At 40.0% G+C, this 576,716-nt stretch overlaps 2 protein-coding genes across 2 annotated transcripts; both read left to right on the forward strand.

Moving 5' to 3' along the window:
- Positions 1–5,787: 5,787 nt before the first annotated feature.
- GPCPD1 (glycerophosphocholine phosphodiesterase 1) lies at positions 5,788–313,997 on the forward strand. The gene is given in 21 exon segments (XM_053712184.1): positions 5,788–6,237; positions 6,427–6,517; positions 27,808–27,898; positions 30,581–30,665; positions 37,649–37,724; positions 45,838–45,879; positions 72,447–72,570; positions 75,464–75,713; positions 89,491–89,653; positions 104,929–104,979; positions 104,982–105,060; positions 190,170–190,224; positions 196,330–196,422; positions 209,923–210,000; positions 212,057–212,096; positions 213,284–213,342; positions 213,853–213,918; positions 214,039–214,175; positions 244,574–244,709; positions 245,578–245,738; positions 311,868–313,997. Coding segments are annotated over 20 exon segments (2,034 nt in total). The 5' UTR covers positions 5,788–6,237; positions 6,427–6,468; the 3' UTR covers positions 312,067–313,997.
- A 100,485-nt stretch (positions 313,998–414,482) lies between these two features.
- On the forward strand, positions 414,483–502,368 carry NAPB (NSF attachment protein beta). Its single transcript, XM_053712185.1, has 11 exons — positions 414,483–414,689; positions 432,445–432,524; positions 443,347–443,463; positions 445,797–445,843; positions 457,542–457,619; positions 457,713–457,768; positions 476,457–476,541; positions 488,443–488,547; positions 488,778–488,846; positions 492,255–492,305; positions 501,392–502,368. The coding sequence occupies exons 1-11, from the start codon at positions 414,592–414,594 to the stop codon at positions 501,494–501,496; spliced, it is 891 nt and encodes a 296-aa protein (XP_053568160.1). The 5' UTR covers positions 414,483–414,591; the 3' UTR covers positions 501,497–502,368.
- The last annotated feature ends 74,348 nt before the right edge of the window (positions 502,369–576,716 follow it).

The raw sequence follows: 576,716 nt of genomic DNA on the forward strand, positions 1-576,716 counted from the left end.
GACCTCCCACCTTGCCTACTGTTTGTATGATTCCATTTATACTGTATATATAGATATTTATATATATATATATATATATATATATATATATATATATATCTGTGTGTATATATATATATATATATACCATTGGTCAAGTAGATTATAGTAGCATTGCAGTATGCAGTAATATTCTCCTAAACTGACAGCTGCAAACACTGATCAGCACATCCTTCCATTGATATCTAGAGCGTTTAAAGGGACAGTCTACACCAGAATTGTTATTGTTTTAAAAGATAGATAATCCCTTTTTTTACCCATTCCCTAGTTTTGCATAACCTACACAGTTATATTTATATATATTTTTACCTCTGTGATTATTTTGTATCTAAGCCTCTGCAGACTGCCCCTTTATTTCAGTTCTTTGACAGACTTGCAGATTAGCCAATCAGTAATGGCTCCCAGGTAACTTCACGTGCACGAGCACAGTGTTATCTATATGAAAAACATGAACTAACACCCTCTAGTGATGAAAAACCTGTTAAAATGCATTCTTAAGAGGCGGCCTTCAAGGTCTAAGAAATTAGCATATGAACCTCCTAAGTTAAGCTTTCAACTAAGAATACCAAGCGAACAAAGAAAAATTGGTGATACAAGTAAATTGGAAAATTGTTTAAAATGACATGCCCTATCTGAATCATGAAAGTTTTTTGGGGACTAGACAGTCCCTTTAAGTGTTTTTAAACGTGTATGATTAAATAGTTTATGCTTTCGTGACTGGGTTAAAGTGTCTACATCGGAACAAAATCACGCGATCGTGCACACAATTGCGAGATTTCAATTATTGGATCGGGTCTGGGGGGGCGTCCCTATAACCCTAGGAACGCCCTCCAAACCGCAATGAAATCCAGGAAGCACAGAAGGCTTCAGGACAGCCGTTGGCTATGACGTTATATTCCATCATAACGGCTCTAAAGCCCAGTGTAATTATGACAGAATAGAACTGCATAACAGCGTTAAAAGGTTAAACCAATAAAGATAAAGTATGAATGGTTAAAAATTGTTCCTGTATTATTCAGTGAGAATTTTTCCTAAATAATTGCAGGGGTAAAGCATTCTTTTTTGTTACAGACTTTGTAACTCATTTATCTACTTCATTATATTTACCTACCCTGTTATTTTTATTGTATGTGTTTTTATATTTAATGGTTATTTTTATTTTCTTATTTTAAATGTATATATTACCATGACTTTGTAACTACAGGTTGTGCTAGTCATAATTTGCATACCTCTAGCACATTGCATATTTTATCAACTTTGTGTCTGTCCATTATGTTAAATGTTAGTTTAAGCAGCTCAGGCCTATATATCTGTTGTGATATTTGTTTAATGGTTTTATTTCCCCACATGGATATCTGCCTTGTCTCTGTAATTTTTTAATATTTTGTTTTTGCTTGAATGACCCTTAGCTCAAATGTCCATAAATGCACCCTCCCCATTTTTTAAATTTTGTTGCAGGCCCATCATGACCCTAAGATATCTCTCTCCCTCAGCTTGATTTTAAAATATACCCTGCACTAGAACTACATGCAATACAGGCTTTTACACTCAGCTGTTTAACTGTGCTCTGCAAACAGGTAGACTTCTGGAAGACAGTTTTCCTCCCACCCCACGCTCATTTCCTCATTTATAGATAGTCTCCCACACAACTTTCATTCTCCTGAAATGACAGCTGCAAACACTGATCAGCACATCCTTCTATTCACTTAACCCTATAGAATACATACCCTCTCTCCCTACAACTAGCTATATATCCCACATCGATAGTATATACTTTTATTTCTTTTTTTAAATTGTTGTACTATTTTTGTTTTATTTTCATTTACACACCTCATACCATTAACATGAATCCAAATATGACCATACTGATATTCATGATAACCCTTTTCTCCAATTTTGTTCACATCATTACAGCCATAAGCACACACCTCAAACTGGAAAACAAATTATCATACACCATGGCCTGCTCTATTGCTGTAACTTATCTGCTGAGTACTGGTGAAGAGTTATAAAAAATAACCCTCCTACCCCCACCTCACAAAATTATAAAGTATCCCATTCACTATATGGCCAAACAAAAGCTATGTCCAAGTTCCTATTCCTTATGTTACTTGCCCTTGCAAATGATGTAGAGTCTAACCCTGGTCCCCCAACAAATTCCATTCCTAGCCTTCCAGCTAAAAAAGGCCTCTCCTTTGTGCACTGTAATATGCACAGCTTACTACCAAAAATCGATGCACTGCAAGCTTGGTGTTTACAATACAACCCTAAAATCATTGTGATCTCTGAATTGTGGCTAACTGCAAAAATACCTGACTCATAGAAATGACAGAGCAAAGGGAGGAGGTGGCATTGTAATTTATGTTAAGGATTCCAAAAAATACACCCCCTTACAAAAATCTAGCTTTCCTGCCACATTTGATTTCCTTTCTGGCAAAATTGAGATCCCGTGCAGTAAATCAATCATTGTTGCAGGAATCTACCACTCACCTAGCTCCACTGTGCATTCCATTTCTGACATAGCACATCTACTTAGTGAAACCTTAGCTCAAAACCCAAAAAGTGAAATTTTGTTTTTTGGAGATTTTAATATTGATTGGCTGAATCCAAAAAATAATAGTTGTTGCTTGCTGTTTAAATCTTTGCAGCTAATGCAATTATTCTCCTCCCCAACTCACATAAACATCAAAAGCCATAATCACACCCTGTTCGATTGGATTCTCTCCACTTCTCCCAACCGAATCCAGGAGGCAGGTGTTCTCCCTAACAATTTCAGTGAACACTGTTTAGTGTACTGCGTGCGCAAAATAAAGGCAACTAAATCTTCTCCTAAGGTCAAAATCACCAGGTCCTTCAAAAAATGTAATCTTCAATCATTTCTAAATGACATCAAGAACCTCCCCTGGCACAGATTATACCTAATCCCAGATCTAGACTCTGCAGTTGACTTCTTTCAGTCTGAATTCCTACAAGTTTGGAATTTACATGCCCCACTGCGTAAGGTGAGAGTAAAAGTAGCACACCTGAATTGGATCACAGCTGACCTCATTAAAATGTACCAGTTTCGGGATTCATTGTGGACAAAGTTCAAGCATACCGGCTCTATGAACGATCACTGTGCATATAGACAATGGCAAAATATATGCACTAAACAAACAAAATTGGCCAAGGCCCAATATTTCTGTGAAAATCTGAACAATAACATATCAAACCATAGAAAGTTTTGGAAAATCATAAATAACTTACACACTCCACCAATCCACTCCCAACCCTCTACTGTCAAAGTGGACAACCAAACCCTGCAACTTCCCTTAGAAGTAGCAAATGCCTTCAACAATTATTTTGTCGGATGCTCCACGACCCTGATTGACAAACTAATAAATGACACGCATCCTGAAACTACAAATGTGGATCAGGCCTCTCTAAATCTGCAAAGACCCAATATAGAGAAGTTCAATTTTAGACCTGTATCCATCAGTGTCGTTAAGAAACACCATAATAATCTAAAAATGAAAAACCAGTCTGGACCTGATCAAATCCCAGCAATGCTGTTGAAGCTCAGTGCGCCGGCAATTGCTAAACCTGTCACAACCCTAATTAACTAATCCTTGGTGTCTGGATACATACCCAAACTTTGGAAGACTGCAAGAGTAGTGCCTATCCATAGAAGTGGTGAGATAACCTTGGTTTCTAATTATCGCCCAATATCATTTCTTCCAGTATTGTCAAAAATCTTAAAAAAGTGGGTCCATACTCAACTATGTGAGTATTACCAACAATCTAACTATCTGAGCCCTGATTAATCAGGTTTTCGCCCGAACCACTCCACTACTACTGCCCTCTTAAAAGTTTGCAACAACATCCAAACTGGCATGGAACAAGGAGACCTAACTGGAGCTATTTTCCTTGATTTTGCAAAGGCCTTTGACACAATAGACCACGACATACTACTGCTCAAACTAAAAAACTCAGGTATTGGTGATTGTCCGCTAACCTGGTTTTGATCATATTTATCGGATTGATCACAGTATGTCTGCATTTCTGACAGCGACTGCCTCCCTCTCCCAGTCACGTGTGGTGTTCCCCAAGGTTCATTTTCGACCCCCTACTATTCACATTCTTTATAAATGATCTGTCAAACGTCTGCAAATCCTCAACTGTACACATGTACTCAGACGACACGGTAATCTATGCAAACAAATCCGATTTTCTGCAGCTTGAGGCAGTGTTCCAAGACCAGTTCACAGAGGTAGAAAAGTGGATCTCAAAAAACAGCAAATGCTGATGCCAATCCTGGATTATGGGGGTGTAGTATATGCACCTGCACCGCAAACTCACCTTAATAAACTTAATACATTGTATAACTCGTTCTGCCGCTTTGTGCTACAACGTAACTACAGGACCCACCATAGTGACATGCTAAAAGAACTAAACTGGCTGTCGCTGGAATCCAGACGCTCCCTCCATCTTTCCAGCCTTGTGTTTAAGAGCTTTTCTGGGAAGCTCCCACCCTACCTGACCAGAATGCTCTCCCCTGCTATTCCCACCTCCTATAACCTTTGATCAAATAACAGCACATTATTTAGCTTGCCTCAATACAAAAAGAAATCAGCTTGATCCTCCTTTTCCTACAGAGCACCACAATTATGGAATGACCTCCCGCACACTTTCAAACCTTCCCCAAGTCTAAAATCCTTTAAGAGATCCATCGCTACATATCTCAGAACAGAAGGCACCTGCCATGGTTGATTATATATTTCCTACCTGTTCTGTTAAATTTTGCATATATTGTGTATTATTATTGTTTTGCATTTTATTGCACCTTATTGTAACAATGCAGTGTTTTGTGCACCCAGGACATACTTGGAAACAAGAGAAATCTCAATGTATCCTTCCTGGTAAAATATTTTATAAATAAATAAATATTGTTTCAGACCTGAGAAAGTGTGGAATCTCGAAAGCTTGTCTTTTACTATGTAATAATGTTAGTCCACTAAAAAAAGGTATTACTGCATACTGCAATATTCTTGTTATTTTGATATATATGTGTATATTTATGTGTGTGTGCAAGTGTTCAGCCGTGTAAAACATATATGTGACTTTCAGCACACAAGTCAATAACGTATCCAAAAGTCAGTCCCCTTTCTCAGGCGATTCAGAGAAACCTAAGTCCAGCAGATGACTGGCTCTGTTGCTCTCTCCAAGCACTATCTTTTACTGCAGCTTCCAGTTCCACCCTCCCGCCTCTGCAGGCATTTCACACATAGAGTGACGTCAGCCTCCCTTGATAGTGCAGGAGACTAAGAGCAAAACAGCAGGTTTCCAGGAACTCGTCGTCCTTACGTGACCCCTCCCAGTTGTCACTGCCTGAGTGAGCATAGGATGCTGCTTGTTCTAGTCTGTACTGGTAGCAGCCATTGTCTCTGTAATTACATATACAGAGAGATTTATATGCACGGTAATAAAATATATTCATTTAATAGTATATGTTGCTTTCGAATTTAACCAGTGTAGCTGATACAGCATGCACAGCGTTTATGTTCTCATCACATAGTTGGATTACGGTGTTTAATAAGTGATTTTCTTTCCTCGGGTACCATAATGTTGCAATGCTTTACATAACTGGCATTCACTGTAACCTGGTACCATTGTCAGTTCTTGGCATACAGAAACTAGTGTGGATGAGGATAGCTTCTGCCTACTATAAGCTGACGCACTGCTATATATTTTAAAAAATTGCGCAATTCTGTTTCATAATAGGACGATTCATTGCAAGACTCAGTGTGTTTGACAGATTTATTAAGAGTTCGGCGCCGCGTAAACACATGACACATGAGTATGCACATCAAAAATTTACAAGTACACGTTGTGCAACGGTATAAACACCGGGCAACGATTCCGTAAAGATAATGTTCCTCACTAAAACACGGACGGACGGGTAAACTAAAGGGCAAAGTGGGTACAAAGACAACTAATGACGTAGGAACGCCGGCAACGGAATGACGTCATGAGTGTTAGCTTAGCAGGCGCAGTATCGCCGCAGCAGACCGGAGAGAGTGAGCATTTGGTGTGTTGGAGCTGCGCATTAACACTTTAGTATCCTGACGCCGCAACCTGATGTGTCCTGTTATCAGGTGCAGAAGTAGTTGATACGGGGCTACTGCTCTACAAGCGATCTCACCTGTCTACTGTGAACAGGTGATGCAGAGAATAGGGAATGTTACCTTGTCATGGTTATCTGACGGAAGGAGCTCTCATTTTATCTGCCGCGCTGCACATATTCTCAGAGAAAGTCTGCCGCGCTGCACATATTCTCAGAGAAAGTCTGCCGCTCACATCTCCGGCTTTTATCTGAATGTTTACGTAGTAATGTTTTTGTCGTTCTAGGCGAAAGAGCTACTGTAACCAAAAGCCATAGAAAGCTACACCATGTCGTCTTGCCAAGTCACCTTCCAAGTTAGAGGGGCAACATTGCCAGGTAAATACAAACCGGATCATTTTTTAGCCGTTTCTTATGTACCTAATGCTTCATAACAAGTTCCTTTTTGCCATTGTTGTGACTAATCGTTTTTCCAGTTATTTGTTTCACGTTGCAAAATTATTTGGTTTTAGCTCTGAATCTGCCCGTTAACATCGTCATATTATGAATATATATATTTTCAGAAAGAGATAAGCGAGTAACTGGTTTGGAATTTCTGCTGCCACATCAGTCCTTGTCCTTATGTACTCCCAAGCCAAGTAAAATGAAGTTATGTGCTGATATGGCTTTGTTTCCATATGTCAGGGTTGTAAATGACAGATTTCTCCCAAATTGTTTAGCCTGTTGGCTGACAGAGAGAGCTACAAGTTTATTTTATTATGATGAGATATATATATATATATATATATATATATATATGTATACACAGAGAATATTTTTTCTTACTTTTCTGTTGGTTTATTGGTTCACTAAAAGTAATTTTACTTCTTTCTATCCAAATAAAATATCTCTTATTAATGGTTTTAGAACTAAAGGACTCTTGATGTCAAATTTTGATGTTTATTAGAGATGTGCATTTGGTTCATTACAAATGTAAATTTATAACAGAAAACGGATATTCATTACAAAAATTTAAATGTAAAGAAAAAAAAAATACTTACAAAATTTGACAGTATTCCTTTTTTTTTTCTTTTAAATTACCTTTAAGGAAATAAAATACCATATATATATATATATATATATAAAGCCACCAATCAGCAGCTAGAACGTAGGTTCTTTGCTGCTATTGAGCTTACCTAGATAAATCTTTCAAAGGATAACAAGAGAAGGAAGCTAATGAAATAATAGAAGTAAATTGGAAAGTTGTTTAAAATTGTATTCTCTAAGTCATGAATGTTTAATTATGCCCTAACTGTCCCTTTTAAAACTATAGGTGAATTTTTTCATTTACGAAAACAAATGTAAATGTTCTATGAATATTCAGTATTCGTTTAGTTCAAAACGAAATCGATACCGAATAGTGGAGCAAAATATTGCTAGTATCACAATACATTTTTTTTGTAAAAGTACATTTTACTTATTTTTTTTTTTTTTTTTTTGTACCAAAAATAATGTGGCTGTTTTCTATGCCCCATATACATTTGTCAATCTCTATAACATATGGTATATAAAACACATTTAAAAAAAATAAATGGCTACTTGCAGTTTATACAGTTACATTAAAATACTAGATTTTACTGTCAACAATTTTAGGATGTATTTGGGAGAAAGTTGATGTAGCAAAAGCTCCCTCAATACTGAACTTTTGTATACTGTAAAAAAACCCCTGATATTTCTGTTGAGTGAATGTTATGTTTTTATTTGAGATTTTTTATTTACATTTAAGGTTTCCTGGTGCATAATTGTCATACTGTGACTTCTTAGCCAAAACAGTTACTGTTTTCTTATCACTGAGACATATTTAGTCCTGGATTCTATTTTGTTTGTGTGGGAAAATCTTAAGTTGATTTTTTTGAGTGACAAATTTGTTAAAAATTCTAAGAGCCTAACCAAAAATTTAGGTTAGGAGCCCAAAATATTTGAACGGTCGCATGAGAGATTCCGTTTATGAGGAGTTGTATAAAACAATCTTTAGGGTGCTCTCTAACAGCAGATTAATTTACTAACACCCTTTATCTGACTCCTGAATAGGACCTGTTCTATAATTGGACCAGGTAGGGACCACAGGACCCAAGCAGCACCAAAAAGGGGCGGCACATAGGAAAAGCATAGTCTGGATACTGGTGTTTATAAAGAAAAATTAAAGGGACCGTAAACACCTCAAGATGGTTTTTATAAAATGCTTACTTATCAAGGGTAACTTTGCTACATATCTGTCCCTAATTTGATTTATCAGATAACTGCAAAACAATGTACTTTATACTAACATTATGAATGTGCCTAGTAGCCTTGTTGTCTGTGGGCCAAAGTCCTCATTGGCTTCTCCAAATAAGGAAAATAGTGGATGGACTTTGGTTATTGAAAACTAATTGCAGTAAAAAGGATGTTAATTTGTTCTTGAAATGTCAAGACTTGGGTAATATTATTTTATAGCAACACATGTCCTATTTAGTAGGTGTTTACTGTCCTTTTAATCTCATATGATGGCCATCTGCATTTTATGTGAATTTTTAAATCTGTTGAACTTTAGTCTCTGTAGTTTAAGGGCACCTAGGTGGTAAATTGCCATAGAACAAGTTATTAAGGTGGTTGGTCCTAAGAGTGTGCTTCTCTCTGTCTGTAATATGTCTCCCTGAGAGTTGAGTGCATCGTTTTATTCTTGGTTCCAGGCATATCAATGTTTAGAGCTGGTCTTCTGTCGAAATTTGCTCCCTCATCGAGATTGTTACCTTGATGAGCGCACGCTCAGAATTATGTAATCACACTCAAAATATGTTTCAGAAGATTGTGTGGAAAGCGATTACATAATTAAAAGCATGTGCAGATCGTAAGGCAGCAAATTTCAATGAATAGCAAAATTATCCTCCCATTCATTCTTAAAGTGGCGTCCATGGACATTCACAGTTGAAGGTAGCACATTTCGACAGTTTTTTTTTCTCATAGAAATACATAATATGCACATAATTTAATAACGCTTGCTGTAAATAAAAAAAATATTACAATGAAAAGTTAAGTAAGCATTATTAAATAATGTGCATATTATGTGATCTCAACAAGGGAACCAATTTCGACGGAACACTGTCCCTGCTCTTGATAAATTGTGTGTCTTGCTATTTCCTTAGAAACGCACACTTGTTTGATCCTCTTGTATTCTAAAGTAGCATGCTTGGTCACTGTCACATAAAGTATTTAATTTTATTGAAATATTTTAAAATACACATGATTAAAGCACTGACATTATACATCTAGTTTAGATATGTATTTTCAATTTTTTTTTTCCTAAAGAGAAAGCTACTTACACAAAGATGGAGAAATGTGGAACAGCTTTGAAAGGGGTTAGATAGTTAAAAATAAAGGAGGAAATATAGAATTCTTCTATAGCTGTTAGTGCAGTGATATTTACATATGACAGTTACTTTCGGGTTTCATATGACCCACCTTTTCTAGATCTTATTTGTTTCTTTTGAATCCATTAGAAAATACAGATTTGAAATCTTGCTATGATGGATGTGTTGTCATAAGTTGTGTTAAAAAAAAAAAAAAGTTGGGTAAAATCTGTTTACATTTAAGGGGAAACTACAGAAAGTGTCTAATAGTGTGGGACTCTAATGGTACTGGGTTAGAGGGATTTCTTCCAACAGAAAAAAACATACACTGTACTTTTTTTTTTACAAAACTAAAAAAAAATACATTTTTAAACTTTCTCTTTTAGGTAAAGCAGAACACTATTTTGAGCATCTTCTCCCTTTAAAAATGTATACTGTTGGTAATAGCTGTGATGCGTTCAAGAATATTTGCATATGTATCTGAGTGATATAAGAAATAGACTATAATTTGATGAAAGAGCAACTGTATTGTAGATTTGTTTACACAAAGCTAGTTTACCTTGCTATTAGGCTTAGCAGAAAAAACCCACTGTATTCAAAACATGAGCACCCTTGGTCTGAACAGCCAGTACCCAAAAGGATTTCTGTGTTCCTTGTACCGGAATTTTTTTATAGAGCAGTAGCAAACTAAATAGTGATTAGATTAGGTTCAGCTAAGGATATTTTGCCATGGTCTTGGCATCAATGATGTTTACTTGCTATCGTCTGCAACTATAGTTGTCAAGCAACTAAAGTCATTACTCCTCCTATATTGTCTCTGTGATAGCAATTGAATCAGACAGGAAAACTCCCTTTTGGTAAACTCTCCAATCCAAAATGCTAAAATTACAGTATAGTTCTATGAATAATTTAAAAATGTCTGCATTTTTAGTAATCCACGTAACTAATACCTTAGTGTATGCATTTTCCCAGCTCTTCTGAAGCATTTATAGATATATCTACCTTTTTCGAAGGATATTAAAATGTAAACTTTATTCTCTATAATGAAAATGTAATGCTTACACTTAGTGTTTTATAAGCAACACTCATGGGACTTTTAATTCACAGTTTAAAATTTTCTGGTATGATCTCAGAATATGTATGTTTTTGTGGCTGTTTTGCAATATTTCTGATACATTTTTAGCTTAGTGTGTGTGTTAATACATTTCTGAAAGTTTCCTCTAAGGAAATATTAGAGAGCTATATAGCTATTTAAATACACATTTGTGACCAGTAATTTGTCTGTTACTTGAAGGGTAGGGACATTATACACAATTTTCTTTGCATACATTTTTGTAGATCTATTTATATAGCCTATACAGCTTTTTTTTTTCTCTTTTTTTTTTTTTTAAAAAAAGTATGGTTTTGCTTTTAAATAACATTGTGCTGATATTCAGACTCCTAACCTAGCTCCAAAGTTTTAGGTGAATACTGATGTATACCTACACCAGCTTGCTCTTGTTTGTGTAAAGGGTCTTTTCAAATGCACAGGAAGGGGAAGGGGAGAGTGTCTCCTTTTTTTCTATAGAACCACTTGCAGTGAGTGTTCCAGCTAACCTTTTCAACAGAGCTAAACGGAGAGCTTCTAAGTACGTTTTTAAACGTTTTTTTACTGGATTTTTATATCTGTGCATATTATTCTTTATTGTAGTGTCTATTACATGCAGTTAAATGAGAATTGGTGTATACTATCCATGTCTCATGTACTTGTTGCCATTTCTTGCCCTCTGCTATTTGGGTGGTTGCTGACTCAGCTCATTGTTCCCAAACATGAACACTTGATCATTAGCTGATGTTCCCAGAATCTATTTCAAGTTCTCCTTTGCTTAGTTGTTTGTTCAAGTTTCAGCACACAACTAGCTTTTTGACATCTGATACTGACCATTCCACATTTTATTACTATACATATTTATACAAGTTATAGCATAATACTCGGAAATGCATGGGTGCACAGTTATGTGCAATAATGCAGTATCTCTAATAAGACTAAAACCTGAACTGCAGCCACAGTGAAGATCTCACTTTTCACAAAAAATACCTTTTTATTATGCATGACAGAGAGGTACATTGATGTTCCTGCAGTCTCCTGTGCTTTTTTCAGACCTGCCAAACTTGAATCCCATTACTTAGTGACGACAATATATTCATTACTTTCCAAAGTAAGGAATTGTTCCATAATCTAGAGTGTTGCTATGTTATAGCAAATCTGTAAACAATCTGCATCACACCCATGAGGTGTCATTTGGCAGGAAACAGGTCTATATTAAAGGAGCAAAATCTGTTGATTTTGTTAGAAAAATCAAGTCAAATTATAATGAAGTCAACATTTTAAACAGCCCAAAATAGCGACTTTTGAAGTTGAGGTGATTTTGTTGAATAAATATGATTTTAAACTCTAATCAGATTTGCTCCAGATGTACTTAAAGGGCCACTAAACCCAAAATCTTTCTTTCATTATTCAGATAGAGAATAGAAATTTAAACAACATTACAATTTGCTTCCATAATTTATTTTGCTTCATTTGTTAAATATCCTTATGTGAAGCAAAAGCAATGCACATGATGCTTCTACGTGCAGCAACCAATCAGCAGCTAGTGAGCATATACATATCAAGAGAATAAAACAAATTAGATAAAATAAGTAAATTAGAAAGATGTTTAAAATTGCATTCTTTCTAAATCATAAAAGAAAAAATGTGGGTGACATGTCCCTTTAAGAAAATAATTCCATGGAAATTTCAATGAAACATTGTATACATTTTATTTAACACCCATTAGACCAGGGGCTAAAATGATAAATATTAACCTCTTAAGGACATATGACGGCATTTTTCCATCATAAAACAATTGAGCAAACTGAAAGCTGTGTCCTTAAAGGGTTAAGTAAAAGGCTAAATAATAGAAAATGCTACAACAGAAAAAATACACAACTTCTTAAATGAGCATTTTAGAGTACAGATGTTTTTTTATGTTTGGGTTTATCTCTTGGATGGTAACTAACTAAATTATTTTGTATGTTTTTAGTGCATTTTTGCCCATGATAAAGTTTCAGCAAACTATACTGTGTGTTTAATCCCCAGAGGAGCAACCAGTATACTCAGGTGTAGCTTGCTGTGAACATTTGTATGACTATGCACCCAGTTCTTAAGTTCATTTACATGCATACACACCTAGACCTTTCTATTCAAACTGGAATAGAAAGAAAATTCAGAAAATTAGTATTTTGGATCTGGCTAACTAGATCATGCATATCTATTGTGTAAGTGTGTTAGTCTATGCAGTAAACTAGACTCGTTTATTAATAGTGCTATTCTGTTAAATATCATATAACTATTCTTACAAACTAGTGATGCACCGAAATGGAAATTCTGGACAGAATCCGAAAATCCGGGATGCACTTGGCCGAAAACCGAAACTGATACCGAAAATGTATTTTTTTAAATTATTATTTTTTTTTTTTTTTTTTTTTTTTTTTGCATAATTAGAGCCAATAAAAAAAGCCCACACTTTTATTGAATGTAACACATTAAAATTGGACAAAAATATCTTAAAACAATAATATGCTACACAATTTTACCAAGAAAAAAAAAAGGCTAAAAATACAATTTTCGGCCAAAATGTTTCTGCGACCAAAATTTTTGTGCATCCCTACTTAAAACAATTCTAAATATCAATATACTGTATTCTTCATTTAGTTCTATGTAACAGAATCAGATTTAATAGGTTTATTTTTTTTTAACAATTATCCAAATAAAGTATAGTCCTAGAAAACTCATTATATGCAGAACAGTAAGTCAAGTAATAAACTTAAACAGCAACTCTAGGCTAGCATCAAATTTGAAACATGCTACACAATAATTTTACCGAAAATAACAGGCAAAAAAACCGAAATAGCCAAAAATGCCATTTTCGTCCGACACTTTCTGCGGCCGAAATTTCGGTGCATCCCTATTACAAACTAACATGGCAGCTTTAATGCCAATACATTGGTTTACTTTCCCTTGCACTTATTGAATGGATTGTGTTTAAATGCATTGAACTTTATTGCAAAATCACACTTCAGTTCCACGCGCAATGAATTGTTAAATCTTTTTTTTTTTTTTTTTTTTTTTGACGGCTGAATGGACTTTGTCTGATCAAAATTCAATGTTTGAAATATTTGTAAACTGAATTAATACTGCAGCTTTTTTTGATTAACCTTGATAACAAAATATCTTGTTTAGCTAGTACATATGTAATGAACTGGTCTGGAATGTTGAATGTCTAATAACTAACTTGGATATAGTGTAGGTCTTAATGGCTGGCTTAACATAAGAATGTTTATTTCTATGCTTAAATGGACATAAAACCCACATTTTTTTCTTTCATGATTCAGATACAGTATGCAATTTTAAACAAATTTCTAATTTACTTCTATTGTCTAATTTGCTTCTATCTCTTGATATTCTTTGCTGGAAACCATATCTAGATAGGCTCAGTAGCTGCTGATTGGGTGTTGCACATAGATGCCTCGTATGATTGGCTTACACATGTGCATTACTATTTCTTCAACAAAGTATATCTAAATAATGAAGCAAATTAGATAATAGAAGTAAATTGGAATGTTGTTTAAAATTGTATTGTCTGCCTGAAGCATGAAATAAAAAAAAATTGGTTTAGTATCCCTTTAAATAATTAGTTAAATATTGGGAGATACCTTGATTATTCATTGCTACAATGGCAAATGTTTTGTTTATTCAGATTTATGCTTTTTAATTAATTAGGTATTCATTTTTTTTAACTATTTTTTTATAAACACACTGATACCCTAATCAGTCAATATTAATTTTTTTAATTTAAATTGTGAAACATCTTGATGCTGCTTGCGATTTATTTGTTTTAAAGATATTACATTCTTTAAAGGGCCATAATACCCAAATGTTTAAACACTTGAAAGTGATGCAGCATAGCTGTAAAAAGCTGACTAGAAAATATCTCCTGAACATCTCTATGTAAAAAAGAAAGATATTTTACCTCAAAAGTTCCTCAGTAGCCACCTCCCATTGTAAAGAATTTCTAAGCAGCATTTTAGTGTGTTTGTCCTGGGACATCTGAAGGGACTAGCATCGTGCACTCTCATATTATTTCACCAATCAGGTAAAGGAAGCTTACTATGAAATCTCATGAGAGTTAAGCCAAATCTCATGAGATCACAGTAAGAGTTCATGACCTCAGCACTGCTGATGCTGATTGGCTGCTGTTCATTTCTTCATTTTTTTTTTTTATTTTTTTACCTGCAGCTGGGAGCAGCTGAGTATAACTTTTTACACAGAACTTACTCTGCTGAGCTGAGGAGATTGTGAGGTAAAATATCTTCCTTTTTTACATAGAGATGCTCAGGTGATATTTTCCTGTCAGCTTTTTACAGTTATACTGCATCAGTTTCAAGTGATTTAGCATATGAGTATTATGTCCCTTTAATTTAAAAGGACACAAAACAAAGAATGTTTCATGATTCACTCTTAGAGCATGCAATTTTAAACTTTATAATTTACTTCATTCTCTTCGTATCATTAGTTAAAAAGCAGGGAGGTAAGCTCAGGCGCATGCATGTGTCTGTAGCACTATATGGCAGCGATTTTGCAAGATCACTAGATGGCAACACTATTTTGTGCCGTGTAGTGCTTCAGATACCTACCTAGGTATCTCATCATCAAAAAATACCATGGGAACACAGCTACTTTGATATTATAAGAAAATTGGCACTTTTTTTTAAAATTGTATGCCGTATCTAAACATATCCTTTATTTTTATTTCCATTTTGTTGCTTTTTGGATTTTTTTTTATTTTTTAAAAGGTGGAAAAAACTTGATGGTTGCACATTTCACTTTACCAATAATTCAGAAGTTAGGATTCTATACCGGTTACTCAATACAAGTTTACATATTTTATTCCTACTTTTTTCATTGTAAGATTTTGTAATGTGACAAATTAGAAACGTAAAATTAAATTCTGTGACATAACACAGGGTTTGTCAACTGCTTCCACAGCTTGCAAACTGGAATGGCTGGGCTTAACGTAAACAGGGACAGGGCAAAGTCAGGGTATCCAGAAGTCAGAGTAGCTGGTACTACATGCCACTAAGGCCGCGTTCGGCAAGCACTCCAAGCGAACTCAGAGCTCGCTTGGAGCGTTTTGACGAGACTTCAAAGCAAGGCGCTGGGCATTCGCTCAGGGCTCGGATGACACAAGTCCCAGCGTGCTGGTAAAGCTGGGACTTTTCAGAGCAAGCTCAGACACTTGTCAGCATGGCCGCCTCCACGAGCAACGTGTGTGTGTGTGTATATATATATATATATATATATATATATATATATATATGTGTGTATATATATGTATGTGTATATATGTATATATATATATATATATATATATATGTATATATATATATATATGTGTGTATATATATATATATATATATATATATATATATATATATATATATATATATATATATATATATATATACACACACATTTTATTTATTTCAAACGTGGTAACAACATTTATTAAATGTGACGTTTCGGGACTTAACACGTCCCTTCCTCTGACGTGTTAAGTCCCGAAACGTCACATTTAGACGATTATGAAAATAATCGTTAGTTGCAGCCCTAGTCACATTTAATAAATTTTATTACCACGTTTGAAGTCTGAAGCCCAGCGAGTGCTTTTCCTGTTACATTTATTAAATTCTTTGAAAGCACCCTGGCAGTTGAACGGTTGGTGGGAGTGCATATGCCTATGTACTTTTTATGTATATGTGTATATATATGTGTGTGTGTGTGTGTGTGTTTATGCCGGTTCATTTTGTGCCGTTTCAGAATAACAACCTTTTTTTTTTTTTTTTTTTCTTCAGTCGTGCAGTAATTACAATAGCCAGTAGGTGGAGCTGTCCGCTTGTTTTGCAGCAAAGTTATGAAACTTAACAGGTCTGAAATTGATCGGTGTACACAGAGCAGACATTAGCTATCGAGCAGTCACTTCCCTATTATCTTCCTGTCCAGCTGCTTGAGGTGAAGGTGCCTAACTGCCTATTAATCACTGCAGATTGAAATGCATAGAATTGGTGCAGACCCAATATTATCTAACATGCTAACAATGCAGAGAACTGATTGCAGAAAAATGCAAGTAAAAAAAACGTTTTTGTTCATTAAACTTAGTTTGATGATGATACAATCTATATTATTAGGTTTATAATGCTGTTCACAGCATTTAGTCTTTATTTCAAAGCTTTAAAAATAATGTATTCGGTGTTACTTATGTCAGTTTTGAGAGGGGCCTGGAACCTAACTCCCTCACTTCCCATTGACTTACATTACTGGGTTTCAATTTACAGCGGTTTCGATTTACAACCATTCCTCCTGGAACCTAACCCCGGCGTAAACTGAGGGCTACCTGTGTGTGTGTGTATATATTGCTCTATCAGTAGTGATTAATTCCCAGACAGGTAGTATGACCTAGAGCACTGGGATATTTATACCCTGATAAAATTTTCTGGCTTCAAAGATTTTTATTATTTTTCTGTGTGCTGGCAGCTATTGGGTATATTGCATGTTTTTATTTACTGTGGCTGACGCTGGGGATTTCACTTGGGTGAAAAAGACCGGGTACTGCGTAAGTTGGATTACGGTGTTGTTAACGCCCACGATGGGCGGGGGCTTCATTTGCACGCTTTCTGTAGCGCCATTGCAGTGATACTTTAGAACGGTGACGGTTCTCTTCTCCGGTGCAGCTGTTTACTTCGTGACTAGAGCTGCTATATCAGGGGGTCACGAGTCCGGTTATCCTCCAGAGCCAGGTAGGAGCCGCAGCAGAGCTGTGGCAGGATGACTGGAGTTCTAACTCCTGTTTCTCTATATAGATCAATGTGAAAGTCATTGCAAAGCAATCCATGTGACTTAAATTTTGTTATCATCTTTTGTGGGATAAAAGACTTAATTTTTTTGCCAGAAAAATAAACATTTTTTATTTCTTAAAGTCACAGTACACATTATTTGTATTTGGTATACAAATAAAGTTTTTATTAAAGACACAGTACACATTTTTTTGTAATTTAAAGATTTTTTCATTTAAAGAGACAGTACACATTTGTTCAATAAAAGAAATCTGACTAAGTTGGTAACTTGCATTTGTTGTTATGGAAGACATGGGTCAGGAAACCACCTGTCACTCTTTGTGACAATTGTGTGGAGAAAGCAGTACAGGGTAAAGAGAAATTATTTTTGAAAGATGATTCTCTTTCCACTGAAAGTCAAGATTTGCTGCAATCTCCTCACCAAGTGTCACAGCCTTTAACACCAGCTCAAGCTGCGCCATCGGTGTCTGCTTCTTTTATTTTACAAGATATGGCTACAGTTATGTCTTCTACCCTTACAGAGGTTTTGTCCAAGTTACCAGGGTTACAAGGCAAGCGTAGCAGATCGGAATCACAGGGTCTCCCTGTAGCTTCTGATGCTTTGATGGCTATCTCTGATTTGGAGGGTAAGTTAACTTTGTCTGAGAGGGAGCTGTCTGACTCAGGTAGTGCTTTACCTCAATCAGATTCGGACTTCATGTCCTTTAGATTTCAATTGGAACACCTCCGCTTATTGCTACCGGAGGTTTTATTGACTCTGGATGATTGTGACTCTATTGTGGTCCCTCCAGAAATATTGTGTAAAATGGACAGATATCTGGAAGTCCCTACTTACTCAGATACCTTTCCGGTTCCTACGAGAATTTCGGAGATTGTCACCAAGGAGTGGGAAAGACCGGGTATACCGTTCTCCCCTTCCTCTATGTTCAAAAAGATGTACCCTATACCTGACACTGTGCGGGACTCTTGGCAGACAGTCCCTAAGGTGGAGGGTGCTATTTCTACTCTAGCTAAGCGTACAAATATACCGATTGAGGACAGTTGTGCTTTCAAAGACCCTATGGATAAAAAAATTGGAGGGTCTGCTAAAGAAACTTTTTGTTCATGGTTTCCTTTTACTACCGACGGCCTGCATTGTACCAGTTACAATTGCGGCTGCCTTTTGGTTTGATGCCCTGGAAGAATCTCTAAAGACTGAGACTTCCTTAGAGGAAATAATGGATAGGATTAAGGCCTTAAAATGGGCTAATTCCTTTGTCACTGACACTGCTTTTCAGATAGCTAAGTTAGCAGCTAAGAATGCAGGTTTTGCCATTTTAGCACGCACAGCCCTCGGGTTGAAGTCTTGGTCTGCGGATGTGTCATCTAAAACCAAGCTTTTGTCTATTCCTTTCAAGGGGAAGACTCTATTTGGTCCTGACTGAAAGGAGATTATTTCAGACATTACGGGAGGTAAGGGACATCTCTTACCTCAGGATAAAACACCTAAACAGAAAGGTAGACAGAGCAATTTTCGTTCCTTTCGAAACTTTAAGGGAATTCCTTCCTCATCCTCCATAAAACAGGAAGGGAATTTTGCTTAGGCCAAGTCCGTCTGGAGACCCAACCAGGCTTGGAACAAGGGTAAACAACCCAAGAAGCCCGCTGCTGCTACCAAGACAGCATGAAGGGGCGGCCCCCGATCCCGGACCATATCTAGTAGGGTGCAGACTTTCTCTCTTTGCCCAGGCTTGGGCAAGAGATGTTCAGGATCCCTGGACACTGGAAATTGTGACCCATGAGTATCAACTGGAATTCAAAAGTTCCTTCCTTCTTTCACGATTGTCTGTAGACCAGATAAAGAGAGGCGTTCTTACGTTGTGTAAAAGACCTCTCTTCTATGGGAGTAATTTGTCCCGTTCCCATACAGGAACTGGGGCAGGGGTTTTACTCAAATCTTTTCGTGGTTCCCAAAAAAGAGGGAACGTTCAGACCCATTTTAGATCTCAAGAGTCTAAACAAGTTTCTCAGAGTCCCTTCTTTCAAAATGGCGACTATTCGAACAATCTTGTCAATGATCCAGGAGGGTCAATTTATGACTACCGTGGACTTAAAGGATGCATACCTTCATATTCCTATCCTCAAGGATCATCATCAGTACCTAAGGTTTGCGTTCATGGCTCTGCCCTTCGGGTTGGCCACTGCACCCAGGATCTTCACGAAGGTTCTAGGGTCCCTTCTGGTGGTTCTCAGGCCGCGGGACATTGCAGTAGCACCTTATCTGGACGATATTCTGTTCCAGGCGTCTATCATCTGACAAGGTCTCATACAGACACGGTGTTGTCCTTTCTTAGAACTCACGGATGGAAGGTGAATCTAGAAAAAAGTTCACTAATTCCGCAGACAAGGGCTCCCTTCTTGGGAACTCTAATAGATTCTATATCCATGAAGATTTTTATGACGGAGGTCTAATCATCGGCCATCAGTGGTTCAGTGCATGGAGGTAATCGGATTGATGGTGGTGGCAATGGATATCATTCCGTTGGCTCAATTTCATCTCAGACCACTGCAACTGTGCATGTTCGGACAGTGGAATGGGGATTATGCAAATTTATCTCCTCAGATTAATCTGGACCAGGAGACCAGAGACTCTCTTCTTTGGTGTTTGTCGCTGGATCATCTGTCCCAAGGGACGTGTTTCCACAGACGCTCGTGGGTGATAGTGACAACGGACGCCAGTCTATTAGGCTGGGGTGCAGTCTGGAATTCCCTGAAGGCTCAGGGTGTATGGACTCAGGTGGAGTCTCTAATTCCAATCAATATTCTGGAGTTGAGAGCAATATTCAATGCGCTTCAGGCGTGGCCTCAGTTGGCTTTGGCCAAATTTATCAGATTCCAGTCGGGCAACATCACGACTGTGGCTTACATCAATCATTAAGGGGGAACGAGGAGTTCCTTGGCAATGAAAGAAGTATCCAAGATAATTCGATGGGCGGAGACCCACTCTTGTTATCTTTCAGCAATCTACATCCCAGGAGTGGACAACTGGGAAGTGGATTTTTAAGCCGACAGGTTTTTCATCGGGGGGAGTGGGAACTCCATCCGGAGGTCTTTGCCTCACTGATCCTCCACTGGGGCAGACCGGAGTTGAATCTGATGGTATCTCGACAGAATGCCAAGCTCCCACGATACGTATTTAGGTCGAGGGATCCTCAGGCAGAAATAATAGATGCCTTGGCAGTGCCTTGGTCGTTCAACCTAGCTTATGTGTTTCCACCATTTCCTCTCCTTCCCCTGGTGATTGCTCAGATCAAGCTGGAAAGGGCTTCGGTAATTCTAATTGCGCCTGCGTGGCCACGCAGGACTTGGTATGCAGATCTAGTGTACATGTCCTATCTGCCTCCGTGGAAGCTCCCGATGAGACAGGACCTTCTCATTCAAGGTCCTTTTCAACATCCAAATCTAGTTTCTCTACAGCTGACTGCTTGGAGATCTTATCTAAGCGGGGTTTTTCTGATGCAGTGATTGATACTTTGATACTAGAAAGATCTATCATAAGATATGGCGTAAATATCTTTTTTGGTGTGAATCCAAGGGCTACTCATGGAGTAAGGTTAGGATTCCCAGAATTCTGTCTTTTCTCCAGGAAGGATTGGAGAAAGGGCTGTCGGCAAGTTCTTTAAAGGGACAAATCTCTGCTTTGTCAATTTTGCTACATAAACGTTTGGCAGATGTTCTTAGACGTTCAGTCTTTTTGTCAGGCCTTAACCAGAATTAAGCCTGTGTTTAGACCAATTGCTCCACCCTGGAGTTTGAATTTAGTTCTTAATGTTCTTCAAGGGGTTCCGTTTGGACCCATGCATTCCATATATATTAAGTTGTTATCTTGGAAAGTTTTGTTTTTGGTTGCTATTTCTTCTGCTCGTAGAGTTTCTGAGCTTTCAGCGTTACAATGTGATTCACCTTATCTTATCTTCCATTCTTATAAGGTGGTTTTGCGTACCAAACCTGGTTTCCTTCCTAAGGTTGTTTCTAATAAGAATATTAATCTGGAAATTGTGGTTCCTTCATTATGTCCTAACCCCTCTTCTAAGAAGGAGCGTATGTTGCATAACCTGGATGTGGTCCGTGCCCTGAAGTTTTACTTGCAGGCGACTAAGGATTTCCGTCAATCATCTTCATTATTCATTGTTTTTTCTGGAAAGCGTAGAGGTCAGAAAGCTACGGCTACCTCTCTCTCTTAGGCTGAAGAGTATCATCCGTCTGGCATATGAGACTGCTGGACAGCAGCCTCCTGAAAGAATTACGGCTCATTCTACAAGGGCTGTGGCTTCCTCATGGGCATTTAAAAATTATGCTTCTGTTGAACAGATTTGCAAGGCTGCAACTTGGTCGTCTCTTCATACTTTTTCCAAATTTTCCAAATTTTGATACTTTTGCTTCTTCTGGGGCTGGTTTTGGGAGAAAGGTTCTTCAAGCAGTGGTGCCTTCCGTTTAGGTCCCTGTCTTGTCCCTCCCTTTCATCCGTATCCTGTAGCTTTGGTATTGTATCCTACAAGTAAGGATGAAATCCGTGGACTCGCCGTATCTTGTAGAAGAAAAGGAAATGTATTCTTGCCTGATAAATTGATTTCTTATACGATACGACGAGTCCACAGCCCACCCTGTTATTTTTTAAGACCAGTGTATTTTTTATTTTAGTTAAACTTCAGACACCTCTGCACCTTTTGGATTTTCCTTTCTCTTCCTAACTTTGGTCAAATGACTGGAGGTGGAGGGAAGGGAGGAGCTATATATACAGCTCTACTGTGATGCTCTTTGCCACTTCCTGTCAGCAGGAGGTTAATATCCCACAAGTAAGGATGAAATCCGTGGACTCGTCATATCGTAGAAGAAATCAATTTATCAGGTAAGAATACATTTCCTTTTTATGGTACTAGTTAGTTAGTGCTGGATAGGAATTGCTTTATAATCTTCTAGTTGAATTAATGAATTCTATATATATATATATATATATATATATATATATATATATATATATATATATATATATATATATATATATATATATATATATATATATATATATATATATATATATCTCTATCTCAGCAAAGAGGAAGTTACTCACAGGGTCTTTCAAAAAGATAAAGTATTTATTTTGACGTTTCAGGTGTTACCCCTTTCTCAAAAAACAGCACAGTGTGAAACGGTATACTCACCCCCCTTAAATACCTCTGCACAGCAAACAATCAGTGTGGTAAACACCCTGGCACCTGGAAGTAAAACCACGTCACATGACACAAGGTCAAGCCCCGTTGGCATAGCAACCAGACACTCAGCAGTGTAAACCAAGTAAAAGTTAAAAACATAGTGAAAGTTAAAAACACAGGCAAAACAGATTGTTAGGAGCAATATATAAATACAAACATGGATTTAAACAAAAATGTTAACAACCAAACAAGCAGTAGTATATTATCATGCAGACAGCGTTAATCACCAGGGTGACCGTAATCCCACAGCATAAATATACGTAGCCATATACAGCCTCAACCATATCATATCTTAAAGTACAGGTAATGAACTACTGGACAATTTGCGGAGCCCAGGTATAGAACTACCAATAGCGGTCTTCTTAAGTCCCCCCCCCTGTCATTTCATGCAGGTAGAAGTAGCGAGGCATAGAGGCAAAACGCACAAGCCTGGTTGAACCTGCAGTGAAAGTCCTTATCACACACTCCATGCCACGGCACATAACCAATGCAGATACCCAAGGGAAGGTATCAGACAACTTTAGCAAAGCAAAAAATAGGACAACTTCAACAAAGAACATAGTACACTTCAAAAAAACATAACTTAAGAAAATACCCAAGAGATACGTAAACATATAGTTAAAGGCAATCCCTTATATGGTGTACCTTACTTGATTACATAATGTCCGATAGAACCAAAGGCAGGAACAGTCTTGAAAATAGAGAGGTGGTTGATTACACGTCTTGTCCCTATAAACAGCAGTGCCAGTCAAGGTGGACATTGAGCCCCTGGGGGGTTATTGTCCCAAGATTGAAAATCCATCTTGACTCTCTTTGTAAGAGAATTTTAGCCCTGTCACACCCCCTACTTAGTGTGGGGGGGGGGATGTGGTCGATAATGATGTATTTAAGGTCGGTTACCTTGTGTCCTGCTTCCACGAAATGCCGTGCCACCGTCTGATCTGATGTACCTTTATCCAATGCTGCACGAATCGCAGACCGGTGGTTGGCCATTCTGGTCCTTAAGTCATCCACCGTTTTTCCTACATAAAACATCCCGCACACACAATGAATGTTGTGGTACAGGTTACCCTGTGTCTGATCTTAAACTTTCTGGTGGAATACGGATGGATGAAGAAGCTACCTGTAGAGAGACCTCCACAGGTGGTGCATCCCAGGCACCTAGAACAACCTTTCTTAGTTTTAAGCCAGGTGTCATTGCTGTAACAGTTCACTTGGTTTACACTACTGAGTGTCTGGTTGCTATACCAACGGGGCTTGACCTTGTGTCATGTGACGTGGTTTTACTTCCAGGTGCCAGAGGGTTTACCACACTGATTGTTTGCTGTGCAGGGGTATTTAAGGGGGGTGAGTATACTGTTTCACACTGTGCTGTTTTTTGAGAAAGGTGTAACACCCGAAACGTCAAAATAAATACTTTATCTTTTTGCAAGACCTTGTGAGTGACTTCCTCTTTGCTGCTTTATCTACTTACTCTTGAAGTGCACCTGGGGCAAGGAGAGCTCAACTGAGCTATTTGAAGCTGGAGTGCTACTACACCTTCTACATATCTCTATCTATCTCTCTATCTCTCTCTATCTCTCTCTATCTCTCTATCTCTCTCTATCTCTCTCTATCTCTCTCTATCTCTCTCTCTCTATCTCTCTCTCTTTATCGCTCTCTCTTTATCGCTCTCTCTTTATCGCTCTCTCTTTATCGCTCTCTCTTTATCGCTCTCTCTTTATCGCTCTCTCTTTATCGCTCTCTCTTTATCGCTCTCTCTTTATCGCTCTCTCTTTATCGCTCTCTCTCTCTCTCTTTATCTCTCTCTCTCTCTTTATCTCTCTCTCTCTCTTTATCTCTCTCTCTCTCTTTATCTCTCTCTCTCTCTTTATCTCTCTCTCTCTCTTTATCTCTCTCTCTCTCTCTCTCTCTCTCTTTAATCTATCTCTCTCTCTCTCTCTCTCTCTCTTTAATCTATCTCTCTCTCTCTCTCTCTCTCTCTTTAATCTATCTCTCTCTCTCTCTCTCTCTCTCTCTCTTTAATCTATCTCTCTCTCTCTCTCTCTCTCTTTAATCTATCTCTCTCTCTCTCTCTCTCTCTTTAATCTATCTCTCTCTCTCTCTCTCTCTCTTTAATCTATCTCTCTCTCTCTCTCTCTCTCTTTAATCTATCTCTCTCTCTCTCTCTCTCTCTTTAATCTATCTCTCTCTCTCTCTCTCTCTCTTTAATCTATCTCTCTCTCTCTCTCTCTTTAATCTATCTCTCTCTCTCTCTCTTTAATCTATCTCTCTCTCTCTCTCTCTCTTTAATCTATCTCTCTCTCTCTCTCTCTCTCTCTCTCTCTCTCTCTCTCTCTCTCTCTCTCTCTCTCTTTAATCTCTCTCTTTAATCTCTCTCTCTCTTTAATCTCTCTCTCTCTCTCTTTAATCTCTCTCTCTCTCTCTCTCTCTCTCTTTAATCTATCTCTCTCTCTCTCTCTTTAATCTCTCTATTCCATGCAGAAAACTTAGCAGTTGTTCATATCTATTCCTCTTCATAAATCTTGGGATAAGAGGTGTAGGCAGTATGGGGTGCTTATAGCAGCAGGAACCTATGTTGTTTCTTTCAATATATCCATTACCAAGGTCAGTGTCTAAAACATTTTCATTTCTGTTAGGTTAGTGAGGTGTCAGGTGTTTTTCTTAACGTGGTGTGAACGGATTAGCTGCCATAAACATTTGTTTGAGAAGCCATATTCTCAAAAATGTTGTCATTCAGAAACCGGTTTAAATAATCTATTGGTTCACAAACTGAAATGTTGGTTGTGATGCTAGGAATTGCCTTAAATCATGGTATTTCAGGGGCTGTTAAGTTTGGGGGCACCTAATTTTCAACCGAGATTGTTGAATGTTCTGAATGCCTCCTTTTAGATGGTGGTAGGCTGCAAGCACCATCACTAAAATCCTAATTTAGGAGCTCTATATTTTAGATGCTTTTAGAGTGTCACAATTAGATCCAACAAAGGTGTCGCTCTCTGAATCACGTGCAAGAATGGCGTAAGTCTTCTGCGGAATAGGAACATGCCATGATTTAAAAGGCAACCTATTTTTTTTTCTCCTGCCCAAAACTAACTCCCTCAATTCACACACCAATTCCTCCCAACAAAATGAACCCTAGACACCACCCAAAAAATAAAAAAAAAACTGTGCTGATCACAGTGTAAAAAGCTGCAATCAGATCTAAATAGCACTGAAAGGGTACTAACCGTAAACAAAATAATAAATTAGCAGATCAGGTTGATCAGACAGAATGCTCTGATTATGCAGATTACACACAAAAGGCGGTGATCAGAAACCGCAGGAAAATTTGAAAAACTTAAAACTTGTTAAAAATGACAGGTCAAATTTTAAATAAAAAAACTAAACGCACCCCAGAAGTACTGAACAGTACTATTGTGTGTTTGTGTATGAACTTTTATTACTAGTGTATATAACGCTGTGAGGCACTTTGTAACAGTGATATCTTTACTGGAAAGGAGCAGCACTCGTGAGGCACCTTTAAAAATAAAACCACAATTTATTTGGAAAAAGATTTACCTGTTCTATGCCTCTATTTTGATCTTTTTCCAAATAAATTGTCGTCTTATTTTTAAACATGCCTCACGAGTGCTGCTCCTTTCCAGTGTTGTGGTACTTTTTGCGGCTTACGCATAGCCGCGTCCAGCTAGCACCTCACGGGTCTGTGTTTGTGACTCCTCCTTCAGCATCGGCAGTGTTCGGCTTTACCTCTCTATGCAAGGATCTGCAGCGGCCTAGTCAGTTTTTCTAACTGTGATCTCTTTGCCTCTCTGGCCGCAGTTCACACTCAGGAAAGCGAGAGGCAGAGGTAGTGCAGACAACCAATTAATCGAATAATTGTCTGTCACATTGTATCAATGACTGGTTGTCGCTGCAATCCAACACGCTGATACAGGGGGTGGGGGGCATAGAAATTAGGTGTTCCATGTCATTTTATTGTTGTTGTTAAAGGGACACTGTACCCAAAAAAATTCTTTCGTGATTTAGATTGAGCATGAAATTTTACGCAACTTTCTAATTTACTCCTATTATCAAATTTTCTTCATTCTCTTGTTATCTTTATTTGAAATGCAAGAATGTAAGTTTAGATGCCAGCCCATTTTTGGTGAACAACCTGGGTTTTCCTTGCTGATTGGTGGATAAATTCATCCACCAATAAACAAGTGCTGTCCAGAGTACTGAAACAAAAAAGCTTAGATGCCTTCTTTTTCAAATAATGATAGCAAGAGAATGAAGAAATTGATAATAGGAGTAAATTAGAAAGTTGCTTAAAATTGCATTCTCTTTCTGAATTACAAAAGAAAAAATTTGGGTACAGTGTCCCTTTTAAAGGGACAATCTACACCAGAATTGTTATTGTTATAAAAGATAGATAATCCCTTTTTTTTACCCATTCCCCAGTTTTGCATAACCAACAGTTATATTTATATATTTTTTTTACCTCTGTGATTATCTTGTATCTAAGCCTCTGCAAACTGCCCCTTTATTTCAGTTCTTTTGACAGACTTGCAGTTTAGCCAATCAGTGATAGCTCCCAGGTAACTTCACGTGCATGAGCACAGTGTTATCTATATGAAAAACATGAACCAACACCCTCTAGTGAAAAACCTGTTAAAATGCATTCTTAAGAGGCGGTCTTCAAGGTCTAAGAAATTAGCATATGAACCTCCTAGGTTAAGCTTTCAACTAAGAATACCAAGAGAACAAAGCAAAATTGGTGATAAAAGTAAATTGGAAAATTGTTTAATATTACATGCCCTATCTGAATCTTGAAAGTTTGTTTTGGACTAGACTGTCCCTTTAAAGCCCAGTGTTTTCAGGACGGCATGAAACGTCCTAACGTCATTAACAGGTTAATGATTCTGCATGCTAATAGGTTTACTCCTCTGTCCCTATTCATTTCTTTTGTGTTTCCCCACTTTTTAAGGATTATAGGTACTAAAGGTTTTTTTTAACAATCATCTGGTTAAAAGGTTCTGCCTTTAATTATGTTGATGTAGGCCATAGTAGAATTTTGCACTATATATGTACTTTTATTATTATATTATTTGCACACAAATAAACTTGTTTGCTTTTCTAGATGAAGTTATTGCGTTATGTGGGAGTAGTGACACCTTAGGGGCATGGAAACCACAAAATGCTGTTATCTTACAGCCTGATGCTGATGATAGGTAAGTAAAACTTATTTTTAGTGGGTTTTCAGTTGCAGAATGGATCAATAAGTGTAGTTTGTTTGAACCTTTTGGGTTTTTCATGGGAGTCTGCTGAGGTGGGCAAGGAGGATTTTTGGAAAAGCTACCAAATGTTAACAAACAGCACGGTTGTGGTGCTTTTTTTATTATGATTTTTCTTGCACAATCATTGGTCGTATAGTGAGGTTGGTGGTAATTTACACTGCATATCACCCCTCTCCTTTGCCTGCTTTGATTCTCACATGGTTTAGAATAACACACCACCTGGGTCCTGAGATCAGGAAGGACTGCCTGATAGGCAGTAATATGGTACATGGAGAAACACTCTCTTATTCTAAGCTGCTTTAACGTTTCTGCAATGTCTTTTTGTGCAGCACTGTTACACAATGAGCTGTATTTCAACTGATGGGCTCAGTGACAAAACAAATTACATAGTCTGTTTTAGGTTGTTAACTGGTTTATTTTGCTATATCTTGTTTCTCTTCAAATTTTTTTTTTTTAAAAAAGGAAATTAAATAATTAGCCATAAAAGCACTGTCTTTTTTTTTTATTCTTTTAAACTTCATAAACCACTTGGCATTAACCAATCATTTATTTTCCTTCCAGAAAACTTTTTTTTTTTTTTTTTAACATCAACAAATACATAAAAATATATTTATTCTCATTCTTTTGTTACGTACAACATCCAAAATCCATGATCTCAAAACTGTTATAGCACTTGTAATGTATGTGTATATACATATTTTTTTTTTTTTTTTTTTTTTTTCTGATTTGGATTTTGTATATAAAAAAAGAGCTTAGGGGGGTGCAGGGTCATGTGGTTTTCAGAGAGGTTGCAGGATGGCAAATTGTACATGGAACTTGTCAGTCTGTTAGTGATTAGCAATGAATACAAAGATGTAGGTTAGGTATTTTCACTCATAAGGCAATGAGTAAAGATTAACATATTCTGGTTTGTCCCATAGTGTTGCATGCTCTTCTAATGAAATAAATGAGTGCAGTCATCTCCAGATTAACCCCTAGAACACGGCTTGTATTTAAACTACCCCTTTTGGCTTAACATTCACATAAAGAAGTACTTGAGTGGGGGTATCCTGTGGGTAGTAGATAAAAGGACCTCCCTGCTTTCCTTTGCATTTTTAATTACGTGAGCTTAAAAAATAGTATTTTAAGTTTCTTAACAACAACATAACTGTTTGCACTTAAAGGTTTTAATTTCTTATTGCTCCAAAACACCTAGGGGAGAACCCTTTTGTTGTAGAATCTTAAACTACTAATAAAGTTGTATGTTAAACAGGATATAGAGGAAATAATACTTTACAGCAGGTTCCTATAATGGCATTAATTGTGTAGTTTCTTATTTACTTAGGTGTTAAAAGGCAGAAATATGTAAAAATATTCAATTTTTTCTGCATTATGTTCTCTTTCTTGCACTACTAATGAAATGTATTCTACTTTATTATTTGCACCGCAAATCATACAGGTTATTTAAAAAATGTGTATATAATCTTATAAGCTGCACACATGTTCTCCACAGAAAACGTTGCCAGCTGGATGGCATTATAAAGTAGTCCATGTGGGGGCATTGTAATACTTAGCAATATTATAAAAAAATGTTTGTCATTTATAAATGCTACTTAAGCTATCCAATGCACAGCTTAATTTAATAAATTAACATACATTGATTAAATGATAATTTGAGCAACACACATTTAATATCAACTAATTATAGCTTTAATATTGGTTTAAATTGTAGCTGAGTGGTCCGTAAAAGCCACATTTAGTGCACCCACTAAAAAGCCCCGGGGAAAACGCTGAATATTGTGTATTTATAAAATGTCCATTTCACCGTAACCTGATTTTTAGAATCTGAATGTTTCAACCTCATAGAAGCTGTTTTAAATATCTTCTTCAGTGTTTTCTCCATGACCTACAGTATGTAATGGGCACACCACCCAGCTAACTTTACTGACCACCCAGCTAAAATCAAAATAAAATTAACTTTTTTTTCCCTTCAATGTCGCACAAATTAACATTAGATTATTTTGTTAAATTATACAGTTAGCATGTGCATTAGATAGCTTAAAGGTATACTAAACCCAAATGTTTTCTTTCATGATTTGAATAGATCATGCAATTTTAAGCAACTTTCTAATTTACTCCTGTTATAAATTTTTCTTTGTTCTTTTGGTATCTTTATTTGAAAAGCATGAATTAAAGCTTATGAGCCAGCCCATTTTAGCTTCAACACCTGGGTACCGCTTGCTGGTTGGTGGCTAAATGTAACCAGCAATCACTATCCAGTGTTCTGAACCATACATGGGTCGCTCCAAAGCTTTCATTCCTGCTTTTTCAAATAATGATATCAAGAGAATGAATAAAAATTGATATAAGTACATTTGAAAGTTGTTTAAAATTGCATGCTCTATCTGAATCCTTAAAAGAAAAAGATTGGGCTTAGTATCCCTTTAAGCAGCATCTATAAATAGCAGAACATTTTATAATATTGCAGAGAGTTACACTGCCCACAACTGGCTACTTCATAATGCCATCCAGCTGGTAAACTTTTTTTATGGAGACTGCAACTCTTTTTATAGTCTTTATTTATTCTATTTTTATGTTAAGTAAAAGATATCGAATGACTGATATTTTATTTTACAGTGCACTATGGAAAACAAATGTCAAACTTACCAGAGGCGCTCCAGTACAGTATAGATATTTTAAAGGATATTTTCTGACCCCAAAGGTATGTTGATTTTCTGAAATAAATCCAAGATTATTTTTATGGCAACATTTTTACTTTGTTTGGTGAGAATATCACCTGCCTTAAACAAAGGATTACTGTCAAGCCAATTGTATCACTTTTGCAGTATCTTCTTGTCCCTTAATGATCAATGGAGTTTTACAATTTCTAAATTTGAAAAAAGGACATTCATTTGTAAAATAAGATGCATTTATTTTTCTAAAGTATCCCAGCACTAACTACATGTTTAGTCTCTGCAAATGGGTTAAACACTTGGTGAAAGTTGTGCTCCCTTGCCGCTAGACTTTAACTTTTACACTTTCTGTGGATACATTTTAATATTTGGGTAGGTTTTCAAATTTGTTTCTCTTGCAAGGTGTATCCAGTCCACGGATTCATCCTTACTTGTGGGATATTCTCATTCCCTACAGGAAGTGGCGAAGAGAGCACACAGCAGAGCTGTCCATATAGCTCCCCCTCTGGCTCCGCCCCCCAGTCATTCTTTTTGCCGCTTTAACAAGTAGCATCTCCACGGGAGGGTAAAGTGAATGTGGTGTTAGATTTGTAGTTTTATATCTTCAATCAAGAGTTTGTTATTTTTAAATAGTACCGGTTTGTGCTATTTACCCTCTGGCAGAAATATGATGAAGAATTCTGCTGAGAGGAAAATGATTTTAGCATGTTGCAACTAAAATCCATTGCTGTTCCCACACAGGACTGAGGAGTACCAGAAAACTTCAGTTGGGGGGAACAGTTTGCAGGCTTAACTGCTTTGAGGTATGTTTCAGTCATATTTTTTCTAGTCAAGATAAGATAATACTAGAAGACTGACAAGATTCCCCATGTGGGAAGGGTAAGCCATGTTCTGAGACTTAGTATAGAACTAGAGGCTTATTTAAGAGGGCTCAATAGACTGGTTATCATTTTTGCAGGGCAATCGATTATTTTATTTAGCAAAATACTCTTTATTGACACTTTTTAAGCACTTTTGGTGTGTTCATTGGGGTTTTATTCCACATGGCACTATTTTTAGTCACCTAAATTGGGTTCTGAAGGCCCCACAGCTGTGGAGTGGGAGGGGCCTAATTTCGCGCCTCAGTTGCGCTGTTTATTCTGACAGATTTCCTTGCATGCTGCTTCACATGGGTCCAGAGACTGCTTGAGGACTTCAGGAGGCTTGATTTTCTCAAATCCAATCCTTAAGGGAAGGTAGGGCCACAGCAGGCCGCTGTGGCAAGGTGCTGTAGTTTATTAACCGGTTGTTTGCTTTAGGCGGCTCCGGTTTGGGCATTAAAGGGTTAATCAGGCTGAAACTTGCTGTGCAATCATATCGAAGCATTAGGCACATACCGTAAACATTTCAAGAGATTTGGTTCATTTTTCACCGTTTTGTAAAATTGTTTGCGCTTTTATTTCTTAAAGGCACAGTACCATTTATTGCAAATTGTATTTTTTACTTGATAAAGTGTTTTTCCAAGCCTGCTTGTGTATAATACTAATCTGTTAAACATGTCTGACACTAAGGAAAATCCTTGCTCTATGTGTTCAGAAGCCATGGTGGAACCCCCACTCAAAATGTGTCCCAAGTGCACTAATGTGTCTATACACTTTAAAGATCATATTGTGTCACTTAAAAATATAGCCCTAGATGATTCTTTGACTGAAGGTAATGAGGATAGTCCGCCTTCCTCTCCCCATGTGTCATCACCAGTTACGCCCGCTCAAGCGATACATAGTACCTCTAGTGCATTAGCACCTATTACATTGAAACAACTGGCGGCAGTCATGGATAATTCCCTTGTGGCCTTTCTATCCAAACTGCCAGTTTTCACTAAAAAGCGAGATAGCTCTGTCTTGAGAACAGATGAGGAGCAGTCGGAAGCTTTGGGAGGTTTATCTGATGTACCCTCACAACACTCTGAAGTAGGGGCGAGGGATGTAATGTCTGAGGGAGAAATTTCTGACTCAGGAAAAGTTTCTCAGCAGGCAGAATCAGATTCACTAGCATTTAAATTGGAACACCTCCGCGTACTGCTTAGGGAGGTCTCATCAACTCTGGATGATTGTGACCCTATGGTGGTCCCAGAGAAATTGTGTAAAATGGACAAATATCTAGAAGTCCCTGTATACACTGATGCGTTTCCGATCCCTAAGAGGGTGGCGGATATTGTTACTAGGGAGTGGGAAAGACCAGGTGTACCTTTTTATTCCCCCCCCTATCTTTAAGAAAATGTTCCCCATAACTGATCCCAGGCGGGACGCGTGGCAGACGGTCCCTAAGGTAGAGGGGGCAGTTTCAACACTAGCCAAGCGCACAACCATACCAATTGAAGATGGTTGTGCTTTCAAAGATCCTATGGATAAAAAATTAGGTTTACTGAAGAAAATATTTGTTCAACAAGGTTTCCTTCTCCAACCTATTGCCTGCATTATTCCTGTAACTACTGCAGCGGCTTTTTGGTTTGAGGCGCTGGAGGAGTCGCTCCAGAGGGAGACTTTATATGACGAAGTCATGGATAGAATTAAGGCTCTAAAACTGGCTAATTCTTTTATCACAGATGCCGCTTTGCAATTAGCTAAGTTAGCGGCGAAAAATTCTGGTTTTGCCATCATGGCGCGCAGAGTGCTTTGCTTCAAATCATGGTCGGCCGACGTGTCGTCCAAAACAAAATTACTGAATATTCCTTTCAAGGGAAAGACCCTTTTCGGGCCCGAGTTGAAAGAGATTATTTCGGATATCACTGGGGGAAAGGGCCATGCCCTCCCGCAAGATAGGCCTTTTAAGGCTAAAAACAAGGCTAATTTTCGTTCCTTAAGCAACTTCAGGGGCGGTCCTGCTTCAACCTCTGCAACCGCAAAGCAAGAGGGTAACGCTTCACAGCCCAAGGCAACCTGGAAACCTTTGCAAGGCTGGAACAAGGGTAAACAGGCCAAAAAGCCTGCGGCTGCTACTAAGACAGCATGAAGGGGTAGCTCCCGATCCGGGACCGGATCTGGTAGGGGGCAGACTCTTTCTCTTTGCTCAGGCTTGGGCAAGAGATGTTCCCGATCCCTGGGCATTAGAGATCGTTGCTCAGGGATATCTTCTAGAATTCAGGGACTTTCCTCCAAGGGGAAGGTTCCACATTTCTCGTCTGTCTACAGACCAGACCAAGAAAGAGGCATTCTTACGCTGTGTAGAAGATCTACTCCAGATGGGAGTGATATATCCAGTTCCAATTACAGAACAAGGACTTGGTTTTTACTCAAACCTGTTTGTCGTTCCCAAAAAGGAAGGAACTTTCAGGCCAATCCTGGATCTAAAAATTCTAAACAAATTCCTCAGAGTTCCATCCTTAAGATGGAGACCATTCGGACAATCTTACTGATGATCCAGGAAGGTCAATATATGAATACCGTGGATCTAAACGATGCATACCTTCATATTCCTATCCACAAAGATCACCATCAGTTCCTAAGGTTCGCCTTTCTGGACAAGCATTACCAGTTTGTGGCCCTTCCCTTCGGGTTGGCCACCGCTCCCAGAATTTTCACAAAAGTGCTAGGGTCCCTTCTAGCGGTACTAAGACCGCAGGGCATTGCAGTAGCACCTTATCTGGACGACATCTTAATACAGGCGTCTTTTTCCCAGAACCAAGGCTCATACAGATATTGTTCTGGCCTTTCTAAGGTCTCACGGGTGGAAGGTGAACACCGAAAAAAGTTCTCTGTCCCCGCTGACAAGGGTTCCCTTCCTGGGAACATTAATAGACTCGGTAGAAATGAAAATATTTCTGACGGAGGTCAGAAGGTTAAAGCTTTTAAGTACTTGCCGAGCTCTTCATTCCATTCCTCGGCCTTCTGTAGCTCAGTGCATGGAGGTAATCGGATTAATGGTAGCAGCAATGGACGTAGTCCCTTTTGCTCGAATTCATCTCAGGCCACTGCAATTGTGCATGCTCAAACAGTGGAATGGGGATTATGCAGATTTGTCTCCTCAAATCCAACTGGACCAGAAAACCAGAGATTCTCTTCTCTGGTGGTTGTCTCAGGATCACCTGTCTCAGGTAATGTGCTTCCGCAGACCGGAGTGGATCATTGTAACGACGGACGCCAGTCTGTTAGGCTGGGGCGCAGTCTGGGGCTCCCTGAAAGCTCAGGGCCTATGGTCTCTGGAAGAGTCTCTTCTCTCGATTAAACATTTTGGAACTGAGAGCGATATTCAACATTCTCCAGGCATGGCCTCAACTAGCGGCGGCCAAATTAATCAGATTTCAGTCGGACAACATCACGACTGTAGCATACATCAATCATCAGGGAGGAACAAAGAGTTCCTTAGCGATTGAAGGAAGTAACCAAGATAATCAGGTGGGCGGAGGATCACTCTTGCCATCTATCTGCAATTCACATCCCAGGAATAGACAACTGGGAAGCGGATTTCCTAAGTCATCAGACTTTTCACCCGGGGGAGTGGGAACTCCACCCGGAGGTTTTTGCTCAGCTGACCCAGCTATGGGGCATTCCAGAGCTGGATCTGATGGCGTCCCATCAGAACACCAAACTTCCTCTTTACGGATCCAGGTCCAGGGACCCCAAAGCGGCATTGATAGATGCCCTAGTAGCGCCTTGGTCCTTTAATCTGGCTTATGTCTTTCCACCGTTTCCCCTTCTCCTTCGGCTGGTAGCCAGATTCAAACAGGAGAAGGCCTTGGTAATTCTGATAGCGCCTGCCTGGCCACTCAGGACTTGGTATGCAGACCTAGTGGACATGTCATCTGTCCCACCATGGACACTGCCAATGAGGCAGGATCTTCTAATAATTAAGTCAGGTTAAATTTTTTGTTTAAACTACAGTCACCACTGCACCCTATGGTTTCTCCTTTTTCTCCTAACCGTCAGTCGAATGACTGGGGGGCGGAGCCAGAGGGGGAGCTGTATGGACAGCTCTGCTGTGTGCTCTCTTTGCCACTTCCTGTAGGGAATGAGAATATCCCACAAGTAAGGATGAATCCGTGAACTGGATACACCGCAAGAGAGAGTAATTTATCAGGTAAGCATAAATTCTGTTTTTTTTTAAATTTTGGTTATAACTAACTCAGAGCAAAACGATTTGTTGCGTCTCCGTTGAATTTTCAGATATTTTGATTATTTCTTTATCAGCACAGATTATTTGGTCTGGATTTAAAATTGTCACAAATTATGTAACTAATACAATTTTTCACAACACATTTTTAGTGAATGTGTTTCTGTTGTGAAGCACATTGTAATAATTTCTGTTAAATGGACAAGAAACTTAAAAATTTTCTTTCATGATTTAGACAGAGCATACAATTTTCAACAACGTTCCAATTTACTACTATTTAATTTGATTCTTTCTCTTGTTATCCTTTGCTGAAAGGTTTATCTAGGCATGTTCAAGAGCAGCAAAGAAGGTAGGTTCTAGCTGCTGATTGGTGGCTATGTATATGTATATGTGTGTGTGTATATATATATATATATATATATATATATATATATATATATATATATATATATATATATATATATATATATATATATATATATATATATATATATATATATATATATATATATATTCATATTCGATTGTCATTGGCACACCCATGTGTTAAGTTAGAAACCATTAGTGCATTGCTGCTCCTTCAACAAATGATACCAAGAGAATGAAACAAATTGGATAATAGAAGTAAATTCGAAAGTTGTTTAAAATTGTATTCTCTATCTGAATCACCAAAGAAAATGTTGGGTTTCATGTCCCTTTAAGCACATTTCTGCAAGACAATCTGATGCATAAATAATTGCAAATACTCAAAAAAAAAAAAAAAAACAGAAAAAACCCTTAAAGAATAACTTCACAAATAGTTATTTTTCTGTATCCCTTCATTTGTTAATAACACTGTATAAAATGTATCTATTAAATTGTGTATATATAAGTCCTATAGCAGAGGTTTTCAAACCTGTCCCCAGGCCTCCCTAACAGGCCAGATTTTCAGGATTACCTTGAGTGAGGTATTAGGTGAGGTACCTTGGGCATGTTATTAACCATGTTTACTAATCTGCTAATTATTTCACCTGTGCTTCAGCTCAGATAACCTAAAAAAATCTAACCTTTAGAAAGGCATGAGGACAGGTTTGAAAACCTCTGGTCTATAGAAAGAAGTCTTTTCTGTAAAATAGAACATTTCTGCTATTACAAACTACATATAATTTGAATTTAAAGTGTAAAATGAAGATTGTATTTAAACATTTTGTTGCTTTTCTAAAAGACCAATGCAAGTTGATTATAGTTGGTGTTTTCATTATTTTAGCTTTGTTTAAATAAATAAATAAAAAACTAAACAAAAATAAAAGGTTAGCTAGACATATATAACCAACTACACTCAACTTGTAGAACAAAACCATTTTCAACGCAAAACAAAGTTTCACAACTGGAGTTCTGTTTAAATCCTGTCATTGGTAAATGTACCCATTGCCTTTTTGTTGTTTGAAAACCTATTGGCACATGGGTATAAGATGTCAAGCCTACTAATTGTAATTCCCATAAAGTTTTGTAGCATTTTTTCCCAAGCTATTCCTTGGCTGCCATGACATCTTCTCGTACTGTGGCAAGGTGTCTGACACAGCAAATTGCAGCTATACCGCTAGTACAACTGGTAAGAGACCAACTTTTATTTTCTCGTATGTAGGAAATTAAAGAGTAATTATTTTACACTGAGGTGTTCTTTTTTATCAGTTTGCTTATGCTGGGGAATTGTTCAGCTGCATTTTAGCCACTGGCAGTCAGCTGTTCTCCAGCATCAGTAAGACTATTTCACAGCAAAACAAATATGACCCGTTAAAGCAAAATTCACTTATTTTTGGATGATTCATTTTTTCATTGCCACTGCATTTTTTTAATGGCTTATCAAACTCCATGGATAAACCCTCTAGAAGGCTAAAATGGTTTGACTTTATAAATGTAGACCTTTTTAACTTTTAAATTACAGACGGCCCGTGGTCCATGCCAAGTCATAGTTCACAAGTGGGAGACTCATCTACAACCACGATCAATAAAACCTTTAGGTATGGGAATTGCATGACTGGAAGAGTTATGCGCGACCGTTGGTTTTACCTACAAAGTACAAACACATTGTGCAGATGCACTCTACAATTTCTGGTCTGTAAACAACGGGTTAATTCAGCAATAACATTTTACATTTTTTTTTTAAAAGTTGTATTTCTTACATTTATCATTATTTAAATAATGTGAAAATAACTTCTTTAATTCAGGCATGTACTGTCATGATTCAGATAGACCATGCAAACCTTTAATACATATAGTGCACATGAAGATTCTGAATCTAGATATGTTTTCATGGAAGAGAATTAAGTTTGAAGAAAGGATACCGAGAGTAAAACTGGGTAACAGAAGAAAGTTCTCTATATAAAGTATGAAAGTTTAATAGGACACTCAATTCAAAATTACATTGTCATGATTCAGAGAGAGCATGCACATTTTAAGGGGCTTTTCCATTTACTTCCTTTATCTTTTTTTTTTTTTTTTTTTTTTTGTACAGTCTTTATATATGCACACTTTATAGGGCACTACTGAGCATGTGCATGAGCTCACAGTTCCTATGTATGAGTATGATTGGCTGATGGCTGTTACATGATACAATGAGACTGACAAATTTGAAGTAATTTTTTTTAATTTGTAAGTACAAAATTCACTGCTCATTTAAACTTCAGGATAAGTGCTATTGCATTGTCTCTTTACTATTCATTTTGGATTATGCACTTATGTATTTAACAGTCCTTTCATTCTGACCTCCTGTGTAGAATGTACACGTTTTGAGCTCTTTCTAGCATTGAAAAAAAAAAAATAAAAAAAAAAATCCATTACATATAATACATACTCTGATTTGTTAGAATGGGTAATTTAACCACCATTTTACCCTGCAGTTATATGCGTTTAACCCCCAAAATGGAGTTAAACATATAGTTAAAGTATCGCTTGGGAGCCGCAGAGATCTAAATGGAAACTGCTGCTGAACTAATTAGCAGTGCTTGTTGCACAGATGATTGGGTCAGCAGCAGTTTCCGATAGGGACCAGCAGTTTTCTGCAGCTCCTGAGTGGTAATTTAATTGTGTTCAACACCTTTGAGAGGGTTAAACACTGATAATGTAACTTTATCACTAACAACCATGCAATGCTATAAGGAATGGGAGCGTGTAGTTTCCCCCCCCCCCCTCACTATAAAGTCCCTTTAAGCACTAGAATTGCATCCAATTAATCCAAATAGTATGCTTGTTGCCCAAAAGTTAGAATAACAGCAAGTTTATTTTGAGGTCTCCCTTCAGCTGTTATGCCATAGGCTCAATACCACTGCATTAGGCATTTAACAACACAAGTTAAAGGGGGGTGTGCTCATCAGACTTAACTAGATCACATTCATTTTAGTTTTATACTAAGAGGCTTTCTAGCACAAACAATGCAAAGGGGAAAATGCAGAATGATTCACCTTCTTGCTTTGTTCACAATCTCATTATTGTAATTTACTCACCTGTGCTCTGGTAGTGAAATACATTAAAGGTATAGAAAGTTCAAAAATGAAAGGTGCATGGATGCATTTTAATTTGCAATGTAAGCATTTTTGCAATATACTTTCATTAGCACACATTCTTCTAGTAAAAGTTTGTGTTTTACAGTGGCATATGCACATGTCCAGTGATGTCCTGTGCACCAGTATTCAAACACCACACCATCTCAGAGTGCCAGTAGTGACTTGTATGACACAAAACACTCCATCCCCAGCTCTCTAAGCAGGCATGGTGTTTGAATACTGGTGCAGGGACCTTCACCAGATATGTGCTTATGCTTCAGAAAATCAATAACTTTTAATAGAATATTTTTTTGCTGTATAAAGTATAGTGCAAAAATGCTTATATTTTAAATTGAAGTGCACCCATGCACATTTTAAAAGGGACAGTCTACTCCAATTTTTTTTTTTTTTATTGTTTAAAAAGATAATCCCTTTATTACCCATTCCCCAGTTTTGCACAGCCAACATGGTTATATTAATACCTTTAACACCTGCAATTACCTTGTATCTTAGCCTCTTTTGACAGTCCTCTGATCACATGCCTATTTAGTTCTGATCCATTGACTTGCATTTTAGCCAATAAGTGCTGTGTTGTGCACAACTCCGGGAGTGAGCACAATGTTATCTTTATGGTCCACATGGATTATAAATCTCGTTGTGAAAAGCAAATAAAAAAATGCATGTGATAAGAGGCTGTCTGTAGTGGCTTAGAAACGGGCAGGAATTTAGAGGTTTAAATGTTATAAAGTATATTAATATAACAATGTTGGTTGTGCAAAGATGGGGAATGGGTAGTAAAGGCATTATCTATCTTTTTAAATAACAATTTTGCTGTTGGCTGTCCCTTTAACTTTTGACCTTTCTATCCCTTTAAATACATTAGTGTTTTCATATATAAATTTAGAATACTTTGCTGTCATGTGTTTTTAGCCTAAAGCTATTCTTCTCAACATGTTTGCTTTAGGACCACTTAAAATCAAGTGATTTTCCCAGATGCTTGTGACACCCCAGGACTCTAATGAATTGCAATTAAATAATTAAAGGGACACTGAACCCAATTTTTTCTTCTTTCGGGATTTAGATAGATTATGCAACTTTCTAATTTACTCCTATTATCAATTTGTCTTCGTTCTCTTGCTATCTTTATTTGAAAAAGAAGGCATCTAAGCTTCTTTTTTTTTTGGTTCAGTTCTCTGGACAGCACTTTTTTATTGCTGGATGAATTTATCCACCAATCGGCAAGAACAACCCAGGTTGTTCACCAAAAGTGGGTCGGCATCTAAACTTACATTCTTGCTTTTCAAATGAAGATACCAAGAGAATGAAGAAAATTTGATAATAGGAATAAATTAGAAAGTTGCTTAAAATTTCATGCTCTAACTGAATCACGAAAGAAAAAAAATTGGGTTCAGTGTTCCTTTTAAGATACTACTGTCCTACAAAGGATATGTGTGTTTGCATTTTTAAGTAGTGTATTAATAAAAATATTTATAATAGTTCATATTCAAAGCAAGATGATACAGGCATTTAGTGACCTACATGTGTTTGCTTTTTTTTTTTTAGCGACACTAAAATCAAATTTAAACTTCATGATTCAGATAGTGTCATTTTAGACAATTTTCCAATTTACTTCTATTATCAAATTTATTTTGATCACTTGGTATACTTTGTTGAAGATTAAATCTAGGGTAGGCTAAAGCATGCATATGTCTCTTGCATTCTATGGCCACAGTGTTTACAACTACTTATAACATTGCTTTAAACATTGTTACAAACACTGCCGCCAGATGGCACACTTCTGAGCTCACCTAGGATACCAAGACAACTTAGAAAAATTGATAATAAAAGTAAGCTGGAAAGTTGTTTTAAAACGTCATGCTTTATCTAATCCTTTTGTTTAATTTTGACTTTACTGTCCCTTTAAGTAATTCTCTTTTCTCTTAAAGGGACTTGAAACCCAACATTTTTCTTTCATGATTCAGAGAAAAGAATTTAAAAAAAAAGTTTACAATTAACTTCTATTTTCTAATTTGCTTTGTTCTCGTGTTATTCTTTGTAGAAGATATATCTAAATAGGTAGCATTCATGTTGAGTACTACATGACAGACAATAGTGCTCTTGCTAATGTATAACGTTTTTGCAAAACTTCTGCCATATAATGCTGCAGACATCTGAATCGTGTGAGAAAAATTTGTGGCTTTGTGTCCCTTTTTTAATAATTCAAATAAGTTTTAAAAAAAAACTGGTAGATATATGGGTGTGATACAAGAATAGTCTTGTCTTATCCTTTTGTAGCATGTAATTACAATTACGTTTTTGGAGCACACATTTAATTTTTACAGTTTACTTCTCTTTATAAATAATTATATAATGTATTGCTGAATTAACCCAGTTATTGCTGAATTAACAAATTTTACACATGTATGGTATACACATCTTTACATGAGTTTAGAAACTAGAATATTTACTTACGCATGCGTGTAGAATTACAGATTTAAGGTTTAAATAATTTGCTGTCACAAAAGCGCAGGACCCCAAATTTTAAACTTTTTAGTAGAGAAAATCCATTCATAACATTGAGGTTGGCCTAATTCACGTCAAAATATTCAGCTTCTTTCCTACACAAATGCCGTTCTTAAAGGGACATAGACCCTTGCAGCACAATACTTTTCTGTACTTTTTGCAAGAATTAAATATAAAGAGTATACAGATTTATTCTGCAATTATTCTAAAATCCCTTTCCACTTGCCTTACTGTGGGAACCAATCAAGACTTGTTACTGGACCAAAAAAGGCTTACCACTGTCTTTTTGTTTGTAAAACTGGCATTGTTTTGCATTTTGTCCTCTGCTGTGGCCAGTTAGGAGAAACATGCAGCCGTTTTAAACTTTGTGCAGCTCTAATTAATTTTTTTTTTGTTTTGTTAAAGTACAGGAAAATGGACTAAAAGTATATTGTGAAGTTTTTTTATTTTAATTGTGCACAATTATTTCGTTTAGCACCTCAAAATGTTTTATGTCCTTTTAAGAACCATTGTGCAAAGATTCTGAATGTATATGATAGCAGGCGTTTTTGGCAGTAGGGGTTAAATTCCTTTTTTTATTTCAGTCTATTTTTATGCCATAAGCGTAACCAAGAGAAAGTGGTTAAAGGGACAGTCTACTCCAGAATTTTTATTGTTTAAAAAGATAGATAATCCCTTTTATTGCTCATTCTCTAGTTTTGCATAACCAACACTGTCATATTACACTTTTTACCTCTGATTACCTTGTATCTAAACCTCTGCAGACTGCCCCCTTATCTCGGTTCTTTTGACAGACTTGCGTTTTAGCCAGTCAGTGCTGACTCATAAATAACTCCTCAGAAGTGAGCAGTTATCTATATATGACACACATGAACTAGCGCTGTCTAGCTGTGAAAAACTGTCAAAATGCACTGAAGTGGCGGTCTTCGAGGGCTTAGAAATTAGCATATGAGCCTACCTAGATTACCAAGAGTACAAAGCAAATTTGATGATAAAAGTAAATTGTAAATTCCCCTATCTGAATCCTCAAAGTTTAATTTTGACTAGAATGTCCCTTTAAGTATATCACTTTACCAACAATTCTTATTTATTGATACTCTCGCACATTCTTTCTTTACATACATATTTACACACACTCTCTTTGGGATAAATGTTGAGCCACAATAAGGGCAGCTTGGAGGTATTCAATTAAAATCTAGTTAAGTAAGTCTCCAACTCATTCCTACTCTCCCATTTTTCCTTTGCTCTCACACAAACCCTTTATCACTCCTGATTCCGGTAGTAGGAATTGGCAATACTTCAGCTTGATGTAAAAATATAATCAACTTAAATACCTTTCTGATTTAATATATATATTTTATAAATGTCACTCTCCTTTTTCAAATATAATTACTAATAGGACTACCTTATTAAAAAAAAAAAAAAAATCTAAATTATTCTGGATTCTATTTTAACAGTTTATATCAGTGATGGTGAACCTTGGCACCCCAGATGTTTCAGAACTACTTTTCCCATGATGCTTAGTTACTCCGAAGTACAGTCAAGGATCATGGGAAATGTAGTTCTGAAACATCTTGAGTGCCAAGGTTCACCATCACTGGTTTGTACTGTATCCGTGTCAGTATAATATAAACCGTAGTGCTAAAAAATGTAAATGCAGTATGTTAGCTCTGTTAAAGTTCTAATATAAGTCTGTAAAGCTGTCAGACTTGTTAAAGAGCCTTATTTCTGTCTTTACAGACTTGTATTTTATGCCGATTTGAGGCTACATACCAAAAGGACCACCTGAATTTGTTTTATAGTATATTGAAAAAAATACAAACAGATGGGCCCTGGCAATAAGTAGCCTTAAAACAGTGTAAACTACTACATAGGTATGGTGGCCTTTATAGGTTGTTGGGAGGACATACAAACATTTATTATTAATTGTCATTACAGTTAAATATGAACAATCAAGTCAGCCTTTTCAAGCAGAACAAATGCAGCCCTTTGCTGAAGAATAAAATAGGTTAAAGGGACACTGAACCCAAATTTTTTCCTTCATGATTCAGATAGATCATGCAATTTTAAGCAACTTTCTAATTTACTCCTATTATCAATTTCTCTTTGTTCACTTGCTATCTTTATTTGAAAAAGGCATCTAAGCTTCTTTTTTGGTTCAGACTCTGGACAGCACTTTTTTTATTGGTGGATGAATTTATCCACCAATCAGCAAGAATAACCCAGGTTATTCACCAAAAATGGGCTGGCATCTAAACTTGCATTTCAAATAAAGATACCAAGAGAATGAAGAAAATTTGATAATAGGAGTAAATTAGAAAGTTGCTTAAATTTGCATGCTCTATCTGAACCACGAAAGAAAAAAAATTGGGTTCAGTGTCCCTTTAAGCCATTACTAATTAGTGTAATCCACAGGAGACGCTAGCTAAAATTTTTATAAAAAAAATAAAAAAAAAGGAATGTCATTTACATACGATTAGGATTCTTTATGGCTGTTTGCATGTAGGGTCAGAATTTAAATACATTTTATTCAGCAAATAAACAGTTAATCTTGATAACCTTTTCATAGGAGTATATTAAACCATTTAGTATATAAGATTTAAAGGGACATAATGATCACTCATGCATTTTAATTTTTACTGAAAAATTTTGAAAAATATATATATTGGTGGTGGGGAAACATGCTTTTAATTAAAGATAATCCTGTTTTGGTGGCATATGGGCATAAGTTGTGCATGACCTGTGCACCAGTCTTCTACAAGCCACTGCTGAGTCTGAATGCTGTTTCCCAGTGAATGCACAGCATATGTACGTATACATCTGAAACAGAATGACCTTTTAGTTTGGACATTTTTTGTTTATACAATTATATTGCAAAATAACTTTTATTAAACATTGAAATGCACCCATGCTTATTTTTCATTTTGATCATTGTGTCACTTTTAAATCTTTTTTTGGCTGGATTAAAAATAAGTTTAACCTTTCCTGGTGTGTTCCTGTATGCAATAGGCAGATACGGTACTAAGTTAAACGGATCTCTGGCAGATGACATTGCATGACCGTAGCACACATTCATTATAGTATATTTTTATAGTAAGCTTTATTGAAAATGTTTTGATTTCCTTTTAAATGTTCATTGGCTCCATAAATTACTTTGATCACTTTTTCAAACATGTTGACAATCATTATCTATTCATGGTTATATTCAGCATTTACTTAACCTTGAGCTTCTTTTTGGTTTTCTTCTCAGAATAGTAAATGTGAAAAAGAAAAAGCTTTTATATAACTATGTATCTCTAGATCAGCATTTTCTGGATATGGTTCTCTGTATGCCTGCCCAGAATGTTTAGTATTGTGATCCATTCACAGCATGAAAACACGTTTCAGGGGAATAAGTGAAGATTTACTTTATTAACCACATATTGTGTGCATATTCTTACAGTGCCACCTGCCAGCGTTCATTAACAATGCCAGCTACAGGAATAAGACAACTTTACATATGGCTATTTACAGGAGGAGGGTGATGAAAAATATAGTTCAGAACAAATAAATAAATTAAAAAAACAAAACAAAAAAAAAACATGTTTATCAGATTGTACTTATTTGAAGCATTATTTGGTTACATTTCTCAACTAGTTTATTCAATTGTGTGTGTTTTTTTCACCCCTTTTCTATATGTTGTACATTTTGCAGTTTCTTCACACAATAATAAAATATATTTCTTTCCATAATCCTTTCATGCCTTTGACCATTAAAATATTTTTATCTTGTTCTTCAAACAAAAATAAGTCGCCGGGAGGTTTTGTTGGGGGGAGCTTTTCACTTACCAAAGGGTATGGTCATGAATGTACTTAAATTTTGCCAAAAATCTAGATAAGTAAAACAGAGCAAAATACTTCTATGTATACACAAACTTCCAATTATATTTTAAAAAAAAGGTTAAACCAGTTAAGGCATAGAATGTTGTGCACTGCAACCAAAACGCCCCAGTGTAAAGTGAGAATATCATGTGCTTTAAGGAGAAAAATGTGTAATTAGTAAAATTGTTCCTTTTCGTTGCTTTTTATAGAAAACGAATCCCTTATAGATGATGGACATTTTGGAATTCACAGTAAGTAGCATATTTGTTGTTCTATGGATTAAAGTTTGTGGGAATTAAATCTCAATATTCCCAGGATACCAATATCATTTGTAAATAAGTTTATATTTTTTATGTTTACAATGTGACAAAGCAGCCCTGTAGGTATTTGACTTGTCAAAAAAAAACACCATTTTGCAGCTTTGCATGTGCAGTTTAAGTTTCTTTTGTTCAGTCTCTGGTTTCCACATGTAATCTACATTTATTTTTATTCCATCATTTTGAATAACTTCTATTTATTATTATTTTTACAATTGTTGCTAAACGCGATTGATGACCTTTGTTCATTGATCACTGCTGGATCTGTTTTTTATGTCTAATCATCAAGCAGTCCTACTACACATGCAATCTTCCCGCTAATCAACTTAGGCTTCAAGCATTTGGTACATATTGTCTCACGATTGTCCTATAGAAATTTTCTGTAATTTTAAATCTGCTTATTGATAGACTAGTGCAAACATTCTGTAACCTGCATAACTTGGTTCTTATATACAATTTAACTTGTACAAGCAACAAAATGTGTCCGTAAAATGAAAACTTTTGTGGTCGTATCCTGGCAAAACATTTTGTGAATTGACCAAAATAAATGTTGCTCTGTATATTTATTAGTTGTGCAATAAATGCAAAATTGTGAAGCAAAAACATCTCTAAAGGAAAGTATTAGATTGTAGATTGTAAAGCAGAAAATGATTTATGCATTCACAGCAGCAGGTTTTTTTTTTCACTAGTACAGATAATTGACCAGCAAATTATATATTTTTTATATGCAACCTATTGAAATAAAGGAAATTATGTCTTTAACTACTTAACAACCAGTGATGTACCCCATACAAGATTTTTATTTATTTTTCCTCAATAGTGTGGTTTTGCCGCCAGCGGCAAGACCATGCTATTTCAGGATGTCTTTAGGGAGGGCAAGACCAGCGCTAATATAGACAGGAAAATCCTTAACGACCAGCGACGTACAGGGTACGTCTTGGTCGTTAAGAGGTTAAAAAGTTTTCTATATGCATTATGCTCATGCTGCCTACAACCCCATTTATCTCTCTTACAACAGGATTTCTAAGAGTAATATAATAATTCACTAATTATATGTGAATTTTAAAGAATAGCAATGTAAACAGGCTATTTATTCCATGAAAAAGATTAAGGTTAAACATTTTAATCCAGCAGGAAATCTGTTTGTGCATAAAGCTTACCTTTTTATAGTAATGATGAATAGCTGATAAAAACAATTCCCGTAGAGCTATTTCTTTCATGTAATTGGCAAGAGTCCATGAGCTAGTGACGTATGGGATATACATTCCTACCTGGCGGGGCAAAGTTTCCCAAACCTCAAAATGCCTATAAATACACCCCCCACCACACCCACAATTCAGTTTTACAAACTTTGCTTCCTATGGAGGTGGTGAAGTAAGTTTGTGCTAGATTTCTACGTTGATATGCGCTTCTCAGCATGCTGAAGCCCAGTTCCTCTCAGAGTGCAGTGAATGACAGAGGTATGTGAAGGGAGTATTACCTATTGAATACAATGGTCATCCTAGTTCTCTGTTATCGGTCGTAGAGATTCATCTCCTACCTCCCTTTTCAGATCGACGATATACTCTTATATTCCATTACCTCTACTGTACTGTACTGTTTCAGTACTGTTTTGGCTATCTATGATATACTCTTATATTCCATTACCTCTACTGTACTGTACTGTTTCAGTACTGGTTTGGCTATCTACTTTATGTAGATGAGTGTCTTTTGGTAAGTGTTTTCTTTTATTTAAGACACTCTCAGCTATGCTTTGGCACTTTATATGTAAAGTTCTAAATATATGTTTTGTACTTATATTTGCCATGATTCAGGTTAATCAGTTTATTTCCTTCTTACAGACTGTCAGTTTCATTTTGAGAAATGCATATTAAAAAAAATAAATAAAAAAAAATTCTTACCTGAAAATTTTTCAAATTGACTTTCTTTTCTAAATTGCGGGCTGTTAGGCTCGCAGGAGCACAAAATGCTATAATTTATTGCGTCTTTTTTTGGCGCGAAAATTACATATGTTGACGTAATTTCGTCATTTCCGGCATCTTATTTGGCGCAGAGAGTTTTCACGTGGTTACATCATTTATGACGCTCGTGTTTGTTGCATACGTTCTTGGCGTCAAAAAATATTTGTCAGTTGTGGGCATCATACTGTGCCAGATTTTTGACATTATTTTGTTTGCATTTTTTCCCATTCCTGAAACTGTCATATAAGGAAATTGATAATTTTGCTTTATATGTTTTTTTTTCTATTACATATTGCAAGATGTCTCAATCTGACCCTGTCTCAGAATCTACTTCTGGAATTCTGCTGCCTGATGTCGATTCTACCAAAGCTAAGTGCATTTGTTGTAAACTTGTGGTAACTGTTCCTCCGGCTGTAGTTTGTGTTAGTTGTCATGATAAACTTTCAAATGCAGACAATATTTCCATTAGTAGTAATCCATTACCTGTTGTTGTTCCTTCAACATCTAATGTTCCGGATATTCTGTTAATGTGAGAGAATTTGTTTCTAATTCTATTCAGAAGGCTCTGTCTGTTATACCACCTTCTAACAAACGTAAAAGGTCTTTTAAAACTTCTCATAAATTCCATGAATTTTTAAATGACCGACAGCATTCTGATTTATCTATCTCTGAGGAGGATCTATCTGGTTCAGAAGATTCTGCCTCAGATATTGACACTGACAAATCTTCATACTTATTTAAAATGGAGTATATTTGTTCCTTATTAAAGGAGGTGTTGATTGCATTAGATATGGAGGAGACTATTCCTCTTGATATTAAAACCAGTAAACGTTTAAATTCGTTTTTTTAAACCTCCATGTAGTTATTCCAGAGGTTTTTCCAGTTCCTGATGCTATTTCAGATGTAATTTCTAGGGAATGGAATAGACTGGGTACTTCATCTACTCCTTCAAGGTTTAAGAAACTGTATCCTTTGCCGACTGATTGATTGGAGTTTTAGGAAAAGATCCACAAAGTTGATGGGGCCATCTCTACTCTTGAAAAGCGTACTACTATTCCTACGGCAGATAGTACTTCTTTTAAAGATCCTTTAGATAGGAAGCTTGAATCTGATCTAAGGAAGGCTTATTTATGTTCAGGTCATCTTCTTAGGCCTGCTATTTATTTGGCTGATGATGCTGCTGCTTCAACTTTTTGGTTGGAAACTTTAGCGCAACAAGTACCAGATCATAATGTGTATAGCATTGTTAAGCTAATTCAACATGCTAATAATTTCATTTGTGATGCCATTTTTGATATCATTAGAATTGATGTCAGGTATATGTCTTTAGCTATTTTAGCTAGAAGAGCTTTATGGCTTAAATCTTGGAATGCTTATATGACTTCTAAATCAAAGTTGCTATCTCTTTCTTTCCAAGGTAATAAATTATTTGGTTCTCAGTTGGATTCTATTATTTCAACTGTCACTGGGGGGAAGGGAGCTTTTTTGCCTCAGGATAAAAAATCTAAGTGTAAATTTAGGGCTGCTAACCGTTTTCGTTCCTTTCGTCAGAATAAGGAACAGAAACCTGACCCTTTTCCTAAAGGAACGTTTTCCAATTGGAAGCCTTCTCCAGTCTGGAATAAATCCAAGCCATTTAAAAAATCAAAATCAGCCCCCAAGTCCGCATGAAGGTGCGGCCCTCATTCCAGCGCAGCTGGTAGGGGGCAGACTAAGATTTTACAAGGATGTTTGGATCAATTCAATCAAAAATCATTGGATTCAGAACATTGTTTCTCAAGGGTACAGAATAGGTTTCAAAGTAAGACCGCCTGTGAGAAGTTTCTTTCTCTCACACATTCCAGTGAACCCAGTAAAGGCTCAGTCTTTCCTGAATTGTGTTTCAGACCTGGAGTTATCTGGGGTAATTGTTCCAGTTCCTTTTCAGGAACGGGGTCTGGGGTTCTATTCAAATCTGTTCATTGTTCCAAAGAAGGAGAATTCTTTCAGACCAGTTCTGGATCGAAATATTTTGAATCGTTATGTAAGAATACCAACATTCAAGATGGTGACTAAGGACTATTCTGCCTTTTGTTCAGCAAGGGATTATATGTCCACAATAGACTTACAGGATGCATATCTTCATATTCCGATTCATCCAGATCACTATCAGTTTCTGAGATTCTCTTTTCTAGACAAGCATTACCAATTTGTTGCTCTTCCTTTTGGCCTAGCAACCGCTCCAAGGATCTTTTCAAAGGTTCTCGTTTTCGGTGCCCTACTCTCTGTAATCAGAGAGCGGGGTATTGCAGTGTTTCCTTATTTGGACGATATCTTGGTACTTGCTCAGTCTTTACATTCTGCAGAATCTCACACAGATCATCTAGTGTTGTTTCTTCAAAGACATGGTTGGAGGATCAATTTACCAAAAAGTTCATTGATTCCTCAGACAATGGTAACCTTTTTAGGATTCCAAATAGATTTAGTATCCATGACTTTGTCTCTAACAGACAAAAGACGTCTGAAATTGGTTTCAGCTTGTCGGAACCTTCAGTTTCAATCATTCCCTTCAGTAGCTATGTGCATGGAGGTTTTAGGTCTCATGACTGCAGCATCGGACGCGATCCCCTTTGCTCGTTTTCACATGAGACCTCTAAAGCTTTGTATGCTGAGCCATTTGTGCAGGGATTATACAAAGATATCACAACTAATATCCTTAAATCCCAATATTCGACTATCTCTAACTTGGTGGTTAGATCATCATTGTTTAGTTCAAGGGCCCTCTTTTGTTTGTCCAACCTGGACTGTGATTACAACAGATGCAAGTCTTTCAGGTTGGGGAGCTGTCTGGGGATCTCTGACAGCGCAGGGGGTTTGGAAATCTCAAGAGGCGAGATTACCAATCAATATTTTGGAACTCCGTGCGATTCTCAGTGCTCTTAAGTTTTGGCCTCTTCTGAAGAGAGAACCGTTTATTTATTTTCAGACAGACAATGTCACAACCGTGGCGTATGCCAATCATCAAGGTGGGACTCACAGTCCTCAAGCTATGAAAGAAGTATCTCGGAAACTTGCATGGGCGGAATCCAGCTCTTGTCTAATCTCTGCGTTACATATCTCAGGTATAGACAATTGGGAAGCGGATTATCTCAGTCGCCAGACTTTACATCCGGGAGAGTGGTCTCTTCACCCAGATGTGTTTTTTCAGATTGTTCAGATGTGGGGGCTTCCAGAAATAGATCTGATGGCTTCGCATCTAAACAGGAAACTTCCCAGTTATCTGTCCATGTCCAGGGATCCTCAGGCGGAAGCAGTGGATGTGTTGTCACTTCCTTGGAGTTATCAACCTGCTTATATCTTTCCGCCTCTAGTTCTTCTTCCAAGAGTGATTTCCAAAATCATAATGGAGCGTTCATTTGTACTGCTGGTGGCTCCAGCATGGCCACACAGGTTTTGGTATGCAGATCTTGTTCGGATGTCCAGTTGCCAACCTTGGCCACTTCTGTTAAGGCCAGACCTTCTATCTCAAGGCCCATTTTTCCATCAGGATCTCAAATCATTAAATTTGAAGGTATGTAGATTGGTAGTCATAGAGGTTTCTCTGACTCAGTGATTAATACTATGTTGCAGGCTCGCAAATCTGTGTCTAGAAAGATTTATTACCGAGTTTGGAAGACTTACATTTCATGGTGTTCTTCTCATAAATTCTCTTGGCATTCTTTTAGAATTCCTAGAATTTTACAGTTTCTTCAGGATGGTTTGGATAAGGGTTTGTCTGCAAGTTCCTTGAAAGGACAAATCTCTGCACTTTCTGTTCTGTTCCACAGAAAAATTGCTAATCTTCCTGAAATTCATTGTTTTGTACAGGCTTTGGTTTGTATCAAGCCTGTCATTAAGTCAATCTCTCCTCCTTGGAGTCTTAATTTGGTTTTGAGGGCTTTACAGGCTCCTCCGTTTGAGCCTATGCATTTTCTGGACATTAAATTACTTCCTTGGAAAGTATTGTTCCTTTTGGCCATCTCTTCTGCTAGAAGAGTTTCTGAATTATCTGCTCTTTCTTGTGAGTCTCCTTTTCTGATTTTTCATCAGGATAAGGCGGTTTTGCGGACTTCATTTAAATTTTTACCTAAAGTTGTGAATTCCAACAACATTAGTAGAGAAATTGTTGTCCCTTCGTTGTGTCCTAATCCTAAGAATTCTCTGGAGAGATCTTTACATTCTTTGGATGTGGTAAGAACTTTGAAATATTATGTTGAAGCTACTAAAGATTTCAGAAAGACTTCTAGTCTATTTTGTTATCTTTTCTGGTTCTAGGAAAGGTCAGAAGGCTTCTGCCATTTCTTTAGCATCTTGGTTAAAGCTTTTGATTCATCATGCTTATTTGCAGTCGGGTAAATCCCCGCCTCAGAGGATTACGGCTCATTCTACTAGGTCAGTTTCTACTTCCTGGGCTTTTAAGAATGAAGCTTCTGTTGATCAGATTTGCAAAGCAGCAACTTGGTCTTCTTTGCATACTTTTACTAAATTCTACCATTTGATGTTTTCTCTTTTTCAGAAGCAGTTTTTGGCAGAAAAGTACTTCAGGCAGCTGTTTCAGTTTGATTCTTCTGCTTATAATTTTTTTTTTTTCATTATAAAGATTAAAACTTTTGATTTGGGTTGTGGATTCATTTTTCAGCAGAATTGGCTGTCTTTATTTTTATCCCTCCCTCTCTAGTGACTCTTGCGTGGTGTTCCACATCTTGGGTATTTGCTATCCCATACGTCACTAGCTCATAGACTCTTGCCAATTACATGAAAGAAAACATAATTTATGTAAGAACAGGTAAGTTCTTACATAAATTATGTTTTCTTTGCATACATTTACTGAATTCTACCGTTTTTATGTATTTGCTTCTTCGGAAGCAGTTTTTGGTAGAAAAGTTCTTCAGGCAGCTGTTTCAGTTTGATTCTTCTGCTTTTGATTTAAGTTTTTTTCTTTCAAAAATGAAAATAAACTTATTTTTTGGGGTTGTGGATTAATTTTTTCAGCGGTATATGGCTGTTTTTATTTTATTCCCTCTTTCTCTAGTGACTCTTGAGTGGAAGACTCCACATCTTGGGTATTGATATCCCATATGTCACTAGCTCATGGATTCTTGCCAATTACATGAAAGAAAACATAATTGATGTAAGAACTTACCTGATAAATTAATTTCTTTCATATTGGCAAGAGTCCATGAGGCCCACCCTTTTTATGGTGATTTTTTTTGTATAAAGCACAATTATTCCAATTCCTTGTTGATGCTTTCGCTCCTTTCTTATCACCCCACTTCTTGGCTATTCGTTAAACTGAATTGTGGGTGTGGTGGGGGGGTGTATTTATAGGCATTTTGATGTTTGGTTAACTTTGCCCCTCCTGGTAGGAATGTATATCCCATACGTCACTGGCTCATGGACTCTTGCCAATATGAAAGAAATGAATTTATCAGTTAAATTCTTACATAAATTATGTTTTTTGAGGAAAGACAAGCGTCCACAAACTTGACAAGAGAAAGTTGGCTTCTTGAGCAAGTCTGTATAATGGATTTTGATATGCTATCTTTAAGATGAAATAAAGAAATATTACATTGTTATTTAAAACCCAATGACGGCCCTTTTGATGTTTATTGATTTTTGACAGAAGAAAATGTATTTATTTATTGATCATCCTAAATTAGCCTAAAGACTTGGGAGGTTGACAGTACAAGTTATAAATGGCACATGTAAAATTGTAAACCCCTATTTATTGCCCTATTAGTTTGTAAGATTGTAATATGCAGATGTAGCAAACAATATCAGACCAAGACCGAGAGAAAGTTTCTAAACATGTAATTGTGTTTATGGCAAGATCATTTAAAAAATAAAAAAAAATGACCACAATATTTTACAACAAAATACCATTGCAAATAAATACCATTACATTCAGCATCCTATACTGTTGCGTTTTTATTTATTTTTTCTGCTCACAATAAAGTTGCTAATCCAATACATGCTTAGTAAAGATCTAGAGCTATAACAAATTTGCTTCTGTATTACAGGCTTAAAATGTCCCTTTAATTGCAAAAACCTTAAAAGCTACATTAGTTTCTTTGTCATTTGCCTATATTTTAATGTGTTGCAATAAAATATATCTTTGCTGGTATATCCCATTTGAATTTCTGGCCTGTGAATTTATAATCTACAAAATCATAGTTTATTTTGCTCAAAACCTATAAACTATATCCTTATGTGTCACAGTTTAACTGTACTATACAGTGTAGTGACTTGAATTGGATAAATAAATTAATAGAAGGATTCATCTAATGGTGAAAAATACATTTTCTAAGATCAGGTCACATTTTGAGAAACAAAATCTTGCTTTGCACTTTTTGGTTTTTTTTCCGTGTAGTTTTGTTTTTGTATTTCACTGCATATTTGATTGCACTACTTGCTAGACATATTTCCAATATTTTTTTTCTCCTTTTTTGCTTGTTATTTAGTTAAAAATGCTATAGTTTGACTGTTACATTTAGATTTGGACAAGTTATTCTTTAAAATAAGATTGATATAGTGGGACTTTGCGTTTAAAACTTTGACATCCATGCAAATGATAAATGCATTGCACATTAAAGATAGTATTTTATATTGAATAGAAACTGTTTCCTAAAAAAAATCTTTCTTCTAAAATTCTCAAGTTAATGCATTTAAATTTGATAAAACAAATGACATAGGATAACAATTGTTAAAGGGACAGTTTACCCTAAATATGTATCCCTAATGTGTTCCCAATGATCAATTTTGTCTGACTGAGTGTATTATATTGTTTACAAATAGCTCCTTTAACTTTTCTTGGTATTTGAAATAGCTGATTTAGCCTGTGTATCCCAACCTATACTGAAAGTTTCTATACTTAAAGGGACAGTCTACTCCAGAATTGTTATTGTTTAAAAAGATAGATAATGCCTTTATTACCCATTCCCCAGTTTTTCATAACCAACACGGTTATATTAATATACTTTTTACCTCTGTGATTACCTTGTACCTCAGCCTCTGCAGACTTTCCCCTTCAGCTCTTTTGACAGACTTGCATTTTAGCCAATCAGTGCTGACTCATAAGTAACTCGATGGGAGTGAGCACAACACTATCTATATGGCACACATGAACTAGCACTCTCTGTCAAAAGATAAGAGGCGGCCTTCAAGGGCTTAGAAATTAGTGTATGGGCCTTTCCATAACGAATACCAAGAGAGCAAGGCAAATTTGATAAAAGTAGATTGGAAAGTTCTTTAAAATTGCATGCACTATCTGAATCATGAAAGTTTAATTTTCACAAAGTTCTCCTTTTAAGTATAGGCTATTGAGAAGCTTTGTAAACACAGCCAGCAAAATAAATTCTACTCCCAGTTGGGTGTAGGAGAGATAAGTAATACAATGTTCCATTGTTCTAAGTATTGGGCTTTTGGTATACAGACATATATAAGATAATGAAGCGTGCGTGTACAGAAAGTGATACAATGATGAGATCTGATTTTACCTGCAAGCTCAACCAATTTTTGTGGGTTGTGGTTTTCAAAGAACAAAACCAGCTATTTCATATACACATAAAGAAGCAATATCTCATATTTTATACTCTGCTGCTAGTATAACAAATCATTGGAAACGCATTAAGGGAAAAAACAATTTTACAGTACACTGTCCCTTTAAATGGACACAGTATCCTCTAAATACTATGTATACATATATTCATTTTCCTGCTTATAAAATATTCATGCTGAACTTGTATTTCTCCAACATTGGTGTGTCCGGTCCACGGCGTCATCCATTACTTGGGGGAAATATTCTCCCCCACAGGGAAAGGCAAGGAGAGCACACAGCAAGAGCTGTCCATATAGCTCCCCCTCTGGCTCCGCCCCCCAGTCATTCTCCTTGCCGCTCTGAACAAGTAGCATCTACCACGGGGATGGCGAGGAGTTTGTGGTGTTAGTTGTAGTTTTTTATTCTTCTATCAAGAGTTTGTTATTTTAAAATAGTGCTGGCTTGTACTATTTACTCTATAACAGAAAAGTGATGAAGATTTCTGTTTAAGAGGGCTATGATTTTAGCAGACAGTAACTAAAATCCATTACTGTTATCACGCAGGACTGTTGAAACAAGAGAACTTCAGTTGGGGGTAACAGTTTGCAGACTCATCTGCTTCAGGTATGACTGGTCTCCTTCTAACAACACAGGCTAATGCTAGATGACAGTCATATTTCCCCTCAGGGGAAAAGGTAAGCCATTTTTCTTTCACCTCAGCAAAAAAGATAACAGGCTTCCCCTTTTTGTTTTTTATGCTGGTAGACACTGTTAGGGGCAAAATCGATTGGTTTTTATTACAATATGATACCATTTGAAATATTTTATAAGCTCACATACACTGGGGAACGTTTTTTATTGATCTGGCTTGTTTTAGACACCTAAATCTAGTCAGGAAGGCCCCTTCACTCTAGTGTGCTGAGGGAGGAAGCCTCATTTTGGTGCTTCAGCTGCACAATTGATTTACAAGGCAATGCATGCAGATTCATGTGAGAGGGTCCTGTGGTTCAGAAAGTGACTCCAAAAGGCTTTTTTCTGTGAATGGTGACCCCTAAGGAAGGTAAAAAGCTGCAACAAGGCTGTAGCAGGGATTGTAGTGTATAAAAATGGTTAAATCCAACAATTAGCTCCGGTTTGCTTGTTTTAAGAGCTAGAGTCTCCATATTTGCTGTGCAATACTTTCTAAGCATTAAGACACTGGGGTCCAAATTTCAGAAAAATCGGATATTGCCTTCATAGTTTTTTGAACATTCAGAAATAAATGTGTAATTTTATTATTTAAAGAGACAGTACCGTTTTTGTTTAAAATCGTTTTTATTGCATTGTTTGCCTGCCTAAATCTGTTTAACATGTCTGTTCCATCAGATAACCTATGTTCTGTGTGTATAGAGACAAATGTGGTTCCCCCTTCGAGTGTTTGTGATAATTGCGCCATAGCGTCCAAACAAAATCAGGACAGCTCTGTTATTTTTCATAATGTTACCCAAGATGATTTATCTAATGAAGGTAGTGGGGATAGCTCTACATCCTCTCCTTCTGTGTCTACACCAGCTTTGCCCGCGCAGGCGACACCTAGCGCGCCAGTGCTTATTTCTATGCAACAATTATCAGTAGTAGTGGATAATTCTATAGCAAATCTTTTATCCAAACTGCCAGCTTTTCAGAGAAAGCGTGATTGTTCAGTTTTAAATACAGATAAAAAGGATGAACAATCAGACGCTGACGATGCCTTATCTATTTTACCCTTGCATCAATCTGAATTGGCTGTAAGGGAAGGGCTGTCTGAGGGTGAAATTTCAGATTCAGGAAAAATTTCTCAACAGGCAGAACCTGATCTAGTGGCATTTAAGTTTAAACTAGAACATCTCTGCGCTTTGCTTAAGGAGGTATTAGCTACGACAACGCTTTTCCAATACCTAAGAGGGTAGCGAACATAGTGGAAAAGGAGTGGGAGAAGCCAGGTGTACCCTTTGCCCCACCTCCTATATTTAAGAAAATGTTTCCCATAGTAGACCCTAGAAGGGACGCATGGCAAACGGTCCCGAAGGTTGAGGGAGCTGTTTCAACACTAGCGAAGCGCACAACTATTCCTATAGAGGACAGCTGCGTTTTAAAAGATCCTATGGATAAAAAATTGGAAGGATTGCTTAAAAAGATTTTTGTTCAGCAAGGGTTCATCCTTCAACCAGCTACGTGTGTTATTACTGTCACTTCAGCGGCGTCCTTTTGGTTCGAAGAACTAGAAAGGTCGCTCCAGAAAGAGACTTCCTATGAAGAAGTCATGGACAGAATTCACGCATTAAAGTTAGCCAATTCCTTTATATTGGATGCCGCCTTTCAAATAACGAAATTGGCGGCGAAAAACTCAGGTTTTGCTATAGTAGCGCGGAGGGCGCTTTGGCTAAAATCCTGGTCGGCAGATGTGTCGTCCAAGACTAAGTTACTGAATATTCCTTTCAAGGGTAAGACCCTTTTTGGGCCGGAATTGAAGGAAATTATTTCAGACATCACTGGGGGTAAGGGCCATGCCCTCCCACAGGATAGGCCTTTTAAGGCTAAGAACAAGTCTAATTTTTGTTCCTTTTGCAATTTCAGGAACGGACCGGCTAATAACTCCACTGCCGCTAGACAAGAAGGTAACGCGGCCCAGCCCAAACCCGCTTGGAAGCCCATGCAAGGCTGGAACAAGGGTAAACAAACCAAGAAACCTGTTGCTGCTACCAAGACAGCATGAAGGGGTAGCCCCCGATCCGGGACCGGATCTGGTAGGGGGCAGACTATCTCTCTTCGCTCAGGCTTGGGCAAGAGATGTTCTGGATCCCTGGGCACTAGAGAGTTTCCAAGGGATACCTGTTAGAATTCAAGGGACTTCCTCCAAAGGGAAGGTTCCACCTGTCTCGCTTATCTTCAGACCAGATAAAGAAACAGGCATTCTTACATTGTGTAAGAGACCTATCAAAGATGGGAGTGATAAACCCAGTCCCCTCCGGGGAACAAGGTCTAGGTTTTTACTCAAACCTGTTTGTGGTTCCCAAAAAAGAGGGAACTTTCAGGCCAATTCTGGATTTAAAGATATTAAACAAGTTCCTCAGAGTTCCATCCTTCAAGATGGAAACCATTCGGACAATCTTACCGACAATCCAGCAGGGTCAATTTTTGACTACCGTGGATCTAAAGGATGCGTATCTGCATATCCCAATCCACAAATCTCATCATCAGTTCCTGAGGTTCGCCTTTCTGGACAAACATTACCAGTTTGTGGCTCTTCCATTCGGTTTAGCCACCGCTCCCAGAATTTTCACAAAGGTGCTAGGGTCCCTTCTAGCGGTCCTAAGGCCGAGGGGCATCGCTGTAGCACCTTATCTAGACGACGTCCTAATCCAAGCGTCGTCCCTTTCCAAAGCGAGGGCTCATACAGACATTGTGTTGGCCTTTCTCAGATCTCACGGGTGGAAGGTGAACATAGAAAAAAGTTCACTGTCACCGTCCACAAGGGTTCCTTTTCTGGGAACAATAATAGATTCTGTGGAAATGAAGATCTTTCTCACAGAAGTCAGAAAGGCAAAGCTTCTAAAAGCTTGTCGAGTTCTTCATTCTATTCCTCAACCCTCCATAGCTCAATGCATGGAAGTAATAGGACTAATGGTCGCAGCAATGGATGTGGTTCCTTTTGCTCGAATTCATCTAAGACCATTACAGCTATGCATGCTCAATCAGTGGAATGGGGACTATACAGACTTGTCTCCCCAAATTCAAGTAGATCAGGTAACCAGGGACTCACTTCTCTGGTGGTTGACCCAGGATCACCTGTCTCAGGGAATGAGTTTCCGCAGACTGGAGTGGGTCATCGTCACGACCAACGCCAGCCTCTTGGGGTGGGGCGCGGTCTGGGACTCCCTGAAAGCTCAGGGCCTATGGTCGCGGGAAGAGTCGCTTCTCCCGATAAACATTTTGGAACTAAGAGCTATATTCAATGCGCTCCTGGCTTGGCCTCAGCTAGCGGAAGCCAGGTTCATAAGATTTCAGTCGGACAACATAACGACTGTTGCGTACATCAATCATCAGGGGGGAACAAAGAGTTCCCTAGCGATGAAGGAAGTAACCAAGATAATCCAATGGGCAGAGAATCACTCCTGCCATCTATCTGCTATTCACATCCCAGGAGTAGACAACTGGGAGGCGGACTATTTGAGTCGTCAGACTTTCCATCCGGGGGAGTGGGAACTCCATCCGGAGGTCTTTGCTCAGTTAACCCAATTATGGGGCATTCCAGACATGGATCTAATGGCGTCCCGTCAGAACTTCAAGATACCTTACTACGGGTCCAGATCCAGGGATCCCAAGGCGACTCTAGTGGATGCATTAGTGGCGCCTTGGTCGTTCAACCTAGCATATGTGTTTCCACCGTTTCCTCTCCTTCCCAGGCTCATAGCCAGGATCAAACAGGAGAAGGCCTCAGTGATTCTGATAGCTCTGGTGAATATGTCATCGGCTCCACCATGGAAGCTACCTTTGAGACAGGATCTTCTAGTACAAGGTCCATTCGAACATCCAAATCTAGTTTCTCTGCAGCTGACTGCTTGGAAATTGAACGCTTGATTTTATCCAAGCGTGGGTTTTCAAATTCTGTGATAGATACTCTGGTCCAAGCCAGAAAACCTGTGACTAGAAAGATTTACCATAAAATATGGAAAAGATATATCTGTTGGTGTGAATCCAAAGGATTCTCCTGGAGTAAGATTAAAATTGCAAAGATTCTCTCCTTTCTCCAAGAAGGTTTGGATAAAGGGTTGTCAGCTAGTTCTCTAAAAGGACAGATTTCTGCATTATCCGTCTTGTTGCACAAACGACTGGCAGCTTTGCCAGATGTACAAGCTTTTGTTCAGGCTTTGGTTAGAATCAAGCCTGTTTACAGACCCATGACTCCTCCTTGGAGTCTAAATTTAGTTCTTTCAGTTCTTCAAGGGGTTCCGTTTGAACCTTTACATTCCATAGATATTAAGTTATTATCTTGGAAAGTTCTGTTTTTGGTTGCTATTTCTTCTGCTAGAAGAGTTTCTGAATTATCTGCTTTGCAGTGTAATCCACCATATCTGGTTTTTCATTCAGATAAGGTTGTTTTGCGTACTAAGCCTGGTTTTCTTCCAAAAGTTGTTTCCAACAAGAACATCAACCAGGAAATAGTTGTTCCTTCTTTGTGTCCGAATCCAGTTTCAAAGAAGGAACGTTTATTACACAATTTAGATGTTGTTCGTGCTTTAAAGTTCTATTTAGAAGCAACAAAATATTTTAGACAAACCTCATCTTTGTTTGTCGTTTACTCTGGTAAGAGGAGAGGTCAAAAAGCTACTGCTACCTCTCTCTCTTTCTGGCTGAAAAGCATTATCCGCTTGGCTTATGAGACTGCCGGACGGCAGCCTCCTGACCGTATCACAGCTCACTCTACTAGGGCTGTGGCTTCCACATGGGCCTACAAGAACGAGGCTTCTGTTGACCAGATATGTAAGGCAGCAACTTGGTCTTCTCTGCACACTTTTGCCAAATTCTACAAATTTGATACTTTTGCTTCTTCGGAGGCTATTTTTGGGAGAAAGGTTTTGCAAGCCGTGGTGCCTTCCGTTTAGGTAACCTGATTTGCTCCCTCCCTTCAACCGTGTCCTAAAGCTTTGGTATTGGTTCCCACAAGTAATGGATGACGCCGTGGACCGGACACACTAATGTTGGAGAAAACAGAATTTATGCTTACCTGATAAATTACTTTCTCCAACGGTGTGTCCGGTCCACGGCCCGCCCTGGTTTTTTAATCAGGTTGAATTTTTTTTCTTTATACACTACAGTCACCACGGCACCCTATAGTTTCTGCTTTTTCTCCTAACCGTCGGTCGAATGACTGGGGGGCGGAGCCAGAGGGGGAGCTATATGGACAGCTCTTGCTGTGTGCTCTCCTTGCCTTTCCCTGTGGGGGAGAATATTTCCCCCAAGTAATGGATGACGCCGTGGACCGGACACACCGTTGGAGAAAGTAATTTATCAGGTAAGCATAAATTCTGTTTTTGCAACAGTTATTGTTCATTTTATACTTTCCTGTTCACTGCCCTGGGATTCACTCACTCACTCACTCACTCGATCAAACATTATTGTAAACATACCTGGCTAGCTACAAATGCATGCATGTGTTGTATGGGGAAATGATAAAATGCGTAATCACTAATTGAAAGCTCTTTGGACATAGTCTTCAGCAGTAAACCACACTGCAAGCTAGAAAGAACACATTTTAACATGGATATAATATTTATTCAGTTACATTTTCTCTTGTAAGGTGTATCCAGTCCACGGGATCATCCATTACTTGTGGGATATTCTCCTTCCCAACAGGAAGTTGCAAGAGGATCACCCACAGCAGAGCTGCTATATAGCTCCTCCCCTAACTGCCATATCCAGTCATTCTCTTGCAACTCTCAACAATTATGGAGGTAGTAAGAGAGAAGTGGTATAACGTAGTTTCTCTTTTTTCTTCAATTAAAAGTTTATTATTTTTAAATGGTACCGGAGTTGTAGTATTTTGTCCAAGGCAGAAAATAGAAGAAGAATCTGCCTGTGATTTCTATGATCTTAGCAGGTTGTAACTAAGATCCATTGCTGTTCTCACACATGACTGAAGAGAGAGGTAACTTCAGCCGCGGAATGGCGTGCAGGTTATCCTGCTATGAGGTATGTGCAGTTAAAAAAAATTTCTAGAAGATGTGAATGCTAGAAAATGCTGCTGATACCAGATTTATGTAAGGTAAGCCTGAATACAGTGATTTAATAGCGACTGGTATCATGCTTACTTTCTGAGGTAATACTCTTATATATTTACAATATAAAACGTTTGCTGGCATGTTTAAACGTTTTTATATATACTTTGGTGATAAAATTTTATTGGGGCCTAGTTTTTTTCCACATGGCTAGCTTAAATTTGCCTAGAAACAGTTTCCTGAGGCCTTCCACTGTGTTACTATGAGTGGGAGGGGCCTAATTAAGTGCTTTTTTTTGCCCAGTAACTTTTACTGACTGAGACATCCAGCTTCCTCCAGGAGTCCCCTGATTGCTATAGGACCTCTCTCTCAAGGGCTCTGAGGCTTTCCAAAATAGTTTGTTGGGGAAGGTAGGCCCACAGCAAGGCTGTGGCAGTTTGGTGTGACTGTTAAAATACGTGTATCGTTTTTTTGATCCGTTTTTTGAACTAAGGGGTTAATCATACATTTGCAAGTGGGTGCAATGCTCTATTATCTTATTATACACACTGTAAAAATTTCGTTTGATTTACTGCTTTTTTTCACTGTTTTCACTGTTTTTCAGGCACAGTACAGTTTTTATTTTTTGCTTGTTAACTTGATTTAAAGTGTTTTCCAAGCTTGCTGGTCTCATTGCTAGTCTGTTTAAACATGTCTAACATAGAGGAAACTTCTTGTTCATTATGTTTAGAAGCCATGGTGGAACCCCCTCTTAGAATGTGTACCAAATGTACTGATTTCACTTTTCAACCATCCAAATCTAATTTCTCTGAGGCTGACTGCCTGGAGATTGAACGCTTGATTTTATCAAAGCGTGGTTTCTCCGAGTCAGTCATTGATACCTTAATTCAGGCACTAAAGCCTGTCACCAGGAAAATCTATCATAAGATATGGCGTAAATATCTTTATTGGTGTGAATCCAAGGGCTACTCATGGAGTAAGGTCAGGATTCCCAGGATATTATCTTTTCTCCAAGAGGGATTGGAGAAAGGATTGTCAGCTAGTTCCTTAAAGGTACAGATTTCTGTGCTGTGGTATCTAATAAGAATATCAATCAGGAGATTGAAGAAGGATTAGGACACAATGATGGAACATCAAAGAAGGAACGTCTATTACACAATCTTGACGTGGTTCGTGCTTTAAAGTATTATTTACAAGCTACTAAAGATTTTTGTCTAACATCTGCTTTGTTTGTTGTCTACTCTGGACAGAGGAGAGGCCAAAAGGCTTTGGCAACCTCTCTTTCGTTTTGGCTAAGAAGTATAATCCGCTTAGCTTATGAGACTGCTGGCCAGCAGCCTCCTGAAAGGATTACAGCTCATTCTACTAGAGCTGTAACTTCCACATGGGCCTTTAAAAATGAGGCTTCTGTTGAACAGATTTGCAAGGCGGCGACTTGGTCTTCGCTTAATACCTTTTCAAAATTCTATAAATTTGATACTTTTGCTTCTTCGGAGGCTATTTTTGGGAGAGAGGTTTTACAGGCAGTGGTACCTTCCGTTTAAGTACCTGCCTTGTCCCTCCCTTCATCCGTGTACTTTAGCTTTGGTATTGGTAATCTAACAAGTAATGGATGATCCGTGGACTGGATACACCTTACAAGAGAAAACACAATTTATGCTTACCTGATAAATTTATTTCTCTTGTGGTGTATCCAGTCCACAGCCCGCCCTGTCATTTTAAGGCAGGTAATTTTTAATTTTAAACTACAGTCACCACTGCACCCTATGGTTTCTCCTTTCTCTGCTTGTCTTCGGTCGAATGACTGGATATGGCAGTTAGGGGAGGAGCTATATAGCAGCTCTGCTGTGGGTGATCCTCTTGCAACTTCCTGTTGGGAAGGAGAATATCCCACAAGTAATGGATGATCCATGGACTGGATACACCACAAGAGAAATACATTTATCAGGTAAGCATAATTATGTTTTTGTTCATTTTCTAAATTGTTTCCATTATTTTTATTCAAAAAGCCCTTTATCACATCTCATTATGAGTCACATTTCTTTTTATGACTTATTTTCACCTCTCTCTTCTGTATGTTAACCCTTTCCCGCCGGGACTAATTTGTCTACATTGGAAAAAAGTTCTGATGTAAACAAATTGAAATCACACGATTGTTCATGTGATAATGTGATTTCAATGAAGGGATCGGGTCGGGGGAGTGCCTATGATGCTAGACATGCTCTCCAGCCCCGATCCTATTTACCAAGCTGCTTTGGCTTCAGTACAGCCAAACTGCTGGGACGTGGCGGGAAAGGGGTTAAAGCCCCTGTGTACCTTAGCTCTGCATAGTCATGTGAGAACCAACAAAGATACAGGCCCCCTTGATTACAATGATGCTCAGACACACACACACACACACACACACATGAAGTTGCTAAGATGCATTATATACTGGTATTGCTTAATATTTGCTACCATGACGGTCATGGTGCCCTTACTTTCACATGACACCATAAGGTGTGAATATGGCACCTACAAATTACCCTTAAGTTTGTTTGCCACTTGTCACATATTCTATTTTAAATGGCAGATATTTTACAGGTGGCCACACATAAAATATAGGTAATTGGCATACATTTACTCCAGGGTATTGAACAGGAATGTAAAAAGTTGAACAATTTACAAGATATATTTGCAAACTTACTATTATTCACGGAATAATTCTATATAAAGACTTTTTTTTTATATGGTGGTGTTCCTTCTTGAAAGGAACAAGAGACTGACTGCAGATGTGTGTTAGCAACTAAACAGAGCATATTTATACATTACGGATGTTAGTTTTTGTTTTGCCTAAATTCATATATAAAAACAAGAATATGAAATGTAAGTAATGCTGGTTTAAATTATTATTTTGCTATCTAATTATGATGTGAATTTATTGGAGCAGATGGTGACAGGCTGTAGCAGGCACAATTTAGCAATACAAAACAACAAATATTTAACATTTCCAAACACCAGTCCTCAAGTACCACTAGCTCTGCAAATTCAACTACTCCTATGGTGGGATTATTAAATTGCTGTGATGCAAGAAAAAAATCAAATCCAGACTGTTAGTAGTATTTGGGACCTGGAATTGAGAAACACTGCCTTAAAGATGGTCTGTAATACCTACTGTATAGAACTCAGTGTTTGCACAGTGGCTGTTTTGACTGCTTTAATCATCCACACCTGATTTTGTGATTTTCAAAGTATCTGGACCAGTGTTCCCTTTAATGCCAGTTTTGTGAGCAGCCCAGCAGTGAAACAGTTAATAAGGGAACCACACCTTGCAGTCTGCATTATGTAATGTTTGCTAATTGCTCTAATTAACTGTCTCACTGCTGGGCCTCTCACAAAACTGTCATTACAGGAACACTGAACCCAGATTTCTCTTGTAAGGTGTAACCAGTCCACGGATTACTTGTGGGATATTCTCCATCCCAACAGGAAGTTGCAAGAGGATCACCCACAGCAGAGCTGCTATATAGCTCCTCCCCTAACTGCCATACCCAGTCATTCTCTTGCAACTCTCAACAAGCATGGAGGTAGTAAGAGGAAAGTGGTGAAATGTAGCTGTTATCTTGCTTCAATCAAGTTTGTTATTTTTAAATGGTACCGGAGTTGTACTATTTTGTCCCAGGCAGTAAAATAGAGGAATCTGCCTGTGATTTCTATGATCTTAGCAGGTTGTAACTAAGATCCATTGCTGTTCTCACACATGACTGAAGAGAGAGGTAACTTCAGCGGGGGAATGGCGTGCAGGTTATCCTGCTTTGAGGTATGTGCAGTTAAAATTATTTTCTAGAAGATGTGAATGCTAGAAAAATGCTGCTGATACCAAATTTATGTAAGGTAAGCCTGAATAAAGTGATTTAATAGCGACTGGTATCATGCTTACTTTCTGAGGTAATACTCTTTTATATTTACAATATAAAACGTTTGCTGGCATGTTTAAACGTTTTTATATATATTTTGGTGATAAAACTTTATTGGGGCCTAGTTTTTTCCACATGGCTGGCTTAAATTTGCCTAGAAACAGTTTCCTGAGGCTTTCCTGTGTTACTATGAGTGGGAGGGGCCTAATTTAGCGCTTTTTTGCGCAGTAACTTTTACAGACTGAGACATCCAGCTTCCTCCAGGAGTCCCCTGAATGCTATAGGACATCTCTAAAGGGCTTTTAGGCTTTCCAAAAAGTTTGTTGGGGAAGGTAGGCCCACAGCAAGGCTGTGGCAGTTTGGTGTGATTGTTAAAAAAAAGTCTATCATTATTTTTATCCTTTTTTTTTTTTTTTAACTAAGGGGTAAATCATACATTTGCAAGTGGGTGCAATGCTCTATTAGCTTATTATACACACTGTAAAAAATTTGTTTGATTTACTGCCTTTTTTCACTGTTTTTCAAATTCTGACAAAATTTGTTTCTCTTAAAGGCACAGTACCGTTTCTTATATTTGCTTGTTAACGTGATTTAAAGTGTTTTCCAAGCTTGCTAGTCTCATTGCTAGTCTGTACAAACATGTCTGACATAGAGGAAACTCCTTGTTCATTATGTTTAAAAGCCATGGTGGAACCCCCTCTTAGAATGTGTACCAAATGTACTGATTTCACTTTAAGCAATAAAGATCATATTCTGTCTTTAAAAAATTTATCACCAGAGGAATCTGACGAGGGGGAAGTTATGCCGACTAACTCTCCCCACGTGTCAGATCCTTTGACTCCCGCTCAAGGGACTCGAGCTCAAATGGCGCCAAGTACATCTAGGGCGCCCATAGCGTTTACTTTACAAGACATGGCGGCAGTCATGGATAATACACTGTCAGCGGTATTAGCCAGACTACCTGAATTTTGAGGAAAGCGAGATAGTTCTGGAGTTAGACGTAATACAGAGCATACTGACGCTTTAAGAGCTATGTCTGATACTGCCTCAAAATATGCAGAAGTTGAAGAAGGTGAGCTTCTTTCTGTGGGTGATGTTTCTGACTCAGGGAAGATGATGCAACCTGATTCTGATATTTCTACATTTAAATTTAAGCTTGAACACCTCCGCGTGTTACTCAGGGAGGTTTTAGCTGCTCTGAATGACTGTGATACAATTGCAGTGCCAGAGAAATTGTGTAGACTGGATAAATACTATGCAGTGCCGGTGTGCACTGATGTTTTTCCAGTACCTAAAAGGTTTACAGAAATTATTACTAAGGAATGGGATAGACCAGGTGTGCCGTTCTCTTCCCCTCCTATTTTTAGAAAAATGTTTCCAATAGACGCCACCACACGGCACTTATGGCAGACAGTTCCTAAGGTGGAGGGAGCAGTTTCTACTCTAGCAAAGCGTACTACCTTCCCTGTCGAGGACAGTTGTGCTTTTTCAGATCCTATGGATAAAAAATTAGAGGGTTACCTTAAAGGGACACTGTACCCAAAAAATTTCTTTCGTGATTCAGATTGAGCATGAAATTTTAAGCAACTTTCTAATTTACTCCTATTATCAAATGTTCTTCATTCTCTTGGTATGTTTATTTGAAATGCAAGAATGTAAGTTTAGATGCCGACCCATTTTTGGTGAACAACCTTGGTTGTCCTTGCTGATAGGTGGATAAATCCATCCACCAATAAAAAAGTGCTGTCCAGAGTACTGAAACTAAAAAAAAGCTTAGATGCCTTCTTTTTCAAATAATGATAGCAAGAGAACGAAGAAAAAATGATAATAGGAGTAAATTAGAAAGTTGATTAAAATTGCATGCTCTTTCTGAATTACAAAAGAAAAAATTTGGGTACAGTGTCCCTTTAAGAAAATGTTTATTCAACAAGGTTTTATCCTGCAGCCCCTTGCATGCATTGCTCCTGTCACTGCTGCTGCGGCGTTCTGGTTTGAGTCTCTGGAAGAGGCTTTACAGGTAGCGGCTCAATTGGATGACATACTTGACAAGCTTAGAGCACTTAAGCTAGCCAATTCTTTTGTTTCCGATGCCATTGTTCATTTGACTAAACTAATGGCTAAGAATTCTGGCTTTGCTATCCAGGCGCGCAGAGCGCTATGGCTCAAATCATGGTCAGCTGACGTTACTTCAAAGTCTAAGCTGCTTAACATTCCCTTCAATGGGCAGACCCTATTCGGGCCTGGTTTGAAGGAGATTATTGCTGATATCACTGGAGGAAAAGGTCATGCCCTTCCTCAGGATAGGTCTAAATCAAGGGCCAAACAGTCTAATTTTCGTGCCTTTCGAAACTTCAAGGCAAGTGCGGCATCAACTTCCTCTAATGCAAAACAAGAGGGAACTTTTGCTCAGTCCAAGACGGTCTGGAGACCTAACCAGACCTGGAACAAAGGTAAGCAGGCCAAAAAGCCTGCTGCTGCCTCTAAGACAGCATGAAGGAACGGCCCCCTATCCGGTAACGGATCTAGTAGGGGGCAGACTTTCGCTCTTCGCCCAGGCGTGGGCAAGAGATGTCCAGGATCCCTGGGCGTTGGAAATTATATCCCAGGGATATCTTCTGGACTTCAAGGCTTCCCCCCCCAAAAGGGAGATTTCACCTTTCACAATTATCTGCACACCAGATAAAGAGAGAGGCATTCTTACACTGTGTACAAGACCTCCTAATTATGGGAGTGATCCATCCAGTTCCAAAGGAGGAACAGGGACAGGGATTTTACTCAAATCTGTTTGTGGTTCCCAAAAAAGAGGGAACCTTCAGACCAATTTTGGATCTAAAGATCTTAAACAAATTCCTCAGAGTTCCATCATTCAAGATGGAGACTATTAGTACCATCCTACCTATGATCCAGGAGGGTCAATACATGACTACAGTGGATTTAAAGGATGCTTATCTTCACATTCTGATACACAAAGATCATCATCGGTTTCTCAGGTTTGCCTTCCTAGACAGGCATTACCAGTTTGTAGCTCTTCCCTTTGGGTTAGCTACAGCCTCAAGAATTTTTACGAATTTTCTGGGGTCGCTTCTGGCGGTCCTAAGGCCGCGGGGCATAGCAGTGGTCCCTTATTTAGACGACATCCTGATTCAGGCGTCAAACTTCCAAATTGCCAAGTCTCATACGGACATATTGTTGGCATTTCTGAGGTCGCATGGGTGGAAGGTGAATTAGGAAAAGAGTTCTCTATCCCCCCTCACAAGAGTTTCCTTCCTAGGGACTCTGATAGATTCTGTAGAAATGAAAATTTACCTGACGGAGTCCAGGTTATCAAAACTTCTAAATTCCTGCCGTGTTCTTTATTCCATCCCTCGCCCTTCGGTGGCTCAGTGCATGGAAGTAATCGGCTTAATGGTAGCGGCAATGGACATAGTGCCCTTTGCACGCCTACATCTCAGACCGCTGCAACTATGCATGCTCAGTCAGTGGAATGGGGATTACACAGATTTGTCCCCTCCACTAAATCTGGATCAAGAGACCAGAGATTCTCTTCTCTGGTGGCTATCTCGGGTCCATCTGTCCAAAGGTATGACCTTTCGCAGGCCAGATTGGACAATTGTAACAACAGATGCCAGCCTTCTAGGTTGGGGTGCAGTCTGGAACTCCCTGAAGGCTCAGGGATCGTGGACTCAGGAGGAGTCACTCCTTCCAATAAATATTCTGGAACTAAGAGCGATATTCAATGCTCTTCAGGCTTGGCCTCAGCTAGCGACAATGAGGTTCATCAGATTTCAACATCACGACTGTGGCTTACATCAACCATCAAGGGGGAACAAGGAGTTCCCTAGCGATGTTAGAAGTCTCAAAGATAATTCGCTGGGCGGAGTTTCACTCTTGCCACCTATCAGCTATCCATATCCCAGGTGTAGAGAACTGGGAGGCGGATTTTCTAAGTCGTCAGACTTTTCATCCGGGGGAGTGGGAACTCCATCCGGAGGTGTTTGCACAATTGATTCATCATTGGGGCAAACCAGAACTGGATCTCATGGCGTCTCGCCAGAACGCCAAGCTTCCTTGTTACGGATCCAGGTCCAGGGACCCCAAGGCAACGCTGATAGATGCTCTAGCAGCACCTTGGTCCTTCAACCTGGCTTATGCGTTTCCACCGTTTCCTCTGCTCCCTCGTCTGATTGCCAAAATCAAGCAGGAGAGAGCATCAGTGATCTTGATAGCGCCTGCGTGGCCACGCAGGACTTGGTATGCAGATCTGGTGGACATGTCATCCTTTACACCATGGACTCTGCCGCTGAGACAGGACCTTTTTACTTCAAGGTCCTTTCAACCATCCAAATCTAATTTCTCTGAGGCTGACTGCCTGGAGATTGAACGCTTGATGTTATCAAAGCGTGGCTTCTCCGAGTCAGTCATTGATACCTTAATACAGGCATGAAAGCCTGTCACCAGGAAAATTTAACATAAGATATGGCGTAAATATCTTTATTGGTGTGAATCCAAGGGTTCCTCATGGAGTAAGGTCAGGATTCCCAGGATATTATCCTTTCTCCAAGAAGGATTGGAAAAAGGATTGTCAGCTAGTTCTTTAAAGGGACAGATTTCTGCTCTGTCTATTCTTTTGCACAAGCGTCTGGTGGATGTTCCAGACATTCAGGCATTTTGTCAGGCTTTAGTTAGAATCAAGCCTGTGTTTAAACCTGTTGCTCCGCCATGGAGCTTAAATCTGGTTCTTAAGGTTCTTCAAGGAGTCCCGTTTGAACCTCTTCATTCCATAGTTATCAAACTTTTATCTTGGAAGTTCTTTTTTTGGTAGCTATTTCCTCGGCTCGTAGAGTTTCCGAGTTATCTGCCTTACAATGTGATTCTCCTTATCTGATATTCCATGCAGATAAGGTAGTTCTGCGTACCAAAGCTGGGTTTTTACCTAAGGTGGTATCTAATAAGAATATCAATCAAGAGATTGTTGTTCCGTCTTTGTGTCCTAATCCTTCTTCAAAGAAGGAACGTCTATTACACAATCTGGACGTGGTTCGTGCTTTAAAGTATTATTTACAAGCTACTAAAGATTTTTGTCTAACATCTGCTTTGTTTGTTGTCTACTCTGGACAGAGGAGAGGTCAAAAGGCTTCGGCAACCTCTTTTTGGCTAAAAAGCATAATCCGCTTAGCCTATGAGACTGCTGGCCAGCAGACTCCAGAAAGGATTACAGCTCATTCTATTAGAGCTGTGGCTTCCACATGGGCCTTTAAAAATGAGGCTTCTGTTGAACAGATTTGCAAGGCGGCGACTTGGTCTTCGCTTCATTCTTTTTAAAAATTCTACAAATTTGATACTTTTGCTTCTTCGGAGGCTATTTTTGGGGGAGAGGTTTTACAGGCAGTGGTACCTGCCTTGTCCCTCCCTTCATCCGTGTACTTTAGCTTTGGTATTGATAATCCCACAAGTAATGGATGATCCGTGGACTGGATACACCTTACAAGAGAAAACATAATTTATGCTTACCTGATAAATTTATTTCTCTTGTGGCGTATCCAGTCCACGGCCCGCCCTGTCATTTTAAGGCAGGTATTTTTTAATTTTAAACTACAGTCACCACTGCACCCTATGGTTTCTCCTTTCTTGGCTTGTTTTCGGTCGAATGACTGGATATGGCAGTTAGGGGAGGAGCTATATAGCAGCTCTGCTGTGGGTGATCCTCTTGCAACTTCCTGTTGGGAAGGAGAATATCCCACAAGTAATGGATGATCCATGGACTGGATACACTACAAGATAATTTTATCAGGTAAGCATAAATTATGTTTTTTTCTTTTATAATTCAGGTAGAGAATACAATTTTAAACATTCCAATTTACTTCTATTAGCTAATTTGCTTTGTTCATTAGCTATCCTTTGTTGAAGAAAGAAATAGCAATGCAAATGGATGAGCCAATCGCGCCTCATCTATGTGCAGCTACCAATCAGCAGCTAATGAGGCTATCTAGATATGCTTTCAGGAAAGAATATCAAGAGAATGAAGCAAATGAGATAATATAGGTAAATTAGAAAGTTGTTTAAAATGGATTACTCTCTCTAAATCATGAAAGAAAAAAATTTGAGTTTCATGTCTCTTTTAAAGGACTTTTTTTTTTTTTAATTATTTATTTTATATAGCATATTTTTGTTTCTTGGAACCAAAAAAAAAACACCATGGTAATGTTAGAAAGCATGCTCATTTGTCAGAAAATATTAGTTTATTGTCCCTTTTTAAGAAATTTTGTGTAAAGATTTTTTTTTTAAAAAGTATTTTTGAATATTTGTGTGGGTTTTGTTTGTTTCAACTGATAACTTTCATCTACTTTGCCAGATGGCGTTGAAACTGTGGATTCCGGATGGCTGACATGTCAGACTGAGCTTAGATTACGTCTGCATTATTCTGACAAACAACCTGTTTCTATATCCAAGAAAAAATTTAAAAAGTCTAGGTTTAGGTATGGTGTTAAATCGGTCTTGCTGTTTCAGAGCATAGATAGCTTGTCACCTACTTTTAAAAATAAAAAAAATGCTGTTTGTACAGATATATTGTATAATAGTCTGTTTTCTATATTAATTTTTTGAACTAATATTTTTCACTTTCCTGCTCTTGAAGTGCAGACTTTTTGTGACTGAATGTTTGTCCATGTGCACGATTTTGTATTCTCCTTGTTTTTAATTGGATGGAAACACAATTAGAATATTAGAATTTTATAATGCACAAAACCCAACACACATTTTTCAATTCCATTTGTTACAAAATTGACACTTTTTTTTATTTTTTTTTTTTTATTTTTTTTTAATCATCCTCCACTTTTGAAATATCAGAATAGGAAAATAAAAACCCAAATGTTTCCGATTGCTCTAAACACTACTATTCTAAACACTACTACACTACTATTCTAAACACTACTACACTACTATTCTAAACACTACTACACTGTGCAGATCTCACAAACCTGTGTTTTTTTTTTTTGTTTTTTTTTTTATTAAGCCTTTTAGGTTTTTCACTTGAGTATGAATAATAAATGATAGTATCATAGTGATAATTCTAAAGAATAATCCTCAGCATTGTAATTTTGTTGATAATATTACTTTACACTGGGGTAGCTAGTGCACACAAATGTAGACTTAACAAACTTGGTAACAACTGGTAAATAAAGATTTATTACCAAAATGAGTTGTAATTAGTATAGATCTCAGAATGATGAATGGCTGATTTCTCCATACCTAGAATAACGTCATGTGACCTCCCACCTTGCCATAACTACTTGTGCCTTTTTCTTATGAGCACTTCCGCTATTGCTTATCTTATAGACTTTTGTTTACCCATTCTTACACTAATTTTACACATTCTTATAGTCTCCTTACAGCACATATTTTTTTTTCACACACAAAACAGTTTCAATTCCAATGCTAATTTTTTTTTTTTAAAGAATTTATATTTGCAGAATGACAAACATAGGGTGTTCTGCTAAGCAATGTGCAAACAGCATTTCTGTCCTCAAAGCAACACTATTTCTTGTTTTTTGAGTGGTCGTTAATATTTTTCTGTATGTGTTGCAGACTTAAATTCCTTTAGATTATTTAAAATTTTTGGTGGCAAAATATGAACGCCATATAAATTAGAACTTTTAAATATAGGTTGAACAAGCTTGTGCTCTGACGTTGAGGGGTGGGGGCTCTTTAGGTTAGAGCCACATAAGACCATATTCTGATTTGAACTTTTGAGCAGCATTAGTGCTTGGGGAATCCTATGCATGTCCTACATGGAAGTGCAGTGATAAAAATATAAAATAAAAAAAACCTAGACAACTGTTAATTAAAATATTAAAAGTAGCCATCCTGGCCTATTTTCAAACTGTTCCAAGAAATCACTAATTAAAGGGACACTGAACCCACATTTGTTTTCTTTCGTGATTCAGATAGAGCATGTAATTTTAAGCAACTTTCTAATTTACTCCTATTATCAAATTTTCTTCGTTCTCTTGCTATCTTTATTTGAAAAAGATGGCATATAAGCTTTTTTTTGGTTCAGACTCTGGACAGTACTTTTTTATTGGTGGATGAATTTATCCACTAATCAGCAAGGACAACCCAGGTTGTTCACCAAAAATGGGCCGGCATCTAAACTTACATTCTTGCATTTTAAATAAAGATACCAAGAGAATGAAGAAAATTTGATAATAGGAGTAAATTAGAAAGTTGCTTAAAATTGCATGCTCTATCTGAATCACGAAAGAAAAAATTTTGGGTTCAGTGTCTGTTTAACAATATAGGACTGCATGATTTAGGCTTTTTCTCTCCCAAATTAACATTGAATGGTTATATGTTTGTCAAAAGAATATTCTTGAATCCATAAGCTATAAAGGGATACTAAATCCAACATTTTTCTTTCATGACTCAGAGCATGCAATTTTAAGCAACTTTCTAATTTACTCCTATTATAAATTTGTCTTTGTTTCTTTGCTATTTTTATTTAAAAATCAGTAATGTAACGCTTAGGAGACGGCCCATTTTGGTTAAAAACCTGGGTTACACTTGCTTATTTGTTGGCTGAATGTAGTCACCAATAAGCAAGCACTATCCAGGGTACTAAACCTAAAATGGGCCTGCTCCTAAGCTGTACATTCCTGCTTTTTTAAAATAAATATAGCAAGAGAACGAAGAAAAATTAATAGGAGTAAATTAGAAAGTTGCTTTAAATTGCATGCTCTATCTGAATCATGAAAGAAAACAATTGGGTTTAGTATCCCTTTCATTTTCTAGCTTTATTTTACTGGAAATGTGATGTCAGAAACTTATGTTGCTGCTAAATAATTTAACCATCCATCTTAAATATATTATTAGAGCTGTTCATGTAAACGTACATAATTATAATTTGGTAGCTCCTTGACACCTCAGTTGAAGTCCTAGATCCAGACAATCTAAAATATGCTGTGGGCAGCTACTACTCACAAGTTATATTTTGTGTTCAGCTCATTAAAATCTTCCATTTTTTTTAATGCTCCTGTATATTCTAATGATAGATCTTCTGCCAGCAGAGCTCTGCTTAGTTCTTCTGCACTCTCATAAAATTTGACAAAAACTTTTTAGCAGACATACGGTTTACATTTCTATAATGTATTTACACTTTTGTCAGTGGGGAATGCACAGTCCTGCTGAAAGAAGAGCTGGCTATTTAAGGAGCACAAAGCATTGACTTATTAGAGCAACTCATTTTTTATTGCTGTTAGATTAATTATAATTTTTCAGATTATGACCAACATAAACGTATCTATTATGTAGAATACAATGCATATTATTAACTAAATACCTGCAAGGCTAATATAAATTATCTTGTGGGAACAGGGTGAAGTTAACATTGGCAGGTCCAGAAGAAGAGCATGAAGAGAGTGAAGATGAGGAGCAAGACAAATATACTCCAGTCATTCTCAAAATGGCAAACAGTTTTGAAATCTCATTAATAAGCCATACGGAATATAAATCTCGTCACTCCCAGCCAGAATGTGGTTATGCCATTCAACCTGATCGATGGACGGAATTTAGTATACACACCATGGAACCAGACAACCTGGAGTTACTTTTTGATTTTTTTGAAGTGGGTATTATCTTTACCTGATTGTTAATAAACAATAATTCTTAGTCTGTCTAGTAATGACCATTCTTTTACACTGTAAAATGTATACGCACTAGCGGGTAGAGGCAATTCACTTTCTTCCTATTAGTAATTAGGTAGACTGAGATAGTGCTATGCTCTAGTTAGTTATTTTTCACAAATGAAAAGAAGTTTGAACCCTCTCAAGTAGTGCATTCTTGCTGCTATAATGGTCTAACCACCCTGACCAACTTTAAATGTTTTAAAATGTTTTTGTGCACAGAAAGGCATATGTGCAGCATTTTATAGCAGTTTACTCCTTGTTGTAAACCTACTGTATTATGTCACCCAGGATCTGCTAGGGGAACTTAGAAGTAGTATGTGGGATATCATATATAATTTTGGCACCATATTTGTTTGTTTTCTCAGTATACTTTGCCTTTATATGGATCACAGCTGGGTTTCTTCAGATGACTTCATCAAGCTTCTGTCTCCCAGTTGACTTCTATTTACATGGATTTAGTATTTACCGATTTAAGAAGAAACCTTTCATGGTGAAATCAAGGGATTCTTTTGTGTTTCTGACCTTGTTTGTTTCACCAGTAAGGCGGCTACTTTTCTTTTTAAAGACACGAGTCCACGGATTTCATCCTTGTGGGATAACGCCTCCTTGTCAGCAGGAGGAGGCAAAGAGCACCACAGCAGAGTAGTGTATATATAGCTCCTCCCTTCCCTCCCACTCCAGTCATTCTCTTTGCCTGTGTTAGTGATAGGAAGAGGTAAAGTGAGGTGTTAGTTTAGATTCTTCAATCAAGTGTTATTTTTAAAATGGTACCAGTGAGTGCTATTTTATTTAGGGTGTAGCCGTATTCCTCGTCAGCCTCTAGAGTAGAGCTACAGGTGGCTTTAAAGCAATGGGAACTGGTGGGATTCAATTCTCACTGCGCCTCCCATACTGTGTGCTGCCCTTCAGATGATGGTCTTTGCAGATATTAACTAAGACCCTGTATGTCTCCACAGAACTATGGGAGGGAGAAGACCTCTTGATCCTGTGGGACCGGTCATGCTGTCGCTCAGCATAGAGGTATGTGCAGCTCTTTATTATCTGGGACATTCTTACCTCAGAAACGGCTGTGTATAATAACCCTTTATTGTCAGGACCCCCCTCATTACTATGTACCACTTGGTTTGCATGAGATGCGGTGGGAGAGAGTCACGACTAGGAGCTATAATATTGAGCAAGGGTTCCTACTTTGACGAATAACCAGGTTTTTTTTTGGGGCTGTGGGCGAGATGCTGGGGAAGTTTATTAGCGGCGCTCTGACATTTAAGGCTCCGGTGTAGGGCTGTGTATGTTTACTGTTTCAGTATGTAGGTTGTTTCGGGTTAAGTGTTATCTGTGTCCGGGGCGGGGTTAACTTTTGCTCACTACAAAGAAGCCGCTACGGAGCATCCGGCATTGGAGATTCCTTGCAGTTCAGGTGTTCGCTAAGACCGCATGGTTGCAAGTTAAAGCAAGCGGTATTAGGCATTCTGAAGCACAGTAAACTGTGGTTGGTGTACCGTGGGGGCTGGTAGGCGCCTCAGCAGAGCTGTTGAGGCAGAGAGGTGCACTTTTTTTCATAAATTGGTTAACTGTTAGTATTTTATTTTTTTTGGGGTGCAGCAAAATTGTTAATGTTTAAATTTTAAAGGCACAGTACGCTTTGTTTCTGAAGATTGTTACAGACAGCATTCATGTTGGGTCTGTTCTTTTATTTTTTTCTGGCATAAATTTGACGGATTATTTATTGAAAGGGGCCACGACCAAAATTTGCTTTGCTTTATTTTTATCATGGAAGATCTTCAGAACATTACATGTTCCATGTGTTTGAAGGCCAATGTGGAACCTCGTGTTACTTTTTGTCCCTCATGCATTGAGAGGGCATTACAGTTTAGAGAGCAAATTTTCTTTGATAAAAAATTGACAAAAGCGGATGCTTCTCAGGGTTCTACTGATGAGATACAGAGTATGCCGCAACTTTCTCCCCAAGCGTCACAACCCTTAAAGCCCGCTCAAGCGGAGCCAAGTACCTCTGCAGTCTCTGCTGTGATTACTTTACAGGACATAGCTACAGTTATGTCATCTACTCTTTCTGATGCATTATCTGCCTTTCCCGTATTTTCAAGGCCTTGATGGTGATTTCAGATGTATCCTCACAAGGCTCTAATTTGGGGGGTATGGAAGCTTTATCCAAAGGTGAACTTTCTGATTCAGGAAGTGCTTTACCATTGACGGATTCAGAAATGGTTTTCTTCAGATTTAAGCTTGAACACCTCCGTTTTATATTGTAGGTAGGTTTTGGTGACTCTGGACGACTGCGATTCAATAGTGGTTCCCCCAGAGAAATTGAGTAAGTTGGACAGATAGCTAGAAGTTCCTTCTTATTCCGATGTCTTTCCAGTTCCCAAGAGAACTTCAGAGATTATTGCTAAGGAATGGGAGAGACCAGGTATTCCATTCTCTCCTTCCCCCGTTTTTAAGAAGATGTACTTTATAGCTGACACTATTAGGGACTCATGGCAGATCGTCCCTAAGGTGGAGGGGGCTATTTCTACTTTGGCTAAACGAACTACTATTCCTATTGAGGATAGTTGTGCTTTTAAAGACCCTATGGACAAGACGTTGTAGGGTCTTCTGAAGAAGGTCTATGTTCATCAGGGGTTGCTATTACAACCGGCGGCTTGCATTGTTACGGTTACCAGTGCAGCCGCTTATTGGTTTGATGCTCTGGAAGAGTCTCTTAAAACTGAGTCTTCTTTGGAAGAGCTACAGGACCGGAATAAAGCTCATAAATTAGCTAATTCGTTTATTACGGATGCTTCTTTACGGATTACTAAATTGGCAGCTAAGAGTTCGGGTTTTTCCATCTTGGCACGCAGAGCTTTATGGTTAAAGTTGTGGTCGGCGGATGTGTCATCCAAGTCTAAACTTTTGACTAGTCCATACAAAGGGAAAACCCTGTTCGGACCCGACTTGAAAGAAATTATTTCTGACATCACGGGAGGCAAGGATCATCTCCTCCCTCAGGATAAAAAATCAAAACAGAGAGGTTGACAGAGTAATTTCTTTCATGTAATTAGCAAGAGTCCATGAGCTAGTGACGTATGGGATATACATTCCTACCAGGAGGGGCAAAGTTTCCCAAACCTCAAAATGCCTATAAATACACCCCTCACCACACCCACAAATCGGTTTTACAAACTCTGCCTCCTATGGAGGTGGTGAAGTAAGTTTGTGCTAGATTCTACGTTGATATGCGCTCCGCAGCAGGTTGGAGCCCGGTTTTCCTCTCAGCGTGCAGTGAATATCAGAGGGATGTGAAGAGAGTATTGCCTATTTGAATTCAATGATCTCCTTCTACGGGGTCTATTTCATAGGTTCTCTGTTATCGGTCGTAGAGATTCATCTCTTACCTCCCTTTTCAGATCGACGATATACTCTTATATATATATACCATTACCTCTACTGATTCTTGTTTCAGTACTGGTTTGGCTTTCTACTACATGTAGATGAGTGTCCTGGGGTAAGTAAGTCTTATTTTTGTGACACTCTAAGCTATGGTTGGGCACTTTATATAAAAGTTCTAAATATATGTGTTTAAACATTTATTTGCCTTGATTCAGGATGTTCAACGTTCCTTATTTCAGACAGTCAGTTTCATATTTGGGATAATGCATATGAATAAATCATACAAATCGACTTTTATTGTTTCTTCGAGATCATGGTTGGAGGACCAATTTACCAAAAAGTTAATTGATTCCTCAGACAAGGGTAACCTTTTTAGGTTTCCAGATAGATTCAGTGTCCATGACTCTGTCTCTGACAGACAAGAGACGTCTGAAATTGGTTTCAGCTTGTCGAAACCTTCAGTCTCAATCATTCCCTTCGGTAGCCTTATGCATGGAAATTCTAGGTCTTATGACTGCTGCATCGGACGCGATCCCCTTTGCTCGTTTTCACATGCGACCTCTTCAGCTTTGTATGCTGAACCAGTGGTGCAGGGATTACACAAAAATATCTCAATTGATATCTTTAAAACCGATTGTACGACACTCTCTGACGTGGTGGACAGATCACCATCGTTTAGTTCAGGGGGCTTCTTTTGTTCTTCCAACCTGGACTGTGATTTCAACAGATGCAAGTCTGACAGGTTGGGGAGCTGTTTGGGGGTCTCTGACAGCACAAGGGGTTTGGGAATCTCAGGAGGTGAGATTACCGATCAATATTTTGGAACTCCGTGCAATTTTCAGAGCTCTTCAGTCATGGCCTCTTCTAAAGAGAGAATCGTTCATTTGTTTTCAGACAGACAATATCACAACTGTGGCATATATCAATCATCAAGGAGGGACTCACAGTCCTCTGGCTATGAAAGAAGTATCTCGAATACTGGTTTGGGCGGAATCCAGCTCCTGTCTAATTTCTGCGGTTCATATCCCAGGTATAGACAATTGGGAAGCGGATTATCTCAGTCGCCAAACATTACAAACGTTACATCCGGGCGAATGGTCTCTTCACCCAGAGGTTTTTCTTCAGATTGTTCAAATGTGGGGACCTCCCAGAAATAGATCTGATGGCTTCTCATCTAAACAAGAAACTTCCCAGGTATCTGTCCAGATCCAGGGATCCTCAGGCGGAAGCAGTGGATGCATTGTCACTTCCTTGGAAGTATCATCCTGCCTATATCTTTCTGCCTCTAGTTCTTCTTCCAAGAGTAATTTCCAAGATTCTGAAGGAATGCTCGTTCTGCTGGTGGCTCCAGCATGGCCTCACAGGTTTTGGTTTGAGGATCTTGTCCGGATGGCCTCTTGCCAACCGTGGACTCTTCCGTTAAGACCAGACCTTCTGTCGCAAGGTCCTTTTTTCCATCAGGATCTCAAATCCTTAAATTTGAAGGTATGGAGATTGAACGCTTGATTCTTAGTCAAAGAGGTTTCTCTGACTCTGTGATTAATACTATGTTACAGGCTCGTAAATCTGTATCTAGGAAGATATATTATCGAGTCTGGAAGACTTACATTTCTTGGTGTCTTTCTCATCATTTTTCCTGGCATTCTTTTAGAATTCCAAGAATTTTGCAGTTTCTTCAGGATGGTTTGGATAAAGGTTTGTCTGCAAGTTCCTTGAAAGGACAAATCTCTGCTCTTTCTGTTCTTTTTCACAGAAAGATTGCTAGTCTTCCTGATATTCATTGTTTTGTACAAGCTTTGGTTCGTATAAAGCCTGTTATTAAGTCAATTTCTCCTCCTTGGAGTTTGAATTTGGTTCTGGGGGCTCTTCAAGCTCCTCCTTTTGAACCTATGCATTCACTGGACATTAAAGTGAAGGTCAATTTTCATCAATGAGTGCCCGGTTTTTAAAAATACTTTTAAAAACAGGGGCACTTTCATTGATGAAAATTAACATTGCACTGGATTTGAAGAAATACTTACCTTTTACTCCTGCAAAACCGGATCGCCGATCTCAGCCTCAGTTCCTCTGTAGTGACGTCAGAAATGACGAAAAACTGCTTCCTCCAATCATGGCTTGCACCCCAGAGCGTCCAGCTCGTGATGCCTGGCTGTGATTGGAGGAAGCCAGTTTCGTCATTGCTGTGGTCTACAGCAGGAAGAAGAAGGAGGGGGATTGTCGATCCGGCTTTGCAGAAGTAAAAGGTAAGTATTTCTTCAAATCCAGTGCTATGTTAATTTTCATCAATGAAAGTGCCCCTGTTTTTAAAAGTATTTTTAAAAACCGAGCACTCATTGATGAAAATTGACCTTCACTTTAAACTACTTTCTTGGAAAGTTTTGTTTCTTTTGGCCATCTCTTCTGCTAGAAGAGTTTCTGAATTATCTGCTCTTTCTTGTGAGTCTCCTTTTCTGATTTTTCATCAGGATAAGGCGGTGTTGCGAACTTCTTTTAAATTTTTACCTAAGGTTGTGAATTCTAACAACATTAGTAGAGAAATTGTGGTTCCTTCATTGTGTCCTAATCCTAAGAATTCTAAGGAAAGATCTTTGCATTCTTTGGATGTAGTTAGAGCTTTGAAATATTATGTTTAAGCTACTAAGAATTTCCGAAAGACTTCTCGTCTATTTGTTATCTTTTCCGGTCCTAGGAAAGGTCAGAAGGCCTCTGCCATTTCTTTGGCATCTTGGTTGAAATCTTTAATTCATCATGCTTATGTTGAGTCAGGTAAAACTCTGCCTCAAATGATTACAGCTCATTCTACTAGGTCAGTTTCTACTTCCTGGGCGTTTAGGAATGAAGCTTCGGTTGATCAGATTTGCAAAGCAGCAACTTGGTCTTCTTTGCATACTTTTACTAAATTCTACCATTTTGATGTGTTTTCTTCTTCTGAAGCAGTTTTTGGTAGAAAAGTACTTCAGGCAGCTGTTTCAGTTTGATTCTTCTGCTTATAATTTCAGTTTTTTTCATTATAAGATTTAAACTTTATTTTGGGTGTGGATTATTTTCAGCGGAATTGTCTGTCTTTATTTTATCCCTCCCTCTCTAGTGACTCTTGCGTGGAAGATCCACATCTTGGGTATTCATTATCCCATACGTCACTAGCTCATGGACTCTTGCTAATTACATAAAAGAAAACATAATTTATGTAAGAACTTACCTGATAAATTCATTTCTTTCATATTAGCAAGAGTCCATGAGGCCCACCCTTTTTGTGGTGGTTATAATTTTTTTGTATAAAGCACAATTATTCCAATTCCTTTTTTTTATGCTTTCGCACTTTTGTCTTATCACCCCACTTCTTGGCTATGAGTTAAACTGATTTGTGGGTGTGGTGAGGGGTGTATTTATAGGCATTTTGAGGTTTGGGAAACTTTGCCCCTCCTGGTAGGAATGTATATCCCATACGTCACTAGCTCATGGACTCTTGCTAATATGAAAGAAATGAATTTATCAGGTAAGTTCTTACATAAATTATGTTTTTTGTTCCTTTTGAAATTTCAAGGGAATTCCCCCTTCCTCTAAACAGGAAGGGAGCTATTCACAAACCAAGCCTACCTGGAGACCCAACCAGTCTTTGAACAAGGGTTAACAATCCAAGAAGCCTGCGGCTGCTCCCAAGTCAGCATGAAGGTATGGCCCCCGATCCGGGACCGGATCTAGTAGGGGCAGAATTTCCTTCTTCATACAGGCTTGGATACGAGACGTTCAGGATCCCTGGACAATAGAAATAGTGTCTTAGAGATACAAATTGGAGTTCAGAAATTCTTCTCCCAGAGGAAGGTTTCCTCTTTCACGATTATCTGCACACCAGATAAAAGAGGGGCGTTCTTGCGTTGTGTAAGAGACCTCTCCTCCATGAGTAATCTGTCCCGTTCCAATTCGGGAACAGGGACAGGGGTTTTATTCAAATCTGTTTGTAGTTCCTAAAAAAGAGGGAACTTTCAGACCTATTTTAAATCTCAAAAGTCTAAACAAGTTTCTCAGAGTTCCATCTTTCAAGATGGAAACAATTCGTACCATTTTTCCATTGATCCAGGAGTTTCAATGTATGATGACAGTGGATCTAAAGGATGCATATCTTCATGTTCCTATCCACAGAGATCATCACAAGTTCCTGAGGTTTGCCTTTCTGGACAAACATTTTCAGTTTGTGGCTCTTCCTTTCGGGCTGGTCACGGCGCCCAGGATTTTCTGGCAGTTCTAAGACCGTGGGGCAATGCGGTGGCACCTTATCTGGACGATATTCTGATCCAGGCGTCATCCTCTCAACTAGCAAGGTCCCATACTGACACTGCTATCCTTCCTGAGAACTCACGGGTGCAAGGTAAATCTGGAAAAGAGTTCATTAGTTCTCAGACAAGGTTTCCCTTTCTTGGAACTCTGATCGACTCTATTTCAATGAAGATTTTTCTGACTGAGGTCAGAAAGTTGAAGATTCTGAATACATGTTGAGCCCTTCAGTCCAATCCTCAGCCGTCAGTGGCTCAATGCATGGAGGTAATCGGATTGATGGTGGCGGCAATGGACATCGTACCGTTTGCACGTTTTTATCTCAGGCCTCTGCAACTGTGCATGCTCAGGCAGTGGAATGGAGATTATACAGGTTTGTCTCCTCAAATAGATCTAGATCAGGAGACAAGGAACTCTCTTCTATAGTGGTTGTCTCTGGAGCATCTATCCCAGGGAACATGCTTTCGCAGACCCTCATGGGTGATTGTGACAACAGTTGCCAGCCTCTTAGGATGGGGAGCAGTCTGGGGCTCTTTAAGGGATCGGAGTATGAACTCAGACAGAGTCTCTCCTTCCCATCAACATTCTAGAACTGAGTGCGATATTCAATGCGCTTCGGGCTTGGCCTCCGTTAGCCTCGGCCCAATTCATCAGATTCCAGTCAGATAACATAACGACGGTGGCTTACATCAATCATTAGGGAGGAACAAGGAGTTCCTTAGCGATGACGGAAGTAGCCAAGATCATATAGTGGGCGGAGTTTCACTCTTGCCATCTGTCAGCGATCCACATCCCAAGGGTGGAAAACTGGGAAGCAGATTTTCTGAGCAGAAAGACCTTTCATCCGGGAGAGTGGGAACTCCATCCGGAGGTATTTTCCAACCTGATTCTCAGAAGAGGCAGGCCGGCGTTGGATCTCATGGTGTCTCGTCGGAATGCCAAGCTCCCGAGGTACGGGTCCAGGTCCAGGCATCCTCAGGCCGAGCTGATAGATGCCTTGGCAGTACCTTGGTCGTTCAGCCTAGCTTATGTATTCCCCCCGTTTGCTCTACTTCCCCGGGTGATTGCTCGAATAAAACAGGAGAGGGCTTCGGTTATCCTCATTGCCCCTGCGTGGCCTCGCAGGATTTGGTATGCCGATCTGGTGGACATGTCATCTCGGCCACCGTGGAAGCTTCCATTGAGGAAAGACCCTCTCATCCAGGGTCCCTTCCATCACCCGAATCTAGTTTCTCTGCAGCTGACTGCTTGGAAATTGAACATATAATTTTATCTAGACAGGGTTTTTTTTTTAATTCGGTTATTGATACTTTAATTCAGGCACATAAGCCTGTTACAAGGAAAATTTACCATAAGATATGGCGCAAATATCTTTATTGATGTGATTCTAAGGGCTAATCATGGAGTAGGGTCAGAATTCCTAGGATTTTATCCTTTCTCCAAGAAGGATTGGAGAAGGGGTTATCTGCAAGTTCTTTGAAGGGCCAGATCTCTGCCTTATCTATTCTACTACATAAGCGTTTGGCAGATGTTCCGGATGTACAATCTTTTTGTCAGGCTCTGACTAGAATCAGGCCTGTATTTAGACCAATTGCTCCTCCTTGGAGTTTGAATTTAGTTCTTAAAGTTCTACAAGGGGTTCCATTTGAACCTATGGATTCCATAGATATTAAGTTATTATCTTGGAAAGTTTTATTTCTGGTTGCTATTTCTTCTGCTCGAAGAGTATTGGAGCTTTCAGCATTACAGTATAATTCTCCTTATCTTATTTTCCATGCGGATAAGGTGGTGTTACGTACTAAACATGATTTTCTTCCTAAAGTTGTTTCAGACAAGAACATTAATCAGGAAATTGTTGTTCCGTCCTTGTGTCCTAATCCTTCTTCTCAGAAGGGGAGAGCCTGTTACATAATTTAGATGTAGTCTGTGCTTTAAAGTTCTACTTGAAAGCGACTAAGGATTTTCGTCAATCTTCTTCTTTGTTTGTCGTTTTTTCTGGGAAACGTAGGGGTCAGAAGGCTACGGCTACCTCTCTTTCTTTTTGGCTGAAGAGTATCATCCGTTTTGCATATGAGACTGCTGGACAGCAGCCTCCTGAAAGAATTACGGCTCATTCCACTAGGGGCTGTTGCTTCCTCATGGGCATTCAAAAATGATGCTTCTGTTGAACAGATTTGCAAAGCTGCAACTTAGTCCTCTCTTCACAGTTTTTCTAAATTTTACAAATTTGATACCTTTGCCTCGGCTGAGGCTGTTTTTGGGAGAAAGGTTCTTCAAGCAGTGGTGCCTTCCGTTTAGGTTTCCTGTCTTGTCCCTCCCTTTCATCTGTGTACTATAGCTTTGGTATTGTATGCCACAAGTAAGGATGAAAGCCGTGGACTCATTGTGTCTTTAAAAAGAAAAGAAAATGTATGCTTACCTGATAAATTTGTTTCTTTTTAGACACGATGAGTTCACGGCCCACCCTGTTTTATGAGACAGGTTTTTATTTTTGGTTAAACTTCAATCACCTATGCACTTTAGCTTTTACTTTCTCTTCCTAACTTTGGTAGTATGACTGGAGTGGGAGGGAAGGGAGGAGCTATATATACAGCTCTGCTGTGGTGCTCTTTGCCTCCTCCTGCTGACCAGGAGGCATTATCCCACAAGTAAGGATGAAATCCGTGGACTCTTCGTGTCTAAAAAGAAACAAATTTATCAGGTAAGCATAAATTTTCTTTTTCTCTCTCTCTCCTGGAAATGTTCCTTTCATTGCTGTCCACAGTTCTCCTAGGTGAGGGGAGGGCTTGGTTTCCTTCAGGGATACCTTTTTGAATAATTTTCAATTTTGTGTTCCAGAAGGAAAATGTATTGCAACTCTATTATAGTTTGGTCTAACAACCTTTTATGATTCAAAAACATACTAGTTCCTGTGGGTATGCTGTGTGCTTCATAGAAAGCTTGTTAAGAGTACTTGAGCACTGGAGTTGAGAAACACTGAGAGCATATAATTTTAAAGAACTTTCCAATTTACTTCCACTATCTCATTTGCTTTGTTCTTTTGGTATCCTTTGTTGAAAATCATACCTATGTAAGCTTAGGAGCTGGGACCTAGCTGCTGATCGGTGGCTACACATATATGCCTCTTGTCCATTGACTTACTGATGTGCTCAGCTATCTCCCAGTAGTGCGTTGTTCTTCCAACAAATACCAATTGAATTAAGCAAAATTGATAATAGAAGTAAATTGGAATGTTGTTTCTAATTGTATGCTCAATCTGAATCATGAGAAAAAAAAGTGTTTTATGTCCCTTTAACTTCTTTTCTGGCAAAAGTGTTTGAAACTTTCCACGTAGACTTTGCCTGCAGATATTAGTGTTTTTGCTTTGGATGTTGTTCTTCTATGGGTTACTCCTTTTTATAAGTTTTTTTTTTTCTTTATTTTGTTGCTAGGTGATAACCAGAAAGTTTCCATTTGTAAGGAAGCTGGATATATTAGTTTTGGGAAGTAGTCACTGTCTTTAAGGGAGTGAATGTTCCTGTAATAAAAAAACCCCAAAAAACCCCTGAATTCTACACTTGCTGGGTGTGCCATGTTAAAGGGCCAGTAACCCCACCAAATAAGGTTATATAATAATGCACACAGTGCAGAATTATATAACTTTAGCCTAGCATCACGTTTCTTAAGCAGCGTATAGCAAAGATAGTTAGCTACGATAATCTTTTTTTCAGAACGCCGCTCCTGGTTCTACTGAGCGGGTCTGTTTTTTACCTAAGCGCATCGGGCACGCTGTCTAGTCACAGCACGCCCGATCGCGCCATTAAACTGAATGTAGCTCGCTCTCGCTACCATACCCGAGCGGGAGCGAGCACATTCAGTTTAATGGCGCGATCGGGCGTGCTGTGACTAGACAGCGTGCCCGATGCGCTTAGGTAAAAAACAGACCCGCTCAGTAGAACCAGGAGCGGCGTTCTGAAAAATAGATTATCGTAGCTAAATATCTTTGCTATACGCTGCTTAAGAAACGTGACGCTAGGCTAAAGTTATATAATTCTGCACTATGTGCATTATTATATAACCTTATTTGGTGGGGTTACTGGCCCTTTAATTGCTGTAAGAGTTCACCCTACCAGCTAATGAGTTTTTTTTTTTTTTTTTTTTTTTTTGCATTATTAAAGGGACACTGAACCCAAATTTGTTTTTTTCGTGATTCAGATAGAGCATGACATTTTAAGCAACTTTCTAATTTACTCCTGTTATCAAATTTTCTTTATTCTCTTGGTATCTTTATTTGAAATGCATGACTGTAAGTTTAGATGCTGGCCCATTTTTGGTGAACAACCTGGGTTGTCCTTGCTGATTGGTGGATAAATTCATCCACCAATAAAAGTGTGCTTTCCAGAGTTCTGAATAAAAAAAAAGCTTAGATGCCTTCTTTTTCAATTAAAGATAGCAAGAGAACAAAGACAAATTGATAATAGGAGTAAATTAGAAAGTTGCTTAAAATTGCATGCTCTATCTGAATCATGAAAGAAATTTTTTTTTGGGTTCAGTGTCCCTTTAACCGTTACTGGGAATTTCAGAGAAAAACGCCAGAATTTTTAGCATTTATGTTATGACGCTGATTAAATCGAAATAGAACTTTTGATTAACCCTATGTAAAAAAAAAAAAAAAAAAAAAAAAAAATATATATATATATATATATATATATATATATATATATATATATATATATATATATATATATATATATATATATATATATATATATATATATATATATATATATATATATATATATATATATATATATATATATATTATAGTAGACAACCCAAGGTATTGATTTAGGTATATTTGATGCTACTATTTGACCACCAGATAAAAATAGTTACATTTTCTCCATACTTTGGGTTTGTCACTGAAATTTACATACAACTACTGCAGTCATATGACAAATGGTTATAGAAGCTTCTCTGGAAACATCTTTGTTCAGAAATAGCAGATCCTTCGTGATATTCCTGGTAGTGAAGGGTTAAAGGGACAGTCTACAATAGAATTGTTATTGTTTTAAAAGATAGATAATCCTTTTTATTATCCATTACCCAGTTCGGCATAACCAACACAGTTATATTAATATACTTTTTACCTCTCTGATTACCTTGTATCTAAGCATCTTCTGACAGTCCCCTGATCACATGACTGGGACTGTTTATTATCTATTGTCTTGCATTTAGTACTGTGTTGTGCTAAATCTTAACTCCTCGGCCATCAACACATTATCTATGTGGCCCACATGAACTAGCAGTCTCCTGTTGTGAAAAGCAAATACAAAATCATGTGATTAAGAGGCTGTCTATAGAGCCTTTGAAACAGGCAGAAATGTAGAGGTTTAACTGTTATAAAGTATATTAAAGTAAAGGCATTATCTTTCTTTTTAAGCAATAACAATTTTTGTGTAGACTGTCCCTTTAATCAGCTTTTAAGGTTAATTTTTGATGCAGTATTACCCTCCCACCTGTTTCCTACTTGATCCCTCCCAAACCGCCCTCTTCCTTCCCTCACCCTCACTGGTCAACACCATCTTAGGTACTCTCAGAAGTCTGCCAGTATGCAGTTTAGGGCTTTTTAAAAAAAACTAAATTAATAAAAATTGTCCTCAAAGTGTAGTGATCACTCCACAACTCTGATCCTTCCCCCCCCCCCCCAGCAGCTCTTTATTCCTGCCCCCTTTTACTACTGGTGGCCATCTTAGGTACTGGCAGTACCCTTTTTTTTTAATTATTACTTTTATTTCTATTATTTTGTTTTTTGTTGTGTAGTGGTGCCCCTACCTCTTCCATCCCTGCAATCATTTCTATCCCTTTATATAAAGGCTAAAAATTAATGGAGTGCATGATTGAGTGTGCACAACAGAAGCCTGGGACTCTCTCTCTCTTAGGTGTAGAAGAAAGATTGATTGTTAGAGTATCATGCCACTTTAATGTTTATCAAATGTGAAAGAACACTACTTAAATATTTTCAATTCAATTTAAAGGTCCCTTTTAATGCTGACATATATTTATTTTACTTTCCAGGAAGATCTAAGTGAGCCTGTAGTGCAGGGTGATACCCTCCCTGGACATGTGGGTACTGCATGTCTGCTCTCCTCCACAATTACAGAAAGTGGAAAAAGTAATGGTATTCTCACTCTTCCTATAATGAGCAGAAACGCAAGACAAACTATCGGGAAAGTTCGAGGTATGTATTAACTCAACCTTTTTCTTTAGTATATAAATACTGCAGATGAACACTTTCCACATTGCAATTTGTATGCACAATATTTCAATCAAATTCAAGTTTGTGTATCTGCTTTATTACCAAAAATATTTAAAGGAACACTGAAGCCAAATGTTTTCTTTTTGTGATTCAGATAGAGCATGCAATTTTAAGCAACTTTCTAATTTACTCCTTTTATCAAATTTTCTTCATTCTCTTGGTATCTTTGAAATGCAAGAATGTAAGTTTAGATGTCGGCCCATTTTTGGTGAACAACCTGGGTTGTTCTTGCTGATTGGTGGATAAATTCATCCACCAATAAAAAAGTGCTTTACAGGGTAATGAACCAAACAAATAGCTTAGATGCCTTTTTCAAATAAAGATAGCAAGAGAACGAAGAAAAATTGATAATAGGAGTAAATTAGAAAGTTGCTTAAAATTACATGCTATTAAACTCAATGTAAAGTTAAAAAAGTTATTTTACCTACAAGAGGTAAAAATGTAAGAGGGGCGCTTAATACATAAGCTGAGGTCAATAAAATGCAAAGCAACACTTAGGGGTATATTCCCAATATTTATTTTACAAAATTCAATAGAACATAAACATAATAATAAAAAATACTTAAAACACTATATAAGCGGATATGAGTGTGCAAATGTGGCCACAATTTGATACACTATGCTGAATTGCAATTCATAAAACCTATACACTGATAGCAATAAAATGTGTGTTGATAAACTTGATTCTCGATAGCAGCAGTTGGTAACTAAATTATAAACAAAATATTTTGTCCATTTTCCTTCTTAAAAATATTACCTGGATTGGCAAACTTTATACACTGTTGCAATATTTATTCTTGATTGTATTGCAATCTACCACCAAGGATAGATATTTGTATTCCTTATTGTCCGTTGAAATATAAAACAAAGTTGTGACAAAGTTACCTTTGATTCAGGCGTGTCAATATTTTGTATCACCTCCTTCAGTGGTGGAACAAAGGAGAAACTCCAGTAGTGGAATTAAGCAGAAACTTCCAATCTTTTAGATATCCTTTGTCTTTGGAGTGCACCCCCTTGTTGCTTGGCTGGCGGTCTTATTGTGGGCTTCTCAATGAAAAACCGTTCCGGTCTTTGCAAGAGCCTATCAGGAGAGTTTGTTTTGGATCACCTGAATGCTGGGCTCGCGGGGTTATTTGAAAAGAGAAAACCGCTAGTAACTTTGGAAATAGCAGTTCGCCAGCTAGTTCTGTTTTGCGATCCTCACTGTAGCCTCTGGAGTGCTTATTTCTTTGCCGGTATACGAAAGAACGGCTTTAAGTCCTTGGAATCTATCTCCAGGGATAGATATAATGGTATCCTTTTGTTTGCGGAGCCAAATCTACGTCTTTCGGCTCTTTTTAAATACTTTGTAATATAAAGTTGGCACTAAAATAATGTTATATAATTCTGCACTATGTGCAGAATTATATAACATTGTGTAGGTTTACTGCCCCTTCAACACTTGAGGGATACACAGTTTAAGTGCACTGACCAAGTTAGTTTTCTCCAACATAGGTGTGTCCGGTCCACGGCGTCATCCTTACTTGTGGGATATTCTCTTCCCCAACAGGAAATGGCAAAGAGCCCAGCAAAGCTGGACACATGATCCCTCCTAGGCTCCGCCTTCCCCAGTCATTCTCTTTGCCGTTGTACAGGCAACATCTCCACGGAGATGGCTTAGAGTTTTTTAGTGTTTAACTGTAGTTTTTATTATTCAATCAAGAGTTTGTTATTTTAAAATAGTGCTGGTATGTACTATTTACTCTGAAACAGAAAAGAGATGAAGATTTCTGTTGTAAGAGGAAAATGATTTTAGCAACCGTTACTAAAATCGATGGCTGTTCCACACAGGACTGTTGAGAGGAATTAACTTCAGTTGAGGGAACAGTGAGCAGAATTTTACTGCTTGAGGTATGACACATTCTAACAAGACGATGTAATGCTGGAAGCTGTCATTTTCCCTATGGGATCCGGTAAGCCATTTTTATTACAGACAATAAATAAGGGCTTCACAAGGGCTTTTTAAGACTGTAGACATTTTCTGGGCTAAATCGATTCATATAATAAACATATTTAGCCTTGAGGAATCATTTTAATCTGGGTATTTTGTAAAATAATATCGGCAGGCACTGTTTTGGACACCTTATTCTCTAGGGGCTTTCCCTAATCATAGGCAGAGTCTCATTTTCGCGCCGGTATTGCGCACTTGTTTTTGAGAAGCATGACATGCAGTCGCATGTGTGAGGAGCTCTGATACATAGAAAAGACTTTCTGAAGGCGTCATTTGGTATCGTATTCCCCTTTGGGCTTGGTTGGGTCTCAGCAAAGCAGATACCAGGGACTGTAAAGGGGTTAAAGATAAAAACGGCTCCGGTTCCGTTATTTTAAGGGTTAAAGCTTCCAAATTTGGTGTGCAATACTTTTAAGGCTTTAAGACACTGTGGTGAAATTTTGGTGAATTTTGAACAATTCCTTCATACTTTTTCGCAATTGCAGTAATAAAGTGTGTTCAGTTTAAAATTTAAAGTGACAGTAACGGTTTTATTTTAAAACGTTTTTTTGTACTTTGTTATCAAGTTTATGCCTGTTTAACATGTCTGAACTACCAGATAGACTGTGTTCTGAATGTGGGGAAGCCAAGGTTCCTTCTCATTTAAATAGATGTGATTTATGTGACACAAAAATTTAGAGAAAATGATGCCCAAGATGATTCCTCAAGTGAGGGGAGTAAGCATGGTACTGCATCATCCCCTCCTTCGTCTACACCAGTCTTGCCCACTCAGGAGGCCCCTAGTACATCTAGCGCGCCAATACTCCTTACTATGCAACAATTAACGGCTGTAATGGATAATTCTATCAAAAACATTTTAGCCAAAATGCCCACTTATCAGCGTAAGCGCGACTGCTCTGTTTTAGATAATACTGAAGAGCATGAGGACGCTGATGATATTGTTTCTGAAGGGCCCCTACACCAGTCTGAGGGGGCCAGGGAGGTTTTGTCTGAGGGAGAAATTTCAGATTCAGGGAAAATTTCTCAACAAGCTGAACCTGATGTGATTACATTTAAATTTAAGTTGGAACATCTCCGCGCTCTGCTTAAGGAGGTGTTATCCACTCTGGATGATTGTGAGAATTTGATCATCCCAGAGAAACTATGTAAAATGGACAAGTTCCTAGAGGTCCCGGGGGCCCCCAGAAGCTTTTCCTATACCCAAGCGGGTGGCGGACATTGTAAATAAAGAATGGGAAAGGCCCGGTATACCTTTCGTCCCTCCCCCCATATTTAAAAAATTGTTTCCTATGGTCGACCCCAGAAAGGACTTATGGCAGACAGTCCCCAAGGTCGAGGGGGGCGGTTTCTACTTTAAACAAACGCACCACTATACCCATAGAAGATAGTTGTGCTTTCAAAGATCCTATGGATAAAAAATTAGAAGGTTTGCTTAAAAAGATGTTTGTTCAGCAAGGTTACCTTCTACAACCAATTTCATGCATTGTCCCTGTCACTACAGCCGCGTGTTTCTGGTTCGATAAGCTAGAAAAGGCGATCACTAGTGATTCTCCTCCTTATGAGGAGATTATGGACAGAATCCGTGCTCTCAAATTGGCTAATTCTTTCACCCTAGACGCCACTTTGCAATTGGCTAGGTTAGCGGCGAAAATTCTGGTTTGCTATTGTGGCGCGCAGAGCGCTTTGGTTGAAATCTTGGTCAGCGGATGCGTCTTCCAAGAACAAATTGCTTAACATTCCTTTCAAGGGGGAAAACGCTGTTTGGCCCTGACTTGAAAGAGATTATCTCTGATATCACTGGGGGTAAGGGCCACGCCCTTCCTCAGGATAGGTCTTTCAAGGCCAAAAATAAACCTAATTTTCGTCCCTTTCGTAGAAACGGACCAGCCCCAAGTGCTACGTCCTCTAAGCAAGAGGGTAATACTTCTCAAGCCAAGCCAGCCTGGAGACCAATGCAAGGCTGGAACAAGGGAAAGCAGGCCAAGAAACCTGCCACTGTTACCAAGACAGCATGAAATGTTGGCCCCCGATCCGGGACCGGATCTGGTGGGGGGCAGACTTTCTCTCTTCGCTCAGGCTTGGGCAAGAGATGTTCTGGATCCTTGGGCACTAGAAATAGTCTCCAAGGTTATCTTCTGGAATTCAAGGGGCTTCCCCCAAGGGGGAGGTTCCACAGGTCTCAATTGTCTTCAGACCACATAAAAAAACAGGCATTCTTACATTGTGTAGAAGACCTGTTAAAAATGGGAGTGATTCATCCTGTTCCATTAGGGGAACAAGGGATGGGGTTCTACTCCAATCTGTTCGTAGTTCCCAAAAAAGAGGGAACGTTCAGACCAATCTTAGATCTCAAGATCCTAAACAAGTTTCTCAAGGTTCCATCGTTCAAAATGGAAACCATTCGAACAATTCTTCCTTCCATCCAGGAAGGTCAATTCATGACCACGGTGGATTTAAAGGATGCGTATCTACATATTCCTATCCACAAGGAACATCATCGGTTCCTAAGGTTCGCATTCCTGGACAAGCATTACCAGTTCGTGGCACTTCCTTTCGGATTAGCCACTGCTCCAAGGATTTTCACAAAGGTACTAGGGTCCCTTCTAGCGGTGCTAAGACCAAGGGGCATTGCAGTAGTACCTTACTTGGACGACATTCTGATTCAAACGTCGTCCCTTCCTCAAGCAAAGGCTCACACGGACATAGTCCTGGCCTTTCTCAGATCTCACGGATGGAAAGTGAACGTAGAAAAGAGTTCTCTATCTCCGTCAACAAGGGTTCCCTTCTTGGGAACAATAATAGACTCCTTAGAAATGAGGATTTTTCTGGAGGCCAGAAAAACAAAACTTCTAAACTCTTGTCAAATACTTCATTCCGTTCCTCTTCCTTCCATAGCGCAGTGCATGGAAGTAATAGGTTTGATGGTAGCGGCAATGGACATAGTTCCTTTTGCGCGAATTCATCTGAGACCATTACAACTGTGCATGCTCAGTCAGTGGAATGGGGATTATACAGACTTGTCTCCGACGATACAAGTAGATCAGAGGACCAGAGATTCACTCCGTTGGTGGCTGACCCTGGACAACCTGTCACAGGGGATGAGCTTCCGCAGACCAGAGTGGGTCATTGTCACGACCGACGCCAGTCTGGTGGGCTGGGGCGCGGTCTGGGAACCCCTGAAAGCTCAGGGTCTTTGGTCTCGGGAAGAATCTCTTCTCCCGATAAATATTCTGGAACTGAGAGCGATATTCAATGCTCTCAAGGCTTGGCCTCAGCTAGCAAAGGCCAAATTCATACGGTTTCAATCAGACAACATGACGACTGTTGCGTATATGAACCATCAGGGGGGAACAAGGAGTTCCCTGGCGATGGAAGAAGTGACCAAAATCATTCAATGGGCGGAGACTCACTCCTGCCACTTGTATGCAATCCACATCCCAGGAGTGGAAAATTGGGAAGCGGATTTTCTGAGTCGTCAGACATTTCATCCGGGGGAGTGGGAACTCCATCCGGAAATCTTTGCCCAAATAACTCAATTGTGGGGCATTCCAGACATGGATCTGATGGCCTCTCATCAGAACTTCAAGGTTCCTTGCTACGGGTCCAGATCCAGGGATCCCAAGGCGACTCTAGTAGATGCACTAGTAGCACCTTGGACCTTCAATCTAGCTTATGTATTCCCACCGTTTCCTCTCATCCCCAGGCTGGTAGCCAGGATCAATCAGGAGAGGGCATCGGTGATCTTGATAGCTCCTGCGTGGCCACGCAGGACTTGGTATGCAGACCTGGTGAATATGTCATCGGCTCCACCATGGAAGCTACCTTTGAGACAGGACCTTCTTGTTCAAGGTCCGTTCGAACATCCGAATCTGGCCTCACTCCAACTGACTGCTTGGAGATTGAACGCTTGATTTTATCAAAGCGAGGGTTCTCAGATTCTGTCATTGATACTCTTGTTCAGGCCAGAAAGCCTGTAACTAGAAAAATCTACCATAAAATATGGAAAAAATATATCTGTTGGTGTGAATCTAAAGGATTCCCATGGAACAAGATAAAAATCCTAAGATTCTATCCTTTTCTTCAAGAAGGATTGGAGAAAGGATTATCTGCAAGTTCCTTGAAGGGACAGATTTCTGCCTTGTCTGTGTTACTTCACAAAAAGTTGGCAGCTGTGCCAGATGTTCAAGCCTTTGTTCAGGCTCTGGTTAGAATCAAGCCTGTTTACAAACCTTTGACTCCTCCTTGGAGTCTCAACTTAGTTCTTCAGTTCTTCAGGGGGGTTCCGTTTGAACCCCTACATTCCGTTGATATCAAGTTATTATCTTGGAAAGTTTTGTTTTTGGTTGCAATTTCTTCTGCTAGAAGAGTTTCAGAGTTATCTGCTCTGCAGTGTTCTCCTCCTTATCTGGTGTTCCATGCAGATAAGGTGGTTTTACGTACTAAACCTGGTTTTCTTCCGAAAGTTGTTTCTAACAAAAACATTAACCAGGAGATAGTCGTGCCTTCTTTGTGTCCGAATCCAGTTTCAAAGAAGGAACGTTTGTTGCACAATTTGGATGTTGTTCGCCGCTCTAAAATTCTATTTAGATGCTACAAAGGATTTTAGACAAACATCTTCCTTGTTTGTTGTTTACTCTGGTAAAAGGAGAGGTCAAAAAGCAACTTCTACCTCTCTCTCTTTTTGGATTAAAAGCATCATCAGATTGGCTTATGAGACTGCCGGACGGCAGCCTCCTGAAAGAATCACAGCTCATTCCACTAGGGCTGTGGCTTCCACATGGGCCTTCAAGAACGAGGCTTCTGTTGATCAGATATGTCGGGCAGCGACTTGGTCTTCACTGCACACTTTTACCAAATTTTACAAGTTTGATACTTTTGCTTCTTCTGAGGCTATTTTTGGGAGAAAGTTTTTGCAAGCCGTGGTGCCTTCCATTTAGGTGACCTGATTTGCTCCCTCCCTTCATCCGTGTCCTAAAGCTTTGGTATTGGTTCCCACAAGTAAGGATGACGCCGTGGACCGGACACACCTATGTTGAGAAAACAGAATTTATGTTTACCTGATAAATTACTTTCTCCAACGGTGTGTCCGGTCCACGGCCCGCCCTGGTTTTTTAATCAGGTCTGATAATTTATTTTCTTTAACTACAGTCACCACGGTATCATATGGTTTTCTCCTATGCAAATATTCCTCCTTTACGTCGGTCCGAATGACTGGGGTAGGCGGAGCCTAGGAGGGATCATGTGACCAGCTTTGCTGGGCTCTTTGCCATTTCCTGTTGGGGAAGAGAATATCCCACAAGTAAGGATGACGCCGTGGACCGGACACACCGTGGGAGAAAGTAATTTATCAGGGTAAACATAAATTCTGTTTTTATTCTTCAATCAAGAGTTTGTTATTTTAAAATAGTGCTGGTTATGTACTATTTACTCTGAAACAGAAAAGAGATGAAGATTTCTGTTTGTAAGAGGAAAATGATTTTAGCAAACCGTTACTAAAATCGATGGCTGTTTCCACACAGGACTGTTGAGAGGAATTAACTTCAGTTGGGGGGAAACAGTGAGCAGACTTTTGCTGCTTGAGGTATGACACATTTCTAACAAGACTTGGTAATGCTGGAAGCTGTCATTTTCCCTATGGGATCCGGTAAGCCATTTTTTATTAAATAAGAATAAAGGGCTTCACAAGGGCTTTAAAGACTGGTAGACATTTTTCTGGGCTAAAACGATTGATTATAAGCATTTTTAAATAGTTTATAGCTTTGAGGAGTTATTTTATTCTTGGGAATTATGTTGAATAACCGGCAGGCACTGTATTGGACACCTTTTTCTCTGGGGGCCTTCTCTAATCATAGGCAGAGCCTCATTTTCGCGCCACTAATGCGCAGTTGTTTTTGGGAAGCAAGGCATGCAGATGCATGTGTGAGGAGCTCAGATACATAGAAAAAGCTTACTGAAGGCGTCATTTGGTATCGTATTCCCCTCTGGGCTTGGTTGGGTCTCAGCAAAGCAGATACCAGGGACTGTATAGGGGTTAAATATAAATACGGCTCCGGTTCCGTTGTTTTAAGAGTTAAAGCTTTCAAATTTGGTGTGCAATACTTTTAAGGCTTTAAGACACTGTGGTGAAATTTTGGTGAATTTTGAACAATTCCTTCATACTTTCTCCAACATAGGTGTGTCCGGGTCCACGGCGACATCCTTACTTGTGGGATATTCTCCTCCCCAACAGGAAATGGGCAAAGAGCCCAGCAAAGCTGGTCACATGATCCCTCCTAGGCTCCGCCTACCCCAGTCATTCTCTTTGCCGTTGTACAGGCAACATCTCCACGGAGATGGCTTAGAGTTTTTAGTGTTTAACTGCTTGGAGATTGAACGCTTGATCTTATCGAAGCGAGGGTTCTCAGATTCTGTTATCGATACTCTTGTTCAGGCCAGAAAGCCTGTAACTAGAAAGATTTACCACAAAATTTGGAAAAAATATATCTGTTGGTGTGAATCTAAAGGATTCCCTTGGGACAAGGTTAAGATTCCTAAGATTCTATCCTTCCTTCAAGAAGGATTTGGAAAAAGGATTATCTGCAAGTTCCCTGAAGGACAGATTTCTGCCTTGTCGGTGTTACTTCACAAAAAGCTGGCAGCTGTGCCAGATGTTCAAGCCTTTGTTCAGGCTCTGGTTAGAATCAAGCCTGTTTACAAACCTTTGACTCCTCCTTGGAGTCTCAACTTAGTTCTTTCAGTTCTTCAGGGGGTTCCGTTTGAACCCTTACATTCCGTTGATATTAAGTTATTATCTTGGAAAGTTTGTTTTTGGTTGCAATTTCTTCTGCTAGAAGAGTTTCAGAATTATCTGCTCTGCAGTGTTCTCCTCCTTATCTGGTGTTCCATGCAGATAAGGTGGTTTTACGTACTAAACCTGGTTTTCTTCCAAAAGTTGTTTCTAACAAAAACATTAACCAGGAGATTATCGTACCTTCTCTGTGCCCGAAACCAGTTTCAAAGAAGGAACGTTTTGTTGCACAATTTGGATGTTGTTCGCGCTCTAAAATTCTATTTAGACGCTACAAAAGGATTTTAGACAAACATCTTCCCTTGTTTGTTGTTTATTCCGGTAAAAGGAGAGGTCAAAAAGCAACTTCTGCTTCTCTCTCTTTTTGGATTAAAAGCATCATCAGATTGGCTTACGAGACTGCCGGACGGCAGCCTCCCGAAAGAATCACAGCTCATTCCACTAGGGCTGTGGCTTCCACATGGGCCTTCAAGAACGAGGCTTCTGTTGATCAGATATGTAGGGCAGCGACTTGGTCCTTCACTGCACACTTTTACCAAATTTTACAAGTTTGATACTTTTGCTTCTTCTGAGGCTATTTTTGGGAGAAAGGTTTTGCAAGCCGTGGTGCCTTCCATCTAGGTGACCTGATTTGCTCCCTCCCATCATCAGTGTCCTAAAGCTTTGGTATTGGTTCCCACAAGTAAGGATGACGCCGTGGACCGGACACACCTATGTTGGAGAAAACAGAATTTATGTTTACCTGATAAATTACTTTCTCCAACGGTGTGTCCGGTCCACGGCCCGCCCGGGTTTTTTAATCAGGTCTGATAATTTATTTTCTTTAACTACAGTCACCACGGTATCATATGGTTTCTCCTATGCAAATATTCCTCCTTAACGTCGGTCGAATGACTGGGGTAGGCGGAGCCTAGGAGGGATCATGTGACCAGCTTTGCTGGGCTCTTTGCCATTTCCTGTTGGGGAGGAGAATATCCCACAAGTAAGGATGACGCCGTGGACCGGACACACCGTTGGAGAAAGTAATTTATCAGGTAAACATAAATTCTGTTTTTTCACATATTCAGTAATAAAGTGTGTTCAGTTTAAAATTTAAAGTGACAGTAACGGTTTTATTTTAAAACGTTTTTTGTACTTTGTTATCAAGTTTATGCCTGTTTAACATGTCTGAACTATCAGATAGACTATGTTCTGTATGTGAGGAAGCCAAGGTTCCTTCTCATTTAAATAGATGTGATGTATGTGACAAAAAATTTTAGAGAAAATGATGCCCAAGATGATCCTCAAAGTGAGGGGAGTAAGCATGGTACTGCATCTTCCCCTCCTTTGTCTACGCCAGTCTTGCCCACACAGGAGGCCCCTAGTACATCTAGTGTGCCAATACTCCTTACTATGCAACAATTAACGGCTGTAATGGATAATTCTATCAAAAACATTTTAGCCAAAATGCCCACTTATCAGCGAAAGCGCGACTGCTCTGTTTTAGAAAATACTGAAGAGCATGAGGACGCTGACGATAATGGTTCTGACATGCCCCTACACCAGTCTGAGGGGGCCAGGGAGGTTTTGTCTGAGGGAGAAATTTCAGATTCAGGGAAAATTTCTCAACAAGCTGAACCTGATGTGATTACATTCAAATTTAAATTGGAACATCTCCGTGCTCTGCTTAAGGAGGTGTTATCTACTCTGGATGATTGTGACAATTTGGTCATTCCAGAGAAATTATGTAAGATGGACAAGTTCCTAGAGGTCCCGGGGCCCCCCGAAGCTTTTCCTATACCCAAGCGGGAGTGGCGGACATTGTAAACAAAGAATGGAAAGGCCCGGCATACCTTTTGTCCCTCCCCCTATATTTAAGAAATTGTTTTCCTATGGTCGACCCCAGAAAGGAACTTATGGCAGACAGTCCCCAAGGTCGAGGGGGCGGTTTCTACTCTAAACAAACGCACTACTATCCCTATAGAAGATAGTTGTGCTTTCAAAGATCCTATGGATAAAAAATTAGAGGGTTTGCTTAAAAAGATGTTTGTTCAGCAAGGGTACCTTCTACAACCAATTTCATGCATTGTTCCTGTCACTACAGCAGCGTGTTTCTGGTTCGATGAACTAGAAAAGTCGCTCAATAAAGATTCTTCTTATGAGGAGATTTTGGACAGAATTCATGCTCTTAAATTGGCTAACTCTTTTACTTTAGACGCCACTTTACAATTGGCTAGATTAGCGGCGAAAAATTTGGGGTTTGCTATTGTGGGCGCGCAGAGCGCTTTGGCTAAAATCTTGGTCAGCGGATGCGTCTTCCAAGAACAAATTGCTTAACATACCTTCAAGGGGAAAACGCTGTTTGGCCCTGACTTGAAAGAGATTATTTCAGATATCACTGGGGGTAAGGGCCACGCCCTTCCTCAGGATAGGTCTTTTAAGGCTAAAAATAAACAAAATTTTCGTCCCTTTCGCAGAAACGGACCAGCTCCAAGTTCTACATCCTCTAAGCAAGAGGGTAATACTTCTCAAACCAAGCCAGCCTGGAGGCCAATGCCAAGGCTGGAACAAAGGTAAGCAGGCCAAGAAACCTGCCTCTGCTACCAAGACAGCATGAGATGTTGGCCCCCGATCCGGGACCGGATCTGGTGGGGGGCAGACTTTCTCTCTTCGCTCAGGCTTGGGCAAGAGATGTTCTGGATCCTTGGGCGCTAGAAATAGTCTCCCAAGGTTATCTTCTGGAATTCAAGGAGCTACCCCCAAGGGGGGAGGTTCCACAGGTCTCAATTGTCTTCAGACCACATAAAAAGACAGGCATTCTTACATTGTGTAGAAGACCTGTTAAAAATGGGAGTGATTCATCCTGTTCCATTAGGGGAACAAGGGATGGGATTTCTACTCCAATCTGTTCATAGTTCCCAAAAAAGAGGGAACATTCAGACCAATCTTAGATCTCAAGATCCTAAACAAATTCTCAAGGTTTCCATCGTTCAAAATGGAAACCATTCGGACATTTCTTCCTACCATCCAGGAAGGTCAATTCATGACCACGGTGGATTTAAAGGATGCGTATCTACATATTCCTATCCACAAGGAACATCATCGGTTCCTAAGGTTCGCCTTTCTGGACAAGCATTACCAGTTTGTGGCACTTCCATTCGGATTACCACTGCTCCAAGAATTTTCACAAAGGTACTAGGGTCCCTTCTAGCGGTGCTAAGACCAAGGGGGCATTGCAGTAGTAACCTTACTTGGACGACATACTGATTCAAGCGTCGTCCCTACCACAAGCAAAGGCTCATACGGACATTGTCCTGGCCTTTCTCAGATCTCACGGGTGGAAAGTGAACGTAGAAAAAAGTTCTCTATCGTCCGTCAACAAGAGTTCCCTTCTTGGGAACAATAATAGACTCCTTAGAAATGAGGATTTTTCTGACAGAGGCCAGAAAATCAAAACTTCTAAGCTCTTGTCAAGTACTTCATTCTGTTTCTTCTTCCTTCCATAGCGCAGTGCATGGAAGTAATAGGTTTGATGGTCGCGGCAATGGACATAGTTCCTTTTGCGCGAATTCATCTGATACCATTACAACTGTGCATGCTCAGTCAGTGGAATGGGGATTATACAGACTTGTCTCCGACGATACAAGTAGATCAGAGGACCAGAGATTCACTCCGTTGGTGGCTGACCCTGGACAACCTGTCACAGGGGATGAGCTTCCGCAGACCAGAGTGGGGTCATTGTCACGACCGACGCCAGTCTGGTGGGCTGGGGCGCGGTCTGGGAACCCCTGAAAGCTCAGGGTCTTTGGTCTCGGGAAGAATCTCTTCTCCCGATAAATATTCTGGAACTGAGAGCGATATTCAATGCTCTCAAGGCTTGGCCTCAGCTAGCAAAGGCCAAATTCATACGGCTTCAATCAGACAACATGACGACTGTTGCGTATATGAACCATCAGGGGGAACAAGGGAGTTCCCTGGCGATGGAAGAAGTGACCAAAATCATTCAATGGGCGGAGACTCACTCCTGCCACTTGTATGCAATCCACATCCCAGGAGTGGAAAATTGGGAAGCGGATTTTCTGAGTCGTCAGACATTTCATCCGGGGGAGTGGGGAACTCCATCCGGAAATCTTTGCCCAAATAACTCAATTGTGGGGCATTCCAGACATGGATCTGATGGCCTCTCATCAGAACTTCAAGGTTCCTTGCTACGGGTCCAGATCCAGGGATCCCAAGGCGACTCTAGTAGATGCACTAGTAGCACCTTGGACCTTCAATCTAGCTTATGTATTCCCACCGTTTCCTCTCATCCCCAGGCTGGTAGCCAGGATCAATCAGGAGAGGGCATCGGTGATCTTGATAGCTCCTGCGTGGCCACGCAGGACTTGGTATGCAGACCTGGTGAATATGTCATCGGCTCCACCATGGAAGCTACCTTTGAGACAGGACCTTCTTGTTCAAGGTCCGTTCGAACATCCGAATCTGGCCTCACTCCAACTGACTGCTTGGAGATTGAACGCGTTGATTTTATCAAAGCGAGGGTTCTCAGATTCTGTCATTGATACTCTTGTTCAGGGCCAGAAAGCCTGTAACTAGAAAAATCTTCCATAAAATATGGAAAAAATATATCTGTTGGTGTGAATCTAAAGGATTCCCATGGAACAAGATAAAAATTCCTAAGATTCTATCCTTTCTTCAAGAAGGTTTGGAGAAAGGATTATCTGCAAGTTCTTTGAAGGGACAGATTTCTGCCTTATCTGTTTTACTTCACAAAAAGCTGGCGGCTGTGCCAGATGTCCAAGCTTTTGTCCAGGCTCTGGTTAGAATCAAGCCTGTTTACAAACCTTTGACTCCTCCTTGGAGTCTCAATTTAGTTCTTTCAGTTCTTCAGGGGGTTCCGTTTGAACCCCTACATTCCGTTGATATCAAGTTATTATCTTGGAAAGTTTTGTTTTTGGTTGCAATTTCTTCTGCTAGAAGAGTTTCAGAGTTATCTGCTCTGCAGTGTTCTCCTCCTTATCTGGTGTTCCATGCTGATAAGGTGGTTTTGCGTACTAAACCTGGTTTTCTTCCGAAAGTTGTTTCTAACAAAAACATTAACCAGGAGATAGTCGTGCCTTCTTTGGTGTCCGAATCCAGTTTCAAAGAAGGAACGTTTGTTGCACAATTTGGATGTAGTTTCGTGCTCTAAAATTCTATTTAGAGGCTACAAAGGATTTCAGACAAACATCTTCCTTGTTTGTTGTTTATTCTGGTAAAAGGAGAGGTCAAAAAGCAACTTCTACCTCTCTCTCTTTTTTGGCTTAAAAGCATCATCAGATTGGCTTATGAGACTGCCGGACGGCAGCCTCCTGAAAGAATCACAGCTCATTCCACTAGGGCCGTGGCTTCCACATGGGCCTTCAAGAACGAGGCTTCTGTTGATCAGATATGTAAGGCAGCGACTTGGTCTTCACTGCACACTTTTACTAAATTTACAAATTTGATACTTTTGCTTCTTCTGAGGCTATTTTTGGGAGAAAGGTTTTGCAAGCCGTGGTGCCTTCCATCTAGGTGACCTGATTTGCTCCCTCCCATCATCCGTGTCCTAAAGCTTTGGTATTGGTTCCCACAAGTAAGGATGACGCCGTGGACCGGACACACCTATGTTGGAGAAAACAGAATTTATGTTTACCTGATAAATTACTTTCTCCAACGGTGTGTCCGGTCCACGGCCCGCCCGGGTTTTTAATCAGGTCTGAGTAATTTATTTTCTTTAACTACAGTCACCACGGGATCATATGATTTATACTATGCAAAAAATCCTCCTTTAAGTCGGTCGAATGACTGGGGAAGGCGGAGCCTAGAGGGATCATGTGACCAGCTTTGCTGGGCTCTTTGGCCATTTCCTGTTGGGGAAGAGAATATCCCACAAGTAAGGATGACGCCGTGGACCGGACACACCGTTGGAGAAAGTAATTTATCAGGTAAACATAAATTCTGTTTCTTATATGTATTGCGCAAATGGGCTGCATCTTTAGAGCCCAGATAGCTTTTTACTTCCAGTCCTTGTGGTTCAATATCAGGTTATACTTTTGGAATTACATTGAAAGAGAATCACTATCGTGCAGTCTGTTTATATTACCCAATGCTATAATGCAGACATCCTAAGTATCCTGCTATAGGTTCTTGAGGGAGTGGATTTAAAGAATCTTGTCATAAAGCTAATTCCAAGTTTTCATCCAAAGTTTAGCAATGTAAATGCAAGAATCAGAGTTGATTTTAAATAGAATAAGCCTCTACTACTTGGTTTTCTGTTTTGATTAATATGTATTACGTTGTTGATCTTGTTAATATTGTGCTTTTTGACAATGTATAGTTGTTTAAACTATTTTAAGGTACTTTTTGCACATTTTAAGCATTTTTTTTTTTTATAATTTATATTTTGATATTTCTCTACAGTTGATTTCATACTTATCAAGCCAATACTGGGTTTTTCTTGTAACATGAAGAACTCTTTTCAAAATACTGGAAGCCAAGAACACCACTTGATGTTGGACATAGAGGTGCTGGAAACTCAACAACAACTGCAAAGTGAGTTGGAAGTGTTATATCTGAATTTTCATGTAAGAGTAAGTCATTCAATAAAGTGCAACAAAGCAAGTCCAATAGAAGTTTAAAGGGCCACTGTAAGTAAATATTTTCTATGCCTGTTACTAACTAACTACCCCAAATACGCTTTTTTATCAATAGCATTTCATTAACATATCTCTACCGTATATCAGAAATCTTGTCTGCAAATGTGATTGTTTTCCAAACCCACTCCGTGGGTATCCTTTGCTCTCTACCAATCCGTTTACAATACCTAGGTTTCAAAATGGCGCTTTAAACACAATTTCATTGGTTTAAGTATTTTGAACACGCAGTGCTGAAAATAGTGGGCAGGATAACGTGACATCATCGGGGAATAAAAGATATAACTTTTATAACGTTATAAAACTTCCTTTTGGAGAAAATATAGGTCAGTAGGTTTTAATTAATGTTTATTAACTTTAATATGTTAGTTGTTTAGCTTAAAAATTATAACAGAAAGTAATCCTTTAAGAGAGGTTTTTCAGGAAACCCAACTTAAAGGGACATTTAGTAGTTTTCCATCTTACAAAATTCCACTGTATATCTAAAATAATTTTTATTATCAATATACTTCTGTTAAATATTTTTTAGGTATTTAGATATATTTTAATTATAAAAATGTCTAAATTCCATTCCCTACAAAAATGTAAGTTGTGCAGCCCCAATAATTCACTGAGTCGCACAACCGACCTGTATTTCTGAGCGTGCGCACATCAGTGAATCTGCAACTTCATCCCCTTCGCCTAAAGACGCGCAAGCAGTTAAGTTAGCTGTCACTGAAAACACTGTGCCGCCCCTCCATGTCGATGCAGAGCTCAGTGGTTGCTATAGCAACACGGAAAGCGTTGTTGGCACAATACATTTATACTGCATGTCCTCCATGATGTTTTTTTTAAGGTCCTAGCTCCGATTAACCCCTCTTGCAGTCTAGACTTTCCGTTTTTTCTTTCTCTCACATCAAACAGATGAGTCGTAGTTTGTTATAAATCACTGTTTTCCATCTAAAGGGGATGAGAGTCCACTGCTTCATTCATCACATGTGGGAAATAAGAACCTGGCCACCAGGAGGAGGCAAAGACACCCCAGCCAAAGGCTTAAATACCTCCCCCACTTCCCTCATCCCCCAGTCTTTCTTTGCCTTTCATCACAGGAGGTTGGCAGAGAAGTGTCGGAAGATTCGGAGTAGTCTTATGGAGGGTAGTACTCTTCGCAATGGGACTGGAGTTTTAAGTAGTCCTGTCAGCCTCTCAGTGAGAGCATGGGGGAAAGTTAGAGTCTGGAGATGCAGGGGGAGTTCTCCTGCGAAACCATCCCGACTCATATTAACAGCTCCTTAAGCAATCAGTTTTGCTGAGTTTCGCTGCCTGCTTTTATTCTCTCAAGTCCATGTCTACTAACCTGTCACACTTCAAGGACCGTTTTCCTGTTCCACGATGTTGATTCTGGTAAGATCATTTCATTATATATATATATATATATATATATATATATATATATATATATTTCTCCAACATAGGTGTGTCCGGGTCCACGGCGTCATCCTTACTTGTGGGATATTCTCTTCCCCAACAGGAAATTGGCAAAGAGCCCAGCAAAGCTGGTCACATGATCCCTCCTAGGCTCCGCCTACCCCAGTCATTCTCTTTGCCGTTGTACAGGGCAACATCTCCACGGAGATGGCTTAGAGTTTTTAGTGTTTAACTGTAGTTTTTATTATTCAATCAAGAGTTTGTTATTTGAAATAGTGCTGGTATGTACTATTTACTCAGAAACAGAAAAGAGATGAAGATTTCTGTTTGTATGAGGAAAATGATTTTAGCAACCGTCACTAAAATCCATGGCTGTTCCACACAGGACTGTTGAGAGCAATTAACTTCAGTTGGGGGAACAGTGAGCAGTCTCTTGCTGCTTGAGGTATGACACATTCTAACAAGACGATGTAATGCTGGAAGCTGTCATTTTCCCTATGGGATCCGGTAAGCCATGGATTATTACGATCGTAAATAAGGGCTTCACAAGGGGCTTATTAAGACTGTAGACTTTTCTGGGCTAAATCGATTCATTATTAACACATATTTAGCCTTGAGGAATCATTTTATTTGGGTATTTTGATATAATAATATCGGCAGGCACTGTTTTAGACACCTTATTCTTTAGGGGCTTTCCCAAAGCATAGGCAGAGCCTCATTTTCGCGCCGGTGTTGCGCACTTGTTTTGAGAGGCATGGCATGCAGTCGCATGTGAGAGGAGCTCTGATACTTAGAAAAGACTTTCTGAAGGCGTCATTTGGTATCGTATTCCCCTTTGGGCTTGGTTGGGGTCTCAGCAAAGCAGATACCAGGGACTGTAAAGGGGTTAAAGTTCAAAACGGCTCCGGTCCGTTATTTTATGGGTTAAAGCTTCCAAATTTGGTGTGCAATACTTTTAAGGCTTTAAGACACTGTGGTGAAAATTTGGTGAATTTTGAAACAATTCCTTCATGTTTTTCGCAATTGCAGTAATAAAGTGTGTTCAGTTTAAAATTTAAAGTGACAGTAACGGTTTTATTTTAAAACGTTTTTTGTACTTTGTTATCAAGTTTATGCCTGTTTAACATGTCTGAACTACCAGATAGACTGTGTTCTGAATGTGGGGAAGCCAGAATTCCTATTCATTTAAATAAATGTGATTTATTGACAATGACAATGATGCCCAAAGATGATTCCTCAAGTGAGGGGAGTAAGCATGGTACTGCATCATTCCCTCCTTCGTCTACACGAGTCTTGCCCACTCAGGAGGCCCCTAGTACATCTAGCGCGCCAATACTCCTTACTATGCAACAATTAACGGCTGTAATGGATAATTCTGTCAAAAACATTTTAGCCAAAATGAACACTTATCAGCGTAAGCGCGACTGCTCTGTTTTAGATACTGAAGAGCATGACGACGCTGATAATAATGTTTCTGAAGGGGCCCCTAACCCAGTCTGATGGGGCCAGGGAGGTTTTGTCTGAGGGAGAAATTACTGATTCAGGGAACATTTCTCAACAAGCTGAACCTGATGTGATTACATTTAAATTTAAGTTGGAACATCTCCGCATTCTGCTTAAGGAGGTATTATCCACTCTGGATGATTGTGACAAGTTGGTCATCCCAGAGAAACTATGTAAAATGGACAAGTCCTAGAGGTGCCGGGGCTCCCAGAAGCTTTTCCTATACCCAAGCGGGTGGCGGACATTGTTTAATAAAGAATGGGAAAGGCCCGGTATTCCTTTCGTCCCTCCCCCATATTTAAAAAATTGTTTCCTATGGTCGACCCCAGAAAGGACTTATGGCAGACAGTCCCCAAGGTCGAGGGAGCGGTTTCCACTTTAAACAAACGCACCACTATACCCATAAGAGGATAGTTTGTGCTTTCAAAGATCCTATGATAAAAAATTAGAGAGGTTTGCTTAAAAAGATGTTTGTTCAGCAGGGTTACCTTCTACAGACCAATTTCTCCAACATAGGTGTGTCCGTCCACGGCGTCATCCTTACTTGTGGGATATTCTCTTCCCCAACAGGAAATGGCAAAGACCCAGCAAAGCTGGTCACATGATCCCTCCTAGGCTTCCGCCTACCCCAGTCATTCTCTTTGCCGTTGTACAGGCAACATCTCCACGGAGATGGCTTAGAGTTTTTTAGTGTTTAACTGTAGTTTTATTATTCAATCAAGAGTTGTTATTTGGAAATAGTGCTGGTATGTACTATTTACTCAGAAACAGAAAAGAGATGAAGATTTCTGTTTGTATGAGGAAAATGATTTTAGGCAACCGTAACTAAAATCCATGGCTGTTCCACACAGGACTGTTTGAGAGCAATTAACTTCAGTTGGGGGAACAGTGTGCAGTCTCTTGCTGCTTGAGGTATGACACATTCTAACAAGACGATGTAATTGCTGGAAGCTGTCATTTTCCTATGGGATCCGGTAAGCCTTGTTTATTACGATCATAAATAAGGGCTTCACAAGGGCGCTATTAAGACTGTAGACTGTTTCTGGGCTAAATCGATTCATTATTAACACATATTTAGCCTTGAGGAATCATTTTATCTGGGTATTTTGATATAATAATATCGGCAGGCACTGTATTAGACACCTTATTCCTTAGGGGCTTTCCCAAAGCTTAAGCAGAGCCTCATTTCGCGCCGGTGTGGCGCACTTGTTTTTGAGAGGCATGGCATGCAGTCGCATGTGAGAGGAGCTCTGATACTTAGAAAAGACTTTCTGAAGGCGTCATTTGGTATCGTATTCCCCTTTGGGCTTGGTTGGTCTCAGCAAAGCAGATACCAGGGACTGTAAAGGGGTTAAAGTTTAAACGGCTCCGGTTCCTGTTATTTTAAGGGTTAAAGCTTCCAAATTTGGTGTGCAATACTTTTAAGGCTTTAAGACACTGTGGTGAAAATTTGGTGAATTTGAACAATTCCTTCATGTTTTTTCGCAATTGCAGTAATAAAGTGTGTTCAGTTTAAAATTTAAAGTGACAGTAACGGTTTTTATTTTAAAACGTTTTTGTACTTTGTTTATCAAGTTTATGCCTGTTTAACATGTCTGAACTACCAGATAGACTGTGTTCTGAATGTGGGGGAAGCCCGAATTCCTATTCATTTAAATAAATGTGATTTATGTGATAATGACAATGATGCCCAAGATGATTCCTCAAGTGAGGGGGAGTAAGCATGGTACATGCATCATTCCCTCCATCGTCTACACGAGTCTTGCCCACTCAGGATGCCCCTAGTACATCTAGCGCGCCAATACTCCTTACTATGCAACAATTAACGGCTGTAATGGATAATTCTGTCCAAAAAACATTTTAGCCAAAATGAACCCTTTGTCAGCGTAGCGTGGGCTGCTCTGTTTTAGATACTGAAGAGCATGACGACCGCTGATATTAATATCTCTGAAGGGCCCCTAACCCAGTTCTGATGGGGCCAGGGAGGTTTTGGGTCTGAGGGGAGAAATTACTGATTCAGGGAACATTTCTCAAACCAGGCCTGAACAACCCTGATGTGGGATTGCATTTAAATTTAAGTTGGGGATACATCTCCGCATTCTGCTAAGAGGTATTATCCACCTCTGGGATGATTGTGAAAAGTTGTTCATCTCCAGAGAAACAATGTAAAATGACAAGTTCCTAGAGGTCCGGGGCTCCCAGAAGCTTTTCCTTACCCAAGCGGGTGGCGGACATTGTTAATAAAGAAGTGGGAAGGCCCTGTATTCCTCTTCGTCCCTCCCCCCATATTTAAAAAATTGTTTCCTATGGTCGACCCCAGAAAAGGACTTATGGCAGACAGTCCCCAAGGTCGAGGGAGCTGGTTTCCACTTTAAACAAACGCACACTATACCCATAGAGGATAGTTGTGCTTTCAAAGATCCTATGGATAAAAAAATTAGAAGGTTTGCTTAAAAAGATGTTTGTTTCAGCAGGGTTACCTTCTACAACCAATTTCATGCATTGTCCCTGTCCGCTACAGGCCGCATGTTTCTGTTCGATGAGCTGATAAAGACGCTCGATAGTGATTCTCCTCCTTATGAGGAATTATGGACAGAATCAATGCTCTCAAATTGGCTAATTCTTTCACCCTAGACGCCACTTTGCAATTGGCTAGGTTAGGCGGGGGCTAAGAAGTCTGGGTTTGCTATTGTGGCGCGCAGAGCGCTTTGGTTGAAATCTTGGGTCGGCTGATGCGTCTTCCAAGAACAGCTACTAAACATTCCTTTCAAGGGAAACACACTGTTTGGCCCTGACTTGAAAGAGATTATCTCTGATATCACTGGGGGTAAGGGCCACGCCCTTCCTCAGGATCGGCCTTTCAAGGCAAAAAATAGACCTAATTTTCGTCCCTTTCGTAAAAACGGACCAGCCCAAAGTGCTACGTCCTCTAAGGCAAGAGGGTAATACTTCTCAATCCAAGCCAGCCTTGGAGACCAATGCAAGGCTGGAACAAGGGAAAGCAGGCCAAGAAACCTGCCACTGCTACCAAGACAGCATGAAATGTTGGCCCCCGATCCGTGACCGGATCTGGTGGGGGGCAGGACTCTCTCTCTTCGCTCAGGCTTGGGCAAGAGATGTTCTGGATCCTTGGGCGCTTAGAAATAGTCTCCCAAAGGGTTATCTTCTGGAATTCAAGGGACTTCCCCCAAGGGGGAGGTTCCACAGGTCTCAGTTGTCTTCAGACCACATAAAAAGACAAGGCGTTCTTACATTGTGTAGAAGGACCTGTTAAAAAATGGGAGTGATTCATCCAGTTCCATTAAGAGAACAAGGGATGGGGTTCTACTCCAATCTGTTCATAGTTCCCAAAAAAGAGGGAACGTTTCAGACCAATCTTAGATCTCAAGATCTAAACAAGTTTCTCAAGGTTCCATCTTTCAAGATGGAAACCATTTCGAACTATTCTTCCTTCCATCCAGGAAGTCAATTCATGACCACGGTGGATTTAAAGGATGCTATCTACATATTCCTATCCACAAGGAACATCATCGTTCCTAGGTTCGCATTCCTGGACAAACATTACCAGTTCGTGGCGCTTCCTTTCGGATTAGCCACTGCTCCAAGGATTTTCACAAAGGTACTAGGGTCCCTTCTAGCTGTGCTACGACCAAGGGGCGGTTGCGGTAGTACCTTACTTGGACGACATTCTGATTCAAGCGTCGTCCCTTCCTCAAGCAAAGGCTCACACTGACATCGTCCTGTGGCCTTCTCAGATCTCACGGATGGAAAGTGAACGTGGGAAAAGAGTTCTCTATCCCCGTCAACAAGGGGTTCCCTTCTTGGGAACAATTATAGACTCCTTAGAAATGAGATTTTTCTGACAGAGGCCAGAAAAACAAAACTTCTAGACTCTTGTCGGATACTTCATTCCGTTCCTCTTCCTTCCATAGCTCAGTGCATGGAAGTGATCGGGTTGATGGTAGCGGCAATGGACATAGTTCCTTTTGCGCGCATTCATCTAAGACCATACAACTGTGCATGCTCAGTCAGTGGAATGGGGACTATACAGACTTGTCTCCGGAAGATACAAGTAAATCAGAGGACCAGAGACTCACTCCGTTGGTGCTGTCCCTGGACAACCTGTCACAAGGGATGACATTCCGCAGACCAGAGTGGGTCATTGTCACGACCGACGCCAGTCTGATGGGGCTGGGGCGCGGTCTGGGGATCCCTGAAAGCTCAGGGTCTTTGGTCTCTGGGAAGAATCTCTTCTACCGATAAATATTCTGGAGACTGAGAGCGATATTCAATGCTCTCAAGGCTTGGCCTCAGCTAGCGAGGACCAAGTTCATACGGTTTCAATCAGACAACATGACAACTGTTGCGTACATCAACCATCAGGGGGGAACAAGGAGTTCCCTAGCGATGGAAGAAGTGACCAAAATCATTCTATGGGCGGAGTCTCACTCCTGCCACCTGTCTGCTATCCACATCCCAGGAGTGGAAAATTGGGAAGCGGATTTTCTGAGTCGTCAGACATTGCATCCGGGGGAGTGGGAACTCCATCCGGAAATCTTTGCCCAAGTCACTCACCTGTGGGGCATTCCAGACATGGATCTGATGGCCTCTCGTCAGAACTTCAAAGTTCCTTGCTACGGGGCCAGATCCAGGGATCCCAAGGCGGCTCTAGTGGATGCACTAGTAGCACCTTGGACCTTCAAACTAGCTTATGTGTTCCCACCATTTCCTCTCATCCCCAGGCTGGTAGCCCAGGATCAATCAGGAGAGGGGCGTCGGTGATCTTGATAGCTCCTGCGTGGCCACGCAGGACTTGGAATGCAGATCTGGTGAATATGTCATCGGCTCCACCTTGGAAGCTACCTTTGAGACGAGACCTTCTTGTTCAGAGGTCCGTTCGAACATCCGAATCTGGTTCACTCCAGCTGACTGCTTGGAGATTGAACGCTTGATTTTATCGAAGCGAGGATTCTCAGATTCTGTTATCGATACTCTTGTTCAGGCCAGAAAGCCTGTAACTAGAAAGATTTACCACAAAATTTGGGAAAAAATATATCTGTTGGTGTGAATCTAAAGGATTCCCTTGGGACAAGGTTAAGATTCCTAGGATTCTATCCTTCCTTCAAGAAGGATTGGAAAAAGGATTATCTGCAAGTTCCCTGAAGGGACAGATTTCTGCCTGTCGGTGTTACTTCACAAAAAGCTGGCAGCTGTGCCAGATGTTCAAGCCTTTGTTCAGGCTCTGGTTAGAATCAAGCCTGTTTTACAAACCTTTGACTCCTCCTTGGAGTCTCAATTTAGTTCTTTCAGTTCTTCAGGGGGTTTCCGTTTGAACCCTTACATTCCGTTGATATTAAGTTATTATCTTGGAAAGTTTTGTTTTTAGTTGCAATTTCTTCTGCTAGAAGAGTTTCAGAATTATCTGCTCTGCAGTGTTCTCCTCCTTATCTGGTGTTCCATGCAGATAAGGTGGTTTTACGTACTAAACCTGGTTTTCTTCCAAAAGTTTTTTCTAACAAAAACATTAACCAGGAGATTATCGTACCTTCTCTGTGTCCGAAACAATTTTCAAAGAAGGAACGTTTGTTGCACAATTTGGATGTTGTTCGCGCTCTAAAATTCTATTTAGATGCTACAAAGGATTTTAGACAAACATCTTCCTTGTTTGTTGTTTATTCCGGTAAAAGGAGAGGTCAAAAAGCAACTTCACCTCTCTCTCTTTTTGGATTAAAAGCATCATCAGATTGGCTTACGAGACTGCCGGACGGCAGCCTCCCGAAAGAATCACAGTCTCATTCCACTAGGGCTGTGGCTTCCACATGGGCCTTCAAGAACGAGGCTTCTGTTGATCAGATATGTAGGGCAGCGACTTGGTCTTCACTGCACACTTTTACCAAATTTTACAAGTTTGATACTTTTGCTTCTTCTGAGGCTATTTTTGGGAGAAAGGTTTTGCAAGCCGTGGTGCCTTCCATTAGGTGACCTGATTTGGCTCCCTCCCTTCATCCGTGTCCTAAAGCTTTGGTATTGGTTCCCACAAGTAAGGATGACCGCCGTGGACCGGACACACCTATGTTGGAGAAAACAGAATTTATGTTTACCTGATAAATTTCTTTCTTCCAACGGTGTGTCCGGTCCACGGCCCGCCCTGGTTTTTTAATCAGGTCTGATAATTTATTTTCTTTAAATACAGTCACCTCGGTACAATATGGTTTCTCCTATGCAAATATTCCTCCTTAACGTCGGTCGAATGACTGGGGTAGGCGGAGCCTAGGAGGGATCATGTGACCAGCTTTGCTGGGCTATTTGCCATTTCCTGTTGGGGAAGAGAATATCCCTCAAGTAAGGATTGACGCCGTGGACCGGACCACCGTTGGAGAAAGAAATTTATCAGGTAAACATAAATTCTGTTTTCATGCGTGGTCCCTGTCGCTACAGCCGCATGTTTCTGGTTCGATGAGCTGATAAAGGCGGTCGATAGTGATTCTCCTCCTTATGAGGAGATTATGGACAGAATCAATGCTCTCAAATTGGCTAATTCTTTACCCTAGACGCCACTTTGCAATTGGCTAGGTTAGCGGCTAAGAATTCTGGGTTTGCTATTGTGGCGCGCAGAGCGCTTTGGTTGAAATCTTGGTCGGCTGATGCGTCTTCCAAGAACAAGCTACTTAACATTCCTTTCAAGGGGAAAAACGCTGTTTGGCCCTGACTTGAAAGAGATTATCTCTGATATCACTGGGGGTAAGGGCCACGCCCTTCCTCAGGATCGGCCTTTCAAGGCAAAAAATAAACCTAATTTTCGTCCCTTTCGTAGAAACGGACCAGCCCAAAGTGCTACTGTCCTCTAAGCAAGAGGGGGTAATACTTCTCAAGCCAAGCCAGCTTGGAGACCAATGCAAGGCTGGAACAAGGGAAAGCAGGCCAAGAAACCTGCCACTGCTACCAAGACAGCATGAAATGTTGGCCCCCGATCCGGACCGGATCTGGTGGGGGGCAGACTCTCTCTCTTCGCTCAGGCTTGGGCAAGAGATGTTCTGGATCCTTGGCGCTAGAAATAGTCTCCTCAAGGTTATCTTCTGGAATTCAAGGGGCTTCCCCCAAGGGGGAGGTTCCACAGGTCTCAGTTGTCTTCAGACCACATAAAAAGACAGGCATTCTTACATTGTGTAGAAGACCTGTTAAAAATGGGAGTGATTCATCCTGTTCCATTAAGAGAACAAGGGATGGGGTTCTACTCCAATCTGTTCATAGTTCCCAAAAAAGAGGGAACGTTCAGACCAATCTTAGATCTCAAGATCTTAAACAAGTTTCTCAAGGTTCCATCGTTCAAGATGGAAACCATTCGAACTATTCTTCCTTCCATCCAGGAAGGTCAATTCATGACCACGGTGGATTTAAAGGATGCGTATCTACATATTCCTATCCACAAGGAACATCATCGGTTCCTAAGGTTCGCATCCTGGACAAGCATTACCAGTTCGTGGCGCTTCCTTCGGATTAGCCACTGCTCCAAGGATTTTCACAAAGGTACTAGGGTCCCTTCTAGCTGTGCTAAGACCAGGGGCATTGCTGTAGTACCTTACTTGGACGACATTCTGATTCAAGCGTCGTCCCTTCCTCAAGCAAAGGCTCACACGGACATTGTCCTGGCCTTTCTCAGATCTCACGGATGGAAAGTGAACGTGGAAAAGAGTTCTCTATCTCCGTCAACAAGGGTTCCCTTCTTGGGAACAATAATAGACTCCTTAGAAATGAGGATATTTCTGACAGAGGCCAGAAAAACAAAGCTTCTAGACTCTTGTCGGATACTTCATTCCGTTCCTCTTCCTTCCATAGCTCAGTGCATGGAAGTGATCGGGTTGATGGTAGCGGCAATGGACATAGTTCCTTTTGCGCGCATTCATCTAAGACCATTACAACTGTGCATGCTCAGTCAGTGGAATGGGGATTATACAGACTTGTCTCCGAAGATACAAGTAAATCAGAGGACCAGAGACTCACTCCGTTGGTGGCTGTCCCTGGACAACCTGTCACAAGGGATGACATTCCGCAGACCAGAGTGGGTCATTGTCACGACCGACGCCAGTCTGATGGCTTGGGCGCGGTCTGGGGATCCCTGAAAGCTCAGGGTCTTTGGTCTCGGGGAAGAATCTCTTCTACCGATAAATATTCTGGAACTGAGAGCGATATTCATGCTCTCAAGGCTTGGCCTCAGCTAGCGAGGGCCAAGTTCATACGGTTTCAATCAGACAACATGACAACTGTTGCGTACATCAACCATCAGGGGGGAACAAGGAGTTCCCTAGCGATGGAAGAAGTGACCAAAATCATTCTATGGGGCGGAGTCTCACTCCTGCCACCTGTCCGCTATCCACATCCCAGGAGTGGAAAATTGGGAAGCGGATTTTCTGAGTCGTCAGACATTGCATCCGGGGGAGGGGGAACTCCATCCGGAAATCTTTGCCCAAGTCACTCAGCTGTGGGGCATTCCAGACATGGATCTGATGGCCTCTCGTCAGAACTTCAAAGTTCCTTGCTACGGGTCCAGATCCAGGGATCCCAAGGCGGCTCTAGTGGATGCACTTGTAGCACCTTGGACCTTCAAACTAGCTTATGTGTTCCCGCCGTTTCCTCTCATCCCCAGGCTTGGTAGCCAGGATCAATCAGGAGAGGGCGTCGGTGATCTTGATAGCTCCTGCGTGGCCACGCAGGACTTGGTATGCAGATCTGGTGAATATGTCATCGGCTCCACCTTGGAAGCAGCCTTTGAGACGAGACCTTCTTGTTCAGGGTCCGTTCGAACATCCGAACCTGGTTTCACTCCAGCTGACTGCTTGGAGATTGAACGCTTGATCTTATCGAGAGCGAGTGGTTCTCAGATTCTGTTATCGATACTCTTGTTCAGGCCAGAAAGCCTGTAACAAGAAAGATTTACCACAAAATTTGGGAAAAATATATCTGTTGGTGTGAATCTAAAGGATTCCCTTGGGATATAGGTTAAGATTCCTAAGATTCTATCCTTCTTCAAGAAGGATTGGAAAAAGGATTATCTGCAAGTTCCCTGAAGGGGACAGATTTCTGCTTGGTCTGTGTTACTTCACAAAAAGCTGGCAGCTGTGCCAGATGTTCAAGCCTTTGTTCAGGCTCTGGTTAGAATTAAGCCTGTTACAAACCTTTGACTCCCTCCTTGGAGTCTCAATTTAGTTCTTTCAGTTCTTCAGGGGGTTCCGTTTGAACCCTTACATTCCGTTGATATTAAGTTATTATCTTGGAAAGTTTTGTTTTTAGTTGCAATTTCTTCTGCTAGGAAGAGTTTCAGAATTATCTGCTCTGCAGTGTTCTCCTCCTTATCTGGTGTTCCATGCAGATAAGGTGGTTTTACGTACTAAACCTGTTTTCTTCCAAAAGTTGTTTCTAAACAAAACATTAACCAGGAGGATTATCGTACCTTCTCTGTGTCCGAAACCAGTTTCAAAGAAGGAACGTTGTTGCACAATTTGGATGTTGTTCGCGCTCTAAAATTCTATTTAGATGCTACAAAGGATTTTAGACAAGACATCTTCCTTGTTTGTTGTTTATTCCGTAAAAGGAGAGGTCAAAAAGCAACTTCTACCTCTCTCTCTTTTTGGATTAAAAGCATCATCAGATTGGCTTACGAGACTGGCCGTACGGCAGCCTCCCGAAAGGAATCACAGCTCATTCCACTAGGGCTGTTGGCTTCCACATGGGCCTTCAATAACGAGGCTTCTTTGATCAGATATGTAGGGCAGCGACTTGGTCTTCACTGCACACTTTTACCAAATTTTACAAAGTTTGATACTTTTTGCTTCTTCTGAGGCTATTTTTGGGAGAAAGGTTTTGCAAACCGTGGTGCCTTCCATTTAGGTGACCTGATTTGCTCCCGTCCCTTCATTCCGTGGTCCTAAAGCTTTGGTATTGGTTCCCACAAGTAAGGATGACGCCGTGACCGACACACCTATGTTGAGAAAACAGAATTTATGTTTACCTGATAAATGACTTTCTCCAACGGTGTGACCGGTCCACGGGCCCGCCCTGGGTTTTTTTAATCAGGTCTGATAATTATTTTCTTTAACTAACAGTCACCACGGTACCATATGGTTTCTCCTATGCAAATATTCCTCCTTAACGTCGGTCGAATGACTGGGGTAGGCCGGAGCCTAGGAGGGATCATGTGACCAGCTTGCTGGGCTCTTTGCCATTTCCTGTTGGGGAAGAGAATATCCCACAAGTAAGGATGAATGCCGTTGGACCGGACACACTCGTTGAGAAAGTAATTTATCAGGTAAACATAAATTCATAATATAAACGCAAGAATCCAGGGTCACAGTGTGACTCCTTTTATCCATATAGAATCTAGGGTAATACCCTCGGAAGGGGGTATGAAGGCAGGTTTTTTTTTTTAATATACATAATAATGTTTTTTTTCTTTCTAATGACACAGTGAGTCCACGAATCATCTTAATTACTGTTCGGGAATATCACTCCTGGCCAGCAGGAGGAGGCAAAGGAGGCACCACTGCAAAGCTGATATCGACTCTTCCCTACCCACAATCCCCCAGTCATTCTCTTTGCCTCTAGTGCAAGGAGGAGGTAAAGTAGTTGGGTGTCCTGATTAAGATTCTTCTATCAAGACTTTTATTTTGAAGTCTGGGCAAGATTGCTCTGGCTTTCCATCACAATTTGGGTCTAGCTGTACTCCACGTTAGTCTCTTCAGCAGGGCTGTGGTGGCTTTAAAGCAGTTAGGAACTTGTAAAGTGGGCTTTGCTGCGTTTTCCTAACATGTTGCTGTTTTGGTATAGACAGCCTGAGTAAGCTTACTCTGTCTTTCTTTTTACACCGGTCTCTGTGAGGAGCGGCATCCTCTCATACTTTGTGAGTCGTCTGACTGCCGGACGGCTAGAATGAAGTTAAGTGCCTTTTTGTTCTTCTAGGGCTAGAAGGCTGGCACTAAAGGGGTTAACTCCCGCTGCTTTTTAATGGGACAAAATCCTTTCTGGATTGTTGAGGCAGTTGGCAGGCACATTCTTGCATGTGTTGGAGACTTAGGGAGTTAACCTCCTTCATAGAAGGAAGGGGTTAACTGTCTTTGGGGTTCAGATCGAATATTTCAGTATTTATGAGCATTTTTATTATGTTTCTGTACAGAATGTAAATTATGTGCCACTAGCGCTATCATGTCAGTTAAGCAGCTCCGTTTAGTACATGAGTGTCTAAGAAGTATCAGAATGTTAGGAGAGCGTGAATGGCGCCCTTTTAAGGGTCCACGAAGATGTGTTTGTTTCTCAGAAATACGGGTGGAAACTGCTAGATTATGTCTATATACTGTTTCAGGAACTTGATCCGGCAGGGAAGTGAGACTTCTCAGGAAGGAAGACCTTTTTATTTAAAGGGACACTGAACCCACATTTTTTCTATCGTGATTCAGATAGAGCATGCAATTTTAAGCAACTTTCTAATTTACTCCTATTATCAAATTATTTTCATTCTCTTGGTATCTTTATTTGAAATACAAGAATGTAAGTTTAGATGCCGGCCCATTTTTGGTGAACACACTGTGTTGTTCTTGCTGATTGGTGGGTAAATTCACCTACCAATAAACAAGTGCTTTCCATGGTTGATAATAGCAGTAAATTAGAAAGTTGTTTAAAATTACATGCTCTATCTGAATCACGAAAGAAAAAATTTGGATTCAGTGTCCCTTTAAGTTAGTAGACGAAATGAGGGAGATGAATCCAGCTTCCATTCCGCGCCGTTTTTGTCCACGCCTCCTTCAAGTTATCGGAACAGAGCCATGTTTTTAAGAGATGTTTGTGTATTATTTTTTAATATGCAAGAGGATCCCGCCTTGTTTCTCCGGCATGGAGTTATTGGTATGTTCCGTATCCCTTGATGTCGGATGTTTTATATATCGCATTCACTTTTTCTTTGTGATATAACCATAGGTGGTGGTCTTTTTGCCTTAGAGACATTGAGAATCGTTGCTAGAAATTTGCAATGTTTATACCGGTGCTAATGTCTTTATTTTATCGTATAAAGGTTATAGTTGAAGCAATATGCAATAGCCTAATTTATTACTCAGGGAATTATTTGCTGGTGCCCTGTTGATAAGATAAATTTCTTGTTGGATGAGAAATGTTTTCCTACCCTCTGTTTATTTTAATGTCTGTATTTCTATACATACTGTATATACAATATTATGGAATAATATAGATGTTAAAGTGAATGTAAATTTTGATGCTAAAGTGCCCGGTTTTAAAAAATTTGATTAAAAACAGGGGCACTTTAATTCATAAAAATTTACATTTCACTCCTGTTGTGAAAAAAAACCTTACCTTTTAATCTTGACTTCAGCACCAGCTTCCTCCACCCGTTGCAAAGCCTCTTCCTGGGTCTAAAATGAGGAATCCGGCTTTCTACGTTGATATGCGCTTCTCAGCATTGTTGAAGCCCGATTCCTCTCATAGTACAGCGAATGTCAGAGGGACGTGAAGGGAGTATCACTTATTGAATACAATGATTTCCCTAACGGGGGTTTATTTCATGGGTTCTCTGTTATCGGTCGTAGAGATTCATCTCCTACCTCCCTTTTCAGATCGACGATATACTCTCAAATTACCATTACCTCTACTGATAACTGTTTCTGTACTGGTTTGGCTATCTGCTATATGTGAATGGGTGTCTTTTGGTAAGTATGTTTTTTATTACTTAAGGCACCCCAGCTATGGTTTGGCACTTTATGCATTTATATAAAGTTCTAGAATATATGTATTGTACTTATATTTGCCATGAGTCAGGTTCATGTATTTCCTTCTGCAGACTGTCATATTTGGGGAATATAAACATCTTTTAAAAATGAAATTTATTTCTTACCTGGGGTTTAATCTTTTATTCATTGACTACTTCTTACAAATTGCGTGCGTTATTAGGGCCCGCGGGTGCGAAAAATGCTAAACTTATTGCGTAATTTTTTGGGCGCGAAAAGGGTACATCTATGACACAAGTTCGTCATTTCCGGCGTCATACTTGACACCGAGACCTTTCACCCGGTTGCGTCATTAGTGACGCAAGTGTGCATTTCCGGTTATTTTTTTGCGCCAAAAAAGTTTTAGTTAAGTTGTGCGGCATTTTTTGTCGCCCAAACTTTTTCATTATTTCAATACCCCATTGATGTTTGCCTCTTGATTATTTTCTCTATCAGAGGGCTATCTATTTGCATTTTTTCCCATTCCAGAAACTGTCATATAAGGAAATAGATAATTTTGCTTTATATTTTGGTTTTTTTCTCTTACATTTTGCAAGATGTCTCACTTTGACCCTGCCTCAGAAGCGTCTGCAGGAACTTTGCTGCTTGACATCGTTCTACAAAAAGCTAAATGCATTTGTTGTAAAGTTGTAGAAAGTATATGTTTGCCGAATGTCAGTTTGTAATAGTTGTTTTGATAAACTTTACATTCAGATAATGTGTCCATCAGTAATAGTAACATTGCCAGTTGCAGTTTTCTTCAACTTCTAATGTGCATAAGTATACCTGTAAATTTTTTAAAGAATTTGTTTTCTGATTCTATGCTGAAGGCTTTGTCTGCATTTCCACCTTCAAATAAATGTAATAGGGTCTTTTAAAACTTCTCATTTAGTGATGAAATTTCAAATGACCAACAATATGATAATTTATCCTCTTCTGATGAGGATCTATCTGATTCAGAAGATCCTCCTCAGACATTGACACTGACAAATCTACTTATTTTATTTAAAATTGAGTATAATAAGTTCTTTATTAAGAAGATGTTAATTACTTTGATATAGGAGGTAATCAGTCCTCTTGACGTTCAGTCTAGATAAACGTTTAAATGCTGTTTTTAAACCTCCTGTGGTTTCTCCAGGAGTTTTTCCCTATTCTGATATTATTCTAAGGAATGGAATAAGCCAGGGTACTTCTTTTATTCCTTTTTTAAGGTTTAAAATATTGTATCCTTTGCCAGCAAAATTTATAGAGTTTTGGGGAAAAGATCCCCAAAATTGATGGAGGCAATTTTTACTCTTGCTAAAACGTACTACTATTCCTATGGTAGATAGGTACTTCCTTTAAGGATCCTTTAGATAGGAAGCTTGAATCTTATCTGAAGGAAGGCCTATTTATATTCAGGTCATCTTCTCAGACCTGCAATTTCTTTTGGCTGATGTGCGGCTGCATCAACTTTCTGGTTGGAGAATTTAGCGCAACAATAATTGGATTCCTGACGTATCTAGCATTATTTTGGTTACTGCAACATGCTAATCATTTTATTTGTGATGTTAGATCCATGTCTTTAGCTATATTAGCTAGAAGAGCTTTGTGGCTTAAATCTTGATGCTGATAAGTACATCTAAATCTATATTACTATCTCTTTCTTCCAAGGTAATAATTTATTTCGTTCTCAGGTTGGATTCTATTATTTCAACTGTTACTGAGGGAAAGAGGCGTTTTTCTGCCTCAGAATAAAAAACCTAAGGGTAAATCTAAGGCTTCTAACCGTTTTCGTTCCTTTTGTCAGAATAGGGAATGAAAACTCTATCCTCCCCCAATTGAAACCTTCCTCAAATTGGGAATAAATCCAAGCTTTTAGGAAACCAAAGTCAGCCCCTATGTCCGCATTAAGGTGCAGCCCTCATTCCAGCCTCAGCTGGTAGGGGGCACTTTAAGGTTTTTCAAGGATATTGTATAAAATCTGTTCTAAATCAATGGTTTCAAAGCATTGTCTCTCAAGGGTATCGAATAGGATTCAGAGTAAGACCTCCTGTGTGAAGATTTTTTCTCATCACGTATCCCAGTAAAATCCAGTAAAAGCTCAGGCTTTACCTGAACTGTGTTTTCAGACCTGGAGTCTTCAGGGGTAATCATGCCAGTTCCTCTCTGAACAAGGTTTGGGGTTTTTATCAAATCTATTCATTGTCCCAAAGAAGGAAAATTTATTCAGACCAGTTCTGGATCTGAAAATTTTGAATCGTTAAGTATAGAGTACCACACTTTCAGAGATGGTGACTATAAGGACTATTCTGCCTTTTGTTCAGCAAGGACATTTAGGATGTTTACAATTGACTTGCAGGATTGCATACCGTCAGATTCATTCCGAGAACATAGTCAGTTTTCTGAGATTCTCTTTTTCTAGACAAGCATTACCAATTTGTTGCTCTGCCAATTTGCCTAGCAACAGCTCCAAGAATCTTTTCAAAGGTTCTGGGTGTCCTACTCTCTGTAATCAGAGAACAGGGTATTGCGGTGTTTTCTATTTGGACGATATCTTTGGTACTAGCTCAATCTTATGTACTGCAGAATCTCACACACGAACACCTTTTTAGGCTTCCAGGATAGATTCAGTGTCCATACTCTGTCTCTAACAGACAAGAGACGTTTAAAATAGGTTGCAGCCTGCCGGCACCTTCAGTCTCAGTCATTCCCTTAGGTGGGCTATGTGCATGGAAGTTTTAGGTCTCATGACTGCAGCATCGGACGCGATTCCCTTTGCTCATTTTCACATGAGACCTCTTCAGCTTTGTATGCTAATCAATGGGCAGGATTATACAAAGATATCTCAATTTAATATCCTTAAATCCCATGTACGACACTCTCTGACATGGTGGAGTAGATCACCATTATTTAGTTCAAGGGGCTTCTTTTGTTTTGGCCAACCTGGACTGTGATCACAACAGATGCAAGTTTTTTCAGGTTGGGGAGCTGTTGAGGATCTCTGGACAGCACAAGGGGTTTGGAAATCTCAAGGAGGCGAGATTTCCAATACATATTTTAGAACTCCGTGCAATTCTCAGAGCTCTTCAGTTTTGGCCTCTGTTAAAGAGAGAACCATTAATTTGTTTTCAGACAGACATTATCACAACAGTGGCATATGTCAATCATCAGGGTGGGACTCACAGGTCCCCAACATGAAGAAAAAGTATCTCGAATACTTGTTTGGGCGGGAATCCAGGTCCTGTCTAATCTCTGCGGTGCAATGACCCAGGTGTAGACAATTGGGAAGGCGGATTATCTCAACCGCTAGACTTTACATCCATGGGAGTGGTTTTCTCCATCCAGATGTTTTTTTATCTCAGATTGTTCAGATGTGGGGTCCTCCAGAGGTAGATCTCATGGCCTCTCATCTAAACAGAAAACTTCCCAGATACCTATCCAGGTCCAGGGGATGTTTCAGTGAGCGGAAGCAGTGGATGCGCTGACACTTCCTTGGTATTATCATCCTGCTTATATCTTCCTGCCTTTAGTTCTCCTTCCATGAGTGTTTTTCCAAAATTATCATGGAACAATCATTTGTGTTGCTGGTAGTGCCAGCATGGCCACACAGGGTTTGGTATGCGGATCTGGTTCGGATGTCCAGTTGCCCGCCTTGGGCCACTTCCGTTACGGCCAGACCTACTATCTCAAGGTCCATTTTTCCATCAGGATCTCAAATCATTAACATTTGAAGGGTATGAAATTGAATGCTTAGTACTAAGTCATAAGAGTTTCTCTGACTCTGTGATTGATCTATGTTACAAAGCTCGAAAATCAGTCTCTAGGAAGATTTTATATTGAGTTTGCAAGACTTACATTTCATGGTGTTTCTTCTCATGAATTCTCCTGCATTTCTTTTTAGAATTCCTAGAATTTTTACAGTTTTATTTCAGGATGGTTTAGGGATAAGGGTTTGTCTGCAAGTTTCCTTGAAAGGACAAATCTCCGCTCTTTTGTTTTATTTCACAGAAAGATTGCTATACTTCCTGATATACACTGTTTTGGTACAGGCTTTAGTTCATATTAAGCCTGTCATTAAATCAATTTCTCCTCCTTGGAGTCTTAATTTTGGTTCTGAAGTCTTTACAGGCTGCCTCCATTTGAGCCTATGCATTATTTGACATTAAACTACTTTCTTGGAAAGTGTTGTTCCTTTTGGCTATCTCTTCTGCTAGAAGAGTTTCTGAGCTATCTGCTCTTTCTTGTGAATCTCCTTTTCTGACTTTTCATCAGGATAAGGCGGTTTTGCGGGCTTCATTTGAATTTTTCCTTAAGGTTGTGAATTCTAACAACATTAGTAGAGAAATTGTTGTCCCTTCCTTGTGTCCTAATCCTAAGAATCCTTTGGAAAGATCCTTACATTCTTTGGATGTGGTGAGTACTTTGAAATATTATGTTGAAACTACTTAAGATTTCAGGAAGACTTCTAGTCTATTTGTTATATTTTCTGGTCCTAGGAAAGGTCAGAAGGCCTCTATTTCCTTGGCCTCTTGGTCAAAGCTTTTGATTCTTCAAGCTTATTTGGAGTCGGGTCAAGCCCCGCCTCCGAGAATTATAGCTCATTCTACTAGTTCAGTCTCCACTTCGTGGGCTTTTAAGAATGAAGCTTCAGTTGATTGGATTTGCAAAGCAGCGACTTGGTCCTCTTTGCATACATTTACTGAATTCTACCGTTTTTATGTATTTGCTTCTTCGGAAGCAGTTTTTGGTAGAAAAGTTCTTCAGGCAGCTGTTTCAGTTTGATTCTTCTGCTTTTGATTTAAGTTTTTTTCTTTCAAAAATGAAATGTGGATTAATTTTTTCAGCGGTATATGGCTGTTTTTATTTTATTCCCTCCCTCTCTAGTGACTCTTGAGTGGAAGACTCCACATCTTGGGTATTGATATCCCATATGTCACTAGCTCATGGATTCTTGCCAATTACATGAAAGAAAACATAATTTATGTAAGAACTTACCTGATAAATTCATTTCTTTCATATTGGCAAGAGTCCATGAGGCCCACCCTTTTTATGGTGGTTATGATTTTTTTGTATAAAGCACAATTATTTCCAAATTTCCTTTGTTGATGCTTTCTACTCCTTTCTTTATCACCCCACTGCTTGGCTATTCGTTAAACTGAATTGTGGGTGTGGTGAGGGGTGTATTTATAGGCATTTTGAGGTTTGGGAAACTTTGCCCCTCCTGGTAGGATTGTATATCCCATATGTCACTAGCTCATGGACTCTTGCCAATATGAAAGAAATGAATTTATCAGGTAAGTTCTTACATAAATTATGTTTTCTGCTCAGCTATCAGCAAATAGCTTAGCCATTTTACATCCTGAAGGTTGGGATCTTCCTGAAGTTGATTTTTTCTCACTTTCAGTGACTCAAATTTAGAGAGCTTGTGGTCAGCTAAAGCTCCTGGTTCTTTAAAAAAAAAAAGTCCCTCTGGTATAGCTTAGTGGTTAGCACACCTAGCTGGGAAACCAAGGGTCAAGAGTTCGAATCCACCCACATGTGTTGCTGCTAATTAGGTCATCAATTCCTTTGCTATTTCCATGGAATTAAGAGGATAAATATAGACTCTCTTCCATGGTGGCTTTTCAGGAATATCTGTCTCGGGGGAAACATGTTTCTCTTGTAAGATGTATCGAGTCCACGGATTCATCCTTACTTGTGGGATATTCTCCTTCCCTACAGGAAGTGGCAGAGAGAGCACCCACAGCAGAGCTGTCTATATAGCTCCTCCCTTAGCTCCACCCCCCTAGTCATTCTCTCTGCCTGCTTAACTGCTAGGAAGGGCAAGAGGAGTGTGGTGACAAAAATGTTAGTTTTTTATTTTCTCAAGTTTATTTTAAATGGTACCGGTGTGTACTATTTACTCTCTGGCAGAAAAGGGATGAAGATTTCTGCAAGGAGGATGATGATCTTAGCACTTTGTAACTAAGATCCACTGCTGTTCTCACAAGGGCTGAAGAGTACAGGAAAACTTCAGTTGGGGGAATGGTTTGCATGCTAAGCTGCATATGAGGTATGGTTCAGTCTATATTTTTCTAGACAGACTGTGTTAATTCTAGAAAAGGCTGGCAATATTCCCATGAGGGAAGGGTAAGCTGTATTCAGACTCTTGGATAGGAATTTCAGCTTGCTTGAAGGGCTCATTAGTTACTGGTGACACTGTGGTCATTGTGGCTTGTTTTTGGGTTTTTTAACCCACATGGTTAATTAAGAGACACTCTGGTGTTTGTCTGAACATCGAGTGAGTTGGGAGGGGCCTATTTTCATGCCTCAGTTGCGCAGTTTCTTTTCCTCAGAGACATCTAACTGCTTCTCCTGAGGTTCCTGCTGTGTTTGAGGGCTGTAAAAGAAGTTTTTTTCCCCCCACAAATCGTTCTGAAGGGCAGGTAGGAGCCACAGCAGAGCTGTGGCAAGGTGCTGAAAGTCTTTTTTTTACCGCTTTTGACATTTTTTCAATCCGGTTTTGCCATTAAGGGGTTAATTGTTTATTTGCATAACTGTGCAAAGTCACGAAGTCTTTATGATGGTACTGTAGAAATTTTGTTAAGTTCACTGCTTTTTTACACTGTTTTACAGAATTTGTGCAGCTTTTTTTCTCTTAAAGGCACAGTACCGTTTTAATTCTAAGTGTTATTTACTTTGATAAGTGTTTTCCAAGCTTGCTTGTTACATTACTAGCCTGTTTAACATGTCTGACACCAAGGAAAATCCTTTGTTCAATATGTTTGGAAGAACCGTTTGGAACCCCCTCTTAGAATGTGTCCCAATTGTACTGATATGTCTATAAACTATAAAGAACATATATTAGCTCTTAAAAATAGAGGCAATAGATGATTCTCAGTCAGAAGTAAATGAGGGTTCGCCATCTAGCTCTCCCCAGAGTGTCACAACCAGTAACGCCCGCACAAGTGACGCCAAGTACCTCTAAGTGCGTCAAATTATTTTACTTTACAAGATTTGTCCACAGTTATGAATACAAGCCTCACAGAGGTTTTATTTAAACTGCCTGGTTTACAAGGAAATGCGTGACAGTTCTGGGTTTAGGAAAAATGCGAGGCCGTCTGACGCTTTAAGTAGCCGTATCTGATATGCCCTCACAATGCTCTGAAGTAGGGGTGAGGGATTTCTGAGGGAGAAATTTCTGATTCAGGAAAGACGCTTCCTCAGACAGATTCTGATATGACGGGGGCCTTTAAATTTAAAGCTTGAACACCTCCGCTTATTGCTCATGGAGGTATTAGAAGACTAGATGATTGTGACCCTATAGTTGTTCCAGAGAAATTGTGTAAAAATGGGGATAAATACTTCCTTTTACACTGATGTTTTTCCAGTCCCTAAGAGGATTGTGAATATTATTACTAAGGATGGTGGATAGACCAGGTATTCCGTTATCTCCCCTCCTGTTTTTAAGAAGAAATGTTTTTCCCATATCTGACACTATGCAAGACTCGTGGCAGACGGTTTCCTAAGTGGGAGGGAGCTATTCTACTCTGTCTAAGCGTACAACTATACCTATCGAGGACAGTTGTACTTTCAAAGATCCTATGGATAAAAAAATTAGTAGGGTCCTCCTGAAGAAAAATTTTGTTCATCATGGGTTTTTTTCTCTCCAACCAATTGCGTCCATTGTTCCTGTAACTACTGCAAGCTGCTTTCTGGTTTGAGGCTCTAGAAGAGGCACTTCAGATGGAGACTCCATTAGAGGGAGATTATGGGACAGAATTAAGGCCCTTAAGTTGGCTAATTCTTTTATTACAGATGCCCGCATTTCAACTGGCTAAATTAGCAGCAAAGAATTCAGGTTTTGCCATTTTAGCACGCAGGGCGTTATGGCTTAAGTCCTGGTCTGCTGATGTGTCATCTAAAGTCTAGACTTTTGAACATCCCTTTCAATGGAAAAAACCTATTCGGGCCTGAACTGAAAGAGATTATTTCAGACATCACTGGAGGGAAAGGGTCATACCCTTGTTCAGGATAGATCAAATAAGATGAGGACCAAGACAAAATAATTTTCGTTTCTTTTGGAATTTCAAGAGTGTCCCGCTTCAGCTTCCTCTGCTACAAAGCAGAGAGGGGAATTTTGCCCAATCCAAGTCAGTTCTGGAGACCTAGACCAGGCTTGGAAACAAGGGTAAAACAAGCCATGAAGCCTGCAGCTGCCTCTAAGACAGCATGAAGGGGGTAGCCCCCTATCCGGGACCGGATCTAGTAGGGGGCAGACTCTCTCTCTTCGATCAGGCTTGGGCAAGTAGATGTTCACAATCCCTGGGCTTTAGAAATTGTGTCCCAGGGATATCTTCTGGAATTCAAGACTCCCTTCCAAGGGGGAGATTTCACATTTCTCGATTGTATGTAAACCAGACAAAGAGAGAGGGCGTTCTTTACGTTGATTTAGAACAGTGTTTTTCAACCAGTGTACCGTGGCAGCACTATGTGCCGTGAGAGATCCTCAGGTGTGCCTGCGGCAGACTGACAACAGTGAAGGGGTTGTCCCTCTTTCAAATTTTGAAATATTGGGAGATATGTGACAGGCTCATCAGGCACTCATTTACAACCATGACATTGACATTCATTCCAGACAATCATTATGATTGATTGTGAATGAATGTCAATATGTCATGTATAGTTTGTAGGAGGCATGGCATGACAAGCACAGCACAGTGTGTATTGTGTGTGTGTATATATGTATAAAATGGTATAATATATATATATATTAATATATAATATCTGTATATATATATATATAATATATATCCTGTATTAGGCTACAATGTGTGATTTTCTAAAATTTGTGATGGTGGTGTGCCGCAGGATTTTTTTTTAATGTAAAAAAAGTGTGCCAGCAGCAAAAAAAGGTTGCAAATCACTGTGTAGAAGACCTAAAATATCATGGGGGTCATCCGCCCAGCATCCCAAAAGAGGAACATGGGCTGGGGGTTACTACTCAAACCTGTTTGTGGTTCTCCAAAAAAGAGGGAACTTTCAGACAATCTTAGGATCTCAAAATTCTAAACGAGTTCCTCAAAGTTCCATCATTCAAGATGGAGAACTATTCGGACTATTCTACCTCTGGATCCAGGTAGGGTCAATATATGACTACCGTGGACTTAAAGGGATGCATATCTACACATCCCTATTCACAGAAGATCATCATCAATTTCTCCGATTCGGCCTTTCTAAACAGGCATTACCAGTTTTGTGGGCCCTTCCCTTCGGTTGGCCACGACTCCAAGAATTTTCACAAAGGTGCTAGGGTCACTTTCTGGCGGTTCTAACACCACGAGGGGCATAGCAGTGGCGCCTTATCTAGAAGGACATCTTAATTCAGGGAAGCGTCGTCTTTCCAGCTAGCCAAGTCTCACAACACGGACATCGTGTTGTCTTTTCTGAGATCTCACGGGTGGAAGGGTGAACATGAAAAGAGTTCTCTCTTCCCTCTTACAAGAGTTTCCTTTCTAGGGACTCTGATAGATTCGTAGAAATAAAAATATTTCTGACGGAGGTCAGAAAATCAAAACTCTTAACCACTTGCCTGAGCTCTTCATTTCCAGTCCTCGGCACATCAGTGGCTCAGGTGTATGGAGTAATCGGACTCATGGGTAGCGGCAATAGACATAGTTCCTTTTGCCCGCCTACACCTCAGACCACCTGCAACTATGCATGCTCAATCAGTGGAATGGGGTTTATGCAGATTTATCTCCTCAAACTGCATCTGGACCAGGAGACCAGACATTATCTTCTCTGGTGGTTGTCTCAGGACCACCTGTCTCAGGGAATGTACTTCCCGCAGGCCAGGAGTGGCTCATTGTAACGACAGATTTCAGAAATAGAGAATGGGAGTAGACTGCGTGATTGGTAGGGAATAAATGCTCACCTTAAAAACCGTTATCCCAAAAGTTTAAATGAGAATTTATAGAGTTAAGTGGCGCAATACAAGTTGCTATTCCCAATGGTTAATATTCTAATTTTCAAAAAAAGTGAGACATTATAACACCCCTCTATCTGAATTTCCTTTTGAAATGAGCACAGAACAAACTTGAATATATAATAATTTAAAACAATTTATTGAAATTCTAAGTAGAGCAATAAAATCTGATTAAAATGACTTGACAACCGGTGTCGACTAAAATATCAAAATAAGTCAAATAAGAAGACATTCATATGTATCTTATGTGTTTATAACAATTGAGTACATTAAAAGTATCATAAAATGTTATAAACAGAATTGACTTGAGTAGTTTCTTATGAAAAATAGGCAGTGCACTTGTTATTCCGATATATGAGTTAGGGTTAACTTATAGTCTATTAGCAGTATTTGTTGCAATTTTAGGTGCCGTAAATAGGTTTGTAGTGATGATTAATGGATACAATTTTTTCCCGTTTTATCCTTTATAGTGTATCTGTCTGATAACACTATATTTGTGGAACTGTGATTTTGAAGTCATCAGTGTGTTGTTAATCGCCGCTCTGTCTGTAATGGCTCCTTCAGCGTTTCTATATTGCGGTCCGTGTTAGCCGCTTTTAAAAGGATGCTTGACTTAAACTTTGTGTTGGTACCTATAGTTCCATGATGGTTGGTACTTAGTTGGTCTTTAGCCGGACTTTTATCGTGGTGGCTGGTCTTGCTATGTATGCTCCTTCTTTCGGTCAGTGACCGATCACTTGCTAAGATACAGCCGCTCCTCCTGCCGGGTTCCTTCGTGGTTTTGTTCCGTGCGGGTAAAAGTTAGCCGCCAGATGAAATTTCCTCTGCTTTGGAAGTTATGTATTAGTTTTTTGGTGGGCAAAAAGGTGCAACAATCGTTTGCAAAAGTAGTTGAACTTTCCGACTTTGCTGACAGTAGAAACTTGTTGCAAAAAGGAAACTTGAAACGCTCCTTGTTGCTTTGGTCTTTATTCACCACAATCAAGTGTGGCGGTACTCGGGTATCTATGCGTTTCGGCTTAGCAACCTTTCTCAAGATATAAGAAAAATCAAATCATTCCTCAGAAAGTCTAGCAAACTACTCAAGGAAAATCTATGCCACCCTCAAATATTATAAAATGAGAATATAAGTGTCAAGATCTCCACATATATTTGAATATTCCTTTTTGATGTCCCAACACTCGCAAGAAAAATATATCTCAAATTTATCAATTTAATAACTTATTTACAATATTCTAGAAACAAACATGAGTTATAAACATTTTATGGTTTGAAGATCAAGTTATTTATAAGTTATTTATATGATGTACCATCAACTATGTCAGGAGAAATCAAATTCAAAGTGACACACACTACGAAATTACCACCAGCATTTCAAGAGTTAACTAATAGGCTTTAAATAGCCAGGAAATCCATCCCACCGGTATCTTGAGAAAGGCTGCTAAGCCAAAACGCGTAGATACCCGAGTACTGCCACACTGATTGTGGTGAATAAAGACCAAAGCAACAAGAGGAGTGCTTCAAGTTTCCTTTTTACAACAAGTTTCTACTGTCAGCAAAGTCGGAAAGTTCAACTACCTTTTGCAAACGATTGTTGCACCTTTCTCTTGTTAAGTGTATCCAGTCCACGGATCATCCATTACTTATGTTATACATTCTCCTTCCCAACAGGAAGCTGCAAGAGTCCACCCACAGCAAAGCTGCTATATAGCTCCTCCCCTAACTGCCATTACCAGTCATTCTCTTGCAAGTCTCAACATAGATAGGGAGGTTGTGAGAGTCTGTGGTTTTTTATACTTAGTTTATTTCTTCAATCAAAAGTTTGTTATTTTTAAATGGCACCGGAGTGTGCTGTTTATCTCAGGCAGTATTTGGAAGAAGGAATCTGCCTGCGTTTTTTCTATGATCTTAGCAGACGTAACTAAGATCCAGTTGCTGTTCTCACACATTCTGAGGAGTAAGGTACTTCAGAGGGGGAATGGCGTGCAGTTTTCCTGCAAATAAGGTATGTGCAGTAAAATATTTTTCAAAGGAATGGAATTGACTAAGAAAATACTGCTGATAACCGAAGTAATGTAAGTACAGCCTTTAAATGCAGTGAAAGCGACTGGTACCAGGCTGATTGATAGAGATATATGCTAAGGTATGTGCAGTAATATATTTTTCTAAGGAATGGAATTGACTAAGAAAATACTGCTGATACCGAAGTAATTGTAATTAAAGCCTTAAATGCAGTGATAGCGACTGGATCAGGCTTATTAATAGACATACATACTCTTATAAAGTATGTGTTTTAAAACGTTTGCTGGCATGTTTAATCGTTTTTTTAACATATGTTTGGTGATAAAACTTATTGGGGCCTAATTTTTCCACATGGCTGGCTTAAATTTTGCATAGAAACAGTTATAGGGAAGGTAATCCACAGCTCAGCTGTGGGCAGTTTTGTTGTGTCTGTTTAAAAAAAAATTCGTTTTTTTTTTTTTTTTTTTTAAACTGTTTTTTGCATTAAGGGGTTAATCATCCATTTGCAAGTGGGTGCAATGCTCTGTTAACTTATTACATGTACTGTAAAAATTTCGTTTGATTTACTGCCTTTTTTCACTGTTTTTCAAATTTTGACAAAATTTGTTTTCTCTTAAAGGCACAGTAACGTTTGTTATATTTGCTTGTTAACTTGATTTAAAGTGTTTTCCAAGCTTACTAGTCTCTCTATTAGTTCTAACATGTCTAACATAGAGGAGGCTCTGTGTTTATTATGTTTAAAGCCATGGTGGAACCCCATTTTAGAATGTGTACCAGATGTACTGATTTCATGTTAAACAATAAAGATCATTTTTTGTATTTAAAAACATTATCACCAGAGGATTCTGTCGAGGGGGAAGTTATGCCGACTAACTCTCCCCACGTGTCAGACCCTTTGACTCCCGCTTTAGGGACTCACGCTCAAATGGCACCAAGTACATCAAGGGCACCCATAGCGTTTATTTTACCAGAGGATTCTGTCGAGGGGGAAGTTATGCCGACTAACTCTCCCCACGTGTCAGACCCTTTGACTCCCGCTCCAGGGACTCACGCTCAAATGGCGCCAAGTATATCAATGGCGCCCATAGCGTTTATTTTACAAGACATGGCAAAGGTTGTGTATAATACACTGGCAGCAGTATTAGTCAGACTACCTGAAATTAAAGGAAAGCAAAACAGCTCTGGGGGTAGATACAGAGCATACAGACGCTTTAAGAACCATGTCTGATACTACCTCACAATATGCTTAGTCTGTGGGTGATATTTGTGACTCAGGGAAGATGATTTAACCTGATTCTGATATTTCTACATTTAAAATTTATGCTTGAGAACCTCCACTTGTTGCTCAGGGAGGCTTTAGCTGCTCTGAATGAATGTGTACAATCGCGGTGCCAGAGAAATTGTGTAGACTGGATAAATAATATGCAGTGCCGGTGTGTACTTATGTTTTTCCAATACCTAAAGAGGTTTACTAAAATTTTTCATAAGGAATGGGATAGACCAGGTGTGCCGTTCTCTTCCCCTCCTATTTTTTAGAAGAATGTTTTTCTAATAGTTGCCACCACACGGGACTTATGGCAGACAGTTCCTAAGGTGGAGAGAAGAGTTTCTACTCTAGCTAAGCGTACCACTACCTCTGGCGAGGACTGTTGTGCTTTTTTAGATCCAATGGATAATAAAATGTTTTATTCAACAAGGTTTTATCCTGCAGCCCCTTGCACGCATTGCTCCTGTCACTGCTGCTGCGGCGTTCTGGTTTGAGTCTCTTGATGAGGCTTTACAGGCTCCATTGGATGAATATATTTGACAAGCTTAGAGCACTTAAGCTAGCCAATTCCTTTGTTTTCTGATGCCTTTGTTCCTTTGACTAGACTAACGGCTAAGAATTCTGTTATTTACTATACTGGCGCGCAGAGCGCTATGGCTTATATCATGGTCAGCTGTCGTGACTTTAATAAATAAGCTACTTAACTTCCCTTCAAGGGGCAGACCCTATTCAGGCCTAGTTTGAAGGAGATTATTACTTATATCACTGGAGGAAAAGATCATGCCCTTCCTCAGGACAGGTCCAAATCAAGGGACAAAAAAAGGCCTAATTTTCGTGCCTTTCGAAAATTCAAGGCAGGTGTGGCATCAACTTCCTCTAAGGCAAAATAAGAGGGAACTTTTGCTCAGTCCAAGGCGGTCTGGAGACAACCGACCTGGAACAAAGATAAGCAGGTCAAGGAGCCTGCTGCTGCCTCTAAAACAGCATGAGGAACGGACCCCTATCTGGTAACGGATCCTATAGGGGCAGACTTCATTCTTCGCCCAGGCGTGGGCAAGAGATGCCCAGGATCCCTGGGCATTGGAAATTATACCCCAGAGATATCTTCTGGATTTCAAAGCTTTCCCCCCCAAAAAAGGGGAGTTTTTGCCTTTCACATTTATCTGCAAACCAGATAAAGAAAGAGACATTCTTGCATTGTGTACGTGACCCATTCAGTTCCAATAGAGGAACAGGGACACAGTTTTCCTCAAATCGGTTTGTGGTTCCCAAGGAAAGGAAACCTTCAGACCTATTTTGGATCTAAAAGATCTTAAACAAATTCTTTAGAATTCTATCATTTAAGATGGAAACTATTCGTACCATCTTAACTATGATCCAGGAGAGTCAATAGAGGACTACAATGGATTTGAAGGATGCTTATCCTCACATTACGATGCATAAAGATCACCATCGGTTTTCAGGTTTGCCTTTCTAGACAGGCATTACCAGTTTGTAGCTCTTTCCTTTGGGTTAACTACAGCCCCTAGAATCTTTATGGAGGTTCTGGGGTCACTTTGGCGGTCCTTAGGCCGCGGGGCATAGAAGTGGCCCCTTATTTAGACGACATCCTGATACAGGCGTCAAACATCCAAGTTGCCAAGTCTCATACGGACGTAGTACTGGCATTTCTGAGATCGCATGGGTGGAAAGTGAACAAGGAAAGAGTTCTCTATCCCCAATATCAAGGGTTTTCCCTCCTAGGGATTCTGATAGATTTTGTAGAAATTAAAATTTACCTGACGGAGTCCAGGTTGTCAAAGTTTCTAAATTTCTGCCGTGTTCTTCATTCCATCCGCGCCCTTTGGTGGCTCAGTACATGAATGTAATCGGCTTAATGGTAGCGGCAAGGGACATAGTACCGTTTGCACGCCTACATTTCAGACCACTGCAACTATGCATGCTCAGCCAGAGGAACGGGGATTACACAGATTTTTTCTCCTGTTAAATCCGGACCAAGAAACCAGAGATTCTCTTCTCTGGTGACTATCTCGGGTCCATCTGTCCAAGGGTATGACCTTCCGCAGGTCAGATGGGACAATTGTTACAACAGATGCCAGCCTTTTAGGTTGGGATACAGTCTGGAACTCCCTGAAGGCTCAGGGATAGTGGACTCAGGAGGAGACCCTCCTTCTAATGAATATTCTGGAACTGGGAGCGATATTCCATGCTCTTCAGACTTGGCCTCAGTTAGCAACTCTGAGGTACATCATATTTCAGTCGGACAATATCACGACTGTGGCTTACATCAACCATCAAGGGGGAACAGAAGTTCCCTAGCAATGTTAGAAGTCTTAAAATAATTCACTGGACAGAGACTCACTCTTGTCTAAAAGCTATCCCTATCCCAGGTGTTGAGAACTGGGAGGCAGATTTTCTAAGTCGTCAGACTTTTCATCCGGGGGAGTGGGAATTCCCTCCGGAGGGGTTTGCACAAGATCAAGCAGGAGAGTGCTTTGGTGCTTTTGACAGCGCCTGCGTGGCCACGCAGGACCTGGTATGCAGATCTGGTGGACATGTCATCCTTTCCACCACGGTCTCTGCTTCTGAGACAGGACCCTCTACCTCAGGGTCTTTTCAACCATCTAAATATAACTAATCTGAGATGGACTGCCTGGAGACAGAACGCTTGATGTTATCAAAGCATGGCTTCTCCGAGTCAGTAATTGATTCCTTAATACAGGCATAAAAGCCTGTCTCTAGGAAAATTTAACATAAGATATGGTGTAAATATCTTATTGTTATGAATCCAAGGGTTACTCATGGAGTAAAGTCTGGATTCCCAGGATATTATCTTTTCTCCAAGATGATTTGTAGAAAAGGGTTGTCAGCTAGTTCTTTAAAAGGACAGATTTCTACTCTGTCTATTCTTTTGCACAAGCGTCTGGCAGGTATTCTAGACGTTCAGGCATTTGGTCAGGCTTTGGTTAGAACCAAGCCTGTGGTTAAAAATGTTGCTCCGCCATGGAGCTTAAAGCTGGTTCTTAAGGTTCTTCAAGGAGTTCCATTTGAACCTTTTCATTCCATAGATATCAAACTTCTATCTTGGAAAGTTCCTTTTTGGTAGCTATTTCCTCGGCTCATAGAGTCTCCGAGTTATCTGCGTTGCAATGTGATTCTCCTTATCTGGTTCTCCGTACGGATAAGGTAGTCCTGTGTACCAACCTGGGTTTTTACCTAAGGTGGTATCTAACAAGAATATCACTCAAGAGATTGTTGTTCCATTCTTGTATCCTAATCCTTCTTCAAAGAAGGAACGTCTATTACACAATTTGGACGTGGTTCGTGTTTTAAAGTTTTACTTACAAGCTACTACAGATTTTCATCAAACATTCACCTTGTTTGTTGTCTATTCTGGACAGAGGAGAGGTCAAAGGACTTCAGCAACCTCTCTGTCTTTTTGGTTAAAAAGCATAATTCATTTAGCTTATGAGACTGCTGGACAGCAGCCTCCTGAAGGGATTACAGCTCATTCTACTAGAGCTGTGGTTTTCACTTGGGCCTTTTTTAAATGTGGCTTCTGTTGAACAGATTACAAGACGGAGTCTTGGTCTGCGTTTCATACTTTTTCAAATTTAACAAATTTGATACCTTGCTTCTTGGGAGGCTATTTTTGGGAGAAAGGGTTTTTTACAGGCAGTGGTAACTTCCGTTTAAGTACCTGCCTTGTCCCTCCCATCATCCGTGTACTTTAGCTTTGGTATTGGTATCCCATAAGTAATGGATGATCCGTGGACTGGATACACTTAACAAGAGAAAACATAATTTATGCTTACCTGATAAATTTATTTCTCTTGTAGTGTATCCAGTCCACGGCCCGCCCTGTCACTTTAAGGCAGGTAATTTTTCCATTAAACTACAGTCACCACTGCACCCTATGGTTTTCCTTTCTCTGCATGTTTTCGGTCGAATGACTGGTAATGGCAGTTAGGGGAGGAGCTATATAGCAGCTTTGCTGTGGGTGGACTCTTGCAGCTTCCTGTTGGGAAGGAGAATGTATCCCATAAGTAATGGATGATCCGTGGACTGGATACACTACAAGAGAAATAAATTTATCAGGTAAGCATAAATTATGTTTTTTGCCCACCAAAAACTAATACATAACCTCAAAGCAGGAAATTTCAGCCGGCGGCTAACTTTTACCCGCACGGAACAAAACCACGAAGGAACCCTGCAGGAGGAGCGGCTGTATCTTAGCAAGCGATCGGTCACTGACCGAAAGGAGGAGCATACATAGCAAGACCAGCCACCACGATAAAAGTCCGGCTAAAGACCACACCAAGTACCAACCATCATGGAACTATAGGTACCAACACAAAGGTTTAAAGTCAAGCATCTTTTAACAAGCGGCTAATACGGACCGCAATTTAGAAACCGCTGAGGAGCCATTACAGACAGAGCGGCAGATTACCAACACACAACCGGTCACAGACCGTAAGGAGGATAACTTTTGGACAGATCACTTCAAAATCACAGTTCCACAAATATAGTGTTATCAGACAGATACACTATACGGTAAAACAGGATAAATTTTATCCATTAATCATCACTACAAACCCATTTACGGCACCTAAAATTGCAACAATACTGCTAATAGACTTAAGAGACTTAGGCCTAGATTTGGAGTTTGGCGTTAGCCGTGAAAACCAGCGTTAGAGGCTCCTAACGCTGGTTTTAGGCTACCGCCGGTATTTGGAGTCACTCAAAATAGGGTCTAACGCTCACTTTTCAGCCGCGACTTTTCCATACCGCAGATCCCCTTACGTAAATTGCGTATCCTATCTTTTCAATGGGATCTTTCTAACTCTGGTATTTAGAGTCGTGTCTGAAGTGAGCGTTAGACATCTAACGACAAAACTCCAGCCGCAGGAAAAAAGTCAGTAGTTAAGAGCTTTCTGGGCTAACGCCGGTTTATAAAGCTCTTAACTACTGTGCTCTAAAGTACACTAACACCCATAAACTACCTATGTACCCCTAAACCGAGGTCCCCCCACATCGCCGACACTCGATTACATTTTTTTAACCCCTAATCTGCCGACCGCCACCTACGTTATACTTATGTACCCCTAATCTGCTGCCCCTAACACCGCCGACCCCTGTATTATATTTATTAACCCCTAACCTGCCCCCCACAACGTCGCCTCCACCTGCCTACACTTATTAACCCCTAATCTGCCGACCGCAAAGCGCCGCCACCTACGTTATCCTTATGTACCCCTAATCTGCTGCCCCTAACACCGCCGACCCCTATATTATATTTATTAACCCCTAATCTGCCCCCCACAACGTCGCCTCCACCTGCCTACACTTATTAACCCCTAATCTGCCGACCGGAGCTCACCGCTATTCTAATAAATGTATTAACCCCTAAAGCTAAGTCTAACCCTAACACTAACACCCCCTAAATTAAATATAATTTACATCCATGAAATTAATTAACTCTTATTAAATAAATTATTCCTATTTAAAGATAAATACTTACCTGTAAAATAAATCCTAATATAGCTACAATATAAATTATAATTATATTATAGCTATTTTAGGATTTATATTTATTTTACAGGTAACTTTGTATTTATTTTAACCAGGTACAATAGCTATTAAATAGTTAATAACTATTTAATAGCTACCTAGTTAAAATAATTACAAAATTACCTGTAAAATAAATCCTAACCTAAGTTACAATTAAACCTAACACTACACTATCAATAAATTAATTAAACTACCTACAATTACCTACAATTAACCTAACACTACACTATCAATAAATTAATTAAATACAATTCCTACAAATAAATACAATTAAATAAACTAGCTAAAATACAAAAAATAAAAAAATATTTACAACATAATAAAAATATTACAACAATTTTAAACTAATTACACCTACTCTAAGCCCCTAATAAAATAACAAAGCCCCCCAAAATAAAAAAAAATGCCCTACCCTATTCTAAATTACTAAAGTTCAAAGCTCTTTTACCTTACCAGCCCTGAACAGGGCCCTTTGCGGGGCATGCCCCAAAGAATTCAGCTCTTTTGCCTGTAAAAAAAAAACATACAATACCCCCCCCCCCCAACATTACAACCCACCACCCACATACCCCTAATCTAACCCAAACCCCCCTTAAATAAACCTAACACTAAGCCCCTGAAGATCTTCCTACCTTATCTTCACCCTGCCAGGTTCACCGATCCGTCCTGAAGAGCTCCTCCGATGTCCTGATCCAAGCCCAAGCGGGGGGCTGAAGAGGTCCATGATCCGGCTGAAGTCTTCATCCAAGCGGGAGCTGAAGAGGTCCATGATCCGGATGAAGTCTTCATCCAAGCGGGAGCTGAAGAGGTCCATGATCCGGATGAAGTCTTCTATCAACGGCATCTTCAATCTTCTTTCTTCCGGATCCATCTTGCAGACCTCCGACGCGGAACATCCTCTTCTCCTGACGCCTACTAGCCGGCTGATCGGAACAGCCAATAGAATGCAAGCTCAATCTGATTGGCTGATTGGATCAGCCAATCGGATTGAACTTGATTCTGATTGGCTGATGGAATCCTATCAGCCAATCGGAATTCGAGGGACGCCATCTTGGATGACGTCCCTTAAAGGAACCGTCATTCGGCTAGTAGGCGTCGGGAGAAGAGGATGTTCCGCGTCGGAGGTCTGCAAGATGGCTCCGGAAGAAAGAAGATTGAAGATGCCGTTGATAGAAGACTTCATCCGGATCATGGACCTCTTCAGCTCCCGCTTGGATGAAGACTTCAGCCGGATCATGGACCTCTTCAGCTCCCGCTTGGATGAAGACTTCAGCCGGATCATGGACCTCTTTAGCCCCCCGCTTGGGCTTGGATCAGGACATCGGAGGAGCTCTTAAGGACGGATCGGTGAACCTGGCAGGGTGAAGATAAGGTAGGAAGATCTTCAGGGGCTTAGTGTTAGGTTTATTTAAGGGGGGTTTGGGTTAGATTAGGGGGTATGTGGGTGGTGGGTTGTAATGTTGGGGGGGGGTATTGTATGTTTTTTTTTTTACAGGCAAAAGAGCTGAATTCTTTGGGGCATGCCCCGCAAAGGGCCCTGTTCAGGGCTGGTAAGGTAAAAGAGCTTTGAACTTTAGTAATTTAGAATAGGGTAGGGCATTTTTTTATTTTGGGGGGCTTTGTTATTTTATTAGGGGGCTTAGAGTAGGTGTAATTAGTTTAAAATTGTTGTAATATTTTTATTATGTTTGTAAATATTTTTTTATTTTTTGTAACTTAGTTCTTTTTTATTTTTTGTACTTTAGCTAGTTTATGTAATTGTATTTATTTGTAGGAATTGTATTTAATTATTTTATTGATAGTGTAGTGTTAGGTTAATTGTAGGTAATTGTAGGTAGTTTATTTAATTAATTTATTGATAGTGTAGTGTTAGGTTTAATTGTAACTTAGGTTAGGATTTTTTTTACAGGTAATTTTGTAATTATTTTAACTATTTTAGCTATTAAATAGTTCTTTACTATTTAATAGCTATTGTACCTGGTTAAAATAAATACAAAGTTACCTGTAAAATAAATATAAATCCTAAAATAGCTATAATATAATTATAATTTATATTGTAGCTATATTAGGATTTATTTTACAGGTAAGTATTTATCTTTAAATAGGAATAATTTATTTAATAAGAGTTAATTAATTTCGTTAGATGTAAATTATATTTAATTTAGGGGGTGTTAGTGTTAGGGTTAGACTTGGCTTTAGGGGTTAATACATTTATTAGAATAGCGGTGAGCTCCAGTCGGCAGATTAGGGGTTAATAATTGAAGTTAGGTGTCGGCGATGTTAGAGAGGGCTGATTAGGGGTTAATACTATTTATTATAGGGTTAGTGAGGCGGATTATGGGTTAATAACTTTATTATAGTAGCGCTCAGGTCCGGTCGGCAGATTAGGGGTTAATAAGTGTAGGCAGGTGGAGGCGACGTTGTGGGGGGCAGATTAGGGGTTAATAAATATAATATAGGGGTCGGCGATGTTAGGGCAGCAGATTAGGGGTACATAGGGATAATGTAAGTAGCGGCGGTTTACGGAGCGGCAGATTAGGGGTTAATAATAATATGCAGGGGTCAGCGATAGCGGGGGCGGCAGATTAGGGGTTAATAAGTGTAAGGTTAGGGGTGTTTAGACTCGGGTCACATGTTAGAGTGTTAGGTGCAGACGTAGGAAGTGTTTCCGCATAGCAAACAATGGGGCTGCGTCAGGAGCTGAACGCGGCTTTTTTGCAGCCCCATTGTTTCCTATGGGAGAATCGTGCACGAGCACGTTTTTGAGGCTGGCCGCTTGCTGGTATCGAGAGTTGAAGCTGCGTTAAAAATGCTCTACGCTCCTTTTTTGCAGCCTAACGCAGCCTTTATTTGGACTTTCAATACCAGAGTTATTTTTATGGTGCGGCCAGAAAAAAGCCGGCGTTAGTTTTTCGGGTCGTTACCGACAAAACTCCAAATCTAGCCGATAGTTAACTCTAACCCATATCGGATAACAAGTGCACTGCCTATTTTTCATAGAAACTACTCAAGTCAATTCTGTATAACATTTTATGATACTTTTAATGTACTCAATTGTATAAACACATAAGATACATATGAATGTCTTTTATTTGACTTATTTTTGATAATTTAGTCGACACCGGTATCAAGTCATTTTAATCAGATTTTATTGCTCTACTTAGAATTTCAATAAATTGTTTTAAATTATTATATATTCAAGTTTGTTCTGTGCTCATTTCAAAAGGAATATTCAGATAGAGGGGAGTATAATGTCCCACTTTTTTTGAAAATTAGAATATTAACATTGGGAATAGCAACTTGTATTGCGCCACCTCAATCTACAAACGACAGATGGGCTGGGGTGCAGTCTGGAACTCCCTGAAAGCACAGGGCTTATGGTCTTGGGAGGAATCTCTTCTTCCAATAAACATTCTAGAACTGAGAGCGATATTCAATGCGCTTCAGACATGGCCTCAGCTTGCTGCGGCCAAATTCATCAGGTTTTAGTCGGACAACATCACGACTGTAGCTTATATCAATCATCAAGGAGGAACAAGGAGTTCTCTAGCGATGATGGAGGTAACCAAAATAATCCGATGGGCAGAGGATCACTCTTGCCATCTCTCAGCAATCCACATCCCAGGAGTAGAGAACTGGGAGGCGGATTTCCTAAGTCGTCAGACTTTTCATCCGGGGGAGTGGGAACTCCATCCGGAGGTATTTGCTCAGCTGATTCAGCTATGGGGCACACCAGAATTGGATCTGATGGCGTCCTGTCAGAATGCCAAACTTCCTTGTTACGGGTCCAGGTCCCGGGATCCCAAGGCGGTACTGATAGATGCTCTAGTAGTGCCTTGGTCCTTCAATCTGGCCTATGTATTTCCACCATTTCCTCTCCTCCCACGTCTGGTTGCCAGAATCAAGCAGGAGAGAGCTTCGGTGATTCTGATAGCACCTGCGTGGCCACGTAGGACTTGGTATGCAGACCTAGTGGACATGTCCTCGGTTCCACAGTGTACTCTGCCAATGAGACGGGACCTTCTATTCCAAGGTCCTTTCACACATCCAAATCTAGTTTCTCTGCGTCTGACTGCTTGGAGATTGATCGCCTGATTCTATTAAAGCATGGTTTCTCTGAGTCGGTCATTGATACCCTGATTCAGGCTAGAAAGCCTGTCACCAGGAAGATCTATCATAAGATTTGGCGCAAATATCTTTATTGGTGGGAATCCAAAGGTTACTCGTGGAGTAAGATTAGGAGTCCTAGAATATTGTCTTTTCTCCAAGAAGGTTTGGAGAAGGGATTATCAGCTAGTTCCCAAAAGGGCAAATATCTGCTTTATCTATTCTACTACACAAACGTCTGGCAGATGTCCCAGACGTTCAAGCATTTAGTCAGGCTTTGGTCAGAATTAAGCCTGTGTTTAAGCCTGTTGCTCCGCCTTGGAGCCTAAACTTAGTCCTTAAAGTTCTTCAAGGGGTTCCGTTTGAACCTATGCATTCCATAGATATTAAGCTTCTATCTTGGAAAGTTTTGTTTTTAGTAGCTATCTCTTCGGCTCGAAGAGTTTCTGAGCTATCTGCTTTACAGTGTGATTCCCCTTATCTTATTTTCCATGCATATAAGGTGGTTTTGCGTACCAAACCTGGGTTTCTTCCTAAGGTTGTTTCTAATAAGAATATCAATCAAGAGATTGTTGTTCCTTCACTGTGTCCTAATCCTTCCTCAACGAAGGAACGTCTGTTGCACAATCTTGATGTGGTTCGTGCTTTAAAGTTCTACTTACAAGCAACTAAAGATTTCCGTCAAATATCTTCATTGTTTGTTGTTTATTCTGGTAAGCGGAGAGGTCAAAAGGCTACGGCTACCTCTCTTTCCCTTTGGCTGAAAAGCATCATCCGTTTGGCCTATGAGACTGCTGGACAGCAGCCTCCTGAAAGAATTACTGCTCATTCTACTAGAGCTGTGGCTTCCACATGGGCTTTTAAAAATGAGGCTTCTGTTAAACAGATTTGTAATGCGGCGACTTGGTCTTCGCTTCATACTTTTTCCAAATTTTGCAAATTTGATACTTTTGCTTCTTCGGAGGCTATTTTTGGGAGAACGGTTCTACAAGCAGTGGTGCCTTCCGTTTAAGGTCCCTGTCTTGTCCCTCCCTTCATCCGTGTCCTAAAGCTTTGGTATTGGTATCCCACAAGTAAGGATGAATCCGTGGACTCGATACATCTTACAAGAGAAAATATAATTTATGCTTACCTGATAAATTTATTTCTCTTGTGATGTATCGCGTCCACAGCCCGCCCTGTTTTTTAAGACAGGCATATATATTTTTATTTTAAAACTTTCAGTCACCACTGCACCCTATAGTTTCTCCTTTTTCTTCCTAGCCTTCGGTCGAATGACTGGGGGGTGGAGCTAAGGGAGGAGCTATATAGACAGCTCTGCTGTGGGTGCTCTCTCTGCCACTTCCTGTAGGGAAGGAGAATATCCCACAAGTAAGGATGAATCCGTGGACTCGATACATCACAAGAGAAATAAATTTCTCAGTTAAGCATAAATTATGTTTTCTAGAGACATTCCTGGGTGATGTGACCACGGAAGCCAACAATTTGGGCTGGTAAAATGTTCTGATAGTCTGGCCTCAGTTGTCCTTAGCTTGTTTCCAGTCAGACAATACCTCTCCAATGGTTTACATTTGCCACCAGAGAGTAACTCAGAGTTCCTTAGCCATGTAGGAGGTGAATTGGATTGTTCGTTATGCGAAAGCTCTCAATTGTATTTTTTGTCATCCACTTTCCAGGAGTGGACAACTGGGTAGCATCATGGGGAGTGAGAATTCTCCAGAGGTGTCCCCCAACTTAAGCCTCAAATGGGGGTGTTGGAGTTGGCTCTGATGACGTTTTGGCAGATTGCCAAGTGGCAGAGGTATGAGGGGCGAGATCCTCTGGTCAGTTTGATTGATGTTCTGATGGTTCCTTGGGTTTTGGCTGACATGCCTGTTCCTCCGGTTGTCCTTCTTCCACAAGTCATTTCTTGTATCAACCAGGAGAAAGCGTCAGTGATCTATTTGTCCCTGCGTGGCCTTTGCAGGACCTGATATGCAGGCCTAGAGGAGATGTCATCTCTTTCCGCCTTGGAGTCTGCTCCTTTAACTCGTTCAAATTTTGTTCTCTGAATCTGTCTATTTGGAGATAAACGCTAAGTCCTCTCTAAGCGTGATTTTTCCTGAGTCGGTTATTGTGACCATAGTTCAGGCTTACAAGCCTGTTAGAGGATTTACCATAAGCTATGACGTTAATATCTTTTTATTGGTGTAAATCCAGGGCTACTCTTGAAGTAGGATCAGGATTTTAGCCTTAGTCCTTTCTACACGAAAGGGTCAGATTTCTCCATTTCTTTTTTGCTGCATAAGCGTCTGGTGGGCATGCCAGATGTGCAATCTTTTGGTCAGGCCTAGGCAGGCCTGTGCTTTTAAATCTGTCGCTCCTTCTAGGAGTTTTAACTTTGTTCTTAAAGTTTTGCAGCAAACTTATTGGAGCCATTACGTTCCTTAGATATTAAGTAGTTATCGTGGAAAGTTTTGTTTTTTATGGTTTTCTCTTCTGCTCGGAGAGTGTTGGAACTCTGTTTTTGCAGTGTGGTTCGCCTTATCTTTTTCTTGCAGATGAGGTGGTTCTTCGTTCTAAATTTATGTTCCTTCCTAAAGTGGTTTCGGACCGAAAATTAAATTAGGAAATTGTTTTTCCTTCTCTTCGTCATAGTTCTTCTTTTCTGAAGAACGTTTGTTATTCAACTTGGAGGTTGTGCCTGCTTTAAAATTTATTTTCAGCCGACTAAGGTAGGGAGATGTGGTCTAGTGGTTAGACCTGAAGCAGGAGGTTGTGGGTTTGAATTCAGGTAGAGCTCCTGTTTTATCATCAGTTTTTATTTTTCTACCCTCTCTGTTTCTTGGAGAAATGTTTAGGTGTGAAAGCTTCTGCTTCTTCGCCTTCTTTCTGCTTGAGAAGTATTATGGTTTTGGTTATGAGACTGCTGGGCAGCAGTCTCCCGAGAGAATTGCATCTCTTTCCTTGAGGATTATTACTTCTTCATGGGTTTCAAAAATGATACTTCTCTGGAGTTGTTTTTCAAGGCTGCAACTTGGTTTTCTCTTAATGTCCTGTCCAATTTTTCAATTTGGATTTTTTGCCTCGGCTGAGGTTCTTTTGGGAGAAAAGTTCTTCAAGCAGTGGTGCCTTCTGTTTAGGTTAACTGTCTTGTCCCTCCCTTATCTGTGTCCTCTAGCTTGGGTATTGATTCCCAACAGTAGTTAAGATGATTCCATGGTGTCATTAGAAAGAAAACAAAATTTATGCTTACCTGATCCATTTATTTATTTCTTGACACAGTGAGTCCACTGCCCTCCCTGATTTTTCAGACAGTGTATTTGTTATGTTAACTTCAGGCACCTCTGCACCTGGTGTTACTTCCTTTCTCTCCTTTCCTTTGGTCGAATGACTGGGGGTTTGTGGGTAGGAAGTGATATTTATCAGCTTTGTTGTGGTGCTCCGTCTCCTCCTGGCCAGGAGTGATAATTCCCAACAGTAATTAAGATGATTATTTGGACTCACCATGTCAATAAATAAATACATTTATCAGGTAAGCATACATTTTGTTTTCTGCTGCACTTGTGTGAGATGAGGCTCTGTCAGTGTGGAACAGTTAGAGAGAGATTGTGGCGGTCTTTCTCCAACATAGGTGTGTCCGGTCCACGGCGTCATCCTTACTTGTGGGGATATTCTCTTCCCCAACAGGAAATGGCAAAGAGCCCAGCAAAGCTGGTCACATGATCCCTCCTAGGCTCCGCCTACCCCAGTCATTCTCTTTGCCGTTGTACAAGCAACATCTCCACGGAGATGGCTTAGAGTTTTTTAGTGTTTAACTGTAGTTTTTATTATTCAATCAAGAGTTTGTTATTTTAAAATAGTGCTGGTATGTACTATTTACTCAGAAACAGAAAAGAGATGAAGATTTCTGTTTGTATGAGGAAAATGATTTTAGCACCGTAACTAAAATCCATGGCTGTTCCACACAGGACTGTTGAGAGCAATTAACTTCAGTTGGGGGAACAGTGTGCAGTCTCTTGCTGCTTGAGGTATGACACATTCTAACAAGACGATGTAGTGCTGGAAGCTGTCATTTTTCCCTATGGGATCCGGTAAGCCATGTTTATTACGATGGTAAATAAGGGCTTCACAAGGGCTTATTAAGATTGTAGACTTTTCTGGGCTAAATCGATTCAGTTTTAAAACATATTTAGCTTTGAGGAATCATTTTATCTGGGTTTATTGATATTATAATATCGGCAGGCACTGTATTAGACACCTTATTTCTCTGGGGCTTTCCCAAAGCATAAGCAGAGTCTCATTTTCGCGCCGGTGTGGCGCACTTGTTTTTGAGAGGCATGGCATGCAGTCGCATGTGAGAGGAGCTCTGATACTTAGAAAAGACTTTCTGAAGGCGTCATTTGGTATCGTATTCCCCTTTGGGCTTGGTTGGGTCTCAGCAAAGCAGATACCAGGGACTGTAAAGGGGTTAAAGTGTTTAAACGGCTCCGGTTCCGTTATTTTAAGGGTTAAAGCTTCCAAATTTGGTGTGCAATACTTTTAAGGCTTTAAGACACTGTGGTGAAAATTTGGTGAATTTTGTACAATTCCTTCATGTTTTTTCGCAATTGCAGTAATAAAGTGTGTTCAGTTTAAAATTTAAAGTGACAGTAACGGTTTTATTTTAAAACGTTTTTTGTACTTTATTATCAAGTTTATGCCTGTTTAACATGTCTGAACTACCAGATAGACTGTGTTCTGAATGTGGGGAAGCCAGAATTCCTGTTCATTTAAATAAATGTGATTTATGTGATAATGACAATGATGCCCAAGATGATTCCTCAAGTGAGGGGAGTAAGCATGGTACTGCATCATTCCCTCCTTCGTCTACACGAGTCTTGCCCACTGAGGAGGCCCCTAGTACATCTAGCGCGCCAATACTGCTTACTATGCAACAATTAACGGCTGTAATGGATAATTCTGTCAAAAACATTTTAGCCAAAATGAACCCTTGTCAGCGTAAGCGTGGCTGCTCTGTTTTAGTTACTGAAGAGCATGACGACGCTGATATTAATATCTCTGAAGGGCCCCTAACCCAATCTGAGGGGGCCAGGGAGGTTTTGTCTGAGGGAGAAATTACTGATTCAGGGAACATTTCTCAACAGGCTGAACCTGATGTAATTGCATTTAAATTTAAGTTGGAACATCTCCGCATTCTGCTTAAGGAGGTATTATCCACTCTGGATGATTGTGAAAAGTTGGTCATCCCAGAGAAACTATGTAAAATGGACAAGTTCCTAGAGGTGCCGGGGCTCCCAGAAGCTTTTCCTATACCCAAGCGGGTGGCGGACATTGTTAATAAAGAATGGGAAAGGCCCGGTATTCCTTTCGTCCCTCCCCCCATATTTAAAAAATTGTTTCCTATGGTCGACCCCAGAAAGGACTTATGGCAGACAGTCCCCAAGGTCGAGGGAGCGGTTTCTACTTTAAACAAACGCACCACTATACCCATAGAGGATAGTTGTGCTTTCAAAGATCCTATGGATAAAAAATTAGAAGGTTTGCTTAAAAAGATGTTTGTTCAGCAGGGTTACCTTCTACAACCAATTTCATGCATTGTCCCTGTCACTACAGCCGCATGTTTCTGGTTTGATGAACTGATAAAGGCGCTCGATAGTGATTCTCCTCCTTATGAGGAGATTATGGACAGAATCAATGCTCTCAAATTGGCTAATTCTTTCACCCTAGACGCCACTTTGCAATTGGCTAGGTTAGCGGCTAAGAATTCTGGGTTTGCTATTGTGGCGCGCAGAGCGCTTTGGTTGAAATCTTGGTCGGCTGACGCATCTTCCAAGAACAAGCTACTAAACATTCCTTTCAAGGGGAAAACGCTGTTAGGCCCTGACTTGAAAGAGATTATCTCGGATATCACTGGGGGTAAGGGCCACGCCCTTCCTCAGGATCGGCCTTTCAAGGCGAAAAATAGACCCAATTTTCGTCCCTTTCGTAAAAACGGACCAGCCCAAAGTGCTACGTCCTCTAAGCAAGAGGGTAATACTTCTCAAGCCAAGCCAGCTTGGAGACCAATGCAAGGCTGGAACAAGGGAAAGCAGGCCAAGAAGCCTGCCACTGCTACCAAGACAGCATGAAATATTGGCCCCCGATCCGGGACCGGATCTGGTGGGGGGCAGACTCTCTCTCTTCGCTCAGGCTGGGGCAAGAGATGTTCTGGATCCTTGGGCGCTAGAAATAGTCTCCCAGGGTTATCTTCTGGAATTCAAGGAACTTCCCCCAAGGGGGAGGTTCCACAGGTCTCAGTTGTCTTCAGACCACATAAAAAGACAGGCGTTCTTACATTGTGTAGAAGACCTGTTAAAAATGGGAGTGATTCATCCTGTTCCACTAAGAGAACAAGGGATGGGGTTCAGACCAATCTTAGATCTCAAGATCTTAAACAAGTTTCTCAAGGTTCCATCTTTCAAGATGGAAACCATTCGAACTATTCTTCCTTCCATCCAGGAGGGTCAATTCATGACCACGGTGGATTTAAAGGATGCGTTTCTACATATTCCTATCCACAAGGAACATCATCGGTTCCTAAGGTTTGCATTCCTGGACAAACATTACCAGTTCGTGGCGCTTCCTTTCGGATTAGCCACTGCTCCAAGGATTTTCACAAAGGTACTAGGCTCCCTTCTAGCGGTGCTAAGACCAAGGGGCATTGCAGTAGTACCTTACCTGGACGACATTCTGATTCAAGCGTCGTCCCTTCCTCAAGCAAAGGCTCACACGGACATTGTCCTGGCCTTTCTCAGATCTCACGGCTGGAAAGTGAACGTGGAAAAGAGTTCTCTATCCCCGTCAACAAGGGTTCCCTTCTTGGGAACAATTATAGACTCTTTAGAAATGAGGATCTTTCTAACAGAGGCCAGAAAAACAAAACTTCTAGACTCTTGTCGGATACTTCATTCCGTTCCTCTTCCTTCCATAGCTCAGTGCATGGAAGTGATCGGGTTGATGGTAGCGGCGATGGACATAGTTCCTTTTGCGCGCATTCATCTAAGACCATTACAACTGTGCATGCTCAGTCAGTGGAATGGGGACTATACAGACTTGTCTCCGAAGATACAAGTAAATCAGAGGACCAGAGACTCACTCCGTTGGTGGCTGTCCCTGGACAATCTGTCTCAAGGGATGACGTTCCGCAGACCAGAGTGGGTCATTGTCACGACCGACGCCAGTCTGATGGGCTGGGGCGCGGTCTGGGGATCCCTGAAAGCTCAGGGTCTTTGGTCTCGGGAAGAATCTCTTCTACCGATAAATATTCTGGAACTGAGAGCGATATTCAATGCTCTCAAGGCCTGGCCTCGGCTAGCGAGGACCAAGTTCATACGGTTTCAATCAGACAACATGACAACTGTTGCGTACATCAACCATCAGGGGGGAACAAGGAGTTCCCTGGCGATGGAAGAAGTGACCAAAATCATTCTATGGGCGGAGTCTCACTCCTGCCACCTGTCTGCTATCCACATCCCAGGAGTGGAAAATTGGGAAGCGGATTTTCTGAGTCGTCAGACATTGCATCCGGGGGAGTGGGAACTCCATCCGGAAATCTTTGCCCAAGTCACTCACCTGTGGGGCATTCCAGACATGGATCTGATGGCCTCTCGTCAGAACTTCAAAGTTCCTTGCTACGGGGCCAGATCCAGGGATCCCAAGGCGGCTCTAGTGGATGCACTAGTAGCACCTTGGACCTTCAAACTAGCTTATGTGTTCCCGCCATTTCCTCTCATCCCCAGGCTGGTAGCCAGGATCAATCAGGAGAGGGCGTCGGTGATCTTGATAGCTCCTGCGTGGCCACGCAGGACTTGGTATGCAGATCTGGTGAATATGTCATCGGCTCCACCTTGGAAGCTACCTTTGAGACGAGACCTTCTTGTTCAGGGTCCGTTCGAACACCCGAATCTGGTTTCACTCCAGCTGACTGCTTGGAGATTGAACGCTTGATTTTATCGAAGCGAGGATTCTCAGATTCTGTTATCGATACTCTTGTTCAGGCCAGAAAGCCTGTAACTAGAAAGATTTACCACAAAATTTGGAAAAAATATATCTGTTGGTGTGAATCTAAAGGATTCCCTTGGGACAAGGTTAAGATTCCTAGGATTCTATCCTTCCTTCAAGAAGGATTGGAAAAAGGATTATCTGCTAGTTCCCTGAAGGGACAGATTTCTGCCTTGTCGGTATTACTTCACAAAAAGCTGGCAGCTGTGCCAGATGTTCAAGCCTTTGTTCAGGCTCTGGTTAGAATCAAGCCTGTTTACAAACCTTTGACTCCTCCTTGGAGTCTCAATTTAGTTCTTTCAGTTCTTCAGGGGGTTCCGTTTGAACCCTTACATTCCGTTGATATTAAGTTATTATCTTGGAAAGTTTTGTTTTTAGTTGCGATTTCTTCTGCTAGAAGAGTCTCAGAATTATCTGCTCTGCAGTGTTCTCCTCCTTATCTGGTGTTCCATGCAGATAAGGCGGTTTTACGTACTAAACCTGGTTTTCTTCCAAAAGTTGTTTCTAACAAAAACATTAACCAGGAGATTATCGTACCTTCTCTGTGTCCAAAACCAGTTTCAAAGAAGGAACGTTTGTTGCACAATTTGGATGTTGTTCGCGCTCTAAAATTCTATTTAGATGCTACAAAGGATTTTAGACAAACATCTTCCTTGTTTGTTGTTTATTCAGGTAAAAGGAGAGGTCAAAAAGCAACTTCTACCTCTCTCTCTTTTTGGATTAAAAGCATCATCAGATTGGCTTACGAGACTGCCGGACGGCAGCCTCCCGAAAGAATCACAGCTCATTCCACTAGGGCTGTGGCTTCCACATGGGCCTTCAAGAACGAGGCTTCTGTTGATCAGATATGTAGGGCAGCGACTTGGTCTTCACTGCACACTTTTACCAAATTTTACAAGTTTGATACTTTTGCTTCTTCTGAGGCTATTTTTGGGAGAAAGGTTTTGCAAGCCGTGGTGCCTTCCATTTAGGTGACCTGATTTGCTCCCTCCCTTCATCCGTGTCCTAAAGCTTTGGTATTGGTTCCCACAAGTAAGGATGACGCCGTGGACCGGACACACCTATGTTGGAGAAAACAGAATTTATGTTTACCTGATAAATTTCTTTCTCCAACGGTGTGTCCGGTCCACGGCCCGCCCTGGTTTTTTAATCAGGTCTGATAATTTATTTTCTTTAACTACAGTCACCACGGTACCATATGGTTTCTCCTATGCAAATATTCCTCCTTAACGTCGGTCGAATGACTGGGGTAGGCGGAGCCTAGGAGGGATCATGTGACCAGCTTTGCTGGGCTCTTTGCCATTTCCTGTTGGGGAAGAGAATATCCCCACAAGTAAGGATGACGCCGTGGACCGGACACACCGTTGGAGAAAGAAATTTATCAGGTAAACATAAATTCTGTTTTTTTGGCACGTCTCTCACTCAGTGCAGAAGGGGTCCTGCATGGCAATCCATGTGACCGGGTGTGGCCTCAGTAACGTCCTCTTTCTTGACTGGTGTTCGGAGGAGACGAAAGCTGTTTCTTGTAGACCGGGTCATAGGAGGTGGTGAGTGCCCCGGCCATTAGGATATAAAGTTGCACAAGCTATGGAGGACTCTGATATGATGGAGGATACTCCTTTTTTAATCTAAACCCACTAACTGTTTATACTGTGAGGATGTTCCGGTGGAACCACCGTTGCAGCTCTGTTCCACCTGTTATAACAATATTACTACTTCCAAAAAGAATAAGGTATTTAGTACAATTGAGCCGTCCACCTCTGAGTGTTCTGCGTCCTGTGACGTGCATTCCCTACAAGCATCTCTGATTGCACAAGCCGTTCCCCAAGGCACTACTAACCCTCTCGTGGGAGGGGCCCTTTGGCCTCCAGATTTCGCTGATCAACTGCATGCGGCGTTCTCTGCGGCCATAAATGCGATGCCTCGTCCTACTAAGCGGAAGGTACGACACAGCTATCCGTCTCAGGGGTCTTCGACTCTGCTGGATATCTTGGACATATTATCGGCTGAGGACGACAATTCCGACTTATCGGAGGATGTTGTTTCTTAAAGGGGAAACGGCTACTTCTATGCCTCCGTCCACGAAGGAGCCAGATTTCAAATGAAGCATTTGCGTTTCTACTGAAGGAAGTGCTTGATATGCTGGAGGTTCCGAAACCGAAGCTACCTGAGGAACCTTTGATCCCTAAATTAGATATGGTTTATGAGGACAGGGTAGTGCCCCAGGCCTTCATGGTTCCTATCAAAATGGTGAACATTATTAAGAATGAATGGGAGAAGCGAGGTTCGCCCTTTTCTCCCTCATCTTCTTTTAAAAAGCTTTTCCCCGTTCCGGATGCGCAGCTTGAACTGTGGGGAACCGTCCCTAAGGTGGATGCTGCTATCTCCACGCTCACTAAGAGAACAACCATTCCGCTTGAGGATAGATCCTCTTTCAAGGAACTAATGGATAAAAAGATGGAGTCCATGTTGCCGAAGATGTTCCAACTGACGGGGTTCGTCTTCCAACCGGCTGTGGCTGTAGCTGTGGTGGCTACCTATTAGTGTGACGCACTAGCGGCAATAGTCGAGGTGGAGACCCCCCTCGAGGAGATTTTGGATCTTCTCAAAGCCTCAAGGGTAGCTTATTTGTTAATTTGTGATGGTAACATGCAGATTATTTGCCTGAATGCTAAGACGTCAGGATTTTCTGTTTTAGTTCACAGGGCTCTGTGGCTAAAATTATGGTCTGCAGACATGACATCGAAGTCTCGCTTACTTTCCCTTCCATTCAAGGGGAAGGTTTTGTTTGGCCCGGGCCTGGATTCTATTATATCTACAGTCACGGATGGCAAGGGCGCATTCTTATCTCAGGATAAGAAAGCCAAACCTAAGGGATCTACTTTTCGTCCCTTTCGTGCAGACAAGTCTCAGCGCCAGCAGCCTTCTGCAAAATCTGAGCAATCCAAGGAATCTTGGAAGCCAGCTAACTCTTGGAATACGTCCAAGAAGAACAAGAAGCCCGCTGAGTCAAAGTCGGCATGAAGGGGCGCCCCCGACCCATCCTTGGACCAGGTAGGGGGCAGACTATCTTTTTGCGGGTGCCTGGAGGGGAGACGTTACAGACCCTTGGGTCCTGGAGGTCGTCGCCCGGGGTACAGGATAGGCTTCAAGTCATATCTGCCCAGAGGCAGGTTCCTCCTGTCAAACATCTCTTCAAAACCAGAAAAGAGAGAAGCCTTCTTGGGATGTGTGAGGGATCTCTCATCTCTTGGGGTAATCGTCCCAGTTCCTCATGCAGAAAGAGGTCTGGGGTATTATTCAAACCTTTTCGTGGTCCCAAAGAATGAGGGTACATTTCGTCCAATTCTGGACCTAAAGGCCCTAAACAAGTTTTTGTCAGTTCCGTCCCTCAAGATGTTAACGATCAGGTCAATTCTGCCCTTGATTCAAGAGGGGCAATTCATGACGACTATAGACCTGAAGGATGCTTACCTTCATGTTCCAATCCTCAAGGATAATGTCAAATTCCTAAGGTTCACCTTCCTGGACCAGCACTTCCAGTTTGTGGCCCTTCCGTTTGGTCTGGCCACGGCCCAAGTCTTTACAAAGGTTCTGGGAGCTTTTCTCGCAGTAGCAAGAGCCAGAGGAATCGCAGTGGCTCCATATCTTGATGATATCCTGTTCCAGGCTCGATCCTACTGTCTGGCGGATGATCTTTCGAGAGCTCTCCTTCTGCTTCGATCCCATGGGTGGAAGATAAACGAAGGGAAGAGTTCATTGGTCCCCAGCAACAGGGTGGAGTTCCTGGGTACGATAATAGATTCTTCTGCAATGAAGATATTTCTGACAGACCAGAGATGTTGCAAGCTGGGGTCCAACTGTCTAGCCCTGCAGACAATTCTCCAGGACATCAATGGCCAGATGTTTGGAGGCAATCAGGCTCATGGTATCCAGCATAATTGTCATTCCATTCGCCAGGTTTCATGTCAGACCTCTGCAGCTGTGCATGTTGAGACAATGGAACGGCGGTCATTCAGACTTGTCCCAACAGATATCTCTTGACAGACTCGTGAGGGAGTGTCCCTGTCTTGGTGGACCCAACCGTGCCAGTTGTTCCAGGGGACTTCTTTCCTGAGACCATCCTGGGAGATTGTAACAACTGATGTGAGTATCAGTTTGGGGTGCCAGAAGGGCACAAGGCAGACATTCTGGAACTTTGAGCGATTTTTAATGCTCTGAAGGCTTGGCCCCCTCTGGGTCATCCCAATTCATCAGATTCCAATCGGACTACATCACCTCGGTGGCTTATATAAACCACCAGGGGGGGGGGGGGGCAAGAAGCTTTCTAGCAGTGAGGGAGGTATCTCGGATTCTGGAATGGGCAGAGACTCACAATTGTTTGCTCTCAGCGATCCACATTCCGGGTGTGGACAACTGGAAAGCGGATTTTCTGAGCAGACAGACGTTTCACCCAGGGGAATGGTCTCTCCACCCTGAGATGTTTGCGGAGATCTGCAGCAGATGGGGGATGCCAGCAATAGATCTCATGGCATCCAGACTCAATTGCAAGCTACCCAGGTACGGGTCGCGATCCAGGGATCCCCATTCGGAACTGATAGATGCCTTGGCGGTATCCTGGGACTTCAACCTAATCTACATATTTCCACCGTTGCCTCTTCTACCTCGAGTAGTGGCCTGCATCAAGCAGGAGCAAGCTTCGGCTATTCTGATTGCTCTGTCGTGGACGCAAAGACGTGGTTTGCGGATCTATTTGCAATGATGTCTTATCCACCATGGAGGTTACCTTGTCGCAAGGACCTGCTGGTTCAAAGTCCTTTTCAAAATCTCGATTCTCTGAGGCTGACTGCGTGGAGATTAAACGCCTAGTCTTAGCCAAGAGAGGTTTTTCGGAGAGAGGGATAGACGCTCTCGTCCAGGCCAGGAAGCCGGTCACTAGACGCATCTACCACAAGCTGTGGAAGACCTACTTGTCTTGGTGTGAGGAACGAGGATACCCTTGGCACAAGGTCAAGGTATCCAGGATTTTGGCTTTTCTCCAGGATGGTCTGGATAAAGGTCTTGCCGTCAGTATCCTAAGGGGACAGATCTCGGCTTTATCGGTACTGTTGCACAAGAAGCCTGCAGAGCTTACTGATGTTCAGTCCTTTGTTCACGCTCTGGTTAGGATTAGACCGGTTTTCAGGAATCCCGCTCCTCCCTGAAGCTTAAATTTGTTGCTTAAGGTCTTGCAGAGGGTTCCGTTTGAGCCTATGCATGCTTTGGACATTAAGATTCTCTTTTGGAAGATCCTGTTGTTATTGGCTATGATTGGCGGTCTTACAATTTGAGCCTCCTTACTTGGTTTTTCATGCTGACAAAGCCGTTCTGCGAACTGGTTTGGGATTTCTTCCCAAGGTAGTGTTGAGTCGTAACGTTAACCAGGAAATGGTGGTTCCTTCCTTGTGTCCTAACCCATCCTCTTCAAATGAGAGGTTACTTCATAATCTGGATGTGGTTCGGGCCTTGAAGTTTTGTCTTCAAGCCACGATGGAGTTCAGACAGATGTCGTCCTTATTCGTTGTGTATTCTGGAAGGCGCAGGGGGCACAGGGCCTCTGCAACTTCTCTATACTTTTGGTTGAGGAGTATGATTTGTCTGGCTTATGAGACAGCGGGACACAAGCCTCCTCAAAGGATTATGGCTCACTCGACTGGAGCTGTGGCCTCTTTTTGGGCCTTTAAGAACGAGGCTTCTATGGAGCAGATTTGAAAGGCGGCAACCTGGTCATTCTTGCATACTTTTGCAAAATTTTTCAAATTTGACGTTTTTGCTTCTGCGGAAGCAGCTTTTGGAAGAAAGGTTCTACATGCTGTGGTGCCCCCAGTATAGGGTCCGCCTCTTTTATCCTCCCGTTTTCTTCATTCAGTGTCCTCTAGAGCTTGGGTATTTGTTCCCACAAGTGATGAATGAAGCAGTGGACTCTCCTCCCCTATAGATGGAAAACATAAATTATGCTTACCTGATTATTTAATTTCCATTGTGGGGAGGAGAGTCCACTGCACCCATTCTCTAGTGGGCGGACCCAAATTTATTTTTTCTTCTTCTGGCACCATTTAGACCCTGATATTTATCCTACTGTTCCCTTGGCATGAGTGGGGGATGAGGGAAGTGGGGGAGGTATTTAAGCCTTTGGCTGGGGTGTCTTTGCCTCCTCCTGGTGGCCAGGTTCTTATTTCCCACAAGTAGTGAATGAAGCAGTGGACTCTCCTCCCCACGATGGAAATGAAATGATCAGGTAAGCATAATTTGTTTTTCAGATACAAGGATCTTCAGAACTTGGTTATCTATAACATAGTTCTTATGAACCTTGTGTCTGAAAACAGTGATTTATAACTAACTACTATGACTCATTAAGGAGACACTGAACAGAACATGGAAAGCGTCTTCCCAGATCTGCTAAATTGTCCTTTCTTCACTTGACTGACACACTAGCAGAGGTGGTATGCCGTTTTCTATAGAATACCAGTTTCTCTGCTAGCTGTCAGTCAGAGGAAACCTGTCAGTCTGAGCATGCTCCCATGTCTAATCTGCAAGTCAATGCTGACTGGACTGGGATTATAGTAAAAAAACATTTCAGGGGCGTTTTGAATCTACAGTGAAAGGGACTATTTTTCATATGTTCAGGTTAGATTTTATTAATATAATTTATTTTTTCTTTTAAAAAGCATCTAAAATGTATTCTGTTATGAAGAGATTATATAATCAAGAAGTAAGAGGCTTTTTATTATGGACCATTAAAGGGAAAGTTAACATTATAAAAAAAGAGACCGTGATACTTTAGACTTACAATTGAACATCACTTTAATATATAATTAGGTTAAACAACCCAAGAAGCCCGCTGCTGCTACAAAGCCGGCATGAAGGGGCGGCCCCCGATCCGGGACCGGATCTAGGAGGGGGCAGACTTTCTTTCTTTGCCCAGGCTTGGGCTATAGATGTTCAGGAACCCTGGGCACTGGAAATCGTGACCCACGGGTATCAACTGGAATTCAAAAATTTTCTCCCAAGAGGGAGATTTCTTCTTCCACGATTGTCTGTAAACCAGATAAAAAGAGAGGCGTTCTTATGTTGTGTAAAAGACCTATCTTCTATGGGAGTAATTCGTCCCGTTCCAAGACGGACAGGGATCTTACTCAAATATTTTCGTGGTTCCCAAAAAAAGAGGACACGTTCAGACCTATTTTAGATCTCAAGAGTCTAAATAAGTTTCTCAGAGTTCCATCCTTCAAGTTGGAGACCATGCGTACAATTTTACCAATGATCCAGGAGGGTCAATATATGACTACCGTGGACTTGAAGGATGCATACCTTCATATTCCTATCCACAAGGATCATCATCAGTTCCTAAGGTTTGCCTTCCTGGACAAACATTTTCAGTTCGTGACTCTTCCCTTCGGGTTTGCCACAGCACCCAGGATCTTCACAAAGGTTCTAGGGTCCCTTCTGGCGGTTCTCAGGCCACGGGGCATAGCAGTGGCGCCTTATCTGGACGATATTTTAATTCAGGCGTCAACTTATCATCTGAAAAAAGTCTCATACAGACACAGTGTTGTCCTTTCTAAGAACTCACGGGTGGAAGGTGAATCTAGAAAAGATTTCCCTAATTCCACGGACATGGGTTCCCTTCTTGGGAACTCTGATAGATTCTATAGACATGAAGATATTTCTGACAGATGCCAGAAAGTCAAAAATTCTAAATACATGCCGAGCCTTTCAGTCCAATCCTCGGCCATCAGTGGCTCAGTGTATGGAGGTAATTGGATTGATGGTGGCGGCAATGGACATCATTCCGTTTGCTCGGTTTCATCTCAGACCACTGCAACTGTGCATGCTCGGACAGTGGAATGGGGACTATGCAAATTTATCTCCTCCGATAAATCTGGATCAAGTGACCAGAGACTCTCTTCTTTGGTGGTTGTCGCCGGATCATCTGTCCCAAGGGACGTGTTTCCACAGACCCTCGTGGGTGATAGTGCCAACAGACGCTAGTCTATTGGGCTGGGGTGCAGTCTGGAATTCCCTGAAGGCTCAGGGTGTATGGACTCAGGTGGAGTGTCTACTTCCAATCAATATCCTGAAATTGAGAGCAATATTCAATGCGCTTCAGGCATGGCCTCAGTTGGCTTCAGCCAAATTCATCAGATTCCAGTTGGACAACATCACGACTGTGGCTTACATCAATAATCAGGGAGGAACGAGGAGTTCCTTAGCAATGACAGAAGTATCCAAGATAATTCGATGGGCGGAGTTCCACTCTTGTTATCTGTCAGCAATCTACATCCCAGGAGTGGACAACTGGGAAGCGGACTTTTTAAGCCGACAGGCTTTTCATCCGGGGGGAGTGGGAACTCCATCCAGAGGTATTTGCCTCACTGATTCTCCGATGGGGCAGACCGGAGTTGGATCTGATGGCGTCTCGACAGAATGCCAAGCTCCCAAGATATGGATCCAGGTCGAGGTATCTTCAGGCCGAACTGATAGATGCCCTGGCAGTGCCTTGGTCGTTCAACCTGGCTTATGTGTTAACACCGTTTCCTCTCCTTCCCCGGGTGATTGCTCGGTTCAAACAGGAGAGAACTTCAGTAATTCTAATTGCGCCTGCGTGGCCACGCAGGACTTGGTATGCAAATCTAATGGACATGTCCTCTCTGCCTCCGTGGAAGCTTCCAGTGAGACAGGACCTTCACGTTCAATGTTCTTTCCAACATCGAAATCTAATTTCTCTTCAGCTGACTGCTTGGAGATTGAACGCTTGATTTTATCTAAGCGGGGTTTTTCTGATTCGGTCATTGATACTTTGATTCAGGCACGTAAGCCTGTAACCAGAAAGATCTATCATAAGATATGGCGCAAATATCTTTTTTGGTGTGAATCCAAGGGCTACTCATGGAGTAAAGTTAGGATTCCAAGGATTCTGTCTTATCTCCAAGAAGGATTGGAGAAAGGATTATCAGCGAGTTCCTTAAAGGGACAAATTTCTGCTTTGTCCATTTTTCTACACAAACGTTTGGCAGATGTTCCAGACGTTCAGTCTTTTTGCCAGGCGCTATCCAGGATTAAGCCTGTGTTTAGACCAATTGCTCCACCCTGGAGTTTGAATTTAGTTCTGAATGTTCTTCAAGGGGTTCTGTTGAACCCATGCATTCCATAGATATTAAGTTGTTATCTTGGAAAGTTTTGTTTTTGGTGCTATTTCTTCTGCTCGTAGAGTTTCTGAGCTTTCAGCATTACAATGTGATTTGCCTTATCTTCCATTCTGATAAAGTGGTTTTTACGTACCAAACCTGGGTTCCTTCCTAAGGTTGTTTCTAATAAGAATATTAATCAGGAAATCGTTGTTCCTTCATTGTGTCCTAACCCTTCTTCTAAGAAGGAGCGTATGTTGCATAACCTGGACATGGTCCGTGCCCTGAAGTTTTACTTGCAGGCTACTAAGGATTTCCGTCAATCATCGTCATTATTCATTGTTTGTTTTGGAAAGCGTAGGGGTCAGAAAGCTACGGCTACCTCCCTTTCTTTTTGGCTGAAGAGTATCATCCGTCTGGCATATGAGACTGCTGGACAGCAGCCTCCTGAAAGAATTACGGCTCATTCTACTAGGGCTGTATCTTCCTCATGGGCATTTAAAAACAATGCTTCTGTGGAACAGATTTGCAAGGCTGCGACTTGGTCGTCTCTTCACACTTTTTCCAAATTTTCCAAGTTTGATACTTTTGCTTCTTCTGGGGCTGGTTTTGGGAGAAAGGTTCTTCATGCAGTGGTGCCTTCCGTTTAGGTCCCTGTCTTGTCCCTCCCTTTCATCCGTGTCCTGTAGCTTTGGTATTGTATCCCACAAGTAAGGATGAAATCCGTGGACTCGTAATATCTTGTAGAAGAAAAGTAAATTTATGCTAACCTGATAATTTCTACGATATGACAAGTCCACAGCCCACCCTGTCATTTTTAAGACAGATTTAGATTATATTATACTTTTTATCAACTTCAGTCACCTTTGCACCTTTGGCTTTTCCTTTCTCTTCCTAACTTCGGTCGAATGACTGGAGGTGGTGGAAAGGGAGGAGCTATATATACAGCTCTGCTGTGGTGCTCTTTGCCACTTCCTGTTAGCAGAAGGATAAATCCCACAAGTAAGGATGAAATCCGTGGACTCGTCATATCGTAAAAGAAATTAATTTATCAGGTAAGCATAAATTTACTTTTTCCATTTCCCTTTTGCCTAATGACTGGGGGTTATGGGTAAAGGAAGTGACACTTAACAGCTCTGCTGGGGTGCTCTTTGCCTCATCCTGCTGGCCAGGAGTTGAATATCCCACTAGTAATTGGAATGAAGTCATGGACTCTCCATGCCTGGAAATAATTTATCAGGTAAGCATACATTTTGTTTTTCACATCTATATGCTAAGCTGATTTAGACCTTTTTTGCTGTTTACATTTAAACACTATTGTAAGTCATATTTCACTGAGTGACCCACACAAATTCTATATCTTTTTTACAGCAAGACCTGCAGATTCAGAAGTCTGCAACTAAAATGTAAAAAAAAAAATTAGTTTTATTTTAGTAAATAACATTGAAAATAGCCACTGTTGCTACTGTTATCACCTTACTAAATTGCTATCAGTGGTATTTAAAGTTGCATGAGGGGGTTGTAATAAAAAAATAGAGGCCCCTTATGCCATAATAGAAATAAATGGCACTTTTTTTGGTAGGTGATCACTTTCACTACAGTCTTCACCTGGATATACAGACACAAAGTACATTTTTTTTTTTATGGGACCTGTCCACTAAAAATACATTTATTGAGGCTTTAAACATTTTTTATATTTTATGTCCCTAAAGCTACAGTTAACTGTAAAACCTTGTTACTTTTTATTCATGGAGGATTGTTACTTTTCAAGTGATAGTCTTGAACCTTCTTTAGCTTGTAATACAGAATACCTCCCTCCATCCAGCTCCCTTGCCAGCTAAATTGGCACCGTCACTTTGTGACGTCCTCACGCAGCAATATCAACAACACTCTTATTCATTACTTGGAAGTACTACCCACTAGGCCATCAAGGATCCCTGGCCTGTAGTGCAGGGGATTGCCCTTACATGACAAGAATGCCTTATGCACATACAGGCCATGATTTGCATGGTGGATGCCTCGTTATAAGCATTGAAGCAGTTAGTCTGGTTCTGTGTAGAAATACTAATAATCCTGAGTTTAACACAGCTATGCACTTATGCCACCCAATTTGGTTCAGTGGCAATGTTCATCTCTGGATCAGTAGTGCAATGTAAGGTTGTTTCCCAAGGATGCTGTAGTTGTTTTTTTGTCCTTCAGAAATTTTAGAATTGGAAGCAATCTGTCCTATTTACAGTCAGAATTAAAATAAGGATTTTTAATGCAACTTTTCAGTTGTTAAGTGAAATAGGGTATGCTTGTGCCAGTTTTAGAATAGAAATGTCTTGCATTTGTGAAGATTCCCCAATTGCATATGGAGTCACTAGTTTCTCCTGTCCCCATTGTAGAATCATGCAGAAGAAAAAATAAAGCTTAAATAAGGTTGTAACAGGTTATAAGACTGTGATCACAGTAGAGCTTTCTTTAGTTCATATAGGTGACGAGAGTTAACGATCCGTTACATATGGGATTACATTACTACCATTAGGAGGAGACAGTTTTGCAAACCCCAAGATCCCTATAAAACTCACACGTTACCTTAGTTTTTACTTTGCCTCTGTTGGAGGTAGTTAAAGCATAAAGATGTGCATGATTTCTTCAGTGAAAGGAGCTTTCAGTCTACGTTGAAGCCCCATTCCCATCAGAGTACAGTATTTGTCAGAGGGGTGTTCTTAGGGTATGGTCTGTGGTACAATGGTTTCACGTCATGGAAAATCCTTCATAGGCCCTCTGTAAATTCTGACGTTGGGACTTGTCTTCTACCTCCCCTTACAGATCTACATTATAATCCAATTCCATTACCTATGCTGATATATTTCAGTACTGGTTTGACTGTCTGCTACTTGCTTGATAGTGAACGATTGTCTATGGGTAAGTATTTTATGCAGTTCAGGGGGCACTCATATTGAGACGTCCGCGGTGTCCCTGTCACCTCATTCTACCCCTGGACTTTCTGCGGACTCGCAGACCTCAGTATGCCCAGATATGCCAGTACTAGAGCCTCAAATGGCGTCCACTATTCAGGCACATGCTGTTCTCGGAGTCCCTCAATATTGAGAGAGTTATTTTTTTCTTGCTCAATATAGTAAATATCAAAGATCCTTAGACACCTACTAGGACCTCCCCCTTATACTTCCACTTCAGCCATGTTTTCCTGGCTGCTTTGCAATTCGTATGCAGCAGGGTGTATATAGAGATATGAGGTGGTAGCCCTAGTACACTGGTTTTTAAACATGTCCTCAGGCCTCCCTAACAGGCCATGTTTTGAGGATATCTGAATTAGAGAGCAGGTGAATGTATCAGCTGATTAATAAAAATGGCTATTTTACCTGCTCTCCCCTAAGGCAATTCTTAAAATCTGGCCTGTTGGGGAGAAACGAGGACAGGTTTGAAAACCAGTGCCCTAGTGGGAAGGTGTCTGTAAAATGTTTCTGTCTGCTTTAGTAGTCTGTGTGTATACTGCTATGATTCTACACCTAATGTCTCTGTTGGGGACAATGCGTTAAAACCCAGCGCTTTTAGGGTGGCATGGAACATCTAGGGGTTAACAATTCTTCACGTAACCATGTTTGTCTCTTTTATTGTAACATACATAGTAGATAACATAGTAGATAAGGTTGAAAAAAGACTGAAGTCCATAGAGTTCAACCTATACAAATCTAAAATACTTTCAAAAAGCTCCAGTTAAGCTTAAATAATAATTAAAATGTGACCTATTTAATACTAGCAATCATATCCATGAATTTTTTTTATATACAGAAATGTATCCAGACTATTTTTAAATGTATCTATGGTATTGGCATTCACTACCTCCTTTGGTAATGAATTCCACAATTTTATTGCTCTTACAGTGAAAAAACATTTTCGTTGCAGGAGATTAACTCTCCTTTCCTCCAACCTTAAATTATGACCTCTTGTCAGAAACAATTTTCTTGGAATAAACAGAGCTTCTGCCATCTCTGTATATGTGCCTTGAATATATTTATATAAAGTAATCATGTCACCTCTCAAGCGCCTTTTTTCTAAAGAAAACAGACCCAGTTTGGCTAGCCTCTCCTCATAGGTTAATTTCTCCAATCCCCTTATTAGCTTTGTGGCCCTTCTCTGAAATTTTTCTAGTTCTGCAATATCTTTTTTAACAATCGGTCCCCAGAACTGCACTCCAAACTCAAGGTGAGGTCTTACCAGGGCTTTATATAATGACAGAATTATGCTTTCCTCCCTTGAATCAATGCCTCTTTTAATACATGCTAGTATCTTATTAGCCTTTGAAGCCGCTGCCCTGCATTGTGCATCCATCTTTAGCTTGTTATCTATTACTACTCCCAAATCCCTTTCCTCCTGTGTTTGGCTAAGTCTTGTCCCATTTAAAAAATATGTAGCCTGCTTATTTTTACTTCCAAAATGTAGAACCTTGCATTTTTCCGTATTAAATCTCATTTTCCATTCACTTGCCCATAGTTCTAATTTTAGCAAATCCCTTTGTAAAGAGAGTTCGTCTTGCTCTGACCTAATGACCTTACTTAACTTAGTATCATCTGCAAAATTAGAGATGCCGCTATTTAATCCTTGCTCCAAGTCATTTATAAAAATATTAAAAAGAACAGGGCCCAGTACTGATCCCTGGGGGACGCCACTGATTACCTTTGTCCAATCTGAGTATGATCCATTTACTACTACTCGTTGCTCCCTATCTTTTATCCAGTTATTTATCCATGAGCTAACATTTTCAGCTATTCCCAGTCCCTTAATTTTGTGCATTAATCTCTCATGTGGCACTGTATCAAATGCCTTTGCAAAATCTAAGTATATCACATCAACTGATTCCCCTTTATCTATATTTTTACTTACTTCCTCGTAGAATTTAATTAGATTAGTTTGACATGATCTATTTCTCCTAAAGCCATGCTGATTAGAACTCATATGCTTGTTTACACGAATATGCTCATCAATATAATCCCTTATAATCCCTTATAATCCCTTCAAATATCTTCCCCACTATTGATGTCAGACTAACTGGTCTATAGCTTCCTGGATCATCCCTGCTTCCCTTTTTGAAGAGTGGCACCACATCAGCTTTACACCAATCCTGGGGTACCATGCCTGAGGATAATGAGTCTTGAAAAATTAAGAGTAAAGGTTTGTCTATAACAGTGCTAAGTTCCCTTAACACCCTTGGGTGTATTCCATCTGGGCCTGGAGTTTTATTTACCTTAATATTTTCCAGTTTTTTCCTGATATCCTCTAAACAAAACCCAGTAAGTGGTATGGACTGGCATGTTCTATTCTGTTCCAAAGTATCATTTAATGGTTCCTCTCTTGTGTATACTGAAGAAAAAAACTGGTTTAGTACCTCAGCCTTCTCACTGTCATTATTTATCATGCTACCCTCCACGCATTTTAATGTACCTATATTATGCTTCTTAGATTTTTTGCTATTTATGTACTTAAAGAACCTTTTAGGGTTAGACTTAGAATCCTTGGCAATTTTTCATTTTCAATTTTTGCTAATTTGATTGCTTTTTTGCATGCTTTGTTACATTCCTTATAAATATTGTATGCCAAGTCTGTACTATTTTCTTTTAATAATTTAAATGCCCTACGTTTTTTCCTAATTTCTCTTAACACATTTTTATTTAGCCATAACGGCTTTGTTTTTTTTATTTTTATAACCATATGGTATGTGTTGATATGTATATTTATTTAACACATTTTTATATATTATCCATTTATCCTCTGTATTTTTATTAGAAAATACATTGTCCCAATTTATATTATTTAATGATTTCCTTAAATTGTTGAATTTTGCTTTCTTGAAATTAAAAGTCTTAGTTAATCCTTTAAAACACTGCATATGAAAAGAGATTTCAAATGTGACCATGTTATGATCACTGTTACCCAAATGTTCTTTAACTTCTATGTTTGATATTATATCTGTATTGTTTGATAGCACTAAATCCAATATAGCTTTACTCCTAGTTGGCTCCTCTATTAATTGTGACAAGAGGTTATCCCTGAGAACATTTAAAAATCTATCCCCCTTAGCTGAATTACTAGTTTCATTGGCCCAGTTTATATTGTCCATTTTTATATACGAGTACTCAATGGAATATATTCTCAATTGAATTTGGAAAACCAAGAATTTACAGGAAAATGCAACAAAATAAATAAAACCCATAATTGTAGTATTAGAAATAGTTCTAGTCAATAGGGCAGTTTAAAAACATATATATCTCTTGTAAGGTGTATCCAGTCCACGGATCATCCATTACTTGTGGGATATTCTCCTTCCCAACAGGAAGCTGCAAGAGGATCACCCACAGCAGAGATGTCTATATAGCTCCTCCTCTAACTGCCACTACCAGTCATTCTCTTGCAGCTCTCGACAAGAAAGGAAGTAGCTAGAGAGATGTGGTGTTTCTTTCATGTAATTGGCAAGAGTCCATGAGCTAGTGACGTATGGGATGTACATTCCTACCAGGAGGGGCAAAGTTTCCCAAACCTCAAAATGCCTATAAATACACCCCTCACCACACCCACAAATCAGTTTTACAAACTTTGCCTCCCGTGGAGGTGGTGAAGTAAGTTTGTGCTAGATTCTACGTTGATATGCGCTCCGCAGCAGGTTGGAGCCCGGTTTTCCTCTCAGCGTGCAGTGAATGTCAGAGGGATGTGAAGAGAGTATTGCCTATTTGAATTCAATGATCTCCTTCTACGGGGTCTATTTCATAGGTTCTCTGTTATCGGTCGTAGAGATTCATCTCTTACCTCCCTTTTCAGATCGACGATATACTCTTATATATACCATTACCTCTACTGATTCTCGTTTCAGTACTGGTTTGGCTTTCTACTACATGTAGATGAGAGTCCTGGGGTAAGTAAGTCTTATTTTTGTGACACTCTAAGCTATGGTTGGGCACTTTATATAAAAGTTCTAAATATTTGTGTTTAAACATTTATTTGCCTTGATTCAGGATATTCAATATTCCTTATTTCAGACAGTCTGTTTCATTATTTGGGATAATGCATTTGAATAATCAATTTTTTTCTTACTTTAAAATTTGACTTTTTTCCCTGTGGGCTGTTAGGCTCGCGGGGGCTGAAAATGCTTCATTTTTATTGCGTCATTCTTGGCGCTGACTTATTTGGCGCAAAAAAATTTTCTTTGTTATTTCCGGCGTCATACGTGTCACCGGAAATTGCATCATTTTTGACGTTTTTTGCGCCAAAAGTGTCAGCGTTACCGGATGTGGCGTCATTTTTGGCGCCAAAAGTATTTAGGCGCCAATAATGTGGGCGTCTTTTTTGGTGCTAAAAAATATGGGCGTCACTATTGTCTCCACATTATTTAAGTCTCATTGTTTATTGCTTCTGGTTGCTAGAAGCTTGTTCACTGGCATTTTTTCCCATTCCTGAAACTGTCATTTAAGGAATTTGATCAATTTTGCTTTATATGTTGTTTTTTCTATTACATATTGCAAGATGTCCCAGATTGACCCTGAATCAGAAGATACTTCTGGAAAATCGCTGCCTGATGCTGGATCTATCAAAGTTAAGTGTATTTGCTGTAAACTTGTGGTATCTGTTCCTCCAGCTGTTGTTTGTAATGAATGTCATGACAAACTTGTTAATGCAGATAATATTTCCTTTAGTAATGTTTCATTACCTGTTGCTGTTCCGTCAACATCTAATACTCAGAGTGTTCCTGTTAACATAAGAGATTTTGTTTCTAAATCCATTAAGAAGGCTATGTCTGTTATTCCTCCTTCTAGTAAACGTAAAAGGTCTTTTAAAACTTCTCATTTTTCAGATGAATTTTTAAATGAACATCATCATTCTGATTCTGATAATGGTTCCTCTGGTTCAGAGGATTCTGTTTCAGAGGTTGATGCCGATAAATCTTCATATTTGTTCAAAATGGAATTTATTCGTTCTTTACTTAAAGAAGTCTTAATTGCATTAGAAATAGAGGATTCTGGTCCTCTTGATACTAAATCTAAACGTTTAAATAAGGTTTTTAAATCTCCTGTAGTTATTCCAGAAGTTTTTCCTGTCCCTGATGCTATTTCTGAAGTAATCTCCAGGGAATGGAATAATTTGGGTAATTCATTTACTCCTTCTAAACGTTTTAAGCAATTATCATGTGCCATCTGACAGATTAGAGTTTTGGGACAAAATCCCTAAGGTTGATGGGGCTATCTCTACTCTTGCTAAACGTACTACTATTCCTACGGCAGATAGTACTTCCTTTAAGGATCCTTTAGATAGGAAAATTGAATCCTTTCTAAGAAAAGCTTACTTATGTTCAGGTAATCTTCTTAGACCTGCTATATCTTTAGCGGATGTTGCTGCAGCTTCAACTTTTTGGTTAGAAGCTTTAGCGCAACAAGTTACAGATCATAATTCTCATAGCATTGTTAATCTTCTTCAACATGCTAATAATTTTATTTGTTATGCCATCTTTGATATCATTAGGGTTGATGTCAGGTATATGACTAGCTATTTTAGGTAGAAGAGCTTTATGGCTTAAAACTTGGAATGCTGATATGTCTTCTAAGTCAACTTTGCTTTCCCTTTCTTTCCAGGGTAATAAATTATTTGGTTCACAGTTGGATTCTATTATTTCAACTGTTACTGGAGGGAAAGGAACTTTTTTACCACAGGATAAAAAACCTAAAGGTAAATTTAGGTCTAATAATAGTTTGCGTTCCTTTCGTCACAATAAGGAACAAAAGCCTGATCCTTCATCCACAGGAGCGGTATCAGTTTGGAAACCATCTCCAGTCTGGAATAAATCCAAGCCTTTTAGAAAGCCAAAGCCAGCTCCCAAGTCCACATGAAGGTGCGGCCCTCATTCCAGCCCAGCTGGTAGGGGGCAGATTACGTTTTTTCAAAGAAATTTGGATCAATTCAATTCACAATCTTTGGATTCAGAACATTGTTTCAGAAGGGTATAGAATAGGCTTCAAGATAAGGCCTCCTGCAAGAAGATTTTTTCTTTCCCGTATCCCAGTAAATCCAGCGAAGGCTCAAGCATTTCTGAAATGTGTTTCAGATCTAGAGTTGGCTGGAGTAATTATGCCAGTTCCAGTTCTGGAACATGGGCTGGGGTTTTACTCAAATCTCTTCATTGTACCAAAGAAGGAGAATTCCTTCAGACCAGTTCTGGATTTAAAAATATTGAATCGTTATGCAAGGATACCAACATTCAAAATGGTAACTATAAGGACTATTCTGCCTTTTGTTCAGCAAGGGCATTATATGTCCACAATAGATTTACAGGATGCATATCTGCATATTCCGATTCATCCAGATCACTATCAGTTTCTGAGATTCTCTTTCCTAGACCAGCATTACCAGTTTGTGGCTCTGCCGTTTTGCCTAACAACAGCTCCAAGGATTTTTACAAAGGTTCTCGGTGCCCTTCTGTCTGTAATCAGAGAACAGGGTATTGTGGTATTTCCTTATTTGGACGATATCTTGGTACTTGCTCAGTCTTCACATTTAGCAGAATCTCATACGAATCGACTTGTATTGTTTCTTCGAGATCATGGTTGGAAGATCAATTTACCGAAAAGTTCATTGATTCCTCAGACAAGGGTAACCTTTTTAGGTTTCCAGATAGATTCAGTGTCCATGACTCTGTCTCTGACCGACAAGAGAAGTCTAAAATTGGTTTCAGCTTGTCGAAACCTTCAGTCTCAATCATTCCCTTCGGTAGCCTTATGCATGGAAATTCTAGGTCTTATGACTGCTGCATCGGACGCGATCCCCTTTGCTCGTTTTCACATGCGACCTCTTCAGCTTTGTATACTGAACCAGTGGTGCAGGGATTATACAAAGATATCTCAATTGATATCTTTAAAACCGATTGTACGACACTCTCTGACATGGTGGACAGATCACCATCGTTTAGTTCAGGGGGCTTCTTTTGTTCTTCCGACCTGGACTGTGATTTCAACAGATGCAAGTCTGACAGGTTGGGGAGCTGTTTGGGGGTCTCTGACAGCACAAGGGGTTTGGGAATCTCAGGAGGTGAGATTACCAATAAATATTTTGGAACTCCGTGCAATTTTCAGAGCTCTTCAGTCATGGCCTCTTCTAAAGAGAGAGTCGTTCATTTGTTTTCAGACGGACAATGTCACAACTGTGGCATATATCAATCATCAAGGAGGGACTCACAGTCCTCTGGCTATGAAAGAAGTATCTCGAATACTGGTATGGGCGGAATCCAGCTCCTGTCTAATTTCTGCGGTTCATATGCCAGGTATAGACAATTGGGAAGCGGATTATCTCAGTCGCCAAACGTTACATCCGGGCGAATGGTCTCTTCACCCAGAGGTTTTTCTTCAGATTGTTCAAATGTGGGGACTTCCAGAAATAGATCTGATGGCTTCTCATCTAAACAAGAAGCTTCCCAGGTATCTGTCCAGATCCAGGGATCCTCAGGCGGAAGCAGTGTATTCGTTGTCACTTCCTTGGAAGTATCATCCTGCCTATATCTTTCCGCCTCTAGTTCTTCTTCCAAGAGTAATTTCCAAAATTCTGAAGGAATGCTCGTTTGTACTGCTGGTGGCTCCAGCATGGCCTCACAGGTTTTGGTATGCGGATCTTGTCCGGATGGCCTCTTGCCAACCGTGGACTCTTCAGTTAAGAACAGACCTTCTGTCGCAAGGTCCTTTTTTCCATCAGGATCTCAAATCCCTAAATTTGAAGGTATGGAGATTGAACGCTTGATTCTCAGTCAAAGAGGTTTCTCTGACTCTGTGATTAATACTATGTTACAGGCTCGTAAATCTGTATCTAGGAAGATGTATTATCGAGTCTGGAAGATTTACATTTCTTGGTGTCTTTCTCATCATTTTTCCTGGCATTCTTTTAGAATTCCGAGAATTTTGCAGTTTCTTCAGGATGGTTTGGATAAAGGTTTGTCTGCAAGTTCCTTGAAAGGACAAATCTCTGCTCTTTCTGTTCTTTTTCACAGAAAGATTGCTAATCTTCCTGATATTCATTGTTTTGTACAAGCTTTGGTTCGTATAAAACCTGTTAAGTCAATTTCTCCTCCTTGGAGTTTGAATTTGGTTCTGGGGGCTCTTCAAGCTCCTCAGTTTGAACCTATGCATTCACTGGACATTAAATTACTTTCTTGGAAAGTTTTGTATCTTTTGGTGATCTCTTCTGCTAGAAGAGTTTCTGAATTATCTACTCTTTCTTGTGAGTCTCCTTTCCTGATTTTTCATCAGGATAAGGCGGTATTGCGAACTTCTTTTACATTTTTACCTAAGGTTGTGAATTCTAACAACTTTAGTAGAGAAATTGTGGTTCCTTCATTGTGTCCTAATCCTAAGAATTCTAAGGAGAGATCATTGCATTCTTTGGATGTAGTTAGAGCTTTGAAATATTATGTTGAAGCTACTAAGAATTTCCAAAAGACTTCTAGTCTATTTGTTATCTTTTCCGGTTCTAGGAAAGGTCAGAAGGCCTCTGCCATTTCTTTGGCATCTTGGTTGAAATCTTTAATTCATCATGCTTATGTCGAGTCGGGTAAAACTCCGCCTCAAAGGATTACAGCTCATTCTACTAGGTCAGTTTCTACTTCCTGGGCGTTTAGGAATGAAGCTTCGGTTGATCAGATTTGCAAAGCAGCAACTTGGTCTTCTTTGCATACTTTTACTAAATTCTACCATTTTTATGTGTTTTCTTCTTCTGAAGCAGTTTTTGGTAGAAAAGTTCTTCAGGCAACTGTTTCAGTTTGATTCTTCTGCTTATAATTTCAGGTTTTTTCATTATAAGATTTAAACTTTATTTTGGGTGTGGATTATTTTCAGTGGAATTGGCTGTCTTTATTTTATCCCTCCCTCTCTAGTGACTCTTGCGTGGAAGATCCACATCTTGGGTATTCATTATCCCATACATCACTAGCTCATGGACTCTTGCTAATTACATGAAAGAAAACATAATTTATGTAAGAACTTACCTGATAAATTCATTTCTTTCATATTAGCAAGAGTCCATGAGGCCCACCCTTTTCTTCTGTTATGTGTGATCAGTCCACGGGTCATCATTACTTCTGGGATATAACTCCTCCCCAACAGGAAATGCAAGAGGATTCACCCAGCAGAGCTGCATATAGCTCCTCCCCTCTACGTCAGTCCCAGTCATTCTCTTGCACCCAACGACTAGATAGGATGTGTGAGAGGACTATGGTGATTATACTTAGTTTTTATGACTTCAATCAAAAGTTTGTTATTTTAAAATAGCACCGGAGCGTGTTATTACTTCTCTGGCAGAGTTTGAGGAAGAATCTGACAGAGATTTTTTACTATGATTTTAACCGGAGTCGTTAAGATCATATTGCTGTTCTCGACCATCTGAGGGAGGTAAAGGCTTCAGATCAGGGGACAGCGGGCAGATGAATCTGCATTGAGGTATGTGGCAGTTTTTATTTTCTGAATGGAATTGATGAGAAAAGCCTGCCATACCGTTAAAATGACATGTATGTATACACTTCAGTATTCTGGGGATGGTATTTCACCGGAACTACTGTGTTAAAGGTCACTAATCCTTTTAATAACTATTCTCATGTTAAACGTTTTTGCTGGAATGTAGAATCGTTTACATTGCTGAGGTACTGTGTGAATAAATATTTGGGCATTATTTTCCACTTGGCAGTTTTTTGCTTTAATTGTGACAGTTTCGTTTCTCTTCACTGCTGTGTGGGAGAGGGAGGGGCCGTTTTTGGCGCTCTTTGCTACGCATCAAAAAATTCCAGTCAGTTACTTTTATATTTCCTGCATGATCCGGTTCATCTCTGACAGATCTCAGGGGTCTTCAAACTTCTTTGAAGGGAGGTAAATTCTCTCAGCAGAGCTGTGAGAATTCTTATAGTGACTGTGAATAAAAAACGTTGTTTTGTTTTCTTATGTACAAATTTAATTAGTGTTGTTTTTTTTACTAATGGGAACAAACCTTTGCTAAAAGTTGTGTTGTTTTAAAGTTTGATGCTATAACTGTTTTTCAGTTCATTATTTCAACTGTCATTTAATCGTTAGTACCTCTTTGAGGCACAGTGCGTTTTTTTGCTAAAAAAGATTATAACCAAGTTGTAAGTTTTTTTGCTAGTGTGTTAAACATGTCTGACTCAGAGGAAGATATCTGTGTCATTTGTTCCAATGCCAAGGTGGAGCCCAATAGAAATTTATGTACTAACTGTATTGATGCTACTTTAAATAAAAGTCAATCTGTACAATGTGAACAAATTTCACCAAACAGCGAGGGGAGAGTTATGCCGACTAACTCGCCTCACGCGACAGTACCTGCATCTCCCGCCCGGGAGGTGCGTGATATTTTGGCGCCTAGTACATCTGGGCGGCCATTACAGATAACATTACAAGATATGGCTACTGTTATGACTGAAGTTTTGTCTAAATTACCAGAACTAAGAGGCAAGCGTGATCACTCTGGGGTGAGAACAGAGTGCGCTGACAATGCTAGGGCCATGTCTGATACTGCGTCACAGCTCGCAGAGCATGAGGACGGAGAGCTTCATTCTGTGGGTGACGGTTCTGATCCAAACAGATTGGACTCAGATATTTCAAATTTTAAATTTAAATTGGAGAACCTCCGTGTATTACTAGGGGAGGTCTTAGCAGCTCTTAACGATTGTAACACCGTTGCAATACCAGAGAAACTGTGTAGGTTGGATAAATACTTTGCGGTACCGGCGAGTACTGACGTTTTTCCTATACCTAAGAGACTAACTGAAATTGTTACTAAGGAGTGGGATAGACCCGGTGTGCCGTTCTCACCCCCTCCAATATTTAGAAAGATGTTTCCAATAGACGCCACCACTCGGGACTTATGGCAAACGGTCCCCAAGGTGGAGGGAGCAGTTTCTACTTTAGCTAAGCGTACCACTATCCCGGTGGAGGATAGCTGTGCTTTCTCAGATCCAATGGATAAAAAATTAGAGGGTTACCTTAAGAAAATATTTGTTCAACAAGGTTTTATATTACAACCCCTTGCATGTATCGCGCCGATTACGGCTGCGGCAGCATTTTGGATTGAGTCGCTTGAAGAGAACCTTAGTTCCTCTACGCTAGACGACATTACGGACAGGCTTAGAGTCCTTAAACTAGCTAATTCTTTCATTTCGGAGGCCGTAGTACATTTAACCAAACTTACGGCTAAGAACTCAGGATTCGCCATACAGGCACGCAGGGCACTGTGGCTAAAATCCTGGTCAGCTGATGTTACTTCTAAGTCCAAATTACTTAATATACCTTTCAAGGGGCAGTCCTTATTCGGGCCCGGTTTGAAAGAAATTATCGCTGACATTACGGGAGGTAAGGGCCACGCCCTACCTCAAGACAAGGCCAAAGCTAAGGCTAGACAGTCTAATTTTCGTCCCTTTCGGAATTTCAAAACAGGAGCAGCATCAACCTCCACTGCACCAAAACAGGAAGGAGCTGTTGCTCGTTACAGGCAAGGCTGGAAGCCTAACCAGTCCTGGAACAAAAGCAAGCAGGCCAGGAAACCTGCTGCTGCCCCAAAGACAGCATGAACCGAGAGCCCCCGATCCGGGACCGGATCTAGTAGGGGGCAGACTCTCTCTCTTCGCCCAGGCCTGGGCAAGAGATGTTCAGGATCCCTGGGCACTAGAGATCATATCTCAGGGATACCTTCTAGACTTCAAATTATCTCCCCCAAGAGGGAGATTTCATCTGTCAAGGTTGTCAACAAACCAGATAAAGAAAGAAGCGTTTCTACGCTGCGTACAAGATCTGTTAACAATGGGAGTGATCCATCCGGTTCCGCGGTCGGAACAAGGACAAGGGTTCTACTCAAACCTGTTTGTGGTTCCCAAAAAAGAGGGAACTTTCAGGCCAATCTTAGATTTAAAGACTCTAAACAAATTCCTAAGAGTTCCATCGTTCAAAATGGAAACTATTCGGACAATCTTACCCATGATCCAAGAGGGTCAGTACATGACCACAGTGGATTTAAAGGATGCTTACCTTCACATACCGATCCACAAAGATCATCACCGGTATCTAAGGTTTGCCTTCTTAGACAGGCACTACCAGTTTGTAGCTCTTCCATTCGGATTGGCTACGGCTCCAAGAATCTTCACAAAGGTTCTGGGTGCCCTTCTAGCGGTACTAAGACCGCGAGGGATTTCGGTAGCTCCGTACCTAGACGACATTCTAATACAAGCTTCAAGCTTTCAAACTGCCAAGTCTCATACAGAGTTAGTTCTGGCATTTCTAAGGTCGCATGGATGGAAAGTGAACGAAAAGAAGAGTTCTCTCTTTCCTCTCACAAGAGTTCCATTCTTGGGGACTCTTATAGATTCTGTAGAAATGAAGATTTACCTGACAGAAGACAGGTTAACAAAACTTCAAAATGCATGCCGCGTCCTTCATTCCATTCAACACCCGTCAGTAGCTCAATGCATGGAGGTGATCGGCTTAATGGTAGCGGCAATGGACATAGTACCTTTTGCACGCCTACACCTCAGACCGCTGCAATTATGCATGCTAAGTCAGTGGAATGGGGATTACTCAGATTTGTCCCCTACTCTGAATCTGAATCAAGAGACCAGAAATTCTCTTCTATGGTGGCTTTATCGGCCACACCTGTCCAGGGGGATGCCATTCAGCAGGCCAGACTGGACAATTGTAACAACAGACGCCAGCCTACTAGGTTGGGGCGCTGTCTGGAATTCTCTGAAGGCTCAGGGACTATGGAATCAGGAGGAGAGTCTCCTTCCAATAAACATTCTGGAATTGAGAGCAGTTCTCAATGCCCTTCTGGCTTGGCCCCAGTTAATAACTCGGGGGTTCATCAGGTTTCAGTCGGACAACATCACGACTGTAGCTTACATCAACCATCAGGGAGGGACAAGAAGCTCCCTAGCAATGATGGAAGTATCAAAGATAATTCGCTGGGCAGAGTCTCACTCTTGCCACCTATCAGCAATCCACATCCCGGGAGTGGAGAACTGGGAGGCGGATTTCTTGAGTCGCCAGACTTTTCATCCGGGGGAGTGGGAACTTCATCCGGAGGTCTTTACCCAAATACTTCGACGTTGGGGCAAACCAGAGATAGATCTCATGGCGTCTCGCCAGAACGCCAAACTTCCTCGCTACGGGTCCAGATCCAGGGATCCGGGAGCAGTTCTGATAGATGCTTTGACAGCACCTTGGAACTTCAGGATGGCTTATGTGTTTCCACCCTTCCCGCTGCTTCCTCGATTGATTGCCAAAATCAAACAGGAGAGAGCATCAGTAATTCTAATAGCACCTGCTTGGCCACGCAGGACTTGGTATGCAGATCTAGTGGACATGTCATCCTGTCCGCCTTGGTCTCTACCTCTAAGACAGGACCTTCTGATACAGGGTCCATTCAAACATCAAAATCTAACTTCTCTGAAGCTGACTGCTTGGAAATTGAACGCTTGATTTTATCAAAACGTGGTTTTTCTGAATCGGTTATTGATACCCTGATTCAGGCTAGGAAGCCTGTTACCAGAAGGATTTACCATAAAATATGGCGGAAATACCTATACTGGTGCGAATCCAAAGGTTACTCCTGGAGTAAGGTTAGGATCGCTAGGATATTGTCTTTTCTACAAGAAGGTTTAGAAAAGGGTTTATCAGCTAGTTCATTAAAGGGACAGATTTCAGCTCTGTCCATCTTGTTACACAGACGTCTGTCAGAAAATCCAGACGTCCAGTCCTTTTGTCAGGCTTTAGCTAGGATCAAGCCTGTGTTTAAAGCTGTTGCTCCACCATGGAGTTTAAACTTAGTTCTTAACGTTTTACAGGGTGTTCCGTTTGAACCCCTTCATTCCATTGATATAAAAATGTTATCTTGGAAAGTTCTGTTTTTAATGGCTATTTCCTCGGCTCGAAGAGTCTCTGAGTTATCAGCCTTACATTGTGATTCCCCTTATCTGATTTTTCACTCAGACAAGGTAGTTCTGCGTACTAAACCTGGGTTCTTACCTAAGGTAGTCACTAACAGGAACATCAATCAAGAGATTGTTGTCCCATCCTTGTGTCCAAATCCTTCTTCAAAGAAGGAACGTCTTTTACACAATCTGGATGTAGTTCGTGCCCTCAAGTTCTACTTGCAGGCAACTAAAGATTTTCGCCAAACTTCTTCCTTGTTTGTCGTTTACTCTGGACAGAGGAGAGGTCAAAAAGCTTCTGCTACCTCTCTCTCTTTTTGGCTTCGTAGCATAATACGTTTAGCTTATGAGACTGCTGGACAGCAGCCTCCTGAAAGAATTACAGCTCACTCCACTAGAGCTGTGGCTTCCACTTGGGCCTTTAAGAATGAGGCCTCTGTTGAACAGATTTGCAAGGCTGCAACTTGGTCTTCGCTTCATACTTTTTCCAAATTTTTCAAATTTGACACTTTTGCTTCTTCGGAGGCTATTTTTGGGAGAAAGGTTCTTCAGGCAGTGGTTCCTTCTGTATAATGAGCCTGCCTATCCCTCCCGTCATCCGTGTACTTTTGCTTTGGTATTGGTATCCCAGAAGTAATGATGACCCGTGGACTGATCACACATAACAGAAGAAAACATAATTTATGCTTACCTGATAAATTCCTTTCTTCTGTTGTGTGATCAGTCCACGGCCCGCCCTGTTTTAAGGCAGGTAAATATCTTTTAAATTATACTCCAGTCACCACTTCACCCTTGGTTACTCCTTTCTCGTTGATTCTTGGTCGAATGACTGGGACTGACGTAGAGGGGAGGAGCTATATGCAGCTCTGCTGGGTGAATCCTCTTGCATTTCCTGTTGGGGAGGAGTTATATCCCAGAAGTAATGATGACCCGTGGACTGATCACACAACAGAAGAAAGGAATTTATCAGGTAAGCATAAATTATGTTTTTGTGGTGGTTATGATTTTTTTGTATAAAGCACAATTATTCCAATTCCTTATTTTTTATGCTTTCGCACTTTTGTCTTATCACCCCACTTCTTGGCTATGCGTTAAACTGATTTGTGGGTGTGGTGAGGGGTGTATTTATAGGCATTTTGAGGTTTGGGAAACTTTGCCCCTCCTGGTAGGAATGTATATCCCATACGTCACTAGCTCATGGACTCTTGCTAATATGAAAGAAATGAATTTATCAGGTAAGTTCTTACATAAATTATGTTTTTTATTTAGTTTATCTTCAATCAAAAGTTTATTTTCAAATGGTACCGGAGTTGTACTATTTTAGCCTCAAGCAGAAAGTAGAAGAAGAGTCTGCCTGTGGTCTTTGATCTTAGCAGGTTGTAACTAAGATCCATTGCTGTTCTCACACATAACTGAAGAGAGAGGTAACTTCAGCTGGGGGAATGGCGTGCAGGGTCTCCTGCTATGAGGTATGTGCAGTTTAAATTTTTCTAGCGAAATGAATATGCTAGAAAACGTGGTTTTTCTGAGTCAGTTATTGATACCTTAATACAGGCTAGGAAGCCTGTTACCAGAAAGATTTACCATAAGATATGGCGCAAATACTTATGTTGGTGCGATTCCAAGAGTTACTCATGGAGTAAGGTTAGGATTCCGAGGATATTGTCTTTTCTACAAGAAGGTTTAGAAAAGGGTTTATCCGCTAGTTCCTTAAAGGGACAGATTTCAGCTCTGTCCATTCTTTTACACAAACGTCTGTCAGAAGTTCCGGACGTTCAAGCTTTTTGTCAGGCTTTAGCTAGGATCAAGCCTGTGTTTAAAACTGTTGCTCCACCATGGAGTTTGAACTTAGTTCTTAATGTTTTACAGGGGGTTCCGTTTGAACCCTTCATTCCATTGATATCAAGTTGTTATCTTGGAAAGTTCTGTTTTTAATGGCGATTTCCTCGGCTCGAAGAGTCTCTGAGTTATCTGCCTTACATTGTGATTCTCCTTATCTGATTTTTCATTCAGACAAGGTAGTTCTGCGTACTAAACCTGGGTTCCTACCTAAGGTGGTCACTAACAGGAATATCAATCAAGAGATTGTGGTTCCATCTTTGTGTCCTAATCCTTCTTCGAAAAAGGAACGTCTGCTACACAATCTAGATGTAGTCCGTGCCCTGAAATTTTATCTACAGGCAACTAACGATTTTCGACAAACGTCTTCCCTGTTTGTCGTTTATTCTGGTCAGAGGAGAGGTCAAAAAGCTTTGGCTACCTCTCTCTCCTTTTGGCTTCGTAGCATAATACGGTTAGCCTATGAGACTGCTGGACAGCAGCCTCCTGAAAGAATTACAGCACATTCTACTAGAGCTGTGGCTTCCACTTGGGCCTTTAAGAATGAGGCTTCTGTTGAACAGATTTGCAAGGCTGCAACTTCTCTTCATACTTTTTCCAAATTTTACAAATTTGACACTTTTGCTTCTTCGGAGGCTGTTTTTGGGAGAAAGGTTCTTCAGGCAGTGGTTCCTTCCGTATAAAGAGCCTGCCTGTCCCTCCCGTCATCCGTGTACTTTAGCTTTGGTATTGGTATCCCATAAGTAATGGATGATCCGTGGACTGGATACACTTAACAAGAGAAAACATAATTTATGCTTACCTGATAAATTTATTTCTCTTGTAGTGTATCCAGTCCACGGCCCGCCCTGTCACTTTAAGGCAGGTCATTTTTCCATTAAACTACAGTCACCACTGCACCCTATGGTTTTCCTTTCTCTGCATGTTTTCGGTCGAATGACTGGTAATGGCAGTTAGGGGAGGAGCTATATAGCAGCTCTGCTGGGTGAATCCTCTTGCACTTCCTGTTGGGGAGGAGTTAATATCCCATAAGTAATGGATGATCCGTGGACTGGATACACTACAAGAGAAATAAATTTATCAGGTAAGCATAAATTATGTTTTCTTTTTGGCTAAGGAGTATAATACACTTATGAGACTGCTGGCTAGCAGCCTCCTGAAAGGATAACAGCTCATTCTACTAGAGCGGTAGCTTCCACATGGGCTTTTAAGAATGAGGCTTCTGTTGAACAGATTTGTAAGGCGGCGACTTGGTCTTTGCTTCATACTTTTTCAAAATTCTATAAATTTGATACTTTAGCTTCTTCGGAGGCTATTTCTTTCATGTAATTAGCAAGAGTCCATGAGCTAGTGACGTATGGGATATACATTCCTACCAGGAGGGGCAAAGTTTCCCAAACCTTAAAATGCCTATAAATACACCCCTCACCACACCCACAATTCAGTTTTTACAAACTTTGCCTCCGATGGAGGTGGTGAAGTAAGTTTGTGCTAGATTCTACGTTGATATGCGCTCCGCAGCAAGTTGGAGCCCGGTTTTCCTCTCAGCGTGCAGTGAATGTCAGAGGGATGTGAGGAGAGTATTGCCTATTTGAATGCAGTGATCTCCTTCTAAGGGGTCTATTTCATAGGTTCTCTGTTATCGGTCGTAGAGATTCATCTCTTACCTCCCTTTTCAGATCGACGATATACTCTTATATATACCATTACCTCTGCTGATTCTCGTTTCAGTACTGGTTTGGCTATCTGCTATATGTAGATGAGTGTCCTGGGGTAAGTAAGTCTTATTTTCTGTGACACTCCTAGCTATGGTTGGGCACTTTGTTTATAAAGTTCTAAATATATGTATTCAAACATTTATTTGCCTTGACTCAGAATGTTCAACTTTCCTTATTTTTCAGACAGTCAGTTTCATATTTGGGATAATGCATTTTAATTTAACATTTTTTACCTTAAAAATTGACTTTTTCCCTGTGGGCTGTTAGGCTCGCGGGGGCTGAAAATGCTTCATTTTATTGCGTCATTCTTGGCGCAGACTTTTTTGGCGCAAAAATTCTATTTCCGTTTCCGGCGTCATACGTGTCGCCGGAAGTTGCGTCATTCTTTGACGTTATTTTGCGCCAAAAATGTCGGCGTTCCGGATGTGGCGTCATTTTTGGCGCCAAAAAGCATTTAGGCGCCAAATAATGTGGGCGTCTTATTTGGCGCGAAAAAATATGGGCGTCACTTTTGTCTCCACATTATTTAAGTCTCATTTTTTATTGCTTCTGGTTGCTAGAAGCTTGTTCTTTGGCATTTTTTCCCATTCCTGAAACTGTCATTTAAGGAATTTGATCAATTTTGCTTTATATGTTGTTTTTTTCTTTTACATATTGCAAGATGTTCCACGTTGCAACTGAGTCAGAAGATACTTCAGGAAAATCACTGCACAATGCTGGAGCTACCAAGCTAAGTGTATCTGCTATAAACTTTTGGTATCTGTTTCTCCAGCTGTTATTTGTATTGCATGTCATGTCAAACTTATTAATGCAGATAAAATTTCCTTTAGTACTGTTACATTACCTGTTGCTGTTCCGTCAACATCTAATTTTCAGAGTGTTCCTGATAACATAAGAGATTTTATTTTTTAAATCCATTAAGAAGGCTATGTCTGTTATTTTTCCTTCTAGTATACATAAAAGTCTTTTAAAACTTCTCTTTTTTTCAGATGAATTTTTAAATGAACATCATCATTCTGATACTGATAATGGTTCTTCTGGTTCTGAGGTTTCTGTCTCAGAGGTTGATGCTGATAAATCTTTGTATTTGTTCAAGATGGAATTTATTCGTTCTTTACTTAAAGAAGTGTTATTTGCATTAGAAATAGAGGATTCTGGTCCTCTTGATACTAAATGTAAACGTTTAAATAAGGTTTTTAAATCTCCTGTAGTTATTCCAGAAGTGTTTTATCTCCCTGATGCTATTTCTGAAGTAATTTCCAGGGAATGGAATAATTTGGGTAATTTATTTACTCCTTCTAGACGTTTAAGCAAATTATATCCTGTGCCATCTGACAGATTAGAGTTTTTTGGGACAAAAATCCCTAAGGTTATGGGGCTGTCTCTACTCCTGCTAATGTACTACTATTCCTACGGCAGATAGTACTTCATTTAAGGATCCTTTAGATAGGAAAATTGATTCCTTTCTAAGAAAAGCTTACTTATGTTCAGGTAATCTTCTTAGACCTGCTATATTTTTAGCGGATGTTGCTGCAGCTTCAACTTTTTGGTTAGAAGCTTTAGCGCAACAAGTAACAGATCATAATTTTATAGCATTATTTTTATTCTATAACATGCTAATAATTTTATTGGTGATACCATCTTTTGATATCATTAGAGTTGATGTCAGGTATATGTCTCTAGCTATTTTAGCTAGAATAGCTTTATGGATTAAACTTGGAATGCTGACATGTCTTCTAAGTCAACTTTGCTTTCCCTTTCTTTCCAGGGTAAATAATCATTTTCGTTCCTTTCCTCACAAGGAACAAAAGCCTGATCCTTCATCCTCAGGAGCGGTATCAGTTTGGAAACTATTTCCAGTTTGGAATATATCCATGCCTTATAGAAACCTATAGCCAGCTCCTAAGTACTTATGAAGGTGCGGCCCTTATTCCAGCTCAGCTGGTATGGGGCAGTTTACGTTTTCTTCAAAGAAATTTGGATCAATTCCGTTCTTAATCTCTGGTTTCAGAAACATTGTTTCAGAAAGGTACAGAATTGGCTTCAAGTTAAGGCCTCCTGCTAAGAGATTCTTTTCTTTCCCGTGTCCCAGTTAACACAGCAAAGGCTCAGCATTTCTGAAATGTGTTTCAGATCTAGAGTTGGCTGGAGTATTTATGCCAGTTCCAGTTCTGGAACAGGGGCTGGGGTCTTATTTTATCTCTTCATTGTATCAAAGAAGGTCAATTCCTTCAGACCAGTTCCGGATCTATCATTATTGAATCATTATGTTAGGATACCAACATTCAAGATGGTTACTGTAGGACTATCCTGCCTTTTGTTTAGCAAGGGCATTATATGTCTACAATAGATTTACAGGATGTGTATCTGCATATTCCGATTCATCCAGATCACTTTTAGTGTCTGAGATTCTCTTTTTAGACAAGCATTACCAGTTTTGTGGCTCTACCGTTTGGCTTAGCCTCAGTTCCAAGAATTTTTTTCAAAGGTTCTCGGTGCCCTTCTTTCTGTAATCAGAGAATAGGGTTTTGGTATTTCCTTATTTGGACGATATCTTGGTATTTGCTCAGTCTTTTCATTTTCGAAGAATCTCATACGAATCGACTTGTGTTGTTTCTTCAAGTTCATGGTTGGAGGATCAATTTACCAATCAGTTCATTGATTCCTCAGACAAGGGTAACCTTTTTAGGTTTCTAGATAGATTCAGTGTCTATGACTCTGTCCTTGTCAGACAAGAGAAGTTTAACATTGATATCAGCTTGTCAAAACCTTCAGTCACAATCATTCCCTTTGGTAGCCTTATGCATGGAAATGTTGGGTCTTAGGACTGCCGCATCAGATGCGATCTCCTTTGCTCGTTTTCACATGCGACCTCTTCAGCTCTGTATGCTGAACCAATGGTGCAGGGATTACTCAAAGATATCTCAATTAATATCTTTAAACCGATTTTACAACACTCTCTGACATGGTGGACAGATCACCATCGTTTAGTTCAGGGGGCTTCTTTGTTCTTCCGACCTGGACTATAATCTCAACAGATGCAAGTCTTACAGGTTGGGGAGCTGTGTGGGGGTATCTGACGGCACAAGGGGTTTGGGAATCTCTGGAGGTGAGATTTCCGATCAATATTTTGGAACTCCGTGCAATTTTCAGAGCTCTTCAGTCTTGGCCTCTTCTGAAGAGAGAGTTGTTCATTTGTTTTCAGATAGACAATGTCACAACTGTGGCATACATCAATCATCAAGGAGGGACTCACAGTCCTCTGGCTATGAAAGAAGTATCTCGAATTTTGGTTTGGGCGGAATCCAGCTCCTGTCTAATCTCTGCGGTTCATATCCCAGGTATGGACAATTGGAAAGCGGATTATCTCAGTCGTCAAACGTTGCATCCGGGCGAATGGTCTCTTCACCCAGAGGTATTTCTTCAGATTGTTCAAATGTAGGAACTTCCAGAAATAGATCTGATGGCTTCTCATCTAAACAAGAAACTTCCCAGGTATCTGTCCAGATCCCGGGATCCTCAGGCGGAGGCAGTGGATGCATTATCACTTCCTTGGAAGTATCATCCTCCCTATATCTTTCCGCCTCTAGTTCTTCTTCCAAGAGTAACCTCCAAGATTCTGAAGGAATGCTCGTTTGTTCTGCTGGTAGCTCCGGCATGGCCTTATAGGTTTTGGTATGCGGATCTTGTCCGGATGGCCTCTTGCCAACCGTGGACTCTTCCGTTAAGACCAGACCTTTTGTCTCAAGGTCCTTTTTTTTCCATCAGGATCTGAAATCCTTAAATTTAAAGGTATGGCGATTGAACGCTTGATTCTTGGTCAAAGAGGTTTCTCTGACTCTGTGATTAATACTATGTTACAGGCTCGTACATCTGTATCCAGAGAGATATATTATAGAGTCTGGAAGACTTATATTTCTTGGTGTCTTTCTCATAATTTTTCTTGGCATTCTTTTAGAATACCGAGAATATTACAGTATTCTTCAGGATGGTTTAGATAAGGGTTTGTCCGCAAGTTCCTTGAAAGGTCAAATCTCTGCTCTTTCTGTTCTTTTTCACAGAAAGATTGCTAATCTTCCTGATATTCATTGTTTTGTACAAGCTTTGGTTCGTATAAAGCCTGTCATTAAGTCAATTTCTCCTCCTTGGAGTTTGAATTTGGTTCTGGGGGCTCTTCAAGCTCCTCCATTTGAACCTATGCATTCATTGGATATTAAATTACTTTCTTGGAAAGTTTTTTGTTCCTTTTGGCCATCTCTTCTGCCAGAAGAGTTTCTGAATTATCTGCTCTTTCTTATGAGTCTCCTTTTCTGATTTTTCATCAGGATAAGGCGGTGTTGCGAACTTCTTTTGAATTTTTACCTAAAGTTGTGAATTCCAACAACATTAGTAGAGAAATTGTGGTTCCTTCATTATGTCCTAATCCTAAGAATTCTAAGGAGAAATCGTTGCATTCTTTGGATGTTGTTAGAGCTTTGAAATATTATGTTGAAGCTACGAAATCTTTTCGTAAGACTTCTAGTCTATTTGTTATTTTTTCCGGTTCTAGAAAAGGCCAGAAAGCTTCTGCCATTTCTTTGGCATCTTGGTTGAAATCTTTAATTCATCTTGCCTATGTTGAGTCGGGTAAAACTCCGCCTCAGAGAATTACAGCTCATTCTACTAGGTCAGTTTCTACTTCCTGGGCGTTTAGGAATGAAGCTTCGGTTGACCAGATCTGCAAAGCAGCGACTTGGTCCTCTTTGCATACTTTTACTAATTTCTACCATTTTGATGTATTTTCTTCTTCTGAAGCAGTTTTTGGTAGAAAAGTACTTCAGGCAGCGGTTTCAGTTTGAATCTTCTGCTTATGTTTTTCATTAAACTTTATTTTGGGTGTGGATTATTTTCAGCAGGAATTGGCTGTCTTTATTTTATCCCTCCCTCTCTAGTGACTCTTGTGTGGAAAGATCCACTTCTTGGGTAGTCATTATCCCATACGTCACTAGCTCATGGACTCTTGCTAATTACATGAAAGAAAACATAATTTATGTAAGAACTTACCTGATAAATTCATTTCTTTCATATTAGCAAGAGTCCATGAGGCCCGCCCTTTTTTTGTGGTGGTTATGATTTTGTATAAAGCACAATTATTCCAATTCCTTATTTTATATGCTTTCGCACTTTTTTCTTATCACCCCACTTCTTGGCTATTCGTTAAACTGAATTGTGGGTGTGGTGAGGGGTGTATTTATAGGCATTTTAAGGTTTGGGAAACTTTGCCCCTCCTGGTAGGAATGTATATCCCATACGTCACTAGCTCATGGACTCTTGCTAATATGAAAGAAATGAATTTATCAGGTAAGTTCTTACATAAATTATGTTTTTTGGGAGACAGGTTTTGCAGGCAGTGGTGCCTTCCGTTTAAGCACCTGCCTTGTCCCTCCCTTCATCCGTGTCCTATAGCTTTGGTATTGGTATCCCACAAGTAATGGATGATCCGTGGACTGGATGCACCTTACAAGAGAAAACAAAATTTATGCTTACCTGATAAATGTATTTATCTTGTGGTGTATCCAGTCCACGGCCCGCCCTGTCATTTTAAGGCAGGTGTGTTTTATTTTTAAACTTCAGTCACCACTGCACCCTATGGTTTCTCCTTTCTCTTGCTTGTCTTCGGTCGAATGACTGGTAGTGGCAGTTAGAGGAGGAGCTATGTAGACAGCTCTGCTGTGGGTGATCCTCTTGCAGCTTCCTGTTGGGAAGGAGAATATCCCACAAATAATGGATGATCCGTGGACTGGATACACCACAAGAGAAATAAATTTATCAGGTAAGCATAAATTATTTTTTTTTAAACTTTGAAAACAGAGCTTATATAGCAGAGCTCTATATCTGCAGTCCTTTTCTCCAACATAGGTGTGTCCGGTCCACGGCGTCATCCTTACTTGTGGGATATTCTCTTCCCCAACAGGAAATGGCAAAGAGCCCAGCAAAGCTGGTCACATGATCCCTCCTAGGCTCCGCCTTCCCCAGTCATTCTCTTTGCCGTTGTACAGATTGGGAACAATAATAGACTCCTTAGAAATGAGGATTTTTCTGACAGAGGCCAGAAAAACAAAACTTCTGAACTCTTGTCAAATACTTCATTCTGTTCCTCTTCCTTCCATAGCGCAGTGCATGGAAGTAATAGGTTTGATGGTAGCGGCAATGGACATAGTTCCTTTTGCGCGCATTCATCTAAGACCATTGCAACTGTGCATGCTCAGTCAGTGGAATGGGGACTATACAGACTTGTCTCCGACGATACAAGTAAATCAGAGGACCAGAGATTCACTCCGTTGGTGGCTGTCCCTGGACAACCTGTCACAGGGGATGAGCTTCCGCAGACCAGAGTGGGTCATTGTCACGACCGACGCCAGTCTGGTGGGCTGGGGCGCGGTCTGGGGACCCCTGAAAGCTCAGGGTCTTTGGTCTCGGGAAGAATCTCTTCTACCGATAAATATTCTGGAACTGAGAGCGATATTCAATGCTCTCAAGGCTTGGCCTCAGCTAGCAAAGGCCAAGTTCATACGGTTTCAATCAGACAACATGACAACTGTTGCGTACATCAACCATCAGGGGGGAACAAGGAGTTCCCTGGCGATGGAAGAAGTGACCAAAATCATTCAATGGGCGGAGACTCACTCCTGCCACTTGTCTGCAATCCACATCCCAGGAGTGGAAAATTGGGAAGCGGATTTTCTGAGTCGTCAGACATTTCATCCGGGGGAGTGGGAACTCCATCCGGAAATCTTTGCCCAAATTACTCAACTGTGGGGCATTCCAGACATGGATCTGATGGCCTCTCGTCAGAACTTCAAGGTTCCTTGCTACGGGTCCAGATCCAGGGATCCCAAGGCGACTCTAGTAGATGCACTAGTAGCACCTTGGACCTTCAAACTAGCTTATGTATTCCCGCCGTTTCCTCTCATCCCCAGGCTGGTAGCCAGGATCAATCAGGAGAGGGCATCGGTGATCTTGATAGCTCCTGCGTGGCCACGCAGGACTTGGTATGCAGACCTGGTGAATATGTCATCGGCTCCACCATGGAAGCTACCTTTGAGACGAGACCTTCTTGTTCAAGGTCCGTTCGAACATCCGAATCTGGTCTCACTCCAACTGACTGCTTGGAGATTGAACGCTTGATCTTATCAAAGCGAGGATTCTCAGATTCTGTCATTGATACTCTTGTTCAGGCCAGAAAGCCTGTAACTAGAAAAATTTACCACAAAATATGGAAAAAATATATCTGTTGGTGTGAATCTAAAGGATTCCCTTGGGACAAGGTAAAAATTCCTAAGATTCTATCCTTTCTTCAAGAAGGTTTGGAGAAAGGATTATCTGCAAGTTCCTTGAAGGGACAGATTTCTGCCTTGTCTGTGTTACTTCACAAAAAGCTGGCAGCTGTGCCAGATGTTCAAGCCTTTGTTCAGGCTCTGGTTAGAATCAAGCCTGTTTACAAACCTTTGACTCCTCCTTGGAGTCTCAATTTAGTTCTTTCAGTTCTTCAGGGGGTTCCGTTTGAACCCTTACATTCCGTTGATATTAAGTTATTATCTTGGAAAGTTTTGTTTTTGGTTGCAATTTCTTCTGCTAGAAGAGTTTCAGAATTATCTGCTCTGCAGTGTTCTCCTCCTTATCTGGTGTTCCATGCAGATAAGGTGGTTTTACGTACTAAACCTGGTTTTCTTCCGAAAGTTGTTTCTAACAAAAACATTAACCAGGAGATAGTCGTGCCTTCTTTGTGTCCGAATCCAGTTTCAAAGAAGGAACGCTTGTTGCACAATTTGGATGTTGTTCGTGCTCTAAAATTCTATTTAGATGCTACAAAGGATTTTAGACAAACATCTTCCTTGTTTGTTGTTTATTCTGGTAAAAGGAGAGGTCAAAAAGCAACTTCTACCTCTCTCTCTTTTTGGATTAAAAGCATCCTCAGATTGGCTTACGAGACTGCCGGACGGCAGCCTCCTGACAGAATCACAGCTCATTCCACTAGGGCTGTGGCTTCCACATGGGCCTTCAAGAACGAGGCTTCTGTTGATCAGATATGTAAGGCAGCGACTTGGTCTTCACTGCACACTTTTACTAAATTTTACAAGTTTGATACTTTTGCTTCTTCTGAGGCTATTTTTGGGAGAAAGGTTTTGCAAGCCGTGGTGCCTTCCATCTAGGTGACCTGATTTGCTCCCTCCCTTCATCCGTGTCCTAAAGCTTTGGTATTGGTTCCCACAAGTAAGGATGACGCCGTGGACCGGACACACCTATGTTGGAGAAAACAGAATTTATGTTTACCTGATAAATTACTTTCTCCAACGGTGTGTCCGGTCCACGGCCCGCCCTGGTTTTTTAATCAGGTCTGATAATTTATTTTCTTTAACTACAGTCACCACGGTATCATATGGTTTCTCCTATGCAAATATTCCTCCTTTACGTCGGTCGAATGACTGGGGAAGGCGGAGCCTAGGAGGGATCATGTGACCAGCTTTGCTGGGCTCTTTGCCATTTCCTGTTGGGGAAGAGAATATCCCACAAGTAAGGATGACGCCGTGGACCGGACACACCGTTGGAGAAAGTAATTTATCAGGTAAACATAAATTCTGTTTTTTCATTGGCTCCCCTTTACGTGAATTACACTGTATGTAGTACATGGTTGATTGTAATCTTTCTTTTTGATGACATCCCTTGTTTTTGCATTTACAGACTTGCCAAAATTCGTGAGAACACGGTTGCTTCGTTAAAGAACGCTGCAAGCCATGTAAGTTATTTTTATTATATTATATGTATTATATATACATTTGAGAAAATAGAATGATGTGTGTAAATATATCTAAATAGTATTTCTTTTGCATGATGTACCAAGTCCACGGATTCATCCTTGTGGGATATTATCCTTCCTAACAGGAAGTGGCAAAGAGAGCACCGCAGCAGAGCTGTCTATATAGCTCCCCCTTAACTCCACCCCCCAGTCATTCTCTTTGCCGGCTCTAAGCAGGAAGGGTAAAGTGAAAGAGGTGTTAAGCTGTTTTATTTTATCTACAATCAAGAGTTTATTTTTAAATGGTACCGGTGTTGTACTATTTACTCTCAGGCAGAACATAGATGAAGATTTCTGCCTGGAGGATTATGATCTTAGCATTTGTAACTAAGGTCCACTGCTGTTCCCACAGAAGCTGAGGAGTACAGGAAAACTTCAGTGTGAGGAACGGTTTCTTGCTATACAGCAATGAGGTATGTTCAGTCATTTTTTCTGCAGAGACTGTGTTAACTCAGAAAGGCTGACAGTATCCCCATTAGGGGAAGGGTAAGCAGTAATCCTAGTGTTATAAGAGGCTTTACTAGCTTACATAAAGGGCTAATTTTTTTTGGGGCACTGGGAGTAATGTTGTTATTCTGATGGGACATTTGCTTGAGGGTTGATTTGGCTTATTTTGTGGTTGTTATAACCCACATGGCTTTCAGACAAGGTTTGTTGGATTTGTGTAGGCCCCAGCAACATCGAGTGCGGTGGGCGGGGCCTATTTTCGCGCCTCAGTTGCGCATTTAGTTATACAGTCAAGCAGCAAGCAACTTCTCCAGAGGTCCTGATATTCTTCTGAGGGCCTAATCAAAGCTTTAACCTCATATTATTGTTCCCTAAGGGCAGGTAGGGCCACAGCAGAGCTGTGGCAAGGTGCTAATAGGGGTTTAAACCGGTTTTAGACATTTATCAATCCGTTTTTTTCATTTGGGGGTTTATTGCTTATTTACTTGGGGTGCAATCCTTCTAAAGCTTAGTGGGTACACTGTTAAAATTTCGGAAAATTTGAAGCAATTTTAACCTGTTTTGCAGTTTGTGTATGCTTTTTTTTCTCTTAGAGGCACAGTACCGTTTTTGCAAATTGTGTTTTTTTCATTAAATAGTGTTTTCCAAGCTTGCTTGCCTCATTACTAGCCTGTTAAGCATGTCTGACACTGAGGAAACTCATTGCTCAATTTGTTTAGAAGCCATTGTGGAACCCCCTCTTAGAATGTGTCCCACTTGTACTGATATGTCTATATATTGCAAACCGCATATTTTGACTTATAAGAGTTTGGCATTAGATGATTCTCAGACAGAAGGAAATCAGGTTTTGCCATCTAGTTCTCCCCAAGTGTCACAACCAGTAACGCCCGCACAAGCGACGCCAAGTACTTCTAGTGCGTCTAATTCTTTCACCTTGCAAGATATGGCTTCAGTTATGAATACTACCCTCACAGAGGTTTTATCTAAGCTGCCAGGGTTGCAAGGGAAGCGCAGTAGCTCTGGGTTAAGATCAAATGCTTTAGTAGCCATATACGATATTCCCTCACAATGTTCTGAGGTAGGGATGAGGGATTTGCTATCTAAGGGAGAGATTTCTGATTCAGGAAAGATGTTCCCTCAGACAGATTCAGATATGACGGCATTTAAATTTAAGCTAGAGCACCTCCGCTTATTGCTCAGGGAGGTTTTAGCTACTCTGGATGATTGTGACCCTATTGTAGTTCCAGAGGAATTGTGTAAAATGGACAAATATTTAGAGGTTCCTGTTTACACTGATGTTTTTCCGGTCCCTAAGAGGATTTCGGACATTGTTACTAAGGAGTGGGATAGACCAGGTATTCCGTTCGCTCCCCCTCCTGTTTTTAAGAAAATGTTTCCCATATCTGACACCATAAAAGACTCATGGCAGACGATCCCTAAGGTGGAGGGAGCTATTTCTACTCTGGCTAAGCGTACAACTATACCTATTGAAGACAGTTGTGCTTTTATTGATCCTATGGATAAAAAATTAGAGGGTCTCCTAAAGAAATTTTTTGTTCATCAAGGTTTTCTTCTTCAACCTATAGCGTGCATTGTTCCTGTAACCGCTTCAGCTGCCTTTTGGTTTGAGGCTCTAGAAGAGTCTCTTCAGATGAAGACTCCACTAAATGATATTCTGGACAGAATTAAGGCTCTTAAGTTAGCTAATTCTTTTATTACAGACGATGCTTTTCATCTTGCTAAGTTAGCAGCAAAGAATTCAGGTTTTGCCATTTTAGCGCGTAGAGCGTTATGGCTTAAATCCTGGTCAGCTGATGTGTCATCTAAATCTAATCTTTTGTCCATCCCTTTCAAAGGTAAGACACTATTCGGGGCTGCACTGAAAGAGATCATTTCAGACATTACTGGAGGGAAGGGTCATGCCCTCCCTCAAGATAAGTCAAATAAGACAAGGACCAAAGAAAATAATTTTCGTTCCTTTCGAAACTTCGAGTGGTCCCACTGCCTCTTCCTCTGCTGCAAAGCAAGAGGGGAACTTTGCTCAATCCAAGCCAACCTGGAGACCTAATCAGGCTTGGAACAAGAGTAAACAGGCCAAAAAGACTGCTGCTGCCACTAAGTCAACATGAAGGGGTAGCCCCCGATCCGGGACCAGATCTAGTAGGGGGCAGACTCTCTCTCTTTGCTCAGGCCTGGGCAAGAGACGTTCAGGATTCCTGGGCAGCAGAAATTGTAACCGAGGGATACCTTCTAGATTTCAAGGATTCTCCTCCAAGGGGGAGGATCCATCTTTCTCAATTGTCTGTAAACCCGACAAAAAGAGAGGCGTTCTTACGCTGTGTAGAAGACCTTTTTACCATGGGAGGGATCTGTCCAGTTCCAAAAGCAGAGCAGGGGCAGGGGTTCTACTCCAATCTGTTTGTGGTTCCCAAGAAAGAGGGAACTTTCAGACCAATTCTAGATCTCAAGATCCTAAATCAATTCCTAAGAGTCCCATCTTTCAAGATGGAGACCATTCGGATTATCTTGCCATTGATCAAGGAGGATCAATATATGACCACTGTGCACTTAAAAGATGCGTGTCTACACATTCCTATCCACAAAGATCATCACCAGTTCCTCAGGTTCGCCTTTCTGGAAAAGCATTATCAGTTTGTGGCTCTTCCATTCGGGTTGGCCACGGCGCCACAAATCTTCACAAAGGTGCTAGGGTCCCTTCTGGCGGTTCTAAGGCCACGGGGCATAGCAGTGGCGCCTTATCTAGACGACATTCTAATTCAAGCGTCGACTTTCCAACTAGCCAAGTCTCACACGGACTTAGTGTTGGCCTTTCTAAGATCTCACGGGTGGAAGGTGAATGTAAAAAAAGAGTTCTCTTTCCCCCCTCACAAGTGTTTCATTTCTAGGGACTCTGATAGACTCAGTGGACATGAAAATATTTTTGACGGAGGTCAGGAAATCAAAGATTTTGTCCTCCTGCCAAGCTCTTCATTCCATTTCTTGGCCGTCAGTGGCTCAGTGTATGGAGGTGATCGGTCTAATGGTAGCGGCAATGGACATAGTTCCGTTTGCTCGTTTGAGCATGCATAGTTGCAGTGGTCTGAGATGCAATCAGTGGAATGGGGATTATGCGGATTTATCTCCTCAGATAAATCTGGATCAAGAGACCAGAGACTCTCTTCTTTGGTGGTTGTCACAGGATCATCTGTCCCAGGGAATGTGTTTCCGCAGGCCAGATTGGGTTATAGTGACTACAAACGCCAGCCTTCTGGGCTGGGGTGCAGTCTGGAATTCCCTGAAAGCAAAGGGTTTGTGGACTCGGGAGGAGGCTCTCCTACCGATAAGTATTCTGGAATTAAGAGTGATATTCAATGCTCTCCAGGCATGGCCTCAGCTGGCTTCGGCCAGATTCATCAGGTTTCAGTCGGACAACATCACGACTGTGGCTTATATCAATCATCAGGGCGGAACAAAGAGTTCCTTAGCGATGATAGAAGTCTCAAGGATAATCCGATGGGCAGAGGCTCACTCTTGCCATCTGTCAGCGATCTATATACCAGGAGTAGAGAACTGCGAGGCAGATTTTCTAAGTCGTCAGACTTTTCATCCGGGGGAGTGGGAACTCCATCCGGAGGTGTTTGCTCAAGTGGTTTGGCTATCAGGCTTTTTGTCAGGCTTTAGCTACAATTAAGCCTGTGTTTAAACCTGTTGCTCCGCCATGGAGTCTAAATTTAGTTCTTAAAGTTCTTCAGGGGGTTCCGTTTGAACCCATGCATTCCATAGATATTAAGCTTTTATCTTGGAAAGTTTTGTTCCTAGTTGCTATCTCTTCAGCTCGAAGAGTTTCTGAACTATCTGCATTACAATGTGATTCGCCTTATCTTGTTTTCCATGCTGATAAGGTGGTATTGCGTACCAAGCCTGGGTTCCTACCTAAGGCTGTTACTAACAGGAATATCAATCAGGAAATTGTTGTTCCTTCTTGTAAGAAGGAATGTCTGTTGCACAACTTGGACGTGGTTCGTGCTTTGAAATTTTATTTTCAGGCAACCAAAGATTTTCGTCAAACATCTTCTTTGTTGTCTGTTCTGGAAAGCGTAGGGGTCAAAAGGCTACGGCGAATTCTCTTTCCTTTTGGCTGAAAAGCATCATCCGTTTGGCTTATGAGACTGCGGGACAGCAGCCTCCTGAAAGGATTACAGCTCATTCTACTAGAGCGGTAGCTTCCACATGGGCTTTTAAAAATGATGCTTCTGTTGAACAGATTTGTAAGGCTGCGACTTGGTCTTCGCTCCATACTTTTTCAAAATTTTACAAATTTGATACTTTTGCTTCTTCAGAGGCTATTTTTGGGAGAGAGGTTTTGCAAGCAGTGGTGACTTCCGTTTAGGTTCCTGTCTTGTCCCTCCCTTCATCCGTGTCCTAAAGCTTTGGTATTGGTATCCCACAAGTAAGGATGAATCTGTGGACTCTGTACATCATGCAAAAGAAAACAAAATTTATGCTTACCTGATAAATTTCTTTCTTTTGCGATGTACAGAGTCCATGGCCCGCCCTGTCTATTCAAGAGAGATGGTATTTTTTTTATTAAAAACTTCAGTCACCTCTGCACCTTATAGTTTCTCCTTTTTCTTCCTTGGCCTTCGGTCGAATGACTGGGGGGTGGAGTTAAGGGGGGAGCTATATAGACAGCTCTGCTGTGGTGCTCTCTTTGCCACTTCCTGTTAGGAAGGATAATATCCCACAAGTAAGGATGAATCCGTGTACTCGGTACATCGCAAAAAGAAATTTATCAGGTAAGCATAAATCTTGTTTTTAATGTTATTGTTTAGTGAAACAATCCATGTTAAATACTGTTGCCCACAAACAAATAAATATGGTGTGCAATAAAAATGCAAGGGCCATCAAGCTCTATGGTCGGAAAGTCTGGAGGGGTTTGACATACGCCACATAACATGTGCCAAAGTGGCTTAAGAAGCGTTCTGATGACTGCTGCTTCTTAAATTTTGGGTACATGCAGCCGACAGCGCTACGACCACTTGATAAATGGGGCTCAATACATAGGGCTAGATTACGAGTAGCCTGCTAACAGTTGCACGCAAGCGATAAAGGGTTTATTATGGCTCTTTGTGCCTGTTGGAAGAAGCACACGTATTACAAGTTTAATAGTAAATGTGTTCGCTCAAACTCAATTGAATTTAAAGCGCGTTTGGATAGCGCAACTTCAGATCTCTGGTTAACTGTTGCACTCGAATAAAAAGTTGCACAAAACACATCAAAAATACATTTAAAGTACAGTTACACTTATAATACAATCTAATTTTTTATTTTTTTTTTAAAGATTTTGCAATAAAAAGTTACAACGGCTCAGATATGGGAAAAAAGGCATGCAAAGGGCTTTCACATAGATACATACACACATGTCTAAATATATTTGTGGTAATCAAGCTGAAACCTGTATATATACACACACACTTATATTAGGATGGTTCAATTTCCAGAGGAATCCTAAAGGCTGCATAAGCAGTTTTCTGACTATATCATACAGTTGAATTTATAGAAGTTTATTATTTTTACATACTGTTTTTTAATTTCTAGGGAGCTGCTTTCGTTGAATTTGACGTGCACCTTTCCAAAGACCATGTTCCTGTAATATATCATGATCTCACTTGCTGCATGTCCATGAAAAAGGTTTGTAGTACTAACATTCTGGCCCTTTTTCCTATCTTCATTATAAATGTACAAAATTACAAAAACCAAATTTAATAAAAAAATTAACTATCAATCTTAGAGGTATTAACAAAGCATTTTTAATGTATGAGTAAATGAAAGTGATCAACAAGAACCCCAAGTAATAAAAAGCGGATTGATGAGTTTCCCGATTTGGAGGTGAATGGACACCAGACTTCCTCTTCCACCGCAGCCCGCTGCTCCCACATGAGCAGGGCTTGTCTGTCACCCCAAACGAACACGTTAATGAACGCTGCGTCTTAACATTGTGAAACGCAGGCTTGCATGGGTTCAAAAGCAGCTTCTGCTGCTTAGTACATTAAACCCAAAGTATTTTTGTTGAGTATAACTTTTTGGATTATATAGAAACTCTTAGAAGGAATTTGTTTCTGTTATCATCTGTATTCACTAGTTGGATGATCCAATAGTGCCCCAGATTTAGTCCTTTGGCATAGTTCTGGCCCTTTTATCTAGTACCATTTGGGTGGAAGTGTTTGGTACAACTTTTTTTATGTTTTTTTTTTCTTCTCAGTTTTACAGAAAAAAAGTTTTGTTGTGCTTTAGGTGTGGTACTTACATTTATCCAAATGAATAATGTTGCATGTGTTTACTGCACATATAAAGTAAAGTCAATATACTGAGTTTCACACATCAACCATTTAATATTTTTTCGTTTTTCTGTCTCCACCTCCTTTTTTTTTTTGCTCATTGTCTAGCAATCTAGCCATCTGTTGGTAAATCCTTTGAGTATGTGGTTTAATTTTTTTTTGTCCTGACAGATGCTTCCGAAATACTGTTTATTATTTGAAGTTGTTCTGTTATCTTAAAGTGAGAATTAAAATAAGTCGGAGCTTTCAATTTTAAACAACTTTGTTATCAAATTGCTATGTGTTCTTGGTATCCTTAGTTGAAGAGTAGGTTCAGCAGCAGCTATTTAGTACTATGAGCTAACTGAGCAGATCAGGTGAACCAATGACAAGAGGCTTCTATGTGCAGCCATCAATCACCACTACCGCCCAACCCCGCATTGCTGCTCCTGAACTTACCTAGGCATGCTCTTCAACAAAGGATACCAAGAGAACAAAACAAATTTGATTATCACACTAAATTTAAGTTGTTTAGAATTTTATGCTCTGTCTGAATCAAAAAAGTTTAAGGTTGACTTTACTATTCCATTAATGGCTTGAGTATAGACACTACCTTTTTACATTATAGCTGCAAAGATTTACCAGTTCTGTGTTCTTTGATTTAAAAAAACAAACAAAGATCAGACTCATACCGTCGGATGAGTAGGTAGTATTCTACTGGTCCATTACATAGTCTCATAAGAGTGGGTAAGAAATAGTTTGTAATAAGACAAATCAGGCTCTTTGTGTTCTTTTTGATATAGACGGCTCTTTTTATGCGCAAGGCTTTCTTTTCTTTCATGTAATTAGCAAGAGTCCATGAGCTAGTGACGTATGGGATATACATTCCTACCAGGAGGGGCAAAGTTTCCCAAACCTCAAAATGCCTATAAATACACCCCTCACCACACCCACAATTCAGTTTTACAAACTTTGCCTCCGATGGAGGTGGTGAAGTAAGTTTGTGCTAGATTCTACGTTGATATGCGCTCCGCAGCAAGTTGGAGCCCGGTTTTCCTCTCAGCGTGCAGTGAATGTCAGAGGGATGTGAGGAGTATTGCCTATTTGAATGCAGTGATCTCCTTCTAAGGGGTCTATTTCATAGGTTCTCTGTTATCGGTCGTAGAGATTCATCTCTTACCTCCCTTTTCAGATCGACGATATACTCTTATATATACCATTACCTCTGCTGATTCTCGTTTCAGTACTGGTTTGGCTATCTACTATATGTAGATGAGTGTCCTGGGGTAAGTAAGTCTTATTTCTTCTGTTAAGTGTGATCAGTCCACGGGTCATCATTACTTCTGGGATATTACTCCTCCCCAACAGGAAGTGCAAGAGGATTCACCCAGCAGAGCTGCATATAGCTCCTCCCCTCTACGTCACTCCCAGTCATTCTCTTGCACCCAACGACTAGATAGGATGTGTGAGAGGACTATGGTGATTATACTTAGTTTTATATCTTCAATCAAAATTTTGTTATTTTAAAATAGCACCGGAGTGTGTTATTACCTCTCTGGCAGAGTTTGAAGAAGAATCTACCAGAGTTTTGCTATGATTTTAGCCGGAGTAGTTAAGATCATATTGCTGTTCTCGGCCATCTGAGGAGTGAGGTAAACTTCAGATCAGGGGACAGCGGGCAGATGAATCTGCATAGAGGTATGTAGCAGTTTTTATTTTCTGACAATGGAATTGATGAGAAAATCCTGCCATACCGATATAATGTCATGTATGTATACTTTACACTTCAGTATTCTGGGGAATGGTACTTCACTAGAATTACACTGTAAGAAATACATAAAGCTGTTTAATAACTAGAGATTATGTTTAACGTTTTTGCTGGAATGTAAAATCGTTTTCATTTGCTGAGGTACTGTGTGAATAAATGTTTGGGCACTATTTTTCCACTTGGCAGTTGCTTAATCTGTTTTTCTGACAGTTTCTGTTCTCCCTCACTGCTGTGTGTGAGGGGGAGGGGCCGCTTTTTGGCGCTTTTACTATGCATCAAATATTTCAGTCAGCAACTCATTGTATTCCCTGCATGATCCGGTTCATCTCTACAGAGCTCAGGGGTCTTCAAAACTTATTTTGAGGGAGGTAATTTCTCTCAGCAGAGCTGTGAGAATTATAGTTTGACTGAGATAAAAAACGTTTATTCTGTAATTTGTTTCCTGCTTTCAGAATTTGTTATCTTTGCTAATGGGATTAAACCTTTGCTAAAGTTGTGTTGTTTACAAGGATTGAGGCTATAACTGTTTCAATTTATTAATTTTCAACTGTCATAGATCTTCTGTGCTTCTTAAAGGCACAGTACGTTTTAATATTATTCTAATTGAATTGTATTTCCAAGTTGCAAGTTTATTTGCTAGTGTGTTAAACATGTCTGATTCAGAGGATGATACCTGTGTCATTTGTTGCAATGCCAAAGTGGAGCCCAATAGAAATTTATGTACTAACTGTATTGATGCTACTTTAAATAAAAGTCAATCTGTACAAATTGAACAAATTTCACCAAACAACGAGGGGAGAGTTATGCCGACTAACTCGCCTCACGTGTCAGTACCTACATCTCCCGCTCAGAGGGAGGTGCGTGATATTGTAGCGCCGAGTACATCTGGGCGGCCATTACAAATCACATTACAGGATATGGCTACTGTTATGACTGAGGTTTTTGGCTAAATTACCAGAACTAAGAGGTAAGCGTGATCACTCTGGTGTGAGAACAGAGTGCGCTGATAATATTAGGGCCATGTCAGACACTGCGTCACAGGTGGCAGAACATGAGGACGGAGAACTTCATTCTGTGGGTGACGGTTCTGATCCAAACAGACTGGATTCAGATATTTCAAATTTTAAATTTAAACTGGAAAACCTCCGTGTATTACTAGGGGAGGTGTTAGCGGCTCTGAATGATTGTAACACAGTTGCAATACCAGAGAAAATGTGTAGGTTGGATAAATATTTTGCGGTACCGACGAGTACTGAGGTTTTTCCTATACCTAAGAGACTTACTGAAATTGTTACTAAGGAGTGGGATAGACCCGGTGTGCCGTTCTCACCCCCTCCGATATTTAGAAAAATGTTTCCAATAGACGCCACCACAAGGGACTTATGGCAAACGGTCCCTAAGGTGGAGGGAGCAGTTTCTACCTTAGCTAAGCGTACCACTATCCCGGTGGAGGATAGCTGTGCTTTTTCAGATCCAATGGATAAAAAGTTAGAGGGTTACCTTAAGAAAATGTTTGTTCAACAAGGTTTTATATTGCAACCCCTTGCATGCATTGCGCCGATCACGGCTGCAGCGGCATTCTGGATTGAGTCTCTGGAAGAGAACATTGGTTCAGCTACTCTGGACGACATTACGGACAGGCTTAGAGTCCTTAAACTATCTAATTCATTCATTTCGGAGGCCGTAGTACATCTTACTAAACTTACGGCGAAGAATTCAGGATTCGCCATTCAGGCACGCAGGGCGCTGTGGCTAAAATCCTGGTCAGCTGATGTTACTTCTAAGTCTAAATTGCTTAATATACCTTTCAAAGGGCAGACCTTATTCGGGCCCGGGTTGAAAGAGATTATCGCTGACATTACAGGAGGTAAAGGCCATGCCCTGCCTCAGGACAAAGCCAAAGCCAAGACTAGACAGTCTAATTTTCGTTCCTTTCGTAATTTCAAAGCAGGAGCAGCATCAACTTCCTCTGCACCAAAACAGGAAGGAGCTGTTGCTCGCTACAGACAAGGCTGGAAACCTAACCAGTCCTGGAACAAGGGCAAGCAGACTAGGAAACCTGCTGCTGCCCCTAAAACAGCATGAATTGAGGGCCCCCGATCCGGGATCGGATCTAGTGGGGGGCAGACTTTCTCTCTTCGCCCAGGCTTGGGCAAGAGATGTTCAGGATCCCTGGGCGCTAGAGATAATATCTCAGGGATACCTTCTGGACTTCAAATACTCTCCTCCAAGAGAGAGATTTCATCTGTCAAGATTGTCAACAATCCAGACAAAGAAAGAGGCGTTTCTACGCTGCGTACAAGAGCTCTTGTTAATGGGAGTAATCCATCCAGTTCCACGATCGGAACAAGGACAGGGGTTTTACTCAAATCTGTTTGTGGTTCCCAAAAAAGAGGGAACTTTCAGACCAATCCTGGACTTAAAGATCCTAAACAAATTCCTAAGAGTTCCATCGTTCAAGATGGAGACTATTCGGACAATTTTACCTATGATCCAAGAGGGTCAATACATGACCACTGTAGATTTAAAAGATGCTTACCTTCACATACCGATTCACAAAGATCATTATCGGTACCTAAGGTTTGCCTTCCTAGACAGGCATTACCAGTTTGTGGCTCTTCCATTCGGATTGGCTGCAGCTCCAAGAATCTTCACAAAGGTTCTGGGTGCTCTTCTGGCGGTACTAAGACCGCGGGGAATCTCGGTAGCTCCATACCTAGACGACATTCTGATACAAGCTTCAAGCTTTCAAACTGCCAAGTCTCATACAGAGTTAGTGCTGGCATTTCTAAGGTCACATGGATGGAAGGTGAACGAAAAGAAAAGTTCACTCGTTCCACTCACAAGAGTTCCCTTCCTGGGGACTCTTATAGATTCTGTAGAAATGAAGATTTACCTGACAGAGGACAGGCTAACAAGACTTCAAAGTGCTTGCCGCACCCTTCATTCCATTCAACACCCGTCAGTGGCTCAATGCATGGAGGTAATCGGCTTAATGGTAGCGGCAATGGACATAGTACCCTTTGCACGCTTACACCTCAGACCACTGCAACTGTGCATGCTAAGTCAGTGGAATGGGGATTACTCAGACTTATCCCCTTCTCTGAATCTGGATCAAGAGACCAGAAATTCTCTTCTATGGTGGCTTTCTCGGCCACATCTGTCCAGGGGGATGCCATTCAGCAGACCAGACTGGACAATTGTAACAACAGACGCCAGCCTTCTAGGTTGGGGTGCCGTCTGGAATTCTCTGAAGGCTCAGGGACAATGGAGTCAGGAGGAGAGTCTCCTGCCAATAAACATTCTGGAATTGAGAGCAGTTCTCAATGCCCTCCTGGCTTGGCCCCAGTTGACAACTCGGGGGTTCATCAGGTTTCAGTCGGACAACATCACGACTGTAGCTTACATCAACCATCAGGGAGGGACAAGAAGCTCCCTAGCTATGATGGAAGTATCAAAGATAATTTGCTGGGCAGAGTCTCACTCTTGCCACCTGTCAGCAATCCACATCCCGGGAGTGGAGAACTGGGAGGCGGATTTCTTAAGTCGTCAGACTTTTCATCCGGGGGAGTGGGAACTTCATCCGGAGGTCTTTGCCCAAATACTTCGACGTTGGGGCAAACCAGAGATAGATCTCATGGCGTCTCGACAGAACGCCAAGCTTCCTCGTTACGGGTCCAGATCCAGGGATCCAGGAGCAGTCCTGATAGATGCTCTGACAGCACCTTGGGACTTCAGGATGGCTTACGTGTTTCCACCCTTCCCGTTGCTTCCTCGATTGATTGCCAGAATCAAACAAGAGAGAGCATCAGTGATTCTAATAGCACCTGCGTGGCCACGCAGGACTTGGTATGCAGACCTGGTGGACATGTCATCCTGTCCACCTTGGTCTCTACCTCTGAAACAGGACCTTCTGATACAGGGTCCCTTCAAACATCAAAATCTAACTTCTCTGAAGCTGACTGCTTGGAAATTGAACGCTTGATTTTATCAAGACGTGGATTTTCTGAGTCAGTTATTGATACCTTAATACAGGCTAGGAAACCTGTTACCAGAAAGATTTACCATAAGATATGGCGTAAATACCTATATTGGTGTGAATCCAAAGGTTACTCTTGGAGTAAGGTTAGGATTCCTAGGATATTGTCTTTTCTACAAGAAGGTTTAGAAAAGGGTTTATCTGCTAGTTCATTAAAGGGACAGATCTCAGCTCTGTCCATTCTGTTACACAAACGTCTGTCAGAAGTTCCTGACGTCCAGGCTTTTTGTCAGGCTTTGGCCAGAATTAAGCCTGTGTTTAAAACTGTTGCTCCACCATGGAGTTTAAACCTTGTTCTTAATGTTTTACAGGGCGTTCCGTTTGAACCCCTTCATTCCATTGATATAAAGTTGTTATCTTGGAAAGTTCTATTTTTAATGGCTATTTCCTCGGCTCGAAGAGTCTCTGAATTATCAGCCTTACATTGTGATTCTCCTTATTTGATTTTTCATTCGGATAAGGTAGTCCTGCGTACTAAACCTGGGTTCTTACCTAAGGTAGTTACTAACAGGAATATCAATCAAGAGATTGTTGTTCCTTCTTTATGCCCAAATCCTTCTTCAAAGAAGGAACGTCTACTGCACAACCTGGATGTAGTCCGTGCTCTAAAATTTTACTTACAGGCAACTAAGGAATTTCGACAAACGTCTTCTCTGTTTGTCATTTACTCTGGGCAGAGGAGAGGTCAAAAAGCTTCCGCTACCTCTCTTTCTTTTTGGCTTCGTAGCATAATTCGTTTAGCTTATGAGACTGCTGGACAGCAGCCTCCTGAAAGAATTACAGCTCATTCTACTAGAGCTGTGGCTTCCACTTGGGCCTTCAAGAATGAGGCCTCTGTTGAACAGATTTGCAAGGCTGCAACTTGGTCTTCGCTTCATACTTTTTCCAAATTTTACAAATTTGACACTTTTGCTTCATCGGAGGCTATTTTTGGGAGAAAGGTTCTTCAGGCAGTGGTTCCTTCTGTATAAAGAGCCTGCCTATCCCTCCCGTCATCCGTGTACTTTTGCTTTGGTATTGGTATCCCAGAAGTAATGATGACCCGTGGACTGATCACACTTAACAGAAGAAAACATAATTTATGCTTACCTGATAAATTCCTTTCTTCTGTAGTGTGATCAGTCCACGGCCCGCCCTGTTTTTAAGGCAGGTAAATATTTTTTAATTTATACTCCAGTCACCACTTCACCCTTGGCTTTTCCTTTCTCGTTGGTCCTTGGTCGAATGACTGGGAGTGACGTAGAGGGGAGGAGCTATATGCAGCTCTGCTGGGTGAATCCTCTTGCACTTCCTGTTGGGGAGGAGTAATATCCCAGAAGTAATGATGACCCGTGGACTGATCACACTACAGAAGAAAGGAATTTATCAGGTAAGCATAAATTATGTTTTTTTGTGACACTCCTAGCTATGGTTGGGCACTTTGTTTATAAAGTTCTAAATATATGTATTCAAACATTTATTTGCCTTGACTCAGAATGTTCAACTTTCCTTATTTTTCAGACAGTCAGTTTCATATTTGGGATAATGCATTTTAATTTAATACATTTTTCTTACCTTAAAATTTGACTTTTTCCCTGTGGGCTGTTAGGCTCGCGGGGGCTGAAAATGCTTCATTTTATTGCGTCATTCTTGGCGCGGACTTTTTTGGCGCAAAAATTCTATTTCCGTTTCCGGCGTCATACGTGTCGCCGGAAGTTGCGTCACTTTTTGACGTTATTTTGCGCCAAAAATGTCGGCGTTCCGGATGTGGCGTCATTTTTGGCGCCAAAAAGCATTTAGACGCCAAATAATGTGGGCGTCTTATTTGGCGCGAAAAAATATGGGCGTCACTCTTGTCTCCACATTATTTAAGTCTCATTTTTTATTGCTTCTGGTTGCTAGAAGCTTGTTCTTTGGCATTTTTTCCCATTCCTGAAACTGTCATTTAAGGAATTTGATAAATTTTGCTTTATATATATGTTGTTTTTTCTCTTACATATTGCAAGATGTCTCACGTTGCATCTGAGTCAGAAGATACTACAGGAAAATCGCTGTCAAGTGCTGAATCTACCAAAGCTAAGTGTATCTGCTGTAAACTTTTGGTAGCTATTCCTCCAGCTGTTGTTTGTATTGATTGTCATGACAAACTTGTTAAAGCAGATAATATTTCCTTTAGTAAAGTACCATTGCCTGTTGCAGTTCCTTCAACATCTAAGGTGCAGAATGTTCCTGATAATATAAGAGATTTTGTTTCTGAATCCATAAAGAAGGCTATGTCTGTTATTTCTCCTTCTAGTAAACATAAAAAATCTTTTAAAACTTCTCTCCCTACAGATGAATTTTTAACTGAACATCATCATTCTGATTCTGATGAATCCTCTGGTTCAGAGGATTCTGTCTCAGAGGTTGATGCTGATAAATCTTCATATTTATTTAAAATGGAATTTATTCGTTCTTTGCTTAAAGAAGTCCTAATTGCTTTGGAAATAGAGGATTCTGGTCCTCTTGATACTAAATCTAAACGTTTAAATAAGGTTTTTAAAACTCCTGTAGTTATTCCAGAAGTTTTTCCTGTCCCTGATGCTATTTCTGCAGTAATTTCCAAAGAATGGGATAATTTGGGTAATTCATTTACTCCTTCTAAACGTTTTAAGCAATTATATCCTGTGCCGCCTGACAGATTAGAATTTTGGGACAAGATCCCTAAAGTTGATGGGGCTATTTCTACCCTTGCTAAACGTACTACTATTCCTACGTCAGATGGTACTTCGTTTAAGGATCCTCTAGATAGGAAAATGGAGTCCTTTCTAAGAAAAGCTTATCTGTGTTCAGGTAATCTTCTTAGACCTGCTATATCTTTGGCTGATGTTGCTGCAGCTTCAACTTTTTGGTTGGAAACTTTAGCGCAACAAGTAACACATCGTGATTCTCATGATATTATTATTCTTCTTCAACATGCTAATAATTTTATCTGTGATGCCATTTTTGATATTATCAGAGTTGATATCAGGTTTATGTCTCTAGCTATTTTAGCTAGAAGAGCTTTATGGCTTAAAACTTGGAATGCTGATATGGCTTCTAAATCAACTTTACTTTCCATTTCTTTCCAGGGTAACAAATTATTTGGTTCTCAGTTGGATTCCATTATTTCAACTGTTACTGGTGGGAAAGGAACTTTTTTACCACAGGATAAAAAATCTAAAGGTAAAAACAGGGCTAATAATCGTTTTCGTTCCTTTCGTTTCAACAAAGAACAAAAGCCTGATCCTTCATCCTCAGGAGCAGTTTCAGTTTGGAGACCATCTCCAGTCTGGAATAAATCCAAGCCAGCTAGAAAGGCAAAGCCTGCTTCTAAGTCCACATGAAGGTGCGGCCCTCATTCCAGCTCAGCTGGTAGGGGGCAGGTTACGTTTTTTCAAGGAAATTTGGATCAATTCTGTTCACAATCTTTGGATTCAGAGCATTGTTTCAGAAGGGTACAGAATTTGTTTCAAGTTGAGACCTCCTGCAAAGAGATTTTTTCTTTCCCGTGTCCCAGTAAATCCAGTAAAAGCTCAAGCATTTCTGAAATGTGTTTCAGATCTAGAGTTGACTGGAGTAATTATGCCAGTTCCAGTTCCGGAACAGGGGATGGGGTTTTATTCAAATCTCTTCATTGTACCAAAGAAGGAGAATTCCTTCAGACCAGTTCTGGATCTAAAAATATTGAATCGTTATGTAAGGATACCAACGTTCAAGATGGTAACTGTAAGGACTATCTTACCTTTTGTTCAGCAAGGGAATTATATGTCCACAATAGATTTACAGGATGCATATCTGCATATTCCGATTCATCCAGATCACTATCAGTTTCTGAGATTCTCTTTCCTAGACAAGCATTACCAGTTTGTGGCTCTGCCGTTTGGCCTAGCTACAGCTCCAAGAATTTTTACAAAGGTTCTCGGTGCCCTGCTGTCTGTAATCAGAGAACAGGGTATTGTGGTATTTCCTTATTTGGACGATATCTTGGTACTTGCTCAGTCTTTACATTTAGCAGAATCTCATACGATTCGACTTGTGTTGTTTCTTCAAGATCATGGTTGGAGGATCAATTTACCAAAAAGTTCTTTGATTCCTCAGACAAAGGTAACCTTTCTGGGTTTCCAGATGGATTCAGTGTCCATGACTCTGTCTTTAACAGACAAGAGACGTTTGAAATTGATTACAGCTTGTCGAAACCTTCAGTCACAATCATTCCCTTCGGTAGCCTTATGCATGGAAATTCTAGGTCTTATGACTGCTGCATCGGACGCGATCCCCTTTGCTCGTTTTCACATGCGACCTCTTCAGCTCTGTATGCTGAAGCAATGGTGCAAGGATTACACGAAGATATCTCAATTAATATCTTTAAAACCGATTGTTCGACACTCTCTAACATGGTGGACAGATCACCATCGTTTAATTCAGGGGGCTTCTTTTGTGCTTCCGACCTGGACTGTAATTTCAACAGATGCAAGTCTCACAGGTTGGGGAGCTGTGTGGGGATCTCTGACGGCACAAGGAGTTTGGGAATCTCAGGAGGTGAGATTACCGATCAATATTTTGGAACTCCGTGCAATTTTCAGAGCTCTTCAGTTTTGGCCTCTTCTGAAGAGAGAATCGTTCATTTGTTTTCAGACAGACAATGTCACAACTGTGGCATACATCAATCATCAAGGAGGGACTCACAGTCCTCTGGCTATGAAAGAAGTATCTCGAATTTTGGTTTGGGCAGAATCCAGCTCCTGTCTAATCTCTGCGGTTCATATTCCAGGTGTAGACAATTGGGAAGCGGATTATCTCAGTCGCCAAACGTTGCATCCGGGCGAATGGTCTCTTCACCCAGAGGTATTTCTTCAGATTGTTCAAATGTGGGAACTTCCAGAAATAGATCTGATGGCGTCCCATCTAAACAAGAAACTTCCCAGGTATCTGTCCGGATCCCGGGATCCTCAGGCGGAGGCAGTGGATGCATTATCACTTCCTTGGAAGTATCATCCTGCCTATATCTTTCCGCCTCTAGTTCTTCTTCCAAGACTAATCTCCAAGATTCTGAAGGAATGCTCGTTTGTTCTGCTGGTAGCTCCGGCATGGCCTCACAGGTTTTGGTATGCAGATCTTGTCCGGATGGCCTCTTGCCAACCGTGGACTCTTCCGTTAAGACCAGACCTTCTGTCACAAGGTCCTTTTTTCCATCAGGATCTGAAATCCTTAAATTTAAAGGTATGGAGATTGAACGCTTGATTCTTGGTCAAAGAGGTTTCTCTGACTCTGTGATTAATACTATGTTACAGGCTCGTAAATCTGTATCTCGAGAGATATATTATAGAGTCTGGAAGACTTATATTTCTTGGTGTCTTTCTCATCATTTTTCCTGGCATTCTTTTAGAATACCGAGAATTTTACAGTTCCTTCAGGATGGTTTAGATAAGGGTTTGTCCGCAAGTTCTTTGAAAGGACAAATCTCTGCTCTTTCTGTTCTTTTTCACAGAAAGATTGCTATTCTTCCTGATATTCATTGTTTTGTACAAGCTTTGGTTCGTATTAAACCTGTCATTAAGTCAATTTCTCCTCCTTGGAGTTTGAATTTGGTTCTGGGAGCTCTTCAAGCTCCTCCGTTTGAACCTATGCATTCATTGGACATTAAATTACTTTCTTGGAAAGTTTTGTTCCTTTTGGCCATCTCTTCTGCCAGAAGAGTTTCTGAATTATCTGCTCTTTCTTGTGAGTCTCCTTTTCTGATTTTTCATCAGGATAAGGCGGTGTTGCGAACTTCTTTTGAATTTTTACCTAAAGTTGTGAATTCCAACAACATTAGTAGAGAAATTGTGGTTCCTTCATTATGTCCTAATCCTAAGAATTCTAAGGAGAAATCGTTGCATTCTTTAGATGTTGTTAGAGCTTTGAAATATTATGTTGAAGCTACGAAATCTTTTCGTAAGACTTCTAGTCTATTTGTTATCTTTTCCGGTTCTAGAAAAGGCCAGAAAGCTTCTGCCATTTCTTTGGCATCTTGGTTGAAATCTTTAATTCATCTTGCCTATGTTGAGTCGGGTAAAACTCCGCCTCAGAGAATTACAGCTCATTCTACTAGGTCAGTTTCTACTTCCTGGGCGTTTAGGAATGAAGCTTCGGTTGACCAGATCTGCAAAGCAGCTACTTGGTCCTCTTTGCATACTTTTACTAAATTCTACCATTTTGATGTATTTTCTTCTTCTGAAGCAGTTTTTGGTAGAAAAGTACTTCAGGCAGCGGTTTCAGTTTGAATCTTCTGCTTATGTTTTTCGTTAAACTTTATTTTGGGTGTGGATTATTTTCAGCAGGAATTGGCTGTCTTTATTTTATCCCTCCCTCTCTAGTGACTCTTGTGTGGAAAGATCCACTTCTTGGGTAGTCATTATCCCATACGTCACTAGCTCATGGACTCTTGCTAATTACATGAAAGAAAACATAATTTATGTAAGAACTTACCTGATAAATTCATTTCTTTCATATTAGCAAGAGTCCATGAGGCCCGCCCTTTTTTTGTGGTGGTTATGATTTTGTATAAAGCACAACTATTCCAATTCCTTATTTTATATGCTTTCGCACTTTTTTATCACCCCACTTCTTGGCTATTCGTTAAACTGAATTGTGGGTGTGGTGAGGGGTGTATTTATAGGCATTTTGAGGTTTGGGAAACTTTGCCCCTCCTGGTAGGAATGTATATCCCATACGTCACTAGCTCATGGACTCTTGCTAATATGAAAGAAATGAATTTATCAGGTAAGTTCTTACATAAATTATGTTTTCTCATTATGCAATACTAGTTCTAACTTGACTATGTTTGAGCTGATGATATTAGCAGCATATACTTGAAAGGAGACATCCAAATGTTTTTGAAAGTACTAAGGAGGCTTATTATAGGCCCGTTATTTCAGAATATGTCACTGTTCAGCATATTTATTCTGAAAACACAAGGGCTGAAATGTCTTAATTCTATTAACTTGTTACAGTGATAAGTTAAACAAAACAGTTGTTTGTATATTGCACATAACTGACTATAATGACCTGTTTCTCCTCTCTTTTAGAAGGGTAATTCTGACCACCTGGAACTGTTTGAGATACCTGTAAGGGAACTTACCTATGACCAACTGCAGCTGTTAAAAGTAATTACATTTTTTGTTCATGTTTGGTGTTTACTGTGCAATATATCAGATGTGTTTAGAGTTCATGTAGCTGTAATTATGCCATTTCATATACAAAAATAATGCAAAAGGAACAATTAGCCTGTATTAAAAATTTTAATTTTTTATTGCAAAAATTATCAATAAATTTGTTTTAAATTATGGGATTATTTTGCGCTTTGGATAGCTAGAAAATATTACTCTGCCCCCACCAGGCTACTTCAAAAAAATGCCACCGGCTTGCAAACTTTTCTGTGGAGATCACTGATGTATAATGTAGCAAGCTTAGGTATCTAAAATTTGCAGTATGCACTACAATTTCTAGCAAGAATTGGGGGAAAAACACAATTTTCACAGGTTTAAATTATAGGAAAATTAAAAAGAATGAGCAAATACCCCTATTGTCAGAAAATGAATATTTTACTATTTCTGCCTCTGTTTATCCATTTTCCTGTAGCAACTGTATACCTTTAAGCTTACGTGACAGTTGAGGGATCATCTAAGTCTATGCACTTTGCTAGAGGTAGCTCTTAACGGCTCAGTAGTTAAAAGTTCTAATTCAGTCTAAGGGTTCATGTTCCAGCATAATCACTAGTATTTAATGTACACGGTCTGTTGGGCATTAATTTTATTTAAAGGGCCATGAAAGTAAAACTTCCATGATTCAGACAATGCATGGAATGCAGTGCAAAAAAAAACATTGAAATATATTACAATTATTACAGTTATTACATTTTCTTAGTATCCTAGGTATGCTCAGGAGGATGCACATCTTGACCACTATATGGGAGCAGTATTTGCAACAAGTATAACATTGATGGTTTTGAAACATTTCTAACACACACACAGGGCTCAATTTATCATCCAGGGGCGTACATATTCAACCCTGTCTGCTGGCTTCTCCTCTGCATTTACCATTGTGCTTGTGTGTAACCTTGCCCCCTGCCCACGCACAGCCAATAACACACGAGCATGAGCCGTCAGTCTCCCCGGTCGGAAGAGACAGAGGAGATTGAAATTCTTAACCTAAGAGGGGGAGAACAGGGTAGAGAAGCAGCGGTCTGAAGACCATTGCTTGATAAATCCTGACTGCAGATTCTCTTGTGCGCATCTGCAGTCGAAGTTTAGAGAAGGGCTTGATAAATCGAGCCCCTAGTGCTCAACAATTTTAAAGGAACAGTCTACACTAAAATTGTTATTGCTTAAAAAGATAGATAATGCCTTTACTACCCATTCCCCAGCTTTGCACAACCAAGATTGTTATATTAATATACTTTATTACGTTTAAACCTCTAAATTTCTGCCTGTTTGTAAGCCACTAAAGACAGCCTCTTATCACATGCTTTTTTTATTAGCTTTTCACAGTAGACTGCTAGTTTATGTGGGTCATATAGATAACGTGTTCACATCCAGGGAGTTATTTAAGATTGAGCACAACACAGTACTAAATGCAAGTCACTAGATAATAAATAAAAAGTCATGTGATCAGGGGGCTGTCAGAAGATTCTTAAATGGTAATCACAGAGTTAAAATGTATATTATTATAACCGTGTTGGTTATGCAAAACTGGGGAATAGATAATAAAGGATCTATTGTAGACTGTCCCTATAAGTGCATTCTACAAGAAGGAGCAAGCCAGAACAGATTTTTTTTTTAAAAAAAGGACACAAAAATTAAAACCAGACCTGAACATATGTATATGGTGCAGAACAAAAATGCTCCTACAATTTTAGTGATCTAATTCCCAGGTAACCAATATGAATTACCTTGTTAAGCAATAGCCATAAGTTTACCGGATAATTCTTGTAATTTAATGCATGTATGATGACTTTCCATTAAATAAGAGTATAAAACCTATGCAAGTACATTTGTTGTGTTTAAGACCCTGTGATTGACTATCTCACTTTTGCTTTACTATAAAAACAGAGCAACAGTGTTTTTTATTTTAATTATTTGTATACCAATTTAAATGTATTTTTTGCGTATTTAATAAAGTGTATCATTTTGTAATCCTGTAATTTTTCTTTTTTTTTTTAAGCTTGCACACGTTACTGCACTAACGCTAAAAGATCATTATGGTATGTAATTGTCTAATGAGCCTTGTATGCTTTTGTTCTCTTAGTGTGAATTATGTTGTATGATTCTACAGTTTGTTCCTATTTTGTTTGAATTCCCATGCATGTTGAACCTATTATTGTTTTTTTAACTCCACTTTGAATGCAGCATGTTTAATAAAATATTTTTTTGCTTATAAAAATGTATTTGTAACATACATTTACAACACATGAAAATACTTTTACCATTTTTTTCAATAGGTTTTAAAGTCTCTGAAAAATGTTTGTGTAACATTTTATAAACAAATAAAATATATGTTCTCACTAATAAATTACTTTTTTTGTCCTGATCTGATTGTAAAGTAAAAATAGATTTCTGGAAAAAACAAGTTTGCATGTGTAGACAAATTATGAATTCTCTTTCCAGTGAAGTAAATTCTTTATTATGCTCAAGAGACTGCTGGGCTTAATCATAATAAGGGACTCTTTGCTCACATACTAAGAGGGATAGAGCTTTTTTTCAGTGTGTGTGTGTGTGTGTGTGTGTGTGTGTGTGCAATACTAGAACCTTCATTCGGTGTTGGTTGCTTCTCTTGATAAGATGATGATTACCTGTTTCAGGATTAGACTATATTTTGGCAGTAATTAACTACATTAAGTATGTGAACAGAAAACTGTACACCTTAAAGGAATAGTCTAATCAAAATTAAAATTTCATAATTCAGATAGATCCTGCAATTTAAAGAATCTTTCTAATTTACTCCTATTACCAATTTTTCTTAGTTATCTTGGTATCTTTATTTGAATATAAGCTTAGGAACCGGCCCATTTTTGGTTCAGCAAATGGGTAGAGCTTGATTGGTGGCTACATTTTGACACCAATCAGAAAGTACTAGCCAGGTGCTGAACCAACAATGGGCCGGCTCCTATGCTTACATTCTTGCTTTTTCAAATAAAGATACCAAGAGAACGAATAAAAATTGATAATAGGAGTACATTTGAAAGTTGCTTAAAATTGCATGCGCTATCTGAATCATGAAAGTTTAATTTTGACTACACTATTCCTTTAAGTGATACCATCCTATTTAAAAAAATATTTCCTCATATTCTGTGTTTCTTATTTATTTTTCTATTTTTATTTTCCTAACATATATACACTACTAGAGCCAAGTAATAAAATAAATTCCACTTGTGTGTCTTTTGTATTTCAGACTCTAACGATGAAGAGTCTTCCATTTCAGACAACCAACCATTTCCCTCCCTTCAAATGGTAAGTTGAAATGTTTAACAGAATTTATAGTACTGGTATCCATATTGATGCTGTGGAAGAGCACATTTTAAACGATTCCATGTTAGAAAACCTACAAAACACTTTTGTTCTAGATTTTATAGAACTTGCTGATAAGTAACAATGCTGGGTTTTTTGTTTCTCCATTTTTATCATTTGCAAAACGAATATATATGATATATAAATGTGACACCCCTTGACTGCAAATAAGCCTAACTGTGACCGCTAACAATAAAAGTTAATCCTAACCACCTCTCCACATACTGCAGTTTAACCCAAACTGTGACCACCCCAGTTTAGGATAACCCTAACCACAACTTTATTAACCCCCTAAAATGAATCACTTTAAAGTTAACTCGTAAGCATGGAAAAGAGCAGATAGTGTAACTGTATGCTAAGCCAATGAATTGGTTTAGAACTTTTTTTTTCTATTCATTAAATGCTGTTAATTTTCCTATATATGTAGGTAATAAGAAATCTTTTTCTTACTAGGCGCTGGAATCTGTTCCTGAGGAAGTTGGGTTTAACATTGAAATAAAATGGATTTGCCAAGAAAAGGTACACTTGTCGTTGTGTATGCTGTTAATGCTTTTGTGTTTCGTAGTATATTGTAAAGTGGGTGCACTCATATAATTTATAGGGACATGAAATAAGTGTCTTATTGTTTTTTCTACCCAGTGTGGCAAATGGGATGGCAACTTGTCTACTTATTTTGATATGAACATGTTCTTGGACATCATTTTAAAAACCATTTTGGAAAATGCCGGCAGCAGGAGAATTGTTTTTTCTTCATTTGATGCAGACATTTGTACAATGTAAGTTTAATCTTTAAAATTATATAAAAAAGGAAATTATGTAGTAATTTAGTACTTATTATTATTATTATTATTGCACTGTTGGTTATATATAAATTTGTGTTAAACCCCTGCTAACTGATTAAACAAACAGAGCAGCAGTGCACTACTGGTGAGCTTGCTGAACATATCTGATGAGCCAGACAAATGTGTGTAGTCAACCATCACCAGCTACTCACAGTAGTGTAGGATATATTATTTTCCTGCTAAAGATACCAAAAGAACAAATTAAAATTTAAAAAGATATTAAAATAACACGCCGATGAACTCTTGCACATGATATTGTTTTTTATGGTTATGTCCTACAGACGTTTGTTTTTCACTTTTTCATGATAGTATAAATTTCTTTCTTTCATGTAATTGGCAAGAGTCCATGAGCTAGTGACGTATGGGACATACAATCCTACCAGGAGGGGCAAAGTTTCCCAAACCTCAAAATGCCTATAAATACACCCCTCACCACACCCACAATTCAGTTTTACAAACTTTGCCTCCTATGGAGGTGGTGAAGTAAGTTTGTGCTAAGATTTCTACGTTGATATGCGCTTCTCAGCATTGTTGAAGCCCTATTCCTTTCAGAGTACTGCGAATGTTAGAGGGACGTGATGGGAGTATCACTTATGAATATGATGGTTTCCCTAACGGGGGTCTTTTTCATAGGTTCTCTGTTATCGGTCGTAGAGATTCATCTCCTACCTCCCTTTTCAGATCGACGATATACTCTCAATTTACCATTACCTCTACTGATAACTGTTTCAGTACTGGTTTGGCTATCTGCTATATGTGGATGGGTGTCTTTTGGTAAGTATGTTTTTTTTATTATTTAAGACACCTCAGCTTATGGTTTGGCACTTTATGCATTTATATAAAGTTCTAAATATATGTATTGTACTTATATTTGCCATGAGTCAGGTTCATGTATTTCCTTCTGCAGACTGTCAGTTTCATATTTGGGGAAAATGAAAATTTTTTAAGAAATTTTTTTCTTACCTGGGGTTTAGTCTTTTTTTCAATTGACTACTTCTTGCAAATTGCGGGCGGTATTAGGCCCGCGGGTGCGTCAAGTGCTAGACTTTATTGCGTAATTTTTGGCACGAGAATTTTTTAGCGCGAAAAATACGTCTATGACGCTACTTTGTCATTTCCGGCGTCATAGTTGAAGCCGGAGCCTTACACACGGTTGCGTCATTAGTGACGCGAGTGTGTCATTTCCAGTATTATTGGCGCCAAAAAAGTTTTCAGTTACGTTGTGCGTCAGACTTGGCGCCAAACTTTTTCATTATTTTAATACCCTATTGATGTTTGCCTCTTGCCTTTTTCTCTATCAGAGGGCTATGCTTTTTGCATTTTTCCCATTCATGAAACTGTCATATAAGGAAATTGATAATTTTGCTTTATATGTTGTTTTTTTTCTTTTACATTTTGCAAGATGTCTCAATCTGATCCTGCCTCAGAAGTTTCTGCTGGAACATTGCTGCCTGACATCGGGTCTACCAAAGCTAAGTGCATTTGTTTTAAGATTGTGGAAATTATTTTGCCGAATGTCATTTGTAATAGTTGTCATGATAAACTTTTACATGCAGATAGTGTGTCCATCAATAATAGTACATTGCCAGTTGCAGTTCCTTCAACTTCTAATGTACATGATATACCTATTTTAAAGAATTTGTTTCTGATTCTATCCAGAAGGCTTTGTCTGCATTTCCACCTTCTAATAAACGTAAAAGGTCTTTTAAAACTTCTCATTCAGTTGATGATATTTCAAATGACCAACAACATAATAATTTATCCTCCTCTGATGAGGATCTATCTGATTCAGAATATCCTTCCTCAGACATTGACACTGACAAATCTACTTATTTATTTAGAGTATATGCGTTCTTTATTAAAAGAAGTGTTAATTACTTTGGATATTGAGGTAACCAGTCCTCTTCACGTTCAGTCTAATAAACGTTTAAATTCTGTTTTTAAACCTCCTGTGGTTTCTCCAGGGGTTTTTCCTATTCATGAGGCTATTTCTTATATTATTTCTAAGGAATGGAATAAGCCAGGTACTTCTTTTATTCCTTCTTCAAGGTTTAAAAAATGGTATCCTTTACCAGCAAATTCTATAGAGTTTTGGGAAAAAATCCCCAAAGTTGATGGGGCTATTTCTACTTCCTTTTAGGATCCTTTTGATAGGAAGCTTGAATCTTATCTAAGGAAGGCCTATTTATATTCAGGTCATCATCTCAGACCTGCAATTTCTTTGGCTGATGTTGCGGCTGAATCAACTTTCTGGTTGGAGAATTTAGCGCAACAAGAATTGGATTCTGACATATCTAGCATTATTTTCTTACTGCAATATGCTAATCATTTTATTTGTGATGCCATTTTTGATATAATCAAAATTGATGGTATATCCATGTCTTTAGCTATATTAGCTAGAAGAGCTTTGTGGCTTAAATCTTAGAATGCTGATATGACATCTAAATCTCGATTACTATCTCTCTTTCCAATTCAATAATTTATTTGGTTCTCAGTTGGGTTCTATTATTTCAACTGTCACTTGGGGAAAGGGAGTTTTTCTGCCTCAGGATAAAAAACCTAAGGGCAAATCTAAGGCTTCTAACCGTTTTCGTTCCTTTCGTCAAAATAAGGAACAAAAACTCAATCTTTCTCCCAAGGAATCTGTTTCCAATTGGAAGCCTTCCTCAAATTGGAATAAATCCAAGCCAATTAAGAAACCAAAGTCAGCCCCTAAGTCCACATGAAGGTGCTGCTCTCATTCCAGCTCAGCTGGTAGGGGGCAGATTAAGGTTTTTCAAGGATATTTGGATAAATTCTGTCCAAAATCAATGGATTCAGAGCATTGTCTCGCAAGGGTATCGAATAGGATTCAGAGTAAGACGACCTGTCAGAAGATTTTTTCTCTTGCATATCCCAGCAAATCCAGTAAAAGCTCAGGCTTTCCTGAAGTGTTTTTCAGACCTGGAGTCTTCAGGGGTAATCATGCCAGTTCCTTTTCAGGAACAAGGTTTGGGGTTTTATTCAAATCTATTCATTGTCCCAAAGAAAGAAAATTCATTCAGACCAGTTCTGGATCTGAAAGTTTTGAATCGTTATGTAAGAATACCAACTTTCAAGATGGTGACTATAAGGACTATTCTGCCTTTTGTTCAGCAAGGACATTATATGTCTACAATAGACTTGCAGGATGCTTATCTTCATATTCCGATTCATCCAGAACATTATCAGTTCCTGAGATTCTCTTTTCTAGACGAGCATTACCAATTTGTTGCTCTTCCATTTGGCCTAGCAACAGCTCCAAGAATCTTTTCAAAGGTTCTCGGTGCCCTACTCTCTGTAATCAGAGAACGGGGGTTTCATTATTTGGACGATATCTTCGTACTAGCTCAGGCTTTACATTCTGCAGAATCTCACACAAATCAACTAGTGTTCTTTCTTCAAAGACATGGTTGGAGGATCAATTTACCAAAAAGTTCCTTGATTCCTCAGACAAGGGTCACCTTTTTCTCTGTCTCTAACAGGCAAGAGACAATTAAAATTGTTTTCAGCTTGTCGGAACCTTCAGTCTCAATCATTCCCTTCAGTAGCTATGTGCGTGGAAGTTTTAGGTCTCATGACTGCATCATCGGAACGCGATCACCCTATGCTCGTTTTCATATGAGACCTTTCGAGCTTTGTATGCTGAATGAATGGTGCAGGGATTATACAAGGATATCACAATCAATATCCTTAAATCCGAATGTTCGACTATCTCTGACTTGGTGGTTAGATCACCATTGTATAGTTCTAGGGGCTTCTTTGGTTTGTCCAACCTGGACTGTGATCAAAACATATGCAAGTCTTTCAGGTTGGGGAGCAGTTTGGGGATCTCTGACAGCACAAGGGGTTTGGAAATCTCAAGAGGCGAGATTACCAATCAATATTTTGCAATTTTCAGGGCTCTTCAGGCTTGTCTTTGTTGAAGAGAGAACCGTTCATTTGCTTTCAGACAGCTGTGGCATATGTCAATCATCAGGTTGGGACTCACAGTCCCCTAGCTATGAAAGAAGTATCTCGAATACTTTCTTGGGCGGAATCCAGCTCTTGTCTAATTTCTGCGGTACATATCCCAGGTGTAGACAATTGGGAAGCGGATTTTCTCGGCCGTCAGACTTTACATCCGAGGGAGTGGTCCCTCCATCCAGATGTGTTTTCTCAGATTGTTCAGATGTGGGGTCTTCCAGAAATAGATCTGATGGCTTCTCATTTAAACGAGAAGCTTCACAGATACCTGTCCAGGTCTAGGGATCTTCAGGCGGAAGCAGTGGATGCGTTGACACTTCCTTGGTGTTACCAACCTGCTTATATTTTCCCGTCTCTTGTTCTTCTTCCAAGAGTGATCTCCAAAATCATGATGGAACAGTCGTTTGTATTGCTGGTAGCTCCAGCATGGCCTTTCAGGTTTTGGTATGCGGATTTTGTTTGGGTGTCCAGTTGCCAACCTTGGCCTCTTCCATTAAGGCCGAACCTTCTGTCTCAAGGTCCGTTTTTTCCATCAGGATCTCAAATCGTTAAATTTGAAGTTATGGAAATTGAACGCCTAGTGCTTAGTCATAGGTTTCTCTGACTTAGTGATTAATACTATGTTAAAATGGGGAGAGAGTAAGCGCTAAAAAGCTTAAAAGGCTAGTAAAAAGTACATTTTAATACATATAAAAATTTACAAATGGCAATCAGACGCATGGATCCATGTCTGACTTAACAAAAAAATATATAATAAACAAATCTAAAAATATCCAATGGAGTAAAGCATGTGACGCTGACTTAGTGAGCCAGTGATGAGGAGTTAGGACATGTACATTCAATAATATAAACAACCTAAGTGAGTGATTGAGTGCACACAATAGCTGTCAACAAAGAAAAATAGCATTCACAAAAAATAGTGTTCACAAAAATTGGCGTACATAAAAAATGTTCAAATGTTCAACCGGTTATATGTAAGTGAATCCAGTAGTGTTTCCTCCAAAGTGACGTGTAGAAATATAACGTGAAGTCAATAATAGTAGAATGTAAACGTTGAGTGGGTCAAATTATTGTGGTTCAGCTTCTAAATTAAAAAATTGTAAATCCGTGAGGTGTATAAAAATAACTTGTGAAAAAATCCACGTGGAAAACTTGAATTCAAATGATAAACAAAGGTCAAAAATCAAAAGACAAAAATAAAAAGACAAAAATATCAAAAGACAAAAATAGAAAATCAGTGATAATATTAAAAAGCACTAAAGATCTAGTGAAAACAAATCCTTAATTCAGATGTTAAAAATCCTTGGTAAGATCCATAACAAACAAATACATCGATTAAATACCTAAAAGGGAACAAAAGAGAAACAAATAGTGCAACACTGTATATGATATATAATATAGGTAATTAAAACCAAGCTCACCAGTATGCCAACGCGTTTCGGCCTAGACTAGGCCTTTCTCAAGACTATACTGTATCAGAAAATCTGGGAGCTTTAAGTAGGGTCAGTGTTGAAATGATTGGTGCTGTTTTGGCGCCATTTTTAGAGGCACCTCCCTTTCCTGTTTCACCCATTGCATCTCTGGGATATTTCCTATGTTATGTTTCCTGTTTCACCCATTGCATCTCTGGGATATTTCCTATGTTATGTTTCCTGTTTCACCCATTGCATCTCTGGGATATTTCCTATGTTATGTTTGTTTTCCCATCTTAAAGGTTAATTGGTTCCTATTATTGCCACAAATTCTAATATAAATCTAGATTTTCCTATTCATTTGTTTTTTTATTTTAATTATTAGGTAATAGTAGCGTTTTGTCAATGTTGTTATTATATTCTGTGTTAACTCCGTTAGTTTTCTGGGCGGGTTTCCCCTTTCTTTGGGCTCAAATTGCTTATTTATTTACATGGACTGGTTCTCATTTATGAATTGCCCCTGTTGATGTCAAAAACTTAATTTGCAATGCGATCTTATTTTGAAAATTGCTATGACCGGAAGTGGCCTGGTATCGCGGCATCAACTTCCGTTTTAGCTTTTGGGAGACATAGTTTATTCGATTCTCCGGTCTCTATCATGTGACCGGAAGTTCTTTGGTCCACCGGTCTGCATCATATGACCGGAAGGTGCAGCATCATATTCCCCATTGACTTATGGGATATGTAGTTCCCTCACTTATTAGGACTACAGATCTTTCTCAGATGTTCGGTATTACCCGATCTTACTATGGCTCATTGTCTCTATGTGTCTATAACATATAATGTCAGAGTCAATGTGCCAATATGTAATAGAATCGGTTACTGGGAATAGTCAATTCTTTGAATAATGTATGTAATTTCTTACGATGCTGATCTGTCACTGCTTATAGTAAAACTGCTTCTAATAAAACTCGCTATGTTAATTCTAATCACATTCTTGAATCCTAATAAAACTCACTTTCTTAATTCTAGGCACATTCTTGGATCCTTATATTGAATAGCTTTACAATTTACTTTTATTTGTTCATACTTTCGTAATGGAGAGCCGTTTCACTGCTTCCTTCTAGTTCTTTTGAAAATAAAGCCTATGGGTATTCTCAAGGAGCCATTGAGTCATATATGACCTTGATAAAGTATAGACCTGCAATGTTTATCTAACTTAACATTGTGAGACGTTTATTGCATCCTAATGCTGTATCTCACCCCCAATGGTGGGACGACAAACTGTAATGTCTCAAGAGGGATCAAGGATCTTCCTATCTGTTCACAGTGAAGGTGTAAGCTCAAATCTAATTGGGAGGGTTTCATTACATTTGTATGTGTATATAAAGGACTTTAGGTGACCATTAACCAGAAATCAGCTGGTGTAAGATCAGACATAAATACACTCAAAGTGATGGCTTCTGTTTGACTTTGGGGCAGACGTGGGGTAGAGGATACAAGATACAAAATCTTCAAATTATGATATTTCATTTCACACAGTAAGTAGTCCTACATTGGATTGTTATGTATAGACCAGTGTATGAATACAGGGTTTTTTCTTTTCTATGATACTTTTTTAGTTCAATATGACAATTTTAAAGTTGTCATACTGAATGTGTTCAGTTTGACAAAGCTGGGTATATTCAATACGACATTGTCACAATGTTTAATGATTAATACTATGTTACAAGCTTGTAAATCTGTTTCTAGAAAGAATTATTATCGAGTTTGGAACTCTTATTTCATGGTGTTCTCATAAATTCGCTTGGCATTCTTTCAGAATTCCTAGAATTTTACAGTTTCTTCAGGATGATTTGGATAAGGGTTTGTCTGCAAGTTCCTTGAAGGGACAAATCTCTGCTCTCTTATTTCACAGAAAGATTACTAAGCTTCCTGATATTCACTGTTTTGTACAGGCTTTGGTTCGTATCAAGCCTGTCATTAAATCAATCTCTCCTCCTTGGAGTCTTAATTTGGTTTTGAAGGCTTTACAGGCTCCTCCATTTAAGCCTATGCATTCTTTGGATATTAAACTACTTACTTGGAAAGTGTTGTTCAATTTGGCCATCTCTTCTGCTAGAAGAGTTTCTGAATTATCTGCTCTTTCTTGTGAATCTCCTTTTCTGATTTTTCATCAGGATAAGGCGATTTTGCGGACTTCATTTAAATTCTTACCTAAGGTTGTGAATTCTAACAACATTAATAGAGAAATTGTTGTCCCTTCCTTGTGTCCTAATCCTAAGAATTCTTTGGAGAAATCCTTACATTCTTGTGGATGTGGTAAGAGCTTTGAAATATTATGTTGAAGCTACTAAAGATTTCAGGAAGACTTCTAGTCTATTTATCTATTCTGGTTCTAGGAAAGTTTAGAAGGATTCTGCCGTTTCCTTGGCATCGTTTTAAAAGCTTTTGATTCATCAAGCCTATTTGGAGTTGGGTCAAGCCCCGCCTCAGAGAATTACAGCTCATTCTACTAGATCAGTCTCCACTTTGTGGGCTTTTAAGAATGAAGCTTCAGTTGATCAGATTTGCAAAGCAGCAACCTGTTCTTCTTTGCATACATTTACTAAATTCTACAGTTTTGATGTATTCGCTTCTTCGAAAGCAGTTTTTAGTAGAAAAGTTCTTCAGGCAGCTGTTTGTTTGATTCTTCTGCTTATGTTTTAAGTTTTTTTTTCATTTCATGAGTATTAACTTATATTTTGGGTTGTGGCTTATTTCTTTCAGCGAAAAATGGCTGTTTTTATTCTTATCCCTCCCTCTCTAGTGACAATTGCGTGGAGTTCCACATCTTGGGTATTGCTATCCCATATGTCACTAGCTCATGGACTATTGCCAATTACATGAAACAAAAGATAATTTATGTAAGAATTTACCTGATAAATTAATTTCTATCATATTGCCAAGAGTCCATGAGGCCCACCCTTTTTATGGTGGTTATGATTTTTTTGTATAGAGCACAATTGTTCCAAATTCCATTGTTGATGCTTTTTACTCCTTTCTTTATCACCCCACTACTTGGCTATTCGTTAAACTGAATTGTGGGTGTGGTGAGGGGTGTATTTATAGGCATTTTGAGGTTTGGGAAACTTTGCCCCTCCTGGTAGGATTGTTTATCCCATACATCACTAGCTCATGGACTCTTGCCAATATGAAAGAAATGAATTTATCAGGTAAGTTCTTACATAAATTATGTTTTATGGGAAACAGTTCCCTAGGTGGTTTGGACCATTTCCACTGTCTTCCTTTGGAAGACATTACTTCATTTATGAACCCTTTAGAGAGAGGTAAAATCTTTTCATAGAAGGGCCTTTTTACATGCATGTGGTATTCTCAGGCCAGCTACTTTTGATGTAGCTGCTGCTTCTACATACTGGTTGTCTAGTCTTTCAGAGTAGTTTTCTGATGATTCTGCTAGTGTAAATCTGTTGGGTTTGTTTAAGCGTAGGTTAAAAAGTAGAAACAGGAGCACAGGTGGATGTTAAAGTAGCATTTATTAACAACAATATCGCTACAATGTAAAAAGCTTCAAACTTTTGCTGAATATAACATGTATCTGCGTGTACAATTTCACAATTCTCCTCTGTGTACTGAAAGCAGTCAGATGGCTGACAATGAGAGGAAGAACAGCTGACGCGTTTCGGCTTCCCAGCCGTAGTCCTAGCTGAATAAAACATTTAAAACAAACGCCCTTTTTCAAGGGCCTTCTTACCTCCCATTGGCCATCGGGTTTGTCAATATGGGTTCAAAAGATGTCTCAATGCACTTATGTATATTCTATATTCCACAGAAAAGTGGTTACCATTATACCATTCCACACATAGTGTGTAGAGTGGTAAAATGTATAAATATAAAATGACAGTTAGTTAATTATCGCCATAACATGAGCCCATCATGAGGAGTACAAATCTGACCACCATAAGTAATACACCTATAGTGTGTGACCTAAAGATATCTACTACCAATAATTTATTAGATCATAGGTCGAATTTAAACCTGAAGGTGTTATGGTCTTTGTTTAAGCGTGACAATTCTTTTATTTGTGATGCTGTTTTTGATATAATGTCAAAAGCATGTCTTTCTTGGTCTGCTAATATGGTGTCTAAATCTAGATTGTTTCTTACTAGTAGGATGTTCAACTCCTGGCCAGCAGGAGGAGGCAAAGAGCACCCCATGCAAACATTGGGTAAGGGACACTAAACCCAATTTTTTTCTTTCATGATTCAGATAGAGCATGCACTTTTAAGCAACTTTCTAATTTACTCCCATTATCAATTTTTCTTTGTTCTTTTGCTTTCTTTATTTAAAAACCAGGAATGTGATGCATAGGACCCGGCCCATTTTTGTTGAGAACCTGGGTTATGCTTGCTTATTAATGGGTAAATGTAATCCTACAATAAGCAAGCGCTATCCATGGTGCTGAACCTAAAATGGGCTGGCTGCTAAAATTTATATTTCTGCTTTTAAAATAAACAAAGCAAGAGAACAAAAAAAAATTAATAGGAGTGAATTAGAAAGTTGATTACTTTTCCCTGCAAGCAAGGATTGGGTCCTAGCAGAGTCCATGTCAATCTCTTTAGTAAGAGTAGTGGTAGCTTTTAGCAGTTAAAAAGCGGCAAGGTAGTCTTTGCTTTACTTTTAACACTTGCTACCCCTTTGCAGAAAGCCAGGATTGGTTACTCTGATCTTCCTTTTACTACAGGTCCCTGACAGGCAGTGAAGTTCCGATCACACCTTAGTAGCTGTCATTTGCCCTGCAGCTTGATCCATAGGTAAGTGCTTTTGCCTTCTAGGTACTGAAGGACAGCACTTTTGAGATTATCTCTTTAAGTGGACATAATTTGGGACTTAGCTATCCTTTTAAGTCTAGGATAAATTTGGGCAACTTTACTGACTCTAGGGGTGCTAGTGGCTTTTTATTCAGTATAATTTCAGGCACTGTAGAGTGAGACATTGAGAGACTTAAGGGAGCGTTTTCTTACTAACGCTTCCCTTAATACTTGGCAAGGGGTCCTTTTTTTATTTGTAAGAAGCAATGTGTGCTTACTTTTTAATTATTCATGTGCAAGTGTGTCATTAGTGCATATGTTATGCGGCCATTTAAGTTTAACTTTGCACTCTTTCTATCTGTGGTGCAGTTGATTTTCGGCCAGTCACGTGACTTCCAGTTTCTCCTGTATATGTAGCGGAGCGTCATGCTTTAATGTGCCGACATCAGTCTTGCTGATCAGAGTATTGTAGAAGTGCTAATCTCTACTGGAGAGGTTTCTCAGCTTTCTATATCCTATTACTAGTGGGATACTCATTCCAGTAACGATAGGTATCTCAGACAGACGCTTAGCTTCTTGTGTGAGGTGAGGTATTAAAGTTTTACCTTAAGTTCTAAACCAATTATTTTTGCTCATCTATTGAATTTAATTTTATTTGCATTCTCCTTATTTGTTTTTTAGTGGGAGTTAATTTCCATAGCTATGGACCCAGAACAGGATCAGCCCATGTCTATAGAAAAAAGGAAATTTATGCTTACCTGATAAATTTATTTATTTTACAATATGACATGTCCACGGATTTCATCCTTACTTATGGGATATCGCCTCCTGGTCAGGAGGAGGAGGCAAAGAGCTCCACAGCAGAGCTGCATAAATAGCTCCTCCCTTCCCCTCCCCAACCCAGTCATTCGACCGAAGTTAGGAAGAGAAAGGAAAAGCCAAGGAGCAGAGGTGACTGAAGTTTAACAAAAATAAAAACCTGTCTTTCGAAAAAAATGACAGGGTGGGCCGTGGACTCGTCATATCGTAAAAGAAATAAATTTATCAGATGAGCATAAATTTCCTTTTCTTTTACAAGGTATGATGAGGCCACGGATTTCATCCTTACTTATCGGATACAATACCAAAGCTATAGGACTCGGATCAAAGGGAGGGATAAGACAGGAACCTAAACGGAAGGCACCACTGCTTGAAGAACCTTTCTCCCAAAAACAGCCTCAGACGAGGCAAAAGTATCAAATTTGGAAAAAGTTTGAAGAGACGACCAAGTTGCAGACTTGCAAATCTGTTCAACAGAAGCATCATTTTTAAATGCCCATGAGGAAGCCACAGCCCTAGTAGAATGAGCCGTAATTCGTTCTGGAGGCTGCTGTCCAGCAGTCTCATATGTAACACAGATGATACTCTTCAGCCAAAAAGAAAGAGAGGTAGCTGTAGCTTTCTGACCCCTACGTTTCCCAGCAAAAACAACAAATAATGATGTTTGACGAAAATCCTTAGTCACCTGCAAGTAGAACTTCAAGGCACGGACTACGTCCAAATTATGTAACAGATGCTCCTTCTTAGAGGAGGGGTTAGGACACAAGGAAGGAACAACAATTTCCTGATTAATATTTTTGTTAGAAACAACCTTAGGAAGAAAACCAGGTTTGGTACGTAACACCACCTTATCAGAATGGAAAATAAGATAAGGAGAATCACATTGTAATGCCGAAAGCTCAGAAACTTTGCGAGCAGAAGAAATAGCAATAAAAAATAAAACTTTCCAAGATAATAACTTAATATCTATGGAATGCATGGGTTCAAACGGAACCCCTTGAAGAACATTAAGAACTAAATTCAAACTCCAGGGTGGAGCAATTGGTCTAAACACAGCCCTGAGCTTAGATAAAATCAAGCGTTCAATCTCCAAGCAGTCAGCTGCAGAGAAATTGGATTTGGATGATGGAAGGTCCCTGAATGAGAAGGTCCTGCCTCAATGGAAGTTTCCACGGCGGCAGAGAGGACATGTCCACCAGATCGGCATACCAAGTCCTACGAGGCCACACAGGAGCGCTTAGAATCACCGAAGTCCTCTCCTGTTTTGATCCGTGCAATCACCCGTGGAAACACATAAGCTAGGTTGAACGACCAAGGCATCTATCAGTTTGGCCTGAGGATCCCTGGACCTGGATCCGTATCTTGGGAGCTTGGCATTCTGACGAGACACCATCAGATCCAATTTTGGTCTGCCCCAACTGAGAATCAGGGTGGCAAAGACCTCCGGGTGGAGTTCCCATTCCCCCGGATGAAACGTCTGTCTGCTCAAAAAATCCGCCTCCCACTTGTCCACTCCTGGGATATAGATTGCTGACAGATAACAAGTGTGAGCCTCCACCCAACAAATTATCTTGGATACTTCTGTCATCGCTAAGGAACTCCTTGTTCCTCCCTGATGATTGATGTAAGCCACAGTCGTGATATTGTCTGACTGAAATCTGATGAATTTGGCCGAAGCCAACTGAGGCCATGCCTGAAGCGCATTGAATATTGCTCTCAATTCCAGAATATTGATTGGAAGTAGAGACTCCGATCGAGTCCACACACCCGAGCCTTCAGGGAATTCCAGACTGCACCCTATCCTAGTAGACTGGCGCCCATTGTCAGTCACCTATGAGGGTCTGCGGAAGCACATCCCTTGAGACAGATGATCCTGTGACAACCACCAAAGAAGAGAGTCTCTTGTCTCCTGATCCAAATCTGCATAATCTCCATTCCACTGCCTGAGCATGCTCAGTTGTAGAGGTCTGAGATGAAAACGAGCAAACGGAATGATGTCCATTGCCGCCACCATCAATCCAATTACCTCCATGCACTGAGCCACTGATGGCCGAGGATTGGACTGAAGGGGTCGGCATGTATTCATAATCTTTAACTTTCTGACTTCCGTCAAGAAGATTTTCATGGATATAGAGTCTATCAGAGTTCCTAGGAAAGGAACCCTTGTATGTGGATCAGAACAGAACCATGTCGATATGAGACTTTGCCAGTTGATAAGACGACACCTGTATTAGAATATCGTCTAGATAAGGCGCAACTGCAATGCCCCGCGGTCAGAGAACCTCTAGCAGAGACCCTAGAACCTTTGTGAAGATCCTGGGTGCTGTGGCCAGCCCGAAAGGAAGAGCCACGAACTGAAAATGTTTGTCCAGAAAGGCAAACCTTAGGAACTGGTGATGATCTTTGTGGATAGGAATATGAGAACTGCCGTTCTCACATATTCTGAGGAGTGAGGTAACTTCAGAGGGGGAATGGCGTGCAGGTTTTCCTGCAATAAGGTATGTGCAGTTAACATTTTTCTAGGGATGGAATTTTCTAGAAAATGCTGCTGATACCGGATTAATGTAAGTTAAGCCTAAATGCAGTGATTTAATAGCGACTGGTATCAGGCTTATTAACAGAGATACATACTCTTATAAAAGTGAAATATAAAACGTTTGCTGGCATGTTAATCGTTTTTATATATGTTTGGTGATAAACTTATTGGGGCCTAGTTTTTTTTTCCAAATGGCTGGCTTGATTTTTGCCTAGAAACAGTTTCCTGAGGCTTTCCACTGTTGTAATATGAGTGGGAGGGGCCTATTTTAGCGCTTTTCTGCACAGCTAAAATTACAGACAGAGACACTCAGCTTCCTTCTGCATGATACAGGACATCTCTGAAGGGCTCAAAAGGCTTCAAAAGTCGTGTTTGAGGAGGGTAACAACCACAGTAGACCTGTGGCATTTGTTGTGACTGGTTTTAAAAACGTTTTTGTCATTTATTATTCCGTTTTTGGTATTAAGGGGTTAATCATCCATTTGTAATTGGGTGCAATGCTCTGCTAACTTGTTACATACACTGTAAAAATTTCGTTAGTGTAACTGCCTTTTTTCACTGTTATTTCAAATTTTGTCAATTTGTTTTTCTTAAAGGCGCAGTAACGTTTTTTATATTGCTTGTTGGTTTAAAGTGTTTTCCAAGCTTGCTAGTCTCATTGCTAGTCTGTACAAACATGTCTGACACAGAGGAAACTACTTGTTCATTATGTTTAAAAGCCATGGTGGAGCCCCATAGGAGAATGTGTACTAAATGTATTGATTTCACCTTTATCTATAAAAGAATTGTCACCAGAGGGGTCTGTCGAGGGTGAAGTTATGCCGACTAACTCTCCCCACGTGTCGGACCCTTCGCCTCCCGCTCAAGGGACGCACGCTAATATGGCGCCAAGTACATCAGGGACGCCCATAGCGATTACTTTGCAGGACATGGCTGCAATCATGAATAATACCCTGTCAGAGGTATTAGCCAGATTGCCTGAATTAAGAGGCAAATGCGATAGCTCTGGGGTTAGACGAGATACAGAGCACGTAGATGCTGTAAGAGCCATGTCTGATACTGCGTCACAATATGCAGAACCTGAGGACGGAGAGCTTCAGTCTGTGGGTGACATCTCTGACTCGGGGAGACCTGATTCAGAGATTTCTAATTTTAAATTTAAGCTTGAGAACCTCCGTGTATTGCTTGGGGAGGTATTAGCTGCTCTGAATGACTGTGACACAATTGCAGTGCCAGAGAAATTGTGTAGACTGGATAAATACTATGCAGTGCCGATGAGTACTGATGTAAAAGGCTTACAGAAATTATTAGTAAGGAGTGGGATAGACCCGGTCTGCCTTTTTCCCCACCTCCTATATTTAGAAAAATGTTTCCAATAGATGCCACTACACGGGACTTATGGCAGACAGTCCCTAAGGTGGAGGGAGCAGTTTCTATTTTAGCAAAGCGTACCACTATCCCGGTTGAGGACAGTTGTGCTTTTTCAGATCCAATGGATAAAAAATTAGAGGGTTACCTTAAGAAAATGTTTATTCAACAAGGTTTTATTTTACAGCCCCTTGCATGCATTGCGCCTGTCACTGCTGCGGCGGTGTTCTGGCTTGAGGCCCTGGAAGAGGCCATCCATACAGCTCCATTGACTGAAATTATTGACAAGCTTAGAACACTTAAGCTAGCTAACTCATTTGTTTCTGATGCCATTATTCATTTGACTAAACTAACGGCTAAGAATTCCGGATTCGCCATCCAGGCGCGTAGGGCGCTATGGCTTAAATCCTGGTCAGCTGATGTGACTTCAAAGTCTAAATTACTCAACATTCCTTTCAAGGGGCAGACCTTATTCGGGCCTGGTTTGAAAGAAATTATTGCTGACATTACTGGAGGTAAGGGTCATACCCTTCCTCAGGACAGGGCCAAATCAAGGGCCAAACAGTCTAATTTTTGTGCCTTTCGAAATTTCAAGGCAGGTGCAGCATCAACTTCCTCTGCTTCAAAACAAGAGGGAACTTTTGCTCAATCCAAGCAGGCCTGGAAACCTAACCAGTCCTGGAACAAGGGCAAGCAGGCCAGAAAGCCTGCTGCTGCCTCCAAGACAGCATGAAGGAACGGCCCCCTATCCGGCAACGGATCTAGTAGGGGGCAGACTCTCTCTCTTCGCCCAGGCGTGGGCAAGAGATGTTCAGGATCCCTGGGCGTTGGAGATCATATCTCAGGGATATCTTCTGGACTTCAAAGCTTCTCCTCCACAAGGGAGATTTCACCTTTCAAGATTATCTGCAAACCAGATAAAGAAAGAGGCATTCCTACGCTGCGTGCAAGACCTTCTTGTAATGGGAGTGATCCATCCAGTTCCGCGGACGGAACAAGGACAGGGTTTTTATTCAAATCTGTTTGTGGTTCCCAAAAAAGAGGGAACCTTCAGACCAATTTTGGATCTAAAGATCTTAAACAAATTCCTCAGAGTTCCATCATTCAAGATGGAAACTATTCGAACCATTTTACCCATTATCCAAGAGGGTCAGTACATGACCACAGTAGACTTAAAGGATGCCTACCTCACATTCCGATTCACAAGAATCATCATCGGTTCCTGAGGTTTGCCTTTCTAGACAGGCATTACCAATTTGTAGCTCTTCCATTCGGGTTGGCTACAGCCCCAAGAATTTTTACAAAGGTTCTGGGCTCACTTCTGGCGGTTCTAAGACCGCGAGGCATAGCGGTGGCTCCTTATCTAGACGACATCCTGATACAGGCGTCAAGCTTTCAAATTGCCAAGTCTCATACAGAGATAGTTCTGGCATTTCTGAGGTCGCATGGGTGGAAAGTGAACGAAGAAAAGAGGTCTCTATCTCCTCTCACAAGGGTTTCCTTCCTAGGGACTCTAATAGATTCTATAGAAATAAAAATTTACCTGACTGAGTCCAGGTTATCAAAACTTCTAAATGCTTGCCGTGTTCTTCACTCCATTCCGCGCCCCACGGTGGCTCAGTGCATGGAAGTAATCGGCTTAATGGTAGCGGCGATGGACATAGTGCCATTTGCGCGCCTGCATCTCAGACCGCTGCAATTATGCATGCTCAGTCAGTGGAATGGGGATTACACAGATTTGTCCCCTCTACTAAATCTGGATCAGGAAACCAGAGATTCTCTTCTCTGGTGGTTATCTCGGGTCCATCTGTCCAAAGGTATGACCTTTCGCAGACCAGATTGGACAATTGTAACAACAGATGCCAGCCTTCTAGGTTGGGGTGCAGTCTGGAACTCCCTTAAAGCTCAGGGTTCATTGACTCAGGAGGAGAAACTCCTCCCAATACACATTCTGTAGTTAAGAGCAATATTCAATGCTCTTCTAGCTTGGCCTCAGTTAGCAACACTGAGGTTCATCAGATTTCAGTCGGACAACATCACGACTGTGGCTTACATCAACCATCAAGGGGGAACCAGGAGTTCCCTAGCGATGTCGGAAGTCTCCAAGATAATTCGCTGGGCAGAGACTCACTCTTGCCACCTATCAGCGATCCATATCCCGGGCGTAGAGAACTGGAAGGCGGATTTTCTAAGTCGTCAGACTTTTCATCCGGGGGAGTGGGAACTCCATCCGGAGGTGTTTGCTCAACTGGTCCGTCGTTGGGACAAACCAGAACTGGATCTCATGGCGTCTCGCCAAAACGCCAAGCTTCCTTGTTACGGATCCAGGTCCAGGGACCCAGAAGCGACGCTGATAGATGCTCTAGCAGCTCCTTGGTTCTTCAACCTGGCTTATGTGTTTCCACCGTTTCCTCTGCTCCCTCGACTGATTGCCAAAATCAGACAGGAGAGCGCATCTGTGATTCTGATAGCGCCTTCGTGGCCACGCAGGACCTGGTATGCAGATCTGGTGGACATGTCATCCTTTCCACCGTGGACTCTGCCTCTGAGACAAGACCTTCTAATACAAGGTCCTTTCAATCATCCGAATCTAGTTTCTCTGAGACTGACTGCATGGAGATTGAACGCTTGATCCTATCAAAGCATGGCTTCTCTGAGTCAGTCATTGATACCTTAATACAGGCACGAAAGCCTGTCACCAGGAAAATCTACCACAAGATATGGCGTAAATATCTTCATTGGTGTGAATCCAAGAATTACTCATGGCGTAGGATTAGGATTCCTAGGATATTGTCCTTCCTCCAAGAGGGTTTGGACAAAGGATTATCAGCTAGTTCTTTAAAGTGACAGATTTCGGCTCTGTCTATTCTTTTACACAAGCGTCTGGCAGAAGTTCCAGACGTCCAGGCGTTTTGTCAGGCTTTAGTTAGAATTAAGCCTGTGTTTAAACCTGTTGCTCCTCCATGGAGCTTAAACTTGGTTCTTAAAGTTCTTCAAGGGGTTCCGTTTGAACCCCTTCATTCTATTGATATCAAACTTCTATCATGGAAAGTTCTGTTTCTGATGGCTATTTCCTCGGCTCGAAGAGTCTCTGAGTTATCTGCCTTACATTGTGATTCTCCTTATCTGATCTTTCATTCAGATAAAGTAGTTCTGCGTACAAAACCTGGGTTTTTACCCAAGGTGGTTTCTAACAAGAATATCAATCAAGAGATTGTTGTTCCATCATTGTGTCCTAATCCTTCTTCGAAGAAGGAACGTCTTTTATATAATATAGATGTAGTGCGTGCCTTGAAGTTTTACTTACAAGCTACTAAGTATTTTCGTCAAACATCTAGCCTGTTTGTTGTTTACTCTGGGCAGAGGAGAGGTCAAAAGGCCTCGGAAACCTCCATTTCTTTTTGGCTTCGGAGTATAATCCGTTTAGCCTATGAGACTGCTGGACAGCAGCCCCCTGAAAGAATTACAGCTCATTCTACTAGAGCTGTGGCTTCCACCTGGGCCTTTAAAAATGAGGCTTCTGTTGAACAGATTTGCAAGGCTGCGACTTGGTCTTCACTTCATACCTTTTCAAAATTTTACAAATTTGATACTCTTGCTTCTTCGGAGGCTGTTTTTGGGAGAAAGGTTCTACAGGCAGTGGTTCCTTCCTTTTAAGTTCCTGCCTTGTCCCTCCCATCATCCGTGTACTTTAGCTTTGGTATTGGTATCCCACAAGTAATGGATGATCCGTGGACTGGATACACTTAACAAGAGAAAACATAATTTATGCTTACCTGATAAATTTATTTCTCTTGTAGTGTATCCAGTCCACGGCCCGCCCTGTCCTTTTTAAGGCAGGTCTAAATTTTAATTAAACTACAGTCACCACTGCACCCTATGATTTCTCCTTTCTCGGCTTGTTTCGGTCGAATGACTGGATATGGCAGTGAGGGGAGGAGCTATATAGCAGCTCTGCTGTGGGTGATCCTCTTGCAACTTCCTGTTGGGAAGGAGAATATACCACAAGTAATGGATGATCCGTGGACTGGATACACTACAAGAGAAATAAATTTATCAGGTAAGCATAAATTATGTTTTTATAGTGTAGAGCAGTGTTTCTCAACCGTGGTCCTCAAGTACCCCTAACAGGTCAGGGTTTTCTTAAAGCTGAACTAGAGCACAGGTGAAATAATCAGCTGATGGATGAGAGCAGGTTAGTTACAATGTTACTGTTTAACTGATTATTTCACCTGTGCTCAGCTATAATGAAAACCTGGTCTGTTGGAAGTACTTGAAGACTGCAGTTGAGAAACACTGGCGTAGAGAGCTCTCTACCATGTTTTCTCTGTACTGTTAGTTATATCAGGTGCCATTGTATACTGTTATACAAGTACAAACATGAAACAAAATATCTGTCCCAACTGATATTTCCAGAGTCAGTTACAGATATTCCTCTATATACATATGTTTATTTTGCAAAGATGTTCCATTATAACAGGTCACACAAATATGTAAGAATTTTATACCTCATATTTTGTATACTTAACAGATGCAACAGTCTACTACTGTTCAGAGGCAATTAATCCCTGTACTTGACACTTAAAGGGACAGTCAAGTCCAAAATAAACTTTCATTTTTCAAATAGGGCATGTAATTTTAAACAACTTTCCACTTTACTTTTATCAACAATTTTGCTTTGTTCTCTTGGTATTCTAGTTGAAAGCAAACCTAGGGAGGAACATATAATAATTTCTCTTGTTAAGTGTGTTCAGTCCACGGGTCATCCATTACTTATGGGATATATTCTCCTTCCCAACAGGAAGTTGCAAGAGGATCACCCAAGCAGAGCTGCTATATAGCTCCTCCCCTCACATGTCATATCCAGTCATTCTCTTGCAACCCTCAACAAAGAAGGAGGTCGCGAGAGGAGCTGGAGTTTTTACTTAACTATTCTTCAATCAAAAGTTTGTTATTTTAAATGGCACCGGAGTGTGCTGTTTTTCTATCTCAGGCAGTATTTGGAAGAAGAAACTGCCTGTGTTTTTTTCTATGATCTTAGCAGGCGTAACTAAGATCCACTGGCTGTTCTCGACATTCTGAGGAGTGGGGTAACTTCAGAAACTGGGAATAGCATGCGGGGTCCTCCGCAAATGAGGTATGTGCAGTACATTATTTTCTGGGAATGGAATTGACTAAGAAAATACTGCTGTTACCGTATGATGTAAGTACAGCCTTAAATGCAGTAGTGGTAACTGGTATCAGGCTGATAAATGTATGCGCAGTCGAGTTATTTTCTAGGGACTAGAATTTGACTGAGAAAATACTGTTAAAACTGAAATAATACTTAAGCCTTATCTGCAGTGGTAGCGACTGGTAGGAGGCTTAGTGATAACTTTGCATGACATTGGAAAATGTTTTTTAATAAAACGTTTACTGGCATGTTATTCGTTTTTGTGAGGTACTTTGGTGATAAATCTCTTTGGGCATGATTTTTTTCCACATGGCTAACATATATTTTCTGCATGGAAACCGTTATATCAGGGCTCCCACTGTTGTAATAGGAGTGGGAGGGACCTTGTTTTAGCGCCTTGTTGCGCAGTTAAAATTCTAACACAGTCTTCCTGCTTCTTCCTCCTTGATCCAGGACGTCTCTAGAGAGCTCAGGGGTCTGCAAAATTCATTTTTGAGGGAGGTAATCAGTCACAGCAGATCTGTGACAGTGTGCTTGACTGTGATTAAAAATCTTAATTGATATCCGTTTTGGGTATTGAGGGGTTAATCATCCTTTTGCTAATGGGTGCAATCCTCTGCTAATAATAATACACTTCTTGTTAAGAATTGTTTAATTATATCTGTATTTTGAAGCGCTGCAGCGTTTTTTATATTGCTTGTAAACTTATTGAAAGTGATTTCCAAGCTTGCTAGTTTCATTGCTAAGTCTGTTTAAACATGTCTGATTCAGAGGAAACTGTTTGTTCATCATGTTCAAAAGCCAATGTGGAGCCCAATAGAACGATGTGTACCAATTGTATTGATATTGCTTTGAATAAAAGTCAATCTGTACCGATAGAGAAACTATCACCAGACAACGAGGGGGAAGTTATGCCGCCTAACTCTCCTCACGTGTCAGTACCTGCGTCTCCCGCTCGGGAGATTTGTAGGATTGAGACGCCAAGTACATCTAGGCCCTTACAAATCACTTTACATGATATGGCTAATGTTATGAAAGAAGTATTATATAATATGCCCGAATTAAGGGGCAAGCGCGATAGCTCTGGGTTAAGGACAGAGCGCGCTGATGACACAAGAGCCATGCCTGATACTGCGTCACAATTTGCAGAACATGAAGACGGTGAGCTTCATTCTGTCGGTGACGGTTCTGATCCGGGGAGACCGGATTCAGACATTTCAAATTTTGAATTTAAGCTTGAGAACCTCCGTGTGTTACTAGGGGAGGTATTAGCGGCTCTGAATGATTGCGACACGGTGGCAATTCCAGAGAAAATGTGTAGGTTGGATAGATACTATGCGGTACCGGTGTGTACTGACGTCTTTCCTATACCAAAAAGACTTACAGAAATTATTAGTAAGGAGTGGGATAGACCCGGTGTGCCTTTTTCCCCTCCCCCGATATTTAGAAAAAGGTTTCCTATAGACGCCACCACACGAGACTTATGGCAGACGGTCCCTAAGGTGGAGGGAGCAGTTTCTACTTTAGCCAAGCGTACCACTATCCCGGTGGAGGATAGCTGTGCTTTCTCAGATCCAATGGATAAAAAATTAGAGGGTTATCTTAAGAAAATGTTTGTTCAACAGGGTTTTATATTGCAGCCTCTTGCATGCATTGCGCCTGTCACGGCTGCAGCGGCATTCTGGTTTGAGTCTCTGGAAGAGGCGATTCGCACAGCGCCATAGGATGAGGCTTTGAGCAAAGTTAGAACCCTTAAGCAAGCTAATGCGTTTGTTTCAGATGCCGTAGTACATCTAACCAAACTTACGGCTAAAAATTCCGGATTCGCCATACAGGCACGCAGAGCGCTCTGGCTTAAATCCTGGTCAGCGGATGTAACTTCCAAGTCTAAGCTACTTAACATTCCTTTCAAAGGGCAGACCTTATTCGGGCCCGGCTTGAAGGAAATTATTGCTGATATTACGGGAGGTAAGGGCCACGCCCTTCCTCAGGATAGGGCCAAACCAAAGGCCAAACAGTCTAATTTTCGTGCCTTTCGTAACTTCAAGGCAGGAGCAGCATCAACTTCCTCCGCTCCAAAACAGGAAGGAACTACTGCTCGTTACAGACAGGGTTGGAAAGGCAACCAGTCATGGAACAAGGGCAAGCAGGCCAGAAAGCCTACTCCCGCCCCTAAGACAGCATGAAGACAGGGCCCCCTATCCGGAGACGGATTTAGTGGGGGGCAGACTTTCTCTCTTCGCCCAGGCTTGGGCAAGAGATGTGCAGGATCCCTGGACGTTGAAGATTATATCTCAGGGATACCTTCTGGATTTCAAAACCTCTCCTCCACAAGGGAGGTTCCATCTATCGAGGTTATCAACAAACCTAGTAAAGAGAGAGGCATTTCTACAATGTGTACAAGACCTCTTAATCATGGGAGTGATCCACTCAGTTCCGCGATCGGAACAGGGACAAGGATTTTACTCAAATCTATTCGTGGTTCCCAAAAAAGAGGGAACCTTCAGACCAATCTTGGACTTAAAGATCTTAAACAAATTCCTATGGGTACCATCGTTCAAGATGGAAACCATTCGAACCATCCTACCCATGATCCAAGAGGGTCAATATATGACCACAGTGGACTTAAAGGATGCTTAACTTCACATACTGATTCACAAAGATCATTATCGGTACCTAAGGTTTGCCTTTCTAGACAGGCATTACCAGTTTGTGGCTCTTCCCTTCGGGTTAGCCACGGCCCGAGAATTTTTACGAAGGTTCTGGGCTCACTTCTGGCGGTACTAAGACCACGAGGCATAGCGGTGGCTCCGTACCTAGACGACATTCTGATACAAGCGTCAAGTTTTCAGAATGCAAAGTCTCATACAGAGATAGTTCTAGCATTTCTGAGGTCGCTTGGGTGGAAAGTGAACGTGGAAAAGAGTTCTCTGTTACCACTCACAAGGGTTCCTTTTCTAGGGACTCTTATAGATTCTGTAGAGATGAAGATTTACCTGACGGAGTCCAGGTTATCAAAGATTCTCAATGCTTGCCGTGTCCTTCATTCCGTTCCAAGCCCATCAGTAGCTCAGTGCATGGAGGTAATCGGCTTAATGGTCGCGGCAATGGACATAGTGCCATTTGCGCGCCTGCATCTCAGACCGCTGCAACTATGCATGCTCAGTCAATGGAACGGGGATTACTCAGATCTGTCCCCTTTGCTAAATCTGGACCAGGAGACCAGAGATTCTCTTCTCTGGTGGTTGTCACCGGTTCATCTGTCCAAAGGAATGACCTTTCGCAGACCAGATTGGACGATTGTAACAACGGATGCCAGCCTTCTAGGCTGGGGAGCAGTCTGGAATTCCCTCAAGGCTCAGGGATCGTGGACTCAGGAGGAGAAACTCCTTCCAATAAACATTCTAGAATTAAGAGCAATATTCAATGCTCTTCTAGCTTGGCCTCAGTTAGCAAAACTGAGGTTCATCAGATTTCAGTCGGACAATATCACGACTGTGGCTTACATCAATCATCAAGGGGGAACCAGGAGTTCCCTAGCGATGTTGGAAGTCTCGAAGATAATTCGCTGGGCAGAGTCTCACTCTTGCCACCTGTCAGCGATTTACATCCCAGGCGTAGAGAACTGGGAGGCGGATTTCCTAAGTCGCCAGACTTTTCATCCGGGAGAGTGGGAACTTCACCCGGAGGTATTTGCTCAACTGATTCGTCGTTGGGGCAAACCGGATCTGGATCTCATGGCATCTCGCCAGAACGCGAAGCTTCCTTGTTACGGATCCAGGTCCAGGGACCCGGGAGCGGTGCTGGTAGATGCATTAGCAGCCCCTTGGGTTTTCAACATAGCTTATGTGTTTCCACCATTTCCGTTGCTACCTCGACTGATTGCCAGGATCAAACAGGAGAGGGCATCGGTAATTCTGATAGCGCCTGCGTGGCCACGCAGGACCTGGTATGCAGACCTAGTGGACATGTCGTCCTGTCCACCATGGTCTCTTCCTCTGAGGCAGGACCTTCTAATTCAGGGTTTTTTCAACCATCCAAACCTAATTTCTCTGAGGCTGACTGCCTGGAAATTGAACGCTTGATTCTATCAAAGCGTGGGTTTTCGGATTCGGTTATTGATACATTAATACAGGCTCGGAAACCTGTGACCAGAAAAATTTACCATAAGATATGGCGTAAATATTTATATTGGTGCGAATCCAAGAGTTACTCATGGAGTAAGGTTAGGATTCCTAGGATATTGGCTTTTCTACAAGAGGGTTTAGAAAAGGGTTTATCCGCTAGTTCGCTAAAGGGACAGATTTCAGCTCTGTCTATTCTTTTACACAAACGTCTGGCAGAGAATCCAGACGTCCAGGCCTTTTGTCAGGCTTTGGCTAGAATTAAGCCTGTGTTTAAAGCTGTTGCTCCTCCGTGGAGCTTAAACTTGGTTCTTAAAGTTCTTCAGGGTGTCCCGTTTGAACCCCTTCATTCCATTGATATTAAGCTTTTATCTTGGAAAGTTTTGTTTTTGATGGCTATTTCCTCGGCTCGAAGAGTCTCTGAGTTATCTGCCTTACATTGTGATTCTCCTTATATGATCTTTCATTCAGACAAGGTAGTTCTGCGTACTAAACCTGGGTTTTTACCTAAGGTTGTTTCTAACAGGAATATCAATCAAGAGATTTTTGTTCCATCATTATGTCCTAATCCTTCTTCAAAGAAGGAACGTCTTTTGCATAATCTAGACGTGGTCCGTGCTCTGAAGTTCTACTTACAGGCAACTAAAGATTTTAGACAAACTTCTTCTCTGTTTGTCGTTTACTCTGGACAGAGGAGAGGTCAAAAGGCTTCGGCTACCTCTCTCTCTTTTTGGCTTCGTAGCATAATACGTTTAGCCTATGAGACTGCTGGACAGCAGCCTCCTGAAAGAATTACAGCTCATTCCACTAGAGCTGTGGCTTCTACCTGGGCCTTTAAGAATGAGGCCTCTGTTGAACAGATTTGCAAGGCTGCAACTTTGTCTTCACTTCATACTTTTTCCAAATTTTACAAATTTGACACTTTCGCTTCTTCGGAGGCTGGTTTTGGGAGAAAGGTTCTACAGGCAGTGGTTCCTTCTGTTTAATGTTCCTGCCTTGTCCCTCCCATCATCCGTGTACTTAGCTTTGGTATTGGTATCCCATAAGTAATGGATGACCCGTGGACTGAACACACTTAACAATAGAAAACATAATTTATGCTTACCTGATAAATTTATTTCTCTTGTAGTGTGTTCAGTCCACGGCCCGCCCTGTCTTTTTAAGGCAGGTTCTAAATTTTAAAATTATAACTCCAGTCACCACTGCACCTTATAGTTTCTCCTTTCTCGTCTTGTTTCGGTCGAATGACTGGATATGACATGTGAGGGGAGGAGCTATTTAGCAGCTCTGCTTGGGTGATCCTCTTGCAACTTCCTGTTGGGAAGGAGAATGTATCCCATAAGTAATGGATGACCCGTGGACTGAACACACTACAAGAGAAATAAATTTATCAGGTAAGCATAAATTATGTTTTCTAAGCCCTTGAAGGCCTCCTCTATTTTATTTACTTTTCACAGCAGGGGAGAGCAAGCTCATGTAGGCCATATAGATAGCATTGTGATCACGCCCGTGGCTAGTGGCAGACACTGCACTAATTGGCTAAAATGCAACTATATGCAAAATAACTAAAAGTCATGTGATTAGGGGCGGTCAGAAGATGCTTAGATACAAGTTAGTCACAGAAGTAAAAAGTGCATTAATATAACAGTGTTGGTTTTGCAAAACTGGGGAATGGATAATAAAGGGATTATCTATCTTTTTAAACAACAAAAATTCTGGTGTTGACTGTTTTTGTTTTTTTGTTTTTTTGTTTTTTTTTTTACTCCTGAACCTAAAAATAAAATATACAAAATAGTCAATGTTTGTTTAATGGCCGTCCTCAAACTAAGTAAGCATCAGTGTAAATCTGGGGTTTTAACTCCGTTACCTGAGGTAAATGTGCAAAATATTTCTTCTGCTGATAACATAAGGTTCAGAATTCATAACATCCTCTCTGAAGTCTTTTTTTTTTTTTTTTATTATTTATTTATATATATATATATATATATATATATATATATATATATATATATATATATATATATATATATATATAAAGACCTTAGGCAGCTGTACGCCATAGCCATTTGCAGTCTACTCAATTTATTATTATATGTGCAATTATATATTGTACTAATAAGTAATTTCAAGCATTGTACTCCTATCATTACCAGGGAATGTTAAGTTTTTTTTTTGTTTTTTATATGTTAGTCTGCATTTTATATACTGTTGTAATCATGCAGATTATGTACACGATTCTGTTTAACAAATATTAACTTTTACGTAGGCAGAACTCCTATCTCTGTGGATGCGATACATTACATGTCCTATGCAATTAGTGTACACAATTATATAGAATATACCTTTCATTCATTGTTCTCTGCATGTATGTTTACTATTGCAGTTTGCAGGATTTTTCTGTATTTTAATACATCAGAGATCCTTTAGAGATACGATCTATTTGTATCTCTAGTATACCTGTTATGTGTAATTTATCTGCACATAAGTTCTTTCGTGCAGATACTAACATTGATCATTAATATTTTAACTATGTAGAAATCCTATAGAGAAAAGATCTATTGGTATATCTCTTTTTCCATAGTATGAGTGATTTATATGTATGCACAAACATTCATCATGCAGACACTGAGCATTAATTATGAATATTTTTATTAATCATGCCCTTTGTATAAGTCTCTGCTTACTCTGGACATGGATTTATAAGTATCTGTGTACCTGTTCTATATGTACTGCTCCTTTAGTCAGGAAATCCACATAATTCTTAACTATGTGCAAATACTTAAGTAGGTACATGTATACTACATCTGATGCTTATGTTATGTACAGATTTTTAAACTTTGTATACATTTATGTATAAGCTTCTATATTTCAGGTTCTACCCTGAAATAGTTATGATATCCGGACTGATTCTCTTTATCCTAAAAGAGATCAAGTGTTTTTGTTCTCTTTGAAGCAGAATCCCTCTGATTGACCAGCGGTTCTATCTAAATGTTGTCTATGATCTTTAAGAGCAGCAACATTTACAAAAGGATTTGGAGGATAGGGGTATATTTAATCCTAGTAACTGTGTAATCTCAGGGTCAAGAGATTTTACCCCAATCTGTTTATTATCCAAAGGAATTTATAGTCCTATCCTGGATTTTATATCCCTAAACCTATTGGTCTTGATTCCCTTTTGTATAATGGAAACATCACTCACAGCCTTTTCCCTTAATAAAGGGTCACTTTATGACTACTATAGACCTCCAGGATTCTTATCTGCACATCCCTATACATATGGATTATTTACAGTTTCTGAGGTTTTGTATATCTGCAAAACTGACAGTTTACCATTCTCTGTGGGATACAATCTTGCCAGTATTCAAAATTAGGACATTTCAGTTGCTCCTTATCTGGCTGATATCTAGTGCAAGCTTATTTTCTGTCAACAGCTGTTGCTCTTACACTCAAACCTCTGTCTTTCAAGACAATAGTTGGAATATCAATGTACCTAGAGCTCCTTATATCCTGCTATGAGGGTAGAATTTACAGGAGTCATAATAGACTCAATCCTTATGCATTTTTCTCCTGTCGGGACTTCGCTTTATGAAGATTCAGAGGGTGTGCCTCTTCTACAATGAGCTGCATCCATTGGTAGCTCAGTGCATGGAAGTGGTGGGTCTTTTGGTTGCCGCTTCAGTCGCAGCTTCTTTAGCCCCCTTTTCACTCAAGACCCCTATAATGGCTGCTACATCAGTAGTTAATGAATTATCTACATTTGGCACACGGATTGCTTTGGATTTCTCCACCAGTCAAACTTTTTTCTTAAAAACACAGTCTGTTTTTGTCCCTTGGGAAATCCTTCCTTCGTTAGTCTTGGTCTATTGTACTGACTAACTCCAGTCTCTCAGGCTGGGGGGGAGCTCTGGGTTTTCTCAAAGATTGTAATTAGTTTGGTATCACCTTGAGGCAAGGTTACCATTACCAATCAACATTCCGGAACTTCAAGCGATCTTCTCGCTAGTCAGCCCTGGCCTCTATTGAAGGAGGAAAAGTTTATTTATTTCCAGTCTGATAATTTATGCAGGTCACTGCCATGTTGTTATCACAGGATTTAACCGAAGTCCACTTTTACTTTCCATAGATTTTTTCCTCTGAGACAGAATCTGTTGTCTCAAGGTTCATTTTTCTATCAAGATCTTAAATCTCTATTTTAATAGCGTTGAGTTTTAACGCCTAGTTTTGGAACATATATATTTATTTGATTCAGTCATTGAGTCTTTGATGCAGGCCAGAAAGCCTGTAACACGAGAGATTTAACACAAGATAGGAAGACATATTTTAAATGGTATACTTCCAGGGGGTTTTCTTGGTATCTTTTAAAATTCATAAAATCCTTCAGTTTCCAAGATGCCCTTGTCAAGGGTTTGTCCACTATTTTCTGCCTTATCTCTTTTTTCATAGGAAGTTGGCTAAATTTCCTGAGGTTCAGACTTTTTTTTTAAGCGTTAGTTAGAATTAGGCCACTGATGAAACCCATTTCTCCACCCTGGAATCTGAACATACTTTTCGCTTTATTACAAGGTTCTTCTCTTGAACCTTTGTATTACATTGCTTTTGTCTGCTAAAAGAAAGAGTACTTTCCCAGTTAATAATTTCCTAAGCATACCTTGGTAGGTACCATCTAAATTGTTAACCTTGTCTTGTGATTTCTCACTATTCACAAGGTGAAGGCTATACTTTGCACTAAATGTGAATTTCTTCCTAAGGAAAATACCAATCAAGAGATGGTTGTTCCTTCGTTGTGTTCAGTACTGCTAACTCTAGGTAGCGGATGTTACATAATCTGACTATATAGTAAACGCTTTGAAGTTCTATCGCCAAGCAACTATAGATTTTAGTCAAACTTCTAGTTTTTTGTTTTTTTCCCCCACTACTAAATCTTCCAAAGGGCAGAAAGCTACTAATGAAGCGTTTTGCCTTTTCAAGACATTCTTGATGGTGGGAAGGTCACGTTTCAGAGAGCATTACTGCTCTTTCTTCAAGAGTAATTCCAACACTGTGTGGGTTTTTGAAAGATTATATATCTTTGGAAAATTGTCTTGTGTACTTTTTTTTCAGAGTTTATCGCTTTGAGGTTTTGCATTTTAGCAAGCAGCTTTTAGCAGGAAAGTCCTAAAGTTGCAGTGTCGGCTAAATTAGAACTGCCAGATAAATTGTCCCACCCTTTCCGTAACATAGACCATCGTTTTGGGTATTAATCCCATATATTATGGAGGACTGTGTACCATCATTTTACGAAAGAAAACAAAATTTATGCTTACCTGATAAATTGCTTTCAGAATGTTGATGGTCCACATGCCTCGTCTGTTTCAATTTTTAGGCGACAGTTCTAATGACATCTCTCTAGAACCATCTTTGCCTTTCCTACCTTTCCTTTCCTATTCTCTACTTGGCTATACGTAAAACTGAGAGAGGTAAGAGGGTTTTGCTCTTGTATGGGTTCTTGGCCGCCTCCTATTGGCATGAAACAAGTCCCATATGTTTTAGTTTTTTTTTTTTTTGTTCTATATTTTATGTTGAGGACATTACAAAGTAAATATAAAAGCAGTGGAAATATAGAATACAATTGTACATATATTTAATGTCATATTTGGTAGATGGACTTGTATTCACAGAAGTTTAGTCCTTTTTTTTTTTTTTTATCCCCTAGATAGAGTTGGACACTTTTGGTCCTTCAATGATTACAGAAGTAAAAATAGGGATGGACATTAAACAAAAAAATAAAAATAAAAATATTAAAAAGTTTTGCATCATAAAGAAAAATGTTACTAAGGCTTAACAAGATAAACCTTAATGGAAAAATAAATGAAAATTTGCTATAAATATTACCGCACCTTCCCTATCATATGCACTTGAGGCTTTCCAATAATGACACCACATAAATATTTTATAACTTCAAAAATTCAACACTATACCTCACAAGTTATATATATCAGGTCTAAGTAATCGTACGTCCCATATGTTATTTAGGTTTGTGGACCATCATTATTCTGAAAGAAAATTAATCAGGTATGCATACATTTTGTTTATCATTTTAATTTATTTTTCTTTCCATAATTTTAGGGTTCGCCTGAAACAAAATACTTACCCCATACTTTTTTTGACACAAGGACAGTCGGAAATCTATCCGGAACTTATGGATCTTAGATCACGCTCAACTCCTATTGCAATTAGTTTTGCTCAGTTTGAAGATATTCTAGTAAGTATAATTGTTATAAAGGCAGAATACTATGTTCAAATAAGTAAATGTGTCAAATAATTGGAAATATTTGAACAGGGCTCGCTAACCTTTGACCAAGCCAACATTGCATCCCTCTATACTTTTATGTAATGCTTCTTATAGCCAATATATATAATGATTGTATCCGTACAATAACTGTATTTACCAGATAAAAATATTGTATGCTTACTTTGTCTGTAAATTGCTTCCCAAATGGTTATGAGTGCAACCCTTTGTTAACATAACATCAAAACACAGTGAATGTACAAATTTAGAGATAAATAAAAAATATACATATTGCTGCATACTATAAATGACACACATACTATAGCCGTAAGAGGTTAAAAATTATATTTCTATATAGTGTGTGTGAAAAGACTCTCTAAATAATGAATGAACCACTTGCATTACTGTAACAGGGACCTACTTCAACCACTAAAAGTATTGATTGAATACCTGTATACAGCAAACACAATGGAACGAGCGATATGGTCATCAATCTGTATCTGAGTGGCGGAAACATGCCCTCCCCTGAAAATGTTTATGCTAATTTTGTTCTGGTGTAATATCTGCTCAGTGGCTTCTCTGAGGGGCCGGGTTTTTATAAATAATTATATCTACCATTAACCCCATGTTCATAAGGATTTCACAATAATAATGTCAATCTGTTCTGGTTATTAATATCCACACCTGTAATGTTGTAAACGCTCTATCTGTAATGAAAACTTTTACAATCATTTGGAACAGACTGATAACATGCAATGAGTTAATCGTTTTTTGTTGTTGTTTTTTTTTTATAGACTAGCCAAACTCAAGTGTGATGCTAACTCACTTCTGTATTAAATAGGGGATAAGTGTGCACACTGAAGATCTGCTGAGAAATCCTGACTATGTTCAACAAGCAAAATCAAAAGGCTTAGTTGTATTTTGTTGGGGAGATGACACTAATGATCCTGAGAACCGAAAACTGATGAGAGACTATGGCATTGATGGGTTAATCTACGACAGGTACTTCTATGAAAATTACATTTTTTAATTGATTTAATTTAAAAATGTTATATAGTGCTAAAGCATTTTTTGTTATATTAATCTCTGCATCATTTTCTTTCCTTCTGGATTTAAAGGGAGATGAAACGCAAAATATTTTTCTTTCCTAAGATATGGTGAGTCCACGGCTTGTTGGGAATATCACTCCTGGCCAGCAGGAGGAGGCAAAGAGCACCTCAGTTAAACTGCTATGTATCACTCCCTTACCCACAACCCCCAGTCATTCTCTTTGCCTTCGGTGCATGGAGGTGGTGAAGTTTAGGTGTCTGAATAAAATTTTTTATTTAATCTACAAGCAAGTTTTGGGGTATAGCCATATTCCACGTCATTCCTTGCAGTCTGATAGTGGTGGCTTTAAAGCAGTTAGGAACTTGTAAAGAGGTATTTACTGTGTTTTCCTAACAATTGCTGCCCTAGTTTAGAAAGCCAGAGATGGCTACTCTGTTCTTTCTTTTTCAAAGGTCTCGTGAAGAACTGTGTCCTCTCATACCTTGTAACTGTCTACATGCTGGACAGCGGAGCAGGTAAGTGCTTTTTCTTCCAGTTAGGGACACCATGCACTTAACAAATTAAGACACTGCTTTTTTATTGGAACATAGATAATCCTGTTGTATGGGTTACACTGGGGCATGAAGCAGGCACTGTAGCATGTGTGAAAAACATTTAAACGCTCTTAAAAAGAAACAGTAAAATGTTTTTATAAGGCTTTGTTTTCTTCTTAAATGCAAAGAGTCCACAGCTGCATTCATTACTTTTGGGAAATAAGAACCTGGCCACCAGGAGGAGGCAAAGACAACCCAGCCAAAGGTTTAAATACTCCTCCCACTCCCTTCATCCCCCAGTCATTCTTTGCCTTTCGTCCCATGAGGTTGGCAGAGACGTGTCAGAATTTTTAAATTTTGTTTTTGTCTCTTATGGAGGGTAGTACTATTCGGCATGGGACAGGAGTTTTAAGTAGTCCTGTCAGTCTCTCAGTGAGGGCTTGGGCGAAAGAGTCCGGAGATGCAAGGAGAGTCTCTCTGCAAAACCATCCCGACTCATAATAACAGCTCCTCAAGCAATCAGCGTTTTCTAACTTCGCTCCGCTGCCTGCTTTCTTCTCTCAAGTCCATGGCAGAGGCGATGCTACTATTTATCACACTTGAAAGGCTGTGTTCCTGTTCCACAACGTAGATTCCGGTAAGATCGTTTCATTTCACTTTATCGTCTATGTATTGTAATGTGAATGTTTTCCCGAGAGGCTACACACCGTTGCGGGTCTAACTATATGACATAAGGGTCTCAGTGAGTCTCTGTTAGTATCTTGGAATTGAGGGTTAATATCTCCTGAGGAGGGTTATTGAACAGGGGGGGTTTATAATCATGTTTATGTGATTCAACCTGCTTATGTGTGATGTTTATGGGCTCGTGGTTGGAACTTTGAGGCTTTTTGAAGTGACGCGGCCTTTTGGTTGGGCACGCTTTTTTGGACTGTATGGTTCACCTTGTGTTCGGGCGTGGTTACGCTCCGTTCCCCATTTCTGCATTCCTGACCGAGTGGCGAAGGAGATATTCTAGTCCGCAGGGGTCTGGTCATAGGATGTGGTGATTGCCCCAGCCATTGTGGGTGTCAGGTGCTGTTTTTGTTTTAATACTTAAGTCCATATTGCTATTTCCTCTATCCAGTTATGGTGGATTCTGATGCTGAGACTGTGCTCATTTCAGATTCAGCTACGGAGGATTCTGATACAGAGACTATTTTAATTTCAGATTCAGTGTCCGGTGATGGCTCTGGTTTGGCCTCGTTGACACATGTCGACCAGTTTTGTTCTGTATGCCATATGAGAGCGCCTGGTTCCTCGGGCTCGGGGAATCAGGGGACTGCTTAGCCATCTGTCTCTGGGTGACCCGTCCTCCAAGAGGCGAGTTCCCTACCAATTCATACTTCTACGCATGTGGGTAACCCAATTTTTTGGTTCCTCCATGCGGGGTGGCGTGTCCCCCCCCCCCCCCGAGGTTGCAGCACGTTTTCGCTTCCAGATATTGTTAGCGATGGTCCATCTGCAGAGTCCAGACGTTCATTTGAGATTGTGCTCGTGCCCTTTTGTCCCGGGTCTTCTGCCTTGGGGTGGACCTCTACAGTTCCCTGCGGGTGTAGCTGTTCCGGAGTGTTGTGCCTTTCGTTACAGGATTGCGCGCCTTAGCGTGTTGCTTAGACATCCTTTTTCAGTTATTGAATGACCCTATCGTTAACAGATATGGGGACTTTCAGTCTGATAATGCGAATGGTGCACCTCATTAGACATGTGGGGTTATCTCCTGTTGTTATTTGTTGAGATCTTTCCCAGTTTTTTTGTAAGATAGGGCTCTGTTTGGCTGGTCCTGCGGGCAGGCCTGTGTCTTTTGGGCGTTAATCTTCGGGTTGCCTTATTTTATTTTGTATCCGATGGGATGTCTTTTATTTGTGTTTGCTTCCTTCAGGAACCATCTGGGATTTATACTCCTTGTTACTTCTTCGGAAGTTTTTTGGACATGTTAGTCCTTTGTTTGATAATGTCTGTTTTCCTTTTTTCCCCTATGTGGGAGAATTTATGCAGCTTGCCGGTTAGGACCCTGAGTACAGGCTGGTCCTGTCGAATTTGTTTGGTTTTGTGGCTGTTCAGACACATGGCGCAGTTTCTACTGGATCAGTAGTAGCGCTGAGTGCTCAAGTTATCATTGTTTTTTATGTTCAGCTAAGCATTCAAGAGGACCTGTGGGTTCACGAGGCGAGTAAGGATTGTTGTGGCCCTTATAGCCTTCAGTCATGGATATCCGGGCAGGGGAGTGTTTCGCTGCGTCTCTTTATCTGCCATCTGATTTCATCTGAACCTAGAGTTCCTCCTCAATGTGGGGGGCTGGCGGGCGTAGTGCCCCGTTGCCACTGCTTGAGTGGTTAGTCCTTCACTTTTTAGGCTCCTGGATGGTCTTATGGGGCTTGATCCAACTGCTTGGATAGCTGTCCAGCTTACGGAAGGTTTTGTATTTTGAAACCTATTGCAGCTTTAGGCACCTTTTAAAGGGGTAGTGTCAGCTGTTTCTAGTATTTCTAGATATGGCTCTTACTCTAGGCCATGTAAGGTCTGTCTGAATTATGAGACCTTGGGTCTTCCATTGTCCTAGGTGGGTTAGATCTCCTTTTGGGGATCTGTGTTCCGGACGTTGGTTGATCCGGGCGGGGACTTGTTTAGCACATTTTCTCTACCCTGTGTCCTCTGCCTGTGTGGAGGTGATGGGGAGATTAGCCCTACTAGTAGGGTTTTGGGAAATTCGAGGTATCCCCTCTGTTGTCCTGTGGCCTGTGAAGTTTCTTCATTATACTTTGCTTCTTGGAGAGTTGGACTTTATCTAGGGGTGGTTCCTTCATTTGGTCAGAGCTTTCAAGTTCTCTGCACTGTCCGGATTTTCTGGATATGTTCCATCCCTTTTGTTTGGCTTTTGGGCCAGTCGGTGTGTTTGGTTACAGGGTATAGTTGCCTGAACTATTAGGTACCTGGACCTGGTTTTTCTTCCTGAGTCTTCCTCTTTCGGGGGCTTCGCTCCTGTCCCAGTTTTGGATTGTTTGGATCTCAGGACTGGTTGGGATGTTCCACTGTGGTGGAGGAACTGGGGCTATGTCCTTGCTCTATCAACCTGACCGGGTCAGAGTTGACCCAGTCTATTGGAGTATTTATTACTCCTTGCCACAGAGTAACCCATGTCATCTGGGGTTCGCTGGGTGGCTTGCGCCTCAAGTATGGTGGGTTCCTACCCCACTGCTGGCACTGGATTCCGGTCTTCTGGTGCGCCTTAGGGTTGCATTCCCCTGTTAGTTTGCCAGGGTACCTGTGGATTCTCTGCTCTGCTGGCGAATGGGTTGGCTGTGCCTCTGTTGGGCGAACTATTTGTGTAGGGGTCCTTTCTAGAATGTTTGGATTTTTTCTTCCCGTTTAGCCGGTGGCTTCGGGCCTTTAGGACAGGTGTTGCCCTTCTAGCCTCTTCCCTTTTTCTTTAAAGTGAAGGTAAACTTTGATGAATGAATGAAGCCCGTTTTTAAAAAAATACTATTAAAAACAGGGGCATTTTCATTCATCAAAGTTTAAACCTTCTAAACTTTGAAAGTGCCCCTGTTTTTAATAGTATTTGAAAAAAACAGGCTTTCATTCATCAAAGTTTACATTCACTTTAAGGGATATTCGCTTCTGGGGAGACAGTCCTTACTACGGGCTTCTCCTTGTCGGGAAGTGGAAGGTGGACATAGTTCCACCTGGAATCTTGCTGGTTCTATGTCAGACTGTGGGGTCTTGTTTTGATAGATCCTTGGGTTTGTTTTGGTCTTCGTGTCTGGTATTTTCCCGGGTTTCGCCTGGTATAGGCATGGTCTCCTTCCCTGTTTGGGTTCATTGGGCCTGTGATCTGTGCCCACTCTTGGAGGTACTATTTCTTCTACAAGATACGACGAGTCCACGGATTTCATCCTTACTTGTGGGATATTAACCTCCTGCTTACAGGAAGTGGCAAAGAGCACCACAGCATAGCTGTATATATAGCTCCTCCCTTCCCTCCACCTCCAGTTATTCTCTTTGCCTGTGTTAGTGATAGGAAGAGGTAAAGTGAGGTGTTAGTTTAGATTCTTCAATCAAGTGTTTATTATTTTAAATGGTGCCTGTGTGTACTATTTTTATTCTGGGCAACTTCTGAAGGACCAATTGTGAGGAACTGGTGGAGTTTTACTTCACTATGCCTCCCCTTTTGGTGTCGTCTGGAGATGGACTTAGTTATTTTGCCTAAGACCTTGTTTTCTCATCCACAGGACCTCTGGAGGAGATGGTGGACCTCTGGACACTGTGAGTATCATCATTCTGTTACTCAGCATGAAGGTAGGTGCAGTTAATTTCAGGGGTTTTTCAGCAGGAACTCTGATTTAACTTGCTCTATCATTATATTTATTTATTCACAGACAGTTAGGCAGATTTTGGCCTAGGGCACTTGGACTTTAATACTCTGACATTTTTTTTTTTTTTTTTTTTAAAGGTGTTTGTTTTTAAAAAAAGACGTTTATACAGCAATTGGGTATATCATGTGTTTTTTATTCTTATGATGGCTGACGCTAGGGATTCATTTTGGGCAGTCTTGTGTGGGTTACGTTGGTTGTAGACGCCCACGATGGGCGGGGCCTCATTCGCATCCTTCTGTAGCGCCATTGCGTAGTTGTATTAGGCCGGTGACGGATATCATCTCTGGTGCAGCTTTTCACTTCAGTATAGAGTGCTGGGGTCAAGTCCGGTTCTCATCCGGAGCCAGGTAGGAGCCGCAGCAGAGCTGTGGCAGGGTGACTGGAGTTCTAACTCCTGTTTTTTCTATCAGCATATTTGAAAGCTAGTGCAGGGCTTCTGTGAGGCTTTTTCTTCTCATCGTTCTGTGGGCTACAAACTGAAGCAGAAATATAAACAATTTTTATTCCTTAAAGGGACAGTATAATTAATAACGGTCAAATTTATTTGGTATAAAAATAACAATACATTTAAATTACACGTTTTTGTAATTTAAAGATTTTTTTCATTTAAAGAGACAGTACACTTGTTTAATAAAAGGAATCTGACTAAGTTGTTAACTTGCATTTGTTGTTATGGAAGACATGGGTCAGGATACATGTTGCATGTGTTTAGATGCCACTGTGGAACCACCTATCACTCTTTGTGACAATTGTGTGGAGAAAGCAGTACAGGGTAAAGAGAAATTATTATTTTTGAAGGATAATTCTCTATCCACTGAGAGTCAATATTTGCCGCAATCTCCTCCCCAAGCATCACAGCCTTTAACACCAGCTCAAGCTGCGCCATCGGTGTCTGCTTCTTTTACTTTGCAAGATATGGCTACAGTTATGTCTTCTACCCTTACAGAGGTTTTGTCTGTTACCAGGGTTACAAGGCAAACGTAGCAGAACAGAATCACAAGGTCTCCCTGTAGCTTCTGATGCTTTGATGGCTATCTCTGATTTACCCTCCCAGACCTCTGAAGTGGAAAGTAAGTTGACTTTGTCTGAAGGGGAGCTGTCTGACTCAGGTAGTGCTTTACCCCAATCAGATTTGGACGTCATGTCCTTTAGACTTAAATTGGAACACCACCGCTTGTTGCTACGGGAGGTTTTATTGACTCTAGATGATTGTGACTCTATTGTGGTCCCTCCAGAAATATTGTGTAAAATGGACAGATATCTGGAAGTCCCTACTTACTCAGATACCTTTCCGGTTCCTACGAGAATTTCGGAGATTGTCACCAAGGAGTGGGAAAGACCGGGTATCCCGTTCTCCCCTTCCTCTATGTTCAAGAAGATGTACCCTATACATGACACTGTGCGGGATTCTTGGCAGACAGTCCCTAAGGTGGAGGGTACCATTTCTACTCTAGCTAAGCGTACAACTATACCGATTGAGGACAGTTGTGCTTTCAAAGATCCTATGGATAAAAAATTGCAGGGTCTGCTAAAGAAACTTTTTGTTCATCAGGGTTTCCTTTTACAACCGACGGCCTGCATTGTACCAATTACTACTGGGGCTGCCTTTTGGTTTGATGCCCTGGAAGAATCTCTGAAGACTGAGACTTCCTTAGAGGAAATAATGGATAGGATTAAGGTCCTAAAATTGGCTAATTCCTTTGTAACTGACGCCGCTTTTCAGATCGCTAAGTTAGCGGCTAAGAATTCAGGTTTTGCCATTCTAGCGCGCAGAGCCTTGTGGTTGAAGTCTTGGTCTGAGGATGTGTCATCTAAAACAGAGCTTTTGCCTATTCCTTTCAAGGGGAAGACTCTATTTGATCCTGACTTGAAAGAGATTATTTCAGACTTGAAAGAGATTATTTCAGACATTACGGGAGGTAAGGGACATCTCTTACCTCAGGATAAAACACCTAAACAGAAAGGTAGACAGAGCAATTTTCGTTTCTTTCGAAACTTTAAGGGAATTCCTTCCTCATCCTCCACAAAACAGGAAGGGAATTTTGCTCAGGCCAAGTCCGTCTGGAGACCTAACCAGGCTTGACACAAGGGTAAACAACCCAAGAAGCCTGCTGCTACTACCAAGACAGCATGAAGGGGCGGCCCCCGATCCGGGACCGTATCTAGTAGGGGGCAGACTTTCTCTCTTTGCCCAGGCTTGGGCAAGAGATGTTCAGGACCCCTGGACACTAGAAATTGTGACCCACGGGTATCAACTGGAATTCAAAAGTTCCTCCCCAAGGGGAAGGTTCCTTCTTTCACGATTGTCTGTAGACCAGATAAAGAGAGGCGTTCTTATGTTGTGTAAAAGACCTCTCTACTATGGGAGTAATCTGTCTCTTTCCCATACAGGAACTGGGGCAGGGGTTTTACTGCAATCTTTTCGTGGTTCCCAAAAAAGAGGGAACGTTCAGACCCATTTTAGATCTCAACAGGCCCATTTATCAAGCTCCGTATGGAGCTTGAAGGGCCGTGTTTCTGGCGAGTCTTCAGACTCGCCAGAAACACAACTTATGAAGCAGCGGTCAAAAGACCGCTGCTCCATAACCCTGTCCGCCTGCTCTGAACAGGCGGACAGGAATCGCCAGACATCAACCCGATCGAATACCATCGGGTTGATTGACAGCTCCCTGCTGGCGGCCGATTGGCCGCGAGTTAGCAGGGGGCGGCGTTGCACCAGCAGCTCTTGTGAGCTGCTGGTGCAATGTTAAATGCGGAGAGCGTATTGCTCTCCGCATTTAGCGAGGTCTTGCGGACCTGATCCGCAGTGTCGGATCAGGTCCGCAAGACCTTTGATAAATGGGCCTGCAAGAGTCTAAACAAGTTTCTCAGAGTCCCTTCTTTCAAAATGGAGACTATTTGAACAATCTTGCCAATGATCCAGGAGAGTCAATTTATGACTACCGTGGACTTAAAGGATGCATACCTTCATATCCCTATCCACAAGGATCATCATCAGTACCTAAGGTTTGCCTTCCTGGACAAACATTTTCAGTTTGTTGCTCTGCCCTTAGGTTTGGCCACTGCACCCAGGATCTTCACGAAGGTTCTAGGTTCCCTTTTGGCGGTTCTCAGGCCGCAGGGGAATTGCAGTAGCGCCTTATCTGGACGATATTCTGATCCAGGCGTTGACTTATCATCTGACAAAGTCTCATACAGACACGGTGTTGTTTTTTCTGAGAACTCACGGATGGAAGGTGAATCTAGAAAAAAGTTCACTAATTCCGCAGACAAAGGTTCCCTTCTTGGGAACTCTAATAGATTCTATATCCATGAAGATTTTTCTGACGGAGGTCAGAAAATCAAAGATTCTAAATACATGCCGAGCCCTTCAGTCCAATCCTCTGCCTTCAGTGGCTCAGTGCATGGAGGTAATCGGATTGATGGTGGCGGCAATGGATATCATTCCGTTTGCTCAATTTCATCTCAGACCACTGCAACTGTGCATGCTCGGACAGTGGAATGGGGATTATGCAAATTTATCTCCTCAGATTAATCTGGACCAGGAGACCAGAGACTCTCTTCTTTGGTGGTTGTCGCTGGATCATCTGTCCGCAGACCCTCGTGGGTGATAGTGACAACGGACGCCAGTCTATTAGGCTGGGGTGCAGTCTGGAATTCCCTGAAGGCTCAGGGTGTATGGACTCAGGTGGAGTCTCTACTTCCAATCAATATTCTGTTGAGAGCAATATTCAATGCGCTTCAGGCGTGGCCTCAGTTGACTTTGGAATCTGATAAATTTGGCCAGTCGGACAACATCACGACTGTGGCTTACATCAATCATCAGGGAAGAACGAGGAGTTCCTTAGCGATGAAAGAAGAATCCAAGATAATTTGATGGGCGGAGGCCCACTCTTGTTATCTGTCAGCAATCTACATCCCAGGAGTGGACAACTGGGAAGCTGACTTTTTAAGCCGACAGGCTTTTCATCCGGGGGAGTGGGAACTCCATCCGGAGGTCTTTGCCTCACTGATCCTCCGCTGGGGCAGACCGGAATTGGATCTGATGGCGTCTCGACAGAATGCCAAGCTCCCAAGATATGGATCCAAGTCAAGGGATCCTCAGGCAGAACTAATAGATACCTTGGCAGTTCCTTGGTCGTTCAACCTAGCTTATGTGTTTCCACCATTTCCTCTCCTTCCCCGGGTGATTGCTCGGATCAAGCAGGAGAGGGCTTCATTAATTCTGATCGCGCCTGCGTGGCCACGCAGGACTTGGTATGCAGATAGTGGACATGTCCTCTCTGCCTCTGTGGAAACTCCCTATGAGACAGGACCTTCTCATTCAAGGTCATTTCCAACATCCAAATCTATTTTCTCTGCAGCTGACTGCTTGGAGATTGAACGCTTGATCTTATCTAAGCGGGGATGTCCTGATGCGGTCATTGATACTTTGATTCAGGCACGTAAGCCTGTTATTAGAAAGATCTATCATAAGATATGGCGTAAATATCTTTTTTGGTGTGAATCCAAGGGCTACTCATGGAGTAAGGTTAGGATTCCCAGAATTCTGTCTTTTCTCCAGGAAGGATTGGAGAAAGGGCTGTCAGCGAGTTCCTTAAAGGGCCAAATCTCTGCTTTGTCAATTTTGCTATATAAACGTTTGGCAGATGTTCCAGACGTTCAGTCTTTTTGTCAGGCTTTAACCAGAATTAAGCCTGTGTTTAGACCAATTGCTCCACCCTGGAGTTTGAATTTAGTTCTTAATGTTCTTCAAGGGGTTCCGTTTGAACCCATGCATTCCCTAGATATCAAGTTGTTATCTTGGAAACTTTTGTTTTTGGTTGCTATTTCTTCTGCTCGTAGAGTTTCTGGGCTTTCAGCATTACAATGTGATTCGCCTTATCTTATCTTCCATTCTGATAAGGTGGTTTTGCGTACCAAACCTGGTTTCCTCCTTAAGGTTGTTTCTAATAAGAATATTAATCATAAAATTGTGGTTCCTTCATTATGTCCTAACCCTTCTTTTAAGAAGGAGCACATGTTGCATAACCTGGATGTGGTCCGTGCCCTGAAGTTTTACTTGCAGGCGACTAAGGATTTCCGTCAATCATCTTCATTATTCATTGTTTTTTCAGGAAAGCGTAAGGGTCAGAAAGCTACGGCTACCTCTCTTTCTTTTTGGCTGAAGAGTATCATCCGTCTAGCGTATGAGACTGCTGGACAGCAGCCTCCTGAAAGAATTACGGCTCATTCCACCAGGGCTGTGGCTTCCTCATAGGCATTTAAGACTGATGCTTCGGTTGAACAGATTTGCAAGGCTGCAACTTGGTAGTCTCTTCATACTTTTTCCAAATTTTACAAATTTGATACTTTTGCTTCTTCTGAGGCTGGTTTTGGGAGAAAGGTTCTTCAAGCAGTGGTGCCTTCCGTTTAGGTCCCTGTCTTGTCCCTCCCTTTCATCCGTGTCCTGTAGCTTTAGTATTGTATCCCACAAGTAAGGATGAAATCCGTGGACTCGTCGTATCTTGTAGAAGAAAAGGAAATTTATGCTTACCTGATAAATTGATTTCTTCTACGATACGAGTAGTCCACGGCCCACCCTGTTATTTTTTAAGACGTGTATATTTTTTATTTTAGTTAAACTTCAGTCACCTCTGCACCTTTGGCTTTTCCTTTCTCTTCCTAACTTCGGTCAAATGACTGGAGGTGGAGGGAAGGGAGGAGCTATATATACAGCTTTGCTGTGGTGCTCTTTGCCACTTCCTGTCAGCAGGAGGTTAATATCCCACAAGTAAGGATGAAATCCGTGGACTCGTCATATCGTAGTAGAAATTAATTTATCAGGTAAGCATAAATTTACTTTTCGGTTACTCAGTGTACCAGGAAGCTATTTTTAGTGCCTCTCTGTGTCGCAACAGTAATTTGAGCTCTGCAGTTGCGGTAACATGACCGGCTTTACTTCATAACATTTCTGAGGAAAAAGTTTTTTTTATCCATTTCTGGGTGATCCGGTCTTAATTGGTAGCGGTAAGGCACCTCAGTAATTGAGGTGTGGGGTGCCTGACAGATATTTTAGAAGTTTATTTGATGTTTATTAAATGTTTTTTCTTAACTTTTCTCACATAATTTTAGCTGGGGATCGATAATAATTTGGAATAAAATTTAAAGTGTATTTTTTCCTTGGCTTATTTTGATTGAATATTAAAATCTTTGAAACTTATCTGTACAAGTTTATTTACTGTTTCACAACCTGTCTGATAATGGAGCAAGAGCCTGCTCTCATGAATTCATGCTTATTATGTTTAGATCCACAAATTGCAGCTCCTATGCAATTTTGTTCTTCATGTGTCAAGAAAACCTTGGAAAATAAAGCTATAATTTTTGAGCCTAATGTGTCTCAGGATGATGCTGTTAAAATAATAACTCGGCTTTCTCCTGCTACGTCCCAAGCCTCAACGGCGTCACATGCAGTGCCCTGCGATTCCTCTATAACTCCTTGTAGAGTTTATTTAAAAGCAAAAATTGCTGCCTAGGTATCTTCAGCGGTATCTGCGGAATTAGCTGACATTCTCAGATTACAGGGAAAACGCAAGAGGAAATCTAGAAATTCAGAAAGTGAGGTGCCTGTCCTCAGTTCTACTTCACAAGTTGTCCTTTCTCATAAGTCTGATGAGGAAGATACATTGGGACTTTCTGAAAGTGAAATCTCAGATTCGGACAGTATAATACCTTCTTCTGAAACTGAGGTGGTATCCTTCAGATTTAATCTTGAACACCTTTGTGTATTGTTAAAGGAGGTTTTAGCTACTTTAGATGACTCGGATACCCCTGTCTTTGTCACTCCTAAGAAATCTAGTAAACTTAATAGTTTCTTTGATGGACCTTCCACTTCAGAGGTTTTTCCTGTGCCAGACTGTGCTAGGGAGATTATCTCACAGGAATGGGAGAAACCAGGGGTGTATTTTTCCCAGTCTTCCTGTTGAGGACTCCATTAAAGACCCTTGGTATACTGTACCCAAAGTTGAAGGGGCCATTTCCACTCTGGCTTACAGAACCACTATTCCTATTGAGAATAGCTGCTGGAGGCTTATTTTGAAAGCTGGAGGCTTGTTTGAAAAGGATTTAATGTTCATCAAGGTCTCAAGTGGTATGTATTGCCACCGTGACTAGTGCGGCATCTTATTGGTTCAACGCCTTGTCTGATTCTCTTAAAGTAGAGACTTCCTTGGATGAAATTCAAGATAGGATTAAAGCTCTTAAGTTGGCCAATTCCTTTAGTGCAGATGCCATTTTTCAGGTTTAGACTAGAAGCTAAAACTTCTTGGAAACTCAATCAGTCTTGGAACAAGAGGAAACAATTAAAGAAACCCATAGCTGATTCCAAATCGGCATGAAAGGTTTGCCCCCGGACTGGGATCGGATCAGGTGGGGGGCAGACTTTCTCAGTTCTCTCAAGCCTGGATACGAGATGTCCCAGATCCCTGGACTGTGGACATTGTATCCCAGGATTACAAATTGGAATTCAAGACTTTTCCTCCCAGATGCAGATTCCTTCTCTCAAGATTATCTGCAGACCAGATAAATAGAGAGGTGTCCTTTTAAATGTGTACAACATCTTTCATCCCTGGGATTGATGGTTCCAGTGCAGGAACAGGGTCTCGGGTTCTACTCCAACCTATTTGTGGTTCCCAAAAGAGGGAACTTTCCGTCCCATTCTAGACTTGAAGTGTCTAAACAAGTTTCTCAAAGTTCCATCCTTAAAGATGGAGACTATATGCTCCATTCTTCCTTTAGTACAAGAGGGTCAGTTCATGACAACCATAGACCTAAAGGATGCATATCTTCATGTTCCTATTCACAGGGACCATCACAGATTCCGGAGATTTGCCTTTCTGAACAATCATTTCCAGTTTGTGGCCCTTACATTTGGTCTAACCACGGCTCTCAGTGGTTCTGGGGGCTCTTTTGACAGTGATCCGTTCTCGTGGAATTGCTATGGTAACCTTCCTGGACGACATATTGGTTCAGGCGCTATCTTTTAAACAAGCAAAATCTCACACAGAGATATTGTTGTCTTTTCTTTGTCCCCATGGATGGAATGTTAATCTGGAGAAAAGCTCCCTTGCCCCTGCTACAAGAGTAGTGTTCTTAGGGACCATAATAGATTCTCTGTTGATGAAGATTTTTCTGACAGAGGTCAGGAAAAACAAAATAGTTTCCTCTTGCCTCTCTTCAGGCTGCTGCTCATCCTTCAGTGGCTCAATGTATGGAGGTAATCTGTCTGATGGTGGCTTCCATGGACATTATTCCTTTTGCTCGATTCCATTTGAGAGCTCTCCAGTTGTGCATGCTCAGGCAATGGAATGGCGATCATGTGGATCTATCTCAGGGAATAGTTAGATCAGTCATCAAGGGATTCTGTCCCGTGGTGGATTTCTCAGGAACATCTGTCATAGGGCACATGCTTTTGGAGACCTTCCTGGGTGATCGTGACCACGAACGCCAGCCTGCTGGGCTGGGGAGCAGTCTGGAACTCGTTAAAAGCTCAGGGCCCTGTGGACTCGGGAGGAGTCTGCTCTTCCATCAGCATCTTGGAGTTGAGGGCGATTTACAATGCTCTATTGTGAGAACTCCGGAGGTGTTTTCCAGCTTAGTCCTCAAATGAGGGGTGCCGGAGTTAGATCTGATGGCGTCCCGTCAGAACGCCAAGCTTCCAAGGTACAGTTCAAGGTCAAGAGATCCGCAGGCCGTTCTGATAGATGCTCTGGCGGTTCCTTGGGTTTTCAGGTTGGTATACCCGATTCCTCTGTTTGCTCTCCTTCCACGAGTCATTGCTCAAACAGGAGAGGGCATTGGTGATTCTAATAGTCCTTGCGTGGCCTCGCAGGATCTGGTTTGCAGACCTAGTGGAGATGTCATCTCTCCCACCTTGGAGACTACCTCTCTGAAGAAGGACCTCCTGTTTCAGGGTCCTTCCTTCATCCAAATCTCGTTTCTCGGAAGCTGACTGCTTGGAACACTTAATTCTGTCTAAGCGTGGTTTTTCTGAGTCGGTCATTGAGACCATGATTCAGGCTCACAAGCCTGTTACTAGAAAGATTTACCATAAGATGTGGCGTAAATATCTTTATTGGTGTAATTTCATGCGCTACTTTTGGAGTAGAATTAGAATTCCTAGAATTTTATCTTTTCTCCAGGAAGGCTTGGAGAAGGGAATGTCAGTCATTACCCTGAAGGGCCAGATTTCTGCTTTATCAGTTTTACTACATAAATGTTTGGCGGATGTGCAATCTTTTTGTCAAGCCTTGGACAAAATCAGGCCTGTCTTTAAGTCTGTTGCTCCTCCTTGGAGCCTTAACCTTGTTCTTAAAGTTTTACAGCTGGCTCTGTTTGATCCGTTGCATTCCATAGATATTAAGTTGTTATCTTGGAGGGTTTTATTTCTTGTTGCTATCTCTTCTGCTCGAAGAGTCTCGGAACTCTCAGCTCCGCAGTGTGATTCCCCTTATCTCATTTTTTATGCCGATAAGGCGGTTCTTCGTACTAAGTTAGGTTTCCTTCCTAAGGTTGTTTCTAATAGAGAGGGAACAACAATTTCCTGATTGATATTTCTGTGTCATAATCCTCCTCCTTCCAAAGAACGTTTGTTACACAGTTTGAATGTTGTACGTGCTATTAACCTCTACTTACAGGCGACTAAGGATTTTCGCCAGTCCTCTGCCCTCTTTGTCTGTTTCACTGGGAAACATAAAGGTCAGAAAGCTACTGCTACTACTCTTTCTTTTTGGTTATGAAGTATAATTTGTTAGGCTTATGAGACTGCTGGACAGCAGCCTTCTGAGAGAATTATGACTCATTCCACAAGAGCTGTTTCCTCTTCCTGGGCTTTTAAAAATGAAGCTTCTTTGGAATTTATTTGCAAGACTGCAACTTGGTCTTCTCTACGTACTTTTTCCAAATTTGATACATTTGCCTCGGCTGAGGCTTCTTTTGGGAGAAAGTTTCTTCAAGTGGTGATGCCTTCTGTTTAGGACTGCCTGTCTTGTCCCTCCCTATTTATACATGTCCTTTAGCTTGCGTATTGGTTCCCAACAGTAATTACTCAAGCCATGGACTCACCATATCTTAAGAAAGAAAAACAAAATGTATGCTTACCTGATAAATTTATTTATTTCCGGATATGGAGTCCACGCCCCAACCCTTTATTTTAAGACCTTTTGACTATAACCTCAGGCACCTCTACACATTATGTTACTCCTTTTTCTACAGTTTCCTTCGGTCGAATGACTGGGGGTTGTGGGTAAGGGAGTGATACTTAGCAGTTTAACTGTGGTGCTCTTTGCCTCCTCCTGCTGGCCAGGAGTGATATTTTCAACAGTAATTACTCAAGCCGTGGACTCACCATATCTGTAAAGAAAGAAATTTATCAGGTAAGCACACATTTTGTTTATTTCATTCTTCAGCTTTCCATTTTATTTTTATTATCTAATTTGATTTGTTATCTTAATATTCTTTGTTGAAAATCATACCGAGGTAGGCCCAAGAGGAGCAGCAAAGCACTACTGGGAGCTAGCTGCAGATTGGTGTCTGCACATGTATCTCCTGATGTGTGCAGCTAGTCTATTGTACTGCATTGCTTCTCCTTCAACAAAGAATACTAAGAGAAGTTACTGAAATTGGATAATATAAATATATTGGAAAGTTGTTTTAAATTGTATATCTGAATTATGAAAGCAAAATTATGTGTTTAATGTCCCTTTTTAACTTTTAATGCATGTTAGTACTTTTGGGGCAACTTGACTATTATGGAGGAAGCATGAAGAGTTTATAAAATACAACAGCACTTGTTGGAACTTAAACACTTTTATTAGTTACCAAAAAATTTTAATTTTGTTTTGGGAAACAAAGTGTGTAAACTACAACTGAAGTTCTGTATTTTATGGACTCGTTGTTGTGTAGTCCTGGTGCACATGACACATTCCTTATTTCAGTCACTAGTGCTTTGGCCTTGCAACAAACAAAGCAAGTATGGCAGCTAAATGTAACACCTATAATAATACCTATATGTTGTTCATACCCTTTACTGACCCATGTTTTCATTCTAAATGTTGGCTCTAGCTTAAAAGGGCCATTGATACCCAAATGTTGAAACACTTGAAAGTGTTGCAGCATAACTGTAAAAAGCTGACTAGAAAATATCATCTGAACATCTCTATATGTAAAAAAGAAAGATATTTTACCTCAAATTGTGCTAAGTATTCAAACCTTATTCAGTTTAAGGAAGATTACAATTAAATGTCATGTCTCATGTCATGAGATCATAGTAAGAGTTCATGACCTCGGCTCTATTGATGCTGAGTGGCTGCAGTTCATTTCTTCATTTTTTTTACCTGCAGCTGGACAGCAGCTGAATTATACCTTTTTACACAGCACTTACTCTGGTGAGCTGAGGAAATTGTGAGGTAAAATATCTTCCTTTTTTGCATAGAGATGCTCCGGTGATATTTTCCTTTCAGCTTTTAACAGTTATACTGCATTAGTTTCAAGTGATTTAGCATATGAGTATTGTGTCCCTTTAATCTATCTATGACCTTAAAGGAATGTTATGTTTGATTCTTGAAGTCAAAAGTGGAAAGGTTTCAACATGTTTGTTAACAGAAAAAGTGGAAAGGCCATTGCTCAGATACATGATACTGGGAAAGTTGGATTGCGGTTCCTTATGAAATGTGCTTATCGTTTATTTAAAGTTTACCTAAGCACATTGTTTGTGGATGGAAATGCTGATTTAAGAATAGTCTGTGTGATAATCTGGTCTTATGAATTAAGCCCAAGTGAAATATGCTTATTGTAGATAGTTCGTACTAGTACATCAAAATTGAGGTATGTGCTTATTGTAGAGATATACTGTATGTATTTATTTCACACAATCATAGTTTCTTGTTTGGGTACATGCTTAGTATAGGTAGATGTTCACATAAGTCTTCAGCAGTTCTTCCATACAACCTAAACTATCCTGCTAGTGTTTGTTCTAATTATTTTTTTAATTTAGTGATGTTTTTGTGAGAATGTTTTGAGGTTGTTCTATCCTTCCATTTTAAAACTCAGAGTAGTAAGGACTCTAAGCCTTACAGGTTTCATGTAGTTGGAGCTCTGTTTCTTTCATACAGTGGTGATAGTCCACAAGCTTTAACGTTTGGGATTTAGTTCCCAACACTAGGAGGAGGCTTAGAACCCCAAACGCAAAAGCTTTTAGTCCCTCCCACCTCACTGTACACCTCCATTTTGTTCTTTGCCTCCCAGGCAGAAGTTGAAGATTAGAGGTGTTCCAGTTTTCTTTCATGTAATTAGCAAGAGTCCATGAGCTAGTGACGTATGGGATATACATTCCTACCAGGAAGAGCAAAGTTTCCCAAACCTCAAAATGCCTATAAATACACCCCTCACCACACCCACAATTCAGTTTTACAAACTTTGCCTCCTATGGAGGTGGTGAAGTAAGTTTGTGCTAGATTCTACGTTGATATGCGCTCCGCAGCAAGTTGGAGCCCGGTTTTCCTCTCAGCGTGCAGTGAATGTCAGAGGGATGTGAGGAGAGTATTGCCTATTTGAATGCAGTGATCTCCTTCTACGGGGTCTATTTCATAGGTTCTCTGTTATCGGTCGTAGAGATTCATCTCTTACCTCCCTTTTCAGATCGACGATATACTCTTATTTATATACCATTACCTCTGCTGATTCTCGTTTCAGTACTGGTTTGGCTTTCTACAAACATGTAGATGAGTGTCCTGGGGTAAGTAAATCTTATTTTCTGTGACACTCTAAGCTATGGTTGGGCACTTTGTTTATAAAGTTCTAAATATATGTATTCAAACATTTATTTGCCTTGACTCAGAATGTTCAACATTCCTTATTTTCAGACAGTCAGTTTCATATTTGGGATAATGCATTTGAATCAAACATTTTTTCTTACCTTAAAAATTTGACTCTTTTTTCCCTGTGGGCTGTTAGGCTCGCGGGGGCTGAAAATGCTTCATTTTATTGCGTCATTCTTGGCGCAGACTTTTTTTGGCGCAAAAAATCTTTTCCGTTTCCGGCGTCATACGTGTCGCCGGAAGTTGCGTCATTTTTTGACGTTCTTTTGCGCCAAAAATGTCGGCGTTCCGGATGTGGCGTCATTTTTGGCGCCAAAAGCATTTAGGCGCCAAATAATGTGGGCGTCTTATTTGGCGCTAAAAAATATGGGCGTCGCTTTTGTCTCCACATTATTTAAGTCTCATTTTTCATTGCTTCTGGTTGCTAGAAGCTTGTTCTATGGCATTTTTTCCCATTCCTGAAACTGTCATTTAAGGAATTTGATCAATTTTGCTTTATATGTTGTTTTTTCTCTTACATATTGCAAGATGTCTCACGTTGCATCTGAGTCAGAAGATACTTCAGGAAAATCGCTGTCTAGTGCTGGAACTACCAAAGCTAAGTGTATCTGCTGTAAACTTTTGGTAGCTATTCCTCCGGCTGTTGTTTGTATTAATTGTCATGATAAACTTGTTAATGCAGATAATATTTCCTTTAGTAATGTACCATTGCCTGTTGCAGTTCCTTCAACATCTAAGGTGCAGAATGTTCCTGATAACATAAGAAATTTTGTTTCTGAATCCATCAAGAAGGCTATGTCTGTTATTTCTCCTTCTAGAAAACATAAAAAATCTTTTAAAACTTCTCTCCCTACAGATGAATTTTTAAATAAACATCATCATTCTGATTCTGATGACTCTTCTGGTTCAGAGGATTCTGTCTCAGAGATTGATGCTGATAAATCTTCATATTTATTTAAAATGGAATTTATTCGTTCTTTACTTAAAGAAGTACTAATTGCTTTAGAAATAGAGGATTCTGGTCCTCTTAATACTAATTCTAAACGTTTAGATAAGGTATTTAAATCTCCTGTGGTTATTCCAGAAGTTTTTCCTGTTCCTAATGCTATTTCTGAAGTAATTTCTAAAGAATGGGATAAATTGGGTAATTCATTTACTCCTTCTAAACGTTTTAAGCAATTATATCCTGTGCCGTCTGACAGATTAGAATTTTGGGACAAAATCCCTAGAGTTGATGGGGCTATTTCTACCCTTGCTAAACGTACTACTATTCCTACGTCAGATGGTACTTCGTTTAAGGATCCTTTAGATAGGAAAATTGAATCCTTTCTAAGAAAAGCTTATCTGTGTTCAGGTAATCTTCTTAGACCTGCTATATCATTGGCTGGTGTTGCTGCAGCTTCAACTTTTTGGTTGGAAACTTTAGCGCAACAAGTAACGGATCATGATTCTCATAATATTATTATTCTTCTTCAGCATGCTAATAATTTTATCTGTGATGCAATTTTTGATATTATCAGAGTTGATGTCAGGTTTATGTCTCTAGCTATTTTAGCTAGAAGAGCTTTATGGCTTAAGACTTGGAATGCTGATATGGCTTCTAAATCAACTCTACTTTCCATTTCTTTCCAGGGTAACAAATTATTTGGTTCTCAGTTGGATTCTATTATCTCAACTGTTACTGGTGGGAAAGGAACTTTTTTACCACAGGATAAAAAATCTAAGGGTAAAAACAGGGCTAATAATCGTTTTCGTTCCTTTCGTTTCAACAAAGAACAAAAGCCTGATCCTTCATCCTCAGGAGCAGTTTCAGTTTGGAAACCATCTCCAGTCTGGAATAAATCCAAGCCTTCTAGAAAGGCAAAGCCTGCTTCTAAGTCCACATGAAGGTGCGGCCCTCATTCCAGCTCAGCTGGTAGGGGGCAGGTTACGTTTTTTCAAAGAAATTTGGATCAATTCTGTTCACAATCTTTGGATTCAGAACATTGTTTCAGAAGGGTACAGAATTGGTTTCAAGATGAGACCTCCTGCAAAGAGATTTTTTCTTTCCCGTGTCCCAGTAAATCCAGTGAAAGCTCAAGCATTTCTGAATTGTGTTTCAGATCTAGAGTTGGCTAGAGTAATTATGCCAGTTCCGGTTTCGGAACAGGGGATGGGGTTTTATTCAAATCTCTTCATTGTACCAAAGAAGGAGAATTCCTTCAGACCAGTTCTGGATCTAAAAATATTGAATCGTTATGTAAGGATACCAACGTTCAAAATGGTAACTGTAAGGACTATCTTGCCTTTTGTTCAGCAAGGGCATTATATGTCCACAATAGATTTACAGGATGCATATCTGCATATTCGGATTCATCCAGATCATTATCAGTTCCTGAGATTCTCTTTTCTGGACAAGCATTACCAGTTTGTGGCTCTGCCGTTTGGCCTAGCTACAGCTCCAAGAATTTTTACAAAGGTTCTCGGTGCCCTTCTGTCTGTAATCAGAGAACAGGGTATTGTGGTATTTCCTTATTTGGACGATATCTTGGTACTTGCTCAGTCTTTACATTTAGCAGAATCTCATACGAATCGACTTGTGTTGTTTCTTCAAAATCATGGTTGGAGGATCAATTTACCAAAAAGTTCATTGATTCCTCAGACAAGGGTAACCTTTCTGGGTTTCCAGATAGATTCAGTGTCCATGACTCTGTCTTTGACAGACAAGAGACGTCTAAAATTGATTTCAGCTTGTCGAAATCTTCAGTCACAATCATTCCCTTCGGTAGCCTTATGCATGGAAATTCTAGGTCTTATGACTGCTGCATCGGACGCGATCCCCTTTGCTCGTTTTCACATGCGACCTCTTCAGCTCTGTATGCTGAATCAATGGTGCAAGGATTACACAAAGATATCTCAATTAATATCTTTAAAACCGATTGTACGACACTCTCTAACGTGGTGGACAGATCACCATCGTTTAATTCAGGGGGCTTCTTTTGTGCTTCCGACCTGGACTGTAATTTCAACAGATGCAAGTCTCACAGGTTGGGGAGCAGTGTGGGGATCTCTGATAGCACAAGGAGTTTGGGAATCTCAGGAGGTGAGATTACCGATCAATATTTTGGAACTCCGTGCAATTTTCAGAGCTCTTCAGTTTTGGCCTCTTCTGAAGAGAGAATCGTTCATTTGTTTTCAGACAGACAATGTCACAACTGTGGCATACATCAATCATCAAGGAGGGACTCACAGTCCTCTGGCTATGAAAGAAGTATCTCGAATTCTGGTTTGGGCGGAATCCAGCTCCTGTCTAATCTCTGCGGTTCATATCCCAGGTATAGGCAATTGGGAAGCGGATTATCTCAGTCGCCAAACGTTGCATCCGGGCGAATGGTCTCTTCACCCAGAGGTATTTCTTCAGATTGTTCAAATGTGGGAACTTCCAGAAATAGATCTGATGGCATCTCATCTAAACAAGAAACTTCCCAGGTATCTGTCCAGATCCCGGGATCCTCAGGCGGAGGCAGTGGATGCATTATCACTTCCTTGGAAGTATCATCCTGCCTATATCTTTCCGCCTCTAGTTCTTCTTCCAAGAGTAATCTCCAAGATTCTGAAGGAATGCTCGTTTGTTCTGCTGGTAGCTCCGGCATGGCCTCACAGGTTTTGGTATGCGGATCTTGTCCGGATGGCCTCTTGCCAACCGTGGACTCTTCCGTTAAGACCAGACCTTCTGTCGCAAGGTCCTTTTTTCCATCAGGATCTGAAATCCTTAAATTTAAAGGTATGGAGATTGAACGCTTGATTCTTGGTCAAAGAGGTTTCTCTGACTCTGTGATTAATACTATGTTACAGGCGCGTAAATCTGTATCTAGAGAGATATATTATAGAGTTTGGAAGACCTATATTTCTTGGTGTCTTTCTCATCATTTTTCTTGGCATTCTTTTAGAATACCGAGAATTTTACAGTTTCTTCAGGATGGTTTAGATAAGGGTTTGTCCGCAAGTTCCTTGAAAGGTCAAATCTCTGCTCTTTCTGTTCTTTTTCACAGAAAGATTGCTATTCTTCCTGATATTCATTGTTTTGTACAAGCTTTGGTTCGTATAAAACCTGTCATTAAGTCAATTTCTCCTCCTTGGAGTTTGAATTTGGTTCTGGGGGCTCTTCAAGCTCCTCCGTTTGAACCTATGCATTCATTGGACATTAAATTACTTTCTTGGAAAGTTTTGTTCCTTTTGGCAATCTCTTCTGCCAGAAGAGTTTCTGAATTATCTGCTCTTTCTTGTGAGTCTCCTTTTCTGATTTTTCATCAGGATAAGGCGGTGTTGCGAACTTCTTTTGAATTTTTACCTAAAGTTGTGAATTCCAACAACATTAATAGAGAAATTGTGGTTCCTTCATTATGTCCTAATCCTAAGAATTCTAAGGAGAAATCGTTGCATTCTTTGGATGTTGTTAGAGCTTTGAAATATTATGTTGAAGCTACTAAGTCTTTCCAAAAGACTTCTAGTTTATTTGTTATCTTTTCCGGTTCTAGAAAAGGCCAGAAAGCTTCTGCCATTTCTTTGGCATCTTGGTTGAAATCTTTAATTCATCTTGCCTATGTTGAGTCGGGTAAAACTCCGCCTCAGAGGATCACAGCTCATTCTACTAGGTCAGTTTCTACTTCCTGGGCGTTTAGGAATGAAGCTTCGATTGATCAGATTTGCAAAGCAGCAACTTGGTCCTCTTTGCATACTTTTACTAAATTCTACCATTTTGATGTATTTTCTTCTTCTGAAGCAGTTTTTGGTAGAAAAGTACTTCAGGCAGCGGTTTCAGTTTGAATCTTCTGCTTATGTTTTTCATTAAACTTTATTTTGGGTGTGGATTATGTTCAGCAGGAATTGGCTGTCTTTATTTTATCCCTCCCTCTCTAGTGACTCTTGTGTGGAAAGATCCACATCTTGGGTATTTATTATCCCATACGTCACTAGCTCATGGACTCTTGCTAATTACATGAAAGAAAACATAATTTATGTAAGAACTTACCTGATAAATTCATTTCTTTCATATTAGCAAGAGTCCATGAGACCCGCCCTTTTTGTGTGGTGGTTATGATTTTTGTATAAAGCACAATTATTCCAATTCCTTATTTTATATGCTTTCGCACTTTTTTATCACCCCACTTCTTGGCTATTCGTTAAACTGAATTGTGGGTGTGGTGAGGGGTGTATTTATAGGCATTTTGAGGTTTGGGAAACTTTGCCCCTCCTGGTAGGAATGTATATCCCATACGTCACTAGCTCATGGACTCTTGCTAATATGAAAGAAATGAATTTATCAGGTAAGTTCTTACATAAATTATGTTTTCTCTTGTTAAGTGTGTTCAGTCCACGGGTCATCCATTACTTATGGGATATATTCTCCTTCCCAACAGGAAGTTGCAAGAGGATCACCCAAGCAGAGCTGCTATATAGCTCCTCCCCTCACATGTCATACCCAGTCATTCTCTTGCAAGTCTCAACAAAGGAGGTTGTGAGAGGAGATAGGAGTTTTTTACTTAATTATTCTTCAATCAAAAGTTTATTATTTTAAAATGGCACCGGAGTGTGCTGTTTTTTCTCTCAGGCAGTATTTAGAAGAAGAAAATCTGCCTGCGTTTTCTATGATCTTAGCAGACGTAACTAAGATCCACTGGCTGTTCTCGCACATTCTGAGGAGTGGGGTAACTTCAGAAAAGGGAATAGCATGCGGGCTCCCCCGCAAATGAGGTATGTGCAGTATAATATTTTCTAGGAATGGAATTGACTAAGAAAACACTGCTGTTACCCATATGATGTAAGTACAGCCTTTAATGCAGTAGTAGCGACTGGTATCAGGCTGATAAATGTATGCGCAGTTGAGTTATTTTCTAGGGACTAGAATTTGACTGAGAAAATACTGTTAATACTGAAATAAATGTATGAGCCTTAACTGCAGTAGAAGCGACTGGTAGCAGGCTTAGTGATAACTTTGCATAACACTGGAAAAGTTGTTTTTAAAACGTTTACTGGCATGTTATTCGTTTTGTGAGGTACTTTGGTGATAAATCTTTTTGGGCATGATTTCTTTCCATATGGCTAACGTTTATTTCTGCATAGAAACCGTTGTAACAGGTCTCCCACTGTTGTAATATGAGTGGGAGGGGCCTTTTTTTAGCGCCTTGTTGCGCAGTTAAAATTCTAGCACAGTCTTCCTGCTTCTTCCTCCTTGATCCAGGACGTCTCCAGAGAGCTCAGGGGTCTTCAAAATTCATTTTTGAGGGAGGTAATCAGTCACAGCAGATCTGTGACAGTGTGTTTGACTGTGATAAAAGCGTTAAATCTGAAATTGATTATCCGTTTTTTTGGGTATTGAGGGGTTAATCATCCGTTTGCTAGTGGGTGCAATCCTCTGCTAAATTCATACATTTACTGTTAAATTTGTTGGCTATAACTGAATTAGTTCATTGTTATTTCAACTGTGACAGTTTTTTTGTGTTTTTAAAAGCGCTGAAGCGTTTTTTTCTATTGCTTGTAAATTTATTGAAAGATTTTTTCCAAGCTTGCTAACCTTCATTGCTAGTCTGTTTAAACATGTCTGATACAGATGAATCTACTTGTTCATTATGTTTAAAAGCCAATGTGGAGCTCAATAGAAATATGTGTACCAATTGTATTGATGTTACTTTAAATAAAAGTCAGTCTTTCCCGGTAAAGAAATTATCACCAGACAACGGGGGGGAAGTTATGCCGCCTAACTCTCCTCACGTGTCAGTACCTTCGCCTCCCGCTCAGGAGGTGCGTGAGATTGTGGCGCCAAGTACATCAACGCTCTTACAAATCACTTTGCATGATATGGCTAATGTTATGAAAGAAGTATTATCTAATTTGCCTGAGTTAAGAGGCAAGCGCGATAGCTCTGGGTTAAGGACAGAGCGCGCCGATGATACAAGAGCCATGTCCGATACTGCGTCACAATTTGCAGAAGATGAGGACGGAGAGCTTCATTCTGTGGGTGACGGATCTGATCCGGGGAGACCGGATTCAGAAATTTCAAATTTAAGCTTGAGAACCTCCGTGTATTGCTAGGGGAGGTGTTAGCGGCTCTGAATGATTGGGACATGGTTGCAATCCCAGAGAAATTATGTAGGCTGGATAAATACTATGCGGTGCCGGTGTTTACTGACGTTTTTCCTATACCTAAAAGGCTTACAGAGATTATTAGCAAGGAGTGGGATAGACCCGGTGTGCCCTTTTCCCCTCCTCCGATATTTAGAAAAATGTTTCCAATAGACGCCACCACACGAGACTTATGGCAGACGGTCACTAAGGTGGAGGGATCAGTTTCTACTTTAGCCAAGCGTACCACTATCCCGGTGGAGGATAGCTGTGCTTTCTCAGATCCAATGGATAAAAAATTAGAAGGTTACCTTAAGAAAGTGTTTGTTCAACAAGGTTTTATATTACAGCCCCTTGCATGCATTGCGCCCGTCACTGCTGCAGCGGCATTCTGGTTTGAGTCTCTGGAAGAGGCTATTCGCACAGCACCATTGGATGAGATTATGAGCAAGCTTAGAGCCCTTAAGCTAGCTAATGCATTTATTTCGGATGCCGTTGTGCATTTAACCAAACTAACGGCTAAGAACTCCGGATTCGCCATCCAGGCGCGCAGAGCGCTATGGCTTAAATCCTGGTCAGCAGATGTAACTTCTAAATCTAAATTGCTTAATATTCCTTTCAAAGGGCAAACCTTATTCGGGCCCGGCTTGAAATAAATTATTGCTGACATTACTGGAGGTAAGGGTCACACCCTTCCTCAGGACAGGGCCAAATCAAAGGCCAAACAGTCTAATTTTCGTGCCTTTCGTAATTTCAAGGCAGGAGCAGCATCAACTTCCTCCGCTCCAAAACAGGAAGGGACTGCTAATCGTTACAGACAGGGTTGGAAAGGCAACCAGTCCTGGAACAAGGGCAAGCAGGCCAGAAAACCTACTTCTGCCCCCAAGACAGCATGAAGAAAGGGCCCCCTATCCGGAAACGGATCTAGTGGGGGGCAGACTTTCTCTCTTCGCCAAGGCTTGGGCAAGAGATGTCCAGGATCCCTGGGCGTTGGAGATCATATCTCAGGGATACCTTCTGGACTTCAAGACTTCTCCTCCACAAGGGAGATTTCATCTGTCAAGGTTATCAACAAACCTAATAAAGAGAGAGGCATTTCTACGATGTGTACAAGACCTCTTAGTAATGGGAGTGATCCACCCAGTTCCGCAGACGGAACAAGGGCAAGGTTTTTACTCAAATCTGTTTGTGGTTCCCAAAAAAGAGGGAACGTTCAGACCAATCTTAGACCTAAAGATCTTAAACAAGTTCCTAAGGGTTCCATCGTTCAAAATGGAAACTATTCGAACCATCCTACCCATGATCCAAGAGGGTCAGTATATGACCACAGTGGACTTAAAGGATGCCTACCTTCACATACCGATTCACAAAGATCATTATCGGTACCTAAGGTTTGCTTTTCTAGACAGGCATTACCAGTTTGTAGCTCTTCCCTTTGGGTTAGCTACGGCCCCGAGAATTTTTACAAAGGTTCTGGGCTCGCTTCTGGCGGTACTAAGACCGCGAGGCATAGCGGTGGCTCCGTACCTAGACGACATTCTGATACAAGCGTCAAGTTTTCAGAATGCAAAGTCTCATACAGAGATAGTTCTAGCATTTCTGAGGTCGCATGGGTGGAAAGTAAACATGGAAAAGAGTTCTCTGTTACCACTCACAAGGGTTCCCTTCCTAGGGACTCTTATAGATTCTGTAGAGATGAAGATTTACCTGACGGAGTCCAGGTTATCAAAAATCCTAAATGCTTGCCGTGTCCTTCATTCCATTCCAAGCCCATCAGTAGCTCAGTGCATGGAAGTAATCGGCTTAATGGTCGCGGCAATGGACATAGTGCCATTTGCGCGCCTGCATCTCAGACCGCTGCAACTATGCATGCTAAGTCAGTGGAATGGGGATTACTCAGATCTGTCCCCTTTACTAAATCTGGACCAGGAGGCCAGAGACTCTCTTCTCTGGTGGTTGTCAAGGGTTCATCAGACCAAAATTGAGCTTTTTGGCCACAACCATAAACGCAACATTTGGAGAGGAGTCAACAAGGCCTATGATGAAAGGTACACCATTCCTAGTGTGAAACACGGAGGTGTATCGCTGATGTTTTGGGGATGTGTGAGCTACAAAGGCACAGGAAATTTGGTCAGAATTGATGGCAAGATGAATGCAGTATGTTATAAAAAAATACTGGAGGAAAATTTGCATTCATCAGCCCGGAAGCTGCGCATGGGACTTACTTGGACATTCCAACATGACAATGATCCTAAACACAAGGCCAAGTCGACCTGTCATTGGCTACAGCAGAATAAAGTGAAGGTTCTGGATTGGCTATCTCAGTCTCCTGACCTCAATATCATTGAGCCACTCTGGGGAGATCTCAAACGTGTAGTTCATGCAAGACAGCATTTACAGGAACTGGGTGCGTTTTGCCAGGAAGAATGGGCAGCTTTACCATCTGAGAAGATAAAGAGCCTCATCCACAAATACCACAGAAGACTTCAAGCTGTCATTGATGTTAAAGGGAGTAATACACAGTATTAAGAACTGGGGTATGTAAACTTTTGATCATGGTAATTTGGGTAGTTTCTGTTGTCATTATGATTTAAAAAGAGTAAAAACAGTTGATTGATAATAAATGGCTTCAGCCAAACACTAACCATGAGTGAATGAAAAGTTTTTGGGTTATCATTCATGGTCTCTGAAAAATGGCCAATAAATCATAAATTCTACCAGGGTATGTAAACTTATGAGCACAACTGTGTATATATATATATATATATGTGTGTGTGTGTGTGTGTATATGTGTGTGTGTGTGTGTGTGTGTGTATGTGTATATATATATATATATGTATATATATATATATATATGCACGAGAATGCCTAAACATTTGTAATTGCAACAATTTTCTGGGTGAAGTGGTGCATTATCTGACAGAAATGCAGGGGTGCCAATATTTTTCGCCATGACTATATATCTGATGTTTTTTTTTAACAATATATATCTATGCGTATATATATATATATATATATATATATATATATATATATATATATATATATATATATATATATATATATATACATACACACACACACACACACACACACAGTATATATATATGTTTTATGTGTGATTTGGTTGTGTGTTGCATAGCTGCCATATTATTATGTGAGCTTTTCCTTTATTGTTTGTATCGGTTTAAGGTTAATGAATTCAAATACTAGCTATAATTTTGTATTTACCCTGCTTTTGATTAGATTCCAACCTTCAATGTCTGCAACAGAAACCATAACAAGACATGCAAACTTTCTGCAGGTAATGTGTTTGTATGAGCCATGCCCACCCTCCATATAGCATAGTTTTTTGGAAAATTCTCTGCAGCAGAATACTGGGTGTGGCTGTAGACATAGCCCTTTTATATGCCTCACATGGAGTTGGTTTTGATTTCAGTTCCTGGAAGGTTTGCATGGAAGTCATGTCTGCCCTGTACTGAGATGTCTGAACATTAAGAATAGTTCAGGTTACCTTGGAAAAAACCCCAGGCAGTATGAATTTTAAATTAATTATTTTTGAACATTAATCATCAATAAAAGTACCCAATCATGAAAAAGGATCCCTCACACATCTACAATGTCTTGGACTGGAGTTGCCAGCTGTTTAAAAAAAATAAATTATGGTTAAAGGGACTTTTCACCCAAAAATGTTCTCCCATTTAAATTGTTCCCAATGATCCATTTTAAATGCTGGAGTGTATTTAATTGTTTACAAGTAGCTCATTTACCCCTATTTTGGCCTTTGAAATAGCCAATTTAGCTTGTGATTTCCCAAACTATACTAAAAGTTTTGATACTGGAGTCTCGGCTATTGAATAGCCTAAGTAAACACAGCCAGCAGAAGAAATTAAACTCACAGTGGGGTGCAGGATAGGTAAGTAATAAAATATTGATTTTCCATTGCTCTCTATGTATTGAGCTTTAGTTTTCCAGACAAATATAAGATAATGAAGCAATTGTGTGTACACAAAGTGATAACATAGTGCAATATATTACCTGAAGCTCAACCCATTGTAATAGGTTGTGGTTTAAAAGCACAAAACCAGCTACTTCATATACACAAACCTAAAAATGCTATTTCTCATACATTTTATACTCTGCAGTCATTGAAAATACATTAATATAAAAACAATTTCACAGTGTACTGTCCCTTTTAAAGGGAACTCCAACTTTAATGTAGGAAGTCAACAAATTACACAGTAGTTACTGAAAACCACTTTTTTTCTTTTTAAACGGGAGGAGTCCACAGCTGCATTCATTACTTTTGGGAATTCAGAACCTGACCACCAGGAGGATGCAAAGGCACCCTAGCCAAAGGCTTAAAGTCATTCTTTGCATTTCGTCACAGGAAGTTGGCAGAGAAGTGTCAGAAGATTGAAGATAGTCTCTTATGGAGGGTCGTACTCTTCGGAATGGGACTGGAGTTTTAAGTAATCCTGTCAGCCTCTCAGTGAGAGCATGGATGAAGGTTAGAGTCCGGAGATGCAGGGAAAGTCTTTCTGCGAAACCAACCCGACTCTTAACAGCTCCTAGGCAATCAGCGTTAGTGAGTTTTGCTGCCTGCCTTTATTCACTCAAGTCCATGTCAGAAACAAGGCTACTATCTGTCACATTTAAAGGGCCGTGTTCCTGTTCCACAGCGTAGATTCCTATAAGATAGTTTCATTTTATTTTTGGATATGTGAATGTAATGTTAACAAAATAAGTCGGGGTCCCAGTGGGATCTTATGAAATAAAGGGTTAATATCTCCTGAGGGGGGTATTGAACAGGGGGGACAATAATCATGTTTTTTTTATGGGATTCTGTCTGCTAATGTGTAGTGATGCGCGGCCTTATCAGTTTGCGTGGTCCTATTAGAATAGCGCACCTTTTTTGGCTTACACGGTGCACCTCGTGACCGGGTGTGGTCACACATTTCCATTTCATGCTCTGACCGAGTGGCGATGGAGAGAGTCTGTTCGTTAGCTGTCTGGTTCCAAGGAGGTGGTGAGTGCCCCAGGCACTCAGAATCGGATATCTCTGATTCAGAGTATACGTCTTGCGAAGAGTATGAAATGGCCCGGGTTATCCATGCCCATCAGTTATGTTCCAATTGCCGTTTTAGAGTATTCTCTTCTCCCGAATCAGGGAGCTTAGAGTGTGTTAAGCCATCCGCCCCCGAGGATTCCATGTCCTGTGAAGCATGTGCCCCAGAACCTTCTTTTGCTACTCAAGCAGGTGTCCCTATGGCTGTTACTCCTTCTCCGGAAGGCGACTTGTTTCCTCCAGAGGTTACAGCATGGTTCCGCATGGCCATATCTATGGCGCTGGCACATTTATATCTCCCAAGAGAAGTGTTTTTAAGATACACGCCCATCGAGCATGAGATCGCCTGATTTAGTTTGGCCTTCTGGGGAAGCGATGGCCTCCTGAGGCTTCAGGGACCCCACCCTCAGGGTGGGGGGATCATTTTGCCTTCCGTTATAGACTGGCACGTCTTCGTGTCCTTCTAAGGCATGTTTTGGCGGTGCTGGAGGATTCCAGTCCTTGTGGGCAGAGGGATCCTCGGTCTTCTGTGCCGGATGACAAACTAGGTTAGACGTATGGGGATGAATCCAATCTCCTTGACATCTCAGTTTTTCTTTTCTTTTAAGTATCTGTTCCAGTTGTGAGCTTGGGAGAATGGAGCCTCTGATCAGCTGGTCCTGTTAGCGTGCCCATTCTCTTTGGGGCGTTCACCCACAGGTGCTGCCTTCATTTTATTTGATCCGGTTAGGATGTTTGATTTGTTTTAAGAAGCTCATGTCTGTTTTATAATTTTCCGTTTTGGGAGCGTTTCTTCTCGCAATTTTTTGGTAGCGTGGGCACTTCCTCAGAAGTTGCGCATTACTATATAAGGACATATTTATGTTTGTTATGTAATCAATCCCTGTCGGGGCTTCGATTTTTCTTGGACAGTTCCGGAGTGTTCTTGTACCAGGCGGGTACTGGACGCTAGCTGCTGTTCCTTAGGGTTCATGTCACCCACGTGGTGCCGGTGTGCTGGCTATTCCGTCGGCTGCTGGATGTTCACTTTTTCCAAATGTTGAGGGTTCCGGGCTTGGATCCTGCTAAGGCTTCATCGTGGGTTCTGGAGGTCCTTTGGACTCGGAGCCGAAGTTCTCCATTCCCTTATGGTTTGGATGACCTCCGGACGTCTGGGTACCAGATTGGATGGCGATTTTCGTTTTCACTTTTGGTATCTTCTGGATGTCTCTTCTTGTGGCCTAATTGCAGTATCTCTCGTAGGTTGCTGGGGCTACTTTTTTCCTTTCTTGGGGGGTCGGGTCATCTGTGTCTGGAAGTTCGGACATGTCCTCCTTTTTTAGTATCCCGCTCGCTCTCATATTTGGGAGCGCAGGGGTTTGAGTTACTCCCCGTTTTTCCCCCAGCATTCCCCTATTCAGCTTGTCGGCCAGGAGTTGAGGCTCCTGTCGTTATTCCTTGAACGGTACAGGGATCTCCGGGAGGCTGATCCTGTAGGGATCTTTGGAGATTGTCTTCTCAACCTGAGGGCTTGTTTGGGGCCTGTCCCTTGTAATCCCTGTGGTCTTTCGACTCTGGGGTGTTGCCCTTTGAACCTCTAGGAGATCTAGCTCTTTGGGCTTACAAGCAGATCTTGGGTTCAGATCCACCTCCGGGTGCTGGTTGCCATCTTCTTAGGCCTGTTAAGATGTCTTTCTAGGCTCTTTGGTCTGAGTTTATTACGAGTGCCCAATGTCCATGGACATTGGAATGTGGGATGCTCTACCCAGGGTGCGCCCCTCCGTCTAAGGCAGCTTGATGGCTCCTCAGGGGGTTAGAACATTCGGCCGGTTTCTGGGAATCTGACTTATGGCCATGTCTCTTTCCTGAGATTTATGGGTCAGGCGGGATCCTACAATTGTCGTCAGTAGCAGCTATGCACCTTGATGTGGGCTTGTGGTTGCTTGTATCAACTGAGCTGGCAGTAATGGCAGAATGGTCTCTTCTCAATTGGTATGGTGTTTACCGTTTCTCTACATCCTCTTCCCCATGCCTATGGCTGGGAATGCGGTTCCTTTGCGTTTGCCCTCCTTTGAGGAGGTTTTGGAAGTATCACAGTATCAGTTGAGGCCCAGAGAGGGTCCTTATCTGCTTGTTTCCAAGTGGTTCTTCCCTTCCTTGCGTGCACAAGGTGATGGGGCTGGATCTGGTACTAGGACGCTGTAGTGCAGTGCCCTATCTTCCTTTTTGGCAGTGTTCCTTCGTTAGGGAAGGGAGCTGTGTAGGGTTTCTGGACGTAGTTTTTCTGTCATGGCTTCATGGTAGTATGCCAGATTAAAGCAACGGTCAGAGTTGTTCTCCCATGGGGTTTGTTTCCTCTTAGGCCCCTCCTTTCTCTTCCTGAGGTCTGGTTCAGAGAATTTTGTATTCTTTGTCTTCGGTCGTTGCCAGCCTTCTGGGCTGGGTCCGTTACCTCGGAGTGGGGGTCGGGGATCTGTGCTCTGTTGAGTCTTGACCGTGTACTTTCAGTTGATCCTGTTCTTCTTCCTTCGGTGGGGGGTTCTTGGTGTCCATCCCTCCACTGGTTGCATTTGCTGCTGATGTTGGACGCTCTTCTAGGGATTCTTCCTGGACATGAGTTATTGCCGATATTTTTCGGCATTTTTTTTGTGGGATGGAGTACCACGATGGCTTAGGGTCGGGAGTTCTTGTCAATGTGGCTCTGTGTTCTCTCAGAGAACCTTTTTTAACTGCTAGGACAGCTAGTCTACCTCTGTTTGACTAGTTTAGCAGTTGTCGGCTAGACAATGGTACAGTGGGGAGCTTGCGGCTTCCTGGGAGCAACGTAAGTTATATGGTGCTGTGTCATGGATCTGAGGGTGGGCCTTTGTTCTTCCTCGTGATCGCTCTTTCTTGTGTGTGGAGTTACTCTCTGGTCCTTGTACTTCTACGGAGTTAATTTCCCTGGGCGGTGGTCTTGTAGCAACCTTGGGTTCGCTTTAGTCTTTTTGAGGTTTCTTCTTACCCTTGTTGGCGGTCCTTTGGATCTCTTATTGGGTCCTCTGTTCTCCCCCTCTGGGTTAGAGGGAGGTTCTCTTCCTTCGGGTCGGGAGTACGTTTAGTGGGAGCCGCGGGTCTTGGCTCCTCGGAAGCCTTTGTGCTCAGTGGACTCTAGGGATTGAGTGGTCTCTAGCACGGCTTTGCAGGTTGTTTAACTGATGGGCAGTTACTTGTTCCTTCCGTTTTTTTTACCCCTTGTTTTCTAGTAATAGTTTTTATCGGGTGTTGGGTAATTTCAGGCTGTGGTGCCCTTCGAAGGGCCGCCTTCTTTACCCGCCCTTTGTTTGCATTCAGTGTCCTCTATAGCTTGGGTATTGTTTCCCAAAAGTATTAAATGCAGCTGTGGACTCTTCCTGTTTAAGAAGAAAACTTTAATTATGCTTAGCTGATATATTTTTTTTTTCTTTTCTAACGGGAAGAGTCCACAGCTCCCCGCCCGTGTTTTATCTATGGGGCGGCCATATTTGTTCTTCTGGCACCTTTTTCACCCTGATATTTCTTTTACTGTTCCTTGTTCCCTTGGCAGAATGACTTGGGGATGAGGGAAGTGGAGGAGTTATTTAAGCCTTTGGATGGGGGTGTCTTTGCCTCCTCTTGGTGGCCAAGTTCTGAATTTCCAAAAGTAATGAATGCAGCTGTGGACTCTTCTGGTCAGAAGAAAAGAAAATTATCAGGTAAGCATAATTTAAGTTTTTTCACTAAGGTGGTGAGAGCCCACGTGCCATTACTCTTTGGATTTATGCTCCATTTATGCAACAATTCTCAAAACTTTCAGAGCCCTTAAAACCCCTCTCACCTCAGTGGTAAACCAGTCTTATTTTCTTTCCATAAGGCAGGGAGAGTCCACAACTTAATTTCTTACTGTTTGGAAATACAACACCTGGCCACTAGGAGGAGCAAAAGACACCCCAGCAAAAGGCTTAAACATCCCTCCCACTTCCCCTATCCCCCCAGTCATTCTTTGTCTTTCATCGCTAGAGCAGGATGACAGAGAAGTGTCAGAAGATTTGGATAGTCCTTAACGGTATGTTCCCTTCAAGAGGGGATTGAAGTTTTAAGTAATCATATAAACCACTCATTGAGAGTAAGGGAGAGTTTTTCTGAGAAGCCATCCAGACTTTCTAACAACTCCTGAGCAATCAGTGTTAACAAGTTTCTCTGCTTGCTTTTCCACTGTCAGGTCCCTGTCGGAGCACACTTGAGAGGCTGTATCTGTTCCACAGCACGGATCCTGGAGGGTAAGTCTGTGTTATTTTAATATAGCAGAGACGCTTTATATAGGGTTGTCATGGATACCGGGCAGCAAGGGTTAAACCCCTACCCCCTACAACCTTACCCCTGTTGTTTCTCCGGGGTTTGGGCTCCTCAGAGCAACCACAATTTTTGGAAGCTTTTGTTTGCATGGTTTTGTGTTCCAAACTTGTTTAGAGAAGAGCTGGTGTATGACCAGGAAAACCCTCCTAGGCTGGCTGGGCTCCTGGAACTCCCGGTCGGCCTCCTCACAACGAACACCCTCCTAACCCCTCTCAGGTTGGCCGGGCTCCTGGAACTCCCGGTCGGCCACAGGACAGCAGGACACCCGCTAACTTTACCCCTGGTCGCTCCAGCAGCCCTTTGCCCCTGGTCGCTCCAGCAGTCCTTTGCTCCGCTCTTTTGGGGATTGGTAGCCCATAGGGAGGACAAGAGCTGGGGGAATTATTGGAGGGGAGCTCCTTTGGGAACAGCGTGTTTTGGACACCCCTAACCCAATAAGTTCAACGGATTGTAACTCCGGTCCCCAGTAACGAATTATGCTGATTTTTGGACTGTGGCATCTGGGGACCAAGAGCTCCACCGGCATCACCCCGAAACTGCCACCCCTGTGTTCTGGGACTGTGGCTGCTATGGTGGGGCTGGCCCATCTGGAGGGGCGGGAAAATTGTGGGATTGTCCTTTGTCTTATCAAGATGAGCTTTGTGTATAAAAGGAGTGTGTGTTTTCAATAAAATCACTTCTTGTTCCACCTTAATGCTAGTCTGTCTAGTTATTTGGGTGGGCTCCAGCTAAAATCACTTTCCTGGGCTACATAGCAGCCTGTTCCAGGCAGAGGAAGGACCCTCTGGCAGAGCTACCTAGTATGGGTAGCTGGAGTCTGCCACAGGGTGGGACCCTGAGTACTGGTGCTGTTGGGCATCAGAGGTGGCTACAGGCTGTGGTCACTTGCCAGCTACATAGCTGCAGTCGGCAGGGAGGAAGCAGGACCCGTTTGGCGGAGCTACCCAGTCAGGGTATCCGTCACAAGGGTCACATTGTGACTCCTCTATACATCAGTAGGATCAAGGGTTAATATCTCCTCAGTGGGAGTTTGGGGAGTTTATATATCTGCTTTAACGTTTTCAGCAGCTCCTAATAGCTTTGCACACTTTTTCATAGCAGGGGAGGTACTGCCTTGTGCACCATTTGACCGGGTGCAGCTTCATTCACTTCCTTATGATCCTGCTGCAGACAGCACTATAGAGGAGCGTTTCTTAATAACTTGTCTGGGTCTAGGAGGTGGTGAGTGCCCCAGCCATTGGTTTTCTAAGGGTGCCTTTCTATATTTAAAACGTTTATTTTTGTATTGTTTTTCTTTCTACTGTGGGATTACATACCTACAATAGAGGACTCTGATAATACGTTAGAAGGTTCCACTCCTTCTGTAGTGATTAATAATACCATGCTTATATTGTGAGGAGGCCGTGGTTTACCCACCTGCTGAATTTTGTTCCATTTGCCTGGGTACTGTTTTAAAGTCTAAGAAGGGAGCTAAGTCTTCTATTAACCCTAGCGCAATTAGTCCCTCTGAGCCATCAACCTCTCAGGATTCTGTGACCCGAGAGATTACTACCCTTTCTACCCTAACCGCTTCACATGCAGTTTTCTGCGGCACATCTATTTCTCCGTCTGGAGGGGGCCTTTTTCCTGCAGACTTTACCGCGCAGTTACAATCGGCGGTGTCCGCGGCCCTGAGTTCCCTATCTATCTCTGGGAAACGTAAAAGAAAGGTTAAACACAGTTCTCCTTTTTTAGATTTATCTAATTTCCAATCGGATCTAGCGAGTATGTCCCAGCTATCCGAGGCTGAGTTTACCTCTGTGGCGTCAGAGGGTGAACTTTCGGAGTCGGAGACTTCTATTACTTAATCTCCTCCGGGGGAGGACCCTCCTTTAGATTTAAAATTGAACATCTGCGTTTTTCACTGAAGGAGGTCCTGTCTAATCTAGAGGTTCCAGAGGCTAAGCTACCTGAGGAACCTAATATCCCTAAATTGGATAGGATTTATAAAGACAGGAAGGTCCCACAAACCTTTCCGGTACCAGTTTGTATGGCGAACATTATTGGTAACGAATGGGAAAGAATTGGAACATCCTTTTCTCCCTCGGCTACTTTTAAAAAAAATTGTTCCCGGTCCCTGATTCTCAATTAGAGCTGTGGGGCTCCATCACTAAGGTGGATGGTGCCATTTTGACGCTAGCTAAGCATAATATACTATCCCTCTTGAGGATAGCTTTTCCTTTAGAGAACCTATGGATAAGAAGTTGAAAACTTTTTTCTAAGGAGAATGTTCCAGCATGCAGGATTTTTATTTTAACTGGTGCGACTTCATGTCAGAAATTGAGGTGGAGTCTCCCCTCGAGGATATTAAGGAGAAAATTAAAGCTCTAAGAGTAGCTAATTCTTTAATCTGTGATGTGAATATGCAGATTATTCACCTTAATGCTAAGGCTTCAGGTTTTGCGGTCCTAGCCCACAGGGCTCTCTGGTTGAAGTCTTGGTCTGCGGATATGACTTCTAAATCCAGACTCCTTTCTTTTCCTTTCAAGGGGAAGATCTTATTCGGACCCGGTCTGGACTCTATCATCTCTACGGTTGTTCTTATCCTGATGTAGGTGCCTTCCTACCTCAGGATAAGAGCAACAGACCTATGGGACGGTAGTCCTCTAATTTTCGCTCTTTTCGTTCGGACAAATCCCAACAATCTCAATCTTCATCCAAACCCGAGCAACCCAAGAGCCCTTGGACACCTGCTCAGTCCTAGAACAAGTCCAAACAGCCCACTGATAACAAATTGGCATGAAGGGGTGGCCCCTGATCCGGGATTGGATCGAGTAGGGGACAGATTGTCTCTTTTCTCAGACGCTTGGTTTCAGGATGTTCAGGATCCTTGGGTTCTGGAAGTTGTTTCTCAGGGATACCGGATAGGATTCAAATCTCATCCGCCTAGGGGCAGATTCCTACTCTCTACAAGGCCAGAGAAGAGAACAGCCTTTTTAGATTGTATACAGATCTAGTCTCCTTAGGAGTAATTATCCCAGTACCTGCATCAGAATGAGGTCTGGGTTTCTATTCAAACCTCTTTGTGGTTCCCAAAAAGGAGGGAACTTTTCATACAATTCTGTATTTGAAGTGTCTAAACACATTTCTAAATATCCCCTCCTTCAAGATGGAGACTAAGTTCTGGGGGCTCTTCTAGCGGTGGCCAGAACCCAAGGTATAGGAGTAGCTCCTTACCTGGACAATATCTTGGTACATGCTCCATCTTTTCGTCTAGCAAGGGATCACTCAGATTTTCTTCTAACTCTTCTTCGGTCACCTGGATGGAAGATAAACTTGGAAAAGAGTTCTCTTACTCAAGATACCAGAGTGAATTTCCTGGGCACAGTTATAGACTTGGTGTCCATGAAGATCTTTCTAACAGACAGAGACGTTGCAAGCTAACAGCATGTCTTGCCCTCCAGGCCTCCTTGAGACCTTCGGTGGTCCAGTGTATGGAGGCAATTGGACTCATGGTGTCTTGTATGGACATCATTCCCTTTTGCCAGATAACATCTGACCTTTACAGCTATGCATGCTGATACAATGTAACGGCGACCATTCCAATCTGTCACAACTGATAGTTCTGGGCAACCTGTCGAGAGACTCGCTCTCTTGGTGGCTCTGTCAAGATCACCTGTCCCAAGACGCGTGCTTCTTGAGACCGTCCTGGTAGAGTGTGACTATGGACTACAAAGCCGTTTAGGGTGCCAGGAAGGCACAGGGGCTGTGGACTCAGGAGGAGTCCACTTTTCTGATCAATATCTTGGAACTTCAGGCAATCTTCAATGCTCTGAAGGCTTGGCCCCTCCTGGGTTCGTCCCAGTTTATCAGATTCCAATCAGACAATATAACTTTGGTAACCTACATCAACCATCAGAGAGGAACGAGAAGTTCCTTAGCAATGAAAGAAGTATCTCAAATCCTAGAATGAAGGAAAGGAGACAACTGTACGCTGTCAGCAATCCACATTCAGGGTGTGAACATCTGGGAAGCAGACTTTCTCAGCAGGCAATCCTTTCACCCAGGGGAATGGTCTCTCCACCCCCAAGTCTTTGCAGAAATATGCAGCAGATGGGGGATGCCGGAGATAGACCTCATGGCCTCCTGTCTCAATGCCAAACTACCCAAGTACGGGTTAAGATCGAGGAATCCTCAAGCATTTCTAACAGATGCCCTAGCAGTTTCTTGTAGGTTCAGACTAATATCTCTTTCCTACATTACCTCTTCTCCCTTGTGTGGTGGCCCGCATCAAACAAGAGCAAGCATCTGTGATTCTAATTGCTCCATCCTGGCCGTGAAGGACTTGGTTCACGGATCTGGTGGGGATGTCCTCATCTCCTCCGTGGAGGTTACCTTGTTGCAGGGACCTGCTGATACTGTGTTCTTTCCTTCATCAAATTCTAGATTCTCTGAGGCTGACTGCGTGGATATTGAACGCTTCGTCTTAGCCAAGAGAGGTTTCTCTGAGAGTGCCATCAACAATTTTATTCAAGCTCATAAGCTAGTTACTTGACACATCTACATAAGGTGTGGCGGACTTACCTGCACTGGTGCGAGGAGAGTCGTTTTTCTTGGCATAAGGTTAAAGTTGCCAGGATTTTATCTTTTCTCCAGGATGAACTGGAGAAGGATCTATCTGCTAGTTCCCTGAAGGGATAGATATGGGCCCTATCTGTGTTGCTGCACTAAAGGTTAGTTAAGTTTCCGGATGTGCAGTCCTTAAAGGCCTTGACTAGGATCAGACCTGTGTTTAGAAGGTTAACTCTGCCAGGGAGTCTAAATCTTGTTCTTCGTTTGTTGCAACAGGCTCCTTTTGAACCCATGCATAATGTTGACATTAAACTTATCTTGGAAGGCTTTGTTTCTATTGGCTATTGCCTCTGCTGGCAGAGTCTCCGAGATTTTGTGCCTTGCAATGTGACCCTCTGCCTAGTTTTTCATGCCGATAATGCGGTTTTACATTCTAAGTTAGGTTTCCTTCCTAAGGTGGTGTCAGATCGCAACATTAATCAAGAGATTGTTGTTCCTTCCTTGTGTCGCAATCCTTCTTCGGCGAAAGAGCATCTGCTTCACAATCTAGATGTGGTTCGTGCCTTGAGGGTTCTACCTTCAGGCTACTAAGGAGTTCAGTCAATCTTCATCTTTTTGTCATCTATGCGGGTAAATGTAGGGGTCAGAAGGCAACTACGTCTTCCCTGTCTTTCTGGTTGAGGAGTGTCATCCGCCTAGCTTATAAGACGGCAGGACAACATCCTCCTGAGAGGATTACGGCTCATTCCACTAGAGCAGTGGCTTCTTCCTGGGCTTTTAAGGACGAAGCCTCAATCGATGAGATTTGTAAGGCAGCTACCTGGTCCTCTTTTTCTAAATTTTATAAGTTTGATGTGTTTGCTTTGGCTGAAGCAGCTTTCGGGAGAAAGGTTTTGCAGGTTGTGGTGCCCTCAGATTAGGGTTTGGCTCTTTTTTTTGTTCCCTCCCGTTATTCCTTCAGTGTCCTCTGGAGCTTCGGTATTGCTTTCCCCACAGTAAGGAATGAAGCTGTGGACTCTCCCTGCCTTATGTAAAGAAAACAAAATTTATGCTTGCCAGATAAATTCCTTTCTTTCCTGGCAGGGAGAGTCCATGACCCCGCCGATAGGTTATTCTTTGTTTTAGTGACTCCCTTTTTGTTTTCCTTCTGGCACCTTTATACCCTGATGTTTCTCCTACTTTACCTCGTTCCCTCGGCCAAATGACTGGGTTGGGGGGGGGGTAGGCGAAGTGTGATGGATTTTTAAGCCTTTGGCTGGGATGTCTTTGCCTCCTCTTGGTGGCCAGGTGTTGTATTTCCCAACAGTAAGGAATGAAGTTGTGGACTCTCCCTGCCAGGAAAGAAAGGAATTTATCTGGTAAGCATAGATTTTGTTTCTCTTGTAAGATGTATCCAGTCCACGGATCATCCATTACTTGTGGGATATTCTCCTTCCCAACAGGAAGCTGCAAGAGGATCACCCACAGCAGAGCTGTCTATATAGCTCCTCCCCTAACTGCCACCTCCAGTCATTCTCTTGCAGTTCTCAACAAGCATGGAAGCAGTTAGAGAGATGTGGTGTAAATTAGTTATTTTTCTTCAATTCAAAAGTTTTATTATTTTTAAATGGTACCGGAGTTGTACTATTTTGGTCTCAGGCAGAAATAGAAGAAGAGTCTGCCTGTGGTCTCTAATGATCTTAGCAGGTTGTAACTAAGATCCATTGCTGTTCTCACACATAACTGAAGAGAGAGGTAACTTCAGCTTGGGGAATGGCGTGCAGGGTATCCTGCTATGAGGTATGTGCAGTCTAAATTTTTTTAGAGAAATGTATATGCTAGAAAATGCTGTTGATACCGGATTTATTTAATGTAAACATGATTACATTGATTTAATAACGACTAGTATCATGCTTACTATTAGAGGTAACACTCTTATTATTTTTTCAAATTACTGAAATATAAAACGTTTGCTGGGAGTGCTTAAACGTTTTTTATATGCTTTTGGTGATAAACTTTATTGGGGCCCATTTCTCCAACATAGGTGTGTCCGGTCCACGGCGTCATCCTTACTTGTGGGATATTCTCTTCCCCAACAGGAAATGGCAAAGAGCCCAGCAAAGCTGGTCACATGATCCCTCCTAGGCTCCGCCTTCCCCAGTCATTCTCTTTGCCGTTGCACAGGCAACATCTCCACGGAGATGGCTCAGAGTTTTTTGGTGTTTAAATGTAGTTTTTATTCTTCTATCAAGAGTTTGTTATTTTAAAATAGTGCTGGTATGTACTATTTACTCTGAAACAGAAAAGAGATGAAGATTTCTGTTTGTAAGAGGAAAATGATTTTAGCAACCGTTACTAAAATCGATGGCTGTTTCCACACAGGACTGTTGAGAGGAATTAACTTCAGTTGGGGGAAACAGTGAGCAGACTTTGGCTGCTTGAGGTATGACACATTTCTAACAAGACTTGGTAATGCTGGAAGCTGTCATTTTCCCTATGGGATCCGGTAAGCCATTTTCTTAATTTTCAATATAAGAATAAAAGGGCTTCACAAGGGCTTTAAAGACTGGTAGACATTTTTCTGGGCCAAAACGATTACTTTATAAGCATATTTAATGGTTTATAACTTTGGAGAGTTATTTTAATCTTGGGAATTTTGTTAAAAAAACGGCAGGCACTGTATTGGACACCTTTTTCACTGGGGGCCTTTTCTAGTCATAGGCAGAGCCTCATTTTCGCGCCACTAATGCGCAGTTGTTTTTGAGAAGCAAGGCATGCAGATGCATGTGTGAGGAGCTCAGGTCCACTGAAAAAGCTTATTGAATGCGTCATTTGGTATCGTATTCCCCTCTGGGCTTGGTTGGGTCCCAGCAAAGCAGATACCAGGGACTGTATAGGGGTTAAATGTAAAAACGGCTCCGGTTCCGTTATTTTAAGAGTTAAAGCTTTCAAATTTGGTGTGCAATACTTTTAAGGCTTTATGACACTGTGGTGAAATTTTGGTGAATTTTGAACATTTCCTTCATACTTTTGCGTATATTCAGTAAAAAAGTGTGTTCAGTTTAAAATTTAAAGAGACAGTAACGTTTTTATTTTAAAACGTTTTTTGTGCTTTGTTATCAAGTTTATGCCTATTAACATGTCTGAACTATCAGATAGACGATGTTCTGTATGTTCGGAAGCCAAGGTTTCCTCTCCATTTAAATATATGTGATGAATGTGACAAACAAAGTAGGGACAATGATGCCACTAATAGTAATGTTGCCCAAAATGATTCCTTAAGTGAGGGGAGTAAGCATGGTACTGCATCATCTCCTTCTATGTCTACACCAGTCTTGCCCACTCAGGAGGTCCCTAGTGCATCTAGTGCGCCAATCCTCCTTACTATGCAACAATTAACGGCTGTAATGGATAATTCTATTAAAAACATTTTAGCCAAAATGCCCACTTATCAGCGAAAGCGCGACTGCTCTGTTTTAGATACTGAAGAGCATGAGGACGCTGATGATAATGGTTCTGTCATGCCCTTACACCAGTCTGAAGGGGCTAGGGAGGTTTTGTCTGAGGGAGAAATTTCAGATTCAGGAAAAATTTCTCAACAAGCTGAACCTGACGTTATTACATTTAAATTTAAATTGGAACATCTCCGCGCTCTGCTTAAGGAGGTGTTATCTACTCTGGATGATTGTGACAATTTGGTCATTCCAGAGAAATTATGTAAGATGGACAGGTTCCTAGAGGTCCCGGTGCCCCCCGAAGCTTTTCCTATACCCAAGCGGGTGGCGGACATTGTAAATAAAGAATGGGAAAGGCCCGGCATACCTTTTGTCCCTCCCCCTATATTTAAGAAATTATTTCCTATGGTCGACCCCAGGAAGGACTTATGGCAGACAGTCCCCAAGGTCGAGGGGGCGGTTTCTACTCTAAACAAACGCACCACTATCCCTATAGAAGATAGTTGTGCTTTCAAAGATCCTATGGATAAAAAATTAGAGGGTTTGCTTAAAAAGATGTTTGTTCAGCAAGGTTACCTTCTACAACCAATTTCATGCATTGTTACTGTCACTACAGCAGCGTGTTTCTGGTTCGAGGAACTAGAAAAGTCGCTCAATCAAGCATCCTCTTATGAGGAGGTTATGGACAGAGTTCAAGCACTTAAGTTGGCTAACTCTTTTACCTTAGACGCCACTTTGCAATTAGCTAGATTAGCGGCGAAAAATTCAGGCTTTGCTATTGTGGCGCGCAGAGCGCTTTGGCTGAAGTCTTGGTCAGCGGATGTGTCCTCCAAGAACAGATTGCTTAACATCCCTTTCAAGGGGAAAACGCTGTTTGGCCCTGACTTGAAAGAGATTATTTCAGACATCACTGGGGGAAAGGGCCACGCCCTTCCTCAGGATAGGTCTTTTAAGGCTAAAAATAAAACAAATTTTCGTCCCTTTCGCAGAAACGGACCAGCCTCAAATTCTACATCCTCTAAGCAAGAGGGTAATTCTTCTCAAACCAAGCCAGCCTGGAGACCGATGCAAGGCTGGAACAAAGGTAAGCAGGCCAAGAAGCCCGCTACCGCTACCAAGACAGCATGAGATGCTGGCCCCCGATCCGGGACCGGATCTGGTGGGGGGCAGACTCTCTCTCTTCGCTCAGGCTTGGGCAAGAGATGTTCAGGATCCTTGGGCGCTAGAAATAGTTTCTCAAGGTTATCTCCTGGAATTCAAGGAACTACCCCCAAGGGGAAGGTTCCACAGGTCTCAATTGTCTTCAGACCAAATAAAAAGACAGGCATTCTTACATTGTGTAGAAGACCTGTTAAAAATGGGAGTGATTCATCCTGTTCCATTAGGAGAACAAGGGATGGGGTTTTACTCCAATCTGTTCATAGTTCCCAAAAAAGAGGGAACATTCAGGCCAATTTTGGATCTCAAGATCCTAAACAAATTTCTCAAGGTCCCATCGTTCAAGATGGAAACCATTCGGACAATTCTTCCTACCATCCAGGAAGGTCAATTCATGACCACGGTGGATTTAAAGGATGCGTATCTACATATTCCTATCCACAAGGAACATCATCGGTTCCTAAGATTCGCCTTTCTGGACAAGCATTACCAGTTTGTGGCACTTCCATTCGGACTAGCCACTGCTCCAAGAATTTTCACAAAGGTACTAGGGTCCCTTCTAGCGGTGCTAAGGCCAAGGGGCATTGCAGTAGTACCCTACTTGGACGACATACTGATTCAAGCGTCGTCTCTGCCACAAGCAAAGGCTCATACGTACATTGTCCTAGCCTTTCTCAGATCTCACGGGTGGAAAGTGAACGTAGAAAAAAGTTCTCTATTCCCGTCAACAAGAGTTCCCTTCTTGGGAACAATAATAGACTCCTTGGAAATGAAGATTTTTCTGACAGAAGCCAGAAAATCAAAACTTCTAAGCTCTTGTCAAGTACTTCATTCTGTTCTTCTTCCTTCCATAGCGCAGTGCATGGAAGTAATAGGTTTGATGGTTGCGGCAATGGACATAGTTCCTTTTGCGCGAATTCATCTAAGACCATTACAACTGTGCATGCTCAGACAGTGGAATGGGGATTATACAGATTTGTCCCCGACGATCCAAGTAGATCAGAGGACCAGAGATTCACTCCGTTGGTGGCTGACCCTGGACAACCTGTCCCAAGGGATGAGCTTCAGAAGACCAGAGTGGGTCATTGTAACGACCGACGCCAGCCTGGTGGGCTGGGGCGCGGTCTGGAAACACCTGAAGGCTCAGGGTCTATGGTCTCGGGAAGAATCTCTTCTCCCGATAAACATTCTGGAACTGAGAGCGATATTCAATGCTCTCAAGGCTTGGCCTCAACTAGCAAAGGCCAAATTCATAAGATTTCAATCAGACAACATGACGACTGTTGCATATATCAACCATCAGGGGGGAACAAGGAGTTCCCTGGCGATGGAAGAAGTGACCAAGGTAATTCACTGGGCGGAGCTTCACTCCTGCCACTTGTCTGCTATCCACATCCCAGGAGTGGAAAATTGGGAAGCGGATTTTCTGAGTCGTCAGACTTTTCATCCGGGGGAGTGGGAACTCCATCCGGACATCTTTGCCCAAATAACTCAATTATGGGGCATTCCAGACATGGATCTGATGGCGTCTCGTCAGAACTTCAAGGTTCCTTGCTACGGGTCCAGATCCAGGGATCCCAAGGCGACTCTAGTAGATGCACTAGTAGCGCCCTGGACCTTCAACCTAGCTTATGTGTTCCCACCGTTTCCTCTCATTCCCAGGCTGGTAGCCAGGATCAATCAGGAGAGGGCTTCGGTGATCTTGATAGCTCCTGCGTGGCCACGCAGAACTTGGTATGCAGACCTGGTGAATATGTCATCGGCTCCACCATGGAAGCTACCTTTGAGACGGGACCTTCTTGTTCAAGGTCCGTTCGAACATCCGAATCTGGCATCACTCCAACTGACTGCTTGGAGATTGAACGCTTGATTTTATCAAAGCGTGGGTTCTCAGATTTCTTCTGCTAGAAGAGTTTCAGAGTTATCTGCTCTGCAGTGTTCTCCTCCTTATCTGGTGTTCCATGCAGATAAGGTGGTTTTGCGTACTAAACATGGTTTTCTTCCGAAAGTTGTTTCTAACAAAAATATTAACCAGGAGATAGTTGTGCCTTCTTTGTGTCCGAATCCAGTTTCAAAGAAGGAACGTTTGTTGCACAATTTGGATGTAGTTCGTGCTCTAAAGTTCTATTTAGAGGCTACAAAGGATTTCAGACAAACATCTTCCTTGTTTGTTGTTTATTCTGGTAAAAGGAGAGGTCAAAAAGCAACTTCTACCTCTCTCTCTTTTTGGCTTAAAAGCATCATCAGATTGGCTTATGAGACTGCCGGACGGCAGCCTCCTGAAAGAATCACAGCTCATTCCACTAGGGCTGTGGCTTCCACATGGGCCTTCAAGAACGAGGCTTCTGTTGATCAGATATGTAAGGCAGCGACTTGGTCTTCACTGCACACTTTTACCAAATTTTACAAATTTGATACTTTTGCTTCTTCTGAGGCTATTTTTGGGAGAAAGGTTTTGCAAACCGTGGTGCCTTCCATCTAGGTGACCTGATTTGCTCCCTCCCATCATCCGTGTCCTAAAGCTTTGGTATTGGTTCCCACAAGTAAGGATGACGCCGTGGACCGGACACACCTATGTTGGAGAAAACAGAATTTATGTTTACCTGATAAATTACTTTCTCCAACGGTGTGTCCGGTCCACGGCCCGCCCTGGTTTTTTAATCAGGTCCGATGATTTTTCTCTAACTACAGTCACCACGGTATCATATGATTTCTCCTATGCAAATATTCCTCCTTTACGTCGGTCGAATGACTGGGGAAGGCGGAGCCTAGGAGGGATCATGTGACCAGCTTTGCTGGGCTCTTTGCCATTTCCTGTTGGGGAAGAGAATATCCCACAAGTAAGGATGACGCCGTGGACCGGACACACCGTTGGAGAAAGTAATTTATCAGGTAAACATAAATTCTGTTTTTTTTTCCACATGGCTGGCTAAAATTGGTCTAGAATAGTTTTGTTAGGCCTCTCACTGTGTAGACAGGAAGTGGGAGGGGCCTAATTTCGCGCCTAGATGCGCATTAAGTTTTGCAGACTGAGACATCCAGTTTCTCTGAAGGAGTTCCCTGAATGCTTAGGACCTCTCTGAAGGGTTTTGGTGCATTCCAAAGTCGTTTGTATGGCAAGGTAGGGCCACAGCAGAGCTGTGGCAGTTTGTTGTGACTGTTAAAAAACGTCTATTTCGTTTTTTTGATCCGTTTTTGAAACTAAGGGGTTAATCATCCATTTGCAAGTGGGTGCAATGCTCTGTTAGCCTTTTATACACACTGTAAAAATTTCGTTTGATTTACTGCTTTTTTTCACTGTTTTTCAAATTCTGACCTTTTTTATTTTTCTTAAAGGCACAGTACCGTTTTTATTTTTTGCTTGTTAACTTTCTGTAAAGTGTTTTCCAAGCTTGCTGGTCTCATTGCTAGTCTGTTTAAACATGTCTGACATAGAGGAAACTCCTTGTTCATTATGTTTAGAAGCCATGGTGGACCCCCTCTTAGAATGTGTACCAAATGTACTGATTTCACTTTAAGTTACAAAGACCATATTCTGTCTTTTAAAAGATTTATCACCAGAGGAATCTGACAAGGGGGAAGTTATGCCGACTAACTCGCCCCACGTGTCAGAGCCTTTGTCTCCCGCTCAAGGGACTCACGCTCAAGAGGCGCCAAGTACATCTAGCGCGCCCATGGCGTTTACTTTACAAGACATGGCGGCAGTCATGGATAATACGCTGTCAGCGGTATTATCCAGACTACCTGGGTTACGAGGAAAGCGAGACAGCTCTGGGGTTATAAGGAATACAGAGCACTCTGACGCTTTAGTACCTATGTCTGATACCCCCTCACAATATGCAGAAGCTGAGGAAGGAGAGCTTCTTTCTGTGGGTGTTGTTTCTGACTCAGAGAAGATGATTCAACCTGATTCTGATATGGCAACATTTAAATTTAAGCTTGAACAACTCCGCGTGTTGCTCATGGAGGTTTTAGCTACTCTGAATGACTGACACCATTGCAGTGCCAGAGAAATTGTGCAGATTGGATATATACTATGCAGTGCCTGTTTTCACTGATGTTTTTCCAATACCTAAAAGATTTTCAGAAATTATTACTAAGGAATGGGATAGACAAGGTGTACCGTTCTCTCCCCCTCCTATTTTTAAGAAATTGTTTCCAATAGATGCCGCCACACGGGACTTATGGCAGACGGTCCCTAAGGTGGAGGGAGCAGTTTCTGCCCTAGCTAAGCGTACTACTATCCCCGTCGAGGACAGTTGCTTTCTTAGATCCAATGGATAAAATGGATAAAAAGTTAGAGGGTTACCTTAAGAAAATGTTTATTCAACAAGGTTTTATTCTACAGCCCCTTGCATGCATTGCCCCAGTCACTGCTGCGGCGGCCTTCTGGTTTGAGTCTCTGGAAGAGGCTTTACAGGTAGAGACCCCATTGGACGATATACTTGACAAGCTTAGAGCACTTAAGCTAGCCAATTCATTTGTTTCTGATGCCATTGTTCATTTGACTAAACTAACGGCTAAGAATTCTGGTTTTGCTATTCAGGCGCGTAGGGCGCTATGGCTTAAATCATTGTCAGCTGACGTTACTTCAAAGTCTAAGCTTCTTAATATTCTCTTCAAGGGGCAGACCCTATTCGGGCCTGGTTTGAAGGAGATCATTTCTGATTTCACGGGAGGAAAAGGTCATGCCCTCCCTCAGGATAGGTCTAATAAATCAAGGACCAAACAGACTAATTTTCGTGCCTTTCAAAACTTTAAAACGAGCGCGGCATCAACTTCCTCTAATACAAAACAAGAGGGAACTTTTGCCCAGTCCAAGTCAGTCTGGAGACATAACCAGACTTGGAACAAAGGTAAGCAGGCCAAGAAGCCTGCTGCTGCCTCTAAGACAGCATGAAGGATTGGCCCCCGATCCGGTAATGGATCTAGTAGGGGGCAGACTTTCTCTCTTCGCCCAGGCTTGGGCAAGAGATGTCCAGGATCCCTGGGCATTGGATCATCTTTTTACTCTACATACTTAGATCCTCTGCTGTCATGCAAACAGCACTGGATTCACTATCTACTGGAAGTAGTCCCCCCCCCCCCCCCCTGCAGATAGTAAGTTTAGTAGTGTGGGTGCTTATTAGGTAAGTATGTAGTTAACTTTTACATGGGCACTCACTTAGCCTATAGGCTATTAGTAGGTGTACTTAGTGTTCTACAGAATAGCAAGGGTAATGTTATGTATGGAATTTTGGGCTACATTAACCTATAGATTTTTCAATTCACCATGTTCTATTTTTTTTATTTTTTTTTAACATGTTGTTTTTTAGGTTTTTGTGCACGTTATTATTTAGTGCGTGTCAGTTTTGTTTGTGAGCCTTGTTTGGTTAGTGCGTGTCGGTTTTAGGTGTGTCTATATAGCGCTTGGATTTGTGCGCTGTTCAGATATGTGCGTGTCAGCTTGATTGTTTGCCTTGCATGTTTAATGTGCGTTCGCGTTTGAGTGTGCGTACATGTAGTATTCTGTTCAGTGCGCTGTTCACATGTGCACGTGTTGTCTTTTTAGCGTGCTTTTGTTTTGTGCGCATAGGCTGTTTAGTCAGATGTATGCTGTGAGCTCTTGGGATATACTCTTTGGTTTTACCCTTTGCGCCATCATGCTATGTCAGGTTATTTTCTTTTCTTTCTCTGTTTTGTTCTAGCTTTAGTCAGGATCCAGACAGTGGTAAAACCAAAATATTATCTGATAAATTTCTTTCTTTCATGGTGGCGAGTCCACAAGACTCGCCCATTTTGTGTTAATTTTATTTTTTTTTTTAAGGCAATTTAAATATGCACCTCATTTTTCCCTGCTCCTTTTTCTTGCTCTTATCCTTTTCTACTTCTTGCTTGGCTATACGTCAGACTGGTTTACCAGGGAGGTGCGAGGGTTTTTAAGGGCTCTTGTTGTTTGGGGAATCTTTGCTTCCTCCTAGTGGCCATGAGTATAATTCCCAGGAGTATTGGCTCCTGGACTCTCGCCACTATGAAATAAATTTATTTATCAGGGAAGCATAAATTATATTTTTGCAATAATCTTCATTCACACAGCTTTATACATTCAACAACTTTCTGCAAATCCTTGTATTTTACGTCTTATTTAAGGCACACTAGGAATAAAGACTGCCAGATACATCAAAATGATTAAATAATAGAAAAAGAGTACAATATTAAATGTTTAAAATGATTTTACATGTAAAACATAAGGGAGAAAAAAAAGAGCAGATACATCAGAAAGCCTGGGAGATTGTAAAAATATTTCTCCAACATAGGTGTGTCCGGTCCACGGCGTCATCCTTACTTGTGGGATATTCTCCTCCCCAACAGGAAATGGCAAAGAGCCCAGCAAAGCTGGTCACATGATCCCTCCCAGGCTCCGCCTACCCCAGTCATTCTCTTTGCCGTTGTACAGGCAACATCTCCACGGAGATGGCTTAGAGTTTTTTAGTGTTTAACTGTAGTTTTTATTATTCAATCAAGAGTTTGTTATTTTGAAATAGTGCTGGTATGTACTATTTACTCAGAAACAGAAAAGAGATGAAGATTTCTGTTTGTATGAGGAAAATGATTTTAGCAACCGTAACTAAAATCCATGGCTGTTCCACACAGGACTGTTGAGAGCAATTAACTTCAGTTGGGGGAACAGTGTGCAGTCTCTTGCTGCTTGAGGTATGACACATTCTAACAAGACGATGTAATGCTGGAAGCTGTCATTTTCCCTATGGGATCCGGTAAGCCATGTTTATTACGATGGTAAATAAGGGCTTCACAAGGGCTTATTAAGACTGTAGACTTTTCTGGGCTAAATCGATTCATTATTAACACATATTTAGCCTTGAGGAATCATTTTATCTGGGTATATTGATATTATAATATCGGCAGGCACTGTATTAGACACCTTATTTCTTAGGGGCTTTCCCAAAGCATAAGCAGAGCCTCATTTTCGCGCCGGTGTGGCGCACTTGTTTTTGAGAAGCATGGCATGCAGTCGCATGTGAGAGGAGCTCTGATACTTAGAAAAGACTTTCTGAAGGCGTCATTTGGTATCGTATTCCCCTTTGGGTTTGGTTGGGTCTCAGCAAAGCAGATACCAGGGACTGTAAAGGGGTTAAAGTGTTAAAACGGCTCCGGTTCCGTTATTTTAAGGGTGTGCAATACTTTTAAGGCTTTAAGACACTGTGGTGAAAATTTGGTGAATTTTGTACAATTCCTTCATGTTTTTTCGCAATTGCAGTAATAAAGTGTGTTCAGTTTAAAATTTAAAGTGACAGTAACGGTTTTATTTTAAAACGTTTTTTGTACTTTATTATCAAGTTTATGCCTGTTTAACATGTCTGAACTACCAGATAGACTGTGTTCTGAATGTGGGGAAGCCAGAATTCCTGTTCATTTAAATAAATGTGATTTATGTGATAATGACAATGATGCCCAAGATGATTCCTCAAGTGAGGGGAGTAAGCATGGTACTGCATCATTCCCTCCTTCGTCTACACGAGTCTTGCCCACTCAGGAGGCCCCTAGTACATCTAGCGCGCCAATACTCCTTACTATGCAACAATTAACGGCTGTAATGGATAATTCTGTCAAAAACATTTTAGCCAAAATGAACCCTTGTCAGCGTAAGCGTGGCTGCTCTGTTTTAGTTACTGAAGAGCATGACGACGCTGATATTAATATCTCTGAAGGGCCCCTAACCCAATCTGAGGGGGCCAGGGAGGCTTTGTCTGAGGGAGAAATTACTGATTCAGGGAACATTTCTCAACAGGCTGAACCTGATGTAATTGCATTTAAATTTAAGTTGGAACATCTCCGCATTCTGCTTAAGGAGGTATTATCCACTCTGGATGATTGTGAAAAGTTGGTCATCCCAGAGAAACTATGTAAAATGGACAAGTTCCTAGAGGTGCCGGGGCTCCCAGAAGCTTTTCCTATACCCAAGCGGGTGGCGGACATTGTTAATAAAGAATGGGAAAGGCCCGGTATTCCTTTCGTCCCTCCCCCCATATTTAAAAAATTGTTTCCTATGGTCGACCCCAGAAAGGACTTATGGCAGACAGTCCCCAAGGTCGAGGGAGCGGTTTCTACTTTAAACAAACGCACCACTATACCCATAGAGGATAGTTGTGCTTTCAAAGATCCTATGGATAAAAAATTAGAAGGTTTGCTTAAAAAGATGTTTGTTCAGCAGGGTTACCTTCTACAACCAATTTCATGCATTGTCCCTGTCACTACAGCCGCATGTTTCTGGTTTGATGAGCTGATAAAGGCGCTCGATAGTGATTCTCCTCCTTATGAGGAGATTATGGACAGAATCAATGCTCTCAAATTGGCTAATTCTTTCACCCTAGACGCCACTTTGCAATTGGCTAGGTTAGCGGCTAAGAATTCTGGGTTTGCTATTGTGGCGCGCAGAGCGCTTTGGTTGAAATCTTGGTCGGCTGATGCGTCTTCCAAGAACAAGCTACTAAACATTCCTTTCAAGGGGAAAACGCTGTTTGGCCCTGACTTGAAAGAGATTATCTCTGATATCACTGGGGGTAAGGGCCACGCCCTTCCTCAGGATCGGCCTTTCAAGGCGAAAAATAGACCTAATTTTCGTCCCTTTCGTAAAAACGGACCAGCCCAAAGTGCTACGTCCTCTAAGCAAGAGGGTAATACTTCTCAAGCCAAGCCAGCTTGGAGACCAATGCAAGGCTGGAATAAGGGAAAGCAGGCCAAGAAACCTGCCACTGCTACCAAGACAGCATGAAATATTGGCCCCCGATCCGGGACCGGATCTGGTGGGGGGCAGACTCTCTCTCTTCGCTCAGGCTTGGGCAAGAGATGTTCTGGATCCTTGGGCGCTAGAAATAGTCTCCCAGGGTTATCTTCTGGAATTCAAGGGACTTCCCCCAAGGGGGAGGTTCCACAGGTCTCAGTTGTCTTCAGACCACATAAAAAGACAGGCGTTCTTACATTGTGTAGAAGACCTGTTAAAAATGGGAGTGATTCATCCTGTTCCACTAAGAGAACAAGGGATAGGGTTCTACTCCAATCTGTTCATAGTTCCCAAAAAAGAGGGAACGTTCAGACCAATCTTAGATCTCAAGATCTTAAACAAGTTTCTCAAGGTTCCATCGTTCAAGATGGAAACCATTCGAACTATTCTTCCTTCCATCCAGGAAGGTCAATTCATGACCACGGTGGATTTAAAGGATGCGTATCTACATATTCCTATCCACAAGGAACATCATCGGTTCCTAAGGTTCGCATTCCTGGACAAACATTACCAGTTCGTGGCGCTTCCTTTCGGATTAGCCACTGCTCCAAGGATTTTCACAAAGGTACTAGGGTCCCTTCTAGCGGTGCTAAGACCAAGGGGCATTGCAGTAGTACCTTACCTGGACGACATTCTGATTCAAGCGTCGTCCCTTCCTCAAGCAAAGGCTCACACGGACATCGTCCTGGCCTTTCTCAGATCTCACGGCTGGAAAGTGAACGTGGAAAAGAGTTCTCTATCCCCGTCAACAAGGGTTCCCTTCTTGGGAACAATTATAGACTCCTTAGAAATGAGGATCTTTCTAACAGAGGCCAGAAAAACAAAACTTCTAGACTCTTGTCGGATACTTCATTCCGTTCCTCTTCCTTCCATAGCTCAGTGCATGGAAGTGATCGGGTTGATGGTAGCGGCAATGGACATAGTTCCTTTTGAGCGCATTCATCTAAGACCATTACAACTGTGCATGCTCAGTCAGTGGAATGGGGACTATACAGACTTGTCTCCGAAGATACAAGTAAATCAGAGGACCAGAGACTCACTCCGTTGGTGGCTGTCCCTGGACAATCTGTCACAAGGGATGACGTTCCGCAGACCAGAGTGGGTCATTGTCACGACCGACGCCAGTCTGATGGGCTGGGGCGCGGTCTGGGGATCCCTGAAAGCTCAGGGTCTTTGGTCTCGGGAAGAATCTCTTCTACCGATAAATATTCTGGAGCTGAGAGCGATATTCAATGCTCTCAAGGCTTGGCCTCAGCTAGCGAGGACCAAGTTCATACGGTTTCAATCAGACAACATGACGACTGTTGCGTACATCAACCATCAGGGGGGAACAAGGAGTTCCCTAGCGATGGAAGAAGTGACCAAAATCATTCTATGGGCGGAGTCTCACTCCTGCCACCTGTCTGCTATCCACATCCCAGGAGTGGAAAATTGGGAAGCGGATTTTCTGAGTCGTCAGACATTGCATCCGGGGGAGTGGGAACTCCATCCGGAAATCTTTGCCCAAGTCACCCAGCGGTGGGGCATTCCAGACATGGATCTAATGGCCTCTCGTCAGAACTGCAAAGTTCCTTGCTACGGGTCCAGATCCAGGGATCCCAAGGCGGCTCTAGTGGATGCACTAGTAGCACCTTGGACCTTCAAACTAGCTTATGTGTTCCCGCCGTTTCCTCTCATCCCCAGGCTGGTAGCCAGGATCAATCAGGAGAGGGCGTCGGTGATCTTGATAGCTCCTGCGTGGCCACGCAGGACTTGGTATGCAGATCTGGTGAATATGTCATCGGCTCCACCTTGGAAGCTACCTTTGAGACGAGACCTTCTTGTTCAGGGTCCGTTCGAACATCCGAATCTGGTTTCACTCCAGCTGACTGCTTGGAGATTGAACGCTTGATTCTATCGAAGCGAGGATTCTCAGATTCTGTTATTGATACTCTTGTTCAGGCCAGAAAGCCTGTAACTAGAAAGATTTACCACAAGATTTGGAAAAAATATATCTGTTGGTGTGAATCTAAAGGATTCCCTTGGGACAAGGTTAAGATTCCTAAGATTTTATCCTTCCTTCAAGACGGATTAGAAAAAGGATTATCTGCAAGTTCCCTGAAGGGACAGATTTCTGCCTTGTCTGTGTTACTTCACAAAAAGCTGGCAGCTGTGCCAGATGTTCAAGCTTTTGTTCAGGCTCTGGTTAGAATTAAGCCTGTTTACAAACCTTTGACTCCTCCTTGGAGTCTCAATTTAGTTCTTTCAGTTCTTCAGGGGGTTCCGTTTGAACCCTTACATTCCGTTGATATTAAGTTATTATCTTGGAAAGTTTTGTTTTTAGTTGCAATTTCTTCTGCTAGAAGAGTTTCAGAATTATCTGCTCTGCAGTGTTCTCCTCCTTATCTGGTGTTCCATGCAGATAAGGTGGTTTTACGTACTAAACCTGGTTTTCTTCCAAAAGTTGTTTCTAACAAAAACATTAACCAGGAGATTATCGTACCTTCTCTGTGTCCGAAACCAGTTTCAAAGAAGGAACGTTTGTTGCACAATTTGGATGTTGTTCGCGCTCTAAAATTCTATTTAGATGCTACAAAGGATTTTAGACAAACATCTTCCTTGTTTGTTGTTTACTCCGGTAAAAGGAGAGGTCAAAAAGCAACTTCTACCTCTCTCTCCTTTTGGATTAAAAGCATCATCAGATTGGCTTACGAGACTGCAGGACGGCAGCCTCCCGAAAGAATCACAGCTCATTCCACTAGGGCTGTGGCTTCCACATGGGCCTTCAAGAACGAGGCTTCTGTTGATCAGATATGTAGGGCAGCGACTTGGTCTTCACTGCACACTTTTACCAAATTTTACAAGTTTGATACTTTTGCTTCTTCTGAGGCTATTTTTGGGAGAAAGGTTTTGCAAGCCGTGGTGCCTTCCATTTAGGTGACCTGATTTGCTCCCTCCCTTCATCCGTGTCCTAAAGCTTTGGTATTGGTTCCCACAAGTAAGGATGACGCCGTGGACCGGACACACCTATGTTGGAGAAAACAGAATTTATGTTTACCTGATAAATTACTTTCTCCAACGGTGTGTCCGGTCCACGGCCCGCCCTGGTTTTTTTAATCAGGTCTGATATTTTATTTTCTTTAACTACAGTCACCACGGTACCATATGGTTTCTCCTATGCAAATATTCCTCCTTAACGTCGGTCGAATGACTGGGGTAGGCGGAGCCTGGGAGGGATCATGTGACCAGCTTTGCTGGGCTCTTTGCCATTTCCTGTTGGGGAGGAGAATATCCCACAAGTAAGGATGACGCCGTGGACCGGACACACCGTTGGAGAAAGTAATTTATCAGGTAAACATAAATTCTGTTTTTTAAATAAATTAGGCAAATAATGGAGATCCCTGTAAATAAGGGAGGGTTGGTAGCCCTTTCTTGGACACTGGGCTATATAAATTCCACACCCCTGTATTAACCCCTTAATGACCACATCACTTTTTCATTTTCTGTCCGTTTGGGACCAAGGCTATTTTTACATTTTTGCGGTGTTTGTGTTTAGCTGTAATTTTCCTCTTGCTCATTTACTGTACCCACACATATTATATACCGTTTTTCTCGCCATTAAATGGACTTTCCAAAGATACCATTATTTTCATCATATCTTATAATTTATTATAAAAAAAATTATAAAATATGAGAAAAAAATGGAAAAAACACACTTTTTCTAACTTTGACCCCCAAAATCTGTTACACATCTACAACCACCAAAAAACACCCATGCTAAATATTTTCTAAATTTTGTCCTGAGTTTAGAAATACCCAATGTTTACATGTTCTTTGCTTTTTTGCAAGTTATAGGGCCATAAATACAAGTAGCACTTTGCTATTTCCAAACCATTTTATTCAAGATTAGCGCTAGTTACATTGGGACACTGATATCTTTCAGGAATCCCTGAATATCCCTTGACATGTATATATTTTTTTTTAGAAGACATCCCAAAGTATTGATCTAGGCCAATTTTGGTATATTTCATGCCACCATTTCACCGCCAAATGCGATCAAATACAAAAAAAGTTCACTTTTTCACAAACTTTCGGTTTCTCACTGAAATTATTTACAAACAGCATGTGCAATTATGGCACAAATGGTTGTAAATTTTTCTCTGGGATCCCCTTTGTTCAGAAATAGCAGACATATATGGCTTTGGCATTGCTTTTTGGTAATTAGAAGGCCGCTAAATGCCGCTGCGCACCACACGTGTATTATGCCCAGCAGTGCAGGGGTTAATTAGGGAGCTTGTAGGGTTAATTTTAGCTTTAGTCTAGTGTAGCAGTCAACCCAAAGTATTGATCTAGGCACATTTTGGTATATTTCATGCCACCATTTCACCGCCAAATGCGATCAAATAAAAAAAAAAGTTCCCTTTTTCACAAACTTTTTGTTTCTCACTGAAATTATTTACAAACAGCTTGTGCAATTATGGCATAAATGGTTGTAAATTTTTCTCTGTGATCCCCTTTGTTCAGAAATAGCAGACATATATGGCTTTGGCGTTGCTTTTTGGTACTTAGGCCGCTAAATGCGCATCACACGTATTATGGCTAGCAGTGAAGGGGTTAATTAGGTAGCTTGTAGGGAGCTTGCAGGGTTAATTTTAGCTTTAGTGTAGAGCTTAGCCTCCCACCTGAAACATCAGACCCCCTGATCCCTCCCAAACAGCTCTCTTCCCTCCCCCACCCCACAATTGTCCCCGCCATCTTAAGTACTGGCAGAAACTGCCAGTACTAAAATAAAAGCTATATTTGGGCTTTTTTTTTTTTTTTTAAAGAAAAGGCATATTTACATATGCTGCTCTGTAGGACCCCCCTTTAGCCCGCAACCTGACTGATCCCCCACCAAACAGCTCTCTAACTCTCCCCCTCTGTCTTAATGGCCGCCATCTTGGGTACTGGCAGCTGTCTGCCAGTACCCAGTTTAGAATAAAATTGATCATATTTTTTAATTTTTCCCCTTTTCTGTAGTGTAGCTCCCTGCCCCACCAAAGACCAACCCCCCCACCCCCTCCTACCTTCGATTTATATTTTTCAAACTAAAATACCCCTTTCTCAAACTTTTATACACTTTCATATTTTCTGTAGTGTAGCGTTCCCACCCGCTCCCGCCCCGTGCACGCCCCCGATCCCGCCCCCCTCTACATTACCCGGCCCATCGATGGCCTCCCACCCGCCTCCCAAGTCGGCTCCCACCCACCAACGATACCGGCCATCGATGTCCGGTGCAGAGAGGGCCACAGAGTGTCTCTCTCTGCATCGGATGGCCATCTAGAGTTATTGCAGGATGCCTCCATATCGAGGCATCACTGCAATAACCGGAAAGCAGCTGGAAGCGAGCAGGATCGCTTCCAGCTGCTTTCCACACCGAGGACGTGCAGGGTACGTTCTCAGGCGTTAACTGCCTTTTTTTTGAGGACGTACCCTGCACGTCCTCGGTCGTTAAGGGGTTAAGATAGTCTTTATGTCTTATATATACATCTTTATTTCAAAACGTCAGTCTGACTCATTTTCTTCTTAAACGGGAAGAGTCCACAGCTGCATTCATTAGTTTTGGGAATTCAGAACCTGGCCACCAGGAGGAGGCAAAGACACCCCAGTCAAAGACTTAAATACCTCCCCAACTTCCCTCATCCCCCAGTCATTATTTGCCTTTCATCACAGGAGGTTGGCAGAGAAGTGTCAGAAGTTCCTCTTATGGAGGGTAGTACTCTTCGCTATGGGACTGGAGTTTTAAGTAATCCTGTCAGCCTCTAAGTGAGAGCATGGATGAATGTTAGAGTCCGGAGATGCAGGGAGAGTTTTCTTGCGAAACCATCCCAACTCATATTAACAGCTCCATGATAATCAGCGTTGACAAGTTTTGCTGCCTATCTTTTATTCCCTTAAGTCTATTTCAGAAGCAAAGCTATATCTATCACACTTGAAGGGCTGTGTTCCTGTTCCACGGTGTAGATTCCGGTAAGATCGTTTCATTTTGTTTCGATATGTGAATGTAATGTTAACGAAAGAAGGTAGGGTCCCAGTGTGGCTCCTTTTATCTTAATAAGGAATCATAGGTTAATATCTCCTGAGGGGGGATTATTGAACAGGGGGCGACTTTTGTTTCTCACGTCCGTATGCTGACTGTGTGCAACAGAGAGTCTAGCTCGTGGGTTGTCGGGTTCACAGGTGGTGGTGAGTGCTCCAGCCATTGGGGGTGTAAAAAGGGTGCCAGTTGGTTTTTGTCATTTTTGTAATCCTAAATTTATGGAGAATTCTGATATCTTAAACACGGATGTCTCCGATACGGAGAATGCGTCTTGTGGTGAATATGAAATGGTCTGGTCTTCAACGCCCATCAGTTATGTTCCGATTGCCGTTCTAGAGTACTCTTCTCTTGAAACAGAGAGCTTAGAGTGCATTGAGCCATCTGCCTCCGAGATTTTTATGTCCCGTGAGGCGCGTGCCCCAGACCCTTTCTCAGCTATGCAAGCAGGTGTCCCTATGGCCTTTACTCCCTCTCCGGAGGGTGGCTTGTTTCCTCCAGAGGTTACGGCACGGTTCTGTATGGCCATTTCCATGGCGCTGTCTCATATCTCCCAAGTGAAATATTTCTAAAATACTGTCAGTGTTCTGTTTACCAGGGCCCGTCGGGCGTGGGATCGCCTGAGTCAGTTCGGCCTCCTGGGGAAGAGTTGGCCTCTGAGGCATCTTCTTAACGTTTCCGTCTTATTTTTTCATTATGTTTCGGTTCCAGTTCTGAGCTTGGGTGAATGGGCATCTAATCGGCTGGTCCCGTTGGCGTTCTCATTCACCTTTGAAGTTCCTTTTATTATTTGATCCGGATGTATGTGTTTATTTTGTTTTGCTTAAGTTCATGTCTGTTAGATTTTCGTTTTTGAAACATTCTTTTCTGGAACAGATACTTTCGATTTTGTGGTCGCATGGGCACTTTCACGGATGTTGCGCACTTTTTGAATAATAGAATTATGTTTTCTAGTTCATTTATCAATCCTTCTGGTCGAATTTCTTGGACCTTGGACAGTTCTGTTGGATTCTGAATGTCACTTGGCCTATGAATATGGACTCTGATCTAAGGTTGGCTTTTTCTGGCTACTCGCCGGGGATACGGATTTGTCTTTTCAGACGTCGTCATGGTTCTTTCAGGTCCCTGGGGACGCAGAACCATAATTTCCATACTTTTGGAGTTGGGAGATGTGACTGACCTATGTGGTCTAGTGTTCTGAGTGGTGAACGATTTGAGTCTTCACATGAGGTTCTTCCAGATGCTGACTCTTTAGCCTAATAAACATTTTCTTGCGGTGACTGAGTCTCCTTCCTTCCCACCTTGGGTGGGTCAGTCATCTGGTCTGGAAGCACGGGCATGTCCTTCTTTGCTCAGAGTTGTGTTACTCTAAGAGGTGGAGTGCAGGGGTTTCCCTGCCTTCTGTGGGGAGCTGCGAGGCTTTTACCCTTTTAAAGGGTTTTTAGGAAGATCGATCCTGCAGGGATCTCTGGCTGTTGTCTCTTTATATATTACCATTGGTCTGACCATGGTCTTCAACGTTCGGGTGTTATCTGCGCCCTCGTTGCAACGCTAGCCATGGGGCTTAACAGTGAAGAGCCGAGGTCGGTTTCAGACAGTCGCTCTTCTGGGGTCAGGTAGATGACCATTTATCCTCAATGCTCTGTTAGGAGCTTTGTGGAGGGTGCTTCCGTCTATCTCTCTGGGATGGAGAAGCAAGGTCCAGGGTTCACATTCACCTTTACCTTCGGGTGTTAGTTGTTACGTTGCCGGCGTGTGTAATATGTGGTTACACGTTTCTAGGAGATTTTTCCTTGCGATCCGGGAGCACTGGGTGCCGAATTCTTAAACTGTTCAGGAGGTTTTTTTAAGACTATTGGGTTTGAGGCTGTTACTAGATCATCAAGTCAACGGACTTTAGATGGTGCGCTCCTAATCATAGGAGGCAGCTTAAAGTTCCTCAGGAGGTTAGATCTTTTGATTGTTTTTCGAGGACTCTGGCCTAGAACCATGTCTCTCCCTGGATTGGGTGTGGAGGTCAGTCTCACCTTAGGGGTTTGTGGTCCCGCGTGCCTCTCTGAGGGGGACGGGGCTCTGCTTCTCATGGGAAGATGCCTATCTACCTGTGGCTTAGGTTCTATGTCTCTCTGATGGGTCCCTACTGTTTTTCTGGTGCATTTGATGTTCCTTGGAGTCTCCAGGTGTCTTCCAACTAGGTGGGCGATATGATCAAGGACTCTCACCTCTATGGTAGGGTGCTTTCCGTTGCTTAGTCCCTTTTCTCTCCGAGAGTGGGAGAGGGGTTCTCCTGATTCAGAGTTACCTTGGTATCTGTGGCAACCTGTGGGTCCTTGTTTTCATGCCTTGTAAGTGTTTTTCCCTTCTTGTGTTTTCATAATCCTGGAAAGGGAGATGTGGAGTAGTAACTGGTTCCACCGTTCCTGCAGCTGGAGGCTGGGGGTTTGAACCCTGATGGGCTCCTGTTAAATGTTGGATTCTGATATTTAGATGCTGGGGGTCTGAAAACCCTTTTACCTTGAGAAATGTTCCTCTTTAAGGATGACAGCAGTGTAGGGGGTCTCGTACCCGAGCACAGAGTCTGTCCTGAATCACGGTAGCATGCCGTTTTTGTAGTAGCGGTCCGAGATCTATTCTGGGGCTTTGCTCCTCGTAGATCCATCCTTTTCTTCAGGAGGTCTGGGACTCTTGTCTTTGGTCTTTGACTAGACTTTGGGCTGGGACCATTACCCTGGAGGGAAGGTCGGGGATCGGTTACTCTATGCAGTTTTGACCGTTATCTTCTAGAGTCTGTCCTCCCCTTCGGTGGGAGGACTTTTGCTGTCGTCCTCTTTTCTACCGCCGTCTGGTGCTGGAAGGGGGCGCTCCTTCAAGCCCGGTATTCGGAAGGTTTGCAACCAGTTACAACTATTTCCACTTTGAATGTGTACCAGCACGTTTTAAAAAGCTTTTCGGTGGTTTGGGTTCCACAATAGCCGAGTCGGCTTTCCTACCTGAAGCTGGTCATTGAGCATTCCTGTTCTGACGGTTTGGTGTTCTCTTGGAGAGCTCTTCGTTAACTGCTGGGATAGTTATCCTAACTCTGCTGTCTAGGCTTGCCTAGCCTGTAAGTTTGATCTGCTACAAGGCAACAGAGAACTCATGTTTTTCTGGAGTACCTTATGGTATGATACTGTGTCAGGGATATGAGGGGGTCCCTCGAGTCCTCTTTGGGACATATGGATTTCTTTATCATGTCCTTGTGTTTCTAGGTAGTTCGTCTCCCTGGGCGCTACTATCGTAAGACAAGCGTGGGTTGTTCTATGTTTGAGCCAGGTGGAGTGATCCTTTGGAGTCTTCTGAAATCTCTTCTCCTTTTTGGGAACATGTAACGGTCCTTGTCTTTTGGCTGGGTACCCTGCTTGGGAGTCGAGAGCCGTGTGGCTGACTCCTCGGAGGCTGTTGTGCTCGACGGACTGAGGGGTTTTTAGCTTGGCTTTGCTGGTGTATCTAATGTGCAGTTACCTGGGCTTCGGGTTTTTACCCGTGTCGTCTATATTTTTATAGGGTGTCTGGTAATTTCAGGCTGTAGTGCTTTCGAATGGGCCGCCTTTTGTACTCACCCATTGTTTTGCATTCAGTGTCCTCTAGCTTGGGTATTGTTTTCCCAAAAGTAATGAATGCAGCTGTGGAATCTTCCAGTTTTTTGAAGAAAAACATAAATTATGCTTACATGATGATAATTTTCTTTTCTTCTGATGGGAAGAGTCCACAGCTTGTGATTTGTCTGAGGCGGTAGTAATTTTTTGTTCTTCTGGCACCTTTTTTCACCCTGAGATTTCTAATACTCTTCCTTCTTCCATTGGCAGAATGACTGGGGGATGAGGGAAGTGGGGGAGGTATTTAAGCCTTTAGCTGGGGTGTCTTTGCCGCCTCCTGGTGGCTAGGTTATGAATTCCCAAAGGTAATGAATGCAGCTGTGGACTCTTCCCGTCAGAAGAAAATAAATTTATCAGGTAAGCATAATTTATGGGGTTTTTTTCAAGCATCACCTTTTGATTATAACTTTTTTTGCATGTTAAAAAGTGAGTTGCTTTGAATAAGTGGTGCATTTCTCTATTGAATTGGCTCTTTTTGGTCAAGAAGTTTATATACATATGTAACAAGAGCAATCTTGTGCTGCATCTTTATTGCTAGCTAAATTTTAGACCTCTCTGTATTGCCTTTTTTAATGTTACTCACATGTTTAACGATTGGTGTATATAAAACCTTGATTAAAATTTATTTTAATGAGCAGTGGCCTCGTAAAAGAAATGAGAAAAAGTAAAAATGCATGTAGTCTTGTTTTGTCTTTCTTTTTATGTTTATGTCTATAGTGTGTATGTTTCATATCCCAGCTTGTTTTTATAAATGCGTGCAAGCATTTTTATTTCTAATGGCAGTGAGAGTCCACAAATTCATTCATTACTGTTGGGAATTCAACACCTGGCCACCAGGAGGAGGCAAAGACATCCCAGTAGTACCTGAAACTCCTCTGGCATAATCTCCTATAGAGGAAAAGTCTGGGGACTGGGACTTTCTTTATTCTAGTGACAGAGTGGCACTAAACTACCTCTAATAAGGTCTAATTTTTACTATATTTCTATCCATTTACTGGATATCAGAGCGGCTATTTTTAAGTGGACTTATGTTTCTAGCAGGGTATTAGCGAGTGGCGGCTTTTGACTGGTTCTTGCATTCCGTCCCGATGTTAGGTGTAGGGACCAGTTGCAGTGTTTTTTTTTTTTTTTTTTTTTTTTTATATATATATATATATATACACGTTTCTGGGGGCATTTTATGTCCGGGCTCTTGGCCTTGAAGAGAGACACCGTTAGAAAAGTTGCTTAGGGGTTGGATCACCGCTAACAGTGGCATACTCAGCACGGCTTTGCACACTTTTTATTACTCTCCATGAGGCGGGGCCTCATTTAGAGCGCTGTCCCTTCAGTTTGTGTTCCAATCAGGGTTGGAAGTTTCTCCTGCTGCTACTTAACTCTTAGGTCACTTTTGGGAGACGGTAAGTCACTCTAGTCTCAGCAGAGGATATATAGTGGTGCTGAGTGCTGTATATTTTGCTAAAATTGCCATTTTTATTACTTTGAGTCTTTACTCAAAGTTAGGGAGGACTCAGATTGTAACTTTCCCTTGAGGATATTAATCCTCCTATTATAATGTCCAATAAATGCATGTTATGTAATGAGGCCATAGTTTGCCCCGCTGCACAGTCTGTCTCAGTTCAGTTTTTCAGTCTCGCTCTAAAGGGCCCAAGACTACAGCTCCTGCTAGTCAAGTTAATCCTTCAACGCCCTCCACACCTCAGGACTCTGTTTTCCCTGAAATACCTACTCTTTTGCCTCAGTCCCCCTCTCCTGACGTGTCACATGCAGTACCCTGCAGCTCAGTTTCCCAACCCTCTGTATTTATTTGTCTACCCATGCATTTTGCAGCACAGCTCCAGTCGACTGTTTCTGTGGCACAGACTGCTTTCCCTGGATCAGGGAAGAGGAAGATCAAGCATGTTTCTTTTGACATGGGAATCAGTGATTCTCTAGAGGCGGCTTTGGTCAGTCTTTCTAACCATTCTGTCAACAACATTTCCTTGGTAGCTTCTGAAGGTGAGATCTTCTCCTGATTCTTCTGTTGATAAGTTTACAGAACCTGAAGAAGTTAACTTTAGGTTCAGACTTGAATATCTTCGCTTTTTACTTAAAGAACGTCTACTCTGGACATTCCTGAGCTGAAGTCATCTGAGGAACCAAAGATTCCTAAGTTAGACATGGTTTTTCCATTGCCTACTCGCATGGTAGACATTATCTCCAAGGAGTTGGAGATGCCGGGGATTCCCTTTTCTCTGTCCCTAAATTTTAAGAAGATGTTCCCGGTGCCAGACTCTCATCTGGAGCTGTGGAGTACCATACCCAAGGTGGACAGTGCTATTTCCATTCTGGCTAAACGGACAACTATTTTGTTAGAGGATGGCACCGGCTTCAGAGACCTTATGGACAGAAAGATGATGGGGTACGGGTATCGCGGCGGTTGCTGGAGCCGCCACCTTCTGGTGCGACTCCTTATCTGACATGATTCTAGTGGAGACACCATTAGGACATTCAGGATCGGATTAAGGCCCTTAAGACGCCCAAATTTCTTTGGGAGAACAGTGCGTCAAGCGATGGTGTCTTCAGTTTAGGTCTCCCTGCCTGGATTTGTCCCTCCCTGTTCATTCTGTCTCCGCTTCAGCTTGAGTTTTGGTTTCCCAACAGTAATGAATAAATTCGTGGACTCTCATTGCCATTAGACAGAAATTCAAAATGAATGGATATTATACGTGCAATACCAGCTACGCAATTTATCTTATCAAGTGCCCATGTGGGTGGATTTATGTTGGAGAGACCACTCAAAGAGTAAGGGACAGGATTACACAGCATAGTCGAATGTAAGATGTAAAGACACCTCTGCCCCTGTTAACTTTTTTCTTTTTAGCGTCTGGTCAAACTATTGCCCAACTTAAGTTTCAGGAAATGATCACACCCCTGTACCATAAAGAGGGGGGATAGAGAATTATTATTTAAAAAGATAGAGGCAATGTGGATTTTCAAACTTGATGGTATGTATCCAAAAGGTATGAACCACAAGCTAGATTTAAATCTTTTCCTATAGTCCCATGTAATATCCTTGATAAGGTAATTTATTAATCTTGCCATGTAATTTATTGCTTCTAATGTAGACAGTTAACTGTAGTAATGTTTTAAATGGTTTTCTCTTTTTATTTTGTAGAAGATGTACTAACAATTGTATACCACTAGGTGTCGCTGTATATGTAAAGGAATTAGAATGGTATCAAGAAGAGGTTAATGTATAATTGAATACACCTGTGGTGTTGTGTATATGAAAGGAGTGAACCCTGTTATGTGACCATATGATTAAGGGCACTTGAGCCCGAAACGTCATGTGGTGCTTCCTAGGACCAATAAAGTCATAAGATATTATTACCTGGGTGGTGCTGCTGTATTATTGAGGATTTTCTTTTTACTGCCAGAACACACAATAATATGCTTACCTGATTATTTTCTTTCTTGGCAGTGAGAGTTCACGAAACCCGCCTCGCTATTTTTAGTTAGGCAGTGGCAGTTTCCCCCCCCCCCCCCCCTTCGCGCAACTCTATACCTTTAGTGTTCCTCTTCACTTTTCCTTTGCCTCGGCTTGAATTACTGGGGAGGTGGGTGAAGTAGTAAGGATATTTTTAGCTTTGACTGGGGTGTCTCTGCCTCCTAGTGGCCAGGTGTTGAATTCCCAACAGTATTGAATACATTTGTGTACTCTCACTGCCAAGAAAAGAATTTATCAGGTAAGCATACATTTTGTTTTTGGTCATGCTCCGTGGACTGACAGTTTCCTAGTTAGGATGTTGATAATGGTTGTTCTAGTGTTCAGCGTTTCAGTGCTGTACATGTGTAGGTAAATTGTGCTTGTTTCATGGATTACAAGTATTTTCTACATTTTACATTTGTATGTAATATGCTGTGTGAAATAGAAGAGCATGTAGCTGTTAATTCTATATAAAGTAATACTACTTCTGTTTTTACTTGTTTCATTGTTTCTAATTCATTGACTCTGAATGCAAACTTTGTTTGAACACTTACCAACTGCATTTAAATAAATGCCTGTTACATTCAAGCTGTTAAAATGTGCATGAAATATAACTTCAGTATTTGTGTGCATGAAACATTCAGTAACTTTTTTGTTTAACTCATATTAAGCGTCAACTTTCTTTTCTTACGTACAGAATATATGACTGGAATCCCGAACAGCCAAATGTTTTCCAGGTGGATAAGATGGAACGTCTCAAAAGAGAATTACCTGAGGAAATGCTGAAGAGCTGTCGCTGCTCATTTGTTGAGCCCTTTGATTGTAACTCAATTTTCTGCATTAATAACAAAATACAAATGGATACCAACAGTGGCAGCATTCAACAGACAGTCTAAGTCACTTAAGCTTATGTTAATATCTCAGGGCTGTATATTGTTTCAACCTTAATTTGCTGTCCTAATAAAGCAATACGCAAGCCATTATGTAATACTATAAAAAATCCTTACATCCTTATGTCTATTTATGTTTGGCCAGAAATAGTTATGCCAGTGTACCGAACAAATAACAAACTAACATGTTTAAAAAAAAAAAAAAAGCACACACACACACAAAAACACTCTTTAGGGTTTTTACTGGAATGTTTTTTCTTCTTCTGTATAAATAAAAGTAAAAAAAAAAAAATGAAATCTAAATGTAACCACAATACCTCGGACAAGTGTCCGCTCTGTACCATTTAAGTGCAATATTTTCTTTTATATTAGCAGCAGCTGTACTCCATATGCCCATCATGACTGTACTGTAAATGTGATTATTTCTGACCAATGACCAATTACCTCAGATGCACACTTTTGCACGGCTGAACACATTAGTACAAAACTAATGTACTTAGTTTTATTCAAGTATTTTGAATTTTGGTGCCACATAGGTCAAACTGATGTATCCTATGTATAATAATGTGTATAATATATAGGCATGCATTTTGTCTCTTTCCCTATGTGTGTATTCACCTAAAAGACCTCATGGACGGAATTAATTTCCTAATCTACCCCCCTATTTTTTATTTTAAGCATAGCTGTCCAGAGCACTTTGTGCCAATACTGCATACATCTTTTTAAAATTATCTGGATACATGTGTAGTGGATTTAGGAATTTTTTAATCTCCCCATGACTTAGATTCTAAAATGTCTCTCTATTTCTGTGTGTTTAATTACAGTCAAGTGTAATTAAAAAACGTAATGTCTTAATTTTCTTAACATAAAAAAACATAAGCTTGAAATATTAAGCATGGGCTTATGTCTATCTTGCTAAACACATTAATAACATGCTCGCTGGATTGCAAAAAAATAAGCAAAGGATGGTGACTAATCATGCTGCCTATGAATCTTAATAACAAAAGCTGTAATGTACGAATATCTTGTGAGATTTCCTTCAAAGATCTTTCCTCCCATATTAATATGCAAGCTTCTGTAACTAGTTTCCCATGAAGCAACAATCCCTTCTAATGTAAAAACAGTCCTATACCATAATGTATGCCTTAAATAGCTGTATTAAAAGCTGTGTTTTTGAGGGTTGGCTGCTTGGAATATGTAAGGCAATCTGTTAGCTGCCTAATACATGAATGCTAGTTTGTTTGCTGTGCATGGAGCAGTACTAATATTTTCCATGTACTTCATTGCTCAATAGTAACTCCACTGTAAATATTTGTTTTTCATTGATAAGGGGTTGCTGCTGTTAACGCTGTATTTTTCATATTTTCTTCAAGGGACAGTCTACTTGAAAATTGTTACTGTTTAAAAAGATAGAGAATTCCTTTATAAATTATTCCCCAGTTTTGTATAACCAAAACTGTTAGGTTAATATACTTTTTACCACTGATTACCTGTATCTAAGCCACTGCAGACTTCCCCTTATCTCAGTGCTTTTTACAGACTTGCATTTTAGCTAATCAGTGCTGGTTCTTGAATAACCATTACCCTTCTCCATGAGAGTGAGCACAATGTTCTCTATATGGCACACATAAACTAGCACTGTATAGCGGCCTTCAGGAGCTTAGAAACAGACAAACAGAGATTATAAAGTATATTAATATAAAAATGTTTGTTGTTCAAAGCTGGGGAATGGGAAGTATCTATCTTCTTTAAACTAAAAAATCAAGTAGATTGTCCCTTTTTAACACCATGTTTTAAATTATTCACAGGTGGTTATGTTTAAATCTATTAACTTGTATGTATGCATGCCACAAACTAGATGTAAAATCTCTTTACCGATAGCAGGGTATGGCACCGTTAGCTGTTATTTCTACTGAATAAAAATGTTTGACTCTGAACTCTGGTTTTCTTTTTTTTAGTATTATATTTTTACATGCATACCAAAATCCTTATACTGAGGATAATTAAAAACAACAAAAATCTTGTGTTTTTCAAATGAAGGATGATTAAAAGTTTTGTGAATAAATTTATGAAATAGGTTCTTGTGTGCAGTTTACACACAAAATAATGGAAAAATTATTTCTCTTGTAAGGTGTATCCAGTCCACTGATTCTTCCATTACTTGTGGGATATTCTCCTTCCCAACAGGAAGCTGCAAGAGGATCACCCACAGCAAAGCTGTCTATATAGCTCCTCTCCTAACTGCCACCTCCCAGTCATTCTCTTGCAGCGTTCGACAAGGGAAGTAGCTAGAGAGATGTGGTGCATTAATGTAGTTTATCTTCAATCAAAAGTTTATTATTTTCAAATGGTACAGGAGTTGTACTATTTTAGCCTCAGGCAGAAAGTTGAAGAAGAGTCTGCCTGTGGTTTTTTGATGATCTTAGCGGTTTATAACTAAGATCCATTGCTGTTCTCACACATAACTGAAGAGATGGGTAACTTCAGCTGGGGAATAGCGTGCAGGGTCTCCTGCTCTGAGGTATGTGCAGTTTTAAAAAAATTTCTAGAGAGATAAGCTAGAAAATGCTGACAATACCGGATTTATTTAAGGTAAGCCTGATTACAGTGATTTAATAACGACTGGTATCATGCTTGCTGTAAAGGGTAATATTTTTGTTATTTACTCTCATTTCTGAATAGATATAACGTTTGCTTGAGGTATATAAACGTTTATTACAATTTGGTGATAAAACTTTATTCTGGGGCCCAGTTTTCCACAAGGCTGACTAGATTTTGCCTAGGGATAGTTTTTTAAGGACCTCTCACTTGAAGTACAGGTTGGGAGGGGCCTATTTTCGCGCCTAAATTGCGCAGTAGTTTTTGCAGCTTGAGACATCCAGCTTCCCTGAAGGAGTCCCCTGAACATATAGGACCTCTCTAAAGGGTTTTTTTTGCCTTCCAAAGTCGTTGTATGGACAGGTAGGAGCCACAGTAGAGCTGTGGCAGTTGCTTGTGACTGTTTAAAAACGTTTATATCGTTTTTTTGATCCGGTTTTGAAACTAAGGGGTTAATCATCCATTTGCAAGTGGGTGCAATGCTATTTCAGTCTATTATACACACTGTAAAAATTTCATAGATTTTACTGTTTTTTTCAGTGTTTTGCAGTTTCTGTGATTGTTTTTTTTTTTCTCTTAAAGGCACAGTACCGTTTTTATTTTTTGCTTGTTCAGTTATTAAAGTGTTTTCCAAGCTTGCTGGTCTCATTACTAGTCTGTTTAAACATGTCTGACATAGAGGAAACTCATTGTTCATTATGTTTAGAAGCCATTGTGGAACCCCCTCTTAGAATGTGTACCAAATGCACTGATTTTACTATAGATTACAAAGACCATATTCTGGCTTTAAAACATTTATCACCAGAAGAAATTGACAAGGAGGGTGTTATGCCGTCTAACTCTCCCCACGTGTCAGTACCTATAAATCCCGCTCAGGGGACGCCAAGTACATCTAGCGCGCCCATTGCGTATACCTTGCAAGACATGGCGGCAGTTATGAATCATACCCTTACAGAGGTATTATCTAAACTGCCAGGATTGCAAGGAAAGCGAGACAGCTCTGGGACTAGAATAAATACAGAGCTCTCTGACGCCTTAGTGGCTATGTCTGATACACCCTCACAATGTACTGAAGCTGAAGCAGGGGAGCTTCAATCTGTGGTTGATTTTTCTGATTCAGGGAAGCTACTTCAACCTGATTCTGATATGTCTACATTTAAATTTAAGCTTGAGCACCTCTGCATATTGCTCATGGAGGTCTTAGCAACTCTGGACGACTGTGACACTATTGTAGTCCCAGAGAAATTATGTAAATTAGATAAATACTATGCAGTACCTACTTATACTGATGTTTTTCCAATCCCTAAGAGGTTTTCTGAAATTATTACTAAGGAATGGGATAGACCAGGTGTACCGTTCTCTCCCCCTCCTGTTTTTAAAAATATGTTTCCTATAGACGCCGCTACACAGGATTTATGGCAGACGGTCCCTAAGGTGGAGGGAGCAGTTTCTACTCTAGCTAAGCATACCACTATCCCTGTCGAGGACAGTTGTGCTTTTCTAGATCCAATGGATAAAAAATTAGAGGGTTACCTTAAGAAAAATTTTATTCAACAAGGTTTTATTCTCCAGCCTCTTGCATGCATTGCCCCAGTCACTGCTGCTGCGGCTTTCTGGTTTGATTCTCTAGAGGAGGCTCTACAGGTTGAAACCCCGTTGGAAGATATTATTGACAAGCTTAAGGCTCTTAAGCTAGCCAATTCATTTGTTTCTGACGCCGTTGTTCATTTAGAACAGAATATGAAAAAGGTGATCCAGCGCTAAGATGACCCCTATGCTGTGGTACACAAAGAGGGTCTAACCAACCCCCCAAAAACAAAGTGAAGGTTATAGAAAGGGGTGTACACAGCGCCAACAGAGGCCTAGGGGTCGTTATACACACTAGTAAAATGTAATAATATATATATTTATTGACCAGATACAATAAAAGATGCAATGAAATTAAAACAAGCAATAAAATTAAAACAATTTAGATATAAAAATAGATATTAAAAATTGTGGAACAGGTACAGAAATCCTTGTTCCTTACAATTGAGCAAGAAGGGGGGTCTCGTTGATGAGACTGGAAAACAAGTTAAATGCGATATACCAACTAGCAAGTAAAATAAAATAAAAACTACTGGTAGAAAAAGGCAAGTGTTAATTAAAAACACTGGTAGAAAAAACACAGATAATTACTGGTGACAATATCCCAGTCAAGCTAAATACAGATGGTACTGAAAGAAGTCAGATTATGGTGATAAAACCCAAAAAATAATAATCTGAAATATAACCTTATTAGATTAAAAGCAGCTGATTACTGGTGACGATGTCCCAGTAAAGGGCTGAATGTAATAGCTGGTAATGCAAATGCAGCACGATAAAACGGCCTGCAGTTATGGATCCATATCTGAGGGATAGCCTAAGTAAACTTTGAAAACGATGTGATAGTTAAGGGGTCAAGAGCGAAATCCGCTCCCAAACAACAAATACAAACGACAAATGTGAAGTGCCGTCGCACAATATAAGCCAAAGTGTGATAAACAAAGAATTTACAATAAAAAGCAGACGTACAATAATAATCCAAACAGTGGGTCAACAAAGAATGGGGAAACCCAGATGAATAAAGAGTTTGTAGCTATGTGACAGATGAAAAAATGTGAATAAACATCAAAAAAATCTCACGATAATGGGTGTTCAACACAATATTCAAAAAACTGTTCAAAAAATGTTCAAAACAAGTGTCCAAATAAAGTCAGTGAAGAAATAAATTGAAAACCACTATTAACGTTATATCCAAATGCAAAAGTATTCAATTGGTGAAGTGCTCCCAATAGAGAAAAGAGGAGGAGACCTTGGATCCCAATGCGTCCTAATGGAAATCAGCTGCTCCTGTGATATACTGGTCGAGTCCTTTTACATGGCAAAGCCATAAACTGGGTGCACAAGCTGCTAGTTAATTGCTGATATTTGTTATCCCTCTTTGCTGTTCAGCATTTGACCACGTTTGTCATCGATCGGAAAGATGCTGTGTTAACTGAGTGGAAGTTAATACCCTAGAGAGTGAGGTCTGGAATCCGGTAAAGAGAACCCCAGTGGGGAGTAAGCTGGTCCGGTGTAGAGAGCTTGATCAGGGCTCAGGTAGTTCTGTTGATGGCGTGTGACGTCACCGTGGAGTGATTCAAAGTAGATCCGGTACTCAGTGAGAGGTTGTGCAGGTAAGGTTCAGAGAGGAGCAGGGAAACAGGCAAGGCTCAGGATAAGCCCTTATTATTATTATTGTTATTGACCGTCTGCCACCCAGTGGTAGCTAAACGGTATTATCCTGAGCCTTGCCTGTTTCCCTGCTCCTCTCTGAACCTTACCTGCACAACCTCTCACTGAGTACTGGATCTACTTTGAATCACTCCGCGGTGACGTCACATGCCATCAACAGAACTACCTGAGCCCTGATCAAGCTCTCTACACCGGACCAGCTTACTCCCCACTGGGGTTCTCTTTACCGGATTCCAGACCTCACTCTCTAGGGTATTAACTTCCACTCATTTAACACAGCGTCTTTCCGATCGATGACAAACGTGGTCAAATGCTGAACAGCAAAGAGGGATAACAAATATCAGCAATTAACTAGCAGCTTGTGCACCCAGTTTATGGCTTTGTCATGTAAAAGGACTCGACCAGTATATCACAGGAGCAGCTGATTTCCATTAGGACGCATTGGGATCCAAGGTCTCCTCCTCTTTTCTCTATTGGGAGCACTTCACCAATTGAATACTTTTGCATTTGGATATAACGTTAATAGTGGTTTTCAATTTATTTCTTCACTGACTTTATTTGGACACTTGTTTTGAACAGTTTTTGAACAACAGTTTTTTGAACAACAGTTTTTTGAATATTGTGTTGAACACCCATTATCGTGAGATTTTTTGGATTTTTTTGATGTTTATTCACATTTTTTCATCTGTCACATAGCTACACACTCTTTATTCATCTGGTTTTCCCCATTCTTTGTTGACCCACTGTTTGGATTATTATTGTACGTCTGCTTTTTATTGTAAATTCTTTGTTTATCACACTTTGGCTTATATTGTGCGACGGCACTTCACATTTGTTGTTTGTATTTGTTGTTTGGGAGCGGATTTCGCTCTTGACCCCTTAACTATCACATCGTTTTCAAAGTTTACTTAGGCTATCCCTCAGATATGGATCCATAACTGCAGGCCGTTTTATCGTGCTGCATTTGCATTACCAGCTATTACATTCAGCCCTTTACTGGGACATCGTCACCAGTAATCAGCTGCTTTTAATCTAATAAGGTTATATTTCAGATTATTATTTTTTAGGTTTTATCACCATAATCTGACTTCTTTCAGTACCATCTGTATTTAGCTTGACTGGGATATTGTCACCAGTAATTATCTGTGTTTTTTCTACCAGTGTTTTTAATTAACACTTGCCTTTTTCTACCAGTAGTTTTTATTTTATTTTACTTGCTAGATGGTATATCGCATTTAACTTGTTTTCCAGTCTCATCAACGAGACCCCCCTTCTTGCTCAATTGTAAGGAACAAGGATTTCTGTACCTGTTCCACAATTTTTAATATCTATTTTTATATCTAAATTGTTTTAATTTTATTGCTTGTTTTAATTTTATTGTATCTGGTCAATAAATATATATATTATTACATTTTACAAGTGTGTATAACGACCCCTAGGCCTCTGTTGGCGCTGTGTACACCCCTTTCTATAACCTTGCCGTTGTTCATTTAACCAAGCTAACGGCTAAAAATTCAGGTTTTGCTATTCAGGCGGGGAGGGCGCTATGGCTTAAATCCTGGTCAGCTGACATGACTTCAAAGTCTAAACTTCTCAACATTCCCTTCAAAGGGCAGACCCTATTCGGGCCTGGACTGAAGGATATCATTTCTGACCTCACTGGAGGAAAAGGTCACGCCCTTCCTCAAGATAGGTCCAACAAATTAAGGACCAAACAGTCTAGTTTTTGGCCCTTTCGAAACTTCAAGAGTGGCGCAGCTTCAACTTCCTCTAACACAAAACAAAAGGGAACTTTTACCCAGTCTAAGCCGGTCTGGAGACCTAACCAGGCTTGGAACAAGGGGAAACAGGCCAAAAAGCCTGCTGTTGCCTCTAAGACAGCATGAAGGAGCAGCCCCCGATCCGGAAACGGATCTAGTAGGGGGCAGACTCTCTCTCTTCGCCTAGGCTTGGGCAAGAGATGTCCAGGATCCCTGGGCATTGGAAATTGTGTCCAAGGGTTATCTTCTGGAATTCAAAACCTCTCCCCCAAAAGGGAGATTTCATCTCTCACATTTATCTGCAAACCAGATAAAGAGAGAGGCATTCTTACATTGTGTTCAAGACCTCCTAGTTATGGGAGTGATACACCCAGTTCCGCCACTAGGAACAGGGGCAGGGCTTCTATTCAAATCTGTTTGTAGTTCCCAAGAAAGAGGGAACATTCAGACCATTCTTAGATCTCAAGATCTTAAACAAATTTCTCAGAGTCCCACCCTTCAAGATGGAGACTATTCGAACCATCCTTCCTATGATCCAGGAGGGTCAATATATGACTACCGTAGACTTAAAGGATGCTTATCTTCACATCCCGATACACAAAGATCATCGTTTTCTCAGGTTTGCCTTTCTAGACAAGCACTACCAGTTTGTGGCTCTTCCCTTCGGGTTGGCCATGGCACCAAGAATCTTTACAAAAGTTCTAAGGCCGCGGGGTATAGCATTAGCCCCTTACTTAGACGACATTCTGATTCAGGCGTCGATTTTTCAAATCGCCAGGTCCCATACGGACATTGTTCTGGCATTTCTGAGGTCCCATGGGTTGAAGGTGAATGAAGAAAAGAGGTAGAAATTAAGATTTACCCAACGAAGGCCAGATTGTCAAAACTTCTAGACTCTTGCCGTGTTCTTTATTCCACTTCTCGTCCTTCAGTGGCTCAGTGTATGGAAGTAATCAGTTTAATGGTAGCGGCAATGGACATAGTACCGTTTGCCCGCCTACATCTCAGACCGCTGCAACTTTGCATGCTCAGTCAGTGGAATGGGGATTACACAGATTTGTCCCCTCTACTAAATCTGGATCAAGAAACCAGGGATTCTCTTCTCTGGTGGCTATCTCGGGTCCATCTGTCCAAGGGGATGAGCTTCCGCAGGCCAGATTGGACTATAGTAACGACCGATGCCAGCCTTCTGGGCTGGGGTGCAGTCTGGAACTCCCTGAAGGCTCAGGGCTCGTGGACTCAGGAGGAGGCACTCCTTCCGATAAACATTCTGGAACGAAGAGCGATATTCAATGCTCTTCAGGCTTGGCCTCAGCTAGCTGCGGTCAGGTTCATCAGATTTCAGTCGGACAACATCACGACTGTAGCCTATATCAACCATCAGCAGGGAACAAGGAGCCCCCTGGCAATGTTGGAGGTTTCAAAGATATTTCTATGCCATCTCTCAGCTATCCATATCCCAGGAGTAGAGAACTGGGAGGCGGATTTTCTAAGTTGGCAGACTTTTCATCCGGGGGAGTGGGAGCTCCATCCGGAGGTATTTGCTCAGCTGATTCAACTATGGGACAAACCAGAACTGGATCTCATGGCGTTTCGTCAGAACGCCAAACTTCCTTGTTAGGGGTCCAGGTCATGGGATCCCCAGGCAGCGCTGATAGATGCTCTAGCAGCGCCCTGGTCCTTCAGCCTGGCTTATGTGTTTCCACATTCCGTGGCCACGCAGGACTTAGTATGCAGATCTGGTGGACATGTCATCCTTTCCACCATGGACTCTGCCGCTAAGGCAGGACCTTCTACTTCAAGGTCCCTTCAAACAGCCAAATCTAATTTCTCTGCGTCTGACTGCTTGGAGATTGAACGCTTGATTTTATCACCAGGAAAATCTATCATAAGATATGGTGTAAATATCTTCATTGGTGTGAATCCAAGAGTTACTCATGGAGTAAAGTCAGGATTCCCAGGATATTATCTTTTCTCCAAGAAGGATTGGAGAAGGGATTGTCGGCTAGTTCCTTAAAGGGACAGATTTCTGCTCTGTCTATTCTTTTGCACAAGCGTCTGGCGGATGTTCCAGACGTTCAGGCGTTTTGTCAGGCTTTAGTTAGAATCAAGCCTGTGTTTAAACCTGTTGCTCCGCCATGGAGTTTAAATTTAGTTCTTAAAGTTCTTCAAGGGGTTCCGTTTGAACCTCTGCATTCCATAGATATCAAGCTTTTATCTTGGAAAGTTCTGTTTTTGGTAGCTATCTCTTCGGCTCGAAGAGTTTGAGTTATCTGCCTTGCAGTGTGATTCCCCTTATCTGATCTTCCATGCAGATAAGGTAGTATTGCGTACCAAACCTGGGTTTCTTCCTAAGGTGGTATCTAATAAGAATATCAATCAGGAGATTGTTGTTCCGTCACTGTGTCCTAATCCTTCTTCAAAGAAGGAACGTCTATTACACAATCTTGACGTGGTTCGTGCTTTAAAGTTTTATTTACAAGCTACTAAAGATTTTCGCCAAATATCTGCATTGTTTGTTGTCTACTATGGACAGAGGAAAGGCCAAAAGGCTTCAGCAACTTCTCTTTCTTTTTGGTTAAGAAGTATAATCCGCTTAGCTTATGAGACTGCTGGCCAGCAGCCTCCTGAAAGAATTACAGCTTATTCCACTAGAGCGGTGGCTTCCACATGGGCTTTTAAAAATGAGGCATCTGTTGAACAGATTTGTAAGGCGGCGACTTGGTTTTCGCTTCATACTTTTTCTAAATTCTACAAATTTGATACTTTTGCTTCTTCGGAGGCTATTTTTGGGAGAAAGGTCTTACAGGCAGTGGTGCCTTCCGTTTAAGTGCCTGCCTTGTCCCTCCCTTCATCCGTGTCCTATAGCTTTGGTATTGGTATCCCACAAGTAATTGATGAATCCGTGGACTGGATACACCTTACAAGAGAAAACTAAATTTATGCTTACCTGATAAATTTATTTCTCTTATGGTGTATCCAGTCCACGGCCCGCCCTGTCATTTTAAGGCAGGTGTTTTTTATTTTTAAACTACAGTCACCACTGCACCCTATAGTTTCTCCTTTCTCTTGCTTGTCTTCGGTCGAATGACTGGGAGGTGGCAGTTAGGGGAGGAGCTATATAGACAGCTCTGCTGTGGGTGATCCTCTTGCAGCTTCCTGTTGGGAAGTAGAATATCCCACAAGTAATGGATGAATCCGTGGACTGGATACACCACAAGAGAAACAAATTTATCAGGTAAGCATAAATTTTGTTTTTTCAAAATTATTACTCTGAACACTATACTTAGTACCCGATTTTTTTGTGAAAAAATTCCCTTAAAAATCTGTTTTAATTGATACTAGTCACTTAGTTAAACGGTATCAAGAGATTTATTTGTATTCCTGAAGTTGTTAGTATCAATGATCCGTATTTAGTAAAACAGTTTCTTTTCAAAGAGTCGTGAGTACTCCTATTTACTTTGTATCCATGTATTGTTTCAACTGTACCTTGCTGCCAGCTTTTCTCTCCTTGTCTCCTGCTAACATTATAGCGTTTTTTAAGCAAAGCCTTCAAAGCTTGGCGTCCAACCTCCTACTCTGTCCAGACAGTGGTTTTGTGCAGCGTGGGCTAGGAGTATGGTGTCCACTATGGGACAATTTTCCACAAAAGTTATTGTGAATTACACACAGTTTTGCAAATGGCAACTGGTTTCGGCTCTTCCTTGAGTTTTTCTCAAGCCAAATGACGAGATTATGGCATGAGAAAGGCTCAATGAAGAGCTGAAACCACTTGTCATTCTCAAAACTCTGTGTGTTGCCAAGTACTGTTTTAATTTCAAGCGCAGATTCTTTTACTTACTTTCACCATTATTTTCTAAAGGCAGTTTCTTTCCTAAGATATGGTGAATCCACAGCGTCCTCAATTTTTTTGGGGAATATCACTCCTGGCCAGTAGGAGGAGGCAAAGAGCACCACCGTTAAACTGTTAAGTATCACTCCCCTTCCCTCAAACCCCAGTCATTATCTTTGCCTCTGTCAAGGAGGAGGTGAAGTTTTTGGTGTCTGAAGAAAATTGGATTTCTTTCGCTACAAGCAAGATTTTATTTTAGAAAGCCAGAGTAGGTTTGCTGTTGTCTTTCCTGTGTTCTGGGTATAGCTGTAGTCCACGTTAATCTCTTCAGTAGAGTAGTGGTGGCTTTAAAGCAGTTAGGAACTTGTGAGTTGGGCCTTGCTGCGTTTTCCTAGCATTGTTGCTGCCCTATTATAGAAAGCCAGAGTAGGTTTACTCTGTTCTTTCTTTTTTCTACAGGCCTCTGTGAGGAGTGGCTTCCTCTCATCCCGGGTAGACTGTCCTCCTGCCGGACAGCTAGAAGCAGGTAAGTGCCCTTTCTTTCATGTAATTAGCAAGAGTCCATGAGCTAGTGACGTATGGGATATACATTCCTACCAGGAGGGGCAAAGTTTCCCAAACCTCAAAATGCCTATAAATACACCCCTCACCACACCCACAATTCAGTTTAGTCTATTTGTTATCTTTTCTGGTTCTAGGAAAGGTCAGAAGGCCTCTGCCTTTTCTTTGGCGTCTTGGTTAAAGTCTTTGATTCATCATGCTTATGTTGAGTCGGGTAGAACTCCGCCTCAAAGGATTACAGCTCATTCGACTAGGTCAGTTTCTACTTCCTGGGCATTTCGGAATGAGGCTTCGGTTGATCAGATTTGCAAAGCAGCAACTTGGTCTTCTTTGCATACTTTTACTAAATTCTACCATTTTGATGTGTTTTCTTCTTCTGAAGCAGTCTTTGGTAGAAAAGTACTTCAGGCAGCTGTTTCAGTTTGATTCTTCTGCTTATAATTTCAGTTTTTTTCATTTTAAGATTTAAACTTTGTTTGGGGTGTGGATTATTTTTCAGCGGAATTGGCTGTCTTTATTTTATCCCTCCCTTTCTAGTGACTCTTGCGTGGAAGATCCTCATCTTGGGTATTCATTATCCCATACGTCACTAGCTCATGGACTCTTGCTAATTACATGAAAGAAAACATAATTTATGTAAGAACTTACCTGATAAATTCATTTCTTTCATATTAGCAAGAGTCCATGAGGCCCACCCTTTTTGTGGTGGTTATGATTTTTTTGTATAAAGCACAATTATTCCAATTCCTTATTTTTTATGCTTTCGCACTTTTTTCTTATCACCCCACTTCTTGGCTATTCGTTAAACTGATTTGTGGGTGTGGTGAGGGGTGTATTTATAGGCATTTTGAGGTTTGGGAAACTTTGCCCCTCCTGGTAGGAATGTATATCCCATACGTCACTAGCTCATGGACTCTTGCTAATATGAAAGAAATTAATTTATCAGGTAAGTTCTTACATAAATTATGTTTTTTTTGTCTTCTGGGAGGAGACTGGCACTGAGAGGGTTAACCTTAAGTCTGCAAAAATTTGTTGGGTTAGAACCCTGCGGAAAGGGTTAATTTTGGCAGTAGCAGGCACTTTCATATGTGTTGGAGACGGGGAGTTACACTCTTTGATTCAAAGGGTTAACTTTATTTGGCTTATATCACACAACTTCCTTTGTTCCGGTCTTAGGAACTTGGCTCTCAAATGAGGGGTTAATTGTTGGAGCACTTTTGCTTAACCGTACTGGAGTGCTACAGGAAACGGTTTCATTTATGTTTCCTCTAACAGCTGGAAGCACGCCTTTTAGTTAGTGGCTCAATTTCTCAGAAGCCGGTCACGTGTTCTCTGGCCATTCCAGGTTTAGTCAGTGCACTGAGTGCAGAGCAATCACACTTCAAGTCTAAGCGTAGTTTTCTCATAAATTGCCCGGCAAGCGTATATTCTAGTTCTTTTCTCTCTGTTCACTTCAAGGCGGCAGGTAAGCACTTCAGTCACAGACTGAGGTGTGGAGGTGCATGTTAGGCAGAGTTCATAAGAATTTGTTGTACATTATTTTTGACTTAAGTGTTAAAACAAGCTTAATATCATTTAGTTCTTAGCGGTTTGTGTGTGTAAGCACATCGTTTCCACCACAGTTATTATTTAAAGTGAGAGTACAGAATAAATTTTTTTATTTTTTTTATTTGCTAAGCTACCTACTATTTTTGGACAGGTGTATCCTTTGCTTGGATTGCCAAGTGATGCCACCCATTCAATTTTGTTCCTCTTGCAGGATGATGCTGTTCAGGCTTTGCCAAAGCTTTCTCGTCAACAGCCCCAAGCCTAAATGGTGTCACATGCAGTTCCCTGCGGTTCCTCTCAATCTCCTGGAGGAGTCTATTTGCAAACAGAAATTGCTGCCCAGCTATCTTCTGCGGTATCTGTGGCATTAGCTGCCATTCCCATGCTTCAGGTAAGACGCAAGAGGAAATTTAAGGACTCGGATAGTAAGGTGTCTGCTCCAGTCTTGGCTACACAGATTGCCCTGATGAGGAAGATACATTGGTAGCCTCTGAGAGTGAAATCTCAGATTCAGACAGTGTAAGTCCTTCATCTGATGCTGAAGTTGTATCCTTCAGATTTAAGCTTGAACACCTCTGTGTCTTGTTAAAGGAGGTTTTGGCTACCCTGGATGACTCTGATAACTCTGTCGTTGTCAACCCTAGGAAATCTAGTAAACTTAATAAATACTTTGATGTTCCTTCCTCTGAAGTGTTTCCCATGCCAGACCGTGCTACGGAAATTATTTCACAGATATGGGAGAGACTTTGAATTCATTTTTCCATGTCTCCTGTCTTTAAAAAGATGTTTCCTGTGGCTGACTCCATTAAGGAGTCTTGGCAAATGGTGCCCAAAGTTGAAGGGGCCATTTATACTCTGCCTAAGAGAACTACTATTCCTATTGAAGATAGCTGCTCTTTTAAGGATCCAATGGATAAGAAACTGGAGACTTCTTTGAAAAAGGTGCATGTTCATCAGGGTCTCAAATGGCAACCTGAAGTGTGTATTGCCACTGTTACAAGTGCTGCAGCCTATTGGTTCGACACATTGTCTGAATCTCTTCAGGTAGAGACTCCCTTGGAGGCAATCCAAGACGGGATTAATGCTCTTAAGTTAGCTAATTCCTTTATTATGGGCGCTTCATTGCAGGTTATTAAGTTAGGAGCAAAGATATCTGGTTTTGCGGTACTAGCACGCAGAGCCTTGTGGTTGAAGTCTTGGTCAGCAGATGTTTAATCTAAAAACAATCTTTTGGCGATTCCTTTCAAGGGTAAGACCTTGTTTTTTGGACCTGGTCTGGTGGAAATTTCCGATATCACGGGTAGTAAAAGGTCTTTTCTTCCTTAAGATAAGAAGAATAGACCAAAATTATATCGGAGTAATTTTCGTTCCTTTCGTAACTTCAGAGGTAAGCCTCCCCTTCCTCTTCCAAGCAGGAACAGTCAAAGCCTTCTTGGAAACCTAGTCAATCTTGGAACAAGGGGAAGCAATCAAAACCGCAGCTGACTCTAAATCAGCATGAAGGGTTTGCCCCCGATCTGGGAGCGGATCTAGTGGGGGGCAGACTTTCTCTTTTTTTCCCAAGCATGGGTATGAGATGTCCCAGATCCCTGGGCTGTGGATATAGTATCTCTGGGTTACAAATTGGAATTAAAGTCTTTTCCTCCCAGAGGCAGGTTCCACCTCTTAAGGTTATCTGCACACCATATAAAAAGAGATGTTCTTGAAATGTGTACAGGATCTCTTCTCCCTGGGAGTCACTGTTCCAGTCCAGGAAGAGGGTCTAGGTTTCTTTTCCAATCTGTTTGTGGTTCCCAAGAAAGGGGGAACTGTCCGACCTATTCTAGACCTGAAGTGTTTAAAATAATTTCTCAGAGTTCTGTCCTTCAAGATGGAGACGATCCGTTCCATCCTCCATTTAGTGCAAGAGAGTCAGTTCATGACAACCATAGATCTAAAGGATGAGTACATTCATGTTCCCATTCACAGGGATCATCACAAATTTCTGAGATTTACCTTTCTGGACAAACACTCTGTGGCTCTTCTGTTTAGTCTTGCCACAGCTCCCAGGATTTTCTCAAAGGTGCTGGGGGCTATCTTGGCAGTGATCCTGTCTCGGAATTGCGGTGGCGCCTTATCTGGACTACATTGTGGTTCAGGCGTCATCTTTTCAACAAGCAAACTCTCACACAGAGATCTTGTTGTCTTTTCTACGTTCCCACGGATGGAAAGTGAATCTGGAAAAGAGTTCCCTTGTTTCAGCTAAAAGGGTAGATTTCTTAGGGACCATAATAGATTCTATGTTGATGAAGATATTCCTGCCTCTCTCTCCAGTCTACTGTTGGACATCAGTGGCTCAATGTATGGAGGTAATTGGTCTGATGGTTGCTTCCATGGCCATCATTCCCTTTGCTCGATTCCATTTGAGAGCTCTGCAGTTTTGCATGCTCAGTCAATAAAACTGGGACCATGTGGATCTATCTCAGAGGATAGCTCTAGATCAGTCGACAAGAGACTCCCTCCCGCGGTGGCTTTCGCAGGAACATCTTTCTCAGGTACAATGTTTTCGGAGACCTTCCTGGGTGATTGTGACCAATGACGCCAGCCTGCTGGGCTGGGGAGCAGTCTGGAACTTGTTAAAGGCGCAGGTACTTTGGACTCGGGAGGAGTCGGCTCTCCCCAAAAACATCTTGGAGTTGAAAGCTATTTACAATGCTCTGATGGCTTGTCTCAGTTGTCCTTAGCCCGGTTTATCAGGTTTCAGTCAGACAACATAACCTCAGTGGCTTACATCAACCACCAGGGAGAAACTCAAAGTTCCTTGGCCATGAAGGAGGTGGCTCGGATAATTCAGTGGGCGGAACCTCACAATTACTGTCTATCTGCCATTCACATTCCAGGAGTGGTCAACTAGGAAGCGTTTTTTTCTGAGCAGACAGACTTTTCATCCAGTGGAGTGGGAACTCCTTCTGGAAGTGTTCTCCAACTTAAAGGGACAGTCTAGGCCAAAATAAACTTTCATGATTCAGATAGAGCATGGAATTTTAAACAATTTTCCAATTTACTTGTATCAACAATTTTGCTTTGTTCTCTTGGTATTCTTAGTTGAAAGCTTAACTTAGGAGGTTCATATGCTAATTTCTTAGACCTTGAAACCCACCTCTTTCAGATTGCATTTTAACAGTTTTTCACTACTAGAGGGTGTTAGTTCACGTATTTCATATAGATAACACTGTGCTCGTGCACGAGACGTTATCTGGGAGCAGGCACTGATTGGCTAGACTGTAAGTCTGTCAAAAGAACTGAAAAAAGGGGCAGTTTGCAGAGGCTTAGATACAAGATAATCACAGAGGTTAAAAGTATATTATTAAAACTGTGTTAGTTATGCAAAACTGGGAAATGGGTAATAAAGATATTATCTATCTTTTAAAACAATAAAAATTCTGGTGTAGACTGTCCCTATAACCCTCAGATCAGGGGTGCTGGATCTGATGGTTTCTCGGCAGAATACCAGACTTCCAAGGTACGGTTTAAGGTCAGGGATCCACAGGCTGCTCTGATAGATGCTCTGGCGGTCCCTTGGGACTTCAGGCTGGCATACCTGTTTCCTCCGTTTGCTCTCCTTCCACGAGTCATTGCTCGTATCAAACAGGAGAGAGCATCAGTTATTCTAATAGCCCCTGCGTAGCCTTGCAGGATCTGGTATGCGGACCTAGTGGAGATGTCATCTCTCCCACCTTGGAGACTGCCTCTGAGGAAGGACCTTCAACTTCAGGGTCCCTTCCTTCATCCAAATCTCGTTTCTCTGAAGCTGACTGCATGGAGATTGAACACTTAGTTCTGTCTAAGTGTGGTTTTTGAGTCGGTCATTGAGACTATGATTCAGGCTCGTAAGCCTGTTACTAGAAAGATTTATCATAAGATATGGCGTAAATATCTTTATTGGTGTGAACCCAAGAGCTACTCTTGGGGTAGGGTCAGGATTCCTAGGATTTTGTCCTTTCTCCAGGAAGGTCTGGAGAAGGGTTTGTCAGTCAGTACTCTGAAGGGTTCACACCAAGGATTTCTGCATTATTTCTGCATTATCTATTTTGCTTCATAAGTGTCTGGCAGATATGCAATCTTTTTGTCAGGCCTTGGTCAAAATCAGGCCTGTATTTAAGCCTGTTACTCCTCGTTGGAGCCTTAACCTTGTTCTTAAAGTTTTGCAGCGGGCTCTGTTTGAGCCGATGCATTCTATAGATATTAAGTTGTTATCTTGGAAGGTTTTGTTTCTTATTGCTATCTCTTCTGCTCAGAGAGTCTCGGAACTCTCAGCCTTGCAGTGTGATTCGCCTTATCTTTCATGTCGATAAGGCGGTTCTTCGTACTAAGTTCAGTTTCCTTTCTAAAGTTGTTTTGAATAGAAATACTAATCAGGAAATTGTTGTTCCTGCTCTGTGTCCTAATCCTTCTCATAAGGAACGCTTGTTGCGCAACTTGGATCTTGTGCATGCTCTTAAATTTTATTATCTGCAGGCGACTGGATTTTTGTCAGTCTTCTGCTCTGTTTGTTTCTCTGGGAAAATGTAAAGGTCAGAAAGCTACTGACATTTGAAATATCTGATTTAGCCTGTATCCCCTCCTATACTGAAAGTAAAATGCTTACCTGATAAATTTCTTTCTTTCTGTATATGGAGAATCCACAATGTTATTCAGTTACTAGTGGGAATATCACTCCTGGCCAGCAGGAGGAGGCAAAGAGCACCACAGCAAAGCTGTTAAGTGTCACTCCCCTTCCCATAATCCCCAGTCATTCGACCAAAGGGAAATGGAAAAGGAATAACACAAAGGTGTAGATGTGCCTGAGGTTTAGTAAAAAAAAAAAAATAACTGTCTTAATAAAGGGTAGGGTCATGGACTCTCCATATCCATAAAGAAAGAAAGGCATCAGGTAAGCATAAGTATGGTTTTCTTTCCTAAGAAATGGATTGTTCACAACGTCATCCAATTACAAGTGGGAACCAATACTCAAGCTAGAGGACACAGAATGAACAGGGAGGGAGAACAAGACAGGCAGACCTAAACAGAAGGCACCACCGCTTGAAGAACCTTTCTCCCAAAAGAGGCCTAAGCTGAAGCAAAAATATCAAATTTGGAAAAAGTATGCAGAGAGGACTAAGTTGCAGTCTTGCAAATCTGTTCCACAGAAGCTTATAGCTATTGATAAGCCTATATAAACACAGCCAGCAGAAGAAATTACACTCCCAGTGGGTTACAGGATAGTTCAGTAATAAAATTATAATATTTAAAGGGACAGTCTAGGCCAAAATAAACTTTGCACTGCACTCCTAAGTTGCTGTACTAACCATTGTGTATACCAAAATAAACTTTCATGATTCAGATAGAGCATGTCATTTTAAACAATTTTCCAATTTACTTTTATCACCAATTTTTCTTTGTTCTCTTGGTATTCTTAGTTGAAAGCTTAACCTAGGAGGTTCATATGCTAATGTCTTAGACCTTGAAGCCCACCTCTTTCAGATTGAATTTTAACAGTTTTTCACCACTAGAGGGTGTTAGTTCACGTATTTCATATAGATAACACTGTGCTTGTGCACGAGAAGTTATCTGGGAGCAGGCACTGATTGGCTAGACTGCAAGTCTGTCAAAAGAACTGAAAAAGGGGCAGTTTGCAGAGGCTTAGATATAAGATAATCACAGAGGTTAAAAGTATATTTTTATAACTGTGTTAGTTATGCAAAACTGGGAAATGGGTAATAAAGGGATTATCTATCTTTTAAAACAATAAAAATTCTGGTGTAGACTGTCCCTTTAATTGTGCTCTCTAAGTATTGAGCTTTGGTTTTTCAGACAAATATAAGATAAGGAAGCAAGAGTGTGTACACAAAATAACATAATGAGAGCTGATATTACCTACAAGCTCAGCCTATTGTAATAGGTTGTGGTTTAAAAGCACAAAACCAGCTACTTCATATACACAAATAAACCTGAAAATGCAATTTCTCATACATTTTATACTCTGCATCTGGTGTAACAAGTCATTGAAAATACATAAATATAAAAACTATTTTACAGTGTACTGTCCCTTTAAGCCTCCAAATAGATAATAGTTAGAAATGTGAATCAAGTTAAAATGAGCTGGCGCTGAACAGCTAAGGTGATAAATCAAATTTAATATAACCCTTGGTGTCAATAGCACATAGAGGATTTCTAATCACTAATCTTATTTAACCTAATTGGATGCATATTTATATATATATATATATATATATATATATATATATATATCCAGAAGGTTTTAAGATTGTATAGTTCAAAGTTAGGTTAAGAGAGATGCAGCACATAGGGACATCTACAATCTGTTTTCAACATAACAGCAAGGTACCTTACTATTATTAGTCAGGAGTTTCACTGGCAAGGACATCCAATAGATACTTCTATTCTTTCACCTGTTTTGCAGGCTCTGCCTTTCAGTGATTCCTGCCAAGGGATTGGTTAACAGTCCCAATGTGACTTGCCCACGTGACCAATGGATGATCTGTATAGAAACAAGTTGCCAATAGTATCCCTTTCTGAAATGGCAACACTATTCTACTGCAACGCTGTGTGTTATAAATGTTCTGGTATAAACCGTATTTATCTGCCCCTAAGATCCTGTCTTCACCGCGCCAGGGTTAAAGTGTGTACATCGGAACAACTGTTCCAATGTAGACAAATTGAAATCTCGCAATCGTGCACACGATCGCGAGATTTCAATTATTGGATCGGGTCTGGGGGGGCGTCCCTATAACCCTAGGAACACCCTCCAGACCGCAATTAAATCCAGGAAGCGTAGAAGGCTTCAGGACAGCAATTGGCTATGATGTTCTATTCCGTCATAACGGCTCTAAAGCCCAGTGTAATTATGACGGAATAGAACGGCGTTAAAAGGTTAAAGGCATTTTTTACCTTGAGAACAGTGGGTCTTGCAAAGGTATGTTCTCTGAATTTAAATATGTAATGTAATTGTAATCTAAAAATCATCTAAAACAAATGAAATATTGAAATAAAAATGTGCAGTAAAATTTGTATTGTTTTATCAGATTAAAGATTATTACTCAATTGTTCAAAATTGTATGTTATGGAAAAATTTAAATTTATATTGAAATTGTAGAGGAAAAACCAATTTAAGGTGCACAGTAGAAATTGTAATAAAACTACAATGCACTTCCAAAAACCACTGAAATTCTTACTAATGATATGAAATTCCGATTATCCTAGCTTTGTGAAGGAATAATCTAGATTTTATTAAAGACACAGAGATGAATATTTGCATTTCTTTCTTTTACTACTCATGTGCAGCCTTAAAAGTACATATATCACATAAACAGTTAAAATAATACAGAGAAAAAAGAGTCTATATAACTAGCCAATGAGAATGCTAGGTTAGAGACCAGAGAAAAAATGGACCAATCAGAAGGCCCATATTGACCATAAACAGACCAATGTGCACCCCATCCTCCTCTTTCTTGCTTGATGCTCATAACAAATAATCTTTTGAAGAAACAGAACAGTCCCAACAGTCCAAGAAACAAACATAGGACAAAACAGAACCATAAAACTTGAAGAAACTTTAGAGAATTTTGACTTGAAGAAAACTCAGGGTAGAGGGATGAACATCCGAAGATCCATCTATGTCTCCATGAAGTTGAAGATGTCTTGATTGAAGGAACAAATCCAGATTTAATTAATGACGTTTGAGTAGTTGGTAACTAAAAATATAAATCATTAGTATATAACAAGTGAAACAACAGTATGGGTTGGGAGAAGACAGAAGTAGAGGTGGGAAATATTTGTCTCTGTGTCTAATAAAATCTAGATTATTCCTTCACAAAGCTAGGATAATCTAAATTTTATTACAAGACCAGATACTTCATATTTGCATGTTTAAAGCAATTATTGAAAAAGATTTAGAGAGGCGTGTTGAATGGGTTTAAAGTAAAAGAGTTGAATCGGAGGACCAATTTGCTGCATTCAAAATATCTTGTAAAGGAGCAGTTTTTAAAAGGGCTTTAGAAGCGGCTGATCCCCTAACTGAATGAGCTGTGAATGCAAGATCAATTCCAGCTTTAGACATCACCCATTTAATCCACCTTGCAATAGAAGTAGGAGAGACAGGAGCGTGAGGAGGAACAAAGGACAACAAGAGTTGATTATTAGAAGAATCTCTAAAGGAAGAAGTTTTAGATTCATAGGCTTTAAGACAAGACACAACACAGAGAGAAGGTTCAATTGGAAAATAAGGGTAAAAGATAGAAGATGATAAGGTTTTAGTTCTACGAGAAATAAGAAGAGTGACACCTTCAGGAGAAAAGGATTTAGAGTTGAAATCAAGAGCCAAACATCAGAAACGCTGTGAAAAGAGATAAGGCAAAGAAGGGTAGCAAGTTTAGCTAAAATTTGTTTTAATGATAGAGAATCATTAGAAGGCCAAGATTTAAAAAGAGAGAAAATTAAATCTACATCCCAAAGGAAATTATGTTTAGAAGTAGGAGGTCTCTTTAATCTAATAGATTTGAGGAGGCGACAGATTAAAGGGTTCTTTCTAATAGGTAGATTATTAATAAAATCATATACCATAAAGTGTGACCGCACCACCCTTTCTAGTTAGTGCGCTCAGGCACGGGATAAAGTCCGGTCAAAGACTGAATAATAGTACAAAATTACAAAAATCCCAGCCACTGAGTCTTAGAATCAAAAAGTTTTATTCTTCAACAAAAGATATGATCAAAATTGATCTTTCAAAAAGCAATCATGAGTATCAAGGAAACATCAGGTGTGAGTTCACTCAAATCCACACATACCCCATCCACCAAACACATTCGTACTAACCCTCAGCAAAATAAAGAAAAACATCAAAGAAAAAACAATCATCAGAAACAAAATTTGCAATGTCACTCCCAGGGCGTCCCCAGAGAGTGAATGTTACGACACCACCCACTCAGGACCTCAAAGGATCAAGAACCATTGCGAGTGTCCACTCAATCTTCAACTCTGTAGTATTATATTAACCAAGAGTGTCTCATGTTAATCGTGGCAACTCCCAAAACAAGAATGTCTCATTCGTTATAGAGCCTCCAGCTGTAACAATATGTATCTGTTTGAAACCATCAGCAATTTGTCTACTTGCCACTGTATAAAAGTGGTCACAGGAGATGTGAAATATTATGGTATTTGTAATCCATCATAGTAAATGCTGGTAACGGCTATAGTGACAAATCTTGTGATTGTTGAAATCTTTTGGTTCAGATGTCCCTTTAACCTGACGTGCTACCAGCCATACATTATATTGCGGGGAGCTGTGAACGTAGTAACGGCCCAAACACACACCCTTTTCACACTTCACTCACGGTATTGTGCACTGTCCCTTTATAGCAGAGGATGTATTACACTCCACATTATCCTTTTCACCAAAACTGCGAGTATCTCATACCCTCGTGGCAGTTCATAACCATTAATGTGTTGTGAATGTGTTGTAAACAAAGCAAATGCTTGAACATTGGTATTACCTCCTTCAGCATATATGAGCATATGTCGGTAGTGCCGTGAGACTCTCTGTCTTCAGTGTGGTTTCTATTGGCCCCCCGTATAGGTATCTAGTCTCACCTCGCAATTTCTGTGGCTTAGGTAGCACGATATCCAGGTAACTGTGGTGGCGTCTCCTCGTTCCGACGCGCGTTTCGGGACTCCGCCCCTTTCTCAAGGAATTTGCAGGTAATGGGGTGGAGGTGTGCCTTAAATAGAATCAATAGTAATCTCATTGGCTACTCGCATACACACCCCCACTCTAACGTCACATTCTACATTCGTGTTTGTGAAAGCATTGCTGAGATAGAAAACGAATGAATCTAAGACTCACGAATAGCTGGTGATCGCTGCCGATCAGGTACTAAATAGGCTCCACATAACTCCCCAGTGAAAATATGTCAATATATGACACCTTCAAGATCAAACCGCTGTACTATCTCTGTTCAGGGGATTATAAATGTATGTATATAGAGGCATCCGTGGCAATTTTCAATTGTAACTCTATATTTGCCATCAATCAACGTACCTTACACGAAACATTCCCTCTCATCAGTATTCCGCGCACAGCGTGTTTAATCAGTATAAGTTAATATTTCATATTTACCGGGGGTCCCGTCACGGGATATCCTATTTGTGTGAAACATTAGGGAGACTATATGCAGTCGGTTAAGGCAACGCATGCTTATTCTCACAAATGTGATATTTCTAACAAATGAATCATATAAAAGAAACTACTCGAGTTAGTGTATATCCGGACCATGTGCATTGTTGCATCTTTCTATCCAAAGAATCAATTAATCGGCTCAGACAAAGCCTATCCCAAGGGTCTCAAAGAGCCCTTACCTACCCTATTCTATGTTGTTTCTCGCAATTCTAATTTCTATAACAAATGAGTCCTACAGAAGGAACTGCCCTTATGTCATCAATTCTGCTTCAACGTATTTATAGGATAGATGGTTAATTCTATCCAAAGAGAACTAGATCCCATACATCCTACGTAGATATCGCAGGACTACCGTTATTGGATCTAAGTGTCCACAAGTTATAATTGATTTGAACCTCTATCATGGCTCTATACCCTGTGTATTGTTGAAATGTCATGTCCAAAGCATCGCAATTCTTTATACCCTTTCCTACTTCTCTTCAGTTTTTCATCTTTTAGAGAGGACATATTCAGAGAAGGAAATTCGCCAATTAAGAACTATTGAAAATCTCAGATGAAATTTCCCCAGGAAATGTCTCTATTGAGACCTCTAGGGACCATGGTATCCAATTTTTTAATCCATAGTGCCTCCTTACGGAATAGTATTTTCTGTCTGTCACCTCCCCTCCGTAAGGGGGAGACCCCATCAATTACTTGGAACCTTAATTGGCTCTTGTTGTGTGCCAATCGGGTGAAATGATGGGCCACAGGTGCATCCTCGTCATCCTTGCCTATGGCTGCTTTATGCTGGCGTATCCTATCACGGACAGTCTGTGTGGTCTCTCCTACATATGCTAGGCCACATGGGCACTTAATAACATATATAACATATTTAGAATTGCAGGAGAACCTGCCATTAATCGGAATCCTTTTACCTGATAAGGGGTGGGTAATATGATCCCCTTGTAACATAGAATGGCAGAGGGCACAGTTCATGCAAGAAAAGGAGCCTTTCTTATTAATTGTAGTTGGTTTTCTCATGGAACCCCAATCAGCCCGTATTAATTCATCTTTCAGGTTTTTGTTTCTCCGAAAAGAGAATAGTGGAGTCTCTTTAAAGATCTTGCCCACCTGTGTATCCTCCCTTAACAGGTGCCAATGTTGTAAGATTATCCTTTTGAAGACCTTGCTATGTGAACCAAAATGACTCACAAAGGGCACCGAAATTTTTTTAACTTCACGAGTAGTCTTACTCAATAAACTCGCCCTGTCAATGTTCAATACTTTATTCATGTTATCTTCCAGAATATGTACTGGATACCCTCTGTCTAAAAATTTTTTAGACATTTCATCCAGTCTTTGTAGGCAAATTCCTGGATCATCCACAATCCTTTTAGTCCGCAGTAATTGGCCTAATGGGAGGTTCTTAATCAGAGAAGGGGGATGGAAACTTTCATACCGTAGGGTATTGTTCCGATCCGTTTCTTTGGAAAATAAATCACTTCTGAGTTTCTGATCTATGATCGATATCATGGTGTCTAAAAAGCTCACCTTGGACTTACTTGCTTCCATAGTAAACTTAAGAGATTCATGTGCCGAATTAAGTTTTGATACAAATTGTATCAAGCCATCATCACTACCAGTCCAAACAAAGAAGACGTCATCTATGTAACGATACCAGCCTAAGACAAATTTTTTATAGTCTTCATCTATACCACGATATAACGGAGGATGTGGTCTATATAGATGAAGACTATAAAAAATTTGTCTTAGGCTGGTATCGTTACATAGATGACGTCTTCTTTGTTTGGACTGGTAGTGATGATGGCTTGATACAATTTGTATCAAAACTTAATTCGGCACATGAATCTTACAACATTGGCACCTGTTAAGGGAGGATACACAGGTGGGCAAGATCTTTAAAGAGACTCCACTATTCTCTTTTCGGAGAAACAAAAACCTGAAAGATGAATTAATACGGGCTGATTGGGGTTCCATGAGAAAACCAACTACAATTAATAAGAAAGGCTCCTTTTCTTGCATGAACTGTGCCCTCTGCCATTCTATGTTACAAGGGGATCATATTACCCACCCCTTATCAGGTAAAAGGATTCCGATTAATGGCAGGTTCTCCTGCAATTCTAAATATGTTATATATGTTATTAAGTGCCCATGTGGCCTAGCATATGTAGGAGAGACCACACAGACTGTCCATGATAGGATACGCCAGCATAAAGCAGCCATAGGCAAGGATGACGAGGATGCACCTGTGGCCCATCATTTCACCCGATTGGCACACAACAAGAGCCAATTAAGGTTCCAAGTAATTGATGGGGTCTCCCCCTTACGGAGGGGAGGTGACAGACAGAAAATACTATTCCGTAAGGAGGCACTATGGATTAAAAAATTGGATACCATGGTCCCTAGAGGTCTCAATAGAGACATTTCCTGGGGAAATTTCATCTGAGATTTTCAATAGTTCTTAATTGGCGAATTTCCTTCTCTGAATATGTCCTCTCTAAAAGATGAAAAACTGAAGAGAAGTAGGAAAGGGTATAAAGAATTGCGATGCTTTGGACATGACATTTCAACAATACACAGGGTATAGAGCCATGATAGAGGTTCAAATCAATTATAACTTGTGGACACTTAGATCCAATAACGGTAGTCCTGCGATATCTACGTAGGATGTATGGGATCTAGTTCTCTTTGGATAGAATTAACCATCTATCCTATAAATACGTTGAAGCAGAATTGATGACATAAGGGCAGTTCCTTCTGTAGGACTCATTTGTTATAGAAATTAGAATTGCGAGAAACAACATAGAATAGGGTAGGTAAGGGCTCTTTGAGACCCTTGGGATAGGCTTTGTCTGAGCCGATTAATTGATTCTTTGGATAGAAAGATGCAACAATGCACATGGTCCGGATATACACTAACTCGAGTAGTTTCTTTTATATGATTCATTTGTTAGAAATATCACATTTGTGAGAATAAGCATGCGTTGCCTTAACCGACTGCATATAGTCTCCCTAATGTTTCACACAAATAGGATATCCCGTGACGGGACCCCCGGTAAATATGAAATATTAACTTATACTGATTAAACACGCTGTGCGCGGAATACTGATGAGAGGGAATGTTTCGTGTAAGGTACGTTGATTGATGGCAAATATAGAGTTACAATTGAAAATTGCCACGGATGCCTCTATATACATACATTTATAATCCCCTGAACAGAGATAGTACAGCGGTTTGATCTTGAAGGTGTCATATATTGACATATTTTCACTGGGGAGTTATGTGGAGCCTATTTAGTACCTGATCGGCAGCGATCACCAGCTATTCGTGAGTCTTAGATTCATTCGTTTTCTATCTCAGCAATGCTTTCACAAACACGAATGTAGAATGTGACGTTAGAGTGGGGGTGTGTATGCGAGTAGCCAATGAGATTACTATTGATTCTATTTAAGGCACACCTCCACCCCATTACCTGCAAATTCCTTGAGAAAGGGGCGGAGTCCCGAAACGCGCGTCGGAACGAGGAGACGCCACCACAGTTACCTGGATATCGTGCTACCTAAGCCACAGAAATTGCGAGGTGAGACTAGATACCTATACGGGGGGCCAATAGAAACCACACTGAAGACAGAGAGTCTCACGGCACTACCGACATATGCTCATATATGCTGAAGGAGGTAATACCAATGTTCAAGCATTTGCTTTGTTTACAACACATTCACAACACATTAATGGTTATGAACTGCCACGAGGGTATGAGATACTCGCAGTTTTGGTGAAAAGGATAATGTGGAGTGTAATACATCCTCTGCTATAAAGGGACAGTGCACAATACCGTGAGTGAAGTGTGAAAAGGGTGTGTGTTTGGGCCGTTACTACGTTCACAGCTCCCCGCAATATAATGTATGGCTGGTAGCACGTCAGGTTAAAGGGACATCTGAACCAAAAGATTTCAACAATCACAAGATTTGTCACTATAGCCGTTACCAGCATTTACTATGATGGATTACAAATACCATAATATTTCACATCTCCTGTGACCACTTTTATACAGTGGCAAGTAGACAAATTGCTGATGGTTTCAAACAGATACATATTGTTACAGCTGGAGGCTCTATAACGAATGAGACATTCTTGTTTTGGGAGTTGCCACGATTAACATGAGACACTCTTGGTTAATATAATACTACAGAGTTGAAGATTGAGTGGACACTCGCAATGGTTCTTGATCCTTTGAGGTCCTGAGTGGGTGGTGTCGTAACATTCACTCTCTGGGGACGCCCTGGGAGTGACATTGCAAATTTTGTTTCTGATGATTGTTTTTTCTTTGATGTTTTTCTTTATTTTGCTGAGGGTTAGTACGAATGTGTTTGGTGGATGGGGTATGTGTGGATTTGAGTGAACTCACACCTGATGTTTCCTTGATACTCATGATTGCTTTTTGAAAGATCAATTTTGATCATATCTTTTGTTGAAGAATAAAACTTTTTGATTCTAAGACTCAGTGGCTGGGATTTTTGTAATTTTGTACTATTAATAAAATCATGTTTAGCAGAAATAGCAGATCTGGAAAGATTAATAGTCCTATAAGCTAGACCCAGGTCAAAGAGATGAGAGAGAAATTAAGAATTTGAGTTAGAGGGGCTGAAAAGGGATCCAAACTTCTAAGCATGAACCAGCTTGACCATCTGGACCATGCGGAAAGGTAAGATTTGTGGGTTCCTGGAGCCCATGAATCCCTCATGAGAGCTTTAGCTGAGACCGAAAGTTCCAGGAGATTTCTGATTTCCCCATAATTGACCAAGTTATCAACCTGAGGGATTGGTTGAGAATAAAAGATTGTGAGGGTTGCCTTCTGGATCTAGAAGAAGGTCTGGAAGAACAGGGAGAAGAAGAGGAGGTTTGAAGGACATTTCGAGAAGAGAAGGATACCAAACTTGAGTTGGCCAAAGGGGAGTTATTTGAGGTAGAGATAGAAGATTCCTGCGAACCACAGAAATCGTCCGGGCTATCAGGGAAAAAGGAGGAAACGCGTAAGCTCCTTGATTCAGCCAGATTTGTAAGAAAGCATCTATTGCCAATGCATCGGGGTCTGGACGCCAGCTGAAGTAGAGAGGAAGTTGCCGATTGAGACGAGAAGCAAAAATGTCCAAAGTAAAAGGACTAAGAAGAGATTGAATAGAAAGGAAAATTTTCTTGTGAATTTTCCAAATGCTGGAGTCTCTGAGAAAAAGAGAACCCCAATCTGCTGCAGAATTAGAAAGACCTGGAATATATTCCGCCTTGATGGATATATTCCTGTCTAGACAGAGATGAATAAAATCCTTGGTTATATTGGAAAGATTCCTTGATTTTGTGCCACCCAGTCGGTTGAGATATCTCACTGCTGAGATATTGTCCATCCCTTGAAGAATGGAAGCAGGAGCAAAATATTTTAAAAATCTTTTTACCGCCAAAAGTTCCTAACAGTTTATATGTAAATCTTTCTCTTCTGCGGATGACTTTGCTCCGGTAATGAATGGACCGCAACGGGCTCCCCAGCCCGATAGACTGGCATCAGACTCTATAATTAAGTCTGGAGTTTTCCCAAAAATAGCTCTTCCATTCCAAGCTTCCATGTGGCAAAGCCACTATGAAAGCTCCTCTCTCATTTCCAAAGATAACGGAATGAGGTGAGAATATGAAAAACCTTTCTGAAGATAAGAGATTTTTAACCTTTGGAGTTCGCGATAATGAAGAGGGGCCGGAAAGATAGCCTAAATAGAGGATGGAAGTAACCCAACTATTCTCTGTTGGGTCGTCTGTACACTGCACACATAAATCATCTGCTGTGATGTACACATCACTGGATGTGCTCTCTACTAGAAGCAGTCTTCTGCAGCCCGTATGCATGGTAGAGTGGGTGCATCTGAGGTAAGTGCAGTCATTGTTAAACTCATGTAGCCCACAGGCTATTAGTAGGTACATCATTTATGTGGCACATCATAGCCATGAGACATGCACATGTAACAGACTAATTGCACCTTTTTACTTTGACTTTCCATACTTAGTCTAGTAATTATGGTAACTATTATGTGGTAACAACTGCTATTTACTATTCAGCTAATTCACCTGGGAGTTACAGCTCAATGCAACCTTATACCCTCTGTTATATACACAATAAAACGGATTTGACTGTTTGGCAATGTGAGCGGGGGTTTCTCTGGGTATTTTATGTTTTTCATGCACTGACTTAGCACAGTAGTTATAGTTAGTAACTGAGTTATTTCCCTCTCTTTTTTAAATTTATCAGCTGCTCCTTTGTTTCTGAGTTCAACGGCCATTTTCAAATATCTTATACTGAAAAGTAAGATATTTGTATTAATTTTATTACAAGGACAGAGACTTCATATTTTGCTTATAACTGTTGTTTACTGCTCAACAGCTTTTCAAAGTATAAACTGCCATAACTTAAAGAAAAACATCAACATAACATCCAATGAGATAAAGACAACATAGGTCAGTATTTGAATGTCCAGTAAAATGGTTAATAGGTATAAATAGTCCAGGTAAACAGTTAAACATCCTCTTTTCTATTTGCTGCTCTGCAGATAAGTATTGTGTTTTGTTCTTATTATTTATCAATAAAATATTTTGCATATGTTATTTCTTATTATCTTTTCCTATATATGCCATGTTTTCTGTCCTGTTTTGTTTTTGTTTTCATTATTTATCATTAATTTTTAATTTGTCTAGGTTTATTTACTTTTATTTACGTTTTTATGGCTGATTGTAACCCCCTTTACCTCTGTTTTTTTATTATGTTTTTCTAACAGCCTCTTCATTTCTAACTCTCCGTTTTTTACTTACAGTTTGTTTCTCAGTACTCTCTGTTCCGGCCGCCATTTTCTTTTTCTCTTCTTCCCTATTACGTCACGGGACTCATTTTCCCTCTGTTTAGTTACGGTCTAAGTATTATTTACCATTGTTGCACAAGGAGGTATTTCCCTTTAATATTTATTGCCCAAGGTTGTCTGTCTTATATTTTTTAGCTTTATTCTGCAAGGTCCCAGTTACAACATATACGTAAAAAGAAAGAAGCGCTAAATCTGGGAACAAACAATTGCATAATAGCTTGTTCTATGGCAAGTTACCACCCTAGGAGCAGCTTCTTTTTGCTCAACATTTGCCTTTCACAGAGAAGAACTTTCCTGTAGTATATCTGTCCAGTCCTGAAATACCAGGCAATCCCTCTCTAAATGAGAGAAATCTCAAAACCCCAGACGTGTGGGGGTTTTTTTCATATAAAATACGGAAAAAATATATACAATAAAATAAGATCAAAAATACTAAATACTTAAGAGATCAAAAACAAAACTGTATAACTTCTCCATATAGTAAAAAAAAACATGAATCAGCTCATTAACATAATTTACATAAGTTAGAGATAAAAATAAGAGAGAAAATAATGACTATCTCTACCACTAAAAAAAACCCCTAACAAAGTCTCTATACACTGCACCTAAAACTAAACTAACACCAGTCTTCACCACACCCACTAATCCCTCACTCTTAATTTTCAGTTAGCCCTAAGTCAATCTATACCACTGGTTTTCAAACCTGTCCTCATACCTCCCTAACAGGCCAGATTTTGAGTATATATGAACTAAAGCACATGTGAAATAATCAGCTCATTAGTAAATATGTTAATTATTTCTTTCCTAAGACATCGAGAGTCCATGACATCATTCCAATTACTAGTGGGATATTCACTCCTGGCCAAGCTATTAAGTGTCACTTTCCTTACCCATAACCCCCAGTCATTCTTTTTGCCTCTGTCAATGGAGGACGTGAAGTTGGTGTTTAAAGATTTAATTCCTTTTTTGGGTAATTTTCCCTGCAAGCAAGGATTTGGGTTTAGCTGTGTCCACGTCAATCTCTTGAGTAAGAGTAGTGGTCGCGTTTAAGCAGTTAGAAAGTGTTGAGGCGGTCCTTGCTTTATTTTCTAACATATTTGCTGCCCTCTGTATATAAAGCCAGAGTTGGTTACTCTGTTCTTTCTTTTTCTACAGGTCTCCATAAAGAGTATGTGTCCTTTCACAACTTGTGAGCTGTCTTCCTGCCCGACAGCTAGATTGCAGATAAGTGCTTTTGTCTTCTAGGTACTGGAGACTTGCACTATCTATTTTAATTCTGCATTAATTTCATGGGACATTTATAATCCTTTAGTGAGGATTCTTTGGGGCAGTTTGCAGGCACTATTTGTATGTGAAAAGAGACTAAAGGGTTAACGGCCTTCCTTATAGGTTTGGGATGGCCTCTGACCTTATGGCTATATGATTTTTAATTTCATAACATTTCATGTGGGGAATGTTTTAAACGGTTACTCAGTTTTTTACTTCAAAGTATGAAACGCGCGTTTTTTTTTCTTATTGCGCAGTTTCTTTTGATGCCGCTCACGTGACCTCCCGATCTTCCTCTTCAGATAGCAGAGCGGTGTAATTTCTGTGAGTTTCTCTTTGTTGCGGCTGTGAGATATCACCTGCCAGACTGGAGAGTCCTTAGTTTGTTCAGTCTCTGAAGGTTACGGTAGGACAATACAAAGGCAACAAAGAGACGGCAGGCACTACTCCCAAAACTCAAAGATAAAAATTCAAAATGTATTAGTCATCATTAAAAGGTGTGCAGACATGGCAGGTAAAAGACATGCAACAAAATCTGACGCGTTTCACGCCCCCTACAGGCGCTTACTCATAGACTAGGGTCTCTGTAGATACCTAGACTACTTATGTGATGTGAGCCATAGTGCTAACTGTTTAGTTACCGCACCTCACAAAAAGAATAGAATAAAAACAAAGTGCAAGCTGCTTAATACGGGAAATTTACATTACAGCGGCTTGATGTTATTATAACACTTACCTAAGACAGAGAAAAAATGGTATTTACTAAATATATTACAAAAGATAAAATTTACAAATAATCAAATGAATGAGTAATATTAATGAATATAGATCATGAACAGCGAAAATTACAGTCATAATTAGAAATAATGGATATTTAAGTATATAATACGTTTGCTAAAACCAATCCTAGATCATGATACACAATTCCTTATATACATTGAAAATGTTAAATATATTACATATACATTATTGAGATTCTAGAATTATTAGGGGAAACATAGGATGTTAACCAAGGCATACAAATAAATACATAAATAATATAAAAAGTGTAGATGATATAAAAGGACATCCGCATAAATAATTAATAGATAAAAACTGAAAAAAGCTAAATAAGGAAGAGTCACATAAATATTATTTAGCATAAGTCATAAATCAATGGGGAAGACCAGTATCAGAATATAAATACTATCACTAATTATACAACTCTTTTTCTCCAAAATTTTGGCCTTGTCCCCTCCTCTAGGGGGCAATGTGGTCACATCAATAACCTGTCTGTAGAATATCATCAGCCTTCAATATATGTAAATGTTTCTTTAATATATTGACAATTTCATCATATTGCGGGCTGAATTCTGTAGAAAAGACTATGGAGTCCTCAAAATTAATGTTAGTTGTGTGGGTATTTACAGAAGTTTTTACCTTTTTCGTTTTTTCCCTGCAGGGTTCTAAGAAGTGGTACTTATACCCCCGTTTGACAAGTCTATTTCTAAGTTCTATCGACTGTTGATCATTGACTAAATCATTTTTTGTATTTCTTCTAAGCCTTCTTCGTTGCAATCTTTGTTTAATTTTTCTCTTTTGTCCCATGTCCAGGGAGATTATCTACAGTGCCATGGGCTGTAAACTTCTTGACAATGTTGCGCACAGTGGACACAGGAACATTAAAGGGACATGAAACCCAAAAATGTTCTTTCATGATTTATGTAGGACATACGATTTTCAATAACTTTCCAATTTACTTCTAGTATTTAATTTGCTTCATTCTCTTGTTATCCATTGCTGAAAGGTTTATCTAGAAAATCTCAGGAACAGCAAAGAACCTAGGTTCTAGCTGCTGATTGCCTCACCCATTTGCTCAGTTAGAAACCAGTAGTGCATTGATGCTCCTTCAACAAATTATACCAAGAGAATGAAACATATTTGATAATAGAAGTAAATTGGAAAGTTGTTTAAAATGGTATGTTCTACCTAAATCATGAAAGAAAATATTTGGGTTTCATGTCCCTTTAAGATCTCTGGAGATGGACTTGTAACCTTGAGATTGTCCATGTTTTTCCACAATTTTTGTTCTCAAATCCTCAGACAATTCTTTGCTGCTCTTTCTCTTCTCCATGCTCAGTGTGGCACATAGAGACACACAACAGAAAGGTTGACTACGTTTTTCACCTTTTTAACTGGTAGCCGGTGTGATTTCTATATTGTCAGCACCTGTTAATTGATACAGGATTAGTTTAATTACAAATTACAGGAGCATCACAAACTTGGAATGCAATTATTTCTTACAATTTTAAGAAGGTGCCAAAAATGTTGTCCAGTCCATTTTTTGCGTGGAATGTGTCAGATTTGGCTTTTTTTCTCTCCACTTTTTTTGTGTCATAGCAATGCAAACAAAATAAGTAAGCACGAGAATGCCTAAACATTTGTAATTGCAACAATTTTCTGGGTGAAGTGGTGCATTATCTGACAGAAATGCAAGGGTGCCAATATTTTTCGCCATGACTGTATATATCTGATGGGTTTTTTTTTAACAATATATATCTATACGTATATATATATATATATATATATATATATATATATATATATATATATATATATAAATATGCATAAATATGCTTTTACATGTTTTCATCTACTTAAAGGGCCAGTAAACCTAAAAAATAATGTTATATAATTCTGCACATAGTGCAGAATTATATAACATTATATTAGCAGCAGCTTTATAAAACCTAATATTCACTGTGAATTTTTATAAAAAATGACGTTTTTCAGACCCTCTCTCTGCTCTTCTGAGCGGGTCTGTTTTTATCACAGAGCGCATCTGGCCAGCTGTCTAGTCACAGCCCGACCGACCGTGCAGGTTATATTAGGTTTTATAAAGCTGCTGCTAATATAATGTTATATAATTCTGCACTATGTGCAGAATTATATAACATTATTTTTTAGGTTTACTGGCCCTTTAACTGCAAAGGGCTCCAATGCACTTATATACAGTATGTCTATATATGTATACAAATGTATTTAGTTGTTCGTATGTGTATATATGTCTTTAAATACATATATACACATATAAATACATATGTACACAAACAGACATATATAAATACAATCATATCCATCTATAGAGATGTATATGTTTCTTTATCAATAAAAGTGTATTTTTTTCTGACACCTGACACCTCATATCTTTGAGCCCCTATAATTTAAATGTGCAATATTTGTTTAGATAGTTTTTATTAGATGATGTCTTCCCACACAATGATAATTCTGCCCCTTAGTGTACTTTGTAATGTATTTTTGATGTGTTTTGTGACACTTTTTTGTTTTGCGAAACATTTAACCACAGCTCTGAGGATACGCTACCCAGGCGAGCCTTAACTTGAATTGTGATCTATCGATCATGTTTACTTTCAACTTGTAATACTAGCGCAATTTAACCTGTGCCCAAACGATTGAGAAAACCCAATATCGCTTTATTTGTAATCTGGCCCTAAATATATAAAAATATAAAAGAGAAAGTGAAAAGCTTAAATGTAATAATACTGAAAAGAACTAATCTAAAGTGTAACGTAATATAAAACACAATGCACAAAGTGTAAGTGCAATAAAACTCTCATATCAGATAGTGCTATATTGCACTGGGCTTGTCTCTCCTTCAGATACCGAAATCAGAGAGATATTGCAGTGCTGGAGAGTTCCGTCCTTTTTATTTTTATTTCAGCCCCTGTGAAGTTTCCACTATAATTTCTCTCCAGGCAGGAGAATCTTTTATCATCAGGCCCTTACAGAGAATAATGGAAAAATAACATTTTAGTACTTCTCTGTCCTAGCCCCCCCCCCCCCCCATTGGGAGCATAATTTATCTAAACCTTCTTGTTTACATGTTTTCGTAACCAGATACAATAGGTAAAATCAGCTATTTCAATTGAGAAAAAAAGTGAAGAATCTATTTGTAAACAATTTAATACACGCCTGTGGGTAAAATGGATAATTGGGAATGAATGGTTTATGTTTTGAAAACAGAGGTCTGTTGACCAAAATGAATATTCACCAGAGAAAAGTTTGGAAATATAAAAATTTCCCTTTACAGAGATGATGGTTTAATAGAAACAAAGTGTTCATTCCCACGTGACTATTACTGATTTTATAAATGTTGTTTTATTAAATATATATCTTTACTATTCTTGGATTAAGTGATTTGTATTTCATGCGGAACCATTATATCTACGTTTACAGCTCCGAAAAGTTTTTTTCAGAAGATATCCTCATTACACAGTACTATCGTATGTTTCTCTATTTATTTGGAGATTTTAGGCTAATGTGGACACATGATACAAGTTTTAGTGGAAAATATTTTTGGGATAACACCTATTATATATATATATAGTTTTGATTTCTATTAAGTGCACAGTGTTCTATTACACACTTTATTTTATTTTACTCATAATAATTTTTGTTGTTTTCATGATTAATTATCACATTTATTCTTTTTCTTTTCTTATATATTTGTAATTATATAGCACCTACAGAAGTAAGTGGACAGTATACAATTGCACATCCCTTTAAAGGGAACCTAGAAGAAACAGAGTAGGGGTTAAGAGTTCATCTCATCTTCATTACAAATGTTGAAGTTGTGCTGAGATTAGGGCAAAGCAGTACAAATACATAAGCTTTTCATTCACTGATGGAGTTAATACCTCAGCACTGAAATGCAGTGGCAGCCACATCACACTAGTTTGTACAATGATCAGAGTTATGAATAGACACACTGAGGCTTATAGTGCCATCTGCCAGTGATCATTTAAAACTGCAGCAAGATTAGTTATGTGCTTTCAGAGGTTTCATTTCAGAGGTTTCATTAGGAAACAAATGGCGAATATGGCGGCAGCCAGCGGTGTTTGGCTATTTTTGTAACCAGATTTCTTCTTGTGAAAGTGCAGCACAGTAAGATCTATGCAAATCCAGTGCACTTTCACAAGAAGAGATCTGGTTACCAAAATAGCCAAACACCGCTAGCTGCAGCCATATTTGGCATTTGTTTTCTAATTAAACCCCAGAATGCATATGCCTACAAAATATAATCCACTGTTCTCTTTAACCCTTTGAGTGCTAAGCACTTTCCTACCTGGGTGCTAAGATTTTTTAATGTTTTTTTTATTTTTGGAACAATTTTTTTTACAACTTTTGGAAAGGTTAGGCAATTACCTTTCCAATGGTTGGTCTTGTGGGTCTGTAGCTGCTTAGATGCCTGAAATACAGGCTTCTAAGCAGCATGCCCCCTGCTCCTATACTTAACATTGTTAAGTATAAATAAAGCTGCACGGTGACGTCATCATGCAAAACGGGAAGCCCCGGCGATGCCTGTCACTCTACAGGCACGATCTCTGGGGTAGAAGCGGGTGGGAGCCACCAGATCTCCGTCAAGGTGGGAGAGTGCTAGTGACGGCTCTGAGCTGTCATTAGCACCAGAGTGGGAAACTCTGTGACAGCTCAGAGCCGTCATTAGCACTCAAAGGGTTAAAGGGCCATAAAGTGTAAGAGTAGCATAACTGTGTGCCTCTAGGGTGCAAAACAAATGCCCATATTTCACTCCCCATAGCACTTCATTTACGAGTTACTGAAAAGCCTCCTTGTGCGTGCGATATGGTGGTGTTAAGCTCCATACCGCGCAAAATCCAAGGGCTGCTTTGACGTGCTCATGCATGCTTTCTCCCATAGACATCAATGGGCAGAGAGTGTTAGAAAAAACACCTGAAGTGCGGGATGAAAAAGCTCCGTAACGCAACCCCATTGATGTCTATGGGGGAAAAAAGTTACGTTTAAACTCTAAACACCCTAACATAAATCCTAAATCTAAACACCCCTAATCCGCCACCCCCAACATCGCCGACACCTAAATAAAGTTATTAACCCCTAATCTGACGCTCCCGACATCGCCAACACTAATAAAAGTTATTAACCCCTATTCCGCCGCTCCCCGTCATCGACGCCACTATAATAAAGTTATTAACCCCTAATCCTCCGGCCTCCCACATTGCCACCACTGTCATAAAGTTATTAACCCCTAAACCTCCGGCCTCCCACATCACAAAACACTAAATGAAACTATAAACCCCTAAACCTAACACCCCCCTAACTTTAAATTAAAATTACAAGATAACTATCTTTAAATAAATAAAAAATTACCTGTGAAATAAAAATAAACCTAACAAACTATAAATTAACCTAACAAATTTAAAAAACCTAACACTACTTAAAAAATCTAAAATTACAAAAAATAATAAACACTAAATTGCGAAAAATAAAAAACACTAAGCTTACAAAAATAATAAACAAAATTATCAAAAATAAAAACAATTACACCTAATCTAATAGCCCTATAAAAATAAAAAAGCCCCCCCAAAATAAAGACACCCCTAGCCTACAATAAACTACCAATAGCCCTTAAAAGGACCTTTTGTAGGACATTGCCCTAAGTTAAACAGCTCTTTTACCTGTAAAAAAATACGTCCCCCCAACAGTAAAACCCACCACTTAACCAACCCCTTAACCCCTTAGTGACCGAGGACGTGCAGGGTACGTCTGAAAAAAAAAGGCAGTTAACGCCTGACGACGTACCCTGCACGTCCTCGGCTAAAGTGAGTGCTGGAAGCGATCAAGATCGCTTCCAGGCACTATTACAGTACTGCAGGGATGCCTCGATGTCTGGGCATCCCTGCAGTGCTGTTACGGAGTGCCGGGACCGGAGCGATCACTCCCCCTTGAGTGATCATTCCGGTTTTGCTCCACGTGGAGCCCGGCAGTGCAGCAGAGCATCGGAAGCGATCGGACACGCTTCCGATGCTCTGCTAGTGTGCTAAGTGCCTCGGTGGGTCGAGGCACTTAGTTAGTATATAAATTAAATAAAAAATGGGAAAAAAAAAATAAAATATAAAATAAAAAAGCCCCACATATAGCGCCCCCCCCCCCCTCCCCCATGAGGCTTCCAAAATGGCGATGCCCGGTGCATCATGGGGCATCTGGGGGTGTCCCTAGCCTGTCTCACCATAGGGGCAAGCTAGGGTCACCCAATCTGAGCCTTCTTAGAAAAAAAAAATAATAATAATAAAATACCCCATTTGTCTGATCATGTCAATATTTGTAAATATTGACTCTGATCAGTGTGGATCTCCCTCTCCTCACTTGCTATTTTGTTGGAGAGAGAGAGAGACCTGTATTTCAGCAGAGAGAGATTTATTTCTTTTATTTGTTAAAAAATTTAAAATCCAAAGGCTCTTTTCAGAGCCATTAACCCCTAGCTTGCCAGTGATCACTATAAATCACTGGCAGTAGCACAGCTGCACTTTTTTTTGCTGTCTGTGCATTTTTTTAGGGGTTAATTTTTGTTGTTGTATTTTTTTAAAAAAACTCAAAGGCTCCTTTCAGAGCCATTTAGCTAATTTAATTTAATTTAAAGACTATTTAACCCCTAGCTTGCCAGTGATCGCTATACATCACTGGCATTAGCATAGCTGTACTTTTTTGCTGTCTGTGCATTTTTTAGGGGTTAATTTTTGTTGTTGTAATTTTTTAAAAACCTAAACGCTCCTTTCAGAGCCATTTAGCTAATTTAATTTAATTTAAATAGTATTTAACCCCTAGCTTGCCAGTGATCGCTATACATCACTGGCATTAGCATAGCTGTACTTTTTTGCTGTCTGTGCATTTTTTTAGGGGTTAATTTTTGTTGTTGTAATTTTTTAAAAACCCAAAGGCTCCTTTCAGAGCCATTTAGCTAATTTAATTTAATTTAAAGAGTATTTAACCCCTAGCTTGCCAGTGATCGCTATAAATCACTGGCATTAGCATAGCTGTACATTTTTGCTATCTGTGCATTTTTTTAGGGGTTAATTTTTGTTGTTGTCATTTTTTAAAAACCCAAAGGCTCCTTTCAGAGCCATTTAGCTAATTTAATTTAATTTAAAGAGTATTTAACCCCTAGCTTGCCAGTGATCGCTATAAATCACTGGCATTAGCATAGCTGTACTTTTTTTTTAAAAAACCCAAAGGCCATTTAGTTAATTTAATTTAAAGAGTATTTAACCCCTAGCTTGCCAGTGATCGCTATAAATCACTGGCATTAGCATAGCTGTACTTTTTTTTAAAAAAACCCAAAGGCCATTTAGTTAATTTAATTTAAAGAGTATTTAACCCCTAGCTTGCCAGTGATCGCTATAAATCACTGGCATTAGCATAGCTGTACTTTTTTTTAAAAAAACCCAAAGGCCATTTAGTTAATTAATTAATTTTGGTTTTCTGTGACAGATACAAAAATGTCACAGAAAAGATATAGTGTTGAGGAGGCGTATGCCATCCTTGCGTCAGAGTCAGATGCCTCTATGTCTGACTCAGACCCCAATTTTGACCCTGCCATATGCTCAGATACATCATTAGATGCAGTCTCAACTGATAGTGATGTATCTGTGGCTGCTAGCCCCCCTGCCAGCCCCCCTGCTAGCCCCCCTGCCAGCCCCCCTGCTAGAAGGAGGCGTGTTGCTGCCATTGCCGCTGAAGAGTGGGTAACGCCTCATCTCCAGAGGCCAGATATCCCACCCTTCACAGCAAATGCTGGCATAAATATAGATGTGGCAGGTTTTAGCCCCCAACAGTTTCTGGAGGTGTTTCTGGGTGATGATGTATTGGGGAACATTGTCGCCCAAACTAATTTATATGCCCATCAGTACCGTGCTGCAAAGCCTGAAACATATTTGGCAAAGCAGCAATGGGCCCCCATCAATGTGCCAGAATTTAAAAAATTCTGGGCATTGACTATGCTGATGGGCATCATAAAGAAACCCTCCGCTCCTACTGGAGCAGTAGCCCCATCTGCTCTACCCCCATTTTCTCCCAGAGTATGTCGAGGCAGAGATATGAAATGATTCTTCATTTCATGCACTTCAGCGACAACAGCCTGTGCCCCCCTAGGGAGCATCCCCAATTTGACAGGCTGTATAAAATCCGCCCCCTGATTACCCACTTTTCTGCCAGGTTTGCAGAGGCTTATACACCTGGAAGGAATATATGCGTTGATGAATCCCTGATGAAGTATAAGGGAAGGCTGGGATTCAAGCAGTATATTCCTTCCAAGCGCTCCAGGTATGGGGTAAAGGTGTATAAGCTCTGTGAGAGCGAGACTGGGTATACTCAGGCCTTCCGGGTGTATGAGGGAAAGGATAGCCACCTTGACCCTCCAGGTTGCCCAGAACATATGGGAACCACTGGCAAGATTGTCTGGGACCTGATATTACCCCTAATGAACAAAGGGTATCACTTGTACTTAGACAATTTTTATACAAGTGTCCTTTTGTTCAAGCTACTGTATTGCTTTGATACAGTAGCTTGCGGTACTATTAAAAAGAACCGCAAAGGTTTCCCAGGACAACTTGTACGCACCCGGCTACGAAGGGGGGAGACCTCTGCTCTGCGCCAAGAGGAGCTGTTGGCACTGAAGTACAGAGACAAGAAGGATGTATACCTTCTTACCACCATCCACACAGAGAGGACGGTGGCGGTCTCTGTACGTGGCAGAGCTGAGATCATAAGGAAGCCAGTGTGCATCAAGTCTTATAACAGACATATGGGTGGGGTTGATCTGGCAGATCAGCTGCTGCAGCCCTACCTAATTATGCGGAAGACAAGGGCCTGGTACAAAAAGGTTGCAATTTACCTAATGCAGATTGCAACCCACAACACTTTTTTGTTGTTCAAAAAAGCAAACCCCGGAATGAAACTGACTTTTTTACAATTTCAGCTCCAGATCATTTCGGGGATTTTGTACCATGATGCACCTGCTCCCCGGGCGGTGATGGGAGAGAGCAGAGTTGGGGCTACTCATTTTATTTTTAAAATCCCCCCTACTGCCGCAAAGCAGAGACCACAAAAAAAATGCAGAGTCTGTACCAAGAGGGGGCAGAGAAGGGACACTGTATATCACTGTCCTGATTGTCCTGGACAGCCTGGACTCTGCATTGGGGACTGCTTCAAGCGGTACCATACAATGGTCAATTTTTAAAAAATAAATAAATTTGCTGTTATTTTTTTTGTTATGTTTACTGTTAAATTTTTTGTTATTTTTTTACTTTTAATGTGCCAGATTTTTACATTTCACTAATATATTTTTTTTTCTAAAATGGGGCTGTTCTTTTTTTTTTTTACAAAAACCCCTGTCAAACCTATGCATGGGGACATAGGTGTACTCAGGGTGCCTAGCAGAAAACAACCTGTAGTATTTTTTTTGCACTAACTTACAACAGTCTCTCCTAAATCATAGTCAAAAAGCAATGTGTGTGTAAAAATGAAAATTGAAAAAATGCCACCATACACTTTCTCCAATTTTTTTAGCTAAAACAGTTACTTCAAATGCATCAAAGCACACCATATACAATACCTTGGGGTGTCAACATTTCAAAAATATGCACATTCATGGCAATAAATAAAAGTGGGGTTTACAATAGGCCCCAAACTAAAGATAGGCCTATCAGAAGAAATACTCTCACTTAATAACTAAAATCACAAGTCATAAAATTGTAACATAACCTTCCCAAAATCCTGGCAAACCTATGCATGGGGGGCATAGGTGTACTCAGGGTGCCTAGCAGAAAACAACCTGAAGTATTTTTTTGCACTAACTTACAACAGTCTCTCCTAAATCATAGTCAAAAAGCAATGTGTGTGTAAAAATGAAAATTGAAAAAATGCCACCATACACTTTCTCCAATTTTTTTAGCTAAAACAGTTACTTCAAATGCATCAAAGCACACCATATACAATACCTTGGGGTGTCAACATTTCAAAAATATGCTCATGGAAACAAATAAATTGGGGTATGTTAAAATACCCCCAAAAAGACAATAGGCAAAGAAAATATGTTAAATGTGAAAAAAAAATCACAAACGCATGTTGGACATTTGGCATTACACCCCCCGAACAAGCCAAGAAACTTATGCATAGGTGGTATCACTGTACTCAGGAGATGTTGGTGAACACATACTGGGGTCTTCTTTGGCAGTAACACATAACAGGAGCTGAGAATTCATGTCTAAAGTACAATGTGTGTGAAAAATAACACACAAAAAATGACTGCCTAATAGTTTGACAAAGAATTAGTGCATGGAAAGTGTTAAAATACCAGCATTTGAAATACCCTAGGGTGTCTACTTTTCAAAAATATATGGTTTGATGGGGGTAAATTACATTGGCCGGCTTCAGAAATGTCCTACATAGGACATGGGTGCATGGGATGTGAAAATTCCAAGTTGAAAAACTGGAATGCGCCCCCTAAAAATAAGGCCTTTTAGCCCCCAGAGAACCCAACACACCTATACATGGGTGGTATCACTGTACTCAGGAGATGTTGTTGAATACATATTGAGGTTTTTTTGGCAGTAACACATAACAGGGACTGAGAATATATGCCTAAAGTACAACGTGTGTGAAAAATAACACAAAAAAAATGACTACCCAAAAGTTTGACAAAGACTAGTGGTTGAAATAGTGCATGGAAAGTGTTAAAATACCAGCATTTGAAATACCCTAGGGTGTCTACTTTTCAAAAATATATGGTTTGATGGGGGTAATTTACATTGCCCGGCTTCAGAAATGTCCCAAATAGGACATGGGTGCATGATGACAGATATGAAAATTCCAAGTTGAAAAACTGGAATGCGCCCCCTAAAAATAAGGCCTTTTAGCCCCCAGAGAACCCAACACACCTATACATGGGTGGTATCACTGTACTCAGGAGATGTTGTTGAATACATATTGAGTTTTTTTTTGGCAGTAACACATAACAGGGACTGAGAATATATGCCTAAAGTACAATGTGTGTGAAAAATAATGCAAAAAAATGACTACCTAAAAGTTTGACAAAGACTAGTGGTTGAATTAGTGCATGGAAAGTGTTAAAATACCAGCATTTGAAATACCCTAGGGTGTCTACTTTTCAAAAATATATGGTTTGATGGGGGTAATTTACATTGGCCGGCTTCAGAAATGTCCCAAATAGGACATGGGTGCATGATGACAGATGTGAAAATTCCAAGTTGAAAAACTGGAATGCGCCCCCTAAAATTAAGGCCTTTTAGCCCCCAGAGAACCCGACACACCTATACATGGGGGGTATCACTGTACTCAGGAGATGTTGTTGAATACATATTGAGGGTTTTTTTGGCAGTAACACATAACAGGGACTGAGAATATATGCCTAAAGTACAATGTGTGTGAAAAATAATGCAAAAAAATGACTACCTAAAAGTTTGACAAAGACTAGTGGTTGAATTAGTGCATGGAAAGTGTTAAAATACCAGCATTTGAAATACCCTAGGGTGTCTACTTTTCAAAAATATATGGTTTGATGGGGGTAATTTACATTGGCCGGCTTCAGAAATGTCCCAAATAGGACATGGGTGCATGATGACAGATGTGAAAATTCCAAGTTGAAAAACTGGAATGCCCCCCCTAAAATTAAGGCCTTTTAGCCCCCAGAGAACCCCACACCTATACATGCGGGGTATCACTGTACTCAGGAGATGTTTTTGAATACATATTGAGGTTTTTTTTGGCAGTAACACATAACAGGGACTGAGAATATATGCCTAAAGTACAATGTGTGTGAAAAATAATGCAAAAAAATGACTACCTAAAAGTTTGACAAAGACTAGTGGTTGAATTAGTGCATGGAAAGTGTTAAAATACCAGCATTTGAAATACCCTAGGGTGTCTACTTTTCAAAAATATATGGTTTGATGGGGGTAATTTACATTGGCCGGCTTCAGAAATGTCCCAAATAGGACATGGGTGCATGATGACAGATGTGAAAATTCCAAGTTGAAAAACTGGAATGCCCCCCCTAAAATTAAGGCCTTTTAGCCCCCAGAGAACCCCACACCTATACATGCGGGGTATCACTGTACTCAGGAGATGTTGTTGAATACATATTGAGGTTTTTTTTGGCAGTAACACATAACAGGGACTGAGAATATATGCCTAAAGTACAATGTGTGTGAAAAATAATGCAAAAAAATGACTACCTAAAAGTTTGACAAAGACTAGTGGTTGAATTAGTGCATGGAAAGTGTTAAAATACCAGCATTTGAAATACCCTAGGGTGTCTACTTTTAAAAAATATATGGTTTGATGGGGGTAATTTACATTGGCCGGCTTCAGAAATGTCCCAAATAGGACATGGGTGCATGATGACAGATGTGAAAATTCCAAGTTGAAAAACTGGAATGCCCCCCCTAAAATTAAGGCCTTTTAGCCCCCAGAGAACCCGACACACCTATACATGCGGGGTATCACTGTACTCAGGAGATGTTGTTGAATACATATTGAGGTTTTTTTTGGCAGTAACACATAACAGGGACTGAGAATATATGCCTAAAGTACAATGTGTGTGAAAAATAATGCAAAAAAATGACTACCTAAAAGTTTGACAAAGACTAGTGGTTGAATTAGTGCATGGAAAGTGTTAAAATACCAGCATTTGAAATACCCTAGGGTGTCTACTTTTCAAAAATATAGGGTTTGATGGGGGTAAATTACATTGGCCGGCTTCAGAAATGTCCTACATAGGACATGGGTGCATGGGATGTGAAAATTCCAAGTTGAAAAACTGGAATGCGCCCCCTAAAAATAAGGCCTTTTAGCCCCCAGAGAACCCAACACACCTATACATGGGTGGTATCACTGTACTCAGGAGATGTTGTTGAATACATATTGAGGTTTTTTTTGGCAGTAACACATAACAGGGACTGAGAATATATGCCTAAAGTACAACGTGTGTGAAAAATAACACAAAAAAAATGACTACCCAAAAGTTTGACAAAGACTAGTGGTTGAAATAGTGCATGGAAAGTGTTAAAATACCAGCATTTGAAATACCCTAGGGTGTCTACTTTTCAAAAATATATGGTTTGAAGGGGTTAATTTACATTGCCCGGCTTCAGAAATGTCCCAAATAGGACATGGGTGCATGATGACAGATATGAAAATTCCAAGTTGAAAAACTGGAATGCGCCCCCTAAAAATAAGGCCTTTTAGCCCCCAGAGAACCCAACACACCTATACATGGGTGGTATCACTGTACTCAGGAGATGTTGTTGAATACATATTGAGTTTTTTTTTTGGCAGTAACACATAACAGGGACTGAGAATATATGCCTAAAGTACAATGTGTGTGAAAAATAATGCAAAAAAATGACTACCTAAAAGTTTGACAAAGACTAGTGGTTGAATTAGTGCATGGAAAGTGTTAAAATACCAGCATTTGAAATACCCTAGGGTGTCTACTTTTAACAAATATATGGTTTGATGGGGGTAATTTACATTGGCCGGCTTCAGAAATGTCCCAAATAGGACATGGGTGCATGATGACAGATGTGAAAATTCCAAGTTGAAAAACTGGAATGCGCCCCCTAAAATTAAGGCCTTTTAGCCCCCAGAGAACCCGACACACCTATACATGGGGGGTATCACTGTACTCAGGAGATGTTGTTGAATACATATTGAGGGTTTTTTTGGCAGTAACACATAACAGGGACTGAGAATATATGCCTAAAGTACAATGTGTGTGAAAAATAATGCAAAAAAATGACTACCTAAAAGTTTGACAAAGACTAGTGGTTGAATTAGTGCATGGAAAGTGTTAAAATACCAGCATTTGAAATACCCTAGGGTGTCTACTTTTCAAAAATATATGGTTTGATGGGGGTAATTTACATTGGCCGGCTTCAGAAATGTCCCAAATAGGACATGGGTGCATGATGACAGATGTGAAAATTCCAAGTTGAAAAACTGGAATGCGCCCCCTAAAATTAAGGCCTTTTAGCCCCCAGAGAACCCAACACACCTATACATGGGTGGTATCACTGTACTCAGGAGATGTTGTTGAATACATATTGAGTTTTTTTTTGGCAGTAACACATAACAGGGACTGAGAATATATGCCTAAAGTACAATGTGTGTGAAAAATAATGCAAAAAAATGACTACCTAAAAGTTTGACAAAGACTAGTGGTTGAATTAGTGCATGGAAAGTGTTAAAATACCAGCATTTGAAATACCCTAGGGTGTCTACTTTTCAAAAATATATGGTTTGATGGGGGTAATTTACATTGGCCGGCTTCAGAAATGTCCCAAATAGGACATGGGTGCATGATGACAGATGTGAAAATTCCAAGTTGAAAAACTGGAATGCGCCCCCTAAAATTAAGGCCTTTTAGCCCCCAGAGAACCCGACACACCTATACATGGGGGGTATCACTGTACTCAGGAGATGTTGTTGAATACATATTGAGGTTTTTTTTGGCAGTAACACATAACAGGGACTGAGAATATATGCCTAAAGTACAATGTGTGTGAAAAATAATGCAAAAAAATGACTACCTAAAAGTTTGACAAAGACTAGTGGTTGAATTAGTGCATGGAAAGTGTTAAAATACCAGCATTTGAAATACCCTAGGGTGTCTACTTTTCAAAAATATATGGTTTGATGGGGGTAATTTACATTGGCCGGCTTCAGAAATGTCCCAAATAGGACATGGGTGCATGATGACAGATGTGAAAATTCCAAGTTGAAAAACTGGAATGCGCCCCCTAAAATTAAGGCCTTTTAGCCCCCAGAGAACCCGACACACCTATACATGGGGGGTATCACTGTACTCAGGAGATGTTGTTGAATACATATTGAGGTTTTTTTTGGCAGTAACACATAACAGGGACTGAGAATATATGCCTAAAGTACAATGTGTGTGAAAAATAATGCAAAAAAATGACTACCTAAAAGTTTGACAAAGACTAGTGGTTGAATTAGTGCATGGAAAGTGTTAAAATACCAGCATTTGAAATACCCTAGGGTGTCTACTTTTCAAAAATATATGGTTTGATGGGGGTAATTTACATTGGCCGGCTTCAGAAATGTCCCAAATAGGACATGGGTGCATGATGACAGATGTGAAAATTCCAAGTTGAAAAACTGGAATGCCCCCCCTAAAATTAAGGCCTTTTAGCCCCCAGAGAACCCCACACCTATACATGCGGGGTATCACTGTACTCAGGAGATGTTTTTGAATACATATTGAGGTTTTTTTTGGCAGTAACACATAACAGGGACTGAGAATATATGCCTAAAGTACAATGTGTGTGAAAAATAATGCAAAAAAATGACTACCTTAAAGTTTGACAAAGACTAGTGGTTGAATTAGTGCATGGAAAGTGTTAAAATACCAGCATTTGAAATACCCTAGGGTGTCTACTTTTAAAAAATATATGGTTTGATGGGGGTAATTTACATTGGCCGGCTTCAGAAATGTCCCAAATAGGACATGGGTGCATGATGACAGATGTGAAAATTCCAAGTTGAAAAACTGGAATGCCCCCCCTAAAATTAAGGCCTTTTAGCCCCCAGAGAACCCCACACCTATACATGCGGGGTATCACTGTACTCAGGAGATGTTGTTGAATACATATTGAGGGTTTTTTTTGGCAGTAACACATAACAGGGACTGAGAATATATGCCTAAAGTACAATGTGTGTGAAAAATAATGCAAAAAAATGACTACCTAAAAGTTTGACAAAGACTAGTGGTTGAATTAGTGCATGGAAAGTGTTAAAATACCAGCATTTGAAATACCCTAGGGTGTCTACTTTTCAAAAATATATGGTTTGATGGGGGTAATTTACATTGGCCGGCTTCAGAAATGTCCCAAATAGGACATGGGTGCATGATGACAGATGTGAAAATTCCAAGTTGAAAAACTGGAATGCCCCCCCTAAAATTAAGGCCTTTTAGCCCCCAGAGAACCCGACACACCTATACATGCGGGGTATCACTGTACTCAGGAGATGTTGTTGAATACATATTGAGGTTTTTTTTGGCAGTAACACATAACAGGGACTGAGAATATATGCCTAAAGTACAATGTGTGTGAAAAATAATGCAAAAAAATGACTACCTAAAAGTTTGACAAAGACTAGTGGTTGAATTAGTGCATGGAAAGTGTTAAAATACCAGCATTTGAAATACCCTAGGGTGTCTACTTTTCAAAAATATATGGTTTGATGGGGGTAATTTACATTGGCCGGCTTCAGAAATGTCCCAAATAGGACATGGGTGCATGATGACAGATGTGAAAATTCCAAGTTGAAAAACTGGAATGCCCCCCCTAAAATTAAGGCCTTTTAGCCCCCAGAGAACCCGACACACCTATACATGCGGGGTATCACTGTACTCAGGAGATGTTGTTGAATACATATTGAGGTTTTTTTTGGCAGTAACACATAACAGGGACTGAGAATATATGCCTAAAGTACAATGTGTGTGAAAAATAATGCAAAAAAATGACTACCTAAAAGTTTGACAAAGACTAGTGGTTGAATTAGTGCATGGAAAGTGTTAAAATACCAGCATTTGAAATACCCTAGGGTGTCTACTTTTCAAAAATATATGGTTTGATGGGGGTAATTTACATTGGCCGGCTTCAGAAATGTCCCAAATAGGACATGGGTGCATGATGACAGATATGAAAATTCCAAGTTGAAAAACTGGAATGCGCCCCCTAAAATTAAGGCCTTTTAGCCCCCAGAGAACCCGACACACCTATACATGGGGGGTATCACTGTACTCAGAAGTTGTTGTTGAACACATATTGAGGTGTTTTTGGTCAGTAACATATAACAGGAACTGAGAATCCATGCCTAAAGTACAATGCGTGTGAAAAATAACACACCAAAATGACTACCCAAAAGTTTGACAAAGACTGGTGGTTGAATTAGTGCATGCAAAGTGTTAAAATACCAGCATTTGAAATACCCTAGGGTGTCTACTTTTTAAAAATATATGGTTTGATGGGGGTAATTTGCATTGTCCGGCTTCAGAAATGTCCCAAATAGGACATGGGTGCATGACGACAGATGTGAAAATTCCAAATTAAAAAACTGGAATGCGCCCCCTAAAAATAAGGCCTTTTAGCCCCCAGAGAACCCAACAGACCTATACATGGGTGGTATCACTGTACTCAGGAGATGCTGCTGAAGACATATTGGGGTGTTATTTGGCAGTAACCCTTAACGTTCTCAGTAAATGTATTCTTGAATTGCTATTTTGTCAAAAAATCACCACTTTTTTTTTTTTTTTTCAAACTTTGGCATAGATTGGTGGTAAAATAGTTGCATGGAAAGAGTCAAAATACCCCATGTTTAATACCTTAGGTTGTGTTCTTTTAAAAAATATATATATGTGAAGGGTTAATCAGGGATTCCTGACAGATATCAGTGTTCCAATGTAACTATCGCTAATTTTTTTTAAATTTTTTTGGAAATAGCAAAGTGCTACTTGTACTTATTGCCCTATAACTTGCAAAAAAAGCAAAGAACATGTAAACATTGAGTATTTCTAAACTCAGGACAAAATTTAGAAACTATTTAGCATGGGAGTTTTTTGGTAGTTGTTGAAGTGTAGGAGATTTTGAGGGTCAAAGTTAAAAAAGTGTGTTTTTTTCAATTTTTTCCTCATATTTTATAAAATTTTTTATAGTAAATTATAAGATATGATGAAAATAATGGTATCTTTAGAAAGTCCATTTAATGGAGAGAAAAACGGTATATAATATGTGTGGGTACAGTAAATGAGTAAGAGGAAAATTACAGCTAAACACAAACACCGCAGAAATGTAAAAATAGCCTTGGTCCCAAACGGACAGAAAATGGAAAAGTGCTGCGGTCATTAAGGGGTTAAAATAAAAAAACCTAACTCTAAAAAAATCCTAAACTACCCATTGCGCCTAAAGGGGCATCTCAGTGACGTCTTCTATCTTCATCCCGGCGGCGCGGAGCTATCCTGGAAGCCAAAGACATCCTGCGCAGAGCGTCCTCTTCATACGGTCACCGCCATACACTGAAGATGAATGCAAGGTAGCCGTTTCAAAATGGCGTACCTTGCATTCCTATTGGCTGATTTGATTCTTCAAATTCAAATCTGCCAATAGGATGAGAGCTACTGAAATCCTATTGGCTGATTTGAACAGGCTGTAATGCAAGTATTTTAGCCGGATTGCACAACCTATAATACCGGCGCTATGAAAATCCCACACAAAAACGTCATTTTTTTTGAGTGCGGAATGGAAGTTGCTTTACAGGCTAAAATGCTTGCGGTATAGCTATACCGCCGCAACTCTAGCACTAGCCGTATGTTATTTAGAAAACATTGTTTATTTAGAAGAAATGTCCAAATGTAATGATGATTAAGAGTGTTGGCCCCAATTTAGGGCAAAATGAGTATATGTTGGAGCCCTATGATTTCTGTCTCGTATCAGCTCAATTTCTTCCTTCCTCTGCAATATATTTGGTGGTTCTCTGAGGACTGCCACGTTTTGTGGAATATCTGCTTTAATATAGATCTTTTTTTTTTAAATAACTTAACCAAAAATTGGCTGGCTCCTTAGCTTAGATGCCTTCTTTTTCAAATAAAGATAGCAAGAGAACGAAGAAAAATTGATAATAGGAGTAAATTAGAAAGTTGCTTAAAATTGCATGCTCTATCTGAATCATGAAAGAAAAAATTGGGGTTCAGTGTCCCTTTGAGGAACGGTTTGACTAATTGGCCCCTATTTATCAAAGGTCTTGCGGACCTGATCCGACAGTGTGGATCAGGTCCGCAAGACCTCGCTAAATGCGGAGAGCAATACGCTTTCCGCATTTAACATTGCACCAGCAGCTCACAAGAGCTGCTGGTGCAATGCCGCCCCCTGCAGACTCGCGGACAGGGTTATAGAGCAGCGGTCCATTCGGAGCTTGATAGATAGGCCCCAATGAATTTGAAAATTATTAGAGAATGTATTGATTACCCCTATTCATTTATTAAAGAAAAGTTTTAATTGGCTACTATTCAAATTTTGTATATTAAATTGTTTCAGCGTAAGTTGCATAATCAAGGCTTTATTAAACTCAACAAAATGGGGACCCTGAGCCACCTTGCAAGTCCTCAATATGAGATTACGGGGTAGTATCAATATTGTATTGATTAACTTATGATTAGGCTGACTTGTTGAGTATTTGACAAGAAAGAAAATGTGCTGTGGAGTAACCTCATATTCCATTTTCACCACATTCTTTAACCAACATTTTATTTTAGCCCAAAATTGTGCTGTTTTCGGACATAACCAAAAACAATGGTACATATCAGCCCGCTCTATATTACATTGTGTACAGTAACGTGTTTTTTTGTACCAATTTCTCAGTTTTTTCGGGGTAATACAAGCATCGTACATAAATTTTATGTGAGATTCACGCCAAGCCGTTGGTACCCAAGAGTCATTAATTGCTTTAAAACTCTCCTGAATGTCTTGTATCTCGATATTTGGGAAATATTTTTGCCATTTATACTGTATATATTTCCTTTGCCTAAAATTATGGTGTGCATTTAGAATATCATAAAAAGGCAAGATCATGGGGGAGCGGAGCCTAGCCACAACCTGAGATGGCCGCACTTTGTTAAAGCTCTGTAGTCCCTTTTGCTTTTCGCATAAAATCAATGTTTCCCAATCGACTAAACCCACTGAAATATACCTGAGAAGGTAGCTGAGCTGCAACTTATCAAGTAACGCTGAGTATTGCTGAGCACCGGACGCCATAATCAGCATGTAGCTGCACTCACAGAGAGGAAACCACTCTGCATGACGTCCCGGTAACCAGAATTGGGAAAAGAATGGTCAAACAAGCTGACTTGCTGGCAATACCAGGTACTTACCCCATGCCTCCTCTGGACCCAACAGCAGCATCCCCATTAAGCCTCACATAGACCCCCATAAGGGCCTTAACATACGACCGCATGGACTAAACGCAAGCCGCACCCACGTGGCTCATAGTACTTAGGCCTGGGGCACAAGACATATTAAACTCAACCAGGATAAGATCGCAACCACCTGCTGCAGATATATCACTAATCAGGGGCCCGACAGGACAGTGAGGATACCATCTGAAAGGGTGGGGGACCCGGCAAGGGAGGCATAGTGGTAATTTTCACATCACAAATGCAAGGGTAAAATCGCAGCTTGCCAAGAAAACTTAACATATCACCGTGCATAGCACGCAGCTCCTATACAGCAGATCAACTGCACTATATCAGAAGAGCAATAATAGAAACTAGAACTGAATGGATACATCCCTTTCCAGATTAGAAACAAGAATACATACAGTAAGGGGAGATTCAGATCTTCCTAGAGAAAGAACTGCTATATGTAATGGCAAGCAAAAGAAACGCTAAGCCACCTCGAAGCTCACACGCCTCAACCATGGAGAATTATCTGATCCCAGCAGAACCAGCTTTGCCCTCTGTGGGGACCACTCATGACCCACCCATGAAAATTACCACGGCACAGGTACATGACCCCGGGCCCCAAACCCAAACCCAAAACTATCTTACAAAAGAAGACATAAGGCACTTATCCTTGAAGGAGGACATAAAAGAAGCCATGCAGGATTTTAAAACCATGTTTGGGGAGATGAAAAGAGACATTGCTGCAGTGGATCAACATGTCACCCAAATAGAAGAAATACAAGAAACCGTTAGCTCTGACGTACAACATCAGACCAGTTGTATGCAAGCCCAAGAGGGCACGGTGCAAACACTTATGGACCTCATAGAGGACCTGGAAAATAGGAGCAGAACTATATACAAGAGTTCATTAGATACCTCAAAAACAATACTGCTCCAGATGTACAGATAGAGAGAGCCCACAGGGCCCTACGCTCCAAGCCACCAAACAGAGCACCTCCAAGGGATATAATAATGAAGTTTTTATCCTTCAAAGATAAGGAAGAAATTCTAAGACTTGCCAGAGCGAAACATCCACTTGAGTTTAGGGGCTCAGAGGTCCAGGTCTATTCAGATTTGTGCCCCACGACATTGCAGAAATGAAGGGACTTGAGATTCGTCACATCAGTGCTAAAAGAGAAAAGAATACCTTACAGATGGGGCTTTCCTACCTGTCTAATTGCCACAAAGAATAACACCTCACACATCCTCAAAACCATAGAGGATCTTCCCAACTTCAACCAAGCACTGGGCCTTAACATTAGCCCACCAAAGGGTACAAATGAGGCCCCTCAGGGCCCTCCCAGAAGAAACCATGGCAAAAACCAGCAGCTCCCTGGCTGATGGGCAGGAGAGCACGAACCGATCAGCACCTGAGGAATGAACTTACTCTCCCTCCTTGGAGGCTCAGGGTAGCTTTACAGGTCATATGTTGATATTGAGTTAGATGTTTAAATAACAATTAACTGCTAATATTCTGTATTTATAATGTATGCTCTGTTTCATTATCACAAGAAGGATATTTCTTAGTACTCCAAAGGCACACCACACACCTTTATAATGAAACTGATGTGATTAACACAGACACATAGTCTCTGTAATATATCAAAGGTCATGGTTAGAGACCACACGAAAGTCTAAACTCTGCAAACCATAACGTGAACGCCACACTCAAATCTGAGTAGAATAAGATGAAAGACTCATACATCTCAAACTCCCATTAAATACTTGCACTTGATACTGTGATAGAGGGGGGTATGGGTGGGACTTCACTCCTGTAGCTCCTAGACTAGGATTCAGACATATCAGAGATGACACTTAGACTAAAAACCTAAGACCTAAAGCCTTAGGTAGTCCCTGTACAGCTGTTTCTGAGTAACGCTTCGGTGGTCTAGGGGGGGACTTCCTGTTATGTATACTCAGAGATGATGTCACTCTGGGGATGTCCCTGTCACTGGAATACCAGAAGGATCAGGAGAGATATAAACTGCAGGAGCTAAACTCATCACACCTAACCCACACACAAGATTGTGCCCCTAGGGTCTGGATATGCCTATTGCATTCAAGGAACATCTGCACCCCTACAGCTGTAAATAAAGTAGACACAATGGGGATAACAGCGGACCCCAGACTCAATCTTATCTCACCAACTCACACTTACATGACTAGCGCTGCCCTCAATAGTTTTGCGAGACTTGCAGAGAATGGGTGGGGACATAATTTACCTTCAAGAAACTCACTTTTCAGCAGCACACAAGCCGAAATGGTACAGTCGCCTACAGATGTATAAAGACCCAGAGGGCAGATACCTAGTAATAACTGGCTCCATGTATGGCAGATCTATTACATTACAGACAGTATACATTGCAAATGTATACTGCCCCAATCAGTCCCAGCATCTTTTTCTCCCAAGAGTCATTCGTAAAATACTTGAAATGCGGGTGGGTGTATTGTACCTGGGGGGGGGGGGGATTTTAACGCACCTTTTGACCCTTCTTTAGATACATCCAGTGGTGTCTCCAGCACTCCCCACAAAGTACTGAGACGTATGACTGCCTCATTAGCAGAGCTAGCGGTACATGACATCTGGCGTACACACCATCCATCAGTTAAAAATTATACCTTTAACTCACATCCTCATAGAAAATATTCCAGGATTGACTACCTGTTCACAGATACCACAGGCCTTATGTTCACTAAAAGCAGAAATATCTACGTGATCACATGGTCAGACCATGCCCCAGTCGACTCCTCTATCCTATGGCTTAATGTCCCAGTCACACCCTATATATGGAGACTTGATGACACGCTTTTAGATGACCCAGTGTTCAGCTCCGATATACGTAGAGCAATAACAGAATTCTTTCAGCTTAATGCAGACGAACACATTGAGAACACTACTATATGGGAAGCGCATAAGTGCACTATCAGGGGCCTCCTGATTAAGAGGAGATCCAGCCTAAATAAAGCTAGGAGAGAACGGTATCGAGGAAGCAGAGCAAAACCACAAAACACAACTGAATGACGAGGCTAGGATGAGGGTGTTGGCCTCAGCCAGAAAGGGCTTGTTACAGTTATTACAAGAAGACTATAAAAAAAAGCTTTGAAACTGAAGCAACTTTATTTTGAGCAGGGGGACAAGGCTGGAAGGTTACTAGCCAGAGTGATTGCAAGGAAAAAGCTGAAGGCACCCTCTCCTGTCACAAGATGATGGAAGTGTACTAGATTACCTTATGGATGTTGATCTACCTAAGCTCACAGAACAAGAAACGGAATCACTGGATTCCCCAATTACAATAGGAGAAATTAAAAATGCAATCAAAGACCTTCCGTCTGTGAAAAGCCCCGGGCTAGGTGGCTTCGGGCTTAAATATTACAAACTATACGTGGATATCCTAGCCCCTGTATTGACAAATTTATTTAACACATTGTCACAATCCCCCAACCTCTCAGGCTCCATGCTGGAGGCCTATGTCACAGTGATCCCCAAGCCAGGGAAACTGCAGGATAAGCCTGAAAACTTTAGGCCTATAGCTCTACTGAACTCTGATGTAAAGATTCTTGCCAAAGTGTTGGCCAATCGAATGAACAAACTGCTGCCTGGCTTGGTCTCCACTAATCAAGTGAGCTTTATACCAGCACACGAGCCAAGGGATAACACCCTGAAAGTCTTGCAAATGATCACACACGCCCAACTCCACAGGATACCACTCTCCTTGGTCACAACTGATGCGGAAAAAGCATTTGACCGGGTGAGTTGGTTATTTATATGAAACACACTGAAGAAATTTGGCTTCGGACCCAAATTTATAAATATAGTAATGTCCCTTTATTCAACACCGAATGCGAGGATTAGAGTTAACGGCACGCTCTCAAATGCCTTAATGATCAAAAATGGGACCAGACAGGGCTGTCCCCTCTCGCCACTCTTATTCGCCCTCACGATCGAGGTTTTGGCAAGCAAAATCAGAGCCAACCCACGGATCAGAGGGTTTCCCATTGGCGGTAATGAGCATAAACTCTCGATGTACGCTGACAATATCTTACTGACTATATCGGACTCACCCAACTCATTGCGTGAAGCATTTGCGGAATTTTTCGGCCTTTGGTGAAGTCTCAAATTTTCTCCTCAACCCCCAGAAATCTGAGATTTTGAATATTACTGAACCGTCCACCCTGTTTAGCGCCCTTAGCACAAACTGCCCAATCAAAATAGCTCAACACTCCATAAAATACTTGGGGATAGTAATTGCACCCGACATAAATGAGATAGCAGACCTTAACTATAAATATATTCGGGATGAGGTCCTTAAGGACCTATCTAACTGAAGAAACAAGACCATCTCATGGATGGGTCGAATTGGGGTGGTTAAGATGAATATCCTACCGAGAGTGTTATACGTGATGCAAACGTTCCCGATTTCACCAGTAACACAATATATACAGCAAATCCAGACAGCTATAGAAGCTTATATTTAGAATGGGCTGAAGCCCAGAATCAGAAAACATACTACTTACATGCCTAGAGACAGAGGAGGACTGGGGATCCCTCTTTTGAGGAAATATCAGAGAGCTATCTCACTACAGAGACTAGTAGAGTGGAGCCAAAACCTGCGTAACAAAGCATGGGTACAGATTGATAATGACATTCTACGGCGTGGAAATGTTGGAGCTCTAGCTTGGGTCTCCGCAAAAAAATACCTGGTTACCGTCACACATTACCCCATGATGATAGAAGTATTCAAGAGGTGGGACAAACTGATTAGTGAAGACTCACATTTATCTACTTTTCACTCACCAAACACCCCCATTCGAGAGAACCCAGACTTGCGCACGGAACATAAACCACACGTCCCAGGGGAATTCTATACCCTAACAGAGGCCTCCATAGCCAATATATTGCACCAAGGCAAAATCATAAAACAGGCGGGACTCTCTGATTGGGGCCCAGATAACTTCACATCTTGGTATAGAGTAGCACAGATAACACACTATTTTGAAACACACAAAGAAAAACTACCACTGGCGAGACTTTTTGAAATACTTTGTACAATGTTGCAGACTCCAGCCCATCTAATATCACAACTATACAAACTACTCATGACGAAGGGGGGATCTATCCTCCCAACATACATTTTGGCCTGGCAGGCTGAACTTGGTCAAGAGATAGAGGATAAGGAATGGATAAAGATTTTTGGGAGAACAAAAAAGGCCTCAGTCTCGATGAGAATACAAGAAGCGTATTATAAATTGTTAAGTAGGTGGTACATGACACCCCAATGACTACACAGAATTTACCCACATACCAGTGGGGGGTGCTGGAGAGGCTGTGGAGGAGAGGGAACCCACGTATACAACCTTATTGGGAGGAGGTGCTGGGAGAAATTAGCAAAATTCTTAAGATTATTATTCCGCCAAAACCTTCATATCTGATTTATTACGATCTACCCAAGATTGTTGGGGAAGATAAGTACCTACTCCTCTTGCTGATGCTGAATGGTGTGAATGGGCTAATTCCAGTGCACTTGAAAAAATCAGTCCCGAGTTTACAAGACTGGAAGGCCAGGGTCAGGGAATTGCTTAGACTAGAAAGATACCATTATCTTAAAGTGGGCAAACTGGCTACACACGACATGATGACGTTGACTTGGACGGGCAGAGGGTTATAACTTAGCTTACTAGACTATCAGAAGACAAATTGACTATCAGGCCCTGCCCCACCTTCATGAGATGCTGCTCCTTCCCTTTATCCCCTTCCCCCCTTTTTTTCCCTCTTCCCCCCCCATTTTTTTCCCCTCCCTCATCCCTATTCCCCTCCCTTTCCCCTCTCGTCACCTTTCTCTTTATTTCCTATGATACTACTCACTCTGTTTTCCTCTTCATACACCCGTTTAGGTGGCAACATCAGGGACTAAAATAACCTCAGCTATATGTAGCAAATAAGCTGAGTACTTTTATGATTAAGATAACCAGGAACCTGATGTTAAATTTCAATGAATATGTTTGTTTGATGATATGGACTATATACCACAACGAGCAATTCAGCTCGTTGAGACAAGCTCAAAGTTAATGTATCAACTACAAGCGGTAATTGTTAAGAAGATGACATGACATGGCTTGAGTTCTTCAGCCAGATGTGGCTCTCACGAACTCAAGGACATACTGTTAAATACAAGCCTATGTTAGTACTATAATATTTGTCTAACTGATCTGTTAAATGTCTAAACTGCAAATATGAAGAAAAAAAATCTTTATTAGATAGTCCAAATTTTGTAAGAATATTGCTAAAAGAATCTAATGGGAAGTCTGTCATCAATAATTGTTTGATCCATGTTAACCATTTATTTTCCCATTCTGGAAAGACCTTAGTGGTATAACCTGGAAAAAATGGGGGGTTTCCTCTAATTAGTAGAAAATCAGTAGCGTATGGAACAAAGTTAATCTCCAGACAATAGCTTTGCCAGGCTAATATTATATTTCTAAAAGTTATCAAATTATAGACATTAATTTATAGGATCATTTAGATATTGGACAAGGCAACAGAGCCTTCAAGTCAAATGGGGCGATCAAAGTAGATTCACATTGAAAGAAAGAAACATATTCCTTCTCTGTGAGCCAGTCACTGGCAAATTTAAAGACAGCAGCAAGATTAAAATGTTTAATATTTGGGAACGCCAGTCCCGCAGCTAAGTTAGCACTCAAACTATTTAATGCAATGCGAGGTCTATTCCCTTTCCATAAAAACCTAGCACAGAGTTGATTAAATTTTCCAATATCAGCTTTCCATACAAAATTGGAATATTTTGTAATAGATATAATAATTTTGGAAATAGTATGGTCTTGACTATCATAATAAGTGCTTACTCTTGCTTTCCCTAAAAAAAATAGATTTAAATCATACCATTCTTGTGGGTTCTTACTCAAATGTATGCCTAAATAATTAACCTCAGTAGTTTCTCTAAATGGATGTTTAATGGATAATTTTGACGGTTTCACTATCCATAATAATTCAGATTTTGTAAGGTTCATTTTATATCCTGATATGGAACCGAATAACTGAATATCTGACAATAGCTTTAGGAGATTAACCTTTAAATTATTCAGAAATAGCAATAAGTCATCTGCATAGAGGGATAAAACAAAATTTTGACTTCCTAATTGAATACTTTCTAGATGTTGACGTAACATAATTGCTAATGGTTCTAGTGAAATATTGAAAAGAAGTGGGAATAATGGTCAACCTTGGCGTATCCCTCTCTGTAAAAGGAAGGAATCAGTAACTGAACCATTAATAACATTCGAGGATAATGGCTCACTAAAAAATATTTTAACAAAGCTATTAAAATGTCCACTTAATCCAAATTTGTCTAAAGTAGAAAAAAGATGATCCCAACTTATAAAATCAAAGGCTTTTTCTGCATCTACTGTCAAGAGAGCCAGGTCGGTTAAGTTTTTATTGTTTTTGTTTTTTTTATTTATTCTAAAAGAAATACAATCATAATCTTACGTAAATTTTTAACAGGATTTCTTCCAGGCATGAATCCTACCTGGTTGTCATGAATAATCTTACCAAGATGAAGTTTTAATCTTTTAGCAATGACTGACGTTAGTAATTTATAATCAATATTTAGAAGGCATATTGGTCTATAAGAAGATAATGTCTCGGGATCCTTGTTCTTTTTCGAGATTAGCAAAATTTTAGATGCTGCAAAATATTTGGAACGTTGTGTTGTGAGTAATATGTATTAAATAATTTGTAAAGGATAGGTAGTATTTGTTCTTGTAGGATTCTATAGTATTCAACTGGTAAGCAGTCTGGACCAGATGCTTTTTTAAATTTTGCTAAACTAATAGCATCTGATATTTTTTGGATAGAAATTGGCGCATTTAATGCATCTATAACATCTTGGGAAAACGTAGGTAACTTCAAGTTTACCCAAAAAAATCATTTTCTGCTCTGTATCCAGTGTTTCTGCTCCATATAAATCTTGAAAAAATGTAAAGAAGGCCTTTTTAATATCCTCATTTTTAGTAAATCTTTCTTTATCCTGTTTAATTGCAGCAATTGAGTTTCTTGCCTTATGTTTGGTGATTCTCGCTTACTATTTGGCGGATCTACCCACGTGTCTCCCATAAAGAGCTTTTTGTCTTATATTTTCTTGTGCAGTCTTTTGTTTAAGGAAGATATCTCTTTGCGTTTTAGCATTAATATATCTGACCCATAAAAATCTGCTTGGGTTAGAAATGTAGACATTTATAGGTGTTCCTAAGGGTATTAGATAATTTAATTTCTTTCTGTTTAATCTTATTTTTAAGATAGCATAAATGAGCTTTAATATCACCGCATAGTACTGCTTTTCGCTGCTTCCCAGAATGTTTCAGTTTTTTCTAAATAGGACTGGTTGTAATCATAATATTCTTTCCATTTTATCTTTCTGGAATTTTATATTATGGAGTAAATGCATTAGGAAAAAGAAGGAATTATTACCCCATGCTTATAGGGATTTAGTTTTAAATTCTAAAGAAATAATGACATGATCCAACAGCACAATGTCATTAATATCTGCTTTTAAATCCAGTCCAAGCAAAACATCAGAAACTAAAAACATATCTATTCTGGAAAGTGTTTGATCGCCTTGTGACTTACATGTAAAGGCTTTAAGATTTGGATTCTGGATCCGCCATGTATCTTTTAGTCCTAATTTACTGCAAAAGGTTTGTAAAATACGCACCTTCCTATCTTTCTTTATCAAAACTCTACTACCCATTCTATCCAGTTGAGGTATCAGGGTTAAATTCAAATCACCGGCTATTATTACATTTTGTCCTATATACTCCATTAATTTCAGAGCCAAAATTTGTGATCTACTATGTTAGGCCATAAATATTGCATAGGATAAGAGGGATCTTATCAATTATTATCCTTATTATCTGGAATTGGCCTTCTGGATCAATTTCTGTAGCCATTATCTCATAACTAATATGTTTACTTAACAAAATTGCCACTCCCTTCTTCCTGTCAATACCAGGGGCAGCTATGACCTCTCCCACCCATTTTGTTTTCAGTTTGCAATATTCTGACTCCTTCAAAAGTTTTTTTTTGTAACACCACAACGTCAGGATTATGTAAGCCAATTTGTCTAAAAATAGCATTTAACTTAATAGGGGAGGTTATCCCTTTTATATTCCAAGATAAGTTTAAGGGCGTCTATTCCCATAAAAACAAATATTCATAAAAATTAGAAAAGCGAAGAGAGACGAGAGAAGAATGGAGAGAAAAAAGGAGGGGGGGGGAGGCAGGAGGGGAGGGACTTAAAAAACAACCACATAAAGGTTTCAGAAAAACTGGAAACCCAGAAAATAAAAATACAGGGACCTTCCACGTGTGCCATCCAAATTCTTGTGCCAAAATGGCTAAAAAAAATTGTCCAAACAGTCAAAAAAGAAAAGTACAGGGCATATACAGTATATATAAAACCAAACCCTTTCATTTTCACAGAATTAAACATTAGCTTGTTCTATATATAAAAGAAAAATTATTCTATTCCGTGTAATTTGCAAAAGGCTACCATTAATATTAACTTTGCAGGATAAACTATTTTAACATCTCTTTCCTTCTGGCTAAGGTCTCACTAGAAAAGTCTTGAAATATCATGATCTTATGTTGTTCTATCATGAAGGGGTTAGTTTTCCGATATTGCCTGAGATAACTTTGTCTTGATAATTCAAGAATTTTAAAACAATTGGTCTAGGTTTATCAGAACCATCTATGTTTTTACGAATTACCCTTGTTCAATCTGTACTGGGTGTGAGCTGAAATTAATTCCTAGTAATTGTGGTAGTTTATTACTCACAAATTGCTTAAGATCTGGATATTCAATCATTTCAGGAAGGCCAATAATTCTGATGTTGTTACGTCTAGACTGGTCTCCTAGGTCTTCTACCTTAGCCTGTAGGGTAGCTATAGCACTGCTATGAACTATATTAGTCTTTTCTTGTAAATAAAGTCCATCCTCTACTTCAGAGACTCTAGTCTCAACTTTAGCTATTCTTATAGCAAATTGTCTCACTTTGTTAGATAAACAGTGTATTTCTTGCTAAATTTCTTGTTTCATAGCGTCAAATTAAGGTATCATTATCTTAGAGATTTGCATAACTAATTCAGCCATATCAACATTTAAACAATTTGTCTCACTACACTCTTGCGTTATTTCTAAGCTTTGGTCAACTTGTTTAGTAACTTTCTTATCCATTTGTTTCTGTGGCATATTGGGGGAGTAACCTTTACTTTGTAAATCTTTCCATGAGCACAACAAATTAAAGGGACAGTCAAGTATAAATTAAACTTTCATTATTCAGATAGCACTTTTAATTTTAATTGACTTTCCAATTTACTTTTATCATCAAATTTGCTTTTTTCTCTTGGTATTCTTAGTTTAAACTAAACATAGGTAGGCTCATATGCTAATTTCTAAGCCTTTGAGGGCTGCCTCTTATCACATACTTTTTTAAATCTCTTTTCAACACAAAGAGACAGAAAGTACACGTAGGCTATATAGATAACACTGTGTTCATGCACAGAAAGTTATTTAAGATCTAGCACAATACAATGCTAAATTTAAGACAATAGATAATAAACAGTCACAGTCATGTGATCAGGGGGCTGGAAGAAGGTTCCTAGATACAAGGTAATCACAAAGGTAAAAAGTACATTAATATAACTGTGTTGGTTATGCAAAACTGGGGAATGAGTAATAAAGGGATTATCTATCTTTTAAAACAATAACAATCCTATGGTTGACTGTCCCTTTAAATGAGCAGATAAGACAATACCAAATTGTGGCACACAACACAGTGAAAGAGATAGAAATATCTATTTGAAAAAACAACGTTGTGATAAAATATAAATAACAAGTGCGGTTATAGTAGTAGTCTAGATAGTAGACTGGTATAGGTTTCCTAAGTGAAAAACATAGTGTAAAACTTAAACACGGAAAAAATGGAAAAAAAATTGGAATACAAGAGCAGATCTCTGGGACATAAAACTGTTTATTTTAAGGAGGACAAACAAATAGTTCTCTAAAAGTGAGGGGGGGGGATTAAAGACGTTTTTTAACTTTCTCTCCCAATTATTGTAACAACATTAAGTTATCCCAATATCCAAAAATGTTGTGACCTTCTCACAGTCATCTAACATCAATTGTGAATTCAAATACAAGCTGGTAGCTCAGATAAATTAAAGACCGGATCTTTTAAAGCTATATCAGGTTATTATATTAAAGTTATTTTAGCATCTATAGGGTGAACTCCAGCATAGAGAAAGAAGAGTAACCAATATAATTAAGTGTTTAGATCTTATAAATTGACACAATCTCTTGTTACACAATCTAATTCTATATGAGCTATCTAGATAAATATATATGCTTCTACAGTATGATCCTACTGAAAATCTTAAATTCAGCTGCTATTCATCCATAGTTAAAGTGAATGTCAATTTTGATGCTAAAGTGCCCGGTTATTAAAAATTCGATTAAAAACAGGGACACTTTAATTCATCAAAATTTATATTTCACTCCTGTTGAGAAAAAAAACTTACCTTTTAATCTTCACAGCAGCTCCAGCTTCCTCTGGTTGTTGCAAGCTATTTCTGACGTCAGAAATGATGGATAGGTCATCCTCCAATCATGGCTTCCCCCCACGGGGGAATCAGTGTCTGATTCAACACGGTGATTGGAGGAAGCCAGATTCCTCTTTTTAGACCCAGGAAGAGGCTTTGCGACGGGTGGAGTTAGCTGGAGCTGCTGTGAAGATTAAAAGGTACGCTTTTTTTCTCAACAGGAGTGAAATGTAAATTTTGATAAGTTAAAGTGCCCCTGTTTTTAATCAAATTTTTAAAAACCAGGCACTTTAGCATCAAAATTGACATTTACTTTATAAGCGTTATATGTCAAATCTCAGTTATTAGACAGTAATATTACTTAAAGTGATGATAAACACAGAAATATTACTAAGTGCCATCTTAAAGTAAATGCCTTATTATCAATATCAACTTTTTTTTTTTTTTAAACATACCTTCTATTTTTTATTATATGCCAAGAAATATACTATTCACTGCCGTGTATCCGCCGTCCCCGCTCTAAACACTCTTTTTTTTCCCCTATGACCACCTCGCATTAGCCCTATTGCGATGCTTATTAGTTGACATGCTTTTTATAATAGCCTTCGTTTTCCTCCTCAATGCGCATGCGCGAAAGTCTTTGTCACGTCATGGTACTCAAACAGAAGTCATCACCATGCGCGTTCACAATACTAAACAGACATGCACATTTCTTCCAAGGGGAGTTTCTTACTCGTAACATTGTAAACACTGAATCGTAGTTTTTTTTTTTACGATTCAGTGTTTACTTCGATAGCCGCCAGCAGCGTGTGTGAAATCTTGAGCATGCGCACAGTGAGCTGATACTGGAGCGCGCATCAACAGTGGGCAGAACTGTTATTTTGAGAAGATTGCATCTGCCCTTACTGTGTTACTTACTAGTTATATTTTTTTAATAAAAGGCAAATATCAAATAAAAATCATGCGAATATGCTAGTTAAAGGGACATGAAACCTAATTTTTTTCTTTTATAATTTTGAAAGAGCATGCAATTTTAAACAACTTTCCAATGTATTTCTGTCATCTTATTTGCTTCATTCTCTTGATATATTTTGTTTAAAAGCATATCTAAATAGGCTCAGTAGCTGCTGATTGGAGGTTGCACATAGATGCATTATGTGATTGGCTCACCCATGTGCATTGCTATTTCTTCAGCAAAGGATATCTAAAGAATGAAGCAAATTTGATAATAGAAGTAAATTGGAATGTTGTTGAAAAGTGTATTCTCTATCTGAATCATGAAATAAATATTTTCGGTTTCATGTCCCTTTAAGGGATGACAAATTGAAATATGCATTGTGGTATACACAACATTTACAATCACTTGAACATAGACAAACGTATTGGCATATACACCAGTATGATACTTCTTGATTCCCCCTAGGGGAGGATCATATATGTAATCTAAATTGTATAAAGAAGGAAACAGAAGTTATGTTGAGCTCGGTCAGCAGATTTTAAGTTGAATTGGGTTTAAGAATTTAACGGCTAGATTACGAGTCTTGCGTTCACCTTAAAAAGCAGCGTTGAGAGGTCCCAATGCTGTTTTTTAATGCCCGCTGGTATTACGAGTCTGGCAGGTACAGGTGTACTGTTCACTTTTTTCCCGCGATTTTCACATACCGCAAATCCCCTTACGTCAATTGCATATCCTATCTTTTTAATGGGATTTTCTTAACGCTGATATTACGATTGCTTGAAAAAGTGAGCGGTAGACCCTCTCCTGTCCAGACTCCTACCACATTTAAAAGTCAGTAATTAAGAGTTTTATGGGCTAACGCCGTAACATAAAACATCGGAAACACTTAACTAAAATGTTTTACCCCTAATCTGCCGACCGGACATCGCTGCCACTGTAATAAATATATTAACCCCTAAACCGCCGCACTCCGTCTCGGAAACACTAGTTAAATTTTATTAACCCCTAATTTGCCGCCCGCAACGACGCCGCTACTATATTAAATTTATTAACCCCTAAACCTAAGTCTAACCCCCCCAACTTAAATATAATTTAAATACATCTAAATAAATTTACTACAATTAAATAAATTATTCCTATATTTAAAACTAAATACTTACCTATAAAATAAACCCTAAGCTAGCTACAATATAACTAATAGTTTGTTTAGGGTTTATTTTTATTTTACAGGCAACTTTGTATTTATTTTAACTAGGTAGAATAGTTATTAAATAGTTATTAACTATTTAATATCTTCCTAGTTAAAATAACTACAAATTTACCTGTAAAATAAATCCTAACCAAAATTACAATTACACCTAACGCTACACTATCATTAAATTAATTACATAAATTACCTACAATTAACTACAATTAAATACAATTAAATGAAATAAACTAAAGTACAAAAAAAACAAACACTAAGTTACAGAAAATAAAAAAAGAATTACAATTTTTTTAAACTAATTACACCTAATCTAATCCCCCTAATAAAATAAAAAAGCCCCCAAAATAATAAAATTCCCTACCCTATACTAAGTTACAAATAGCCCTTAAAAGGGCCTTTTGCGGGGCATTGCCCCAAAGTAATCAGCTCTTTTACCTGTAAAAAAAAATACAATACCCCCCCAACATTAAAACCCACCACCCACACACCCAACCCTACTCTAAAACCCACCCAATCCCCTCTTAAATAAACCTAACACTACCCCCTTGAAGATCACCCTACCTTGAGCCGTCTTCCCCCAGCCGGGCACAAGTGGACGTCCAGAGGGGCAGAAGTCTTCATCCGATCCGGCCAGAAGAGGACATCCAGACCGGCAGAAGTCTTCATCCAGGCGGCATCTTCTATCTTCTTCCATCCATAGCGGAGCGGGTCCATCTTGAAGACAAGATGGCGTCCCTTCAATTCCGATTGGCTGATAATTCCGATTGGCTGATAGGATTCTAAGGTAGGAAAAATCCAATCAGCCAATAGGATTGAGCTGGCATTCTATTGGCTGTTCCAATCAGCCAATAGAATGCCAGCTCAATTCTATTGGCTGATTGCATCAGCCAATAGGATTTTTACTACCTTAATTCCGATTGGCTGATAGGATTCTATCAGCCAATCGGAATTGAAGGGACGCCATCTTGGATGACGTCACTTAAAGGAACCTTCATTCTTCAGTCACCGTCGGATGGAAGAGGATGCTCCACGTCGGATGTCTTCAAGATGGACCCGCTCCGGATGGATGAAGATAGAAGATGCTGTCTGGATGAAGACTTCTGCCGGTCTGGATATCCTCTTCTGGCTGGATCGGATGAAGACTTCTGCCCCTCTGGACGTCCACTTGTGCCCGGCTGGGGGAAGACGGCTTAAGGTAGGGTGATCTTCAAGGTGGTAGTGTTAGGTTTTTTTAAGGGGGGATTGGGTGGGTTTTAGATTAGTGTTGGGTGTGTGGGTGGTGGGTTTTAATGTTGGGGGGGTATTGTATTTTTTTTTACAGGTAAAAGAGCTGATTACTTTGGGGCAATGCCCCGCAAAAAGCCCTTTTAAGGGCTGGTAAAAGAGCTGATTACTTTGTAATTTAGGATAGTGTAGGGCATTTTATTATTTTGGGGGGCTTTTTTATTTTATTAGGGGGCTTAGATTAGGTGTAATTAGTTTAAACTTCTTGTAATTTTTTTTATTTTCTGTAATTTAGTGGGGGTTTTTTGTATTATAGTTTAGTTTATTTAATTGTATTTTAGTTTAGATAATTGTAGGTAATTTATTTAATTAATTGATAGTGTAGTGTTAGGTGTATTTGTAACTTAGGTTAGGATTTATTTTACAGGTAATTTTGTAATTATTTTAACTAGGTAGCTATTAAATAGTTATTAACTATTTAATAGCTATTGTACCTAGTTAAAATAAATACAAAGTTGCCTGTAAAATAAATATAAATCCTAAAATAGGTACAATGTAACAATTAGTTATATTGTAGCTATATTAGGGTTTATTTTAAAGGTAAGTATTTAGTTTTAAATAGGATTAATTTATTTAATGATAATAAATTTAGTTCGTTTTATTTAAATTATATTTAAGTTAGGGGAGTGTTAGGGTTAGGCTTAGGGGTTAATAACTTTATTATAGTAGCGGCGACGTTGGGGGCGGGAGTTTAGGTATTAATAATTGTAGGTAGGTGCGGCGATGTTAGGGAGGGCAGATTAAGGGTTCATAGCTATAATGTAGGAGGCGGCGGTGTCCGGAGCGGCAGATTAGGGGTTAATAATATAATGTAGGTGTCAGCAATAGCGGGGACGGCAGATTAGGGGTTAATAAGTGTAAGGTTAGGGGTGTTTAGACTCTGGGTTCATGTTAGGGTGTTAGGTGTAGACTTAGAGAGTGTTTCCCCATAGGAAACAATAGGGCTGCGTTAGGAGCTGAGCGCTGCTTTTTTGCAGGTGTTAGGTTTTTTTTCAGCCAGCTCAGCCCCATTGTTTCCTATGGGGATATCGTGCAAAAGCACGTTTTTCCAGCTTACCGCTACCGTAAGCAACGCTGGTATTGAGAGTAGAAGTGGAGCTAAATTATGCTCAACACTCACTTTTCTGAGGCTAACGCAGCCATTCAGACAACTCGTAATACCAGCGTTGTCTTAAGGGTGAGCTGAAAAAAAAGGCTCGTTAGCACTGCAGGTCTTTACCGACAAAACTAAATCTAGCGGCAAGTGAACAAAATTTAAAATAAACCTTATGCAGCAGTCTTTCAACAAAGGTATATGTAGACATACAAAGATACTAAAATGTAGTAGTGGCAGAATATTCAGTAACACTTATATTTGTGAAGTCGTCTAGCAGATATGATATACAGAAGAATATTGTCATAAACATAAATCCATATGTTAAGTAGCTTTCTTAATTATCAACAGACCTAGGTACATATGTTAAAAACACAGACCTAGGTACATATGTTAAAAACTTTTATACTTCTCTAGTAAATACATATTAGGCTATACGGTATTAAAGGATAGGCATGCAAAACATGGCAAACATAAGAAAATTGAGCCTCTCATGAGGGGTCTCTGAAAATTAAATCAGCACAGATCTTGTATAAAATCCCCAGTTTTCAAACCTACATGTTATCATCAAGGGCATGGTGTCTAATGGTTGAAATTATAAGTGAGATAGCAGTGATATGTCTCTTCAGTTCCCAATTACTTCAAAAGTGAAGTAGAGTCGATCGTGCGTGTGTGAGCACAGTATCCTGCCTTATCCCCATGCCTAGTTCATCCTACTCCTGCTTTAATATCATTTTAATATCCTTGAGGGCTTGTAGGTAGTCCACTTGTCTCCCCCAAATCCGAAGTTGAAGTTGGTGCGCAATTAAATCAACTTTGTGGCATGTAGGACGGCTTTTTCCATCTCTCCTCGATGGGTCTTTAGTAGAATAAATAAGGACTAAGCACTGGAGACAAGTCAAGCGATGTCATAACTGCCATCTTACTTTGAGAGGTAGCCGTCCCTGTAAGTGACTGCTTATAGGTGCCTGTCTTACTGGATGTCTTCTGCAGGGGTATGGCTTGTGGTATCGTAGGACAAGCTGCTGTGTAGCTGCTGAGCATGGAGCGTAAACTCTGTTTAAGATCATTGAAGACATTATCCAATTTTAGGCAAATGCTCCACTCCCATGACTCTATAATCTCCAAGATAGCCATTTTTTGCTGAGTATTATCTTTCTGTTTTCCACGTCAGAACTGGCTTATCCCTCGGTATGCGGATAGTGCTTCATCGCTATATGGGGTGAGGGTATCTGCACCACATTTGTGGCATTTCGTATGTTCGCCGTGGTGCCTATGGGTCTCAGCGAAAATGGCAGCTGCAGCGTGGCTCTTGCTTTAGGCCCCAAGGGGAGTATCAACTTTTTACTGCCCCTAAGTGAACATCCGAGGTCATGTATCTGTAATATTAGCCTTTAGTGTCAACAGTGCACCGTTTAGACTGGTTTGTGAAGCCGAGAAGTCAGGTTATCAGGGTTAAATTTTGCTCTTTTACAGAGCTGCAGGAAGATGCGACTACTCGGCTCCTGAGCTGGCTCCGCCCTCCAGAGCATGCAATTTTAAGCAACTTTCTAATTTACTCCTATGATCTATTTTTTGTTCTCTTGCTATCTTTATTTGAAAAAGAAGGCATCTAAGCGAAGGAGACAGACAATTTTTGGTTCAGACACTGGACAAAACTTGTTTATTGGTGGGTGAATTTATCCAGCAATAAAGCAACAATGAATAGGATGTGCTGACTCAAAAAAGTCAAATGCTGGGAAACATATTTATTGGAAGTCAAAGTATTGGTACAAAAGCAAAAGGTTCACAGTCAGGAACTCCTGACGCGTTTCGCGCATGCTTAGATGCGCTTCTTCGGAGGCTAATTAGAATCTGACAGTGGTGACTTTTAAACATTAACACACCAATCCAAGGGCAGTTTGAGTTAGAACCAATCAGTGTAACTCCATTGAGTGAATAGTGAGTGCAGGAGATCAAAAGACGATATCGCTACAACTATAAGTTATTACGGACACTCAATGTGATCACACTGAAACATTCTAGCTATACAAAGTGAATCTATACATGAGCATGAAAAAGAATACAATAACATTTAAAAATGCATAACTATAAAGAATATTGATAATGTACAAAAAAAGAGAAATAATAACAAGTAATATTAAAAGAAAAAAAAAACAATTAAAAAAAAAATTAATCAAACACAAATTAATATCATGCTCAAAGCATAAAAAAACTAAATATAAGAACTCAACATATGATACAAAGCAGGTCAAAAAACTACTATCATCTTCTCAATAGGTCAGAGTCTAAATATTCGTAATCATGGGACTATGTCCCTGTTATATGAGTAAATTTAGTTGTGATGATTTAAAAGCTAGAGCAAGAAAATAAGACACTAGAGTGATTAATATAGACCTGACAATGTTAATTCAATAAAAAGTAAGCGATTAAAAAATAAAAAATAAATGAGTAAATGGTTGAATAGGGTTGGAATTGGAAAGGTATCCCTTATTACAAGCTACAATGTATAAGTAAACGGATTCAAATGATCAGGTATAACTTTGATGAACAATAAGACATCTAAATCTGTTAAGCTAGACAAACTATACAAACTATGCATATAGTGTATATATAATGTATCAGGGGGCATGTTCGACTCAGGCTAGATGTGCAGTTTGTATAAAGGGAACCACAGTTTTGTTCTCTCTCAACACAGTTTTGTTCTCTCTCAATGGGTCAAAAATGAGCTATATACATTCATTAATAAATTAATTCTATATAGGATTAAAGCGAAAATGAAATAAATGGATCATAAAGAGAGATAAAAAAAAGAGTGGTAAGACTAAAAAACCTTAAGGGAAAGATAAAGAAAGAAAAAGAAACTAAAAATGTCAATAGGTGTAAAAGGATACTAAGGAGTATATGGGGAAAGTATGAGGAAAGTTGGAAGGTTTAGGTATATAAGTATGAAAATCGATACATATGTGTATATAAATGTAAAGATAAATGTAAAGATATATGGCGCAGCGGTGGTCGTAAGTGTATGTGCCTAATTTGTCTAGCATGTCTAGGATATACAGTATATAGATATAAATTTATATACCAATATGTGGTTTTTATTATTATTAACAATCTTATACATATACATCAACACCCAGGCGTCTGTTGATACCATAGGGGTATCTAGTATTCAATTTAATAATCCCAAAAACTTCTCTTTTTAACAGTTTAGCTGTTCTGTCACCTCCTCTCGCATTTTTTGGTATTCTCTCAATTCCTATAAAGGAAAAATATGTGGTGCCTACACCATTTTGGTGAAAATGTTTCGCCACTGGGGTTTTAGGTTCTTTTGTGAAGCCGAGAAGTCAGGTTATCAGGGTTAAATTTTGCTCTTTTACAGAGCTGCAGGAAGATGCGACTACTCGGCTCCTGAGCTGGCTCCGCCCCCCGGAGCATGCAATTTTAAGCAACTTTCTAATTTACTCCTATGATCTATTTTTTTGTTCTCTTGCTATCTTTATTTGAAAAAGAAGGCATCTAAGCTAAAAAGACAGACAATTTGTGGTTCAGACACTGGACAGCACTTGTTTATTGGTTGGTGAATTTATCCAGCAATCTGCAAGAACAACCCAGGCTGTTCACCAAAAATGGTCCGGCATCTAAACTTACATTCTTGCTTTTCAAATAAAGATACCAAGAGAATGAAGAAAATGTATTAATAGGAGTAAATTAGAAAGTTGCTTAAAATGGCATGCTCTATCTGAATCACTAAAGAAAAAAATTGGGTTCAGTGTCCCTTTAAGCATTAGGCTAAGTTAAACATTATGTACATTTGATCCAGATTAAATGCCTGTATGTGTATACATAGATCGTGTATAGGAACATAGAGCATACAAAGTTATGTAATTTCTGGCTGGCTGTTTATAAAATCTTGATCTTTCTGTATATCAGAGTACCTTTGATTCCCACACCAGAATCTTCGAAATAACTACTTCTGGTAGCCACAGGGATTGGCTGTCCCCCAGCTGGTTGAGCTTTAATTAGGAGTGAGTGGATCCATCGGCCGTCCAGCTGTACCTCCAGCGGCACTGTGTGGGCCCCACTCCACCGGGTGTAGAAGCCGCTGCAGCCACGACAGTGGTTAGCTGCCATACGGACCTCCGGAACACTGAACCTGCAGGTCCTAATCCGGGTCAATAGTATTCTAGTCGGCCAAGGAACCTGCGTTATACGGGTGCTGGAAACCGCTTTCTCAGAGAGAGCCTGCTCCACCCCTTCCGGAAGTTGGCAGTTTTGCTTCAATATAGATCTGATGCTCTGGGAAAGCATCTTTGCTAAAGTTTCAGTGAGCTGCTGCTTATGATTCTGCCAAGGGCAAAACAGGTATAGTGTATTCATCAGAGAGTGTGACTATTAGCCAAATCAATATAAGCCTTCAGTCAGATTCATCCCAGCTGGTCTCTGTCAATATACTGAATTGTATTCCTTACATCATTTATATACCTCGATTTGTGTAAATATAATTAAACCCTTATTAACTTATTGCTTCACAAAGTGGTTACTAAATACATTATATACAAAAGTTTACCTTGCGCTCATAAATGATTCATAATTGGGATAGTCATACTTGATTAAGAACTAAAGACAATTAATAATATTATTTTTAAAATCATCCCAATAAATTACATATAAAGATAAACATATTTTTCTAGTACATTGTCAAAGCATTGTTTGTAGATCATATTTAACATCCTTTGCATAAAATGAAATCTGTATTAAAATGTTTTGAGTATAATTCTTAAGATCATAATGTGTGAAAATCAAAACGTAAAATCCTTTTCATCTTAAAGTGATAGTAAAACAAACGCTAGGATTTACCATCACTGAAAATCAAATGGCGGTTAAGTGATCAAACATGTTAAAAGGGTGCTAAACTCACCATTTCTGTTCCATTGCACAGCGCTAAACTCTGGCTGCCCTCGGCACATCAATCTCCTTCAATGAGGTTACATTTGCTCCTTTTGAACCAATAGCGGTGTATGTCAACTGACAGGTTTCTGTATGCACGCACGCTATTGGTTTAGAGGTGCAAGCGGCACCTCTTTGGTAGAAGATCGATGTGCCGTGGGCGGCCGGAACAACTGAGTTTAGCGCTGTGCAACGGTACAGAAATGGTGAGTTTAGCACCCTTTTTTACATGTTTAATCACTTAAATTCAACTTGAGTTTTAGTGATGGTAAATCGTAGCGTTTATTCTGACAAGACTAAGGGCCTATTGCAGGCCTGAAATGTTGTTTGTTTGCACCTATGGACCCTGTTGAAAAATAAAGGCCTTTTACAAAATTTGGAGGCCGGACGTTATATACATTTTTAAGTCAATTTCGGCTGGGCCTGCACCTCTAGGGGCCCCATCTGGTCTTAAAGGGACAGGACACTGTAAAATTGTTTTTCCATTAATGCATTTTCAATAGACTTGTGCAATTTGTTTAGTTCCAAATCAAAATTCCGATGAAATTCTGGTGATTCGGAGATTCGGATGTATCCGAATCATCCTAGTAACAAAACTAAACTAATCCGAATTAATTTGTAATGAAACATCCGAATTAGTTTGGATTAATTTGGTTTGTTCGAATGGCCATGGCACGATAATCAGACTTTCTGGACTAATCACAAATCCTTTGCCGTTCTATATTTATTATTAAAAAAACCCCAGATATATTACAATTAAATATAGTGAGATATAACAGTGAAATAATTCATTTTGTGTTGGCTGGAACCATTCGAATCAACGTAACATAACATAATGAATAATTCCGAACATAACAAGCTTCCAAATGCATCCAAAATGAATGACTGCTATAACGAATCAATCCAAATACACCTGAAATGACTGACTGCTTTAACGAATCAATCCAAATGCACCTGAAATGAATGACTGCTTTAACTAATCAATCCGAATGCGTCCGAAACGAAATTTAAAAAAAACAGAATCGATACAAAACTAAACTAAATTTACTGATATGCATGTCTAATTTTCTTACCAGCTGTAGGTTATAAAATGTATGAGAAATTGCATTTGTGTATATGAATTAGCTGGTTTTGTGCTTTTAAACTACAGCCTATTACAATAAGTTTGGAGGTAATATATTTATTTATGTTATCACTTTGTGTACACACACTTGCCCCTTATCTTATATTTGTCTGTAAACCAAAGCTCAATACTTCAAGAGAACAATGGAAAATTTAAATTGTATTACAATCCGGTTAATATTGAACTGTACATAGATGAATTTACATTTTTGAATAAAAACATATTTGCAATATACATGTATTGGCAAAAACGCTTCTAATAAAATAAAATTCATTACTGTTTTAATGTTAACACTTTTCTCTGCATGTGCATGTAAAGCATAGCTAGATATTCTCAGTGCACCAGCATTTTAAATACTACAGCTACTCAGAGTACCAGGTGGGCTTGCATCATGTCAGCAATTAACAAATTGAGTCATTACCAGATGGTACAAGCACCTCAGACTCTCTGAGCAAGTGCTGTGATTAAAATGCTGGTGCACAGTGAATATTTAGACACACTTTTGAAACCGCTATAGCTTTTATTAGAATCATTTTTGCTATTACATGTTTATTACAAAAATGTTTCTATTCAAAATTGAAATGCATCCATATGGATTCCTATTTTGGCTGGAATGTCCCTTTAACTATCCTGTACCCCACTGAAAGTGTATTTTTTTGACTGGCTGTGTTTACATAGGCTTAAAAATAGCTTAGACTCCAGTATAGAAATGTTCAGTATAGGTAGGGGATACCACAGGCTAAATCAGCTTTTTCAAATGACGAAATAGGGCTAAAGAAGCTAAATGGATATAAGCTTAAAATACAAAGTGCCCTTTTAAAATTGACCAGCTTCAATTACTGTAGCAACAATGAATGTATTTGCTTTAAAATATTAAATTATAGTCACTACCATACGTTACCACATAACCAAATGATTATTTAGTTTCCAGAATTTATTGTGGGTCATCTAAGAAGGATTTATCCACCATGTGCAGAGGTACAGGTCTCAAAATTGTTAATCTTCCTTTGTTCAAGAAAATGTCCCAAAATGGCAGAAAATATACTTGGCCCAAAGCCTATGTATTTTCCTCTCCAAAAAGAAAATGCTTCTTTTAGTCTGTCTCCTTTGTCTACCATGTGTTGCAACCTTTTTCAGGTAAACCACCTCCTCCTTCTCTTTAATCATTCCCACAAGAGTTTGATAGGCCCTCGGCTGCTTGTCCCTGATCCGCCCTTCAAGTTGAATATATCTTTGGCTATTTGGAACATATGGTGATATGATACTATAATTTCCTTTGGTTGCAATTCTTGCATAAACCACTAGATGGTAGCAGATAACAAGAAATGCAGTCCCACCATCAATGCTGCAGTCTAGTATCTAACCTTTAAAATGTTTATTAAATATACTTTAATTTCCAGTATTAATAAACCTATCTGGTCAACATATATATCCTATTTAATATAATCGAAAATGTACAATTTGAGATGAAACACAAGTATATTATCAATTCTATGTTAAAATATGCTTATTGGAGTCTCATTCCGTTTCAATATAAATATAGCCCACATCTTTGTACATCTCTTGATAGTGTTATTTTGAGTGCATGAAAAACACAATTTATATATAATTTATGGGACAATTTACTGTTTTATCCTCAGTCTGAAATGAAAGAAACAATTTTGTTATTCATTTTGAAATGGGTAGACATTTTAAATCCGTAAGACTTCTATGCTTTCAACAATACATAGGTTAAGACATGTTAAAATCTTAACTCTCAGGCTTTCAACTTCCCGTATTAATATAATTATTATATATCTGTATATTTCTTGCTGAGTGTACCACTATACTCCTGGAAAAATTAAGAAGATGTTATTTGTTTCATACATCTTTAAAATAAGGTTATATAATTGTTCATTTAATTTATTACAAACCATTTCTTAGATCCATGGAGATATACATTTTTATACAAGACTGAGGTATACCTTATTGAAATTTAAACATAACGTGTACCTTAAAATGAATTTCAAAGTTACAATTCAAACATGTGTTTCTACAAGTTAATCTTCACATAGGCGTCACCTCTGGAATTTGTGGATTCAACTCGGCAGGGGTAATCAACTCTTGCATATACTTAGGCTTTAAAAGAGAGCAGTCCCAGACCTAGCGACCATTGCCTACAGATAGGAAAACTCCTCCTTATAAAACGCTTACTTTGAAGAAATCTGCTTTCACTAATTGAACCAAATGTTTTCCTTTTGTACCTAGCTTGTCTTAAGCAGCAAGGAGGGGTCATAGTGAGACCAATTCAATTTATATCAGTTAGATATTAGCTCAATGAAATTAATAAATTATGTGACACATCTGTAGTTTATTTAATGTTACTTTACAGGTACCCTGACAGTATATAATATACGGGATTTAAAAAAAAATGGTTTTGCATATATTTTCTTTTCTTTTTATTTGTAAGTTGCAGTATTAATATATTGTAACATGACCCAGAACCAAAGGTTGTTCTACAACAAAGGTTGTTCTAGGATAATGTAATCAGGCAAGCAGCTAACAAAGGTTCATTATATTCAGAGATGTTGCAGGAACACTTGGTCAAATGGGCAGGGCTCTCTCTTCCACTCTATTTGGGAGTTTGATTTATTTTACTGCCTCTTGCTTACCTAGCTTTTCCAAAAAGAATACCGCAGTATAGACATTTCTTTCATGTAATTAGCAAGAGTCCATGAGCTAGTGACGTATGGGATATACATTCCTACCAGGAGGGGCAAAGTTTCCCAAACCTCAAAATGCCTATAAATACACCCCTCACCACACCCACAATTCAGTTTTACAAACTTTGAATCCCATGGAGGTGGTGAAGTAAGTTTGTGCTAGATTCTACGTGGATATGCGCTTCGCAGCAGGCTGAAGCCCGGTTTTCCTCTCAGAGTGCAGTGAATGTCAGAGGGATGTGAAGAGAGTATTGCCTATTTGAATACAATGGTCTTCCTCTAGGGCAGTGGTTCTCAACCAAAGTGACCTCAAGGCCCGGTAAATTTTAGCTGGACATGTCTAGGGCCCGGTAGTTATATATATATATATATATATATATATATATATAAATGTATGTTGTTGGTTGGTGTGTGCACTCTCACCATCTATATACAACTGCCAGGGTGCTATCTATATAATGGATAATTTCAAAGATCAAATAAGCACTCGCTGGGCTTCAGTCATCAGTGACAACACGCTTTATTCTGTGACGTTTCGGGACAACACACAGTCCCTTCCTCAGACAAACAACAAATAAAAATGGCAGCCTAATAAAAGCTAGTGAAACCCTCCCCCAATTGTTGAACCAATGAGACAGATGAAGGTGTGAGGACAGAAGAAACCAGACTTCTGATAGGTCTGTGATACTGTAAAAACCCGCCTAATAGGCTAAGGGCAAAAGTGTTTGTAGTGATAAAATGGTGTGACAATGTGAAATAAAATAAACACAATAAACATACAGATAAAATAAACTCCACATTCTGGGTCCACCCAGTGTCACTAGGTAATGCATAGAACTAAAAATAGAAGTACCAACATGGAACATAACCTTATATAAAGAAAGCCTTATTGGCCAATCAGATCCGTGTATACATAATCCATAATCCGGTCACCAATCCAAAAGAGCCAACCTAAAACCGGTTATTAGTCCAGCCCCCTTTGTGTGGCTATAACCTATAGCGCTGTATTGTCAGTGTCTTAAACTAACATCATCGGCCCCCATCGCAAAAATGAAATAACATTCCCAAGTCATGAATAATATGTGATTATCAAGTTTATCCGATCGTGACATTTTAGCGTGATCAAATCAAATACTACTATATGTAAACAAAACTAAACCTAATCTAACAGCGGCATCCACGACCAATAGAAACCACTGTACATACGAGACTCTTCAGACTCTATGGCCCACATATTACAGCTCACTGAGATAAAATCATCAGATATTCTAGCCACACTTGACGTTTCAAGTTTATAGACGGTTATCCCACAGTCCTCAGGCATAGCAGCAGTGGTCAAGTGTCTCAGACGTATTTCATACATTGGTCCTCCAGAGGAGGTTCTCATTGAGCTTTTGGACATTTGTCTTTCTGAAAATTATTTCCAATTTGATAAGATCTATTATTTATAAATTTCGGGAACGGCGATGGGGTCAAATGTGGCCCCATCGCTAGCCAACCTTTTTATGGCTGAGTATGAGGTAAACTCCATGAAAGTGTTTGAGAAACAAGAGATTAAGTATTATTGTCGATATATCGACGATCTGTTCCTGATTTGGCAAGACAGTTTAGAGTCACTCAAGTTGTGGATCAATACACTTAACGAAATGAACAGCACCATCAGATTCAGCTCCACTATCAGTTTTGATAAGGTGGACTATCTTGATGTGAGAGTCTACAAGTCTGGCACGAGATTGGGAGCCACGCTGTACAAAAAAGATACTGATCGAAATTCCATTGTACATGCTAATAGTTGTCATCAGCCTAATTTGATTAGGAACATTCCTAAAGCTCAGTATCAACGTGTGATCCGGAATAATACAGATGAAGAGAAATGCGCAATCCAACTGGAAGAAATGACACAGCGTTTTAAGGATAGAGGATACAATCGCAAAGTTCTTACTGAGATGTTGACACTAGCCAATACTCATGAATCTAGTGGAACACCAGAACAGATGCAGACACAACAGATGACATTTGTGACCACATATACACCTGATAAAAACCTGATTGTGAAAACCTTGAAAGATGAGTGGAAACTATTAGAGGCTGATCACACGTTGCCTTTTAAGAAATGATACGCACCACGGATTGGTTATAGAAGGGGTCGCAGCCTACGAGATCTATTGATGAGGATGGACCTAACCGATAATATACAGAAGACTTGGCTTGGGAGGAAAACGGGATGCTACAGATGTCTCGGATGTGTAACTTGCAACGCAATGATTACTGGTACACAATTTCAGCATCCTGAACGGAGGAAGAGATACAGAATCAAATATGCCCTGACCTGCACAACCACGCATATTATATATCTATTGAACTGTCCATGTGGCAAGTTCTACACTGGTAAGACCACAGACGATGCCAGAACGAGGATGGCCAATCACAGGTACAGCATTAGGACTGCTATCAATAATGGAAAATCAGATCAACCTGTGGCACGCCACTTTATGGAGTCCGGACATTCTGTCACTGATATGAGATTTAGGATTATTGAACATGTTCCGAAATTAAGAAGAGGAGGTGACAGAGCAACTATCCTTTTGAAGAAAGAGGCAAGATGGATCTATGAACTTGGAACCACACAACCAAGAGACCTCAATGTCCACACTGGTTGGCAATGTTATCTTTAATTTAATTTAGTTTATGAGAGAATCCATCTGAATTGACCTATGAGCGTATCCAGCTGAATTATCTTACAATGAGAGTCAATGATTTAATTGCTGAGAGATGCCCTATGGTTTTTTAGTACTAGTTTTTGGTACTAATTTTTTGGCAATTTTTGACAAGCTTTTGGCAACTTTCGGTAATTTTTGGTAATTTTTGGTAATTTTTGGTAATTTTTTTGACTTTTTTCCTTGAAGTATTTTTTAATTTTTTTTCCTTAAAGTATTTTTGATATTTTGTATTTATTCTTGACATACCAGCTGTTTTTGACATCATTTTGATATACAATTTTTGTCATTCTAATGCATCATTTCTTCATTTTATCTATAATTGTTTTTCTCTACATAGTCTTTCTTGTTCCCATAGACGACATGACAACTTATACATTGTTGCTTTTAAGTTATTTTAGATTCTTCACATTTTTGGGTCCACTGTCAATTTGGGTGTATTGTTTTATTACCTGCCATTTGAGTTGGACAGGTCTTGTGATCAATAGGTTCGAGTGAACTTTTCCTTTTCTTGTTTGGGGGTTCCCTATCCACCTTTGGTGGTCCACCCTTTTTTTGTAGCTTTATTCTCTAGGTTATAGATCGTGATGTGAGAGGTCTGATTATAGGTCTAGATAATATTAGTTTTTTTACTCTTTGTGGAACTTGAGAAAAGTTCTCCCTCTCACAACAGGGTAGATTCTTATGCTATATTTAGCCTCATAGTGAGCTAGAGATCGTTTATTGTTGAGTGTTTATAGTTGGGGTGTCTTTAGCTGTTTCCGTTATTGGTTATGGTTTAGTTTTTGAATTTTTGATAGGCTGCTCTTGTTGTAGTGATCTACTCACTTGTTAGGTAGCTTATGTGTGGCTCTATGCAGTTGATAGATTATGTGTTTCTGAGTAGCACCGTATTATATATATTATATATATTACAACTATGTACTTATTATTTTTTGGGGCTGATTGTAGTAGGTATTGGTGCATGATCTTCGGCATGTGCCCGCCTCTGAGGGATGGTGCTTATGTGCACACATAGATGTTGATTGATGTTGCTATTTGGACACTTTGGCCTAGATTTAGAGTTCGGCGGTAGCCGTCAAAACCAGCGTTAGAGGCTCCTAACGCTGGTTTTGGGCGCCCGCTGGTATATGGAGTCAGTGATTAAAGGGTCTAACGCTCACTTTTCAGCCGCGACTTTTCCATACCGCAGATCTCCCTACGCCATTTGCGTAGCCTATCTTTTCAATGGGATCTTTCTAACGCTGGTATTTAGAGTCGTTTCTGCAGTGAGCGTTAGAGCTCTAACGACAAGATTCCAGCCGCCTGAAAAAAGCAGGAGTTAAGAGCTTTCTGGCTAACGCCGGTTTATAAAGCTCTTAACTACTGTACCCTAAAGTACACTAACACCCATAAACTACCTATGTACCCCTAAACCGAGGTCCCCCCACATCACCGCCACTCGATTAAAATTTTTAACCCCTAATCTGCCGACCGCCACCTACGTTATACTTATGTACCCCTAATCTGCTGCCCCTAACCCCGCCGACCCCTATATTATATTTATTAACCCCTAACTTGCCCCCCACAACGTCGCCGCAAGCTACTTAAAATAATTAACCCCTAATCTTCCGACCGCAAATCGCCGCCACCTACGTTATCCCTATGTACCCCTAATCTGCTGCCCCTAACATCGCCGACCCCTATATTATATTTATTAACCCCTAATCTGCCCCCCACAACGTCGCCGACACCTACCTACACTTATTAACCCCTAATCTGCCGAGCGGACCTGAGCGCTACTATAATAAAGTTATTAACCCCTAATCCGCCTCACTAACCCTATCATAAATAGTATTAACCCCTAATCTGCCCTCCCTAACATCGCCGACACCTACCTTCAATTATTAACCCCTAATCTGCCGACCGGAGCTCACCGCTATTCTAATAAATGTATTAACCCCTAAAGCTAAGTCTAACCCTAACACTAACACCCCCCTAACTTAAATATAATTTTTATCTAACGAAATAAATTAACTCTTATTAAATAAATGATTCCTATTTAAAGCTAAATACTTACCTGTAAAATAAATCCTAATATAGCTACAATATAAATTACATTTATATTATAGCTATTTTAGGATTAATATTTATTTTACAGGCAACTTTGTAATTATTTTAACCAGGTACAATAGCTATTAAATAGTTAAGAACTATTTAATAGTTACCTAGTTAAAATAATTAAAAATTTACCTGTAAAATAAATCCTAACCTAAGATATAATTAAACCTAACACTACCCTATCAATAAAATAATTAAATAAACTACCTACAATTACCTACAATTAACCTAACACTACACTATCAATAAATTAATTAAACACAATTGCTACAAATAAATACAATTAAATAAACTATCTAAAGTACAAAAAATAAAAAAGAACTAAGTTACAGAAAATAAAAAAATATTTACAAACATAAGAAAAATATTACAACAATTTTAAACTAATTACACCTACTCTAAGCCCCCTAATAAAATAACAAAGACCCCCAAAATAAAAAATTCCCTACCCTATTCTAAAATACAAAAATTACAAGCTCTTTTACCTTACCAGCCCTGAACAGGGCCCTTTGCGGGGCATGCCCCAAGAATTGCAGCTCTTTTGCATGTAAAAAAAAACATACAATACCCCCCCCCCAACATTACAACCCACCACCCACATACCCCTAATCTAACCCAAACCCCCTTAAATAAACCTAACACTAATCCCCTGAAGATCTTCCTACCTTGTCTTCACCATCCAGGTATCACCGATCCGTCCTGGCTCCAAGATCTTCATCCAACCCAAGCGGGGGTTGGCGATCCATAATCCGGTGCTCCAAAGTCTTCCTTCTATCCGGCAAGAAGAGGACATCCGGACCGGCAAACATCTTCTCCAAGCGGCATCTTCTATGTTCTTCCATCCGATGACGACCGGCTCCATCTTGAAGACCTCCAGCGCGGATCCATCCTCTTCTTCCGACGACTAGACGACGAATGACGGTTCCTTTAAGGGACGTCATCCAAGATGGCGTCCCTCGAATTCCGATTGGCTGATAGGATTCTATCAGCCAATCGGAATTAAGGTAGGAATTTTCTGATTGGCTGATGGAATCAGCCAATCAGAATCAAGTTCAATCCGATTGGCTGATCCAATCAGCCAATCAGATTGAGCTCGCATTCTATTGGCTGTTCCGATCAGCCAATAGAATGCGAGCTCAATCTGATTGGCTGATTGGATCAGCCAATCGGATTGAACTTGATTCTGATTGGCTGATTCCATCAGCCAATCAGAAAATTCCTACCTTAATTCCGATTGGCTGATAGAATCCTATCAGCCAATCGGAATTCGAGGGACGCCATCTTGGATGACGTCCCTTAAAGGAACCGTCATTCGTCTAGTCGTCGGAAGAAGAGGATGGATCCGCGCTGGAGGTCTTCAAGATGGAGCCGGTCGTCATCGGATGGAAGAACATAGAAGATGCCGCTTGGAGAAGATGTTTGCCGGTCCGGATGTCCTCTTCTTGCCGGATAGGAGGAAGACTTTGGAGCACCGGATTATGGATCGCCAACCCCCGCTTGGGTTGGATGAAGATCTTGGAGCCAGGACGGATCGGTGATACCTGGATGGTGAAGACAAGGTAGGAAGATCTTCAGGGGATTAGTGTTAGGTTTATTTAAGGGGGTTTGGGTTAGATTAGGGGTATGTGGGTGGTGGGTTGTAATGTTGGGGGGGGGGTATTGTATGTTTTTTTTTACAGGCAAAAGAGCTGCAATTCTTGGGGCATGCCCCGCAAAGGGCCCTGTTCAGGGCTGGTAAGGTAAAAGAGCTTGTAATTTTTGTATTTTAGAATAGGGTAGGGAATTTTTTATTTTGGGGGTCTTTGTTATTTTATTAGGGGGCTTAGAGTAGGTGTAATTAGTTTAAAATTGTTGTAATATTTTTCTTATGTTTGTAAATATTTTTTTATTTTCTGTAACTTAGTTCTTTTTTATTTTTTGTACTTTAGATAGTTTATTTAATTGTATTTATTTGTAGCAACTGTGTTTAATTAATTTATTGATAGTGTAGTGTTAGGTTAATTGTAGGTAATTGTAGGTAGTTTATTTAATTATTTTATTGATAGTCTAGTGTTAGGTTTAATTATATCTTAGGTTAGGATTTATTTTACAGGTAAATTTTTAATTATTTTAACTAGGTAACTATTAAATAGTTCTTAACTATTTAATAGCTATTGTACCTGGTTAAAATAATTACAAAGTTGCCTGTAAAATAAATATTAATCCTAAAATAGCTATAATATAAATGTAATTTATATTGTAGCTATATTAGGATTTATTTTACAGGTAAGTATTTAGCTTTAAATAGGAATAATTTATTTAATAAGAGTTAATTTATTTCGTTAGATGTAAATTATATTTAAGTTAGGGGGGTGTTAGTGTTAGGGTTAGACTTAGCTTTAGGGGTTAATACATTTATTAGAATAGCGGTGAGCTCCGGTCGGCAGATTAGGGGTTAATAATTGAAGGTAGGTGTCGGCGATGTTAGGGAGGGCAGATTAGGGGTTAATACTATTTATGATAGGGTTAGTGAGGCGGATTAGGGGTTAATAACTTTATTATAGTAGCGCTCAGGTCCGCTCGGCAGATTAGGGGTTAATAAGTGTAGGTAGGTGTCGGCGACGTTGTGGGGGGCAGATTAGGGGTTAATAAATATAACATAGGGGTCGGCGATGTTAGGGCAGCAGATTAGGGGTACATAGGGATAACGTAGGTGGCGGCGGTTTACGGAGCGGCAGATTAGGGGTTAAAAGTGTAATGCAGGGGTCAGCGATAGCGGGGGCGGCAGATTAGGGGTTAATAAGTGTAAGGTTAGGGGTGTTTAGACTCGGGGTACATGTTAGAGTGTTAGGTGCAGACGTAGGAAGTGTTTCCCCATAGGAAACAATGGGGCTGCGTTAGGAGCTGAACGCTGCTTTTTTGCAGGTGTTAGGTTTTTTTTCAGCTCAAACAGCCCCATTGTTTCCTATGGGAGAATCGTGCACGAGCACGTTTTTGAGGCCGGCCGCGTCCGTAAGCAACTCTGGTATCGAGAGTTGCATTTGCGGTAAATATGCTCTACGCTCCTTTTTTGGAGCCTAACGCAGCATTTGTTTTAACTCTCGATACCAGAGTTAAATTTATGGTGCGGCCAGAAAAAAACCCGCGGAGCGTTAACAGCCCTTTTACCGCCGAACTCTAAATCTAGGCCTTTGTTTGTGGTGATAATGTTTGATGGTGGCTTTACGATGTTGTATTGAACCTGTCATCGGGTGATGTTGTGTTCTGATTGGTTTACATTTGTATTTATGTTCGTTTATCTCTGCACGCTGTTGCGGTTTAGTTGTGACAGCATGAGTTTTATACTGATGGGTTCTGATATTTATAGCCCGAGCTATATACAACAGCTTACGTTTGGCTCTTTGTACAAGGAGGGGGACACTGAATTGGTGGATTAGTGGTATGTGGCTCTAACCGGTTTTAGGTTGGCTCTTTTGGATTGGTGACCAGATTATGGATTATGTATACACGGATCTGATTGGCCAATAAGGCTTTCTTTATATAAGGTTATGTTCCGTGTTGGTACTTCTATTTTTAGTTCTATGCATTACCTAGTGACACTGGGTGGACCCAGAATGTGGAGTTTATTTTATCTGTATGTTTATTGTGTTTATTTTATTTCACATTGTCACACCATTTTATCACTACAAACACTTTTGCCCTTAGCCTATTAGGCGGGTTTTTACAGTATCACAGACCTATCAGAAGTCTGGTTTCTTCTGTCCTCACACCTTCATCTGTCTCATTGGTTCAACAATTGGGGGAGGGTTTCACTAGCCTTTATTAGGCTGCCATTTTTATTTGTTGTTTGTCTGAGGAAGGGACTGTGTGTTGTCCCGAAACGTCACAGAATAAAGCGTGTTGTCACTGATGACTGAAGCCCAGCGAGTGCTTATTTGATCTTTGAAATTATATATATATATAGAGTAAGCATCAGGGATTTGCCCTATCAGTAACTAAGCAGTTCAGTGTGGGTTTAGAGGGGGCCCTGAAGTGTGGGGGTCCTGCCGAGGGTCTGTCGCTGTGAGGGCCATGGAGTGTGAGGTCTGGCCCTGGAGGTTGGGGGCCCTTTCTTTGGCCCTTAATGTTGGGGGTCCTGGCTCTGGAGGTTGTTGGGGTTAGGGCAGGGAAGCTTCCATGTTCATTTGCATACATTTGAATACATTTGGGTCAGTGTGAGACAGTTTTCCTGGGGCCTTGATTGGTCTCAGTCTGCCCCTTGTGTGCAGTGGGGTAAGAGTGTGCAGTGTGGGCATGACAGGTCAGGGACCACCAGCAGGGCTATCATGGCCCGGTACTGGGCCACGGCCCAGCTGTTGAGAAACCAGGCTCTAGGGGATCTATTTCATAGGTTCTCTGTTATTGGTCGTAGAGATTTCTTCTTCTACCTCCCTTTTCAGATCGACGATATACTCTTATATACCATTACCTCTACTGATTCTCGTTTCAGTACTGGTTTGACTATCTACTATATGTAGATGAGTGTCTTAGGGTAAGTAAGTCTTATTTTATTTATGACACTCTAAGCTATGGTTGGGCACTTTATATGTAAAGTTCTAAATATATGTGTTTAAACTTATATTTGCCATGATTCAGGATAATCAGTATTCCTTCATTCAGACTGTCAGTTTCATTATTTGGGATAATGCATATGAATAAATAATTTTTCTCTTGTTAAGTGTATCCAGTCCACGGATCATCCATTACTTATGGGATATTCTCCTTCCCAACAGGAAGTTGCAAGAGGATCACCCACAGCAGAGCTGCTATATAGCTCCTCCCCTAACTGTCATATCCAGTCATTCTCTTGCAAGCCTCAACCAAGATGGAGGTCGTAAGAGGGCTGTGGTGTTTTATACTTAGTTTATTCTTCAATCAAAAGTTTGTTATTTTTAAATGGTGCCGGAGTGTACTGTTTATCTCAGGCAGTATTTAGACGAAGAATCTGCCTGCGTTTTCTATGATCTTAGCAGAAGTAACTAAGATCCATGGCTGTTCTCACATATTCTGAGGAGTGAGGTAACTTCAGAGAGGGAATGGCGTGCAGGTTTTCCTGCAGTAAGGTATGTGCAGTTAATATTTTTCTAGGGATGGAATTTGCTAGAAAATGCTGCTGATACCGAACTAATGTAAGTAAAGCCTTAAATGCAGTGAGAGCTACTGGTATCAGGCTTATTAATAGAGATACATACTCTTATAAAAATGTAATATAAAACGTTTGCTGGCATGTTTAATCGTTTTTATATGTATTTGGTGATAAAACTTATTGGGGCCTAGTTTTTTTCCACATGGCTGGCTTGAATTTGGCCTAGTAACAGTTTTCCTTAGGCTTTCCACTGTTGTAATATGAGTGGGAGGGGCCTTTTTTAGTGCTTTCTGTGCAGCTAAAAATACTGACAGAGACATTCAGTTTCCCTCTGCATGATCCAGGACATCTCTGGAGGGCTCAAAAGGCTTCAAAGTCGTTTTTGAGGGAGGTAAAAAGCCACAGTAGAGCTGTGATTGTTTTAAAAAAAAAACAAACAAACAAAAAAAAAAAAACGTTTTTGTCTTTTATTATTCCAGTTTGGGTATTAAGGGGTTAATCATCCATTTGCAAGTGGGTGCAATGCTCTGCTAACTTGTTACATACACTGTAAAAAATTTGTTAGTGTAACTGCCTTTTTTCACTGTTATTTCAAATTTTGACAAAATTTGTGTTTCTTAAAGGTGCAGTAACGTTTTTTTATATTGCTTGTAAACTTGTTTAAAGTGTTTTCCAAGCTTGCTAGTCTCATTGCTAGTCTGTTTAAACATGTCTGACACAGAGGAAACTACTTGTTCATTATGTTTGAAAGCCATGGTGAAGCCCCATAGGAGAATGTGTACTAAATGTATTGATTTCACCTTAAACAGTAAAGATCAGTCTTTAACTATAAAAGAAATATCACCAGAAGATTCTGACGAGGGGGAAGTTATGCCGACTAACTCTCCCCACGTGTCAGACCCTTCGCCTCCCGCTCAGGGGATGCACGCTAATATGGCGCCAATTACATCAGGGACGCCCATAGCGATTACCTTGCAGGACATGGCTGCAATCATGAATAATACCCTGTCAGAGGTATTATCCAGGTTGCCTGAATTAAGAGGCAAGCGCGATTGCTCTGGGGTTAGGAGAAATACAGAGCGCGCAGATGCTGTAAGGGCCATGTCTGATACTGCGTCACAATATGCAGATCATGAGGACGGAGAGCTTCAGTTTGTGGGTGACATCTCTGATTCGGGGAAACCTGATTCAGAGATTTCTAATTTTAAATTTAAGCTTGAGAACCTCCGTGTGTTGCTTGGGGAGGTATTAGCTGCTCTGAATGACTGTAACACAGTTGCAGTACCAGAGAAATTGTGTAGGCTGGATAAATAATATGCGGTACCGGTGTGTACTGATGTTTTTCCTATACCTAAAAGGCTTACAGAAATTATTAGCAAGGAGTGGGATAGACCGGGTGTGCCTTTTTCCCCACCTCCTATATTTAGAAAAATGTTTCCAATTGATGCCACTACACGGGACTTATGGCAGACGGTCCCTAAGGTGGAGGGAGCAGTTTCTACTTTAGCAAAGCGTACTACTATCCCGGTTGAGGACAGTTGTGCTTTTTCAGATCCAATGGATAAAAAATTGGAGGGTTACCTTAAGAAAATGTTTATTCAACAAGGTTTTATTTTACAGCCTCTTGCATGCATTGCGCCTGTCACGGCCGCGGCAGCATTCTGGTTTGAGGCCCTGGAAGAGGCCATCCATACAGCTCCATTGACTGAAATTATTGACAAGCTTAGAACACTTAAGCTAGCTAACTCATTTGTTTCTGATGCCATTGTTCATTTGACTAAACTAACGGCTAAGAATTACGGATTCGCCATCCAAGCGCGTAGGGCGCTATGGCTTAAATCCTGGTCAGCTGACGTGATTTCGAAGTCTAAATTACTCAACATTCCTTTCAAGGGGCAGACCTTATTCGGGCCTGGTTTGAAGGAAATTATTGCTGACATTACTGAAGGTAAGGGTCACACCCTTCCTCAGAACAGGGCCAAAGCAAAGGCCAAACAGTCTAATTTTCGTGCCTTTCGAAATTTCAAGGCAGGTGCAGCATCAACTTCCTCCGCTTCAAAACAAGAGGGAACTTTTGCTCAATCTAAGCAGGCCTGGAAACCTAACCAGTCCTGGAACAAAGGCAAGCAGACCAGAAAGCCTGCTGCTGCCTCTAAGACAGCATGAATAAACGGCCCCCTATCCGGCGACGGATCTAGTAGGGGGCAGACTTTCTCTCTTCGCCCAGGCGTGGGCAAGAGATGTTCAGGATCCCTGGGCGTTGGAGATCATATCTCAGGGATATCTTCTGGACTTCAAAGCTTCCCCTCCACAAGGGAGATTTCATCTTTCAAGGCTATCTGCAAATCAGATAAAGAAAGAGGCATTCCTACGCTGTGTGCAAGACCTCCTAGTTATGGGAGTGATCCATCCAGTTCCGCGGACGGAACAAGGACAGGGTTTTTATTCGAATCTGTTTGTGGTTCCCAAAAAAGAGGGAACCTTCAGACCAATTTTGGATCTAAAGATCTTAAACAAATTCCTCAGAGTTCCATCTTTCAAAATGGAAACTATTCGGACCATCCTACCCATGATCCAAGAAGGTCAGTACATGACCACAGTGGACTTAAAGGATGCCTACCTTCACATACCAATTCACAAAGATCATCATCGGTTTCTAAGGTTTGCCTTTCTAGACAGGCATTACCAATTTGTAGCTCTTCCCTTCGGGTTGGCTACAGCCCCGAGAATCTTTACAAAGGTTCTGGGCTCACTTCTGGCGGTTCTAAGACCGCGAGGCATAGCGATGGCTCCGTATCTAGACGACATCCTGATGCAGGCATCAAGCTTTCAAGTTGCCAAGTCTCATACAGAGATAGTTCTGGCATTTCTGAGGTCGCACGGGTGGAAAGTGAATGAGGAAAAGAGTTCTCTATCCCCACTCACAAGAGTCTCCTTCTTAGGGACTCTTATAGTTTCTGTAGAAATGAAAATTTACCTGACGGAGTCTAAGTTATCAAAACTTCTAAATGCTTGCCGTGTTCTTCGCGCCCTTCGGTAGCTCAGTGTATGGAGGTAATCGGCTTAATGGTAGCGTCAATGGACATAGTGCCATTTGCGCACCTTCATCTCAGACTGCTGCAATTATGCATGCTGAGTCAATGGAATGGGGATTACACAGATTTGTCCCCTCTGCTAAATCTGGATCAAGAGACCAGAGATTCTCTTCTCTGGTGGTTGTCTCGGGTACACCTGTCCAAGGGTATGACCTTTCGCAGGCCAGATTGGACAATTGTAACAACAGTTGCCAGCCTTCTAGGTTGGGGTGCAGTCTGGAATTCCCTGAAGGCACAGGGATCGTGGACTCAGGAGGAGAAACTCCTTCCAATAAATATTCTGGAGTTAAGAGTGATATTCAATGCTCTTCTGGCTTGGCCTCAGTTAGCAACACTGAGGTTCATCAGATTTCAGTCGGACAACATCACGACTGTGGCTTACATCAACCATCAAGGGGGAACCAGGAATTCCCTAGCGATGTTAGAAGTCTCAAAAATAATTCGCTGGGCAGAGTACCACTCTTGCCACCTGTCAGCAATCCATATCCCAGGCGTGGAGAACTGGGAGGCGGATTTTCTAAGTCGTCAGACTTTCCATCCGGGGGAGTGGGAACTCCATCCGGAGGTGTTTGCTCAGTTGATTCATCGTTGGGGCAAACCAGAGTTGGATCTCATGGCGTCTCGCCAGAACGCCAAGCTTCATTGTTATGGATCCAGGTCCAGGGACCCAGAAGCGACGCTGATAGATGCTCTAGCAGCGCCTTGGTTCTTCAAACTGGCTTATGTGTTTCCACCGTTTCCTCTGCTCCCTCGACTGATTGCCAAAATCAAACAGGAGAGAGCATCAGTGATTCTGATAGCACCTGCGTGGCCACGCAGGACTTGGTATGCAGACCTAGTGGACATGTCATCCTTTCCACCATGGACTCTGCCTCTAAGACAGGACCTTCTGATACAAGGTCCTTTCAATCATCCAAATCTAATTTCTCTGAGACTGACTGCATGGAGATTGAACGCTTGATTCTATCAAAGCGTGGCTTCTCCGAGTCAGTCATTGATACTTTAATACAGGCACGAAAGCCTGTTACCAGGAAAATCTACCTCAAGATATGGAGTAAATATCTTTATTGGTGTGAATCCAAGAATTACTCATGGAGTAAGGTTAGGATTCCTAGAATATTGTCTTTTCTCCAAGAGGGCTTGGACAAAGGATTATCAGCTAGTGCCTTAAAGGGACAGATTTCTGCTCTGTCTATTCTTTTGCACAAGCGTCTGGCAGAGGTTCCAGACGTCCAGGCATTTTGCCAGGCTTTGGTTAAAATTAAGCCTGTGTTTAAACCTGTTGCTCCCCGTGGAGCTTAAACTTGGTTCTTAAAGTTCTTCACGGAGTTCAGTTTGAACCCCTTCATTCCATTGATATTAAACTTTTATCTTGGAAAGTTCTGTTTTTGATGGCTATTTCCTCGGCTCGGAGAGTCTCTGAGCTATCTGCCTTACAATGTGATTCTCCTTATCTGATTTTTCATGCAGATAAGGTAGTCCTGCGTACCAAACCTGGGTTTTTACCTAAGGTGGTTTCTAACAAGAATATCAATCAAGAGATTGTTGTTCCATCATTGTGTCCTAATCCTTCTTCAAAGAAGGAATGTCTTTTACATAATCTGGACGTAGTCCATGCCTTGAAGTTTTACTTACAGGCTACTAAAGATTTTCGCCAAACATCTAACCTGTTTGTTGTTTACTCTGGACAGAGGAGAGGTCAGAAGGCCTCGGCAACCTCTCTTTCTTTTTGGCTTCGGAGTATAATACGTTTAGCCTATGCGACTGCTGGACAGCAGCCCCCTGAAAGGATTACAGCTCATTCTACTAGAGCTGTGGCTTCCACCTGGGCCTTTAAAAATGAGGCCTCTGTTGAACAGATTTGCAAGGCCGCGACTTGGTCTTCGCTTCACACATTTTCCAAATTTTACAAATTTGATACTTTTGCTTCTTCGGAGGCTGTTTTTGGGAGAAAGGTTCTTCAGGCAGTGGTTCCTTCCGCTTAATCCTGCCTTGTCCCTCCCATCATCCGTGTACTTTAGCTTTGGTATTGGTATCCCATAAGTAATGGATGATCCGTGGACTGGATACACTTAACAAGAGAAAACATAATTTATGCTTACCTGATAAATTTATTTCTCTTGTAGTGTATCCAGTCCACGGCCCGCCCTGTCCTTTTAAGGCAGGTCTAAATTTTAATTAAACTACAGTCACCACTGCACCCTATGGTTTCTCCTTTCTCTGTTTGTTTTCGGTCGAATGACTGGATAGACAGTTAGGGGAGGAGCTAAATAGCAGTTCTGCTGTGGGTGATCCTCTTGCAACTTCCTGTTGGGAAGGAGAATATCCCATAAGTAATGGATGATCCGTGGACTGGATACACTACAAGAGAAATAAATTTATCAGGTAAGCATAAATTATGTTTTTTCTTACCTTAAAAATGTTCAATTGACTTTTTTCCCTGCGGGCTGTTAGGCTCGCGGGGGCAGAAAATGCTTCAATTTATTGCGTCATTCTTGGCGCAAACTTTTTTGGCGCAAAATTCTGTCATTTCGGCGCCATAGTTGATGCCGGAAGTTTGTTCGTGGTTGCGTAATTTTTTGATGTATGTGTGACGTTTTTTTGCGTTTTTGACGTCAGAGGATGTGGCGTCATACTTGGCGCCAAAAAATATGGGCGTTGTATTTGGCGCCAATAATGTGGGCGTCATACTTGGCGCCACAAAATGTGGGCGTCATTCTGGTCTCCACCTTTTTTCACATTATTTAAGTCTCACTTTTTCATTGCTTCTGGTTGCTAGAGGCTTGTTTATTTTTGCATCTTTTCCCATTCCTGAAACTGTCATTTAAGGAATTTGATAATTTTGCTTTATATGTTCTTTTTTCTATTACATATTGCAAGATGTCACAACCTGACCCTGGATCAGAATCTACTTCTGGAAAGACGCTGCCTGATGCTGGTTCTACCAAAGTTAAGTGCATTTGTTGTAAACTTTTGGTAACTGTTCCTCCGGCTGTAGTTTGTGTTAGTTGTCATGATAAACTTTCTATCGCAGATAGTGTCTCCATTAGTAATAATCCTTTACCTGTTGTTTTTCCTTCAACATCTAATGTTCAGGATGTCCCTGTTAATGTAAAATAATGTGTTTCTAATTCTATTAGGAAGGCTCTGTCTGTTATTCCTCCTTCCAGTAAATGTAAAAGGTCTTTTAAAACTTCTCATATTTCAGATGAATTTTTAAGTGACCGCCATCATTCTGACTTATCTGTTTCTGATGAGGATCTATCTGGTTCAGAAGATTCTGCTTCAGATATTGAAACTGATAAATCTTCATATTTATTTAAGATGGAGTTTATTCGTTCTTTACTTAAAGAAGTGTTGATTGCATTAGATATGGAGGAGTCTAGTCCGATTGATACTAAATCTACTAAGCGTTTAAATTCAGTTTTTAAACCTCATGTAGTCATTCCAGAAGTTTTTCCAGTTCCTGATGCTATTTCAGAAGTAATTTCTAGGGAATGGAATAGTCTGGGTACTTCATTTACTCCTTCTCCAAGGTTTAAGAAATTATACCCTGTGCCATCTGATAGATTAGAATTTTGGGACAAAATTCCTAAAGTTGATGGGGCTATGTCTACTCTTGCTAAACGTACTACTATTCCTACGGCGGATAGTACTTCCTTTAAGGATCCTTTAGATAGGAAGCTTGAATCCTTTCTAAGGAGAGCTTATTTATGTTCAGGTAATCTTCTTAGACCTGCTATTTCTTTGGCTGATGTTGCTGCAGCTTCCACTTTCTGGTTGGAGGCTTTAGCGCAACAAGTGTCAGACCATAATGCTTATAGCATTGTTAAACTTCTTCAACATGCTAATAACTTTATTTGTGATGCCATTTTTTATATCATTAGAGTTGGTGTCAGGTGTATGTCTTTAGCTATTTTAGCTAGAAGAGCTTTATGGCTTAAATCTTGGAATGCAGATATGACTTCTAAGTCAACTTTGCTTTCTCTTTCTTTCCAAGGTAATAAATTATTTGGTTCACAGTTGGATTCTATAATTTCAACTGTTACTGGGGGGAAAGGAACCTTTTTGCCTCAGGACAAAAAATCTAAAGGTAAATATAGGGCTGCTAATCGTTTTCGTTCCTTTCATCAGAATAAGGAACAGAAGCCTGACCCTTCCCCCTAAATGAACGGTTTCCATTTGGAATAAATCCAAGCCTTTTAGAAAGTCAAAACCAGCTCCCAAATCCGCATGAAGGTGCGGCCCTCATTCCAGCACAGCTGGTAGGGGGCAGGTTACGATTTTTCAAAGATATTTGGATCAATTCGATTCACAGTCTTTGGATTCAGAACATTGTTTCACAAGGGTACAGAATAGGTTTCAAGGTAAGGCCGCCTGTGAGAAGATTTTTTTTCTCACGCATTCCAGTAAATCCAGTGAAGGCTCAGGCATTTCTGAAATGTGTTTCAGACCTAGAGTTGGCTGGGGTAATTGTGCCAGTTCCACTTCTGGAACGGGTCTGGGGTTTTACTCAAATCTATTCATTGTACCAAAGTAGGAGAATTCCTTCAGACCAGTTCTGGATCTAAAAATATTGAATCGTTATGTAAGGATACCAACATTCAAAATGCTGACTATAAGGACTATTCTGCCTTTTGTTCAGCAAGGGCATTATATGTCTACAATAGACTTACAGGATGCATATCTTCATATTCTAATTCATCCAGATCACTATCAGTTCCTGAGATTCTCTTTTCTAGACAAGCATTACCAGTTTGTTGCCCTTCCGTTTGGCCTAGCAACAGCTCCAAGGATATTTTCAAAGGTTCTGGGTGCCCTTCTCTCTGTAATCAGAGAACAGGGTATTGCGGTTTTTCCTTATTTGGACGATATCTTGGTACTTTCTCAGTCTTTACATTCTGCAGAATCTCTTACGAATCAACTTGTGTTGTTTCTTCAAAGACATGGTTGGAGGATCAATTTACCAAAGAGTTCCTTGATTCCTCAGACAATGGTAACCTTTTTTGGTTTTCAAATAGATTCAGTGTCCATGACTTTGTCTCTAACAGAAAAGAGATGTCTGAAGTTGGTTTCAGCTTGTCGAAACCTTCAGTCTCAATCATTCCCTTCGGTAGCTTTGTGCATGGAAATTCTAGGTCTCATGACTGCTGCATCGGACGCGATTCCCTTTGCTCGCTTTCACATGAGACCTCTTCAGCTTTGTATGCTGAACCAGTGGTGCAGGAATTATACAAAGATATCACAATTAATATCCTTAAATCCCAATGTTCGATCTTCTCTGAGTTGGTGGTTGAATCACCATCATCTAATTCAAGGGGCCTCTTTTGTTCATCCAGCCTGGACTGTGATCTCAACAGATGCGAGTCTTTCAGGTTGGGGAGCTGTATGGGGATCTCTGACAGCGCAGGGGGTTTGGGAATTTCAGGAGGTGAAATTACCAATCAACATTTTGGAACTCCGTGCGATTTTCAGGGCTCTTCAGTTCTGGCCTCTTCTGAAGAGAGAATCGTTTATTTGTTTTCAGACAGACAATGTCACAACCGTGGCGTATGTCAATCATTAAGGTGGGACTCACAGTCCTCAGGCTATGAAAGAAGTATCTCGGATACTTGTATGGGCGGAATCCAGCTCCTGTCTAATCTCTGCGGTTCACATCCCAGGTGTAGACAATTGGGAAGCGGATTATCTCAGTCGCCAGACGTTACATCCGGGTGAATGGTCTCTTCACCCAGAGGTATTTCTTCAGATTGTTCAAATCTGGGGACTTCCAGAAATAGATCTGATGGCCTCTCATCTAAACAAGAAACTTCCCAGGTATCTGTCCAGATCCAGGGATCCTCAGGCGGAAGCAGTGGATGCGTTGTCGCTTCCTTGGAATTATCAACCTGCTTATATCTTTCCGCCTCTAGTTCTTCTTCCAAAAGTGATTTCCAAAATTCTAATGGAACGTTCGTTTGTATTGCTGGTGGCTCCAGCATGGCCTCACAGGTTTTGGTATGCGGATCTCGTTCGGATGGCAAGTTGCCAACCTTGGACACTTCCGTTAAGGCCAGACCTTCTATCTTAAGGCCCATTTTTCCATCAGGATCTCAAATTATTAAATTTGAAGGTATGGAGATTGAACGCTTGATTCTTAGTCATAGAGGTTTCTCTGACTCAGTGATAAATACTATGATACAGGCTCGTAAGTCTGTGTCTAGAAAGATTTATTACCGAGTCTGGAAGACTTACATTTCTTGGTGTTCTTCTCATAAATTCTCTTGGCATTCTTTTAGAATTCCTAGGATTTTACAGTTTCTTCAGGATGGTTTGGATAAGGGTTTGTCTGCAAGCTCTTTGAAAGGACAAATCTCTGCTCTTTCTGTTCTTTTTCACAGAAAGATTGCTAACCATCCTGATATTCATTGTTTTGTACAGGCTTTGGTTCGTATCAAGCCTGTCATTAAGTCAATCTCTTCTCCTTGGAGTCTTAATTTGGTTCTGAGGGCTTTACAGGCTCCTCCGTTTGAACCTATGCATTCTCTGGATATTAAATTACTTTCTTGGAAAGTGTTGTTCCTTTTGGCCATCTCTTCTGCTAGAAGAGTTTCTGAGTTATCTGCTCTTTCTTGTGAATCTCCTTTTCTGATTTTTCATCAGGATAAGGCTGTCTTGCGGACTTCATTTAAATTTTTACCTAAGGTTGTGAATTCTAACAACATTAGTAGAGAAATTGTTGTCCCTTCATTGTGTACTAATCCTAAGAATTCTATGGAAAGGTCTTTACATTCTTTGGATGTAGTAAGAGCTTTGAAATATTATGTTGAAGCTACTATTTGTTATCTTTTCTGGTTCCAGGAAAGGTCAGAAGGCTTCTGCCATTTCCTTGGCATCTTGGTTAAAGTCTTTGATTCATCATGCTTATGTAGAGTCGGGTAAGTCCCCGCCTCAAAGGATAACGGCTCATTCTACTAGGTCAGTTTCTACTTCCTGGGCTTTTAGGAATGAAGCTTCTGTTGTTCAGATTTGCAAAGCAGCAACTTGGTCTTCTTTGCATACTTTTACCAAATTCTACCATTTTGATGTTTTTTCTTCTTCTGAAGCAGTTTTTGGTAGAAAAGTACTTCAGGCAGCTGTTTCAGTTTGATTCTTCTGCTTATAATTTCAGTTTTTTTCATTATAAGATTAAAACTTTTTGATTTGGGTTGTGGATTATTTTTTTCAGCGGAATTGGCTGTCTTTATTTTATCCCTCCCTCTCTAGTGACTCTTGCGTGGAAGTTCCACATCTTGGCTATCTGCTATCCCATACGTCACTAGCTCATGGACTCTTGCTAATTACATGAAAGAAAACATAATTTATGTAAGAACTTACCTGATAAATTCATTTCTTTCATATTAGCAAGAGTCCATGAGGCCCACCCTTTTTGTGGTGGTTATGATTTTTTTGTATAAAGCACAATTATTCCAATTCCTTATTTTTGATGCTTTCGCTCCTTTCTTATCACCCCACTTCTTGGCTATTCGTTAAACTGAATTGTGGGTGTGGTGAGGGGTGTATTTATAGGTATTTTGAGGTTTGGGAAATTTTGCCCCTCCTGGTAGTTATGTATATCCCATACGTCACTAGCTCATGGACTCTTGCTAATATGAAAGAAATGAATTTATCAGGTAAGTTCTTACATAAATTATGTTTTTCAGTATAGGTGGCAGTTTCAACAGACAAAAGCAATTATTTCAAATGACAAAATAAAAGTAAAGGAGCTTTATTGAAACCCAATACAAGTGTGTATCTGACAGGTAAAATGGATTATTGAGAATATGTTAAGGGCCAGATTACGAGTGGTGCGCTAACAGGTACGCACAAGTGATATATTCATTGCGGCTGTTTGCACGATTCGGATGTAGCACTCATATTACAAGTTGAAAGTAAACGTGATCGCTTAAGAGCAATTTAATTTAACGCACGTCGGTATAGCGTGACCTAAGAACTCTGGTTAACTGTTTTGCAAAACAAAAAGTGTCACAAAACACATCAAATTACATTTAACAGTACAGTTACACTCATAATAACTCTAATAAAAAATATTTTAAAAAGAATTTTGCACAAAAAAAGTAATAAGGGCTCTAAGATATGAGGTCTCATACATGTATTTACAGACATATAGTATATATGTATACATATATAGACATTTGTATAAATGCATTGGAGCCCTTTGCAGTCAATTAGATGAAGACATGTTAAAGCATATTTAAGCAATATTAATTTAAAATAAAGTGGTATACTGTGTATTTACTTAAATACTTCACATTCCAATGTTCTGCACATAGCAGAATATGTTTTAACAATTTCTAAATAGATATTCATATAGAAACATAGAAACATAGATATTGACGGCAGATAAGAGCCATAGGCCCAGCAAGTCTGCCCGACCTTACCTAACAGTATAAACTTATCTAGTTCGTAGGATAGCCCTATGCTTGTCCCATGCATTTTTAAAGTCCCCCACAGTGTTTGTTGCTACAACCTCTTGAGGAAGTTTATTCCATAAATCAATCACTCTTTCTGTAAAGAAGTGCTTCCTCAAATTACTCCTGAATCTACTACCCTTTAGCTTGAGCTCATGACCCCTTGTTCTTGAATTTTCCATTTTATGTAAAATACCCACAGCCTCAGTTTTACTAAACCCTTTAATGTACTTGAAAGTTGCTATCATATCACCTCTTTCCCTTCTCTCCTCTAAGCTATACATATTTAGGTCATTGAGCCTATCCTGGTAAGTTTTATTTTTTAGACCATGTACCATTTTGGTAGCCCTCCTTTGCACAGATTCAAGTTTGTTAATATCCTTCTGAAGATATGGCCTCCAGAACCGCACACAATACTCAAGATGAGGCCTAACTAATGATCTATAAAGTGGCATAAGAACCTTACTATTTCTGCTGCAAATACCTCTACCAATACATCCAAGCATTCTGCTAGCCTTACTCTCTGCATTACTACATTGTTTAATATATACATATATATATATATATATAAATGTATGTATCTATACCTATATATAATCATCTATCTATCTATCTATCTATCTATCTATCTATATATATATGTATAGAAATATATTGCACCAAAATACCATCATATATATGTAGAAATATGCATTTATGAATAAATAGAAATTATTCTGCTATGTAAAGAACATTGGAATGTGAAATATTAATATTTTCCTGTTGGATTAGCGCACTTCTATTGGGGAATAGGTTAACGCGGTCGTGATGTTCAAACTTCGGCTTTTTTTGCACGCATCGGGTTAGCTCATGATCAAAAACGTTTTACTTTCAACTTGTAATATCAGCGCTACCCAGTAACCCCACACACGCAAAAAGCTTACTTCTAGCGAAGTTAGTGCATGAGCATGAGCGATAAATTCCACTCCCCTCATAATCTGGCCCTAAATGTGAGAACATTTTACAGTACAATGTTCCTTTAAGCAAAAGATCTTTAAAGGGACACTGTAACCAAAATTTTTCTTTCGTGATTCAGATAGAGCATGAAATTTTAAGCAACTTTCTAATTTACTCCTATTATAAAATGTTCTTCATTCTCTTGGTATCTTTATTTGAAATGCAAGAATTTAAGTTTAGATGCCGGCCCATTTTTGGCGAACAACCTGGGTTGTCCTTGCTGATTGGTGGATAAATTCATCCACCAATAAAAAAGTGCTGTCCAGAGTACTAAACCCAAAAAAGCTTAGATGCCTTCTTTTTCAAATATAGATAGCAAGAGAACGAAGAAAAATTGATAATAGGAGTAAATTAGAAAATTGCTTAAAATTGCATGCTCTTTCTGAATTACAAAAGAAAATTTTTGGGTTCAGTGTCCCTTTAATTCGTCCTTTATTGTTTTTAAAAAAAAAAAAAACAGCAATCAAAAAGAAAAATAAGAAACCATATGGCACAATTAGTCTATTTAGTATAAGAATATCCATTTGTCAAAAACACAAAAGCTAAAATAGTCAAAAAAATGACATGCTCTAATTTGTTAGTGTAATTTTAAGTCTATTCATGCTGCACTACTGTGTGTTTCTCCCTATGTTTTACCACTCTGGACCTGCGGAGCACTGCAGGTCCTGGGCGTAAACCACTGCTGATCCAATCAGTAGTGCTTGTTACACGTCAGTAGCGTTAGATACACATGTGAGTCTTGCGACTAGCACTGCTAATTGGATCAGTGGTGTTTTACGCTCAGGACCAATTGTGCACTGCAGGTCTGAGGCAGTACTTCTACTGTGTGTTTAACCCCTTGGGGGGCGATAGACACACTAGTGCAGTGTTGATAGTCTTAAAATGACATGATCTAATCAGCATTTCTAAGTGCTGATTTTGCAAGAAAACAAGAAAGTTTTTTTTAACACAATCTGTTTCTTTTGATGTTTACTACCATATTTCTTTTTTTTTACTAAAGGGGCACTGTTTCATATCTCATTAGCCATTTTAGATTTAAAATATTAGTAGAAAAAATGAGTTCCAATATTGCATAATATATCTTAAAGGGATAGAAAGAACAAAAATAAAATATGCATGGGTGCATTTCAATTGGAAATATAAGCATGATTGCAATATTCTTCAATTAGCAAAAATGCTTCTAGTACATGTTATTACTGGTTTTCTGAAACATATGCACATATCCTTTGATGGCATGTGCACCAGTATACAAACACTATGCCTGCTGAGAGAGGTGGCAGTGGTGTGTATTGCTTCTGAAGACATCATCATTTCTGTAATACAAGTCACTGCTGACTCTCTGAGATGGTGTGGTGTTTGAATACTGGTGCACAAACCTTTATGGGATATGTGAGTATGCTGCAAAAAAACACAGTTATAGGTTTTTACTAGAAGCATTTTTGCTATTGGAAGTATATTGCAAAAATTCTTCTATTTTAAATTGAAATTCATCCATGCACCTTTCATTTTTGAACTTTGTATCCCCTTTAGTGGTTCAAATCAAACTTGCACCCTGAATTATAATGCCTCCTGCCCTGTGGTATAATTTTCTTGGGAGTCTGTTCCCTCATTGTAAATATGCCCCTTATATGGTGTATTTTATTATTCAAGCACCCAGATGATTGGTCTTTATGAAAGACAGCATCATAACTGCTACAGCGCCTCCGGACATTTTTTCCATTGTTTCCAACTATGAGTAATGTTTACCTGTTAGAAACAGATCTGAAATCATATTGTATTTCTGGGTATTATATTCCTACTGATATCTGCATATATTTAAAACAAAAACAAAAAACTATATTCTCTTATTTTCAAGTGCTGTATACATAAAAATATACATACATATTAGCAGTTGTAAAAAAAAACATACAACTCTCTTGTTCTACAGGTTAGGTATTTATATATGTTTGTGTATAGATTCCATATCAGTTCATTTTTCTTACATAATTCTTATTTGAATTATTTATACAGCAACTTTTATGAACTATAGAATATACATAGTTATCGATTTAGTGTTATCAATTTATATAAATATAGATTTTTGCTTTAATTCAAGAAAAAAAATACATGTTATCTGCTTTGAACTATTAAATCTCTTGAGGATCTCTGCTGAGCAGCAACTGTACTAATCCACCTTATGTCAGTGTAGCGGGGGAGCCAGTGACAGAGGAAGAGGCAGGGTTAGAAGCTGGTGCAGGAGACAGAAGGATTCAGTATCTGTCGCTACACCCGGTGCTGTTCTTCATCAAGTGGTGCTGAACTGGAGGTCGCTAGCAGCGCAGCATAGCAGGAAGGAGCTGCCTAAATCCAGAGCAGCCATGGACAACGCCGGCAAGGAGCGTGAGGCAATGCAGCTAATGGCAGATGCCGAGAAGAGGGTGAAGTCCTCGCAGTCCTTCCTTAGGGGTCTCTTTGGGTGAGGACAATACTGGATGGGGAGGGCAGAGGGTGAGCCTGGGGGAAGGGGTGGTTTTTTATAACCTGGGCCCTGACCTCTCACTGACTTGCAATGTGTTGGAAACATTTTATTATTTGTTAAAAAATGTTTTAATTAAAATTGTTAACTGAAAAGAAAAATGAGATCGCGTATAATATGAGCTGCAAGGAGAGGCCTAATGTAAACAATGACTATAGTACGTTGTTATGGATATTAGCATATATTGTTTAGTTTTTTTTTTTTTAGGAGATTATGGCTTGTTTTACTCAGGCCTTAATGTGGAAATCAAATCAAAAGAAACATGTTCCTTTACTTCCCTAGTAATTACTGCAATTATTTTTTTACAATGCCCACACACAAGCAGCAATTTATGCAAACAATTTTAACAAAAAAAAAAACAAACAAAAAAACACTCAGTTTTGCCATGCAGTTTATGTTTTGGATTGGTTAAGACATAATATAATAAATGTGCATTCTTTTAATTTTGTATACCTTTTTTTTTTATCTAGTGTCATCCTTAGAAGCAGGATACACATTTTGAAATCAAATCAGAGAACAGAAGAACCACTATAAAGTGGTCATTTAAACTCTGCTTTTAAAGGACAGTCAACACCAGTTTTGCATAACCAACACAGTTATAATACATGTTTTACCTCTGTAATTACCTTGTATCTAAGCTTCTGCAAACTGCCCCCTTATTTCAGTTCTTTTGACAGACTTGAATTTTAGCCGATCAGTGCTTACTCTTAAGTCACTTCACGTGCATGAGCTCAATGTTATCTATATGAAACACATGAACTAATGCCCTCTAGTAGTCAAAATGCATTCAGATTAGGGGCAGTCTTCAAGGTCTAATAAATTAGCATATGTACCTCCTAGTTTTAGCTTTCAACTAAGAATACCAAGGGAACAAAGCAAAATTGGTGATAAAAGTAAATTGGGAAGTTGTTTAAAATTACATACCCTATTTAAATCATGAAAGTTTTTTTTGGACTTCACTGTCCCTTTAAAGAAAACCAGTGAGAATTAAATAGATTAGAATGGATTTGTGTTTTTTTTTCATGCTATCTTCTCTTTGATATGAAGGATATTTTACATTAATGCTTACAATATAAGGTTTGTATTTACCTTCATGTATTATCAATACTGACCTCATTGTGCTGTACATTAATATTAAAGGGACAAAATAAATCAATTAAAAAGCTGTATTTCCTTTTAGTTACTATGAGTTCTTCAAAATAGTTAAATAAATACACCCCGTTCTACTCCAAATAAGGATACAGCCAGAGTTTGGAGCACACACATATATGCCTGTTCCCGATTGGCTGATCAGCTGTATTCTCCTCGAGTGCTAAAGGAGCACAAATTTGACTATGTATTTAACTCTTTTTGCAGAGTTTAAGTACATTTTAAAAGAAAGCAAAGTATTAAAAATTTAAATTCCCTGAAGAGAAAGAGCATTTAATTTTTACTAAAATATTGTTTCTCAAACGCGATCCTCAAGTACCCTCAACAGGCCAGGTTTTCATTACAGCTGAACCAGTGCACAGGTGAAATAACCAGCTGAAGGGTAAGAGCAGTTTAGTAACCATGGTGTTACTTTACCTGTGTACTGGTTTCAGCTATAATGAAAACCTTCCCTGTTGGGGGGTACTTGAGGACCGCGGTTGAGAAACACTGCTCTAGAACAGTGTTTCTCAACCATGGTCCTCAAGTACCCCCTACAGTTCAGGTTTTCATTATAGGTGAACTAAAGCAAAGGTGAAATAATCAGCTGATGGGCGAGCACAAGTTAGTTACCATGGTTACTGATCAGCTAATTATTTCACCTGTGCTCTAGTTCAGCTATAATGAAAACATGGCCTGTTGGGAGGTACTTGAGGACAGCGGTTGAGAAACACTGCTCTAGAATATCCCGTTTCACATTTAAGAAAATACAGAAGTTGTCCAATGCATGAGTAACATTGACCAGACTGGATTATTAGTGACATTTCAAGATCTTATAAATGATTACATATTCTTTCAAAACTAATTTATTGTAGAGTATTCTGGTTTGGATGGTGATGGAGTATTCATTGCTCTACATCTTAGAAGATTGAGTTTATGGACAATTACATCAAAAGGTGCAATACGTTAGATGTATCTTTAAAAGAACTAGAAAATCCGAGAGATTAAACTAAAAAAATGAATTTCAAAAACTTTTGCAATTTGCTTCATCCAAATCTTTCAGAATGCATATTCAGGGGAATTAATTTCCCTGAATATTCATTGGCTGCACCATTCTGTATTCATTTCAAATGAATACTGAATATTTGTGCAACATTTACATTAATTTTCGTTAAATAAATGTTTCTTTAAAGAAAAAGTTCTCCTGTAGCATTATACTTACCTCTAGTGTGCTGGGCAGCTGCACTAACCTTCTTCTCAGAGCCCTGTGCCTCGCTAATAGGAGGCTTAGAGCGGCAGATTCCAGTGCCTGCATTAAAGCAGTGTTTCTCAATCGCGGTCCTCAAGTACCCCCAACAGGCCATTCAATAGCTGAACCAGTGCATAGGTGAAATAATCAGCTGATGGGTGGGAGTAGGTTAGTAACCATGGTTACTGATCAGCTGATTACTTCACCTGTGCACTGGTTCAGCTATAATGAAAACCAGGCCTGTTGGGGGTACTTGAGGACTGTGGTTGAGAAACACTGAATTAAAGAACCTTCTCCAAAACTGACGGCTCTGGGATCCTCAGCGCTAAGCCTCTTATTAGTGCTGCCAGGGACTCTGAGAAGATGGATCGGGGCTAGCACAGCTCTCCAGCATTCTAAAGGTAATTATTTAACCCATGAAAGGTCATTTAAAGAAATAGAATGAACACTGATAAATTTCATAATTTTTTTTTCATTTTCTTTCAGTTTTGTTGGTGCAGTCTTTCAGCTACTTTTTAAAACGAAACAAATATCCATATTTTGTTATTAATTTGATTTCGTAACTAAACAAATGCTCATCTCTAGTGTGTAGTTACCATGCTGTTGTAGTCGCCTAGCAGTTTAATGTTCCTTTAAAGGGACATTAAACCAAAAAAAATGTATTTCATTATTCAGATAGAGAATAAAAAGCTTGCAATTTACTTCTATTATCAAATTATTTTTTTCTCATGTTATTCTTTGTTGAAGGGATACCTAGATAGGTAGAGTGCACATGCCTGAAGCACTACATGACAGGAAATAATGCTGCCACCTAGTGCTATTTCTAATGTATAAAATTATTGCAAAACTGCTACCATAAACTGCTGCAGACACATTCACACTCCTAAGCATACTTTACTGCTTTTCAACAAAAGATAACAAGAAAATGAAGAACATTTGATAACAGAAGTAAATTGGAAAGTTGTTTTTTAAATTGTATGTTCTATCTGAATCATAAAAGAAAAAAATGGGTTTATGTCCCTTTAAGAATATTTGGTTATTTATTGTTTTTTATTTTGGGGTTAGATGTTGGGAGACAAGTTAGGTGTTTACTGGGTGTAAAACATGGGGTGTTTATGGTTATTGGGAACATATTAACATGTACCGGGTAACACCTAGTAATGGGGCAAGATCTTTAATATGGCTAATTACTGTTTTGTTGTTGAATACAGCAGACAATAGGATTCATTTTGTTGGTGGAGGTCATAGTTTATTATCATTGCAGTTGCAGGGTCAAGTCAGTGCAAATGATCATTTCTTTTTGATCTATTACATTTAATTTTGTCTGCCTAAAGCTGTTTTTTTTTTTGTTACAAAAAATGTCTGCAGAAATAATACAGGGCTGCTACATATAAAAGAGACAGTCATAATATATTGTTGCAATTATGTTATGTCCGCTCCCATAGCTAATAGCTGTTGTCATTACTTGTGAGTTCCCACAGTACCTAAGCTACTCATGTGATATGTTTCTGAGGGGATTACTGTGAATGTGCAGAGATTCTTATCAATATGCTGTACAGCATACAGGGAGTTCAGAATTATTAGGCAAGTTGTATTTTTGAGGATTCATTTTATTATTGAACAACAACCATGTTCTCAATGAACCCAAAAAACTCATTAATATCAAAGCTGAATAGTTTTGGAAGTAGTTTTTAGTTATAGCTATTTTAGGGGGATATCTGTGTGTGCAGGTGACTATTACTGTGCATAATTATTAGGCAACTTAACAAAAAACAAATATATACCCATTTCAATTATTTATTTTTTACCAGTGAAACCAATATAACATCTCAACATTCACAAATATACATTTCTGACATTCAAAAACAAAACAAAAACAAATCAGTGACCAATATAGCCACCTTTCTTTGCAAGGACACTCCAAAGCCTGCCATCCATGGATTCTGTCAGTGTTTTGATCTGTTCACCATCAACATTGCGTGCAGCAGCAACCACAGCCTCCCAGACACTGTTCAGAGAGGTGTACTGTTTTCCCTCCTTGTAAATCTCACATTTGATGATGGACCACAGGTTCTCAATGGGGTTCAGATCAGGTGAACAAGGAGGCCATGTCATTAGATTTTCTTCTTTTATACCCTTTCTTGCCAGCCACGCTGTGGAGTACTTGGACGCGAGTGATGGAGTATTGTCCTGCATGAAAATCATGTTTTTCTTGAAGGATGCAGACTTCTTCCTGTACTACTGCTTGAAGAAGGTGTCTTCCAGAAACTGACAGTAGGACTGGGAGTTGAGCTTGACTCCATCCTCAACCCGAAAAGGCCCCACAAGCTCATCTTTGATGATACCAGCCCAAACCAGTACTCCACCTCCACCTTGCTGGCATCTGAGTCGGACTGGAGCTCTCTGCCCTTTACCAATCCAGCCACGGGCCCATCCATCTGGCCCATCAAGACTCACTCTCATTTCATCAGTCCATAAAACCTTAGAAAAATCAGTCTTGAGATATTTCTTGGCCCAGTCTTGACGTTTCAGCTTGTGTGTCTTGTTCAGTGGTGGTCGTCTTTCAGCCTTTCTTACCTTGGCCATGTCTCTGAGTATTGCACACCTAGTGCTTTTGGGCACTCCAGTGATGTTGCAGCTCTGAAATATGGCCAAACTGGTGGCAAGTGGCATCTTGGCAGCTGCACGCTTGACTTTTCTCAGTTCATGGGCAGTTATTTTGCGCCTTGGTTTTTCCACACGCTTCTTGCGACCCTGTTGACTATTTTGAATGAAACGCTTGATTGTTCAATGATCACGCTTCAGAAGCTTTGCAATTTTAAGAGTGCTGCATCCCTCTATAAGATATCTCACTATTTTTGACTTTTCTGAGCCTGTCAAGTCCTTCTTTTGACCCATTTTGCCAAAGGAAAGGAAGTTGCCTAATAATTATGCACACCAGATATAGGGTGTTGATGTCATTAGACCACACCCCTTCTCATTACAGAGATGCACATCACCTAATATGCTTAATTGGTAGTAGGCTTTCGAGCCTATACAGCTTGGAGCAAGACAACATGCATAAAGAGGATGATGTGGTCAAAATACTCATTTGCCTAATAATTCTGCACTCCCTGTAGGACAACCAACCACTGGCTGCAGACTTTATTGGTCACAGATTTTAAGGTGAATGTCCCTGCTTTTTGAGCTTCAATATACAAATGACTATAAAACAAATGACTAGTTTTATAGATTATTTTCTCCTCTAACTGTTTTGTGATGTGGAATGAAATATATAAGTGACAGTGTGTATAAAAAATAAATAATTAGGAGATGTGTTTTGGCCACAATGAAGGGAAGCGCTAGGAACATTTTTGAGACAATATATTGAGGATCCTTTGCCTGTAAAATAAGGAGTTAATATTTGTAACTAAATTTGTGAGGTTGCACAATGTCATGAATTGGATCTGCTCATTGCCGTGTCGCCGCGGCTCACAGATCCCCTCTGTATCACGTCACGTTGCCTAGCAACGTGACGCGGTATCTGGCTCTCCTCCTGACGTCAGAGTCTCCCTGCCTTCAAATCTCGGCGGGAGATCTGAATTGGCGCCCGTTTGTTTTCTCTGTTCTATCTCCCGGACCGGACCTGTGTGAGTAATTCTTTTTGTCTCCCTTGCCTGAATCCTTGCCTGAATACTCTCTGCCAGTTTGCCTAACCTGCTAATAAGGATTTTATGTTTGTTTACTAACCTGCATACAAGGACATTTGCTTTATCTAACCTGCTTAAAGGAACATTTGCTTTATTCAAACCTGATAAAAGGAATCTCTGTTTGTTTGCTAACCTGCTTAAAGGGACATTTACTTTATCCAAACCTGCAAAAAGGAACCTCAGTTTGTTTACTAAACCTGCTTAAAGGGACATTTGCTTTATCCAAACCTGCTAAAAGGAATCTTTGTTTATTTACTAACCTGCTTAAAGGGACATTTGCTTTATCCAAACCTGCTAAAAGGAATCTTTGTTTATTTACTAACCTGCTTAAAGGGACATTTACTTTATCCAAACCTGCAAAAAGGAACCTCAGTTTGTTTACTAAACCTGCTTAAAGGGACATTTGCTTTATCCAAACCTGCTAAAAGGAATCTTTGTTTATTTACTAACCTGCTTAAAGGGACATTTACTTTATCCAAACCTGCTAAAAGGAATCTCAGTTTGTTTACTAAACCTGCTTAAAGGGACACTTGCTTATCCAAACCTGCTAAAAGGAATCCTTGTTTATTTACTAACCTGCTTAAAGGGACATTTGCTTTATTACTTGCTAAAGGAATTTCACTTAGTTTATTTATCTTCTTAAAAGGACATTTGCTTTCTTCAATCCTGAGTGGGTCACGTCCAGGATATTTCTCAGTGTGCTAGCGTGTGTTTTTTACTTTTCACGCTAGCAGTTGGGTTGAATCCTGAGCTGGTCCTTTACGGCTGACATTACAAACGGGCCATAAAAATGGACCCCACTGAATTATCCATGGCCGTGACCCACCAGGGACAGTTATTGGGATCTCATGCTACCCACTTACAATCCTTGGACGCAAAGTTGGATCAGATAACTATTTTACTTCAGAATATGGCTGCTCCTATACCTCCTAATCCTATTCCTTTGGATCCCTCTCCCCCTACGAATCCTACCAATCAGACACAAGCTCAGCTCAGTCCCAGGATACCTCTTCCGGACAAATATGATGGGAATCCTGAGGATTGTAGGGGTTTTTTGAATCAGTGTCGCCTTCATTTTCGGAATAGTCCAGTTCTCTTTGCAACTCCCTCCTCTAGAATCACTTTCCTTATATCCTTAATGAAAGGTAGAGCCTTAGCCTGGGTATCACCTTTGCTTGAAAAGAATGATCCAATACTCCAGGATGTGGATACATTTCTCTCTGTCTTTTCAAATGTCTTCGATAAGCCAGGGAGGTCTGCCGCGGCTGAAGCTTCTCTTCTAGACTTACGACAAGGTGGTCAACCTGTATCTCAATATGCCATTGAATTTCGCACTCTAGCTTCTGAGACTACCTGGAATCAGGGAGCTCTTAGAGCAGCTTTTCGCAAAGGACTCTCTGAACGTCTCAAAGATGAGTTGGTCTATCGTGAAATCCCAGAATCTCTAGAGGCTCTGATAAATCTTTGTATTTGTCTCGATTCCAGATACCGCGAACGCCAACAAGAAAGAGAGAGAAATCAGAAAGCTTCTAATCGTCCTTTTCGTCTGGTACCTCGTATCTCTAACCCTTTAACTCCCGCTTCTCCACCTTCCGATCAGACTGAACCAATGGAAATTGGCACCATTAGATTAACTGAAACTGAACGTCTGAGGAGACGATCTCTTGGACTGTGTTTATACTGTGGCCTTAAAGGACATTTATTAAAAGATTGTCCTACCAGACCGGTAAAAGCCAGGGCTTAACTTCTGTCCAGGGAACTAAGTTAAGCCAAATAGGATCTCATTCCCTCAATAATAAACTTTTTGTTCCGGTTACTCTTCAAATTGGAGGAGACAGGATTCATACTCAAGCTCTTATTGACTCTGGTGCTGGAGGAGTCTTCATCGATTCCACATTTGTAACTACTCACTCTATTCCATTAAGCAAAAAGGAATATTCTATTCCAGTCTCCACTGTTAGTGGAGATCCTTTGGGTCCCGGACTTATCCAGTTTGCTACTAGACCCATTCTCTTTTCTGTTGGAATTCTTCATTCAGAGACAATATGTTTTGATGTAATCTCGACTCCTCAATTTCCCATAATATTGGGTCTTCCCTGGCTCCAGTTACATAATCCTGTATTCTCCTGGACTCAAGGCGAACTCATTTCCTGGGGATATACTTGTCAAAATAGGTGTCTTCAGATTCCCACGAAAGTGCCTCTCACCATTGCTCTCACTATTGACACCTCTGGGTCGTTACCCACACCTTATCAAGATTACGTTGATGTTTTTTCCAAGAAAGAAGCAGAACGTCTTCCCCCACATCGTACTTTTGATTGCCCCATTGATCTACTTCCTGGGGCAACCTACCCTCGTGGCAAGACGTATCCGCTCTCAAGGCCAGAGAATGTTGCCTTAGAGGAATATATCCAAGATAGTTTGGCTAGAGGTTTTATTCGACCTTCCTCTTCTCCTCTTGGGGCTGGTTTCTTTTTTGTGGGAAAGAAGGATGGAGGACTGCGACCTTGTATTGATTATCGGGGTTTGAATCAAATCACAGTCAAGAATAGTTACCCTCTGCCTCTTATTCCTGAACTGTTCACTTATCTTCAAGGAGCTACAATATTTACCAAACTAGACCTTCGTGGTGCTTATAACCTTATTCGCATGCGCAAAGGAGACGAATGGAAGACAGCCTTTAACACTCGATTTGGGCATTATGAATATCTGGTTATGCCTTTTGGGCTGTGTAATGCCCCTGCTGTTTTTCAACACTTCGTCAATGAGATCTTTCGGGATTTTTTGAACTCCTTTGTCATTATCTACCTTGACGATATTTTAATTTTTTCTCACAATTATCAAGATCATGTACACCATGTCAGGAAGGTTTTGCAACGGTTACGAGACAATCATCTATTCGCCAAATTGGAGAAATGTTCATTTCATCAAGAATCCATACCCTTCTTGGGTTATGTAATATCTGAATCTGGATTTGAAATGGATCCGAATAAACTTTCTTCCATTTTGGATTGGCCTAGACCTGATTCTCTTAAGGCTCTACAACGGTTTCTTGGCTTCGCCAATTATTACAGGAAATTTATCAAAGGATTTGCTACTATTACTTCTCCTCTCACGTCACTCACTAGAAAGGGGCAAGATTGTAAAGAGTGGTCCCCAGAGGCTATTAAGGCCTTTGAGTCTCTCAAAAAGGCCTTTTCTTCTGCACCCATACTCCGTCACCCAAATCCGGATTTTCAATTTATCCTAGAAGTGGATGCTTCTTCTGTTGCTGCTGGGGCTGTTCTTTCCCAACGAATACCTGACACGGGTAAGATTCATCCTGTAGGTTTCTTTTCCAAGAAATTTACTTCTTCTGAATTAAATTATGACGTTGGCAATAAGGAATTATTAGCCATCAAGATGGCTCTGGACGAATGGAGGCATTGGTTGGAGGGTACTACCTTTCCATTTTCCATACTCACGGATCATAAAAATCTTCTTTATCTCCAAACTGCCAAACGATTGAATTCCAGACAAGCTCGTTGGTCTTTATTCTTTTCACGTTTTAATTACAATCTTTCCTATATACCTGGTTCTAAGAATATAAAAGCGGATGCCTTATCCAGGCAGTTTCAATCTACCTCTACTCCAGAATCTGGTACCATACTTCATCCACAAGAAGTCATAGCTCAATTATCAACCTCTTGTTTACAGGAGTTACAGTCTGCTCAAAAGGATCTTCCTTCTTCCTTTAAATCTCCTGACGGTTTATTATTTGTTCCTGAACGTCTCCGTCCTAAGATTCTCCATTGGGCTCATGATAGTCCTCTCTCTGGACATCCTGGCGTCAGTAACACGACTCGGAATCTTAAACAGTATGTCTGGTGGCCTACTCTCTCTCAAGATGTTAAAGATTATGTCTCAGTTTGCACTCAATGTGCTACAAATAAAGCTCCTCGTCAACTCCCTTCTGGTTTACTTCAACCTTTACCCATTCCTCACCAGCCTTGGACCCATCTATCTATGGATTTTATTACAGACCTTCCTCTTTCTGCCGGAAACAACACTATTTTAGTGGTGGTTGACAGGTTTACGAAGTCTGCCCATTTCATTCCTTTGCCTGGTCTTCCATCTGCCAAGGGACTTTCTGAGCTTTTCCTTTTGCATATCGTGAGATTACATGGTTTTCCTTTGGACATCGTCTCCGATAGAGGGGTACAATTTGTTTCTCGGTTCTGGAAATGGCTCTGCAAACATTTTGGCACTACAATCTCTTTATCAACCTCTCATCATCCACAGTCTAATGGTCAAACCGAGAGAGTAAACCAATGTCTGGAGACTTACCTTAGACATTATGTGGACCATCATCATTCTAATTGGACTCGTTATCTTCCTTTAGCGGAGTTGGCCCATAATGCTCGTTACAATTCATCTCTTCAGTCTTCTCCCTTTTTTGCAGCTTATGGATTTCAACCCAGAACATTTCCTCTGTATACTTCCTCTTCTGAAAATCCTGCTTCTGATCAAACTGCTCGGAGATTAACTCGACATTGGCGTAAAATACGTGATCTTCTTTCCAAAGCTTCTAAAAGATACAAGTTTTTTGCTGATCGCAGACGGAAGAAGGCTCCTAATTTTCGTCCTGGAGACAAGGTGTGGATTTCTACTCGTCACCTTCATCTCAAACAACCTTCTATCAAATTGGGGCCTCGATATGTGGGTCCTTTCCGAATACTGGGTCAAGTTTGTTCTACTGCATATCGAGTTGCTCTTCCCAAGACTCTCAAAGCTCACCCTGTGTTCCATGTTTCTCTCCTGAAACCGGTGAAATCTAATAGATTTTCTAAATCTCTGCCCAAACCTCCGCCTCTCTTGGTACAGGGACAGCCTGAGTTTGAGATTGCTCACATTCTGGATTCCAAACTTCGTGGCAAGAAACTATACTATCTCATCCATTGGAAGGGTTATCCGGTCACGGAACGGACTTGGGAACCAGCCCGGCATGTTCACGCCCCTGCTTTGATTAAAGCCTTTCACAAAGCTTATCCTGCTAGGCCTGGTCCTGTCCCCCGGAGGGGTCCTTGAGAGGGGGGTGCTGTCATGAATTGGATCTGCTCATTGCCGTGTCGCCGCGGCTCACAGATCCCCTCTGTATCACGTCACGTTGCCTAGCAACGTGACGCGGTATCTGGCTCTCCTCCTGACGTCAGAGTCTCCCTGCCTTCAAATCTCGGCGGGAGATCTGAATTGGCGCCCGTTTGTTTTCTCTGTTCTATCTCCCGGACCGGACCTGTGTGAGTAATTCTTTTTGTCTCCCTTGCCTGAATCCTTGCCTGAATACTCTCTGCCAGTTTGCCTAACCTGCTAATAAGGATTTTATGTTTGTTTACTAACCTGCATACAAGGACATTTGCTTTATCTAACCTGCTTAAAGGAACATTTGCTTTATTCAAACCTGATAAAAGGAATCTCTGTTTGTTTGCTAACCTGCTTAAAGGGACATTTACTTTATCCAAACCTGCAAAAAGGAACCTCAGTTTGTTTACTAAACCTGCTTAAAGGGACATTTGCTTTATCCAAACCTGCTAAAAGGAATCTTTGTTTATTTACTAACCTGCTTAAAGGGACATTTGCTTTATCCAAACCTGCTAAAAGGAATCTTTGTTTATTTACTAACCTGCTTAAAGGGACATTTACTTTATCCAAACCTGCAAAAAGGAACCTCAGTTTGTTTACTAAACCTGCTTAAAGGGACATTTGCTTTATCCAAACCTGCTAAAAGGAATCTTTGTTTATTTACTAACCTGCTTAAAGGGACATTTACTTTATCCAAACCTGCTAAAAGGAATCTCAGTTTGTTTACTAAACCTGCTTAAAGGGACACTTGCTTATCCAAACCTGCTAAAAGGAATCCTTGTTTATTTACTAACCTGCTTAAAGGGACATTTGCTTTATTACTTGCTAAAGGAATTTCACTTAGTTTATTTATCTTCTTAAAAGGACATTTGCTTTCTTCAATCCTGAGTGGGTCACGTCCAGGATATTTCTCAGTGTGCTAGCGTGTGTTTTTTACTTTTCACGCTAGCAGTTGGGTTGAATCCTGAGCTGGTCCTTTACGGCTGACACACAACACTTTAAGGAAAAGCTTGTGTGACAAGGAACCTCATTATTTTTGGGTCTGGACTGTCTATTTTGCAGGGTGAGACTGATACCTCTATGAAAGGCATAGGGGGCTAAAAGAGACTGCGCCCTGAGTTCCCTGGTCTAGTGAACAAGCAATGGAGTTAGCTTTACTTTAAAAGGGACAGTAAAGTCAAAATTAAACTTTTATTATTCAGATAGATCATGCAATTTTAAACAACTTTCCAGTTTACTTCTGTTATCTAATTTGCTTAGTTCACTTGGTATCATTTGTTGAAAAGCATACCTAGGTAGCTTAGGTAGCTCCAGCTTCTGATTGGTGGCTGCACAAATATGTCTCTTTTCATTGGGTCACCTGATGTGTCCAGCTAAGTTGAGTGCATCTTTCTATTTTCTTTTTTGTATGCAAATTGCTCTTGGGTCTATCTAAGAGTGAAAGGGGAAACCAGACGTGGACTCCTTGTACACTTGCCCTAGAAAGATGCAACTTCACCTGATACAGCCGAGGGTCAGAGAGGCCAAAATGTATGTCTGGGGTTTGTTGTTTTCTCTTGTTCAGAGGAGAATTGCCTGGTATTTGGGGGCTGGACTGTCATTGGGCAGGGTCAGACTGATATGCTACGGGACATTATTTCTCTGTTTAAGGCATAATGTGCTAAAGAGACTGCACCCTGAGTGGCACTGGCCTTGTGAACAAGCAAGGACATTTTTACAGCGTTTGTCCTGTTTCAGTTGAGTGCGTCTCTCTATTTTCTTTTTTGTGTCCAGCTAATTCCCAGAAGTGCATTGCTGCTCATGCCACAAAGGTAGAGAATGAAGCAAATTTGATAATGGAAGTAAATGGAAGTAAATTGGAACATTGTTTAAAAATTAGACTGACCATATTGCACCTTAAAAAAGGGACACATATGAAAAATACATATGTCAGGGCTGTTTAAAGAAATGTTTTGTATAAGAACCCTGACATATCTATTTTTCATATGTGTACCTTCTTAAAGCGGCAATATGGTCAGCCTATTAAAAATGTATGTTTTAGCTGAATCATGAAAGAAAACTTTTGGGTTTCATGTCCCTTTAATTCCACAAGAAAATACCCTGCAAAATAATGCTAAGTTGGCATTTTGCCTACTGGCCAAATATATAACCCTCTTAAATGGACAGTCTATTTAAAATTAAACTTTCATGATTTAAATAGGGCTTTCCAATTTACTTTTTTCATCAAATTTGCTTTGTTCTCTTGGTATTCTTAGTTGAAAGCTAAACCTAGGCAGGCTGATATGCTAATTTATAAGCCTTTGAAGGCCGCCTATTATCTGAATGCATTTGACAGTTTTTCACAGTTAGAGGATGTTAGTTCATGTGTGCCATATAGATAACATTGTGATCACTCCCATTGAGTTACTTTTGAGTCAGCACTGATTGGCTAAAATGCAGGTCTGTCAAATAACTGAAATAAGGGGGCAGTCTGCAGAGGCTTAGATACAAGGTAATTACAGAGGTTAAAAGTGTATTAATATAACAGTGTTGGTTATGCAAAACTGGGGAATGGGTAATAAAGGGATTATCTATCTTTGTAAACAATAAACATTCTGGAGTAGACTGTCCCTTTAATTATTAAAGTACTAAATATTAAGTACTAAATATTGGCATTAACCTGACAAGGCTAAAGATAATGCATATTTTATTAATAAGCTGTTAAAAAATGTGCTTTACAAATCCACCTTGGCTAAAATTAGCAGCCCTTCACTTTTTATCAATTAAATGATTTTGAACAAAACATACAGTAGTTGTGAGTGACATTAATAATGTTTTTGCCATTCAGCTTAGTAATTTGGTTTCATGAGAGTAAAACGCGTGAGTCGGGTGTACTGGCTTTGTGTTTCTTGGTACCAATGATCTCTGTATTAGCTCTGCATTCATATTCGCTTACAAATATTCCTACAATCACACAAGAGGTCAGTTTTTCAAGAAAAACAGCTTGGACCCAGAAGGGACAGTGAGCTTCAGACAGCCAACATCTCTAAAATGGGGAAACAAATCACATGATAGCAGCAGGACCAATATCACATTGGTTCAGCTGCAATCAGAGGGCATATGAAACCAGGTGTGGTGCAGACTACATTGATAGTCTTGAGATTACACCACACATATAGGGAAAGATAAATGTTAAAGGACCACTAAACACAAATTGTAAACTACATAATTTTGAACCTTCATATCTGAAAATAATTCAATGAAAACTGCAGCTGCATTTTGTCAAATGAGCATGTTGTTTTATGTTTATTCATTTCACTGATTTTCCTGTTCTCCAGAAAAAAATAATCCTTACTAACCAATCACAAACCAATATTCAGATATAGCACAAACTCTGTTTGCACATGTGCAGTTGAGAGAGCCTGGAGAAGCCTGCATGTATCTCTTCCCTTAAGGTGGTTTAGCACTGATTTAATTTAGTTACTATTGCAAAGAATGATTCTCCTATTATGATTGTTAATGCAAAACTGATAATCCACCATTTACAAACGTGACTTCTGAGAATCTTAGTGGGGAGGGTGAAGTAAACAAAAGCTTACATAAATTGCCTAAAAAGTATTAACCCAAACCTCCCTGGGAGAAAGTGAAACAAACATAATATTTAGATGTATTTTACAGCAAAAGGTAGCAAAATAAATAATGAATGTCTACTGCAATAATGTTTCACTTGTAAACATGAAACATGTTATGCATTGTAGAATTGTCAAGTTTAACAGTCCTTTAAACCTGTGTTATTCTAAAATGCTCTGACATTTCTTTACTTTCTAGAATCCTACATTCCACATAGGCAACATAAAATCACTGGATGTAAAAATTGAGCTACAATGTTCCACAGTGATTACAATAATCTGTTTTACCAAATAAATGTGAAAAACTTTAGTTAGTCTGATTGCAGTAACTCTGCTGTCACCTTACCTGTGCTTACAAAACACAGACCTACATAGGGGCATCAAATACCAACAGTGGTTGTGATAGGTACTATGATTTTGGCTTAATGTGACACTGGTCCATAGACTCCCTCACCAGCAGGTTCCAATGGACCTAAATTCTCTTGGGATGTGCTTTGACATCATGGCTACTGAAACCATGACCTTTCAAGATATTTTTTTTAAATAAAAGCTTTTTGTAGTCTACTATAACCAAAAAATAATACTGTGAACATACTTAAAGGGGCAGTCTACACCAGAGCCAAGTCATTCATATCCTGGATCTTCTACTGGACAAATTTAAAGGGGCATGAACATCAAAATTAAACTTTCATAGTTACAGATAGAGCTTGAAATGTAAAGAGCCCTTTCAATTTAGTCTAATAATTAAATTAGCTTTGTTATCTTGGTATCCTTTGTTGAGATGCATATCTAGTTAGGCTCAGGGGCAGCAATGTACATCTGGGAACTAGCTGGTGATTGGCAGCTACACACATATGCCTTTTGTCATTGGCTCACCATGTTTGCTCAGCTTGCTCCCAAGGTATTGCTGCTCTGGAGCTGATGTTAACCCTTGCTTACACATAGTTATATGCAAGCAATAGAGCAATAATAAAATGTTTTAACTTTTTTTTTCACTTTTATGTCCCTTTAAATAGGGACTGTCAAGAACTGCATATTATGCCCCTATCTATCCTGTTTTTGGATAGATTTATTCTGAACAGTCACATTTATGTTCAGGCTTTGAAAAAAAATATGTTAAAAGGATGTTAAATGCAAAATTCAAACCCACACAAAATAAATCAAGGAAAATAAAACTACTTTGTAATATACATTTAATGGATATCAAAACCACATTTTACATAACTTTCCATTTATATCTATTATCTAATTTGTTTAATTCATTTTGTATCCTTTGTTGAAAGAATACCTAGGTAAGCTCAGAAACTATTGACTGGTGGCTGCATATATGTATGTATGTATATATATATATATATATATATATATATATATATGCCTCTTGTGATTGGCTGTCAACTATAAGTAGTGCATTACTGCTCGACGAAGGATATCAAGAGAATGAGGCAAATTAGATAATAGAAGTAAATTGGAAAGTGGTATAAAATTATATGATCTATCTGAATCATGAAAGAAAAAATTGAGTTTCATGTCCCTTTCATTATTTGCTTTTGCTATAAAATACTTCTAAATATTTTTTAGTTTTTCACTCTCTCTATAAAGGCTAAGAGCAAACATCATGATTATGTAAATGGTCAAATTTAGCTAAGCCTGCACCATTCTGCACAGTGATATCCAGAGCACAGAATCCTTTCCTAATTGACTGCATTAGAGGAGACAATAAACATGATTTTCACCAGGCTTTTCAAGGGTTTGTCCTTCAACTGCCCTTGATTTGCGAAACCTTCTAACCAAATGAAAATGTTAAATTATTTTAAAACTTTTTTTCTTTGCATAAAGATCTTTTGCTTAATTGCTGATGCATGCTGTGCGTATACAAAATCATTTTAACATCACTTTCCAACGTTTATGAGCTGTGTCTTAGAAATGGTTTTAATGTTGTTAATGCTATTCCTTTTTTATACATTATATTTCACACTATTTAAGCTTTGTGAATATGATAGGTGTGATACAATTGAAAGGGGTGAGTGAAAAATTGTGTTTATCAACACCTGCAACGTGTGAATAAAAATGTATTGGTAATTTGATTTAATTATTTTGAGCTGCATGTTCTCCATAAAAAAAAAAAGATGGGACCCTTTCCTTCTCTGGGTTATCTGTTTCTTCATTGTCCTGTGGCAATTGTGGTTGGGTATAGTGTTTCCTGTCTGGGTGGAGATAATTCAATTCCTTTCATCTTAAAGGGACAGTCCAGTCAAAATTCAAATGCACAAATATGAATTACATCTTTGCATAGAAACATATTGGCAGTATAAATGTATTGGCAAAAAAATGTTTCTAGTAAAAAGTATTACTAGTTTAGTGTTAACATTGTTCTCTGCAAATGCATGTGAAGCATATCTAGATATTCTCAATGGACCAGCATTTTAAATACAGCAGCTGCTCAGAGCACCAGTGGGGCTTTTATCATGTCAGCAATTAACAAATTGAACCATTGCTTAGGCTCTCTGAGCAAGTTCTGTAATTAAAATGCTGGTGCACTGTGCATACTTAAATACACTTTTGAAACAGCTTTAGCTTTTATTAGAAGCATTTTTTCTAATACATGTGTATCACAAAAATGCTTCTATTCAAAACTGAAATGCATCCATGTGGATTCCAATTGTGTCTGGAATGTCCCTTGAAAACATTACTACTTTACAGCATAATTTTATGTATAATAGAAAGCTTGGGAATTTCTTAACCTTGTTTAAAATGTGTTTTCTCAGTTGTATTTAACTGCTGTTTAGCTTATTTATCTTTGTGCCCAGTTTTCTTGAATATTGTTCTCTTTTCTGTTTTCATTTAGTTAACTGTACTTTGAGTCAATTACTAAATAGATTGATAAAGCATTTTGTCTGTTTCAGTGGGAACAATAAAATTGAAGAGGCCTGTGAAATGTATGTCAGAGCTGCAAACATGTTCAAGATGGCAAAAAACTGGAGTGGTATGTCTGCCGTCTTAATGCAAAATATCCCTCTCCTATATGCATAATGATAAGATGGTGCTAATCTGTGATAACATGGCTCCTAAAATCCTATCCATCTTTTAAGTGTTCATTTTATTAAAGGACTGATTAGTTTTAAAGGGACACTGTACCCAAATTTTTTCTTTTGTAATTCAGAAAGAGCATGCAATTTTAAGCAACTTTCTCATTTACTCCTATTATCAATTTTTCTTCGTTCTCTTGCTATCATTATTTGAAAAAGAAGGCATCTAAGCGTTTTTTTGGTTTCAGTACTCTGGATAGCACTTTTTTATTGGTGGATGGATTTATCCACCAATCAGCAAGGACAACCCAGGTTGTTCACCAAAAATGGGCCGGCATCTAAACTTACATTCTTGCATTTCAAATAAAGATACCAAGAGAATGAAGAAAATGTGATAATAGGAGTAAATTAGAAAGTTGCTTAAAATTTCATGCTCAATCTGAATCACGAAGGAAACATTTTGGGTACAGTGTCCCTTTAATAGAAGACCCCATTCTCATACAAAGCCCCAATAGCAATAGATTGATTCTCTCCACTTACATTTTTCTTATTCCATCAAAAGAGAATTCATTAGGGTATTTCTACAGAGATGAGTACATGCTGAGTGTGTGTATATATATATAGATGTATATATATATATATATATATATATATATATTTATATATATATATATATATATATATATATATATATAAAATGAAAATTAGAAAGCACTCACTGGACTGTAGACAACAATATCAATCAAATATCCTTTATTGTGACGTTTCGGGACCAACAACGTCCCTTCTTCTGACAAGCAAAAAGTGAAAACAAACAAACTTTTAAAGACCCCTAAACCACTCCCCTCGGTGACCTACCAATCAAAATGTGCCGTGTGCAAAGGTAAATGAGCCGTGTGCAAAACCGGCATTAATATAAGTGATTAAATACAAATACAAACTAATATTTTGAAAAGTATACATCGAACCATACATATATGTATACGCTAGTATCTCTGTGTGTGTGTGGTGCTAATGTGTAAAAAAACTGTATCCGATCATATACATGCTCAAATTTATCCGTGGTGTGCTAAACCTAATAGAAAGGACAACAAAGACCTGATAGGTGGAAAACACCCCCCCCCCGCACTGCGATAGGCTAAGCAAATTCGTCACATAAAATCACACCTACCCCAACACCGCAAACCAACTGAGAGAACAAAAAAATGTCAACAAATGGCCTGATTGGTTACACTAGCCCATCCTCTATGATGCATGGGGGCGTGTTGCCTAACAGACTCCGTGTCAATAGCAGTGCTAAAACCGCTGATCCGAGGGTTACCATGGCACCCACTTCCAACTGAAAAACACGGCCACCGCATTAGCCCTACATGCCACTCACTGTCAACACTCTAGGTACCATTCAAACCATAACACCATGACACAGACACGGCTTAATTCACCGCGATCGCCCTTACTAGATACCACGGTTACCATGGTAACCTATATACAAACACCCAAATACACAGCCTCTATACTGCCACTAACTGTCAGCCCTCTAGGTACCATTCCGACCATAACACCATGACACCGACACGGCTTTATTCACCGCGATCGCCCTTACTTGATACCACGGTTACTATGGTAACCTGTATACAAACACCTAAATACACAGCCTCTATACAGCACCAAATATCAGCACTCCAAGCCCATTCAGGCCACAACCACATGACCTCAAAAATGCTTAGCTCACTTCTCAAACCATACGCCGCGATCACCCTAGTCTGATATCACGGTAACTATGGTAACCTAAATGCCAAACATCAACCCCCGATTGGAACCGCACCTTATACCAGATGAGGACATGATGGCATGCTGGGGGCCGCCATAAGATAAAGACGGCTATGTTGCTCGTCAAGTGTCACACTATCTACCTCTAAACCGGGAGAAAAACGAAAATAAACTTGTCACTTGCTATATGCATATGCTTAGGTCAAGCAGACCTGTCACCTATTATATAGAGTCCTGTCCAATAACGATACTAAGCTAGAATCACACTCAATTACTTTGATCTACAATACAGACCAAAAGAAAAAGCAACAACTAACCAATGTCGGAAATCCTTAAACAAATTGTAGCAAGATCCTACAAAGCATCAGCCCAAAAAGTGCTTGTTGCCAGATCACACCATCCAGGGCCTCACACGTAAAAAGCAATAGTGTAAATTAAAAACATTACAAAATATATAAATAACCACATAATTCTACTCCAAAGTGTTGTGTACAAAGTAAACTATTAGCACCCTAAATCACAAATCTAACCACCCAAATACAGTCACCTCTACAGGATCTGCAGGGGTGAGCCTCCCCTCTCCGGGGGATATTATCCCAAACGGTCAACCCCTTGTCCAAAAAAACATGCCACCAATCATACACAAAAGAATATATATGAAAATTAAAAAATACAAGAATTATATGAGTGTAACCCTGTTTATCACAAACTAACTAAAAATGAACCACAACCCTACATCACCATATGTGAATCCCATGGAATCGTAGTCAATAATGTCCAGGCGTCCACCGTGGTAAACACAAAGCACCATGGCCTAGCAACACCAAGAAACAAAAAACTATAATCACATAAATTGAGCATGTATAGAAAGCATAACAGTCACAGGAAAAACCAAAACCTGGAAATGTGATTGGTGTAAAAAAACAAGATTAAAAACAAATAAAAAACATAGCACACCTCATATATTTACATATTCACAGGTAAACATCAAATAAGTAGAAATCATGGAACACCCTATTTGGTACCAATAGGTAAAGTAATTTCAAAAGATAACTCAAGAGTGGGAAGTAGACTCTCATTAATGGCGTTACATACAGTATCGCCTGCCCAGTCGGGCCTAGAATCAATGGATCAGTGGACTCTCACACCACGTCTTAGTTTTAATGGATCAGTGGACTCTAACATATCATCTTAGTTATAGAAAGTTCTGCCATCCCGTCTGTATATATAAGCCTCTCGGGGCCAATGTACTCAGTTCATGTATCCAGCGTGCTTCTTTTCTAAGAAGTATCTTGGCTCGGTTCCCTCCTCTTCGTAGGACTGGTACATGATCAATAATTCTGAAGCGTAAGTCGCTCACAGTGTGTCCTGCTTCAAGGAAGTGGCGGGCCACCGGATGTTCTGCCTTTCCAGTGTTAATTGCCGATCTGATACTGGAGCGGTGATTCGCCATCCTCACCCTGGCGTCGTCAGTCGTCTTGCCAGTGTAGAATTTCCCACAGGGGCAATTAAGTAGGTATACGATGAATTGGGTTGTGCATGTCAGGAAGTATTTAATCTGATATCTTTTGCGACAGTCAGGATGTTGAAATGTCGTGCCAGTGTGCATACTGTTGCAAGTTACACAACTAATGCATTTATAGCATCCAATTTTTCTCTTCAGCCAGGTTTGTTTCTCATTTTTTAAGGGGATGTCAGTCTTTACTAACAGATCTCTCAGACTTCTACCCCTGCGATATGCCAATCGTGGTGCTGCCCATTCCGCGAATGGCAGTGTGGGGTCACTCTGGAGAATTTTCCATTCCTCCTTTATTGCTTTGGCAATCTGGTGTTGGTCTGGATTATACGTGGTCACAAACGTGAGTTGGGGATTTGATGTGGTACCTGTGGTGCTTTCTTCTTGTTGAGATAGGAGAGCCGATTCACGTTGTTGCTCTAAGTTCTTCTTACTGTATCCACGTTGAAGGAATCTTTGTGTCATTTCTGACATCTGTGTCTGCATCAGATCCATGTTTGTATTATTTCTTATCACCCTTTGATATTGCGCTTTAGGGATATTCCGTATGAGTGCAGGCTGATGGCAACTTCTGGCATGCAATAATGTGTTGCGGTCTGTTTTCTTCCGGAACAACGTTGTACCCAATCTGTTAGAAGTTTTGAACACCCTGACGTCCAGGAAATCAACTGTAACACTGTTGACTGCGTGTTGAAATTTAATTGTGCTATCCATCCCATTTAGGGTATGGATCCAGTCGTTCAGTGCCTGTTCGCCATCACGCCATATCATAAAGACGTCGTCTATATATCGACAGTAGTATAGAATGGCATCCATTTCGTACACCTTCATTTGTATGGACTCATAGTCCGCCATAAACAGGTTGGCCAACGATGGTGCCATGTTTGACCCCATCGCGGTCCCTTCAATTTGTAGGTAAAAGGTGTTTTCGAACCGGAAAAAGTTGTTCTCCAAGCACATCTTTAGGAGATCAACCAGCACGTCCTCTGGGGGCCCCACATATGGACTCTTTCGTAGATGGTTAACCACGGCTGCAATCCCCAATTTATGGGGAATTACCGTGTACAAACTACAGACATCCATCGTCACAAGTAGATCAGTTGGTTGTATATCATCTAGTTGGATAATGGAACGAATGAAGGCATTTGAATCTTGTGTATATGATTTCATTCTTTTAACCATTGGCTGTAGATGAAAATCCAGAAACTCAGCAAGTGGTTGAAGGAGTGATCCCCTTGCTGAAACGATAGGCCTTCCTGGGGGGTTTTTAGGATCCTTATGAATTTTTGGTAACGTGTAAATAATGGGTGTTATAGGATAATCTCTCTTCAGAAATTTATGTTCCTGTGTGGTTATGAATCCCATTGTACACCACCTGTCAAGTTTTTCATCAATGTGTCTTTTCAGTTGCTGAGTTGGATCCATTTGTAGGGTCCTGTAGGTTTTCCTATCTGTTAGTTGGCCCAAAAGTTCTGATCTGTACTGTTGCACATCCATCACGACCACCGCCCCACCCTTATCTGCCGGGCGTATTATGATGGTCGTGTCTTCCGCTAGTATCTTCAGTGCCTGTCTTTCTTCCTTAGACAGATTGTCCACTCTCCTCCTGTTAGGAATCTTTTTGGAGACATGACTTAAATAGTTTGTATATGCGGTAATGGATGGGTTTTGTGACTTTGGGTCAAATGTTCCAGGTGTTCGAAAAGCTGTTATTTCACTATTGTCTGTCTGGTAATACTCTTTGAGTCTCAAATTTCTTCCAAATTTTTGAATGTCGATATAAGTGTCAAATGAATTAGACTTCATTGTCGGAACATAGGATAAACCCTTATTCAATAAGGAGTTTTCTGGTTGTGATAGCGGTCTCGAACTGATATTAAATACGTTGTCGGTCATCTCCTCTGTATCGGAGGGCGGCGTAACATGCCCCCCCCTCCTCGTGTGTGGCCTGTGCCTCGTCCTAAAAAACGAGCCGAAGGAGTGTGAGATGGAGGGTATGCGGTGCCTCTAGTATTCGCTCCCCTCATATTGTCCCACTGTTGTCCTCTATTTGCACCTCTGGATCTTGTGGTAATGCCTCGATATGAAGAGTCTCCGCTAGTTGTTGCCACATCTGGGTCTGAGCTGTCACCCGAGCTGGTATCAACCGTATTAATGTTTCTCTTCGTGAATCTTCTTTCAAGTCTTGATCTAAAATTCTTTCTCTCGTCTGGTGATAGCATCCAGCGATATACACTCTTATATGTGTAGTCCTGATTAACTGTTTGGAGTTTCCGATTTTTGAAAGCAATAAGTTCTTGTTTATATAACTTGACTTGTTGTGTCAGTTTATCAATCCAATCAACGGTCTTATCTGCTCTGAGTGTATTCAGCTGTTCTGCTTCAAATGCTTGGATCTCAGTCCTCACTTCTTGAAGTAGTCGTCCCGCTTCTCTGATCACAAGAAGCATAAGATCAAATGAGCACTTGTTAAGGATTTTGCACCAATTGGTGCAAAATTCAGCATTTGATCTACCAATTGTAGGGATGTTCTTCACTCTGAACCCTCGTGGCAATAATCTCTTTTTGTGGTAGTCAGAAAGATAAATACCGTGGAGGTTGAGATCTATCTCACGTTGTTTAAGCTTCGCCAGTGTATTATACAGAGATTGACATGACTCTTCTACTTGTTGTTCTTCAATGGAGCCAAATCTGATGGCCTCTGCATCTTCGTCCGTGAACGTAAAGATGTCCTCATGTCTCTCTTCCATACTCTCACTATGAGTTAGATCGGGTGTTTCCATGTTATCACTATTTGGTTCAGTCATACTGATAAAATTGAGGCACAAATATTGAGAAAAAGGGAAATGATTTGAGCTAGTTCAGCCAAACTGTGGGTGCACTGTACCGTGGGAGCATAGGTGAAAGTTTGTTTGTGGTATATGCACTCTCACCAACAGACCGCAACTTGCCAGGGTGCTATAGCCAGGTATGTAGAAAATGAAAATTAGAAAGCACTCACTGGACTGTAGACAACAATATCAATCAAATATCCTTTATTGTGATGTTTCGGGACCAACAACGTCCCTTCTTCTGACAAGCAAAAAGTGAAAACAAACAAACTTTTAAAGACCCCTAAACCACTCCCCTCGGTGACCTACCAATCAAAATGTGCCGTGTGCAAAGGTAAATGAGCCGTGTGCAAAACCGGCATTAATATAAGTGATTAAATACAAATACAAACTAATATTTTTAAAAGTATACATCGAACCATACATATATGTATACGCTAGTATCTCTGTGTGTGTGTGGTGCTAATGTGTCAAAAAACTGTATCCGATCATATACATGCTCAAATTTATCTGTGGTGTGCTAAACCTAATAGAAAGGACAACAAAGACCTGATAGGTGGAAAACACCCCCCCCCGCACTGCGATAGGCTTAGCAAATTCGTCACATAAAATCACACCTACCCCAACACCGCAAACCAACTGAGAGAACAAAAAAATGTCAACAAATGGCCTGATTGGTTACACTAGCCCATCCTCTATGATGCATGGGGGCGTGTTGCCTAACAGACTCCGTGTCAATAGCAGTGCTAAAACCGCTGATCCGAGGGTTACCATGGCACCCACTTCCAACTGAAAAACACGGCCACCGCATTAGCCCTACATGCCACTCACTGTCAACACTCTTGCTACAATTTGTTTAAGGATTTCCGACATTGGTTGGTTGTTGCTTTTTCTTTTGGTCTGTATTGTAGATCAAAGTAATTGAGTGTGATTCTAGCTTAGTATCGTTATTGGACAGGACTCTATATAATAGGTGACAGGTCTGCTTGACCTAAGCATATGCATATAGCAAGTGACAAGTTTATTTTCGTTTTTCTCCCGGTTTAGAGGTAGATAGTGTGACACTTGGCGAGCAACATAGCCGTCTTTATCTTATGGCGGCCCCCAGCATGCCATCATGTCCTCATCTGGTATAAGGTTCCAATCGGGGTTGATGTTTGGCATTTAGGTTACCATAGTTACCGTGATATCAGACTAGGGTGATCGCGGCGTATGGTTTGAGAAGTGAGCTAAGCATTTTTGAGGTCATGTGGTTGTGGCCTGAATGGGCTTGGAGTGCTGATATTTGGTGCTGTATAGAGGCTGTGTATTTAGGTGTTTGTATACAGGTTACCATAGTAACCGTGGTATCAAGTAAGGGCGATCGCGGTGAATAAAGCCGTGTCGGTGTCATGGTGTTATGGTCGGGATGGTACCTAGAGGGCTGACAGTTAGTGGCAGTATAGAGGCTGTGTATTTGGGTGTTTGTATATAGGTTACCATGGTAACCGTGGTATCTAGTAAGGGCGATCGCGGTGAATTAAGCCGTGTCTGTGTCATGGTGTTATGGTTTGAATGGTACCTAGAGTGTTGACAGTGAGTGGCATGTAGGGCTAATGCGGTGGCCGTGTTTTTCAGTTGGAAGTGGGTGCCATGGTAACCCTCGGATCAGCGGTTTTAGCACTGCTATTGACACGGAGTCTGTTAGGCAACACGCCCCCATGCATCATAGAGGATGGGCTAGTGTAACCAATCAGGCCATTTGTTGACTTTTTTTTGTTCTCTCAGTTGGTTTGCGGTGTTGGGGTAGGTGTGATTTTATGTGACGAATTTGCTTAGCCTATCGCAGTGCGGGGGTGTGTGTTTTCCACCTATCAGGTCTTTGTTGTCCTTTCTATTAGGTTTAGCACACCACGGATAAATTTGAGCATGTATATGATCGGATACAGTTTTTTGACACATTAGCACCACACACACACAGAGATACTAGCGTATACATATATGTATGGTTCGATGTATACTTTTCAAAATATTAGTTTGTATTTGTATTTAATCACTTATATTAATGCCGGTTTTGCACACGGCTCATTTACCTTTGCACACGGCACATTTTGATTGGTAGGTCACCGAGGGGAGTGGTTTAGGGGTCTTTAAAAGTTTGTTTGTTTTCACTTTTTGCTTGTCAGAAGAAGGGACGTTGTTGGTCCCGAAACGTCACAATAAAGGATATTTGATTGATATTGTTGTCTACAGTCCAGTGAGTGCTTTCTAAATTTCATTTTCAACATACATGGCTATAGCACCCTGGCAAGTTGCGGTCTGTTGGTGAGAGTGCATATACCACAAACAAACTTTCACCTATATATATATATATATATATATATATCAAAATATTTGCTGCTTGAAAATCCATCTTAGTATTTCAGTAATGTTATTAAATAATGCAGCTGTCTTCAAATATAAGCAATTTCATTTGCAGAAGCAGCTTTTAGAAAATCTATGATATACATATTGATTACAAATGTAAAATTGTTTGAATGCCCCCTTTTGTTTATGACCCCAATGAATCCATTATAGTTTGCTGAGAAGAAATGTAGTTTTCAGCTAGGATAGTTTGTATCTTTCTTCTATATGACAGCTAATGTGAAATTAAAATATGGCAGCTACATTGTTTTATTTAAATGAATTGTATCCATGGACAGCGCTGCGGAATATGTTGGCGCTTCATAAATAAAGTGTAATAATAATAATAATAATAATACATGAATCAATATAATTACTGACTGCCTATTGTATATGAATATGACCAGTAGCAAGAGAGAGTATCTATATTACATAGGTACCAGTTATTTAACCTATTAAGCCCAACAAGACTCCCCTAATACACTTCAATCTAAACCATGGCTCATCTGACACCTCACTATGCAAATAAAGTGCGTCTTCCTGAACTGCAGTTAACCCTCAATGCACTGTACCCAAAACCACTACAAATAACCCCTACTCTAATGACCTGATTAACCCGTCATGAACTCTAACACATAAATAACCCTCATCCCACATAATCCCCTCCCCCATCACAAACATTCCAGCAATCACCAATAGCCCTCTCTTCATCTTCTAATCAAGATTATGAAAAAGGTTTAACTGGTCATGCAGTATAAATTGATTTAACTGGCATCTGAACTAGAAAGTACTGATGTTCCAATAAATATTACTGACATAAATAAAGGTCATTCTGTAATGAATTGAATTGCTTGAATTGGAACCTGACATGGTTTCATGATTCAGATAGAGCATAGTAGTTTAAACAACAAAATATTACATTTTGTTATCATGTTTACTTCTTTCTCTTGGTATCCTTTATTAAAAACTTGTCCTAAAGCCTGTATACACGGGCCAAAATCCCCATCCACTTGGGTCCCCTCTCCCTCCCTCCTTACCCTTCCCTGCTGCTCTCAACTTTTTTTTCCCCACCCGCTCCCGTGCTCGCAGCCCCCCCCCTCCACGCTCACTGATTGATCCTTCCTTATGGCCCTGTATGTTTGTCTTGCGCTGCAGTCTCTACTGAGCATGACTGCTTTGGACAAACATACCTGGCCTTTTTTAATATAGGATTAGTTCCTTTCAATACCTAAGTAATGTGCACATGCCTTAAGCACCATTTGGCAGTCAACAAAGGATGCCAAGTAAATTTTATAATAAAAATAAATTGGACAGTTTTGTTTTAATTGGACACTATTGCTCCCCATTTATCATTCAGTGTGCTGAATGATCTCACAAAGAGAACTTGTCCATATACCTTTGGGGTCTCTGTAGCAGCTGCTTGAATTTAAGATTGCATGAGCAAGTGCTTGTGCAACTCCCCAGCCCTTGTGCAACCAATTGTGCAAGAGCATAGCTCCTCACTCATCCCAGATAACTTGGTCCTGGCTATCTGATGTCCCGAACTTCTGAGGTTGCAAAAACTTGAAGGGACATGAAACCCAACAATTTTCTTTCATGATTCAGATAGAGAATACAATTTTAAACAACTTTCCAATTTACTTCTATTATTTAATTTGCTTCCTTCTCTTGTTATCCTTTGCTGAAATGTTTATCTAGGCAAGCTCAGGAGCAGCAGAGAACCTAGGTTCTAGCTGTTGATTGGTGGCTGCAAATATATATAGATTGTGATTGGCTCACCCATGTGTTCTGTTAGAAACCATTAGTGCATTGCTGCTCCTTCAACAAATGATACCAAGAGAATGAAACAAATTAGATAATAGAAGTAAATTAGAAAGTTGTTTAAAATTGTATTCTCTATCTGAATCATGAAAGACAATTTTTGGGTTTCATGTCTCTTTAAGTGAGCCTGCACTATTTAACTTTTAAATGGGAGCTGAATTTGAAATGCACATCTTTTGCAAAATGCTTATTTTAAAGTGGGAAAGTTGGTTTTTAGACTGTATCAGCCACAATATTAAAATTCATCTTAATATGATTCCTGTCAATTATTTTTATATAGTGCATGGAACTTGTATTTAGAAAACGAAGTGTGTACTATAGTAGCTTTCTACGTAAGGTTAGTACAGTGGAATCAGGGTTTTAATAGTGAGTCAGGAGTATAGCTAAAAGCCTAATGATACGTTACAAACAGCAAATAAATGACTTTATCATATGTAATAATTGACATTTTTTTCTCAGCCGCAGGAAATGCATTTTGCCAAGCTGCAAGACTACATATGCAACTTCAGAGCAAACACGATGCAGCCACAGGGTTTGTAGATGCTGGCAATGCATATAAAAAAGCAGATCCGCATGGTAAGATTTTTTATTATAACGTTTTCCAAGTCAAAATTTGCACATCATTTTTTTTTGTTCTTAAAGTGACAGTCTAGACCCAATACATAATTTTGATTACTTATTTTTACATACCAGAGAATCATCCTGCAACTGGTCCCACATCTGTAAACTTGTAAGAAGTACACAAAACATTTAAATATTCATTGTTTATTAGGAGCCGAAAAATGGCCGCCAAGCTTTGTTTTGGTATCTTAAGTTTCTCCAATCATGATTGACTTGTGAATAAGTTTTCCTACTTATGCACGCTGATTTGTGCATGTGCAATTTGAAATATATAACTGAAAAATATTAAACGTGCACTGCTAAACTGTCCTACAAGCTACTGGACAAGGAGAAAGCTGTGGGCAAAGCTTGGTGGCTATTTTCAACTGATAACAAGCGATGATTATTTAAATATATAAAGTACTTCTTACAAGGTTATAGATGTGAAACTCATTCAAGATGCTTGTGTAGTATGTAACAATAAATACTAAAGAATAGGGTCTAGACTGTCCCTTTAAATAATCTGTCTATTATGAAATAAATCAAAATGTACTTTAAAGGGACATGATACTCAGAAATTATCTCTGTTCCATGTAAAAGAGAATGTTTCAAAATGTATTTCAATTAGGGTTGTCACCTCGGCCATGTTTTCCTGGACACTTATGAGTTACACATGCTGCAGGGTGTGCAGGGAAAAACATGAATAGTGCTGTCCAGTGTCACTATTCGTGTGCTGTTTCTGTGCACAAAGCATGTTCCCCTCTGCACACCCTGCAGCATGTGTAACTCATAAGTGTCCAGGAAAACACGGCCGAGGTGACAACCCTAATTACAATGCTTTTTATTGTGAAAAAATTTCATGTGTTCAATAAAATCATTGTTTTTCTGGCCAAAGAGCATTAGTGGGATACAGTTGTACATGATCATGCACTATATAGACATAAACATGCATAAATACATCTATACACACATATAAACATTTATATATATATATATATATATATATATATATATATATATATATATGTATATATATATATATATATATATATATATATGTATATATATATATATATATATATATTTGCATGAAAAAAGATAATTTAAACAGATTTTCTGTCACTTTTTTCATGCAAAAATATATATATATATATATATGTGTGTATAGATGTATTTATGTATGTTTATGTGTATATATGTATTTACAGACATATATATATACACATATAAACACATAAATACATATATACGTATATAGACATATACAGTATATAAGTGCTTTGGAACCTTTTGCAGTCAAGTAGCTGAAAACATAAAAAAAATTATGCAAGATTCATATTTAAAAAAGTATTTAACCGTGTATGTACTGTAAATATTTCACATTGCAATGTTCTTTACATAGGGGAATATGTTCTAAGTATTTTTAAATAGATATTCTTATCTATATCTATATATATATATATATATATATATATATATATATATTGCATATATCTAAACATATATATATATATATATATATATATATATATAGGTATAGATAGATATATATACCAAAAAAAACATCATATATACATAGAAATATGTATTTAAGAATTCATATTTGCTATGTTCCTTGTTCAGAGAGGAATTGTCTGGTATTTCAGGGCTGGACTGACCGTAATTGGTGGGATCAGGCTGATATACTACAGGAATGTTCTACTCTGTGAAAACATTACTGGGCTAAAAAGAAGCTGCACCCAGGTTGTAAATCGCCATAGAACAGGCTAACACTATCATTTAACCAGTTGTTCGTTCCGCTTCTCTCTGTGTGTATTTAGTCTCCCTAAGAATAAACATAACATATTCTGTTATGTGAAGAACAGTGAAATGTGAAGTAAGGGTATTGTTTTTTTCCCCCCACTTTTCCATTGAAGTCTATGGGAGTTTACATTGACGCATTTGCGATATTCGAGTTTCGACTTTTTGCACGCGTCGGGTTAGTACTCATGCACAAACTTTTTACTTTCAACTTGTAATACTTTTTACTTTCAACTTGTAATACTTTTTACTTTCAACTTGTAATACAAGCGCAACCTGATGTGCACAAAACCCCTCCATCTAGCAAAGTTAACGCGTGAGTGGGAGTGCTCCACTCGTTATCTAGCATTATATATTTTAAGTGTGTGCTGTAAGTATTAAAATGTTTTCCTTTGTTTTGTTTCAAAACCATTGTGTTTTATTGTATGTGAGACAAATTATTATTTATTTGTTATCAGTTCAGAATTGATCATTATTTTAATTGTCTTCCTTAAATGCTAACACATCAGAGGCTATCAACTGTTTAAATGCAGCCATCGATATTTACACAGATATGGTAAGGAATCATTTTCAAACTAACATTTCAAGTATGATGGTCAGTGTTTATATACCTTCTGTATTACAGCTTTGTAACATATCATGTTAACTATTTAGAAATGAGGACTTTTTTTATATTTCATGAATTGTTTTGCACTATTTCTCGTGTGAGTTTGAAGAAGAAAATATGAATAAAAGATATCTTAAAACCAGAGGTAAAATTAGTATTTTAATTAATAAATATGTAGACTTCACCAGTAATCAAGCTAGCACACGGTACAACATTTTAAATTATACTTACACCAAAATCGAAAGGCAACTTCTTTCTGTTAATCCTACTAGATCTGTCGGCCGCCTTTTATACTGTTGACCCCCCTCTCTTGCTCCAAACCCCCTGATTCCTCAGCATCTGTGACACAGCCCTCTCCTGATTCTTCTCCTACCTGTCTAATGTACCTTCAGTGTAGTCTTCTCTGGTTCATCCTCTGGCCCTTTAGGACTTTCTGTTGGGGTACCACAATGCTCTGTCCTTAGTCTCATTCTCTTTTCAATTTATATATCATCCTTTGGTTCCTTAATAAAGTCCCATGGGTTTAAATATTATTTGTATTCTGATGACACAAAATCTACCTTTCTGCACCAGACCTAACTAATTCCTTGCTAACTTGTGTCACTAACTGTCTTTCTAATATTTCATCCTGGATATCCTCTCACTAACTTAAGTCAAATCTCTCCAAAACTGAGCTCCTTTCTATAACTGTTATAACATAATTACCCTTACCCTGCATGCCCAATGTCTTGGAGTCACACTTGACTCAGATTTTTCTTTCACTCCTCACATCCAGTCTTTGACCAATTCCTAATGTTTCCACCTTTAAACATCTCTACACAAGGCACAGATAAGATTTTATTTACTCTCTTATTATCTCCTACTAACTGCCATCTATCTCCTTTACAATTCATAATGAATGCCTCTACCAGGCTCGTCTTCCTCACACATCACTCTTCATCTGCTGCACCTCTCTGCCAATCCCTTCACTGGCTTTCTCAAGCCTCCAGAGTATAACACAAAATCCTGACTCTGACATTCAAGGCCCTCAATAACACTGCTCTCCTCTATATCTCAGACCTCATCTCAAGATTCCTTCCCTGCTGTCCTCTTCGCTCATAACCTCCTTTTCTTTCATGTAATTGGCAAGAGTCTATGAGCTAGTGACGTATGGATATACATTCCTACCAGGAGGGGCAAAGTTTCCCAAACCTCAAAATGCCTATAAATACACCCCCCACCACACCCACAATTCAGTTTTACAAACTTTGCCTCCTATGGAGGTGGTGAAGTAAGTTTGTGCTAGATTTCTACATTGATATGCGCTTCTCAGCATGCTGAAGCCCGGTTCCTCTCAGAGTGCAGTGAATGACAGAGGGATGTGAAAGGAGTATTACCTATTGAATGCAATGGTCATCCTAACGGGGATCTATTTCATAGGTTCTCTGTTGTCGGTCGTAGAGATTCATCTCCTACCTCCCTTTTCAGATTGACGATATACTCTTATATACTATTACCTCTGCTGATTCTCGTTTCAGTACTGGTTTGGCTATCTACTTTATGTAGATGAGTGTCTTTTGGTAAGTATGTTTTCCTTTATTAAGACACTCTCAGCTATGGTTTGGCACTTTAAATGTAAATTTCTAAATAGAATGTTTTTACTTATATTTGCCATGATTCAGGTTTATCAGTATATTTCCTTTTTGCAGACTGTCTGTTTCATTTTGGGAAATGCACATATATAAAAAAAAATAAAAAAAAATTCTTACCTGAAATTTTTCAAATTGACTTTTTTCTAAATTGCGGCCTGTTAGGCTCGCGGGTGCGCAAAATGCTATAATTTATTGCGTCATTCTTGGTGCAAGACTTTTTTGGCGCAAAAATTACGTTTGTTGACGCATTTTCATCATTTCCGGCGTCTTAGTTGGCGCAGAGAATTTTCACGTAGTTGCATCATCTATGACGCTCGTGTTTGTTGCAGTTGTGGGCGTCATATTTGGCGCCAGACTTTTTTACATTATTTAAGTGTTCATGTATTTTTGCTTCTGGTTTCAAGAGGCTTATTCTGTTTGCATTTTTTTCCCATTCCTGAAACTGTCATATAGGGAAATTGATCATTTTGCTTTATATGTTATTTTTTCTCTTACATATTGCAAGATATCTCAATCTGATCCTGTTTCAGAATCCACTATTGGAATCCTGCTGCCTGATGTCGGTTCTACCAAAGCTAAGTGCATTTGTTGTAAACTTGTGGTAACTGTTCCTCCGGCTGTAGTTTGTGATAATTGTCATGACAAACTTTTACATGCAGAAAATATTTCCATTAGTAGTAATCCATTACCTGTTGTTATTCCTTCAACATCTAATGCTCAGGATATTCCTGTTAATGTGATTTGTTTCTAATTCTATTCAGAAGGCTTTGTCTGTCATACCACCTTCTAATAAATGTAAAATGTCTTTTAAAACTTATAAAAATGATGAATTTTTAAATGACCAACAACATTCTGATTTATCTATCTGATGAGGATCTATCTGGTTCAGAAGATTCTGCCTCAGATATTGACACTGACAAATCTTCATACTTATTTAAAATGGAGTATATTCGTTCCTTATTAAAAGAGGTGTTGTTTGCATTAGATATGGAGGAGACTAGTCCTCTTCATATTAAAACCAGTAAACGTTTAAATTGGGTTTTTAAACCTCATGTAGTTATTCCAGAGGTTTTTCCAGTTCCTGATGCTATTTCAGATGTAATTTCTAGGGAATGGAATAAACTGGGTACTTCATTTACTCCTTCTTCAAGGTTTAAGAAACTGTATCCTTTGCCGACTGATAGATTGGAGTTTTGGGAAAAGATCCCCAAAGTTGATGGGGCCATCTCTACTCTTGCTAAGCGTACTACTATTCCTACGGCAGATAGTACTTCTTTTAAAGATCCTTTAGATAGGAAGCTTGAATCTTATCTAAGGAAGGCTTATTTATGTTCAGGTCATCTTCTTAGGCCTGCTATTTCTTTGGCTGATGTTGCTGCTGCTTCAACTTTTTGGTTGGAAACTTTAGCGCAACAAGTACCAGATCATAATGTGTATAGCATTGTTAAGCTAATTCAACATGCTAATAATTTAATTTGTGATGCGATTTTTGGATATCATTAGAATTGATGTCAGATATATGTCTTTAGCTATTTTAGCTAGAAGAGCTTTATGGCTTAAATCTTGGAATGCTGATATGACTTCTAAATCAACGTTGCTATCTCTTTCTTTCCAAGGTAATAAATTATTTGGTTCTCAGTTGGATTCTATTATTTCAACTGTCACTGAGGGGGAAGGGAGCTTTTTTGCCTCAGGATAAAAAATCTAAGGGTAAATTCAGGGCTGCTAATCGTTTTCGTTCCTTTCGTCAGAATAAGGAACAGAAACTTGACCCTTTCCCTAATAGAATGGTTTCCAATTGGAAGCCTTCTCCAGTCTGGAATAAATCCAAGCCATTTAAAAAAATCTAAATCAGCCCCCAAGTCCGCATGAAGGTGCGGCCCTCATTCCAGCGCAGCTGGTAGGGGGCAGACTAAGATTTTACAAGGATGTTTGGATCAATTCAATCCAAAATCATTGGATTCAGAACATTGTTTCTCAAGGGTACAGAATAGGTTTCAAAGTAAGACCGCCTGTGAGAAGTTTCTTTCTCTCACGCATTCCAGTGAACCCAGTAAAGGCTCAGGCTTTCCTGAAGTGTGTTTCAGACCTGGAGTTATCTGGGGTAATTGTGCCAGTTCCTTTTCAAGAACGGGCTCTGGGGTTTTATTCAAATCTGTTCATTGTTCCAAAGAAGGAGAATTCTTTCAGACCAGTTCTGGATCTAAAAATTTTGAATCGTTATGTAAGAATACCAACATTCAAGATGGTGACTATAAGGACTATTCTGCCTTTTGTTCAGCAAGGGCATTATATGTCCACAATAGACTTACAGGATGCATATCTTCATATTCCGATTCATCCAGATCACTATCAGTTCCTGAGATTCTCTTTTCTAGACAAACATTACCAATTTGTTGTTCTTCCTTTTGGCTTAGCAACAGCTCCAAGGATCTTTTCAAAGGTTCTCGGTGCCCTACTCTCTGTAATCAGAGAGCGGGGTATTGCGGTGTTTCCTTATTTGGACGATATCTTGGTACTTGCTCAGTCTTTACATTCTGCAGAATCTCACACGAATCAACTAGTGTTGTTTCTTCAAAGACATGGTTGGAGGATCAATTTACCAAAAAGTTCCTCGATTCCTCAGACAAGGGTAACCTTTTTAGGATTCCAAATAGATTCAGTATCCATGACTTTGTCTCTAACAGACAAAAGACGTCTGAAATTGGTTTCAGCTTATCGGAAACTTCAGTTTCAATCATTCCCTTCAGTAGCTATGTGCATGGAGGTTTTAGGTCTTATAACTGCAGCATCGGACGCGATCCCCTTTGCTTGTTTTCACATGAGACCTCTTCAGCTTTGTATGCTGAGCCAATGGTGCAGGGATTATACAAATATATCACAATTAATATCCTTAAATCCCAATATTCATTTACTTCAAGGGGCCTCTTTTGTTCGTCCAACCTGGACTGTGATCACAAAAGATGCGAGTCTTTCAGGTTGGGGAGCTGTCTGGGGATCTCTGACAGCGCAAGGGGTTTGGAAATCTCAAGAGGCGAGATTACCAATCAATATTTTGGAACTCCGTGTGATTCTCAGAGCTCTTCAGTTTTGGACTCTTCTGAAGAGAGAACCGTTTATTTGTTTTCAGACAGACAATGTCACAACTGTGGCATATGTCAATCATCAAGGTGGGACTCACAGTCCTCAAGCTATGAAAGAAGTATCTCGGATACTTGCATGGGCGGAATCCAGCTCCTGTCTAATTTCTGCGGTCCATATCCCAGGTATAGACAATTGGGAAGCGGATTATCTCAGTCGCCAGACTTTACATCCGGGGGAGTGGTCTCTTCACCCAGATGTATTTTTTCAGATTGTTCAGATGTGGGGGCTTCCAGAAATAGATCTCATGGCTTCTCATCTAAACAGGAAACTTCCCAGGTATCTGTCCAGGTCCAGGGATCCTCAGGCGGAAGCAGTGGATGCGTTGACACTTCCTTGGAGTTATCAACCTGCTTATATCTTTCCGCCTCTAGTTCTTCTTCCAAGAGTGATTTCCAAAATCATAATGGAGCGTTCATTTGTACTGCTGGTGGCTCCAGCATGGCCACACAGGTTTTGGTATGCGGATCTTGTTCGGATGTCCAGTTGCCAACCTTGGCCACTTCCGTTAAGGCCAGACCTTCTATCTCAAGGCCCATTTTTCCATCAGGATCTCAAATCATTAAATTTAAAGGTATGGAGATTGAACGCTTAGTGCTTAGTCATAGAGGTTTCTCTGATTCAGTAATTACTACTATGTTGCAGGCTCACAAATCTGTGTCTAGAAAGATTTATTACTGAGTTTGGAAGACTTACATTTCATGGTGTTCTTCTCATAAATACTCTTAGCATTCTTTTAGAATTCCTAGAATTTTACAGTTTCTTCAGGATGGTTTGGATAAGGGTTTGTCTGCAAGTTCCTTGAAAGGACAAATCTCTGCTCTTTCTGTTCTGTTCTACAGAAAAATTGCTAATCTTCCTGATATTCATTGTTTTGTACAGGCTTTGGTTCATATCAAGCCTGTCATTAAGTCAATCTCTCCTCCTTGGAGTCTTAATTTGGTTTTGAGGGCTTTACAGGCTCCTCCGTTTGAGCCTATGCATTCTCTGGACATTAAGTTACATTCTTGGAAAGTATTGTTCCTTTTGGCCATCTCTTCTGCTAGAAGAGTTTCTGAATTATCTGCTCTTTCTTGTGAGTCTCCTTTTCTGATTTTTCATCAGGATAAGGCGGTTTTGCGGACTACATTTAAATTTTTACCTAAAGTTGTGAATTCCAACAACATTAGTAGAGAAATTGTTGTCCCTTCGTTGTGTCCTAATCCTAACAATTCTCTGGAGAGATCTTTACATTCTTTGGATGTGGTAAGAGCTTTAAAATATTATGTTGAAGCTACTAAAGATTTCAGAAAGACTTCTAGTCTATTTTGTTATCTTTTCTGGTTCTAGGAAAGGTCAGAAGGCTTCTGCCATTTCTTTGGCATCTTGGTTAAAGCTTTTGATTCATCATGCTTATTTTGAGTCGGGTAAATCCCCGCCTGAGTCGGGTAAATCCCCGCCTCAGAGGATTACAGCTCATTCTATTAGATCAGTTTCTACTTCCTGGGCTTTTAAGAATGAAGCTTTTACTAAATTCTACCATTTTGATGTTTTCTCTTCTTCAGAAGCAGTTTTTGGTAGAAAATTACTTCAGGCAGCTGTTTCAGTTTGATTCTTCTGCTTATAATTTCAGTTTTTTTCATTATAAAGATTAAAACTTTTGATTTGGTTTGTGGATTCATTTTTTCAGCGGAATTGGCTGTCTTTATTTTTATCCCTCCCTCTCTAGTGACTCTTGCTTGGAGTTCCACATCTTGGGTATTTGCTATCCCATACGTCACTAGCTCATGGACTCTTGCCAATTACATGAAAGAAAACATAATTTATGTAAGAATTTACCTGATACATTCATTTCTTTCATATTGACAAGAGTCCATGAGGCCCACCCTTTTTATGGTGGTTATGATTTTTTTGTATAAAGCACAATTATTCCAATTCCTTGTTGATGCTTTCGCTCCTTTCTTATCACCCCACTTCTTGGCTATTCATTAAACTGAATTGTGGGTGTGGTGGGGGATGTTTTTATAGGCATTTTGAGGTTTGGGAAACTTTGCCCCTCCTGGTAGGAATGTATATCCATACGTCACTAGCTCATGGACTCTTGGCAATATGAAAGAAATTAATTTATCAGGTAAATTCTTACATAAATTATGTTTTCTTCTAATCTTTAATTACCTCCTCATATTCCCATCTACAGGACTTCTTCAGCCCATATTTTGTGTAACTCTGCTAAATTTGTTACCTGAGTTCCTCTCCTAACTTTGTCACCCCCTTGAACCCCCTTAGCATGTAAGCATACGAGCCCAGCTGTTTTGCAGATCACCTTTATGAGAGCTGTTTGACAACAGTTCAACTCTTGGCAGGGCCTCTATGCATTTGTCTCCTATATATGCTACCTTTGCATATTATACCTATGTTTATAGAACTGCTGAATCTGTTGGTGCTCTATAAATAACTGATAATGATAATAATAATATTGAAGGTACATTAATTTAATTTTTTCTTTCATTACTCAGAGCATACCATTTTGAAAAAAAACTTCTTCCATTATCAAATTTGATTCATCCTTTGTTGAAGGAGCAGCAAAAAGCTAGCTGAGACAATGACAAGAGGCATATATATGTGCAGCCACTAATCAACAGTTAACTGCCAATAGTGCATTGCTTCTCCAGAACCTACCTAGTTATGCTTTTCAACAAAGGATACCAAGAGAATAAAGCAAAGTAGACAATAGAAATTAAAAATTGGAATGTTGTTCAAAATGTTATGCTCTGAGTTATGAAAGAAAAATGTTGGGTTTCATGTTCCTGTGAAATTGGCATTCACAGTAATCTATTATGTCTCTGTTTTTATGATTTTAGAGGATAAATCATCACACTGTGGGCCTGATGATCAAAAAAGCATCAACATGAAGAGAAATCACACAAAATCTTCTGTGTTCTTTTTTGCATTATATTCAATGTATCAGTCTACCCTTCACTTTCAGAATCTTACATAACAAGATAAACCACTCTCAAGCTAAGATTTGCCATTCTAAAATAAATTGCAGGAACTTTACAGTATTGACGATCCTTCTTAGATAATCTTATCAGATCAAACAGCTTTAGATCACTGGGCCCTTACTGTGTTTAACAAAGAGTAGAATGTGCAACATAAGTACTAATATCATGTATGGCATCATTAATTTAAAGAGCCACTAAAGTCAAAATGAAAGTTTCATGATTCAGATAAATTCATGCAATTTAAAGAAAAACGTTCTAATCTATTTCCATTATAAAAATGTGCTCATTATTTTTATATGCACACTTTCTGCGGATCTAGCTCCTACTGAGCATGCGAAAAAATACACAGTATACACCATAGTTGCCCACAGTCCCTGGATTTTGTTATATGTCCCTGGATTTTTTTTGTCCCTCAAAATGTCCCCTCCAGGAGATTTGGAGAGCTGCAGATGAGCTGGGGCATGTGTGACACGAGTTAATTGGGAGGAGTTGTCGGTGAGGCTGTGCATGCAGCAAGTACTCTGCTTGATCACTCACAGCAGGTCTAGGCAGGGACTCCTTGCTGTACCTTCTCTGCATAATCAATGTTTAAACTGCCACAAATCAGAAGAAAAAAACACATACAAACAGTTCCTCCACGCTAGGTAAGGAGCTGTGCTGATTTGTTGTAAAAGATGGGGGATTGCTTGGCTACTACTGTAGATAATTTATTGTTTGCATCTTTGTATTATTTAGTCTGAAAGTAATCTACACTCTATCAGCTGCAGGTTACTGATTTTTAGCATGAGTTTTAAACATACACCACTTCCTACACACAGTGCAAAAATATGAAAATTGCTGTCAGAATAAATAATACAAAAAATATTTTGCCCCCAACAGCTCACCCATCCAGTGCTGTGCATAATCACACAGTACGATCAGCTGCACTGAGTGTTTGCTGTGTCTCTTCTCCTGTTTATAGTAATTTGACCCACTGCAGCCTAGCTCCTACCCTGCATTGCTGCTGGCTATTAGGACACTGGATCTAAGGTAGTTTTGTATCACTTCAGTTCTGTGTGTCTTTAAGCACTCAGCTGAGCCCCGCAATAGTGTAACATATAGGAAAGTGATAATAAATAAGAGCTGCGTAGTAAAAAAATAATTGTTTAGGAGATGGTTTATCTTTTATTATAATTTTACTGCAATAGTACAAGAATGCTACTATTTTTATGGTCTTTTGGAAGAATTAATGACCATCAATATTAAAAGTTTTGTAAATATATGTGCACATGTATTATTTGTTTAAATTAGACAGTTTAACAAATTTTGATTAGTGATGCAGTCTGTTTTCTGTTTACTGATAGAACTTCTAAAGTAAAGAAATTCTATTTATTCTTTAACATTTTTAAAACCCTGTTTTTGAATATTGCGTTACTTCATGTGACATCTCTTCCTAAGATGTCTCTTACTGTGATGTCACTGAATATAAAAATATTACTGCAAATGAGTTTGCAAGATTGCGCTTTTTTGTTGTTAGGAGATTTGCAATACCGTTCTGTCTTGCTGTGTTATTAATTCTCTAGTGGCTAGACAGCCATATAAAATCCTTCCTATTGTGCGCGGAGGGTAGGCCCATCGTTTCAGGCATTGGTTACTTATTGAAGTCTTTGTCCAAATGGATGTATGACATACTCCAACCATTAGTGAAAGGCATTTTTACTTATCTGAGGGATTCACATAATTTATTGGAGTGTTTGGAAAAAGTTGGATGGCAAGAAGGGCACAATTGGGTAATAGTTGATGCTGTGTCTCTCTACACAGTCATACCACACACATTGATTATCTCAGCTGTTAGGTATTTTCTGAACAAATTTACTAACTATAGTAAAGAAACTATTTTATTCAAGGGAATTTCTTTTAACACACAATTCTGTTTGATAATATCTTCTATCTGCAGTGCTGTGGCACTGCGATGGGGGCTAAATATGCTAAATATCGTGTTCTACAGGAGGTTCATTGACTATCTGATCTTGATCTTCAGTTAACGCCTAGGTGATGAAGGTTTTCAGAGGTTTTTGGATTATGTAAATACCAATGACATGCATCTTAGATTTGTAGGCATTGACAGTAACTCTGAAGCTAACTTTCTGGACATAACACTAGAGAGTGATTGGAGGAGAAATGTGTCTCAAAAACCTTCCGTAAGCCTAGTGCAGGAAACACTGTGCTACATGCAAGTTCGAGTCATCCTCGACACTTGATATGTGCTATTCCCAGAGGACAGTTTATCAGGTTGCAGAGGAATACCAAGGAGAATAGTCTATATATGCAACAGTCTGCTGATTTATGTAAGTGGTTGGAAGTGAGGGGCTATGACTCCCAACAATTGGAAAAAGTGAGAATAGAAATCATTGAGTCACATTTGTCAAAGCAGAATAAAGGAATTAAAGATAAAAGTATAAAACAGGGAGATGTGCTGTTTACTACTGAGTATACTAACCAATTTACGGATATTGTTAAAATACTAAAAATGAATTTATCCATTTTGGCTAGTTATGACATTTTGAGGAATAATATAAGTTTGTGTAAATTTATTTCTAATAAAACAGTCACTCTAGCTTCTAAATTATCACCAAGTTTGGTGAAAAGACCGGAAAGAGGTAGTACCTGGTTGAGAATTCAAGGTAATTTCATGTGTGGAGTTAGGGGTTGTCTCACATGTGACATGATAGATGTAACTTGGAATTTCAGGTCATCAAAAGTCAATGTGGTTTATGATATTGAGTTCTATGCCAATTGTCGAACATTTGTGGCGTATCTGTTGGAATGCTCGATTTGCCACTGTCAGTATGTTGGTAAAACGACCAGACAGTTGGGTACTCTAGCTTGTGAACATTATAATGATATAAAAATGTTTAAGATTGACTCTACGGTGGCTGAGCATGTTAACAAAATACATTTCACAAACGTTGGCAGCTTTTCTATAAAAGCAATAGATGTTACCAAGACACCAGTAAGGGGAGGCAACAAATATAAGATTCTGGATAAAAAAAGAGCTCTATTGGATCTATAAGCTAAAAACCAAAGTACCAAATGGCCTAAATCGTGAGTGGGATATCAGTTAGTTTATCTGATCTCCATAGATCTAATAGCTTTACTTTAAAATGTTAAATAGTAGCGTGGTATTTGCAAATAGCACTGATCTAAATAAGGCTTGGGCAGATCATATAGTTAAATCACCATTCTTTACTAATCTAGCAAAATTTACATAAAAGCTTGATGGCAGGAATTAGCTATACTAAGTGAACTGAATTAATAGCATTGGTTATTCTTTTGCATTGTATTTTTTTATATGATTATTTGGTTGCTTTTACTTTGTAATGTTTAAGCACTGGCAAATGTAAGGGCATGTTGCCCTATATAAGGATGTAGTTTTGTACAACACTTAAGTCTATGATTAAGCGCCTCTAGGGGGCATGAAACGCGTCAGCCTGTGTCCTCTGTGTCTGCCTAGGTATTATATGTATTAAATAAACTTTTTTGTTTTTACATTGATCCTGTCTTGTTTAGCCCTGTTCTATTAAGATTTTAATATATTCCACCATTTTTGCTGCTATCTTCCATGATGAAAATGCTTAACTTACACAATGACTGTAGGTTAAAAGCATAAAAATAAATTCATAGTGAAAGCACAGAAGGGTATTTAAACTGTGAACAATGAACATCCAGTTTTTAAAATGTTTAATAATACATAATAATAATAATAACTCCTTAAAAGTAAAAAAATATATATTTTTTAATCTGGTAATTAATTTATGCTTTTTGCTAGTGATAACTGATTTAAATTCCATAATTCATTAACCTCATTCAGTGGCTTACAAAATAAGTAATACCTTCCTTTTATCTCTGCAACAGGGAAGGTTTACAATTGCTGCAAAACATCACATTACAATTGCAGAAATTTATGAGACGGAACTTGTAGACATTGAGAAGGTAACGGTTCTAAATTTATAAAACTATTCAACCTTTAATATTCCCTTTGTGCTAGTAAGCATTCATGATGACTCTTAATATCTTTTATTTTAGGCAGTGGCACATTATGAGCAGTCAGCTGATTATTATAAGGGAGAGGAATCTAACAGGTAAGTTCCATCCTGCCTTGTTTTGTTTCATTGGTAACATAAGTTTTATCCACAAGCTAAAAGGACGGGAAACCTCAAAATGTTATTTCATGATTTGGATAGAACATACAATTTACAATCTAATTTACTTATATGGTAGAAAACCCCTTATCCAAACTGTTTGGAACGGAAAAGGTTTGGATTTTGGAATATTTGGATTTGTAAAATGGGACAGTTTGGAGAGGGGGTGGGACCAAGTGTAAACAACAATATCTTATGCAATATTTACTTGTCATAATACACCTTAGATCTGTAACCTAAAGGTAGTTTTATATAATTTGTAATACTTTTGTATACATAGTATTCTCAGAAAGATAGTACAGTACTGTAATCGGTAAGGTAATATTTGTTGTTTTAAAGACTAAGACTACGACTACGGCTGTTTGCCGAAACGCGTAAGCCTATGTGCTGCGCTACTTTCTCCTATATGTTTTGGATTGCTATCCATATTTTAAAGGAATCAACATTAAAGTTTTGTGATTTTAGGAGCACAGAGTTCTTCTTTTTTTACGCTTAAATAAATATAGACTATTATTTGCATTTTAGAGCACAAAAAGCAAACCAAAGACACAGACAGAAAATATTGGGACTTACAGGCAGGAAAATATTTTAACGAAAACGAATGTAAACGTTTAACAAAAGTTCAATAATGCAGGGAATGAATATTCGGGGAAACTAATTTCCTTGAATATTTAATATGAAATGTTCGTTTTTTAACGAAAATTTCTTCCCTGCGCATCCTTAATAGATTGTTAAAGGGATAGAAAACCCCCAAATTTTCTTTCATGATTTGTTTAGAATATAGAATATTAAACAGCTTTTCAATTTACTTCTATTACCAAATGTGTTTCATTCTCTTGTTATCCTTTGCTAAAGGAGCAGCACTGCACTACTGGCATCTAGCTAAACACATCTAGTTATCCAATCACATGAGACAAATGTGTGCAGGCACCAATCAGCAGCTAGCTCACACTAGTGTAGGATATGTGTATATTCTTTTTCAACAAGGGATACCAAGATTTCAAACTAGAAGTGAAATTAAAAGTGTCTTAAAATTACATGTTCTATCTGAATCATGCAAGTTTAATTTAGACTTTCCTATCCCTTTAATGTTTAGATTGTATTACATAATACATCAGTCTTCACTATTATTCACTGTTAAAGGGACAGTAAACACCTTCGGCTAGATTTAGAGTTTTGTCGGTAACGACCCGCGTAGCTAACGCTGGCTTTTTTTTGGCCGCACCTTTTAAATACCGCTGGTATTTAGAGTTCACAGAATGGCTGGGTTTTCAGTGCGTTAGGCTCCAAAAAGGGAGCGTAGAGCATAATTTACCGCCACTGCAACTCTCGATACCAGCGGTGCTTACGGACGCGGCCAGTTTCAAAAACGTGCTTGTGCATGATATCCCCATAGGAAACAATGAGGCAGTTTGAGCTTAAAAAAAACCTAACACCTGCAAAAAAGCAGCGTTAAGCTCCTAACGCAGCCCCATTGTTTCCTATGGGGAAACACTTCCTAAGTCTGCACCTAACACTCTAACATGAACCCCGAGTCTAAACACCCCTAACCTTACACTTATTAACCCCTAATCTGCCGCCCCCGCTATCGCTGACACCTGCATATTTTTTTAACCCCTAATCTGCCACTCCGCACACCGCCGCAACCTACATTATACCTATGTACCCCTAATCTGCTGCCCCTAACACCGCCGACCCCTATATTATATTTATTAACCCCTAATCTGCCGCCCCCAACGTCGCCTCCACCTACCTACAATTATTAACCCCTAATCTGCCGACCGGACCACACCGCTACTATAATAAATGTATTAACTCCTAAAGCTAAGTCTAACCCTAACACTAACACCCCCCTAACTTAAATATAATTTAAATCTAACGAAATAAATTAACTCTTATTAAATAAATTATTCCTATTTAAAGCTAAATACTTACCTGTAAAATAAATCCTAATATAGCTACAATATAAATTATAATTATATTGTAGCTATTTTAGGATTAATATTTATTTTACAGGCAACTTTGTAATTATTTTAACCAGGTACAATAGCTATTAAATAGTTAATAACTATTTAATAGTTACCTAGTTAAAATAATTACAAAATTACCTGTAAAATAAATCCTAACCTAAGTTACAATTAAACCTAACACTACACTATCAATAAATTAATGAAATAAAATACCTACAATTACCTACAATTAAACCTAACACTACACTATCAATAAATTAATTAAATACAATACCTACAAATAAATACAATGAAATAAACTAACTAAAGTACAAAAAATAAAAAAGAACTAAGTTACAAAAAAATAAAAAAATATTTACAAACATTAGAAAAATATTACAACAATTTTAAACTAATTACACCTACTCTAAGCCCCCTAATAAAATAACAAAGACCCCCAAAATAAAAAAATGCCCTACCCTATTCTAAAATTAAAATAGAAAAGCTCTTTTACCTTACCAGCCCTGAAAAGGGCCCTTTGCAGGGTATGCCCCAAAGAATTCAGCTCTTTTGCCTGTAAAAAGAAAACATATAATACCCCCCCCCAACATTACAACCCACCACATACCCCTAATCTAACCCAAACCCCCCTTAAATAAACCTAACACTAAGCCCCTGAAGATCTCCCTACCTTGCCTTCACCACACCGGGTTCACCGATTGATCCAGAAGAGCCTCCGATGTCTTGATCCAAGCCCAAGCGGGGGGCTGAAGATGTCCATGATCCGACTGAAGTCTTCATCCAAGCGGGAGCTGAAGAGGTCCATGATCGGGCTGAAGTCTTCTATCAAGCGGCATCTTCAATCTTCTTTCTTCCGGATCCATGGTCATCCCGCCGACGCGGAACATCCATCTTCACCGATGACTTCCCGACGAATGACGGTTCCTTTAAGGGACGTCATCCAAGATGGCGTCCCTAGAATTCCGATTGGCTGATAGGATTCTATCAGCCAATCGGAATTAAGGTAGGAAAATTCTGATTGGCTGATGGAATCAGCCAATCAGATTCAAGTTCAATACGATTGGCTGTTCCGATCAGCCAATAGAATGCGAGCTCAATCTGATTGGCTGATCGGAACAGCCAATCGGATTGAACTTGAATCTGATTGGCTGATTCCAGCCAATCAGATTCAAGTTCAATCCGATTGGCTGTTCCGATCAGCCAATAGAATGCGAGCTCAATCTGATTGGCTGATCGGATCAGCCAATCGGATTGAACTTGAATCTGATTGGCTGATTCCATCAGCCAATCAGAATTTTCCTACCTTAATTCCGATTGGCTGATAGAATCCTATCAGCCAATCGGAATTCGAGGGACACCATCTTGGATGATGTCCCTTAAAGGAACTGTCATTCATTGGGAAGTCGTCGGTGAAGATGGATGTTCCGCGTCGGCGGGATGACCATGGATGACCATGGATCCGGAAGAAAGAAGATTGAAGATGCCGCTTGATAGAAGACTTCAGCCCGATCATGGACCTCTTCAGCTCCCGCTTGGATGAAGACTTCAGTCGGATCATGGACATCTTCAGCCCCCCGCTTGGGCTTGGATCAAGACATCGGAGGCTCTTCTGGATCGATCGGTGAACCCGGCGTGGTGAAGACAAGGTAGGGAGATCTTCAGGGGCTTAGTGTTAGGTTTATTTAAGGGGGGGTTGGGTTAGATTAGGGGTATGTGGGTGGTGGGTTGTAATGTTGGGGGGGAGGTATTGTATGTTTTTTTTTACAGGCAAAAGAGCTGAATTCTTTGGGGCATGCCCCGCAAAGGGCCCTTTTCAGGGCTGGTAAGGTAAAAGAGCTTTTCTATTTTAATTTTAGAATAGAGTAGGGCATTTTTTTTATTTTGGGGGTCTTTGTTATTTTATTAGGGGGCTTAGAGTAGGTGTAATTAGTTTAAAATTGTTGTAATATTTTTCTAATGTTTGTAAATATTTTTTTATTTTTTGTAACTTAGTTCTTTTTTATTTTTTGTACTTTAGTTAGTTTATTTCATTGTATTTATCTGTAGGTATTGCATTTAATTAATTTATTGATAGTGTAGTGTTAGATTTAATTGTAGATAATTGTAGGTATTTTATTTAATTTATTTATTGATAGTGTAGTGTTAGGTTTAATTGTAACTTAGGTTAGGATTTATGTTACAGGTAATTTTGTAATTATTTTAACTAGGTAACTATTAAATAGTTATTAACTATTTAATAGCTATTGTACCTGGTTAAAATAAATACAAAGTTGCCTGTAAAATAAATATTAATCCTAAAATAGCTGCAATATAATTATAATTTATATTGTAGATATATTAGGGTTTATTTTACAGGTAAGTATTTAGCTTTAAATAGGAATAATTTATTTAATAAGAGTTAATTTATTTCGTTAGATTTAAATTATATTTAACTTAGGGGGTGTTAGGGTTAGGGTTAGAATTAGCTTTAGGGGTTAAAAAATGTATTAGAGTAGCGGTGAGGTCCGGTCGGCAGATTAGGGGTTAATGCTTGAAGTTAGGTGGCGGCGATGTTAGGGAGGGAAGATTAGGGGTTAATACTATTTATTATAGGGTTATTGAGGCGGGAGTGAGGCGGATTAGGGGTTAATACATTTATTATAGTAGCGGTGAGGTCCGGTCAGCAGATTAGGGGTTAATAAGTGTAGGTAGGTGGAGGCGACGTTGGGGGCGGCAGATTAGTGGGTAATAAATATTATGTAGGTGTCGGCGGTATTAGGGGCAGCAGATTAGGGGTACATAGGGATAACGTAGGTGGCGGCGGTGTGCGGTCGGCAGATTAGGGGTTAAAATTTTTTAATAGAGTGGCGGCGATGTAGGGGGGCCTCGGTTTAGGGGTACATAGGTAGTTTATGGGTGTTAGTGTACTTTAGAGCACAGTAGTTAAGAGCTTTATGAACCGGCGTTAGCCCAGAAAGCTCTTAACTCCTGTTTTTTTTCTGCGGCTGGAGTTTTGTCGTTAGATTTCTAACGCTCACTTCAGCCACGACTCTAAATACCGGCGTTAGAAAGATCCCATTGAAAAGATAGGATACGCAAATGACGTAAGGGGATCTGCGGTATGGAAAAGTCGCGGCTGGAAAGTGAGCGTTAGACCCTTTCCTGACTGACTCTAAATACCAGCGGGCGTTAAAAACCAGCGTTAGGAGCCTCTAACGCTGGTTTTGACGGCTAACGCCAAACTCTAAATCTAGGCCCTTGAGATTTGCCTATAAAGGGCAAGAATACAAGTGAGATGCAAATGTTTTTGCGCAAGTGATATCGTGTTTTTTTGTGAGCCTTTTCTCTTGTAAGGTGTATCCAGTCCACGGATCATCCATTACTTGTGGGATATTCTCATTCCCAACAGGAAGTTGCAAGAGGACACCCACAGCAGAGCTGTCTATATAGCTCCTCCCCTAACTGCCATATCCAGTCATTCTCTTGCAACTCTCAACAAACATGGAGGTAGTAAGAGAGAAGTGGTGAAATGTAGCTGTTATTTTACTTCAATCAAAAGTTTATTATTTTTAAATGGTACCGGAGTTGTACTATTTTGTTCCAGGCAGAAGTATCTGCCTGTGATTTCTATGATCTTAGCAGGTTGTAACTAAGATCCATTGCTGTTCTCACACATGACTGAAGAGAGAGATAACTTCAGCGGGGGAATGGCGTGCAGGTTATCCTGCTATGAGGTATGTGCAGTTAAGATTTTTCTAGAAGATGTGAATGCTAGAAAATGCTGCTGATGCCAAATTTATGTAAGGTAAGCCTGAATACAGTGATTTAATAGCGACTGGTATCATGCTTACTTTCTGAGGTAATACTCTTTTATATTTACAATATAAAACGTTTGCTAGCATGTTTAAACGTTTTTATATATACTTTGGTGATAAAACTTTATTGGGGCCAAGTTTTTTCCACATGGCTGGCTTAAATTTGCCTAGAAACAGTTTCCTGAGGCTTTCCACTGTGTTACTATGAGTGGAAGGGGCCTAATTTAGCGCTTTTTTGCGCAGTAACTTTTACAGACTGAGACATCCAGCTTCCTCCAGGAGTCCCCTGAATGCTATAGGACATCTCTAAAGTGCTCTTAGGCTTTCCAAAATCGTTTGTTGGGGAAGGTAGGCCCACAGCAAGGTTGTGGCAGTTTGGTGTGACTGTTAAAAAACGTCTATATCGTTTTTTTGATCCGTTTTTTGAACTAAGGGGTTAATCATCCATTTTTAAGTGGGTGCAATGCTCTGTTAGCTTATTATACACACTGTAAAAAAATTTGTTTGATTTACTGCCTTTTTTCACTGTTTTTCAAATTCTGACAAAATTTGTTTCTCTTAAAGGCACAGTACCGTTTCTTATATTTGCTTGTTAACTTGATTTAAAGTGTTTTCCAAGCTTGCTAGTCTCATTGCTAGTCTGTACAAACATGTCTGACATAGAGGAAACTCCTTGTTCATTATGTTTAAAAGCCATTGTGGAACCCCCTCTTAGAATGTGTACCAAATGTACTGATTTCACTTTAAGCAATAAAGATCATATTCTGTCTTTAAAAATTTTATCACCAGAGGAATCTGACGAGGGGGAAGTTATGCCGACTAACTCGCCCCACGTGTCAGACCCTTTGACTCCCGCTCAAGGGACTCACGCTCAAATGGCGCCAAGTACATCTAGGGTGCCCATAGCGTTTACTTTACAAGACATGGCGGCAGTCATGGATAATACACTGTCAGCGGTATTAGCCAGACTACCTGAATTTAGAGGAAAGCGCTTTAAGAGCTATGTCTGATACTGCCTCACAATATGCAGAAGCTGAAGGAGAGCTTCTTTCTGTGGGTGATGTTTCTGACTCAGGGAAGATGATGCAACCTGATTCTGATATCTCTACATTTAAATTTAAGTTTGAACACCTCCGCGTGTTACTTAGGGAGGTTTTAGCTGCTCTGAGTGACTGAGATACAATTGCAGTGCCAGAGAAATTGTGTAGACTGGATAAATACTATGCAGTGCCGGTGTGCACTGATGTTTTTCCAATACCTAAAAGGTTTACAGAAATTATTACTAAGGAATGGGATAGACCAGGTGTGCCGTTCTCTCCCCCTCCTATTTTTAGAAAAATGTTTCCAATAGACGCCACCACACGGGACTTATGGCAGACAGTTCCTAAGGTGGAGGGAGCAGTTTCTACTCTAGCAAAGCGTACTACTATCCCTGTCAAGGACAGTTGTGCTTTCTTAGATCCAATGGATAAAAAGTTAGAGGGTTACCTTAAGAAAATGTTTATTCAACAAGGTTTTATCCTACAGCCCCTTGCATGCATTGCTCCTGTCACTGCTGCTGCAGCGTTCTGGTTTGAGTCTCTTGAAGAGGCTTTACAGGTAGCGACTCCATTGGATGACATACTTGACAAGCTTAGAGCACTTAAGCTAGCCAATTCTTTTGTTTCTGATGCCATTGTTCATTTGACTAAACTAACGGCTAAGAATTCTGGTTTTCCTATCCAGGCGCGTAGAGCGCTATGGCTTAAAACATGGTCAGCTGACGTTACTTCAAAGTCTAAGCTGCTTAACATTCCCTTCAAGGGGCAGACCCTTTTCGGGCCTGGTTTGAAGGAGATTATTGCTGATATCACTGGAGGAAAAGGTCATGCCCTTCCTCAGGATAGGTCCAAATCAAGGGCCAAACAGTCTAATTTTCATGCCTTTCGAAACTTCAAGGCAAGTGCGGCTTCAACTTCCTCTAATGCAAAACAAGAGGGAACTTTTGCTCAGTCCAAGACGGTCTGGAGACCTAACCAGTCCTGGAACAAGGGTAAGCAGGCCAAAAAGCCTGCTGCTGCCTCTAAGACAGCATGAAGGAACGGCCCCCTATCCGGTAACGGATCTAGTAGGAAGCAGACTTTCGCTCTTCGCCCAGGCGTGGGCAAGAGATGTCCAGGATCCCTGGGCGTTGGAAATTATATCCCAGGGATATCTTCTGGACTTCAAGGCTTCCCCCCCAAAAGGGAGATTTCACCTTTCACAATTATCTGCAAACCAGATAAAGAGAGAGGCATTCTTACACATTGTACAAGACCTCCTAGTTATGGGAGTGATCCATCCAGTTCCAAAGGAAGAACAGGGACAGGGATTTTACTCAAATCTGTTTGTAGTTCCCAAAAAAGAGGGAACCTTCAGACCAATTTTGGATCTAAAGATCTTAAACAAATTCCTCAGAGTTCCATCATTCAAGATGGAGACTATTCGTACCATCCTACCTATGATCCAGGAGGGTCAATACATGACTACAGTGGATTTAAAGGATGCTTATCTTCACATTCCGATACACAAAGATCATCATCGGTTTCTCAGGTTTGCCTTCCTAGACAGGCATTACCAGTTTGTAGCTCTTCCCTTTGGGTTAGCTACAGCCCCAAGAATTTTTACGAAGGTTCTGGGGTTGCTTCTGGCGGTCCTAAGGCCGCGGGGCATAGCAGTGGCCCCTTATTTAGACGACATCCTGATTCAGGCGTCAAACTTCCAAATTGCCAAGTCTCATACGGACATATTTGTTGGCATTTCTGAGGTCGCATGGGTGGAAGGTGAACGAGGAAAAGAGTTCTCTATCCCCCCTCACAAGAGTTTCCTTCCTAGGGACTCTGATAGATTCTGTAGAAATGAAAATTTACCTGACGGAGTCCATGTTATCAAAACTTCTAAATTCCTGCCGTGTTCTTTATTCCATTCCTCGCCCCTTCGGTGGCTCAGTGCATGGAAGTAATCGGCTTAAAAGTCGCGGCAATGGACATAGTGCCGTTTGCACGCCTACATCTCAGACCGCTGCAACTCTGCATGCTCAGTCAGTGGAATGGGGATTACACAGATTTGTCCCCTCTACTAAATCTGGATCAAGAGACCAGGGATTCTCTTCTCTGGTGGCTATCTCGGGTCCATCTGTCCAAAGGTATGACCTTTCGCAGGACAGATTGGACAATTGTAACGACAGATGCCAGCCTTCTAGGTTGGGGTGCAGTCTGGAACTCCCTGAAGGCTCAGGGATCGTGGACTCAGGAGGAGTCACTCCTTCCAATAAACATTCTGGAACTAAGAGCGATATTCAATGCTCTTCAGGCTTGGCCTCAGCTAGCGATAATGAGGTTCATCAGATTTCAGTCAGACAACATCACGACTGTGGCTTACATCAACCATCAAGGGGGAACAAGGAGTTCCCTAGCGATGTTAGAAGTCTCAAAAATAATTCGCTGGGCAGAGATTCACTCTTGCCACCTATCAGCTATCCATATCCCAGGTGTAGAGAACTGGGAGGCGGATTTTCTAAATCGACAGACTTTTCATCCGGGGGAGTGGGAACTCCATCCGGAGGTGTTTGCACAATTGGTTCATCGTTGGGGCAAACCAGAACTGGATCTCATGGCGTCTCGCCATAACGCCAAGCTTCCTTGTTACGGATCCAGGTCCAGGGACCCCAAGGCAATGCTGATAGATGCTCTAGCAGCGCCTTGGTCCTTCAACCTACATATTTTAACTATGTACAATATTTACTGTAAATATTTTACATTTGCTAATGCAAATATGTTATGTTGTTTGCGCGATGGGTGTTGTTTTTTTATTTTTATTTTTTTTCTCTCCATTGACTTCTATGTGGAATGCGAAAATGCAATCGTGTTTGCGCAATATTCGAGTGTTAGGTTTTTTTTCTCCTTTTTTTTCTCCATTGATTTCTATGGGGGAATACATGCACGTGCACACAATAATTTAAGTTAGTATTTTTGCACTACAGGGAGTGCAGAATTATTAGGCAAGTTGTATTTTTGAGGATTAATTTTATTATTGAACAACAACTATGTTCTCAATGAACCCAAAAAACTCATTAATATCAAAGCTGAATAGTTTTGGAAGTAGTTTTTAGTTTGTTTTTAGTTATAGCTATTTTAGGGGGATATCTGTGTGTGCAGGTGACTATTACTGTGCATAATTATTAGGCAACTTAACAAAAAACAAATATATACCATTTCAATTATTTATTTTTACCAGTGAAACCAATATAACATCTCAACATTCACAAATATACATTTCTGACATTCAAAAACAAAACAAAAACAAATCAGTGACAATATAGCCACCTTTCTTTGCAAGGACACTCAAAAGCCTGCCATCCATGGATTCTGTCAGTGTTTTGATCTGTTCACCATCAACATTGCGTGCAGCAGCAACCACAGCCTCCCAGACACTGTTCAGAGAGGTGTACTGTTTTCCCTCCTTGTAAATCTCACATTTGATGATGGACCACAGGTTCTCAATGGGGTTCAGATCAGGTGAACAAGGAGGCCATGTCATTAGATTTTCTTCTTTTATACCCTTTCTTGCCAGCCACGCTGTGGAGTACTTGGACGCGTGTGATGGAGCATTGTCCTGCATGAAAATCATGTTTTTCTTGAAGGATGCAGACTTCTTCCTGTACCACTGCTTGAAGAAGGTGTCTTCCAGAAACTGGCAGTAGGACTGGGAGTTGAGCTTGACTCCATCCTCAACCCGAAAAGGCCCCACAAGCTCATCTTTGATGATACCAGCCCAAACCAGTACTCCACCTCCACCTTGCTGGCGTCTGAGTCGGACTGGAGCGGAGCTCTCTGCCCTTTACCAATCCAGCCACGGGCCCATCCATCTGGCCCATCAAGACTCACTCTCATTTCATCAGTCCATAAAACCTTAGAAAAATCAGTCTTGAGATATTTCTTGGCCCAGTCTTGACGTTTCAGCTTGTGTGTCTTGTTCAGTGGTGGTCGTCTTTCAGCCTTTCTTACCTTGGCCATGTCTCTGAGTATTGCACACCTTGTGCTTTTGGGCACTCCAGTGATGTTGCAGCTCTGAAATATGGCCAAACTGGTGGCAAGTGGCATCTTGGAAGCTGCACGCTTGACTTTTCTCAGTTCATGGGCAGTTATTTTGCGCCTTGGTTTTTCCACATGCTTCTTGCGACCCTGTTGACTATTTTGAATGAAACGCTTGATTGTTCGATGATCACGCTTCAGAAGCTTTGCAATTTTAAGAGTGCTGCATCCCTCTGCAAGATATCTCACTATTTTTGACTTTTCTGAGCCTGTCAAGTCCTTCTTTTGACCCATTTTGCCAAAGGAAAGGAAGTTGCCTAATAATTATGCACACCTGATATAGGGTGTTGATGTCATTAAACCACACCCCTTCTCATTACAGAGATGCACATCACCTAATATGCTTAATTGGTATCAGGCTTTCGAGCCTATACAGCTTGGAGTAAGACAACATGCATAAAGAGGATGATGTGGTCAAAATACTCATTTGCCTAATAATTCTGCACACAGTGTAGTCGTGTTACTGCTTGCGTAAAATATTTTTTTTTAACTTGTAATACGAACGCAACCTGACAAGCGCAAAAAGCTTAATTTCTTTTATGTAATTGGCAAGAGTCCATGAGCTAGTGATGTATGGGATATACAATCCTACCAGGAGGGGCAAAGTTTCCCAAACCTTAAAATGCCTATAAATACATCCCTCACCACACCCACATTTCAGTTTTACAAACTTTGCCTCCTATGGAGGTGGTGAAGTAAGTTTGTGCTTGATTTTCTTCTGTGATATGCGCTTCTCAGCATTTTGAAGCCCGATTCCTCTAAGAGTACAGTGTTTGTCAGAGGGATGTAAAGGGAGTATCACCTACTGATTTTATGGTTTTCCTCACGGGAAATCTTTTCAAAGGTTCTTTGTTATCGGTTGTAGAGATTCATCTCCTACCTCCCTTTTCAGATCGATGTTATACTCTCATATTCCATTACCTCTACTGATACTGTTTCAGTATTGGTTTGGCTATCTGCTATATGTGGATGGGTGTCTTTTGGTAAGTATGTTTTCATTACTTAAGACACTCTCAGCTATGGTTTGGCACTTTATGTATTATTATAAAGTTTTAAATATGTATGTATGTATTGTACTTATATTTGCTATGAGTCAGGTTTATGTATATTTCCGTTTGCAGACTATCAGTTTCAAAATTGGGAAACATATTTAGGAAGTTATTTTTTTTACCTGGGGTATAGTCTTTTCTTCAAATTGACTGCTTTTTCATTAATTTTCATGGGCAAAATTAGGCTTCCGAGGTCGCAAAATGCTGATATTTATTGTGTCATTCTTGGCGCGAGAATTTTTTTGGCGTAAAAGGTATGTTCGGTGACGCAAATTCGTCATTTCCGGCGTCTTAGTTGAAACCAGATTTCCTTGCACAAGATTGTGTCTGCCATGACGTGAGTTGCATTGTTTCCGGATGTTGTTAGCGTCAAAAAAATTAATTTTGCGTTGTGCGTCATACTTGGCGCCAAATAATTTTATTGTTTAAACCCCACTTCCTATATGCCTCTTGCCTTTTTTATGGTTAGAAGGCTATGCTGTTTGCATTTTTTCCCATTCCTGAAACTGCCATATAAGAAAATTGATCATTTTGCTTTATATGTTGTTTTTTTCTCTTACATTTGCAAGATGTCTCAATCTGATCCTGTCTCAGAAACCACTGTTGGAACCCTGCTGCCTGATAACAGTTCTACCAAAGCTAAGTGTGTCTGTTGTAAGTTAGCGGAGATTATATCTCCAGCTGTAGTATGTAACAGTTGTCATGATAAGCTTTTACATGCAGAGAATGTATCCATCAGTACTAGTACAATGCCTGTTGTTCCTTCAACATCTAATGTACATGATATCCCTGTGAATATAAAAGATTTTATTGCTGATGCGATTCAGAAGGCTTTGTCTGCTATTCCGCCTTCTAATAAACGTAAAAGGTCTTTTAAAACTTCTCATAAAGTTGATGAAATTTCAAATGACTGACAACATACTGAATTATCCTCATCTGATGAGGATCTATCTGATTCAGAGGATCCTACCTCAGATATTGACACTGACAAATCTACTTATCTCTTTAAGATGAAGTATATTTGTTCCTTGTTAAAAGAGGTGTTGATTACTTTGGATATTGAGGAAACTAGTCCTATTGTTACTAAAACTAGTAAACGTTTAAATTCTGTTTATAAACCTCCTGTGGTTATTCCAGAGGTTTGTCCAGTTCCTGATGCTATTTCTGATATGATTTCAAAGGAATGGAATATGCCTGGTACTTCTTTTATTCCTTCTTCTAGGTTTAAAAAGCTGTATCCTTTGCCAGCAGTTAGATTTGAGTTTTGGGGCTATTTCTACTCTTGCCAAACGTACTACTATTCCTATGGAAGATAGTACTTCTTTTAAAGACCCTTTAGATAGGAAACTTGAATCTTATCTATTTTCTGGCTACATTCTAAGGCCTGCTATATCCATGGCTGATGTTGCAGCTGCATCAACATTTTGGTTGGAAAGCTTAGCGCAACAGGAAACAGATCTTGATTTGTCTAGCATTGTTCGCTTGCTTCAACATGCTAAACATTTTATCTGTGATGCTATTTTTGATATAATCAAAATTGATGTTAAATCTATCTATGTCTTTAGCTATTTTAGCTAGAAGAGCTTTGTGGCTCAAATATTGGAATGCTGACATGATATCTAAGTCTAGATTACTATCTCTTTCTTTCCAAGGTAACAATTTATTTGGTTCTCAGTTGGATTCAATTATTTTAACTGTCACAATTTCTGAAGTGTGTTTCAGATCTAGAGCCTTAAGGGGTAATCTTACCAGTTCCGTTTCAGGAACAGGGTCTTGGGTTTTATTCAAATCTATTAATTGTCCTAAAGAAAGAAAATTCATTCAGGCCAGTGCCAACTTTCAAAATGGTGACTATAAGGACTATTCTGCCTTTTGTTCAGCAAGGTCATTATATGTCCACGATAGACTTACAGTATGCATATCTTCATATTCCGATTCATCCAGACCAATATCGGTTTCTGAGATTCTCTTTTCTAGACAAGCATTACCAATTTGTCGCTCTTCCATTTGGCCTAGCGACAGCTCTAAGAATTTTTCGGGCCTTACTCTCTATAATCAGAGAACAGGGTATTGCAGTGTTTCCTTATTTGGATGATATCTTGGTACTAGGTCAGTCTTTACATTCTGCTGAATCTCACACGATTCAACTAGTGTTGTTTCTTCAAAGACATGGTTGGAGGATCAATTTACCAAAACGTTCCTTGATTCCTCAGACAAGGGTCACCTTTTTAGGTTTCCAGATAGATTCAGTTTCCATGACTCTATCTCTAACAGACAAGAGACAAATAAAATTGGTTTCAGATTGTCGAAACCTTCAGTCTCAATCATTCCCTTCAGTGGCTATGTGCATGGAAGTTCTAGGTCTCATGATTGCAGCATCGGACGCGATCCCCTTTACTTGTTTTCATTTGAGACCTCTTCAGTTTTTTATGCTGAATCAGTGGTGCAGGGATTATACAAGGATATCACAATTAATATCCTTAAATCCCAATGTTCGACTCTCTCTTGGTGGTTAGATCACGATCGTATAGTTCATGGGGTTTGGAAATCTCAAGAGGCGAGGTTACCAATCAATATTTTAGAACTCTGTGCTATTTTCAGGGCTTTTCAGGTTTGGCCTCTGTTGAAGAGAGAACCATTCATTTGTTTTCAGACAGACAATATCACAACTGTGACATATGTAAATCATCAGGATGGGACTCACAGTCCCCTAGCTATGAAAGAAGTATCTTGGATACTTTCTTGGGCGGAATCCAGCTCTTGTCTAATTTCTGCGGTACATATCCCAGGTGTAGACAATTAGGAAGCGGATTATCTCAGCCGTCAGACTTTACATCTGGGGGAGTGGTCTCTCCATCCAGATGTGTTTTTTTTCAGATTGTTCAGATGTGGTGTCTTCTAGAAATAGATCTGATGGCTTCCCATCTAAACAAGAAACTTCCCAGGTACTTATCCAGGTCCAGGGATCCTCAGGCGGAGTCGGTGGATGCGTTAGCAGTTCCTTGGTTTTTACCAACCTGCTTATAGCTTCCCGCCTCTAGTTCTTCTTCCAAGAGTGATCTCCAAGATCATCATGGAACAATTATTTGTGTTTCTGGTAGCACCAGCATGGCCTCACAGGTTCTGGTATGCGGATCTTGTCCGGATATCCAGTTACCATCTTTGGCCACTTCCTTTAAGACCAGACCTTCTGTCTCAAGGACCGTTTTCCATCAGGATTTAAAATCGTTAAATTTGAAGGTATGGAAATTGAACGCTTAGTGTTAAGTTATAGAGGTTTCTCTGACTCAGTGATTGATACTATGTTACAGGCTCGTAAATCTGTTTCTAGGAAGATTTATTATCGAGTTTGGAAGACTTATATTTCATGGTGTTCTTCTCCTAAATTCTCCTGGCATTCTTTTAGAATTCCTAGAATTTTAAAGTTTCTTCAGTATGGTTTTGGATAAAGGTTTGTCTGCAAGTTCCTTGAAGGGACATATCTCTGCTCTTTCTGTTTTATTTCACAGAAAGATTGCTAAGCTTCCTGATATTCACTGTTTTGTGCAGGCTTTGGTCCGTATCAAGCCTATCATTGAATCAATCTCTCCTCCTTGGAGTCTTAATTTGGTTTTGAAGACTTTACAGGCTCCTCCTTTTGAGCCTATGCATTCTTTGGATATTAAACTACTTTCTTGTAAAGTGTTGTTCCTTTTGGCTATCTCTTCTGCTAGAAGAGTTTCTGAATTATCTGCTCTTTCTTGTGAGTCTCCTTTTCAGATTTTCCATCATGATAAGGAAGTTTTGCGGACTTCATTTAAATTTTTTACCTAAAGTCCTAATCCTAATTGTTCTTTGGAGAGATCCTTACATTCCCTGGATGTTCAAAACAGAATGAGAAGCAGTCTGCCAGGAACGAACAGCAGCATCAATAGCTTGTTGTATGGCCCGGTTGCCACCTGGTAGTAGCTTCTTTCTGCCCAATTGTGCTTTTCACAAAGGAAAACTTTCCTGTAGTATATCAGTCTGATCCCGCCGACATGGTCAGTTCAGCCCTGAAATACCAAGCAATTCTCCTCTGAACAAGGAACATGACAACCCCAGACGATCGTTTCGGCCTCCTTTGGGCCTCGTCAGTGAGGTGCAGCCATATCCCTCTAAGCACATTGGGCAAGGAGTCCACGTCTGGTTTCCCCCATCACCCTTAGGGAGACTATCCCCAGGGTCATATTTACATATGCAAAACAGAATGAGAAGCAGTCTGCCAGGAACGAACAGCAGCATCAATAGCTTGTTCTATGGCCCGGTTGCCACCTTGTAGTAGCTTCTTTCTGCCCAATTGTGCTTTTCACAAAGGAAAACTTTCCTGTAGTATATCAGTCTGATCCCGCCGACATGGTCAGTCCAGCCTCGAAATACCAGGCAATTCTCCTCTGAACAAGGAACATGACAACCCCAGACGATCGTTTTGGCCTCCTTTGGGCCTCGTCAGTGAGGTGCAGCCATATCCCTCTAAGCACATTGGGCAAGGAGTCCAAGTCTAGTATTTCGGTGCTGGACTGTCATTGCGCAGGATCAGACTGATATGCTACAGGATATTTTTTCTCTGTGAAAGGGCATAGTGTGCAAAAAGAGACTGCACCCTGAGTGGCACTGGCCTTGTGGACAAGCACAGAAGTTTTTCTAGCTATTGTTCTGTCTCAGTGAGTGCGTCTCTCTATTTTCTTGATTTTATGTAAATTACTCTTAGGTCTCCCTAAGAGTAAAAGGGGGAAACCAGACGTTGGACTCCTTGCACACATGCCCTAGATATATGCAACTGCACCTCACTGACGAGACCCAAGAGAGGCCGAAACGTACATCTGAGGTTTGTTGTTTGTCTTGTTCAGAGAAGAATTGCCTGGTATTTCGGTGCTGGACTGTCATTGGGCAGGATCAGACTGATACGCTACAGGATATTTTTTCTCTGTGAAAGGGCATAGTGTGCAAAAAGAGACTGTGACTTTGGGAAACTTTGCCCCTCCTGGTAGGATTTTATATCCCATACGTCACTAGCTCATGGACTCTTGCCAATATGAAAGAAATAAATTTATCAGGTAAGTTCTTACATAAATTATGTTTTTAGCGGAGTGAAAAAAAAGAAATACTGCGCCACTTGTAATCTAGCCTAAAATGTTTATTAATGCAAAATAAAACTACTTTGCAATATATTTGTGTTTTTTATTTTGTCCCTTTAAATGTAATTTAGCTCTTAAACATTGAGAAATTTCTAATACTCAGAACTTCATCTCTGTTTGATATCTGTCCCTGACTTTCTTTAACTGATAACAACTGCAAATAAATACATTTTAAAGTAACTATATAACAGTGGCTAGCGTGGTAGTCTGCAGACTAAAGCCCAGATCAGCTAGTTCAAATAAGGCAAATAGTGTGTGGAGTTTGGCTATTGAAAAATAATTGCAGAGAAAAGGATGTTCATTTGTTTTAAAAACATTGAGCTTGGCTGATATGTTATTCTAAAACAACAAAACAGAAATATCTTATAATTTAACTGTCCCTTTAAGTTAAATAATCTGTAGTATTCATACAATAACCTGAAGGATGTAATACTCAGTGTCATCTCCCGAAAATAGTTATAAGGGGAGCACTTCCTGAGGCACACTATTTTTGTGGGTGGAGCCAAGATAGAGGTTGGGCCAGCCACACAATGGGGTGCCATGGCTGAGCATTCCATTGGTGGGGCCTGGTGGAGCTGGAGGAGCCTGGGCAGAATGGGGTGAGAAAATTAGGGCTAATAGTATTTGGGGGGGCAGCCATTATACTGGAGGGGGCTAGTGTCCCACTGGTGATACCACTAATAATACTATCTGTAAATCATGTTATCAATCACATTCCAAGATAATAGCCCCACACAATTCCAGTAAATATTTGCAATAACTTTAAGGTGATAGTAAACTTTCCCCTTTGTCTAAACAGACCTGGAATGTTAGTGATAATTTAAATGGAGTATAATTCATCAGTTGTAATGACGTTGCGCTATAACTTACTTTTTAATGTAGTGCTGAAATTCAAATTCCCCACAGTTCAGCCACCCACTTCAAAAGTTTTTGTGAGCTACAGGTTTGAAATATTCTCCAATTAGCGCTCTAGCCCTATGACATTTTTCTTGTAGTAGAGAGCGGATTGGAGAATATTTAAAATGTTCAGCTCACAAAAAGTGGGTGGTCGGAGCACGGGGAATTGGAATTTCAGCACTACATTAAAAAGTGAGTTATATCGCATCTTGATTACAACTAATTAATTAAACTCCATCTAAAATATCATTAACTTTCCGGATCTCTTTAGACAAATTGGAAAGTTTACAATCACTTATCACCTATCAATTGTGCACTTGGTTCTTTTACAATCTCAAAAATCTTTTTTGCTTGGTTTTCAAATGCAAGCCAGGGGCTTCACAACACAGTCACTTCACCAATACTTTCCATTACAAGATAATTTGACAGAAATCTTCCAGCTCATCAGAAAATACTTGAAGATTTTTAGCAGAATTTTTGGACTTTTCTAAATAGCATTAATCAATTGTCATTTTTTTTTGTTAATATAAATATTGATCTTTATCTCTCAACATAAGCATTTACATAACCTTAGTACACGTAATAAAAACATTAGTTTTTCATTTGAGTGATACAGTTTTCATGTCTATAAATAATGCCTTTATATTTCAGTTCTGCTAATAAATGTCTGTTAAAAGTGGCTTCATATGCGGCACAGCTGGAGCAGTACCAGAAAGCAATTGAAATATATGAACAGGTTAGTGATTCAGTCAGAGCACCAGTTGCTTCAAAATTTAAGTGTTTACTTTTTTTTCTTTTATGCAGCAGTTTAACAAATATTTATCATGTTGTTAGATATAACCTAGGTTACAATATTATTTAATTATACCTCAGTAGTAACCTCCAAACTTATTATATATTTACGTAACTATATTTTTATTAAAAATTAATATTCCTTAGGTCTGATCAGTTAAGCTTTATATATACACACTGACTATATTTATGTAGAAAATAGGGTATGAATCAATTATATATGTCTATGCTGTTACAATTTTCTATACAAAGCAAACCATAAAATATATTTCTATTAGTTAACCTTAACTCCAAATAAATTAAACATCAGATATTACCATAAACTTACAAAACGATTTATAATAAGCCAGCAACCCTTGCTCCTATACCACAATATGGACTATTAACTTGACAATGCTTAGTTAACAATATAACCAAATCCTAATAAATCTATGGAATTTCAAGGGAAATATAATTAATCTATTTTCAACCCCATATAATCTAATATACTTCACTTAAACCCAGAGATTGTTACACAATACTACCAATTCAACATATGCCAATTAACCTAAACCCTTCTTATTTAGCCACAATAAAACAAATTCTAAAATATATCACAATTTCTGCAATTAACTTATGACATAAAATATATAAATCCTTTCTTAACAATACTATTTAACACTAGTACACTTACTACCCTAATCTAATCAATATTAAATATAAGAATAAGATACCTTTTAACTCACTAGCTGCAGCTATACTATGTTATAAATAATTTATTTGCTAAAATCTATTAAAGATATAAAATAACCATTAATACATTACCACACAACCAATATTTGAGAGTTTCAGCTTTTCCAGATAAATTCTTTTCACTGTCATATAAGAGAGGATGCACAAGTCTGCACGTAAATGTTAGGCCCAATTTTGTCTTACAAAACTCTGTGTATTTCCAAAGCAGCAGTTTGTCAGTAAGCCAAGTTAAGCAGTAAAAGTACCCCTTTTACTTCCCGTGCAAGGGTTTTTTATCTCTCTGATAAAACCCACATCTTTTCTAATCATTGGTGAAATTTGGGTATGCATTATTCGGAGCTTGTCTCTCATTGGTTATTGGGAAATGTCATTCGATTTCCTTAAATTGAATCTCTCTGGCTGTAATTCCCATATCAAACACCGGAGGGCAACAGACAACGGAATGCTGCTTTGTTGGCAAAATCTTAAAGTGATATTCCAGCCAAAATTGGAAACCACATGGGTGCATTTCGGTATTGAACAGAAGCAATTTTATAATATACATGCATTAGCAAAAATGCTTCTAATAAAAGCTATAGCTGTTTCAAAAGTGTATTTAAGTATGCACTATGCACCAGCATTTTAAACACAACACTTGTTCAGAGAGCCTAAGGTGCTTGTACCATCTGGTAATGACTCAATTTGTTAATTGCTGACATGATACAAGTACCACTGATAATCTGAGCTGCTGCATTTTTTAAAATGTGGGTGCAGTGAAAATATCTAGCTATGCTTCACGTGCACGTGCAGAGAAAAATGTTAACACTTAAACAGTTATAACTCTTAATAGAAGCATTTTTGCCAATACATGTATATTGCAAATATGTTTCTATTTAAAGATGCAATAAATCTATGTGCATTTATATTTTGACTGGAATGTCCCTTTAACTGTTTAAAGATATCTATATTTTTATAGAAATGTACATTTAATACCTCTATAATTTCCTATCTTTAATAAACTATTTGTTCAGTATATTGATTTAGTATATATTCATATACATTTCCTGTGCATAATAGTTAATCTATAGTATACAGTATGTATATATATATATTATATAGCATACATCTCCTTAGTGCATGTCTCACTATAGTTTCCTACTTATAATATTTTAAAATATGTGTTTAAAAGTCACATTTCTATTAGGGTATTTAAAAGGCTTTTTATAATTTAATACTTTCAGTATGATATTAATAAATATATCAGTTCATTTAATATACTGGCATATATTGCATTTCCTAGTCACCATCTTATATCATATATGTAATTGGAAGTGAACTCTGTAGTAACTAATTGTACAGATATATTTATTTGATTCACATTTCCTTTTCACCACTTTATGTCTTAATAATGTTTAAAAATATGGACTCAAATATATGATTATATTACTAGGATAACCCATCTAGTATTTATTTCAAAGCCTCACTTTCATACCAGATTCTAAAAAACAAAGAAACAGATGTTTGCAAAACATTTTAAATTCACCACTGCAGCCATTTATTTAATATAGCAGACATTTATTCAATGTGGTATATAACATGTGATGTATCTCTTAGACCATTATAGATATTATTCAGACAGTCTGCAGTACATATTAATTTGTCTAAAAACTATATAGACAATGTGTCTAAACTTTAAATCTTCAAACTCTTATGCTTTCAAATTACACTGGTTGTTTTCTCCTACTATTTTCCATAGAGACGTAACGTCTGGAATTTTGTGTATTGAGAACTCAGTAAGGGACAATTTAACCCCTAGATGTGAATTATTTAAATTGTTGGTCATACTGAAGTCTTGCTAGCTTCACAGGACTAATAACTGTAGACTGTCTCTCTCTGAACAGCAGGAGATCTGAGTAAACATACTTTCTCCTGTTAAGTGTAGTCAGTCCACGGGTCATCATTACTTCTGGGATATTAACTCCTCCCCAACAGGAAGTGCAAGAGGATCACCCAAGCAGAGCTGCTATATAGCTCCTCCCCTCTACGTCACACCCAGTCATTCTCTTGCACCCAACTAATAGATAGGATGTGTGAGAGGACTGTGGTGATTATACTTAGTTTTTATATCTTCAATCAAAAGTTTGTTACTTTAAAACAGCACCGGAGTGTGTTGTTCCTTCTCAGGTAGAATTTGAAGAAGAATCTACCTGAGTTTTTGGATGATTTTAGCCGGCGTAGCTAAGATTCATTTTGCTGTTCTCGGCCATTCTGATGAGTGAGGTAAACTTCAGATCAGGGGACAGCGGGCAGGTTCACCTGCAAAGAGGTATGTTGCAGTATATTATTTTCTGAGGAATGGAATTGACTGAGAAAATACTGCCAATACCGATATAATGTAAGTTCAGCCTTAAATGCAGTAGTAGCAACTGGTATCAGGCTGTTTATGTATATATGTGTACACTTCAGTATTCTGGGGAATGGCACTTCTCTGGGTAATACTATATGCATATAATTTAAAGCCTAACTTGCAGTGGGAACGTCTAGCAACAGGCTGTTTAATGACATTTCATGTTATTTGATTTTAAACGTTTTTGCTGGCATGCTAAATTGTTTAATTATCTGAGGTACTGGGTGAAAAACTGTTTTTGGGCACTGTTTTCCACTTGGCTGTCGTTTATTTTAATTTAAGACAGTTTACTGAACTTCCCTCACTGCTGTGGGTGAGGGGGAGGGGCCTATTTTGGCGCTTTTGCTACGCATCAAAAATTCAGTCAAAAGTCTGTTTCTCTTCCTGCATGATCCGGATCGTCTCTACAGAGCTCAAGGGTCTTCAAAAATTATTTTGAGGGAGGTAATCACTCACAGCAGACCTGTGAGATTGTGCTTTGACTGTGATAAAAAACGTTTATATTTTGTACATTTTTTTCTGCTATTAAGGGTTAGTTATCCATTACTAATGGGGGCAATCCTTTGCTAAATGTATGCCTTTACTGGGAAAAATCTGTTTTTTTATAATTTTTCCGGTTCCTTATTATTAAACTGTCATAATTTTTTTCTGTGCTTCTTAAAGGCACAGTGCGTTTTCCATAATACTTGTAATTTGAGTGAAAAGTATTTCCAAGCTTGCTTGTTTAATTGCTAGTTTGTTAAACATGTCTGACTCAGAGGAATATCTCTGTGCTATATGTGCAAAAGCCAAGGTGGAGCCCAATAGAAATTTATGTACTAATTGCATTGATGCTACTTTGAATAAGAGTCATTCTGTACAAATTGAACATCATTCACCAAACAACGAGGGGGAAGTTATGCCGACTAACTTGCCTCACGTGTCAGTACCTGCATCTCCCGCTCGGGAGGTGCGTGATATTGTAACGCCGAGTACTTCAGGGCGGCCATTACAAATCACACTACAGGACATGGCTAATGTTATGACTGAAGTTTTGTCTAAATTACCAGAACTTAGAGGTAAGCGAGATCACTCTGGGGTGAGAACAGAGTGCGCTGATAATATTAGGGCCATGTCAGATACTGCGTCACAATTTGCAGAACATGAGGACGGGGAGCTTCATTCTGCGGGTGACGGATCTGATCCAAATAAACTGGATTCAGACATTTCAAATTTAAGTTTAAGCTGGAAAACCTCCGTGTATTACTAGGGGAGGTGTTAGCGGCTCTGAATGATTGTAACACAGTTGCAATACCAGAAAAAATGTGTAGGTTGGATAAATATTTTGCGGTACCGTCGAGTACTGACGTTTTTCCAATACCTAAAAGACTTACTGAAATTGTTACTAAGGAGTGGGATAGACCCGGTGTGCCTTTCACACCCCCTCCTATATTCAGAAAGATGTTTCCAATAGACGCCACCACACGGGACTTATGGCAAACGGTCCCTAAGGTGGAGGGAGCAGTTTCCACTTTAGCTAAGCGTACCACTATCCCGGTGGAGGATAGCTGCGCTTTTTCAGATCCAATGGATAAAAAGTTAGAGGGTTACCTTAAGAAAATGTTTGTTCAACAAGGTTTTATATTACAACCCCTTGCATGCATTGCGCCTGTCACGGCTGCAGCAGCATTTTGGTTTGAGTCTCTGGAAGAGACCCTTGAATCAGCTCCATTGGATGAGATTACACACAAGCTTAAATCCCTTAAGCTAGCTAATTCATTTATTTCTGATGCCGTAGTACATTTAACTAAATTTACGGCTAAGAATTCCGGATTCGCCATTCAGGCACGCAGAGCGCTGTGGCTAAAATCCTGGTCAGCTGATGTTACTTCTAAATCTAAATTACTTAACATACCTTTCAAAGGGCAGACCTTGTTCGGGCCCGGTTTGAAGGAAATTATCGCTGACATTACAGGAGGTAAAGGCCATGCCCTGCCTCAAGACAGAGCCAAACCTAGGGCTAGACAGTCTAATTTTCGTGCCTTTCGTAACTTCAAGACAGGAGCAGCATCAACTTCCTCTGCACCAAAACAGGAAGGAGCTGTTGCTCGCTACAGACAAGGCTGGAAACCTAACCAGTCCTGGAACAAGGGCAAGCAGGCCAGGAAACCTGCTGCTGCCCCTAAGACAGCATGAAGTGAGGACCCCCGATCCGGGAACGGATCTAGTGGGGGGCAGACTCTCTCTCTTCGCCCAGGCTTGGGCAAGAGATGTCCAGGATCCCTGGGCGTCAGAGATCATATCTCAGGGATATCTTCTGGACTTCAAAGCCTCTCCCCCAAAAGGGAGATTTCATCTTTCAAGGTTGTCAACAAACCAGATAAAGAAAGAGGCGTTTCTACGCTGTGTACAAGATCTTTTACTAATGGGAGTGATCCATCCGGTTCCGCGGTCGGAACACGGACAAGGGTTTTACTCAAATCTGTTTGTGGTTCCCAAAAAAGAAGGAACCTTCAGACCAATCTTGGATTTAAAGATCCTAAATAAATTCCTAAGAGTTCCATCGTTCAAAATGGAAACTATTCGGACAATCTTACCCATGATCCAAAAGGGTCAGTACATGACCACAGTGGATTTAAAGGATGCCTACCTTCATATACCGATTCACAAAGATCATTACCGGTATCTAAGGTTTGCCTTCCTAGACAGGCATTACCAGTTTGTAGCTCTTCCATTCGGGTTGGCTACGGCTCCAAGAATCTTCACAAAGGTTCTGGGCTCTCTTCTGGCGGTGCTAAGACCGCGAGGAATTTCGGTGGCTCCGTATCTAGACGACATTCTGATACAAGCGTCAAGCTTTCAAACTGCCAGGTCTCATACAGAGTTAGTACTGGCATTTCTAAGGTCGCATGGGTGGAAGGTGAACGAAGAGAAGAGTTCTCTCTTACCACTCACAAGGGTTCCCTTCTTGGGGACTCTTATAGATTCTGTAGAAATGAAGATTTACCTGACAGAATACAGGTTAACAAAGCTTCAAAATGCTTGCCGTGTCCTTCATTCCATTCAACACCCGTCAGTGGCTCAATGCATGGAGGTAATCGGCTTAATGGTAGCGGCAATGGACATAGTACCCTTTGCACGCCTACATCTCAGACCGCTGCAATTGTGCATGCTAAGTCAGTGGAATGGGGATTACTCAGATTTGTCCCCTACTCTGAATCTGGATCAAGAGACCAGAAATTCTCTTCTATGGTGGCTTTCTCGGCCACATCTGTCCAGGGGGATGCCATTCAGCAGACCAGATTGGACAATTGTAACAACAGACGCCAGCCTACTAGGTTGGGGCGCTGTCTGGAATTCCCTGAAGGCTCAGGGATCATGGACTCAGGAGGAGAGTCTCCTTCCAATAAACATTCTGGAATTGAGAGCAGTTCTCAATGCCCTTCTGGCTTGGCCTCAGTTAACAACTCGGGGGTTCATCAGGTTTCAGTCGGACGACATCACGACTGTAGCTTACATCAACCATCAAGGAGGGACAAGAAGCTCCCTAGCGATGATGGAAGTATCAAAGATAATTCGCTGGGCAGAGTCTCACTCTTGCCACCTGTCAGCGATCCACATTCCTGGAGTGGAGAACTGGGAGGCGGATTTCCTAAGTCGTCAGACTTTTCATCCGGGGGAGTGGGAACTTCATCCGGAGATCTTTGCCCAAATACTTCGACTTTGGGGCAAACCAGAAATAGATCTGATGGCGTCTCGCCAGAACGCCAAGCTTCCTTGTTACGGGTCCAGGTCCAGGGACCCGGGAGCAGTCCTGGTAGATGCTTTGACAGCACCTTGGACCTTCGGGATGGCCTATGTGTTTCCACCCTTCCCGATGCTTCCTCGATTGATTGCCAGGATCAAACAGGAGAGAGCATCGGTGATTCTGATAGCGCCTGCGTGGCCACGCAGGACCTGGTATGCAGATCTAGTGGACATGTCATCCTGTCCACCTTGGTCTCTGCCTCTGAGACAGGACCTTCTAATTCAGGGTCCTTTCAAACATCAAAATCTAATTTCTCTGAAGCTGACTGCTTGGAAATTGAACGCTTGATTTTATCAAAGCGTGGTTTTTCGGAGTCAGTTATTGATACCTTAATACAGGCTAGGAAGCCTGTTACCAGAAAGATTTACCATAAAATATGGCGTAAATACTTACATTGGTGCGAATCCAAGAGTTACTCATGGAGTAAGGTTAGGATTCCTAGGATATTGTCTTTTCTACAAGAAGGTTTAGAAAAGGGTTTATCTGCTAGTTCCTTAAAGGGACAGATCTCAGCTCTGTCCATTCTTTTACACAAGCGTCTGTCAGAAGTTCCAGACGTTCAGGCTTTTTGCCAGGCTTTGGCCAGGATGAAGCCTGTGTTTAAGACTGTTGCTCCACCATGGAGCTTAAATTTAGTTCTTAACGTTTTACAGGGTGTTCCGTTTGAACCCCTTCATTCCATTGATATCAAGCTGTTATCTTGGAAAGTTCTGTTTTTAATGGCTATTTCCTCGGCTCGTAGAGTCTCTGAGTTATCAGCCTTACATTGTGATTCTCCGTATCTGATTTTTCATTCAGATAAGGTAGTTCTGCGTACTAAACCTGGGTTCTTACCTAAGGTTGTCACTAACAAGAATATCAATCAAGAGATTGTTGTGCCATCATTGTGTCCTAATCCTTCTTCAAAGAAGGAACGACTTCTGCACAATCTAGATGTAGTCCGTGCCCTGAAATTTTATTTACAGGCAACTAAAGATTTTCGCCAAACTTCTTCCCTGTTTGTCGTTTATTCTGGACAGAGGAGAGGTCAAAAAGCTTCTGCTACCTCTCTCTCTTTTTGGCTTCGTAGCATAATACGTTTAGCCTATGAGACTGCTGGACAGCAGCCTCCTGAAAGAATTACAGCTCATTCCACTAGAGCTGTGGCTTCCACTTGGGCCTTTAAGAACGAGGCCTCTGTTGAACAGATTTGCAAGGCTGCAACTTGGTCTTCTCTTCATACTTTTTCCAAATTTTACAAATTTGACACTTTTGCTTCTTCGGAGGCTGTTTTTGGGAGAAAGGTTCTTCAGGCAGTGGTCCCTTCCGTATAAAGATCCTGCCTGTCCCTCCCGTCATCCGTGTACTTTAGCTTTGGTATTGGTATCCCAGAAGTAATGATGACCCGTGGACTGACTACACTTAACAGGAGAAAACATAATTTATGCTTACCTGATAAATTCCTTTCTCCTGTAGTGTAGTCAGTCCACGGCCCGCCCTGTTTTTATGGCAGGTCTAAATTTTTTATACTCCAGTCACCACTGCACCCTATGGTTTCTCCTTTCTCGTTTGGTTCTCGGTCGAATGACTGGGTGTGACGTAGAGGGGAGGAGCTATATAGCAGCTCTGCTTGGGTGATCCTCTTGCACTTCCTGTTGGGGAGGAGTTAATATCCCAGAAGTAATGATGACCCGTGGACTGACTACACTACAGGAGAAAGGAATTTATCAGGTAAGCATAAATTATGTTTTCTGTGCAGTGAAACTTACAGTATGGAGATTTAATAAATGCTTTCATATAAATAGATGAATTAATCAACATGATATCTCCTCTGAAATAGCATTTGAGATGATTCATAAAAATTGATATAAAGAATGGCTTTTATTAGCATTTTTGCTAATACGTGTATATTACTAAAATGCTCCTCTTCAAAACTGAAATGCATCCATGTAGATTCCAATTTTTGTTGGAATGTCCCTTTAAAATTACATGTTCTGTCTGAATAATGATAGTTTCATATTTACTTTCATCCTCTTTTATGTTTCATCCTGTGTGAATAGTATCATATAACGATGCTGTGATGAAAACGATGCTCTTTAACCCCTTAACGACCGATGACGTGCAGGGTACGTCCTCAAAAAAAAGGCAGTTAACGCCTGAGGACGTACCCTGCACGTCCTCGGTGTGGAAAACAGCTGGAAGCGACCCTGCTCGCATCCAGCTGCTTTCCAGTTATTGCAGTGATGCCTCGATATGGAGGCATCCTGCAATAATCTTTTTAAGCCATCCGGTGCAGAGAGAGCCACTCTGTGGCCCTCTCTGCACCGGAGATCGGTGGCTTACTGCGTTGGTGGGTGGGAGCCGGACCGGGAGGCGGGTGGCGGCCATCAATGGCCCTCGTGATGTGGAGGGGGGCGGGATCGTGTGAGGGGATGCCAGGGGGCGCGCACTGACGCGCGCGTGCACGGGAGGGTGGGGGCGGGCGCGTGCACAGGGAGGGAGCGGGTGGGAACCGCTACACACAGAAAAAAAGTGTAGGAAAATAAAAAAAAAAACTGTAATTTTTTTTTAAAAAATCAGATAAAAAACACATCAGTTAGGTGGTGGGGGTTGGTCTGTGGGGAGGGGGAAGCTACACTACAGAAAAAACGGGGAAAAAATAAAAAAACCCATATTTTCTTGCAAACTGGGTACTGGCAGACAGCTGCCAGTACCCAAGATGGCGCCCAATAAGGCAGAGGGGAGGGTTAGAGAGCGGTTTTGGGGGGGATCAGGGAGGTTGGGGGCTAAGGGGGGATCCTACACAGTAGCATATGTAAATATGCTAAAAAAAATTTTTTTTATTATTTTTAAAAACCCTTTTATTTTAGTACTGGCAGACTTTCTGCTAGTACTTAAGATGGCAGGGACATTTGTGGGGTGGGGGAGGGAAGGGAGCTGTTTGGGAGGGATCAGGGGGTGGGATGTGTCAGGTGGGAGGCTGATCTCTACACTAAAGCTAAAATTAACCCTGCAAGCTCCCTACAAACTCCCTAATTAACCCCTTCACTGCTAGCCATAATACACGTGTGAGGCCCAGCAGCATTTAGCGGCCTTCTAATTACCAGAAAGCAACGCCAAAGTTATATATGTCTGCTATTTCTGAACAAAGGGTATCCCAGAGAAGCATTTACAACCATCTGTGCCATAATTGCACAAGCTGTTTGTAAATAATTTCAGTGAGAAACCTAAAATTGTGAAAAATTTAACTTTTTTTTTTAAATTTGATCGCATTTGGCGGTAAAATGGTGGCATGAAATATACTAAAATGGGCCTAGATCAATACTTTGGGTTGTCTACTACACTACACTAAAGCTAAATTTAACCATACAAGCTCCCTAAAAGCTCCCTAATTAACCCCTGCACTGCTGGGCATAATACACGTGTGGTGCGCAGCGGCATTTAGCGGCCTTCTAATTACCAAAAAGCAATGCCAAAGCCATATATGGCTGCTATTTCTGAACAAAGGGGATCCCAGAGAAGCATTTACAACCATTTGTGCCATAATTGCACAAGCTGTTTGTAAATAATTTCAGTGAGAAACCTAAAATTGTGAAAAATGTAAAGTTTTTTTTAATTTGATCGCATTTCGCGGTGAAATGGTGGCATAAATATACCAAAATGGGCCTAGATCAATACTTGGGGTCGTCTACTACATTACACTAAAGCTAAAATTAACCCTACAAGCTCCCTAAAAGCTCCCTAAGTAACCCCTTAACTGCTGGGCATAATACACGTGTGGTGCGCAGTGGCATTTAGCGGCCTTCTAATTACCAAAAAACAACGCCAAAGCCATATATGTCTGCTATTTCTGAACAAAGGGGATCCCAGAGAAGAATTTACAACCATTTATGCCATAATTGCACAAGCTGTTTGTAAATAATTTCAGTGAGAAACCGAAAGTTTGTGAACAAATTTGTGAAAAAGTGAACGATTGTTTGAATTTGATCGCTTTTGGCGGTGAAATGGTGGTATGAAATATACCAAAATGGGCCTAGATCAATACTTTGGGATGTCTACTAAAAAAATATATACATGTCAAGGGATATTCAGGGATTCCTGAAAGATATCAGTGTCCCAATGTAACTAGCGCTAATTTTGAGAAAAAAAATGGTTTGGAAATAGCAAAGTGCTACTTGTATTTATTTCCCTATAACTTGCAAAAAAAGCAAAGAACGTGTAAACATTGGGTATTTCTAAACTCAGGACAAGATTTAGAAACTATTTAGCATGGGTGTTTTTTGGTGGTTGTAGATATGTAACAGATTTTGGGGGTCAAAGTTAGAAAAAGTGTATTTTTTTCCATTTTTCCTCATATTTTATATTTTTTTTTATAGTAAATTATAAGATGTGATGAAAATAATGGTATCTTTAGAAAGTCCATTTAATGGCGAGAAAAACGGTATATAATATGTGTGGGTACAGTAAACGAGTAAGAGGAAAATTACAGCTAAACACAAACACTGCAAAAATGTAAATATAGCCTTGGTCCCAAATGGACAGAAAATGGAAAAGTGCTGTGGTCATTAAGGGGTTAAACTAACTAGTGCAAGATGCAATCCCTGTTCATTTGCAATATTGAAATGTTTACAAGGAGACTTGTACTGTAATGCAGTGTTGCTGATTTGCATGCTACATAAATGCTTGTTTCACCTCTTTGTGCCTGATTAAGAGAAATTATACACAAATATCAGTGCTCAGACACAAATTTTCTCATATTTGGACAGAAAACAAATGACCAAGGACTACATTATAAAGTGATGCTGTACTGACATGACAATATTTGACACATTATTTTGAATGTTTTTATTTTCATGATGACATTCTAATTGTTACTCCCTTGCTCTGCTTTTTTAATTGCTATACAGCATTGAAAAAAGATATGAATTGTACACAAATCATAATTCTGATTCTTTGCATAGATTGGAACAAGTACAATGGATAATCCTCTGCTCAAGTACAGTGCGAAAGAATATTTCTTCAAAGCGGCTCTTTGCCATTTAATTGTAGATGAACTTAATGCAAAGGTAAACCATTTGTATAGTCCTTAATATTTTTTTGTTTGAATTATTTTCTGTTTTGTTATGTTCATGTAAATTATGTGTAATGTGTTGATTAATAAATGTATAATTGTATGAGTAGTAGAGATTCTCATCATTAAAAAAAAACCCCAATGTATCAAACCCCTGATGTATATTTCATGGATAATATGAATTTTAAGGGCTTACTATGTCTAATCACAACTATCTATTTTTAGTTTGCTGTAGACAAATATGAAGAAATGTTTCCTGCTTTCTCAGATTCAAGAGAGTGCAAGCTATTAAAGGTTAGTGTTTATATGTATTGATATAATCTTTTTTTTGAACAGGTCATAAATAGTCTGCTGTTTGGTCTATTTGTGGGTCTGAGTATTTGGGGTGGGAAGAATTTGGAGTGCCACAGAGAAACAGTAGTTAATTACAAGCAAATTCACCCAATATAAACAAAAGTGCTTTACAATGAAGGTAAACATTTTTTACCCAATTTTGGATTTTTTGAATACCGTGTAAGTTTACTTCTAAAGTATTGATTTGAACAAAATATGTCATGTTAGTACTCTTGTAAAAGAGCTGAAATCGTCTGTATTCATAAAGCATTTACATTATCTGCTAATTGATTTTAATAATTTCAGTTTTAGATTTGTTCTTAAAGTGATGGTAAACTCTTCCCTTTATAAAACAGAGCCTGAGCAGAGTGGGGTGGGAAAATTAGGGCTAATATCAGTTGGTGGGCAGCTATTATATTGGAGGGGGCTAGTGCCCCACTGGTGATACCACTAATAATACTACAGTATCTGTAAGTCAGGTTATCAATCACATTCCAAGATAAAAGCCCCCACACAAATCTTTAACTATAACTTACTTTTTCTATAACTTACTTTTTAATGTAGATATGGAATTCAAATTCCCTGCGCTCCGCCGCCCACTTCCAAAGTAAATTCTTGTGTGAGCTAACAGTTTGAATTGTTGTTCAATCAGCGCTCTCCCCTTTGGGTGCCCTTTGTTGTAGCTAGAGCTCTGATTGGACAGCAATTCAAACCATTAGCCCACAGAAATATTGACTTTTGAAGTGGGCGGCGTAGCATGGAATATTTGAATTTCATATCTATATTAAAAAGTAAGTTATAGCACATTTTCATTACAACTGCTGAATTAAATTCCATCTAAAATATCATTAACATTCCAGATCTGTTTTTATAAAGAAGAGAGATTACTATCACTTTATGTTATTTTTACTAAATTAATGTTTTGGCCTTTATCATCCTGTATCATATATACTTTGAGGTGCTGTGAACAAGCCTATCAATTATACAAATGCTGTATGTCTAGAGATAATTTCAGCTCTTTTACATATAAATACTTACATGTAAGTACTAACAATGTATATTGTTTGTCCAATTTTGTAAAAAGTATCTCACTATCAGATTTTCATTTAAAGATACCTGTAAGTCAATGAGCAATAAATAACTTGGTACAGAACATGCATGCATTCCCTTCTAGTTTCAATTACATTTCAACTGATTTCTTAGAACTATCTTAGCTCACCCTAGCCAACATTCACCAGAAATAAATTACCTCTCCCAGGTTATAAACAGACCAGAGTTGTCCTCATTACCTGTATAAAAGTCACTCTTCTCAGTTATGTTTTACTAGGCTATCCCCTAGTTTTGATGGCAGTCTGCTTTGTACCTTAGGGGAGTGTTCACACATTCTCTGAAATGCTTCAGCTCTTTCTGGATTGTGGACTGGCACTGATGCTCATAAGCAAAATAATGGGCACATGGTAGTTTGTAGTCCTTTTCATTGAAACCAGGTGGTGTAAGAATACAATGTAAACTAATGTCTTTGGTAGGGCCTTCCTGGTGTTGACTGGCTCCTGGTCAAAGCCCTCTTTTCCTGGTGGTTTGAGGCATGGAACCATCTTGGGTCACCCTACTTGGGTCTCACTATTGAATCAATAGTGATCTAAGCCCTTACAATTGGGGGGTACTTGTGTCAAGATCAGTGTATTCAAGGTCTGTGGGACAACATAGCTTCTGAACTTTCTATCAGTGCCTTAGAGATTAGAAACATAGCATTCACACACAAACACTTCCAGAACATCTTGTAAGGAAGGTATATAAAGGTTTTTTAGTGCACCCTTTGCTGTTAATAGATGTCTCAGGTAGCGCTATTAGTAAGTGGTTAGTTAAAGGAACAGTCTACTCCAGAATTTTTATTGTTTAAAAAGAAATATAATCCCTTTTATTACCCATTCCCCGTACCCATTCTCCAGATTTGCATAACCAACACGGTTATATTAATATACTTTTTTAACTATGTGATTACCTGGTTTCTAAGCCTCTGCAAACTGCTCCTTTATCTCAGTTATTTTGACAGACGTGCATCTTAGCCAATCAGTGCTGACTCTTAAATAACTCCACGGGAGTGAGCACAATGTTATCTATATGACACACATGAACTAGCAGTGTCTGTTAAAATGCATTGAGATAAGAGGCAGATTAACAGCTTAGAAATTAACATATGGGACTACCTAGGTGTAGCTTTCCACAAAGAATACCAAGAGAGCAAAGCAAATTTGATGATAAAAGTAAATTGGAAAGTTGTTTAAAATTGCATGCCCTATCCAAATCATGAAAGTTTAATTTTGACTTGACTTTCACTTTAAGTGTTGTGCTCAATCCAAAATACCTCTGTAAAATGTAGATCTTTTTAATACGTAAAGTAAACCATTAATATTAACAGTATCGCAATGAACTACATGAAGAACTTCACTACTTGTGCACCCTTGGCTAAGTGCTCAAGTGATATATCCGACATAAAGTCTATTATGTGAGGTATATAACACACCGGTGCAATCTGACATGCAGATGTTAATGTACCCTAGACTATTACTCACGTTAAAAAAATAACTTTGGACTTACTATTGTAAAATCAATGTAAAAGTAGAAGTGCTTTTGATTGTGCTTGAGCAATGTTAACACGCAAAAGCGCTAATATTTTTGCGCTCAATTTGTAATCTGTGCCCAGCTATTTCAAACAGAATGGAAGTTACACAAAACAGTTTCTCTGCAACTGACAGATAACTGGGGAATGCCCGAGAAAGAGTTAATGACATAAAGCAAAAAACAAGTCCCATAGTTCTTCAGTAATTTTCCTTGAGTAAGTTTTCTGATCACAGATATCATAGGAGGCCAAACTTGTTTGTGTTTCATCCAAACTTGATGATTTCCTTTCCATATTACTTTGCAGTTGTTCGTTTTGGTAGTTGTTCATTCTTGAGTATTTGTTAGGGTGAGCCAAGATAAACATAAATCAAATCATATGTACAGCAACTATATATTGTTTCATATCCCTAGACAATAATTACCAGGCTCCTATCCTTTTGTCTTGTCCTGTGCATGTCCAATCACTAACAATGGAGGGTCTGCTAAGCGAAGTGACTTTTATACATATAGGTAAGGAGGAGGAGTCTGGTTCTGTCCCTTACCTCAAGGAGACTTAGTTTATTTCTGGTGAGTATTGCCTAAGGATATGACCCGAGATATAGAAATGACTGTATATTTGATTGCATCATGATGAAATATATTTAACATGTAATTGCTTTTCTTTCATATATATTGTATAACATTTTCCCTTTAAGCATTGCTTTTTCCAAATGTTTGGGCAGTAAACTTACCAATATGATTTTACAGAAATTGTTGGAAGCCCATGAAGAACAGAATAGTGATGCATACACTGAAGCTGTAAGTGTGCTATATAATCTACACATGATGTGTGTTTATTGAATTTATTTTGTATTTCTAGTGTTACTAATTTATGGTTCATTTAAAAATGCATGATATAAACAAGCTTTTGAAAAAATCTCAATCCTGCAGAATTAAATGTGTATATATATATATGTGTGTGTGTTCATGTCTCGGTACCCAGGGAGACACTGTACTCATTTCTCCAACATAGGTGTGTCCGGTCCACGGTGTCATCCTTACTTGTGGGATATTCTCTTCCCCAACAGGAAATGGCAAAGAGCCCAGCAAAGCTGGTCACATGATCCCTCCTAGGCTCCGCCTACCCCAGTCATTCTCTTTGCCGTTGTACAGGCAACATCTCCACGGAGATGGCTTAGAGTTTTTTAGTGTTTAACTGTAGTTTTTATTATTCAATCAAGAGTTTGTTATTTTAAAATAGTGCTGGTATGTACTATTTACTCAGAAACAGAAAAGAGATGAAGATTTCTGTTTGTATGAGGAAAATGATTTTAGCACCGTAACTAAAATCCATGGCTGTTCCACACAGGACTGTTGAGAGCAATTAACTTCAGTTGGGGGAACAGTGTGCAGTCTCTTACTGCTTGAGGTATGACACATTCTAACAAGACGATGTAATGCTGGAAGCTGTCATTTTCCCTATGGGATCCGGTAAGCCATGTTTATTAAGATAGTAAATAAGGGCTTCACAAGGGCTTATTAAGACTGTAGACTTTTTCTGGGCTAAATTGATTCATTATTAACACATATTTAGCCTTGAGGAATCATTTAATCTGGGTATTTTGATAAGATTATATCGGCAGGCACTGTTTTAGACACCTTATTCTTTAGGGACTTTCCCTAATCCTTGTCAGAGCCTCATTTTCGCGCCGGTATGGCGCACTTGTTTTTGAGAACAATGGCATGCAGCTGCATGTGTGTGGAGCTCTGATACATAGAAAAGTCTTTCTGAAGGCATCATTTGGTATCGTATTCCCCTTTGGGCTTGGTTGGGTCTCAGCAAAGCAGATTCCAGGGACTGTAAAGGGGTTAAATATAAAAACGGCTCCGGTTCCGTTATTTTAAGGGTTAAAGCTTCCAAATTTGGTGTGCAATACTTTTAAGGCTTTAAGACACTGTGGTGAAATTTTGGTGAATTTTGAACAATTCCTTCATACTTTTTCGCAATTGCAGTAATAAAGTGTGTTTAGTTTAAAATTTAAAGTGACAGTAACGGTTTTATTTTAAAACGTTTTTTGTGCTTTGTTATCAAGTTTATGCCTGTTTAACATGTCTGAACTACCAGATAGATTGTGTTCTGACTGTGGGGAAACCAAGGTTCCTTCTCATTTAACTATATGTATTTTATGTCATAAAAAAATTTAGTAAAAATGATGCCCAAGATGATTCCTCAAGTGAGGGGAGTAAGCATGGTACTGCATCATCCCCTCCTTCGTCTACACTAGTCTTGCCCATACAGGAGGCCCCTAGTACATCTAGTGCGCCAATACTCCTTACTATGCAACATTTAACGGCTGTAATGGATAATTCTATCAAAAACATTTTAGCCAATATGCCCACTTATCAGCGAAAGCGCGACTGCTCTGTTTTAGAAAATTCTGTAGAGCATGAGAACGCTGATGATATGGTTTCTGAAGGGCCCCTACACCAGTCTGAGGGGGCCAGGGAGGTTTTGTCTGAGGGAGAAATTTCAGATTTAGGAAACATTTCTCAACAAGCTGAACCTGATGTGATTACTTTTAAATTTAAGTTGGAACATCTCCGCGCTCTGCTTAAGGAGGTGTTATCCAATTTGGATGATTGTGATTATCTGGTCATTCCAGAATCACTATGTAAAATGGAAAAGTTCTTAGAGGCCCCGGGGCCCCCCGAAGCTTTTCCTATATCCAAGCGGGTGGCGTACATTGTTAGTAAAGAATGGGACAGGCCCGGTATACCTTTAGTACCTCCCCCCATATTTATAAAATTGTTTTCCTATAGTCGACCCCAGAAAGGACTGATGGCAGACAGTCCCCAAGGTCGAGGGGGCGGTTTCTACTCTACACAAGCGCGCCACTATACCCATAGAAGATAGTTGTGCTTTCCAAGATCCTATGGATAAAAAATTAGAAGGTCTGCTAAAGATGTTTGTTCAGCAAGGTTCCCTTCTACAACCAATTGCATGCATTGTCCCTGTCACTGCAGCCGCGTGTTTCTAGTTTGATGAGCTAGGAAAGGCGATTATTAGTAATTCTTCTTCTTATGAGGAGATTATGGACAGAATTCGTGCTCTTAAATTGGCTAATTCTTTCACCCTAGACGCCATCTTGCAATTGGCTAGGTTAGCGGCGAAAAAATTCTGGGTTTGCTATTGTGGCGCAGAGCGCTTTGGTTAAAATCTTGGGCAGCGGATGCGTCTTCCAAGAACAAATTGCTTGACATTCCTTTCAAGGGGAAAACACTCTTTGGCCCTGACTTGAAAGAGATTATCTCTGATATCACTGGGGGCAAGGGCCACGCCCTTCCTCAGGATAGGTCTTTTCAAGACCAAAAATAAACCTAAGTTTCGTCCCTTTCGCAGAAACGGATCAGCCCCAAGGGCTACGTCCTCTAAGCAGGAAGGTAATACTTCTCAAGCCAATCCAGCCTGGAGACCTATGCAAGGCTGGAACAAAGGAAAGCAGGCCAGGAAACCTGCCACTGCTACCAAGACAGCATGAAATGCGGGCCCCTGATCCGGGACCGGATCTGGTGGGGGGCAGTCTCTCTCTCTTCGCTCAGGCTGGGGCAAGAGATGTTCTGGATCCTTGGGCGCTAGAAATAGTCTCCCAAGGTTATTCTCTGGAGTTCAAGGGGCTTCCTCCAAGGGGGAGGTTCCACAGGTCTCAGTTGTCTTCAGACCACATAAGAAGACAAGCATTCTTACATTGGGTAGAAGACCTGCTAAAAATGGGAGTGATTCATCCTGTTCCATTAGGAGAACAAGGGATGGGGTTCTACTCCAATCTGTTCATAGTTCCCAAAAAAGAGGGAACGTTCAGACCAATCTTAGATCTCAAGATCTTGAACAAGTTTCTCTAGGTTCCATCGTTCAAGATGGAAACCATTCGAACACTTCTTCCTTCCATCCAGGAAGGTCAATTCATGACCAAGGTGGATTTCAAGGATGCGTATCTACATATTCCTATCCACAAGGAACATCATCGGTTCCTAAGGTTTGCATTCCTGGACAAGCATTTCCAGTTCGTGGCGTTTTCTTTCGGATTAGCCACTGCTCCTAGGATTTTCTCATAGGTACTAGGGTCCCTTCTGGCGGTGCTAAGACCAAGGGGCATTGCTGTAGTACCTTACTTGGACGACATTCTGATTCGAGCGTCGTCCCTTCCTCAAGTAAAGGCTCACACGGACATTGTCCTGGCCTTTCTCAGATCTCACGGATGGAAAGTGAACGTGGAAAAGAGTTCTCTATCTCCGTCAACGAGGGTTCCCTTCTTGGGAACTATAATAGACTCCTTAGAAATGAGGATTTTTCTGACAGAAGCCAGAAAAACAAAACTTCTAGACTCTTGTCGGATACTTCATTCCGTTCCTCTTCCTTCCATAGCGCAGTGCATGGAAGTGATAGGTTTGATGGTAGCGGCAATGGACATAGTTCCTTTTGTGCGCATTCATCTAAGACCATTACAACTGTTCATGCTCAGTCAGTGGAATGGGGACTATTCAGACTTGTCTCCGAAGATACAAGTAAATCAGAGGACCAGAGACTCATTCCGTTGGTGGCTGTCCCTGGACAACCTGTCACAAGGGATGACCTTCCGCAGACCAGAGTGGGTCATTGTCACGACCGACGCCAGTCTGATGGGCTGGGGCGCGGTCTGGGGATCCCTGAAAGCTCAGGGTCTTTGGTCTCGGGTAGAATCTCTTCTACCGATAAATATTCTGGAACTGAGAGCGATATTCAATGCTCTCAAAGCTTGGCCTCAGCTAGCGAGGGCCAAGTTCATACATCAACCATCAGGGGGGAACAAGGAGTTCCCTAGCGATGGAAGAAGTGACCAAAATCATTCTATGGGCGGAGTCTCACTCCTGCCACCTGTCTGCTATCCACATCCCAGGAGTGGAAAATTGGGAAGCGGATTTTCTGAGTCGTCAGACATTGCATCCGGGGGAGTGGGAACTCCATCCGGAAATCTTTGCCCAAGTCACTCAACCGTGGGGCATTCCAGACATGGATCTGATGGCCTCTCGTCAGAACTTCAGAGTTCCTTACTACGGGTACAGATCCAGGGATCCCAAGGCGGCTCTAGTGGATGCACTAGTAGCACCTTGGACCTTCAAACTAGCTTATGTGTTCCCGCCGTTTCCTCTCATCCCCAGGCTGGTAGCCAGGATCAATCAGGAGAGGGCGTCGGTGATTTTGATAGCTCCTGCGTGGCCACGCAGGACTTGGTATGCAGATCTGGTGAATATGTCATCGGCTCCACCATGGAAGCTACCTTTGAGACGAGACCTTCTTGTTCTAGGTCCGTTCGACCCACTCCAGCTGACTGCTTGGAGATTGAACGCTTGATCTTATCAAAGCGAGGGTTCTCAGATTCTGTTATTAATACTCTTGTTCAGGCCTGAAAGCCTGTAACCAGAAAAATTACCACATAATTTGGTATATCTGTTGGTGTGAATCTGCAGGATTCCCTTGGGACAAGGTTAAGATTCCTAAGAGTCTATCCTTCCTTCGAGAAGGATTGGAAAAAGGATTATCTGCAAGTTCCTTGATGGGACAGATTTCTGCCTTGTCTGTGTTACTTCACAAAAAGCTGGCAGCTGTGCCAGATGTTCTAGCCTTTGTTCAGGCTCTGGTTAGAATCAAGCCTGTTTACAAAATTTTGACTCCTCCTTGGAGTCTCAACCTAGTTCTTTCAGTTCTTCAGGGGGTTCCGTTTGAACCCTTACATTCCGTTGATATTAAGTTATTATCTTGGAAAGTTTTGTTTTTGGTTGCAATTTCTTCTGCTAGAAGAGTTTCAGAATTATCTGCTCTGCAGTGTTCTTCTCCTTATCTGGTGTTCCATGCAGATAAGGTGGTTTTGCGTACTAAACCTGGTTTTCTTCCAAAAGTTGTTTCTAACAAAAACATTAACCAGGAGATAGTTGTGCCTTCTTTGTGTCCTAATCCAGTTTCAAAGAAGGAACGTTTGTTGCACAACTTGGATGTAGTTCGTGCTCTCAAATTTTACTTAGCAGCTACTAAGGATTTCAGACAAACTTTGTCTTTGTTTGTTGTTTATTCTGGTAAACGGAGAGGTCAAAAAGCAACTTCTACCTCTCTCTCCTTCTGGATTAAAAGCATTATCCGATTGGCTTATGAGACTGCCGGACGGCAGCCTCCTGAAAGAATCACAGCTCACTCCACTAGGGCTGTGGCTTCCACATGGGCCTTCAAGAACGAGGCTTCTGTTGATCAGATATGTAAGGCAGCGACTTGGTCTTCACTGCACACTTTTTCTAAATTTTACAAATTTGATACTTTTGCTTCTTCTGAGGCTATTTTTGGGAGAAAGGTTTTGCAAGCCGTGGTGCCTTCCATTTAGGTGACCTGATTTGCTCCCTCCCTTCATCCGTGTCCTAAAGCTTTGGTATTGGTTCCCACAAGTAAGGATGACACCGTGGACCGGACACACCTATGTTGGAGAAAACAGAATTTATGTTTACCTGATAAATTACTTTCTCCAACGGTGTGTCCGGTCCACGGCCCGCCCTGGTTTTTTTAATCAGGTCTGATAATTTATTTTCTTTAACTACAGTCACCACGGTAACATATGGTTTCTCCTATGCAAATATTCCTCCTTAACGTCGGTCGAATGACTGGGGTAGGCGGAGCCTAGGAGGGATCATGTGACCAGCTTTGCTGGGCTCTTTGCCATTTCCTGTTGGGGAAGAGAATATCCCACAAGTAAGGATGACACCGTGGACCGGACACACCGTTGGAGAAAGTAATTTATCAGGTAAACATAAATTCTGTTTTATATTGTCTACCTCACGTGGGGTGTTGATCTTTAGGCTGGTGTGTGCTACTACTAAGGGGAGGATATGCACTATTTACTCGGTTGTCCCCTACCTTGTCTAACTATCCTATACCTGTCATTGTAGCAGCTGGCCATAACCTACAGCTGTGTCCACCTGACCTATACTTGCAATTTTACCTGCTGCTATTTTCTGTTGACCTTTCCCTGCTGAATAATATCTGCTTTTGTGTCCTGCTCACTTATACATGTGATTTTAATTGCTGGCCGTTACCCACTAGATTGAAAGTAACAACAGTAGATCATTACCTTATGACAATAAGCGCACTGCAAACATACTGGCCTTAACACTCTAAAACCCCAGATGCTAGCCATAACACAGGCCCTATAATATGCTAGATATACACATGCATGTGTAGTAGTAACAAAATATGCAATTTTCAAACTTTGAGAATGACAATATATAACTCAGCACAGTCTATCTCTGTACATATGGGCTTGCACAGTGAAGCTCTCTGAGTACTCTTGGAATACCAAGGATGGAGAAGCATTGAATCCTGAGATACTAATCCCCTTCTTCTTCATTACCTGTAACTTGTAACCTGCTGGTCAACACCTGACATTATAACCTGCTGGCTATATCTGCTTTTATATCCATTGGTCAGCTAATTTTGACCTGCTCTCTGGCCATTGTCCTTGGCAATCATTCCTGCATCCACTGGTCATGAATTACTGCTGCTCCTGCTAGACCTTCTGACATATGGCACGCAAGAGAGGGCTGTCAATTATCCTGATCCGATCAGACAGGTCTTTAGACCGCTGCTATTTAACTAGCATTTCAGGATCGCTCTGGCCCCTAAACTTTTAAATCAAAATCTTCAACCTGGTATTGATAAATGTGATCTCCTGGATAACGTGTCAACTTCTTATTAGTATCTTATTTGCATACAGAGCATGTTTTATCACTCATGGCAATGTTCCAAAATGAACAGAGAGGTTAATTTCATATGTTAATCGGTTAATAGTAAAAAAAACAGGCTCCACATCCCAGCATATGATTGTGCAGCAAAATTGCTGTGTTTTTTAACTCCAAGATTGACAAGAGGTTCTTATATGTGGTGCTGATCTCTGAGTTTATCTGTGTGATGATTGGTTGATAAACTGCGTAAAAAGCAGCGTTTTCTCTCAACACACACATTGTTCTAAAAAAAATTCTTGAAAAAGTATGCCAGGGTTGTATAGTAAGCAATTAAACTAGCATTTATTCACTTCATACTTTTTTGTACTGCATTGTCTTCATTTTAAGACTTAAAGGGGTAGATTTATGAAGCTGCATTCCGCTATGTGGAGCAGGTTCGCTTATACGAACCTTTTGCCACATATTTAATAAGCAGAAACTACTTCTTTAACCTGTCCGCCAATCGGGTTGAATGACATTCCCTTCTCTAGCATGATTGGTTGCGCCAGAGCATTAGAAACCTCTTGTACAATGTTAAATTTAACTTTGTAATACAACATCGCAAGTGGCAATTGCAGGCCTACAAGTTCACTACTTGGAAACATTTCCACCTGCAAGGAGTGTCAATTTTTTTTAATGGGCCAGATTTTAAGTGCAAACAAATGTGCGCTGGTATTACAAGTTAGGCGCAATGCGAACACGACCTCATGTTCGCATTGCATGGAAGCTTTGCGCTCACAAGAGCACACTTCCATAGGCTCCAGTGAGAGCCTCGTTCTCATGTAGTCAGAAGGTATGAGAGCCTAGTGCAGCGAAGGGGGTAGGTAGCACAGCAATAGCAGCAGATTTAAATATATATGAATATGTATATATACATATATATTTATGTGTTTATATGTATATATACATATATATATATTTATGTATTTATATGTGTATATACATATATATTTATGTGTTTATATGTGTATATACATATATATTTATGTGTTTATATGTATAAATACATATATATTTATGTGTTTATATGTGTATAAATACATATATATTTATGTGTTTATATGTGTATATACATATATATTTATGTGTTTATATGTGTATATACATATATATTTATGTGTTTATATGTCTATATACATATATATTTATGTGTTTATATGTGTATATACATATATATTTATGTTTTTATATGTGTATATACATATATATTTATGTGTATATACATTTATATTTATGTGTTTATATGTGTATATACATTTATATTTATGTGTTTATATATGTATATACATATATATTTATGTGTTTATATGTGTATATACATTTATTAACACATAAATATATATGTATATAAGAATATACATATATATTTACAGGGAACACAAAGTTCCGATTGATCGCTATGCAAAGGCACTTTTCAGTGCCATTTTTTTCTAACACCCGCACACTTTAACCCCTAAAACTGCTTTTATTAAAAAATTAAACTTGCACATTATTTTGGGGGCAATTGGGCATTGCGATAAATTAGCGCCCCACTTGTAATCTTGTCCACTATAGTTTATATAAATAATTTGCTATGGCTTTACCACATTTTTTAGGGCTTGTTGCTGTTGCTAAACTGACCCTACATTCCAGATTTTAGCCCAAATCAAGAAAAATGTTGGCTTGAAATGTAATTTTAGTGTGTACATAAGCTATGGATGCACTACTGGGCATCAGTAAGAACTTGCTGAGAACAGCTAATCTTCTCATGAAGCATTTTATATGTAATGATATCCATACAGTCAAAACCTCTGTACTTGTTTGCTCCTCTGGCAATTCAAGTGGTAATGATATTGCACAAATCCATAAAATAATTTTAGATATAAATGTAAAGCTGTCACATTACCAATGGTCTGTCTAATCAAATTGCCAGTCAGACTCCATAGATTTCTAAAGACATTATGAACCTAGTTCTGTTCCTCCCATCAAATGAGAGATCACAAGTTCGGCGTTTACTGAGACATATATATGTTAATTTCGTTCTCTTGTGCAATACTAATTCCATCTGTTCACGTAATTTGTGAGGCATCAGATGACTTAATTTTTTTATTATTTAAATTTCTCTTTAGGTGAAAGAATTTGATTCAATATCACGGCTGGATCAGTGGCTTACCACCATGTTGCTTCGTATAAAGAAATCTATACATGGAGATGGTGATGGAGACCTGAAATGAGATGGTGAATTTAAAATAAATATGCAAGATGCCGAAGACACATAATCTCACTCTTATTTATGTTTCATTCGTTAGACATTTGATTTATCCAACATTTCCAGTAATGTCATTTATAACATGAAAAATATTACAGTACCTTATGTACATTCCATTTTGTGGCCTGATGATGATAATATGCAATTAATTATACGCTAAAGGATATTATACGCTAAAGGATGTTTAAAAATGTTTAAATCTTTATTATTTCCCCCATATTTTGGTTAGCAGATAGGTTACAATGCTGGCAATAGTGCGTTTTACAAAAATAAAAAACACAGATAATCATTTTAAACAATTAAGAATAATTAAAGTAATTTCAGATTTATTATACATTTTAAAAGATATCAGGAATTTTCCATTTTGGGGGGTCACAGGGGGATTGTCCTTGTTTAAAACAATAACATTTTGCCATAGTCTGAGAAATGACAGCCCAAATACTTTGTTAGTAGAGGGGCTTGATACCCAAATGTTGAAGCACTTAAAAGTAAAGCATAGAAATATCACCTGAACATCAATAAGTAAAAGATATTTTACCTCAACATTTTCATCAGTAGCCACATGCCATAGTAAAGGGATTTTAAACAGCTAATCAGGATGCTAGTCCTGGGACTTACAAGGGAGCATGTGTGGGTGCATTCATGTTTACTGTGACACTTTGCGAGATTTCAGTGAAATCCCACAAAATCACAGTAAAGAAAAATTGGCACTGATGAATGTGATTGGCTGTTTTCTTATGCAGCTGACAACAGCTGAAGAATAACTGTTCCCAAAGAACTTACTATTGTAAGCTGAAGAAATGTTGAGGTAAATTATCTTAATTTTTTACACAAAGATGGTTCAGGTGATATTTTCTTGTCAGCTTTTTATAGTTATGCTGTATCATTCAAGTGATTTAGCATATGGGTTTCATGTCCCTATAATCTAACTGTGCTAACCCCTTTTCAAAAGCTTGCCAAGACTTTTTGTTAACTTTTTGTAGGTGTTATTTTGTTAAGCTTTTCAACTTGAATACGATTTAACCATGTGGTAGATAATGTTTACATGTTTTAGAAGACTGTTTATTTTACTGGTAATTCTAGTTTTATTAGTTACATCTTTAAGACAGAGGAATTGCATTGCTCACTGTCATACTACAACAGACAATAAAGGAATACCTCTGACACAAATCCACATATTGTAAAAAGACAAATGTTTTATTTCTAAAAGCAGAAAATAACTACTGCGTATATTAATGAGTGTAAGATATTTCAAATTTGGATTAAACACTATTAATTCATTGGCTGCCAATTCTTTACTGCTTTATTAATCATTAATGTTTTTAGTTGGTATTAGCGTTCATATGAAGCTGTTAGACTATAAGGGCATGATTCTCTAAAGCTGTATTGTCTGGCGAGATTATCTAAGAAGTCTTGCCAGTACTTCAAGGTCCCTCCGAATTTTAGAAAGGTAAATCTTACTTGGAAGCATTTTATCTCATTAAGCAGGTTTCTTAATGAGAGACGTATAATGTATGCTCAATATGCAAAAAACAATTGCATACTTTCTCTCCATGCCAGCAAGGTTTTGGTAATCGGGACCTAAATGAGATTGTTGAGCCAGATTAAAATGTTTATAAATATAACGATAGCTTAATATATTACATACATAAAGGCTAAACACCTCTAAGATAGACTTCAAAACTTATTCATGTGGAAACTCTACATGTTGTCTGCAAATTTTGTGTAGTGACTTTATTTGTACAGCTGCAGTCCAAAAGATTTTAGAGGCTGTTTGTCATGTCTTAGACATCAAAATGTGCAGCCAAGTAAGCAGCTGCTGATAGCAATGTCTGTAGCACTTATGTCATATGGGTATGAGCAATGTAGGTATCTGAGCTAACCCTGACCCTGCCTTACCATGATAAATCCTAAAAGAGGTTGGTCCAGCCTCATCCAAACCACATTAATCTCTTACTATGACCAAGTTACTGCAAATAATACTAATCGTAACATGTTCACACTAGCCTGGCCCAGTTTCTGTACAAAAGCCCCACTTTTAAACGTCTCTAAAAATCAAGGGATCCCACAATGTTTATCCAGCAGTTAACTCCTATAATCTTAAGCACCCATTCATTCTAAACCCCCTTATGATCCCATTAATACTCTATAATTTTAACCCTTTGTATGAATTAATATCTTAAAAAAGCTAACTATACTTTAAATTGCCTTACATGAAGTCCAGCAAGAGTCTTATTTCTTCAGCAGCAACAAGTCTGTCATTACAGTTCATCACTATGTTAAGGACATTATACAGGGTTTAAATTAAATTAATTCTAGTTGGCTAAATTTAAAAAACAAATGTGAGGGTTTAGATGCTGGGGATAGCCCAGTTGGTTTAGATTTAGAGGGGTTGTTGGAGGGCTTACTATGTGGGGATAATGTAGTTGAGATAGGACTAAATAAGAACTAATTGTGGTTAGGCATATTAGTTGTAGGGGAATGGGTCATGGTTATAGGTAGTTTTGCTTTGGGGGTCATCTTTAGTTAGGGCTTATTGCAGTGGGAAGTTCAATCAGTGTAAATGAATATTTATTTTCTGCTGTCTTCATTATAAGGCTGCCTTTCAGCTGGTGTAAGGAGTATACATTAGGTCAAGGAAGCTGTGGAGAAGGGGTCTAGCAATTTTAGATAAAACTCAATTGGGGGACAAAACTCAACGCAGGTTAAAAAAAGCCCCCCCACCATGGAGTTAACACCTTCCAGCAGTTAACCCAAACACGCTCTGACCAGACCCTGAAACTACTTAACCCTTACTCTAACCCTGTTTTTGAATAGTTAGCCTTAAGTTGGACTCAGTCCCTACTGATATCAGCCCTATTTGCAACCTCCTCCAGTGCAATAAATAGAGTAGCTGCCCCACCCACCTCTGTTATCTTAACCGGGATTCTGCTCACTGCACTCTAATACATGAACTCAAAATAATAACATAACAAAAATCTTACTGATTATTAAAATGGCAGAACATGAGGTCCAGCTAAAGACTACTTTCTTCACCCTCTTTATAGCTATTTCAGTCCCTTGCTGTTCCCTTTAGAATTCTTCAGCTGCACTAAATATAACGTAAAATATTATCTCTCACTCTCTCAATCTCTTTGAGTCAGATTTAATATGTTCATGACCAGCTCTCTATGCAAATAGTCTTCCCTAGAATTTATGTTTAAACCATACACACGAAAACATTTTCCATTCCAATTAAAAGCTTCTAATTACTACAATCCCTATTAGAAGTTAAAATAAAAACAAGCAAACACTTTTTAATTAAAACCAAGAAAACACTTTTTAAGGAAAACAATAATCTATAATCAAGTTTTAGGCTTTAGACCTCCAAATTTAATAAACAACATTTCTTTATCAGAAGTTAGGTAAACTACCGTATTACAATTTAAAATTTCATGAATAATAATGTATTAGTTTTGGAAGTTGTGTTGTCTTAAAAGTATCCTATATCCTGAGATAAAACATGACTCTTATCACATTTTAATAACTCGAAAAAATGAATCATATATTTCAAATGTTCAGTGTTTGTAGTGATTATCAGTCTTTAGTTAACCTTCTTAATTTCAGCCAAATTTGTTCATCCATTTTAGAAACGTTGATGAATTAAAATGAAATTAAACAGAATATTAGCTGCTCCAAAAACACTGAATATATTTAAATCTAAAACATAAAAGTATTTGTTTTGTTGTTTATTAAAATGTATTTAATAAAACAAAGTTTATGCTATAATTGATCCCATTTTAAAAGGAGTTTTTTAATTACTTTACATATTTTATCATTATTTCCTTGCACTGCATTATAGAAATTATTGTTGATTGTGTGAAGCTGATTTACTGTATCTTTTTCATTTGTTGAATGGTCTGACTACAGTATTTTCGCACCGTTGTGAAAAATATGCTTACTTGTTTGTGTCAAAGTAATACAATTTGATAGGCACTATTTTTTGTATAATTGTCAGTAGTTGCCTGTATTTTAATAGAATATAGTTCTGTAATGTGTGTTAGGAGATGGCATGTGTGTATTGTTTGTATAATTGTGGTGCTGCGGTTTTCAAGCTATGTATCAGACAATCTGTCTTCCTTTTATGTGCACATATTTATGTAACCAACATAAAACTAAGCAGGAAATAATCTTAGTTTTTGTGTGTGTAAATCATGTATATTTAATAAAGTGACAATATGCATCAGCCTATGTTTTTTTATTAAATAAATAATGACTTGTACCTTAAGCCTACATTGGCATAAACCATGCAATGGATTAATGGAATAGTAAACAGGTCTCTGAAGGCAAGTGATTACACAAAAATAAATTTGCTAAGAATTTCCATAGTCTGATTTTAAAGGGATCGAAAGGTCAAAACCTATTTTGAACAGAAACATTTTCTAATATACTAACATTAGGACCAGTCCACAAGTATTCAAACACCACACCTTCTCCGAGAGTCAGCAAGTGCTTGTATGGCACAAATTAAATCTTCACAGGCACAGTACACACCTCCACCAACTCTCTGAGCTTGAATACTGGCGCACAAATTTTCAGACAGAGCATATGTGTGTAACCACTGAGAAACAGTAATAACTTTTACCTGATCAATTTTTGCTAATAGAAGTATATTGAAAAAAAACTTATATTCAAAATTGAAATGCACCTGTGCATATTTCAGTTTTGAACTTTCTGTCCCTTAAAGAGTAATAGTGTGATTCACTAGTGTGATTAATTAGGGACAATTGTCAAAGTGAACAAACTATGGAAAAGCTGCTTCTAGAAATGTACACATAGGTTAAAAATACCCAGTTTTATAATTATCTGTAGTTCACTATATGACATAACAGGGTTGGAATATAATAAACCTTTATGTCAGCAACATCCCTTCCAAAGCAACACTAATTCCTAATCGATATACATCACCATAGAGACTACATAATATAATCAGCACACGTGAATAATGACCAATAGAATCCAGTCTCATCTGAGACCTTTGAGACCCTGGTAGTTACAGCTCTGAGAAAGAATCAAAACCCCATGTGTATGCTGCCCAAGAGTATATAGGATAATTTATATTTTATCAAGTTAAAGAAAAGCTTTTAGGATTTGATGTCTCCATATGCAGTCTCCTTATCAAGTATGTCAGAGACCTTAGGCATTGACAAGCAACTTCTTATATCTTTACTTGTAAACCAACAAACTGTTTTTTGGCTAAAAAAAAGGGGTGCAAAAGCTTGGAGGCGCTGGTCCACAGAAGAGAGCTCACATTCAGGCTCAACCGGTTGTTCTACAGGAAAAGATTCACAATCATGCAGTATCCACTAATATATGTGGAATGACTGATATATACTCACAAGAAAGAGTTAGGTGTTCAGCTCCTTAGTAAAAAAAACAAGTTTTTCACTTGAAAGGTAAAATAAGTTTTTTATTGCTCAACGCGTTTCAACGGCAACAGTCTGTCTTTCTCAAGAGCGTTTAAATATATTAACAATAGATATAAATCAATATTGCCAAGCTGAAATAGTGGAAATAGTGTACATCAACAGTTGTATTTATACAAAGAAACAATCAATAGAGAACATTCAATAAAAACTTTCAATGAAAAATTCACTGAAAACATTTGACCAATCAAATCAAGGAGGCGTGTTGATCTGACGTCGACTATGTTCTCAATCAAGTAGCGAAACAGTGTTCAGTTCCCAAACAGGTCCGTTATACTGAGGTTATGTCACATGTTTGTAGCGGTCCAATTGAGTCTTTTTATCAAATTATTCATATATTCAATCGCTAAACATATAAAAAGAGAAAGGTATGAATAACATGATATATGCAACCTCAAAAACTTAAAATTTAAAAGGTTCACAATGTTCATATATTAATGGGAACCAGAGATGACTCTTATATGTACTATATAAATGCAGCAATTCTAATGTCCTTATTTAAACCCCATTGGGCATATGTTTTTTAAGGTATGCATCCACCAAAGTTCTCTTTGGTCTAGATTTTTACTGATTTTTCCTCCCCTCCAATGAGTAGACACTTTTTCTATTCCCAACCAAAGAAACGATTCTGTCTTGTATTCTTTACAACTATTGCAGTGCAAGGGCTCCCCATGGTCATAGTGTTCTTTTTCAATTTTATTTAAGTGTTCCAAGATTCTAGTCTTAAGAAATACTTGTTTGTCCTAAATATTGTCTCTTACAGCCGCATTGCAATAAATATATTACATTTTGCGTTTTGCATGTTATAAAACTTTTGATTTCAAATTATTTTCTCGTCACTGTAGAGGAAAAGGTTTTGTGTACTCTTTAGGTATAATTAAAGCCCTTACATATTCCACAGGTGAAAAAACCATTTAGATTGCTGATCTGTATTGGTTTTGGGGGGCTATTCCCTTAATCATAGATGGTGCTAATTTCTGTTTGAAATGTTGGCCTTTTCTGAAAACAATCAATGGATTCTTGGGAATTATGGGATTAAGGAATTCATCCTCTTTTAATACATGCCAGTGCTTCTGTATAATTTTTTTTAACTGTTTTATGTTGACTATTAAAGTTGTTGGCAAATTTGGGGTATTGAGGCAAATCTTTTTGTTGTGTTGTTGTTATCAAAAGGTGTTCCCTATTTTTATTCTTTATTTAATTTCTTACTTGTTCTAAGGATTCACGATTATACCCCTTTTGTATGAATCTATCTTGTAATAATAATGACTGTTTGTTTATCATAATCTATCAGTTGGTTACAATTTCTTCCAATTTTGGTAAATTGTTCCTTAGGGACTGCTTTCAACCAGTTCGGATGGTAACAGCTATCGTGCCTAATGTATGTGTTTGTATCACAGGATTTAAAATAGGTTTCGCTACATATCTCATTATTCTCTACAAATAGAGTGAGGTCCAAAAAGTCAGTACTGATATTGTGATGTTGAGGGGTAAGGGATACTGACATTCTGAGGCCAATTTAACAAATGTCTTGCGGACCTGATCCGACAGTGCGGATCAGGTCTGCAAGACATCGCTGAATGCGGAGAGCAATACGCTCTCCGTATTCAGCATTGCACCAGCAGCAGCAGGGGGTGTCAATCAACCTGATCGTACTCGATGGGGTTGAATTCCGGTGATTCCTGTCCGCCTGCTCAGAGCAGGTGGACAGGGTTATGGAGCAGCAGTCTTTGTGACCACTGCTCCATAACTTGTGTTTCTGGCGAGTCTTAAGACTCACCAGAAACACAGGCCCTCAAGCTCAAGCTTGATAGATAGGCCCCATTGTTATCATTAATATGTTTCAAAAAAGATTCTAATGAAACAATGTCTCCACTCCATATGCAGAGAACATCGTCAATATATCTTTGCCAGGACACCAGTTTTGCACCGTACACATCACAATTCCACACATAACAGTGCTCAAAATAATCCATGTAGATATTAGCATAACTCTGTGCAAACCTGGTGCCAATGACAGTACCACATTCCTGCAAATAGTAACTATTATTATACCAAAAGAAATTGTGATTCAGGATAAATTCAATTGATCTTAAAATAAAATCCATAAGTTTAGGTTCCAAATTTGAATCTTTTGATAACCTCCAGTTGATGGCTTCTAATCCCTTTTTATGATCTATAATGGAATATAAAGAGGCGGCATCCATAGTTACCCACATATATTGGTTTTAAAATCTTTCAAAGTCTGGAGGACATGTTTAGTATCCCTCAGATATGACCTAGATGTTTGGGCATAGGGTTGTAGTAAATAATAAATGAAAGCTGACAAGTACGAGGTTAGGGAATCAATGCCACTTATGATGGGCCTTCCGGGTGTGTTTATGGGATCCTTGTGAACTTTTGGTAAAAAGTAAAAAATCACTGTTTTGGAATTGTCTTTAACCCCTTAATGACCAGACCATTTTTCAATTTTCTTATCCTTAAGGACAAGGGCTATTTTTACATTTCTTCAGTGTTTGTGTTTAGCTGTAATTTTCCTCTTACTCATTTACTGTACCCAAACATATTATATACCGTTTTTCTCGCCATTAAATGGAATTTCTAAAGATACCATTATTTTCATCATATGAAAAATATGATGAAAAAATGGAAAAAAACACACTTTTTCTAACTTTGACCCCCAAAATCTGTTACACATCTACAACCACCAAAAAACACCCATGCTAAATAGTTTCTAAATGTTGTCCTGAGTTTAGAAATACCCAATGTTTACATGTTCTTTGCTTTTTTTGCAAGTTATAGGGCAAAACCCCCCACTTTTTTTCAAAATTAGCGATAGTTACATTGGAGCACTGATATCTGTCTGGAATCCCTGAATATCCCTTGACATATATATATATATATATATATATATATATATATATATATATATATATATATATATATATATTATTTTAGAAGACAACCCAAAGTATTGATCTAGGCCCATTTTGGTATATTTCATGCCACCATTTCACTGCCAAATGTGATCAAATAAAAAAAATCGTTCACTTTTTCACAAATTTTTTCACAAACTTTACGTTTCTCACTAAAATTATTTACAACCAGCTTGTGCAATTATGGCACAAATGGTTGTAAATGCTTCTCTGGGATCCCCTTAGTTCAGAAATAGTAGACTTATATGGCTTTGGCGTTGCTTTTTGGTGATTAGAAGGCTGCTAAATGCCGCTGCGCACCTCACGTGTATTATGCCCAGCAATGAAGGGGTTAATTAATGAGCTTGTAGGGTTAATTTTAGCTTTAGTGTAGTGTAGTAGACAACCCAAAGTATTGATCTAGGCCCATTTTGGTATATATTCATGACACCATTTCACTACAAAAGCAATCAAATAAAAAAAAAGATTACTTTTTTACTAATTTTTTCACACACTTTAGGTTTCTCATTGAAATTATTTACAACCAGCTTGTGCAATTATGGCACAAATGGTTGTAAATGCTTCTCTGGGATCCCCTTTGTTCAGAAATAGCAGACTTATATGGCTTTGGCGTTGCTTTTTGGTGATTAGAAGGCTGCTAAATGTCGCTGCGCACCACACGTGTATTATGCCCAGCAGTGAAGGGGTTAATTAATGAGCTTGTAGGGTTAATTTTAGCGTTAGTGTAGTGTAGTAGACAACCCAAAGTATTGATCTAGGCCCATTTTGGTATATTTCATGCCACCATTTCACTGCCAAAAGCGATCAAATAAAAAAAAAGTTTAAATTTTTTACTAATTTTTTCACAAACTTTAGGTTTCTCACTGAAATTATTTACAAACAGTTTGTGCAATTATGGCACAAATGGTTGTAAATGCTTTTTTGGGATCCCCTTTGTTCAGAAATAGCAGACATATATGGCTTTGGAATTACTTTTTGGCAATTAGAAGGCTGCTAAATTCCGCTGCGCACCACACTTGTATTATGCCCAGCAATGAAGGGGTTAATTAGGTAGCTTGGAGGGAGCTTGCAGGGTTAATTTTAGCTTTAGTGTAGAGATCAGCCTCCCACCTGACACATCCCACCCCCTGATCCCTCCCAAACAGCTCTTTTCCCTCCCTCACCCCACAATTGTCCCGCCATCTTAAGTACAGGCAGAAAGTCTGCCAGTACTAAAATAAGTTTTTTTTTTTTTATTGTTTTTTTTTTAATTATCTATTCATTTGTGATGGACCCCCCTTTTTTGATCCCCCCCAAACAGCTTTCTAACCCTCCCCCCTACATACTTGCCACCATCTTGGGTACTGCCAGTACCCAGTTTGCCCCCAAAAACAAAGTTGTTTTTTTTTATAAAGGATAGCTTTTTCTGTAGAGTAGCTGCCCCCTCCCAGATCCTTTGATATTTATTTATTTTTTATTTATTTTTTCCCCTCCCTCTCACGCTGCAATTCCCTGGATCATTGGTGGCAGTGGTTGCTGCGCGCGTGCGCCCCCGCACACACGCACACGCGTGCCCCCGCAGGCCCCCCTGCACACTCCCGGCATGCACATTGCACTTACAGGAACAGTATGCCGGATAGCGATGGGCCGCCCACCCGCCTCCCTGTTAAGCTCCCACCCACCAATGATCGGCACCATCGCTACTGGTGCAGAGAGGGCCACAGAGTGGCTCTCTCTGCATCGGATGCTTGAAAAAGGGTATTGCAGGATGCCTCAATATTGAGGCATCACTGCAATACCCTGAGAGCTGCTGGAAGCGATCGAAATCGCTTCCAGCACTCAATTCTTCATTAGTAATGATCTCATTATTTCTAGCCTCTAAAAGTAGAGATTGTAAATTTATGGATTTCTTTTAAGATCAATTGAATTTATCCTGAATCACAATTTCTTTTGGTATAATAATATTTACTATTTGCAGGTATCTGGTACTGATATGGGCACCAGGGTTGTACTGCATTATGCTAATATCTACATGGATTATTTTGAGCACTGTTATGTGTGAAATTGTGATGTGTACGGTGCAAAACTAGTGTCCTGTCGAAGATATATTGACGATGTTCTCTGCATATGGAGTGGAGACATTGTTTCATTAGAATATTTTTTTATTAATGATAACAATATGTCAGTATCCCTTACTCCTCAACATCACCATATCAGTATTGACTTTTTGGACCTCACTCTATTTGTAGAGAATAATGAGATACATAGCAAAACCTATTTTAAATCCTGTGATGCAAACACATACATTAGGCACGATAGCTGTCACCATCCGAACTGGTTAAAAGCAGTCCCTAAGGGACAATTTACCAGAATTAGAAGAAATTGTAACCAACTGATAGATTATGATAAACAGTCATTATTATTACAAGATAGGTTCATACAAAATGGGTATAATCACAATCCTTTGAACAAGTAAGAGATCAAATAAAGAATAAAAATAGGGAATACCTTTTGATAACAACAAAACAACAAAAAGATTTGCCTCAATTCCCCAAATTTGTCACCACCTTTAATAGTGAACATAAAACAATTAAAAAAATTATACAGAAGCACTGGCATGTATTAAAAGAGGATGCATTCCTTAATCTCATAATTCTCAAGAATCCATTGATTGTTTTCAGAAAAAGGCCAAAATTTCAAACAGAAATTAGCACCATCTATGATTAAGGGAATGGTCCCTCCAAAACCAATACAGATCAGCAATATAAATGTTTTTTTCTACCTGTGGAAGATGTAAGGGCTGTAATTATACCAAAAGAGTACACAAAACCTTTTCCTCTACAGTGACGGGAAAATAATTTGAAATAAAAGTTTTATAACATGCAAAACGCAAAATGTAATATATTTATTGCAATGCGGTTGTAAGAGACAATATTTAGGACAAACAAGTAGATTTCTTAACACTAGAATATCAATAAAATTGAAAAAGAACACAGCGACCATTGGGTACCCTTTCACTGCAATAGTTGTAAAGAATACAAGACAGAATCGTTTCTTTGGTTGGGAATAGAAAAAGTGTCTACTCATTGGAGGGGAGCAAAAATCAGTAGAAATCTAGACCAAAGAGAACTTTGGTGGATACATACCTTAAAAACATATGCCCAATAGGGTTTAAATAAGGACATTAGAATAACTGCATTTATATAGTACATATTAGAGTCATCTCTGGTTCCCATTAATATATGAACATTGTGAGCCTTTTAAGTTTTTGAGGTTGCATATATCATGTTATTCATACCTTTCTCTTTTTATACGTTTAGTGATTGAATATATTAATAATTTGATAAAAAGACTCCATTGGACAGCTACAAACATGTGACATAACCTCAGTATAACGGACCTGTTTGGAAACTGAACACTGTCTCACTACTCGATTGAGAACATAGTCAACGTCAGATAAACACGCCTCCTTGATTTGATTGGTCAAATGTTTTCAGTAAGTTTTACATTGAATTTTTTTATTGAATGTTCTCTATTGATTCTTTCTTTGTATAAATACAACTGTGGATGTACACTATTTCCACTATTTCTGCTTGGCAATATTGATTTATATCTATTGTTAATATATTTACTCAAAGTTCGATGCCAACTAGAAATAATTAGAGATAGAGATAAGGGTGTTAATCCAGGCACGTCATTTTGTGATGTCATGGATAGCGCGAAAATTAATGTCATTTTAACCGCCTGTGTTAGCGGAAATGTATATGAACTTTGTCAGCATGCTTTTAATGATTTTAATCGCTCTTGAGAAATACGGACTGTTGCCGTTGAAATAAAAAACTTTTTTTACCTTACAAGTGAAATACTTGTTTTTTTACTAAGGAGCCGAACACCCAACTTTATCTTGTGAGTATATATCACTCATTCCACATACTGTATATTGGTGGATACTGCATGATTGTGAATCTTTCTACGTAGAGCAACCGGTTGAGTCTGAATGTGAGCCCTCTTCTGTGGACCAGCGCCTCCAAGCTTTTGCACATTTTCAAGTCAGTCAAGGAGAAAACTGAGGGACGGCTGCGGTCACAGCTTCAGAGGAGAGTATTAATTTATTCATTCATTTCTTCCATTGTGTTACTACTATGCTTTCTTCCAAAATAAAGGGGGCAAAGTTTCAAATAGATAAAGGCATTATTTACTATGTTGGGTTATAGAGAATGGATCTTAAGACAGTGGTAGATTTTTACATTTAAGTTGATAATTTATTAAGGATTTGTTGGAATATAAAAAACAAGATATAAAAAAAAACTAAAGGAACTTAAATGTCACAGAAATAATTCTTGGTTATAATTTCTATGTGTTTTTATCACTGTCCATTATCATATCGAACTATATAATTAGTAAAAAATAAACCAACTATAAACAAAATATCCAGAATGCAGAGTGCATCCAGCCTCATACATAGAAAGCGAGCTCTCAGTTGGTGCAATATGCAAATAAATATATGTGTATAAGTCCAGCAAAAGCCTCATATATAATTCCCTCAGCCCCAATTATCCAAGCCAAGCCTAAACCTCAGGACAGATTGTAACAATGTAGGACAGACTCCTGGGGGCAACACTACCATGGGTTACAAAGTCAAAACAGGGACTGTACTGTGAAATTGGGACACTCATTTGTTTAGTCCTTCAATGTTTTAGTGTCAATTCTTTCCTTTTTAACTTTGTTTGTTTGTTGATGGCAAAGGATTAGTGTCATATTGTGGAATTCTGTTGTGTCAAAACTTGCAATAGCAGATCTTTAATATGGTATTTATTCATTTTAAATACATCTATTGTGCTGGCTTGGCAAGAACATCATAAAAAGTTATTTGTCAGGTAATAGAGAGCAAAATATTTTGTTGAGCACTTCCTTTAAATCTGTAAAAGATTCCTGAGATTCCTGGCTCTAAAATCTGAGTGCCTGGATCTGTTCTCAATGTATTCTAAACATCCCTTGCAGTTGATCTGGTCTTTTGGGAATCTCTCACATATATTCTCTACATTTTCCTCTAATTTAGCGGTTCTGGCTCCAATCTCTGTTGAGTCATGTTTTAACTCTTACAGAGTATGTTTCAAGATCACCTGGAAAAAACAATAGTGAGATAGAGATTCAGTTCAGTCCAAGAGCATTGGTAGATGGATTCTGATTTATAATTATCTGACTAGGGTGAAGATGTGGAGTTGAGAAATGTTCTCATAAATCATAAATCTACTTTTTTGTAGGAGCTAAACTTCTAAACCTTGAGTGCTTCACTGGACCACCTCCTATGAAATTAGGTCCCCCCTGGTATGAATGAACAAAGTTTATGAAGTGAGTAAATATTAAAGGGACAGTCTAGTCAAAATTAAACTTTCATGATTCAGATAGGGCATGCAATTTAAAAAAAAATTCTAATTTACTTTTATCATCAAATTTGCTTTGTTATCTTGATATTCTTTGTTGAACGCTAAACCTTGGAAGGCTCATATGCTAATTTCTAAGCCCTTGAAGGCCCCCCTTATCTCAGTGCATCGCTAGGTCATGTGTGTCATATAGATATCATAGTGCTCACTCCTGTGGTTTTCTTTTATGAGTCAGCACTGATTGGCTAAAATTCAAGTCTGTCAAAAGAACTGAAATAAGGGGGCAGTCTGCAGAGGCATAAATACAAGGGAACCACAGAATTCAAAAGTATATTAATATAACCGTGTTGGTTATGCAAAACTGGTGAATGGGTAATAAACATTTTCAAGTAGACTGTCCCATTAAATAATATTCTCTTAATTGATAAACACAGTGTATATCCATATCACTAAGTGAATTTATCCAAGCAATATATATGCAAATAAAACTTCTTTCTCTTGTAAGGTGTATCCAGTCCACAGATTCATCCATTACTTGTGGGATATTCTCCTTCCCAACAGGAAGCTGCAAGAGGATCACCCACAGCAGAGCTGTCTATATAGCTCCTCCCCTAACTGCCACCTCCAGTCATTCTCTTGCAGCTCTCGACAAGGGAAGTAGCTAGAGAGATGTGGTGAATTAGTGTAGTTTATCTTCAATCAAAAGTTTGTTATTTTTAAACGGTGCCGGCGTTGTACTGTTGTTTACCTCAGGCAGAAATTAGAAGAAGAATTTGCCTGAGGTTTTTGATGATCTTAGCAGGTTGTAACTAAGGTCCACTGCTGTTCTCACACATAACTGAAGAGTATGAGGAATCTTCAGCTGGGAGAACGGCCTGCAGAATTAACTGCCCTGAGGTATGTTCAGTATATTATTTTCTAGAGGATGATAAGAACTAGAAAATGCTGACAGTGCCTGATATAGTTAAGGTAAGCCTGATTGCAGTGATTTAATAAACGACTGGCATCATGCTTGCAGTAAAAAGTAATTTTCATATTACTTTCTATTATGGCTTAGTATGTAAAACTTTGCATTTATATAAAGAACGTTTTTTACTGAGGTGATAAATCTTTGTTTGGGGCCTAGTTTTCCACATGGCTGTTATTTTACTCCTAGGAATAGTTTTTTAAGGCCCTCTGACTTTGAGTGCATGGTGGGAGCTGCCTATTTTCGCGCTCTAATTGCGCAGTTGTTTTTACATTCTGAGACATCCAGCTTCCCTGAAGGAGTCCCCTGACATATTGGGCCTCTGTAAAGGGTTTTTGTGCCTACAAAAGTCGTTTTATGGGAAGGTAGGAGCCACAGTAGAGCTGTGGCAGCTTGCTTGTGACTGTTTTAACGGTTTTTACCGGGTTTTTTGCTTCGTTTTTGAACCTGAGTGGTTAATCATCCATTTGCAAGTGGGTGCAATGCTATTTTAGTCTATTATATATATACTGTAAAAATTTCATAGAGTTAACTGCTTTTTTCACTGTTTTGCAGTTTTTGTGTTTGTTTTTTTCCCTTAAAGGCACAGTACCGTTTTTTATAATCTGCTTTTCATATTAATTAAAGTGTTTTCCAAGCTTGCTGGTCTCATTACTAGTCTGTTAAACATGGCTGACATAGAGGAAACTCCTTGTTCATTATGTTTAGAAGCCATTGTGGAACCCCCTCTTAGAATGTGTACCAAATGCACTGATCTTACTATAAGTTATAAAGACCATATTCTGGCTTTAAAAGATTTATCACCAGAGAAAATTGACAAGGGGGAAGTTATGCCGACTAACTCTCCCCACGTGTTAGAGCCTATAACTCCCGCTCAAGGGGCGCCAAGTACATCTAGCGCGCCCATTGCGTATACTTTACAAGACATGGCGGCAGTTATGAATCATACTCTTACAGAAGTATTGTCCAAACTGCCAGGGTTACAAGGAAAGCGAGACAGCTCTGGGGCTAGAACAAATTCAGAGCTCTCTGACGCTTTAGTAGCTATGTCCGATATACCCTCACAATGTGCAGAAGCCGAAGAAGGAGAGCTTCTATCTGTGGGTGATTTTTCTGACTCAGGGAAGACACTTCAACCTGATTCTGATATGTCTACATTTAAATTTAAGCTTGAACACCTCCGCATGTTGCTCAGGGAGGTTTTAGCAACTCTGGATGACTGTGACGCCATTGTAGTCCCAGAGAAATTGTGTAAATTGGATAAATACTACGCAGTGCCTGTTTACACTGATGTTTTTCCAATACCTAAGAGGTTTTCAGAAATTATTACTAAGGAATGGGATAGACCAGGTGTACCGTTCTCTCCCCCTCCTGTTTTTAAAAAGATGTTTCCCATAGATGCCGCTACACGGGACTTGTGGCAAACGGTCCCTAAGGTGGAGGGAGCAGTCTCTACTCTAGCGAAGCATACAACTATCCCTGTCGAGGACAGTTGTGCTTTTCTAGATCCAATGGACAAAAAATTAGAGGGTTACCTTAAGAAAATTTTTATTCAACAAGGTTTTATTCTCCAGCCCCTTGCATGCATTGCCCCTGTCACTGCTGCTGCAGCCTTCTGGTTTGAGTCTCTAGAAGATTCTCTACAGGTAGAAACCCCATTGGATGATATCCTTGACAAGCTTAAAGCTCTTAAGCTAGCCAATTAATTTGTTTCTGACACTGTTGTTCATTTAACCAAACTAACGGCTAAGAAATCAGGTTTTGCTATTCAGGCACGTAGGGCGCTATGGCTTAAATCCTGGTCAGCTGACGTTACTTCAAAGTCTAAGCTTCTCAACATTCCCTTCAAGGGCTAGACCCTATTCGGGCCTGGACTGAAGGAGATAATTTCTGATATTACTGGAGGAAAAGGTCACGCCCTTCCTCAGGATAGGTCCAACAAATTAAGGAACAGCCTAATTTTCGTGCCTTTCGAAACTTCAAGAGGGGCGCAGCTTCAACTTCCTCTAATACAAAACAAGAGGGAAATTTTGACCAGTCCAAGCCGGTCTGGAGCCCTACCAGGCTTGGAACAAAGGAAAGCAGGCCAAAAAACCTGCTGCTGCCTCTAAGACAGCATGAAAGATCAGCCCCCGATCCGGTAACGGATCTAGTAGGGGGCAGACTTTCTCCCTTCGCCCAGGCTTGGGCAAGAGATGTCCAGGATCCCTGGGCGTTGGAAATCGTGTCCCAGGGATATCTTCTGGACTTCAAAGCTTCTTCCTCTAAAGGAAGATTTCACCTCTCACAATTATCTGCAAACCAGATAAAGAGAGAGGCATTCTTACATTGTGTTCAAGACCTCCTAGTTATGGGAGTGATCCACCCAGTTCCAAAGGAGGAACAGGGGCAAGGCTTCTATTCAAATCTGTTTGTGGTTCCCAAGAAAGAGGGAACCTTCAGACCAATCTTAGATCTCAAAATCCTAAACAAATTTCTCAGGGTCCCATCCTTCAAGATGGAGACTATTCGAACTATCCTACCTATGATCCAGGAGGGTCAATATATGACTACCGTGGACTTAAAGGATGCTTATCTGTACATTCCGATACACAGAGATCATCATCGGTTTCTCAGGTTCGCCTTCCTAGACAGGCATTACCAGTTTGTGGCTCTTCCCTTTGGGTTAGCTACGGCACCAAGAATCTTTACGAAGGTTCTGGGGTCACTCCTAGCGGTCCTAAGGCCGCGGGGTATAGCAGTAGCCCCTTACCTAGACGACATTCTAATACAGGCGTTGAATTTTCAAATCGCCAGGTCCCATACAGACATTGTTCTGGCATTCCTGAGGTCGCATGGGTGGAAAGTGAACAAAGAAAAGAGTTCTCTATCCCCTCTCACAAGAGTTTCCTTCCTAGGAACTCTGATAGATTCTGTAGAAATGAAGATTTACCTGACAGAGGCCAGGTTGTCAAAACTTCTAAATTCCTGCCGTGTTCTTTATTCTACTTCTCGCCCTTCAGTGGTTCAGTGTATGGAAGTAATCGGCTTAATGGTAGCGGCAATGGACATAGTGCCGTTTGCCCGCCTACATCTCAGACCGCTGCAACTCTGCATGCTCATTCAGTGGAATGGGGATTACACAGATTTGTCCCCTCTACTAAATCTGGATCAAGAGACCAGGAATTCTCTTCTCTGTTGGCTATCTTGGGTCCATCTGTCCAAGGGTATGACCTTCCTCAGGCCAGATTGGACAATAGTAACGACAGATGCCAGCCTTCTGGGCTGGGGTGCAGTCTGGAACTCCCTGAAAGCTCAGGGCTTGTGGACTCAGGAGGAGACACTCCTTCCGATAAACATTCTGGAACTAAGAGCAATATTCAATGCTCTTCAGGCTTGGCCTCAGCTAGCTGCGGTCAGGTTCATCAGATTTCAGTCGGACAATATCATGACTGTAGCCTACATCAACCATCAAGGGGGAACAAGGAGTTCCCTAGCAATGTTGGCGGTTTCAAAAATAATTCTATGGGCAGAGGTTCACTCTTGCCATCTATCAGCTATACATATCCCAGGAGTAGAGAACTGGGAGGCGGATTTTCTAAGTCGTCAGACTTTTCATCCGGGGGAGTGGGAACTTCATCCGGAGGTGTTTGCACAGTTGATTCAACTTTGGGGCAAACCAGAACTGGATCTCATGGCGTCTCGTCAGAACGCCAAGCTTCCTTGTTACGGATCCAGGTCCAGGGATCCCAAGGCAGCGCTGATAGATGCTCTAGCAGCGCCTTGGTCTTTCAACCTGGCTTATGTGTTTCCACCGTTTCCTCTGCTCCCTCGTCTGATTGCCAAGATCAAGCAGGAGAGAGCTTCGGTGATTTTGATAGCACCTGCGTGGCCACGCAGGACTTAGTATGCAGATCTGGTGGACATGTCATCCCTTCCACCATGGACTCTACCGCTGAGGCAGGACCTTCTACTTCAGGGTCCTTTCAACCATCCAAATCTAATTTCTCTGCGTCTGACTGCTTGGAGATTGAACGCTTGATTTTATCAAAAAGTGGTTTCTCTGAGTCAGTCATTGATACCTTAATTCAGGCTCGAAAGCCTGTCACCAGGAAAATGTATCATAAGATATGGTGTAAATATCTTCATTGGTGTGAATCTAAGGGTTACTCATTGAGTAAAGTCAGGATTCCCAGGATATTATCTTTTATCCAAGAAGGATTGGAGAAGGGATTGTCAGCTAGTTCCTTAAAGGGACAGATTTCTGCTCTGTCTATTCTTTTGCACAAGCGTCTGGCGGATGTTCCAGACGTTCAGGCGTTTTGTCAGGCTTTAGTTAGAATCAATCCTGTGTTTAAACCTGTTGCTCCGCCATGGAGTTTAAATTTAGTTCTTAACGTTCTTCAAGGGGTTCCGTTTGAACCTCTGCATTCCATAGATATCAAGCTTTTATCTTGGAAAGTTCTGTTCCTAGTAGCTATCTCTTCGGCTCGAAGAGTTTCAGAGTTATCTGCCTTGCAGTGTGATTCCCCTTATCTGATCTTCCATGCAGATAAGGTAGTTTTGCGTACCAAACCTGGGTTTCTTCCTAAGGTGGTATCTAATAAGAATATCAATCAGGAGATTGTTGTTCCGTCACTGTGTCCTAATCCTTCTTCAAAGAAAGAACGTCTTTTACACAATCTTGACGTGGTTCGTGCTTTAAAGTTTTATTTACAAGCTACTAAAGATTTTCGTCAAACATCTGCATTGTTTGTTGTCTACTCTGGACAGAGGAAAGGCCAAAAGGCTTCAGCAACTTCTCTTTCTTTTTGGTTAAGAAGTATAATCCGCTTAGCTTATGAGACTGCTGGCCAGCAGCCTCCTGAAAGAATTACAGCTCATTCCACTAGAGTGGTGGCTTCCACATGGGCTTTTAAAAATGAGGCTTCTGTTGAACAGATTTGTAAGGTCGGCGACTTGGTCTTCGCTTCATACTTTTTCTAAATTCTACAAATTTTATACTTTTGCTTCTTCGGAGGCTATTTTTGGGAGAAAGGTCTTACAGGCAGTGGTGCCTTCCGTTTAAGCGCCTGCCTTGTCCCTCCCTTCATCCGTGTCCTATAGCTTTGGTATTGGTATCCCACAAGTAATGGATGAATCCGTGGACTGGATACACCTTACAAGAGAAAACAAAATTTATGCTTACCTGATAAATTTATTTCTCTTGTGGTGTATCCAGTCCACGGCCCGCCCTGTCATTTTAAGGTAGGTGTTTTTTATTTTTAAACTACAGTCACCACTGCACCCTATAGTTTCTCCTTTCTCTTGCTTGTCTTTGGTCGAATGAATGGAGGTGGCAGTTAGGGGAGGAGCTATATAGACAGCTCTGCTGTGGGTGATCCTCTTGCAGCTTCCTGTTGGGAAGGAGAATATCCCACAGGTAATGGATGAATCCGTGGACTGGATACACCACAAGAGAAATAAATTTATCAGGTAAGCATAAATTTTGTTTTTAATTTTAAGTGCCGTTCCTGAGGTCACCTCTCCTCTCACTTTTGTAAAAGAAAGACTACAGATACAGACAAGCATATTGTTTACTCCAGACCAGTGTTTCCCAATTCTAGTCCTCAATTACCCCTAACAAGTCAGATTTTCATGATGCCTGATGAAACAGCTTCTTAATAGCTGTGAAATGCGTTGTAAGGAATACATTATTTATGCTTTTAACCACATTGGTTTTAGCTGTGAGTCCTTGTCTTATTCACCAGTTGGAAGCCTTTTGTGAGTTGATTTGGACTCTTTGCAGCACCAAAAGTCGTTAAGAAAAAAGATGAAAACTGGATTCTGCAATATTGGAGATTAAATAAGATGATCGCTTGGGCAGCTACCAGTGTCCCAGAAAGAAGCAGAGTATTTGAGACAGCACTGCTGAAGATCCAGTGAGCCGACAACTGTGAGAGTCAGATGGTTTTACTTGCACTATTGTCGCTCAGTGCCAACTACATTGTGAGTGAATTTTCATTCCTTTTTCTGTTTATTTTCAAGTGCAACAAGATTACGCTATGTGGTGCCCATTTCTGTATGCTTGATTCCTAGGATTCTACTTCTGTACCTATGGGATTGAAGTGGAACGACTTTTTGCAAAATATTTTATTTATATTGCCCATGCTTTTATTATTATTTTTATTATTATTACAATACTTTATTCACAAAGCACAAACATATTCTGCAGCGCTGTCCATGGGTACAATTGATATAAGTAAAACAATTATACTTGTAAGAGACAAGCAGGAATTGAGGGCCCTATTTTCATGGGAACTTACAATCTAGAAGGGAAGGAGGGTGAGAAACAGGAAGTGAGGACTGCAAGGGTGAGAATGATGTTAATACAGAATTAGATGACGGCAGTTATTAGGTAGGTGGAATTCATTTGTGTTGGGTTGTAGTCTTCCCTGAACAAAAATGTATTTAGGAAGCATTTAAAAGAAGGCAGATTAGGGGAAAATCTGACAGCCCAATGAAGTGCGTTGCAGTGGGTTTGTGCTGCACTAGTCCTGCAGTCTAGCATGGGAAGAGATGATGATAGAAGATGCAAGGAGCAAGTCATTGTTGGTTCTTAGGGGGTGGGCTGGAGTATATTTGTTGATTACGGAGGACAAGTAGTGGGGAGCGGCTATGAATGGGGAGCCAGTGAAAGGTCTCACAGAGACGTGCAGCAGATACAGAGCGGCGGGAAAAGTGGATTAGTTTAGCAGAGGCATTTAGGATGCATTGAAGAAGGGAGAGGTGGGAGAGAGGAAGGCCAGTTAATTGGTAATTGCAGTAGTAAAGTTGGAAAATTACAAGGGAGTAAATAAGTTGGTTAGTGGTGTCAGATGCTCAGAAATGGACACATTTTGAAAATATTATGTAGGTGGTTGCAGCAGGCTGAAGAGAGCAATTGTATGTGGGGGATGAAGGACAGATTGGAATCAAGTGTAAATCTGAGGCAGTGGACTTGGGGTGATGGGAAGATAGTGATGCTGTTGATGGTGATTTAAAAATCAGAAATCAAAGTAGAGCTAGAGGGGGGATTAGAGGAAGCTCAGTCTTGAGCATGTTAGTCTTTAGGTAGTGAGAGGCCATCCAGAAAGAAATGCCAGATAAGCAGTCACTGACATGAGAAAGAACAGAGGAAAGGAGAGCAGAAGTGAAGAGGTAGATCTGAGTGTCTTCAGCATAGAGGTGATAATTGAAGCCATAGCTGTTGATAAATTTACCTAGTGAAGGAGTGTAATGTAGGAGTAGATCTTTTTCACACTAATAATAATATTATATTTTATTGGTATTCCTACAAGAAACTCTTATGTAAACATTAGTATTAGTGTGCCCCCCTAGTGGACTATATATATATATATATATATATTGCAATTTCAGATTTTCATGATATCTGAACTAGAACACATGTGAAATAAACAGGTGATCAGTAACCATGGCTATTAACTTGCTCTGACCCATCAGCTGATTAACCTGTGCTCTAGTGAAGATATCAAGAAAATCTGGCCTGGTAGGTGTACTTGAGGACTGGAATTAAATGGACAGTCTAGTCAAAATTAAACTTTCATGATTCCAATATGGCATACGAAGCCTTATATACTAATTTTAAAGCTGTTATAGCTCAGTGCATTTTGACATTTTTTACAGACACTAATAGTTCATGTGTGTCATGTAGATAACATTGTGCTCACTTGTGTGGAGTTATTTAAGAGTCAGCACTTATTGGCTAAAATGTATGTCTGCCAAAAGAACAGAGATAAGGAGGGCAGTGTGCAGAGGCTTAGATACAAGGTAATCACATAGGTAAAAAGTGTATTAATATAACAGTGTTGGGTATGCAAAACTAGGGAATGGGTAATAAAGGGATCATTTATCTTTGTGCAAAACTGGGGAATGGGTAATAAAGTAATTATCTATCTTTTAAAACAATAACAATTCTATTGTAGACTGTCCCTTTAAAGCTTCTACCTAAGCTATATATATCTTAGCTAAGCTCCACACAAGCTCCTTCCTTTTATGCTATCACTGTTGACTCTGGCTGACTGAGACCTTTTTGTGCTGCTTACGGCTTCTTACATGCAATCTCCCAATGTATTGCAAATATTTTCGATCATTACACTGAGATTCACTGCTTGACATGCTGCCAGTGCTAATACAGATTATTGAACAGACTTGCACTGAAAGTTTGCTGTTTCTCTACCTGGGACTACTAAGCTGATCTTCTGCTCCCACCTAGTGCCCCAAAAGGAGATTTATTATTGGGAGAAAATAATTTGGTCTCAGTACTCATATTTAATACAGTCGAGCAAAATAGCAACAGCAATGGTTAATCTTCAAACCTTTATTTAGGACAAGAGAAACAGAACAGAACGTTTCGGGAATGCAGCCCTTAATCATGTGAACATCCAACTAGTGTTAAACACATCCCTTTATACCATACATGTAGACATACTCACAGGTGCATAATCACCTTACTATGACATCACTGTCACCTGCTGGAAAAACATTGATACTACATCCACTTAACAATATACAATTATGTTAGTTTAAAAGCTGTAATAAGCAAATAAGTACAACTTAATACACTGCATATATATATATATATATATATATATATATATATATATATATATATAAAATCAGTGACGTGCAGTGAGGTCAGAGGCTAGTGAGGCACTGGCTATGATAAGCCAATGGGGTTGTGTACTGAGCATGTGCTTGAGTGACAGCTGTACGCACCAATCAAATTCTCTGTATTATATGTATGCACCTAGATCAATGACAGGTACATGTAGAAAGTACAGGTTTTGAACACAAAGCATGAGTATTTTAATAAAGTGGACATATGATGACAGCTAGAGATAAAGTGTTACCCCTCAGCCAAAGGAATAAAGCCAATGTTTCACACACACACACACACACACACACACACACACACACACACACATACACATACACAAACACACATACACAAGCACAAACACACACATGCACACACACATAAATACACAAGCACAAACACACACACACACATAAATAAATACACAAGCACAAACACACACACATACATACACAAACACACATACACAAGCACAAACACACACACATACAAGCACAAACACAAATATACATACACAAACACATATACACAAGCACAAACACACACACATACATACACAAACACACATACACAAGAACAAACACACACATAAATACACAAGCAGAAACACACATACACAAATACACAAGCACATACACAAGTACAAACACACATACATACACAAGCATAAACACATACACTCTGGTAACTGCAGTTTATGTCAGTCAGTGTGTAGTTGTGTACCATAAATATTAGAAACCCACCCACAGCAAGTAAGGAAATACGTTTAAAACTCTCCAAAGTAAGACAGCTGCTAGTTTTACATTCCCTGCTGGAGTTAGGAGGGTTAATTAGCAGAAGTGGTTCCCTGCTCACAGTTCTGTTAGAGAGAGGCACAGATCAACAACAGGCTGCTCTGATTTATTTGCCATGCCGAGGTGACCATGTACCGTACTAAACAGAGGAGGGAATCCTGACATGCATATTACAGCCCTATGATAAAGACACAATAAATCAAACTCTGTAAGCCCCATGATGAAGGCAAATGGAAGGGCAGTCTCGTTACCTAAATAATCCTGCAGGGCAGCCCAGTCATAAAACTCTATATCAGTAAGAAGATAAGGTGGCTCAGGGGTGTATTGTGGCCTAGGCCAACAAGGCCGGTGCCTAGGGCAGCAGATTTGGGAGGGGCAGCACATCTGCCCTATCCTCTCTCTAAAAGCCAGCACACAGTACAGTGAGCAATTTGTGCAGGCTTTTAAGGTCACTCTTCACAGACAGTGCTCCTTTAAACCATTGCTTCATTTAGAGCCGCCGGCATTTTTGTAGTGGAAGCGTTCTTTGTGAGATGCTTACAAAGTGAGGCTGGAGGAGAAGACCTTGTGCCGATATGCTACCTCCCCTTGTCAGCTGTGGTGGGTCTGCGAGCGCAGTTCTTATTGCCGGTCTTAGTAACTAACAGACTGGATGCCTCTGTGCACTGCTTAGATCAGCTTGTGATGTCTAGTCATAAACTCTCAGTGCTAATGTATGTTAGCTACTAATAGCTAGCTTTGTCTGCATTCATGAACCCATGGAGTAAATAGTAAACGGACACTTAAAAAGTTTCATTACTTGAATGATTGTAATATCTGTATGTTGTTGCATGTTAAGGGCAGTGATTGTTTCAAAGTGTATTCTTCTTTTCCTTCCCTTCCTCTCCCTTCTTTCCCTTTCTCCCTTCCTTCCTCCCTCAACTCACTCCCTCCCTTCTTTTTTCCCTCCCTCCCTCCCTTCTTTCTCTCAACTCCTTTCATTCCTTTCTTTCCCTCCCCCCTTCTCTCCTCTCCCTCCCCACTTTGTTCTTCTCTCTCTCTCTCTCTCTCTCTCTCTCTCTCTCTCTCTCTCCCTCCCTTCCTTCTTTCCTTTCCCTCCCTTTTCTCCCCTTCCCTCCCCTTCTTTTCTCTCCCTTTTCTTAAATAAAAATAAAACATTTTACACACTGAGCCAAAAAAATATTAAGGGGAAAAAAGGCCTAAAACCTTTGGGGGGGGGGGGGGGGCAGCAGAATTTTGAGTGCCTAGGGCAGCACACAAGCTAAATACGCCACTGGGTGGCTGCTAGTTTTACCGTCCCTGCTGGAATGCAGGATTTATTGGCAGAAGTAGTTCCAGGCTAACAGTTCAACCTGTAAGAGAGGTGCTGCACAGATCACACATTGCTTACACAGGCTGCTCTGCTCAGATTGATTTATTTGCCATGCCGAGGTGACTATCAGCTCTGTTTTGCAGACCGCTCTGCATGGCAAATAAATCTATCAGAGCAGCCTGTGTAAGCAATGTGTGGTCTGTGCAGCACCTCTCTTACAGGTTGAACTTTTAGCAGTGCACGTCCCTGATTATAACTATTATTTGTGCACATTTTTTTTTTTTTTTTTAATAAAGTATTTTTATTGAAAAGCTTAATACAATATGCATAACATGTAAAACATCACATTTTCAATTTTCCAATGCTTTCCTGGCAACTGGTGCCATGTCTGTGGGTACCGCAAGGTTTTCGTAGTACCTTTGTAAAGTGTGTGTCCATTTCAGCTCTCCGGCCGTACAAGTGTAAACAGAAGTAATCAATAGCAAAAATAGAGACAACATAAGATCAATCATACTTTAAGTCTTATGAAAAAGCATTGTTTACAAATTCTCTATAAGGTTAACAGAAGAAAGAAGCATAGGTTCACCTATTCCTGAGCGTACTTTTGCGTGTGTCGGTCCTCTCTAACCTATGTGTGGTATGCCTGTGGTTGTAATTTGTCAGCCTTCATGCCTCCCCTCTGTAGTGCAATGCTCTGTTGTGGGCTATGGTTGATGGTTAGTGTCGCTTGACGCCCATTGCTGCAGCATGAGGTTGTGTATGTCTGTTGTTCCATGTTGGAGGTGGTGGTACCTTTCAAGCTGTAATAAAGTTTCTACCTGTTTCCTCCATTCCGCTACGGATGGTATTGTCCTTGTTTTCCAGTATTTTGGGATAAGCATTTTGGCGCTGTTCAACATGACCAGGAGCAAGGCCCTGCTCTGTTTAGTTTCTAATTTGGGTAGTGATAAATATAAGATCGTTTTAGGGCTGTTTTGCAGTGATTTCCCTAGCGTGCGCGCAATGTGGTGGAAGATGTTTACCCAATATAAATCAAGCTTGGGGCAGAACCACCAGATATGTGCCGGTGTGCCCTCGCCCTCGCAATCTCTCCAGCATCTTCCAGATGCTGTCTTATAGATGCGGTGCAGCCTGCTAGGTGTGACATACCACCGTGATAAAAATTTGTAGCTTGCCTCTTGCACTCTCACAAACACTGAGGCCTTTTTTGTGATCTGGAACGCTGTCTGCCACTCTGTGTTTTCTATCTCTATTTGTAGTTCTTTTTCCCACGCCCTAGCGTATGCAGGAAGTGTATGCGCGTCCCCCACTAGTAGGAGCTTAGATGTTAGTGAAACTGCATGGGCCATGGGAGTATCCCTTAGGCACAGGCTTTCAAAAGCTGTCACCTGTCTTGTAAATGTGCGCTTTGAGCGGTGGGTAGTGAGGAAGTGATTAATCTGTGAGTATGATAGCCAGTTCATGTGTGTACCTGGTCTTGTTTCTTGTTTGTCTGCTAGTGATGCAAGTTTATCCCCATCCAGAAGGGCTGAGAGCGTCAGTTCACTAAAAGAAGTCCCTGGTTTTACGTCCTTTCCCCTGTAGTTCCAGGGCATTTCAGGGTTCTGATAAATGGGTGTTAATGGTGCATGCGTGGAGGAGATGGTTGTTGTTGTGCGTTGAATTTTGTCCCAGTGCGAATAGAAGTCTGTCAATAGTGGGTAAATGGTGACGGCTGGAGATCTGTGTTTCTCTGAAACCCAGGCCTGTAGGCCAGCGTTTCTTGTGGCCAGAATATCGCAGTCTAGCTGCACCCACTCTTTATTAGGGTCATTGTGGCACCAGTCCAGTAATCTCTGTAGTGTAGTGGCCTGCTTGTAGGTGTGTATGTGGGGGACTCCAAGGCCCCCTCTATCTCTGGGGAGGTACAGGGTTCTTTTTGCTATTCTGGGCCTAATATTTCCCCATATGTATTGCTCTAGTATGTTTTGTAATTTGTGCAAGTAGTTTGTCGGCAGCGGGATAGGGGTGGTCTGAAGTAGGTATAGTATCCTGGGGACTACGTTCATTTTTATAACGTTAATTCTCCCTACCCATGATATCGTTTTCTTTTTCCAGCTAGAGAGGTCGGAGACCAATGTGTGTTCCAATGTTTTGTAGTTAGCCTGAAATAATACCTGCGGGTCTGGTGATATGTAAATGCCCAGATATTTCATTTTAGTCTGTTGTGTTCGGAGTGGGCAGTCTCGTAGGGTCTCTGGTAGTACATCTGGGTCGTATAAAATGTTCAATAACTCGGATTTAGTTATATTGAGGTGGAAATTGGATACCCTGCCGTATTCCCTAAATTTGTCTAGGAATTTGGGCAGAGAGGCTTCAATTGTAGTTAGTGTAAGCAGTACATTGTCCGCATAAAGTGCGAGTTTATGTTCCTTTGAGTTCACGGGGATCCCTGATATCTGAGCGTCCTCTCTTATCCTCTGGGCCAGTACCTCTATGGTTATAGTGAAAAGGATCGGTGAGAGGGGGCAGCCCTGTCTCGTGCCGTTATAAATGTATAGCTTGTCAGATAACAGTCCATTAACCTTGACCCGTGCTGTCGGGAGTCTATATAGTGTAAAGATTTGGGCTATAAAGGAATCGCTAAACTAAATTTTGTGCAAAACTGCCTTTAGAAAAAGCCAATGTACCCTGTTGAAGGCTTTCTCTGCATCTGTTGACACAAAGATTGATGGGATTTTATGTTGTTGGGCATACGTCATCAATTGTAGGACCTTTAAGGTGTTATCCCTCGCCTCCCTCCCAGGGACAAACCCCACCTGATCTGGGTGTATCAGTTTAGGTAAATATTTGTTAATTCTGGTGGCCAGGATCTTAGCAAAGATCTTGATATCTGAGTTGAGGAGGGAGATGGGGCGAAAATTTTCTGGTCTGTCTGGGTTTTTGCCTTGTTTGGGTAGAACTGTAATATTGGCCTCTAGCATGCTTTCTGAGAAACCCCCTTCTTTTAATAATGAGTTAAATAGTGAAACCAGAGGTGTACACAGGCGGTGAATGAAGGTTTTGTAGTAGCTAATTCCCAGCCCATCTGGCCCTGGGCTCTTGCCACTTGGCATGGATTTAATGGCAGCTATAATTTCGTCTTGTGTAATCGGCAGATCTAAGGCCTCTGAGTCTTCCGTAGTGAGTGTATGTAAAGTTACCCCCTCCAGGTAGCTATCTATCTTTTGTTGGCCACAGTCGTTCTGGATGTTGTATAGCGTGCCGTAGTATTGTCTAAAAGTCTCCGCTATTTTGATACTACAGGGAGTGCAGAATTATTAGGCAAATGAGTATTTTGACCACATCATCCTCTTTATGCATGTTGTCTTACTCCAAGCTGTATAGGCTCGAAAGCCTACTACCAATTAAGCATATTAGGTGATGTGCATCTCTGTAATGAGAAGGGGTGTGGTCTAATGACATCAACACCCTATATCAGGTGTGCATAATTATTAGGCAACTTCCTTTCCTTTGGCAAAATGGGTCAAAAGAAGGACTTGACAGGCTCAGAAAAGTAAAAAATAGTGAGATATCTTGCAGAGGGATGCAGCACTCTTAAAATTGCAAAGCTTCTGAAACGTGATCATCGAACAATCAAGCGTTTCATTCAAAATAGTCAACAGGGTTGTAAGAAGCGTGTGGAAAAACCAAGGCGCAAAATAACTGCCCATGAACTGAGAAAAGTCAAGCGTGCAGCTGCCAAGATGCCACTTGCCACCAGTTTGGCCATATTTCAGAGCTGCAACATCACTGGAGTGCCCAAAAGCACAAGGTGTGCAATACTCAGAGACATGGCCAAGGTAAGAAAGGCTGAAAGACGACCACCACTGAACAAGACACACAAGCTGAAACATCAAGACTGGGCCAATAAATATCTCAAGACTGATTTTTCTAAGGTTTTATGGACTGATGAAATGAGAGTGAGTCTTGATGGGCCAGATGGATGGGCCCGTGGCTGGATTGGTAAAGGGCAGAGAGCTCCAGTCCGACTCAGACGCCAGCAAGGTGGAGGTGGAGTACTGGTTTGGGCTGGTATCATCAAAGATGAGCTTGTGGGGCCTTTTCGGGTTGAGGATGGAGTCAAGCTCAACTCCCAGTCCTACTGCCAGTTTCTGGAAGACACCTTCTTCAAGCAGTGGTACAGGAAGAAGTCTGCATCCTTCAAGAAAAACATGATTTTCATGCAGGACAATGCTCCATCACACGCGTCCAAGTACTCCACAGCGTGGCTGGCAAGAAAGGGTATAAAAGAAGAAAATCTAATGACATGGCCTCCTTGTTCACCTGATCTGAACCCCATTGAGAACCTGTGGTCCATCATAAAATGTGAGATTTACAAGGAGGGAAAACAGTACACCTCTCTGAACAGTGTCTGGGAGGCTGTGGTTGCTGCTGCACGCAATGTTGATGGTGAACAGATCAAAACACTGACAGAATCCATGGATGGCAGGCTTTTGAGTGTCCTTGCAAAGAAAGGTGGCTATATTGGTCACTGATTTGTTTTTGTTTTGTTTTTGAATGTCAGAAATGTATATTTGTGAATGTTGAGATGTTATATTGGTTTCACTGGTAAAAATAAATAATTGAAATAGGTATATATTTGTTTTTTGTTAAGTTGCCTAATAATTATGCACAGTAATAGTCACCTGCACACACAGATATCCCCCTAAAATAGCTAAAACTAAAAACAAACTAAAAACTACTTCCAAAAATATTCAGCTTTGATATTAATGAGTTTTTTGGGTTCATTGAGAACATGGTTGTTGTTCAATAATAAAATGAATCCTCAAAAATACAACTTGCCTAATAATTCTGCACTCCCTGTATCTCTGTGTGTGTCTCCTGTCGCGTCCGCTAGTGTGTGAACGTGTGTTGTTAATTGCTGGCATTTCAGCGCCTTGGCCAGTGAGGACCCTGATTTATTGTTCACATCAAAGTATTTTTGTTTCAACATTGTAGCTTTGTGCTGGTATTCCCTAATGTAATGGTTATTAAGCTCATTTCTGGCTTTAGTTAAGTTCTTTAAGATAATTGGGGAGGTTGGGGCTTGTTTATGCTGTGTCTCCCAATATCTTATTTGAGAGAGGGTGGAGTTCACGAACTGCCTGTCATTTTTGATTTTCCTCACCTTGTATTTGATAAACTCCCCTCTTACTACACATTTGTGTGCTTCCCATGATGTGGTAGCTGATGTGTCGGCAGGGGTGTTTTCTCTAAAGTAGTGTCCTAGTGTCCCGTCAATGTCTGTCTGGATCAGAGGGTTGGTCAGGTCGGCGTCATCTAGTCTCCACTGGAATGAGTGTGGTGGTGCGCTCAGCCAGTCAACTGAGCACTTCACTGGGGCGTGGTCAGACCACGTAATCGGCAGTATGTCAACTGTCTCTACCATGGACAGTCCTATCTGGTCCGCCACAATGTAATCGATCCTAGTATATGTATGATGGGGGTGGGAGTAAAATGTGTAGTCTGTGGCTTCTGGGTGTTTAGCTCTCCATGTGTCGTGCAATTTTAATAACTGTAACTGAGAGTTTATGGATTTTATAACTTTCAGTGGTGTGCCTGTCCGCCCTGTTGAAGTGTCTCGTGTGGGATCTAATGGCAAGTTGAAGTTGCCTGCGATGAACATTACTCCCCTCATATGCTCCAGTAATAATTGAATCACTTGTTTAAAGACCAGGTGTTGTCCCTGGTTGGGCAGATATACGTTTACCATTGTAACATATGTATTGAAGAGAAGCCCTATGACTATTAGGAACGCCCCTCTGGGATCTTTTATGACATGCTTTGGTTGAAAATGTACCGAGTTTTTCAGAAATATACCTACTTCCCCTTTCTTAGATGGCCCTGATGCCAAGAAGAAGGTCTTGTACTTATTGTTCATAAACTTAGGCTCCCTTCCCCTCTTAAAATGGGTCTCTTGTATAAAAAGTAGGTCCCCTGTGTCTTTGTGTAATTGACGAAATGCTATCGATCTTTTTTCGGGGGTGTTAAGCCCTTTTGCGTTTATTGATATCAGTGAGATCGTTTGCCCCTGTGACTTTCGCTGGTCTGTCATATTGCTAATTCCCTCGGACTAGAATGCTGTGGAGTGAGAGAGTACTGTATTTCTTACCTACAGCTGAAGGGTATTGTGCGTCTCGCTTAATAGATAGTTTGTTGTTGGGGTCCTGTAGTAAAGTCGGATGGGCTTAGTATATGTATGTAGTGTTAAGCTGTCAGTTTAAGTGGCTGTGTTGAGGCTAAGCAGCTAGTAAGCAAAGGGAGTACAATCAATTTTACAGGTGAACCTAGAACAAGGTAATACAAAAAGAGTATTTGCCATGTAGCAACAAGGCAACAATATCAAACAACAAATAATAAGAACAGAATAATATAATATAGCAATTTAGGGCAGTATCCCCACCCCTAAGCCCGTTAACTTAAATATTAGTACATTATATACGACCTGTAGCCATTTATAACGATTGTGTGTCCTCTCGAGCCGGTGAGCGCACATTATCTGGATGCCTGCAGGAGTCAGCTTTATGTGGGCAGGCAGTTGGAGCAGTGGCTCAGTTTTCAGAGCTTGTCCTTGATCTGCCCTCTGAAGATGACAAAAGCCTGCTGCGTGGTCTCTGTGTTGCCATGTTCATGTCCTCTAGGTGATCTGGGTGTTGGATATTGATCCGCAAGAAGTGTGGTAGGTCCTCCCTGGTTCTGTAAACTGCAGTGCTTCCTTCTCTTGTGGCAATGATGCTAACTGGGAATCCCCATCTGTAGGGTATTTTCTGTGCCCGCAAGGCAGTGGTGATATAGTTTAGATCTCTCCTTTTCTGTAGGGTTGCTGGCTCAGATCCACAAAGATCTGGATGCGGTTACCTGCGTTGGTAAAATCCTGTTTCTGTCTGGCGTGCTTGAGGATTTCTTCCTTATCCTTAAAGTGTAGGAGTTTAAGGATAACATCTCTAGGAGGTGCTTTAGGCGGTGGTTTGGCTCTCAGAGCTCGGTGAACTCTTTCAATTAGTACATCAGAAGCACTGTTATCCCCTTTTAGTGTCCGGAACAGATCTTGTACACAGCCCTCCAAGGCCGCTGGTTGTATGGTTTCAGGGATGCTGCGTATCCGGAGGTTGTTCCTCCTTCCCCTATTATCCAGATCCTCCACTTTTTCCAGGAGATGATGTATGTTGTCCTCCTACTCATACGCCAGGCGTGACATATGTTGGATATCATTGCATGTTGTATTGTGAGTCTCCTCTAAATTTGTTACTCTTTGAGTCACTCTAGACAGGTCACGCTTCAGATCTGTGTACCAAGTTTTAACTTCTGACATGATCTCTTTTACATCTTCTTTGGTACAAAGGGGTCTTAGATCTTCCTTTGTGAGGCCTGCAGGGCTGGAGGATTTTTGTATTGTAGCCTGTAGGCCTTCCGCTGAAGCAGTGGCATTCGGAGTGGGTGAGAGTCCACAGGTTTCAGATATTGCTGCAGCATTTTTGAGTTTGTAGCTCCGTCTGGCTTGTTTTGTTTGCGGGCTGGCATGTTTTGATGGTTGATGCAGAGGTGCAGCAGGCTGGCCTGCTTATTAAAATTACAGTCTCAAACTATATATCCCCAGCGTGGGCTTGTCTAGTCTGTGAATGTATGATTAGTGCTGTTAAGACTGACAGGTGCCTTGGTTGGCTTTCTTTGTGCACCCTCTGTGTGCAGCCCCTTTTACTCAAGGTGTACTGGGGTTATGGTATTAACTATGTATTTACTGCTGTGCAATCAGCAGTAGCTGCAAGTTTTATTGTAGGTTTAATGTAGATCTCGAGCAACCTGTACTGTGAGGCCCATTTAATAAAGACTATTGTGCTCTGTTGTGGTTTCTGCTGGACAGTGTTCTTTCTGTTGGGGACAAAGCTTATTTGTGTCTTGATGCGATGTTGTAAAAAGAAAGGTAACCCTTTTTTGTGGCTTCAAGGCCTATTCTGTGTGCCTCTATTGCCAAGCCTGTATGGCCTCTCTAAGTGCTGTGCTTATGCTTGTGTGTTACACAGCCCCTGTTGTGTCGTGGGCTTTATTTTTCCTCTTTTCCCCCTTTCTAATTCAGTCCGGTTGTAAGCAGAGCATTGATCCTATGGGTAGATTTTCTTATATGGGCCTCCGGTGCAGCTCTGTCTACTGCCCCCACCTGCGCTATATTACCTCCCTGTGATCTGGCACTTATTTACTGCCGATGCGGTCTGTGTACAGCAGTACTCCGCTAGCACTAACCTTATGTGGTGTAGCCAACTGCCGCTCTGGTCTTGTGCACAATCCGGGCAGTATTACGGCTGCTGCCGTGTCTCCACTGCCCCTCCGCCTGCGGCCTGTGATCCGGGTGTCGGCCTGCCGAGGCCCTGTGGTGGTTGCCGTGTGCCGCTTCTCCTTACTGCGGCTATTTTGTGATCCTCCAGCACCCGCAGTGTGTATGGGCTCACTGAGGGGTAAATAGAGGTGTTTGGCTATTTTTGTATGTTGGGCTTAGGTGGTATGGGCCTAGGAGCTGTCTTCTCACGCAGCCATTTACCAGAACGGCTAAGCTCCGCCCCCTGTGCACATTATTTTTATTATAATATACCTTGATGTCATCAAGGTATATTATAATACAAATAATGTGCACAAATAATAGTAATACACATTCACTAAGAGAATCCATGCTGTATAGATGTCAGATATCCCCTGACAGTGATTTTTAATCCAGGGCTGACTATCACGGCCTTAGTTACTTACCGGTAGGGCAGGGGCCAGACAGCAGCTGATCTTTTGATGTTAAAGCGATGATGATCGCAAGTCAAGACAGGCTCAAGATGGATGACAGGTCACAGGAGGCAGCAGTCTCTCCTTCCCGCCAGTACCGCTCTGTCAATGCTGCTCAGGGAGCAAATCAACGGTGGTCATGTTCTACTGGTGCTGTCAATCACCAGGAGAACATGACTGTCTATGATTGGCTACCAATTTCCTGTGCTGATATATAGACAGCAAACAGGTGGTGCTTCATCACGGCTTTTCCCATTACCCATGTAGCACAATGGAGAGATGCAGTCCTGTACACTGCCTCTCCATAACGTTACATGGGGAGGAAAAAAATTTGACTTTTTTATTTATTTATTTAAATTTAATTAAACTTTGGCCCCATATTGCAGGGGAAGCACAGCCTCCCCTGCCTCCTATGACTGCACGTCCATTATATATATATATATATATATATATATATATATATATACAATTCCTCTGAGAAATTGATCAATCTAGATCTGTATTTAAACCTTTGGGATGTAAGGATGTAATGTGTATAGCTTAAAAATCCAGAAGGCCTCAAGCCTCTTCAGTAACGGCTCTCCATCTCCTCCTCTCCTGGGTCTCTTAACTCTCTCTATAATCTGAAACCTGAGTTTTGATATCTGGTGACCTGCTTGGTTAGAGTGGTTAGAGACAGGGGCATCCTCATCCCCCTTTCTAATATTGGACTTATGCTGACTCATGCGCTCTCTCGCTTTCCTAGTCGATTCTCCAACATATACCAAACCACATGGGTGTTTAATCAAGTAGATAATAAAATCTGAATTACAAGTATAGTGGTACCTGATATCAAACTTGCTACCCGTATGTGAATGGAAAATTTAACAAATTGTTGTCCTTTAATCATATTACCACAACTAAAACACCCAAGGCAAGGATAGCATCCTTTGTTTTTACTAGTAATTTAACCCAATCTACTGGTTTTTCCACTACCGATATCACTCTTAATAAGTGAGTCCTTCAAAGATGGTGCCCTTCTATACACCAGCATGGGTATATCTTTAAACTCTGATACAGATGGATTACATTCCCTCAAAATATGCCAGTGTTTTTTTAATGATATTCATGATATGTCTTAACTGTTTGTTAAACTGACTTACAAACACCATATGGTCCCTATTCTTTTGTCTCTGATTCAATGTATTAGGTATTTTCAACAATTCCTCCCTATTTAAGGTCTGTACTTTCTTTATATTCTCCTCAATTAGTTTCTCAGGGTAACCCCTGACCAGAAATAATCCCCCCATCTCCCTTAGTCTCACTTCCACTAGGGCTGGATCCGAAACAATCCTCTTGACTCTCAAAAGCTGGCTGTATGGAAGTGAGTTCAATAAAGAGGAAGGATGTGAACTGTCATATTTCAACACATTGTTACGATCAATAGTTTTTTTTGTAAATGTCACTATGTAACATATTATCTTTTTTATAGACAGTCGTATCCAAGAAGTCAATTTGTGACTCACTAAAACAAATTTTGAACTTAATGAACCTTGTAGATCCATTCAATTCAGCCACAAATTCAAGCAAGGTTCCAATGTCACCCCACATACACCAAAAATATAATCAATATAGCGCCATCATGTGACGCTATACTGAATGAACAGAGGGTTCTCATACAAAAATTTATCTTCAAAATTGTTCATGTTTAGATTGGCTTAATTGGGGGTGACATTGGAACCCATTGCCGCCCCCCTGAGTTTGCATGAAAAACTGATCAAAAATGTTTGATTAGGTATTTTCACAATACTAAAAAGAATCTCAATAGATGCCGTTATCAATTTTGTATATATATGCAGTGTATTAAGTTGTACTTATTTGCTTATTACAGATTTTAACATAATTGTATATTGTTAAGTGGTCGTAGTATCAATGTTTTTCCTGCAGGTGACAGTGATGTCATAGTAAGGTGATTATGCACCTGTGAGTATTTCTACCTGTATGGTATAAAGGGGTGTGTTTAACACTAGTTGGATGTTCACATGATTAAGGGCTGAGTTCCCGGAATGTTGTGTTCTGTTTCTCTTGTCCTAAATAAAGGTTTGAATATTAACCATTGCTGGTGCTGTTGCTATTTTGCTTGACTGTATTGATTGTATGGGACAGGTGTCCTCCCTGGCAACTTGCACGGCTCTGCTGCATGTGCTGAACTCCTAGCCTTGTTTTTTTACTCATATTTAATAGAACACATCATATACCTCCGTGCTGTCTTTACAGACATATGTTTTGCAGCTGCCTGCATCTTTCCTAATACAGCTATGATCTGACTTGTGAATATATGCTCCCCCCCTCAACGTATTATCTAGCTTCAGCAACAAAATAACTCCGGCAATCCTCAAGGCGTTTTTGTAAAAAGTCAATTTATTGGAAACAATGAACAAATTAAAATGAATAGCAAGGACATGATCTCAGCATGTAAACGTCTAACGCGTTTCGGCAAATACAGCCTTAATCATAGACTTGTTAGTGTATATAACTGCCGGAAATTAAATAGTTCTAGTCTTGCACACTAATTAGCAGCTGCTGAGATACTTAAAGATGCCGTAACCTGACAGTCTACATTCTAAAAACAGACATTGAGAGATGGACACATCTTGCAGTGTAAATAATTACAACTATAAAATTGGTGTAATTTAGACTGTTAAATCGACAAATTATACAGTACTAAGTATTATAAATGGACACAAAATGTACATGCAATTATATAGTATTATTTAGTATTTGTATTGGACCTCACACTCGTTAGAGTATGAAAAACAGGCTTATCTTAAAAAATTTTCTAAAATAATAATGTATAAGTGAGGAGGTGAAGAAGGACATAATAACAGATAGTGGTTTCTCTACTGTCTTTGCCAGAAATGTATGATGTCGCCATCAATGTTGAAACCTAGTGGTCTCCTTGTTTTTAACTGGAAGATCCAAAAGGCTTCCCTGTAAAGTAATTTGCTAGCCCTGTCCCCCCCTTTTAATGAGGATCTAACATACTCTATTACTTGCCATTTGAAACTATTAACATTCTGATTATGCTTAATTATGAAGTGCCGTGCTAGATCAGAGCAATAATTTTTTTGTTCAATATTATTTAAATGCTCTATAATTCTAGATCTTGCTTCTCCTGTAGAGCAGCCAACATATTGTTTCTCGCACAGGGAGCACTCTACCAAGTAAACAGCATATGCAGTTCTACAACTGGTAAGGTTAAGTAAGTTGTACATTCTTTGTGTTACTTTTGACTGAAAACTGCATGTAGTCTTAGCATGACGGCATGCTATGCACTTACTGAAGTGGCATTTATAGTGACCCTTGGCATTAAGCCAGCTGCTATTGCTTCCTTTATCTGTTTTTAACATGCCGGGAAGAGGACATTGCCCAAGGTGCAGCCTCTTTTCACAACAAACTTGCAGCCATTAGAGACATAGTCCTTAAGACTATCTTTGGCCGTCAGAATGGGCAAGTGTTAATCAACAATATTACAAATTTCCTTGAACTGGGAACTGTATGTGGTTACAAAGACTGGTTTGAACGCATCAAACAAAGTGTGAGTTCTTCCTCTCCTATAAGCCTGTAAAATGTAACTTCTTTTCATCCTAGTAACTTCAAGGTATGCTCTGTTAATAAATTTGTTTTTATAACTCCTCTCTTTTAGCTGTGCTATAAGGACTTCACTCTCTCTCAAAGTCTGTGTTGTATTATCTAGCTTTCCAACCTAAGTACTTGGCTTCTGAAGTAGCTCTCACTTGTCACTGGCATTGTAACTGAACTGCCCATATCTTTACTGTCTCCTGCCTGCTTGAATTATACAATTCTATTGCCTATATAGATATGTTATAGAGCAACTCTGAAGCAACCTCTCTGTAATATCTCAACGTTACTGACTAGCGTATGCAGAAGTACTATAATAGCTTCCATAAAACCACTGATAAAATACAGACAGAAGAGTGCAACATAAAGCGGATGTTCACCCCACTCCTGGGATCTCAAACACTCCTGATGAGACTTTGGCAATACAGGACACACACCCAATAGTGACTCAAATATCTGCCTTAGAACAATTAGTTACAAATAGGGGTTGAATCCTTATCAACAGATACTCACTCATATTGAACACCATGTCTCTGAACATGAAGACTGCCACCGCGATTTATCTACAACTGTCACTCAGCTACAGAAACAAAATACAGAACTAAAGGCATGCCTTGACAACCTTGAAAATAGGTCACATAGGAATTACCTGCGCATTGTAGGGCTACCAAGTCGGTGCAAAGTTCTTCCTTGCTGCACTTTGCAGAAACAATACTTCCAAAACTACTGTCAGAGACAAATATCCCTTGTGTAGCAGAAAGAGCACACAGAGTGGGTCAACCACGGCATGACAAACCCCCAATGAGATGCCCAGACATGTTCTAATTAAATATCTGAACTTTAAAGATAAAATTGAGCTACTCAGAGCCTGCCGAAAAACAGGGCTTCTTATCTTTGAAGGAAAAGAAATATTGATTTTTCAAGATTACTCTTCAGTGGTTACCAGATAACGTTGCAAATTCTCACCTTACTGAAAACAGCTGATGGACAAGGGAAGAACGTTAGCGCTAATATTCCCTGCCAAGCTGCGACTACAGACACCTACTGGACCGAAGTTCTTTAAAAAGCCAAAACAGCTCCAGCTTTTTCTGCAATCTGAGGACAGGGAAGATCGAGCAATCCCCCAAAAAATCAAGCAGCCACAGATGAACTACCAAAAACTGAACTAACTGCCAAAGTTCTCAGCAGTTCTGTTCCTTATTCTATGCAATGTCTGATGGATGTTGGATAGCTAAAGATAAAACACTGACATATCCTTTTTCTCATTTTCATGGATGGTGGGAACTTTTTATAGGAGAAATGTTGTACCTAGTGGAAAAGTTTAATCCCACACTGTCCTTTTGTTATTTGTATTTTTGTTGGTTACTGTTTTATATTATGGTTTTGTTTTTATTGTTCATCTGTAGTTGTGATTCCACAAAGTTTCTACCACTCCACCATATTTCTAACATACTTTGCCTCCAGAAGAAGAAATGTTGGAAGGGAGAGCTTAGTGTCCTAGCCCTGATGCTCTACACCATGTCTGAACAGCAAGTATTTCCTACAGAACCATGTGATTATTAGAGTTATGTTCATGCAATGTTATCTACATAGACTATACCCCCCCTGATGGATACAATGACTAATGCTAATATAAATTTAGTCATCTAGAATGTAGGAGGAGTTACATCACTGATATAAAGGAAAGCATATTAAAAACGCTTAAAAGTAAGGGAGCTGATCTTGCTATATTAATAGAAACGCACCTCACTATAGAGGAACACTTAAAAATGAAACATGGTTGGGTGCAGGAGGTTGTTAGCTCTTCCTATTCAGGGGGCCGAGCTAGAGGGGTAGCTCTTCTATTTCAAAAGGGTCTGTCTTACAAAGTTTTACACACTGATCTAGACTCAGAAGGTCAATATGTTGTATTGCACTTAGAACTGGGCGATATCCACTTTGCACTAGTAGGAATGTATGGCCCACTTCACAATAAAGGCAACTTTTGGTCCAAAATGCACAAGCACCTATTGAAGTCTGCCCATCTTCCTATGATAGTGGGAGGAGACTCCTGCCTCTACCCCGATCATAGTACAACCTGGGGCATAAACTAAGAGATACTAGGACTTTATTCAAATTTCAGAAAGGACTTAGGTTGATAGATATTTGGCGATTACGTAACCCAGAAGTCAGAGAGGACACATATATTGCACCTTCCAAACACACACTTTCCCACATTGACTACTTTTTGGTTTCTAAAGCTTTAAGTACACATGTTTAAAGCATTACATTGTCTGACCATGTCCCAGTAAAATTAACCTTTACTGTCAAAAAGAATTTCCCAAAAGAAAACAGATATCCATTACTTGATTGGAGAATGGCACGCTTACCACTCCCTTAAAGGGACACTAAACCCAATTTTTTTCTTTAATGATTCAGATAGAGCATGCAATTTTAAGCAACTTTCTAATTTATTCCTTTTATTACATTTTCTTTGTTCTCTTTCTATCTTTATTTGAAATAGCAGGAATAGAAGCTTAAGAGCTTGCCCATTTTTGGTTTAGCACCTGGGTAGAGATTGCTTTTTGGTTTGCTACATTTAGCCACCAATCAGCAAGCGCTACCCAGATGCTGAACCAAAAATGGTCCGGCTCTTAAGCTTCCATTTCTGCTTTTTAAAATAAAGATTGCATGAGAACGAAGAAAAATGGATAATAGGAGTTATTTAGAAAGTTGCTTAAAATTGCATGCTCTATCTGAATCATGACAAAAATAATGGCTTTAGTATCCCTTTAACATACAACACCTTCAAAACCTGTTGTTTTTTTAGGAAACTGCTTAAGCAGTTCTGAGAGGAGTAATCACAAACTACGCTGCTGGGATTTGTAAGAAATTTGCAGCAAAAGAAGATTTACTGATTAGACAACTAATAAATGCTCAAAACACATACCTTAAAGTCCCAAATGCAAGAAATAAAGACCATTTTAAACAAGTCAAATCTACTAGAGATAATCTCTTATTACAAAAAACTTTAAATACTACAAATAGACTACAGTAACGATTCTATCGATTTGGTATCAAGACTAGCCGCTCCCTTGCTACTCTAACTAAATTAACTAGGCCTCCCAACATAATATCGGCAATACAGAATAAGGGCAAAATAGTTACACGTCACAAAGAAATTCAAAAATTGTTTACTATTATGCTATTATGCCACCTCAGCCTATCTGGCGCTCGCCTCTTCACCACATTTATTATGCTAACTTTTACAGCCCCCAGAATCCAAATAGAGATCAGGTAATAAGATTCTTGGAAAACTTGCACCTTTCAAAACTTTCAGAAGATCAAGTACACATGTTAATAACTTCCTCTATCGTGATAGCAGCATTTAAGGTAATACAAAACACCCCCCTTGGTACTCCAGGTCCAGACGGTATGCCAGCTGAGTTTTACAAGCTATTAAGAGCTAAGATCTCTGGAACCCTAACTAGCTTGTACAATAGTATAATCTCAATCAAAGAACCCAATCAAAGATTTACTGAAGCTCATATTCGTATAATCCTAAAGCCAGGGAGAGATCCATTAAAACCAGAATCATATCGTCCAATCTCCATGCTCAATACCGACTATAAACTACTGGCCAAGATATTGGCTACTAGGATAGGTCTGGTACTACCCTCAATAATACATGAAGACCAAACAGGATTTGTACAGGCCAGATCCTCAGTTAAAATCATTAGGAAGGTTCAACTAGTACTGTCTTATTTTTGGAAGAACAGGAATGATCCCCAATTATTAAAACAACCTATGGCTTGTATGCTAGCTCTGGATGCCGAGAAGACTTTCGGCAAAGTGTTATGGAACTACATCTTATGCTCTTAACGCTCGAACAGTTTGGCTTCTCTGGAAACATTCTTCAGGCATATACTGAGATCCAGTAGCAGCTGTCATAGTTAACGGTAGGTAGGCCCCGACCTTTCCCTCACACAGGGGCAATAGACAGGGTTGCCCACTTTCCCCTCTCCCGTTTGACCTTTCAATAAAGCCCCTTGCTCAGGCTATAAGGGAGGAGACTGAGGGCTTGAAAATTGGTACCTCCACTTTTGCACTTGTCATTATACGCGGACAATATGATTCTGTTCCTCTCAGACCCACAGTATTATCTTCCACAGCTAATGACACTTATTCTGAGGTTTGGTGCCATTTCAGGGCTATCACATGAACAATGATAAATCTGAGCTGATTTGGTCAATTCAGGGAGGTCCTTGCACCACCTTAGGATTTGACCTTAAAATAGTTAAAGATGAGTTTAAATATTTGGGAGTTAAATTGTCACTTAGCCCTAAAAACTGGTATGCCCTTAAATATACTCCTCTCCTTAAAAAAGTTATAGATCAATTAGAAAACTGGAAAGGTTTACTCCTTTCATTATCTGGTCGCATAAACCTAGTTAATATGATTACTTTCCAAAAGTTACTATATGGGGTTCAAATGCTACCAATTCTCTTAGACAAAAAGGGATCTAAAGTTACTTAATACTATTTTTGCTTTTGTTTGGGCAGGAAAGAAACATTGCATAGGCTCCCAGAAACTCTAGAGTTCAGTATTACAAGGAGGCTTTAGTCTCCCTTATATTTTGTTTTATAATTGGGCAGCTCTCTCAAAATTGGTCTTGGACTGGTTAAGTACAAAAAAAAAAACATTTCACTTTTAAAACTGTTAAGGACGAACAAATTAACCTTGCTCACTAGCAGTACTACCTCACTCAACTCCACATCAGATTCAACGTAGTATAGGTGATATGCTCCCAATAACAGTCTTTGAAGACTTGGAGTTCAGTTTCTAGATGGCTTAAAATCCCACAAACTTTTACTAAATATTTACCATTTTAGGGAAATTGTGTTGCTGGTATCACTACTCAGCCTTTTCAAATATGGCACCATAAAGGATTGCACAACATCGAACATATTCTTTATGAATCTGACAACTCGATTAAAAGTTTTAGGATCTTACAAACACAATACACACATTATTTTGCATATCTTCAAGACATTATGTAACGGACTTATTAAAGACAGGGGACTTTATCCAACAAACACCCTATAACTAACCTAGTCTTACTGGTCACCCATGAAATACATACTCTCTCTCCAATATATAGACTGTAATTAGAATCTATAAATACTTCTACTATTGCAAGGATAGTTGAGAATTGGTCCATTTTAATGGGTGAGTTGGTAGAAACACCATTAATTCAATCTAGTATAAAAACCCTACGCAAAGTAACGTTGTGTCTGGATTTGAGAGACTCACATACTAGACTTTTGCACCAAGCCTATAGATTCCCTAAATTATATTAAAAATGGACACCGCAGACAGCAAATATTTGCCCTAAATGCCAAAAAGTTAAGCCTGATCTGATCTACATACTATGGCGTTGTCATACTGGTTTAAAATCAATTGCGGTATTAAATTCCCACTTGACACCGAGACAATATTCTACCTGAAATTGCCTAAGGGTTTGAAAAAGTGTGACAAACTATTAGGTAGTGCTATACTACTGGCTAGAAGACATGTGTTTAAAAGGGATAGTAAGTAAACCCAAATATTTTCTTTCACGATTCAGATAGAAAGTTGCTTAAAATTGCATGCTCTAATTTATTCCTATTATCAATTTTTCTTTGTTCTATTGATATCTTTTTTGAAAAAGCAGGAATGAAAGCTTTGGAGCCGGCCTATTTTTGGTTCAGTTCCCTGGATAGGGCTTGCTGATTGGTGGCTACATTTAGCCATCCAAATCAGCAAGAGCAACCCAGGTTCTCAGTCTAAAATGGGCCGGCTCCAAAGCTTTTATCCCTGCTTTTTCAAATAAAGATACCAAGAGAACGAAGAAAAAATGATAATAGGAGTAAATTAGAAAGTTGTTTAAAATTGCATGCAAAATTGTGAAAGAAAACATTCGGGTTTAGTATCCCTTTAAGACACGGAGGCCTATTTATCAAGCCGTCAACTGTGCTGCATTCGACGGCACCAATACCTGACATCGCCTAATATCGCGGCCGCGGACCTGAATACGCTCTCCAAATTTAACAAAAAAGCTGTCAAAAAGCCATGCACCAAGTACGGGGTGATGAGCAGCGGACTGTTGTTAACTAACAGTCATCGATCTTGCTGCTCTTCGGCTTTTTCCCAGCTTTATTTATACCCTGTCACTAAACACCGCCACTATACTAAACTGTTTAACCCCTATCCCGCTGCTCCCCGACCCTGCCACAACTAAATAAAGTTATTAACCCCTAAACCGCCGCTCCTGGAGCCCACCTCAACTCTAATAAACTTATTAACCCCTGTCCCTCCTCTCCCGGACCCCTCCGCCACCTACATTATGTTCTTAACCCCTAATCTGCCGCCGCCACCTACATTATGTTATTAACCCCTATCCCACCGCTCACGGAGCCCACCGCAACTAAATAAAGTTATTAACCCCTAAACCGCCAACCCCCCACATCGCCAAAACTAAATTAACCAATTAACTCCTAAACCTAACAACCCACTAACTGTACATTAAATATTAACTCATCCCTATGTTATAATAAATTTAAACTTACCTTTAGAATTAAATTAAACTATATTAAATTATTAATTATCCTACCCTATTATAATAAAATTACATTAAACTATATCAAACTAATAATTAATCTACCCTAACTGTTATACTAAAATTACATTAAACTACAAATTAAATTAACTATATTATATATTTAAACACCTAACCCTACTCAAATAATTTAAATCTACGCAAAAAAATTACTAAGTTACAAAAAACTAACAACTAAGTTACAAAAAATAACAAACACTAAGTTACAAAAAAAAATAAACACTAAGTTACACAAAATAAAAAAGAAATTATCAAAGATTTAAACTAATTACACCTAATCTAAGGGCCTTATGAAAATAAAAAAGCCCCCCCAAAAGAAAAAACCTCCTAGCCTACAATAAACTACAAATAGCCCTTAAAAGGGCCTTTTGCGGGGCATTGCCCCAAAGAAATCAGCTCTTTTACCTGTAAATAAAAAATACAAATACCCCCCCAACAGTAAAACCCACCACCCACACAACCCCCCCCCCCCAAATAAAAACCTAATCTAAATAATCTAAGATCCCCATTGCCCTGAAAAGGGCATTTGTATGGGCATTGCCCTAAAAAGGGCATTTAGCTCTATTGCAGCCCAAAACCCTAATCTAAAAATAAAACCCACCCAATACACCCTTGAAAAATCCTAACACTAACCCCTGAAGATTCACTTACAGTTTTGAAGATCCGACATCCATCCTCCAAGAAGCCGTCAGAAGTCTTTATCCAAGCGGCCAAAGTCTTCATCCAAGCCCGCAGAAGTCTTCACCCAGACGGCATCTTCTATCTTCATCCAACCAGCGCGGAGCGGCTCCATCTTCAAGACATCCGACGCGGAGCATCCTCTTCTTACAACATCTTCTTCCCGAATGAAGGTTCCTTTAAATGACGTAATCCAAGATGGCGTCCCTTAGATTCCGATTGGCTGATAGAATTCTATCAGCCCATCGGAATTAAGGTTGAAAAAATCCCATTGTGAGAATAAATGTGATGATTCTAAAAGAACCAATAAATAAAAAGTTCATATAAGGATATGTGTATTCTTGTGGAGACTTCTGTAGCTTTTGTGCCTTTTTGTATCCTTGAAGATTCTCAAAGAAAAGGAGAAAGAAATAGCAACATAGTGTAATTCTGTGATGGTTATCAACAATGTATCAAGCTTGTAGCCAAATGCCTACTCACATGTACTTGAGCTTACGACCAAGCTCAGGGGAATGCGCACACCCACTTTATACTGGTGGGTAAACAGTACTCTCACGGCAATACAATATAAAAGATTTATTTAAAATGGAATAAAAAGCGTCACAAATGCAATACAAAACAACTTATGCAGAGGTTAATAGAGCCATATATATTAATATTGCTCACAAAAGTCAACTCCTTACTGCAGGATGTCAGCGGATTCAGGCAGCAGAAACTTAACCGCTGCACTGATCAACCTGACCCCAAATGGGAGTGGCTCCTCCTACAAGTGTAACAGCAGATGTGTAGACGCCTAGGAGAGTAAAGAATTCCAACGATCGTTTCGCTTTGCAAGCTTTTTCAAGGTCCTTGAAAAAGCTTGCAAAGCGAAACGATCGTTGGAATTCTTTACTCTCCTAGGCTTCTACACATCTGCTGTTACACTTGTAGGAGGAACCACTCCCATTTGGGGTCAGGTTGATCAGTGCAGCGGTTAAGTTTCTGCTGCCTGAATCCGCTGACATCCTGCAGTAAGGAGTTGACTTTTGTGAGCAAATATCAATATATATGGCTCTATTAACCTCTGCATAAGTTGTTTTGTATTGCATTTGTGACGCTTTTTATTCCATTTTAAATAAATCTTTTATATTGTATTGCCGTGAGAGTACTGTTTACCCACCAGTATAAAGTGGGTGTGCGCATTCCCCTGAGCTTGGTCGTAAGCTCAAGTACATGTGAGTAGGCATTTGGCTACAAGCTTGATACATTGTTGATAACCATCACAGAATTACACTATGTTGCTATTTCTTTCTCCTTTTCTTTGAGAATCTTCAAGGATACAAAAAGGCACAAAAGCTACAGAAGTCTCCACAAGAATACACATATCCTTATATGAACTTTTTATTTATGGGTTCTTTTAGAATCATCACATTTATTCTCACATTTATTTTTTGATTGTAATGTTTGGTATATTTTCTGAAAAAATCCTATTAGCTGTTGCAATCAGCCAATAGGATTTAGCTTTCATCCTATTGGCTAATCCAATCAGCCAATAGGATTGAGCTTGCATTCTATTGGCTGATTGGATCAGCCAATATGATTTTTTCAACCTTAATTCTGATTGGTTGATAGAATTCTATCAGCCAATTGGAATCTAAGGGACACCATCTTGGATGACATCATTTAAAGGAACCTTCATTCTGGAAGAAGACGTCGTAAGAAGAGGATGCTTCGCATCGGATGTCTTGAAGATGGAGCCGCTCCGCGCCAGATGGATGAAGATAGAAGATGCCGTCTGGGTGAAGACTTCTGCGGGCTTGGATGAAGACTTCGGCCGGCTTCTTGGAGGATGGATGTCGGTTCTTCAAAACTGTAAGTGAATCTTCAGGGGTTAGTGTTAGGATTTTTTAAGGGTGTATTGGGTGTTTTTATTTTTAGATTAGGGTTTTGGGCTACAATAGAGCTAAATGCCCTTTTAAGGGCAATGCCCATACAAATACCCTTTTCAGGGCTATAGGGAGCTTAGATTTTTTAGATTAGGTTTTTATTTGGGGGGTAAATTCAATTTACAAAATACGAAAAAATACAGCGCTTAGCCTAAAGAATACAACTCTGCCACTCCCAAAACCACTTCCCTAAAAGTGGATATGAAATAGATAAAAAAAAACTTAAATATTGAGAGAGCACAAAACAGCTAGATGTATCAACACACCTATTCCAAAATATTGATGACAGATGTTAAAATGTCAGAGAGTGAGAATCAAAAAATGTAAAAGTAAATATTTAATGTACCACAATTTAAAACATAACAAGACTTAGCCAAACAGAGGAGGAAAGGGATTTGGGAGTAGTAATAGATAACAAGCTAAAGATAGGTGCACAATGCAGGGCAGCGGCTTCAACGGCTAATAAGATACTAGCATGTATTAAAAGAGGCATTGATTCAAGGGAGGAAAGCATAATTCTGTCACTATATAAAGCCCTGTTAAGACCTCACCTTGAGTATGGAGTGCAGTTCTGGGGACCGATCGCAAAAAAAGATATTGCAGAACTAGAAAAAGTTCAGAGAAGGGCCACAAAGCTAATAAGGGGATTGGAGAAATTAACCTATGAGGAGAGGCTAGCCAAACTGAGTCTGTTTTCTTTAGAAAAAAGGCGCTTGAGAGGTGACATGATTACTTTATATAAATATATTCAAGGCGCATATTCAGAGATGGCAGAAGCTCTGTTTATTCCTAGAAAATTGTTTCTGACAAGAGGTCACAATTTAACCCCTTAACGACTGAGGACGTGCAGGGTACGTCCTCAGAAAAAAGGCAGTTAACACCTGAGAACGTACCCTGCACGTCCTCAGTGTGGAAAGCAGCTGGAAGCGATCCTGCTCGCTTTCAGATGCTTTCCGGTTATTGCAGTGATGCCTCGATATGGAGGCATCCTGCAATAACCTTTTTAAGCCATCCGGTGCAGAGAGAGCCACTCTGTGGCCCTCTCTGCACCGGAGATCGGTGGCTTACTGCGTTGGTGGGTGGGAGCCGGACCGGGAGGCGGGTGGCGGCCATCGATGGCCCTGTTTATGTGAAGGGGGGCGGGATCGTGGGTGGGGGTGGCTGGGGGCGCGCACGGGTGCGCGCGCGTGCACAGGAGGGTGGGGGCGGGCGCGTGCACGGGGAGGGAGCGGGTGGGAACCGCTACACTACAGAAAATTTTGAAAGTAAAATTTTTTAAAAAAATGTCAAAAATATATTTAAAAAAAAAAAACGATCAGCAAGGTGGTGGGGGTTTGTCTGTGTGGGGGTGGGGGGGGGGGGGGGGAGCTACACTACAGAAAAAACAAACATACAAAAAAGCACTTTTTATTGCAAACTGGGTACTGGCAGACAGCTGCCAGTACCCAAGATGGCCCCCAATAAGGCAGAGGGGAGGGTTAGAGAGCAGTTTTGGGGGGGATCAGGGAGGTTGGGGGCTAAGGGGGCGATCCTACACAGTAGCATATGTAAATATGCTAAAAAAAATTTTTTTTTTTTAAAAAAACCCTTTTATTTTAGTACTGGCAGACTTTCTGCCAGTACTTAAGATGGCGGGGACAATTGTGGGGTGGGGGAGGGAAAGGAGCTGTTTGGGAGGGATCAGGGGGTGGGATGTGTCAGATGGGAGGCTGATCTCTACACTAAAGCTAAAATTAACCCTGCAAGATCCCTACAAACTCCCTAATTAACCCCTTCACTGCTAGCCATAATACACGTGTGAGGCGCAGCAGGATTTAGCGGCCTTCTAATTACCAGAAAGCAACGCCAAAGTCATATATGTCTGCTATTTCTGAACAAAGGGGATCCCAGACAAGCATTTAGAACCATTTGTGCCATAATTGCACAAGCTGTTTGTAAATGATTTCAGTGAGAAACCTAAAATTGTGAAAAATTTTACTCTTTTTTTAATTTGATCGCATTTGGCGGTGAAATGGTGGCATGAAATATACCAAAATGTGCCTAGATCAATACTTGGGGTTATCTACTACACTACACTAAAGCTAAAATTAACCCTACAAGCTCCCTAAAAGCTCCCTAATTAACCCCTTAACTGCTGGGCATAATACACTTGTGGTGCGCAGTGGCATTTAGCGGCCTTCTAATTACCAAAAAGCAACGCCAAAGCCATATATGTCTGCTATTTCTGAACAAAGGGGATCCCAGAGAAGAATTTACAACCATTTATGCCATAATTGCACAAGTTGTTTGTAAATAATTTCACTGAGAAACCGAAAGTTTGTGAAAAAATTTGTGAAAAAGTGAACGATTTTTTGTATTTGATCGCATTTGGCGGGGAAATGGTGGTATGAAATATACCAAAATTAGCCTAGATCAATACTTTGGGATGTCTACTAAAAAAAAATATATACATGTCAAGGGATATTCAGGGATTCCTGAAAGATATTAGTGTTCTAATGTAACTAGCGCTAATTTTGGAAAAAAATGGTTTGGAAATAGCAAAGTGCTACTTGTATTTATGGCCCTATAACTTGCAAAAAAAGCAAAGAACATGTAAACATTGGGTATTTCTAAACTCAGGACAAAATTTAGAAACTATTTAGCATGGGTGTTTTTTGGTGGTTTTAGATATGTAACAGATTTTGGGGGTCAAAGTTAGAAAAAGTGTGTTTTTTTCCATTTTTCCTCATATTTTATCATTTTTTTTATAGTAAATTATATGATATGATGAAAATAATGGTATCTTTAGAAAGTCCATTTAATGGCGAGAAAAACGGTATATAATATGTGTGGGTACAGTAAATGAGTAATTACAGCTAAACACAAACACCGCAAAAATGTAAAAATAGCCTTGGTCCCAAACGGACAGAAAATGGAAAAGTGCTGTGGTCATTAAGGGGTTAAGGTTGGAGGAAAGGAGATTTAATCTCCTGCAACTGAAACTTTTTTTCACTGTAAGAGCAATAAAATTGTGGAACTCATTACCAAAGGAGGTAGTGAATGCCAATACCCTAGATACATTCAAAAATAGTCTGGATACATTTCTGTATGTAAACAAAATTCATGGATATGATTGCTAGTATTAAATGAGTCACCTTTTAGTGGGGTTATTTAAGCTTAACTGGAGCTTTTTGTAAGTATTTTAGATTTGTATAGGTTGAACTCGATGGACTTCAGTCTTTTTTCAACCTTATCTACTATGTTACTATGTTAAGTTAATATGCAGATCTTAAAAAAGGGACATCTCCCTATATTAAATTAATATAAAAACTTATAATAGCCAATGTGCCACCTATATATACTATATCACCTAAAACAATATACTAGGAAATGGCTACATTCACTGATCGTATATGCTTATCCGTATAGAGGAAATTGAGTCAATGTTGCCAAACGTAGCAGTATAATGATATTATAACAGATAATGTCTTATAAAGCCGCTGACGGTGATTATGCAAATGTTTTTTGCTGATATTTCTAATGCTTCAAATTATAGCAGTCTCATTATTATATTGCTGCCAAACAGCCGGATCCTTCAGCTCTCGATTATAACAAGCTCTACACCGCTTGGGTGTAGAGCTTGTTATTGGCTGAGCCAATAGGATTGAGCTGGCTGAGCCAATAGGATTGAGCTGGCATTCTATTGGCTGTTCCAATCAGCCAATAGAATGCCAGTTCAATCCTATTGGCTGATTGCATCAGCCAATAGGATTTTTTCTACCTTAATTCCGATTGGCTGATAGAATTCTATCAGCCAATTGGAATTGAAGGGACGCCATCTTGGATGACGCCATTTAAAGGAACCTTCATTCTATGTTTAGCGGTCGAAAGAAGAGGATGCTCCGCGTCGGATGTCTTGAAGATGTACCCGCTCCGCGCCAGATGGATGAAGATAGAAGATGCCGTCTGGATGAAGACTTCTGCCCGTCTGGAGGACCACTTCGCCCGTCTTGGATGAAGACTTCTCCCGGCTTCGTTGAGGACTTCGGCCCGGTTGGGTGAAGACATCTCCCGGTAAGGTGATCTTCAGGTGGTTAGTGTTAGGTTTTTTAAGGGGGGATTGGGTGGGTTTTAGAGTAGGGTTGGTTGTGTGGGTGGTGGGTTTTAATGTTGGGGGGGAATTGTAATTTTTTTTTCAGGTAAAAGAGCTGATTACTTTGGGGCAATGCCCCGCAAAAGGACCTTTTAAGGGCTATTTGTAATTTAGTGTAGGTTAGGGCTTTTTTTATTTTGGGGGGGCTTTTTTTATTAGATTAGGTGTAATTTAGTTTAAAAATCGTGTAATTTGTTTATTATTTTCTGTAATTTAGTGTTTTGTTTTGTTTTTGTACTTTTTTTTATTTAATTGTAATTAATTGTATTTACTTTAGGTAATTTAATTGTAGTGTAGTGTTAGGTGTAATTGTACAGCTAAATTTGTCTTTATTTTAACTAGGTAGTTATTAAATAGTTAATAACTATTTAATAACTATTGTACCTAGTTAAAATAAATACAAAGTTGCCTGTAAAATAAAAATAAACCCTAAGCTAGCTACAATGTAACTATTAGTATATGTAGTTAGGTTGCGGTGACATTGGGGGAGGCAGATTAGGGGTTAATAAATATAATGTAGGTGTCGGCGATGTTGGGGGCAGCAGATTAGGGGTTCATATGTATAATGTAGGTGGCGTCAGTGTCCGGAGCAGCAGATTAGGGGTTGTTAATATAATGCAGGTGTCGGGGGCGGCATATTAGGGGTTAATAAGTGTAAGATTACAGGCGTTTAGACTCGGGGTTTATGTTAGGGTGTTAGGTGTAGACATAAATGTATTTTCCCCATAGGAATCAATGGGGCTGCGTTAGGAGCTTTACGCTGCTTTTTTGCAGGTGTTTTTTTTTTTAGCCGGCTCTCCCCGTTGATTCCTATGGGAAATGGTGCACAAGCACATTTTACCAGCTCACTGCTAACATAAGCAGCGCTGGTATTGAGGTGAGATGTGGAGCTAAATTTTGCTCTATGCTCACTTTTTTGCGGTTAACGCCGGGTTTGTAAAAACCCGTAATACCAGCGGTCTGTAAGTGAGCGGTGAGCATAAACTGCTCGTTAGCACCACACCCCTTTTAACACAAAGCTTGTAATCTAGGCCTTAATTTGTAGTTTAATGTAGTTTTAGTATAACAGTTATAACAGGGTAGTTTAATATAGTTTAATATAATTAATCTACCCTAACTATTATCCTACAATTACATTAAACTATATTAAACTAATAATTAATCTACCCTAACTATTATCCTACAAATACATTAAACTATATTAAACTAATAATTAATCTACCCTAACTATTATCCTACAATTACTAGTTTAATATAGTTTAATGTATTTGTAGGATAATAGTCAGGGTAGATTAATTATTAGTTTAATATAGTTTAATTTAAATCTAAAGGTAAGTTTAAATTTATTATAAGATAGGGATGAGTTAATATTTAATATAAAGTTAGGGGATTGTTAGGTTTAGGGGTTAATGGTTTAATTTAGTTTATGGCGATGTGGGGGCTGGCGGTTTAGGAGTTAATAGGTTTAGTAAGTGCTAGTGATGTGGGAGGCCAGGGGCTTAGGGGTTAACACATTTATTTAGTTGCGGTGGGCTCCGGGAGCGGCGGTATAGGGGTTAATAACTTTATGTAGGTGTCGGCAGTGTCGGGACGGCAGATTAGGGGTTAATAAGGATAATGTAGGTTGTGGCGGTGTCAGGCGGCAGATTAGGGGTTAATAAGGATAATGTAGGTGGCTGCGGTGTAGGGGGCAGCAGATTAGGGGTTAATAAGTAAAATGTAGGTGTCGGCGGTGTCAGGGCGGTAGATTAGGGGTTAATAAGTATAATGTAGGTAGCGGCGGTGTAGGGGGCGGCAGATTAGGGGTGTTTAGACGCGGGGAAAACATGTTAGGATGTTAGGTGTAAACATAACTTTTATTCTCGCATAGAAATCAATGGGATATCGGGCAGCAGCGAACATAAGCTTTCGCTGCTTTCAGACTCCCATTGATTCCTATGTCATCCGCCGCCTCCAGGGCGGCGGATTGAAAACCAGGTACTCTGGGCCGGAATAGTGGCGAGCGTACCTGTTAGGTATGTGATAACTTGCAAAAGTAGTCAGTGCCGAATTTGCATTCGGAACATCTGTAGTGACGTAAGCATCGATCTGTGTCGGACTGAGACCGGCGGATCGTATGTTACGTCACAGATTTCAACTTTTGCCGGTTTGTAGGCTTTGATAACTAAGGGGAATCAAGCTCGCCACAATTACACTGTGGAATTCCAGCGTATTTGCGGTTGACGGCTTGATAAATAGGCCTCCCGGAATAGTAAAGCCTCACCATACCCTAACACAGTTTAAAAAAACAGAATTTATGCTTACCTGATAAATTACTTTCTCTTACGGTGTATTCAGTCCACGGATTCATCCTTACTTGTGGGATATTCTCAATCCCTACAGGAAGTGGCAAAGAGAGCACACAGCAAAGCTGTCCATATAGCTCCCCTCAGGCTCCGCCCCCCCAGTCATTCGACCGACGGTTAGGAGAAAAAGGAGAACCATAGGGTGCAGTGGTGACTGTAGTTATTATAAATTAAATTTGAACCTGACTTAAATGTCAGGGCGGGCCGTGGACTGAATACACCGTAAGAGAAAGTAATTTATCAGGTAAGCATAAATTCTGTTTTCTCTTACTTGGTGTATTCAGTCCACGGATTCATCCTTACTTGTGGGATACCAATACCAAAGCAATAGGACACGGATGAAGGGAGGGAACAAGTCAGGTAACCTAAACGGAAGGCACCACTGCTTGCAAAACCTTTCTCCCAAAAATAGCCTCCGAAGAAGCAAAAGTATCGAATTTGTAAAATTTGGCAAATGTATGCAGTGAGACCAAGTCGCTGCCTTACAAATCTGTTCAACAGAAGCCTCATTCTTGAAAGCCCATGTGGAAGCCACAGCTCTAGTGGAATGAGCTGTAATTCGTTCAGGAGGCTGCTGTCCCGCAGTCTCATAAGCCAAACGGATGATGCTTTTCAGCCAAAAGGAAAGAGAGGTAGCCGACGCTTTCTAACCTCTCCTCTTACCAGAATAGTCAACACACAAGGATGATGTTTATCTGAAATCTTTAGTTGCTTTTAAATAGAATTTTAAAGCACGAACCACGTCAAGATTGTGTAAAAGTCGGTCCTTCTTAGAAACTGGATTAGGACACAGAGAAGGAACAATGATTTCCTGGTTAATATTCTTATTAGAAACCACTTTTGGAAGGAAACCAGGTTAGGTGCGCAAAACAACCTTATCTGCATGGAACACCAGATAGGGTGAATTACACTGCAAAGCAGACAATTCAGAAACTCTTCGAGCAGAAGAAATGGCTACTAAAAACAAAACTTTCCTAGATAAAAACTTAATATCTATGGAATGCAAAGGTTCAAATGGAACCCCTTGAAGAACTGAAAGAACTACATTTAGACTCCATAGAGGAGCCACAGGCTTGTAAACAGGCTTGATTCTGACTAGGGCCTGTGCAAACACCTGAACGTCTGGTACAGCAGCCAGACGCTTATGTAACCGAATAGACAGAGCAGATATCTGTCCCTTTAAGGAACTAGTTGACAGACCCTTCTCCAATCCTTCTTGGAGAAAAGACCATATCCTTGGAATCCTAATCTTACTCCACGAGTAACCCTTGGATTCACACCAACAAAGATATTTCCGCCATATCTTATGGTAAATTTTACTGGTGACAGGCTTTCTGGCCCGTATCAGAGTGTCTATAACGGATTCAGAGAAAACTAGATTTGGATGCTTGAAAGGACCTTGTATTAGAAGATCCTGCCTCGATGGCAGTTTCCATGGTGGGACCGATGACATGTCCACTAGGTCTGCATACCAAGTCCTGCGTGGCCACGCAGGCGCTATCAGAATTACCGAAGCCTTCTCCTGTTTGATTCTGGCTACTAGCCGAAGGAGAAGAGGAAACGGTGGAAAGACATAAGCTAGACTGAACGACCAAGGCGCTATTAATGCATCCATCAATGCCGCCTTGGGATCCCCGGATCTGGATCCGTAAAGGGGAAGTTTGGTGTTCTGACGGGACGCCATCAGATCCAATTCTGGAATGCCCCATAGCTGAGTTAGCTGAGCAAAAACCTCTGGGTGGAGTTCCCACTCCCCCGGATGGAAAGTCTGACGACTTAGAAAAACCGCCTCCCAGTTGTCTACCCCTGGGATGTGAATTGCAGAAAGATGGCAGGAGTGATCCTCCGCCCATTTGATGATCTTGGATACTTCCTTCATTGCTAGGGAACTTTTTGTTCCTCCCTGATGATTGATGTACGCTACAGTCGTGATGTTGTCCGACTGAAATCTGATGAATTTGGCCTCCACTAGTTGAGGCCACACCTGGAGCGTATTGAATATCGCTCTCAACTCCAAAATGTTTATCGGAAGAAGAGATTCTTCCCGAGACCATAGTCCCTGAGCCTTCAGGGAGTTCCAGACCGCACCCCAGCCTAACAGACTGGCCTCGGTCGTGACAATGATCCACTCTGGTCTGCGGAAACTCGTTCCCTGAGACAGGTGATCTTGAGACAACCACCAGAGAAGAGAGTCTCTGGTTTTCTGGTCCATTTGTACTTGAGGAGACAAATCTGCGTAATCTCCATTCCACTGTTTGAGCATGCACAGCTGCAGTGGTCTGAGATGAATTCGGGCAAAAGGGACTACGTCCATTGCCACAACCATTAAACCAATTACTTCCATGCACTGAGCCACGGAAGGCCGAGGAATGGAATGAAGAACTCGGCAAGTATTCAGCAGTTTTGACTTCCTGACCTCTGTCAGAAAGATTTTCATTTCTACCAAGTCTATTAGTGTTCCCAGGAAAGGAACCCTTGTGAGTGGGGACAGAGAACTCTTTTCTACGTTCATCTTCCACCCGTGAGACCTTAGAAAGGCCAGAACGATGTCCGTATGAGCCTTGGCTCTGTGAAAGGACGACGCCTGTATTAATATGTCGTCTAGGTAAGGTGTTATTGCAATGCCCCGTGGTCTTAGTACCGCTAGAAGGGACCCTAGCTGTTTGCCCAGGAAGGCGAACCTTAGGAACTGATGGTGATCTTTGTGGATAGGAATATGTAGATACGCATCCTTTATATCCATGGTAGTCATATATTGACCCTCCTGGGTCATCGGCAAGATTGTCCGAATGGTTTCCATCTTTGAGGAATTTGTTTAGAATTTTTAGATCCAGGATTGGCCTGAAAATTCCCTCCTTTTTGGGAACTACAAACAGGTTTGAGTAAAAGCCCAGACCTTGTTCTACAATTGGAACTGGGTGTATCACTCCCATCTTTAGCAGATCTTCTACACAGCGTAAGAACTCCTGTTTCTTTATTTGGTCTGAAGACGAATAAGAAATGTGGAACCTTCCCCTTGGGGGAGAATCCTTGAATTCTAGAAGGTACCCCTGAGCAACTATTTCTAATGCCCAGGGATCTGGAACATCTCTTGCCCAAGCCTGAGCGAAGAGAGAAAGTCTGCCCCCTACTCGATCCGATCCCGGATCGGGGGCTACCCCTTCATGCTGTCCTGGTAGCAGGAGCAGGCTTCTTGGCCTGTTTACCCTTATTCCAGCCCTGCAGGGGTTTCCAAGTTGCTTTGGGCTGGGAAGCGTTATCTTGCTTTGCGGCAGCAGAGGTTGTGGCAGGTCCACTCCTGAAGTTGCGAAAGGAGCAAAAATTAGCCTTATTTTTGGCCTTAAACGGCCTATCTTGTGGCAGGGCATGGCCCTTGCCCCCAGTGATATCTGAAATAATTTCTTTCGGCTCTGGGCCAAATAGGGCTTTCCCCTTGAAGGGAATATTTAACAGTTTCGTTTTGGACGACACATCAGCCGACCACGATTTGAGCCAAAGCGCTCTTCGCGCCATGATGGCAAAACCTGAGTTTTTCGCCGCTAGCTTAGCTAATTGGAGAGCGGCATCAGTGATAAAAGAATTAGCCAGCTTTAGAGCATGAATTCTATCCATGACCTCATCATATGAAGTCTCCCTCTGGAGCGACTCCTCCAGGGCCTCGAACCAAAAAGCCGCTGCAGTAGTTACCGGAATAATGCAGGCAATTGGTTGAAGAAGAAAACCTTGCTGAACAAAATCTTTCTTCAGCAAACCTTCCAATTTTTTATCCATAGGATCTTTGAAAGCACAACTGTCCTCTATTGGTATAGTTGTACGCTTAGCAAGTGTTGAAACAGCCCCTCTACCTTGGGGACCGTCTGCCACGCGTCCCGCCTGGGGTCATTTATGGGGAACATTTTCTTAAAGATAGGTGGGGGAACAAAGGGTACACCTGGTCTCTCCCACTCCTTAGTCACAATATCCGCCACCCTCTTTGGGATCGGAAATGCCTCAGTGTATACAGGGACCTCTAAAAACCTGTCCATTTTACACAATTTTTCAGGGACCACCATGGGGTCACAATCATCCAGCGTAGCTAAAACCTCCTTGAGCAGGATGCGGAGGTGTTCCAGCTTAAATTTAACGCTAAGGAATCTGACTCTGCCTGCTGAGAAACTTTTCCTATGTCAGAAATTTCTCCCTCAGACAGACTGTCCCTCACTGCTACTTCTGAGTGTTGTGAGGGTACTACAGATAAATCATCCAAAGCTTCTGATTGCTCATCCTTTGTTCTTAAAACTGAGCTATCACGCTTTTTTGTAAAAACTGGCAGTTTGGATAGAAATGCCGCAAGGGAATTATCCATGACTGCTGCTAATTGTTGTAATGTAATAGGGCACAATGCGCTAGAGGAACTAGGCAATGCTTGCGCGGGCGTAACTGGTGTCGACACATGGGGAGAGGAAGGAGGACTATCCTCATTACCTTCCGTCAAAGAATCATCTTGGGCTACATTTTTAAGTGTCACTGCATGGTCATTAAAATGTTTAGATACCTTAGCACACTTTAAACACAAATGCAATGGGGGTACCGCCATGGCTTTTAAACACATAGAACAAGGTCTATCAGTAGGCTCAGACATGTTAGACAGACTTAGATAGCACTCAAATACAGAAAAATACACTTTTTGAAAAAACGTTACTGTGCCTTTAAATAATAAACAGCACACACTTTTTTACCAAATCTCAAAAAAAACATCCGATCTTTATGAAATTTACACCATATAATCCTAATGCTTTGAAAAGATTGCACACCAAGTTTCAAGCCAATTAACCCCTTATTGCCCAAACCGGAGCAAATTGAAGCTGACCACCAGTTTAACACACTACCTTCCTTGGGGATTAGTTGTGGAACAAAAATAAGCCTCCCTGTAGTCCTCCTGCAGTCTCTGGACTCTACATGTGAAGCTGCATGAAGCTATCTTGTAAAAGAACGGCGCAAAAATTAGGCCCTCTCCCTCTTCACTCCGGAGTTGTGAGGCCTTCCTAAGCCAAAATAGGTGTCTAAAATTATGCCAGGCGTATAAAACCCCTAAAAAGTGTTCCAAACATGATAAACACTTGTGCAAACATCAGATTATATTAAAAAATAATCGATTTTACCCATAACAGTGTCCACCAGTGATTTAAGCCCTGTAAACTAAGCCATCCTTCTATACTGAGTCTCAGAAAATGGCTTACCTTTCCACATGGGGATTTCTATCAGTCTTCTAGCATTACCAGGTCTTGTTAGAAAAAAATGACTGAGCATACCTTAAGCAGTTAAGCCTGCAAACTGTTCCCCCCAACTGAAGTTCACTGGTATTCAACAGTCCTGCGTGGGAACAGCAATGGATTTTAGTTACTGGTGCTAAAATCATATTCCTCTCAGCAGAAATCTTCATCACTGTTCTGCCTCAGAGTAAATAGTACAAACCGGCACTATTTTAAAATAACAAACTCTTGATTGAAGAAATAAAACTACAAATCTAACACCACATACTCTTTACCACCCCCGTGGAGATGCTACTTGTTAGAGCGGCAAAGAGAATGACTGGGGGGCCGAGCCTGAGGGGAGCTATATGGACAGATTTGATGTGTGCTCTCTTTGCCACTTCCTGTAGGGATTGAGAATATCCCACAAGTAAGGATGAATCCGTGGACTGAATACACCAAGTAAGAGAAATTCTCTTCTTCATCAAATGACCATTGAACTATATGATACGGTAGGAGACATGAAACATAGAACAACTAGTTTAATGCATAAATGTGAATGCTATATACACAGCCTGCCACAGCAATTGCAAACACAACTACTTTATCCTTTATGAAATACAAAAAGTATTCTAAATGCTCGATTGTGGGGAGAATGGATGTTAAATTTTGATGGATAAGGCTTAATGATATTAATACTAGAGGCTCCTGGATTATAAATATTGAACCAATTGCCTTAATAATGACTTTCTCTAAATATGACTACTACATAATTAAGATTCTTTTATTATTTGTTTTTGGTTAGGTTTTTGTTTTATTTTATTTGTTTTCTCAAGTTTAATTGAAACTTCAGATGACATTGCTTTCGTTTACAAAGTTTCTGTGAGAAATATTGTCTAATTCACCCACAACTTGGAGAATTTTAACTTTGATACATCCTTTTTCTTTTTTTAAAAGGTTTACTAATACTTTGTATTTGACAGAAATTGAGGAAAGATATACAGTCAATGTCCTGAGAAGATAAATAAATTATATAAAAAAATATAGGTGGCTTAGAGCTATAAGAGTGGCCCTGGACTCTGAAGAAGGGTCTGGTTTAGCACGGACTCCGGGATTAGTGCGGATATTCAGCGTGCTAAAGGTAAGTATTTAACGCTTAAGGTGAACTTTTCACCTGTAGCAAAAGGAACATTTAGATTAGTTTAATGAAAACAAATATAAACTGTTCCACAAACATTGAGTATTTGTTTAAAAATAAACTAATATCGAATAGCATGGGCACAGAATATTTTTGATTATTCGGTATGAAAGACTCAGTTGAACCAGATTTTTCGCCCATACACACCTCTACTAAAAAGCATAGAAATTCATAACAGATATTTTGGTTACTCTTTAGCAGCATCAATACTTTTGAAAAACATTTTGCAAAAAAATTATTATATATATATGTAAAACGGACATTACCCAAGCGGCTGTGGGTAAAGCCTGATGTTTGATCATAAATCCCCTCAGAGTGAGTCACCACATCAAACATATTTAGCATGCACTGTAATTTCCCCTTCTTCACTATCTTTTTTTGCCTCCGTTTGGGGTGTTCAAGGGGGGGCAAAGCCCCCTTGTAAACCTCATTCCCCAAGGTTCACTTGGGGTGGATGCCAGAGGATCGGCGGGGTGCCTTCCTTGAATCCCCCAGGCAGAGGCAATAAGAATTAGTGGAGATGGTGGAATTACAGTACATTGGGCTGTACCCACAGCAGCTTGGGTAATGTCCGTTTTACTCGGGTAATCCTAGGATAACCTGGATTTCTTACTTTACCCATAACACATACATACACACATATATATATATATATATATATATATATATATATATATATATGTATATATATATATATATATCTCTATCTATATATATATATATTTTATGTTTAACGTGTGAGAAAGTGTTAAACTAAAAAAAGGTGACTTATTTTCTTCTTTCATCCCCAGCTACTGTGTGAAGAAGGAATGCTACCAACATTGTTAAAGAAAAAACTCCTCGCTTGATCAAATACAGGAATAGGAGGATCAGAGAAAATGCCTTGGGGCCCCCAGACTTTTAGGTTGCACAGACTGTTTTTGATAAATCAAATGACAAAAAAAAAATATGATGTCCCTTTACCAAACGCTTTAGTACCTTAGTATTGATGTTTAATGCTGTTTAGACAAAACCCGTCCCTGCATAATCTTGAGATCTTTCATGCAGTGCAGTAATTACAATGGAAAAAAACATTATGGGGTTTAGCACAATCATTTGATGTTAGCAGCTGCTGATGAGTCGTTTTTTTATGTAGATTGCTCACAATCAGTCATTTTCATTCTTTAATCAGGAGCATTTTTTTCATTATTGGTTTGGTGCAAAAATTGTGAATACTTAACATATGCCAGTTGTGTTTGGCTGATAATCCAAATTCTCGATACTCTACAACAAATTTACAGGCCATTTTTTGCTTAAATTTCACAGATAAAAGGAACCCTAGACAACACTTGGACATAGGCAGATCATACTGAATTTACCTCCTACCATATTGGGTGACATTAGGAAGCAACATCACCAACCAGATACAAATGCTCCCTGCTTAATCAATTAACATTAAAATCACTATAATAAGCATTTTTACACCAATAAAAATAAGCCAAATCAATAACCAAACACAGGTCCAATTATACCAATAATTTCCATTTTCAAATCCCTTAAAAGACACACACACATCTAAGGTTTTGCCTTTGTCGTGTATTAGCTACACTACACACTATAAAAAAGGGACCAATCAATAAACAGACACTTTAACCTGTGATGTAATTGCTAAACCCACAAATAGCCATTTTGCTTGTTGTTAATCGTGAGTACTTGGTTTTTGAATGACAAAATCAGGAGATTAACATTGTAGTTAACTATTTTGTTTTGTTTTTAAGAGGTAGCAATTTCAAACTTTCAACCGGTTTTTGTTTTAATAGAAAAAAAAAAGAAAAAAAATCTACCCCAAGAAAGATAAATATGCTACAGATTCACACAGTGAGAGATTGTCTTACCCTACCACAGCCAGTAATGCTAATACTTTGATGAGGGCCTGATTTGCAATTTAAAAAAAAAAAAAATCCTCAAATTTGAGGGCGGTAGATTATATATACTGCAAGAACTAACTTTAATCACATTTTAATATAATAATAAAAGCATGCCCTTTAAAATTAGATTTACATGTTAGAAAATATCACAAAAAGTCATTAGTAAAACAATGTCTATATTTCTTTTTATTTGATAAATTCCAGGGCATTGTAAACACAGCCAATACAGACAGAGACTTTTTGCTAGGGCTTAAAGTCCAGAGTTCAATCTACTCCATATGAACCATAGCATGAATAGATTCAGTTTGTGTATGGAGTACTGTGAGCTGGTTTAATGATGTGGCTATGTACACTTCCTGAGGAATAAGCGCACAGTCGGACTTGCAACTAAGAATAGAGGTAGAACTGTTTTCATGTAGTATATCCACAGTTCCTGGCATGATAGTCACATTCTGATAGTGGTCATTTTCTGTGTAAGTCAACTTTGATAATGATTTAAGCGAGCTGTCACAATCTTCCGCTTTCAGCTCTGGTTTTTGCTCATCATCATCATCATCTCCTTTATCTGCAGCATCCAAAACCACAAGGAACGACTTCCATGGAGTATTTTTGTCATGGATCTAGAGAGAAAATAAGTAAAAAAAAATGTTAACATACAAAAAACAAATCTTACATAAATTCAGTTTATCGAATAAATAACATGGAAACGTGAAATGTGGGACAATGTGCTCATTCCATATTTTCTCTAGCTTTAAAGGGTGCATTCTAGTGGAAAGCAGTACTGCTCTCATTAGAATGCTAAGTAGATGAAAGACAGCAAGCTTCTAAAAGTCACTTTTATTTGTAACAAAATAGAGTTTTAAAACATATTGGCAGTCAGCACGGATATGGTCTGGCTCATTTCGGCTGATGATGCCTTACTCATAGACATGGAGTCTCTTAAGTCTTAAAGTGATAGTAAAACCTAGAGTTTGCGAAACTGCTAGGATTTACCAGTGCAACAAATAAAGGAGACTTTCAGTCATGAAGTATAAAATACTTAAATGCTGAAAGTTCCTTTGTCTGTCTGCAGCTTTCGCCATGCTGAGTGCCTCAGTCCGCCTGCAGCAGAACACTATTTCTCTTGTTAAGTGTAGTCAGTCCACGGGTCATCCATTACTTATGGGATTATATCTCTTCCCCAAAAGGAAGTTGCAAGAGGATCACCCAAGCAGAGCTGCTATATAGCTCCTCCCCTCACATGTCATATCCAGTCATTCTCTTGCAACCTAACTAAAGATAGGTCGTTGTGAGAGGTCTGTGGTGTTTTTAAACTTAGTTTATTTCTTCAATCAAAAGTTTGTTATTTTAAATGGCACCGGAGTGTGCTGTTTGTTTCTCAGGCAGCATTAGAAGAAGAATCTGCCTGCGTTTTCTATGATCTTAGCAGACGTAACTAAGATCCACTGGCTGTTCTCGCACATTCTGAGGAGTGAGGTAACTTCAGAAAAGGGGAATAGCATGCAGGGCCCCCCCTGCAAACGAGGTATGTGCAGTAAATTATTTTTCTAAGCAATGGAATTGACTGAGAAAATACTGCTGATACCAATGTAATGTAAGTTCAGCCTTAAATGCAGTGGTAGCGACTGGTATTAGGCTGATGAGTGTGTGTACACCGAAGTATTTTTCTAGGGAATGGAATTTGACTCAGAAAGAAATACTGTTAATACTGAAGTAATGTATGAGCCTTAACTGCAGTAAAAGCGACTGGTAGCAGGCTTATTAATAACACTTCATAACTTTAAAATGTATGTTCAAAACGTTTACTGGCATGTTAATCGTTTTTTGTGAGGTACTTGGTGATAAAACTTATTGGGGCATGATTTTTACCACATGGCTAACTTTTGTTTCTGCATAGAAACAGTTAACTGAGCTTCCCCACTGTTGTAATATGAGTGGGAGGGGCCTATTTTAGCGCTTTTTTGCGCAGTAAAAATTCAGTCACAATCTTCCTACTTCATCCTCCATGATCCAGGACGTCTCTAGAGAGCTCAGGGGTCTCCAAAATTCATTTTGGAGGGAGGTAATCAGTCACAGCAGACCTGTGACAGTGTGTTTGACTGTGATAAAAACGTTAATTATTAAATTGTTATCCGTTTTTGGGTATTAAGGGGTTAATCATCCATTTGCTGGTGGGTGCAATCCTTTGCTAACTTAATACATTTACTGTGAAAATTTGGTTGCTATAACTAATTTGGTTCATTGTTATTTCAACTGTGACAGCTTTTTGTGCTTCTTAAAGGCACAGTAGCGTTTTTTATATTTCTTGTAAATTTATTTAAAAAGTATTTTCCAAGCTTGCTAGTCTGTTTAAACATGTCTGACACAGATGAATCTGTTTGTTCACTATGTATGAAGGCCAATGTGGAGCCCCATAGAAATATGTGTACTAAATGCATTGATGTCACTTTAAGTAAAAGTCAGTCTTTACATATAAAGAAATTATCACCAGACAACGAGGGGGAAGTTATGCCGACTAACTCTCCTCACGTGTCAGTACCTTCGCCTCCCGCTCAGGAGGTGCGTGATTTTGTGGCGCCAAGTACATCAGGGAGGCCCTTACAAATCACTTTGCAAGACATGGCTACTGTTATGACAGAAGTATTATCTAAATTGCCAGAATTAAGAGGCAAGCGTGATAGCTCTGGGTTAAGGACAGAGCGCGCTGATGATGTGAGAGCCATGTCCGATACTGCGTCACAATTTGCAGAACATGAAGACGGAGAGCTTCATTCTGTGGGTGACGGATCTGATCCAGGGAGACTGGATTCAGAGATTTCTAATTTTAAATTTAAGCTTGAGAACCTCCGCATATTGCTAGGGGAGGTATTAGCGGCTCTGAATGATTGTAACACGGTTGCAATTCCAGAAAAATTATGTAGGTTGGATAGATACTATGCGGTACTGGTGTGTACTGACGTGTTTCCTATACCTAAAAGGCTTACAGAGATTATTAGCAAGGAGTGGGATAGACCAGGTGTGCCTTTTTCCCTTCCTCCCATATTTAGGAAAATGTTTTCCTATAGACGCCACCACACGAGACTTATGGCAGACGATCCCTAAGGTGGAGGGAGCAGTTTCTACTTTAGCTAAGCGTACCACTATCCCGGTGGAGGATAGTTGTGCCTTTTCAGATCCAATGGATAAAAAATTAGAAAATGTTTGTTCAACAGGGTTTTATCTTACAGCCCCTTGCATGCATTGCGCCTGTCACTGCTGCGGCGGCATTCTGGTTTGAGTCTCTGGAAGAGGCCATTCGCACAGCTCCATTGGATGAAATTATGAACAAGCTTAAAGCACTTAAGCTAGCTAACGCATTTGTTTCTGATGCCGTCGTACATTTAACCAAACTTACGGCTAAGAACTCCGGATTCGCCATCCAAGCGCGCAGAGCGCTATGGCTTAAATCCTGGTCAGCTGACGTTACTTCTAAATCTAAATTGCTTAATATTCCTTTCAAAGGGCAGACCTTATTCGGGCCCGGCTTGAAAGAAATTATCGCTGACATTACGGGAGGTAAGGGCCATGCTCTGCCTCAGGACAGGGCCAAATCAAAGGCCAAACAGTCTAATTTTCGTGCCTTTCGTAACCTCAAGGCAGGAGCAGCATCAACTTCCTCCGCTCCAAAACAGGAAGGAGCTGTTGCTCGTTACAGACAGGGCTGGAAAACTAACCAGTCCTGGAACAAGGGCAAGCAGGCCAGAAAACCTGCTGCTGCCCCTAAGACAGCATGAAGAGAGGGCCCCCTATCAGGAAACGGATCTAGTGGGGGGCAGACTTTCTCTCTTCGCCCAGGCTTGGGCAAGAGATGTCCAGGATCCCTGGGCGTTGGAGATCATATCTCAGGGATACCTTCTGGACTTCAAAGCTTCTCCTCCACAAGGGAGATTTCATCTTTCAAGGTTATCAGCAAACCAAATAAAGAAAGAGGCGTTTCTACGCTGTGTACAAGACCTCTTACTAATGGGGGTGATCCACCCAGTTCCGCGGACGGAACACGGGCAAGGATTCTATTCAAATCTATTTGTGGTTCCCAAGAAAGAGGGAACCTTCAGACCAATCTTGGACTTAAAAATCCTAAACAAATTCTTAAGAGTTCCATCATTCAAAATGGAAACTATTCGAACCATCCTACCCATGATCCAAGAGGGTCAGTACATGACCACAGTGGACTTAAAGGATGCCTACCTTCACATACCGATTCACAAGGATCATTATCGGTACCTAAGATTTGCCTTCCAAGACAGGCATTACCAGTTTGTAGCTCTTCCCTTCGGGTTAGCTACGGCTCCAAGAATCTTTACAAAGGTTCTGGGCTCACTTCTGGCGGTACTAAGACCGCGAGGCATAGCGGTGGCTCCGTACCTAGACGACATTCTGATACAAGCGTCAAGTTTTCAAACTGCCAAGTCTCATACAGAGATAGTTCTGGCATTTCTGAGGTCGCATGGGTGGAAGGTGAACGTGGAAAAGAGTCCTCTGTTACCACTCACAAGGGTTCCCTTCCTAGGGACTCTTATAGATTCTGTAGAGATGAAAATTTACCTGACGGAGGCCAGGTTATCAAAACTTCTAAATGCTTGCCGTGCCCTTCATTCCATTCCACACCCGTCAGTAGCTCAGTGCATGGAAGTAATCGGCTTAATGGTAGCGGCAATGGACATAGTACCATTTGCGCGCCTGCATCTCAGACCGCTGCAATTGTGCATGCTAAGTCAGTGGAATGGGGATTACTCAGATTTGTCCCCTCTGCTAAATCTGGATCAAGAGACCAGAGATTCTCTTTTATGGTGGCTTTCTCGGCCCCATCTGTCCAAGGGGATGACCTTTCGCAGGCCAGATTGGACGATTGTAACAACAGACGCCAGCCTTCTAAGTTGGGGCGCAGTCTGGAATTCCCTGAAGGCTCAGGGATCATGGACTCAGGAGGAGAAACTCCTCCCAATAAATATTCTGGAGTTAAGAGCAATATTCAATGCTCTTCTAGCTTGGCCTTAGTTAGCAACTCTGAGGTTCATCAGATTTCAGTCGGACAACATCACGACTGTGGCTTACATCAACCATCAAGGGGGAACCAGGAGTTCCCTAGCGATGTTGGAAGTCTCAAAGATAATTCGCTGGGCAGAGTCTCACTCTTGCCACCTGTCAGCGATCTACATCCCAGGCGTGGAGAACTGGGAGGCGGATTTTCTAAGTCGCCAGACTTTTCATCCGGGGGAGTGGGAACTTCATCCGGAGGTCTTCACTCAACTGATCCATCGTTGGGGCAAACCAGATCTGGATCTCATGGCGTCTCGCCAGAACGCCAAGCTTCCTTGTTACGGATCCAGGTCCAGGGACCCGGGTGCGGTGCTGATAAATGCTCTGACAGCCCCTTGGGTCTTCAACATGGCTTATGTGTTTCCACCATTTCCGATGCTTCCTCGACTGATCGCCAAGATCAAACAGGAGAGAGCATCGGTGATTCTGATAGCGCCTGCGTGGCCACGCAGGACCTGGTATGCAGACCTAGTGGACATGTCGTCCTGTCCACCATGGTCTCTGCCTCTGAGGCAGGACCTTCTAATTCAGGGTCCTTTCAACCATCCAAATCTAATTTCTCTGAGGCTGACTGCATGGAGATTGAACGCTTGATTCTATCAAAGCGTGGCTTCTCGGAGTCGGTTATTGATACCTTAATACAGGCTAGGAAACCTGTTACCAGAAGAATTTACCATAAGATATGGCGTAAATATTTATATTGGTGCGAATCCAAGAGTTACTCATGGAGTAAGGTTAGGATTCCTAGGATATTGTCTTTTCTACAAGAGGGTTTAGAAAAGGGCTTATCCGCTAGTTCGTTAAAGGGACAGATTTCTGCTCTGTCTATTCTTCTACACAAACGTCTGGCAGAAGTTCCAGACGTTCAGGCTTTTTGTCAGGCTTTGGCTAGGATTAAGCCTGTGTTTAAGACTGTTGCTCCGCCGTGGAGCTTAAACTTAGTTCTTAACGTTCTGCAAGGCGTTCCATTTGAACCCCTTCATTCCATTGATATCAAACTGTTATCTTGGAAAGTTCTGTTTTTGATGGCTATTTCCTCGGCTCGAAGAGTCTCTGAGTTATCTGCCTTACATTGCGATTCTCCTTATCTGATTTTTCATTCAGACAAGGTAGTTCTGCGTACTAAACCTGGGTTCTTACCTAAGGTAGTTTCTAACAGGAATATCAATCAAGAGATTGTTGTTCCATCATCGTGTCCTAACCCTTCTTCAAAGAAGGAACGACTTTTGCATAATCTGGACGTAGATTTTCGTCAAACTTCTTCCCTGTTTGTCGTTTACTCTGGACAGAGGAGAGGTCAAAAGGCTTCGGTTACCTCTCTCTCCTTTTGGCTTCGTAGCATAATACGTTTAGCCTATGAGACTGCTGGACAGCAGCCTCCTGAAAGAATTACAGCTCATTCTACTAGAGCTGTGGCTTCCACCTGGGCCTTTAAAAATAAGGCCTCTGTTGAACAGATTTGCAAGGCTGCAACTTGGTCTTCACTTCACACTTTTTCAAAATTTTACAAATTTGACACTTTTGCTTCTTCGGAGGCCATTTTTGGGAGAAAGGTGCTTTAGGCAGTGGTTCCTTCCGTTTAAAGTTCCTGCCTTGTCCCTCCCTTCATCCGTATACTTTAGCTTTGGTATTGGTATCCCATAAGTAATGGATGACCCGTGGACTGACTACACTTAACAAGAGAAAACATAATTTATGCTTACCTGATACATTTATTTCTCTTGTAGTGTAGTCAGTCCACGGCCCGCCCTGTCTTTTAAGGCAGATCTAAATTTTCATTAAACTCCAGTCACCACTGCACCCTATGGTTTCTCCTTTCTCGTCTTGTTTCGGTCGAATGACTGGATATGACATGTGAGGGGAGGAGCTATATAGCAGCTCTGCTTGGGTGATCCTCTTGCAACTTCCTGTTGGGGAAGAGATATAATCCCATAAGTAATGGATGACCCGTGGACTGACTACACTACAAGAGAAATAAATTTATCAGGTAAGCATAAATTATGTTTTTTCAGTGATGTGATGTTTACATCTCTTAGCAAATAGCTGTGCGGGCCAGCTGGCATTATGCCAAACGCTAGGATTTACTACCACTTTAAGTTGGAAGATCTAAATTGCTTCCCTGTGGAGAAGTCTAGCAATTTTATTGCGCCCTCAATTCTAGTGGTTTTCTTACCCATTCAATAACTCACATTTACAGTTTTAAGAACTGCAAAAACAAGCATCTAGTGATAGTATCTTCTAGAGAGAAAACCTGCCCAAAATAATTTTACAGAAACCTCTAGGAGTTCATGACATTGTAAAGGGATTAATGGATTTAATTTACCAGAAAAACATAATTTATGAAAGAAAACATAATTTATGTAAGAACTTACCTGATAAATTAATTTCTTTCATATTGGCAAGAGTCCATGAGCTAGTGACGTATGGGATATACAATCTTACCAAGAGGGGCAAAGTTTCCCAAACCTCAAAATGCCTATAAATACATCCCTCACCACACCCACAACTCAGTTTAACGAATAGTGGGGTGATAGAAAAATGAGTAAAAAGCATAAAAAAAGGAACTGGATATATAAAAGTGTGCTTTATACAAAAAAAAACAACCACCATAAAAAGGGTGGGTGTCATGGACTCTTGCCAATATGAAAGAAATTAATTTATCAGGTAAGTTCTTACATAAATTATGTTTTCTTTCATGTAATTGGCAAGAGTCCATGAGCTAGTGACGTATGGGATAGCAATACCCAAGATGTGGAACTCCACGCAAGAGTCACTAGAGAGGGAGGGATAAAAATAAAGACAGCCATTTTCCGCTGAAAAAATTAAATCCACATCCAAAAAAATAAGTTTTTCTCATAATTAAAAAGAAAAAAACTTAAAACATAAGCAGAGGAATCAAACTGAAACAGCTGCCTGAAGAACTTCCCTACCAAAAACTGCTTCCGAAGAGGCAAATACATAAAAAACAGTAGAATTTAGTAAATGTATGCAAAGAAGAACAAGTTGCTGCTTTGCCAAACTGATCAACTGAAGCTTCATTCTTAAAAGCCCACGAAGTGGAAACTGATCTAGTAGAATGAGCTGTGATTCTCTGAGGTGGGGCCTGACCCAACTCCAAATAAATCTGATGAATCAAAAGCTTTAACCAGGATGCCAAGGAAATGGCAGAAGCTTTCTGACCTTTCCTAGGACCAGAAAAGACAACAAATAGACTAGGAGGCCCATTTATCAAGCCCGAATGGAGCTTGAGGGCCCACGTTTCTGGTGAGCCTGCAGGCTCGCCAGAAACAGCAGTTATGAAGCAGCGGTCTAAAGGCCGCTGCTCCATAACCCTGTCCGCCTGCTCTGAGCAGGCGGACAGAGATCGCCACAATTCAACCCGATCGAGTACGATCGGGTTGATTGACACCCCCCTGCTGGCGATTGTCCGCAAATCTGCAGGGGCGGCGTTGAGCTGCTGGTGCAATGTTGAATACGGAGAGCCTATTGCTCTCCGCATTCAACGAGGTGTGTCGGACCTGATCCACACTGTCGGATCAGGTCCGACAGACTTTAATAAATATGCCTCTTCCTGAAATCTTTAGTAGCTTCAACATAATATTTCAAAGGTCTTACAACATCCAGAGAATGTAAGGCTCGCTCCAAAGAATTCTTAGGATTAGGACACAAAGAGGGAACAACAATTTCCCTATTAATGTCGTTAGAATTCACAACTTTAGGTAAAAATTTAAATGAAGTCTGCAAAACTCCCTTATCCTGATGGAAAATCAGAAAAGGAGACGCACAAGAAAGAGCAGATAATTCGGAAACTCTTCTAGCAGAAGAGATAGCAAAAAGGAGAACAACACTTTCCAAGAAAGTAGTTTAATATCCGAATAATGCATAGGCTCAAAAGGAGGAGCATGTAAAGCCTTCAAAATGTATAATGTAGGTGGCGTCAGTGTCCGGAGCAGCAGATTAGGGGTTGTTAATATAATGCAGGTGTCGGGGGCGGCATATTAGGGGTTAATAAGTGTAAGATTACAGGCGTTTAGACTCGGGGTTTATGTTAGGGTGTTAGGTGTAGACATAAATGTATTTTCCCCATAGGAATCAATGGGGCTGCGTTAGGAGCTTTACGCTGCTTTTTTGCAGGTGTTAGTTTTTTTTAGCCGGCTCTCCCCGTTGATTCCTATGGGAAATCGTGCACAAGCACATTTTACCAGCTCACTGCTAACATAAGCAGCGCTGGTATTGAGGTGAGATGTGGAGCTAAATTTTGCTCTATGCTCACTTTTTTGCGGTTAACGCCGGGTTTGTAAAAACCCGTAATACCAGCGGTCTGTAAGTGAGCGGTGAGCATAAACTGCTCGTTAGCACCACACCCCTTTTAACACAAAGCTTGTAATCTAGGCCTTAATTTGTAGTTTAATGTAGTTTTAGTATAACAGTTATAACAGGGTAGTTTAATATAGTTTAATATAATTAATCTACCCTAACTATTATCCTACAATTACATTAAACTATATTAAACTAATAATTAATCTACCCTAACTATTATCCTACAAATACATTAAACTATATTAAACTAATAATTAATCTACCCTAACTATTATCCTACAATTACTAGTTTAATATAGTTTAATGTATTTGTAGGATAATAGTCAGGGTAGATTAATTATTAGTTTAATATAGTTTAATTTAAATCTAAAGGTAAGTTTAAATTTATTATAAGATAGGGATGAGTTAATATTTAATATAAAGTTAGGGGATTGTTAGGTTTAGGGGTTAATGGTTTAATTTAGTTTATGGCGATGTGGGGGCTGGCGGTTTAGGAGTTAATAGGTTTAGTAAGTGCTAGTGATGTGGGAGGCCAGGGGCTTAGGGGTTAACACATTTATTTAGTTGCGGTGGGCTCCGGGAGCGGCGGTATAGGGGTTAATAACTTTATGTAGGTGTCGGCAGTGTCGGGACGGCAGATTAGGGGTTAATAAGGATAATGTAGGTTGTGGCGGTGTCAGGCGGCAGATTAGGGGTTAATAAGGATAATGTAGGTGGCTGCGGTGTAGGGGGCAGCAGATTAGGGGTTAATAAGTAAAATGTAGGTGTCGGCGGTGTCAGGGCGGTAGATTAGGGGTTAATAAGTATAATGTAGGTAGCGGCGGTGTAGGGGGCGGCAGATTAGGGGTGTTTAGACGCGGGGAAAACATGTTAGGATGTTAGGTGTAAACATAACTTTTATTCTCGCATAGAAATCAATGGGATATCGGGCAGCAGCGAACATAAGCTTTCGCTGCTTTCAGACTCCCATTGATTCCTATGTCATCCGCCGCCTCCAGGGCGGCGGATTGAAAACCAGGTACTCTGGGCCGGAATAGTGGCGAGCGTACCTGTTAGGTATGTGATAACTTGCAAAAGTAGTCAGTGCCGAATTTGCATTCGGAACATCTGTAGTGACGTAAGCATCGATCTGTGTCGGACTGAGACCGGCGGATCGTATGTTACGTCACAGATTTCAACTTTTGCCGGTTTGTAGGCTTTGATAACTAAGGGGAATCAAGCTCGCCACAATTACACTGTGGAATTCCAGCGTATTTGCGGTTGACGGCTTGATAAATAGGCCTCCCGGAATAGTAAAGCCTCACCATACCCTAACACAGTTTAAAAAAACAGAATTTATGCTTACCTGATAAATTACTTTCTCTTACGGTGTATTCAGTCCACGGATTCATCCTTACTTGTGGGATATTCTCAATCCCTACAGGAAGTGGCAAAGAGAGCACACAGCAAAGCTGTCCATATAGCTCCCCTCAGGCTCCGCCCCCCCAGTCATTCGACCGACGGTTAGGAGAAAAAGGAGAACCATAGGGTGCAGTGGTGACTGTAGTTATTATAAATTAAATTTGAACCTGACTTAAATGTCAGGGCGGGCCGTGGACTGAATACACCGTAAGAGAAAGTAATTTATCAGGTAAGCATAAATTCTGTTTTCTCTTACTTGGTGTATTCAGTCCACGGATTCATCCTTACTTGTGGGATACCAATACCAAAGCAATAGGACACGGATGAAGGGAGGGAACAAGTCAGGTAACCTAAACGGAAGGCACCACTGCTTGCAAAACCTTTCTCCCAAAAATAGCCTCCGAAGAAGCAAAAGTATCGAATTTGTAAAATTTGGCAAATGTATGCAGTGAGACCAAGTCGCTGCCTTACAAATCTGTTCAACAGAAGCCTCATTCTTGAAAGCCCATGTGGAAGCCACAGCTCTAGTGGAATGAGCTGTAATTCGTTCAGGAGGCTGCTGTCCCGCAGTCTCATAAGCCAAACGGATGATGCTTTTCAGCCAAAAGGAAAGAGAGGTAGCCGACGCTTTCTAACCTCTCCTCTTACCAGAATAGTCAACACACAAGGATGATGTTTATCTGAAATCTTTAGTTGCTTTTAAATAGAATTTTAAAGCACGAACCACGTCAAGATTGTGTAAAAGTCGGTCCTTCTTAGAAACTGGATTAGGACACAGAGAAGGAACAATGATTTCCTGGTTAATATTCTTATTAGAAACCACTTTTGGAAGGAAACCAGGTTAGGTGCGCAAAACAACCTTATCTGCATGGAACACCAGATAGGGTGAATTACACTGCAAAGCAGACAATTCAGAAACTCTTCGAGCAGAAGAAATGGCTACTAAAAACAAAACTTTCCTAGATAAAAACTTAATATCTATGGAATGCAAAGGTTCAAATGGAACCCCTTGAAGAACTGAAAGAACTACATTTAGACTCCATAGAGGAGCCACAGGCTTGTAAACAGGCTTGATTCTGACTAGGGCCTGTGCAAACACCTGAACGTCTGGTACAGCAGCCAGACGCTTATGTAACCGAATAGACAGAGCAGATATCTGTCCCTTTAAGGAACTAGTTGACAGACCCTTCTCCAATCCTTCTTGGAGAAAAGACCATATCCTTGGAATCCTAATCTTACTCCACGAGTAACCCTTGGATTCACACCAACAAAGATATTTCCGCCATATCTTATGGTAAATTTTACTGGTGACAGGCTTTCTGGCCCGTATCAGAGTGTCTATAACGGATTCAGAGAAAACTAGATTTGGATGCTTGAAAGGACCTTGTATTAGAAGATCCTGCCTCGATGGCAGTTTCCATGGTGGGACCGATGACATGTCCACTAGGTCTGCATACCAAGTCCTGCGTGGCCACGCAGGCGCTATCAGAATTACCGAAGCCTTCTCCTGTTTGATTCTGGCTACTAGCCGAAGGAGAAGAGGAAACGGTGGAAAGACATAAGCTAGACTGAACGACCAAGGCGCTATTAATGCATCCATCAATGCCGCCTTGGGATCCCCGGATCTGGATCCGTAAAGGGGAAGTTTGGTGTTCTGACGGGACGCCATCAGATCCAATTCTGGAATGCCCCATAGCTGAGTTAGCTGAGCAAAAACCTCTGGGTGGAGTTCCCACTCCCCCGGATGGAAAGTCTGACGACTTAGAAAAACCGCCTCCCAGTTGTCTACCCCTGGGATGTGAATTGCAGAAAGATGGCAGGAGTGATCCTCCGCCCATTTGATGATCTTGGATACTTCCTTCATTGCTAGGGAACTTTTTGTTCCTCCCTGATGATTGATGTACGCTACAGTCGTGATGTTGTCCGACTGAAATCTGATGAATTTGGCCTCCACTAGTTGAGGCCACACCTGGAGCGTATTGAATATCGCTCTCAACTCCAAAATGTTTATCGGAAGAAGAGATTCTTCCCGAGACCATAGTCCCTGAGCCTTCAGGGAGTTCCAGACCGCACCCCAGCCTAACAGACTGGCCTCGGTCGTGACAATGATCCACTCTGGTCTGCGGAAACTCGTTCCCTGAGACAGGTGATCTTGAGACAACCACCAGAGAAGAGAGTCTCTGGTTTTCTGGTCCATTTGTACTTGAGGAGACAAATCTGCGTAATCTCCATTCCACTGTTTGAGCATGCACAGCTGCAGTGGTCTGAGATGAATTCGGGCAAAAGGGACTACGTCCATTGCCACAACCATTAAACCAATTACTTCCATGCACTGAGCCACGGAAGGCCGAGGAATGGAATGAAGAACTCGGCAAGTATTCAGCAGTTTTGACTTCCTGACCTCTGTCAGAAAGATTTTCATTTCTACCAAGTCTATTAGTGTTCCCAGGAAAGGAACCCTTGTGAGTGGGGA

The sequence above is a fragment of the Bombina bombina genome, chromosome 4 (genome assembly GCF_027579735.1).
Source record: "Bombina bombina isolate aBomBom1 chromosome 4, aBomBom1.pri, whole genome shotgun sequence".
NCBI lineage: Eukaryota > Metazoa > Chordata > Amphibia > Anura > Bombinatoridae > Bombina > Bombina bombina.

Excerpts from the sequence above, each read along its gene's own strand:
- NAPB (XM_053712185.1), top strand. The coding sequence starts at position 414,592 with ATGGACAACGCCGGCAAGGAGCGTGAGGCAATGCAGCTAATGGCAGAT. Across the intron at positions 457,620-457,712 it reads AACTTGTAGACATTGAGAAG|GCAGTGGCACATTATGAGCA; the intron begins GTAACGGTTCTA and ends CTTTTATTTTAG. Across the intron at positions 488,548-488,777 it reads TAGATGAACTTAATGCAAAG|TTTGCTGTAGACAAATATGA; the intron begins GTAAACCATTTG and ends ATCTATTTTTAG.